Source organism: Dipodomys merriami, unplaced genomic scaffold, assembly GCF_024711535.1.
Source record: "Dipodomys merriami isolate MVZ:Mamm:240054 unplaced genomic scaffold, mDipMer1.0.p SCAF_48, whole genome shotgun sequence".
Lineage (NCBI taxonomy): Eukaryota > Metazoa > Chordata > Mammalia > Rodentia > Heteromyidae > Dipodomys > Dipodomys merriami.
Window position 1 is genome coordinate 3,209,141 of NW_027206046.1, and position 461,887 is coordinate 3,671,027.

General features: G+C 45.8%; 8 protein-coding genes and 1 pseudogene across 12 annotated transcripts; 5 read left to right on the forward strand and 4 right to left on the reverse strand.

Moving 5' to 3' along the window:
- Positions 1-6,567: 6,567 nt before the first annotated feature.
- Positions 6,568-38,536, reverse strand: Ankdd1a (ankyrin repeat and death domain containing 1A). The gene is made up of 15 exons (XM_069995175.1): positions 38,503-38,536; positions 33,322-33,425; positions 31,042-31,140; positions 28,123-28,221; positions 24,438-24,542; positions 23,313-23,411; positions 19,997-20,095; positions 19,579-19,677; positions 17,876-17,974; positions 16,888-16,986; positions 15,824-15,922; positions 15,172-15,267; positions 12,621-12,825; positions 11,108-11,239; positions 6,568-10,010 (listed from the first exon to the last, which is right to left on the reverse strand). The coding sequence occupies exons 1-15, from the start codon at positions 38,534-38,536 to the stop codon at positions 9,958-9,960; spliced, it is 1,521 nt and encodes a 506-aa protein (XP_069851276.1). The 3' UTR covers positions 6,568-9,957.
- A 19,663-nt stretch (positions 38,537-58,199) lies between these two features.
- On the reverse strand, positions 58,200-89,154 carry Plekho2 (pleckstrin homology domain containing O2). Its single transcript, XM_069995176.1, has 6 exons — positions 89,050-89,154; positions 81,845-81,994; positions 70,482-70,598; positions 63,477-63,581; positions 62,502-62,600; positions 58,200-61,006 (listed from the first exon to the last, which is right to left on the reverse strand). The coding sequence occupies exons 1-6, from the start codon at positions 89,059-89,061 to the stop codon at positions 60,005-60,007; spliced, it is 1,485 nt and encodes a 494-aa protein (XP_069851277.1). The 5' UTR covers positions 89,062-89,154; the 3' UTR covers positions 58,200-60,004.
- A 6,123-nt stretch (positions 89,155-95,277) lies between these two features.
- Positions 95,278-95,850, forward strand: LOC138808913 (calmodulin-1-like; annotated as a pseudogene).
- Positions 95,851-100,803: 4,953 nt separating this feature from the next.
- On the forward strand, positions 100,804-112,715 carry Pif1 (PIF1 5'-to-3' DNA helicase). The gene is made up of 12 exons (XM_069995445.1): positions 100,804-101,327; positions 103,548-103,720; positions 103,819-103,944; positions 104,068-104,221; positions 104,334-104,448; positions 104,547-104,653; positions 106,898-107,037; positions 107,326-107,432; positions 108,850-108,937; positions 109,064-109,209; positions 110,694-110,885; positions 111,767-112,715. The coding sequence occupies exons 1-12, from the start codon at positions 100,804-100,806 to the stop codon at positions 111,821-111,823; spliced, it is 1,929 nt and encodes a 642-aa protein (XP_069851546.1). The 3' UTR covers positions 111,824-112,715.
- Positions 112,716-131,909: 19,194 nt separating this feature from the next.
- On the forward strand, positions 131,910-161,845 carry Rbpms2 (RNA binding protein, mRNA processing factor 2). Its single transcript, XM_069995177.1, has 8 exons — positions 131,910-132,239; positions 153,178-153,255; positions 154,075-154,113; positions 156,374-156,436; positions 156,728-156,878; positions 157,416-157,555; positions 160,473-160,543; positions 160,740-161,845. The coding sequence occupies exons 1-7, from the start codon at positions 132,156-132,158 to the stop codon at positions 160,533-160,535; spliced, it is 618 nt and encodes a 205-aa protein (XP_069851278.1). The 5' UTR covers positions 131,910-132,155; the 3' UTR covers positions 160,536-160,543; positions 160,740-161,845.
- Positions 161,846-184,045: 22,200 nt separating this feature from the next.
- Positions 184,046-198,032, forward strand: Oaz2 (ornithine decarboxylase antizyme 2). The gene is given in 7 exon segments (XM_069995040.1): positions 184,046-184,103; positions 192,370-192,478; positions 193,401-193,476; positions 193,478-193,558; positions 195,387-195,562; positions 196,532-196,617; positions 196,814-198,032. Coding segments are annotated over 7 exon segments (717 nt in total). The 3' UTR covers positions 196,945-198,032.
- A 1,042-nt stretch (positions 198,033-199,074) lies between these two features.
- On the reverse strand, positions 199,075-365,032 carry Znf609 (zinc finger protein 609). Of its 3 annotated transcripts, none has more exons than XM_069995178.1 (10): positions 364,935-365,032; positions 333,623-334,496; positions 244,654-244,879; positions 215,432-215,519; positions 210,130-212,470; positions 207,453-207,819; positions 204,721-204,896; positions 204,296-204,512; positions 203,444-203,522; positions 199,075-203,170 (listed from the first exon to the last, which is right to left on the reverse strand). In XM_069995178.1, exons 2-9 carry the CDS (start codon positions 334,367-334,369, stop codon positions 203,449-203,451), a joined length of 4,236 nt encoding a protein of 1,411 aa, XP_069851279.1. In that variant the 5' UTR covers positions 334,370-334,496; positions 364,935-365,032; the 3' UTR covers positions 199,075-203,170; positions 203,444-203,448. The 3 variants fall into 3 exon arrangements, with proteins under 3 accessions (XP_069851279.1, XP_069851280.1, XP_069851281.1); XM_069995179.1 differs by lacking the exon at positions 364,935-365,032 and adding an exon at positions 341,946-341,966; XM_069995180.1 differs by lacking the exons at positions 199,075-203,170; positions 203,444-203,522; positions 204,296-204,512; positions 204,721-204,896; positions 207,453-207,819 and having other exon boundaries at positions 210,085-212,470.
- An 8,430-nt stretch (positions 365,033-373,462) lies between these two features.
- Trip4 (thyroid hormone receptor interactor 4) lies at positions 373,463-436,509 on the reverse strand. 2 transcript variants are annotated; one of them, XM_069995181.1, is made up of 13 exons: positions 436,294-436,509; positions 430,912-431,081; positions 427,412-427,545; positions 423,744-423,956; positions 421,413-421,491; positions 420,340-420,469; positions 415,559-415,774; positions 413,819-413,942; positions 412,519-412,706; positions 404,319-404,443; positions 402,585-402,676; positions 382,756-382,858; positions 373,463-373,762 (listed from the first exon to the last, which is right to left on the reverse strand). In XM_069995181.1, exons 1-13 carry the CDS (start codon positions 436,392-436,394, stop codon positions 373,695-373,697), a joined length of 1,743 nt encoding a protein of 580 aa, XP_069851282.1. In that variant the 5' UTR covers positions 436,395-436,509; the 3' UTR covers positions 373,463-373,694. The 2 variants fall into 2 exon arrangements, with proteins under 2 accessions (XP_069851282.1, XP_069851283.1); XM_069995182.1 differs by lacking the exon at positions 382,756-382,858 and having other exon boundaries at positions 436,294-436,416.
- A 7,173-nt stretch (positions 436,510-443,682) lies between these two features.
- On the forward strand, positions 443,683-461,450 carry Pclaf (PCNA clamp associated factor). 2 transcript variants are annotated; one of them, XM_069995183.1, is made up of 4 exons: positions 443,683-443,795; positions 444,061-444,141; positions 450,116-450,278; positions 459,711-461,450. In XM_069995183.1, exons 1-4 carry the CDS (start codon positions 443,750-443,752, stop codon positions 459,754-459,756), a joined length of 336 nt encoding a protein of 111 aa, XP_069851284.1. In that variant the 5' UTR covers positions 443,683-443,749; the 3' UTR covers positions 459,757-461,450. The 2 variants fall into 2 exon arrangements, with proteins under 2 accessions (XP_069851284.1, XP_069851285.1); XM_069995184.1 differs by lacking the exon at positions 450,116-450,278.
- Positions 461,451-461,887: the final 437 nt, after the last annotated feature.

The following is a 461,887-nucleotide window of genomic DNA, read 5'->3' on the forward strand; positions in this document are numbered from 1 at the left end:
CTAGGCCTGAGCACTGTCCCTCAGCTCTTCAGCTCAAGGCTAGCGCTCTACCACTAGAGCCACAGCACCACTTCTGGCTTTTTTCTTTTTGCTTATGTGGTGCTGAGGAATCGAACCCAGGCATGCAAGGCAAGCGCTCTACCACTGAGCCACCTTCCCAGCCCTTGGAGAAAATCTTTATCAGCTACTCAACAGAGAATGTCCAGAATATACAAAGTGCTCAGAAGTTAAACAGTAAAAGAAGAAATAATTACTGAATAGGCAAGTAATTTCAACAGTTTTCAGAAGTACAAATACATGAAGAAATGTCCAATATTTTTAGCCATAAAGAAAATGCAAATCAGTGCCAGGTGTCGGTGACTCACACCTATACACCTTATTATTCAGCAGGCTGAGATCCAAGCATCAAGAGTTGAAGGCAACCTGGGCAGACAAATCCCTAAAATTCTTTTTTTTTTTTTTTGGTCGGTCATGGGGCTTGAACTCTGGGCCTGGGCACTGTCCCTCAGCTCTTCAGCTCAAGGTGAGCACTCTACCACTTGAGCTACAGCGCCACTTCCAGTTTTCTAGTGGTTTATTGGAGATAGGAGTCTCACAGTCTCCTACCCAGGCTGGCTTTGAACCATGATCCTCAGATCTCAGCCTCCTGAGTAGCTAGGATTACAGGCGTGAGCCACCAGCACCCGGCCAAATCCTTAAACCTCCAATTAACTACCAAAAAGTTGGAAGTGAAAAGCTGGACACCAAGTGGCTCACGCCTGTAATCCTAGCTACTCAGGAGGCTGAGATCTCAGGATTGTGGTTCAAAGCCAGTTCAGGCAGGAAAGGCCTTGAGACTCTTATCTCCAATAAATCACTCAGAAAACTGGAAGTGGTGCTATGGCTCAAGTGGTAGAGTGCTAGCCTTGAGCTGAAGAGCTGGGGGACAGTGCCCAGGCCCAGAGTTCAAGCCCATGACCAACGACAACAACAAAAAAGGTTGGAAGTGGAGGTGTGGCTCAAGTGGTTGAAGGCCAGCTTGACTGAAAAAGCCAAGCAGAGTGTTTCAAGTCTCAGTACCAGCATTAAAAAAAAGAGTTCAAAGGCACTGGTGTCTCATGCCTGTAATCCTAGCTACTCAGGAGGATCTGAGAATTGTGGTTCAAAGTCAGCCTGGGCAGGAAATGAGACTCTTATCTCCAATTAACCACAAAAAGCTGGAAGTGGAGCTACAGCTCAAGTGGTAGAGTGTTACCCTTCAGCCAAAAAAGCTCAGGGGGCAGTGCTCAGGCCCTGAGTTCTTGAACTCAAAACTTGAAACATGCCGGGCGCTGGTGGCTCACGGCTATAATCCTAGCTACTCAGGAGGCTGAGATCTGAGGATCGCGGTTCAAAGCCAGCCAGGGCAGGAAAGACTGTGAGACTCCAATCTCCAATAAACCACTAGAAAACTGGAAGTGGCGCTGTAGCTCACATGGTAGCGCGCTCGCCTTGAGCTGAAGAGCTGAGGGACAGCGCCCAGGCCCAGAGTTCAAGCCCCACGACCCACAAAAAGCCCAACAAAAACTGTCCGGCAATGACTTCTAAGACTGTTTGGGTGCATTTGGATATTTGGGATCTGGTGGTCTAAATACAGGAGTTCCCAGGCCCAGAGTTCAGGCCCCATATTCGTTCAGACAAATAAATACATACATACATTCATACATGCATACATAAATACAGGCGCTCTTGGGGATCACCTGAAAGACGGAGGCAGGTAGAGGGAGCCTGGGGCCGCTTCTCCTGGGAGGGCAGTGGATCCAGGAGGCAGACCGGAAAGGATTCCCTTATAAGTAGCCCCCGTTCTTATGCCTTTAAATTCCATGAAGTACAGATGAAACACAGTTGTAGTTTTTCTACTAAAATAAAATTAGCTGAGCACCAGTGGCTCATGCTTATAATCCTCGCTACTCAGGAGGCTGAGAGCTGAGGAAAAGCTTGAAGCCAACCTAGCCAGCAAAGTCCATGAGACTCTTATCTCCAATGAACCATCAAAAAGCCAGTAGTGGAGATGGGGCCTAAGTGGTAGAGCATTAGCCTTGAGTGAAAAAGCTCAGAGACAGCGTCCAGGCCCTGAGTTCAAATGTATCACTACCAGCACAAAATAAAACTATTCTTTACAAACTAACTTTATCTTAAAATATTAACACATTGAAATCTGAGCCATTTTAACTATAGGCTCTCTCCTGCTTAACTAGTGGTTCTCTCTTTTCAATGAAAACAACTAGCAAATATAATTCATTCTAGAATTTTTTACTGAGGCAGACTTCAAATTCTATCATAAAATAAAAAAATGTCCTATCTAGTACTACATTTCTAGAAACAATTACTCCACTTGACAGAGTAACTGAATAAAATAGGATAAAAACCATGGTAAACAAAAAAAAAGAAACTTGAAACAGGTCCTTTGAAATATCACATTTGGACAGAAAAAACAAAAACTAAATACAGATAGTATTCAAACTCATTGGAACATCATTAAAAGCTCCACTGTCTACCTCATCAGCATACACAATCTGAAAGAAGGAAAGGTTAAAAAGGCAGAGTGTCTACTCAAGGAAATACAGAACATCATAATTTGGGGAAAGTCAGTGACATCTAGGTATAAGAGGCTTAAAAACTCCCAAGTAGGCATGACCAGGAAAGATCTTCACTATGACTTTTTTGTTGTTGTTGTTGGCCGTGGGGCCTGAACTCTGGGCCTGGGCGCTGTCCCTCAGCTCTTCAGCTCCAGGCTAGCGCTCTACCACTTCCTGCTTTTTCTGCTTATGTGGGACTGAGGAATCGAACCCAGGGCGTTGTGCATGCAAGGCAAGTACTCTACCACTGAGCCACCTCCCCAGCCCACTGACTTGCTATCAAACTGAAAAATATAGGACAAGCTGGGCGCTGGTGGCTCACGCCTGTAATCCTAGCTATACAGGAGGCTGAGATCTGAGGATCATGGTTCCAAGACAACCCAGGCAGAAAAGCCTCCATGAGACTCTATCTCCTATTAACCACTCAAAAACCAGAAGTGGATGGGGCTGGGAAGGTGGCTCAGTGGTAGAGCGCTTGCCTTGCATGCCTGAGGCCCTGGGTTCGATTCCTTAGCACCACATAAGCAAAAAGAAAAAAGCCGGAAGTGGTACTGTGGCTCAAGTGGTAGAGTGCTAGTCTTGAGCTGAAGAGCTGAGGGACAGCGCCCAGGCCCAGAGTTCAGGCCCCACGACTGGACAAATAAAAAACAACAGAAGTAGAGCTGTGGCTCAAAGTGGTAGAGCACTAGCCTTGAGCTAAAAAAAAAGAGCTTAGAGATAGCGCCCAGGCTCTTAGTTCAAGCCTCATGACTGACCAAAAAAATTAATACAGGACAAAGGAAGGAGTTTTTAGTTTTATTTTGGGGTCCGGTCGTGGGGCCTGAACTCTGGGCCTGGGCGCTGTCCCTCAGCTCTTCAGCTCAAGGCTAGCGCTCTACCACTTGAGCCACAGCGCCACTTCTCTTCTGTTTATGTGGTACTGAGGAATTGAACCCAGGGCTTCCTGCATGCTAGGCAAGCACTCTACCACTAACCCACATTCCCAGCCATGACCACAATTATTAAAGAAGATATATCTTCCTGGGTACCAGTGCCTCATGCCTGTAATCCTAGCTACTCAAGAGGCTGAGATCTGAGGATCACGGTTCAAGAGAAACGGAAGTGGCACTGTGGCTCAAGTGGTACAACGCTTACCTTGAGCTAAAGAGCTCAGGACCAGCACCCAGGCCCAGAGTTCAAGCCCCGTAACCGACCAAAAAAAAAAAAAAAAAAAAAAACAGAAGGGGAGCTGTGGCTCAACTGGCAAAATGCCATCCTTGTGCAAAAAACCTAGACTTCTAGGAATGTGGGTTAGTGGTAGAGTGCTTGCCTAGCATGCAGGAAGCCTTGGGTTCGATTCCTCAGTACCACATAAACAGAAAAAGCCAGAAGTAGCACTGTGGCTCAAGTGGTAGAGTACTAGCCTTGAGCAAAAGAAGCTCAGAGACAGAGCCTAGGACCCCAGTTCAAGCCCCAGGACTGGCAAAAAAAAAAGCTAAGAGAAGTGCCCAGGCCAAAGTTCAAGTCGCAATGCCAATCCAAAATAAATAAAGCCGGGACTGAGATCTGAGGATCACAGTTCAAACCCAGCCAGCACAGGAAAGTCCCTGAGACTCTTATTTTCAGTAAACCACCAGAAAAACAGAAGTGGTGCTGTGGCTTAAGCGGTAGATGAGCTGAAGAGCGCAGGGACAGCGCCCAAACCCAGAGTTCAAGCCCCATGACCGACAAAAAAAAATAAAAAGAGAGAGAGAGTCCACTAAAAAGCTCTGAGATCTAAGGAATAGTTTAGGCATTACAGCAGAATATAAAAAAAAAATAAATACTCAAAGTAGCGCTGGGGCTCAAGTGGTAGAGCGCTAGCCTTGAGCTGAAGAGCTGAGGGACAGCGCCCAGGCCCAGAGTTCAGGCCCCACAACTGACCAAAAAAAAAAAAAAAAAAAAAAAAAAACTCAACAATTCATAGCATCTGTAATCCTAATGACTCAGGAGGCTGAAATGTGAATAACACAGTTCAACACCAGCTGAGGCAGGAAAGTCCATGAGTCTCTTATCTCCAATTATCCAGCAAAAAGCTGGAAGTGGAGGTATGGCTTAAGTGGTAGAGTACCAGCCTCGAGTGAAAAAGCTAAGTAAGAATACTAAACCTTGAGTTTGTAAGTTCCAGTGCTGGGGTTGTATGTGTGTGCATGCACGTGTGCACACACGCACGTAAGCTTTTCTGTATACCAGCACTGAAAAAACAGATTGAAGTCAGGACCTCAATTCCATTCATAATAACTTTGAAAATAAAATCAATGACTTAGGTATAAACTTAGCCAAGGAGAGATGGAAGATCTCCAGAAGATATGAGACTTGGAAAAATGAAATTTTAGATGGCACTAGAAGATGGAAAGGTCTTCTATGCTCACGCACTGGGCGATTATTGTACAAATGACCATTGTACCCAGAACCACCTACTGATTCAGTGTAGTCCTCATCAAAATCCCAACGCCATTCTTTATAGAAACAGAAAATCAGCTGGGAGCCGGTGGCTCACACCTGTAATCCTAGCTACTCAAGAGGCTGAGATCTGAGCATCATGGTTCAAAGCCAGCCTGGGCAGGAAAGTCCATGAGACTCTTATCTCCAATAAACCACCAGAAAACCAGAAGTGGCGCTGTGGCTCAAGCAGTAAAGCACTCACTTTGAACTGAAGAATGCAAGGACAGTACCCAAGCCCAGAGTTCAAGCCCCACAACTGACAAAACAAAACAAACAGAAAATCAATCCAGAAATTCATATGGAAGCATAAAAGACCCTGAATGGCAAAAACAGTTTACAAAAAGAGCAACATGGCAAGAATCACAATACCAGACTTCAAATCACACAACAGAGTGAGAGTAACAAAAACAGCATGAAGACTAATGGCACAAAAACTGACATGAAAACAGGTGCTGGTGGCTCACACCTGTAATATTACCTAATTACTAAGATTTGAGGCTGTACGGCCTATGAAACTCCAATCTCCAATTAACCAGCAAAAAGCCGAAAGTGGAGCTGTGGCTCAAGTGGTAGAGTGTTTGTCTTGAGTACAAAAGCTCAGGGACAGCACCCAGGCTTTGAGTTCAAGTCCCAGGACCGGTGCATACGTTTGTGCGCACACGTGCATGTGCACACACACACTGCAGTAAGATTTTATCTCACCCCATGCACTGTTGGTGGAAATGAACCCACGAGGTTGAACCCATTAGGATGATTGGCATACATTGTATGCATGCATAGAAATGTCTAAATGAAGCCCCCTCCCTTGTACAACTACTATGTAACTATTGATCATCTTTTTTGGGTGTATGTGCCAGTACTGAGGCTTGAACTCGGAGCCTCAAGATCTTGATCAGTTTTTTCATTCAAGGCTGGCATTCTACCAATTGAGCCATACTTCCAGTCTAGCATTTGCTGCCTAATTGAATTTTTTGTTTTTAGCTAGTCCTGGGGCTTGAACTCAGGGCCTGGGCACTGTCCTTGAGCTGCTTTTCTGTCCAAGGCTAGCACTCTACCATTTGAACACTTCTAGCCTTTTCTGTTTATGTGGTACTGAGGAATCGAACCCATAGCTTCCTGCATGCTAGGCAAGCACTCTACTACTAAGCCACATTCCCAGCCTTAATTGGAGATATAGCGTTTCATGGACTTTTCTGCCAGGGCTGGCTTTGAACCTGGATCCTCAGATCCTGAATAGCTAGGATTACAGGCATGAGTCACTACAGCTCAGCTAGAAAAATCTTTTAAAAAAAAAAATAGAAAAAGTGAGACCTACCTAAAGCAAAAAACGGTTAGGGTAAGCATAAGGCTCTAAGTTCAAACAGAAGTTGCTAGCTCCATACCTGTTTACTGCACAGGGCCAGTCTGGCAATGGACCTGCCTGGATATTTTGTCCTAGATTCCCTGGATATAAAAAACGAGTACTGAACCTGCAATATTTGAACATTTCAATTTTATTTAACAGCTTGTTTTATCACTGAAAAAATACAAAATTCCTTTTATAAAACTGATGCAGATACATGAATCTAAGCTCACCATGTTAGAAAACCCCTTTCCCAAGTAGAAGACGGGTTGGTTTGAGATGGGGTCTTGCTGTCACCTAAGCTGGCCTCGAACTCCTGGACTCGAGTGACCCCCATGTCGCAGCCACTGTTTTCTACCAATCCTGATGGTTGTTTGGGACAGGAAGTGGGGAGCTTGGTATTGAGGTTTTGAACTCAGGACTTCACACTTGCTAGACAAGCACTCTACCATTTGAACCACAGCTTCAGCCCTTGTTTTTCTGTCTGTGATTGGGTCTTGCTGTGTTGCCCAGACTGGCCTTAAATATCTGGTATGTCAGCTTTCCATCACTATGACAAAATGTGTAAGCTAGTCACTTATGTAAGGAAAAACAGTGGAATCGGCTCAACCAACAGATGAAAGGCTAGATACCGTGCATATATACCATGGAATATTATACAGCCACGAAGGAAACAAATCACATCATTTGCAGGAAAATAGATGAAACTACAGAAGGTCATGTTGAGTAAGTAAACCAAGCTCAAAAAGCCAAATAATACAAGCTAAAAAAAAACTTTAAAAAGTCAAATGTTAGCTAGGTGTCAGTAGCTCACGCCTATAATCCTAGCTACTCAGGAGGCTGAGATCTGAGGATCACAGTTCAAAACCAGCCTGGGCAGGAAACTTGGTGAAACTCTGATCTCTAATAAACCACACAGAAAACTGGAAGTGGTGCTGTAGCTCAAGTGGTAGAGCACTAGCCTTGAGCTGAAGAGCTGAGGGACAGTGCCCAGGCCCAGATTTCAAGCTCCATGATTAATAAAAAAATGAAGTCAAATGTTTTCACTCATAGGTGGATGTTAGATCTAAAAGAGATAATTAGATATGCACATATATACCTATATATGCACCTTTATACACATATACATAGAACTGAGGGGGAAGGAGAAAGGGCAAAATGAAGAGGGGGATAATTTCTCAATGCATTGCGGCTGTGTGAGAATCTGCGCACTAATCCTAGGGTGTTGGGGCAGAGAAAGCAGCTGAGGGGCACTCTGAGTGAAACAAAATGTCTGCAACTACGGTGAGACCCCCTTGCTGTCATTAATACACACTTAAAAAGAAAACAAAGGACAGGAAAGTCAAACAGCCCTCCATGGGGCTTGCTGTTGAGGAGGAGGGTGAAGAAGATTCACGAGGCTTATTTACATGTATGAAAACACAACCATGGGCTGGGAAGGTGGCTCAGTGGTAGAGCACTTGCCTTACATGCATAAGACCCTGGGTTCGATTCCTCAGCACCACATAAGCAAAAAGCCGGAAGTGGCGCTGTGGCTTAAGTGGTAGAGCGCTAGCCTTGAGCTGAGGGACAGCGCCCAGGCCCAGAGTTCAGGCCCCACGACTGGACCCCCCCGAAAAAAAGCAAACACAACTATTGCAACTGTGTGGAGGAGCAGGAAAGGGAGAGTGGTAGTTTGATCAGGATACATTCTACGCATGTGCAGAAATGTCACAATAGTAGCTCCTCCTTTGTAAAACATATGGTAATAGGACTTAAAAAAAATAATAAAAAAAGCCAGGCACCAGTGGCTCACACCTGTAATCCCAGCTACTCAGGAGGCTGAGATCTGTCTGAGGATTGCGATTCAAAGCCAGCCCGGGCAGGAAAGTCCGTGATACTCTAATCTCCAGTAAACCACCAGAAAACCAGAAGTGCTGTGGCTCGAGTGGTAGACGCTCGCCTTGAGCTGAAGAGCTCTGGGACAGCGCCTAGGCCCAGAGTTCAAGCCCCACAACCAACAAAAAAGAAAATAGAAAAGAAGAAACAGAGGAGGAAGTGGAGATTTCTTTTGGCTTACCCATTTCAGCCGTTCAGTCCACGGTCCGCAGCACTGAAGGCTTGCGCAGCTTAAAGCGTGTGGCCAGGAGACAAACAGGGAGAGGAAGAGCCCCTGCGTCCTTGAATGGTGTTCAGGGCCACGCTCCCAAGGCCCAACTTCCTGGGCCCGCCTCCTGAGCCCCCACCGCCTCCCAAAAATGCCCTCAACTGGGGCCAAGCCTTCCACAAATACGCCTTGGAAGATACTGGAATGGAAATTCAAACTGTAGCACCTGGGCTCAGCTTCCTGAGTAGATGGGACTACAGGTGTGCACTACCATACCTGCCATCCCACCTTTTATTCATTTTCTTATTTGAGGTGTTTTGTTTTTATAGATTTTTGTTCTTTAAAAAGATTCACAGAGGGGCTGGGAAGGTGGCTCAGTGTAGAGTGCTTGCTTCACATGCCTGAGGCCCTGGGTTCGATTCCTCAGCACCACATAAGCAGAAAAAAGCCGTAAGTGGTGCTGTGGCTCAAGTGGTAGAGCTCTAGCCTTGAGCTGAAGAGCTGAGGGATAGTGCCCAGGCCCAGAGTTCAGGCCCCACCACTGCCAAACAAAAGATGCACAGAAGGCATGAGAATTTCATAGTTCCTTCTCCACTAGTGTCCCCTAGTAGCATCTTACATATTCATTACAACTGATGAACCAATATTAATAAATTACTAACCAAACTGCACAGTTGATGTTAGGACAATTTAGGGGGGGTGTGCAACACGCATGCATGAATGTGTGTGATATTGCTAGTGTTGAGGACTGAACTCAAGACTCTTAGAAATAATCATAATCATAATCATAAGCCAGGAACTGGTGGCTCACACCTGTCATCCTAGCTACTCAGGAGGCTGAGATCTGAGGATCATAATTCAAAACCAGCCCAAGTAGGAAAGTCCATGAGACTTTGATCTCCAATTAACAAGCAAAACAAAAAAAATGAAACCAAAAGTAGAACTGTGGCTCAAGTGGTAAAGCGCCAACCTTGAGCAAAATCAAGCTCAGGGATAGCATCTAGGCTCTGAGTTCAAGCCCCAGAACCCCACCTCCCCCACACACAGACACACAAAATGATGGATGGAGCCTTCCTTCTGATCAGGGTGGGAATACTGGCTTTGAACATCTAACCCCAACACTTCATTAGTGGCATAAGCTGAGCAAACTGCTTTTCTTCTGGGCCTACGTTTTGTGTCTGTAAAGAGGTCCTTTGCACCCCAGGGCTTAGCAGCCCGAGACCCCAAGACATTGGATATACAGATGATGTAATGATCTATAAAGAGCCCCCTGACCCTATCCTTATAAAAAAGGTTACAGGTATCTGCCTGCCAGTCTTGACGTGGCTCGGCATTTCCAAAGCATGGAAGATCTGGTAACAGTGACTTGTTTCTAAAGCCCTTAGTTGATGGTCATCTTCCCGTCAGGTGACACCCTTGACTGGTGGTCATCTTCTGATCAGGTGACACCTCGCTAAGGTCTCATGGGATCACATGGCCGTGCAGCTCCTGGGCTGGGCATCTCCTTTCTTCCTGATGCTCTCTGCAAAACACATGAACCCTACAGCCCCTGCCAGCCAGGACTACTTTAGCTGTGAATTTCCTGCCAGACCCTATGCTAGATGGGAAAACAACTATAAGAACAGAGCGTGTGTGTGTGTGTGTGTGTGTGTGTGTGTGTGTGAGAGAGTGTGTGTGTGTGTGTGTGTGTAGCTGTGAATTTCCTGCCAGTGTGTGTGTGTGTGTGTGTGTGTGTGTGTGTGTAGCTGTGAATTTCCTGCCAGACCCTATGCTAGATGGGAAAACAACTATAAGAACAGAGCGTGTGTGTGTGCGTGTGTGTGTGTGTGTGTGTGTGTGTGTGTGTGTGTTTAGCTGTGAATTTCCTGCCAGACCCTATGCTAAATGGGAAAACAACTATAAGAACAGAGCGTGTGTGTGTGTGTGTGTGTGTGTGTGTGTGTGTGCCCGCACACATGCAAGCACGCACACCAGTAGTGAGACTTGAACTCAGGAACTGGGCTTAGTCCCTTAGCTTTTTCGATCTAGACTGGTGTTCTACCACTTGAACCACACCTCCACTTCCAGCTTTTTGCTGGTTAATTGAAGATGAGAGTCTTGTAGACTTTCCTGCCTGGACTGGCTTTGAACCTTAACCTTCCAGATCTCAGCCTCCGGAGTAGCTAGGATTACAGGCATGAGCCACCAGTGCTCCAACTTTGCTTTTAACATGGGATCGGTAATCAGCCTTTATCCTGCTCTACTGAAGGTTCCCAGGATTAGTTGAGTCAGGCTCACACCAAGCTTTTTGGGACTGACCTAGCTTATGATGACCTGGAAGTTTATCATATCTGGCTGGTACAACTCATACTAGGAAATATGCCATATTTACTGTTTCAAATTAGAAAAATAAAATGATGGTCTTCATGGCTTTGGTGGTGTGAAGGTCAAAGGGATCACCTGGGAAACAGGGTCAGCCAAGAGGCCCTGTGGTTTGTCCAGGTTCTGCCTGGCAGCAGAGCAAAGACCAGGCAGCTGGAAGGTCCAGAGAAAGATCACAGCATTGGCTCCTGGCAGCCCTGTACACCATGTGGCGGGGCCCTGTCATTCCCACAGGTGCCCAGCAGGGGGAGCGCTTACCGGCCAGGTCCCTCTTGCCAATAGCCGCCAGGCCCTCAAACAGGGCTTTGCTGGGATCCTCTCCAGCCGTGGCCACGCCGTGCAGCCAGATCAGCAGCATGCGGTGGCCGTGCTCCTGGTAGCTCCGGGGTCCTGCAGGCGATTAGCCAGTCAAGAGCCCATGTCCATGCCACCCTTGGTCCCGCTGGGCACCCCCTGCTGCAGCAGGCCAAAGGCCTCTCCGGACCCTGCTCAGGGATGGCCAGGGCAAAAAGGGAGGAGCAGTTCTCTGACAGAAGTGAGCATGGGCCGTGCCACAGGCTCACGCCTGTAATCCTAGCTACTCAGGAGGCTGAGATCAGGGGATTGTGGTTCAAAGCCAGCCCAATGAACCACTAAAAAGCCAGAAGTAGAGCTGTGGCTCAATTGGTAGAGCGCCCAGGCCCTGAGTTCAATCCCAAGGACTGGGAAGTGGGGTTGGGATCTTGGGGGTCAGATGAACCTGGGAACCTTCCTGTTTCCTCAGCCCCGGGCATTTTTCTGGGCATCCCTATGTTCTCTGCGGGGGGGGGGAGTTGGCATCTATCCTGGGGTAGCAGATGCACACACACTGGGGGGGGGCGCTGCCTGTTCATGGCCTTGCTCACCCCCCTGCACCCCGGTCCACAGCCCCAGCTGCTCTTGGGAAATAACCTGGAAGGCAAACTGGAAACTTACTGTCCCCTGGGGCCTGCTGGACTCTCTGACAGGGCTGGGTGTGGCCAGGCAGCGGGAAGGTCTCAAGCTTCCTAGCTGAATAGACAGCCATGTTTGGAATATAACTCTGCATGGTAGGGGTTAATGTACCCCCCCTCCCTTTGTTTTTTTTGTCTTACTTGTCTGTCATGGGGCTTGAACTCTGGGCCTGGGCGCTGTCCCTCAGCTCTTCATCTCTAGGCTAGCGCTCTACCACTTGAGCCACAGTGCCACTTCTGGTTTTCTGGTGGTTTATTGGAGATAAGAGTCTCATGGACTTTCCTGCCCAGGATAGCTTTGAACTACGATCCTCAGATCTCAGCCTCCTGAGTAGCTGGGATTACAGGCGTGAACCACTGACCCCCAGCTTACTCCCACCTTTTTTTATTTTTTTTGGTGTTGGTCATGGGGCTTGAACTTGGAGCCTAAGTGCTGGCCCTAAGGCTTTTTGTTCAAGGCTAGCGCTCTACCACTTGAACCACAGCACCATTTCCAGTTTTCTGGTGGTTTACTGGAAATAAGAGTGTTAGGGACTTTCCTGCCTGGGCTGGCTTGGAACCATGATCCTCAGATCTCAGCCTCCTGAGTAACTAGGATGACAGGTGTGAGTTACCAGCACTGTGGCTTTTTACCTTATTTCATGCCTTAGTACAAAGGTTGAAATTTCCAAATAGATATCAAATAACAGTGATGACTCGGGGCCTTTTCTTTCCACTAGGGATGGCTTTCAATGCAGGGGTGGTAGATGGGTAGGTCTGGGCTGCGGGTTGCCCTGGGTGGGGTAGGGGCGAGGCGGTACCTGTCCACTGCTGCTCAATGGCGGAGACGTGGGCCTCGGTGAAGCGCCAGGAATCCGCCAGCCTCTTCCACTCGTGGGGCCGCAGGCAATTGGAGGCGAGTTTCCAAAGCAGAGTGCGGAGCGGCTGCGTTTCGGGCCGGTGGTCCTGCTTGAAGGTCACGCTCTTCCTGGGGGGCTGGCTGGGGTCCCTGCAGGAGAGGTGATCCTGGGGAGCAGATCCCACCATACACAGCTGTCTGTGGGGGGCTCCCTGCCAGTGCGTCCCCCTTTCCCCTCCCCCACCCTTGGACAGGGGTGATATAGAGCCATAGCCCCATTACCCACCTGAGCTGGGCAGCCTGAGAAACTGAGTCAGCCTGCCACTTAATGTACAGCAGACTGTTTCTGTTTGGTTTGGGCTGAGGCTTGAACTCAAGATCTAGGTGCCATCTTTGAGCTTCTTTTGCTCAAGGTGAGCGCCCTACCCCTCCTTGAGCCACAACTGCCACTTCCGGTTTTCTGGTAGCTCCCTGGAGATAAGAATCTCTGGGCTTTCCTGCCTGGGCTGCCTCTGAACTGCGATTCTCCTATCTCAGCCTCCTGAGAAGCTAGGATTACAGGCAGGAGTCACCAGCACCTGGCCAGATTGGCTTCTGACTCTGAGCCTTGCCTCAGCTTCTAGAACCCAAACTGCTGGCACTGTTGTCCCACAGGCTCTGTTACTCACCTGCCTGACCCTTAATCCCACGGGTATAGTGAAAAGATCATCCTGTGCTGCCTCCTCCAGGAAGCCCCCCCAGATTTCTCATGGTTGAGGAGCTGTTTTTATGTCTTTGTTTTGGCTGTGCTTAGGATCAAACCCTGGACCTCCTGCGTGCTAGGCAGGTATCTGACAGCTGAGCTACATGGCCAGCCTCTGTGTTCTTCTAGCATGGGGCTTGGTAGGACCACTGAGAAATTGTGGCCAATACCAGGTAGGTTAAGTACCAGGCTTGCTGAATCCCAGCAAGTAGAGAAGTGGGGGATTGTAAAGTTCTTTGTAGGCAAAGCAAGTGCGAACATGACGGATCACACAGGCATAAATGATACCCACACAAGCCCAAGCTCCTCTTCAGGAATGAATATGAGACTCTAATTGTTACAAAGTCAAAAGTAAGGGGGCAACAGTGGCTCATGCCTGTAATCCTACTACTCAGGAGGCTAAAATCTAGAGGACTACAGTTTGAGGCCAGCCTAGGCAGGAAAGTCTATAAGATTCTATCTCTAGATGCCAGTCAAAATCTGGGATGGAAGTATGGCTCAGGTGGTAGAGTAACAGCCATGAGCAAGCAAGCCAAGCAAGAACACAAGGCCCTAGTCAAACCTCTCTATCAGCAAAAAAAAGAAAATATTAACTTTTGAGCCAGGCACTGGTGGCTCACACCTGTAATCCTAGCTACTCAGGAGGCTGAGATCTGAGGATCAAGGTTCAAAGCCAAGCTAAGATTCTTCCCTCCCTTACCCCCCCACCCCCCCGGCCCTCCCACCACCCTGCTCCAGTCCAAGGGCTTGAATTCAGGGCCTGGGCACTGACCCTAAGCTTCATTTTGCTTAAGGCTAGCACTCTACCACTTGAGCCACAGTGTTACTTACGATTTTTTCTGTTTATGTGGCACTAAGTAATCAAACTCAGGGCTTCATGCATGCTAGCCAAGCATCTACCACTAAGCCACATTCCAAGTCTAATGATAATTTTTGGGAAATTATTATTATTTTTGGGGGGTGGTCCGGTCGTGGGGCCTGAACTCTGGGCCTGGGCGCTGTCCCTCAGCTCTTCAGTTCAAGGCTAGCGCTCTACCACTTGAGCCACAGTGCCACTTCCAGCTTTTTTTTTCTGCTTATGTGGTGCTGAGGAATCGAACCCAGGGCCTCATGCATGCAAGGCAAGCACTCTACCACTGAGCCACCTTCCCAGCCCGGGAAATTATTATTGTAGTGCAATAAATTCGGTGTATAAAAACACCTTAGGTCAGGCATGATGGATTATATGCCTATCATCCTAGCACTCAGGAGGGAGTGGTAGGAGGATCACAAGTTTGAAGTCAGAGAGCTACATAGAGACACCTTGTCTCAAAAAAAAAAAAAAAAAAAAAAGAGAAAGAAAACAGAAACACGCTCAAGCATACCAAAACAAAAAACATCCCTTCCATTCTACCTCTTTCTCCCCCCTAAGTCCAGAGCAGACATCACTAATCAATAGCCACACGCTTTCGGAGTTCTGAAAGTTGCTCAAACACAGTGCTCCAAGGCAGCTGTCACTGGGAGCTGGAGGTGGAATGGAATCAACTTGTCCCTACTTTGCCACACCCTCAGTCAGAAGTCGGAGCAGTGACCATGGCAGGTCCATGCCACCATGAACCTGAGCTGGCCTCGTGCAGTACTGGTGGAACTCGCCCATCTCTCGATCCTCAGATACAAGCTTGGTGGTACACGGGGTGGGGTTCTCACCACTGGGAGAAGGCCTGGGACGCAAAGCTAGCTCCGCCCCGGGGCTGAAGCATTGCAGGGACCGGTGGCGATCGGGCCTCCCTACCTTCTCCCATCTGTAGAAACGGTCGGCTTTTATGATCATGTCCACCAAGCCCACGTGGTTGCTGCGGGCGGCCACTGCCAGGGCGGTTTTTCCTTGCTGCAAGGAAGAGCCAGACGGGAAGTTTCCCCAGGGGGCTTCAGGGAAGCTTCTGGACTGACCACAAACCCTCTTGCCCAAAGAAAGCGTGGGGAGCAGAAGGGTTTTCTGGCTGTAGGACTCGGGTGCGGGGGGTCACGGGTAGAATAAAACAGTAGCCAGGAATCATTACTTCCGTGTGTGTGTGTGTGTGTGTGTGTGTGTGTGTGTGTGTGTGTGTGTGTGTGTGTGTGTGTGTGTGTGTGTGTGTGTGTGTGTGTGTGTGTGTGTGTGTGTGTGTGTGTGTGTGTGTGTGTGTGTGTATGCGTGCCAGTCCTAGGACTTGAACTCAGGCCTGGGCGCAGCTCCACTTTCAGTTTTCTGGTAGTCCATTGGAGATAAGAGTCTCACAGACTTTTTTGCTCAGGCTGGCTTTGAACTGTGACCCTCGGATCTCAGCCTCCTGACTGGCTAGGATTACAAGTGTGAACAGTGCCCGGCAATGTGGGGGTTCTTGCGTTTGTGGCAGGGTCTCTGGAGAGGAGGGAGCCCCGGGAGGTGGCTGAGGGGGAGGTACCTTATCTTTCAGATTGAGGTCAACCCCAGCGACCAGGAGCAACTCTGCTACATCGTGGAAGGCGTGCTCTGCGGCCAGGTGGAGGGGCGTCTGCTGCCGCTGATGGAGAGGACAGGTGAGCAGCTCACAGACTTGCCAGAAGCCAGTGGCTCACGCCTGTCATCCTAGCTACTCAGGAGGCTGAGATCTGAGGATCGTAGTTCAAAGCCAGCCTAGGCAGGAAAGTCCCCGTGAGACTTTTATCTCCACTTAACCACCAGAAAGTGGGAAGTGGTGCTGTGGCTCAAGTGGTAGAGCGCCTGCCTTGAGCTGAAGAGCTCAGGGGCAGCGCCCAGACCCAGAGTTCAAGCCCCATGACCAACAACAACAAAAAATAAAGTCAAAGAAAGGAAAAGGTTAAAGGTAGGAGCTGCTTACTGCAGTATTATGCCTACCATGGCCAAAATGTAGAAACAACCAAAAAAAATCACCTTTAATAAGCATTCAGATGAGGTTGTTTTTTTTTAATCTTTTTTTTGGGGTCCGGTTGTGGGACCTGAACTCTGGGCCTGGGCGCTGTCCCTCAGCTCTTCAGCTCAAGGCTAGCACTCTACCACTTGAGCCACAGCGCCACTTCCAGCTTTTTTCTTTTTGCTTATGTGGTGCTGAGGAATCGAACCCAGGGCCTCAGGCATGCAAGGCAAGTGCTCTACCACTGAGCCACCTTCCCAACCCCGAAATGAGGTTTTTCTTTCTCTTTTTCTTTTTTTTTTTTTTTTTTTGTACCTGGCCTGGGGCTTGAACTCAGAGCCTGTCTGAACATTTTTTGCTCAAGGCTAGTTCACTACCACTTGGGCCACAGCTCCACTTCTGGCTTTTTGCTGGTTACCTGGAGAGATAAGAAAGAGTCTCAGGGACTTTCCTGCCTGGGCTGGCTTTGAACCACGATCCTCAGAGCTCAGCCTCCTGAGTAGCAAGGATGACAAGAGTCAGACACCACTGGCAGCCGGCTCAAACAAGTTTTAAGAGCTGAACCGGGGCTGGAGGCCCGTCAGGCGCCCGTGATGGCCCCTGTCCCCACTTACGCTGTCCACGGCATCCAGATCACTGTGGGCGGCAATGAGCAGTTGCACCACGGCAGGGAAGTTGCGGCTGGTGGCGAGGTGCAGGGGTGAGGCGCCCCGCTGCAGAGGGAGAACCAAGTCAGCGCGGGGTCTCTCCGGGTCTTCCCTGTGCCTCATTGGAGCTGGGGGCCAGGGGCTGCGATCAGGAAGACTAGGCAGGTGCCTATGATTGGCAACCAGATAAAGCCAGCCTGAGCCAGAAAACCCATTCCACACTTAACTTGCCAGGCCTCTTTCAAGGCTGGGAGCACCAGCCCCAGGAGTCCCCTCGGGCCCTTGACAAATGACAAAGTAGAGCTAGCGCCAAAGCACTCCCGCAGATGACTCGCATACTGTGGAATAGTCCTGAGCCAGCAAAAGTCATGTGAGCGAACTACGCCTATTGTGAAGGTTGCAGAAGCTGGGTGCTTGTGACTCACTCTTGGAATCCTAGCTCCTCAGAGGCTTAGATCTGAGGATAGAGGTTCAAAACTAGCCCAAAGCCAGGCTTTGGTGGCTCACGCCTGTAATCCTAGCTACTCAGGAGGCTGAGATCTGAGGATCATGGTTCAAAGCCAGCCTGGGCAAGAAAGTCTTTGAGACTCTTATCTCCAATAAGCCACCAGAAAATTGGAAGTGGTGCTATGGCTCAAGTGGTAGAGCGCTCGCCTTGAGCTAAAGAGTGCAGGGACAGCGCCCAGGCCCAGAGTTCAAGCCCCACAACCAACCAAAACAAAAATAAATAAAACAGCCCAAGCAAACATCCAAGAAATGCTTATCTCCAAAAAAAAACCAACAAAAAGCCCAAACTGGAGCTGTGGTTCAAGTGGTAGAGCACCTGGTTTATCCACATGACTGAGTCTTCCATGCAGCTAGCTCCTCAGGTCGGGGCCCCACCCCAATCCAAAGTGCCATTTCTCTCCTCTGTGTTTCACAATGGGGACCCCTCAACCCAGGCCCCCAAACTTACATGATCAGCCACATTAACGCAGCCTCCTGCCCTAACGAGGGCATGAGACACATCCTCAGAGCCACTGAGGGCCGCATAGTGAAGGCAGCTCCGCTTTTTCTAGAAGGAAACAGCTGTCAGTGCCATCAGGTCATCTCCTAATGGGGACACTGTGGCAGGCGTATTCCATCTGGGAATTCAGTGACTTGCCCAGACCCGCTGACTTGTTACAAGGAGACTATGGTGGCCCGGCACCGCTGGTTCACATTTGTAATCCTAGCCACTCAGGAGGCTGAGACTTGAAGATTGAAGTTCAAAGCCAGCCTGGGCAGGAAAGTCCATGAGAGGGTTTTTGTTTTTGTTTTGTCGATTGTGGGGCTTGAACTCTGGGCCTGGGCGCTGTCCCTCAGTTCTTCAGCACAAGGCAAGCGCTGTAACTCTTGAGCCACTGTACCACTTGTGGTTTTCTGGTGGTCAATTGGAGATAAGAGTCTCAAGGACTTTCCTGCCCAGGCTGGCTTTGAACCGTGATCCTCAGATCTCAGCCTCCTGAGTAGCTAGGATTACAGGTGTGAACCACCAGTGCCCGGCTGAGTTGTTGTTATTGTTGTTGTTGTTGTTGCCAGTCCTGGGGCTTGGGCTCAGGGCCTGGGCACTGTCCCTGAGCTTCTTTTGCTCAAGGCTAACACTCTACCACTTGAGTCACAGGGCCATTTCTGGCTTTCTCTTTTTATGTGACACTGAGGAATTGAACCCAGGGCTTCATGCATGCTAGGCAAGCACTCTACCACTAAGCCACATTCCCAGCCCAGTCCATGAGACTCTTATCTCCAATTAACTACCAGACAAGCAGAAGTGGCACTGTGGTTCAAGTGGTAAAGCACTAGCCTTGAGCAAAAAACGGCTCAGAGACAGTGCCCAGACCTTGAGGCAAAACAAAACAAAAAACCCATGATTTCAAAAAAAAAAAAAAGAGGAGACTATTGTGGTCTCAACCTGCCTGTCACTCATGTCATAAGCTCTGGTACACAGACCAAAACATGCCAGCCAAGACACACAGATAATTGACGTTGAGAAGATGACTTCATACATGAGGACAAACCAGACTGGCCAGTGCCACGGGCAAAGGCCACAGCGACACCTGCTGGCCGGATGCAGTTGATGCCCTCATGTCTGAGTGAGTCTGTAGGAGACTCCCTGGGCTCCTGCAGTCAGCTGGGAGAGCTTAGACCCATGACGGGAAACACAGCATGCAGGCCCCACTTCAGTACCCAACTGTTCTAGTGTGCCAGGCTGAGGAGACCCTGAGATATGCAAATTGCAGGGTTTTGACCCCAGTGCTTTGCGCATGCTCAGCTTGCTTTGCTCAGCTGGCGCTCTACCACTTGGGCCACACCTCCAGCACCTGCTTTTTGCTTGTTATTTTGGCGATGGGATTCTTGTAGACTTTTCTGCCCTGGCTGACCTCCAACCTCAATCCTCCTGATGTGTTAGGATTACAGGTGTGAGCCGCTGGTGCCCAGCTTAACCATAGATGCTAGATGGGAAACAGGGCTCAGAGAGGGTGAGCGAGGTGCCCAAGCTCACAGAGCTTGGGGGGAAGGAAAAGGAACCAAGACCAGAACCTGGGTGTGCTTTCTCTGCATTCACACCATGAAACATTCAGGAAATGCCGTAGCTTTGTCTGTGGGCTTAGAGTTCAAAACCACCCAGGGCCCGGCCACCTGGGTGAGGGCATTCACATGGCTCCCGGCTCTGAGGAGGACTTGCACGCAGTCAGAGTGGATTCCTTCAGCAGCCGAGTGCAGGGCCGTGAGGCCTTCCTGAAACGCAGGGCAAGGGGGGGTGAGGGCCAGGCCTGTGGCTGGGGACCAGCAGCCTCTGAGCTGCTGGCCTTCCTGTGTGACATCATAGCACCACAATCCCATCCCTGTATCTCAGCTCATCTTCTGTTCCGCCTCCTCCAGGAAACCTTCCCTGAACACCCCGGGACACATCCTGAGTCCCCCCCCCCAACCTGCCCAGCACCCTCTCACCCCGAGTTCTGGGCTGTGGCTGGGTTTTTGTCCCCCCCCCCCAGGCAGGTGACAAAGGGAAGACAGGCCCTCTCCCAAGGGAGGACGGGATGACACCATGCCTTACCACGTTCTGCTCCTCCAAGTCCAGCCCGATGTCCACAAGCCGCTGCACCACAGCTGCGTGGCCCCGCCCGGCGGCCAGGTGAAGGGCTGTGTTCCCCTCCTGCAGGAGAAGGGTACCTGAGGGGCGGGCACAGGGAGCCCCAGAATCACACAATCTCATGGGACCCGGCTAGGATCTGCACACACCTCACCCCCCACCCCCCATCATATAGACACAGTAGCTGAAGCCCAGGGACCACAGGTCCAAAGCCACAGGGACAAACCATGAAGGCTGTACAGAATCAAGCCTTAGTTTCTCCTTCCTTATACTTCAAGACACTCATTGGACTGGAGGCCTGGCTCAGTGGGGAAGTACCAGCTGTGAGCAAGCATGCCAAGTAAGAACACAAGGCCCTGAGTTCAAGTCCACGCCACACATAGGCAAGGTAGATATAGGGCTTTAAAAAGAAAACAAAAGGGCTGGGAAGGTGGCTCAGTGGTAGAGCGCTTGCCTTGCATGCATGAGGCCCTGGGTTCGATTCCTCAGCACCGCATAAGCAAAAAGAAAAAAGCTGGAAGTGGTGCTGTGGCTCAAGTGGTAGAGCGCTAGCCTTGAGCTGAAGAGCTGAGGGACAGAGTTCAAGCCCAGGACTGGCAAAAATAAATAAAACAAAGCTGGGTACCAGTGGTTGACACCTGTCATCCTAGCTCCTTAGAAGACTGTGATCGAGAGGATCGCTGTTCAAGGCCAGCCTAGGTAGGAAAGTCTGTGAGCTTCAGCTAACCAAGTGGAGCAAATGCAAAGCCCTTAATTCAAACCCTGAACCAGCAAAATAATAATAATAATAATAAACAAGCACAGGGAGGAGGATCATCATTTGAGTCCAAGAATTTGAGGCCAGCTGGGCCACATGGTAAATGCCTGCCCAAAAGAGAGGAGGAGGAGGAGGAAGAAAAGGAGGAGGAGGAGGAAGAGGAGGAGGAGGAAGAGGAGGAGGAGGAGGAAAAGGAGGAGGAAGAGGAGGAGGAGGAAGAGGAGGAGGAGGAGGAAGAGGAGGAGGAGGAGGGGGCAGAGGAGGAGGAAGAGGAGGAGGAGGAGGAAGAGGAGGAGGAGGAGGGGGCAGAGGAGGAGGAAGAAAAGGAGGAGGAGGAAGAGGAGGAGGAGGAGGAGGAGGAGGAAGAAAAGGAGTAAAATGAGAAAGAGGATCTTAGAAGCCAGCTTTTTGGGGGGGTGGCTTTCCAAGGGGGGTCTCTTTTTACTTGCAAAGGTGATGTACAGAGGGGTTATGGTCACACAAGTCAGGTAATGAATTTGCTTTTGAACAGCGTTACCCTCCCTCATTTTCTCCTGCAAGGGGGTCTTATTCAGACGAGACCTGGTGGGGGTGGGGGTAGGGCGGTAACAGGACCTCTGAAAAAGGGGAGCAGCTGGAAGTAGCTGATCAGAGAAAGGTATGTCCTAAAGACGAAGCACAGGGGAGCAGAGACCCCCCCCAAAACAGTCCACAGGAAGCATCTAGAAAGGAAGATCCAGCTTTGCCTGCTCTTCACAACTCCCCTTGCTCAAGCTCTCCCCTCCTTCCATCTCAGCCACTTCCTAAAGGAAGAATCTAGCCACCCGCATTCAGCACAGGGGTTTGCTTAGAGTCCACTGAAGACGAGACATATTCCACTCCTGATTCAGTGTTGAAATTGTGTAAAGCGTCTCTGATCATACAAAACAATATATAATGAACTGAGTACCAGAAAGTAGAAACAAGAGAGGTTTTTTTCTCTTCGCTGCTGTTTTTCTTTTTTTCATCTTGTTAGTTCGTTTATCTGTCTTTGGGAGGGTAAGCAGGGTACAGAAATGGAGGGACAAAGGGTGAGCAAATGCAGTAGTAGTAGCAAAAGAGCTAGACAACTTGGGGGTGGTGATGGGAGGGAAAAACGGAGAGAGCGAGGGAAGGGGTGACCTTGTGCAAAAAGAAATGAACTCTTTATGTGAAGTATGTAACTGTAACCCCTCTGTGCATCACCTGCATAAGAACAATGTGAAAATTATTTGTTAATCAATTTTTAAAAATGTTAAATATAGCTTGGGGCTGGGAAGGTGGCTTAGTGGTAGAGTGCTTGCTTAGCATGCATGAAACCCTGGGTTCGATTCCTCAGTATCACATATACAGAAAAAGCCAGAAGTGGCACTGTGGCTCAAGTGGTGGTAGAGTGCTAGCCTTGAGCAAAAGAAGCTCAGGGACAGTGCCCAGGCCCTGAGTTCAAGCCCCAGGACTAGCAAAATAAAAGCACTAAAGTAAGAATGTTAATATCCCATCCCCTTAAATGACAGATTCACACATACATAGCACACACAAAACAGCTATAGCTTTTTTTTTTTTTTCTTTTTGTACTGTCCCTGAACTCTTCCTCCTCCCTACCTTTCCACCTCTCCCCCCGCCTTCCCAATTGAACTCAGGGCCTGGACACTGTCCCTGAGCTTCTTTTGCTCAAGGCTAGCACTCTGCCATTTGAGCCACAGCACCACTTCTGGCTTTTTCTGTGTATGTGGTACTGAGGACTAGAACCCAAGGCTCCATGCATGCTAGGCAAGCACTCTACCACTGAACCACATCCCCAACCTATCATGGACTTTCTTGCCTGGACTGGCTTTTAAGTGAAATCCTCAGATCTCAGCAACCAGCACCTGGCTACCTTTGCTTTTTTTTTTTCTCCTTATTTTGGTGGTAGCAGGGTTTGAACTGAGGGCCTAGAACCTGTTTGGTAGGCACTCTAGCACATGAGCCACTTGTCTGGTGCAGTTATGGACTTCTTAGAAGGCTAAAGATAAAATATTCAAATTACCCTTAGGATCAGCAGTGTGTTATACTGATACTTGCGGGAGGGAGAAGGGACTTGAATTCAGGGCTTTGTATTCTCCCTTACCACTCAAGGCTGGCACTTTGCCGCAGATCCATTTCTGGCTTTTTGCCGGCACACTGGAGATAAAGAGTCTCTCAGTTTGTCTGCTTAGGCTGGCTTCAAACCCCAATCCTCAGATCTCAGCCTCTTGAGTAGCTAGGATTACAAGCTTGAGCTACTAGCGCCTGGCTCATACAAATACACTTGAAATCCCTCCTCTGCAGCTCTGTTCCAATCCTCCCATAGTCCACGGCCACGTGCGCAGTGGCTCAGCCACAATACGGACACGAAGGACACAGTGAGGGTACCGTAGGGCTCAGGGGGCAGGGGTGGAGCCAGCAGAAGGCCTCGATCATCCTGGGTGTGAAGCCCCAAGTTCTGCCCTTGGAGGTACCCCACAGGGAAGGGCGGATGGGAGGCTGAGCCCTCGCGGCCACAGTTACCTTATCCTTGACAGTGTGATCACAGCCGGAGCCCACAAGGAAGTCCAGCGCGTCCAGCTGTCCGTGCTCAGCAGCTCTGTGAAACGCCGTCCTTCCCAGCTGGCCAGGAGAGGTCAGTGAGCCTCCTCGCCTGGTCCTCCCGGCCTCTGCCTCCGACCACACTTGGCCTCTCTTACCCGAGATATTCTCTGTGAAAGTCCTCACTGCCCACACCTGCCTGGAAAGACCACACTCAACCCCACAAGAGCAGTCTGTTGGGGGTCCCCTCTCCCTGCCATCCTTTGGTAGCTCCCCGGCTGCCTACTGAAAGGCAAGATCTCCCCCCAGAGGCCCCCAGACCTCGCTGGCCTTCTGGCTAAGACTCCAGTCCACCCGAACCCACCCACTAGGGGCCCTTTCCACCTCTGAAGCTCCCAGTGCATCCTCTTTCCAACTTTACCCCAAATCACCAAGGGCCACCTTCCCCAGGAAGCAGAATGCAGCACTCCTTTATTCTTTTTTGCTGGTGGTGGGGCCTGAATTCTGGGCCTGGGCGCTGTCCCTCAGCTCTTCAGCTCAAGGCTAGCACTCTACCACTTGAGCCACAGCGCCACTTCCAGCTTTTTGCTTATGTGGTGCTGAGGAATCGAACCTAGGGCCTCATGCATGCAAGGCAAGCACTCTACCACTGAGCCACCTTCCCAGCCCTCCAATGCTTCCTTTTCTAACACATCAAGCCCTTGATCAGTGCCTTCCAGAGGCAACTGGCCATGTTTGGCTCTACGTCCTGCCATCTGCCCGAGTGCTCCCTCCAGGTGGAATCCAGTCTGCCCAATGACCTAAAGATGCTTCAAACAGGGGCACTGGTGCTCACGCTTGTAATCCTAGCTGCTTGGGAGGCTGAGATCTGAGGATCACAGTTTGAAGGCAGCCCAGGTAACCAAGTCCTTGAGATTCTCATCTCCAAATAGCCAGCAAAAAAGTCAGATGTGGAGCTGTGGCTCAAAGTGTTAAGAGTGCTAGCCTTGAGCACAAAAGCTAAGGGATAGCAACCAAGCCCTGAGTTCAAGTCCCAGGACTGGCTCTTGGTTTTAAGACCTGGACTTCCATCAATGGGAGGAACGCGTAGCTTCGCAGGGCTCTCACCTTATCTGCCTGGTCCAGGGCCACATCTTCCAGGTCTTCCATTATGAACACCAGCACAGGCACGTGACCTCTCTGGGCTGCACAGTGCAGTAAAGTCAGGCCATCCTGGAAACAAATCCAGGGTAGGCCCTGTGCTCTGTGAAGGGAGGCTTTTTCTCATCCATTGCCAGATCCCAGGCACAGCTCCCCGCAGGAACCACACTGCGCATGACCAAGGGGCTGGGGGAGGTCTACACATCTCCAGGAGTCACCATCCCAGAAGTCAAAGGCCAGTTCTGCACCCATCAGCTCCCAGTCCTGGGCCAAGTGCCTCTCTGCCTGGCTGAGCATTTGCACAAATCAGGATCATAAAACCTGACTTCCATCTGGGCACTGGTGACTCATGCCTGTAGTCCTAGCTACTCAGGAGGCTGAGATCTGAGGATCACAGTTCAAAGCCAGCCCAGGCAGAAAAGTCTGTGACACTTATATCCAATTAATCACCAGAAAACTGGAAGTGGCGCTGTGGCTCAAGTGGTAGAGCGCTAGCCTTGAGCTGAAGAGCTGAGGGACAGCGCCAGAGGGACAAACTCAGAGTTCAATCCCCATGACCAACAAAAAGAAAAGAAAAGAAAAGAAAAATCTGACTCCTTCAAAGTGGATCAAGTGGATCAAAGTGGATCAAGGACCTCAATATGGGCTGGAAATGTGACTTAGTGGTAGAGTGTTTGCCTAGCATGCATGAAGCCCTTGGTTCAATTCCTCAGTAGCACCGACACAGAAAAAAGTAGAGAGTGGCACTGTGGCTCAAGTGGTAGAATGCTGGCCTTCAGCACAGAGAGGCTCAGGGACAGTGCACAGGCCCTGAGTTCAAGCCCCAGGACTGGCAAAAACAAAAACAAAAACAAAAACAAAAACAAAAACAGAAAGAAAATGTGGTAGCTATACACAATGGAATTTTACACAGCCATTAAAAAGAATAATATTATGTAATTTGCAAGGAAACAGATGGACCTAGAATACATGTTAACTGAGGTAAGCCAAGCTCGGATTTTCTCTCATATGTGGAAGCTAAAATACACAGAGATATGACAAATTATACAAGACTCTGGGCGTTCACACACAGTGAGACCAAAGGAGACTCTTAGGAGAAGAACACAAAGGCACAAGGCCTAAGTGCTTCTGATCATATAAAATAACATTAATTGGGGTTGGGAAGGTGGCTCAGTGGTAGAGCGCTTGCCTTGCATGCATAAGGCCCTGGGTTCGATTCCTCAGCACCACATAAGCAAAAAAGCCGGAAGTGGCGCTAGCCTTGAGCTGAAGAGCTGAGGGACAGCACCCAGGCCCAGAGTTCAGGCCCCACAACTGGACCAAAATTTAAAAAAGTTAAAAAATAAAGTAACATTAATTGAAATGAACTCCAGGAAATGGAAACAAGCACCCAAATGCAAAATTTTTTTTTGTCGGTCATGGGGCTTGAACTCTGGGCCTGGGCGCTGTCCCTCAGCTCTTCAGCTCAAGGCGAGCGCTCTACCACTTGAGCTACAGCGCCACTTCCGGTTTTCTGGTGGTTTATTGGAGATAGGAGTCTCACGGTCTCTCCTGCCCAGGCTGGCTTTGAACCGCGATCCTCAGATCTCAGCCTCCTGAGTAGCTAGGATTACAGGCGTGAGCCACCAGCGCCTGGCCAAATGCAAAATTTTTAATGTGAGATGAAAATAGCTGACACAAGATGTAGGTATTGATATTTATTATATTTATCACTGAAAGAAATGTAAATTTTTTCTGGGTACTGGTGACTCATACCTGTAATCCTAGTTACTCAGGAGGCTGAGAGCTGAGGATGGCGGTTCAGAGCCAACCTGGCAGGAAAGTCTGTGAAACTTTTTTTCTTTTTTTGGTGGGTCATGGGACTTGAACTCGGCCTGGGTGCTGTCCCTCAGCTTTCCAGCTCCAGGCTAGCACTCTACCACTTAAGCCACAGCACCACTTCCGGCCTTTTCTGTTTATGTGGTGCTGAGGAATTGAACCCAGGGACTCATGCATGCGAGGCAAGCACTCTACCACTGAGCCACCTTCCCAGCCCCTCTGTGAGATTCTTATCTCCAATTAACCACCAAAAAAATGGAAGTGGAGCTGTGGCTCGAATGGTAGAGTGCTAGCTTTGAGCAAAAATAGCTCAGGGACAGCATCCGGGCCCTGAGTTCCAGCCCCACACATAACTGATTTAAAAGAAAGAGGGCTGGACCGTTATATATTACAGACTGTGATAGACAATTTGCTCCAGGAAAGTTAGAATGAACTTGTGACTTTAAATGAGCATAATTATTCCACAATACTGTGAATTTCCGGAAATTATGTAATCACTTAATCACAATCAAAAAAAAAAAAAAAAGAACCTCGGGGAAGGGAGGGAGGGAGGGGATGGTAGGGGGAAAACAATGGAGGGGGTAACAATGTTCAAGAGGAAGTGTACTCATTACCTCACTCATGTAACTGTAACCCTCTGTATAGTATCTTTACAATAAAAAAATTAAAAAAAAAAAAAAAAAAGAGGGCTGGGAAGGCGGCTCAGTGGTAGAGCACTTGCCTTGCATACATGAGGCCCTGGGTTCGATTCCTCAGCACCACATAAGCAGAAAAAGCCAGAAGTAGCACTGTGGCTCAAGTGGTAGAGTAGCTAGCCTTGAGCTGAAGAGCTCAGGGACAGCGCCCAGGCCCAGAGTTCAAGCCCCAGGACTGGCAAAAATAAATAAATAAATAAAATAAAAACAAAAAAAGAAAGAAATGCAAATTTCCAAGTAGAAATTAGTAACATAAATAAATAAATATGCTGGTTTAAAAAATCCAAGTTCATTGGTCCCTGAATTCTTTCCTAGTACCCAGGTTGAAAACACCTTTTGGAAGGGATTTGGCCTGGAAATGCTGGCCTTTCCTAAAAGACCATTGACCTGGCTAGGAACATGGCTTAATGGTAGAGTGCTTGCCTAGCATGCATGAAGCCTTGGGTTCCGTTCCTCAGTATCACATACACAGAAAAAGCCGCAAGTGGCACTGTGGCTCAAGTGGTAGTGTTAGCCTTGAACAAGAGAAGCTCAGAGACAGTGCCCAGGCCCTGAGTTCAAGCCCCAGGTCTGGCAGAGAGAGAGAGAGAGACAGAGAGAGACAGAGAGAGACAGAGAGAGACAGAGAGAGACAGAGAGAGACCATTGACCCCCTGAAAAGGCAATAATAAATAATAAATAAATCTAGGCATTTCTGGGCCTCCTCCCTGCACACACACACACACACACACACACACACACACACACACACACACACACACACACGAGACCATCAGGGGTCAGCTCCCAAGCCTAGAACAGTTTACTGGGGGGGTAAACGGAAGCTGGCCTAACCATACAGACCTTTCCAGTCTTCCTAACTGCCCTTTGGGGCACCTGCTGGGGTTCTCTCTGTAAGAAGGCCACTGGCGGGAGCGCTCAAGAGTGTCCTCAGAGGTGCTGTGCTGTTTATGATGAACTGGGGGCACCCACCCATCCCCACCCCAACCCCCATTTCCCTCACACATACACCCTCCCTTTCCCAGACGCAGGAAAGCAGTCAGATAGAAGCTTCCCTGAGCTCAGCTTAGCTCATCGGGGCTTTCGAGAAGGTTCTGGGGCAGCTGGGGCAGGGGACGGGAGCAAGAGCCCCTGGTTACCTTGTTCTCACAATGGATCTTGGCCCCAGCATTGACGAGGACCTGCAGGACCGGCAGGTGGCCAAACCAGGCGGACAGGAGAAGAGCGTTCATCCCGAACTGGGACAGAGGACAGGGAGGGGGAGGGCGTGAGTGGGCGGGGCTGAGCCTCTGGACTGCGTCCACCATAGGGCACCCCAAGTGTCACTCAGCCCAGGTGTTCCCAAGCTTTAGAAATGCAAAGATCCGAAACAGAGGCTGGCTTACTACTGTAAACATGTTTGTGTGGGTGTGTGTTGGGCCTGGGGCTTGAATTCAGGACCTGGGGCTCTGTCCCTTCGCTTTTTCCATTCAAGGTTAGTGCTCTACCACTTGGGCCACAACTCTACTTCTGGCTTTTTGCTGGTTAACTGGAGATAGGAGTCTCATGGACTTTCCTGCCTGGGCAACCGTGATGTTCAGGTATCAGTTTTCTGAGTAGCTAGGATTACAGTCTTTAGGGCTGGGAAGGTGGCTCAGTGGTAGAGTGCTTGCCTTGCATGCATGAGGCCCTGGGTTCGACTCCTCAGCACCACATAAGCAAAAAGAAAAAAGCCAGATGTGGCACTGTGGCTCAAGTGGTAGAGCGCTAGCCTTGAGCTGAAGAGCTGAGGGACAGCGTCCAGGCCCAGAGTTCAGGCCCCACGACTGGACGGACCCCCCCAAAAAAAGAAAGAAAGAAACTTGTGTCTTTGCCCAAGGCTGGCCTGAAACAGAGAAGCTCCTACTTCTGCCTCCTGAGTAAATGCACAGTACCACACCTGGCTAATTTATTGAGGTCATCTCCTGAACTTTTTTCCCAGGTTGGCCTTGAACTGTAATTCTTTTTTTTTTTTTTTTTTTTTTTACTTTATCTTTAAGCAGATTTTAATGAAACAATATAAAATCCAGCCAGTTTGAAAAAAATACATTATCAATGTTAGGTATATACCATGTTAGCAATTAACAAACATCACAAAGTTGTTTCCTGAAACGTGACACAAAGATGTTCCTATAAATGCTTCAAGCTGCTTTTAATCATCTTTGGAATACTCATACCAGAAAAGTCAGTTTACACATCACACCTCATCAAATTTTTGGCTAAAGTTTTTAAAGCTTTTTAATTAATAAATTTAATAATTTAGGATAGCATAAAATCTGTAAAACATCTCTTAAAAAACATTTGCTTTTACTTAGAATTTATTCTAAAATCATAATGGTATTAACCATCTCAGCTGAAGTGTACATTACAATTTTTACATCCATTTATATTACATAGGTTTCCAAAGAAGACAGTTCTAAACACTAAATGTGCATATATGCAATCCACCATTCTCTGAGGTTCAAGTAGTTGAACTGTAATTCTCCAGATCTCTATCTTCTAGTAGCTGGTATTATATGAGTGAAGCATTGCACCCAGCCCAGGAAGAACCACTTGAAAACAAAAAAAATGGAAGGCAGCAATCTCAGAATCTCCTTTTTTCTACTACAACTTTATGCTAAGTATACTGCAATGCTTCACTTCTTTCTTTCTTCCTTCCTTCCTTCCTTCCTTCCTTCCTTCCTTCCTTCCTTCCTTCCTTCCTTCCTTCCTTCCTTTCTTTTTTTTTTTGCCAGTCCTGGGGCTTGAACTCAGGGCCTGGGCACTGTCCCTGGAGCTTCTTTTGCTCAAGGCTAGTACTCTACCACTTGAGCCACAGCACCACTTCTGGCCTTTTTCTGCGTATTTGGTACTGAGGAATCGGATCCAGGGCTTCATGCATGCCAGGTAAGCACTCTACCACTGAGCCCCCTTCCCCATGCCCCCACCCCCAACTTTATTTCTTTTAATAGGGCTTGGTTATTTTTTATGCCAATCCTGAGGCTTGAACTCAGCGCCTGGGCATTGTCACTTAGCTTTATTTGCTCAAGGCTGGTACTCTATCACTTGAGCCACAGATCCACTTCCAACCTTTTGGTGGTTAATTGATGATAAGAATCTCATAGAACTTTCTACCTCAGCGGACTTTGAATTGAGATCCTCAGATCTCAGTCTCCTGAGTAGCTAGGATTACAGGTGAGCAAGTTGTTTTTTATGGTATTAGCCGGAGCAAGAGCCCTGCTTTCTCCTGATTACTTTGCTAACTAGGTCTTTATCAAACCACCAATTACTGGGCAGTCTATGGCTGTCCACATGGGATCCAGGGATGGGAAGGTCTCCCGATTTGTAAGGTGCTTGATACTAAAGAGTACTTTATTCCTGCACAGGGACCATGGAATAACTGGGCCCTGAAGACTAACTGGGGCCAATCTGGACCTGAGCATTTGTATCAACAACAATCTCAACAAAAACAATCGAAAAGCCGAGTACAGGTGCCTCATGCCTATAATCCTAGCTCCTCAATAGGCTAAGATCGCAGTTTCAAAGTCACCCTGGGCAGGAAAGTCCATGAGGCTCTTATCTTCAACTAACCATCAAAAAGTTGGAAGTTGGAGTCATGGCTCAAGTGGTAGAGTGCTAGCCTTGAGAAAAAAAAAAGCTCAGGGAAGGCATCTAGGCCCTGAATTCAAGCCCCAGAACAAGCACATACACACAAAAACAAAAACAAACAGAATGGATAGCCAGTTCTGGTAGCTCAACCCTGTAACCCTAGATACTCAGGAGGCTCAGATAGATCTGCAGATCATGGTTCAAAGTCAGCCCAGGCAGGCAAGTCCATGAGCCTCTAATCTCCAATGAACCACCAGAAAACTAAGTAGAGCTGTGGCTCAAGTGGTAGAGCGCTGGCCTTGAGCAAAAGAACTCAGGAATGGTGCGTAGGCCCTGAGTTCAAGCACCATGGCAATCAGAAAATAATAACAACAATTAATAATAATAAAATTTTTAAAGGTAAGATCTTGGATGCCCCACCCCTGCAAGGACAGACACATAGTCATGCCTACCGAATCCTCATCGTCCACAGCAGCCTTATGCTCCAGGAGCAGCCGTACCGCCTGCTCATGCCCAGTGCCTGCGGCCCAGTGCAGGGCCACCCGGCCCACCTGCTGGGGAAGAGGAAATTTGTGATTGCCACCCGGCTGCCTGGCCCGCCTCCCACACCCTTCCCACCATGACAGCTGGTCTGCAGGCTGGCAGGTCCCTTACTGGCTCTGTCCAGCTGGCGGTGGGGGGGGGGGGGGGGGGGTTGGGGGGGATCCAGCCCTACTCAGGCCCTTCCTCCCTAACTAGGCAGCAGCCCAAACAAACACGTAAAACACAGTGCTGGGCTCATCTGTCACCCACCTGCCTTCATGGCTTCTTACTAAGAGCCGACAAGGCTCTGCCCGGCACCACCCTCCACTGCATCTCAAAACTCCCAATGGGCCAGGTGCCAGTGGCTCCCGCCTGCAATCTTAGCTACTCGGGAGGCTGAGATCTGGGGGTCAGGTTCAAAGCCAGCCCAGGCAGGAAAGTTGGTAAGATTCTTAGCTCCAATTAACCAGCAAAAAGCTAGAAGTGGAGCTGTGGCTCCATTGGTAGAGCATAAAACTCAGCAAAAGCGCCTGAGACTCTGAGTTCAAGCCCCAAGACCAGCGTGAAAACAACAAACAAACAAATGAAAAACTCAAGGGGTCTGGGTACTAGTGGCTTATGCCTATCATCCTAACTAGTCAGGAGGCTGAGATCTGAGGACTGAGGTTCAAAGCCAGGCTGGACAGACAAATCCAAGAGACTCTTATCTCCGATCAGCCAGCAAAAAGCTGGAAGTAGTTGTGGTTCAAGTGGCAGAGCACCAGCTGTCAGCAGAAAGAGCTGAGGAAGGAGACCCTGAGTTCAAGCAGCCAAAATCCTACAGCTATTACTGTTCCCCGGGGCAGACACATCCCTGTAGTATCCCCCCATACTGTGTAGCCCCTGCCATGCTCAGGAATCCCAGTTCTAGAACCTTCCAGCCACAATCCCACAGAAAGGAAGGGAAGGGCTACCTGAGTGGCACCCATGCCAGTTCTCACCATCTTTCCAGAAGAACTGGCTTCTCCTTCTATCTTCAGGCCAAGGACACCCCCTTGATCCATCCCCCCACTTACCTGCATCCTTCCCTTGAGCCTGGGAAGCAGGCTCGCCTCATTTGACCTCCCCCAATGACCCTGAGCCTGGTCAAAAGGGATCATTGCCACACACACACACACCCAGTCTGCAGATTCTGGCCTCTCTTGGTCCTGAACCTCTGAACTTCCGCCCACAGGCATCTTCCACCTCTGCTTCCCCATTGCTGCCCTTCCTGTGCTTCTCAGTGACTAACCTCTTTCTTGAACTCAGACCTGAGCACTGCCCCTGAGCTCTTTTGCTCAAGGCTGGCACTCTACCACTTTGAGCCACAGTTCCACTTCACACACACATTTTATTTATTTTGCCAGTCATGGGGCTTGAACTCTGGGCCTGGGTGCTGCCCCTCAGCTCCTCAGCTCAAGGCTAGCACTCTACCACTTAAGCCACAGCGCCACTTCTGGCATTTTCTGCGTATATGGTGCTGAGGAATCGAACCCAGGGCCTCATGCATGCAAGGCAAACGCTCTACCACTGAGCCACCTTCCCAGCCCGACATTTTAATGTCTAACTGGAGATAAGAGGTTCATAAACTGGGTGCTGGTGGCCTGTAATCCTAACTACTCAGGAGGCTGAGATCTGAGGATCGATTTTCAAAGCCAGCCCAGATAGGAAAGTCCATGAGACTCATCTTCAATAAACCACAGAAAATCGGAAATGGTGGTGTGGCTCAAGTGGTAGAGCGCTAGCCTTGAGTTGAAGAACTGAGGGACAACACCCAGGCCAAGAGTTCAAGCCCCACAACTGACAAAAATAAATAAACACATAAAAGGTAAACCAATAAATAAATAATAAATAAATAGGCTTTCATGGACTTTCCTTCCCAGGCTGGCTTTGAACCCTGATCCTCAGATCTCTGCTTCCTGAGTAGCTAGGATTACAGGCGTGAGCCACCAGTGCCCATCTAGTGTCTGATCTCTGCCGGCTGACCTTTAGCCTCCTGCCCTCCTGTTTCTATTCTTTATCCTATCAAATAGGCCAGAATGATTCTTGAGTTTGACTCTGGAACGGCTAAGCTCAACTTAGAATCCTGACCCTGACCTTGGACCAGGCCCCAACTACTCAAGATGTCCAAGACCTCCATGGCAATCGCGTGGATGGCGGAAGGGAGGCACCATGCAGGGCCCAGTACGCACGTGGTTTCTGGCCCTGACATTAACCCTCTTCTCCATCAGCTCCTTCATCCTCTCGATGTGGTTCTGGCGGGCGGCCTGGTGCAGCTGCTTCTCCAGGGGGAGCACTGTGGAGGGGGGGTGTCAGTGAGAAGAGGATCCCCCTCCCCATTCTGTAAGAGCTGCTCTTCTGGAAATGGATGGAATTCATTTCTCTCTCAGGGCACTGTCTGGTTCAGAAAGACAGCCAGGACTGCATGAGTCTACCGCAAGACTAGGCTCCCAGCTTCCACACCTTCTCTCCTCACCCCAATCCTAACCCTGTCACCATTCTGTCCTGGGGCGCAGCCTTGCTTTGCCTTTCCCCGCAGTTTCCACTTCTCAGGTTAAGAAAGCCTTAGAGAGCCGGGCGCTGGTGGCTCACGCCTGTAATCCTAGCTACTCAGGAGGCTGAGATCTGAGGATCATGGTTCAAAGCCAGCCCGGGCAGATGAGACCGTGAGACTCCTATCTCCAATAAACCACCAGAAAACCGGAAGTGGCGCTGTAGCTCAAGTGGTAGAGCGCTTGCCTTGAGCTGAAGAGCTGAGGGACAGCGCCCAGGCCCAGAGTTCAAGCCCTACGACCGACAAAAAAAAAAAAAAAAGAAAGCCTTAGAGCTGACCCTGCTGAGCCACCGTCCCACGCCGCCGTGCACTCAGGCCAGGCAGCAGGTTAGCATCTGAGCTAGGAGTCCCCAGGCCTGCTGATAGAGTCTCATCAATAGCACCCCACCTCGGTCATCCTGACTACTGTCCTTGGCTGAACCATAGATCCTGGAGTCCTGGCCACCCCTGCTCTTCCCCATACAACACAACTCTCAGCAGGCTGCAAGCTGGGCACCCGGAGAGACTCCCCAAACTCTGCTTCTCTGTGGGACAATACCTATCCAGGTACACAGATGCCTTTCTCTCCCAAGCAGGGCCCAGAAACCCTGGTAAGAGGACAAATATTGACTGGTCTAGCCCTTTGCACAGTCCTTGGAGGGAGGGGGCAGGTAATCTTGGGTTTTTCCTGTAGCCCAACCCCATGTGTATCCAGGGACAGGTGGCCAGTGTGCTAAGGACAAGCCTGCTGTGCGGTGTGTTTTTCCAGAGAAATCCCACACCGCCTTCCAGCTGTAGAAGAGCGTGTTGAAACTGACAAAAGAAGAGGATGAAGAGGAGGAGGAGGAGGAGGAGGAGGAGGAGGAGGAGGAGGAGGAGGAGGAGGAGGAGGAGGAGGAGGAGGAAGAGGAGGAGGAGGAGGAAGAGGAAAAGGAGGAGGAGGAGGAGGAGGAGGAGGAAGAAAAGGAGGAGGGAGGGAGGATAAAGAAAGATCAGGAATAGTAGCTAACACTTGTAATTCTAGCTACGCGCAAGGTGAAAATTGGGAGGATCATGATTCAAGGTAAGTTGGGACAAAACTTCATGAGATTCCATCTCAACCAATAAAAGCTGAGTAAGTGATAAAGAGCTGTGATCCTAGCTACAGAAGAAGCATAAATAGGAGAACCACAATCCAGACCAGCCTGGGCAAAAAATAAGAGACCTTATTCAAAAAAAAAAAAAAAAAAAAAAGACTAAAGCTAGGTTCATGCCTTATGTAATACTAGCTACTTAGAAAGCTAAGATTTGAGGATCTCAGTTTGAAGCCAGACTGTACAGAAAAGGCCATGAAACTTTTTTTTTTTTTGGTTGTGGGCCTGAACTCTGGGCCTGGGCGCTGTCCCTCAGCTCTTCAGCTCAAGATGAGCATTTTACCACTTGAGCCACAGCGCCACTTCTGGCCTTTTCTGCTTCTGGGGTGCTGAGGAATCGAACCCAGCGCCTCATGCAGGCAAGGCAAGCGCTGTATCACTGAGCCACCTTTCCAGCCCTCCATGGAACTCTTATCTCCAATTAAGCACCAAAAAGTCAGATGTGGAGCTGTGGCTAAAGTGGTAGAGCATCAGCCTTGAGCACAAAAGCTCAGGGACAGTGCTCAGGCCCTGAGCACAAGCCCCAGGACCAGTATACACACACACACACACACACACACACACACACCTAAAGCAAAAAGGGCTTATGTTGTACACACACACACACACACACACACACACACACACACACACACACACACACACACACACACACACACACACCTAAAGCAAAAAGGGCTTATGTTGTAGCTCAAAGTGGGAAAGCACCTGCCAAGCTACTGTATGGGCCTAGATACAAACCCCGCACTAGCAAAAAAAAAAAAAAAAAAAGCTGGGCACACTGCTGGCTCACACCTGTAATCCTACTTAGGAGGCAAAGATCTGAGAATCACAGTTGAATGCCATCCCAGGCAAGAAAGCTGGTGAGATTGTCATCTCAGTTTAGCCAGCAAAAAGCCAGAAGTGGAGCTGTGGCTCAAGTGGTAGAGTGCCAGCCTTCAGCAGAAACACCAAAAGAAAACATGCAGCCCTGATTTCAAGCCCCAGTACTAGCACAGAAAGAAAGAAGGGAAGGAAGGAAGGAAGGAAGGAAGGAAGGAAGGAAGGAAGGAAGGAAGGAAGGAAGGAAGGAAAGAAAAGAAAGGAGGGAAAGGAGAAAAGAAGGGAAAGGGAACGATGAATAACCTAACACACTGTAGAAGAGCCCCTTTCAGCCAGGCACCAGTGGCTCACGCCTGTAATCCTAGCTCCTCAGGAGGCTGAGATCTGAGGATCACGGTTCAAAGCCAGCCTGGGCAGGAAAGTCCATGAGACTCTTATCTCCAGTTAAACACCAGAAAACTGGAAGTGGTGGTGTGGCTCAAGTGGTAGGGTGCTAGCCTTGAGATGAAGAGCTGAGGGAGGGCGCCCAGGCCCACAGTTCAAGCCCCATGATTGGAAAAAAAGAAGAGCTGGCACTTTGGTTGTGAGCCGCTCAGGCTGGGTTCCAGTGCCCGGCATGCCACTCTCCAGCAGCACCACCCTGGGATAGTGGAGAGTCACATCTCCCTCATGGGTGACTTCCTCAGCTGGAAAATCACAGCAGGGGCAGAAAGGGATTTGTACAGGGCCCTGCCAGCTCGGATACACTCTCTTTACTGAAGCCTGGGGGACTGGGCTGGTTTATGCTGCTGAACAACAAAAGTCTCTACAGGGAGAAGCAAACACTGTACGTAGCCAGCCAGAGATCACATTAGGATGAAAGCAGATCCTGAAGCCAGGAGCTGGTGCCTCATACCTGTAATCTTAGCTATTCAGGAGGCTGAGATCTGAGGATCATGGTTCAAGGCCAGCCTCGCAGGAAAGTTCTTGAGACTTTTACCTCCAATTAACCACTAATTAAAAAAAAAAAAAAAGCCAGAAGTACAGCTATGGCTCAAGTGGCAGAGAATTCACTTCGAATGAAAAAGCTAAGGGACAGTGACTAGGCTCAAGTCCCAGTACCAAGACACACACACACACACACACACACACACACACACACGCACACACACACACACACACACACACACACACACACACACACACACACACAGATCTTGTCTCTTCCATCCACCTCACCCCATGCATTCAGCCATGGCAAATGCACACTACATTCTTTAGCCTCTGAGACTTTTATCCAACTGAAGCTTCAACTCACAAGCTCCTCCCACACACTGAATGCTCCAAGGATACTCAAATTTTGTTAGTGGTAGGGCTTGAACTCAGAGCCTGAGCGCTGTCCCTGAGTTTTTGTGCTCAAGGCTAGTGTTTTACTACTTTGAGCCACAGCTGCACTACTGTTTTTTGTTTTTTGTTTTGCTGGTGGTGGGGCTTGAACTCTGAGCCTGGGCACTATCTCTCAGCTCTTCAGCTCAAGGCGAGAGCTCTACCACTTGAGCCACAGCGCCACTTCCAGTTTTCTGGTGGTTTATTAGAGATAAGAGTCTCATGGACTTTCCTGCCTGGGCTGGCTTTGAACCCTGATCCTCAAATCTCAGATTCCTGAATAGCTAGGATTACAGGCATGAGCCACCAGCACTCTGCCACTACTCAAACTTTGAATGTGAGATTCCCCCTACCCTTGATCCTGTGCCTCCTTTGAAATAATTAGAACCTCTTTTCTTTCTTTAAAATGTACAGGGATTGAATTCAGGGTCTCAGCTTGCTAGGCAAGTACTCTACCAAATGCACCATGCATTTACTTATTTTCTAGACAGGCTCTCACTAGCTTTTTTGCCTGTGAATTAGCCCCAACCTGGGACCCTCCCATTTTCACTTCCTCAGTGGCTAGGATTACAGGTGTGAGCACTGGCCTTAATAATCAGAACCTTGATGAAGTTCACTACCCCTCAGCTGAACAGGTAAGGTTTGCTTCAGTATACTGGACATCCAATGAGCTATGCCAGGAGGATGTAGATGAGGAAAGGTGGGATCACCCCTCAAGACTCAGCTTGAGAGCCAAACACCTGTGACCCTGGCCACTCAGGAGGCTGATCTGAGGCTTGTGGTTCAAACCCAGCCTGGGCAAGAAAGTCTGTGAGACTCATGTCTAATTAAGCCAGCAGAAAGCTGTAAATTGAGGTGTAGCTCAGCTCCAGTGATAAAGTGCCAATCTTAATTCAAAAAAAAGCACGGCCTAGAAGCTTCAGTGCTCTTGCATGGTCTCTCTCGATCTCTCTCTCTCTCCCCTCTCTCTCCCTCCTCTCTCCACCCCCCCCTTTCTCTCTCACATACACACACAGCCTAGACAACAGGATTAAGGACTCACAAGCTTTTTCTCCTGGCTCCCAGACAGGGCAGCAAGCTAGCTGACCCACACAGGCCGCCCAAGCGCCCTCGGCCCGGCATTGTGCATGCTAAGCCAGTGGATGCTGGAAGCCCCCTCCCACCGTCTCTATCACTTACCCGTGACCTCCTGCAACTTAGTTAACACCCTGCTGCGCCCCAACTTGCTCATCTGCAAAATGGAGATGGCCAGAGGTATCTCTCGAATGGCCGCTGAGAGGCTGAAAGACTTCCTGCCCTCCTAAGGCCCAGCAACAAAGCCAGCACCCGTGAGGATCCTGATTCTATTTGTAGATAATGTCCCCCCCACCCCCGACGCCCCCCAATACACCTGGGTCCGCTCGGAGGTGGCCAAACGGATCCGTTAACCTCAGCTGGCTGCCCTATTCGAGCGTGGGGTGGGGGGGGGTCCCTCAGCCTCGATCCGCCCGTGTCCCCCAGCCCTGGCGCCTCGGACTCACGGCCGTGGGTGTCCCACGCCTGGTCCTCCTCCATCCCGCCGCTCCGCGCACTGCGCGCAGGTGCTGCGCGCCCGACCTCGGGGCGGGGCATCCGGGTGGACCACGCCCACTGAGGGGCGGGGTCGAGGCGGGGCCACGCCAGAGGCGTCGAGGCGCCTGGGGGCGGGGCCTGGGCGGGGCCACGCCGGTGGAGTGGAGGCGCCTGGGGGCGGGGCCTGGGCGGGGCCACGCCGGTGGAGTGGAGGCGCCTGGGGGCGGGGCCTGGGCGGGGCCACGCCGGTGGAGTGGAGGCGCCTGGGGGCGGGGCCTGGGCGGGGCACGCCAGAGGCGCCTGGGGGCGTGGCCCAGGGGGCGTGGCCACGCCTGTATCCTGGTGGGGCGGCGGCGGGGTGGAGGGCCTTGCGCCTCGCCTGTAGATGGGCGAGGCCGTGGGGCGGGTCACGTCCATGAAAGGGCGGGGAAAAGGGCGGGGTGAGGGGCGAGGCCCAGAGGCCGACCCTCCAGATTCGAATCACAGGTAATTTGCCTAGCTGCTGCCCCATCCCCAGCACCAATTTACGAGATGCACGTTTTCCCCAGCACCTTCTCACGGAACACGCCATCAAACCTGGATTGCTGCCAATCTGACAGACAACTCAAGACATCCCTGTGGAAGAACACTCATTAGATATTCCTCTAGGCCTTTTCTACCAAGGATGTAAAAAAATAAAAATACACCTATGTCCCTGCGCAGATGCACTTGTGCACACAGGCCGGCTGCATCCATCTCTCTGCCTGGAGCATCCTGAGGACGCTGAGTGAGGTTGGAAGGGACCAGTGGGTGTCGCCCGGAGAGCTCTCCCCAACAGAGTGACTGGTGATTGGATTGCTGGTGGGAGGGAGCACTGTGGAGACACTCACCCGAAGTGGAGGAAGAGCATCGGGAGCCCAGGGCTGGGAGACCTGAGCTCCAGTCCAGATGTGGGCAGCCAAGGGGTGTGCCCTGGAGCATCTCTTCCCCCCTGTCCATGGGGCTTGAACTCAGGGCCTAGGCCCTGTCCCGGAGCTTCCTTTGCTCAAGGCTAGCAACCTTACCACTTGAGCCCCAGCGCCACTTCCAGCTTTTTCTGTGTACTGAGGAATCGAACCCAGGGCTTCATGGATGCTAGGCAAGCACTCTACCACTAAGCCACATTCCAGCCCCATGGGTGACACTTTCTCACTAGGCTACTTCAGAATGCTTACATCAGCCCTTAGTGGGTGTCCATGATGGTGGTGATCAGCGCCATCCTGTTCAGTCATTTTGACAATCTGGGGTGGGGCACAGAGATTAACGCTAATTATAATCAAAGCTCTAATTTGCTGAGGAGGCAAAGGAGGCTCAGAGAGGTTGATGCATTGCCCCAACACACACAGCAAGCAGTGGGAAGTTGAGAGGGACATGTATATGTGACTCTCCACAAAGGTGCTGGGTCCCAGGCCGGGTCCTGACTACAGGTCAGGTCCAGGGATGACCCTGCAACCCACAGAAGCACACCGACTCTAGGGAAGAGTCTCTTACCAGGAAGGAAAGCGATTTGGAGAAAAAGCCTCAGAAAACCGTAAAAGCAAGGCCCAAGGGAACTGATCCGGAGCCCAGCCCACGCGCCCAGCTTTGCAGGCTGAGCCTCACAGAGCTGGGAGGGGAGGGCGGAGCCCGCGAGCCCCGCTGCAGTTCCGGATCTCGGACACGCGAGGGCGCCAGAGCCGCGATAGCCGCGGGCGGGGACTACCGTAATAACCACAGGTGTGCGCAACACAGGCCTTTCCTACATTGTAGGGGCTAGAGGAGAAAGAGGAGTTAAGGACTTGGAAGGGTGGAGCTGAGCAAGACCTTCATCCTACAGGCCTATCCCAGTCCAAAGGCGGAGATAATAACATTACCTAAAGCAAAGGGAATTCAATGAGTCAGTTTCCAAAGACTGCTCTGCCACCCCACAAAGCCTAGACAGGAAACTTTCTCTGTATCTGCCCCCAAGATGGCAGCTCCTTTGCAGGGGTCCCAGTCTTTGGGAACAGATGTGACCCCTGTGTTGGAGTCATTATGCCTGGCCTCTCCCTATTGCCCTGTCTCCTCCCAGATCACTGCCAGCCTGAGTCAGACTGACTCAACTCTGTACTCAGCTAAAACTACAACCTAACAAGACTTGGAAGCCGGCCACCAGTGGCTCACGTTTGTAATCCTAGTGACTCAGGAGGCTGAGATCTGAGGATCGTGGTTCAAAGCCAGCCTGGGCAGGAAAGCCAGTGAGACTCTTATCTCCAGTAAAACCACCAGAAAACTGGAAATGGCGCTGTGGTTCAAGCGGTAGAGCACTAGCCTTGAGCTTAAAGAGCTGAGGGACAGCGTCCAGGTCCAGAGTTCAAGCCCCATGATGGACAAAAAAAAAAGACTTGGCAAATGTTACAAAAGTTCATGGAAGAGAAAATAAACCTGTGAAAAGACAGCAAAGTTACAAAAGAAAAAGAAATGGGCCAGTCACTGCTGGCTCAAGCCTGTAATCTACTCAGGGGGCTGAGATCTGAGGAGCATAGTTTGAAGTCAGCAGAGGCAGATAAATCTGCGAGCCTCTTATCGCCAACAAACCAACAATAAGCTGGAAGTGGAGCTGTGGCTCAAGTGGCCAAGTGGTAGAGTGCCAGCCTTGAATAAAGAAGCCAAAATAGCTAGATACCTTGAGTACAAGCCTCAGTATTGACAGAGAGACAGATAGAGACAGAAAGCAGCTGTCAGGTGTGTGTGTGTGTGTGTGTGTGTGTGTGTGTGTGTGTGTGTGTGTGTGTGTGTGTGTGTGCACTGTGTCTGTATCTGCTAGTCATGAAGCTTGAACTCAGAGCCTGGACACTGTCCCTGAGCTTTTTTTTTTTTTTTTGGGTCAATCATGGAGCTTGAACTCAGGGCCTGGGTGCTGTCCCTCAAGGCTCGCTAGCGCTCTACCACTTTGAACCACAGTGCCACTTCCAGTTTTGTGGTGGCAATCCCGTGGATGGGGGAAAGGGGGCGCCATGCAGGGCCCAGTACGCCTGTGGTTTCTGGCCCTGACATTAACCCTCTTCTCCATCAGTGCCTTCATCCTCTCTATATGGTTCTGGCGGGCGGCCTGGTACACTGCTTCTTCAAGGGGAGCACTGGGGGGGAGGGGTATCAGTGAGAAGAGGATCCCCCCCACTCTGTAAGAGCTGCTCTTCTGGAAAAAAAGGCCAAGTGCCAGTGGCTCACACCCGCAGTCCTAGCTACTCAGGAGGCTGAGATCTGAGGATTGCAGTTTGAAGCCAGCCTGGGCAAGAAAGTCTGTGAGACTCTTATCTCCAATAAATGACATAGAAAAAGCCATAAGTGATGCTGTGGCTCAAGTGGTAGAGCACTAGCCTTTAGCACAAAGAGGCTCAGGGACAGTGCCCAGGCCCTGAGTTCAAGTCCCAGGACCAGCAGAAAATTAAAAAAAAAAAAAGGAATGTCTTGCCTTTTCCTGTTCTGTCCTCCAGACTTTGCCTTCCTCCTCCCCTGCCCACCGGCCCGGCTCTGTGGGAAGGAGAAAGGGGAGGAAGGAAGATAGAAGAGTGGATAGTGGGTGGAGTTGAAATAGAGTCCACACTGTACGTCAGGGCCGGTGATCACTGGCACTTAAACACATTGTGTCCTGCACAACTCTAGGACACACCAGAGTCCTTGACATTGAAATTTGCATAGCTATTAGCATAGGATGATGGGGGGGGGAATACCCCCAGAGAAAGAGCATCCTTTTCTGAATAGAATGAAACCTAAGAGCAAAGAACATCCTAAGGACTCAGGTGTGGACTCACGCCTGCCAGCCTAGTGACTCAGGAGGCTGAGATCAGAGGATCGCAGTTCTAAGCAAACCTGGGCAGAAAAGTACAAGAGACTCTTATCTCTAGTTAACCAGCAAAAACCCAGAAGTGGAGCTGTGGCTGAAGTGGTAGAGCACTAGTTTTGAGCATAAAAAAAAAAAGCTTAAGGACAGCACCCAGACCCTGAGCTCAAGCCCCCAAATGAACACACACACACACACACACACACACACACACACACACACACACACACACACACACACACACACACACACACACACCATTGTCTGCACAGGGCTAGCCTAGAAGTAGCCCTTGGAGCAGGTCAAGGAGGGCCCAGAGGGAAGAGACTGATTTGGTTTCCTCTGGGCCTAACAAGCCTCCCTTCCTTCCATTCTCCTGCCCTGTTTTTCTACCACCCTCCTCTCCTTGGCCAGTAGGCCTGATGCCCCAGCCCGGTCCTACCTGGCTACCTAGCATTACACAGCTCACACCCTGCCATACCTCCAGGCCTTTACCCTGCCCAAGCCCTTCTCCTCCCCCTAACAACAACAACAACAACAAAGCTAAGTCGCATGCATTGTTTAGGGCCTGTCTCAGGTGTCACCTTCTCTGTGAAGTCTCCTCCGGTCCTGCCAGTGAGAAAAGAACTTCAGCCAGGTGCCAGTGGCTCATGCCTAGAATCCTAGCTCCTCAAGAAGCTGAAATCTGAGGATCTTAGTTCAAAGCCAGCCCCAGCAGGAAAGTCCATGAGACTTTATCTCCAATTACCCACCAGAAAACTGGAAGTGGTGCTGTGGCTCAAAGTGGTAGAGCACTAGCCTTGAGCTGAAGAGCTGAGGGACAGCACTGAGGCTCTGATTTCAAACTCCATGACAAAAACAAACAGAAGAGAACTTTACTTCTTATGGGGGCCACAGCTCAGGATCCCACAGCCCAAGGAGCCCTACAATCCTGGCATCTGTCTTTGTCTTCCCTACCTCCATATCTGTCTATATAACATGGAGGGAAATTGTCTATTTTGGGGAAGTACAGATACTTATAAATTGCTACATGGGGCACAGTTGTAGTCAGCCAACCCTAAATGGGTGGGTAGGGTGTGAGGCAGCATTTCTGCTCTACTCTAGATCTTTCTAGAAGGCCAGCTTGCCACTGATGGCAAGATCAAGCCATGATGAACAGACTTGGAGCCCAAAGATTGGCTGGTCCTTTGGGGAGCAGATTCTCTGAGTAAGGTAGTGGCTGGGAGTCATCTTTGGGGACAGGCTTGATTTCCCCAGGGAGCCCAGGGGTAGCCTCTAAGCCCCTGTCTGTCTTGTTAATGACTGGTGCAACTCCTACCCTTCCCCTCAGGAAGAGGCCCTGCCATAATCTAAGTTGTTGGATCCTTTCAGAGGGCTTTATGCTTGAGCCCATGTGGAATGTTTGTAGCCAGACTTAGGTGGGTGGCCCTACCTGTACATCAAGCAGATCCACGCATCCCTGGGGTTTTGCCTGGTATCTGTAGGCCCCTGGGATAATGGGGGGGAGGGGGTCAATCCTTCATATTCCATCTTTGGATACATAAAATGATTGGACAAAGATGGGAGAGACAAGTCCTTCAGCCACCATGTGGCCAAGATGGTGCCAGTATCCTTATTTCATGTCCATGCCCCAGGACCAGTGTATACACACACACACACACACACACACACACACACACACACACACACACACGCACACGCACACGCACACGCACACACACTAGCAGGATGGGAGATTAGTCTAGAAGGCCTGTGATGTCCTTTTTTTTTTTTTTGTCAGTCATGGGACTTGAACTATGGGCCTGGGCGCTGTCCCTCAGCTCTTCAGTTCAAGGCAAGCGCTCTACCACTTGAGCCACAGCACCACTTCTGGTTTTCTGGTGGTTCATTGGAAATAAGAGTCTCACGAACTTTTCTGCCTGGGCTGGCTTTGAACCACGATCCTCAGATCTCAGCCTCCTGAGTAGTTATGATTATAGTTGTGAGCTACAGGCGCCCAGTTTATGATGCCTCCCTCTTGAGAGACCCAGATTAGTATCCAGAGTGCTCACTCTGGTTAGAGACACCAGATAATGTTACCCACCCCAGACCATCCTTGGAAACATCTAAGTTCTTCCTTCCAATTGTGTGTGTGTGTGTGTGTGTGTGTGTGTGTGTGTGTGTGTGAGTGTGTGTGTGTGTGTGTGTGTGTGTGTGTGTGTGTGTGTGTGTGTGTGTGTGTGTGTGTGTGTGTGTAGAGGGTAGTTCCAGTGGGGAAGGGCTTCGTGTCAGCTAGTCATTCACTCAGACCAGTAACTTCCTCTCCACCCCCCAGGCCTCCCTCCCCGGTTCCCAGGACTTCAACTGGAATAGAAACAGAAATCACTTACTCAATAGGAAAGGGCAGGAGTCTCTCTGGGCCCCTTCCCCCACCTCATCTGTAGCTGGGGAGAGGAAGCAAGGAGAAAGCTGAGCCCCTAAAGCTGCCTCTTCATTTACATGTGTGAAATCTACGCCCAGAAAGGGCCAGCCACTTGCTCAAGGGTATCCAGTAAAGCAGCGCCAGGACCAAATCTGGCTGCTTCTTTTAGTTGGTCATGGAGCTTGAACTCTGGGCCTGGGCACTGTCCCTCCACTCTTCAGCTCAAGCCTAACGCTTTACCACTTGAACCACAGCACCACTTCCGGCTTTTTCTGTTTATGTGGTGCTGAGGAATTGAACGCAGGGCCTCATGCATGTGAGGCAAGCACTCTACCACTGAGCCACCTTCCCAGCCCAACTTGTTCTTCTTTTTTTTTTCCTTTGTGTTGGTCCTGGGGCTTGAATTCAGGATCTGAGCACTGTCCTTGAGCTTTTGTACTCAAGACTAGTGCCCTAGTGCTTGAACCATAGGAGACAAGGGTCCCATGGACTTTTCTGTCTGGATTGGCTTTGAACTACGATCCTCAGATCTCAGCCTCCTAAGTAGGTAGAATTACAGATGTGAGCCATCAGTGCCCAGACAAACCTGGGTCCTCAGTCCCCTACCCACACCACCAGGCCTCCCCTGTGCGAACAGAGTCTATACCCACTTCCTAGCTAGAACACAAGGATGAGGACTGTCAGACAGTACTGGGAGAAGACTCAGGTGGACTCCAGGAAACATGTCCCCTTGGAATGGTAGGCCCTCAGACAGGCACAAAGAAGCACTTACCTCCTCCTAGATACGCTGTCAGAGTAGGCCACATTTGGAGTACAGTAGCTCCTGTGACTAAGGAGAGGGCTAGGGAGACTGCAGGAATCAGGAAAGCCAACAAGACCAAGTAGGAATCATGGCCAGACATCAAGCTCAGGAACCCTGCATTCCACTGCAGCCCAGGGAAAGACCAGACCCCAGTATGACCATGAGCAAGCACAGAGAGATGAAATGACATTCTCAAGATCCCCTGATTAGGAAGTAGGAGAATCTACGTAGACATGACCCCAAATCTCAGTTCTTTTCACAAGATTTCCAAAATAGGGAACACAAATGAATGTAAAACTGCAGCCCAGGATGGTGGCTCATGCTTATAATCCCACTCAGGAGGTTGAGACCTGAGGATCATTGTTTGAAGCCAGCCAGGACAGACAAAATCAAGAGACTCATCTCCAATAAATCAGCAAAAAGCCAGAAGTGGAGATGTGGCTCAAGTGGGAGGGCACCAACCTTGAGCAGAAAAGCCAAGCAAGAGTGCAAAGTCCTAAGTTCAAGTCCCAGTACTACCACCACCACCAACAACAACAACAAGAACAACAACAAATGTAATCCAGCCGGGCGCTGGTGGCTCACGCCTGTAATCCTAGCTAGTCAGGAGGCTGAGATCTGAGGATCGCGGTTCAAAGCCAGCTCGGGCAGGAAAGACCGTGAGACTCCTATCTCCAATAAACCACCAGAAAACCGGAAGTGGCGCTGTAGCTCAAGTGGTAGAGCGCTCGCCTTGAGCTGGAGAGCTGAGGGACAGCGCCCAGGCCCAGAGTTCAAGCCCCACGACCGACAAAAAAAAAAAAAAAAAAAACAAATGTAATCCAAACTGGGTGCTGGTGGCTCATGTATGTAATCCTAGCTACTCAGGGGGCTGAGAGCTGAGGATCATGGTTCAAACCAGCGAGGACAGGAAAATCCATGTAGTCCTATCTCCAACGAACCAGCAGAAAACTAGCAGTGGATGGAGGCTGTGACTCAAAGTGGTAGAGCACTAATCTTGAGCAAAATAACTTAGCATCCAGGTCCTGAAGCCCCATCACACACACACACACACACACACACACACACACACACACACACACACACACACACACACACACACACACACACACACACACACAAAATGTAGTTCAAGATTGGAGGCATGACTCATGGTATAGCACTTGCCTAGAAAGCAGGAGACTCTGAGTAGAACTGTGAAGTGCAGCCCCTGGACTCTTAGGGTCAGTGTGGAAGCTGCTATTAGCCTTCCCTGTGTGGGTGTCCCCTGGCTGTCTGATTTGGCTCTTCATTCTCGATCCTAGTTCTTATTCTCCTCAGGCTCAATTTCAGATCTGTTCATTGTCTGAGGATCATGGGTGAGAAGAAGACCTTCAGCCTCCCTTAGGAGGCTGCTGGGCCTTCCTTCTCAGGCCTCCAGGCCAGGCCAGAGTCATTCCAAGGCTGCTCAGCTTGAAGGCTGACAGCCAGCTTCGGCCTGCCTTCAGGGACTGAAGGCTGGGTGACCCTGCAGCCTGTGGTCAGCTGCAGAGTGCAGGCCACTGGGGAAGAAGGTCAAGCATGATCTCTTCAGGGCTTGACCCAAGAGGAACCTCCAAGCTGGGCGCCAGTGGCTCACACCTGTAATCCTAGCTACTCAGGAAGCTGAAATCTGAGAATCACAGTTCCCAACCAGCCCTGGCAGTAAAACCTGTGAGACTCATTTTTATTTTTGTAGGTCATGGGGCTTGAACTCTGAGTCTCACGGGGCTGGGAGGGTGGCTCAGTGGTAGAGTGCTTGCTTCGCATGCATGAGACCCTCGGTTCGATTCCTCAGCACCACATAAACAGAAAAAGCCAGAAGTGGTGCTGTGGCTCAAGTTGTAGCTCAAGTGGTAGAGAGCTAGCCTTGAGCTGAAGAGCTGAGGGATAGCACCCAGGCCCAGAGTTCAAGCCCCATCACCAGGTGAGAGGTGAGGGAGGGGAGTCTCATAGACGCTACTGCCCTGGCTGGCTTTGAACCATGATCTTCAGATCTCAGCCTCCTAAGTAGCTAGGATTAGAGGCGTGAGCCACTGGCGCCCAACTTCTGTGAGACAACTACCAAAAAAAAAGGCCAGGAATGGAGCTATGGCTCAAGTGGTAAAGCACTAGCATTGTGCAAAAAAGCTAAGGAACAGCACTTAAGCCTTGAGTTCAAGCCCCAGGACTAGCACAAAAAAGGAGAGAGAGGAAAGCAGAGGAGAGGATGGGAAGGGGAGGAGAGGGGGGAGGAGAGGGGGAAGGAGGGAAGGAGAAAGGGAAAGGGAAAGGAAAAGAACACCAACATGTTTGGCCTAAAACCCTGGCAGAGAATAGCTTCACAGTCCAGTCTTGCAAAAAGGCCTGGTCCTCCAAGGTACCCCAAAGGTTCCTTCCCCTGGGGCCCTCAGCCGCCTGCATCCTGGGAATCCCCCCTGCAGCTCCTCACTTCCCCTCCTGACTCATTGAAGGTCACATGAGGAGACAGTCATGAGCCTGTGACTCCTCGGTTCAGCCCTGAGCGCCCGCTGCTGTCAGGCAGGGAGATGGAAGAGCTCCCATTGGAGGACCACAGGAACACAGAGGAGGGGCCTACTCCTGTCCCTCTGGCTTCAGGACACGCCCAGCCAGAACCCAGGCTCCCCCTCAGCCCTCACTTGCTCCTCCCACTGTCAGGCCAACCTAGTCCCCACCACACTCTTCCAGGCCCTGGGGTCCTTGATCCCCTTTGATCAAACGTGGTCATCCTCTCATTCCAGAATGGGATCCCCGATCCCCTATTCCTTCCTATTAAAATCTACCTCCTCCAGCTGGGAATGTGGCTTAGTGGTAGAGTGCTTGCTCAGCATGCATGAAGCCCTGGGTTAGAATCCTCAGTAGCACATGCACAGAAAAAGCCAAGAGTGGCCCTGTGGCTCAAGAGGTAGAGTGCTAGCCTTGAGCAAAAGAAGTTCAGGGACAGTGCTCAGGCTCTGAGTTAAGCCCCAGGACTGGCAAAAATGAACAAACAAACAAACCTGCCTTCTAGCCCTGCACCAGTGACTCATGTCTAAATCCTAGCTACTCAGGAGATGAGATCTGCCAGCCCAGACAAAAATGTCTGGGATACCCTCATCTCCATTTTAGCCAGCAAAAAGCCAGAAGTGGAACTGTGGCTCAAGTGGAAAAGAGCCAGGCTTGAGTGAAAAAGCCAAGTAAGAACTTGAGGCCCTGAGTTCTAGCCCTAGTATCAGCATAAGAAAAAAAAAAAAATATATATATATATATATGCATATATATGGCCCATTCCTATAATCCCAGCTACTCAGGAGGCTGAGATTCGAGGATTGAGGTTCAAAGCCAGGTAGGGAAGAAGATCTGTGAGACTCATCTCCAGTTAATCACCAGAAAACCGGAAGTGGCACTGTGGCTCAAAGTAGTAGAGCATTAGCCTCGCACAGTAAAGCTCCGGGCAGCACCCAGATCCTGAGTTCAAGCCCCATAAGAACAACAATAACAAAATTGTGTGTGTGTGTGTGTGTGTGTGTGTGTGTGTGTGTGTGTGTGTGTGTGTGTGTGTGTGTGTGTGTGTGTATGGCAGTACTTGCTTACTTGGCTCTACCAGTGAAGCTCTGCCTTTAGCATCAGAAGATCAAAAATATTTTTTTTTTTTTTTTTGGGTCCGGTCGTGGGGCTTGAACTCTGGGCCTGGGCGCTGTCCCTCAGCTCTTCAGCTCAAGGCTAGCGCTCTACCACTTGAGCCACAGCATCACTTCTGGCTTTTTTCTTTTTGCTTATGTGGTGCTGAGGAATCGAACCCAGGGCCTCATGAATGCAAGGCAAGCACTCTACCACTGAGCCACTTTCCCAGCCCCTGATCAAAAATATTTTTAAACTGGGCACCAGTGTCTCACACCTGTATCCTGGCTGCTCAGGAGGCTAAAATCTGAGGATCAAGGTTTGAAGCCAGTTTGGGCAGGAAAATCTGTGAGACTCTTATCTCCAATAAACTACTCAGTAAAAGCCAGAAGTAGTATTGTGGCTCAAGTGCTAGAGTGCTAGCTTGGAGCCTGAGAAGCTCAGAGACAGCACCGTGGCCAGGAGTTCAGATACCAAGACCTGCCAATAGGTAGATAGATTTTAAGCACAATGAGAAATCTATTAACTCAGAGCCCAGTGCCAATGGCTCAAACCTATAATCCTAACTACTCAGGGGGCTGAGATCTGAGGATCAATGTTTAAAGCCAGTCAGGGCAACTAAGGTCTTTGATACTCTTATCTCCAATCAACTAGCAGACAGCCAAAAGTAGAATTATGGCTCAAATGGTAGAGTTCCAGCCTTGAGTAGAAAAAGCTCAGGGGCAGTGCCCAGGCCTTGAATTTAAGCCTCAGTACCAGCACAAAAAAACAAACAAAACAACAACAACAAAAAAAAACAGGTGTTAATCTCACCCCAATTAAAATAACTACCATCAAAATGACAATAATAATACATGACAATAATCACACTAATAATAAATGCTGGCAGGGCTGTGGAGAGAAAGTCTTGCATACTGTTGGTAGGAATGGAAATTAGTGTAGTCATTATGGAAAACCATGAAAGTTCCTCATTGAATTAAAAATAGAACTGTCCTATGATCTAGCTACCTCCCGATTGGGTATAGATCTAGAGGAAAGGAAGGGAAACCAATATGTCAGAACTTCCTTGTTTATTGCAGGGCTATTCATAATAGCCAAGATTTAAAACCAACCTAGGTGTCTGTGGGATTATGGGTGCATAATCCAAGCTCAGCAGGTTCAATACCCAAGTCCCCAGTGCTTGCAGATGGGTTAAGATGCCAGTCCTTACCAGCTGCTCCCGCCCCACCTGCCATCCAACTTTGTCTAGGCCTCTGCATGTCTGTCTCTTCCTTGGGCAGGAAGGGAGGGCAGGGTACCTGTAATTATTATTGAATTGTTATTCCAGAACTGAAGTTGGGGTGAGGCCCAGGAAGGGAACCCCTCCCCCTTACACACACACACCCCAGGCTGTGTTACTTTCATTTAGCTTTCCTCTGTAGAGTCAGAAAATTCCAGGCACTGGACTCTCCTGTAGGGCAAAAGTTTGAATCAATTTTCAGCTGTTAACTGGGCGTAGAGGAGAACACCGTAGTTCCAGCTTCTAGGGAGGGTAGAGGGGCATGATTTAATGGATCCCAGAAGTCTGAGGCCAACTCAGGCCACACAGTGAGACCCTGTCTCAAAGAAAAAGCTGGGCACTAGTGGCTACTCTTGTAATCCTAGCTACTCAGGAGGCTAAGATCTGAGGATCACGGTTCAAAGCCAGCCCATGCAGGAAAGTCTGTGATCTCCAATTAATCACCAGAAAACCAGCACTGTGGCTCAAATGTAGAGTACTTGCTTTGAGCTGAAGAGCTCAGGGACAACGCTCAGGCCAAGAGTTCAAGCCCCATGACCAACCCTTGCCTCCCTGCTCCCCCCCCCCCAAAAAAAAGGGCTGGGAATGTGGCTTAGTGGTAGAGTGCTTGCCTAGCATGCATGAAGCTCTGGGTTCGATTCCTCAGTACCACATAAACAGAAAAAGCTGGAAGTGGCGCTGTGGCTCAAGGTGTAGAGTGCTAGCTATGAGCAAACAGAGCCCAGGCACTGGGTTCAAGCTCCAGGACTGGGTATGATAAGTGCTTGTAATTCCAGCATTCAGAAGGATGACACAAGATAATTGCAAGTCCCCCAAACTAGTCTTGAAAGAGAGAGACAAAGCCGGTGCCAGTGGCTCAAAACTGTAATCCTAGCTACTTAGGAGGCTGAGACCTGAGGATCATGGCTCGAAGCCAGCCAGAGCAGGAAAGTCTGTGAGATTCATATCTCCAATTAACCACTCAAAAACTGGAAGTGGAGCTGTGGCTCAAAGTGGTAAAGTGATAGTCTTGAACACAAATGCTCAGAGACAGCGCCCAGGCTCCAAGTTCAAGGCCCACAATTGACAGAGAAAGAGAGAGAGAGAGAGACAGACAGACAGATAGACACAGACAGAGAGACAGAGACAGAGACAAAGAAACAGAGAAGACAGAGAGAGAGAGGAGACAGAGATTTTACTGTATCTTTTCTTTCACTTTTGAATTGCCCAATTGTTTGATTTTTGCCAAACAAATAGATGTGAAAATTCATTGTAGTATTTATTTACATTTTCCTGAATGTTAATAAGGTTGAACATATTTTCTTTTTTCTTTTGCAGTGCTGTGCTGGGGATTGAACCCAGGGCCTTTACACATGGCAAGTTATGTCACCACTGAGCTATATCCCCAGCTCAATCATGTCTTTGTGTTTGTTATTCATATGAGCTTTTTTTTCCTTTGGTAAAATATCTATTCATGTCTTTTGCTCATTTTTATATGAAATTATCTTTTGGTAATTGTTTTATAAGGCTTTTTTCTCTCTCTCTCTCTCTATATATATATGTATATTTCTCTTTTTTGTGGTATGTATGCTGTACTGGGGCTTGAACTCAAGGTCTGGGCACTGTCCTTTAGCTTTTTCTTCTCAAAGCTAGCACTCTACTACTTGCAACCACAGCTCTACTTGCAACTATTTGGTGATTCATTGGAAATAAGCATCTCATAGACTTTCTTGTCATGGCTGGCTTTGAACTGTGATCCTTAAATCTCAGCTACCAGAGTAGTTAGGATCACAGACATAGGTCACCAGGCTGGATTTTAACTCTCATAAACTCTTTTCAACTGCAGCTTATGTGTTCATGCAGGTCATTCATTTACTTATCATTTCTGGAACACATCTGCCTATTCTTTGCTGGGAAAACTTGTTTTTTGTAATATCTGTCCCATCTCTCCTTTTTCCTTACCTCATTCTCAAGATCAGATCTTTCAAACACTGGTACTAAGAGTTCTGTCATGTCCTGATGCAGCTGCCCCAGCTGCATTTCCGGAAGCCCTGCAAGGCGACCGCCCCCAGGAGGAGCACATCAGACAAGACACTTCCGGTTCCTGTTTCCTGGTTCCAGGCCTCAGTGCTGAGCTGGACACAGAAAGATATAGCCTGTTTGCTGTCCAGGACTGTTCCCGCAAATGACCGGACCAGGCCGTTTCCCGAAGAGGAAGAGGGTGGGGAAGGAAGGCTGCCAAGAGATTTGGCTCCTCATGTGACCTTGGGCAAGTCCCTTCCCTATACTCTTTCCATCTGTAAAATGCAGGTTTCCTAAAGGTCTTAGTCTTCCTGGGATAAGAATTACAGAAGGGGCAGGGAATGTAGCTTAGTTGGTAGAGTGCTTGCTTAACATGCATGAGGCCCTGGGTTCAATTCCTTGGTACCACATAAATAAAGAATTAGAGGGGTTCCTGGAGGGTCTGAAAATGACCAGAGCAAGCTCTCCTGAGAGACAATGCCCAAGGAAAGGACATTGCTCTCAGAGAGACTGCGAGGGGGACTTTCTAAGTACTGCTCACACATGATTCCATGTCACCATCAAAACTCTCAGGTAGACATCATTCTCTCATCAAACAGAGGAGGAAATAGGATCAGAGAGGTTAGCAAATTTGTCCAGATTCACAGAGCTACAGGATGTTTCCTTTTCTCTTTTTTTTTTTTTTATCAGTCCTGGAGCTTGAACTCAAGGCCTAGATGTTGTCCCTGAGCTCCTTCTGCTCATGGCTAGCACTCTACCACGTAAGCTATAGCTCCCCTTCCCACCTTTTGGTAGTTAATTTGAGATAAGAGTCTCACAGACTTTCCTGCCTGGGCTGGCTTGGAACTTTCATCCTTAGATCTCAGCCTCCTAAGTAGCTAGGATTACAGGTATGAGCCACCAATACCTGCTTGGTGGGTTTTGTTTTTTTTTTTTTCTGTTTTGTTTTTGGTGCCCAGTTTGAACTCCCTGGGGTTTGAACTTACAGCCTGGTACTCTTGCTTGACTTTTGTGCTCAAGTCGGGCACTTTACCACTTGAACCACATCTCAGCTTCTGGAATGGAGGATCTGTATCACCCATCAAATTTGCTACTTAGTCTTATAAAAAGAACTTGGATATGGAAAAAATTCTGAAATAGCCCTGGGTGGGTAGATCATATGCCTGTAATCCTAGCTACTCATGAGGCTGAGATTGAAAGATCAGGGCTTAGGGGCTGGGAAGGTGGCTCAGTGGTAGAGCGCTTGCCTTGCATGCCTGAGGCCCTGGGTTCGATTCCTCAGCACCACATAAGCAAAAAGAAAAAAGCTGGAAGTGGCGCTGTGGCTCATAGTGGTAGAGCGCTAGCCTTGAGCTGAAGAGCTGAGGGACAGTGCCCAAGCCCAGAGTTCAGGCCCCACGACTGGACCCAAAAAAACAAAACAAAAGAAAAGAAAGATCAGGGCTTGAAACCAACCCAGGTAAGATAGTCCGTGATACCCAAAACAATTCTGTTGTTGTTGTTGTTGTTGTTTTTGGTCCGGTCGTGGGGCCTGAACTCTGGGCCTGGGCGCTGTCCCTCAGCTCTTCAGCTCAAGGCTAGCGCTCTACCACTTGAGCCACTTCCGGCTTTTTTCTTTTTGCTTATGTGGTGCTGAGGAATCGAACCCAGGGCCTCATGCATGCAAGGCAAGCGCTTTACCACTGAGCTACCTTCCCAGCCCCCCAAAACAATTCTGAAGTAGAAGTATGGCTCAAGGTGTAGAGTGCTAGCCTTGAGCAAAAAAAATCTGAAGGATAGTGCCCAGGCCCAGAGTTCAAGCCCCAGTACCAGCAACAAAACAATACAAAACTAATATTGAAAAAGACAGTGTCTCTAGGACTCCAGAAACAGGTAAAGGCATGAAGTTTATGGAGATCCTGCCTTCCACAGCCACTGTGGAGGCTGATGAAGGCCTAGGACTAATGTCCAAGTCTAAGTTCTTTTCAAGGTTCCTTTTGTAAGGGGGAAGGGAGGCGGGGGGGGGGGGGGGGAGACTGTCTGGTCTGGGAAATCCTTTGTAGAATAGTTTGGGGACTCTGGGTACCCAGAGGCCTCTACCTCAGCATAGCCCTGGCCTGGCACTAGCCCACTTCCTTCACATTCAAGGCCACAGGCAAAGCAGGAAATGAAGTGGGCAGGGCCTATTATGCTAACTCTTTGCAGAACTGCCTGGAGGGAGGTGGCTGGAAGCTGGCCAAGCACTTTGGGCAAGGCTGCCCTCAACCACTGTGCAGATCGAGGGCCACAGAAGACCTCACCTTGGCCACCCAGCCCAGTGTGCAGCCAGCAGGCTGCAAATCTGTGAGGCATGATCCAGATCTGGCCTTACAGCCAGACTTTTTCCCTCACCCGCAGAGTAGCGATGGGCAAAGAAATGGAGCCTTCATAGCTCCAGCCTAGAAACCGTGTGCTTCACCAAGAAATGAATAAAATGAGTGCTGGATGGTTACTCAGGAGGCTGACATAGGAGGATCGCAATTCAAAATCATCCAAGACAGAAAAGTCTGTAAGACTCTTATCACCCAGTTAACCACCCAAAAACCAGATGTTTATGCATCTTCCCTTCTGCATCTTGGCCACGCAGGACCTATGCCACTGGCCTTACGCTCCACTTTGGGATGCTGACACAGGAGGAAGAGGACAGAGGCCTGTGGGCGAGCAAGAGTTTCTGCAGAAGCTCAGGCTCTGGGCTGTAGCTCTGGGAGCCTCAGTCATTTCCCTTCCTCCGCCTACCCAGCTGGGAGGCCCAGAACTTTCATCACATCTCAGTTGTTGTCCTTATAAGGAAAGGCCTCCCGAGCTGCTCCCTAGACCCATAGCTGGCTGTTAAGACAGCCAAACTGCGTTGGAGCATCCCTCGCACGCGGAAAGTGGAGATGCCTTAAGCTCAAGTCTCCAGACTGAGCCTCCTCCACCTGAAGTCACAGGCCCTGCAGGGAAATAGGAAGCACTAACTTGTGGTCCAGGCCACAACCCCTGTAGGGTTCAAATCCCTGCTCCTGACCCTACCTTTGCTCCAGGAAGTTTGTTTTGTAAGACTCTGACAACAGGAAGGAATCACCACAGTGAACTTCCACATAGTTATTTGGTACAAGTCCTGGGGCTTGAACTCAGGGCCTGAGCCATCCATGTCTCTGAGTTCTTTTAGCTCCAGGCTAGCACACTACCATTTGAGCCACAGCTTCACTTCCAGCTTTTTGGTAGTTAGTTGGGGGTAAGAGTTCATGAGCTCCCCCCCCCCCCCGCCCCGCCCTGCCCCCTCAGGCTGGGTTCAAACCACAATCCTCAGGTCTCAGCCTCTGAGTAGCTAGGATTATAGGCATGAGCCATGGGCTACTGACCCATGTTTGTATTTTGTAAAAAGAATTTTTATTTATGTTTTGTCGGTAGTGGGGCCTGAATTCTGGGTCTGGGTGCTGTCCCTCAGCTCTTCAGCCCAAGGTTAGCACGCTACCACTTGAGCCACAGTGCCACTTGCAGCTTTTTCTGCTTCTGTGGTGCTGAGGAATCGAACCCAGGACCTCATGCATGCAAGGCAAGCGCTCTACCACTGAGCCACCTTCCCAGCCCCTAATAAAAAAGAATTTTTTAATGATATTGCCATTGCCTGGGACACACAACACAGTAGTTCCAAAGCCAGTTTGTGGAACTCTACATTGTAACTACCCACAGGGTTTTCAGATCTCTGAGGTGTCACAGCTTGTGTTCAAAAGGCTCCCCTTTTCTGCCTCCAGTCCCCAAGGCCTGAAGGAAAGAAAGTGCTTACCACACTCTTCCTCAGCCCTGCTGCTGGCCACCAACACTATCCTAGCCCCTGTTCCTTTCAAGGTGTGTGTGTGGGGGGAGGGGGGGTTTCTCCAGAGGGGATTTACTTCCTGGGTCAAAGGTGAAGAGACATTCCCATCAACAAGACTCCTCTCTGATGAAATGCCGTTCCCCTCCTCCCACCCCCCCCCCCCTGGTTCATCTGAGGTCCCCTAGGTCACTCACATGCCAGGCTGAGGCAGGGGAATTCATGAGGGACCCAGGGTCATAGGCACAGTGGATAGGTCCCAGGTCAGGTGTTTCCTGTTATGTTTGGCTACGAAGCCTGCCTGTCCAGCAGCTTTTGGCCATCACTGCCCTGGGTTCCCACGGGGTGGGGTGGCTGGCTCTCATGGGGAAGCAAATTGAGACCTCCTAAAACAGATTCATGCGCACCTTGGTAGTCTAACTTGGGTTTCTACCCACTGGCTCTGAGCAATCAGGGTACTGTGATGTCAGGGATCCAGAGGCATAAAGCAGGGTCCACGCTTACCCCTAACTATAACAAGCTCTGACGGTAAAAACAGATGGAATCATGATTTTGGAACCAGTACAGGAAACACCTGTTCAGTAGACTCATCCATAGAGGGTAAGTCTGGGGAAATTGTAGTGAGGTGTAATATATTTGAGCGTGGTCTTTTTGTGTGTGGGGGGGGGGTTGTGGGGCTTGGCTTGAACTCTGGGCCTGGGCGCTGTCTCTCAGCTCTTCAGTTCAAGGCAAGTGCTCTACCACTTGAGCCACAGTGCCACTTCCAGCTTTTTTCTTTTTGCTTATGTGGTGCTGGAGAATCGAACTCAGGACCTCATGCATGCAAGGCAAGCGCTCTACCACTGAGCCACCTTCCCAGCCCCAGTCTGTAACTCTTATCTCCAATTAATCACCAGAAAACCGCTAAGTGGTGCTGTGGCTCAAAGTGGTAGAGTGCTAGCCTTGAGCAAAACAGCCCAGGGACAGTGCACAGGCCCTGAGTTCAAGCCCCACAACCTACCAAAAGAAAAAAAAAAAAAAAAAGGAATTCCAACATTTTATCTAACCAAGGGAAAAATCCAAAACCTTATGATAAAGGCTATTAATCAGACAGAAATGACAGAACTGTTGTATTGTTGTGAAGTTTACTGATGCTAAACACACACACACACACACACACACAGACAAACCACACAAACACATATACTTTCAGAAAATACATACTAAAGTTTTAATAAAGTATGGTATTGGCTGTAATGCCTATAATCTTGGAGGCTGAGATAATCTTGATTCAAAGCCAGCTAGGGCAGGAAAGTCTACGATACTATCTCCAGCTACCAAGAAGCAGGAAGTGGTGCTGTGGCTAAAGAGGTAGAGAGCTAGCCTTGAACAAAAAAAGGTCAGGGACAGCTCTCCTAGGCCTAACACACACACACACACATACACACTCAGGGACAGCTCCTAGGACACACACACACACACACACACACACACACACACACACACACACACACACACACACACACACACACACACACACACACACACACGCACGCACACTCACTGTGGTAATTCATTTCCAATGATCCAGGAAAAAAAAGTGTAGAAGAGAGAAAGTGCTTGAAAGATTAAAAAGCAAGTCAGTCTTGAGTCTTTGGGTGTGTTCTTTGTGCTATTCTTTTCTGCAACTTTTCTGTTTAGATTAGTTCCAAACAAGTTTTTGAACTGAGAAAGCATTATGACATTTGGGCTAGGGTGTAGAAACGCTGGGTGGGGAGGGGTTGGGCTGAGGGAGGGACAGGGCCTCCAGCTCAGTCTATTAAAAGGGCCTTAAAATTGAGATTGGGGGAGGGGGAGGGAGAGACTGGTAATAGCGCTGACCTGTCCTCTGCTCCCTCAAGGCCAGTCTTGGAGCTGGCTCCCATACCAACAAACAGGCTTGGGCAGAGGAGTTGTGTAAAAAGAGATTTATTGCCAAACTTCAAGAAAGATGCTTTTAGAAGCAGAAGACACTGAAGGTTAAGAAGGCAGCCCTGTGGGTCCCCTCCTCGTCCTCTCCACCCTGAAGCTGGCTACCTCCCTGGGCACTCAGGCAGCCAAACAAAGCAAGGGAACCAGTGATTTGGCCACTGAGGTGGCTCAGAGCTACATGCCCAGCTAGTTGCTCAGTGGAGGAGGAGACTGGGTCTCCTAATTCCTGGAGGCAAGGTGACTTGGCTAAAGCCAAGAGCCCTGGCTGCTGGTGGGGGAAAGCTGGTCCCTAGGGAAGGTGGCAGGGAGTCATGTGACTATGCGCCTTGAGGACACTCCTGGAAATGGAGGAAAGGCAGACTATGGCATGGGGGTTTAAGGAGTGTGCTTTGGGGCAGGTGATGAGGGCTCATGAGCCGTGGTCTTGCTGTTCATCTCCACCCAGCCTGGTATGGACTCCTTCCATAACAGGTTTCTATGGTGTTGGAAGGCCTCAGTGGGCACAGCTGGTAGCTGGGGTGGGCTAAGTGGACAGAAAGGCCAGGGCCTGCTGCAATGATCCTCCCTTCTTCCCCTCCCAACCCAGGCCCCACCTTCAGTCCAGCTGCTGGGGGCGGGAGGAAGGCAGGGGAGAAGGCTGGGTAATGACTTCCCAGAGCTAGGGGCCATTGGGGCGGACTGGGACCGTGAACGGACCAGGAAAAGAGAGAAGAAAATACTCTCCCTCCTTAGGAGGGACCTGGGGATTGGTCTCAGATTCCAGCAAGCACAGAAATGACAGGAATACTGGATTTGTTTGGGTTGAACCCCGAAGCCTCAGATAAATCTCATTTGAGAGGTACAACAGTCTGGGGACAGATGGGACTCTAAAGGTTGATTTATAATCATTATGGACAGGTTTTTCAGTTTTGTTTTGTTTTTTTAATGCTGGTATTGGGGGTTTAAAATCCAGGCCCTAAGTGCTGTCCCTAGATCTCAGCCTCCTGAGTAGCTAGGCATGAACTACTGGTGCCTGGCCAGTTTTTCACTGGCTAACATCAGGCCACTCTGAGGTTTACCTAGGCAGGAATCTGCAATACTGGACACAGGCTGGTCTAGAGCAGAGACTAGGAGACCCTTGGAGTTCCTCTCCTCCCTAGAATCTTCCAGATCTGAGCTTCCCATCACAGCTCATCAAAGCAGAGGGGTCAGCAGGGAAGGAAACAGGCCCAGAGTAGGCCGTACAGCTAAGGGCTTCTTCTGGAAGATACTTATCATTTGGCTTAAGACTCCAGCTGGACTCTAGGTTTCACCCAGCTGGACAGATGACCCTACAGCCTAGACCAAAGGCCTTTGAGGGGCTGACTGCTGCCAGGAACATCTGGAGATGGGGAAAGCGAGGCGGCGGGGGGGGGGGGAGGGCTCAGCTCTGCTCTATTCAGAAGTCAGGAATGTAAACTACTAGGGGTGGGGACCCAGAGAAACCCCAGAAACCCCAAGCACTGTGCCAAAGCCCTGGGCCGTTTGGAATAAGCACACAGCATACAGGACCTAAGTGTGTGGACCAATCCAAGCCAGAGGCCTGGAGGCCAGGTCAGACCAGGGAGCCACACTGGCCCTAGGTGGCACCTGGCACCACCGGGTCAGGTCAGGGTAAGAAGGATCCCAGGAGATTCTTCAAGTCCTGGTCAAATCCAGTGTGCCCAGGGGTCCTTCTACAGCCTGGGCTATGGGTGCATTTCTCAGCAGGGCTAGGCTGTGACAGATACGATGACCCCAAGGATGCTTGCCTCTGTGTGCCACAGGCCTAGGGTGCGCTTCTCCTGTACAGGGTCACCAGCTCCTTCCGCTTCTCCCTTAGCCCAGGGGCTTCCGGGTTGAGCTCTCCTAAATCCTTCATCTCCTGCAGGACCTGAGTGGCCTGTCTCAGCTGCTCCACGGCCTGGCTGAGCAAGGTCTCCGCACTCACGGGGGGTGGCTCGCTGCCCAGCACTTTGTTCAACAGTTTCTCCGTCTTCTCTGAGGCCACCTTCACCTCCAGCTGGGCCCGATACAGCTGTTCCCTGGGCAGCTGTGGATGCCGGGGACCTTCTCCAAGCAAGTTCCCAAGGGAGGAGCAGCGGGGATGGAACGGAGGTGGCGAGTCCCAGCGGGGCAGGGCTGGGGACGGGGCGGCATCCTGTGGGGAAGTCCCCGGGGTGCCCTTGGCCTGGGCTGGCTTGCTTGGCTCGGCACTGTCATCCATGCCATTCACTGAGACCTGCTCAGGGCCTGATGCAGCGTTCTCAGCGGCCCCAGGACTGAGGGCTGGACCAGAAACTTCCATCCCACTCAAGCAGGCCTTCATTTTCTCTGATAAGATTTTGGGTGGGGGTGCAGGGGGCTTCCTACCCTCCCTGGGGGTAGCCTCCAAAGTGTCAGACGAGGGCACCCGAGACAGTTCTGCGCCCTCAGGAGCAGGGGGCTCCTCAAAGCTGGAGTTGTCCCAGCTCACCATTAGTTTGTCGGGCAAGATGTTGCTGGGGGGCAATTTCAAACCACCATCCTCCCCCACTGTCTCTGAATCCTCTTGGCCCTCGGAGCTGGCTGAGATGGGGGTTGGGGTTCTCTCCCCCACAGGAGTCTCTACCCCATCACTAAGGTTGGTCCTCTCAAGTGCTGGGGAAGGCTTGGTAGGAGGCATGGGAGGCTGCGGCGTCTCCCGGGGCGGGGCGGGGCTGACGTCATGGCCTGGGGTGAACACAGGAGGCCCGCTGTCTGGAACATCCAGGTCCAGGCGTAAAATCCCATCAGAAGCTGCATTGGCCACCTGGGGGGGGGGCGGGGATGGTATCCAGGGGTCAAGTGTATGTCAAGCCCCCTCACTCCTGCAGCCCTTTCTGGAGCTTTCTGTTCTGCCCATCTACCCACTGTCCAGTCCATGCCTGCCCAGCTCTGACTGCCAGAAGGCAGCGGTACCAATCAGGTGGCCGCCCACACCCCCCCTTAATGTTATCCTAGGGATACAGGGGAGAAAGCCAGCTGCCCCCCAGTCATGGGGATCTTCTCAGGGAGCCTGGAACAGGGCTGGCTAGGAAGCCTTTTCCCAAGATCCCTCACAGAGTCGAGGCTCTAGCTGGGACCTTCACTCCCTTTTGCAAGCAACTCATGATCTGGCCAACACCTGCTCTATATATCCCTGGAGACTACCAGGAAGCGCATGTTCTGGAGATATCCCCCAGTAAACACATGCGTGCACACATGCATATAGGCGTGTGTGCATGTGTGAGCACACACACCTGCACACTCTATTCTATCTCTGAGTTCTTGTGAGGCCCCCCCTCTCCAAGGCTTACCCTCTCTCCACCCCATCGAGGATGGGGAGTCCTATGCTCCCTGGGACCTCATTTCCTCTCTGCAGCGCCTTTCCTTCAGCTGCCTCATCTGAGACCTTGGAGCCTTCCTAGCCATGGGTCCTCCCCTCTGGGATCTCCACAGTAATGTTCCCCACAACAGTCCTGACTCCTCTTCGAAAAAACTGTCCATGTCGCCACCTGCTTTTCCTTGCTACTTGTGGCTGTCAGGACCCATGCCCATCCCTCTGGGGATCCGCTGCCCACCTCTTGCTGCTTCTTCCCTGGCTGCCCAACTCCAGCCCCTAATGTCACCCTTGCCTTTGGGGATCCGGTCGTGGGGCCTGAACTCTGGGCCTGGGCGCTGTCCCTCAGCTCTTCAGCTCAAGGCGAGCGCTCTACCACTTGAGCCACAGCGCCACTTCCGGCTTTTTTTTCCTTTTTGCTTATGTGGTGCTGGGGAATCGAACCCAGGGCCTCAGGCATGCAAGGCAAGCGCTCTACCACTGAGCCACCTTCCCAGCCAATCACCCTTACCTTTGGAACCCTCCCCCGCACCAGCTCCACTGCTCTGAAAGAGGCTCCTCCTTTCTTCTCCTCACTATGTGGGTCCAGGGCCTTCCTCCAGCCCTGTGCCACCTCTGGCCACCATCCTGACCTGTCCATTCCTGACATTCAAGCATAAGCCAGGGTGGGTCTTGCTTTGCATCCTCTTCCATGGGTCCCTCCCTCTTCACCCCATCCTGCAGCCTATGAGGGGAGCCCCCTCCCCCACTCCTTCCCAGGCCCCCTTTTCCTTCCCCTCAACCCAACCTGCCCTACCCACGGCCTCAAACTGACCCCTGAGGATAATGTCCCCAGCTCCAGGGGGCCTCCGGAAACAGGTGGCCCTGAGCCTGCCTGCCACCTGAAGGAGCTAGGGCCTCAGGCTCACCAGATCTCCCAGCATCCAAACTGAGGGCAAGGCCTTACCTCCTTCAGGTGAATTCTCGTTGGTGGTCGGCGTTTTTGGCCCCCACGAACGCGGTCCCTTGTCACATGCTCCAGGGCACAGCTCTTGTCTACCTTTACCTAGGAGGGAGAGGGAAATAGGTGAGCCCCAGCCAGTCCTTTGGGGAGAAGGGGAAATACTGATTTCGCTAACTGATTGGCAGGGTCTGGTACCCCTGTACCTCATGCTTGCTTGGCAGGGCCAATATTGGAGCCCGCTATGAGGTACCTCTGCTGCCTGGCTTGGCCATGCTGCCACTGATGGTCCCTCTGCTAAGTCTGAAGCTCTCTTATTCTCTGCAGCTGCCCTGTTCATCTCAGTTTTGCTGCCTAAATATGGGCTCTCAGAACTTCCCCTCAAACATCTAAGCAGCTTTGGAAAGTAGGGAGAAGCTAAGCCCATGAGATTGCTACCCTCTAGATTTTGTTTCCAGAAAAGGCCTGCCCTGGCCCCGGCCACGCTCACCGCTCCCCGAGGATTACCCAGAGAGAACAAAGTCTCTACTGGTTAGGTCTGACTTCATAGAGGGCAGCAGCTCTTCTCTGAGGACCAGAAAAGGGGGCCAGGGGTAGCTAGAAAGCCAGAGTAAGCTTCACATGGGAAACAAGGCACAGGTGGCTCGTGCCTGGCATTCTAGATAAGGATTGTGTGTCGAAGCCAGCCCAAGCAGGAAAGTATGGTTTCCAATTAACTATCCCACAAAGGTGGGAAGTGGAGCTATGGCTCGAGTGGTAGAGCTCTAGCTTCCGAAGTAACTAGGATTACAGGCGTGAGCCACCGGCACCCAGATCCACCACCCACTTTGAGAAGCTATGGTGAGGATTAGCTGAAGTAAGGCCCAGGGTGTAGAGCAGCAGCATAATTAAAGGGTGGTCTGAGTAAAGTAGGCAGATCCTCTCCCAGACCACGCATGGTGGGCCAGAGGACTCAGAACCAACCACACCACACTGTCCTACCTCATCGAAGGCTTTGTTCTTGCCCCGGTTAATTCCTTCATTGAGGGCTTTGATCCAGGATTCCTTCTCTTCCCCACTGGGTGCCTGGAATTTGATGTCACTGACCTGTGAGAAAGACACGTAGGGTAGATGGTAGGTATCTATGGGGCTCACGTTTGAGGTCTTTTGTGTTGCTGAGACAGTCTTGCTATGTAGCCCAGGCCGACCTTAATCTCAACCATCACCCTACTTTAGCTTCCCAGAGTACTGGGATTACAGGCATGTGCCACCATACCTCACTCACTACACTGAAGGTCTGTAGAAGCTTCCTATCCCCAGTTTTCAAAGTCAAACCAAAATGACCTCACAACAAAAAGATCTGGTACCAGATCTTGGGGACAAGTGTGGACAGACCCAGCAGAAAAGGGGATCTCTCCCAGGCTACCACTTCCAGCGGCTTGGACAGAAGCATCCTGGCCCGTGGAGAGTTCTGATCTGGTTCTGGCTTGCCAGGACTACTCCAGACCAGCTGCCTGAACTCTGGCTTCAGTTCTCTTTAAGTAGGAATAGTTCTAGTCCACACTCAACAATACTCAATAAGGTCAGTGTACTATCGAAGGTGATGGGCATGAAGGGTGTTCGGGAACTAGGACCACCCTTAGCTCCACACTGGGTCCCAAACCCAGCTCTGACCTTAAGTGAAAATTATACCCCAACTCCTGAAACTCCAGGTTCTTTCCGGCCTTGGATTACAGGCTTTAAAGAAAAGGGCATCAGGGCTGGGAAGGTGCCTCAGTGGTAGAGCGCTTGCCTTGCATGCATGAGGGCCTGGGTTCGATTCCTCAGTACCACATAAGCAAAAAGAAAAATGCTGGAAGTGGCGCTGTGGCTCAAATGGTAGAGCGCTAGCCTTGAGCTGAAGAGCTGAGGGACAGTGCCCAGGCCCAGAGTTCAGGCCCCACGACTGGACCCAAAAAAAAAATGGGGCATCAAAGCCAGGCATTGGTGGCTCAAGCCTGTAATCCTAGCTACTCAGGAGGCTGAGATCTGAGGATCGCGGTTCAAAGCCAGCCTGGGCAGGAAAGTCCTTGAGGCTCTTATCTCCAATAAACTGCCAGAAAACTGAAGTGGTACTGTGACTCAAGTGGTAGAGCTCTAGCCTTGAGCTGAAGAGTGCAGGGACAGTGGCCAGGCCCAGAGCTCAAGCCCTACAACCAACAGAAAAGAAAAGAAAAGGGCATCAGGAAGCCAATTCCAACCCCTGATCATGCAGATGAAGAGAGAGCCCATGGGTGCAATGACATTTGGCCGACATGGCGTCTAGTAGACCCTTCTTGACTTCCTGACTCCTGAATCCCAGAAGTTGAGGTGTGGCTCACATATTAGAGTGACAGCCTTGAGCCTATGTCAGAATCGAAGGCAGCTCAGAGCCCTGGCCCTGCCAGGCCCAATGGTAGGAAGGATGATGGCAGGAGTGATGCCATGCAGCATGGTCACGTTGGCCACCGGGGCCTCCAAGATGGACAGATCACCAGTAACAGCTCATCTTGGGCCTCAGTTTCTTCAGCCATAAGAGAATAGCACCATATCTGCCTCAGGGAGCATTAAAAAAAAAATGGGCTGGGTGCTGATGATTCACATTTGTAATCCTAGCTACTCAGGAGGCTGAAATCTGAGGATCATGGTTCAAAGTCAGCCGAGGCACAAAAACCTGTGTGAGTCATCTCCAATTGATCACCAAAAAACTGGAAGTCGAGCTGTGACACAAAGTGGTAGAAAAACAGCTCAGGGATAGCACCCAGGCCCTGTGACTGACCAAAAAAAAAAAAACCCCAAATAAAGTATCTGGGCCTCATGTAAGGCTCTGGGGTCAAAAAGTAACTGAACAGCCCGGCACCAGTGGCTCCTGCCTATAATCCTAACTACTCAAGGGGCCAAGATCTAAGGATCACAGTTCAAAGCCAGCCCAGGCAGGAAAGTCCTTGAGACTCTTATCTCCAACTAACCACCAGAAAACCAGAAGTGGTACTGTGGCTCAAGTGGCAGAGTACTTGCCTTGAGCTGAAGAGCTCAGGAACAGCACCCAGGTCCAGAGATCAAGCCCCATGGCTGATGAAAAAAGACAACAAAGATGGTATGGTTCTTTCAACCTATTATCTAGAGTTGTTCATATCACAGAGTCCGAGAGTAAAAAGGCCAAGCACTGGTAGCTCATGCTTTTAATCCTAGACAGTTAGGCTGAGATCTGAGGATCACATCTTTTAGCCATCCTGGCAGAGATGTTTGCATGACTCTATCTCCAATTAATCAGCAAAATGCTGTAACTAGAGGTATGGCTCCAAGTGGTAGAGTATCAGCAGTGAATGAAAAAAGCCAAGTAAGAGCTGGGAAGGTGGCTCAGTGGTAGAGCGCTTGCCTTGCAAGCCTGAGGCCCTGGGTTCGATTCCTCAGCACCACATAAGCAAAAAGGAAAAAAGCCAGAAGTGGCGCTGTGGTTCAAGTGGTAGAGCCATCGCCTGGAGCTGAAGAGTTGAGGGACAGTGCTCAGGCCCAGAGTTCAGGGCCCATGACCAACAAAAATAAATAAAATAAAATGGTTAAGATGTTAAAATAATAATCTCATGGGGACTTCTCTGCCTGGACTGGCTTCGAACCGCGACCCTCAGATCTCAGCCCTCTGAGTAGCTAGGATTTTATGTTATGTGTATATAACTATAATTTATTTATTAATTTATTTTGGCCAATCCTGGGGTTTGAAGGGCACTGTCGGGAGCTTCTTTTCCTCAAGGGTAGCACCCTACCACTTCAGTCACAGTGCCACTTCCAGCCTTTTCTGTGTATATGGTACTAAGGAATTGAACCCAGGACTTCATGCATGCTAGGCAAGCATTCTACCACTAAGCCACATTCCCAGCTATGACCACAATTAAAAAAAAAGATATATCTCCTCTGGCCTACTGGCTCAAGTCTGTAATCCGAGCTAAGTGGGAGGCATTATAGGAAGATTGCAATCTGAGGCTTGGTTAGACAAAATATGAGACCATATCTGAAAAATGACCCAAAGCATAAAGGGCTGGAGATTGGCTCAAGTAATGGAATGTGCCTGTCTAGCAAGAACAAGGATCTGAGTTCAAACCCCAGTATCCCCTATCCAGAAATATCCAAAATGCTAAACTGGGAGCTGAGTTGAGTGAATGCTGCTAACAGTAATTAATGCTGTTGCTTCACTTCCTTACAAACAATCCCAGTTTCCTCATCTGAAAAATGGGTTAACACAGATTACTTCCAAGTGATGGGGAGGGAATCAGACAGGGTTTCAAGCCAGACACATAGTAGGCCCACGGTAATTAGTTACTGAATGAATGAACCAAAAAAACATGAATGAACTGGCCCAATACTCCTTTCCTTAGCCCCTTTTTGGACAGCTGCCTATTCCTTGACCTCAAAGTGCCCCAGTTCTTTGTTGTCTGTGGCCAGCCTGCCCATCCCCCGCCCTGGTGTTAGATAGCGCAGCCTCCCCTCCCCCAACTCTCCCAGTTATGTAATACCGCAGTGCGCCTGGCCTGGCCCCTCGGCATCCTCATTATATAACTTCCTCCTGGCAGCGCCACCTCCTTCTCATACGGGGCTCCCTGGGTCCCCCCTGCACACTATGCAGAGCCAACTGCTCATTTGCATGAGCAGGGTAAATTCAACCCTGGCAGTAGAGCTGCAGTTAAGTCAGAAACCCCAGGACACCTTGGCAACTGCCCCTCAGCTCAGCGATCAGGGCTGCTGGGGCTCAGGGAGGGACCACACTGCATCCACGAGGGGAGAGGGGGGGAGAAGGGGGAAAGGTCTCCTGCAAGGGCCATTCACTCTCGTGATGGGAAAGGGGACACAAAGCTAGCCCCAATGACCCCAGCTGCTGCTCCCATCCAGGAGCTCTGAGCAAGGGAGCAAGGGATGGGGGCACGCTGGGGCAGGACTCAGCACCCCAGAGAGCTGAAGACATACATGGAAGTCAGAAGCCTAGAGCAACAGAGGGGCAGGGAAGAGTCACGTGGATATGGTCTGGTCCCTGCACCGGTGGCTCAAGACTTTAATCCTAGCTGCTCGGGAGGCTGACATCTGAGGATCCTGGTTTGAAGCCAACCAGGGCTAAGTTGTCTGCAGTTAACCACCCAAAACCACAAGTGTTGTGGGGTGCCACGACTCGCACCTCTAATCCTCACTACTCTGCAGGCTGAGATCTGAGGATTGCAGTTCAAAGCCAGCTGGGGCAGGAAAGTCCTGGAGATTTTTATCTCCAATGAAGCAGCAAAAAAGCTGAAAGTGGAGTTCTGACTTAAGTGGTAGAGTGCTAGCCTTGCGCAATAAAACTCCAGAATAATGCCTTGGCCCTGAGATCAAGCCCCAGTAGTACTGGCACTGGCATGTGTGCACGGAACAAAAATACAAAAACAGAACTATCAGATCCAACTTGTGCTCTGGCCTTTGCCCACTGGCTGAGCCTACCTGAGGCTGCGGTGTGTTCTGGGAAAGTACTAGCTGCCAGAGAAGGAAATGTCCTCAGGGAAGACTTACGGGGAGCCCACAGGTTACAGCTCTACCCTGAAGCATTCTGTAATCCTGACTCAATGAGCCAGGCATTCCACAAGCATGACTGGAAGAGGGACAACTACAACAAACGCCGAAAAGAGGCCATGTCTTGAAGGGCCGAGGCTACACAGGTCCCTGCCACATGCCTGTCCAAGAAGCTCCAAGAACAGAGGCCTGGCTAGAAACTTAGATGCTAATAAGACAGGCCACAGAATAGGCCCTCAGGCCTGGGAAAGGGGGAAGGGCAGAAGGGCAGAGAGGAAAAGGGGGGGAGGGAGGGGGACGAGAGGAGGCAGGAAAGAGGAAAGAGCCAAGCTGGCCAAGACCAGCAGGACAGCAAGGCCCAGCAGTGGCCACCCTGCTTTCCTGGCAGCGGCCGCCTGTGACCTCATGGGCAGGGGCGTGGGGATGGAGAGGCAGAGGGAGAGGGACATGCAAGACACTGGAGTCTTTGTTTATTTGATTAGAGAGGAAAAAGGCGGCCTCAGGACCAGACAGCCAGGGTCACATGACCTCCCGGCCTTACTGGAGGCTGCGCTGAAGGATGGGGAACACCCAGGGTGATGAGAAAGGCAGCCAAGAGGACACTGAGGAGAGGATGCTCCGGGCCAGTCTACCATCTGGCCTCTGGGAAAGCCCTCAAACTGTGAGCTGGAGTGGCGAGGAGGATCGAGGGGCCTTCCCCCCTGAGGCCACCATTGCTGCCTTCACATAGCTCCATCGCTGGTCTCAGAACCAATCTGAACTCTAGGCAGGGTAAGGAGACGGAAGAAACGGGGTGGCTGAAGAAGCTGAGAGTTCAGCCGCAATAATCAGGCCTCTCTGAAGGTAATGTCCTGCCCAGAGCTGGGCCTGACCCAGGTAGTGGACAACAACCCTCAGGGGTGGGGAATGGAAGTGGGTCACAAAGCAGCATGGGTAGAGGACTGAGACAAGTCCCCTCCTCCCCACACAGGCACACCAAGTGACACCCACACAAAGACCCCAGCAGAACCATGTCTCGGTGACATGCACATGACCACAGGACTGGCACACAGCAGACATGCAATTTGCCTCTCTCACACAGACACGTATACAGCATCCACTCAAAGATCAGCAGGTCTCCAGGATATAGTAAAGCCTACAGGATCTGAGAGACCAAAAATGTGACTTGTGTCCTCAAAGAGCCCTGAACAGCAGATATTGTAATCGTGGGACCAGCCCATGAACTCTCAGAACAGTATAAACCTATGCAGGGTGCCAGTGGCTCCCCCCTGTATTCCTAGCTACTCAGGAAGCTGAGATCTGAGATTCTCAGTTTGAAGCCAGCTCCAGCAGGGAAGTCTGGGAGACTTTTATCTCCAATTAACTAGCAAAAAAAACTGCAAGTGGAGTTGTGGCTCAAGTGGTAGAGCACCAACCCTGAGTAAAAAAGCCAAGTGATAGTATGCAGGCCTGAGTTTAAGCCCTAATACCAGCACACAAATAAACAAACAACAACAAGAAAAAAAAGACCCATGGCCCTTCCCTTGGGCATGGGTATACCCAACTAATACCCAGTATTAGAATTCTACAGCCTACTTCCCCTGCCCTGCCCTCTGCAGAGCGGATTGATAAAGCATTATGGTCTCTTCCCAGAGACCACAGAAACTTTGGGTTCTTCCCTCTAAAACTAGAAGAGAAATGAAATGGCTCCAGCAGGCCCAGACCAGACCTGCTCCCTACCTCCCTATTCTCTGTGAGTCAGCCCCAACTATACAAGGCACCTGGTGACATGCAGAGTTTAGGGTGAGGTGTGGAGGGAACTGGCAGGAGGTGCTCGACTCCGCTGCCAGCCTCAAATCTGATCCCCCTCTCCTCCTGACATCTGTGAAATTACACCCTGGGGCAACACCCGCCAGACTCCCACCAGGGAAAAGTGGTACAAACAGCAAACTATCTGCACTCAAGGGAAAGAATCTCTCAGGTTCGTGATCTTTCCCAGCTATAGCCAAGAAAGGACAGGGAAAGTAGCTGCAGCCTCCTAGCCCTGGAACCAAGAGGAGTCGAGAGGAGGGAGATAAAGGAAAGGCCACGCCCTTGCCTCTGTCCTAGACTCTAAGGTGCTGCAGGCCTGGCAGGGTGGAGTCCTCATCTACAGCAAGCTCAGCCAAGGGCCTCCTGTATCCAGGGTATAGGGGAGGGCCAAGGACCCACCTCCAACAGCTACTTGCAACTATGGGCTGGAGTCCTGAGGGAAGGAAAGAAGAGATCTCAGCAGACTCTAAGTGCATTGTCCATCAACTAGGGACTGGGTGGCTCCAGAAGGTCCAATCTGTTCCTGGGTTTGCACCTCAGTCCATTCAACAGGGAATCTGCAGGCTGCTTTGAGTGGTTGGGCCAGCCTTGCCTTTATCCCCAGTGTGATCTTAGGCAGATCTTGGCCTTGAGAGAGAGACACAGTCAGCAGCAGGCATTCTCTCTTACCTTGTTCCCTGGGGATCGCAGGAGGATAAAGCGATGCTTCCGCTTCAGGAGGGCACGGAGGTCCTGACACTTCTCATAGCTGCCCAGTTCCACAGTCTCCACACACTTCTGCTCATCCTGGGGGAGAGAAACAAAGGACATGAGCTGGCAGGAGCCAGACCCAGCCAGATACTCAGCCACCCAGGCCACACTCCAGACCTAGATCCTACTCAGAGAAGACATCACGTCACCAAATTATGGTATTCAGACTCTGGTGTGCATGTACTCTTTAAGGGGTGCCCACAAAACTCATCATCCCTAAAAGAAATGGGACATACATGCTGGGGGGCAGGCATGTGTCTAGGGCTGGGTCCACTGTACCTAAGGCCAGAGATACAAATAGAGAGAAAGTGGAAGAGACTTAGAAAGGATACCTGGGAATTTATACAGGCCCAGAGGCCCGGCAGAGATTTGTAGAGAAGGTAGATTGAAAAAGGGATGCAGGATGTCACAAAAGGAGAAGAGAGGGCTGGGAAGGTGGCTCAATGGTAGAGTGCTTGCCTTGCATGCTCGAGGCCCTGGGTTCGATTCCTCAGCACCACATAAGCAAAAAGAAAAAAGCCGCAAGTGGCACTGTGGCTCCAGTGGTAGAGCGCTAGCCTTGAGCTGAAGAGCTGAGGGACAGCGCCCAGGCCCAGAGTTCAGGCCCTACGACCGGACCCCCCCACCAAAAAAAAGGGGGAGAAGAGAGTCTGCACGATCATAGGGAAGCTGGGCACTAGTGTCTCAATCCTGGCTACTCGGGAGACTGAGTTCTGGGGATCAATGTTCCAAGTCAGTCAGGGCAGAAAAATCTATGAGATTGTTGTTTTTTTTGTCAGTTGTGGGGCTTGAACTTGGGGCCTGGGTGTTGTCCCTCAGCTCTTCAGCTCAAGGCTAGCGCTCTACCACTTGAGCCACAGTGCCACTTCCAGCTTTCTGGTGGTTAATTGGAGATAAGGGTCTCACAGACGTTCTTGCTGGGGCTGGCTTTGAACCTCAATCCTCAGATCTCAGCCTCCTGAGTAGCTAGGATTACAGGTGTGAGCCACTGGCGTCTGGCCCATGAGATTCTTTATCTCTAATTAACCATCAAAAGGCTGGAAGTAGGGCTGGGAAGGTGGCTCAGTGTGCTTGCTTTGCATGCACGAGGACCTGGGTTCGATTCCTCAGCACCACATAAGCAAAAAGAAAAAAGCCGCAAGTGGCCCTGTGGCTCAAGTGGTAGAGCACTAGCCTTGAGCTGAACTGCTGAGGGACAGCATCCAGGCCCAGAGTTCAGGCCCCATGACAAAAAAAAAAAAAAAAAAAAAAAGGCTGAAAGTGGAGTTGTGGCTCAAGTGCTAACTTTGAGCAAAAAAGCTCAGGGATAGTGATCAGGATCTGAGTTCAAGCCCTAGGACCTATATATACAAAAAGAAAAGGAAGGGAGAAGGAAGGAAGGAAGGAAGGAAGGAAGGAAGGAAGGAAGGAAGGAAGGAAGGAAGGAAGGAAGGAAGGAAGGGAAAGAAGGAAAGAAAGATAAAGAAAAGAAAAAAGAGAAGAAAAAGAAAAGGAGGGCTAGGAATGTGGCTTAGTGGTAAAGTGCTTGCCTACCATGCAAGAAGCCCTAAGTTCAATTCCAGAAAAAGCTGGAAGTGGCACTGTGGCCCAAGTGGTAGAGCGCTAATCTTGAGCAACAGAAGGACAGAGCCCAGTCCCTGAGTTCAAGCCCCAGGGTTGGCCAGAAAGAAAAAAGGAAAGGAAAAAGGACTCTGATACCTAGTAAGTACTTCTGCATCCTAGGTTCTCCTAGGCCCCCCAAGACCCCTGAAAGCCCAGAGCCTCAGTGTCTATCTCTTGACAGAGGGAATGAGGCTAGAGGGGAAGTGTCTTTCCCTAGGGGCCAGCCCCAAGCCACAGGCCTGAGCCAGGGGAGGGTCTCTGCTGTACACCACACTTCACCCAGCCCAAGGTGTGAGAAGCATCTTCTCAGTATGCTGCTCTATGCCAGAGCTTCTCCCAATGCGGCGCCTAGGCCAGCAGCATCAGTACAACCTAAGAATTTGCTAGAAACAAAACTCTTATACAGAAGCCCTGTTGAATCATCAACCTAGGGGCATAGGTCTGGCAATGTGAGGGTGTGTGTGTGTGTGTGTGTGTGTGTGTGTGTGTGTGTGTGTGTGTGTGTGTGTGTGTGTGTGTGTGTGTGTGTGTGTGTGTGTGTGTGTGTGTGTGTGTGTGTGTGTGTGTGTGTGTGTGTGTGTGTCTGTGTGTCTGTGTGTCTGTGTGTGTGTGTGTGTGTGTGTGTGTGTCTGTGTCTGTGTGTCTGTGTGTGTGTGTGTGTGTGTGTGTCTGTGTCTGTGTCTGTGTCTGTGTGTCTGTGTGTGTGTGTCTGTGTGTGTGTGCGTGATGGTCCTGGGGTTTGAACTTAGGCCTAGGGTGCTTTCCCAGAGCTATTTCCTCAAGGCTACTGCTCTACTGCTTAAGGCCCCAGCTCCACTTCTAACTCTTTGGTGGTTAATGAACTTTCCTGCCTGGGCTGGCTTGGAACCTCAATTATCAGATGTCAGCCTTCTAAGTAGCTAGGATTTATAGGTGAGCCAATAGCATCTGGTAGTAATGTGAGTTTTAACTAGCCCTCCAAAGACGTTGAAGTATGTGAAAGTTTGAGGATCACCACCCAACATTTCTGGGGGTGAAGCCTGGTGCTCAGTATCCTTTTATTTTTGTCTTTTTGGTAATACTGGGTTTAGACCCAAGGCCTCATGCTTGCTAGGCAGGCGCTCTACTACTTGAGTCATGACCCGAGCTCTATTTGCTTCATTTGTGTTTCTGATAAGGTTTTGTGTTTTGGACCAAAGCGAGCCTTGAACTGCAATCCTTCCACCTGTGGCCTCGTAATTGGGACTGCAGGCATGAACCACTGTGCCCAGTTTTGTTTGTTTTTGTTGGTGGTGGGGCTTGAACTCAGGGCCTAAGTGTTATCCCTAAGGTTTTTTGTTGTTGTTGTTTTTGAGACAGGATCTCACTATGTAGCCCAGATGGTCCTGGAACTTCAGATTGTCCCGCCTTAGCCTCCCCAAGTGCTAGAATTACAGGTTACAGGTTTGGACTACTACTCTTGGCTTTCTTGGGCGCTCTCTCTCTCTCTCTCTCTCTCTCTCTCTCTCTCTCTCTCTCTCTCTCTCTCTCTCTCTCTTCCTTTCTGCCAGTCCTGGGTCTTGCACTCAGGGCCTGGGCTCTGTCCCTGAGCCTCTCTGCTCAAGTCTAGCACTCTACCACTTGAGCCATAGCGCCACTTCCGGCTTTTTCGCTTTATGTGGTACTAAGGGATTGAACCCAGGGCTTCATGCATGATAGGCAAGCACTCTACCACTGAGCCATATTCCCAGCCCAACTTTCTTGGTCTTTGTCTTTGTTGTTCTCCTCCTCTTCCTCCTCTCCCCTTCCCCCACTCAGCAAAGGATTTTATTAACCTTTGTTCCAAACTTTATTCTCTCTCTCTTTTTTTTTGGTCCAGTCGTGGGGCCTGAATTCTGTCCCTCAGCTCTTCAGCTCAAGGCTAGCACTCTACCAATTGAGCCACAGTGCTACTTCCGGCTTTTTTTTCTTTTTGCTTATAAGTGGTGCTGAGGAATCGAACCCAGGGCCTCATGCATGCAAGGCAAGCACTCTACCACTGAGCCACCTTCCCAGCCCCTCTCTGACTTCTTTAGTTTAGTTAGCTACAAAGAATGAATCCTGTTTAAGGAAAAACTGAAAAGAGTTGCAATGTCCAAGGAACTTGAGCTTAAAAATATTAAGAGATTTTGCCAGGTACCGATGGCTCATGCCTGTAATCCTAGCTACTCAGGAGGCTGAGATCTGAGGATCGTGATTCAAAGCCAGCCTGGGCAGGAAAGTCCGTGAGACTCTTATCTCCAATAAAGCACTAGAAAACTGGAAGTAGCGCTGTGGCTGAAGTGGTACAGCGCTCGTCTTGAGCTAGAGAGCGCAGGGACAGCATCCAAGCCCAGAGTTCAAGCCCCAAGACCGACAAAATAAATAAATATATATATATAAAGAGATTTTGATTTTATGAGATCCATAAACATAAGAATTTTCAAGCCAGGCACCAGTGGCTCATGCCTGTAATCTTAGCTGCTCAGGAGGCTGAGATATGAGGATCTTGATTCCAAGCCAGCGGGGGGCAGTAAAGTCTGCAAAACTCATATCTCCAATTAAATCATGGAAAGAGCCAGCAGTGGTGCTGTGGCTCAACTAGTAGAGTGTTAGACCTTGAACAAAAGGAGCTTGAGGACAGTACCCAGGCCCAGAGTTCAAGCTTCAGGACCAACAAAATAATAAACAAAAACAAAAAACAAAGAATTTTCAAAAAGCACATTGTTCCCATAACTTCTTCAAGCTTTATCCTCTCCAGGAGTTGACTCAGTTCAGTTTGCTTCATTCTTAGAAGCCTCTAGATTCCCCACATGATAGGGAGCTTCGTCATCACTGTCCTCTCTGGAACCTTTTCCAGCTCTGAGTTTCCATCCAGATCCTGTGGTCGGGCTTCGGCCAGGCTCCTGCAGCTCCACAGATGGTCAGTACTGAGCTGTTTTTTGATACTGAGAAGCATTTGGTCAGCTGCTTTCTGTCAGCATGGCCTGATAGGCCAAGTGGTGCCAGAGGCCTTAACTTTACCATTGTTAAGGTAGATCACACTTGTTCCTTGCTTTGCAAACCCATTTATTTTTTCCATACCATAGCTACTGTTTATGTTCACCTCTCTTTCTCTCTCCCTCTCTCTCTCTTGTCAGGACTGGGGCTTGAAGAGCCTCCAGCTCTTTATTTCTAGCTTTTTCACTCAAGGCTAATGCTCTACCACTTGAGTTATACTTCCACTTACAGCTTAGTTGTTGTGGGTTTTTGTTTTTGGTTTGGTTTGGTTTTTGTCACCTTGTGGCTTGAATTCAGGGCCTAGCACTGCCTCTGAGTTTTGTTTTGTTTTTTGGGTTTTTTTTTGGGTCCGGTGGTGGGGCTTGAACTCTGGGCCTGGGCGCTGTCCCTCAGCTCTTCAGCTCAAGGCTAGTGCTCTACCACTTGAGCCACAGCGCCACTTCCAGCTTTTTTCTTTTTGCTTATGTGGTGCTGAGGAATCGAACCCAGGGCCTCAGGCATGCAAGGCAAGCACTCTACCACTGTTTTTGTTTTGTTTTGCTCAAGGCTATTGCTCTACCCACTTTAACCACAGCACCGCTCATAGATTTTTTTTTTTTTTTTTTTGGTAGTTAATTGGAAATTAGAGTCTCCTGGACTTCCCTGTCCTAGCTGGCTTTAGCAGTAATTTTCAGATCTCAGCCTCCTGAGTAGCTAGGATTACAGGTCTGAACTACCAGTGCCTGGCAGCTGTTACTGAAAACAAAACAAAACAAAACCACCCTGAGCACTGGTGGCTTCTTCCTGTAATCCTAGCTACTAAGGAGTCTGAGATCTGAGAATCACAGTTCAAAGCCAGCCCAGGAAGAAACATACTTGAGACTCTTTTTTTGTTTTGTTTTGTTTTGTTTTCGGGTCCAATCGTGGGGCCTGAACTCTGGGCCTGGGCACTGTCCCTCAGCTCTTCAGCTCCAGGCTAGCGCTCTACCACTTGAGCCACAGTGCCACTTCTGGCTTTTTTCTTTTTGCTTATGTGGTACTAAGGAATCGAACCCAGGGTCTCAGGAATGCAAGGCAAGCGCTCTACCACTGAGCCACCTTCCCAGCCCAGTACTTGGGACACTTATCTCCAATTGACCACCAGAAAACTGGAAGTGGCGCTGTGGCTCAGTGGTAAAGTGCAAGCCTTGAGCCAATGAGTTGAGGGACAGCACCCAGGCCCAGAGTTCAAGCCCCACAACCAAGCAACCCAAAAAAAAAAAAAAAATCATCTGCTGTAGCTGTTCTATGAACCACCTTCTTTCTGCAAACAGTTCCTGTCCTCACCAGCGCACACCTAGCACCTGCAGCTTCTGAGGATGAGGGAAGGGACTGTGTCACCTTTGCCCACAGCAACCCCCTATGGCTGGACCTCTCTCCCTGTGCCTGTCCCTCCCACCATCTTCCAGTCCTCAGTTCTATCCCTCCCTATTTTGCTCCTTTTTTGGGGGGTGGGGGGCATTCCTACGCTCTTGCTCTGATCAGTGCTTTTTATTTTTTTATTTATTTTTTGCCAGTCCTAGAGCATGACCTCAGGGCCGGGACACTGTCCTGGAGCCTCTGTACTCAAGGGTAGCATTCTACCACTTGAGACACAGTGCCACTTCTGGCTTCTTCTGTTTATATAGTACTGAGGAATCAAACCCAGGGCTTCATGCATGCATGCTGGGCAAGCACTCTATCATTAAGCCACATTCCCAGCCCTGCTCAGTACTTTTTTTTTTTTTTTTTTGGGTGAGTCGTGGGGCTTGAACTCTGGGCCTGAGTATTGTCCCTCAGCTCTTCAGCTCAAGGTAAGCACTGTACCACTTGAGCCACAGCGCCACTTCCAGTTTTCTGGTGGTTAAGTGGAGAGAAGAGTCTCACGGACTTTCCTGTCCAGGCTGGCTTTGAACTTTGATCCTGAGACCTCAACTTCCTTAGTAGCTAGGATTACAGGCGTGAGCCACCAGCGCCCAGCTCCTGCTCAGTACTTTTTAAAGCACAAGATTCTACAACTGAAAGGGCAGCTCTATCATGTTCTCTGTGTCTATCTTTTGTACAAAAACAGCCATTAGAGGGACACATAGGCCAGGTGAAAGGGCTCATGCCTATAAGCTTAGCTATGAAGGACACAAAAATCAGGAGGCTAGCCAGTCTGGAAAAGGGTTATAGCGAGGTCTCATCTCAACAAATAGACTGGACATGAGGGTATGTGTCCCTAATCCCAACTAAGTGAGCAGCAGAAGTAGGATTATGGTTCAAGGCTGGGGGGTGGGGGTGGGGGTAATCAAGACCCTTTTTGAAAAATAGTCTAAAGTTGGGCTGGAGGCATGGTTCAAGTGCTAGAGTGCCATCCTCACAAGTTCAAGACCATCAGCACCATCAAAAAATTAAAAGAGAGAGAGAAGACAGACAGACAGAGAGATGGACAAGACCCGTTTGCTGGAATGAGTATCTAGCCCACCAGAGGGAGACCCCAGGAAGTTTCTTCCTCAGGGGCATCCCAAGGAGGAAAGCCCACCTGCCCTCCATTCATGGGCCGCTCCTGCAGGATGACTACTGGTCCCTTTGTACTGTCCTCTACTGTCTGGGGATAGAGTCAGTCCAGCTCCCCACCACTGCCATCATGCTGCATCTCCTCTCTCCACCCGAAACGCTGAATCATCTCAGCCCTTCTGCAGCTCAGAAAAATGGATAAAGCAGCAGGCAGGCACTGGGTGGGGGCAGCATCTTCTCTGACAACAAAGGAACAGCCAAGAGCCAAGAGCCATCGGCACTCGCCTAGTTCCTTACATCAGAAAGAGGAATTGAGCTAACAAGCATTTCTCAATTCCTACTCCAGGGCCAAACTCCCTCACCCTTGAGTACTCAGTTCTGGAAACTACAGTTAAGTTCTGAATATTCGTGTGTATGTGCACGTGTGCGCACACATGCACCAGGGCTTGGGCACTGTCCCTGAGTTTTTGTGCTCAAAGCTAGCACTCTATCACTTACGCCACAGCTTCACTTTTGACTTTTTGGTAAGCTAATTGGAGATAAAAGTCTCTTGGGGCTGGGCACTGGTGGCTCACACCTGTAATCTTAACCACTCAAGAGATGAGATCTGAGGACTGAGGTTCAAAACTAACCCAGGCAGGAAAGTCCATGAGACTTTTTTTTTTTTTTTTTGGTTGGTTGTGGAGCTTGAACTCTGAGCCTGGGCACTGTCCCTCAGCTCTTCAGCTCAAGGCAAGCGCTCTACCACTTGAGCTACAGCGCCACTTCCGGTTTTCTGGTGGTTTATTGGAGATAGGAGTCTCATGGTCTCTCCTGCCCGGGCTGGCTTTGAACCACGATCCTCAGATCTCAGCCTCCTGAGTAGCTAGGATTACAGGCGTGAGCCACCAGCGCCTGGCGTCCATGAGACTTTTGTCTCCAAGAGCTCCGTCTCCTGTCTCTGGAGCTGTGGTTCAAAGTGGTAGAATGCTACCCTTGAGCCAAAGAACTCAGGGACTTGCCCAGGCTGAGTTCAAGCCCTACAACCCCCCCAAAAAAGTCTTGGGTTTGTTTGCCTTAGATCTCAGCCACCCAAGTTGCTAGGATTACAGGTGTGAACCACTGGTGCACAACTACACTGATTCTTTTTTTTTTTAATGCATCATTTGGTTTTTCAGGTTTGGCCATGTGAAATCCTGCTTTCCCAGCTGTGGCCAGATGTGGAGCCATGGTCCAGGCCAATTCTGGCAGCGCCTACAGGCTGACAGCTGAGAACCTGTCACTCAACTCTCGCAGCAGCTGGCACTGGAGGAAGCTGTGACAATCCCCTTTATTTATAAAAATATCCCTCTGCTGCCACATTCCCAGCCGTGACACCTCCTAATTTGGTAAGAGCTGGGGTACAGAACATCTGGGGGAGGGGAGGGCTGTCTGCCTGTCCTCATCCCTTGTCCTCCTCCCATTGCTTCTCTGACACCAGGAGCCTGGGGAGGTAGACAGGACAGGCCAAGGTGCTTCTCAAAGGCAGTTCTCCAAAATACCGAGATCAAGGTCACCCAGTCTTTCTTGGCCTGGGACACTTAGGAATTTGCCAAGTACCCTGAAGGAGCTGAGAGAGGTTGGTCTACCTGCCCTCAGGTAGACCAACTACCAGAGACATACTGTAAAATCTGTGTATGTGTGTGTGTGTGTGTGTGTGTGTGCGCACAAGCATGCATACCTCCATACTGCAGCTGGAATGAAGGGCCTCATGCTTTTGCTTGACCTTTTTCTACTCAATTCTGGTGCTTTACCACTTTAGACACAGCTCCACTTTGGGATTTTTGGCTGGTTAGTTGGAAATAAGAGTCCCAAGGACTTTTCTGCTTGGGCTGGCTTTGAACTGAGATCCTCCTCAGATCTGAGCCTCCTCAGTAGCTAAGATTAAGATGTGAGACAGCAGTACCAACTGAGGATGATTTTAGAATAGCCGCAACTCTAGTTTTGTTGTTGTTGTTGTTTTTGAGGGGGGGTCTGGTTGTGGGGCCTGAACTCTGGGCCTGGGTGCTGTCCCTCAGCTCTTCAGCTCAAGGCTAGTGCTCTACCACTTGAGCCACAGTGCCACTTGCGGCTTTTTTCTTTTTGCTTATGTGGTGCTGAGGAATTGAACCCAGGGCCTCAGGCATGCAAGGCAAGTACTCTACCACTGAGCCACCTTTCCAGCCCCTCTTTTCTTTTTTTTTTTTTTTTTCTTTTGTCAGTCATGGGGTTTCAACTCTGGGCCTGGGTGCTGTCCCTCAGCTCTTCAGCTCAGGGCTAGCACTCTATCACTTGAGCTATAACGCCACTTCTGGTTTTCTAGTGGTTTATTGGAGATAAGAGTCTCAGATTTTCCTGCCTGGGCTGGCTTTGAACCATGATCCTCAGATCTCAGCTTCCTGAGTAGCTAGGATTACAGGCATGAGCCACTTAGCCCGACTTAGCCTCAACTCTAAAATCTATTACCCACAGGGAAAAACACCTTATCTCCTCCAGTCTTCAACTAGAACTTCACTGACTTTCATTTATTATACAAATTTGGCATGTTTTTTCTGGCTTGTACTAAGGCTTGAACTCAGGAACTGGGCACTGTCCCCAAGCTGCCTCTGCTCAAGGCTAGCACTCTACCACTTGAGCCACAGTGCCACTTCTGGCTTTTTCTATTTATGTGGTACTGAGGAATTGAGCTCAGGGATTCATGCATGCTAGGCAAGCATGCTAGACAAGCACTCTACCACTCTAAGCCACATTCCAAGCCATCTGAGCTTCTTTTGCTCAAGACTAGAGCTCTACCACTTGAACCTTAGTGCCACTTCCAGTTTTCTGGTGGTTTACTGGAGATAAGAGTCTCACAGACTTTCCTACTCAGGCTGACTCTGAACCATAATCCTCAGATCTCAGCCTCCTTAGTAGCTAGGATTACAGGTGTAAGTCACCAGCACCCCCTTAATTTCAGCTTTTTTTTTTTTTTTTAGCCAGTCATGGGGCCTGAACTCTGGGCCTTGGCACTGTCCCACAGATCTTCAGCTCAAGGCTAGCACTCTACCATTTGAGCCACAGCGCCACTTCTGGCTTTTTCTGCTTATGTGGTGCTGAGGAATCGATCCCGGGGCCTCATGTATGCAAGGCAAGCGCTCTACCACTGAGCCACCTTCCCAGCCCCAACTTTAGCATTCTTGATCATCTAAATTCTAAGTCTCCTCAACCTAGGAGGGACATCAGATTCTGACAATGTTTCAGAGGCACAAGAATAGCAGTAGTAGTCTTATGTTACAGGAGAAAGAAAAGGAATTTGGCATGGTAGTACACCCCTATATTCCCAGCAATTGGAAGGCTGAAAGCAGGAAAATCACAAGTTTCCAGGCCAGCCTGGGTTATAATACAAGACCCTACCTATCTCAAACAACAACAAAATAAAGCTCCAAGGGAGTATGAGACTTAATTCTTATTTCTACTACCATTACTGCATGGAGCAGACTTCAGCTTTCTAGAACATTCCTTATATAGAACTTTGCCCAGGGACAGGAAGTTTCAGTATCCAGGTGTACAGTTGGGAAGACTCACATGCCAGACACACACAGAGTTCAAAGGGACTGCAGATGCGGAGGTATCATCCCCAAAGCACACCCAAACGCCCATAAGAGATCAAGCAAAAGGAAACATCAAAAACAGAGCAGGGCTGAGTACTTGTGGCTCGTGCCAGTAATCCCCGCTACTCAGGAGGCTTAAATCTAGAGATCATAATTCAAAACCATCCTGGGCAGGAAAAGTCTGTGAGATTCTTATCTCCAATTAACCACCAAAAAGCCAAATATAGAAGTGTGGTTCAAGTGGTAGAGCATCAGCCTTGAGCAAAAAAGCTAAGGGATGGATAGCACCCAGGCCCTGAGTTCAAGCCCTAGTACCCACATTCCAAAAAAAAAAATCTTTGCTATTCAGGACACAGATCTGAAGATCATGATTCAAAGTCAGCCTGGGCAGGAAAAGTCCATGAGACTCTTATCTCCAATTAACCATCATAAAACCAGGACTCAAAGTGGTAGTGCACTAGCATTGAGCAAAAGAACTCAGGGACAGTGACCAGGCTCTGAATTCCAGCCCCGCCAGAGCAGATCTTCCAGCCTCAGTCCTGGTCTCCTCCTGCTGGACTGGCTGCCATCACTTTATCCCCATCTCAGAACCCCCACAGTCAGGAAAAAGCAGGCCCCCACCTCATTCTCGTAGACCAGCAGCTGGGCCTGGCAGAGGAGCAGGTAACGATCTTTCCAGAGACCCAGGAGGCCCCCACTGCTCTTCTTGATCCAACCAGCCTTGTCTGCAGTCCGTGTTCCATGAGGCTTCTCGGCCCCATCCTTCACACCCTGTAAGACAGCATCAGATCATACCATGAGGGCTGTTACCCTGGGCCACATGGGCTAGAGACCACACAAAGGATGTGTGTCTATGCTGGGTCCTATATGACGTCCCCAGATCCCCAAAGGCAGATATTCCTAATCCAATATCAGAAACAACAACAGTCTTAGTCTCACTCTTACAGCTACCCTCCAAGGTGCAAGCCTTTAAGTTCAAGAGAGTTGACTTTCCAGAATCATGTGGCTGGAGGCACAGAGAAAAAATTCAAAGTGGGTCTCTGTTACTCCTTCTTCTCATGTTCATTAAGCCAGTCAACTAACATACTGAGTACTTGTAACATCACAGACGAGTAACAGTCTTGGTCAGGTGCTAGTAGCACAAGCAAATAATCCTAGCTACTTGGGGGCTGAGAATCGAGGATCACAATTTGAAGCCAGTTTGATAGACAAGTCCAAGAGACTCTAATCTCTATTCTTTTCTTTTTTTGGCCAGTCCTGGGGCTTGAATTCAGGACCTGGGCACTGTCCCTCAGCTTCTTTTGCTCAAGGCTAGCACTCTACCATCTGAGCCATAGCACCACTTCTGGCTTTTTTCTGTGTATGTGATACTGAGAAATCAAACCATGGCTTCATGCATGCTAGGCAAATACACTACCACTAACCACATTCCCAGCTTCTTATCTCTAATTATCCAGCAAAAATCCAGAACTAGAGGAATGGTTCAGATAGTAAAGTCCCAACTATGGGCAAAAAAAGCACAGAGTGATAGTAAGACTCTGAATTCAAGCCTCAGTACAAGCACAAAAACTGTTATAGAGTTCACAGTAGGAGGAAAAACAAATTGAACAAGTAACACCCAGGCACACATATATTAACCAGTGTGAAATGCTACAAAGGATAAATAGAGGCCAATGACCCCCAGGCTGAGGTAGTGTAAAAAAGGCTTCTAAGAAGAGAGGATGGCCAGGTACCAATAGCTTATGCCTGCAATACTAACTCCTGAAGAAGCTGCAGATTGCAGTTCAAAAACAGAGGAGGCCAGGCCCTAGAGGCTCACACCTGTAATACTAGATACCCAGGAGGCTGAGATCTGAGGATAAAGGTTCAATGCCAGTTCAAGCAGGAAAGTTCATGAGCCAGAAATGCAGCTGTGGCTCAAGCCATAAAGAGCTCCAGCCTGGAGCAAAAAAGCTGAGGGACAGTCCCCAGGCCCTGAGTTCAAGCCCCAGTATTAGTGCACACACACGCACACAAACAGCCACCTAAGGCAGATAAGTTGTCAAGACTCCATTTCCAAAATAGCTAGCAAAAAACTGAGCTGGAGGCATGGTTCAAGTAGTAGAGTACCAACTGATCAAGCAAAACCTGAAATTCAAACTCTAGCACACACAAAAAGAGGGTTACCAGGATGGGAGGGACTAGGCCAAATGACCATCTGCCTCTCTACTCCTGCCCTTCTAATGAACTCACTCTGCAGCTCAGACATCTTGCCCCAAAGCAGAAGGAATCCTCTGTCTGTATTCCCACCCCAGGCCAGGACTGCTTCCTAATCTGAGCGAGCAAACTGGGCGCTGATGGCTCATGCCTGTAATCCTAGCTACTCAGGAGGCTGAGATCCGAGGATTAGCAGTTCAAAGCCAGCTTGGGCAGGAAATTCTGTGAGACTTTTATCTCCAATTAACCACCAGAAAACCGGAAGTGGCACTATGTTTTAAAGTGGCAGAGTGCTAACCTTGAGAGAGAGAGAGAGAGAGAAAAAAAAAAACAACCTCAGAGACAGCATCCAGGCCCTGAGTTCAAGCCCCACAACAACAACAAAACAAACCAACCAACCAAAAAAAAACAGAAGTCTTCCTTCAACCATTGCGGGTACAAGGAGCTAAAGTCAAGCCTGGATAGACAGGGAAACCACAATACCACCTCAGGGCCAGCCAGGGGCATCTTGTGTCCTGTCTGCTTGGTTGGCTGGGTACAGAGTACATGCCTATCACATGGGGTCAGATTCACACTCTGGGTTCCCAAGCACTCAAGTCCTCTCTTGAGGACCCAAGAAATATCTGTGAGATGAAAAAAAAAAAAAAATCCACCCCAGTTTGGCACACCATTTTTGCGTCACTGGCTGAATCATACAGTAGTGAGTGTGAAGGGAGAAGGGCAGAGAAGGGGAGGGGAGGGGGAGGTCAGGAGCAGAAATGGAGAAAACTCTAGAAGGAAACCAACACTCACTAATTTTGCCTATGCTATAATTTACATAAAACTCAAAAAGGGGGCCCCAGTGCAAAGAGACACGCCCCTCCCCAGGGATGCCCTGTGGCTACAGCTGTCTTTTGGAAGGGCAAGCCCAGACACAAGTAAGTGTGGTGAGCTGTCAGGAGGTGGGCAGGCTCTAGTTTTACCTGCTGTCACAACTCAAGGTGTGTGTGTGGTGCGGGGAGGGGGGGGGAGCCCCAGCCTGCTTCTCCCTGTGCAACCCCCCCCCCACTACTACTTCCTGAACTGCAGGTTCTGATGATTGGAGCTCTGGTTCCATGCAGGCCTGAGGGCAAACCTCTCGTTCTCAATTTGTTCACCTTTGTCCACCCTTAGACATGGAGATGTTAACAGGGAAAGTAAAGCCGGGAGCTGGTGGCTCACGCCTGTAATCCTAGCTACTCAGGAGGCTGAAATCTGAGGATCGAGGTTCAAAGCCAGCCCAGGCAGGAACGACCATGAGACTCCTATCTCCAATAAACCCCAGAAAACCAGAAGTGGCACTGTAGCTCAAGTGGTAAGAGCACTGGCCTTGAGCTGAAGAGCTGAGGGACAGCGCCCAGGCCCAGAGTTCAAGCCCCACGACCAACAAAAAAACAAACAAACAAACAAAAAAACAGGGAAAGTAAAAAAAAAAAAACTTTAATTCCATGAGGATAGGGATTTTGGGATTGTTTACAACTGTTCCCAGGGGCCTGCGGTGCCTGGCACCTAATAAATACTCAGAAAAAGATTTGTGGCTGTTTGGAGATAAGGCATTTGTAAAGCACTTCCTAGGATGTCCTAGCCTAGTAGGTGGCAGCTGTCACTTCTGTTACTGCCATCTCTGCCATGCCCTCTGGCTCTCAGGGATTCTCTGGGGGCCTGGGTCCCAACCTGGGACAATGATTTTCTAGACTACACTGCTAGGCCCAAATCTCCACCAGTTCCTCTTTGAGGAAATGGGACAGTCTTGATGCTCTTCCCGGAAGCAGGAATGAGGAAGTAGAGAGCTGGCCAGTTATAAGCCATCCTGCCTGGGGGGAAGAGGGGACTTTAGGGCCCCTGGATAGAGGGGGAGACTCTCCTAGAACCCTTCCCCTATGTCGCTGTCAATACCAGGTATTCAGCTCCCATGTGCTAAGTGACCCTGGCAGGCTGTCATAGGGCCCAGGGAAAAAGGAACCCCTATACCCACACTCCTCCTGCCTGTCCCCCCCCCCCCCCACTGCCTGACACAGGAAATTTCCTACTAGCTGGAAGCTCTGGGGGCCAAGGCTGGAACCTGGTATCACGATCACTGTTATACCTCTGACCAGCGCCCAGTGAATAGCATGACTTCATTAGTTAGAGAACTGAGCCCCGGGCCTGGAAGACTGGGTGGGACTGGGTGGGAGGAAAGTAGGGACAAATTAGGGGGCTACAGATGGTGTGAATCAACACCCAGCCATCCTATGGGAGGCCTTGCTGGACACCAGGGTCCTACTTGCCTCCACCTTCTATTAGACCCTCCTTGCCCCTCAGCCCTCTTCCCAGCAGGGGACCTGGCTCTGCCCCAGTGGGTTTTAACAAGGCACCCCTCCCCTTGGCAGGGCTCACAGGGAATGTTTTGTCCTGCTCAGCCCAGTTTCTAGAACTCCTCTCCTCTTATTGACCAGCTGACCACTGTTTCTGTTTTGCCCTCCCCCACCCATCCATCCTCACCAGGCTCTCTCCTTACCACTGTGAACAGCCACTGAGACAACTGTGAACATAAGCTTGGCTTCCTATGTCTGACTGTTTGGGTCTTTTTTTTTTTTTTTTTTTGCCAGTCCTGGGGCTCGAACTCAGAGCCTGGGCTGTCCCTGAGCTACTTTTGCTCAAGGCTAGTACTCTACCACTTGAGCCACAGCGCCACTTCCAGCCTTTTCTGTGTATGTGGTACTGAGGAATCAAACCCAGGACTTCATGCATGCAAGGCAAGCGCTCTACCACTGAGCCACATCTCCAGCCCTGGCTCATTCATTTTTAAATACAAAAAAAAAAACAATAGGAGCTGGGGGCTCTTAGCTACTTGGGAAGTGAGAGCTGAGGATCAGGGATCAGGGTTCAAAGCCAGACAGGATGGAAAAGGCTGTGAGACTCTCTTCTCCAATGAAACAGCAAAAAGACAGAAGTGAAGGCATGGCTCAAATGGTAGAGCGCCAGCCTTGAACAAAACAAAAAATCTAAGCAAGCATGTGGGGCCCTGAGTTCAAGCCCCAGTACTGGCACCAACATTTTTTAAGCCAGGTCACTCTTATCTTTGTGCTTAGAAGACAGATGGAAAATCATAACAAACTTAAGACCGAGGCCAGAAGAAGAAATTTTATTGGCACATGACATTACAGACCCTGGCAGCTCAAGCCAACCTTTGCCCTTAGACTAAACCCAGTGACGCAGCCCAAACTCTACAGAGAAGCCACCACATCAGAGCCCTGTGATCGGAGCCTGTAGTGGAGCAGACAGAGAAAGGAAGTACAGGGCTCTGCCCTAGGGGAACACAGACCCCGCCTCAGGGAAGCCTCTAGTGTGGGGAATGGGTGTAAGGAGCGGGTAGACGTCCCTCACTTCAAAGTTTCTAGTCTAGGAAGTCATTTGAGAAGGGCAGAGCTCAAGAAAGTAAGAGAAGGAACTCCACTCTCAATCCCTTCACCCCTGAAAAGACACAACCTTAATTAGCCCAATGTCACAACCCAGTGTTGGGACAGGGCACTGTCCCCTCCTATCCCAAGAAGCTCAAGTAAGCAGTGTGGAGCCAGGGAAGGAAGGACTTCGGGAGGGCAGGAGACAGAGCCTTAGGGTAGAAGCCTAGATCCAAGGTTTCCAACGTTACACCAGGGACAGTAACAACAATGCCACTGATAGGTATAGTTTTCAAAGTTTTTGCACACATATTAGGCTATTTCTGGATCCTTCTCTCCCTTTTCATCTGGGGAAACTAAAGCCCAGAGAATATATTTAAGGAGATGTTCAAAGTCCAAATCAGCACTTCTTCACCAAACCTCAGCCTGATACAGACCACCAACCTACTGCAGAGATCATTGAGGCTCAGGGGGTCACGCAGGGGCTCAGGAAGGAAGCAGAAAGCTAGTGGGAGGGTGAAAAGCAGCCATGTATAAGTGAAATGAGACTTAGGGGATGGAGGAAGGAAGTAAAGTGGGCATGACTTGAGATGGCCCGGGTATTCAGACAGGTCTTGACATCTGGGAGTCAGAAAGTCACACTATTAGAGATCAAGGACCAGAGGGAGCTCAGGGCTGAGCTGAGCTCAGGGAAGCTCCCTTTAATTGGGGGCCAAAGCAGATCAGGAGATGGAGTATTTTTCATCTACATCCTCAGAGAACAGAGGAGGGGCCTGAACCAGAGAACCAAGCGCCCAGGACAGACAGCAGCCCCACCCGTGACAGCAAGAAAGAAACCACAGCAAATCTTAGTGGCCTGCTTGGCCTCCTATCTAGGCCCACTCAGTGAAGGGACTACATCATACCCTCAGGCCTGGGGGAGGTGGCTAGGCCCTGTATTTTATAGAAGAGGAAACGCTGGCTAAGAGGGGAAGTGACTTATCTATCATCCCACAGAACTGCAGGGCCTGGTCTAGAGGGAGTCAGCCGCCTACCTGCTCTTGACCAGTGGCCCCAGGAAGTAGGGAGGTGGACACTGACAAGGACTCAGACAACGTGGACCACTCAGGGGTCTCCAGATGACTAGTTTCCTTGCCATTCATGCAGGCAAAAACAGATCCTTCCTTCCTTTGAACTTGTAAGGGCAAAAGATGGCAAAAACTTCAAGAGATAAGACAAGCCAGTGGTTCACACCTGTAACCTTGCTACTCAGGAAGCTGAAATTTGAGGATTAGAGTTCAAAACTAGCCAATTAACCACCAAAAAAAAAAAAAAAGGCCCAAAGTGAAGCTGTGGCTCAAGTGGTAGAGTACCTGCAAGCCTTGAGTGAAAAAAGCTAAGAGACCGTGCCCAGGCCCTGAGTTCAAGCCCAGTACTGGCACACCAGAAAAAGAAAAAATCATATTCATATTCACATTCATGCCACAGACAGTCATTAAATGCTCAGTAGGAGTGCTGGGAGAATAGTTTGCATGCAAAGGGTGGAGATCATGGAGTACCTGAAGACACCCCAGACCAAAAGTGTCCTGAGAAGGTAAGAGTGAGACTCAAGAGGCATTGGCTAGACCAGTTCTCGGCTCCCGGGGAACTCAGGCCTTCTCAGGGATGTGGGGAAAGCAGAGACCTGACTTTTTCAGCTAGTGTCTTCGGAAGGATTTGGGCCAGGGAAGATGAGAGGAGGGAAGCAGAGGACTCGCAGGGGACTTACACAAGGGAGGAAAAAGTCATTTCCTCGGTCTTCCTGCCAGCAGGCACTGTTAACAGTGTCAAGATCCCTTGAGCCAACGACCCTGGAAGCCACAAGCACACATAGACACGGACCTGACCAGCACAGGGTTGGGGATACAGCAGGCGACCCAGGCCACTTCCCAGCAAGCTGGAGCCTCAGTCTCCCCATCAATCCAATGGGAACAATACCAGCCACGATTTCCACACAGAGAGAAAAACCATGATGAAAGAGGATGCGGTCTGCGAAGTGCCGGACGCCGTGCTCTTCCCCCGCCTCTACCCCAGGCTTTCTCGTGGGGGGAGTGGGGAAGGGGGGGCCCACGGGGTTCCCAGGCCGATGGAGAGTCAGAAACGAACCAAGGCCTGAGCCCGGGACCCCAACCACCCCGCGGGAGTCTCACTGACCCCCTTTGCCTAGCCGACCCCACCTCTCCCCACCCCAGTATGGCCCGGCCCGGCCCTCACCTCCTCTTCCATGGCGAGTCCGTGAGGTCCGGCTCGAGGCTCCGCCGCTCACTCCCGGCGCCGCGCGGGACCCGCCAGCTCCATCTGCGCGCGGCCCGGGCGGCGGCTCCCTACGTTCTGTCCCGCCCGCCGCCCCGGGCTCAAGAAACTTCGGGGGGCGGGGCCGGGGGCGGGGAGAAGCTTCCGGAGCCCAGGAGGCGGGGCTAGGAGGCCGAAGAGCGAGCGGGATAGAGCGAAGTGGGCGTGGCCTGGTAAGGAGGGGCGGGGTGTCTGGGGCTCGGAGGTCCAAGTTAGCGGCGACGTGGGGCGCGGTCATCCTCGGGGCGTGGCCTTCTGGAGCGGGGCGGGGCCTTCTGGGGCGGGGCGGGGGCGGGGCCGAGGCGTCGGACTGAGGGGCCCCGGGCGGCGCTGGAGCGGGAGAGGAACTGGGCGGGGCGCGGTGGAGAGAGGTTTCCCGGGACCCGCGCGCGGGGAGAGGGACTGAGGGGTGGGTAGCGACCCCGGCAGGGGTCGGGGGAGGGAAAGGGGGCTTCCGGCGCTGGGACCCAGGCGAGGGTAGCGCGAAAGGCCGGAGGGCGGGGCCGGGGCGGGGCGGACCCTGCCAGGGGCGGAGGCGCTGGCGGCTGCTTCCTTTGAGGTCTCGGGGGCCCACTGTGGCTGGGCTTGCGGGAATGGACCCAGCTCCCCCGGACAGCCGGGGACGAGTGACGGAGTGCACAAAGGCGCTCCTCCTCTCTCCTCCTCCCCGATGCCTGCTGGGGTCGTGGTCTTGTCATCTTCCTGGAACCTCTGGGCGGAGCCGGGCCTGGATCTCGGCCCTGGAGTGAGGATCACGTAACAGAAAGACTTGGGGCCGGGAGTCTGGACTTCTCGGGGTCCTGGGGTAGGAGGTTGGCCTCTTGCCTGGCTTTCAAGAATCGCACACACACACACACACACACACACACACACACACACAAACAATCCTGATTCCGTTGGCCTGGCTGCACCCCACTCTGACTCCCCAACGCTTACTCCATCCAGTGGTGATTTTGCAACCCTGAAATTACCAGAGTGGAGTCTTAGGGACCAGAGAGCAAGAGAGAGAGGTATCCTCTCAGCCTCCAGCCGCAGCCATCTCCCCCAGCTTCCCTGCAGAATTAAGTGCATGCAAGATCAATGGTGACCTCCTTTGGCTGTGGCTGCTATAGCAGCAGTTATGTCAATGGACCCAGCTCCTCTTTCACTACCTTCTGCTGGTCCTTGGGCTCCCAGGATATTTCCAGCCAAGGGGGAAGATGTTGGCACACTTTTTTCTCATGCCTAGGCCTGGTTCCTGTATCTAAAGGGTTAAAAAAATAGACTTGAGAAAGAGGGGATAAGTAGTAACCTCTTACAGCCACTACATGTTTTTATTCCTTCAGTCCTCAGAGCTGTCTATAGTGTTTCATGCCTTGCCTGAAGATTTGGATCTTGAATCTGGAAATTGAGACCCCATTTGCCGGAAACCGGAGACCCTGGAGAAATTCACTCTTACACAGAACCAGTTCTGTTGGGGGAGGGGCATGAGCAGTGAGGTCAGATGGATGGATGTGTGTGTGTGTGTGTGTGTGTGTGTGTGTGTGTGTGTGCCTGGGTGTATGTGTTAGTACAGGGTTTGAACTCAGGACCTGGGTATTGTCCTCTAGTTTTTCACTCAAGGCTACCACTTGTTTTTTAGTTTTTTGTTTTTGGTGGTTAATTGGAAATAAGAATCTCATGGACTTTCCTGCCTGGGCTAGTTTTGAACAATAATCCTCAGATTCAACTTCCTGAGTAACTAGGATTACAGGTATGAGCCACTTGCACCCAGCTGTCAGATAGATTTTGATATGCAGCCAGTTCTGTCTTTTGGGGGAGAAAACTACTCATAAACACTCTGGCCTCAGTTTCTCCTCCCAGCCCATTCTGGTCCTCTGATTGTTGCGTTCACAGTGGAAGCATTTACTCAACACAAAAGTTTTCTTTTCTTTGAGTATCCATCAGGCCCTACATAATTGGGCTTCATGGCAGGGCTGCAAGTCCATGACTTTTGTGGAGAGAGAAAGCCATGTGAACAGATGAGATACTATGTGTGAAATGAAAAGATAAGCTGGGTGCCAGTGGCTCAGATATACGCTCCTAACTACTCAGGAAGCTGAGAGCTGAGGATTATAGTTCAGGCTAGCTCAGGCAAGAAAATCTGTGAGATTTCTTCAAGTAAGCACCAAAAAGCCAAAAAAAAAAATGGAAGTATATCTCAAGTAGAAACGCTCTAGCTGTCAGCTAGCAAGGCATGAGCCACAGTGCCCAACTGAGTAGACCACATTTAACTTTGGGCAATAGGAAGTGTTTGAGGGTTTTGGCTGTGGAAGCAGTGGAGTCTGTATTGCATCTGCTCTATTTAATCAGCAGTTAATAGAGTACCTCTGAAGTGGAAGTGCTTTCCATTTCCAATATGTCATCCTGGAAATACCTACTCATACAAAAGAATTGAAGGAGTCTCTACTTGCTCACTGTACTAAACTCCTCATGTGTATCTACCTCATTTGATCTTTCCAAAAACCATGAAATACAAGTTAGCCTTGTTTTACAAATCCAGAGTCTTTAGCTTGCTGGGTGTTTGTGGCTCACTTCTGTAATCCTAGATACTCAAGAGGCTGAGACCTGAGAATCATGGCTCCAAGCCAGCCCAGGCAGGAAAGTCCAGGAGACTTTATCTCCAATTAACCAGTGGAAAACCAGAAGTGGTGCTGTGGTTCAAAGTGTCAGAGTGTTAGCCTTGAGCAAAAGAGCTCAGAACAGTGCCTAGGCCCTGAGTTCAAGCCCCATAACATACACACAAAAAAGCTGGAAATGGAAGTATGACTCAAGTGGTAGAGGGCCAGCCTCGAGGAAAAAAAAAAAGTTAAAGCAAACAGTGAAGCCCTAGCTGGGTACTGGTGGCTCACACCTGTAATCCTAGCTTCTCAGCAGGCTGAGATCTGAGTAACAAAATTCAAAGCTGGCCAGGGCAGGAAAATCTGTGAGACTCTTAGCTCCAATTACATCACACAAAAAAGTCGGAAATGGGGCTGTGGCTCAAGTGGTAGAGTGCTAGCTTTGGGCAAAAAGAACTCAGGGACAGTGCCCAGGCCCAGCGTTCAAGCCTCAGGACCGGCAAAAAATATAAAGTAAAAAAGAAGAGTGAAGGGCTGAGAAGATGGCTCAGTGGTAAAGTGCTTGCCTTGCATTCATGAGGCCCTGAGTTTGATTCCTCAGCACCAGAAAAGCTGGAAGTGGTGCTGTGGCTCATGTGGTAGAGTGCTAGCCTTGAGCTGAAGAGCTGAGCGACAGCACCCAGGCCCAGAGTTCAAGCCCCATGATGGCGGGCGGGGGTGTGTGTGTGTGTGTGTGTGTGTGAAGTGAAGCCCTGAACACAAGCCTGCCTAACTGCCTGATGCTATAGAATCCATGCTCTCTACCAAATGATCTGCTTTATGTAACCAGGCCATACAAGATCAGGGTGCCCTTGGGCTGGCAATGTGGCTTAGTGGTAGAGTGCTCACCTAGCATGCATGAAGCCCTGGGTTCGATTCCTTAGTACCACATAAACAGAAAAGGCCGGAAGTGGCACTGTGGCTCAAATGATAGAGTGCTAGCCTTGAGCAAAAGAAGCTCAGGGACAGTGCCCAGGTCCAGAGTTCAAACTCCAGGACTGGCAAAAAACAAACAAAAAAAAAACAGCGCCATCTGTTGGAGGGCTGGTAAACAAGCTGAAGAGGAGAGAGATCCTGAGAATAAAGTACACACAGTGAGTTGGTGAAGCTTGCCCCCTGAAGGACCCAGTTGTATTCTAGCAGTGTTAGCTAGACAGGAGTGGGATCAGAGGAAATCCAGGAGGACTCATGAAAAGAACAACTTATATGAGATACCCGGCTTTCTTCTGGAACTCTAGGCAGGTTTTGCCTGATCATATGATGGTGAGTGAGGGGACAAGTTTTTAAGATGCCACCAAGGAGGTGCAGGGCGGAGGAAAATTAAGAATCTCACCGAAGCAATTTGATATTTCCCCCCATAGAAAGGGCCACAGAAACTTTTGCAGCAGGGTATGCCAAATCTCATTTGCATTTTACAGGGTCATTTGCATAACTGCTGTGTGCTGAGTGAATGGAGTAGCCTGGGCCAGAGAGACAGGGAAATCCTTTGGGTAAGATATTGCCCCCCCCCCCCCCAAACACAGGTAGAAGTGCTGGTTCCTGAACCAGGCAGTGCTTGGGGGATGGTAGGGACACATTCAAGAGACAGGAAACAGAAGTCTTGGAGGGAGTGGTTTCATTATGCATAGATTCATCTAATTAGAGAAGCTACTGTGTGTCAGAGATAAAGCATAATCATGACAGGCACCCTTGTCTTCATGAGGCTGGCAGAGAAGGATGATAGGCAAATAAACAAATGAACACGATGATGACTGGTCTAAGTTCTATAGAGGAAATAAACTAGGTAATAACAGTTCTGGAAGAATCCATCATAAGTATATGGGGGGATTCTTTCCTTCCCTCCTTCCATCCTTCCTTCTCCTTCCTTTCTTCCTCTCTTTCTTTCATTTCATTTCTTTCCTTTCTTTCTTTTTTTCTTCCTACCTTCCTTCCTTCCTTTCTTTGAGATAGGTTTTCACCTTGTAGCCCAGGCTAGCTTCAAACCTGATATACTGCCCAGGCTTGCCAAATACTACATTACTCTCCTAAGTGCTAAGATCACAGGTATGTACCACCAAGTCTGAGTGTGAAGCCTTTCTGAGGAATGGGTATTTTAACTGTGACCTGAAAGATGAGAAAATGAGGATGGGTGGAAGGAAGAGGGTATTTCCTGCAAAGGAAAAAGCAAGTTAGTGGCTTGGGAGAGGGATTTAGCATTATTTGTTTGTCTTTGTGTGCATGTAGGCCAGTCAGTACTGGGGCTTGAATTCAAGGCCTGTTGCTTGGTGTTTTGTTGTTGTTGTTTGCTTTTTGTATTTTGTTTTTTGGCTTGAAGGCTAGTGCTCTACCACTTGAGCCACACCTCGACCTCCTTTTATTGTTGATTAGTTGGAAATACAAGAGTCTCTCAGATTGGTCTGCCCAGGTTGGCTTCCAACTGTGATTCTCAGATCTCAGCCTCCTGAGGGAACTTTTCCACTCCTAACAGACAGTGGAAGAGGCAGAAGACAAGGAGGAAGAGCAAGATCGATCAAGGATAGAGACCAGGTGAGGTAGCAGGACTTGCCATGTGCTCTGAGAACTGTCAGAGTGGGAAACACTCTTTCCCATTGCGTTCCTCCACAAGACCTCTTCAAGCCACCAAGGCTGGGACGCAGAGGCTTGCAGGGAAAACATCCCAGGTGCAGGGGTGGGGGGGTGGAGGTGGGGGCGCCTTTGAGCGTCACGTGACACGGACCTTTGTGGATGTCTTTGTGGTGGTTACAGCTGAGCCAGGGATTGGATTGGGGACCTCCCACGCGAGAAAGGGACAGAGAAGACCTCGGGAAGGAGGAGGAAATTTCGACAATGAAGAAATTCGTTCTTGCTGAAAGCTGGTTTCCAATTCAGGCTCTGGGTTCGACGAGGAAATTAATCGGGGAGCCGTGTTGCGCCGCCCTAGGAACTGGCTCAGCAGTGGCAAAGAACACTACAGACGCGCGGAACCGAAGAACAGGAAGTCCCTAGGCCCCGCCTCCCTCTCCACGGACCAATCAGAACTCAAAGGACAGAGGGGCGGGGAAAGAGGGCGGAGCCCAAGGAGGCTTAATCTCCTGCGAGGCGGAGTCTCATTCAGCGCTTGGCTTGGAGTTCTCTTCCCTACGAAGAGTAGTAGTAGTTGATGCACCAACAAAAGCCTAGGTGAGCATCCAACCACTTTGGTTATAAGGTCCTAGCAGGTTCTGTAATACTGAATATGACACTTATTCTATGATCCAGAATTTCGAATCCATGTATTTATTCAAAAGAAATGAGCCAGGCACTGGTGGCCCACCACCTCTGTGATCCTAACTACTGAGGAAGCTGCAATCTGAGGATGGAGGTTCGATGCCATCCCAGGCCGGAAAGTCAGATTCTTCAATTCACCGCCAAAAGGCTGGAAATGGAGTTATTAGAGCACAAAAAAGCTCAGGGACAGCAGAGTTCAAGCCCCAGGATCTGCACAAAAACAAAAGAAATGTACACCTCGATTAGTCCGAGCGGAGCAAGCGAGCCGAGTGGTTGTGTAGTCACTTCAGGAAACGGTAGCGCTTGCAGCATGGCTGACCAACTGACTGAAGAGCAGATTGCAGAATTCAAAGAAGCTTTTTCACTATTTGACCAGGATGGTGATGGAACTATAACAACAAAGGAACTGTAATGAGGTCTCTTGGGCAGAATCCCACAGAAGCAGAATTACAGGACATGATTAATGAAGTAGATGCCGATGGTAATGGCACAATTGACTTCCCTGAATTTCTGACAATGATGGCAAGAAAAATGAAGACACCGACAGTGAAGAAGAAATTAGAGAAGCATTTCGTGTGTTTGATAAGGATGGCAATGGTTAGATTAGTGCAGCAGAGCTTCGCCATGTGATGACAAACCTGGGGGAGAAGTTAACAGATGAAGAGGTTGATGAAATGATCAGGGAAGCAGATATTGATGGTGATGGTCAAGTAAACTACGAAGAGTTTGTACAAATGATGACAGCAAAGTGAAGATATTGTACAGAATGTGTTAAATTTCTTGTACAAAATTGTTTATTTGCCTTTTCTTTGTTTGTAACTTATCTGTAAAAGTTTTCCCCCTACTGTCAAAAAAATATGCATGTATGGGCTGGGAAGGTGGCTCAGTGGTAGAGCGCTTGCCTTGCATGCCTGAGGCCCTGGGTTCAATTCCTCAGCACCACATAAGCAAAAAGAAAAAAAGCCAGAAGTGGCACTGTGGCTCAAGTGGTAGAGCTCTAGCCTTGAGCTGAAGAGCTGAGGGACAGAGCCCAGGCCCAGAGTTCAGGCCCCATGACCAGACTCCCCCCCCAAAAAAAATGCATGTATAGTCATTAGGATTTCATTCCTCCATGTTTTCTTCACTTACCTTACTGTCATTGTCCTGAAATCTTATTTTAGAAAATCGATCAAGTAACATGTTGCATGTGGCTTACTCTGAATATATCTAAGTCCTTCTGCACATCTAAACTTAGATGGAGTTGGTCAAATGAGGGAACATCTGGGTTATGCCTTTTTTTAAGTAGTTTTTTTTTAGGAACTGTCAGCATGTTGTTGTTGAAGTGTGGAGTTGTAACTCTGCATGGACTATGGACAGTCAACAATATGTACTTAAAAGTTGCACTATTTGGGGCTGGGAAGGTGGCTCAGTGGTAGAGTGCTTGCCTTGCATGCATGAGGCCCTGGGTTCGATTCCTAAGCACCACATAAGCAGAAAAAGCTGGAAGTGGTGCTGTGGCTCAAGTGGTAGAGCACTAGCCTTGAGCTGAAGAGCTGAGGGGCAGAGCCCAGGCCCAGCGTTCAGACACCATGACTGGCAAAAAAAAAAAAAAAAAAAAAAAAGTTGCACTATTGCAAATTGGGTGTATTATCCAGGTACATGTACACTATTTTTTTGTATTGCTGGTCTTGTACCAAAAACATTATCTTTTATTGTTACTTGCTTTTTAAGCTTTGTTTTAGCCACTTAAAGAAAATCTGCTTATGGCACAATTTGACTCAATCCATTCCAAGTTGTATATTTGTTTTCCAATAAAAAATTATAATTTACTGGGGAAAAAAAGAAATGTATACCTCAATGCTCAGCAAATCTGCTCATCAGCAGGCAAAAAACACTGTTCAACAGAAAGGAACCAACTGTTGTTTCAACCAGAAACATATATAAATCTCAAAATTTCAGGCTGGGAAGGTGGCTCAGTTGCAGAGTGCTTGCCTTGCATGCATGAGGCCCTGCGTTCGATTCCTCAGCATCACATAGCAGAAAAAAGCTATAAGTGGTGCAGCGTCTCAGGTGGTAGAGTGCTAGCCTTGAGCTGAGAGCTGAGTGACAGCGCCCAGGCCCAGAGTTCAGGCCCAATGACTGACCAAACAAAACAAAACAAAAATCTTAAAATCTCAAAAATCGTTATGTATAATTCCAATTAGAAGCCAGGCACCAGTGGCTCACACCTGTAATCCTAGCTACTCAGGAGGCTGAGATCTGAGGATCACTGTTCAAGCCAGCTAGGACAGTAGAGGTCATGAGTCTTATTTCCAATTAACCACCTAAAAGCCAGAAGTGGAGCTATGGTTCCAAGTGGTAGAACACTAGCCTTGAGCAAAAACAATCAGGGACAGTACCCAGACCTTGAGTTCAAGGCCTCCCCCAACAAAATCCCCCAACAAAACCCAAAACAGAGGTTTGCTGAGGATTTAGGGTGAGGGTTGACTAGGACAGGGATGAGGCTTTCTAGATTATTGGTCATTTTCATAACTTTCTGCCATTGAAGAGTGTCTTTTGCTGTCCAAAGTAATAGCTACTAGCACATATACCTGCATTGAGCACTGAAATTGAATTTTATAGTTATTTATTTTATTTTATTTTGTGCTAGTATTGAGACCTCAACTCAAGGACTGGGTTCTGTCCCTTAACTTTTTGCCCAAGGTTGGCTGGCATGCTACCATTTAAACCACACCTTCATTTCTAGCTTTTTGTGTGGCATATTGGAGAAAACAGCCTCAGGACTTTCCTTCATGGGCTGTCTTTAAACTATCATCCTCTGGGGCTGGGAAGGTCTCTCAGTGGTTAGAGCGCTTGCCTTGCATGCATGAGGCCCTGGGTTCAATTCCTCAGCACCACATAAGCAGAAAAAAAGCCCACAACAGGACCCCCCCCCAAAAAAAATAAATAAACTGTCATCCTCAGATCTCATCCTTCTGAGTAACTAGGATTATAGTTGTGAGACACCTCCTAAGGTTTTTTGGTTTTTTGTTTGTTTTTATCGGTCGTGGGGCCTGAACTCTGGGCCCGGGTGCTGTCCCTCAGCTCTTCAGCTCAAGGCTAGTGCTCTATCACTTGAGCCATAGTGCCACTTCTGACTTTTTCTGCATATGTGGTACTGAGGACCTCATGCATACAAGGCAAGCATTCTACTACTGAGCAACCTTCCCAGCCCCAAGGTTTTTTGTTTATTTTTTTGGTAGGTCATGGGGCTTGAACTCTGGGCCTGGGTGCTGTCCCTGAGCTCTTCAGCTCAAAGCTATCGCTCTACAACTTTAGCTACAGTGCCATTTTGGTTTTCTAGTGGTTAATTGGAGGTAAGAGTCTCATCGACTTCCCTTGCCTGGGCTGGCTTTGAACCAAGATCCTCAGATCTCATCCTTCTGAATAGCTAGGATTACAGGCATGAGCTACCGGTACCCAGCTGAGCTTGCTATTTATAAGCTATGTGAACCTATTTAAAATGTCTTTCTTTCTTTTTTCTTTCTTTCTTTCTTTCTTTCTTTCTTCCTTTTGTTGTTGGTCGTGGGGCCTAAACTCTGGGCCTGGGTGCTGTCCCTCAGCTCTAGACTAGCACCCTACTACAGCTAGCACCCACCACAGCGTCACTTCCAGCTTTTTTCTGCTTATGTGGTGCTGAGGAATCGAAACCAGAGCCTCATGCATGTGAGGCAAGCACTCTACTACTGAGTCAACTTCCCAGCCCCCTGTAAAATTTCTTTGAGCCTTGGCTTTGCCTCATTTGAAAAATAAGTGCAGCCAGGAGCCAGTAGCTCATACCTGTAATTCTAGCTCTTCCAGAGGCTGAGATCTGAGAATCTTGGTTTGAAATATGCAGAGTAGAGAAATCTGAGAGACTCTTATCTCCAATTAACTAGCAAAAAAGGGGGAAGTGGAGGTGTGGCTTAGGTGGTATAACAGCCAGCCTTGAGCAGAAACAGCTAAGCCTGAGTTTATCCTCACACACATTAAAATAATCTATAGTGGCTGGACTTACCTGTAGATCTTGTCCAGCTACATAATTCCAAACTATAGTGATGGAGAAGAAAATTCTCTGGAATGGGTGCTCACCCTGCAACTTGGAAGGCTGAAGGAGGATGATCTTTACAGCCCAAGAATCCAAGGACAGCCTGGGCAATATAGCAGGATCCTATCACCAGAATAAGTAAGAGGGGAAAAAGCAAGGGAAGGGGTGACATTGTCCAAAAAGAAATGTACTCATTACCTGTCTTAGGTAACTGTAACCTCTCTGTATATCACCTATTATAATAACAAAATAGTTAAAAAATAAAGAATAAGCAAATAAATAAAATTATCTGAGCGATCAGTTGCAATAAGAGTGATAAGAAGCTCAGCAGATGGGAAAGACAAAAAGCATAAAATGATCCTTCGAAGGGCAGTGAATGGTGGGAAGAGTCCAGTCCGCGGACTGACAGAGGAGCAGACTGGGCAGGTCCTTATCGTGGCCTGCGTATTGGTCAACAATGACACACGGAGGAGAAACAGCAAAAGAGATCAAAGACAGCTCTTCCCCTAGGACAGACTCAGCGGGTTCAAGAAAGAGCTTGTTGGAATGGATCTCCAACCTTCGGTCTGCTTTGGGTGACTTTATACCTGGCGCTGCCCAGCCGCAGCCCGTTTCCTCCCAGCACGCTCACCTGCCTACCGGAAACCGCACGCTGGATCACCGCGGTAAAGACCCCCTTCCCGGGTGGTATTCAGAGAACAATCCCTGCTGCGAGAGTCGGAAACAAACACTGGCCACGCCCTTGTTCACGCCCCCTCTTCTGATTGGCTGGAAGATTTAAAGACCCGGCCGGTGATAGGTTCATTTGCTTAGCCCAGAATTTGAAAGTTCCTGGGTTTGCAGCTTCGGCGTGCTGCCGGCTCGAGTAAGCTTACACCTCGGAACGCCATCCCTGGTGAGTCCGATCAGGCACACAACCTGATTCTTCAGGGGGTTCCCTCCAGGAGGCCATTATGGAGGGAGTGGGGTGGGTCCAAGGTAACACGACGGATTCCAGGGCTCGGGATTTCCCAGTGGATTCCTTTCTCTTCCCCCCGCCCTTCCCTCCCCACTTCGGAGGTGGGAAACACCGGGGCATGGGAATCATACTGACCATGACACCCCACTGGCCCTGTGGCTTAGGAAGGCCAAAAAGAGTTTGCCTATCCCAGCCTGTTTCCATTGCTGTGACAGCGAGACCTGACCGGCTGTATCCAAACCTGTGAACGTACCTGGAGGACAGAACACACGTGACACCTTGGGGACTCCCCCTTGCTTCCGGGTGAGTGGACCCCGACGATTCCCACGCTGGCCCCGCATCTCTACAAACACGCAAGCCCCACCCCCACCCCACCCCCTTTTATCCCTGCTGGGTAACCCCAGTCCTGACAGCGTTTGGCCACGCCCACCCACCGCTCCGCCTATTGTGTTTTCGTTTTCTTTAGTGCAGGTCGGCAGGGCTTGAACTCCTGGCCTAGGCTCTGATCCTCAGCTTCCTCCCCCTCCCCCCCCCCCCGCAAGGCTGGCACTCTATCACTTGAGCCACAGCTCCACTTCCAGCTTTTTTGATGGTTAATTGGAAGTTAAGAGTGCCACGGACTAGGGAACTGCAAACTCGATGGTCAGATCTCAGCCTCCTGAGTTTTCTGTTAGTCCAGGAGAATTTCTCTTTTTCCTCCTGTCACCGTGGCCTCTTGGTGTTAAACAGTGACAGCCTGGGTGGCGACCGTCACACCATCCTTGATTTACACCCCCCAGGCCCCCAGTTTCTCTGCCCAGGCGGCGGCGATGGTGTCTGGCACCGGGACGGCTGACTGTGAGGACGCGGAGCTGCAGTGCCGTGTGGCGGTGGAGGAGCTGAGCCCGGGCGGGCAGCCGCGGAAGCGCCAGTCCCTACGCACGGCGGAGCTGAGCCTGGGTCGGAACGAGCGCCGGGAGCTGATGCTGCGGCTGCGGGCGCCGGGACCCGCGGGCCGGCCGCGCTGCTTCCCCCTGCGCTCCGCGCGCCTCTTTACGCGCTTCGCCGCCGCCGGGCGCAGCACGCTCCGGATCCCCGTCCAGGGCTCCCCGCGGGCGGGCACCGTGCAGCTGCTGCTCTCCGACTGTCCCCCGGATCGCCTGCGCCGCTTCCTGCGCACCCTGAGCCTCAAGTTGGCCGTCGCCCCGGGGCCCGGCCCCGCCTCTGCCCGCGCGCAGCTGCTGGGCCCGCGCCCCCGAGACTTCATCACCATCAGCCCCGTGCAGCCCGAGGAGATGCGGCGTGCAGCGGCCTCCCGGGCTCCATCCACTGGGTCGGTGAAGTCGAAACAGCCGTCGGAATCTGGGACGGTGGACAAGCCCGACCCGGTGAGGACAGGAAACGCGGGGTGGGGGTGGGGTGGGGGGGTGTCGCCATGGGGTTGGTGAGCCTTCCTGAGATGGAAGTGATCCAGGATTGGGGAAGATGGTTTGGTAGTATGAAGGCACTGCTGGCAGTGTGTGTGTGTGTGTGTGTGTGTGTGTGTGTGTGTGTGCATGCCTGAGCCATACCTCCACTTTAAGCATTTTGCTGGTTAACTGGAGATTAGTGTCTCATGGACTTTCCTGCCCAGGGTAGGAGTGTGTGTGTGTGTGTGTGTGTGTGTCTGTCTGTCCTGGGGCTTGAACACAGGGCCTAAGTGCTGTCCCCGAGCTCTTTACAACATGAGCCACAGCCAAAGGAAAGTCTCAGGGACTTTCCAAGAGTGGGGCGTGAGGGAGGGCTGGTTTCAAACTGTGATCCTCCGATCTCAGCCTCCTGAGTTGCTAGGATTGCAGGCGTGAGCCTGCTGATGATTCTTTTTTTTTTTTGGTCGGGTTGTGGGGCCTGAACTCTGGGCCTGGGCGCTGTCCCTCAGCTCTTCAGCTCAAGGCTAGCACTCTACCACTTGAGCCACAGCGCCACTTCCAGCTTTTTTCTTTTTGCTTATGTGATGCTGAGGAATTGAACCCAGGGCCTCAGGCATGCAAGGCAAGCGCTCTACCACTGAGCCACCATCCCAGCCCCTGCTGATGATTCTTAAACCATCAGATGCTGGGGAGTGGGGGAGACATCTGAATATATAGAAGCCATTTGTGGGTCTCTAGTGTAAACTCTGAAATTGAGAAATGGAGGGTTCAGGCCAAATTAAAAGACAAAAACAGAGGCCAGGAAAAGGGACTTTTCAGAACAAAAAGTAGGAATGTAAGAAGGCTCAGAGGGAGAAGCCTTTGGAGAGAATCAGCAGTGTCACTGGCAGCCAATAGTGTCCTTGGAAAAATATCAGATGGGGCTGGCAGTGTTTGTGGACTGGACAGGTGAGTCATCAACTATGGCTTGCTACTAAGCTGGTGAGAAGCTAGAGATAACTAGTGATGGGGCAAGAAAAGCCAGGGGTTTTCTTTTTCTTTTCTTTTTGTCCGTTGTGGGACTTGAACTCTGGGCCTGAGCACTGTCCCTCAGCTCTTCAGCTCAAGGCTAGCGCTCTACCACTTGAGCTACAGCGCCACTTCTGGTTTTCTGGTAGTTTGTTGGAGATGAGTTTCACGGACTTTCCTGCCTGGGCTGGCTTTGAACTGTGATCCTCAGATCTCAGCCTCCTGAGTAGCTAGGATTACAGGTGTGAGCTACGGGCACCCAGCAGGGTTTTCTTTTTCTTTTTTTCCTCTTCCTTCCTTCCTTCCTTCTTTCCTTTCCTTCCTTCCTTCCTCTTTCTCTCTCCCTTCCTTCCTCCTTCCCACTCTCCCTTCCTTCCTTTCTTCCTTTCTTGTGTGTGTACTAGTACTGGGTCTTGAACTCAGGTCCTGGGTGCTGTCCCTTGACATCTTTAGTCAAGGCTGGTGCTCCACCACTTGAGCCACACCTCCAGTTCTGGCTTTTTGCTAGCTAATTAGAGATAAGAGTGTCACAGACTTTCCTATCTAGCCTACCTTTGAACTGCAGTCTTCAGATCCCAGCCTCCTGAGTAGCTAGGATTATAGGCATGAGCTACTGAAGCCCAACTCAGGCAGGGTTTTGCTTGGGTGAGAGACAAATTTGTGCTAGGAAGATAATGTAGGAAGGTAAGTTGGATGACTGGACCAGAATGGTTAAGGATCTCAGGAGAAGACGCTGAAGGAAGATCCACACTAGGGGTCTTCAGGGCACAAGCAAGACCTGGACTTCAGTAATTTCTAACAAGATTTCCAGATGAACCAGAGCTGGCCAAGAGTTCTAAGGAGTGAAGCTAACAGATGGTAGAGGGCCAGGTGCTGGTGGCTCATACTTTTAATCCTAGCTACTCAGAAGGCTGAGATCTGGGGATCACCATTCCAAGCCAGCTTGGGCCAGCTAAGTCCATGCCACTTAACTACCAAATGGCCCAGAAGTGAAGCTGTGGCTTAATTGTAGAGCACCAGACTTGAGTAGAAAAAGCTGAGTTGAGAGTGTGCGGCCCTGAGTTCAAGCCCCAATACTCGCCCTAAATAGTAAACAAATAAGTGTTTAAAAGGGACAGAGAAAGAACACCAGGTGTGCATTGCACACACACCCAAAGGATGGCAGGAGGCTCTAAGACACCCTCATTTCCCTCCCAGGAAACCCCAAAGTGGCCTCTGCCTGTGAAGAGGCTGAGCCTGCCCCGCTCCAAGCCACAGCTGTCTGAGGAACAGGCTGCTGTGCTGAGGGCTGTTTTGAAAGGCCAGAGTGTTTTCTTTACTGGGAGCGCAGGTAATAAGGGTTAGGGGTGGGGGGAAGGGAGGAGGGAGGGCAGTGGCAAGGGAGGATGGAAGAGCCAGCAGGTGGCTCTGACTTTGCCCTCTGCACAGGCACCGGGAAGTCCTATCTGCTGAAGCGTATCCTGGGTTCACTGCCCCCAACAGGTACTGTGGCCACTGCCAGCACTGGGGTGGCAGCCTGCCACATCGGGGGCACCACCCTCCACGCCTTTGCAGGTAAATAGGGGAAACCCCTGTGCTTGAACTCAGGGCAAAGGGGATTGAGGGAGGAAGAGATCAGGGTGATCAGAAGCCTGGGGGGGGGGTCTTTCAGTCCAGGCTGAATAGTGTGATTCACAGGTATTGGCTCAGGCCAGGCTCCTCTGGCTCAGTGTGTAGCCCTGGCCCAGCGGCCCGGTGTGCGGCAAGGCTGGATGGCCTGCCAGCGCTTGGTCATTGATGAGATCTCCATGGTGGAGGCTGACTTGTTTGACAAGCTGGAGGCCGTGGCCAGGTCAGTTCCTGCAGCAAGGGCAGTTATAGAAGAAGACTCTAGAGGGATCTGCCTACCTGGCTTCTAAAGCACCACCCCTATGCCCCACCCCCATCTCCCTGCTCCCTTCCAGAGCCGTTCGGCAGCAGAACAAGCCCTTTGGTGGGATCCAACTCATCATCTGTGGGGATTTCCTGCAGCTGCCGCCAGTGACCAAAGGTTCTCAGAGCCCTCAGTTCTGTTTTCAGGTGTGCACTCAACCCCTGGGCCTGTCCCCTGTGTCTGTGTGTATGGGGGGAGGGTTCTATTGTGCTTCCTGATCTTCCCCTACCCCTGATCTCACCAGGCCAAGAGCTGGAAGAGATGTGTGCCAGTGACCCTGGAGTTGACTGAGGTGTGGAGGCAGGCAGACCAGACTTTCATCTCTTTGCTGCAGTCCATAAGGCTGGGCAGGTGGGCCATGGGGGATAGAGAATAGGCCATGGGAGGAAGATGCAAGCATGTGTTGGAGTAGAGCAAAAGGAGAGATGCTTGTGGTCATAAGCAGGGTGTATAGGTAGAGCATGGCCAACTGAAGACACGCTACTGTAGTCAAGAGTGTTATGGTGGGCTGGGAAGGTGGCTCAATGATAAAGTACTTACCTTGCATGCATGAGGCCCTGGGTTTGATTCCTCAGCACCACATAAACAGAAAAAGCTGGAAGTGGCGCTGTGGCTCAAGTGGTAGAGCACTAGCCTTGAAAGAACTGAGGGACAGCACCCAGGCCCAGAGTTCAAGCCCCATAACAACAATTAAAAAAAAGTGTTATGGTGCTGTGTACCAGTTGCTGACACCTGTAATCCTAGCTACTCAGGAGGCTGAGATCTGAGGATTGCAGTTTGAAGCCAGCCTGGGCAGGCAAGTCAGTGAGACTCATATCTCCAATTAACCACCAAAAGCCTGAAATGGAGTTGTGGCTAAAGTGGTAGAGTGCTAGACTTGAGCAAAAAAGCTCAGGGACAAGAACAGGCCCTGGGGCTGGGAATGTGGCTCAGTGCTTGCATGAAGTCCTAGGTTCAATTCCTCAGTACCACCACATAAACATAAAAAGCCAGAAGTGGCACTGTGGCTCAAGTGGTAGAACACTAGCTTTGAGCAAAAGAAGCTCAGGGACAGTGCCCAGGCCCTGAGTTCAAGCCTCAGGACTGGTAAAACAAAAAAACAAAACCAAAACCAAACAAAACAAGGCCCAGGCCCTGAGTTCAAGCTCTAGGACTGGCACGAGATAAAAGTGTTATGGTGCCAATCAGGGAAACACATATGTAATCCCAACACTCATGAGGCTGTGGCAGGATGATTAAGAATTTCAGACCAAAAAAACAAAGGAGGAAGGAGGCAACAATGCACAATAGGAAATGTACTCATTACCTTACTCATGTAACTGTAACCCCTGTGTATAGTATTTTTACAATAAAACATTTTTTTTTTTTAATTTTCAGGCCAAGCCAGGTGCTGGTGGCTCAGGCCTATAATCCTAATTACTCAACAGGCTGAGGTCTGAGGATTGCAGTTTGAAGCCAGGCAGGAAGATCTGTGAAACTCTGATTTCCAATAAACTACTCATTAAAAGCTGGAAGTGGCACTGTGGCTCAAGTGGTAAAGTGCTAGCCTTGAGCACAAAGAGGCTCAGGGATAGCACCCAGGTCCTGAGCTCAAGTACCAGACCCTTGGGGTGTAGGAGGGGAGAAGAAGAATTTGAAGCCAGTTTAGGTTAAATAAATAATAGGACATGCTCTCCAAACAACAACACACACAGAAAGCATAGAAATAGGGCTGGAAATGTGGCTTAGTGGTAGAGTGCTTGCCTAGCATGCACGAAGTCCTGGGTTTGACTCCTCAATACCACATCAACAGAAAAAGAAGGAAGTGATGTTGTGGCTCATGTGGTAGAGTACTAACCTTGCACAAAAGAAGCTCAGGGACAGTGCCCAGGTCCTGAGTGCAAGACCAAGGTAGGGCAAAAACAAAAAACATAGAACTAGAAGCTAGAAGCTGGTTGCCAATGGCTCATGCTTGAAATCCTAGCTACTCAGGAGGCTAGATATGAGGACCCAGTTCTGTCAGCCCAGGCAAGAAATTTGTGAGACATCTCCAATTAACCACCTAAAAACCAGAAGTGGAACTATGGCTCAAGGTGGTAGAGCATAAGCTTTGAGCAAAAGAACCTCAGGAACAGCACCCAGGCCCTGAGTTTAAGCCCCATGCCAAGAAGAAGAAAAGCAAGGTGCCAGTGGCTCATACCTACCTGTAATTCTAGCTTCTCAGGAGCCTGAGATTGGAGGATCATGGTTCAAAGCCAGTCTAGGCAGAAAATCCCATGAAACCCTTTTTTTTTTTTTCTGGTCCTTTGGCCTACACTCATCCTCTCTAGCAGTCCTCAAGGGCAGTGGTGGAAGGGTAGCTAGCTTCTCCCAGGGGGAGATCCAGGAAAGGGGGTACCCCTGTGATCACAACCTAGCACCCCTACCTCATGTTCCTTTATCATATCTGGGGTCCAAGTAAAGAAGGGCCAAGTTGGCGGGCCTTAAGGGTACCATCTTTCTGTGGTACCCTTTTTTTGGTTTCATAGCCTGCTGCTCAAGCCATACTGCTCCTCCTCCCCCCAACCCCCCACCTTCTCTGGTGTACAGAAAGCTCTGACAATCCAGCTTCCACAGGTGCTCCGATGAGGTCACCCGCCAGCTCAGAGCCACAGCTGCCCACAACGTGGGGCGAGACGGAATTGTGGCCACGAGACTCTGTACTCACCAAGATGATGTAGCGCTCACTAATGAGAGGCGGCTGCGGGAGCTGCCAGGTAAGTACCAAGCTGGCCCCTCTAGCTGGGAGGGGCCAGGGATGGGCCCCGCCTCCCAGGTGCTGGTGGACTCATGAGCTCATTTGCATAACCAGCCTCCAGATCTCTGTGGCCAGAAAGACCCTGACATTTGTAAATATAACTGTCCCCAAGAGATATGGGGAACTGACTGCAAAGCCTCTGCTAGGCTTGAGCGGCCTTCAGACCATGCCCCGGCCCAATATGTACTTTTGGCAGCTGAACCACAAGCCAGTGATTGATAATGTTTTCCCAACTCTCTTTTTCCAGGTGAAGTACATAGCTTTGAGGCTGTGGACAGTGACCCTGAGCTAGCCCGGACCTTGGATGCCCAGTGTCCTGTTAGCCGGCTCCTTCAGCTAAAGCAAGGGGCCCAGGTAGGTGAGAAGCAAGGTCTAGACCCTAGAAGCCTGGGCTGTTCTTCTTAAGTACTTCTTGGTACTACCCCTCTGCCCAGGCCTCTCTGTAGCTACTGGGGAGACCTGTGACCACATCAAAACCTCGCTCCTGGGCTGGGAAGGTGGCTCAGTGGTAGAGTGCTTGCCTCACATGCATGAGGCCCTGGGGTCAACTCCCCAGCACCAGACAAGCAAAAAAAAAAAAAAGCAGGAAGTGGCGCTGTGGCTCAAGTGGTTGAGTGCTAGCCTTGAGCTGAAGAGCTGAGGGACAGCGCCCAGACCCAGAGATCAGGCCCCACGACCAACAACAACAAAAAAAACCTCCCTCCCTAGCTGCTTGCCAGTGGATCATGCCTGTAATTGTAGCTATTCTGAGGACTGCAGTTCAAATCCAACCTGAGCAGGAAAGTGCATGAAACTCTTTATTTCCAATTAACTGGCAAAAAGCCAGAAGTAGAGCTGTAGCTCAAGAGGTAGAGCGCTAGCCTTGAGTAAAAAAGCTAAGGGAGGGCTAGGAATGTGGTAGAGTGCTTCCCTAGCATTCATGAGGCCCTGGGTTCGATTCTTTGGTACCACATAAACAAAAACAGCTTTTTCTCAGACTTTCCCACCTGGCTTGGCTTTGATCTACAATCCTCAGATCTCAGCCTCTGGAGTAGCTACCATTACAGGTGTGAGCCACCAGCACCTGGCACCAGAAACCATCTCTTAAGACCTGTAGCCCCCATAATAGATCTGATCCTTTTCTTTTGTCAGTCCTGGGGCTTGAACTCAGGGCCTGCATACTGTCCCTGAGCTTTTTTTTTTTTTTGGGTCCGGTTGTGGGACTTGAACTCTGGACCTAGGCGCTGTCCCTCAGCTCTTCAGCTCAAGGCTAGCCCTCTACCACTTGTGCCACAGCGCCATTTCCGGCTTTTTTCTTTTTGCTTATGTGGTGCTGAGGAATCGAACCCAGGGCCTCAGGCATGCAAGGCAAGCGCTCTACCACTGAGCCACCTTCCCAGCCCTGTCCCTGAGCTTTTATGCTCAAGTCTAGCACTCTACTACTTTGAGCCATAGTGCCACTTCTAGTTTCTTGTTGAAATTGGAGATAAGATTCTCATGGAATTTCATGCCTGAGCTGGCTTTGAACTGCGATCCTCAGATCTCAGCCTCCTGAAGAGCTACAATTATAGGAATGAGCCACCAGTGCCCAGCCGATCTGACTCTTTTTGAAGCCCTGTGACATACCTTTTCCACCTTGAGGTATTGATTGAGCAAACGCAATCCACCTCAGACAGAAAGAGAAGCAGAGTCTCAAGAAGGGTTTGTCACACGCATTTGTCACAGTGAGTCACAGAACTAATGAGGATGAGCCCGGTCCAGGGTGGCCCCTTCTCTACTTCCTCCCCTGCAGGTGATGTTGGTGAAGAACTTGGCAGTGTCTAGAGGTCTGGTGAATGGCGCCCGAGGAGTGGTAGTGGGGTTCGAGGCAGAGGGAAGAGGTGAGTGAAGGGTGCTGCTCAGATTTCCAGCAGAGCAACCCTACAGGGTAAACGTGGGGAGGAAAAGGCTAGAGGCCCATATTCCTACCCTCTCAGGCAGGTCTGACTTGATCATGCTTTCCTCAGGGCTGCCCCAGGTACGGTTCCTGTGTGGAGTCACTGAGGTCATCCACGCAGAGCGCTGGACAGTGCAGACTACTGGGGGCCACTTCCTCAGCCGGCAGCAGCTGCCCCTCCAGCTGGCCTGGGCACTATCCATCCACAAAAGCCAGGTGATTACCCAGTATAGAGGGTGCGCAAAATACACTGAGGGAGACAGGTTGGAGAGAAAGGTTTGAAGGCCTTATGGGTGGAGAATGAATTTGTCCTGGATAGAAAGTTCCAGGTTAGGGCTGGGAGGTTGGCTCCATGGTAGAGTGTTTGCCTGACATGTATGAGGCCCTTGGTTTGATTTCTCAGCACCACAGAAGCAGAAAAAAGCTGGAAGTAGCGCTGTGACTCAAGTGGTTGAGCGCTAGCCTGGAGATGAAGAGCTGAAGGACAGCGCCCAGGCCCAGAGTTCAGCCCCCACAACCCACAAAAAAGAAAGGAAGAAAGAAAGTTCCAGATTAGATTAGCTGGTTCTCAGTGGTTTGTGCTTATAATTCTAGCTATCAGAAGGCTGAGATCTGAGGATCAACTTTCAGAGCTAGCTTAGGCAGACAAATCCCAGAGATTCTTTTCTCCAATTGACCAGCAAAAAAGCAGAAGTAGAGCTATGGCTCAAGTAGTAGACTAACAGACTTGAGGAAAAAAAAAAAAAGCTGGGCTGGGAAGGTGGCTCAGTGGTAGAGCGCTTGCCTTGCATGCATGAGGCCCTGGGTTCAATTCCTCAGCTCATGTGGTAGAGCGCTAGCCTTGAGCAAAAGAAGCTCAGAGACAGTGTCAAGGTCTTGAGTTCAAGCCCTATGACTGGCAAATAAGCAAAATAAGTGCCCACTCCAGCAAAAACCACCTCCTGGGCTGGGAAGGTGGCTCAGTGATAGAGCGTTTGGCTTGCATGCATGAGGCCCTGGGTTCGATTCCTCAGCACCACAGAAGCAGAAAAAGCCAGAAGTGGCACTGTGGCTCAAGTGGTAGAGCACTAGCCTTGAGCTGAAGAGCTGAGGGACAGCGCCCAGGCCCAGAGTTCAGGCCCCACAACTGACCAAAAAAAAACAAAAAAACAAAAAAAACCACCTCCTTCTCTCCCCATCTCAAGTTTTTGTAACTGTATTAATTAAACCATGCCCACTTTATAGAAAGAGTGAAGGAATTTATCCCAGGGAATTTGGGGTAGTGAGAGGCAAAGCCTGAATGCAGATGCACATCTGTCAGGCCCAGAGCCTAAACCCTTCTTTCCTGCTCCAGCCCTTCACCTTTTATCCTAGACCTGTATCCCCTGGTCCCCTCAGGTTCAGTTGAGCTGTTCTTATTTTTGCCAGTCCTGCAGCTTGAACTCAGGGCCTGGGCACTATCCCTGAGCTTCTTTTGCTCAAGGCTAGTGCTCTACCACTTGAGCCACAGCACCACTTCTGGCTTTTTCTGTGGTACTAAGGATTTGAACCCAGGGCTTCCTGCATGCTAAGCAAGCACTCTACCAGTAAGCCACATTCCCAGCCCTCCTGGAGACGTGCTAGACTAGGGGAGGGTCCTCAGGAGCTGTAGCTGGCTGGTGAAGGTGAGCACAAGAGACTTCAGGCTAATCTGGATCCATCTCTGTCCTTCCATTTTTCAGGGCATGTCTCTGGACTGTGTGGAGATCTCGCTGGGCCGTGTGTTTGCCAGTGGTCAAGCCTACGTGGCCCTTTCCCGGGCACGCAGCCTACAGGGGTTACGTGTGCTGGACTTTGACCCCATGGTGGTTCGCTGTGATCCCCGCGTGCTGCATTTTTATACTACCCTACAGCAGCGCAGGGGTCTCAGTCTGGTAAGAGGTCACCCAATGGTGGGCCCTGTGAATGGGAGAGGCTGGGAGTTACGACAGGACAGAAGGAAAGCCCAGTAGAATACTGCATAGCAAAGCCAGCCCTGGTGACTCACCCTTGTAATCCTAGCTACTCAGGAGGCTGAGATCTAAGGATCTTGTTTCAAAGCTTGCCTAGGCAGAAAAGCCCATGAAACTTTTATTTATTTATTTATTTTTTTGGCTGAACCTGGGGCTTGAACTCAGGGTCTGGGCACTGATCCTGAGCCTCTTTGTGCTCAGGGCTAAGACTCTATCACTTGAGCCACAGGGCCACTTCTGGCTTTTTCTCAGTAGGTTATTGGAGATAAGAATCTCTCAGACTTTTCTGCCCAGGCTGGGTTTGAACTGTAATCCTCAGATCTCAGCCTCTGAGTAGCTAGGATTCTAGGTGTGAGCCACCAGTGTTCAGCTCCACATGAAATTCTTTTTTTTTTTTTTGTCTGGTCGTGGGGCCTGAACCCTGGGCCTGGGCCCTGTCCCTCAGCTCTTCAGCTCAAGGCTAGCGCTCTACCACTTGAGCCACAGCGCAACTTCCGGCTTTTTTCTTTTTTGCTTATGTGGTGCTGAGGAATCGAACCCAGGGCCTCAGGTATGCAAGGCAAGCGCTCTACCACTGAGCCACCTTCCCAGCCCTCCACATGAAACTCTTATCTCTAGCATGAAGTGAAGCTGTGGCTCTCAGAGACAGCTCCCAGGTCCTGAGTTCAAGCCCCAATACTGGCGCACACCCCCACACACAAACAATTCTGAGTATTGGTATATAGGAGGGAAGAGAGGCTGGCCTCCAGACTGTGGCCTTTTGGGCAGTAGAGTCTTTACCTGCTTTTCTGCCTCTGATACAGGAGTCTCCAGAGGATGAAGCAGCCTCAGACCAAGAGAACTTGGACCCAAACCTGTGACCTTCACATAGAAGACAAAAATGGATTCCAAACACTCTGGATCCCTCAAGGGTTCTCAGGGAGATCCTGCCTTCTGACAGGGTTAAGGGACATTGCTTCTCAACTACTTGTTAGCTGTGCCTCAGTTTCTCAGTGTAATCCTCTGTAATCTTCTCTATGCCAATTAGGAATGGTGACAGAGGGCAGAGCCAAGAGTCCTGAACACCAGTCCCTTTGGGCAGCAGGAGGAGGAGGAGGCAGGGAAGACAGGTTCTCTGGGAGCAGTATCTGGCCTCTCTTAACAGACTGCGTTTAGTCTATTTAACATTACTGTGACAGAATACCCAACAGCTGGATAAGTTATAAAGAAAAGAGATGAATTAAGCTCACTGTTCTATAGGTTCAAGAATATGACATTGGCCTCTGCTCAGCTCTGGTGGGCATAAAGAAGAGGAGCAAGCCTCACTTTTTTTTTTTGTCAGTCATGGGGCTTGACCTCTGGGTGTTCTCCTGGAACTCTTCAGCTCAAAGGAAGCGCTCTACTATTTGAGCCACAGCACCACTTCTGGTTTTCTGGTGGTTAATTGGAGATAAGAGTCTCCTGGGCTTTCCTGCCCAGACTGGCTTTGAACCAAGATCCTCAGATCTCAGCTTCCTGAGTAGCTAGGATTTCAGGTGTGAGCCACCAGTGCTTGGCCAAGCCTCACTTTTTGTAACAACTGATCTGAAGAGAAGTAATCTACTCTTTATTTTTATGTCTGTTATGGGGCTCGAACTCAGGGCCTGGGAACTGTCCCTGAGCTCTTTTGCTTCAGGCTTGTACTCTACAACTCTGGGTCTACTTTACTTCTAGTTTCCACCTGGTTTCCTGGAGGTTAATTGGTTAATTGGAGATGAGAGTCTCAACCTTGGGCTGGGGAGGTGGCTCAGTGGTAGAGTGCTTGTCTTGAGCTGAAGAGCTGAGGGACAGCGCCCAGGCCCAGAGTTCAGGCCCCACGACCGGACCCCCCCACAAAAAAAATAAAAAGTCTCAACCTTTCTTGCCCCCAGGCTGACTTTGAACCTAGATCTTCAGCTCTCAGCCTCCGAAGTAGCTAGGATTACAGTTTGCCTAGCTACTAATTCACTCTTAAATTTTATTTATTTATTTATTTTTCTTTTTGTGGTTTTTTTTCTTTTTTGGGTCCAGTCGTGGGGCCTGAACTCTGGGCCTGGGTGCTGTCCCTCAGCTCTTCAGCTCAAGGCTAGCGCTCTACCACTTGAGCCACAGTGCCACTTCTGGCTTTTTTCTTTTTACTCATATGGTGCTGAGGAATCGAACCCAGGGCCTCAGGCATGCAAGGCAAGCGCTCTACCACTGAGCCACCTTCCCAGCCCTCTTTTTGTGGTTTTGAGGAATCTAACCCAAGGCCTTCTACAGCTAGACAAGCCCTCAGCCACTAAGCCATATTCCCAGCCCCTAGTAATCCACTTTTTTTTTTTTTTTTTTGGTCAGTTGTGAGGCCTGAACTCTCTTCAGCCCAAGGCTAGCACTCTACAACTTTGAGCCACAGCACTACATCTACATCCGGGGTTTTCTACTTATGTGGTGCTGAGGAATTGAACCCAGGGCCTCATGCATGCAAGACAAGCACTCTACCACTGAGTCACCTTCCCAGTCCTAGTAATCCACTCTTAACAGACCTGATCAGTCCTGTGAGACATTATTAAACTGATAATGAGGCAGCTCCCATGACTTAGAGTCCTTCCTTAGACCCCCCACCTGTGAAAGGTTCCATTGCCTCCACACATTATGCAGGAGACAAGGCTTCTGGTAGACAAATCTATGGCGGGCAAACCATAGCAGGGAAATGCAGGGGACTTGGGCCAGATACAGGCCCAAACAGAACAGAACTAGAGACATCCTTTTACAGTAACGCTAGGCCCAGCACAGTCTAGACCTAAGGACATAGGCTACAAAATGTACATCCATCTTTTTGTTTTGTTTTGTTTTTGGCCAGTCCTAGGGCTTGAACTTAGGGCCTGAGCACTCACTGTCCTGGAGCTTCTTTGGCTCAAGGCTAGCGCTCTACCACCTAAACCACAACTCCACTTCTCGATTTTTCTGCTTATGTGGTACTGAGGAATTGAACCCAGGGCTTCATGCATGCTAGGCAAGCACTCTACCATTAAGTCACATTCCTAGCCCCTGTACATCTATACCTATCTATCTGTCTGTCTATCTATCTATCTAAATATCTATCTATCTATCTATCTACTTTTTTTTTGGTCAGTCGTGGGGCTTGAACTCTGGGCCTGGGTGCTGTCTCTGAGCTCTTCAGCTCAAGGCAAGTGCTCTACCACTTGAGCCACAACACCACTTCTGGTTTTCTGGTGGTTAATTGGAGATAAGAGTCTCATGGACCTTCCTGCCTGGCCTGGCTTTGAATCACTATCCTCAGATCTCAGCCTTCTGAGTAGCTAGAATGACAGGTGTGAGACACCAGTGTCTGGCTATCCATATATTTTTTTTGGGGGGGTTGGGGGGGTCTGGCCGTGGGGCCTGAACTCTGGGCCTGGGTGCTGTCCCTTAGCTCTTCAGCTCAAGGCTAGCGCTCTACCACTTGAGCCACGACACCACTTCCAGCTTTTTTCTTTTTGCTTATGTAGTGCTGAGGAATCGAACCCAGGGCCTCATGCATGCAAGTGCTCTACCACTGAGCCACCTTCCTAACCCCCCTCCCCTCCCCCCGCTATCCATATTTTTCAGCTGCCTTGTTGATGAGGAAGAAAGTATATTTGAGGGCGCTGAAATGTATGTCTCATGTTGTATTTATTTAAGACTAATAAATTTGTGAATTATGTAAGAGCTATGAGGTCTTTATACCACAAGGGCTGGAATAACAGCAACTTATGGTGGTTTTTTTTTTTTTTTTGTGGGTTGTGGGTCTTGAACTCTAGGCTTGGGCGCTGTCCCTCAGTGATTCAGCTCAAGGCAAGCGCTCTACTGCTTGAGCCACAGCACCACTTCTGGTTTTCTAGTGATTTATTGGAGATAAGAGTCTCACAGACTTTCTTGCCCGGGCTGGCTTTGAACATTTGAACCGTGATCCTCAAATCTCCGCCTCCTGTGTAGATAGGATTACAGGCATCCTCAAATCTCCGCCTCCTGTGTAGATAGGATTACAGGCGTGCGCCACCGGCACCTGGCATTTTGTGTGTGTGTGTGTGTGCCAGTCCTAGGGCTTATACTTAGGGGCCCGGGCACTGTCCCTGAGCGTTTGTGCTCCAGGCTGGTGTTTTACCATTTGAATCACAACTCCATTTCGGTACTTTGCTGGTTAACTAAAGAGTCACAGAGACTTTCCTGCCAGGGCTAGCTTTGAACTACAATCCTGGGATGTAAGCCTCCTGAGTAGCTAGGAATAAATAGGAACTAAAGAGGCTAGTACCCCTTAGCAGAAGTAGAGCTGTGGCCACCACTAGACACTGAGAACAGCCCAGGAGTGGGAGTTCTGCTCTCTGCCACTTCCCCTTACTCCACCTAGACCTCAGAGCAGGGATGTGACTGGCTGGCCTCAGTTCAATGCACAGGAACTGCAGCCACCGGCCGAAGACAATGGGCCAACATGATTCAAGAAGGACTAGCAGAATCTGGGCATCGGAGATGGCTCACGCCTCTAGCCCTAGCTATTCAGGAGGCTGAGACCTAGAGGATCGTAGTTGGAGGCCAGCCCAGTCTCCATCTCCACATAACCAGCAAAATACAAGCAGAGCTAGAGGTGTGGTTCCAGTGTAAAACACTAGCTTAGCAAACACAAAGCCCTGAGTACAAACCTAGTACTGGGAAAAAAAAAAAGTGGACATTTATAAAATGTTTAATAGGTGAAAGAGGAAGGTCCCTGAGTCTGGAGAGGTAATTAGTGACAGCACCAGCACCACAATCCGTGGCCTCCTCTTAGACTTCACAGAGTTGCCCAAAGGGACAAAATGCAGGGAGATGATCTTGAGAGGCTGAAGTGTTGGGGCAAGTGGAGTGTACCTCTTCACCCTATCCTGATGGGAAGGCCAGCTAGCCATGAATGAAGGTCCTGGTATATTTTTCCCATGCCTCTTCAGCACCACACGCAGTTGTGACCACCAGGTGGCGCCAAGATGTCATTTAGCCGTTCCTGGGTACCTGGAGTCTCCAGTTTGAATGGGACACAGCACACCTGCGTTCCAGTTCATTAACCCTCCTGTTTGTTTTCCACAATAAAACTGAGAAGGGGTGGGGCAATGGTCTCTGTGGAAAAAGAACCTTTTGTTTTTGTGTATGCTGGTCCTGGTGCTTGAACTCAGGGCCCAGGTGCTGTCCCTGAGTTTGTTTGTTTTTTTGTTGGTTGTGGGGCTTGAAATCGGGGCCTGGGTGCTGTCCCTGTGCTCTTCAGCTCAAGGTGAGCACTCTACCTCTTGAGAAACAGGGCCACTCCCGGTTTTCTAGTGGTTTATTGGAGATCAGAGTCTCACGGACTTTTCTGCCTGGGCTGGCTTTGAACCATGATCCTCAGATCTCAGCCTCCTGAGTAGCTAGGATTACAGGGTGAGCCACCGGCGCTCAGCTTGTCTAAGTTTTTATGCTCAAAGCATTATGCCACTTGAGCCTCAGCTCCATTTCAGGCCTTTTGGTTGTTAATTGGAGATATTCTCATGGAAGGCGGGCATAGGTGGCTCGCACTTGTAATCCTAGCTTCTCAGGAGGTTGAGATCTGAGGATTGTGGTTCCAAGCCAGCCTGGACAGAAAAGTCCCTGTGAGACTCTTATCTCCAATAAACTACTCAAAAGCCTGAAGTGGTTTTGTGGTTCAAGTGGTAGAGCACTAGCCTTGAACACAAAGAGGCTCAGGGATATTGCCCAGTCCGAGTTCAGGGCCCACAACCAACAAAAAAAGAATCTCATAGACTTTTCTGCCCAGGCTGATTTCCAGCTGTGAGTCTCAGATCTTAGTCTCCTAGTCAGAGAACCACTGATACCCAGCTTTGGAGAAAAAATCCAGAAGAGGCTTGGTGACTTGGGGAAAGCCACACAGCAAGTGGTTCTAGAGCTCAAGTTCCAGATAACAGGGTTCTGGGGTTTTGCAATTACTTTTTGTCAGTTGTGGGGCCTGAACGCTGTTCCTCAGCTCTTTAGCTCAAGGCTAGTGCTCTCCCACTTGAGCCATAGCACCAGTTCTAGCTTTTTTCTGCTTATGTGGTACTGAGGAATCGAACCCAGGGACTCATGCATGCAAAGCAAGCATTCTACCACTAAGCCACCTTCCCAGCCCTGCAGTTACTTTTTTAAAAATGTGTGTGTGCCAGTCCTGGGGTTTGAACTCAGGACCTGGGTGCTATCCCTAAGCTTCTTTTTGCTCAAGGCTAGTACTTACCACATGTGCTACAGGGTCACCTCTAGCTTTTTCTGAGTAGTTTATTAGAGTCCCATAGACTTTTCTATCTGGGCTGACTTTGAACCATGATCCTCAGATCTCAGCCTCCTGAGTGAGTAGCTAGGATTATAGGCATGAACCATTAGTGCCTGGCTTTTGCAGTCACTTTAAACACAGGCTCTATCATTTCCTCCCTGTTGCCTGGAAGATGCTAAGTTTTCTGAGCTCTGCTTTAAGGAGACTGAGTTCTGAGGATCACTATTTGAAGCCAGTCAGGGCAGGAAAGTCCATGAAGACTCTTATCTCCAATTAATCACTGAACAAAGCTGGAAGTGGTAGAGCACTAGCCTTGAACACAAAAGCTCAGGGACAGAGCTTCAAGCCCAAAGTTCAAGCCCCAGGACAAGGAAAAAAAATATTATATATATATATATAATCTTCTTGGTTTAGTGACAATCACAGAAGAGGCTACCCTTCCCCCTCCTTCACCTGAACTATTTGCCTCCACCCAGCAGCCTGTAGGAATAACAAAAAGTATTGACATCAGCTTCAGGAAAGGAATGCCCAATTTCACAAAGCCTCCCCTCCCATCAGGTGACCCCCCTGCAAGGTAGGCCCCTCCCCTTCCTCCCTCAGCAGGGAAGCAGAAAGGGAAGTCTTACCCTACTGCTTAATCTCCTTCCCCTCCTCCCCCCAATAAACAAGAGGTCTAGCCTTGATCAGGGCACAAGTCAATCTATACCCCCTCCCCCTCTTTGCAGGAAAGTCTTTGACCCCAGAATAGGTCTGAGGTTCATGTGGGAATGGCTGTATAGTGGCCAAGCCAAGATAGGACCCTCACACAGATGCTCAGACATTCACAAAAAGGACCTAGTATGTAATACTCCATTACTCTCTAGATTTTTTGCCAATTGAGCCACACAGCTCTATTTCCAGCTTTTTTTTTGTGGTTAATTGGAGGTAAGAGTCTCAGGGTCTTTCCTGCCCAAGCTGGCTTCGAACCACCATCTTCACATCTCAACCTCCTGAGTAGCTAGAATTACAGGCATGAAGCCACACCAGTGAGTGTCCCACAATTTTTCTTTTCAGACAAGGTCATGCTGGGTAGAGCTAAAGCTGGACTGGGATTACAGAACAGCACGGCCCAGCCCATCAACACTCCATTTCTTTGTGATTCTGAGTCTTACCCGCTGAGACGGGTGTGTGGAGCCCAGCAAGCCCCATTGGGAGGAACAGAGCTGGGGAAGGCAGCCCTAAAAAGGGAATTTTTGGGAGATCAACCCAGCTCTCACTTTTCTGCCTCTTCCCCTCTGCTCCACGGGCGGCCCCTCACCTTTTGTTGGGTAAACTGGGGCGACCCAAGGGCCGGGCAAAAGGTCCTGGTAGGGGAGCAGGTGTGTGTGTGTGTGTTTGTGTGTAAGGGCAGTTCCTGGCCTCTTTGAAGCACCTTTTTGCCGATTCCATGGGAATCTTATTTTCCTCTTCTTCAGCTCAATTCCTTTCCCCCTCTCCACCCCTCACCCTGATCCTGGCTCAGAACTCCATGCCTATTTAAGGCAAATCCCCTGATCATTTGAGTAACATTCGCTACTGGTGAAGACAAGTTGGCCTGGGCTTAGGAAAAGGAAAGGAAAAAAACAAACAAACCCAATACTGGCTTAGAAGCAAAGCCAAAAGGCTAGGAGGAGGCAAAGCGCGCCTAGGAAGGTCTTTGCCCATCACCCCCCAGCTTCCCATTTAGTCCTTTTATAGCCCATGCCTTGAATTGGCTCCACCCCTTTGAGGGTGGGAGGAAGGAAGTTCCCAGAATGCTATGGTGTTGCGGCCCTAGGCAGGGTGAGAGGAACTGAAGCAGTCCCTGATTAGGGGGTGAAGAAGGTGGTAGCCAGGGAAGCGGAGGGATCTGGGGTTTGGAGTAACATCTGATCTTACTGACAGTCCACTGTGGAGCATGAGACACAACTGCTACTTTGTTCTAGAACTTGAAGCTTGGAGAGGTCAAAACACCTGCTCAGGGCAACTCAGCTAATAGATGGAAGGCTCTGAACTCGACCCTGGCAGGCTCTACATTTGTGTGCTCCTATTCCATCCTAGATCTCTTTTGCCCAGGGCAGTATGTGTGACCTTTGTTTTGTCAGTTGTGGGGCTTGAACTCAGGCTAAGCACTGTCCCTGAGCCTCTTTGTGCTCAAGATTAGAGCTCTACCACTTGAGCCACAGCACCACTTCCTGATTTTTTGAGTGGTTAATTGGAGATAAAGAGTCTCACAGGGACTTTCCTGCCCTGGCTGGCTTGGAACCTCCATCTCAGCCTCCTGAGTAGCTAGGATTATAGGCATGAGTTACTGGCACCTGGCTTATATGTGATTTTTATTGGGCTGAGCTAGGCCAGGCATCATTTAAAGCTGGGACCTCAGCTTCCTGAGTAGCTAGGATTACAGCAGTGAGTCACCTGTGCCTGGCTGGATGTATAACTTTGAGATCCCTTTCTATTCAGACCTGCATCTTCTACCAACCCTCATTCTTAGAGTGCTCTTTCCAGGCTCCTGCACTAGCCCAGTCCTGCCTCTGATTTGTGAGATCCCTGGTTGTCTCCTATTCCTTTCATAAACCTCCGCACATGTAGTCTAGGCAATCACAGGGAAGCCTTGGAACCCATAGCCTCTCTGAGTGATCATCCAGCATCCTGCCTGCCATCTTGGACCCTGGCCTCAATATTCTCATCTGCCAAGAGGGGGCGCTAACATCCACTCACTAATGGCACTTAAGAAATGCTAGTCGGGCTTGGCCAGTGCTCCCAAAGAAAAGCCACCCACCTAGTTCTACTCTCCTTCACCAACCTGTCCTGGTTCAAACCCCATACCTTCTTGGAGAGCCTGGGAGACAATCTCCTATAAGGTGGGACTTGACCTGCCTATCTCTACCTGCAGCTCCCATAATCCTGTGCAAACACACAACTGAGGTTCTTGTAGAGATCCTGCTAGCAAGAAACTTGCTGAACAAATGCTGGGGGTGGGGGGTGTCCCCTCAGTCCCTTCCTTTCCCTAGGCCTGTGGTTTCCACATGGGATTATCTTTGACCTTCAGAAACATCCTCCTTGCCAACTATAACTCTGCCTGGACTTACATTCTTGCCTGGAAATTTCGATCCTTTGTCTTGTCCCGTTTCAGGAACTGACCAACGACCAAAGACACCAAGTTGTTGTTTTTGTCGGTCGTGGGGCTTGAACTCTGGGCTTGGGCCCTGTCCCTGTGCTGTTCAGCTCAAGGCAAGCGCTCTACCACTTGAGCCACAGTGCCACCTCCAGTTTTCGAGTGGTTTATTGGAGATAAGAATCTCATGGACTTTTCTGTCTGGGCTGGCTTTGAATCATGATCCTCAGATCTCAGCCTCCTGAGTAGCTAGGATTACTGGCGTGAGCCACCAGCACCTGGCTCACTTCCAGCTTTTTCTGCTTCTGTGGTGCTGAGGAATAGAACCCAGACCTCATGCATGCAAGGCAAGCACTCTGCCACTGAGCCACCTTTCCAGCCCCTGACACCAAGTTTTTGAAGCCACAAAAGCCCAGAAAGGAATGGCTAGTAGGAAATCTAAAGGTGCTAATCAGTAATTAAAAGAAAGGCCAGGAGTTGCCTTCTGCTGAATCATGTCTGTAATCCTAGCTACTCAGGAGGCTAAGATCTGAGCGTCATGGTTTGAAGCCAGCCCAGGCAGGAAAAGTCTGGGAAACTTGTCTCCAATGAACCAGCAAAAAGCCAGAAGTGGAGCTGTGTCTCAACTGGTAGACTACTAGCCGTAAGTGAAAAAGCTAAGGGACAGCACTCAGGTCCTGAATTCAATGGCACAAAAAAAAGAAAAAAAGAGAAAAAGTAGGGGTCCTCTCCCACGTGGTGAATGCTTGTAGAATGTTAAAAGTTTACACAGTCAGGTTCTGGTGGCTCACACCTGTAATCCCAGCTACTCAGAAGGCTGAGAATTGAGGATCAAGGCTCCAAGCCAGCGCAGGCAGGAAAAGTCAGTGAGATTCCCAATTAACTACCAGAAAACTGGAAGTGGCTAGAGCATTAGCCTTGACAAAAGATCTCAATCAAGGGGCTGGGAAGGTGGCTCAGTGGTAGAGCGCTTGCCTTGCATGCATGAGGCCCTGGGTTCGATTCCTCAGCACCACATAAGCAAAAAGAAAAAAGCCGGAAGTGGCACTGTGGCTCAAGTGGTAGAGCACTAGCCTTAAGCTGAAGAGCTGAGGGACAGTGCCCAGGCCCAGAGTTCAGGCCCCACAACCGGACCCAAAAAACAAAAAAGATCTCAATCAAGGACAGTGCTCAGGACTCTAGTTCAAGCCCCACAACTAATGATAATGATAGTAACAATAATGTTTACACAGTGCTTCTCACTTTATAGAATCGGTCTCTATTTTATTGTTAATTTTTTTCCGTTTTTTTCCCCTGTGAATTAAAAAATATATTTTTGGTTGGTTATGGGGCTTGAACTCTGGGCCTGAGCACTGTTCCTGAGCTCTTTTCTCAAGGAAAATGCTCTACCACTTGAGCCACAGAGCCACTTCCGGTTATCCGGTGGTTAATTGGAGATGAGTCTCACGGTCTTTCCTGTCTGGGCTGGCTTTGAACCATGATCCTCAGATCTCAGCCTCCTGTGTGGCTACGATTACAGGCGTGAGCCACCGGCAACCGGCCCTGTGAATGTTTTAAGAATTTGTTTTGTGCTGCTAGAGATTCAATCCAGGGCATCATACATTCCAGCTACCAAAAGTAAATCGGAGTCTAGAATTAGGGATGAGGCTTGGTTTATGCACAGTAGTCCAGTGGTAGTCAGCTATGAGAGGGGTGGGCCACTGGCCTTCCAAGGGGGTAGTAAGAGACATGTCTCTCAAGAGCAATGACATCATTGAGTCAGGTTCTGGCTTCTGCCCAGCATCCGGTTCTGTCCTGTGCTACATCCCTGTGGCCTGAGCCTGGAAGTCATCAGTTCCAACTGTCAGCCCTCCCCTGGCCTACATGCAGGGGCTTTGGGTCATCACTAAAGAAAGTGCTGCTGAGAGAGAGCCCAATGTGGTCTCAAGACAGATGATGGTTATCCCATCCTGGCTGGGGACCTCAAGGCAGAGCTGTGCTCTCAGTAGCTAAGCACCCTCCAAATCTGACTGAGCTGTTAATATAACAGGCATCGAGGGGCTGGGAAGGTGGCTCAGTGGTAGAGCGCTTGCCTTGCATGCATGAGGCCCTGGGTTCAATTCCTCAGCACCACATAAGCAGAAAAAGCCAGAAGTGGCTCTGTGGCTCAAGTGGTAGAGCACTAGTCTTGAGCTGAAGAAGTGAGGGAAAGCGCCCAGGCCCAGAGTTCAGACCCCAAGGCCGACAAAAAAAAAAATAAATAAATAAATAAAAAAAATATAAAACAGGCATCAAAAAGTATGCAAAGACTCCATTCTTTCACCCATCCATTTATTTATTTCATATATATTTATCTCACATGTACACCATGCGTGTCCCTGATCTGGCTTAAGGAATAAGATGAAAATGACTGCTTGTATGATAGCAGAAACTGTAAAGAAGCCGGGTGCTGATGGTTCATGCCTATAATCCTAGCTACTCAGTAGGTTGAGGTGTGAGGATTGTAGTTCAAAGCCAGCCAGGGAAGGAAAGTGGTGAGACTCTTATCTCCAATAAACCACCAGAAAACCAGGAGTGGCACTGTGGCTCAAGTGGTAGATTTGAGCTGAAGAGCTGAGGGACAGCACTCAGGCCCAGAGTTTAAGCCCCTGGACTAACCAAAAAAAGAAAAGAAAAAATAGAAGCTGTAAAGGAGATGAGTATGTGGTACATGCTTGTAAGTCCAGCATGAAGAAGGCTGAGGCCAGTTTGGGCTCCATAAAGTGACTGCAAAAAGAAGGAACAGAAGAAAAGGAAAGCAGGAATGTGATTCCAACTAAATGGAAGGGCTGAGAATGTGGCTCAGTGGTAGAGTGCTTGCCTAGCATGCATGAAGCCCTGGGTTCGATTCCTCAGCACCACATAAACAAAAAAAGCCAGAAGTGGCGCTGTGGCTCAAGCGGTAGAGCTCTAGCCTTGAAGAGCTCAGGGACAGTGCCCAGGCCTTGAGTTCAAGCCCCGGGACTGGCAAAAAAAGAAAGAAACTAAATGGGAGAGTGATTTACTTTATTCAAAACTGGCCAAGAGGACTGGGAAGGTGGCTCAGTGGTAGAGTGCTTGCCCTGCATGCATGAGGCTTGAGTTCAATTCCTCAGCGCCACATAAACAGAAAAAGCCAGAAGTGGCGCTGTGGCTCAAGTGGTAGAGTGCTAGCCTTGAGCTGAAGAGCTCAGGGACAGCACCCAGGCCCAGAGTTCAAGCCCCACAACCGAAAAAAAAAAAAAGAAAGAGAAAAAGAAAAGGAAAGACTGTGGAAAGATCCTTATAAGGGAAAATTTGGAATGTTTGCAGAAACAGGCATACAACAGCTTTTTCCTAATATAAGCTTGGGCACTGTCCCTGTGCTCTTCAGCTCAAGGCGAGCGAGCACTCTACCACTTGAGCCACAGCGCCATTTCTGATTTTCTAGTGGTTTATTGGAGATAAGGGATGGGAAGGGGAAACAAAGGAGGAGGCTACAATGCTTGATAAGAAATGTACTCATTATCTTGCCCATGTAATTGTGACCCCTCTGTACAGTATTTTCACAATTAAAAAAAAAAAAAGTCTCACAGACTTTCCTGCCCGGGCTAACTTTGAACCTTGATCCTCAGATCTCAGCCTCCTGAGTAGCTAGGATTACAGGCATGAGCCACCGGCGCCCGGCCTGCTCAAATTCTTGAGTGTTTGCCTTGAGCAAAAGAAGCACAGGGACAGCACCTAGGCCCAGAGTTCAAGCCCCAGGACTGACCAAAAAAAGGTCTCATGGAAGCTGGGCGCCAGTGGCTCATGCCTATAATCCCAGCTACTCAGGAGGCTGAGATCTGAGGATTATGGTTCAAAGCCAGCCTGGGCAGGAAAGTCCGTGAGGCTCTTATCTCCAATAAACCACTAAAAAACCGAAAGTGGAGCTATGGTTCAAGCAGTAGAGCGCTCGCCTTGAGCTGAAGAGCGCTGGGACAATGTTCAGGCCTAGAGTTCAAGCCCCACTACTGACCCAAATAAAAAAGGTCTTATGGACTTTCCTATTAGGGCTGGCTTCCAACCAGGGTCCTCAGATCTCAACAGCCTCTTGAGTAGCTAGGATTACAAACATGAGGCTGTTTGATTTTTTTTTTTTTTTGAGTGTGGGATTATTTCTGTTGGTTTGGTGGGAATGTAATTCATCTTGGCTTGAAGCAGAAATGCATATGATCTTTCTTTTTGTGGGTTTGTTTTTCCTTTCGGTCTTTTTTTTTTTTGGTTGGTCATGGAGCTTGAACTCTGAGCCTGAGCGCTGGAGCCTCAGTCCCACTTCCAGCTTGTTTTTCCCCTTCCCCTCCACAAATTATGGGATTGCATGAAATTGCAGAGCTTCTGCATGGCAATGGACAGAGCTAGCAAGATCAATAGAAAGCCTACGGATTGGGAGAAGATCTTCACTAGCAATACAACTGACAAGGGTCTCATATCTAAAATATACTTGGAATTCAAAAAATTAAAACCCCCAACAACAAATTCTCAAAGAAACAACTGCCCAATAAATAAGTGGGCTAAAGACTTAAAGAGAAACTTCTCTGAAGAAGAAAGAAGGATGGCCAATAGACACATGAAGAAATGCTCAACCTCCCTAAGCCATAAAAGAAATGCAAATCAAAACAACATTAAGATACCACCTCACCCCAGTTAGAATGGCAAAAATCAAGAACTCTAATAACAACAGATGCTGGAGGGGATGTGGACAGAAGGGAACCTTACTTCATTGTTGGTGGGAGTGTAAACTTGTTCAACCACTTTGGAAACTAGTAACAAGCCTGTAATCCTAGCTACTCAGGAGGCTGAGATCTGAGGGTCGAGGTTCAAAGCCAGCCTGCGCAGGAAAGTAATGAAACTCTTATCTCCAATAAACTGCCAGAAAAACTGGAAGTGGTGCTGTTGCTCAAGTGATAGAGTGCTAGCCTTGAGCTGAAGAGCTGAGGGACAGTGCTCAGGTCCAGAGTTCAAGTCCCATGACCGACAAAAATAAAAAATAAATAAATAAAAAATAAAGCAAGCCAGGTGCCAGTGGCTCACACCTGCAACTGAAGGTTTGAGCATTATCTATGAGCTTCTTTTAGCTCAAGGCTAGCACTCTATCCCTCGAACCACAATGCCACTTCTGGCTTTTTCTGTTTATATTGTACTGAAGAATCGAACCCAGGCCTTCATGCATGCTAGGCAGGTACTCTACCACTAAGCCACATTCCCAGCCTTCTTAACAGACTATTTCTAAGTACTCCAAGGTGGCCTGGAATTCAAATCCTCTGGCCTCAGGACTACAGAGAACTTGAAATACTAGGCAAGATAAACAACCACCAGCCTAAAATGACCTTGACCTTCAAACTGTCAGTAGGACCTAGACTAATAATCTTCAGTCTGGTAGGGCTTACATTGACAAAGCATTTCTGCCTCAGTGCTCTAGTACTCCTTTTTACAAATGACTGATCCTTGGTCAGTAACTTCCTCAGGGTCCAGAATCAAAATCTTTATCACAGGGTTGTGTCTCAAGTGCTCCTTACCCCCCAAACCATCCATCAGGACAGTGTCTCTAATACTTATGAGCCTCACTTTTATTTTCCTTGCGAGCCTCATTTTTCTCTGCTATATCTGTAGATTCACATTTTAACTCCTCAGGGCAGGATCGTGATACCTGTAGTAACAAAAAGGGTGAGCTTAAACTTCATAGGTTTAATCAAGAAAATCAACCTCAGAAACATCTATTGAGCCTCAAGTACATCCTCCTCTTTTTTTTTTTTTTGCTGGTTATTGGGGCTCCACTTCTGGCTTTTTGGTGGCTAATTGGAGATATAAGAGGCTTAAGGATTTTTCTGCTTGTGCTGGCCTCCAACCACAGTCCTCCAGTTCTCAGCCTCCCGAGTAGCTAGATTACAAGTGTGAGCCATGAAGCCCTATCTATTGGCCAGGTATTCCTGATGGTAAGAAAGTTGGAGTCAGAGTACAGGGCTCTAGAGTACCCAGCATTCCAAGGGAGCAGCATGTCTCATGACTACAGCCACCTGACTCTTTGCCTTACCCCTAAGGATGAAATACCAGCATAAGAGAGGGTGTAATAACAGGATTAATTGTAATACCAGCTACTCAAGAAGCTCCTAGTGCAGGCTAGTTGAGTAAAAAGGAAGACCCTTTCTGAAAAATACCTAAGAATATTAAGATCTCAACCATGAGATCCTAAAAAGTGATGTATTAAATAAAGTATAGTAAATCAAAGAAAAAGGGCCACATAAGCACCTGATAATACTGAAGCATTAGGAATAGTGTAGTTGCAACCTTGTAGAAACAAGGTTTATTGGACACCACTAGTGGAAAAGGCCATACTCACCAAGTCCTTGCTGGAGCCTATGGGACAGCAGAGGTTAAGGGACTCTGCTCCCTCAGTATGGTTTATGATACTCCTTGCTTCCTTCTCTCTCTCTCTCTCTTTCTTGTTGTGGGGCTTGAACTTGGCCTGGGCACTGTCCCTGAGCCTCTTTGTGATCAAGGCTAGCACTCTACCACTTGAGCCACAGTGCCACTTCTGGTTTTTGAATGGTTAATTGGAGATAAAAGAGTCTCACAGGGACTTTTCTGCCCTGGTTGGCTTTGAACCTAGATCCTCAGATTTCAGTCTCCAGAGAAGCTAGGATTACAAGCGTGAGCCACTGGAGCCCAGTAAGTTTCCCATTTCTAAGTAGGACTCCAAGACAGTGATGCTGGTAGGAATAAGAAAGAAGGGGTATATTTGATCAAAGTGCATTTTAGGCATGTAAGCAGATATCACAATGAAATCACTTTGTACAATATCTGTTTTTTGTTTGTTTTTAAAGACTCCATTGTCAGGCACTAGTGGTTCACATCTATAATCCTAGCTACTTAGGAGGCTGAGATCTGAGGATCATGGTTTGAAGCCAGCCCAGGCAGGAAAGCCCATGAAACTTATCTCCAATTAACCAGCAAAAAAGCTAGAAGTGGAGCCGTGGTTCAGGTGATAGAGTGTTAGCCTTGATTAAAAACAACAACAACAAAAACAAAACTCAGGGACAGTGCCCGGGCCTTGAGTTCAAGTCCCAGAATTGGACTTGCACACACACACACACACACACACACACACACACACACACACACACACACACACACACACACACACACACACACACACACACACACACACACACGAAAAAAAGTCAGACTAAAAGGAGGGAAGGAGGGCTAGGAAGGCGGCTCAGTGGTACAGTGCCTGCCTTGCATGCATGAGGCCCTGGGTTCGATTCCTCAGCACCACATAAGCAAAAATACCTGGAAGTGGCGCTGTGGCTTAAGAGGTAGAGCACTAGCTTTGAGCTGAAGAGCTGAGGGACAGCGCCCAGGCCTAGAGTTCAGGCCCTATGACCGACCACAAAAAAAAGAAAAAAGGAAGGAGAAAAAGATAAAGACCATGAACTATCCTGTAAATTCTACCTACTTAGGAGGCTGAGAGCTGAAGATCCCAGTTAGAAGCCAGCTGTGGCAAAAAAAAAGTCTTATCTCCAATTAACCACCAAAAAGCTGTTAGTGAAGCTGTGGCTCAAGTGGTAGAGTGTTAGCCTTGAGTGGAAAAGCTCAGAGTCAGTGTCCAGTCTCTAAATTGAGGGAGGGGGGAGCGGAAAGAGATGTCAAGAAAAGGTATTCCCAACTGGGCTCAGGTGGCTCACGCCTGTAATCCTAGCTACCCAGGAGGCTGAGATTTGAGGATCGTGGTTTGAAGTTAGCCCAGGCAGGAAAGGCAATGAGACCCTTATCTCCAATTAATCACCAGAAAACCGGCTATGGTAGGGCATTATTAGCCTTGAGCAAAAGAGCTCAAGGGACAGCACCAGGCCAACTTCAAGCCCCATGATGACCCAAAAAAAAACAAAACAAAAAACCATTGGGATTGGGGGGGAGGGGGGAGGCTGGGAAGGGATGTGAAGGGTAAACACAGGAGGAGGCTGCAATGCTTGGTAAGAAATGTACGCATTATCCTGCCCATGTAATTGTAACTCCTCTGTACAGTATGTTCACAAATAAAATAAAATAAAATTAAAAAAAAAAACCAAAAAACCAAAAAAACTCTCAGGCTCAAAAGGAGGAGGACAGAGAAGAGTGCTAAGAGCATATAGAAAGAGGAGTAGGGGGAGTAGGTGCTAAGGAAGGTTGGTAAGCTGGGGTCAGGGAGTTCCAGGCAAAGGGAATAGAAACAAGAGAGACTTAGATGTGACTTGGTGACTTGGTTCTTAGCAGGGGGTAAGTCAGAAGCTCTGAAGAAATTGCAGGAGGCTAAACTACTAGGCCCCAGCTGGGATAAAAATTCCTATGCTCCAAGCAGGCTTGCCTGAGTTGAACCCACTGCCCTGTCTCCAGTTCCACCTGTACCACCCCCAAAGATCCTCATGACCTTTAGGAAGGAAGAGTAGGGAAAAGCTTTGTGTACCCTCTCCCTTCCAAATCCTTAATAGATTTGGGGATTCTCTCATTTGTAGGGATTGTGGGGGACACAGAGGAACCAGATACTAGCTGCCTTCAAAGTGATTAAGGGCTGGCACAGACACAGGAATCCTTATAGCTGGATGTGATGCTGCATTGCTGTAATGCCAGCACTCAGGAAATGGAGGCAGGAGTATCTAGTCTCTGAGGCCAGCCTGGACTACATACCAACACTCTGTCTAAAAAAAGAAACACAAAAAAGGAAAAAGTTGGGTACCGGTGGCTCATGCTTATAATCCTAACTACTCAGAGGCTGAGATCTGAGAATGTCGGTTTGAAGCCAGGCCAGACAAGAAAGTCTGTGAGATCTTGATCTCTAACTACTGAAAAGCTGGCAGTGGAGCTGTGGCTCAAGTGGTAGAGCACTAGCCTTGGGTACAAAAGTTCAGGGACAGTGCCTAGGTCTTGAGTTCAAGCCCCAGGTCAGACAGATACACACATGCACACATATGAAAGATTCTCATATAAATGACTGCGTATGAAGGCAAAAGAGACACAACCAGAAATAATGCAAATATCAAGATTTGTTAAATAAGAGGTGGGAAAAGGAAGGCTAGCCAATCATTACCTTTTTTTTTTTTTTTTTTGGCCAGTCCAGGGGCTTGAACTCAGGGTCTAGGTGCTGTCCCTAAGTTTCTTTTGTTCAAGGCTATTGCTCTACCACTTGAGCCACAGGGTCACTTCTGGCTTTTCTGGAGTAGTTTATTGGAAATGAGGGTCTCATGGACTTTCCTGCCCAGGCTGGCTTCGAATGGCGATCCTCAGATCTCAGCCTCCTGAGAATTACAGGTGAACCACTGGTGTCAGATCCCTTCCACCCTCCCCCCTTGGTATTGAGGATTGAATTTAGGGTCTCAATTATTAAAAATTGAAGCCATGTGCCAGTGGCTTATGCCTGTAATCCTTGCTACTCAGGAGGCTGACATCTGAAGATCATGGTTTGAAGCCAACCTGGGCAGAAAAGTTCTTGAAACTACCATCTCCACAATTAACTACCAAAAAAGCTGGAACTGGAACTGTCGCTCAAGTGGTAAAGTGCCAGCCTTGAGCACAAAAGCACAATGACAGCACCCAGGTTCTGAGTTCAAGCCCCGGGACTGATGTGTACGTATGCATACAGTCTGGGCACACACAGTTATACCCACAAGATGGACACTGGATATCACAAGGTGAGAACTCATTTTATCTCTCTTTGGTACTTTGGAAAGAACTCAAGGCCTGGCACTAGAGATCGGAGCTTTAACCAGGAGCCACAGTCAACCCTCGTCTTTGAAAATGCAAATTAACCACCTCCCTAGAGGAAGGAAGTAGGCTGAGCTCCCCAGTCAGTAAAAAGCGGAGATACTGTAGGATCTTGAGGGAAGGGAGGGAGACAGGGGAATTCCTTTTAAGTCAATTTAGTAAAGCATGGGAGCGGTGGTGATTAAGCCTGATGGGTCGGAGGCCTGTGAAGGATGGTGGGGTATCCGAGGGTTCAAGAGATTGTTACCATCTGGAGGCGCTAGAGGTTGGAAGTACCTGGAAAACTGGGTGAAGTGAAGCAGGCATTGTGGATTGGTAGCGCCCTGATTGACAGGAGGCAGGGACTAAACCTAGGCTTGGCAATGGAGGGGGTGCGGATGAAAGGAAACTAGGGTACTTGTGGTCTTGCCACTGATAAGTGTGGATCTGCAGCCCAGGGTAGGAGCTCAATCATTATTTACCCAACAAATGAATGGGTCCTTCCTTGGGAAAGCCATCGCCGCCCATCTTTAGGTCTCAGTGAAATGGGCAGGTTAGGATGGAAATGATAAATGATGGAGAAGAAAACCATGCCACAGTATGGCAGCGCTGGGCACACAGGTCCTCAGAGGGGCATCACTATCCAAGGTCTAAGATCCGACCAGGTTTTTCCAAGTCCACCGCCACAGGGCGCCGCTTCCAGCCCAAATCCACGGGTTGAGATCTAGTTTGCCCCGGGTAGTGAGGACAGGAATTAGGGGCCAGGCAGATGACACCCGCGCCCCGCCCGCCCCCTTATACCCCCCCCCAGCCCGGCCCGGGTTCCCCCTCACCTCTCCGCAGTGACGATGATGCCATGGGCCGGGCCTTGGTTCCCTTAGATCACAGGAATTCAGGGGCGCAGGTGAACCCCACTGATGGTCGGAATCTCAAGTAGGACAAGAAGCCAAAGCGGGTGTGTGTGTGGGGGGGTGCACAGAGAAGTCCAGAGCCCAAAGGGCGCAGAACCCATCGGGGTTCCGCCCCGAGCGCCCGGCTCCGCGCGGGGACTGTCGGGTCCCCCAGGTCCTTTCCCCTCGGGGCTGGGAGCCTGAGGTCAAAGAGGAAAAGTGATTTCCTCAAGGTCACTCAGCGGAACCACCCCGAGGCCGAGTCGAAGAAGCCTCTAGGTCATCGGTCCCCGGGTCCCCCGCCGCAGATCCGCGTCCTTCCTCCGCCCGGCCCCCCACCCCACCCCCTGCGCAGCTTCCCGCGGCTCCGGTTTCGGGGGCAGAGCGCACCGACTGGAAGCCGGCGAGTAATTTGGAGGTGAAGTGGGGGGGTGCGCCGAACACCCCTGGATTTCCGATCAGGCGATCACGAGAACCCCGTTTTCGACGCCTCGGATTCCGGGGCCGCTGTGTGGGGTGAGGGGGGGAGCGGGCCGTGGTGGGGAGGGGGGCGCGGAGATGCCCCGCACCAGCCTGCGTCCCCTTCCCTCCCGTGGGCAAGGGCCAGCGCGGCGGCGGCTCCTTTAAGAAAAGTTCGCGGGGCGAGTTCATCAAAGTTTAAAAAGTGGTGGCTGAGGAGAGAATGGAGGCGGATAGAACTCTGAGAGGGGACCGGCCGAGCGGAGGAAGAGGAGGAGGAAGAGGAGGGGAAGGAGGAGGAGGAGAGGGGCCTGGCCCTCGCGGCGGGCCGGCCGGCGCGCCCCGGCCAGGGCGAGTCCCGCGGTGGGCGGCCGGGGATTGGCTGAAGGCGGGAGGGCGAGGGGGCGTGGCCGGCCGGGCCCCAGCTGAGGCGGGTTCCGCCCCCTCCTCCCCCGCCCCCCCCCTCCCCTCAGCCGCCGCGGCCGCACTCGCGGGTCGCAGTGAAAAGGCGGAGGCGGCGGCCGCTCGGGCTCCGCTCGCGTTTCCAGCACCTTCCCCTCCCCCGCCGCACCCCCTCCCCACCGCCGGCACCCGCTCAACTTGAGGTGACCACCCCCCCCCACTCCCGAGTGCCCCTGCCCACCTCCCCCCCCGCCCTTCCCACGCCGGGCCGGCGCGCGCTCGCCCGCCCTCCGCGCCCCTCCCCGCCGCCCTCCGCCCGCACTCACACCATGAGCAGCGGCCTGAAGCCAGACGGCGAGCTCGGCCCCAGCGCGGGCTCCGGCACGGGCTCCGGCGGCAGCCTGGAGGAAGAGGTGGGTGTGCAGCCCCCGGGGGTGTTCGCCGACGTGCCGCACGCCGAGGTGGGCGTGTGGGGTTCCCCCGGTCCCCCCCCCCACACACACACAGCACGCGCGAGGCCGGTGCGGCCGCCTTCCCGCCGCCGCTGCCCTTCGCCCCCGGGGAGGAGCAGCGCGTGCCCGGCGGGCGGCCCGGGCTGCTCCGCCGCGCGGGCTCCCCGGTGTTCGAGGAGGGGCCGCGCCGCCTCCCGTCCGTCCGTCTGTCCGTCCGTGCGTGCGTCCCGAGGTGGGCTCCCCGCGCCGCCGCGCCTGGGAAGACAGATCTGGCTGCGGGGCGAACGTGGCGGGCTCGCGGCCCCGCGGGGTGGTCGGGACCCCCGTGGTGACGCCTTGCCGGGGCGGTGTGTTCACTCCCCAGCCTTCCCACCTCCGTCCCTCCCTCCCGGTGACCTTGGAGGCCCGGGGCCGGCCGGCCTGCACCTCGGGGCGGGCCGGTTCTCCCGACCACTCCAGAACTTGCAAGTTTGGCCCGTGGTGAGCACACAGTTGGCGTTTAGTTTGGAAGGAGATGGAGAAAAGACATCTCAAGGGCTTCGTTTGCTGCCGCTGGGTTTTTTGCCCTGGGAGCTAAGGCAGCACCCCGAAAAAAAAAAAAAGCTAGCCTGGGTTCGATCCTGCCTGTCTCTTTCTGCCGGCTGAATGAACAAAAGGAATCGGCAGCTTCGGCGGTGAATGGGATGGGGGGGGGGAGAAAGGGGGGAAGGTGGTGGGTTAAAGCCTTTAAATCCTTCGGCAGTGGGGTTTGGATGGGGTGGCTTGGTGGGTAGAGGCGCTAACCAGAGGGGGAAAAGCGTCAAGGTACCGAGTTCGAGTCCCAGTCTCAAACCAAACATGAAAAAGCCATCAGCGAATAGGAATTAGGTCGTCTTAGACGGAAGACAGATCTGTCAGCTCCGAAAGGCGCCTCTGGCCTCTGCTGTGTCACTCCTGGGCTGAGAGACCCCTTCCTGTCCCTCCCTGGCATGTTCTTGGCCCAGGAAACCAAAGGCCAGTTATCCATTTTGAGCGCCTTTCCCCTTGGCCTAGGGAGAAACCACAGATCTCCCTGGTGGGGGCTGGTGTCTAGCCACTCCTGGTACTATGGGTTTGGTAGGGAATGGCACAAAGACCCTCTACTGGGCTGAGCTCAGCACACCAGCTCTTACCTGCTGCCAGTCCTAGACCACCAATGACATGACAGACTCCAGACTTATGTCTGGATCTCTGGTTTTGAGGGTAAGAAGAAGGGAAGTAGTATATACAGCTTGTCATTCCGAAGGTGGAGAGGAAGGGCCTCACATCTGTCCATTAGTGGTTGTGTTTGTTTTAGGTCCCATAGGCTTTGTCCTCCTGGCACCTTGGTATCTGCAGGTGCTTGGCTTTTGTGGGACCCTCACTCTATCCTGGCTACTTGGTTTCTCCTGAGAGATGGAGGAATGGTAGGGTTGCTGGTGTGTTTGCATTGTGCCTGCCTTACCTCTCTTCGGGTGGAAATTGGAGGAGGGCAGTATCTCCTATGGGCAAGGACCCCAAACCCCACTTTCATTTATTTAACAGGTTGACTTGAGCAAGGACATCTCCCTAAAGGAAAGCTTGGGGGTCAGCCGATCAACCCCTAGAGCCACCACACCCTGGATTTCTGAAAGAATAAAACCATGTGGCCACACTAAAGTTGGGGAGGGTGCAGCATTTGAGGTTTTGGCTGCTTTTTAAAAAAATTGTTAATTGCCCTTTTGGGAGAGAGGAAAGGATCCTTAAAAAGTAGCTGGGCACTTAATGGCTCCTGCCAGTAATCCTAGCTATTCAGAAGGCTGCAAGCCAACCAAGGCAGGAAAGCCTGTAAGACTTTTTTTTGTTTGTTTGTTTTTGTTTTTGTTTTTGTCGGTCGTGGGGCTTGAACTCTGGGCCTGGGCGCTGTCCCTCAGCTCTTCAGCTCAAGGCGAGCGCTCTACCACTTGAGCTACAGCGCCACTTCCGGTTTTCTGGTGGTTTATTGGAGATAGGAGTCTCACGGTCTCTCCTGCCCGGGCTGGCTTTGAACGGAGATCCTCAGATCTCAGCCTCCTGAGTAGCTAGGATTACAGGCGTGAGCCACCAGCGCCCGGCTGCCTGTAAGACTCTTATCTCTAATTAACTACCCAAGAAAGCTGGAGGTGGAGCTGTGGATCCAGTGATAGAGTGCCTAGGCCTTGAGTTCAAGCCCAAGGACCAAAACAAGGCGGGGGGGGGGGGGCGGGTAATGCCTACATGGGCTCTGCACTGATGGTTCACAGTCTATGAGAGTAGCACTTGGAGAGGGGCTCTGGCTTGTCTTTAGCGGAGATCTTAAAGGTAGCCTTGGGATCTCCTGGTGCCTAGTGTCTGCTCAGGCCTGGTGAGAACAAGTGTGAGTTCCTCTCCTCATCAGCTTTCTGAAGAGTGGGCCAAAAACTCTGCTGGGGGTACCTTGTCATTATGGTGAAGGACTTGTCTTTGCCCTTCTGTTAGGATGCACCACTAGGCAGTAAGCTCTTCAATCCCTAAAAGTCATTTTCCAGAGAGTTATTTGTTTGTATTTTTCTTGCCAGTCATGGGGCTTGAACTCAGGGCCTGGACATTGTCCCTGAGCTCTTTCACTTAAGACTAGTGCTCTAGCCGGGCACTGGTGGCTCACGCATATAATCCTAGCTACTAAGGAGGCTGAGATCTGAGGATCTCCGTTCAAAGCCAGCCTGGGCAGGAGAGACTGTGAGACTCCTATCTCCAATAAACCACCAGAAAACCGGAAGTGGCGCTGTAGCTCAAGTGGTAGAGCGCTCATCTTGAGTTGAAGAGCTGAGGGACAGCACTCAGGCCCAGAGTTCAAGCCCCACTACCGACAAAAAAAAAGACTAGTGCTCTACCATTTTGAGCCACAGCTCTGCTTCCAGTTTTCTGGTGGTTAATTGGAGATAATAAGAGTGTCACAGACTTCCCTGCTTTGAACCAGGATCCTCAGACCTCTGCCTCCTGAGTAGCTAGGATTACAGGAATGAGTAGTTTTTTGTGTGTTTGTTAATATTTGTGTGGTATAGTGCCATGGCTGATCCAGGCTGGCTCTTGCCAATCAGCTTTGGAGGTTGGCTGGAGCAAGCCTAGAAAACCAAGGAATCTACTGCTCATCCTAACATGTCAGTTTCCCGGAAGTTCTGGATCAGAGGTGAAAGGGAGTGTGTTTTCATAGATCTGAGGAGGACCAGTGAGTGGCTGCTTCTCTTCAATGGACTCAATTTTATGTAGCCTCAACTTTCCTTTCTTGCCTCCCTTCCAATGGGGGTTCCTTTTTTTCTGGATCAGGAATTAGGAATGCAGCTAAAAAGGCTGGGAGGTGAAGTGGACTTGCTGGGAGGTGGTGGGAGGATGTCCTTACTTGGTATCACGGCACCCATGGAGAGGTTAGAGGTGCCCTCCCTGAAAGAGATGGTGGGAGAACAGGAGGTTGTTAGGCTTGTGAGGGTGGTTATTGGCATCGCTAGAAGCCATGTATGAAAGTGGGGAGGCTGAGAGGCAGGGGGATCAAGAGTTTGAGGCCAGCTTGTGTTACACAGTAAGATCCTGTCTCCAGAAAAAGAAAATGAGGGGAACCTTATGGCTTATTTGGGTTAATTACCAAAGTGTGCTGTATTGTGAAGATGGTAAGATGAGGGGGGGAGGTGAGGAGAAGAGTGACATTTTCTGGCCACTTGGTAAAATGTGTTAAAAGCTTTGATAACCTTTGAAAGCTAAGGAAGGCAGCAGGGATCTAAAAGGAGGAAGGAGCTGCCCGTCCCTTTTAGCCTATGGGTGTACCTTCCCCCAGGTGGGTCTTCCTGGAGCTAGAGTACCAGGTGAGTTAACAGAACCTGAAAACCCTGCTCCAGGTAGGCTTATGTTGGTACTGCTGAAGCCTAGACCCAAGCCTGGCCCATCTTAGGGATTCTCCAGGGATATCTCTGTAGTTATGGTATCTCTGCAGGGAGACATATATGTATGTATGGATGAATGTATTTATTTAGAGACAAGGTTTTACTGTGTGGCCCAGGCTAGGCTCCTGCTTCAGCTTTCCGAGTACTTTGTTGTAGGTCTGTCCACCATGTGGATCTTGTGGTTTTTATTTTTAAAATGGAGACCTAGCCCGGCACTGGTGGCTCATGCCTGTTACCCTACCTACTCAGGAGGCTGTGGTCTGAGGATTGTGGTTCAAAACCAGCCTCAATAGCCTTGGAGGCTCTTTTTTTTTTTTTGCCAGTCGTGGGGATTGAACTCTGGGCCTGGGTGCTGTCCCTCAGCTCTTCAGCTCAAGGCCAGCACTCTACCACTTGAGCCACGTGCCACTTCTGGCTTTTTTCTGCTTATGTGGTGCTGAGGAATCGAACCCAGGGCCTCAAGCATGCAAGGCAAGCAAGCACTCTACCACTGAGCCACCTTCCCAGCCCGCCTTGGAGACTCTTATCTCCATTTAAATCGCAGAAAAAGCAGAAAGTGGCACTGTGGCTCTAGTGGTAGAGCGCTAGCCTTGAGCAAAAAAGAGTTTGGGGACAATATCCAAGCCCAGAGTTCAAGCCCCAGGATTGGCACACACACACACAAATAACCCCCCACAAAACAATAACTAAAATGGAGACCTTCCTGCCAGGCACCACCAGTGGCTCACGTGTGTACTCCTAGCCACTCAGAAGGCTGAGATCTGAGGATGGAGGTTTGAAGGGGCAAGAAAGCCTCTGAGACTTTTTTTTTGGGGGGGGAGTCCGGTCATGGGGCCTGAACTCTGGGCGCTGTCCCTCAGCTCTTCAGCTCAAAGTTAGCGCTCTACCCTTTGAGCCACAGCGCCACTTCCAGCTTTTTTCTTTTTGCTTATGTGGTGCTGAGGAATCAAACCCAGGGCCTCAGGCATGCAGGGCAAGCACTCTACCACTGAGCCACCTTCCCAGCCCACTTTTTTTTTTTCCCCAGTCAGTTGTGCTTGATCTCAAGATCTGGGCACTGTCCCTGAGCTCTTTAGCTCAAGGCCAGCACTCTACCACTTTGAGCCCCAGCTCTACTTCTGGTTTTCTGGTGGCTAATTGAAGATAAGAGTCTCGTAGACTTTCCTGCCTATGCTGTGCTGGCTTTGAATCAAGATCCTTAAATCTCAGCCTCCTGAGTGGCTAGGATTACAGTCAATAGTTAACAGCCATCAGCGCTATAGTTAACAGCCATCAGCGCTCAGCTCCAGGAGACGCTTATCTCCAATTAACAGTAAAAAAGTTGGAAGTGGAGCTGGGATTCCAGTGATAGAGTGCTAGCCTTGAGCATGAGTTCAAGCCCCATGATGAGCAGGAAAAAAAAAATGGAGACTTCTACCATTACTTAGTCATACTAAGTAATTTTTTTTTTTTGGGGGGGGGTCCGGTCGTGGGGCCTGAACTCAGCCTGGGTGCTGTCCCTCAGCTCTTCAGCTCAAGGCTAGCACTCTACCACTTGAGCCACAATGCCACTTCTGGCTTTTTTCCCCCTACTTATGTGGTGCTGAGGAACCTAACCCAGGGGCCTCAAGCATGCAAGGTGAGCACTGTACCACTGAGCCACCTTCCCAGCCCCCTAAGTAATTTTTTTAATCCCCCCACTCCCCCCTTTTTTTTTTTTTGCTGGTCAGGATGCTTGAACTCTGGGCCTGGGCACTGTCCCTCAGCTCTTCAGCTCAAGGCTACCACTTGAGCCGTAATACCACTTCTGGCTTTTTTTCTTTATGTGATGTTGAGGAATCGAACCCATGGCCTCATGCATGCTAGGCAAGCACTCTACCACTTTCCAATCCCCCTCCTCCTCCCCCTGCCCTTTTTTTTTTTTCAGCAGTCTTAGGGTTTAAATCAGGGCTTTGTGTTTTTTACTAGGCAAATGCATTACCACTTGAGCCATTCTTGTAGCCACAGAATAATATTTAAGTTTTTATTGTTATAAAGGTGATGTACGGAGGGGTTACATTTACATAAGTAATCCTAATCCATAAAATAATTTTCAAACTACTTCATTGAAATATGATACACACAAAGCTGTGCATACTTGGGCTGAGAAGGTGGCTCAGTGGTAGAGCACTTGCCTTGCATGCCTGAGGCCCTGGGTTCGATTCCTCAGCACCACATAAGCAAAAAGAAAAAAGCCGGAAGTGGCGCTGTGGCTCAAGTGGTGGAGCGCTAGCCTTGAGCTGAAGAGCTGAGGAACAGGGCCCAGGCCCAGAGATCAGGCCCCACGACCAGACCCCCCCCCCAAAAAAAAAAAAAAGCTGTGCATTCTTCATATATTTAATTTGATAAGCTTGGAGATCTGCTTCTAGTATTTTGTAGGGGTGGGAGTGGGATACTAGGGGTTGAACCCAAGACAAATGATCCACCACTGAGCTACCTCCCCAGTCCCTACCAGTAATTTTTTGTTTTGTTTTGTTTTGGCCAGTCTTGGGGCTTGAACTCAGGGCCTGGGCACTATCCCTGCACTTCTTTTGTTCAAGGCTAGCACTCTACCACTTGAGTCACAGCACCACTTCCAGCTTTTTCTGTTTACGTGGTACTGAGGAATGGAACTCAGGCTCATGCATGCTAGGCAAAGCACTCTACCACCAGCCCACATTCCCAGCCCCTGGTTCTTTTGTTGTTGGTGGTGGTGGTTGTAGGGCTTGAACTGAGGGCCTGAACACTGTTCTTGAGCTTTTGTGCTCAAGGCTAGCACTCGGCTTTGAGCCACAGCTCCACTTCCAGTTTTCTGGTAGTTAATTGGAGATAAGAGACTCATGGACTTCCTGCCCAGGCTGGCTTTGAACTGAGATCCTCTGACCCCAGCCTCTTGAGTAGGATTATAGGTGTGAGCCACCAGTGCCTTCCTAGTAATGCTGTTTTTGGGGGTTTTTTTGTTTGTTTGTTTTTGTTCTTTGAACAAAAGGGCTTGAACTCAGGGCCTGAGCTCTTTTGCTCACAGCTCACGCTCTACCACTTTGAGCCACAGTGCCACTTCTGGTTTTCTGGAGGGAGGTAAAAGTCTCAATGGACTTTTCCTGCCCAGGCTGGCATTGAACAGCAATCCTCTGATCTCACCCTCCTGAGTAGCTATGATTACATGTATGAACCACCAGCTCCTGGCAGTAATTCTGGTTAAGATAGATCTCACAGGCTCATGTTGGCCTCAGACTTTTGATCCTCCTGCTTTAGCCTCTTGAGATCTGGGACTATAGGCATGGGTGTTACGCCCATCTCTACAGTAATATTTATTTGTGAACGTCCCTAAGTGGTGGGGCTTTGGTATTTGGATTCTGGGGTTTAGGGTATAAGAGGTAAAGAAGTGATATGCTAGCCTAATTAATGGCAAGCTACAGAAGGCAGGGAGGGGTTAATGGCAGCTAAGGACCTACAATTTGCTCTAAGATTGTTGCCCTTTTTTTTTTTTTTTCCAATGTAGCTGAGTCAAGTGGATATGTTCTTAGAGGGATGTCAGGAAGCAACCAGGCCCTGGGTACCACTGAGAGATAGAGGTTAGCCATTCTCTAACTGTGGTCAATAGGAGGTTATTACACCTGTGCAGGTGGAAAAAGCCAGGGTTGGTCTCCATCAGTGTGAAGGAATCCCAGAGCTTGTGTGTCACTTAGGCAACTCCCCTTTTCTCTAACATCAAAAGCATTAGTAAGAAGCTGCAGTGTAGGGCTGGGAAGGTGGCTCAGTGGTAGAGCACTTGCCTTGCATGCATGAGGTCCTGGGTTCGATTCCTCAGCACCACATAAGCAAAAACAAAAAAGCCGGAAGTGGCGTTGTGGCTCAACTGGTAGAGCGCTAGCCTTGAGCTGAAGAGCTGAGGGACAGCACCCAGGCCCAGAGTTCAAGCCCCACAACTGAACCCTCCCCCCCCCCCAAAAAAAAAAAAAAGCTGCAGTGTCTTGGTGTTTTGTCTACAGGCTTTTTTAAGTATGAGGAAAATGAGGCATCTATGCGTCTGGACACTGTATGTGTGTGTATGATGTGTGTATATCTTTGAGTAAATGACTGATTAGAGAGTATGTACTACTAATAAGCCTACCTGTATAGTTTTTGTGCCAGATATTGTGTAAAGTAAAAGTAATCACTTTTTTTTTTTTTTTTTTTTTTTTTGGTCAGCCATGAGGCTTGAATTCGACCTGGGCACTGTCCATGAGCTCTTTTGTTCAAGGCTAGTCTGCTATCACTTTGAGCCAGAGATCCACTTCTGGTTTTCTGGAGGTTAATTGGAGATAAGGATCTCATAGGCTGCCTAGGCTGGCTTTGAACCTTGATCTTCAGATCAAGGTTGGCTAGGATTACAAGCATCAGCCACCAGCATCCCCTTTACTTTTTTTTTTTTTTTTTTTTTTTAATATCTGCTACTGGGCTTTGAATTCAGTTCTTTTTCTTTTTTGTCGGTCATGGGGCTTGAACTCTGGGCCTGGGTGCTGTCCCTCAGCTCTTCAGCTCAAAGCTAGCGCTATACTACTTGAGCTACAGCGCCACTTCTGTTGGGCTTTGAATTCAGAAACTTTGTGTTTGCTTGCTAGCTTGATGCTCCACATGCCTCCAGTTCTTTTTTTTTTTTTTTGGTCGTGGGGCTTGAACTCTGGGCTTGGGCACTGTCCCCGTACTCTTCAGCTCAAGGCCAGTGCTCTACTGCTTGAACCATAGCACCACTTCTGGTTTTCTAGTGGTTTATTGGAGATAAGAGTCTCATGGAGTTTCCTGCCCCAGCTGGTTTTGAACTGTGATCCTCAGACCTCAGCCTCCTGAGTAGCTGCTGCCTCCAGTTCTTAATTTTCCATTTGTATTATCACTTAAGTGATAATCACTTTTATTAAGTGGGGAGGTTGCTGTTGCAGCCTAGAGTTTGCTCCTAACTGTAGTTGCTATTCTGTTGATTTTTGTTTGTGGTTTTTTTGTTCTTGTTTTTTGGACCAGTCCTAGGGCTTTAACTCAGGATTTGGGTGCTGACTTTGAGCCTAGTGACACTTCCAGTTTTCTGGTGGTTAATTGGAGATAAGAGTCTCAGGGAGTTACTTACCTGGGCTGGTTTTGAACCACAATTCTCATATCTTAGCCTCCTGAATAGCTAGGATTACAGGCATGCACCACCAGTGTCTGGCGTGGGGATAGGGCTTTGAGTTTATTCCTGGGTTGGCCTGGACCATGGTCCTCCTGTTTTTAGCAATTCCTTCATAACTGGAATGACAGGCTCTTAACACCATTCCCAGATAGTGATTGAGAAGAGGTTCTGAGAACTTTTTGCCCCGGCTGGCTTTGAACTGTGATCCTTCCCATTTCCCTTCCCTAAGTAGTTAGTATCACCGTGGTGAACTATTATAACCACTTTGCTTTGCTGTCTTATCTACAGAAATGGTACTCTCCTGTCACTCTGGATGCATTCTCTTAATCCCTTCTTCTGACTTGTAGGTATCCTGTCTCCTTTGTCCCAGCGAGCACTAGCTTCTAAATCGCATTCAGGGCTTGAATGTGCTGGCTGTTTCTGGGGGCTGGCGAGTCCTGTACATAATGGTACAATGTGAACTGAGACTGCTGAACTTTTACCCTTCTGATCTTGATCCACTTTCCTCCATTGGGCCCTGGACAGTCCTGAGAGGAAGGTGGGGAGGCATCTCTTCCAGTGACTGAGCTGCTGGCCCAATCCACCCTCCTCTGGTCATGCAGACCTGAATTAGATTTTTGGGTTGGCACAGCTTAGCTGCAGTGGCCACACCCAGTGCCTTGTCATCCCTTCTCCATCGGACCATGGCTGCTCCAGCCCTAGCAAAGGCATGGAAGCTGTCACTACACTTCAGAGGCTCAGGTGCCACAAGAACTGGACAGCCTGTAAGGCCTGACCGCCAGAACCCTGTCCACTACCAGCCAGGGACCAGCATAGCCTCCTTGCTTTCTGCCTTTTCCCACATTGCACACTTGTAGGGGAAGAGTGGTTGTCTCTGAGGTGTACCAGGCTACACAGCTGGGAGAAGCCCACTAGTGGATCTATGTGTGACTGGGCCCATCTGCCATGACTCTCTCAAATTGAGCTGAAGTTCTTGACTGTCACAAGCTGTTAGACTACCCAGGGAAAGAGGCAAGACCTGACGTGGCCAGGCCATGGTAGAAATGTCTGAAGTACTTAGCCTCTTGCTAAATGGCCCACTCTCTTCTCCACATCCACAGATGGATCTTAGATGTGCTCCCCCCTGCCTCTGTCTTAGGGCTTGAACTCAGGGCCTGGGTACTGTCCCTGAGCTTCTTTTGCTCAGAGCTAGTGCTCTGTCACTTCAGCCACTGTGCCACTTGCAGCCTTTTTGAGTATTTTATTGGAGATAAGAGTTTCATGTGCTTTCCTGCCCAGGTTGGCTTTGAAGTGTAGTCCTCAGATCTCAGCCTCCTGAGTAGCTAGGATTACAGACGTGAGCCAACAGCTCTTGCCTTGGACCTTTGGTTTTTATTTTGTGGTGAAGAGGATACTGGAAAGCACCCAGACCATTTTTGAGGCCCTTTGGTACTATAGAGGTCTGTACCTCCCCCCAACCCTCCCTCCTTTTTTTTGTTTCAAGTACTGGGGCTTGAACTCAGGGCCAGGGCACTGTCCCTGAGTTTCTTTTGTTCAAGGCTAGCACTGTACCACTATAAGCCATAGCATCATTTTTGGCTTTTTCTGTTTATGGGTACTGAGGAATCAAACCCAGGGCTTCATGCATGCTAGGCAAGCACTCTACCACTAAGGTATATTCCCACCCCACTCCCCCCTTTTTGTGACAAAGTCTCATAAGACGACCCTCTGATCCTCCTACTTCAGCCTCCTGAGTGCTGGGATTGCAGGTGAGTGCCACTACATTTGCTGTTTCCTCTTCTTGGTGTGTAGAATTGTGTTATCCAGGTGCTGCTTGGGATGGAGGGATCCTAATAATGCACATGTATGTGACACGAGTTCTGTTAACCAGTATTCAGATCTAAGCATCATCTTCTTTCCTTGAACAGAAGCCCTCTCCCAACAGGAACACTATACTCAGGAACATTATTATGTGTCTGTCTGTCCGTCTGTTGATCTATTTGTCTGTCTGTCTGCCATCTTTTTCTTGTTCTGGGATTTGAACTTGGTACTTCTCATTCCTGCTCACCTTGCTTACGCACAGCACAGCTTGTGCTCTACCATTTGAGCCACACCTAATCTGAGTTTTTGCTAGTTAACTAGAAATAGTCTCATGGACTCTTCTATCAGGGCTGGCTTGGAGCAAGCGTTACACTGGCTCCAACTGCTAACATCTCTTTTTTTTTTTTGTCAGTCATGGGGCTTGAAGGCCTGGGCACTATCTCCAACTGCTAATCTCTCTCTCTCTCTCTCTCTCTCTCTCTCTCTCTCTCTCTCTCTCTCTCTCTCTCTCTCTCTCTCTCTCTCAACTCAGCCTGGGCACTATCCCTCATTTCTTCAGCTCACGCTCTACCACTTGAGCCACAGTGCCACTTCCGGCTTTTTCTGCTTATGTGGTGCTGAGGAATCGAACCCAGGGCCTCATGCATGCAAGGCAAGCGCTCTACCACTGAGCCACCTTCCCAGCCCCTTTACCATCCTCATTGATGCACGCCACAGAGAGTTCTGGAAGCTCAGCACTGTGTGCTCAGACTGGCATAGCATCACGTGTTCTATGTGATTATATGGATTTTGAGTTGCAAGAGGGGGCAAGATTCTTATAGCCCAAAACTTTCACTCCAGATTCTTCTGTGAGAGGATGTGTGGCAGTTGGTGGCCGTTACAACCCTAGGCAGGTGATAGATGTGTATTGGCTGACCACTCTGCCCCAGGTAGATGAATGGAAGCCGCCATGCTGGGGTGCCCAGTGAGCCTTGTCTGGACATTCTGGCCTCCAGCTCTGTCCGCAGCCACATGGAAAGTGGAGAAGAACCCATCTCTAGTAAGCCTGTGATGGCATCAAACCTCTTGCTATTGGTCTAGCCCTCTAAGTGAGGTGACTTAAGTGTATTCACAAGGTAGAAAGCCTTCTGTTCATAGAAGGAGGAGTAGCTTCAAGAATGAGATCTAGAACCTTCCTACTTAGTACTACTTTATGCGTGGCCAGCCCTGCCCCTCTCTCCTGTTGGAGAACCTCTTATCACCTCAGTCTCAGCCTCCCCTGCATATAACCAGAAGTCTAAGGTACGTTGCAGTCTTTGGGAAAAGAGCCCCAAGCTTTGTGAGCCAGTTGGCTTCTTTTGTTGTTGTTGTTGTCAGTAGTGGGCTTTGAAGTCAGGACCTGGGTGCTGTCCCTGAGCCTCTTTGTGTTCAAGGCTAGCACTCTACCACTTGAACCATAGTACCACTTCCGGTTTTTGAGTCTCATGGAAAGACTTTTCCGCCTGGGTGATGCTCAGATCGTAGCCTCCTGAGTAGCTAGGATGACAGGCGTGAGCCACCCACTCCCAGCTTGAACAAGTTGGGCTCCTTTAGCTCTACCACTGGTCAGCCAGGCATCTAATTTCTGAGCTGGTTGCTTTCTCTGGAAAATGAAGTCCCCTACTTGTTCTCCCCATTACTCTCCAAAAGGGTTGTCAGGCAATAGAATGACACTACAAGGTGTGGCCCAGACCAGAGCCTCACAGCCAACCTCTGACGTGGGATTTGGGGCTGGAGTTGGCAGGGCAGGTGGAATTTGAGAACAGACTAGGACTTCCAATCTAGTGGGGTTAGGTGTAATGGTAAGCTGGAGCAAGATGTCAGCAGGCTGGGGGCTGCTGGGAAGAGATCAGGGTGGTCCTGGGGGCACAACTCAGAGTGCATATGCATCCAGGTTCCCATCTACTGTGTGGCTGCCGGGGACTTGCTCTTTCCCTGGTCCTTGTTCAGTGCCTTATAAGTCCTGGGTCTGCGGGCTGTGTTGCTACATTCCATCCGTCTCACGTCAAATGGCCCTACTCAGGACCATCTTTCCCCCTGGGAGGGATGAGAGCAACCTGCTGTGCCAAGCTCAAGAATAGAGCCCCGGCAGAACCCCTCTCTACCCTACACACCAAAGTAAAACCCTGGCCATGGAGATCAAGGTGTGGCAAGCCTAGCATTGGCCCAGCAGGGGTCCTGCTTTAATCCTCGGAGGCTTAGGTCTTACCAACTACCCTCAGCTGCCTCTTCCGTGGCTGCTAGAGTGTGCAGAAGGAGTGAGATGCAGAGCAAATTCTTACCTGAGTCTTCATTTGGCCCCTACCTCCCTTAACAAGTTTGGGGCTAGATGCCAGTGACACTCACACCAGTGATCCTAGCTGCTCAGGAGTCTAAGATCTGAGGATCAAGGTTTGAGGTCAGCTTGAGCAGACACTTATTTCTAATTAACCAACAAATAAAACTGGAAGTAGAGGTGTAGCTCAAATGTTAGAGCATCAACCTTGAGTGCACAAGCCAATCTAGAGGGCAGGCCTTGAGTTCAAGCTCCAGTACTAGCATAAAAAAATAAAATTTAGGGGCTGGGAAGGTGGCTCAGTGGTAGAGCGCTTGCCTTGCATGCATGAGGCCCTGGGTTCGATTCCTCAGCACCACATAAGCAAAAAGAAAAAAGCCAGAAGTGGCGCTGTGGCTCAAGTGGTAGAGCGCTAGCCTTGAGCTGAAGAGCTGAGGGACAGCACCCAGGCCCAGAGTTCAAGCCACATGACTGACCAAAAAAAATAAAATAAAATTTAAAGAGTTTGGTAAAAACGGTGTAGTGTTTGTGCAGCCAGCTACTCTGGAGGCTGAGGCAGGACCATTGCCTTCCTGGGCAACAAGATGAAGCCTAAAGTTTGCTATTTTAGAATCTCTGGAGCGTGAAGGAAACAACCCAACCCTCTCTGTTCTTTATAGCTGAGACAGGAGTGAAGGCCCTGCCGTTGGGACTTTAACCCTGGCGTCTTGACAGTTGTTGTCTTTTCCACTGTAGGCACTCTTCTAATCCCCTCCCCATCCCTCACTCCTCTCCTTTTCTTTTCTTTCTTTCTTTTTTGTGTGCTGACCTGGGGCTTGAACTCTGGGCCAGGCGCTGTTGCGGAGCTTCTTTTGCTCAAGCTAGTACTGTCACTTGAACCACATTTTTACTTTTGGCTTTTTTGGGGGGTAGTTCATTGGAGGTAAATCTCATGGAATTTCCTGCTCTGGCTGGTTTCGACCGTTATCTTCCGATCTCAGCCTCCTGAGTAGCTAGAATTACAGGTGTGAGCCCCTGGTACCTGCCTTTTCATCTTTTTATAAACAGCTCTGCTTCTGACTAAACACTATCCAGTGGAACCTCTGCTACCCCAATGTTCTGCTTCCTTTTCTGCTCAAACGCTGCCTGTTCCTGGATGCCTAAGGCTGATCCCACTGGGTGCAGATTGAGGTAAGATGGAGATCTGCAGAAGAACATTCATTAGCCAATCACCTGGGGATTCTGGAGCTGCTTTTTTACATGGGCAGTGACCGCAAACAGCTCACTAAGACTCCTGGGCCCTTGTTTTCTCCTCTAAAAATAAGGTTTCTTCCAGCTCAAATCTTCTGTATTTGGGTTGCTGCTAAGGGTTGGGAGCAGGGGAAGGATGTGGGAGGGGCTTATAAGAGTCTTGTTTTTCTCTGTTTGGATTTCCCTCTTCTCCCCACCCCCTTCTAAGAAGAGTTTTCCATTCAGTTGACTGGGAGGGCTCTCTCCCAGCACTGAGGAAGCTGGACCTGAGCAAGCAGTTAACTTGAACATTGAAGCCTTTCCTTTACACTTCCAATTCTGCTTTTAGACATGTGGAAAGATTGCCACCAGGGCTAGAAGTATAGCTCTGTGGATGAATGCTTGCATAACATGCATTGTCCTGGGTGCCATTCGTACCTAGTACTTCGAACAAAGATATTGGAGGGGAGATTTAAAGATTTGCTGCGGAGAGTAAAGTAATTCTCTCTTCCTTCCTTTACTTCTTCCTCTTTTTTTCCTTTCTTTCTCTCTCTTTTTTTCCTTTCTTTCTTTCTCTTTCTTTCTCTCTCTTTTTCTCTCTCTCTTTCTCTCTCTCTCTCTTTCTTTCTTTCTTTCTTTCTTTCTTTCTTTCTTTCTTTCTTTCTTTCTTTCTTTCTTTCTTTCTTTCTTTCTTTCTTTCTTTCTTTCTTTCTTTCTTTCTTTCCCAGTCTAGGACTTGAACTCAGGGCCTCATAGTAGAGAAAAATCTGTCCTTTGCAAGGTAGTTCCATGGGTCTAAAGTTCTGTCTTGGCAATCTTAAGGCTGGGTATTTAAAGGTTGTAATTGTCCTTCATAGATAAAGGGGTGTAATGGCTATGGGTGCAGTTTTTGGTTTTGGATTCAGTGTTTGCCTTTTCTTTCCATTCCTAGTAAAATCTGGTGTTTATGGAGCCTGTCCTCGTAGCATATACAGCTTCTCAGTGATGGCGCTAGGTATAGAAGAGATCTTTTGGATGTGAAAGGTTGGGGAAGAGTTGGAGCCCTCTGCATCAGATCTCTCCCTTCCTTGTAGAGGTAGAGCTAGGCCTGGTCAGCAGCTAGGTACCTGCTATCCCTGAGTGACTGAGTACAGGTCTTGTGGTCCACAATGAGGTTCTTTTCTTACAGAGGTTTGCCCAACAGCTTTCCTGAGTAGTATGGTTCTTCCCTACTCCTGTGGGGTCCTGGGCTGAGGGAGCCCCAAGCAAGCTTCCCTTCAGGGTTCTAGCCTTGTTTGTTCCTTGAATGGCAAGCTGCTCTGAGGTGGCCAGGGCCAAGAGAGGTGTCTGCTCTGGCTAATAGGAAAGGCAAAGTTCATCTGGGTGCTGGTGGCTCATGCCTGTAATCTTAGCTACTCAGGAGGCTGATTATCTGAGGATCTCAGTTCTAAGCCAGTCTGGGCAGGAAGTCCATGACTTTTTTTTTTTTTTTGGCTACTCATGGAACTTGAAATCAGGGCCTGGGCGCTATTCCTGAGCTTTTGTACTCAAGGCTAGCGCTCTACCACTTTCAGCCACACCACCACTTCTGGTTTTCTGGTGGTTAATTGGAGATAAGAATCTCACGGATGTTCCTGCCCTGGCTGGCTTTGAACTGCAATCCTCAGATCTCAGCCTCTTGAGTAGCTAGGATTACAGACTTGAATCACAGGTGCCCAGCTTCATGAGACACTTATCTCCAGTTAATCACCAGAAAGCTGAAAGTGGAGCTGTGGTATAAGTGGTAGAGTGCTGAGCTTTGAGCAAAAAAAGCTTTGAGATGGCACCCAGGCCCTGAGTTTAAGTGCTAAGACTAGCACCAAAAACTAAAATAGAATAAAATAAGATAAAGGCGGAAAGCTGGGTGCTTGATATTCAGGAAGCTGAGATCCAAGGATCACAGTTCATCACAGCCCATCAGGGAAGTCGATGAGACTCTTTATCTCCAATGAACCACTAGAAAACTAGAAGTGGTGCTGGGGCTCAAAGAGATGGAGTTGCTAGCCTTGAGTAAAAGAGCTCAGGGACAGCATCCGGGCTCTGAGTTCAAACCCCAAGACCAAGACACCCCCCCCCCCAATAAGTAAAGGCAGAGTCCTGCTTGGATGGCTGTTCCACAAAAGCCTGAATTTGTGCTAGTAGGCTCTTTCCTTGGGGGTCACTAGCACATTCCTGAAAAGTTTGTTCAGTATAATCTTTTCTGCCACTCTTTTAACAAATAGCAATTTGTCAGAAAGGAGAATTTCACAGACATTTAGATGTGGATGGGCTCCTGTTCTTCCTTGTGTTCTAGAACATGAACATAACCTGTGGCAGGAGAGGTTGTGCAGGAAGCAGGGATACCTGGAAGGTCAGCCTGTAGCTGATTCTTTGTAAGGGAAGAGTCAGCGGTTTGGGGAGCCTGTCCCATTCTCCCCCACCCCCACCCCGCCATCTCTCAAGGATTAGATAGGGAGGCCAAGAAGTTCCTTTTAAGGATGGGAGAGTTTGAGGGCAGCCTGGACTGCATAGTTCCAGGCCAGTGTGGAATACAAAGTGAAACTTTTTTTGAAAGGAAAACAAAACATTTCTTCTAAAGCCCCTTGTTTACCAGAAGGGGTACTTTATACCCCAGAGGCTCACCTTAGGAACAGGGTTGAAGATACAGGACTGGTCCTGCCTGTGTTCCTCTTATACCCTGGGGAACCTCATGTTGGGAGTGAGGCTGAGGGTTCTCTTAGAGTTGAGGGGGAAGTTAGGTTGTTGGGACCCCCATGTACTCAAGGTTCAGCACTGTCCAGTCAGAAAGAACCTAATGCACCCAGGCTGTAGTCCTTGGGACAATGAAGACCTGGATGGTCCTGGGAAGTCAGCCAATAAGTGACTGCTTGCAACGTAGACCCAGCAGGCAGTGCTGGACTGTGCTGGGCCACTGCCCCACTGCCCCACTTCCTAGAGGGAAGCCCAGAGCCAATGGTGGCAGAAGTTGGTCACTTCCCCTCAGCAGCAGGCCTGGTGCTGGCTGTCATGTCCAGCCATGTCTCTGATGCCCTGCCCTGTATGACAACACAGTCCTGACTAGTCCTCGTCTGTGTTGAATTTAAGTACCCCCTCACCCCCAGCTTGCACTTGTCTTATGTTCTAAAAGGGCCAAGGTTGCTCTTCACCTTTTAGAACAGGCAAGAGAGTGCCCTGGAGTTCTGTGGGTGCTTCTGTAAAAGCATGGAGACAAGGAGCAGCCTGGGGGTTGTGTAACCATTCCTTCTAGCTTTTTCCAAATACTCTGTGTGTGTGTGCGCACGTGCGCATGCCAGTCCTGGGATTTGAACTTGACCTGGACACTTTCCCTGAGCTCTCTTGCTCTCTTGTTCAAGCCTAGTACTCTACCCCTTTGAGCCACAGCTCCACTTCTGGTTTTTGAGTGGTTAATTGGAGATAAAGAGTCTCACAGACTTTCCTGCCTGGGCTGGCTTCAAACCTCAATCCTTAGATCTCTGACTACCTAAGATTACAAGTGTTAGCCACCAGCACCTGGCTTCATGAGCTTTTTTGTTCGTGGGTAGCACTCTACCGCTTGAGTCACAGCTCCACTTCCGACTTTTTGGTGGTTAAGTGGAGATCAGAGCCTCACAAACTTTCCTGCCTAGGTTGGTTTTGAATCGTAACACTCAGATCTCATCCTTCTGAGTAACTAGGATTATATAGGTGTGAGGCATTAGTGCTTGGCTTTAAAACATTTATTTCATATGTCAGCTTCTTGAACTTAGGCAGGGCATGAATTCTTTGGTGGACCTCTTCCTTGTGGCATCAGTTAGCTGTGTTAGTAGTGCCTGAATCCTGGTCTACATCAATTCTCCTCGATGGCAGGTCTGGTTGCCTTGAGGCTGGCACCAGGAAGTACCTTGGGAGGAATGACCCAGTGCATTTGGAGACACTGACTGGTTGGTCAGGACTTGAAGAAATAACTACATGCCCTCAGCTTGTGTTGGCACTTTCTCCATAGCCTCAGTTTCTCCATCATCTGTAAAGTGAGTGATTTGAACTAAATGACCTCCTTGATGCTCCCCCCACCACCTTCAGTCATTGGGCTTGAACTCAGGGTCTGGGTTCTATGTCTGAGCTCTTTGACCCAAGACTAGCTCCCCTACCACTTAGAGCCACAGCTCTACTTCTTGTCTTCTGGTGGTTAATTGGAGATAAGAGTCTCTCACACTTTCCTGCATGGGCTGGCTTTGAACCATGATCCTCAGATCTCCACCTCCTGAGTAGCTAGAATTATAGGCATAAGCGACCAGTGCCTGACTTCCTTGTTTTGAGACAATCTTGCTATATAGCACAGGCTAGCCTGAAGCCTCTTGATCCTCACACTTCGGTGTACTGGGAAAGATGTTGCTTTTTTCTGCTCTCATCACCCTGGCTTTGCTGCCATTCAAAGGCCACAAGCCGGATGAGTGCACATATACTGAAGTGACATGTGATAATCCTTCACTGAGCTGTGGGCTAATGTGGCTGCTCAGGTGGATTGCATGGACTCGGAGTCAAGGTATTGCAGTTTCATCCAGCTCTGCCCTCCTTGTACTCTGATCAACATGCTATGGCAAGTTACCAAGCCTTTCTGGACCTCAGTGTCGCAAGCTAGACAAAGGAAGTAACTGGGGGCTGTCATCTCCTGGGGTGGCTAGAATGAAGTAAGAGGATATTCAGGTCAGAATTCTGTGGCTTAGCCTTCCAGGCTGGGCTTCACATGGGGTCTGGGGCCTGGCAGATAGGAGCACATCCCCCAAGCCATGACTGCTTTGTTTCCTGAAAGGCAGGAGCTGTGGTGTAGGCTTGGGTACTACAGAACCTATAGGATAGAAAGCAGAGGAAAAGGATCTTGGGGTCCAGCGAGAAGGCTGGAAACAATCTGAGCTGGAGATGAGAAAAAGATCCACTCCCACCCCAAGCAGGGAACTCTGTGCTGAGAACTTGCTATTTAAAGGGCCTCTGGGGAGGTCTGGCCAGAAAGGAACCATCTGAACAAGGGATTAAAATTAGCCTGGGTGAGATGTGGGGGCTGTGGGGCGGGCTGAGGCAGAGGTTTCTGAGTTGCTGCTCTGGCTCTGGGTCCTTGACCCAAACCATCCTAAGAGGAGGGACTAGAAGGACTGCTGAGTGGGGTCCAAGCCAGCTGGCAGCTTGTGCTCACTCTCATCCCATCCGCAGGGGCAGACCCGAACTACCTGAGAGTGGGCACTCAGGCCCTGATATCCTTGCCTGGCAGATCTCATTTCTGCCAGACTAGGTATATATAGTAGGGATCCTACTGCCTTTAAAGAACAAGGTGTAGGGGCTAGGAAGTTGGCTCAGTGGTAGAGCACTTGCTTTGCGTGCCTGAGGCCCTAGGTTCGATTCCTCAGCACCACATAAGCAAAAAGAAAAAAGCCAGAAGTGGCACTGTGGCTCAAGTGGTAGAGCGCTAGCCTTGAGCTGAAGAGCTGAGGGACAGCGCGCCCAGGCCCAGAGTTTAAGCCCCATGACCGACCCAAAAAAAAAAAAAAAGAAATTGTTGCGGGGCGCTGGTGGCTCGCACGTGTAATCCTAGCTACTCAGGAGGCTGAGATCTGAGGATCGAGGTTCAAAGCCAGCCTGCGCAGGAAAGTCTGTGAAACTCTTACCTCTAATAAACTACCAGAAAACTGGAAGTGGCCCTGTAGCTCAAGTGGTAGAGTGTTAGCCTTGAGCTGAAGAGCTGAGGGACAGTGTTCAGGCCCAGAGTTCAAGCCCCACGACTGACCAAAAAAAAAAAAAAATCGTAAAATTAATTATGAAACAAGAAAAAGAAACAGTAGTAGCACCTGGAGGTCTGGAAGCAGGACTTATCTCAGGACCTCAAGTGACTCATGTGGTCAGGTTTGGATGGAGTCCCAGGATGCACAGCTGGTGTTTAGACTTGGCTTCACCACCAACTTTTGACCGTAATGTTTAGCATTGCCTGCTTCACCTGTTTGATGAAAAAGATACTAGAAAGGCAAGTGCGCTTAACCATCGGGGCCTTTCTGCTGCCATTGGTCTGCTTAAGGACATTAAGTTGCAGCTGCTTGCTGAGTGACACCTCCAGGATGGCTTAGAAAAGAAAGGTAAGCTGGACACCAGTAGCTCACACCTCTAATCCTAGCTCCTCACAAGGCTGAGATCTGAGGACTGAGATTCAGAGCCATCCCAGGCAAGAAAGTCTATAAGGCTTTTATCTCCATGTATCTACCAAACAGCTGGAAGCGGAGCTGTGACTCAAGTGGTATATTGTCAGCCTTGAGCGAAGAAGCTAAAATCCAGGTCCTGAGTTCAAGCCCTAGTATCAACACCACCACCCCCCCAAAAAAAGGGAAGGTACACAAAAGGGGCTTTGACAAATCTTTGACACTGTGAATGTTATTTTGCCTCAATGTCTAGAGGAGGCAGTACTGAATTTCTCCTGAAGTTCTAGGACTGTAGTTCCCAGACTAGAGGAAGAGCACCATCCCTGTCCTTCCTGTGTAGCCTGGCCCTGACCACTGTGGTCTCTGTCCCCAGGTCCGGACACTGTTCGTCAGTGGCCTCCCCGTGGACATTAAACCCAGAGAACTTTATCTACTTTTCCGGCCATTCAAGGTGAGTCAGATCAGGGAGAAGCATAAGGAATGAATCTCTGGTTGGTGCTGGGCTGCAGAAAGATGTGGGAAAGTGTCAAAATGTCACTCACCTTGCTCTGTCTGGTTCTGTTAAATTCATTTGTCCTATGCCACTTGCTTAGCCCTTTCAGGCCTCTGAGTCTTCAACTATACAGTTGAACTCTGAGCCTTACTCTTGCTAGACAGGTGCTCTACCACTTGAGCTGTATCTATCTGTAGCCCTTTGATTTTTTTTTTTTTTTTTTTTTGGCCAGTCCTAGGGCTTGAACTCAGGGCTTAGGGCACTGTCCTTAAGTCTCTTCTGTGCTCAAGACAAGTGCTCTACCACTTGAGCCACAGCACTACTTCCAGGCTTTTCTGGTTCTATTCCTCAGGAATAGAACCCAGGGCTTCATGCATGCTAGGCAATCATTCAACCGCTAACCTACATACCCAGCCCCAAACTCTTTGATCTTAACAGACTTTGCAGTATGAGGAATCTTGGCAATTCACTGTAGTCTTTTCCAGTTAGAGATGAGAAAAGTTAAAAGGTAAGGCCCATGCTCTTACTACATGTCAGTGAAAAAACACGAGTGCTCTACATCATGCTACTCCATGTGCCAGACCAGGTGATTTTGAACACAGGCACTGGGAGATTGGTATGTTGTGAGGGTCAGCGTAGATCTCCTTTGTTGGGGGAGAAGGGGAAAAGGATTCAGAGGAACTCTGGGAAGAGCTGAGGCTGGTGGGGATAAAGCTGGTTTAGCACAATCAAAGCCTCTGACCTTCTTCCCCCCGTGACGGCCCCCTCTCTCCGCAGGGTTACGAAGGGTCTCTGATCAAGCTCACCTCCAGACAGGTAATTTCTCTTCTAGGTTTTCTTGCTCTCAGCACAGGCTGGCTGCTGGGTGTGGAACTGAGGCCTGTTTTCCCTAAGGTTGAGGTACCTGTTGTCCCATGCTATCTTAGGCTGAAGTCAGGGTGGCCTCCAGGTCCCTCCTCCTCTTCCTCACTATCCAATCAGGCCAGGGCAACTCCTGAGCCACTGTCACTGAGGATTCAGGGAAGCTGCCTGCCCCTTTCCACCCCACCCCCAGCCTGAGAACAGAAAAGATGGCACCTGAGCTCTGACCCCTGGTGTATAAGGCCCGGGTTCAGAGGCTTCCGCTGCCTTGTGGGGTCTGGGCTGATGAACTTGGTACAAGCACTGTCCACATACATTTTAAAAGAATTCTACTGGAGCTGGGTGCTGGTGGCTCACGCCTGTCATCCTAGCTACTCAGGAGGCTGAGATCTGATGATCATGGTTCAAAGCCAGCCCGGCCCAGGCAGGAAAGTCTGTGAGACTTTTTTGTTGTTGTTGTTGGTTGTGGGGCTTGAGCTTGAACTCTGGGCCTGGGCGCTGTCCCTAAGCTCTTCAGCTCAAGGCTAGCACTCTACCACTTGACCTACAGCACCACTTCTGGTTTTCTGGTGGTTTATTGGAGATAGGAGTCTCAGTCTTTCCTGCCAGGGCTAGCTTTGGACTGAGATCCTCAGATATCAGCCTCCTGAGTAGCAAGAATTACAGGTGTGAGCCACCAGCGCCCGGCCCCTTGAGACTCTTATCTCCAACAAACCACTAGAAAACCAGAAGTAGCTCTGTGGCTCAAGCAATAGAGCTCTCTCCTTGAGCTGAAGAGTGCAAGGACAGCGCCCAGGCCTTGAGTTCAAACTCCACAACCGACAAAAAAAAAAAAAAAGGAAAAAATTCCACAGGAATGGTGATGTTCAATGCAGTGGGAGGGGGGAATGGTCTGTTCCCACCGTGTAGTCCTGGGACTGGGGAGGGAGGAGGAAGGCTGGACCTCAAGTGTGGTTTTTGCCACTCCAGTTGTACCTTAGGAAGGCAGAGACAAGATGTTTACTCTTCTCCATTATCTTCTCATCAGGACAAAGACTTTTAGTTAGAAGATAGTTTTTTGTTGGTTTGTGGTCCTAGGGATTAAGCCCAAGAGCTTATACATGCTAGGCAAGTGCTACCTCGCTGAACTGGCTACCCTATGGTCCCTCCACGCCTCTCTCTCTTTCAGTGCCAGCACTGGAGCTTGAATCGGGGCCTCATGTTCTGGCTTTTTCATTCAAGGCTGATGATCTACTATTTAAGCCACAGCTCTTCTTTGGCTGTTTTTTTTTTTTTTTTTTTTTTTTTAATTGGTCATTGAACTCAGGGCCTGAGTGCTGTTCTGAGCTGCTTCTGCTCAAGGCTAGTGCTGTACCACTTGAGGGACAGCTCCATTTCCAGACTTCTCTTTGTAGTTTATTGGAGATGAGAGTCTCATGGATTTTTCCCGCATAGGCTGGCTTCAAATTGTGATCCTCAGATAGCTCAGCCCCCTAAGTAGCTAAGATTACAGGTGTGAGCCACTGGCATCCAGCTCTGGAGATTTTTCAGTCAAATGTAGTACTCTGCCACTTTGACCCACAGCTCCACGTAGGTTTTCTAGTGGTTAATTGGAGATGAGTCTCACCCACTTCCCTACTAGGACTGACTTTAAACTGGGGATCTACCTGAACAGGTAGGATTATGAGCTTGAGCCACCAGCACCCAGCTTCTTTGGCTTTTTGATTAATTGGAGATAAGAGTCTCAGAACTGGGCTGGGAAGGTGGCTCAAGTGGTAGAGCTCTAGCCTTAAGCTAAAGAGCTGAGGGACAACGCCCAGGCCCAGAGTTCAGGCCAGTCTCAGAACTGGGTTCTGGTGGTTCATGCCTATAATCCTAGCTATTCAAGAGGCTGAGATATGAGGCCTTTGGTTCCAAGTCAGTCTGGACAGAGAAGTCCCTGAGACTCTTATCTCCAAGAAACTACTCAGAAAAAAAAAAAAAAAAGACTGAAGTGACCGTGACTCAAGTGGTAGAATGATAACCTTGAGAGAAAAAGTGCCTTAGGCCCTGAGTTCAAGCCCCAGGATAATAAGTCTCAAAGACTTTTTGCCCAGGCTGGCTTCAAACCTCAATCCTCAGATCTCACTGTCTCCTCTTTGGTGGTGGTCTCTTTTTTGCTTGCTTGTTTTGTGTTGGAGGTGGGATGGAATGTTAAGAGAAATGCAAGAAAGATGTTCTTTCTTTTTCCTCTTAGCCTGTTGGTTTTGTGATCTTTGACAGCCGGGCAGGAGCCGAAGCAGCTAAGAATGCACTGAATGTAAGTAGACAGAGGACAGACATTGCTTTGACTATCCCTGTCCTATCTTCCACAATTCTTCCCCTTTCCATACGTAAGGAAAGGGTCTGCCCATGGACTTATTCCCCCAACCATGCCACAGCAGAGCCCTTGGTTGCACAGTTTGTGATCAGTGCTATTATAAGCTCCCAGCATTCCTGCTGCCTGGCACTTATGTGCACAAGTCTTCTGAGTGAGCTTTTATCTGGACTCTGCCTCTGTGGCAGCTGACAGCATGGGTCCTACAAAGCATGTCTCTCTCCAACTTGGTAGGGTATTCGATTTGATCCTGAGAACTCACAGACCCTCAGGCTAGAGTTTGCCAAAGCCAACACCAAGATGGCCAAGAGCAAGCTAATGGCAACACCAAATCCTGCCAACGTTCACCCTGCCCTCGGAGCACATTTCATCGCACGGGACCCCTGTGAGTGCCACTCTGAGCTGTCTTTGTTCTGTTCCTTTGGTTGGCCCAAGCTGGCAGGGCCTGGTGGTGTTGCATGTAGAGGTGTTCAGATGGTTGTTGAGGGCATCAGTCTGGTCTCCGTCCCCTTTTCAGGTGGGATGGAATGCTGGGAGTTTCTGGGGGAGGGGAGGAGGTTCTTGGATGATAGTCAGCTGTCTCAGCCTTCCTGGCCGCCTCCTTCCTTATTCATCCCTTGTCTGAACCTCAAAGGGACTGGGCTTCTGAACTGTCAGAGTCGCCCAACTTTTCTTGAAGTGCTCTCTGATTTCCCATGCTTGAGAAGGGCTGAGGCCTGTGTCAGAGCTTCTTGAACAGATAGGGCATTCACCATATGCTGCCCTAGCTTCCTTCCTAAGTCTTGGGGTCCTCAGAGAGGGAAGGGTCTAGCCTCTGGGGCTTATGGCTCAGCTAGCATACCCAGTCCCCTTCTCCGTTGGAAGGGGGTGGCGGGAGGGGAGAGCAGTGTTTGACAGTGGAGGCCGTTGTGTCCTGTTATAGATGACCTGATGGGGGCTGCTTTGATCCCTGCATCCTCAGAGGCCTGGGCTCCTTACCCTCTGTACACCACAGAGCTGACCCCGGCCATCTCCCATTCAGCATTCACCTACCCTGCCGCCACTGCTGCTCTCCATGCTCAGGTAAGCCGCTTTGGGTTTAGGAGTGGGAGGGCTTGAAGCTGCCAGGCTTTTACACCTACTGGGATGTGGGCCACTTGTGTCCGCAGGGCTGCAACAGAACTCAGAGAGCCACAGGTTCCTGCTATTAGGGTTTAGGGTATGGTAGGGAGAATGTGAGCAGCAGTTCACATGGAAGAAGCACAGGAGAAGGCTGTGGGTGCTCAGGCCTAGCTATGCCTGGCCTCCTTGGACACCACAGTCCAGGGCTACCCTGTGCTCTGCTCTACCTGTGGCTACAGGATTCAGTTTGAATCTTATCTTGAGCCTGACCAACTGCCTCTGTCTCTTCCTGTCTTTATGAACTTCCTCAGCCTCTACCTCCCTCCCACTTCCCCCAACCTCCCAGCCCCTGGCCCCAACTCAGGGCCTACACACTGTCCCTGAGCTCTTTTTGCACAAGGCTAGTGCTATACCACTTGAGCCACAGCTCTGCTTCCAGTTTTCTGGTGGTTAATTGGAGATGAGTCTCATGGACTTCCCTGCTAGGGCTGGCTTTGAACCAAGATCCTCAGACCTTAGCCTCCTGAGTAGCTAGGGTTACAGGCATGAGTCACCAGCACCCAGCTTCTTCAAGGTTTTTTTTTTTTTTTCCAATCCTGGTACTTGAACTCAGGGCCTGGGCACTGTCCTGGGCTTCTTTTTTCAAGGCTATAGTACGCTACCACTTGAGCCACAATGCCATTTCTAGCTTTTTCTGTTTATATGGTATTAAGGAATTGGACCCGGGGCATGCAAGCGCTCTACCACTAAGCCACATTCCCCAGCCCTTCCTCAAGGTTTTAAAGGTCTCTGTGCCTTGAATGTTACTCATCTGGAAATGAGAAGAATATTTCATGCTTCAGGGTGGTTGTGAGTTTGATGTGAGGCCAGAACTACGTCTGGATGTCTGGGCATCTTAGTGATTGCTCTGGTTTCCCTGAAGCCTGGACACTGTCTGCTGTCACAGTGCAGGACGGAGGAGCAGGTGCTTCAGGGGATGTTGGGCGCCGTGGGCTGCACCAGGAGGCGTGGCCATGTAGGCTCTACTCTCGTCTGACTAGGTTATTGTAGGCCCTGAAGTATGCCACAGCAGGAGGACTCATCTCTTTGTGTGTTTGCAGGGTGCGGGGAGGGCGGACAATTCTTCACAGTGACTACAACAGGACATTACCAGGAATGTGGACAGGATGGTCCTAGGTAGCCTTAGGAGGGAGGCTGAGGGGTATCTCGAACCCACCCCAGCCTCTAGTTAGGGAAGTGATTATAAGACAGTAAATGGCTACCTGGCCTGGGCACCACCAGAAAAACCAGTAATGGAGCAATGGCTCAAAGTGCTAGAGCTCTAGCCTTGAACAAAAGAGCTTAGGGACAGTGCCAGGCCCTAAGTTCAAGACCCACGACTCACACCCACACCTACTCTCAGCCTCACCCCCTTAGAAGGCTGAATAGGATAGCTTTGTGGCAAGTCAGAGCAAGAGGGATGTAAGGAAGGCCTTTCCTTGCCTGCAGGCTGAGTCTCCATGGCAGAGGCATTGTGGGGTTTGGTATATAAAGATGATGGCCTAAGCTGACACTTGTAATCCTAGTTATTCAGGAGGTTGAGGTTTGAGGATCCAGGTTAAAAACCAGCCCAGGGAGAAAAGTCCATGAGACTCTTCCAATTAGCCAGCCAAAAGCCAGAAGTGGAAGTTGTTCCAGTAAGACCAATCTTAAACAAAAAAGCCAAGCAAGAGCTCAAGGCCCTCATTTCAAGCCTCACTACCAGCACCTACTTGGAATCCTCAGATATGGAAGGTATAGGGGATTAGGTATGTAAGGAAATCCATAAGTGTGAGTCTTTTGTAATTGCTGTGCATAGTTCTTCATTTAACTGAAGTCTTAGGACAGTTTGCCTTGTTAGTAATGTAGATCTCCTGGGGTGCTTGGCCCAGTTCCCAGTACCCAGTAGGGTAGCAAGTCTGTTGCTTGCTGCTGGCAGAATCTACTCAGGTGGGTGCCCTTGCTCACATCTGTGGGCACCTGGCCTGATGTGTTTTCCTTTTTTTTTTTTTTTTTTTTTTTTTTTTTTGCTTGTCGTGGGTCTTGAACTTAGGGCCTGGCACTGTCCCTAAGCTCTTTTGTTCAAGGCTAGAGCTCTAGCACTTTGAGCCATTGCTCCATTACTGGTTTTCTGGTGGTTAATTGGAGATAGGAATCTCATGGAGGGCTTTGAACTATCATCACTAGAAAACCATAAGTGGAGATTTTTTTGGGGGGGGGGGTGGTTTCTGGTCGTGGGCCTGAACTCTGGGCCTGGGCGCTGTCCCTCAGCTCTTCAGCTCAAGGCTAGTGCTCTGCTACTTGAGCCACAGCACTACTTCTGGCTTTTTTTTTTTTTTCTGCTTATGTGGTGCTGAGGAATCGAACCCAGGGCCTCATGCATGCAAGGCAAGCGCTCTACCACTGAGCCACCTTCCCAGCCCCATGACTTTGGTTTTTGATGTGCTTTCATCCCTGTCTACCTGATCTTTGTATCCATTGTCTGGTAGCTGGTACTGGTATGCCAAGAAGCAGCACAAAACATATCATCAAGCTTATTTTCCTGGTGATGTTAGGAAATTTGGATCTCCCAGTAAAGGGGAAGGGCAGGTTGTTGGCGTTATTGGTCCCAGTTGCCAAGACCCCTGCCTGCCGGCAGGTACAGCTTGACACATGGCTGTGCTCAGTAGAGTGACCATGTCTCTATGACTGTCTGAGCCTTTGCCATGGAGCTTTCCAGTTTTCAGGAGGAAGGGTTCTCAGAGGTGAGTGACTGACCCAAGCTTTGCCAGGTGGTCAGTGATAACCAGCACCACAGTAGAGATGCTGGTGCTGAGAGCAAAGGGTCCCATGTGGCTCATGACGTCGGCTTCCCTTGCAGGTGCGCTGGTACCCCTCCTCTGATAGCACCCAGCAAGGATGGAAGTACCGCCAGTTCTGTTAGTTTTTTTGGTAAGTGCTGGCCCCAGAGGCCTGGGGTAGAAAGGGTTCCAGGCGGTGGCTTCCTGCAGGCCTTGGGTCCTCCCTCTGCCCAGGTCCCTCTACCAGTGAGCTCACAGTGCTAGGCAACCCCAAGACTCCCTCATCCTCCCCCCCCTCCCCCAAGCCCTACTCCCCCACTCATGGCCACCTCTTTTCCCCTCTCCAGGTCTTGTTCACCAGGGAGTTGGTTCTGGGACTGTGTGGTGGGGCCAGAGCAGGACCCGGACTTCCGTTCCCCGCAGCTCGTGCACAGCTGCCGCTGCCCTGCCGACACTGTGAATCTTAAGCCTGCCTCAGTGGACCCCTCTCCCCTTCCTCAGCCCTGCTCCGCCCCACCCCACAGCCTGGCTCCTAAACCTTCCAGGCCGATTGGGGAACTTCTGGCTGAGACACCCCAAACCCTGCTCAGAGGCCTCACTAGGACCCCAGCCCGGCCTGACTTCCCACACAAACTCCCTTCCATAGCTCTCCCCTCAAGGGAACGAGGCGTTTTATTTTGCATGTCCTCTGGCACAGCTTTAAGACACTTCAAACTTGTGTATATGTGAGTGTACACGCTGTTCCCACACTGTCGCCATAGCAACAGGTCCTGGCACTCAGGGTTCACCATGCCTGGTCCTCTCCACACCCGGCCTCCAAACCCACCCTGAGCCCAGTAGCCACTTCTACCCTGAGGGCCCAGCGCCCGCACCGTCTCCCAACAAGTCCAGGCTTGACCATTCCCCCAACCCCCCCCCCCCCCCTAACATGTACACCGTGTGCACCTCTCATGCCTCGTCCCAGACCACCTTCCCTTCACCATCCACCAGCCCCACACGCAGAGTCCTCCCTGGCCTGCTCCTCCCCAAGCCTCCAACCAAAACGTGAAAGTATTTTTGTACCCCGTGTAACAAAATATTTATGCATCATAAAGGACTTTTTCATGTGTACCGTTAATTATTGAAGAGACCTCGTTCGCCCTGTCGGATAAGTTTAATGTTTCGTTTGAGGCCTGTCGAAGAAGAAAAGGTTTTTTTTTTTTTCTCCCCCCCTCTTCTTCAGCAGTGGGCCTTCGTGTCAGGCGTTGGTTTAAGAAAGATGAAATACAGCAGGAATTGTGCAATTTTGTTTTCTTTTGTGAGCCTGTCAGGGCTTCGCCTTCAGCCGTGCGTCTGACTGCCCTGCCCTTTCAGACTTGGGAGACAGGGCGGCTGTTGTAATTGCTGATCCTGTGAGAATGTGAAACTGGATAATATATGAATTGCAAAATAAAAAAGAAAAAATTTAAACTGACTTCTCTGTGACCTTTGCTTCCAGCTTCCACTCGGAGGACAGCCTGCCGCCTGGGGCGTGGGGGGGCTGGGAGGACGCTAGCGCCCATCTTCTCTCTCCTTTCCTCTTCGGCTGGCCCAGAAGCAAGTCTCCGGGTCCAACTGTCGGGCCCGTGTCTTATCGGCCCACACTGTGCTAGATGAGTTCACCTCATTCTTAGGGTTCTGAAGGTACAGACCGATATTGCCCGCACTCAGAGTCACCCCCCTTCCACCCTAGTTAGATCTGAGAGGGATGGACCTGCATTCTGTCTTTGGGCCTTCCTTGATTTGGCGTCAACCTTGCTGGTCTGTGGTCTTGAGGCCTCTAGGAAGAAAGGACTGAAGTTGGGAGTGCTGGACTCTGTCTGGCCTTGGTGTGCATCTTGCCGGGCTATGCTGGAGGGCCCTGGAATCTCGCCCAACGAGGGTTCAACTGCCCCACAGGCTGTGGATGACATCAAGGCTCAAACCTTATGGAGGTCGCCAAGAGCCAAGAGCGGAGGTGGCCTGGGAAGCCCATTGGAACTGCCCTGAGAATCTGTGGGATGGTTTGAAACCTTTCTATCTCCTACTAGAGAGCTGCGCGCAGCTGAGGTGTTCTGTCAGCTTTGTCCATCCATGCCCACCTGGGAATGCTGCTCTATACCCCACTGCCATCCCATTCACGCTGGCCTGCCTCACTTGTACTGCAGGTCCTTCCACAACCTTCTGAGCAAAACACCCCTGGCTGTGACCAGCCCAGGCCACCGCCTCCCCTGCACCTAGGGTCACCCAGGTGACCATCTCCCCCTTTCTTCACTTGGCCCATACTGGGCAGCTTGGGTCTGAGGTGTTTGCTGCTGGCTACTTGTAGTCAGCTGTCACTGGCTCAAGGCTGATGTGCATCAGATGGACAAGCACAGGGCCTCTGGATGGCAGATAATGATTTGCCAGGAGGCCCGGGCTCAAGGAGGAGAGGGAGAGGAGTTAGCAGCACTTGTGCCAGGAAGAGGTGATTGGGCCTTTCCTATCTAGTCCTCACCACATTGGCCAAAAGCAAGCCGGACCCGTTGCCTGCAGCCCCTCATAACATGGCAGAGCTGGGGGAGGGGGGACCTGACTCCACCCAGGGCTGGGCTGAAGCCTGACCTACTTCTGCTGTGTCCAGAACCACTGGGTCTTCCTGAGGTGGTGAATTATTTAGCTGAGGTGCCTGGGCTTCTTCGAAGAGAGGGGCTATGGAAACTGCTCCATAATTTAAAGGCCCTTGTGCCTGTGGCTTCCCTGAAGGCGTCCTTCATGCTTTACTGAGCAGGGCCTAGGCCTGGGCCTGAAAGGGAGGGGCTGGCTCCGGGAGGAAAGCCCTGCCCCCATTCCAGAGGTGGTGCCCCAGCTCCATTGGGGGTTTTTTCTTGGGGCAGGGCCTTGGGTAGTCACTGCTGGACCCCCTGGAATTGAGTTGATGAGCTGCCCTGACTTTCTAGTGAGGGCACTGTGAAGGCTGGGGTCAGAAACAGCTGAGTTCTGGCTGATCTGGTGGTATGTGCCTATAATCCCGGCTACGGGGGGAGGGGGGGGTAGAGATACGAAGATGAATTTGAAACCAGGCTGGACAAAAGTTGGCAGAACACTATTCCAAAAACAAAAGGCTGGCCTCCTGTGTGACCCATACCTGTCACCCTAGCTGCTCAGGAGGCTGAGAGCAGAAGATTGTGTGGTTCATGCACTTACCAGAAAGTGCGTCTTCCCCAGGTGTGTCTTCCCCAAGTGTGTCTCTGGTCCCATTTAATAGCTGGGGAACTTGGAAGTGGTGACTGGCCGCTGCATGTCCCACTTGTGTCCCTGCTTCCTGGCAGATAGATAGACAGAGGCCCTACAGGCTCAGCAGCCTCTCCCTACAGTTCCCCAAGCCAGGACTTGAGAACCCTGGCCAGCTGCCTTCAGTCCCTTCCCTGGGCCCTACTCTGCCCCCTGCTGGCCACATCTGGTCCGTCTAGCCCTGTGCAGGCAGTCCTGCAAGACTGCAAGACCTTTCCAGCCCATGACCTAGACATCAGTTGCCCCTGTCTGCAGGAGAGGAAGTACAGCACAGTTCAGGAGCCCAAGAGAAGAGGAATAGTGATCTCATTCCACAGAACCCTGTCACTTCTTTGTGACTTCATTTCCTACCCCACCCCCTACAGAATTAGCAGAAGGGTTATTGATAGCACAAGAATGTATAAACACAGGTATTCACTGATTAGGTTTTTTTTTTTTTTTAATTCCTAGGGGTGGGTGTCAAGTCAAGAGTAGTGTAGGCCTGCCTCAGTCATCTTCCTGTCTAGGGCCCCCCACTCTGACCCTTGTCCCCCATACTGAGATTGTAGGCATGTACCACTGTACACCCCGAGTTAGTGTTTCCTATGGCTAACTTGGAAACATATTTTCTCCTTTCTTTTGTCTTTACTAAGAAATGAAGTCAAGTTGATTGCTACGTATGTGCTTTGATTCTTAAGTGAATCGATTACTGAAGGCTTTTTGTTCGTTTTGGTGTGGGTTCTGAAACTTGAACTCAGAGCCTGGGTGCTGCCTTAAGCTTTTTCACTCTAAACACTCTACCACTTGAGCCACAGTTCTACTTCCAGCTTTTTTAGTAGTTAATTGGAGATCAGAGTTGAAAGGTCCACTCCTGGATGGGACACCTGGAAGAGGTCACATCTTCATCCGCTGAGGTCACATCTGAATTTGATGTGGCCACACCTTTCTCCACCCATACCCTAGATAAGGCTTAGCCCAGGCCCAGATGCCCTCTCTCTGCTCTTTTTAGCTCTTCTCTAGCTCTTCTCTTTTCTAGCTATTTTCTCTCTTTTCTAGCTCTCTCTTAGCTCATTTCCTCATCTCTCTCTATCTTTCCCAACTCTCTCTTTCCCAGGCCTTTCCCCACCACGTAGAAGACCAAGATGGCCTGGTATCAGCCTGAACGAAGAATAAACCTACCCCTTACCTGAATACCACGTGCGTGGTGCCGTTCTTACTCGGCTACCTCTTTTTAAAAAACTAACAAGAGTGTCATAGATTTTCCTGCCCGTGCTGGCTTCAAACCCAGATCTTCAGATCTCATCCTCCTGGGTAGCTAGGATTACAGGAGCCTGGCACTGAAAGGTTTTAAATCTCATGTTCTGTACTGTGGCCCAGGAGTCAGTATTTTTGAGGTTCAGAAATCATAAGAGAATATTTTATAAGGTCTCAGACAACTTCATACTGAACTGACCTTCGCCCTTTGCTTTGGGGATGGGGTGGGGTGCTGAGAATCAGTCCAGGGCCTTATACCCACTAGGTAATAAGCACTCTATCACTGAGCCACACCCCAGCTCTAACTCTAGCCTTGTTACCAAACCACCTAGGACCCAGGATCCTGCCCATAGAACTAACAGGAGTAACACATTTCTGTACGTTTCAGACTTTCTGAGAGCATCCACATAGGCTGGCTTCCATGATCACCAGAGAAAAAGCCCCATGAGACAAGAGAGATGTTTTCTACTTTTGGTAGCTATAGTAGCAAGTTAAAAAGGTCCCACTGAGAGAAGAGGTTCAACTTCTAGGTTTTCTAGTTCTCATCTAGAGTGAAATGATTTACTGTGATTCTGGGCCCCACGGTCAAAGGGGCTTCTTTCTCAGGAACCACATTGGGACCAGAGAGGCCTAGCACAGGCAGGAGGAAAGGGCCAGCAATTGTTTCTAGTAACCTGAATAAAAACAAAGGCGAAGGCTCTGATCTTTGAGAGCATGTGGATCAGTGTGAGCAGAGCTCAGGGCTCTCTGCTCAGACCCACTTCCTGGTTTGACCAAAGGTCAATCGTGTCATCAACTGCTTATGTCTGGCTGGTTCACTCTATCACTTTCAGACTGTGTGGTGGTCTGAAAGCTGACTTGATCATAATACTGACTGAAGAAGCCGGGCGCTGGTGGCTCACGCCTGTAATCCTAGCTACTCAGGAGGCTGAGATCTGAGGATCACGGTTCAAAGCCAGCCCGGGCAGGAGAGACCATGAGACTCCTATCTCCAATAAACCACCAGAAAACCGGAAGTGGCGCTGTAGCTCAAGTGGTAGAGCGCTCGCCTTGAGCTGAAGAGCTGAGGGACAGCGCCCAGGCCCAGAGTTCAAGCCCCATGACCGACAAAAAAAAAAAAAATACTGACTGAAGAGGTAGCTTTCCTTACGGCAGATTACTTGAGTTTGGGTTTTTGTTTGGTTTGATTTGATTTTCACCCCTCTGTATCCCCCACTCCCCAATAATTTAAGGCTATGTGAGATTGCTCATTTCTACTCCTGGACAGGAAGTTCAAGTTCCTGAATGGCCAATGTGATTGGACCAGGATGAGTCAAGACAGAACACTAAGCTAAGGGCTCTTGTCATCCCTGGGGAAGAACCTCACAACTCCCTGCTTCCTTCTCTCTCTCTCTCTCGTTTTTTCCCCCCAAGTCCTGGTGCTTGAACTCAAGGCCTAGGCACTGTCCCTGAGCTATTTTGCTCAAGGCTAGCACTTTACCACTTGAGTCACAGCACCACTTCTGGCTCTGGTCATGTGGTACTGAGGAATCAGACCCAGGGCTTCATGCATGCTATTCAAGCATTCTACCACTAAGCCACATTCCCAGACCATTGTGGTTCTTAATTTGGGGAAAAAACAAAATACTTGCTTAACACCTTCCTCCTCCACAGGAGATTGGTTTGGTGCAGGTATGGGGAGAAAGACAGTTTCTCTCTGGATGTCCTTGTTATTACTTCCTCCAAGTCAGTAAGATGATGGTGGGTCGGACACTGGTAGCTCACATGTGTAATGCTAGTTATTCAGGAGGCTTGAGATCTGAAAATCCTGGTTTGAAGCCAGCCATTTATTTTAGCCAGTAAAAATGTGAAAATGAGCTGGGCTCCAGTGGCTCATGCCTGTAATCCTGGGTACTCAGGAGGCTGAGAGCTGAGGGTGGTGGTTCAAAGCCAGCCAGGTCAGGAAAGTCCATGAGACTTTTTTTGTTGTTGTTGGTTGTGGGGTCTAAACTCTGGGTCTGGGCACTGTTCCTCAGCTCTTCAGCTCAAGGTGAGCACTCTACCACTTGAGCCACAGCGCCACTTCCAGCTTTTTCTGCTTATGTGGTGCTGAGGAGTCAAACCCAGGGCCTCATGTATGCAAGGCAAGCGCTCTACCACTAAGCCACCTTCCCAGCGCCCCCATGAGACTCTTATCTCCAATAAAACTACTCAGAAAAAGCTGCAAGTGGCTCTGTGGTTCAAGTAGTAAAGGCTAGCCTTGAGCACAAAGAGGCTCAGGAACAGCACCCAGGCCCTGAGTTCAAGCCCCAGGACTGGCAAAATAAAATTAATAATAATAATAATAATAAGTGGAACTGTGGCTCAAGTGGTAGTAAGTTTTTTTGGTAGCAAAAAAAACAGTGACAGTGAGTAGCCCTGAGTTCAAGACACAGTATGTACGTGCATGCGCATGCACACATACACACATACTACTAATAAAGCCTGACTGTGGACTCTTTGGTGTAGTTCTGGGCTTGGCTTCCCAAAGTAGTCAAGTGGGTGGCCTAAGAGGTGGCATCCCTAATAGCACTGTGGCTCAAATGGTAGAGCACTAGCCCTTAGCACAAAGTGGCTCAGGGACCATGCCTGGGCCCTGAGTTGAAACTGCACAGTCAATGAGAAGGAAAGAAAGGAAGGAAGGAAGGAAGGAAGGAAGGAAGGAAGGAAGGAAGGAAGGGAGGAAGGGAGGGAAAGAAAGAGTGGCATTCAAATGAGTTGTCCCCAAAGCAAATCCTCAGCTTCCAGAAAAGGACACCCTCAGGTTCTGTCCTTTGGGAACGGTGCTTTTTCTAGAGGCTTCTGAGCCAGGTCCTCATTCCTGGAATCTAAAATGTCTCCTGGGAATTAGCCATGTCTTGGGGAAGAAAGACCTGTATGCAGAGCCACCAAACAAGGAGAATCAGAAGAGCCAAGCCCCTGTAGGCTCATGCCTATAATCCCAGCTACTCAGGAGATCTCAGGATTATGGTTCTCTGAGACCAAAAATACAAAACAAAAACAAGAAAAAAAACATGGGAAGTAGAGCTGTGGCTCATGTGGTAGGGTGCTAGCCTTAATTTAAAAAAAAAAAAAAAAAAAAGCTCAGGGACAGTGTGTGTCCAGGTCTTGAGTTCAGTCCCAGGAACTGGACCGAGAAAATGAAAGAAGAGCAAAGCCCATACACTCAAAGATAGACACTGGCATTGGCTCATAGCTGTATTTATCTGAGCGTATTTAAAAGTTTATTTATTTAAATGCATTAAAAAAAACTCGCTGGGCATCAGTGGCTCCGGCCTGTAATCCTAGTTACTCAGGAGGCTGAGATCTGAGGATTGTAGTTAGAAGCCAGCCTAGGCAGAAAAGCCCCTGTGAGACTCTTATCTCCAATTAACCACTCAAAAACTGGAAGTGGTACTGTGGCTCAAGTGGTAGAGTGCTAGTCTTTTTTTTTTTTTTTTTTTGGTATGGGGGCTGAACTCTGGGCCTGGACGCTGTCCCTCAGCTCTTCAGCTCAAGGCTAGTGCTCTACCACTTGAGCCACAGTGCTGCTTCTGGCTTTTTTCTGCTTATGTGGTACTGAGGAATTGAACCCAGGGCCTCATGCATGTGAGGCAAACACTACCACTGAGCCACCTTCCCAGCCCAAGTGCTAGTCTTGAGCACAAACAGGCTCAGAGAGCCAGGAGCCAGTGGCTCATGCCTATAATCCTAGCTACTCAGGAGACGATCTGAGGATCTAGGTTCAAAGCCAGCCTGGGCAGGAAAGTTCATGAGACTCCTATCTCCAATAAACCACTCAGAAAACCAGAAGTGGTGCTGTGGCTCAAGTGGTAGAGTGCTAGCCTTGAGCTGAAGAGCTGAGGGAAAATGCCCAGACCCAGAGTTCAAGCCCCATGACTGAAAAAAAAAAAAAAAGTTCAGGGACAGTGCCCAGAACTGGGGGGGGGGGGGGGGGAAGGGGGGGAATCTCTGCAGTCCACAGTTCCAGATATGAATCATGCCAGAATCTCACTCCCAGTTTTTCTTCCCTTCTGCTCTAGAGTTTATGGGCCCACAACCATGGTGAGACATTCAGGCTTCGTGTCGCTCGGCTTTAACATCTTCTTCCCTGTGTCTTTAGGTCAAGACGTTGGCCCATCACTGTGCAGGCTCCCATGAGTCCACAGCAGCACCTTCAACAGGAAGCCTGTGATGATCCATTCCAGGGCTCATTTCCTCTTGCATCTCTAAGTAATCTCTGTGGCTCCACCAAGGCTCATTCTTGATCCTTAGGGTTTTGGTTTTTTGGGGGGGTCCGGTCGTGGGGCCTGAACTCTGGGCCTGGGCGCTGTCCCTCAGCTCTTCAGCTCAAGGCAAGCCCTCTACTGCTTGAGCCACAGCGCCACTTCTGGTTGTCTGGTGGTTTATTGGAGATAAGAGTCTCAAGGTCTTTCCTGCCTGGGCTGGCTTTGAACTGTGATCCTCAGATCTCAGCCTCCTGAGTAGCTAGGATTACAGGTGTGAGCCACCGGCTCAGGCAAGGAAAGCTTTTGATGAGGTTTCCCTCCATCCAGGAGCCACCTGTGCCCATGGGCCTGGGGTACCCCCTAGTGACTGAAAATGCTGACAGACCTTTCAGGTATTTTCCTCCTTTTTATTTATTTATTTATTTATTTTTTTCTTTTTGAGCCTTCAGGATAAACTGCTGTCTGTGGCTGTTCATGGTTGGTTGACTCTCGGCTGTGTGCCTGGGTATCTGGGCTGTGATAGATGTTCTGAGAGGTGGAGGCTGGCAGACAGGCATTCATGAACACTCCTGGAGCACCTAGAGGTTTCCCGCTAGACAGGAACATAAACTACTGACACTAGACCACAAACGTGAGTATTAGACTAAAAACTGGGCCTGGGGGCAAAAAATAAAATCGTTCTCATGCTAGAGATGATCTGCTTTCAGTCTACTGAAAGTGGAATCCTGATAAACGTTACTATGAAAGAATCTGGAGGGGCTGGGAAGGTGGCTCAGTGGTAGAGCGCTTGCCTTGCATGCCTGAGGCCCTGGGTTCGATTCCTCAGCACCACATAAGCAAAAAGAAAAAAGCCGGAAGTGGAGCTGTAGCTCAAGTGGTAGAGTGCTAGCCTTGAGCTGAAGAGTTGAGGGACAGCGCCCAGGCCCAGAGTTCAGGCCCCATGACCGGACCCCCCAAAAAAAAAAAAAAAGAAAGAAAGAATCTGGAGATGGCCAGGCATAGGTGGCTCACACCTGTAATCCTAACTACTCAGGGTGGTTGGGATCTGAGGATCATAATTTGGAGCCATCCTGGACAGACAAATCTTGAGAGACTTTTATCTCCCAATGCATTAGCAAAATTAAGTAGAAGTGTAGCTTTCCCTCTTGAGCAAAAAAAAAAAATGGTTCTGAATTCAAGCCCGTACTGACTCACACACACAAACATCAGTAGGAGGGAAAAGTGAGCATTAGGCATCGAGATTTTATTTGGACCGTCAGCAAGCATCAGTTTACAGGTGGAAAACTTCAGCCCTCCAGAGACACAGATCCACCTGAGTTCATTCCAATATGCAAAATAACAAAACCCACTGTTCTGAAACAGGTCATAGATCAAGTAGACTCTATCTCTGACCCCCGATGAAACTCTGTATTTCTCATATTGGGGGAACTCATCCCTCCACATACAATGGCAGAAGTAGAACCCCTGGGATCTGAAATTCAGACTCCCCTCAGTGTGCTACTCCTAACTGTCACTCTGTCAGTCAGCACAGCCATCACTGTGGACCTCCATGCAGCCTTGCTGGTCCCCACCCAGACCTGAACCCTTTAGGTCACAGTCAGACTATTGCTGCTCTCCAGTGAAATCCTGGGTACTAGATGGTACCTTGTTAACACATGCCACCTAACTGGCTTGTTTTGGGGGTGGGGGGAAAACCTCATGCTCCTACTTGACTTTTTGTCTCAAAGCTGGTACTCTGCCACTTTAGCCACAGCTCTGCTTCCAGCTTTTAACTGGTTAATTGGAGATAAGTGTCTTTTTTATTTTTTGTTTGCGGTCGTGGGGCCTGAACCCTGGGCCTGGACGCTGTCTCTTAGCTCTTCATCTCAAGGCTAGCACTCTACCACTTGAGCCAGGGCGCTGCTTCTGGCTTTTTCTACTTATGTGATATATTATATAGGATATGTGTCCTCAAGGGAGCTCAGCCTCTGTGGTAACCCCAGTCCAGTGAAAGCAATCGGCACCACCTGAACTAATGGTATTTTAAGGCAGTGACTTGCTTGTCTTGATGTGTAAAGGAATGTTCTGGTGGTTATTCAAGAGCTGGCCAGGTATCCCCTATCCTGATATTTCTTTTTGTTCATTTTTGTTTGTTTTTTGTTTTTTTGGCAGTCTTGGGGCTTGAACTCTGAGCCTGGGCAATGTCCCTGAGCTCTTCAGCTCAAGGCTACTGCTTTATCACGTGAGCCACAGCACTACTTCCGGTTTTCTGGAAGTTAATTGGAGATAGGAGTCTCAGGGTCTTTCCTTCCTGGGCTGGCTTTGAACCATGATCTCAGATCTCAGCCTCCTGAGTAGCTAGGATTACAGGCATAAGCCACTGGTGCCCAGCTCTGATCCTGTTCTCTATCATAAAATGCTGGGTTTGATTAAGAGTTACATAAACCCACACCAGACACAACTGTTTCACGCCTGCAATCCCAGATACTCAGGTGGCTGGGATCTGGGAGATCAAGATTCACAGATAGCCAGGGTGGAAAAATCTGAAGACTGTCTCCAAAATAACCAGCCAAAAGCTGGGATGGAGGTGTGTCTCAAGTTGTAGAGTGCCAAGGAAGAAAACAAGAAGGCAGAGCAAATGTGAGGCGCTTGGTTCAAACCCAGTACCCCCTGCAGAAGTGTGTGGGGGGGGTCCTGCCCCAAAGGCTGAATGATAGAAGGGTCATGATCTGTTGACCTTATGCTGCTGTCCTCAGCCCCAGCTAGCTCTTGCTCAGCAGGGTGGGGCCCTAAATGTTTTGATTTTTCCAGGGAAACCAGACATTCAGATTTGTTTTAGTGTGAAAATTCCTGATTTGAGAGTTGGAAACTAACAACAAAAAGAATCAAAGCCATTGTGTGAGATTTCAAGGTCTTGGGGGCATGGTAGGGCTCAAGTGGTAGACAGCTTGCCTAGCAAGTATAAGGCCTTGAGCTCAAACAAAATAACAAACAACAAAACCTAAAGATGCCTTGTAGGGCTGGTGCATATAGCTCAAGAAGTAGGACATTTTCAAACAAGGTTGACTTCCTGGATTCATACTCAGTATCCAAAACAAAAAAAAAAGAAAAAAGCAATGGGCGCCGGTGGCTCATGCCTGTAATCCTAGCTACTCAAGAGGCTTAGATCTGAGGATCACGGTTCAAAGCCAGCTCAGGCAAGAATGTCTGTGAAACTCTTATCTCCAACTAACCATCAGAAAACCAGAAGTGGCACTGTGGCTCAATTGGTAGAACACTAGCGTTGAGCTCCCAGACCCAGAGTTCAAGCCCCACTACTGACAAAAGAAAACCAAGGGGCTGGGAAGGTGGCTCAGTGGTAGAGCGCTTGCCTTGCATGCATGAAGCCCTGGGTTCGATTCCCCAGCACCACATAAGCAAAAAGAAAAAAAGAGCCGGAAGTGGCACTGTGGCTCAAGTGGTAGAGCGCTAGCCTTGAGCTGAAGAGCTGAGGGACAGCGCCCTGGCCCAGAGTTCAGGCCCCACGACTGGACCCCCCAAAAAAAAAAGAGGGGCTGGAAAGTTGGCTCAGTGGTAAAGCGCTTGCCTTCCATGGCTGAGGCCCTGGGTTCGATTCCTCAACACCACATAAGCAAAAAGAAAAAAGCCGGAAGTGGTACTGTGGCTCAAGTGGTAGAGCACTAGCCTTGAGCTGAAGAGCTGAGGGACAGCGCCCAGGCCCAGAGTTCAGGCCCCACGACCGGACCCAAAAAAGAAAAAACCAAAATCAACCAAAAAAACAAACAAAATCCCTGCAAAATAAATACACAAACAAAAACACTTTTTTAAATTTCACATTGTGCAGTTGCATCTGGGGTAAAAAAAAGTTGCCCAAGTGCTCAATCTCCAACTTATATACATATTTGGCTCCCTCCTCTTCTTTACTTTGTAGCCCAAGCTGGCCTTGAACTTGTGATTCCCCTACTTCTATCTTCCAAAAGCTGCGATTACAGATGTGTGCTACTGTGGCGCAGCTGTCCCTTTCTTTTTCTACAGCTAGCAAAGAACTAGGTACAAAAGCCTCTTCCCTTCACTGAGGAAGAATCAGAATTGGGCTTTCAAGAATGTGTTCGCAATGCCGCCAGAGGCCAGTAGAGGGCACATGTAAGTGTTGAAAACTGGCAAAGGTGTGGGGGTTATGATCTGCAGAACTGTGTGTAGGCTTGCAAGCAGCCAGGAGTGCAGTATGGGATGCCTTTCCCGGACACCAGCCAGTGGGTACTCCTCAACTCATCTGGATGCTTAGGAGCATCTGTCCAGCTGGACTCTGTCTGTAACCTTGCTATTCATTCCACCTTTTCTCACATCCCCCGCCACTCAGTCATAGGATTCACACTGATCTGCCCCGGTCCCACCTGCTAAGAATCATGTCAAGAGTCTTCACAGGGGCTGGGAATGTGGCTTAGTGGTAGATTGCTTGCCTAGCATGCATGAAGCCCTGAGTTCGATTGCTCAGTTCCACATAAACAGAAAAAGCTGGAAGTGGTGCTGTGGCTCAAGTGGTAGAGCGCTAGCCTTGAGCTGAAGAGCTGAGGGACAGCGCCCAGGCCCAGAGTTCAGGCCCCACGACCGGACCCCAAAACAAAAACAAGAGCCTCAGGGACTTTCCTGCCTGGGCTGGCTTTGAACTGCAATCCTCAGATCTCAGCCTCCTAAGTAGTATTATAGGCGGCGTGAGCCATTAGTGCATGGCTAAAATGGTGACTCATATGTCACTTTTATGTGTGTGTGTGTGTGTGTGTGTGTGTGTGTGTGTGTGTGTGTGTGTGTGTGTACCAGCGTTGGGGGTAGACTGAGGACCTGGGTGCTATCCCTTAGCCTTTTTGCTCAAGGCTGGAGCCACAGCTCCACTTTCAGCTTTTTGGTGTTGGATTGGAGAAAGAGTCTCATAGACTTTCCTGCCTGGGTTGAATTTGAACCACTATGCTCAAATCTCAGCCTTCTCATTAGTTAGGATTCTAGGTGTGAGCCACCCAGGCTCTGCTTGTTATTTCAATTATGCAGGATTATAGTTTCCTTAGACAAAATTAGAGCTTTATGGATGGGACTGGAATCCTCACCCCCATTTCTCTCTCTTCTTCCTCAGAGATGACCTGGGGTTTTAGTTGGGCATAAATGCCCTTGGAGCACATGTGTTTCCTTGTGGTATGTTGTCTGACTCTCCTGAGAAAACACCTCAGCTCAGTTCAGTGGCAGCGTGGGGCTGCGAACTGCTCTAGACTTATTATTACTCCTTGGTGCCTTGCAACTGGCATTTGCTGGTTGAGAAAATGAGAGCTGTGACTTGGCCCACAGCTTGGCGTTTTAAGTAGAGATTCTTTATATAGCCCAGGCTCATCTGGAATTCAAGATTCTCCTTAGGGCTGGGATTACAGGCATATGCCATGATGCTCAAGGGGAAATGTGTTTAATGTTAACCATATCTTTTACTTTTTTTTCCTCATTAGATTGTAGAATTGAGATTTGTCTCAATATTGGCAATAGTTTATTTTTTTTGTTTTTTTTTTTGCCTGTCCTGGGACTTGAACTCAGGGCCTGGGCATTGTCCCTGAGCTTCTTTTATACTCAAGGCTAGCACTCTACCACTTGATCCACAGCACCACTTCCAGCTTTTTCTATTTATGTGGTACTAAGGAATCAAACCCAGGGATTTATGCATGCTAGGCAAACCACTAAGCCATATTCCCCAGCCTTTTTTTTTTTTTTAAAGTAGTTTATTGGAGATAAGAGTTGTACAGGGTTGGGAAGGTGGCTCAGTGGTAGAGTGCTTGCCTTGCATGCATGAGGCCCTGGGTTCAATTCCTTAGCACCACATAAGCAGAAAAAGCTGGAAGTAGTCCTTTGGCTCAAGTGGTAGAGGGTTCACCTTGAGCTGAAGAGTTCAGGAACAGCACCTAGGCCCAGAGTTCAAGACCCACAACCGACCAAAAAACAAACAAACAAACAAAGAGTTGTACAACTTTCCTGCCCAGGCTGGCTTCAAGCCTAGATCTTTAGAGCTCAGCTTTCTGAGTAGCTTGGATTATAGGCATGAACTATTGAAACCCAGCTTCCAGAAAGTTTTAAACATTTTGTTGGTCAGACATGGCTTATGTTTGCAGGCTGCCTTTGGTCTGTGGGCTTTGGGCTTCTCCCTTGAAGGCCAAGCACGACGCCTTCCATTCATCTCTTGGTGTGTGCCTGACTCTGAGACTTCAGTCTCCACCACTGTGGGAATGGTTGACTCCACGCCCCTTTCCGGTTCCTACCGGCTTTCCAAAATCCATCTAGTTAACAGAACTCTACCAGGAAGCTGGGAGTTTAGCAGAAGGTTCCAGAAGCATCCCTTATAAGTCTCAGGAAGTCAGCCAATGTAGATTCAGCAGCAGAAGCCAAGACCCCGTGCTGGGGATTGGTCCTGAGGTCTCCACAGTGTTTTTCTCTCACGCATTGGGAGCAGGGCCAGGTTCCTGGGCCTCTCCCAGGACATAGCCCAGTGGGAACAGAAACTGGAGACCAGGTCTCAAAGGGCTATGTCTGGTGACTGAAGCCAAGCAAGTCAGACACAAATGGAAATGCATGTGTGCACACACACACACACACACACACACACACACACACGCACACGCACATGCGCACACAGTCCTCAGCACTCCCAAGACCTTTTCCCACGCAGTCCCAACATCCCAGCCGGAAGGGCAGCCAGTCATGGGAATGAACACAGGCTCCCTCCCCCAGTGGCAGCTCCACCCTGCTCCATGCAATCCCGGGCCACCCTCCCTATTCCAGCCTCAGGAGGAAGTAGCTGAACAATGTAGCAGATCAGAGAGTGGGCATTGTGCCCAGAGCCCATGGCCCTGGACTGGTCCTCCACGGGCCATGGGCCTGACCCCTGGCTGCCCTGCGCTCAACTACTCCAGACAGCTTCTCCATCCCTCCACGGGTGGCCACCCACCCCAGGGTTCATTGTCTCTTCTGGATGGAGCCATTGCCTTGGCAGAATGGATGGCAGTGCCCACAGTCTTGTGGGCCATCCTCAGAGGGACACAAGGTGACAGCCAGGCATTTCCAACTCCCCGGGGCTTACAAACTCGGTGGGAACTACAACTTTGGTTTTTCCTGTGGGTCTAAAATAATGTTCTGCCTGGGACCGGAACTTGACCTAACAGGACTTCCCCCCCACCCCTTACTCCCTGTTCTAATATTTTCAACTACATCACTTAAAAAAAAATACTCATTCAAGAGCTGGGTGTGGTAGCATATGCCTATAATTCCAGCACTTGAAAGGCTGAAGTGAAGTGGGAAGATAGAGTTGGAGGCAAGCCTGGACTACATTTTTAAAAAGATAAAAGAAAATTGGTTCCATTGGGTGTGTTAGTGGTCACCTGTAGTTCCAGCTACTTGGAAAGCTGGGGTAAGAAAATCACTCGAGCACAGGTGAACCTGAAAACATAAGTTCTACTCCATCTCTGTGGGTATGTGTACTAGTACTGAGGCTTGAATTCAGTGCCTCAGGGCCCGCCCCCCCTCCTCTTTTGCCAGTCTTGGGGCTTGAACTCAGGGTCTGGGCACTGTCCCTGAGCTGCTTTTACTCAAGACTAGCACTCTAGGAGGGAAGGGATGGTAGGGGTAAAACAAAGGAAGGGGTAACAATCTCGATAGGAAATGTACTCATTACCTTACTCATAGAACTAACCCCTCTGTATACTATTTTTACAATTAAAAAATGTATTAAAAAACAAAAAAAAGCAAGGTGTTGGTGGCTCACGCCTGTAATCCTAGCTACTTAGGAGCTGAGATCTGAGGATCGTGGTTCAAAGCCAGCCTGGGCAGGAAACTCTGTGAGACACATCTCCAATTAACCATCAGAAAACCAGAAGGGGTGCTATGGCTCAAGTGGTAGAGCACTAGCTTTGAGCTGAAGAGCTGAGGGTCAGTGCCCAGGCCCAGAGTTCAAGCCCCACGACAGATAAAAGAAAAAAAAAATGACTAGCACTCTTCCACTTGAGCTACAGCTCCACTTCTGGCTTTTTCTGTTTATGTGATACTGAGGAATCGAACCCAGGGATTCATGCATGCTAGATGTCTACCACTAAGTCTACCACTAAGCCACATAGTCTACCACTAAGCCACATTCACAACCCTGTTTCTTTTTTTTTCTTTTCCTCTGTTTTTGTTAGTTGTAGGGCTAGAACTCAGGGCCTGGGCCCTGACTCTGAGCCACAGAACCACTTCTGATTTTCCAGGGTTGGCTTTGAACTGCAATCCTCAGATCTCAGCTTTCTGAGTAGCTAGGATTACTGGCAGGAGTCATTAGCCTAGACTAGGTACACTTTCTACTGAATATGGAAAATGGAACCTTTCAAGCAGGGAAATGGTCTGTAGCAGGACTAAATACCCTGAGGCCAAACATGCTTCTCCTCTTTGACACCTTGAAAAGAAGCCAGCGTGACTTCAGAAGTAGAGGGGTACCAGACTGTGGATCTTTCAGGGCTTCTTGTGCAGGTCAGATGACAAATTTAGACTTAATTACAAGTGAGTTAGGAAGTCACTGGAAGGTTTAGAGTAACTATATGACCTGCATTTAAAATACTTAAAAACCAAGCTGGGGTGCCAGTGGCTCATGCCTGTAATCCTAGCTACTTAGGAGGCTGAGATCTGAGGATCACAGTTCAAAGCCAGGCAGGGTAGGAAAGTCAGTGAGACTCCTATCTCCAATAAGCTACTCAGAAAAAGTTGGATGTGGTGCTGTGGCTCAAGTGGCAGAGATCTAGCCTTGAGCAAAAGGACCACTCTCAGATCTGGGACAGCAGCATCCAGGTCCAGAGTTCAAGCCCAGGAGCAGTAAAAAACAAAATGAAAAGAACAACAACAATCCTTAAAAACCAGGGCATGGTAGCTACTAGCTACTTCAGATGCAGAGATTAGGAGGATTGTGATTGGAGGCCACTTTAGAGAAAGAAGTTCCTGAGAGTTTATCTCCTGGGAGTTAAAAGTTGGTGAGCTTGCGTGGGACAGGACATAGAGAAGGTATGGACATGTCGGGACCACTCAGGAAAGTCTAGGATCCAAGAAAAGGAGAGACTGCCAGAGGAGAGGAGTAATCAGGTCTGTTAACTGTTACACCTAACTCTGGACTTTACTGTCCCTGAGCTTTTTGTGCTTAAGGTTAGCACTCAACCACTTGAGACACAGCTATACTTCTTTTTTGCTGAGTAACTGGAGATAAGAGTCTCAGGGACTTTTCTGCCCTGCTGGGCTGGCTTTGAACTGTGGTCCTCAGAACTCAGCCTCCTAAGTAGCTAGGACTACAGGTGTGAGCCACGATCGCACAGTCCCCCAGCCCTGCTTTGTGAAGGCTGTGTTGGTGGTGGATAGAGTCTCATAGACTCTTCTGCCTGGGCTAGCTTTAAAGTTTGATAAGGGCATGAGACACTAGGGTCCCGCTGTATTTGGGAGACACTTGTGATTTCAGGTTATTATAAATCGTAGTGATTTCTAATTGGTAAGCGCTGCTCTGTGAAGCTAACCTTCCCGAGTTACTTTTTCTGTAGCCTCCTTCTCATTAGGCCCTTACCTTGTATTGTGATGGGCTCTCTGTGCCTCTCCCTCCGGCCAGATTGTGACATCCAAGGCAGGAATCTTGCCTAGCTGATCATTGAGTATTCCTGGACTCTAACCCTACCCTGAAGCACATAGTAAGTAACTGCTCAATGAGTTTTGTAAAATAAATGAACGGATGTGATGAGGTGTCTGGCTCGCAGTGTGGATTGATGGTGAACAAGCGCTGAGGCTTTCTGTGATTGTTTTGAAGTACCTGTCATTGTGACCACAGTGTGATTTGAGGGCCTGGTACACCAGAGACCGATCTTTTGGCACTAATCTGTGGTGAGGCTCGACCAGGACAGTGAATGGAAGTGGCGGTGTAATGTTACATGATTGATCCAAGTGGCCTCCATGGATTGTAGACCTGAAGGAACAGTGAATGGGTTTAAACGGTGGCGCCTGTGGTCACGACCTACAATGGGGTGGCTTCAGGTGACCCCGTGATTGGCCAGTGTCTTAGCTTTGCCCAATCTTCCTGAACTGAAATGTGTCCTCAAGACTCAGAGCTGACAGCTGAGGTATTGATCGGTATTAGGAACAGGGTGTATTGAGATCATCTGTGGGCCTAGATCAGACCGGAAACGGTGTTCATCTATGTATACTTGTTTTAGACGAACGATTTCGTTTTGGTTAATAAAACATATCCTCTCAAGACCTGCTCGGTGGATCCCATCCACAGGACGAGGTTGAGTCAATCCGAATACATCCGACAGACAGTCAGTGGCATCTTGTGGGTAGCGCTGCCCAAGCCACGCCCATTTGCCTTCATCCCGACCCCCTACAGGCCCCCGTGGCGCCTGCGCAAAGGTGGGGCGGTGCTTTTGCCCTTTGTTGTGGGCCCCAGTTTCCCAGGACACCGCGCGGCGCTGGGGTGTGGCTATGCAGATGAAGGCACTCGGGGGGGCGGGGCGGTTGCAGCGTCGTCGGCGGCGGCCGGGGAGGGTCAGTTGGAGGCAGGCGCTCGCTGAGGCAGGAGGAGGAGGGTTCTCGGCCCGCGGCCTGACAGGGACTTAGCCCGCAGAGGTCGGCCCACGCGCGCGACCCCACACCCACCCACTCATCCACCTGCCCACCCCCCTGCGCCGCCTCCTCCCACCCTGAGCTGAGCCGCCGAGGATGATAAACACCCAGGACAGGTAACGGCCCGGCCCAGGCTCCCCGCCCCCATCCTCCCCTCGGCTCCACGGGGCCCCCTCCCCCACCGGGCCGCCGCCGCCCGCGCCCCGCGGCGCCCCCCCCCCCCGTCCGCCCCCGCCGAGGCCCTTCCCCGCGGCTGCCGCCAACAGTCCGACCTCCAGCCCCCCCACGGGGGCCTCTGGCCCTCTTTCAGCCCCTTTCCTTCCAGCCCGGCCCAACCCCCTCAATCTAGGCCTCCTCCTCCTCGTCTGAAGCCACCATTACCTCCCCTTCCCCCCCCACCCCGCCCGCCCCGTCCAGGTTCCCCCCCAACCCCCAAACCCAGACCTTGCCTTCCAATCAGGTCCATCCCTCCCCCACTTTTTTTAACCCCCCACCCCCAAAGAAACGGTGCTTCATTTCTTCCCCCAGATTGGGGTTGTTTCTTCACACCGATCGCCTGGATGGCCTCCCCCCTTCACCCCCCCCCCCCCCAGGTCTTTCTTAACGCCGCCTAGAAGTCACTTAATCGCTTGGAATCGCTCCCCGAGGAAACCTGCACCCCCAGCCCGACTGCTCTCCTCATCCTCCCCCACCCAGAGTCAAGCGCCCCCCTTCACTTCTCAACTTGGGCTCCGACCCCCCCCCACTCCTCTCCCCTGCACCCCCCCTCCCAGGCCTTTTACAAGGATGCCCCCGTCGGCCTTCGGTTCACCCCAGCTTTGTCTTCCCTCCCTCCCTCCACCTCTCCCTCGTAGGCCCCATTTTCCTAGTTCCCTGTCTTCGTTCCTTTATTTTATTTATTTTATTTTTTTTTTATAAACACTTTTCTCTCATCCTGATCCTCTAGTGGTGTCTTCCTAATATTCTCAGCACTGCTACCTTTGAAACATGCTCCTGACTAGAGCTCATCCTTACTCTTTTTATCCCTCTCATCTCAATTGAACCCCATCTTTTAGGTGACTGATTGGATCTGAGAAACAGCCCTCCCTATTTCCCGTGGAGACCTCTGGGGCAGCCCCCAATCCCAACTTCCGGTGTCTCCACATTGTGCCCTGTTCTCTACATACTGGCTGGGCCTTTGCGAGTTTCCCTCATTTCAGAGGCAGGCTGTGCTGCTTTCTGAAACAGCATAGTGGATTTCTAAACTTGCATCCTGTATCCTCCCTGCCCAAACTAGGCAGAATTCATGGCTTTTTTTTTTTTTTTTTCCTTTTCGTTTCAAGCACCCTTCTCACCCATTCCCTCGAATGTACCTATTTCAGCCCCAGATGTTCTTCTCAAGTGTGTTCTGTGATTTTCTTATTCTCACAATGTTTGTGTGTGCCACACCTGCACACGTGCAGTACTGGATCTTGAACTCAAGAGCCTGGACACTGTCCCTTAGCTTTTTTTTTTTTTTTTTTCCCCTCAAGGCTTGTGCTCTTCCACTTGAGCCTTAGTTCCATTTCTGACTTTTTTGGGGGGAGGGGTGGGGGTGTTAATTGGAAATGAGTCTCAGCGACATTCCCAACCCTTTCTGCTTGGGCAAACTTCAGACCTGGATCCTCAGATTTCAGCCTCCTGATGACAGGCATGAGTCACCTGTGCTTGGCTTTCATTCTCACCATTTTCAACTCGAGTTGCTCTTTTTTTTTTTTGGTGGTGGGATTTGAACTCAGGGCCTGGGCATTATCTCTGAGTTCTTTTACTCAAGGCTAGCCCTCTACTACTTTGAGACATAGCTTCACTTCCCATTTTTGAGTGGTTAATTGGAGATATGCATCTCAGGACGACTTTTCTGCCAGGGTTAGCCTTGAACCGTGATCCTCAGATCTCAGTCTCCTGAATAGCTAGGATTACAGACAGCCACCAGCGCCCAGCTTCCAGTTGCTCCATATATATTGGAGTGGCTTCCATTTTCAATTCTGACCCATTTTCCCTCGTCATTTTTGTTGTCCTTTTAGAAACACATGAATTTCCCACACCAGACCTTTGTCCTCAAGTTCTACCTTACCATATGACCTCTGTCTCTCAGTAACACCTCATTATTTTGCAAGCAGAGCTGTTCTCTATAAATTCTCCTTTAAAAACTGCCAAGGTTTCCCCTAGACTCATCCCCTCTTACAAATAGTCACACTTTTTTTTTTTTTGGGTCCTGTCGTCGGCCTGAACTGTGGGTGCTGTCCCTCAGCTCTTCAGCTCAAGGCTAGCGCTCTACCACATGAGCCACAGCGCCACTTCCGGCTTTTTTTCTTTTTGCTTATGTGGTGCTGGGGAATCGAACCCAGGGCCTCAGGCATGCAAGGCAAGCGCTCTACCACTGAGCCACCTTCCCAGCCCCACACTCTTTTTTTAATTCTCTCATTTTCTTTCTTGGAGAGTTACTGTGTAGTCCCTGGCTGGCCTTGAACATGGGATCCTCCTGCCTCAGCCTCATGAATGCAGCTATTACGGGTGTGCACCACCATGCTGAGTTTAATAAGGACTTTCTTAATGCTTTTCTCCACCTAGGGCTATGAGATTCATGGTTCCTGTCAAAACTTGAGTTTCTTTTTCCTGGACTTCCTTCTTATTAAATGGTCTCTAATTTTCTCCTTTGTTTAGTGTTTAGCAGCACCTTCAGTATTCCAACTGGATTCTCAGGTGTTTTTTGTCTTTGTTTTTTGTTTTCCCTGTGGTAGTACTGGAGTTTGAACTCAGGACTTACTTTGCTTAGCACTCTACCACTTGAGCCACAACTCCAGCTTTTTTTTTTTTTTACTTGTTAATTGGAGATGAAGTCTTTTTTTTTTTTTTTTGCCGGAACTCTGGGCCTGGGCACTGTCCTTCAGCCATTTGGCTCAAGGGCTAGCGCTCTACCACTTGAGCCACAGCACCACATCCGGCTTTTCCTGCTTATGTGGTGCTGAGGAATCAAACCCAGGGCCTCATGCATGCAAGGCAAGCACTCTACAACTGATAGGCTTGAGCCAATGGTGCTGTCTAGGTATTTTTCTTTCTTTTTCTTCTTTTTTTTTTTCCCCTGTTGGTCATGGGCTTGAACTCAGGACCTGGGTGCTTTCCCTGAGCTTTTTCACTCTAGTCTAGCGCTCTACCACTTTGAGCCACACGGTTGAGCTTCTGCTTTTCTGATAGTTAATTGGAGGTAAGAATCTCCCAGACTTTCCTGGGCTGGTTTCCAATCATGAGCCTCAGATCTCAGCCTCCTGAGTAGTTAGAATTACAGGTGTGAGCCGCTGGTGCCTGGCGTTTTTCTTTTGTTACAGTAATAGGGCTTGAACTCAGGGCACTTGTGTTCTCGCCTTTTGAGCCTTGCCTCCAGTTCCAGCTTTTTGCTGGTTGGTTGGGAATAAGAGTCTCAAGGATTTGTCTGCTGGCTTTTGAACCTTGGTCCTCCAATCTCAGCCTCTCGACTAGCTAGAATCACAGTGTGTGCCCTATTATTTTCAGTATTTCTTAGCCCTGGCTGCTTGTATGAAAAGTCAGTCCCCTGGCCCCTCCCTCATGGACTGTCATTACAGGCCTAGGATGGGACCTGGTCATCAGGGTATATATTTTAAAGTGTCCCCAGCTAAGGTGAAACCAACGTTGTAACACTTTGCCCCTGTTCCCTAGAAGGCTTCTTCTAGCAGTGTCCACCCTCCTTTACTGACAAGCGCTGCCACTTTGTCATTAGGGATTTCTAAGTCTTCCTCTGTCAGGTCCTCTTTTTTTATTTTTTATTTTTTGTCGGTCCTGGGCCTGAACTCTCAGCTTGGGCACTGTCTCTGCGCTCTGCCGCCTGAGCCACAGCACCACTTCGGGTTTTCTAGTGGTTAACTGGAGATAAGAGTCTCACAGACTTTCCTGCCGCTGCTTTTGAACCGTGATCCTCAGATCTCAGCCTCCTGAGTAGTTAGGATTACAGGTGTGAGCCACTGGCACCCGGCTGTCAAGTACTCTTGAAATAGCTAGAATACTAGTAAGAGTCTCTTCAAGTCTCCTACCTCCTCTTAGATCCCAGCCATAAGCCATTTCCTTCCCTTAGTTTTCCAACTCTTACCAGTTTTCCCACCTTCATTTCTCCTACAGAAAGAAAATTCAGCTCTCCATGGCTTGCTTTGTTGTATGTGATCTATTATTCGAGTCTCCCAAGCCCTCTTTACCTATAATCCTATCTCACTTTTATATGTTCCTTTTCTATCCCCATTTGTATTGCCATCTTTTATTCCATCTTTTCTAACATGGTCCCTCTGGAACTGAGTGCCTGCAGAGGGCCGGACGCGAAAGATGTCAATGGTGGTAAGCCTGTGTGTGCTGAGAACGGGGACAGGAGAGCGAGCAGGACAGAGTCCGCCGAGGGGGGGTTTCTCTGCTGTCTGTGTGTACTGGGGTATTGGCAGCAGAGGTGGCTCAGCAGTCTCCTGTCTCCTCTGGAGTCCTTTGGACTCACGTGGTTGGGAAATGCTAAGCCCTTTGCAGACTGGCCCAGAGAGCTGAGTGCTTGGGACCAACACTTAAAGGGTCCTCCTTGAGAGTTGGCTTCATGTGAGGTCCAGGTCTGCTTCATTTAGCAATATGCCTACGTGGAAATGCGGTGTGCATGTGTGTGGGGAGTGGTTAGCTTAACCTGGAAGATTTCGTTCAGTTTCCTCAGTAGCAAAATAGGCTCGCTTTGCATTGGTAGTTTGAGGGGCTTGGTTGTGCGCAAGGCAGGTGGAGGGAGGGTGGAGGGAGGGGCCGGCTGGGTGCCCGGGCCTGGGATCCAGCTCCTCCACTTTGGCCTGGGGGTGGGGCCGGGTATGCTGGGTGTCTGGTTTCTTTGAGCTGTGACAATCCTGTTTCCCAGCCTCTGCTGGCCTGCCTCTAACTTTCTGAAAGGAATCCCAGTAGAGCCCTAGCTAGTGATTTTGATAAGAGCCGGATGTCTTGGTGTTTTGCGAGGCCGTGGGGGAAACTGGCTGAGGATTAGCTCCCACTGGGTGGGGGATGGGTGACCCAGCCTCCCAGTTCCAGAGGAAAACTCCGAAGGTGGAGGCTTAGTTTCCTGGAAGAAGTAGCTGGGGAAGAGCTGAGAGTATGTTTTGAAAACAAATTTCTTCCTTTCCAGCTGTTCTGATTGGTGTAACTCCTTAATGCCAAGATTCCTGATTGGGGCGGGGAGGGGAGGAAGAAGACACAAGTACAAACAGCTTTACTATGTTTTTGGAGAGAGGGAGAGGGAGAGAGGGGGAGAGAGAGAAAGTGGGGGTTTGAACTCAGGACCTTGTGCTTGCTAGATAGGCTCTCTACTGATCGAGCCACATCTCAAGCCCTGAACATGAGGTTTAAATAGATGAGGAAATCACACTTACAGTTTTTCTTTGCCTGGATTGGCAGGCATGGGAGACACTATGTGTCTGGGGCTTTCCAGCTAGTGTGTGGAGAACAGTCAGCCCTGGCTGGAGAGGTGTATGGGTTTGGGGGAGAAGTATTTGATTACACAGGCGTGTTTTAGGGGAGAGGGGCAGGACACTAGAGCACACCAGAATTACCTGAGTGTCAGCACAGAATGGTTTTCTGGCTCGATTTTCCCTGTCTGTTTGCTTATTGAGTGCAGAGGGGAGAGAGCACAGTTCCTAAAATGTTCTTTCAAGGTATGTTGGGTGGGGGAGGGAAGGAGGCAGAGAGACTCCCAGGAAACACCCTCCCCCCAATTGGAGGGGGATTTTTTCAGAAAGCAGTGTGGACTAATAATAGCAATTCTTCATTCTGCCAAGAAATCCAAATTTAGCCTCAGAGCTGCTCAGATATATGGAGAAGGGGGACTGAGGAATCGAGTAGAGGAATGTTACAAACGCACATTTCTGGGGAAAAAAAAAGTGAGCAGTTGGTCTGTTTTTGAAACTGCATTGTTGATTCAAGTTAAGGGTCCTAATTGGGAACACTAATTGAAAGCTGTAGACCATGAGCAAGAGTTCTGTTACTTGAAGCCACTAAGATAGTTTTGGCTAGTAGCAGCAGCAGCCACAGGGGCCACAGCAATACAACATGCTTTCTGTAAGATAAGCTTTAAATTTCCTAGACATTTGTATAAATAGTGATGTAATTCTGTCCTTGAAGGACAGGCCAGGCTTATGAGGGGAGCTTACTGTCCACATTTATTTGAAAGCATGATTCCCTAGGCACGTAGCACCTGCTATCAGCAATGCTATTAGCAAACCTCAGGCACGGACAGTTCATGTATTATTATTTTTTTGCCAGTCATGGGGCCTGAACTCTGGGTCTGGGCGCTGTCCCTCAGCTCTTCAGCTCAAGGCTAGCGCTCTACCACTGGAGCCACAGTGCCACTTCCAGCTTTTTCTGCTTATGTGGTGCTGAGGAATCGAACCCAGGGCCTCATGCATGCAAGGCAAGCACTCTACCACTGAGCCATCTTCCCAGCCCTAGTCCATGTATTCTTGCTTCTTGTCATACATGTGTTTCTTGTGGGGAATCAACCCAAACTCAATTTTGCCTTCAGCCTGTGAGTCAGAGTGGTGACGTCATTTTCTTATAATCATGCTCAGCAAGGAAGACTCGTTTGGAATGCATAATAGTTCTCAGTGAAATGATGTATGCCTGTATCTACCCAGGGCCCCTTTCCTAGATGAATAGGGATTGACAGCTGTAATGAGCCTCTGGTCACCCTAGACTGGAGGTGGCCAACCCTCCCACCTTTCTTCCTAGTTCTTCTTTGCTCAGGGTGATGGTAGTCTTAGATTAGGCAAGTTTATGTAAGGATTAGTCACCAGAGATATTACTAGTCTCAGTAAAAGCAGCCTTTGAGGGCTGTGAGGCCCTGTGGGTATTCTGTGAGGCAGGGCCTGAGACATGAATGGTTTAAAAAAAAAAAGGAAATGAATATAAAACACTAGGATTGTAGCTTTTGGGTGATTTTTCTTTCTTGGTGCTGGTACTGGGGGTTGAACTCAGGGCTAGAACATACTCCGTTAGCTTGTTTGCTCTGGAGCTCTGTCATTTGAGCCACAGCTCTACTTTCTAGTTTTTTGTTGGTCAGTTGGAAGTAAGAGTTTCATAGAGTTGACTACCCAGGTTGGCTCCAAACCGTTTTCTTTTCCTTTTTCTTTTCTTTTTCGTCGGTTGTGGGGCTTGAACTCCGGGCCTGGGCCCTGCCCCTCAGCTCTTCAGCTCAAGGCTAGCGCTATACCACTTGAGCCACAGCGCCACTTCCGGCTTTTTCTGCATATGTGGTGCTGAGGAATTAAACCCAGGGCCTCATGCACTGAGCGAACTTCCCAGCCCTCCAAACCGTTTTCTTTTAAACATTTTATTATTTAAAGTAGTTGTACAAAAAGTTCCAACTCTACAAAACAGTATATGAATACAAGGTGTCTGACAACATTGTCACCCATTGCTCCTCACCCATCCCTTTTCTCACTTTTTTTTTAAAATTGAGATTTGGTGATTACATAAATTTTACATATTTCACAGTATTGTGGAATAGTGATACTTAATTAAAGTCACAAACACATTTTAACCTTCAAGGCAAATTGTCATTTTCATGGTCTATAAAGTTTATGAATTCTATGAGCTTTGACAATCCAATTATCTTTTTTTTTTTTTTTGTCAGTTGTGGGGCTTGAACTCTGGGCTTGGGCACTGTCCCTGCACTCTTCAGCCAAAGGCGAGTGCTCTACCGCTTGAGCCACAGCATCACTTCTGGTTTTCGAGTGGTTTATTGGAGATAATTGTCTCAAGAACTTTTCTGCCCCGGTTGGCTTTGAACCATGATCCTCAGATCTCAGCCTCTTGAGTAGCTAGGATTACAGGCGTGAGCCACATCAGGTGATGTTTACATTTCTCTCCTTTTGCTTAGTGTAGGCTGTTCCCTCTTTCCCTCTGATTCCTCCTTTCCCATCGCTGTCTTTGGGTTGCTTAGTTCTTTTTCTTCTATGTCCAGTGCAGCTGATGGGCCCCTTTAGTGTATGTTTTTCTGTTTCCCACTTATTCTGCATCCTTCTTCTGGCTTCCCTCGTTGCATGCATGTATATACCATATATAAGGTCAAGAACATGGAGTCATTTAGCAGTGATACAACAAAACGAGTGGCTGTCCTTTGTTTCTTGAGTCCTGTTTTCTTTGTCATATCTGACCCTTACATTTTGGCTTTAGCATCCACATATCAGGGAGTTCACATGCCGCTTGTTTCTTTGTTCTTGGCTTATCTTGCTCAAAATAATTCGCTCTAGTTCCATCCATTTCTCTGCAAATGCCATTATTTTGTCCTTTCTAATGGTTGCATATAGGTACCACAATTTTGGGATCCACTCATCAGTACTGGGGCATGTGGGTTGTTCCCGTATCTTGGCTATTGTGAACAGTGCTGCAATAAACATGGAGGTGCATGTGTCCTTGACACTGGTGCTTTTTGTTCAGGGTAGATGCCTAGGAGTGTATTGGGTGGGTCATAGGGGAGATCTATATTTAGCTTTCTGAGGCACCTCCAGACTGCTTTCCAAAGTGGTTGTATAAGTGTACATTCCCACCAGCAATGCATTAGGGTTCCTCTTTCTCCGCATCCCCTCCAGCATTTGTCGTTGGCTGAATTTAAGATGTGGGCTATTTTGACTGGGGTAAGGTGGTATCTCAGTGTTTTTATTTGCATTTCCTTTACAGTCAGGGATGATGAACATTTCCTCATGTGTTTCTTTGCCATTTTTCTCTCTTCTTCTGAGAAGTCTCTCTTTAGCTCCCTCCCTTGCCCATTTCATGGCAGGTTGGTTAGAGTTGTGAGAGTTTCTTGAATTCCCTGTATATAATGGCTATTAGATCCTTGTCTGAGATATTGCTGGTAAATATTTTTTCCCAATTAGTTGGCTTTCTTTCTAGTTTGTAAACCATGATTCTTAGATCTCAGCCTCCTTTGTTAGGATTACAGGTATGAGCCACCAGTGCCCGACCTGGTTTTGGGGTCTTTTCTTTTGAAACTGAGGGTACGTAACTACCAAGGCTATCTTGAATGGACTGAGGAAATAAGATGTTGACTGAAGTGAAATAAGATCAAAGTGATGAGAGAATTTGATCTCAACAGTAGGTCGAATTCTATTATTCTTTGAGCAAAGTGAATGGAGAAATAGAAACTGGTATTAACTAGAAGTGTTTTTTGTTTTTTTTTAAATGGTACTGGGGTAGAATCGAGGGCCTTAAGCATTCTGGGCGGGCACTTTGTCCCTGAGCTACATCCCCCTCCATGGGAGTGATATTTTATTGTTATCATTCTTTTTTTTTTTTTTTTTTTTTTGTCGGTCGTGGGGCTTGAACTCTGGGCCTGGGCACTGTCCCTCAGCTCTTCAGCTCAAGGCGAGTGCTCTACCACTTGAGCTACAGCGCCACTTCCAGTTTTCTGGTGGTTTATTGGAGATAGGAGTCTCAAGGTCTCTCCTGCCCGGGCTGGCTTTGAACCGCGATCCTCAGATCTCAGCCTCCTGAGTAGCTAGGATTACAGGCGTGAGCCACCAGCGCCCGGCTGTTATCATTCTTTTTCAGGGGCTGTCCTGGGCCTTAAATTCAGAGCTTGGGTGCTGTCCCTGAGGGTTTTTGCTCAAGGCTAGTACTCTACTCCCTGAGCCAAGTTTCTACTTCTAGCTTTTTGATGGTTAGATAAGAGTCTCACTGACTTTTCTGCCTGGTCTGGCTTTGAACCTTGATCCTCAGATCTCAGCCTCCTGAGTAGCTAGGATTATAGGCATGAGCCACTGGCACTCAGCTTTATTGTTATCTTTTAAGTACTTGTACAGAGGTTGGAAGTGATCCTTGAAGATATCAAGATATTTAAGCTTCTTTTCAATAGTAAGTACCCTAAAACAGGATTTATGAAAATTTCATTAGCATCAATCTTTATCAAGAATACATCTGCAGGGCTGGGAAGGTGGCTCAGTGATAAAGCGCTTGCCTTGCATGCATGAGGCCCTGGGTTCGATTCCTCAGCACTACATAAGCAAAAAGAAAAAAGCCGGAAGTGGTGCTGTGGCTCAAGTGGTAGAGCGCTAGCCTTGAGCTGAAGAGCTGAGGGACAGCGCCCAGGCCCAGAGTTCAGGCCCCACAACCGGACCCAAAAAAAAAAAAAAAAAAAAATACATCTGCAGTATACTCTGCCTATTGGTAGCCAATGGATTAAATTACAACCTGCTAAGGATATTTCACACAGCAAAATTTTTTTTTGTCGGTCCTGGGGCCTGAACTCTGGGCCTGGGCACTGTCCCTCAGTTCTTCAACTCAAGGCTAGCGCTCTACCACTTGAACCACAACACCACTTCTGGCTTTTTCTGCTTATGTGGTGCTGAGGAATCGAACCCAGGGCCTCATGCATGCAAGGCATGCACTCTACCACTGAGCCACCTTCCAGCCTCACACAGCAATTTTACAGGCACTCTATGTACTTATTTTAGCTGCACTGGGTTTCAAACCCGGGGTCTTACACACTAGGCAGGTGCTGTACCATTGAGCTTTTTAAACGAGGGCTGCAGTATGATAGGTTGACAGTCCTCCTGTGTATCCTGAGGAATGTCTCCAGTGGCTTGTCCTGTAACAGCTGAGGAAATGAAAGGTAAGGCACCGCTAACAGATGTGGCTTGAGTCTCTTCTGAATTGCCTTGGCTGCTAGATACCTATACCCTTATTTCCAGCTTGGTCTATTTTTTCTTCTCTAAAGCAGGACCAGTCCAGCTGGCTCTTTGGGTTCAGTTTGATTTTTTTTTAACCCTCCCTAATCAGCCTGATTTTTTCAGCCTCTGAACTGAGCTGCTTAGGTCAATCCTTTTGGTAGGAATTTGAGCTATACCTGCCCCCACTGGAGTGACCCATATGTAAAGAAGGATTGGAAAGAGCTGAGCCCAGTCAGAGGAAAGACTAAACTAAACATGAAGCCTCACTTGGTTTGGAGCTTGTGACAGACTTGTGTTTAGAAGCCACCTTCTCTTGTGCTTAAATTCTTCCAGGAGTCAGTGGTCCTGAGGTTGAAGCCATAACTTGCGGTACCACCATTTGAACACTGAAGTTGGTAGTAGAAGAAAAAGCTGTTGCTGGGCAATTTTGTGCCCTTTACTTTCTTTATCATCCCCCTTGCCTTCCTTTCGGAAGTGAACTCAAGGCCTAGCACTGCTCCTAAGCTTTTTTTTTTTTGTCAGTTATGGGACTTGAAAACTGTCCCTGAGCTCTTTTGCTCAAGGCTAGTGCTCTAGCGCTTTGAACCACAGCACTACTTCTGATTTTCTGGTGGTTAATTGACGATAAGAGTCTCATGGACTTTCCTGCTGAGGGTGGCTTTGAACTACAGTCCTCAGATCTCAGCCTCCTGAGTAGCTAGGAGTACAGGGTGAGCCAGCAGTGCCCAGCCATTCAGGTGTTTTAAAAGAAGTAATTTGCTATTCTTTGCAAGTAACTAATAATGGATACTTTCTAATAGACAGTGAAGATAATAATTGTTTATTGTCTATTAAGCTTGTCCTAAACCGGAGCTGGTTCTCTCTGGGAGCTGGAACTGGGTCCGGAATCTCCGTTCCCACCCCCACACGCACACATGGTTTTGTAGACTCTATGGAGGAGCAGTGGAGCCTTGCAGGATTGTGTGAGATAGAGAAGCAAATGAGTTGTTACTATCGCATGGGCTGCTTGAATTTCTTTGAAGAGATCAGAAACCAGAAATACCACAAGGTTGTAGATTAGTGCTGGACACAGGTGAGGCCAGGGCATAACGTTAGGAAAGCAAGGGCTTAGGGGTTATAGGGTTGACTCAGGTGGTAAGAGTGTCAGCCAGACACGGAGTTTGAGTCCCACCAAGGGGATGCTGTATGTAAACCCAACAAACCCCTTGTGGATGAGGATCTCTTCAGGGGGTGGTCTGCACCGCTTCTAAGTACAAATTAGATAAGAATCAACATGTTGGTTGGAAAGCAGCCCAAGTACAGCTTGCTCATGTGAAGACTTTTGGAGCCCCATTGAAAGCGGCGGCTCACGGCAGAGTTGCAAAGTTGCAAGAAGCGTGGTGCGCAGGCAATGAACGTCCTTGAGGAGCTCTGCGGGCACGGGGGAGCAGGCGGGCTTCTCCAGCGCCCAGCCTCCCTGCTCTCCCTGCCAGACGCCAGCCCAGGCCCAGCGTGGTCGCTGGCAGTGACCAGGGAGTTGAATGTGGGATATAGATGTGTACGTATGTGTGTATTGTGTACATTGTGTGTGTGTGAGCCTTTGCACAGAAGCTCCCTCACTAATAAGGGGAAACTCAGTGTTGCATTTTTCCTTAATCCTTTGGAAGGGGAAATTATAACAGCTCATTATCTTCAGCCAAAAGTAACACCCCCAAAATGCTGGCCAGCCCAGGAGGGGAGCTGAGGGTGCAGGTATTCCAGAGGTTTCAAGCCCCTGCAGAGTCCCCTAAGAGCGCCATTCCTCCCGAGAAATAGCCAAGTATGCTTTAAGCTCCTGGTTTTGGAATCCCTCGTGTGAACATCTGGGCTCCCGTGGGTGTGGACTCCACGTGGGCACACAAGCCTGTTAGGGGCTAAGGCCACCTCTGTGTGTCATTCCACAGCCAGCAAGTGTGTGCTCAGTTGTGTTGCTCTTGTTGCCCAGGATTGGCATGGCATGCGTGGTCAAGCCAAAGACAATGTGAAGATCGGTTCCCTCACACCATTTCAGGGGTGAAAAACCTTCTGCTTGCAGCACTTGATGATTACTGTGCTAAAAACACTTCCTGCTTGACTGGTTCAAGCTGGTGACATGGTACTACTATGTGTCACTCCGGGTACCTCAAGGCTGTTGTGTTGTACTGTGCTGGGTCAGGGCATAGATGCACACACGGTTTACATTTTTCCCTTCGTCTTCGCTGGTCCTTGTTGTGGGGTCAGCCTAGGCAGCTACTAAATCAGAGTCAAAGAAGGCTTGGAGTCCATGTAGAGACCTTTTTGGGGCTGCCTGAAGGTCATACTGGGGCCAGCAAGGGCATAGTACCGAGAGGTGACATGAAACAAGTAGGTGCTTCCATTGGCATAATCCAGCAGCGAGTCTGCCTTCTCCCCGCCCCACCAGAGTGACCTCGCACACCATCACCTCCGTGCGCAAGCTCAGCTCCTAAGGGGGTCAGCAAAGAAGGGCAGGAGAACATTTGATGGCAGACCAGAGACAAAACTGATAGTGTACAAACTATAGTGTACCTCTGCTCTGGCACTGGGGTTTGAACTTGGCTTCACACTTGTTAGGTTGGCGTTCTGTCACTTGAGCTATGCCTTGTCCATTATGCTTTTGGTTAATTTGGAGATGCGTCCAGCAAACTTTCCTGCCTAGGCTAGCCTTAAACCTCAGTCTTTCTGTTCTCAACGTGTTTGCTTGTAAAGTACATCTCTGGCCAGATGGAGGCAGCCTTTTTATAATGATGGGTTCATTCGGGAGAGCCGTAGCTTTCCCAGCAGCTCAAGGAGAGGGGAAGGGGTCTGGCCTTTCAGCTGACTGAGGGCAAGCTGAGGCGGGGCGGGGTTGGGGTAGGCTTCGGGTCTTGGTGTTCACTGCTTTCTCCTCTCTCTCTCTCTCTCTCTCTCTCTCTCTCTCTCTCTCTCTCTCGCACAGTAGTATTTTGCCTTTGAGTAACTGTCCCCAGCTCCAGTGCTGCAGGCACATTGTTCCGGGGCCTCTGTGGTGCTCCTGATGCCCCTCACCCACTGTCGAAGATCCCCGGTGGGCGAGGGGGCGGCAGGGATCCTTCTCTCTCAGCTCTAATATATAAGGTAAGGAGGGCCCTGGGAGGGGAGGCGTGGACAGCCCTGCTCCCATACCAGCTGAACTGTTGGTTAACAGCAGCAAGAACTTTTTAAGACCTCATACTTGCTAGGCTGGTGTTCTCTACCACTGGAGCCACACCTCTGACTCTTGATTTTGCTGGTTATTTTTGATAGGATCTCTAAGACTTTTTTGCACCTTGGTCCTTCTGCACTGGGCCTCCCAAGAAGCCAGGATTACAGGTGTAAACTATTGGATCCAGGCAGTAGTCACTTTTGTTGCTTTTTTTTTTGGTCCGTCGTGGGGCTTGAACTCTGGGCCTGGGCGCTGTCCCTACGCTCTCCAGCTCAAGGCGAGTGCTCTACCGCTTGAGCCACAGCACCACTTCCGTTTTTCTAGTGGTTTATTGGAGATAGTCTCATAGAGTTTCCTGCCTAGGCTGGCTTTGAACCTTAGTCCTCAGATCTCAGCCTCCTGAGTAGCTAGGATTACAGGTGTACGCCACTGGTGTGCCGGGCTGACTTTTGTTCATCTTAAAGGCTAGGTGAGTAGGGTGCTGGGAAGACTCAACATAGCCTTTGCAGATTCTTACCACCAGTTGCTCCCTTTTAATCTGCTGGCTCAGCATAGAATAGCAGCGCAGCAGCAAATCCTAGTCTTTTGAAATGGCCCAGGGAGGATAATGGATAATAAGGACCCAGTATTCTACCTGGAAGTTGGCTGTGGTTGATTGGGGCACTTGCCAAACCCTCATAAATAGGCTTTTTTTTTTCTCTCCCCCTGAGACAGGACCCAGCTAAGTAGTCCAGGCTGGTCTTGAACTCTTAGATCCTCCTGCCTTGGCCTCCCAAGTGTTAGTGTGCATAGATCACTACTGCCTAATGTTTCATGTTTCCTTTGTAGAAGGGAAAGAATATGGTGTTGGAAATAACTTTTAGCTTTCAATGGGCGGGGGGTAACGGGGCTGGGTTTTGAATTTTAACACTGCTATTCATTCCTTTGGGAGCATTAGGTCAGTTGCTTCAAATTCAAGATGGAGATTAGCCCATCTCAAGTGCTTGTCATAGTAAATGCAATAATGCTTGGGATACTACCTTGGAAAATACTTGGCACCTAGTGGATATTTTGTAAATATTTTCCTTCCCATAATTCTGGCTTTTGCTAACATTAGTGGCTTTTAAGAATAGCTCGTTTGGTGGTTACCAGTGGTTCACATCTGTAAACATAGCTACTTGGGAGGCTGAGAGCAGGATTGAGGTTTGAGGCCATCTTGGGAAAAAAAGTCTGTGACACCCTACCTCAAAAATAACCCAGAAAAGCAGGACGAGAGATGTGGCTCAAGTGATAGAGCACTAGCCTAGCAAGTGTGAGGCCCCGAGTTCAAACCGCAGTGTCACTTTTCCATATAAAAAATAAAAGCAATGCTTCAGCACACAAATCTGTATTTTTAGCATGCCTTTTTTCTCCCCCAGTCCTGGGGCTTGAGCTTCTTTTGCTCAAATCTAGCACTCTACCACTTGAGCCACAATGCCACTTCTGGCTTTTTCTATTTATGTGGTACTGAGGAATCGAACCCAGGGCTTCATGCATGCGAGGCAAGCACTACCACTAAGCCACATTCCCAGCCCTCCAGCATGCCTCTTGATCCATGCTACCCTGAGAATGGCTCAAGGAGCTTGGGGTGTATGTTCCAATGTTGTCAAGAAAAACAAAACAAAACAAAAAAACAAAGAAAAGGCCTTGGCTTGCCCAGGGATGCACATGGGCTAGGGAGTGGAATGTACAGTGTGGCCAGAAGCAGTAGTGATCTGTCCTCTGTCCTGCTCTCCTCCCCAGGACGACAAGCTCACTGTGACCCAGGACCTCCCTGTGAACGATGGCAAACCTCACATCGTCCACTTCCAGTATGAGGTCACTGAGGTGAAGGTCTCTTCCTGGGATGCAGTCCTGTCTAGCCAGAGCCTGTTCGTAGAAATCCCGGATGGATTATTAGCTGATGGGAGCAAAGAAGGGTAAGGATTGAGCGCTGTAGTACACAGAGGGGCAAATAAGGAAGGTCTCCTGGATACAAGGGAGGGCATATTATATTAGGGGAAGAGACTGCAGGAGAATTTGCATCTTCTCACCTAGCTCTAAACTTGCTAAGCAGATACCATTCTGTAACAGGTTATATCTAGCCAGTTAAACAGGCCAACTCTAGTTTATAATTAAAGCAGATAGTTATCATGTTAACCAGATGCCTACCAGTTAATTTTTTTTTTTTTTTTTTTGGTCGGTTGTGGGGCCTGAACTCTGGGCCTGGGCTCTACCCCTTAGCTCTTCAGCTCAAGGCTAGCTCTCTACCACTTGAGCCATAGTGCCACTTCTGGCTTTTTCTGCTTATGTGGTGCTGAGGAATCGAACCCAGGGCCGCATGCATGCAAGGCAAGCACTCTACACTGAGCCACCTTCCCAGCCCCATCTACCAGTTAATTGTTCCTTGGTTCAAGATTCCCAATCAGCATCCAGTCCCCTCAGCCATTTCACTGTGGTTCGATGCAAAAGGTTAGCAAAAGCACACACAACAGTAGGATTTCACTGGATTGGGTTCTGGATAGCCCTTGTGTTATTTAAGCAATCTGGAGGACAGAGTTGAGGAAGAGTTCTTCAGTTCAATCTTGAGGACAGAGTGGTATAACCTGTTGAGAAAACCCTTTAAGATTCATTCTAGACCCCAAATTCTAGTCCTGGGACATGCTTTTACTTTGAGAGGAAGAACTCCTGTTGTTGGGAGAGATAATTCAGTAACATTTTCCTTGGGGCTGGTGGCTTACTTTTTTTCCGACCTCCTCAGGACTTTTGGGTCCTGAGCTGCTTATTCCTGGAGATCGTGAATTGTACTGGCTTAGAAATACCTTTTTCTTTGGGGGGGGGGGAAGAGAGGGTGAGAAGGGAGGTCTTGGGGGTAGTGGTGTGAGAGTCCCTTTCTTTGCTTTTTGCAGATTGTTAGCACTGCTAGAGTTTGCTGAAGAGAAGATGAAAGTGAACTACGTCTTCATCTGCTTCAGGAAGGGCCGGGAAGACAGAGGTTAGGAGTGAAGGCGTGGGGAAGAAGATGGGGCCCCTCAGTGTAGGAGGGGCTCATGGCCTCCTCCTGGGAACTCATGGTGGAGGGGATGCGCCTGAGGGCCTCTGCTGATTTCATGTTAACGTTTTTTTCCTCACTTTGAGTCTACCCTTGTTTCTCATCTGAATCCTTCTATCTGTGCTCTTATGTTTTGCAGCTCCACTCCTGAAGACCTTCAGCTTCTTGGGCTTTGAGATTGTGCGTCCAGGCCATCCCTGTGTCCCCTCTCGGCCAGATGTGATGTTCATGGTTTACTCCCTGGACCAGAACTTGTCCGATGAGGACTGATGGTCATAGAGGATGCTTTGCCCAAGAGCCACAGTGGGGGGCGAGGGGGAGTTAGGCGGCCATGGGACAGAGGAGAGGGGTTCTCGCTGTCTAGGCAAGGACGCAGAAGGGCTCAGGCTGAGGGTTGCCTCTTGTGTTCTTGGAGTTGACTCGTTGACATTGTTTTCCATAAAGAACAGTATAAACATATTATTCACATGTAATCACCAATAGTAAATGAAGATGTTTATGAACTGGCATTAGAAGCTTTTTAAATTGCGCTGTGTGACGTGCTCTATCTAGCCTAGGGGAGGACATTGCCGAGAGGGGGAGGGATCGTCTGCGTCCAGGGCCGAGGCCTGGAGGGCTGGTGGGCAGTTCCAGTGGGTCCAGGCTTCCCTGTTGTTGGACTTTCATTTTGGATTTTTAAGACTTCATATTTTCTTCCTTTGCTTCCTGTTACCCAGGGGCTCCTGGGCAGTATCCTCGGGTTAGTTTTTTGACACTCTACCTGGGCTTCTCTGTGTGCATTTGTGTCTGGCCTGTTGTATGCAGGTCTGACCCCTTCCTTCTTTACAGCTTAGTGTTATTCTAGCATTTGGTTAAGCTGGCTTAATCTGTTTAATGTTACCAGTGCATTTGAAATGGGGCACTGAAGTTCACTCCCACTACCAGGGCTTTTTTTTTTTTTTTTTTTTTTTTTTGGGGGGGGGTGTGGTGCCTGAGCCTTACGGAAAGCCAAATTCCACTTCTCAGATGACCACGAAGGGTTCTTGCTCCTGAGGCCCAGGCCCTGAGGGCTCTTTCCTAAAGTTATCAAGAGTAAGGAGGGAGAAACCACGAGGGAATCTATTCTTAGAGGCCAGATGCCTCTAGCTGACCGAGCGTAGTGCTCACTGCCTCCCCAAACAGGGCTGAGCAGTGCCTGGACCCTCTTTGCAGGGCCTTAGAGGTAGGTTTTGGGGGTGGAAGTGGCCTTGCCTTTTCTGTTTTCACTGAACAACTGATGTAAGGGGAGAAGAACAGGGGAAGAGATGGAGATTGGGTGAAGGGAGCGGGGTGTCAGGCAAGTGTGTTATGTTATTGTGTCAATAAACTGATTTAAAGTTGTGGTTGGTCTATTCTTTATTCTTGTACTAGGACCAACTTCCTACCACTATCAGAGCCTAACTCAATATGGCTGTGATCATGTATATCAGGAAGAGGCTGTCGGGTAGAGGACAGAGAAATTGGCCAGGGTCTCTGGGGCCATGTTCTATTATGAGGCGTGGGTTACTGGGAGTATGGGATAGTACGGGATCCCCCTAAGGAACAGATGTATATTCACCAGTGTCCTCTAAAAAGGCTGTTGTGGCTTTTGCTTGGAGTAACCTGCTATGTAATTTCTGAGACCTTTGAAGTGTAGTGCACACCTTTCCTATATTACTTTCCTCCTTTTGCAGCTCAGCTTCTGGATCCTTGTTATCACCGGCCTGAAAAATCATCGCAGTGGCACTGTAGGGAGACAGAATCCCTTTCTTTTTCTTTACTTTCTCTTATAATTCCCCTTTGCTTTTGCCTTTTGCTGGAGTGAAGGCATGTTCTACCTCCTAGAGACTTAAAATTGTTGACTCCTCAGTTTCTCTGTAGGACTGGGGCCCGTTTTCGTGGAGTCTGGGCTCTACCTGAATCACTCAAAGTGGCTCAACACCCCTACTCCTCATAAGCATGAGAGAAAGTCTAAGGCTGGACATTCAGTTGAATCAGGATGGCTTATCTGGAGGCAGCTCAAAGAGTGGTAGGTCAGGATTAAGATGTAAAACCCAGTGAATCTACAAGTATACAGGAATTAAAAAAAATAAAAAATAAAAAGGTCAGTTTAGTCCTTTACTTTCCTCCAAAGCTGGCAAACTGGACTGGAGAGTCTGCTGCCATCTGTTGGCGAGTCCTGTTCAACACAGCCAGAGTTAAAAGGGCTGAACTAGAAAACCCAGGTACCTAAGATTTTCCTTTCACAAAAAAACTGGTTATTGAAGACTTTTTTTGGGGGGGTGGGAGGGGAGGAGAGAAAATACCCAAAGGCTGCACCTCAGTTAAAAAATATTTCTAGGAGTGGTAGGTATTAGGGAGTATGTGAAAGGCAAACTAAGTCTAAATTTAAGAACAGGGACATTAAAAACTTTATTTAATAAATACAACAAATAATTTAAAAATATACTTCAATTCCAAAGCCGATTAAGAAAAAGAGACAGAAGGAAAAGACAGGAGGAAGAAGGTGGAGAAGGAAAGAGGAGGGACAGTGGTTTGGCTGGGCTCTTGATGCATAAACCCTTAGCCCTTGTTCGGATGGGGTTCCCAGATAGGAGTGGTCCCTGGTCTCTAGGTGGTAGGGAAGGGGGATCTGGAGTCTGGGGGGAGGGGTAGTTTCCCACTCAAGCCTAAATAACACACCCTAACTCCTAGGCAGTTCTAACGGGCGCTGCCTGCTGCATAGTTTCACAGGTGGTGTTCCCAGCCAGGGCTTCTGGGAGACAGGTCCAGGAGCACCCAGGGTTCCAAAGCCAGGCTGGTGAATGGGATCTGAGGGTAAAGAGGGGAGGCCAGGGCATAGGATGAAGCTTCTGGACTAAGCCAAGCCAGAAGACAGTTGTCTGGGCACGACCATTATGCTATTAGCCAAGAAAGGTAAAGCCGAGGATGCATATGGAGCAGGACCAGGAAGACTGGGAAATGGGAGGGATGTTGAACAGGTCGGGAGGGGGAGGAGACAGCTCAGCAGCACACTCCAGTAGAAATAACCAGCAGCCCTCACAGATTTGTGATTGTCTCTTAAAAAGATTTATTTTCTCTTCTTGCCTGAGTGTACAAAGGCAAAAAGAGTACAGTTTGTATATATATTTATATATATATTTATATATATATATAAAAAAAACAAGGAACTTGGTAATGTACACTTTACAGAAGGGAAGAATCAGGAAGACTGAAATTAAATCCAACAGAGCAACGCCAATGGAACAAAAGCTATGAACAGCAACACTACCCCTCCAGCCCGGGCCTCCAGCTTGCCCCAACCTGCTCCCAGTGGGAGGGCTGAGCACCAAGGCAAGCGGGTGGGCTGGGGCAGGAGGGGCTGGGGACAGGGCCTGGGGGGGCCCCGTGGCAGGGGATCACTGGCAAGCTTCCTGGGATGCCCTGGTATAAATGACAAAGGCCCAAGATTATGGGGCCAGCTAGCTGCCCAGTTGAATCATGGGGGGCATCAGAGTAGACACTAGGATGGTGAGAGGGTATATGGGTAGTAAGTGACATATGAGGGCCTTAAAGCCTGTGTACAATTCTCTAGTCCTGCATACTTAAGTCCCAGTCTCTAAGCTAAGTCCTTCCACCCCCTAGCTGGAGAGGAGATCCAAGAAATCCATCCCCTTTTCTAGGGTGCCCTCTTCACCCTTCCACACATGATGCTTTTGACCTTGAGATGTGTGGAGAATATGGGAGAAGAGGAGACTTCACACATGTGCGCACACGTGGATAAGGCAGGGGAGAGGGATGAGGGGAGCCGGCACGCCAAACATGAGGAAGAAGCAGAGGCGAATCCTAAAGAGGCCCTCATTTCCTGTAGCTTCCTCCCCATGGGGGCCCCAGAAATTGCTGTGAGGGCCCGGGCCATGGCTCAGGGAGAGACTTGGTTTGGCGCCTTAAGCCCTTAGCAGCAACTTTTTCCAGCTTTTGCTTGTCAAGTGGAATGGTGGGGATCCCTTAGTCTAGGTTATGGGGGCCACAGGACACCCCTGGAATTGTGTATCTCCTGTGTGAGAGGCTGGAGGCGGACAGCAAACTTCTCGGCACTTGTTGGGGATCTCCACAGCTCCTGCTGCTTCATTACCATTTCAGGGAGGGATGAGGGGCTGGGGAGAGGGACCTAAGGCAGGGCCATTCTACCATTGTTGCTACCTGTTCTGGGCAGTCCCTACTCTTTGAGGGAGAGTTGGGTATAAAGATCAATGAGCCAAATGTCTTTTAAAGTAAAAAAAAAGAATAATGAAAAAGAAACATCTATTCCCTTCTGCAGAACTCAAGGCTGTCCTGCAAATACAGAAGTTCCTCCTCTCTGTTACAGAATGAAGTGGAAATGGCAGGAACGCGGGGCCGTGCCTTCCCAATGACAAAAAGTACAACAGTTTCTTTACAATATGTACAGAGCACGCTGCAGGCCAGCGCCACAGACACAAAACACGCAACAGTTATTTCAAAAACACAGCAATGGAGATGGACACTTGGCTCCACTCGGAGGGGCCTGGAGGGCATAACTGGGCTGAGAGGCAGTCACCCTTGAGTAAGGTGGGGTGAATGTGTCCACACCAGCTCCTTCCATGGGTGACAAGAAAGTCACTACCCAAACCACTGCCCAATGACCATTTCATCTGCTGGCTGGCAAGAGGCAGAATAAATGATGGGGAAGGAGGCTGAAAAGAATAGCATCTGGGGGAGGGCTCAGAGCCAAACCTGAACAAAAACAAGAACATGGAAATGTAGAGGGAAGGTCTGTGGGCTGGAAGGGCTCCTCTTGAACAAATGATCCTAAGCTGATGAGTGTGGAGGGCTCCCGCAGGGCCTGGAGACCACCCTCTGCTGGGCACTGTGCTTGCCGTTCCCCACCTCCCCGGTTTCCAAAAGAGGAGCCACTCTTTCTGCTCTTGAATGCTCACTTTTGGCACTCTGATCACAAACACCTTTCTTAGCCTAGTGTTTGTCCATCTTTCTCTTTTTGCAATTCAGAAAATCAAAGAAAGATGGGAGGGGAAAACAAAGGGATGACAAAAAAGTAAAGAGCTAAAGCTTTTTCCTTCAGGAGGAGTGACTTCAAGAAAGCCACCAAATCATTCATCACTTTCCCAGTGAACACAGCTTTCTAACTCAGACCCAGAGGGGCTGCATTTCTAAGGAGAACAAAGGAATGTTTCCTGCCTCAAAAGTGTAGGCCCACGAGTCTACTCTAGGCTCCAGCAATAAGTAATGCTCGATGTGTTATCCAAGGTTCTGAGGAACAACAACCTCTCGTGACCAACAGCCCCTAAAACAAATACGTGTGTTACAAAAACACACAATTGGCACACATGGAGGTTGTGGATTGAAGTACATAAGAGCACGTACTTCTAGATAGAAGGACTGGGCCATGTGTTTCTGGCCCCAAATGAGGAGGATGCTCAGATGGCTGAATGGACCGGAGATCTCCAAGAAGGACAGGGAGCTCCCGGAGCCTGCCTGTGTGCCTTGCCCTGTGGTGACCGGGCAGGCTCCAAGGTGCCCCATTCACCAGGGAATGCTCTTTCTGCCTGAGTCTTAAGAGCCAAGCACTGGGAAAGAAGAGGTGAGATCGGTGTGGGGACACCCCTAGGAAAGGCACCGAGGGGTCAGGAGGGAGGGGGGAAGGGCCAGGAGTCGGGAGGACAGAAGCAGCAGGACTTGGGAGGGAAGCAGGTTCAGTTTTACACACTCCATTTGTGTCTCCGCTCCAGCTTAGTTGCAGCACCCTGGGGAGCCCTGTGCTGGGGCTGGAACCCCTGACCTGGGCCCGAAAGGAAGCGCAAGGCCGCGTTGGGGCAAATGCCTTGGTCTTCCTTTCCAGACTAGGTGCTGAGCTCAATGTGCTCATATTAGAGGGCGAAGTCTCCATGGCTGAAGACCTTGTCTTCACAATGAGAGAAAATGGCCCCCAATTTCTTTCCTGAGATTCGAATTCCTCCAACACGCTGCCAGTTCCCAGGGCCCGAGCCACTGGGGAGACGCAGAATCTGGTGATGGTGCTAATGACAGAGGGATATGGCCGCTGTGCTGTCTTCAGGCTTTACCCAGTGCTTGGGGGGGGGGGGGGTAGGAGGTGAGGAGTGGGGTGGGGGGAGGAGGGTGTCCCTCCTGGAGTTGGGGTGGGGTGGTGGTGCCCTGACAGCAGACCAGGGGCTTGGAGAACAGAGCAGTGACTTCTCTGGGATGAGGCCATATTCCCCTAGTTGCTCCCCAAACCTTCATCTCCACAGAGGCCACAACAGTCATGATTGTGGCTGAGAGAATAAATATTTTTTGCCAAGTACCAGGGAGTCCAGGGGTCTGGTGGAGGCAAGATAGCCAAGGGTCTGCCTTCAGTCATGGTAGAATCGGCAAACAGGATGATCAACACCATTTAACTGATGTCTCAATGGCACCTCCAAGCACCTCCTTGGCTGAGCCAGTCTGGCCTGTGATGCTGACTTTAATCCGGGCACTTGGTTGTCTGCAAGGGAAACAGGGGTCAGGTGACCAGGTCCTCTGCCTGGTAGTTTAACAACCACAAGATGGCGCCATAAGGAAATGAACTGGGGGAGGTCAGCACTGGTCACCCTGCACACAGCTTCACTGAAGACTTCTGCGTGAGAGGCTTGGTCAGTGTTTCACACTTTCCAGTTCCTGCACTCAGATCCCTTACTGGGCTCCACACGTATTTTATGATCCGGGTAGAGGCTATTCCTGTTCATTTGGTGCCACAAAATTAACAAAAGTTACTTACCATTCTCACCTCCTGGGAGGTGGGTAGAGTGAGGGAGTTGAGCCTTGCTGGCTGGCAACAATGGCTGTAGAAGAAAGCCCTAGAACAGGAAGAGATGCTAGTGAGGCACTCAGCAAGCATTCCCTCCACACCTCTCAGCACCCTGCTAGGTAAGGGGAGGAGGTTCCCCCTTTAATTCTTAGCTCCATTGAGTTTGAGGTGCTGACAAGGGGAAAAAAATCTGCTACTTGGCTATAGCGGCAGCGGCTAGACAATACAGCTGTCTGTCTGCCTGTCTGCCTGTTTCCTTCCCTTCCTTGTTTCCTTGCTTCCTTGTACTAGGGCTTATACTCAGGACCTTTAGTTTTGCTCAAGGCTGGCAGTCTGCCACTTGAGCCACACCTCCATGTCTAGCTTTTTGGCAATCAATAGAGATAAGAGTCTCTTGGATTTATCTGCCTGGGCTGGCTTTGAAACCATGATCCTCACATCTCAAGCCCCTGAGTGGCTGGGATTACAGGTGTGAGCCACGGGCACCTGGCTTACAGCTCTGTATTGCAGCTGCTTGTTTCCCCTTGGCAGAAGGAGCACCCGATCCTTATTCACAGCCAAAATTCTGGACGAGTTTGAGAGGTCCCAACTACCAGGGAGGGAAATGGCTGTCCTGTGCTTTAAGGATGATGCAGGAGGCTAGGTCTCTGGATGGACTAGAGACTGGGACTGAAACTCAGTATCTGACACTTTCACTCGTTGGCTGGTGCTCTACCACCTGAGTCACACCTCCAAACCCAACCAAAGACTCTAGTGGGACCGGACCTTGCAATGGGTACTGCTGTGGAAACAGCAAAACCAGGTGCCAGGGACAAGACCCACCTGCTGCATACGGTAGGTTGTATTGTGCTGGGAGCAGCGAGTACCCCAAGTGGTGGTGGTGGTGATGTGTGGACATCAGGCGCTGGGAAGGGGAGGTGCGGGGCCGGTCAACGCTCCGATCACCCCCTCCGGATCCTCCAATGCTGCTACAGCTGCCACTACCCCCAACCACCCCACAGCTTCCCCGATCTCGCTCCTGAGACGTTTTATCACTTATCTGCAAAGGAAAGGAGACACACAAAAGCACTGTAGTGAGACACATGCATATGAGCGGCTTGTGCAGGGCCCTATATTAGGATGCCCTAGAAATGCAAAATACCCCGAAACAGAGGAGGTACCCAATCGGCCAAGTGCACTGGAGTCAGATCCTGGGGGTCTGGCCTTCTTGGTGTTGGGGCGACAGCCAGTTGCTGCAGGTCCCTTACCGTCGGGGACTTGCTCTTGTAGTGGCTGGCGTGCTGCTGCAAGATGTCCAGGGCTTTGGACTCGGAGCTGGATTTACAACCAACACTGGGGCTGGCTCGAGCCTTGTCCACATCCTCACCACCTGAGACCTTGCTGCCATATGGGGAGAAAGAGTAGCTGGAAGGCAAGTAGGAACCTAAGGGAGGAGACATCAGTCAGTTTCAGATAGGAGCGGGGTAGAAGGAACTGTGTGAATGAGCTTTAGGCTGGCACTGGCTCTGCAGGCGCAGGCTAAGGTACTTCCCATCATGGCCCTATGGTATGAGATGACCAGCTTGCTCTTTAACAAGCTCTACAGCAAAATCAGTGGAGGGATAGAAGGACCGTGGGCCACAGTTTCCCAGAAGTGACTTCCCCATATCTGTTCTGGGTCTTTTAAGTCTCAGATTCACTGGGAAAAGTGATATGATAAAGTGGAAAGATGATAGGATTTAAAATTAGATGGGCAGGGTAGGGGCTGAAGAGAGTGCTCACCACCAAAGCCTAAGGCCCTGGGATAAAAAGGAGAGCTGGGCACTGGTGGCTCAGGTATTTAATCTACCTAACTCAGGAACCTAAAATCTGGAGGATTGATCCAGTCTGAGCAGAGTCATTTGCCAAGGCTGAGGGCATGGTGCAAGTGGTAGAATACCAGCCTAGCAAGCATGAGACCCTGAATTCAAATCCTATACCACCATCATATCAGTATTACCACCACCATCACCATCACCATCACCATCTCCATCTCCACCACTGTGCCACCACCACCACCACCACCACCAATAATAATAAGAATAATAATAAAGAAGAAGGAGAAAGAAAGGAAGAAAGAAAAGAAAGGAAGAAAAGGGGTAACCTTGAGAAAATTAATAACCTTTTTGAGTTTCCATTTATTGACAAAATGAAGACACCAAAACTTGAATAACTAAAAGATGATGTGAAGCCAGGCCTAGTACTGTATTCTTGTAATCCTAATACTTGGGAGACTGAGGCAAGAGTACTGTTGAGCTCAGGGCCATCCTAGGTTATACAACCAGACCCTGTCTCAAAAAAGGGGAGGAAAAAAAAGTACACGAATCGCCCAAAATGGACCAGAGCTCCTTGCTCCCAAGGCCTTGAACTCAAGGCCTCATGGTCTCATTCAGCTTCTTTGCTCACAGTTGGCACTCTTTAATATTTGAGCCATGCCACCATTTAGTTTTCTGCTGGTTAACTGTAAATAGGACTCTTGACAATTTGGCTGCGCAGGCTGGCTCCAAATTGTGATTCTCAGCCTCTTGAGAAGCTAGGATTATAGGTGTGAGCAACTGGCAACTGGTGATGATTTCCTCTATCGTTTGAAATACTTGTCCTATTTATGTTGTAGAGGGTTGGGAGTCTAAGGAGGAAGTTAGTGCCAAGTTGATCAGAATGTAGACTTGTGATTACTTGAGGCTGGGGATGGGGGTAGAGAGAAGTTGGATAAGGTTAGGTAGAACTAATGAGTTCTAGTGTTCCACAGTAACCTTGTATATATTTGAACAGATTTAGAAGTACAGGAACCCAAAGGCTTCAAACATAAATGAAGGGCTGGGAAGGTGGCTCAGTGGGAGAGTGCTTGCCTTGCATGCATGAGGCCCTGGGTTCGATTCCTCAGCACCACATGAGCAGAAAAAGCCAGAAGTGGCACTGTGGCTCAAGTGGTAGAGCGCTAGCCTTGAGCTGAAGAGCTGAGGGACAGTGCCCAGGCCCAGAGTCCAGGCCCCATGACCGACCAAAAAAAAAAAAAAGAAGAAAAAGAGGAAAATGTTTTTTATCCTGATTTCTGTGCATGCCTACATGCTATGTACATGTTGAAATACCACAGAAACATGTATGATTAGTACATGTGAATAAAAATAAAATAAGCAGAAGTGCACTTCTGCTCCAGAAGAGTACCACATGGCCCTTTAGAACACAGAAATCAGCTAGCAGAGTTGAAGAACATTTTGTTCTACTGAGCTAAAACATATTTAAATCCCCTTTTATGCCTCCACTAGAACTCACTGACAGCAGCATAAAGAGTTCATCTTCCTCTAGCTGGACCTACCCAGACATTCTCCAAATTCAACTTCAAACTGTTCTTTCCATCCTTGACTGTCTTCAGACCTCATAAGCTAAGCATGATCTTACAGCTAAATACACACACTGTTCTTGTTTCAGTTTTATTTGTTCCATGTGTCTCTTCTGCTCTAATTAAGTTGTAAGATCCTTAATTCTTCCTTCCCTACTTCTTTAGTATTCCTTATACTACAAAATTTATATAAAATCAAGAGATGGGCATGGTAGGAAGGGAAGGTTGTTTTCTTTTGTTTTTGTCTTTTTAAAGATCCGAGACCAGGATTCAAACTCAGTACTTGACGCTTTGGCTACCACTTTACCAACACAGCCATGCCTCCAACTTGGGAGTTTTTTTTGCTTTGTTTTGTTTAACCTTTCGTTATCAGGGAAAATCAATAGTGCGTGGAGGCAACTGGAGCGAGGAGGAGAGGAAGTCCCTCAGAATGTAATTAGAGGTCATTCAAAAGGCTATGGGGGGCTGGGAAGGTGGCTTAGTGGTTAAGAGTGCTTGCTTAGCTTGCATGAAGCCCTGGGTTCAATTCCTCAGTACCACATACACAGAAACTCTGGATTCGAAATACATGCTTCATCTCCCTTCCCAGTGAAAGAAGCCACATGGCGTGAGGTGCTGTACCTGGGTAGTTCTGCATCATCACAGCGGGCATGCCTCGGTAGCTGGGATGGTTGGGGTCGTAGGACTGGCTGTAGGAGTAGCCGTGCATGTAGGGGATGTAGGACTGGTGCTGGGTGAGGGGGGAGGACACAGGCACATGGACACTTGGTCGGGGCTCCTTGCTCCCGAGGCGGGACTCCTCAGATGTGGGCAGCTTGCAGTCACTACTTGTGCTTTCTTTCCCATCCTCCTTGGGGACAGAGTCCTTACTCCGACTTCTTTCCTCCTTCAATTTGCGGTCCCGCTCCTCTTTCCACCGCTCATCTTCTGACTTGATGTCTGAGTACTTGGCAGGATAAACATATGTCCACATCCGGGGCTCTGCCTCCTACAACAATCAGAATGAATGCTGAGGATTGTACAAAAGAGATGGAAACACTGGGACCTTGGACTTGAGAAACAAGGACAATTACTAGACACCTGTAGTAGAGTAGGATCTTGGCTCCTACTGATCTTTGTTTACAATCTACTTCTGCTCTCTTTTGCTCAAAAAGCATGCTTCCCCCACCCCTGCACCCAAGCAAAAAAGATGCAAGGAGAGAAAAAAGAAAAATAGCCACGTGTCAGTGGCTCACGCTTGTAATCCTAGCTGTTCAAGAGGCTGAGATGTGAGGAACGTGATTCAAAGCCAGCCTGGGAAGGAAAGTCTGTGAGGCTCTTATCTCTAATCACCAGAAAACTGGAATCAGAGCTGTGGATCAAAGTGGTAGAATGCTAGTCTGGAGCACAAAAGCTCAGGGTCCGTAGCAGACCAAAAAAAAAAAATCATGGATGTTCTCTGGGTGAGAACAAGCATTCTGGGGCAACGCCTGCTGGACTTGGAGAATTGCCTCCTTCCAGTTGCTTCTTCAGAGCAAGCCGAGGGGGTGGAGCGTGATCACTGCTGCTGGGTCATAGGCGGGCTTTGACTGTGGCATCAAATGAGAAGGGAGGACAAAGTCCCAGGAGCAGAACAAGATGTTGTAGAGGTTCTAACAAGAACTATAAAATCCTTTTCAAAGGGACTCAGTAACTGAATAGTGTACTTTGATCCACTTTAAAGAACTGAGCAATCACCACTAATTCATTGCGTAGGACCCAAATGAGAATGGAATGGACTTGGAATCAAGATACTGGAGTTCTGGCTGGATCTGCTAGTGAAGTCTCAACAAATCTTAGACAAATTGGAGCTGGGAAGGTGGCTCAGTGGTAGAGCGCTTGCCTTGCATGCAGGAGGTCCTGGGTTCGATTCCTCAGCACCACATAAGCAAAAAGAAAAAAGCCGGAAGTGGTGCTGTGGCTCACGTGGTAGAGCGCTAGCCTTGGGCTGAAGAGCTGAAGGACAGCGCCCAGGCCCAGAGTTCAGGCCCCACGACCGTACCCAAAAACAAACAAACAAACAAAAAACAAATCTTAGACAAATTAAGCTAACTTATCTGGGCATCTTTTTTTTGTGTGCTAGTACTAGGACTTGAACTCAGGGCCTGGGCACTCTGAGCTTTTTGTGTGTGTGTGTGTGTTCTATCACCTGACATACCTCCATGTTGGGCATTTTGGTGGTTAACTGAAAATCAGAGTCTCATGGACTTTCTTGCCTAGGTTAGTTTCATTCCTCAGATCTCATCCTCTTAATTAGTTAGGATTACAGGTGTAAACTATTAGTGTCTGGCTCATCTGAGCCTTTTTTGTATGTAACTTAAAAAAAAAAAATTTGGTGCCAGTGCTGGGGCTTGAACCAGGGCCTGGGTGTCCTGAGTTTGGTGGGTTTTTTTCTTCCCCTACTCAAAACTAGCACTCTACCACTCAAGCCACAGTTCCAACTCTAACTTTTTGGTAGTTAGCTGGAGATACATGTCATGGATTTTCCTGGCCTGTCTGGCTTCCAATTGTGATCTTTAGGTTTCAGCCTCCTGAGTAGCTAGGAATACAGGTGTGAGCCACCAACACCTGGCTAGAAAAATAGCTTTATGAAGTAAAATTGTTTTTTTTCCCCCTCCTTTGTTCCCCTGGGCCCCCCACCCCTGCACCACCCCACCCTGTACTGAAGTTTAAACTCAGGGTCTTGTGTTTGCTCATTTGGCTGGTGCTCTACCACTTCAGCTACATCTCCAGCCCAGCTTTTCACTGGTTATTTTGGAGATGTAGTCTCATGGACTTTTCTGCATTAGCTGGCTTTGAATGGTGTTCCTTTGCATCTCAAACTTTTAAGGAGCTAGAAATTACAGGTATGAGCCACCCATGCCTGGCTAAAACTCTTTTTTTTTGGGGGGGGGGTTAGTTGTGAGGCTTGAACTCTGGGCTTGGGCGCTGTCCTTGCACTCTTCAGGTCAAGGTGAGTGCTCTACTGCTTGAGCCACAGTGCCACTTCTGGTTTTCTAGTGGTTTATTGGAGATAAGTGACTTTTCCTGCCTGGGCTGGCTTTGAACTGCGATCCTCAGATCTCAGCCTCCTGAGGAGCTAGGATGACAGGCGTGAACCACCAGCGCCTGGCCTGGCAAAAACTTTTTAAAGAAGTTCACAAAGGTGAAGAACTCCTAAAATTATAAAACTATCCTATTAATGTTAATTCCTTGGGTCTCCTACATGAGGACAGCCCTGATTGTTGGGGGAGACAGTTTATCAGACAGTATTTTCAGGCCCTCCCAAAGTAACAGTTACCTGTCGGTACCAGAGTATTGGATCCACCTCAGCCTGACGACCGCACTCAGTGCCTGTCTTAGCTTCGGAGGACTCCTTGCTTAGGTGGCTAGTTTCGCTGAGCTTCACTTTAAGACCTTCCGGGGCCTGGCTGGGCAGTTTGGAAGAGTCATCTAACTTGGGAATGATGACTGACTTAGCAGGGTCAGCCCCTGGCTCTTTGGCCTTGCTGGGTCCTGACTTCACCAGGTCTGTAAGGCTAGGGGCCTTGGTGAGAGTTGGTGGGATTGACGGCTTTTGCTTCCACTCTTCCTTGAGCGCTGCCTCTCGCTCCTTCAGGCCCAAGTCTGCCTTCTTGTCCAGCCCCCGCGGCTGCTGCTCCAAGTTCTGGCGTTTCTGCTGCTCCTCATACTGCTGCCGGTAGGCGGAGCTCGTGCTCAGGAGGTGGGTGTGGTAACTCTGGTCGCTGTAGCCGTATGGGGGCACGTAGGCATACTGGTTATAGTACAGGGATTGCATGTACATGTTGGGGCGCTGCTGGATGACAGATGGCTGCTGACTGGAGCTGCTCAGCTCCGACTTTTTGTCCTCGCAGGCATCGCTCTTCACTTTCCCCTCTATGCTTTCAGGCTCCTCATCCTTTTTTGTCTTTAAGGCCTGGCTCTCGACTCCTGCCTGGCTGCCAGAGTTCAGAGCGCCAGGGCTGGACTGTGCATAACTTGGAGAGTAGTAACTCTCAAAGCCTTGGTAATAGGGCGAGTCTTTGCTCTGTGGCTGAGGGGGGAAAAGTGTTTTCTTAGCCCCTTCCTTAACCAGCTGTTCAGGGTCCTTGGATTTGACGCTGTCCAGCTTGCCCTCCCCATCTTCCCCAGCATCGGAGATGTCAGAGTAGGCGGGGCTGTTGGTTTTCACCGAGCTGGCCTCGGCTCCATTCTGGGTCACCACATGTAAGGGTGTCAGGGGCTGGGTCGGGGTCCCGCTATCTAGGCGGCTGCTGCCTCCGATCGAAGGGCTGGGGGCATTGTCCGTGAAGCTGTAGATCTTATCTGCCTCAGCCTTGATGCTGGCCAGTCGGCTCTGGTGGGGGTCTGAGGAGCCATTCAGGAGCCCCTCCATTTTAATCCCGTCTCCGGACGATTCCCTGTAGGGGCTTTTGCCTTCTTCTGCTCGACACACCTTCCCAGGGGTCAGCGGGCTTTCGAGTTCTTTCGTTGACTCCTTCTTTTTTTTGTCTTTCTTTTTCTTGTCCTTCGCGGGTGTCAGAGCAGGGTTGACGGTGAAGGGCTCCCCCATGACCGTGGGCTTGGGCTGAATGGGCTTCAGCTGGGGACTGTTGGGCATGGCTTGGACCACGGTGGTGGTCAAGCCAGAGGAGGAGCCGGGGCTGGCAGCTGTGAAGGTGGCCGTCTGGAAGGTATAGATTTGCTGGGGTGGGATGGCGGGGGCAATGGGCCGGGCTGACTTTAAGCTCTTGGAAGGAATCTTTTCAGGTTTCAAACTAGACGGTTTTTTACATTTTTCTTTTTCCAGACTCTTTCTTTCCAAAGACTCAAAGGCATCATTGCTAGTTTCGTCCATTACGGAGGGGCCATCGTCAGAGCCATCATTGGACAAGGCGCCAAGGTCTGTGTCTCCTTCCCCGCTCAACTTTTTCTTACAGAGGCCTTTTGTGCTGAATTTGCTGGAAGGGGAAGGGCTATGAGGCTCAATGAGCCGCACTTTGGGGGTGGCTGAGCGGGCAGGGGACAAGGATCCTTTCTGGGAGACAGATGCACCATTGCAGCTGCCAAGGTCTGCGTGGAGGCCCGGCTCCTCTCCATACTCACTGTCGCCATCTGCTTCTGGCTTGCTGTCATCATCTGTGTGTGCGTGAGCTTGGTGGTACTTAAGTCCGTTGATGTGCTTGTACTTCTTGTTGCAGTTTGGGTGGGGACAGTCGATCAGGACTGGGGATGGACAATTTCTGTCCAGAACAGTGGGCTCCACCTTGGTCCCAGGGAGGGGACCAGTGGCCGAGCCCATGGAATTTGTGCGCACACGCTTGCTCCCTTTGGAGTCCTCTGAGCTAGAATTCAGCTCCATGTCTGAAAGGGGTTTATTTTTCCTCTTATTAGCTGAGGAAGGGCTGGCCTTGACATCGTCGGAGGTGTTGCTGGCAGGTGGGCGATGCTCCGAAGAATTCTGGCTGCCCCGACGGCCTTTGCTATTGGCTCCTGCTCGGGTTTTGCTGCTGCTGGTGGTCCCTTTGCTGTCAGAGGCTGCGGTGGCCTCATTGACAGGGGTGTTACTGTTGGGACGCATCCGCTTGCCTCTTCCTCGACCATTGCGCATTTCTAAGTCACTGGTGGGCGAGTCACAGAACCTTGGCAAAGGACAAACACAATAGGATATTACGAGAAAGCATCTTTAAACCAGCTGAGCTATACCCTTTTTGCATTAGTTATTATTCAGATGCAAGGGTCTTGGGTTTTTGTCTGGGCTGGCCTTGGACTATTATCTTCTACCTATACCTCCTGAGTAGCTGAGATTCCAGATGTGAACCACCATGTCTGGTTTATTTGTGGAGATGGTGCTCCCACTAACTTTTTGCCCGAGCTGTCCACGAACCACAATCTTCCAGATCTCCACTTCCTGAATAGCTGGAATTACAGGTGTGAAATAATGCACCCAGCCCTGCATTCCATTCCTTCCCTTCCCTTATCTTTCTTTCCCATTCTCCCCCCCCACTTTCTCTTCCTTTCATCCTCCCTTTTTTTACCTCCCCCATTCCCCCTACCCCGGTCCTGGGGCTTGAACTCTGGGCCTGGATGCTGTCCCTAAGCTTTTTTGTTCAAGGCTAGTGCTCTACCACTTAAACCAAAGCTCCACTACCAGACTTTGTGGTTTACTGGAGGTTAGAGTCATGGATTTTCCTGCTTGGGCTGGCTTTGAAATGCAATCCACAGGTCTCAGCGTCCTGCGTATCTAGGATTACAGGCGTGAGCCACTGGCTCCAGATTTTGTTCTACTTTATATTATTGGAGAACTGAACGTAGGGCCTTGTGCATGATAAAAATTAAACAAACCAAAACCAAAACAACAACAACAAAAAAACCAAAACAGCATTCTACCAGCTGAGCCATACCCCCAGACCTACAATTCATACATGCAACCACAATCACAGATTCAGACAAGACTTAATTTGCATTTTATTTTGTTTTGGTGTACTAGAGTTTCAACTCAAGGCCTCATGTTTGGTGTGTTCTTATATTACTTGAATCATGCCTCCAGGCCTTTTTTGCTTGAACTCTGGGCCTGTCCCTGGGCTCTTTAGCTCAAGGCAAACACTCTACCACTTGAGCCACAGTAACACTTCTAGTTTTCTAGTGGTTAACTGGCAATAAGAGTCTCACAGACTTGGGGTTGGGAAGGTGGCTCAGCGGTAGAGTGCTTGCCTCACATGCATGAGGCCCTGGGTTCGATTCCTCAGCACTACATAAACAGAAGAGGCCGGAAATGGCACTGTGGCTCAAGTGGTAGAGCGCTAGCCTTGAACTTAAAAGAGCTCAGGGACAGCGCCCAGGCCTAGAGTTTAAGCCTCACAACCAACCAAAAAAAAAAAAAAAAGAGTCGCTCATTTTTTTCCTGCCCTGGCTGGCTTTGAACTGTGATCCTCAGATCTCAGCCTCCTGAGTAGCCAGGATTACAGGCATGTGCCACTGGTTCCTGGCTTCTGGTAGTTTTTTTTTTTTTTTTTTTTTTTTTTGGGTCCGGTCGTGGGGCCTGAACTCTGGGCCTGGGTGCTGTCCCTCAGCTCTTCAGTTCAAGGCTAGCACTCTACCACTTGAGCCACAGCGCCACTTCAGGCTTTTTTCTTTTTTTGCTTATGTGGTGCTGAGGAATCGAACCCAGGGCCTCAGGCATGCAAGGCAAGCACTCTACCACTGAGCCACCTTCCCAGCCCTCTGGTAGTTATTTTTGACATAGGGCTTCTCAAACGTTTCTACTTGGGCTTCCCTCAGCCTCCTGAGTAGTTAAGATTATAGGTATAAACTCTGAGTTCCCAACCTGAGAAAAGATGAAAGATTATCATAGGAAGGGCTGGAGTTGTGGCTCAAGTGGTAGAGCATATGGGGAGCAAAGCATACAAAAAAACAAAAACAAAAACAAAAGCTTCTTCAAGGAGATTGAAGCCAGGTATACTAAACAAGTGCTCATGGTCACAACTGTTGACTCATGGCAATGTCTGACTAGAATCTAGCTGTATTTCCCCCCCTGCACATTTTACTACAAAAGTAGAATAGATAGAACAAAGTATCCAGCCATCCAATTAAGAGCTCCCTAAATAAGTCCTAAATATCAGATACAGTCAACAGTAATCAGAGGATCTAAACCAGGGCCTCATACATGCTGGGCAAGATCTGAGGATTGAGGTTCAAAGCCAGGCTAGGCAGGGAAGTCCATCAAAATGTTTATCTCCAATTAACTACCAAAAAGTTGAAAGTAGAGCTGTAGTTCAAGTTGGTAGAGTGCTAGCCTTGAACAAAAAATTTCAGGGACAGAGCCCAGGCCCTGAATACAGGTCCCAGGACATACAGACAAAAAACAAAAAACATCAGCAATGCATATTCGTTCACGCTTAAAGTTCTCTTTTTGGGCGGATGAGGGGTTTGAACCCAAGGCTTCACATTTGCAAAGAAGATGCTCTATTACCTGAGTCATATCCCCAGCTTGTTCAGACATAGTTACGATTTTAAGGTTTTAGTCTTGAGATGACTACAGGAAAAAGCTAGACATGAGCTTAGAAAGGATTTCTTCTTATCCTGTAATCCTCCCAGGAAACATTTAAATGTACAATTCAATGATCTTTCCTTCCTTCCTTCCTTCCTTCCTTCCTTCCTTCCTTCCTTCCTTCCTTCTTTCTTTCTTTCTTTCTTTCTTTCTTTCTTTCTTTCTTTCTTTTCGGTTGTGGGGCTTAAACGCGGCCTGGGCACTGTCCCTGAGCTCTTCAGCTCAAGGCAAGTACTATACCAGCGCCACTTCTAGTTTTCTGGTGGTTTCCTTGGAGCTAAGAGTCTCACAGACATTCCTGCCTGGTCTGGCTTTGAACCTCAGTCCTCAGATCTCAGTCCTCAGAATCCTCAGCTAGGATTACAGGTGTTGAATCACCAACTCCCAGCTCATTGATATTTTTAAAATGCCAGATGAATATAGTGCCTTCTCTTGTCTCTACATTATGTCTGTAAAAGGTGGATGTGCAGCTCTGGCAGTAGAAAGGCATAAGAATCAACTGAATAGAGTAGTAGACCGACTACTATAAAACCAGATAGCTCTAAGTGCTCACCTTGGGGGTGCCCAATCATGTCGTGTGCAGTCAAGAAGTGTACCTACATATGTTTTATTTCTCCACGTCACGTTGACCACCAACATCCCTGGAAAATAAGAGGACACAGATATGAGACAAACCCTGTTGGCCTCTGACAAGCTATTCTTCATTTAAGCACTCTGAAGGATTGCAGAGGGTGGGGTGGTGGTCCACACCTGTAATGCTAGCTACTCAGCTGAGATCTGGGACTCTTACCACCAATGAAACAGCAAAAAGAAACGGAGCTGTTAGGGCTGGGAATGTGGCTTAGTGGTAGAGTGCTTGCCTAGCATGCACGAAGCCCTGGGTTTGATTGGTTACTCAGTACAACATATATAGCAAATGCTGCAAGTGGCACTGTGACTCAAGTGGTAGAGTGCTAGCCTTGAGCAAAAAGAAGCTCAGAGACAGTGTCCAGGCCCTCAGTTCAAGCCCTAAGACTGGCAAAAAGAAAATCTAGATCCTGAGCTCAAGCCCCAGTATTGGTGCATGCACATGCACACACATGTGCAAGTGCAAGTACATGCGCGTGCACACACACCCTTATTTCTTTTAAGCCCCTGGCACCTTAAGGAAATAGTATGTCTCCTAAGAAAAGCAATTAGGCTAAATTTTCTCTGGCTATTAGAAAAGTGAAGTTAACTGGATCTTCCCCCATCCCTCCTCATGATGGGCTGCTCTGCTTACTAACAACCAAATTAAACAGGAACAGTAGCCATTTATTCTAGACAAAGTAAGACTCGGGAGATAGGCACATCATTTACAAGGGTGGATGGGCACAGCTGTACGTAGAAAGCTGCACACAATTAGAAGATGAATGTTACTGCTGCTCTTGAAACAGGTGGGCAGGCGCACATGTTTATAAATGTGGCTTCTTCCTCTGGCATAATCTGTAAACTTGAGCAACAACGAATGAACTAAAGCAAAATCAAGTCAGAGTGTTGGAAGTGGGAGAGAAGAAGAGGAATAATTCTAATATGGAAAGACAAAATGGAGGCATGTTTAAATGTCAGAGGAAACACATTTTGTTGAAGTGTAACACTTCCTACAAGGTTCTCAAATGAGACAGCGAGGAGAAGAACAGGACAGGAAAGGAAAGCAGAAAAATAACAAACTTAACAGACCTGTTTTCTCTATTAGAAGCTAGCTTAAGGGCAACAAGTCAGCTGAAGAAAAGTAGGTCCTCTCTGTGGAAAGCTTATTTCTTCTAGTATTTGTAATAAGGAAAGCCTTTAGAATGTTTGGAGATAACAATACTGCTTAAAATACTGTAATAGTAATAAATAGTGCTTCTCTAGGTAGTGATTATCTTTACCAAGATCCTAGACAAAATGTCATCAATCATTATCAAGGTTTATTGTTGGAGTATTATCTCTCCCCACCTCCCTTTCTTTTGTGGTACGGGGAATTGAAGTCACTGTCATATATTAGGCAAGTGCTCTACAACTGACAGCCTCCCAAGTGCCAGGATTACAGACACAGACCACTATAGAGGGTCTTACTTCTCTCTTTTTTTTTTTTGTTTTGGTCCGGTCGTGGGGCCTGAACTCTGGGCCCGAGCGCTGTGTCTACCACTTGAGCCACAGCGCCACTTCCGGCTTTTTTTCTTTTTTTGCTTATGTGGTGCTGAGGAATCGAACCCAGGGCCTCAGGCATGCAAGGCAAGCGCTCTACCACTGAGCCACCTTCCCAGCACCACTTCTCTCTTCTTAAAAGCGGTCAGTTCTGCTGGGCACCAGTGGCTCACGCCTGTAATCCTAGCTACACGGGAGGCTGAGAGCGGAGGGTTGTGGTTCAAAGCCATCGTGGTCAGGAAAGTCCATGAGACTCTTATCTCCAGTTAACCACCAGGAAACTGGAAGTAGTGCTGTGGCTCAAGGGGTAGAGTGCTCACTGAGCTGAAGAGGGCAGGGACAGTGCCAAGCCGAGTTCAAGCCCCATGACAACGACCACCACCACTACCACAAAAAAAAAAAAAAAAGTGGTCAATTTTGAGGCAGGATAAAGAGGTCTCTCTCTCTCCATCTTTTTTTTTTTTTTTTTTTGGGTCGGTCATGGGGCTTGAACTCTGGGCCTGGACGCTGTCCTTGAGCTCTTCAGCTCAAGGCTAGTGCTCTACCACTTGAGCCACTGCCGCTCTTCTGGTTTTCTAGTGGTTTATTGAAGAGTCTCACAGACTTCCCTGCCTGGGCTGGCTTTGAACCATGATCCTCAGATCTCAGCCTCCTGAGTAGCATCTTTCTTTCGTTCCTTCTTTCTTTCCTTTCCTTCCTTCCTTCTCTTCCTTTTCCTTTTTTTTTTTTTTTTTTTAATAAGGCAGCAATGCAATACTCCCAAGTAGCAGGAGCAATTCCAATCCAAAACCAGTCCTCCTTTGCTTCAAAGGATGGATCACAATACCAGCACATTAGTGTAGTCAAGACTGACCCAAGCCACTATAGTCAGAAGAGTAAATTTTGCCTCAGTTGTATTCTTTGCAAGCACCCACTTTCTCTCTGGAGTTTTGTGCATTCGTTCTGAGCTAATCCCTGTCTTTGGAATACTTCCTTCACTTGGCTTCCATTCTGTCCTGGTTTTCCTGTCTTTGTCTAAGTTACTCCTCAGTGTTTTTGCTGTTATTTCATGTTCAGCTAGTGACTCAAGCTTCCATTTTCAGCCCCAACCTTTCCTTCAAGCCCCAGACTTAAATATTCAACTGCAAACGTGACATTTTCATTTGGTGCCAAAGGAGAGATCTTAAACTTAACGTGACTTAAGCTCCTAATAGCTATCTTCCTTTTTAGTCTAACCACAAGTCTGAGTCTTTCCCTATTTCAGGTGATGACATTTCCATCTTTCTAGTTGTTCAAGAATCTTGGAGTTTTTGTTTTGTTTTGTTTTTGGTTGTGGGTCTTCGACTCTGGGCCTGGGCGCTGTCCCTCAGCTCTTTAGCTCAAGGCTAGCACTCTACCACTTGCACTTCCTTGGAGTTTTATATGACTCCTCTCATACTATCATAACCTACATCTAACAGTCATCCAAATCCTGGTGACTTACACTCCCAACCTGTCTAACTACTCTGTAAATTGCTTCCATCATTATTCCTTTCTGATCTCTTTTTAACATAGGACCTAGAAAGATCCTGTCAAAGCCTCAGTTATTCTGGGCACTGGTGACTCACCCCTATAGTCCTAGCTACTTAGGAGGCTGAGATCTGAGGATCACAGTTTGAAGCCAGCCCAGGCAGGAAAATCCACCAGACCCTTATCTCCAATTAAACACAAAAAAGCTGGGAGTGTAGGTGGGATAGCACTCAGGCTCTGAGTTCAGCCCCAGGACTGGCACACAACACAAACAAACATAAAACACCTACATCATAGTGTATCACTTCTTTGCACAAAACATTTTACCTTTTCAATTTTGCATCATTTGCCTAGCATGCTCAGACTTGCAATATTCCTCCCACAAACTGAGTTGTGAGGTTGCAGGTATGCACTGTCACACATGGCTCAATGACGCGTGACTTCTGAGACTAAATGGTAAAATGTACTATGGTGGGCTCCTTGTTTTCTCTCTTGGATAAGCCAGCTGCCATGTTGTGAGGATATATAAGTCCTATGGGGAGGCCCAAAAGGCTTAAACCTGAGGCCTTCTACCAATAGGCATGTGTGCAACCACTATGGAAATTAGTTTGGAGGTTCCTTTAAAAACTAAAAATAGATGACCCTGCCACACCACTTTCAGCCATATATCCAAAGAAGTATAAATCAACATAAAAGATATCTCTGTATGGGGCTGAGAAGGTGGCTCAGTGGTAGAGTGCACCACATAAGCAGAAAAAAAAAAGCCGGAAGTGGCGCTATGGCTCAAGTGGTAGAGCGCTAGCCTTGAGCTGAAGAGCTGAGGGACAGTGCCCAGGCCCAGAGTTCAGGCCCCACGACTGGACCCAAAAAACAAAAAAAACAAAACAACAAAAAAACATGGAATGTTAGTTATACAGAAAAAAAAAAAGACTATACAATTTGTAAGAAAGTGGACAGAGATGAAGATCAACACATCAACTGAGAAAAGATAAGCCCCAAAAACAAACTACTGAATGTTTTTGCTTATTTACATACTCTAGACTTCAAAGACATATGTTGAGCGGGGTGCTGGTAGCTCCATGCCTGTAATCCTAGCTACTCAGGAGGCTGAGATCTGAGGATCGCAGTTTAAAGACAGCCCAGACAGAAAAGACAGTGAGACTCTTATCTCCAATAAACCATTCAGAAAAAGCCAGAAGTGGTGCTGTAGCTCAACTGGTAGAGCATTAACCTTGAGCAAAAAGAAGCACAGGGACAGTGCCCAAGCCCTGAGTTCAAGCCCCAGGACTGGCCAAAAAGAAAAATAAAGAAGCATGTATGCACACATACATGCTCCCTCCCCTCAAAGATTATCTGGGGGATGGAGAGTAAAATAATATTAAATTAGGGGCTGGGAAGGTGGCTCAGTGGTAGAGCGCTTGCCTTGTATGCATGAGGCCCTGGGTTCGATTCCTCAGCACCACATAAGCAAAAAGAAAAAAAAAGATGGAAGTGGCGCTGTGGCTCAAATGGTAGAGCGCTAGCCGTAAGCTGAAGAGCTGAGTGAGGGACAGCACCCAGGTCCAGAGTTCAGGCCCCACGACCGGACCCCCCCCCAAAAAAAAGAATTAAATTATATGAACAATATTAAATGCATTGTGAATGTATGAAGATGGCATAAGAAATCTCACTGAAAGCAATAAGGGTAGGGAAACAAGGAAGAGAGCATATTTAGCCAAACATGAAATAAATTTTTTTTTCCAAAAATGTAAGACAAGGGTCTGGGAACATGGCTTAGTGGTAGAGTGCTTGGCTTGCATGTATGAAGCCCTCAGTAGCATATAAACAGAAAAAGCCAGAAGTGGTGCTGTGGCTCAAATGGTAGCGTGCTAGCCTTGAGCAAAAAGAAGCTCAGGAACGGTGCCCAGGCCCTAAGTTCAAGACCCAGGACTGGCAAAAACAAAAAAATAAATAAATAAAGACAAAACAAAAAAGCATACTTTTCATTAAATATTGTTTTAAAGGTAATTTTTAATGAAAAACCTTAATATGTAGAAGATTCATTATTACTTGTTAATTAACTGATAATTCATTCTAGGAGTTAAACTCAGGACCTTATGCATTCCTAAGCAGATGCTTTACCACTTGAGTCATACCTCCAGTCTTCATAGCTTTTTTTTTTCAACTAGGTCTTGTATGATTGGGCCTAGACTCTGATCCTCCTATTTATTCTACCTCCTAGTACAATATGGTAGTCATACAACACCATTCCCAGCTTTTTACTGGGTGAGTAGGTGTCTCGCTAACCTTTTGTTTGGGTTGACTTGAACAATGGATCCTCCTGGTCTCTACCTCCAGATAAGTTGGGATTAGAGATATGAGCCATTATGTCCAGTAAATTATTATTTCAGATGACAATGCATATCTATTTTAAGTCTCAGTTTTAATTGCAAATATTAATAATCTATATTAACAACCTACTATTATCAAATGATATAAACAAAATCTCTTTTAAGTCCTCAACTTTTGTTGTTGTTGCTTTTTTGAAAGAGGGTCACACTTTGTAGCACATGCTGACCTCAAACTCATGATACCTCGTCTCATCCTACCGATTGCGGGAGTCCATCAGCACTCAGTAATTTTATTTGCAGGGGGGGTGGGGGAGGTTGAGGGGTGCAGACCAGTTCTAGAGCTTGAACTCAGTGACTCAAGCTCTTGCTCAGCTTGTTGTTCATGGCTGGTATTCTTTTTTGGGGGTCAGTTGTGGGGCTTGAACTCTGGGTCTGGGTGCAGTCCCTGAGTTCTTCAGCTCAAGGCTAGTGCTCTACCACTTCCAGTTTTCTGGTGGTTAATTGGAGATAAAAGTCTCATGAAGGGGCTGGGAAGGTGGCTCAGTGGTAGAGTGGTTGCTTTGCATGCATGAGGCCCTGGGTTCAATTCCTTAGTACCACATAAGCAGAAAAAGGCAGAAGTGGCGCTATGGCTCAAGTGGTAGAGTGCTAGCCTTGAGCTGAAGAGCTGAGGGACAGCGCCCAGGCCCAGAGTTCAGGCCCCACAATCGCCTCCCCCTCTCCTCCCCCACCCCCAAAAAAGAGTGTCATGGTCTTTCCTGCCCAGGCTGGCTTTGAAGCATGATCTTCAGATCTCAGCCTCCTGAGTAACTAGGATTACAGGTATGAGCAACTGGCATCCAGCTTAATTTTTTTTTTTTTTTTGGTTATTGGTTGTAGGGCTTGAACTCTGGGCCTGGGTGCTGTCCCTGAGCTCTTTAGCTCAAGACTAGCACTCTACCACTTGAGCCACAGTGCCACTTCTGGTTTTCTGGTGGTTTATTGGAGATATGAGTCTCATGAACTTTCCTGCCGGGCTGGCTTTGAACCGAGATCCTCAGATCTCAGCTTCCTGGGTAGCTACAATTACAGGTGTGAGCCACCAGCACCCGGCTGAATAATTATTAAGATAAGTGAAAAGGGTTCCTGAGAGGAACTAAAGGTATAGTACAGAGGCAGTGTTTTACTTCTGCTTCTTTTTTAAAAAAAAAAAGTTCTCGAAATTGTTGCTATCTACATGCTGAGAGACAGAAAGTTGGGGACTAGCCAGTTCTTCTATTGCTATCTGTTTTGCCTTCCAACAGCTTGCCCAGTTGGAATGTTCCGTTGCAAGAATTCTGTATCCTGAAGAGAAGCAACTGATGATCTTGTAAAGGAAGCAGGAATCTTTTGGCATAACCAGGAAAAGAATATGGGTTGAAAAAGGAGGTAAATGCTTTCCATAGCATTTAGGTAAGAACCAGCTACCATAGCCTTTCCACACTGCCTCCAAAATCTCTTGGAATAATGTCTTCATTTCTACATTCCCACTATACACACTTGAATCTGAGTTCTTATGAACTCACCTGCAGACTACTGCAACAGTTTGAATTGTGCTCCGTTACCCAAGTCTTTAGATCTGTTAATCTAGTTAGAAAACAATTGTCAGGTTAATCTACCCCAAATCACTTTCATGCAACTAGCTAGCAAATCAGTAAATTATTATTCTCCATTCATTGTACCAAGCACTACTAGATATACAAAACAAAAACAACAACCACCAAAAAAAAAAAAGAAATGTGGTTACTGAACTTCAAATTTAATTCTATTTGGGGAATGAGAAATGAGGATGACAATAAACAACTGGTCAAGTATAGTGGTGCACACTTGTCCTGAATGCTTGACTGAGACTGGAGTTCCAGGCCAGCCTGGGCAGCACAGTAGTACCCTATCTCAAAACCCAAACCAACTAAACAAACAAAAATAAAACCAATGCTAGCACTCTTACCACTTGGGCCACAGTGCCACTTCTGCCTTTTTCAGTTTATGTGATACTGAGGAATCAAACAACCTAGGGCTTCATGCATGCTAGGCAAGTACTCTACCATTAAGCCACATTCCCAACTTTCTGAGAGACCCTTATCTCCAATTAACCAGAAAAATAGTTGGAACTGTCAAGCCCTGAGACTGCTTAAGGTCCAGAGTTCAAGTCCCAGTAATAGCACAAAACCAATCAACCAGGGGCTGGGAATGTGGCTTAGTGGTAGAGTGTTTGCCTAGCAAGCATGAAGCCCTGGGTTTGATTCCTCAGTCCCACATAAACAGAAAAAGCCGGAAGTGGTGCTTTGGTTCAAGTGGTAGAGTGCCTTGAGCAAAAGAAGCTCAGGGACAGTGCCCTGGTCCTGAGTTCAAGCCCCAAGACTGGCAAAACAAAAAAACAAAGCGAAACAAACAAAAAACCCTAACAAAGTAAATGCTACATTACTGTGGTAGTCATGGAGTGTTACAGTCAGAGGAAGAATACATGATTTAGTAAGTCCTAAAGTGTTTTGGATGAGTGTAACATAAGTAAGGAAGAGTGAGACTGAGAAATGAACTGAGGGCATCATAAATTTCAGATATTTCTAGACTTTTCCTCTAGGTGGTGCTGAAGCAACCACTTGGTCATCTATGTCAAGTGTCCTTCAAAGGTTAACAGGAGAGTAAGAGGTAATTTTTATAAATCCTTGATGACTCTGCTACCAATTTTATAGCCCTCTGGCTAACAGTCTAGTAGAGTGTGAAATTCTGGGCATTATTAAAATATTAAGTTTACAGATAAATAATGCAGACCTTAGTAGCTTCTAAACCTACAAAGTCCTACTAAATCAAAGATGGAAGTGTGACACTGAATGAATTTCTCTGCATCCAGAAAGTTTATTTTATAGAATGAAGGAAAGAGGAAAAAGCTCTAAGATAAAACAGATGATATTATAACAGGTTACATTAACCACTACTAATTCAGAAGATCATAAGGATGAATAAAGTAGGTAATGGATATTTTAGCTTGCCTAAGAAAATAAGGGGCTCTTTTTTGTTTTTTGGTCTGCTGTGGAGCTTGAACTCAGGGTCTGGGCACTGTCCCTATACTTTTTTGCTCAAAGCTAGTACTTTACTACTTTGAGCCAGTACCACTTCCAGTTTTATTATTTCCAGTAATTGGAGTCCACAGACTTTCCTTTGAACTGTGATCCTCAGATCTCAGCCTCCTGAGTAGCTAGGATTACAGGCATGACACGGGGGCCTGGCTAGTAAGGGACTCTTTTATTTATTTATTTTTGCCAGTCTTGGGCCCTGAACTCTGAGCCTAGGTGCTGTCCCTCAGCTCTTCAGCTCAAGGCTAGCACTCTACCACTTGAACCACAGCGCCACTTCTGGCTTTTTTTTTGCTTATGTGGTGCTGAGGAATCGAACCCAGGGCCTCATGCATGCAAGGCAAGCACTCTTACCACTGAGCCACCTTCCCAGCCCTAAAATAGTTTTCTTTTGGTTGGTGTTTTTTAAATTTGGGGACAGGATCTTACTATGAAGCTAATATTAGCCTATCTCAAACTCCAAAGTGCTGGGATTATAGGCAGATACTATCACATGCAACTTTTTTTTTTTTTTAATAAAGTCTTGCCATGTAATCCAGGCTGCCCTGTAACTCAAGATCCTTCTGCCTCAGCCCTCTGAGTAGTGTGCTAGTATGTCTGCAAGACTATCAGGTTTTTGTTTTTGTTTTAATGGTTCTGAGCTCAATCAAGGCTAATGCTCTACCACTTGAACCACAGCTCCATTTCTGACTTTCTGGTGGTCAATTGGAGATAACTGGACTTTCCTACCCTGGCTGACTTCCAATTTGTGATCCTCAGATCTCAGTCTTATAAGTAGTTAGGATTTATAGGCTTGAGCCACCAGTGCCTGGCTAAGACAACGAAGTTTCTAACGACAGTTTTAAAATAAAATCATTGCAGTATGGACACATGTTCAACTAGCCTCTGGAGCCAAATGGAAGCACTGGTTTCCAAGTAGTGTACCATGCTGGTCACTCAGTCTTGGAAGAGTGATAGTGCACTTTCTGTGTAAGTGTGTAGTCTTTTTTTTTTTTTTTGGTCCGGTCGTGGGGCCTGAACTCTGGGCTTGGGCGCTATACCTCAGCTCTTCAGCTCAAGGCTAGCACTCTACCACTTGAGCCATAGTGCCACTTCCGGCTTTTTTCTATTTGCTTATGTGGTGCTGAGGAATCGAACCCAGGGCCTAAAGCATGCAAGGCAAGCGCTCTACCACTGAGCCACCTTCCCAGCCCCTAAGTGTGTAGTCTTCTGGCTAATATAGAATAATGAGAGAAAAATGTAAACTGGGAATGGGTTGCCTCACTTAAAAATAAATCTTTTGAATAGCTGAATTTCTAGTACTCTGAGTTGGCTGAAGGTGGTGACAGCAGTTAAGGAAACAGTAAGGTGATACATATGACAGAAAGAAAACAACTTCTACTGCCTTGCAAGAGGGAAGCAATTCACACAGAATTATAGCATGGGGCTGTGGAACACACCTGTGAGAACGCTCTACCCACGCACTCTTTATCAGCTATCACTGCCAAGCCTTTAGGTTATCTTAGATAAAAGTTCTCCTTTTATAGTCCTCTGACACCTTCTGCCTTAAGTCTTTTCTCTACAAGGCCAGTTGAGGATCTGGCTGGGAAACACCAACATTAAGCAGGAGCTGAGCCATGGTCAATGCTCCAGCCTAACCTCCTAGTAGTAGGTGCCCATTGTAGTTCCTAGTTTCCTACAAAAATAATCAGGTTGATGGGGCTGGGAAGGTGGCTCAGTGGTACAGTGCTTGCCTTGCATGCCTGAGGCCCTGGGTTCGATTCCTCAGCACCACATAAGCAAAAAGAAAAATGCTGGAAGTGGCGCTGTGGCTCAAGTGGTAGAGCACTAGCCTTGAGCTGAAGAGCTGAGGGACAGCACCCAGACCCAGAGTTCAGGCCCCACGACCCGACCCCCCTCCCCCCCCCAAAAAAAAATCAGGTTGAGCTGGACACCAATGGCTCATGCCTGTAAACTTAGCTACTCAGGAGGCTGAGATCTGAAGATCACAGTTTGAAACTAGACTGGACTAAGAACTCCCCATGAAACTCCAATCTCTAATTAACCACCAGAAAACCAGAAGTGCACTGTGGCTCAAAGTGGAAGAATGGTAAACATGAGTGAAGAGAGCTCAGTGAAAGCACACAGGCCCTGAATTCAAGCCCTAGAACCAACCAAAAAAAAAAAAAAAAATCAAGTTGAGGAAAAGCTGCTGTGATTTGCCTAGCTGCTTTTTTGTTTTATGTTGGCTGTGGGGGCTTGAACTCAGGGCCTGGGTGCTGTCCCTGAGTTCTTTTCACTCAAGTTTAGCATTCTTCCACTTTGAGCCACAGTGCCGTTCTGGTTTTCTGCTCAAGGCTAACACTCTATCACTTAAGCCATAGCACCACTTCAGCTTTTTTTTTTTTTTGGTGGTTAATTGGAGATAAGAGCCTCACTTTCCTACCTGGGCTGGCTTCCACCCTCAATCCTCAGATCTCAGCATACAGAGTAGCTAGGATTACAGGTGTGAGCCACCTGCCCCAGGCCAAATCATCTTTTTAGGAAAGAGTGGAAATAAACTAAGCACTGTAATGTAGTCAAAGTTGCTCCTTTGGTTCTCAAAAATATGACATTTACTGATTGTGTAATTAACAAGGATCTTCTAAGGCACATTATTTGAGGATAGCTTAGTTATAGTAAAGTTTCCTGAAAAACAAGCTATATACAAAGCACATGAGCAAAACTATCCCACAATTCTTAGTAACCAAAGTTCCCCATTTAGTATCACATGGCAAAACTGTGACAGAATAGTTATTTCTTGTCATCTCAAGCCATTTGAAAGCAAACACAACCAGCCTTGGGCAAAGTTAAGATGTTCTTTGGGGGTGAGACTGAATGGAATTCATTGTACACATGTGTGGAAATGTTACAACAAAATCTCCCTTGTATAACTAATGTATGCTAATAACATGGGCTTAATAATGAAATCTAACAATTTCTTTCTGTGTAACATCTTCCTTTACTTTCATGCTTATAAACTTTTCTCAGAGAAATGAAGATAGTCACTTTTGTTTTTTTTTTTGGGTCCATCTTAGGGTTTATACTCTGGGCCTGGGTGCTGTCCCTCAGCTCTTCAGCTAAACGCTAGCACTCTACCACCTGAGCCACAGCACCACTTCTGGTTTTCTGATGGTTTATTGGAGATAGAGTCTCACAGAGTTTCTTGCTGCTTAGACTGGCTTTGAACCACAACCTTCAGATCTCAGCCTCCTAGAATTACAGGTGTGAGCCACCGGCGCCCAGCAAGATAGCCACTTATTAAGTTGAAATTTGTTTTCTTTTTTGGTCTGTTAGAGGATTGAACCCAGGGCCTGGGCACTGTCCCTGAGATCTTTTTGTTCAAGGCTAGCACTCTACCACTTTGAGCCACAGTGCCACTCTTGGTTTTCTCGTGTTTAATTAGAGATAAGAATCTCATGCATTTTCCTGCCCAGGCTGGCTTTTAATCATAATCCTCAGATCTCAGCCTCCTGAGTAGCTAGGATTACAGGTTTGAGCCAATAGCACCTGGCTTGTTGAATGGTTTTTATAAAGAAACATAGACCTTTTAATGCTTTTTGCCTTTAATGCAAATTTAATCTTGAATATATATGTATCTCTATATATTTCTATACAAATGGATGATTTGGCGTGGGTTTCCCCAATACTACATTGAAATATTTTCTTTTCTACTGGACTTGTTTCCATAGAACTTGCTAATGGACTGCCAAATTGTTTTTCCTATTTTTTTCTTTTTCCTTATTTATTTATTTATTTTTGGTCAGCTCTTCAGCTCAAGGCTAGTGCTCTACCACTTGAGCCACAGCGCCACTTCTGGCTTTTTTCTTTTTGCTTATGTGGTGCTGAGGAATCAAACCCAGGGCCTCAGGCATGCAAGGCAAGCACTCTACCACTGAGCCACCTTCCCAGCCCCTTAATTTTTTATTTTTATCAGAAATATCTGAAAAAACCTATTATTTACTGGGTACTAGCATCACTATATATGAACGTATTTATGTGTGTGTGTGTGTGTGTGTGTGTGTGTGTGTGTGTGTGTGTGTGTGTGTGTGTGTGTGTGTGTGTATGTATGCATGTGTCACTGGTGTCTGGCTTCTTACTACTTTTAACATTGTTGAGTATGGGGTAAAACACACACACATAACTGGATACTGGTGGGGCTGGGAAGTTGGCTCAGTGGTAGTGCACTTGTCTTGCATGCATGAGGCCCTGGGTTCGATTCCTCAGCATCACATAAGCAAAAAGAAAAAAGCCAGAAGTGGCGCTGTGGCTCAAGTGGTAGAACGCTAGCCTTCAGCTGAAGAGCTGAGGGACAGCGCCCAGGCCCAGAGTTCAGGCCCCACAACCGGACCCCCCCTCCAGAAAAACAAAACATAACAAAACAAAACCAGCTGGGTACTGTTGGCTTACCCCTGTAATCCTAGCTACTCAGGAGGCTGTGATCTGAGGATTGTGTTTCAAAGCCAGCCCAGGTAGGAAAGTCTGTGAGACTCATCTCCAATAAATTACTCAGAAAAAGCTGGAAGTAGTGCTGTGGCTCAAGTGGTAGAGTGTGAGCCCTGAACACAGAGGCTCAGAGACAGCACACAGGGCCTGAGTTCAAGCCCCAGGATTGACAAAAAAAAAAAAAAAAATTAGTATGAAAGCTCAGAACAATTTGTTTCAGTGTCATATACCTTACACATTCAGAATCTGAATCAAACAACTCTTGTTTTTTTAAATATGCTACCTCACAAAATGAAAATATACTCTCTTCCTTCTTAGTTCATATTTCCAGGTATAAAATACTAGATGTTTTATGGTTTGCAAAACAAGTGTGAAGCCCTGAATTCAAACCCTAGTACCACACAAAAAAAGCAAAATACAAACCATCACTACAACCCGATCCTAAAATTGATGTGAAAATACAAAATGAAAGAAAAAAAGTTCTTGACTTCCAATCTATGTCCTGAACAAAAATTTAATTCCAGGTAGTTTGTAAATTATCAGAAAACACATAGGAGAATATCTTGACTATTTAAGAACAAGAAAGCCTTTAATAAACAGGACACAAAAAAAAAAAACATTAAAAATGGGGCTGGGTGCGGGTGGCTCACGCCTGCAATCCTAGCTACTCAGGAGGCTGATATTTGAGGATCGCTGTTCAAAGCCAGCCCTGGCAGGAAAGTCCGTGAGACTCTTATCTCCAATAAATCATTAGAAAACTGGAAGTGGCACTGTAGCTAATGCTTGCCTTGAGCTGAAGAGCGCAGGGACAGCACCCAAGCCTAGAGTTCAAGTCCCACAACCGATAAAAAAAAAAAAAAAAAAATGGGGTTGGAAAGGTGGCTCAGTGGTAGAGTACTTGCCTTGTATGTATGAGGTTCTGGGTTTGATTTCTAAGCACCATATAAGTGCTGTGGCTCAATGGTAGAGCACTAGCCTTGAGCTGAAGAGCTGAGGGATAGAGCCCAGGCCCAGAGTTCAGGCCCCATGACCAAAAAAAAAAAAAAAAAGGAAAGAAGGCAAAACAGAGTACATAAAAAAGGAATGACTTGCCGGGCGCTGGTGGCTCACGCCTGTAATCCTAGCTACTCAGGAGGCTGAGATCTGAGGATCGCGGTTCAAAGCCAGCCCGGGCAGGAGAGACCATGAGACTCCTATCTCCAATAAACCACCAGAAAAACGGAAGTGGCACTGTAGCTCAAGTGGTAGAGCGCTCGCCTTGAGCTGAAGAGCTGAGGGACAGCGCCCAGGCCTGGAGTTCAAGCCCCATGACCGACAAAAAAAAAAAAAAAGGAATGACTTCCATTCATGAAATCACACTATTATAAGAAAAAGCATGCCTGGCTATACTCAGGAGCCTGATATCTGAGGGTTGTGGTTCAAAGCCAATCTGGAGAAGGGAAGTCTAGAAGACTTTTATCTCCAATTAATCTCCATAAACTGGAAGTGGAGCTATAGCACAAGTGGTAAAAGCACCAGCCAACAAAACCCAGGCCCTGAGTCCAAGCCCCAGAACTGGTGTGCCCCCATAGAAAAAGATACAAAATATTTATTATAGCAATATAATGTGTGTGTGTGTGTGTGTGTGTGTGTGTGTGTGTGTGTGTGTGTGTGTGTGTGTGTGTGTGTGTGTGTGTGTGTGTGTGTGTGTGTGTGTGTGTGTGTGTGTGTGTGTGTGTGTGTGTGTGTGTGTGTGTGTGTGTGTGTGTGTGTGTGTGTGTGTGTGTGTGTGTGTGTGTGTGTGTGTGTGTGTGTGTGTGTGTGTGTGTCTGCCAAAGACCTTGTAACCAGAAAGTACAAAGAATGGCTAGTTACAAGAAAAAGATATACAACTGGATCTAAAAGTGGACAGAAGACTTGGACAGGAACCTCATCAAAGAAGATTTCCAAATGAGCAATAAACATTTGAAAAGATGCTTAATTTTATTACTTGCCAGGGAAATGCAAATCAATATCATAATGAGATACTATTACATACCAATAAGAATAGCTACTGAAAAAGACAAATTCAAGTCTAAGATGTAATCAGGGGGCTACGAATGTGGCTTAGTGGTAGAGTGTTTGCCTAGCATTCATGAAGCCCTGGGTTTGACTCCTCAATACCACATAAACAGAAAAAAAAAAAGCCGGAAGTAGAACAGTTTTTAAATTAACAGACCCAAATTGCAAATAACCCAAATGGCTATCAACAACTGAATTAAATAGTTTATTCACATAATGGAATATGATAAAATAATGAGGCTAAAGCTAACTAACTACATGCAACATGCATGTATCTGACTGGTATGTTGAATAGCTCAATATAAAAGAGTGTATATGTATACTAAGTCAGGCACCGGTGGCTCATGCCTGTAATCCTAGCTACTCAGGAGGCTGAGATCTGAGGATCATGGTTCAAAGCCAGCCCAGGCAGGGCAGTCTGTGAGATGCTTATCTCCAATAAAAAACCACTAGAACACTGGAAGTGGCATTGTAGCTCAAGCGGTAGATCGCTTGCCTTGAGCTGAAGAGTTCAGGGATAGCGCCTAAGCCCAGAGTTCAAGCCCCACGACTGACCAAAAAAAAAAAAAAAGAGTGTATACTATTCTGATCATGTACAGTTCAAAATAGGTAACATCAACCAATGTTAGCCATCAGAACTGACGGAGGTGGGGGTGGGTTAGGCTATTGGAAGGGAAAAATGAAAGGGCTCTGACACCCTAGTGTTTCTTCATCTAGATTCTGGAACATGTACTGTGTGCACTTAGAAAATTCAATGTAGTCTGGGAATGTGGCTTAGTGGTAGAGTGCGGGCCTAGCATGCATGAAGCCCTGGGTTCAATTCCTCAGTACCACATAAAAAATAAAATAAAATAAAACAATATATAAAAGAAATTAAGAGAAAAATTTAAAAATAGAAAATTCAATGAACTGCACACTTATGCTTCACTCATATATTGTTCAATAAGACCTACTAACATAGAAAGAAACCAAACCTGTGAGTTCATAACTTCTATAGATCAGTACTGGGGTGAGGGGTGACAAAGCAGGCAGCTCCAGAATCAGCTAAAGGCTGGGCTATTTCTATACTTTAGACAGTCTGCCCAACCTTCAGGTCAGTAGTGTCTAGGATGAAATGCAGTAAGACATGGGGGAAATGGAAGGTTCCACTTTCTTTACCTGTTCTTTCTCCATATTGATAGCAATTATAGGGGTATTTATCTACTTCTAAGGAGAAAGTTAAGAGCTAAATGATTTGGGAATTTTTCCCAAAAGGTGGAGGTAATCAGTCAAATGAGGGAGGCAGGTTGTTCACTGAATTCATTTGGGGTTAAAAGTTTGATTATGAATTCAATGAAGTAGAAACCAGTTTGACAGTCTTTTCTTTTTTTTTTTTTTTTTGCCGGTCATCAGGCCTGAACTCTGGGCCTAGGTGCTGTCCTTCAGCTCTTCAGCTCAAGGCTAGCTCTACCACTTGAGCCACAGCGCCACTTCCAGCTTTTTCTGCTTATGTGGTGCTGAGGAATTGAACCCAGGGCCTCATGCATGCAAGGCGCTAAGCACTCTACCACTGAGCCACCTTCCCAGCCCTCTTCTTTCTAAAAGATATCCTGCCCAAAGCAAATAGGAGTGAGCTTGGGGAGAGCAGTTTACTCAATTTTTCACCATAGCCTTTTGATCATATAGTTGTTGCTATGGAGAAGGTTATGAAGGCAGTAAACTAAAGGAAATGAAGGATCTGGCAGGGGTAAGCACAGGAATAGTGGATCAAATAAAAATTCCTTAAGCAATTAGCAAGTAGCAGACCTTTAAGTGACATACTTTCCATGTTTTTCCTAATTCTTGCTCCTCTGAAAGTACATGGGCCTAGTTTGCCACTATAATTTGACTCAAAAACAGAGAACCCTGAATGGGCCTAACAAAGCTAAGTCTGACAGGCAAAATACAATGCCATTTAGCAGTGCTGCTGCATGCCAGGAGGAACCAGCTACCTACCCACCCTATCCTGAGGAAATTATCTCCAGCTGCCTAAATTATAAAGTTGATACCCTGTGATTTCTTTGTTCTGTAAAGCCTAAGGGAGATGCGATAATGAGGTATCAGAAGAAGTAGAGAACAGGGGGGTGGTGTTGGGAAGGGAAAGGAACAGTGAGAGTGAGAGGAAAGAGGTGGTGGTGGAAAGTGGGGGGGGGGACGGGGGGGAAGACATTACTGATATTAAGAAGCAGACGCAGCCTCAGTAGCAACAAGCCTGGGAGCAAAGATCTGCCTGAACTGGTCTGAAACTGCTGCTATGGGAGAAAAGGCTAGTTGCCAAGTTTGTTAATAGCTTTGCCCACTGTTGTTACAGCAGCATTATCAACCAGAGAAAGGTTAGGGCCTGTTTTTAGCAGTGCAAGCACTGAGACCAAAGGACTAGACATCTTCCTGATCATATGACAACCAATGACAACAAAGATTATATCCCCTCTTCTGTCCTACACAAATGATCTTTGTGTATATATCAGAGTTAGAAGGACTACAGGTATCATGTAGTCAAACCTCCTAATTTTATAAATAAGGAAACTAAGGCCCAGACAAGGAAAACGACCTGAGCAACAGTGTAAGAAAACCCCAACACTCTCAAATGGGGCCTTTCTCCCTTCCAAATTAACTTAGTTAGGGCTAGTGATCAGTCCCATGACATACAGGAACTATAATGCCTAGGCATCACTCATCGGCTGAATATGAAGTATCAGGAAATAAACTAGTTGTTAAAGGACGGCACTGGTAACAAAATAGGCCAGTGTCTGTGTATAAGAAGATTTTTGTTATGACATCAAAAGAGTCTCATTTGGAAGCAAGCTTACTTGTCTGCCAACCCACAGCCAGGCCACCTGTACTGCTTGTCTATGTTTTGCTAGATAGAAAGGAGGAGGTGAGAAGAGGTGGGTGAGAACAAATAAAATGGGGGCATTTCTTTCTCTTGAAGATGAGGCTGCTTCGCAAAATGAAACCCAGAAAACCATGTGACTGAAATTTTTCCTTAGGGCTTCAGGATTTAAATATATGAAAAGTGGACAGATAACATATTCTACAAGGATATAAATAAACATGTCAGGCTCTAAAGTATCTACCGAGAGCAAGTAAGCTGCTAGGTGTTGGCTGTTGTTTTGGGTGGAGGAGGGGCAGGAGAAGTGGATGTATTGATTTCCCTAATGTTTTCTTTGTGTGGCTGCTGTTGCCATGTGGTGGTCTGTTGCTATGAAGAGTTGTGGTGCCAGACAATGGCTGCTAGGCTTTTTATGTCTGTGCAATTGGGTAGAGCTGTTTCTGCAGGTGTCAGGCTAAGCAGTGGGGAAAGCTTGGTCATCATGGACCATCTCTCTCTAGGTGAGTGCTACCTGAGGAAAGCCTGAAGGTGAGAAGGCATTAATTATAGTTATAGAAAGACCAGCATCTGGGTACCATCTCACTTTTCCAGTACAAACATTAACAGTTACATATTTCTGAGTTCACTTATATACTGCAACGTCAGAATCAATCACAATAAACAACAGTAACTACCAAGGTTAACGTTTTTTAAGAAGAAAGATTAATAGAGCTTCCCTTTCCCCTTGAGTGAGAAGGATAAAGACCCACAGCCAATTCTGCACTAGATGAGGATGAAGAATCATTGGGTCAGGTTGTCAGCAGAGCCACCACAGGCAAACTAACTTCCTGTTAAGCAAAACCACTGCCTATTACTCTGATAATGAGAAAAAGAAAAGCCACAGACCAAAGAGCAGAGCTCAACCACAGAGTTTGAAGCAGGGCCAAATGTCTTCCTGAGTAACAGGGGCTGAGTATAGAGAAGTCACCATGGATCTGTACAGATGTGAGCTACTTTCCCATTCTTTTCCCACAGTAACTATTCCTTCCATCTCAGAGTATATACACACATATACAATCAAAATTATAAGCCACTAGTTACAAGCATTAAACTTATTGTTGTTTTTGTTTTCTAGTCATGGGCCTGAGTGCTGTCCCTAAGCTCTTTTGCTCAAAAGTAGTGCTCTACTACTTTGAGCCACAGTGCCACTTCTTATTTTCTGGAGATTAATTGGAGGAGTTTCCTGCTTCGGTTGACCTCAGATCTAAGCTTCCTAAATAGCTAGGATTACAGGTGTGAGTCACTGGTATCTGGCTGTTTTTGTTTCTGTTTTGCCTTTTTTTTTTTTTTTTTTTTTAAGTGGGGTCTCACTATGTAGCCCAAGCTTAACCTCAAACTGGAAAATTCTCCTACTTCATGGTCCCAAGTGCTGGAATTACAGGCATGTACCACCACCCCTGGCTTAAGTAAGTTAAAAAAAGAAAAAATTTGCTCCTCAGTTCTATTTGGTACATTTCAGGTGCTCATGTCTGACAACCATTTCAAACAGAGCACATCCATCACAAAAAATTCTAATGGGAAAGTACAGATTTAGCCCAAGACCTTTGTTTGACAAATTCAAAATCTGAAAACAGAAGTTAACTTACTTCCCCAAGACCACACAGCTAGCTAAAGGTACAACGTGTACTAGAACCCAACTCTCCTAATGCTAGTTCAAAGATGTTTGTACCATACACTGATGCCTTGAGAAGCTCTGTACTTCTTTAGAAGTTCTAAGTACTTCCTAACATACCCAGTTGTAGCAATGGATAACCTGAAGTGGACACAGGGTGGCACCAGGCTTCCTAGGTTTACTAGTCCATGTAAATGACATAATCCTTAACAAGGGGAAAAACTGTAGACTTCTTTCTTCCCACCAAATGAGAACTCAGTTTTGGAAGATAGGCCAAAGTTATTTTTCACACTGGTTGACATACAAGGAAGTCACATTCTGGCTTCAGAAACATAAATATAGGTGTTACAGTTCCTTCCTCTTTCCTCTCCTCCTCTCCTCTCCTCTCCTCCTCTTCTCTCCCTCTCCTCTCTCCTTCGTTTTTTTGTCAGTTGCGGAGCTTGAACTCTGGGCCTGGGTGCTGTCCCTCAGCTCTTCATCTCAAGACTAGAGCTTTCCCACTTGAGCCACAGCGCCACTTCCAGCTTTTTCTGCTTATGTGGTGCTGAGGAATCGAACCCAGGGTCTCATGCATGCATGGTAAGCACTCTACCACTGAGCCACCTTCCCAGCCCCTTAAGAGTAATTTCTACACGGGTAGGAGGATTAGTTACAAATGAAATGTCTTTTTCAACAGCAGAACAGCAGCATCCTCTTTAAATAAGGATTTCAAAGGAGTGTAACATATATTCATTGAAAAATGGTAGGTAGCACAGATAAGAGCCAGGACTTACCCACTCTGGCATCCCTTATTCCTGTTGCAGCCACCGAGGGTTCTCCATGCTCATGTTTAAGAAAGTATAACTTTTCTGAAGGTATCTGAAGGTTTCACCCCTGACTTGCATAGTTTTAAAGGGATGGTGGTAGAAGCCATTGCTTAAAAAATAAACAATCAGGCATGGTGGTTCACAGTTGTAATCTTAGCTACTTAGGAGGCAAAGATCAGGAGGACTGTAATTTGAAGCTAGCCCAAGGGCTAGGAAGGTGGCTCAGTGGTAGAGTGCTTGCCTTGCATGCATGAGGCCCTGGGTTCGTATCCTCAGCACCACATTAGCAGGAAAAAAAAAAAAAAAGCTGGAAGTGGTGCTATGGCTCAAGTGATAGCACGCTAGCCTTGAGCTGAAGAGCTGAGGGACAGTACCCAGGCCCAGAGTTCAGGCCCCATGACCAGACCCAAAAATACAAGGAAATAGAAGCTAGCCCAAGCAAAAAGTTCATGAGACTCCATCTCAACTGATAAAAGCTGGGCATATGGCATATAGCTATTGTTCTAGCTATATAGAAAGTATAAATAGAAGGATCAAGCCAGGCGCTGGTGGCTCACGCCTGTAATCCTAGCTACTCAGGAGGCTGAGATCTGAGGATCTCGGTTCAAAGCCAGCCTGGGCAGGAAAGACCGTGAGACTCCTATCTCCAATAAGCCACTAGAAAACTGGAAGTGGCGCTGTAGCTCAATTGGTACAGCGCTTGCCTTGAGCTGAAGAACTGAGGGGCAGCGCCCAAGCCCAGAGTTCAAGCCCCACGACCTACAAAAAAAAAAAAAGGGATCAGACCTAGGCCAGCCTAGGAATAAATGTAAGATCTTATTAAAAAAATAATAAAGTAAAAGCTAAAAAAGAGTGGCTCAGGCTGGGAATGTGGCTCAATGGTAGAATGCATGGCAGGTAGCATGCATGAAGCCCTGGGTTTCATTCCTCAGTACCACATAAACAGAGAAAGCCAGAAGGGGTACTGTGGCTCAAGTGGTAGAGTGCTAGCCTTGAGCAAAATCAGCTCAGAGACACTGCTCAGGCCCTGAGTTCAAGCCCCAGGACTGGCAAAAACAAACAAACAACAACAACAAAAACCTCAGAGTCCTTTTTTTTTTTTTTTTGTAGATCATGGGGCTTGAACTCTGTGGGCCTGAGTGCTGTCCCTCAGTTCTTCAGCTCAAGGTGAGTGCTCTACCACTTAAGCTACAGAGCCACTTCGGTTTTCTGGTGGTTTATTGGAGATAAGAGTTCCACGGACTTTCCTGCCTGGGCTGGCTTGAACTGTGATCCTCAGATCTCAGCCTCCTGAGTAGCTAGGATTACAGGTGTAAGCCACCAGTGCCCGGCTAAACTCAGAGTTTTATACAAACCAGCCAAGTACTCGTGTGACTGAAGCGTTAATTTTATTCTTTTTTTTTTTCCTTACTCAGTTACTTATTTATTGATAGCACTGAGGTTTGAATTCAGGATCTCCCACTTTTTGGGAAACATTCTATCACATAACATGCCGCCAGTCCTTTAGTTACTTTTCAATTAAGATTTTGTGTTTATGCCCATCATTCCACTTAGCTGGAATGATAGGGAAGTCATCATGGCCAGTCTTTAAAGAATAACATGGGGGTGTCCTGAATTTTTTTTGCCTGGCTAATGGTCTTTCCAATGCCTGCCTCCTGAATAACTAGGATTATAAGCATGAGCCACCATGACCAGTTCCCCCCCCCCCCACTGCCCCAAGACTTCTTTTTCCCAAGGCCAACACTCTACCACTTGAGCCACAGCACCACTTCTGTTTTTTTCTGTGTATGTGGTACTGAGGAATCAAACCCAGGGCTTCATGTATTCAAGGCAAGCACTCTACCACTAAGTCACATTCCCAGCCCAAGATGTTTATTTTGTAATGAAATAAGGTCTCATTAATTTTGCTTGGACTGGCTTTGAATTTACTTGCAATCTTCCTGTTTCAGATTCATAGAAATTAGGATTAAAGTCATCTTTGTATATATATATATGATTATTTATACTATTTGTGTGTGTGTGTGTGTGTGTGTGTGTGTGTGAGTGAGTGAGTGAGTGAGAGAGAGAGAGAGAGAGAGAGAGAGAGAGAGAGAGAGAGAGAGAGAGAGAGAGTGTTCTGGAGCTTGAATTCTGGGTACTGAGCTTTTGCACTCAAGGCTAGCACTTTACCACTTAGAGCCATGGTGCCACTTACGGTTTTCTGGTGGTTAAGTGGAGATGAGTCTCACAGACTTTCCAGCCTGGGCTGGCTTTGAACCATGATTCTCGAAATACAGGTCTCATTAATTTTGCTTGGACTGGCTTTGAATTTACTTGCAATCTTCCTGTTTCAGATTCATAGAAATTAGGATTAAAGTCATCTTTGTATATATATATATGATTATTTATACTATTTGTGTGTGTGTGTGTGTGTGTGTGTGTGTGTGTGAGTGAGTGAGTGAGAGAGAGAGAGAGAGAGAGAGAGAGAGAGAGAGAGAGAGAGAGAGAGAGAGAGAGTGTTCTGGAGCTTGAATTCTGGGTACTGAGCTTTTGCACTCAAGGCTAGCACTTTACCACTTAGAGCCATGGTGCCACTTACGGTTTTCTGGTGGTTAAGTGGAGATGAGTCTCACAGACTTTCCAGCCTGGGCTGGCTTTGAACCATGATTCTCAGATCTCAGACTCCTGAGTAGCTAGGATTACAAGTGTGAGCCACCAGTACCTGACATATGCCCTATTTTAAGGCTTCTTATATATTGTCTCTAGGGCCTTGGGTTAAGATTAAAGTTCATAAACCTGGAATAGACTTGGTATTTGCTACTTTGATTTGAAGTGAGAAAGTCAGACAGTCAAATCAGTGTAATCAGATCCTTATAAGCTTCAACAACAACTAAACAAAGAAAACATACTACACTACATTTGGGTATTCTTACTTTTTGTTTGTTTTGAGTTTTTTTGTCTTTTGCTGGTCTTGGGCCTTGAACTATGTGCCTGGGTGCTGTTCTTAAGCTCCTTTTGTTCAAGGCCTCTCTACCACTTGATCTACAACACCACTTCTGGCTTCTTCTGTGATTAATTGGAGATAAGAGTCTCACGGACTTTGCTGCCTAGGCTGGATTTGAACTTCCATCCTCAGATCTCAGCAGGCTGAGAGCCTACTAGAGGCACGAGCCACCAGCACTGGGCTACATTGGGTATTCTTAACAGTCTGAAGGATAGACTGAGTCAAGGAGGAGCTTTGCAGTGCTGGCTGAATTATGAACAGCCTAAAGAGAAGAATCTGCAAAAACATTCAAAATGGGGCTGGGAATGTGGCTTAGTGGTAGAGTGCTTGCCTAGCATGCAGGAAGCCCTGGATTTGTCCTCAGTACCACACAAACAGAGAAAGCCTGAAGTGGTGGTGTGATGCAAATGGTAAAGTGCGAGCCTTGAGCAAAGTGCCCAGGCCTTGAGTTCAAGCCCCAGGACTGGCAAAAAATAAAATTTTTTCAACAAAGGAGGGGGTAACAATGTTCGACAAGAAATGTATCCATTACCTTACTCATGAAACTATAACCCTTAAGTACAGCATCTTTACAATAAAATTAAAATAATAATAATAATAAAAAATCAATGAGGATCTCAGTTCAAAGCCAGCTAGGACAGCAAGTCTGTGAGACTCTTATCTCCAATTAACCACCCGAAAACCAGAAGTGGTGCTGTGGTTCAAATGGTAGAGCACTAGCCTTGGGCTGAAGAGCTCAAGGACAGTGCCCAGGCCCAGAGTTCAAGCTCCATGACTGACAAAGAACAAAGAAAAATCAAAATGTCTCTAGGGTAAAGTCTAACATGAGTGCTAGGAAGAGAAGAGGAAAGAAAACTGTAGAAATGAAAGGCAAAGAAACCAAGAATCACTGCTACTATGACCCCTATAATACTATTCTTACAAGGTGATTCATTTCTACAGGGGCCTTAGCACCGTCCATTCTACCCATAGACCAAGTCTTCATAGCTTCTTTCTAAGCTGGAAGAACTGTTCTATTTGAAGATAGTAGTTTTCTGGCCCAAAAATAAAAGCAAAAAAATAAAAAGGAACTCAAAAAAGAAAAAAAAAAAAGTCAGATACAGACAGAGCACAAAGGCCTAGAATTTTTTCCCCCAAAGCATCTCTATGTAGTTCTTATTAACTTGAGGACTGACTTAGTACTCTCTAGATCTTATAATCTTTAGGGAATCATTTTTACAGGAATTCTTCTGTGACTTGAAAAGGAAAGTGAACCAACCATGATCACAATCAGACCTTTGCCAACTGAAAATTGAGGTAAGACTCTCTGGGATGGCCAGAAAGCAAAGGGAAGTAGAGTATATCATTGCAGAACAGTTCTTTTACCCTTGTGATGAGAAGAAAAAAGGGTGAAGAACTAAACCTTGAAATATAATACCATAAGTGGGAGAAAATGTAGTATTAAAAATAGAACTACAAGCCGGACGCCGGTGACTCACGCCTGTAATTCTAGCTCCTCAGGAGGCTGAGATCTGAGGATCGTGGTTCAAAGCCAGCCCCAGGCAGGAAACTCTGTGAGACTCTTATATCCAATAAACCACCAGAAAACTGGAAGTGGTGCTGTGGCTCAAGTGCTAGTAGAGCACTAGCCTTGAGCTGAAGAGCTGAGGGACAGCGCCCAGGCCCAGAGTTCAAGCCCTGCAACCAAAACAAAAACAAAAACAAAAACAAAAATAGAAGGTTTGGCACCAGTAGCTTACTCCTGCAATCCTAGCTACTGAGGAGGATGAGATTTGAGGACTGAGGTTTGATGCCAGCCTGGGCAAGAAAGGCTGTGAGACCTTATTGCCAATGAACCACCAGGAAACCAGAAGTGGCACTGTGGCTGAAAGTGGTAGAACACTAGCCTTGAGCAAAAGAGCTCAGGGTACAGTGAGCAGGCTCAGAGTACAAGCCCTATGACTGACAAGGAAAAAAAAAGCTAGGTGATGGTGGCTCATGTCTGTAATCCTAGCTACTCAGGAGGCTGAGATTTGAGGCTTGAGGTTCAAAGCCAGTCCATACAGGAAAGGCCATGAGACTCTGATCTCCAATTAACCACCAGAAAACTGAAAGTGGTGCTGTAGCTCAAAGTGGTAGAGCATTAGCCTTGCTAGCCTTAAGCAGAAGAGCTCAAGGACAGTGCCCAGGCCCTGAGTTCCAGCCCTACAACGGACAAAAAACAACAAAACCCCTACAAATCTTATAGACTTAGAAAAATGAAACCAGTCTTAAACTTATGGGATTTATTCTGAATGTGAGAGAAGTTCAGAAATTATTTTGACATGATTACTAAATTGAAGCATTATAATTATAATATCTGCTAAATATTTTAGCATAGATCCAGAAATAACAGTGATATGGATGCACTCATTTATTCACTCAAAAACTAATTCTTTTTGAGACAGGATCTACAAAGCCCATGGTGGCCTGGAGTTCATTTTGTTGTTGTTGTTGGTCGTGGGGCTTGAACTCTGGGCTTGGGGGCTGTCCCTTAGCTCTTCAGCTCAAGGCTAGCACTCTACCACTTGAGCCACCGCACCACTTCCTGTTTTCTAGTGGTTTATTGGAGATAAAGAGTCTCACGGGCTTTCCTGCTCAGGCTGGCTTGGAATTGTGATCCTCAGATCTCAGCCTCTTGAGTAGCTAGGATTACAGGCATGAGCCACTGGCACCTGGCTGGAGTTCATTTTATAGTCTAGCTTGGCCTCAAGCTTTCCCATTTTCCTGCCCAAGTGCCAGAATTCCAGGTGTGTGCCATGCCCAATTTAGTTTTCATTTTCTTTTTTGAGTCAAATATTTTTGAAAGCATATTACAGGTGCTAAGTGTTGGTGACAAAATAGAGACTCTAACTAGATGCCAATGGCCCATGCCTGTAATTCTAGCTACTCAGGAGGCTCAAATCTGGGGATCATGAATCAAAGCCAGCCCAAGAAGAAAAGTTCAGGAGACTCTTATCTCCAATTACCTACCCCACCCCTCGCCCCCTGTCAAAAAAAGGGCAGGAAGTGGTAGAGTGGCAGCCTTGAATGAAAAAGGGACAGTTAGGCACCAATGGCTCCTATCTGTAATGGTAGCTACTCAGGAGGCTGAGATCTGAGGATCATGGTTTGAAGCCAATCTGGGCAGCAAAGCCTGTGAGACTCTTATCTCTAATAAACTACCAAAAAAGCCAAAGTGGAGCTGTGGTTCCGGTGGTAGAGTGCTAGCCTTGAGAAAAAGTGGCTCAAGGCCAGCACCCAGGCCATCAGTTTAAGCCCAAGACCAGCATCAAACAAAACAAAACAAAACACAACAAAACAAAACAAAAAAACAGCTAAGAGACAGAGACCAGGTTCCTCAGTCCTAATACTGGCACAACACAAAAACAACAAGTCACTGAGCTCATAAGATTTTCTAGCTGGGCACTGGTAGCTCACGCCTGCAATCCTAGCTACTCAGGAGACTAAGATCTGAGGATCCCAGTTCAAAGCCAGCCTGTGCAGGAAAGTCTGTGAGACTTATCTCCAATAAACCACTCAGAAAACCGGAAGTGGTGCTGTGGCTTAATCAGTAGAGCATTAGCCTTGGTTGAAGAGCTTAGGGACAGCCAGGCCAAGAGTTGAAACCCCACATCTGGCAGAAAAAAAAAAAAAAAAAAGATTTTCTAAAATAGTGGAAAAGCCTATAATCTTAGCAGGGAAATAGAGGGGTGAAAATAGGAGGGCAAAGAATGGAGGAAAAAAAGGAAAATAGAGAAAAGGAAACAAAAGCAGGAAGGCAGGAAGACAAGGAAGGAAGGAATAGAAGGAGAGAGGAGAGGGGAAGAAAGAGTATATTAAGGATATATTAAGAGTACCTAAAGCCGGGGCCAAGTGGCACACACCTATAATCTTAGCTACTCAGAAGGCTGAGATATTAGGATTGAGGTTTGAAGCCAGCCTGGGCAGGAAAATTCCTGAGAGTCTTATCTCTAATGAATCAGCAAAAAGTAGCAAGTGGAGATGTGGCTCCAGTGGTAGAGTGCTAGCCTTGAGCAAAAAAGCTAAGGAAGAGCACTTAGGCCCTGACTTTAAGCTCTAGTACTAGTGCACACACGAATACATGCATGCATGTGCACACACACACACAGACAGGAATGTGGTAATTGGTTGATAATGACAACTAAATCATAAATTTGCCCTTCAGAGTAAAAAGAAAAGAAAAACCTGTCCTATCCCAATGGCAGGGAGGAAATTAATTGATATATTCAATATACTTAGGCAAGAGGTCCTGAAGGTTGCTTAATGGTACATAGATGGTCTCTTTTCTTTTTTTCATTATGGTCTCAGGCACACAGTAAACTTCATCAGCAATATTTTTTAAACTAACTTTTTTTTATTTTTTAATTAATTAATTAATTTTTTGTTGGTTATGGGGCTTGAACTCTGTGCCTGGGCACTGTCCCTGAGCTCTTCAGCTCAAGGCAAGCGCTCTACCACTTGAGTCACAGCACTACTTTCATCAGCAACATTCTTTTTTTTTTGTTGTTGGCTGTGGGGCCTGAATTCTGACCTGGGTGCTGTCCCTGAGCTCTTTAGCTCAAGGCTAGCGCTCTACCACTTGAGCCACAGCACCACTTCCAGCCTTTTCTGCTTGTGTGGTGCTGAGGAATCCAACCCAGGGCCTTATGCATGCAAGGCAAGCACTCTACCATTGAGCTACTTTCCCAGCCCCTCATCAGCAATATTCTTTTTTTTTTTTTTTATCAGCAATATTCTTGAAAGCTGAAGATTTACTATATTCCTAATAATGATATAGCTAAGAATACAGAATGCTTTATCTAGAACACATTAGCACCCACTGCACAGAAGACTTGGAATATCGAACAACAAAATATTCAAGTGAACAGAATTCTGGTAGAATAACTAGAATAAAATGCCTACTTTTTCTATTTTTTTTTCTGTTTTTCTTTCTTTCTTTTTTTATTTTGTAGTATAGGGATTTGAAATCATGGCCTTGCACTTCTTTTTTTTTTTTTTTTTGCCAGTCATGGGGCCTGAGCTCTGGGCCTGGGCACTCTACCACTTGAGCCACAGCACCACTTCTGGCTTTTTCTGCTTATGTGGTGCTGAGGAATGGAACCCAGGGCCTCATGCATGCAAGGCAAGCACTCTACCACTGAGCCACCTTCCCAGCCCCAGGCCTTGCACTTCCTAAGTAGGTGCTTTTAGTATTGAGCCACTAGCCCTAAAATGTCTGAATTTCTGACTACTTAGGTCTGTGATAATCAGAGTAATTAGCTGTGCTCTTCTGGGCCTCTAAACTCCTCAGAGTGAGAATGCTTTGAAAATCTGGCTACTGATACAAAAACATGATGGCACTGAGACCCAGCTTCTCCACATATATTTTGATGAAGACTTGGACTCTTTATTAAAAGAATACGTTGGAGAATCCTGCTGCTACCAGATGTTACCAAGAAAGCTGAACTACTTGGTTAAATACCTTTGCACTTTTATTCTACATCTGTTTACTTTTTATCAACTTTCCAAACAGAAGAAATCTGTTGGGCAGCAGCAACCTACAGCAAGTCAACTGTTTAGTTAATGGAAGACTGAAAACAGGACTATGTAAACAATTCCCTGTTGACCTGGCTTATAAAGTCTGTGCCAAGTGACAGATGTATGAAGTGGTGTAGGTGGCTGGCAACCAGTGGAAGGAAGGAGTTGGCCATGCTTCTAGGTGTACAACATTGGCATTGGCACTCTTTAGGAGAGGGAGATTCTGCTAAGGAGTTTGCTGCTATCCTCTGTGTGTGCACTGCTAGCAAGATGTGGACCTAAGACTTCGTACAAATATCTGGCAGTGGTTATAACAGTAAGCCCCTACTGGCTCTTCTTCAAGAGCAGGTTGTGATGGGATGGGAAAGCATGTATAGCACTTACCATCTTCTGTTTCCTGCCACACGATGCCTTCGAGGTTGACGCTGGTTCCAGGTTCACAGGGGCCCAAGCACTCAGGCTCTGTGGCTAGAGCCACATCACATGTGTTGACCCCAACTGATCGGGTTCGAACCATGATCTGCTCACAGGGGGATGAGATGTCATTATTGACTACTGGCACCAAAAGGTGCAAGGGTAGCACCGCTGGTGTGGAGACAGGGGACTCCATCTGTGGAGGAAGAGAAAGTAGTAGCTGAGCAATAGGATCATTTAGAGGAGACATCTAAATATTTAAAATACTAAATATACTAGAAAACAGTTAATCTAGTCCTATATCCTTTGCTATCAGAGTGCAGTAGAGATATATGTCCTCCTCTTTAAGTTCCAGCTCATGATACCACTACAAATGTAGAGGTTTAGATGAGAGCACCCTATGCTAAGAGAAGTTCTATTCCTACTAGGAATTTTTCCTCATAAAACCTGCTTGGCTAGAAGTGGTTTTGGTCTTTTGTTTTTCAGACTCTATTTTTTTGGGGGGTGGGGTGGGGTGGGGTTTGTCTCAGGGCCTGGGCGCTGTCCCTGAGCTCTTTTGCTCAAAGCTAATGCTTTACCACTTTGAGACATAGCTTTATTTCTGATCTCCTGTAATTGGAGATAAGAACCTCAAGGACTTTCCTGCCTGGGCTGGCTTTGAACCAGATCTTCAGATCTCAGCCTTCTGAGTAGCTAGGATTACAGGCATGAGCCGCTGGCATCTGGCTCTATTTTTTCTTGTCTCATTAAAATTCTCTAGTATAAGAGAATCAGGGCCAATTTTGATTATATTAAAGCATCTAACTAAGACAAGACCCAGCTTCTGAGGTATTTTTCTGTAACCATTATTGCTTCTTACCAATCTAGTATGTATATGTATATATATGTATATGTATGTATGTGTGTGTGTGTGTGTGTGTGTGTGTGTGTGTGTGTGTGTGTGTGTGTGTGTTGTGTATGTGTGTGTATGTATATATTTTGGTGCTGGTCCTGGGGCCTGAGCTCGAAGCTCCACCTCCAACTTTTTCGTGGTTAACTGGAGGTAAGTGTCTCACAGACTTTCTGCTCAGGCTGGCTTTGAACCATAATCCTCAGATCTCTGCTTCCTCAGTAGCTAGGATTATAGGCATGAGCCACCAACACCCAGTAACGATCAGTATATTAACTGTATTATATAAATACACGTGGAGACAAAGGAATATTCAGATTTAGCAATGCCATGATTTCTAATAATCTTAGGAGCTTTAATACAACTTTAGCTAGAAGGAAATGTACTCCGGAGAGCTGGGAGCAATGCAAATCTGATGGGAATTTTTTGACCCTCAGAGATTATAACAGTGGGTAGTTAATGACAATGGCATTTTGGAGTAGGACTCTAACTTCAGATTTATGTCAGAAGGTGCTATTACTACCCAAGAGTCAATCCACAGCAATCTGAAGATATAACTAACAGTATACACACAGATAAAAACAGTTAAAACACCAGAGATAACACAGAAGATACACAGAAGTTGTAATGGGTAGTAGTATCTCTCTCTCTTTTTTCCTCTCTCTCATGTATCAAAGTGGCACTCAATACATACATAAACTTATTTCCTTTGAAGATTAAGTATGAAACCAATTAGTAAACATAGACAACAATGGTCAAGGATTAGGACTCCTCCTTATGAAAGATTTGTAGTCAGGATAAATATAGCTCTTCAACAGTCATTCAGAGAGAGTTGCACATATATCTACAACCCAAACTTCTGGACAGTTCTGCAATAGAGTTCTGGTTCTGAATTTACTACATAACTATCACTCTACTGGTAATCCACCACTTTTCTTTCCCGAATATATGTACCTCCCTAGCCTCAAAAACTAGTCTAGAAATTTTCTGAATACTGCCTCCATTCTTGGCAGTTGGCTCTGAGTTTTTGGCCTATAATGTAATCAACATTGCAGATTAACAATGTGAGACCACAGTCTGCTCATACACTGACTCTGATTAACTCTGGTCTCTAAATAGTTGCTGTAACATTATTCTTATTGCTTATGCGCATGCATGCACACATGTACACACACGTACAAGCACACATGCACGCGCACACACACACACACACACACACACACACACACACACACCTTACTCTACCTTTTTTTCTACCTTTTTTTATACAATGAAATAGAAGTAGGAGACTATATAAAACTTCTGCCAAAGTCATGTTTTGCTTTTTTTGAAAATGGGGAATTAATAATTTAAATTGGCAACCTTCTTAGGATATGGTGACTCTTGAAATTTTTCATGTATAAATTTGAAGGCTATACAGCATTCAGAAACTCTTTGAACATACCTCCACAGCAACAGCCCAGACTTCACATTTCTCAGGACTTTAGATAGGAATCTGAGAGTATCCAAACTATTCACAAATGTGAACATCTTGACTCTTGAGTGACAGTTGGATTAGAAGGCAAGATTGCATCATATGATGATCATGGTGAGAGGTCATCATAGAATGCTCACATTGATCACCTGCCAACACCCCGTTTGCCATGGATAGTATTGTTTCAAAACACCCCACAACCTCATGTTATACTAATGTCTATATGTGAAATCATTTTGAAATGATGAAAATTAAGCATAAAAATTAAGTATTTTCACTGATCATGAAAATTTCAGTGTGACTTAAGGATAAATGTGACATGTAAACAAATGAATCTGTTCTCTCAATTGAAATATCAAAAAAAAACCCAAAAACCTGAAGGCTATAAACACAGATGTAAACTGGAATATCCCTAATGCTCCTTTGCAGTATCTGAATATGGCTCTAATCCTTAAACTCATTCAGGAACACTATACGAAAACACTTGAGAGTCACTCGGAAGGGAAAATTAGATAAAGACAATACAGATCATCCCTACTCGTGGCTGCCCTGGAAGCAATTGTGTGTGTGTGTGTGTGTGTGTGTGTGTGTGTGTGTGTGTGTGTGTGTGTGTGTGTGTGTGTGTGTGTGTGTGTGTGTGTGTGTGTGTGTGTGTGTGTGTGTGTGTGTGTGTGTGTGTGTGTGTGTGTGTGTGTGTGTTCGTTCTTTTTCCATTTGTGTGTGTGTGTGTGTGTGTGTGTGTGTTCGTTCTTTTTCCTTTTCTGGCACTCTTGCTGAGCTTGAGCCAAACCTCTTGTCCACCATTTTGCTAGTTAACTGGAGGCAGGATCTTAGGGACTTTTCTGCCTTAGTTGGCCTTGAACTGTGATGTTCCAGGTCTCAGCCTCTTGGGTAGCTAGGATGACAGGTGTGAGACAGGGCACCCATCCAGTATGTGCCTTTCTTTCACTTAGGTTTGTTCCTTTCTCTGTACTTTTTTCCACTAGCAAGATAAATTCCTGCAAGGGCCTCTTTCCTGTACAAAGAAATTGACCTAAGCCTTCTCTCCTGTGAAGTTGCTGATTGCATGCTTGCACATGTACTGTTGCCAATCTGTTCCAATAACTGTGACAGCAATTCCAGACACAAAGGGCAAGTCCCCAGAGAGATACCTCCCTCAGTCTCTCTCCTCACCCACTAGCCAACAAGGAAGGCTCTTCTCTGAATGTGTTCTAGATAAAGCCAAGCCCCTCAATATAGAATACAACATACAAATATAAGTTGCAAACGGCACTATTGCCTTTGAGCAATATGTATTTTAAACAAAATATCTGAAGAACCACTGGCTGCTAAGAATAACCTAATTTACTAACACATGAGGAACTTATATATATATATGATATATATCATATATATATGAACAATACTACCAAAAAGAGCTAAGGATTTCTTTTGCATGAGGATGACTTTATTTCATTATTTACTTAGTAAAGAGAGTTTTGTGGGGCTGGAAAGGTGGCTCGGTGGTAGAGGCCCTGGGTTCGATTCTTCAGCACCACATAAACAGAAAAAGCAGGAAGTGGGCACTGTGGTTCAAGTGGTAGAGCACTAGCCTTGAGCTAAAGAGCAGAGGGACAGTGCCCAGGCCCAGAGTTCAGGCCCCACTACCGACAAAAATGAAATAAAATAAAAAGAGAGTTTGTAATTGGAAAAGTGAAGAAATTTCTGTTTGGGTTTGGAACTATTTAGTTTCCCTCTAGTTTGCAACAGAAATCTCAAGAGGCACACTCTAGAGATGATCTGTCAACTGAACATATATTCCTTTCATAATAAATTTTTGTCACTTTCACTACCAAAAAAAAAAAAAAAAAAGAAATCTAGAGAGAGATCATAGAGAAGCACAACAGTATTTTAATTACAGCTCAGGCTCTGCAAACTACCATTTGGTCACATCTATAATCTACATTAAGCCATAATAGATTATAAGCAGATCTGTGATATTCATCTAATAACCTAGGTGGCTTTACAGGATTTTATATTCTACTATACATAGGAACAAACACTACTTCATTTACACTCTCCAGAAAAATAAAAATCAGAAAAGAGGTGTGGAGTGTGATTCAAGTGGTAGAGTGTCTGCCTAAGGCAGGCTCAGAGATTCAGAATTCTAATTAAACATGAAGTTTTATCAGGTCTGATTCTGAAGCCCATGGCCTTTCTTAGAGGCTCAATTGATATCTCAGTAAACAACCTTTTTTTTTTAAACTGCAGCTCAGTGGAGGTTTATATTTTCTCTATAAGACTGCTATATTAGAAATATTCTGAGTGCGCCTCCTCCCCTCAATAAACCTTCCCACTACTTTTCCCTCCTGATAAATTGTTTTGTTACTTTGACTTAAGTAAGACAAATGACCTCAGTGTTGCAAATGCTATTAGTAAGCTATGACATTTTCATCTTTGAAGAAATGATTTGAAGCCAAATAGTGGTGGCTCATGCCTAGCTAGTCAGGAGGCTGAGATCTGAGCCAGCCCAGGCAGAAAAGTCTGTGAGACTATTATCTCCAATAAACCACTGAGAAAAAGTCAGAATTGGCACTGTGGCTCAAGTTATAGAGAACTACCCTTGAGCACAAAGAGGGTTAGGGACAGTGCTCAGGCCCTCAATTCAAGCCCCAGACTAGAAAAACAATTTTTTTGACCTGAGAACTATGAACCCCAGTTTGTTTGCCATTTAGTCACCCAGATTCTTAAATGTAACTATGATCCCTAGTATATACACTTAGAACTACCAAACAGGTGGGTTTTGAAGTCACTTTAGGATTTAAAATGGAAGCCTATCTCTACTTTCAAGTAAAATTGAGTAATTCTAGAGTTTAAAATTTGTTTAGGGATAAGCCCAACTTAACAGATGTTTTCTCACCGTAAATTTTATGGTGTTGGGTACTTACATTTGAAGTATACTACACAGTAAAAACAAAGTTTTGGCTGCTATTTCTAAAAGATTAGGGAAATTAATTGTTTTATGAGGATCTCTCTCCCCCCCCCCCCCCCCCCCGCTTCTCTATCTCTCTATCTCTTTCAGTGCTGGTCCTGGGGACTGAACTCAGATCCAAGACATTCTCAGTTGTCTTTTCCCTCAAGGGTGGTGTTCTACCACTTAATCCATAGCCCTACTTCCTGCCCAGGTTGGCTTTGAATTGCAGTCCTCATATTTCAACCTCTTGAATAGCTAGGATTACAGGTATGGAGCCACTACTAGCACCTGGCTGATCAATCTTTCTTTCAGTATGACTTACCTACCTAATATGTTTCCTAAGACATGTGTGGAAATTTTCAAAATAGAAAATATATAAGATCCTTTCTTCCTTCCTTCCTTCCCTCCCTCCCTTCCTTCTTTCTTTCCTTCCTTCCTTCCCTCTTTCCTGTCTTGGTGGTACCTGCGTTTGAACTTAGGGCTTTTTGCTTGCTCAGTCTTGAGAACTAAGCCTTGGGCAAAACAAAAACAAAAACAAAAGCCTCAAAAGCACCAATACCCTGAGATTGTGCCCAGGACCAGTACAAAAAACAAAAACAAAAACAAAAACAGTGAGACCCTCCCCCGCATCTCGAAATACAAGCCAGGTGTGACCAACAGTTATGTAGGAAGCATAGATCAGAGGATCACAGTTCTAGGCCATTCTAGACAAAAGGCAAGCCAATCTGAAAAATAATCTAAAGCACAAAGGGCTGGAAATATGGCTAACATGGTGAAGTGTTTGCCTATTAAATACTGAGTTCAAAAGCCAGCATTCAAAAAAAAAAAAAATCAGTGGATGGGATGTAGGATATAGCTCAGTAGCAAAACATTTGCCTAGAAAGTGCAATGTCCTAGGTTCGAGCCCCAGTTCAAGACAAAAACAAAAACAGACACACACAAAAATCCTAAAAACAAAAAATAACCAAACAAACCACTATTAAAAAAAAATCAGATCTGAAAAAAAAATCAGATTTAAGTTTACCATCTTTTTCATATACCTAAGATACAAAAGCAGAGATTAGGCTGGGCATTGGTGGCTCATGCCTGGAATCCTAGCTACTCAGGAGGCTGAGATCTGAGGATCGCAGTTCAAAGCCAGCCCTGGCAAGAAACTCCATGAGACTTATCTCCAATTAACCATTCAGAAAACTGGAAGTGGCACTGTGGCTCAAATGGTAGAGTGCTCACCTGGAGCTGAAGAGCTGAGGGATAGTGCCCAGGCCCAGCGTTCAAGCCCCCAAAACCGACAAAACAAAAACAAAAACAAGAGACTGGGAAAGTGGCTCAGTGGTAGAGCGCTTGCCTTGCATGCCTCAGGCCCTGGGTTCGATTCCTCAGCACCACATAAGCAGAGAAAAAAAAAGCCAGAAGTGGCGCTGTGGCTCAAGTGGTAGAGTGCTAGCCTTGAGCTGAAGAGCTGAGGGACAGCTCCCAGGCCCAGAGTTCAGGCCCACGACCGGACCCAAAAAAAAAAAAAAAAAAGAAAAAGAAATATATTACTTTAATATCATCAGCTGAAGTTCTGAGTGCTGACAGATAGGTGACACAGAAATAGAGACTGAGAGAATAGAGAAGGGCCAGAGCCATTAATCTTCCCAGTAATTACACATTGACTTCAACTGACTCCCACACATGAGAAGCATTGATGGAGAAATTTTTCAAGGCTGAAGCATAATTTCAGGGGTAGAAAATGCACTAAGGAATATCTGGGACAGGCTCTTCCTCCCCTTTCAAAATGTGAATCAGGACTTTCTATATTGATGGGAAATTTGAGACAAACTAAATATATTCTAATAATAATTTTTCTTATTCTAAAAATCCGAAGTTCCTGGTTATAAAAGACTGGCAGGATCATAGAATAATTGAGAATGGAGGGAGAAATCTAAATTTCTTTTTTCTGCAAAGTTCTTGTTGGAATACAAGAGAACATGCCAAGTAACAATATACCTACTGATGGAGGAAATCAGCTGCTTTCAAAAAAACACAAAGCTGGGCACTCACTGGTGGCTCATGCCTGTAATCCTCGCTACTCAGGAGGCTGAGACCTGAGGATCATAGTTCAAAGTCAGCCGGGGTAGGAATGTCCATGGGACTCCTATCTCCAATTAATCACCAGAAAACTCGAAGTGGCGCTGTGGCTCAACTGGTAGAGCTGTGGCTCAAGTGGTAGAGTGCTCGCCTTGAGCTGAAGAGCTCAGGGACAGAGCCCAGGCTGAATTCAAGCCCTATGACAGACAAACAAAAAAAACCCACAAACAAAAATAAACCCCAAACCCACTACCTACATGTAGACCTTACTTCTTCCTGTAAAAAAAAGAGAAAAAAGGGGCTGGGAAGGTGGCTCAGTGGTAGAGTGCTTGCCTTGCATGCATGAGGCCCTGGGTTCGATTCCTCAGCACCACATAAGCAAAAAGAAAAAAGCTGGAAGTGGCGCTGTGGGCTCATAGTGGTAGAGCGCTAGCCTTGAGCTGAAGAGCTGAGGGACAGCGCCCAGGCCCAGAGTTCAGGCCCCATGACTGGCCCCCCCCCCCCCCAAAAAAAACCTGGGAAACCAAGGCACAATGATTTCAAGTTTGAGGTCAGTATGAGCAATGTAGTGAGACTATCTCAAATCTTCTAGCAGAAGGCAATGAAGAACAAAAGGGAGGAGGGGAGAACATATGGTCACTGCTGCCATAATCAGATTTCAAACAGTTCCTAGAAATTATATATTCTATTATTCATAGAAGATTTACTCCACTTTACACTTAATTTAAATCAATTGGTACCTAGTCAAGGTCAACAGTAAAGCCTATTTCACACTGGAGTGTGCCCTAGAAAAACTAAGTGCAGTGAAGTTACAATATGGAAACTGCAGATTTGCCACAGGAATTTTGCAATGATCCCTCTACACTCTCAGGTTCAAGACCCTTTAGGCCTCATTTGGTAAAGGCAAAGAAATAGCAATTCTAATAGTCAAGCCCGTCTAAATTCCCAATGTGTAGGAATGGATGAATCATGGTTGAAATTTAACAAAGAAGAAATTTTCCTAAACAAAATCAATACCTGATACAAATCATGATGGTGTGCTCTTCCTAAATCTTTTCATTCTACAACTAATTGTCTGCCTGCTTAAAATTCACATTTTCTTCTATTACCTAATGAGTGATGACTAACACTGGAGTACCTCATTTTTACCACTGAGGACTATAATGATTACTCCCACTTCTATATTATTCCAAAGAAATAAAGAATGCGAAAAAAGAAATTTGTTCTCTGCCCAAACTACTGTGTCCTGAATATGCCTCTTTTACCTCCTTTCATGTCTTCATTTCCTAAGGAGTCATGGCTGATGTGTGTTATTTCTACTCCCCAAACAAAAAAAATGAACAAAAACTAATAAAAATACAAAATAACCCACAAAACCAGGCTAGCCCAGTTCTGGTGGCTCACACCTGTAATCCTAGCTTCTCAGAATGCTGAGATCTGAGGAGTTTGGTTCAAAGCCAGCAGCTGCAGGAAAGTCTACAAGACTTTGTTTTTGTTTTTGTCAGTCATGAGGCTTAAACTCTGGGCCTCCGTGCTATCCCTCAGCTCTTCAGCTCAGGACAAGTGCTCTACTACTTGAGCCACAGTGCCACTTCCGGTTTTCTGTGATTAACTGGAGATGAGTCTCAGGGACATTCCTGGCCAGGCTGGCTTTGAACCATGATCCTCAGATCTCAGCCTCTAGCATGAGTCACTGGCACCCAGCTTCACAAGACTTTTATCTCTAATTAACCACAAGAAACTGGAAGTGGAGCTGTGGCTCAAAGTGGTAGAATGATAGCCTTGAGTGGAAAAACAAGGCCAACACTACAGAATCATTCAGAATCAGAGATGTCAGAGAAAAGAAGATCTTGTTTGTCTGTTTTGTTTTGCCAGAGTCTCTATAGCTCAAGTCGGCCAGAATCTCATCATATATCAAGACAGCCTAGTTCTCTATCCTCATCAGATTTCCAAATACTAGGATTACAGGCATGTGTTATCATGCCCAACAAAAGAAATCTTTTTTTTTTCCCCCCGGTTGTGGGGCCTGAACTCTGGGCCTGGCGCTGTCCCTCAGATCTTCAGCTAAAGGCTAGTGTTCTACCACTTGAGCCACAGCATCACTTTTGGCTTTTTCCATTTGTGTGGTGCTGAAGAATCGAACCTAGGGCCTCATGCATGCAAGGCAAGCACTCTAGCACTGAGCCACCTTCCCGGCCCTCATTTATACTCTTAAAAAAAGTAAGAACCAGCAGTTTCATTTCCACTACTGCAAAGTAAACAAACAAACAAGAAATAGAATAGCAGTCAGTAGCTAGGGACTGGGACGGGTGAGGTGGGGTAGAAGGAGATAAATGTAGTTATGAAGAAAACAGCACAAAAATCCTTATATTGGATGGAGCTATTCTGTGTCTGGACTGACTGGTGAATACAGAATCCTATACATAGGACTGCTTAGAACTCAACATATATGCAAAATGAGCATAGGTATATTGGGGAAATGTGATTTCATTACATAGGTGTATTGCATCAATGTCAACATTCCAGTTTTGATACTGTACTCAGTTTGGCAAGACATTTCCATTTAGGGAAAACTATGTAAAAGGCACATGAGAGTTCTCCTTATTTATTAAAATGATCATCATTTAAAATGGTCACGTAACAAAGAAAATCCCAAATAATTGTTATATGGGCTACATTTGTTGCTATTTAGCAAACTGGAATTAAAACAGAAAAAATTTAATATGCATTAATTTAAAACACTTAAAAACCTTTTGACTAAACAGTGTGTGGTGGCTACTAGAAAAGCAGAGGCAAGAGAATACAGGGAGGTGAGGATAACATGGCAAAATGAGGAAGATTCTCTCTAGAAAACAAAAGGGCTGTGGGCATGGCTCAAGTGATACAGTACCTGTCTAGAAAGTGTGAGGCTCTGGTTTAATCTCTAGTACCAAAGAGGTGCTTAAAAAAACTATAGATTACCACTTGAGTCACTGCACTACTTCCGGTTTTCTGAGTGGTTTATTGGAAATAAAAGTCTCACAGACTTTCTTGCCCAGACTGGCTTTGAACGGCAATCCTCAGATCTCAGCTTCCTCAGTAGCTAGGATTACAGGCGTGAGCCACTGGTGCGCCCGCTGTATATGTGTTTCTAATTTTACTTTTATGTTTGTATTTGGTAGTCTTTTCAGATAATTGTACATATTATTTTTATTTTTTGGTGGTCATGGAGCTTGAACTCAGGGCCTGGGCTCAAGGCTAGCCGTATTTTTTTTTTTTTTTTTTTTGGTCGGTAGTGGGGCTTGAACTCTGGGCCTGGGCGCTGTCCCTCAGCTCTTCAGCTCAAGGCAAGCGCTCTACCACTTAAGGTACAGCGCCACTTCCGGTTTTCTGGTGGTTTATTGGAGATAGGAGTCTCACGGTCTCTCCTGCCCGGGCTGGCTTTGAACCGTGATCCTCAGATCTCAGCCTCCTGAGCAGCTAGGATTACAGGCGTGAGCCACCAGCGCCCGGCTATTTTTTAAGACAAGGTCTTGTTATATAGTTGAGTCTGACCTTCAACTCACAATCCTCTTGCTTCACCTAGGATTACAGGTATGTACCAATATGCCCAGCATACACTCTCTTCTGAAAACACCCCAAAATTCAAGAAGCAATATACTTTGTAGGTCAAAGGGAGAGACCAAAAGGAGGAGGAACACTGATCAAGCTGCACTATACTCATAAATTGGTATGTTGAGCTGAAACCCCTTTGTATAGATACTTTAAAAGAAAATCCATATTTTTTAAAGATTGGAAGAGTTAGTGGCAATGCAGAATCTGAAACTGTATTAATGACCTTTTTCTTATGTGAAGACCCATAGGTTATCTTGTATTTTGGATGTTATTTTGTGTCATATAAGATTTTTAGGGCTGGAAAGGTGGCTCAGTGGTAGAGTGCTTGCCTTGCATGCCTGAGGCCCTGGGTTTGATTCCTCAGCACCACATAAGCAAAAAGAAAAAAAGCTGGAAGTGGCGCTGTGGCTCAAGTGGTAGAGTGCTAGCCTTGAGCTAAAGAGCTGAGGGACAGTGCCCAACCTAGAGTTCAAGCCCCATGACCAACAAAAACAAAAACAAAAAATTTCTTCATTTGGGGGGCTGAGAATGTGGCTCAGTGGTAGAGTGTTTGCCTTGCATGCCTGAGGCCCTGGGTTTGATTCCTCTCCTCAGCACCATATAAGCAGAAAAAGGCAGAAGTGACACTGTAACTCAAGTGGTAGAGCACTAGCCTTGAGCTGAAGAGCTGAGAGGCAGTGCCCAGGCTCAGAGTTCAGGCCCATGACCGACAAAAAAAAAAAAAAAAAAAACGAGTATATAGTGGTGAAGAAGAATGTAATGCTACTAAAAGTATAATTCGGTGTTACTGCTTTGATTTATGCAAAGATGCCAGCAATTTGCACACTATTATTTCTGCATTAGCAATGTAAGTGTCAATACAGTGTAAAAGGCAAAATGTCTTATTATGAAATTAGTTTAACCTTGAAGACTCTCTGAAAAAGTTTCAGAAATATATAGTAATGGTAAGTCTTTGAGAACCAATCAAGTTTCATGATCTGTGTTTGGAAAAGAGAACAGCTTCTCCAGAAGCGTCTCCTGAATTGAATAATGTGTCACACAACAAAATATTCTGGAAGGATAAGCAAAAAAAAGGAGGGGGGACAGGGAGATTATAAAAGGTATAGACAAGTATACTTCCCCTAAGATTTCATGATTTTTTTTTGGGGGGGGGGAGTCTGGTCATGGGCCTGAACTCTGGGCCTGGGTGCTGTCCCTCAGCTCTTCAGCTCAAGGCTAGCGCTCTACCACTTGAGCCACCGCGCCACTTTTGGCTTTTTTTTCTGCTTATATGGTGCTGAGGAATCAAACCCAGGGCCTCATGCATGCAAGGCAAGTGCTCTACCACTGAGCCACCTTCCCAGCCCTTTATAAGCATCTTTTTTTTTTTTTGTCGGTTGTGGGGCTTGAACTCTGGGCCTGGGCGCTGTCCCTCAGCTCTTCAGCTCAAGGCAAGCACTCTACCACTTGAGCTACAGCACCACTTCCGGTTTTCTGGTGGTTTATTGGAGATAGGAGTGTCATGGTCTCTCCTGCCCGGGCTGGCTTTGAACCTCGATCCTCAGATCTCAGCCTCCTGAGTAGCTAGGATTACAGGCGTGAGCTACCAGCGCCCGGCTTAGATTTTATGATTTTATGTCAGACTAGGTATTTTATGTCAGGGATGTTTAAAAGCTAGACATTATTACATTTCAGCAACTGAGTAGTAAATAAAGGCCTGTGATGTGAGCTCAGGTGAGGTAAAGGTTGGGAGGAAGGCAGTTCAAGGCTAGCTCTAGGAAATAAAAGCAAGACCTCAACAAAAAATAGCTAAAACAAAAAGGGCTAGGGGTGTGGCTAAAGTGGTAGATCATCTGCCTAACAAGAATAAGGCCCTAAGTTAAAACCCCAGAACCACCCAAACAAACTAACAAACTAACAAATAAAATAATTAAATGAATGATGAATGACTGAATTAGGATTAAGTAATTCAGAAATTGCTATTACCTAAAAGAAAATTTAAAATAGGCCCTTAATTAAGTACAAGTCATTATTTCCTACAGAAAGCTTCCTTGCTCTTGCCATTTAAGCTAAAAGTATAGGGATGGAACTTCAAAGTGGTATGATGGGTGTAAGATGGGTTAGCTCTTGATCAGGACACCTTAGCATCCTTTGAATAAAGCAGAAAATGACTATCATCTTAGGTAGGATCTAGTACTGAAGTGTTTCTTTGGTGATTTTGTATTCTAGAGGGTTCTAGAATAGTCAATCATGTGTCTAGCTTGCATGTAACACTCATGGGTTTGACAAGAAATAATGGGTAATTCTGATGAAGTCATTCTATCTAAAAGAAAGCAAATAAAGCAGCAAATTTGTATTCCTACATAGTGTATTTATATACTTTATATTGTGTACCTCTTCCTCAAAACCTGCACAAAATCATAGCATCACAGAATGGAAGAAAGTTAAAAATTACTTAACTTGGGGCTGGAAGTGTAGCTTAGTGGTAGAGTGCTTGCCTAGCATGCAGGAAGCTCTGACTTCAATTCCTCAGTATCACATAAACAGAAAAGGCTGGAGGTGGTACTGTGCTAGCCTTGAACAAAAGTAGTTCAGGAACAGTGCCCAGGCCCTGAGTTTAAGCACCAGGACTGGCAGGAAAAATTATATATATTTAACGAGTCAAGGGTGGGATCTTCTCTACGACAACTAATCTTGGAAATACTATTTGATCTTTACCCCACCACCTTACTTTAGTTTACTGGTATGACTGAAAAGACTAAGCTCCTTTTTGGGGGGGGGGGAGAGGCACGGGTGGGTATAAGGGTTCATGGTTTGCGCTCAGGACCTGCTTGAACTTGCGAGGCAGGTGGTTCTATTACTTGACCCATACCCGCAGCCCAAAATTATTTAATAGGTCAGGTATCTAGCAGTTTATCTACAGTGTTCTGCCTTTCTACATGATAGCATTAGGTCTTCTATGAGTTTTTGTTTGTGTGTTTGTTTCGTTGGTATTTAGGTTTTCAATTCAGGGTCTTATTTGTTAAGTAGGGACTCTACTACTTTAGCCCAGTCCCTATTATTCTCCCACCCCCTTCATGGGGCTTGAAACCAAGGCCTGGGTGCTATACCATAAGTTTTTTTTGTTTTGGTCATGGGGCCTGAATTCTGGGGCTAGATGCTGTCCCTGAGCTCTTCAGTTCAAGGCTAGCGCTCTACCACTTGAGCCATAGCACCACTTCCAGCTTCTTCTGCTTATGTGATGCTAAGGAATCGAACCCAGGCCTCATGATGCAAGGTCAGCTTCCCAGCTCCTATCCCATAAGTTCTTTTGCTTAAGGCTAGCACTCTACCACTTTGAGCCACAGAGCTACTTTGGGTTTTCTGGTGATTCATCGGAGATAAGAGTACCGTGAATAAACTTTCCTGGCCAGGCTGGCTTTGAACAATGATCCTCAGATCTCAACCTCCTGAGTAGTTAGGATTACAGGTGTGAGCCATCTGCACCCAGCTGCTTTCTTTCTTTCTTTCTTTCTTTTTTCTTTTTTGCCAGTCTTGTGGCTTGAACTCAGGGTCCTTGAACTTCAGGGTCCTTGAACTTCTTTTGCTTAACGCTAGTGTTCTACCACTTGAGCTACAGCACCATTTCCAGCTTTTTCTGTTTATGTGGAATTGAACCCAGGCTTCATGCATGCTAGGCAAGCACTATACCATTAAGCCACATTTCCAGCCCTCAAGTTATTCTTTTTTTTTTTTTGTCGGTCGTGGGGCTTGAACTCTGGGCCTGGGCGCTATCCTTCAGCTCTTCAGCTCAAGGCGAGCGCTCTACCACTTGAGCTACAGCGCCACTTCCGGTTTTCTGGTGGTTTATTGGAGATAGGAGTCTCACGGTCTCTCCTGCCCGGGCTGGCTTTGAACCGCGATCCTCAGATCTCAGCCTCCTGAGTAGCTAGGATTACAGGCGTGAGCCACCAGCGCCCGGCTCCTCAAGTTATTCTTAAGTGTTCGTATTAAACTTCATATCCTAGCTAGTGGCTCACTCCTATAAACCTCAGGAAGCTGCAATCTGAAGATCACAGTTCAAAGCCAGCTCAGGTAGGAAAGTCCTTGAGACTCTTATCTCCAATAAACTACTCAGAAAAAGCCCGAAGTGGCATTGTGGCTGCTCAAGTGGTAGAGTGCTAGCCTTCAGCACAAAGAGGCTGGCTCAGGGAAAGTGCCAAGGCCCTGAGTTCAAGTCCCAAGGCTGACAAAAATAATTAACTAAATTAAATTAACTTCATGTCCTGCCAGGAATCGTATGGTTATACTACTAGTACTGGAGAGGGTGGGAAGGGAGAAAGAGAATGTGTGAATTATCAGTGAAATCTTTTCGTGCAATTAATATATGCTCACACAAAAAAAGAAAGAGGGGCTGGGAAGGTGGCTCAGTGGTACAGCGCTTGCCTTGCATGCCTCAGGCCCTGGATTCGATTCCTCAGCACCACATAAGCAAAAAGAAAAAAGCCAGAAGTGGCGCTGTGGCTCAAGTGGTAGAGCTCTAGCCTTGAGCTGAAGAGCTGAGGGACAGTGCCCAGGCCCAGAGTTCAGGCCCCACGACTGGACCAAAAAAAAAAAGAAAGAAAGAAAGAATCACAGGCAAGTAAAACAGGTTATGTTGCAGTGTGCCAGTGGCTCATGCCTTTAATCCTAGCTACTCAGGAGGCTGAAATCTGAGGATCACAGTTCAAAGCCAGTCCAGTGCAAAGCCAGCCCAGGCAGGGCAGGAAAGTCCAAGAGTCTCTTATCTCCAACTTATCACCAGAAAACCAGAAATGGCACTAAGGCTCAAAGTGGTAGAGAGTGCTAGCCTAGAGCAAACTCTTTTGTGTTTTAAGAACAGTGCTCATGCCCTGAGTTCAAAACTCATAACCTCAACAAACAAAACAAAACCCCAGGCTCTGTTGGGGGGGAAGAGATATAGATACCAGTAGGAAACAGAGAGGGTAGTGAAGATAGTTGAAGTACTTTATATGCAAATGAAACCTAGTTCATAGTTTTAAGTTTTAATAATTTTTGAAAAAAGGAAAAAGAACAAATTTGATTGGAATATATTGTATGAATGTGCAGAAATGTAAACGAAATTTTCCTTCTGTACAACTAATAGATGCCAATAAAATATCTTTTAAAAATACACAGTTGCAAAGAATAGAGAGTGCAAAGATTTCTCTCTGATCTGATAAGTTCCTTTCCTAAAAGCAACTATTAACATGGATATTTTCTTTATGCTTTTTCTACAACTAATAGTGAATTGCTATATAGGCACTGTATTTATTCATATAACAAATGTAGGGGGGCTGGGAAGGTGGCTTAGTGGTAGAGCGCTTGCCTTGCATGCCTGAGGCCCTGGGTTCGATTCCTCAGCACCACATAAGCAAAAGAAAAAAAAAAGCCGGAAGTGGCGCTGTGGCTCAAGTGGTAGAGCGCTAGCCTTGAGCTGAAGAGCTGAGGAACAGCGCCCAGGCCCAGAGTTCAAGCCCCATGACCGGACCAAAAAAAAAAAACAAATGTAGGTATTTGTTTTTGTTTTTATCTTTTGGTAACAAGCTAATTGTTTTAAACATTAAATGTCAATCTTCATAAAAGAAAGACTTGTTGAAATCTTAGTTCTATTACTAAATAGCTAAGTGACCACAGACATATTGTACAATTAATTTTTCTTTGAGACAGCATTTTGCTGGCTCAGACTGGCTATAAACTCCTAGAATCAAGTGATCTCCCTGTCTAATTTTCTCAGAATGGGACTACAGGTCTTTCCAGCTCCATAATATTTCCAACCTTAAGTTTCCTTTTATATAAAATGAAAACATGGGCTGGGAAGGTGGCTCAGTGGTAGAGCGCTTGCCTTGCATGCATGAGGCCCTGGGTTCGATTCCTCAGCACCACATAAGCAAAAAGAAAAAAAGCCGGAAGTGGCGCTGTGGCTCAAGTGGTAGAGCACTAGCCTTGAGCTGAAGAGCTGAGGGGCAGTGCCCAGGCCCAGAGTTCAGGCCCCATGACCGGATCCAAAAAAATAAATAAAACTAATAAAATAAAATGAAAACATTTTAAGTTTTCCTTTTATGCAAATGAAAACATCTACATTTAAGAAGGCAACTATAGAGATAATTGTAGATAAAATAGTATGTAGCATTCACTCAGCTTTATACTATAAAAGGTCAAATAATTTCCTTCTTTCCAGTGTCTTTTTATTTTTAGCAGTTCTAGGTTTGAAAACAGGGCTTTACATTTGCTTGCTTGTTCAGCTGGCACTCTGAGATATAACCCATGTCTCCAGCTCAGCTTTTTGCTGGTTATTTTGGAGATGGAGCCTCCTTTTCTATCAGGGCTAGCCTCAAACTGAGATTCTCTGGATTGCTCTACCATTTGAACCATGCCTCCAGGGCATAGTGAACTTCTTTTGTGTGTGCCAGTCCTTGGGCTTGAACTCTGAGCCTGGGCACTATCCCTGAGCTTTTTTACTCAAAGCTAGGTTCTACCACTTGAACCACAGCTCTACTTCCAGCTTTTTTTTTTTCTTTTTGGGGTCCGGTCGTGGGGCCTGAACTCTGGGCCTGGGCGCTGTCCCTCAGCTCTTCAGCTCAAGGCTAGCGCTCTACCACTTGAGCCACAGCGCCACTTCTGGCTTTTTTCTTTTTGCTTATGTGGTGCTGAGGAATCAAACCCAGGGCCTCATGCATGCAAGGCAAGTGCTCTACCACTGAGCCACCTTCCCAGCCCTGACATCTTTCTTATTTAGCAACATTAAATATCTACTATGGTCTAGGTACAATGTTATAGATAAGTGATGAGTATGACATGAACACTCACTTCAAGTGTAAGGAAACAAATGTGAACAGGTAATTTAAACAGTACAGATGAGGCAGGTGACATTTCAGCTGAATCTTAAGGATAAATTCAACAGAAAGATGAAAATTAGGTTATTTTGGTATCACACAATACTAAAACAAATACATGTCCTGTCAGAGATCACCAATAGTTTGACATGGAGGGGTAGGAGACTATAGTGGGAAGAATTCGTTATCACTATGGGCCAGGTGCTGGTGGCTCTTACCTGTAATCCTAGCTACTCAAGAGGCTGGGCCAGGTGCTGGTGGCTCTTACCTGTAATCCTAGCTACTCAAGAGGCTGAGGTCTGAGGACTTTGGTTCAAAGCCAGCACAGGCAGGAAAGTCTGTGAGACTCTTATCTCCAAAGAATCACCAAAAAGCCAGAAGTGGAGCTGTGTTTCAAGTGGTAGAGTGCCAGTCTTAAGCACAAGTTCAACTATGAACACAGGTTTTAAGTAGGGAGCTAGAAGGTAGGACTAGAGCTTAGGAGAAAAGTCAGAATGGTACTTAACAGTAAGTTAGCCTAAGGATACTGGTTAGATAAAAAAGAGAAATAAAACTGAGAAGAGAACAGAAGAAATATCAACATTTGAAATAAATATGAAAACCTCACAAGGAAGACTGAAATTAATAATAATCATGATGATAATAGCAAATTTTACTCCTTATTGTGTGACTGTACCAAGTACTTTCTAGATCTTAGAGAGAAAACACACACACACACACACACACACACACACACACACACACACACTCACACACACACACACACTTTATTCCTTGAAACAACCCTCTAGAGAAATTACAGTGGAGCAACTTCTATTAAAGATGAATATACTGCTGGATGTGGGTGATTCACAGCTGTAATCCTAACTACTCAGGAGGTTGAGATCTGGAGGATCACAGTTCAAGGCCAGTTTGGCCATCTCCAATTTACCAACCAAAAAAGGGCTGGAAGCATGCCTCAAGTGGTAGAGAGCTCATCTGGCAAGCTTGAGTCCCTGAGTTTAAATGTTAGTACTGAGGGGGGAGGGGAGTGAATATACCAAGGCTAGGAGTAGGGTTATTTACCATCAAAGGCTTGGTCCCAGCTTGGTACTACTGGATGATGGTAGAAACTCAAGAATTGGGGCCTAGTAGGAGGCTTCCCAGGTCATTGAGAGTTGTGGGATGCCAGTCTCTTTTTCTCATTTTCTCTTTTTTACTTCCCCGCCACAGAGGAGCAGGCATACTTTACATATATGCTCCTTGCCATGATGTCTGCCTTAGCACAAATCCAACAGTAGTAGTACCAACTGATCATGGACTAAAACTTGTAAACCAAAAGTCAAAATATTTTTTTTCTCTAAGTTAATTATCTGAGATATATGTTATAATGAAAGAAAGCTAACTAATTCAGTCATTTACTTGGCCAAGTTAGTTACAAGGTAATGAAATCTGGACCTAAACTGAGGTAAATTTGGTTCCAGAGCCTATTCAGGAATTGCAAAGAGAAGAAAAAAAAGAGACAGAACTCACACTGATTTGGTGCCACAAGAATTCAAAAGACAATGTGGGCTGGGCACTGGTGGCTCACGCCTGTAATCATAGCTACTTAGGAGGCTGAGCTCTGAGGATCATGGTTCAAAGCCAGCCCAGGCAGGAAAGTCCATGAGACTTATCTCCAATAAACCATTAGAATACCAGAAGTAGCACTGTGGCTTAAGTGGTAGGGCGCTGGCCTTGAGCTGAAGAGCTAAGACATAGTGCCCAGGCCCAGAGTTCAAATCTCACAACCAACCAAAAAAAAAAAAAAAAAAAGACAATGTAGTCTAAGTTATAAAATGGAGCTGTGATTCAGTGATACAACACTGGACTATTATGTGTAAGGCCCTGGGTGATAGTCTCAGCACTTAAAGACAAAGAAAAAGAAGAAACGGATCCGGGTTAATCGATTTATGAAGAAGTTCCAGCTGCAGAAAAGGATAGGGCACAAAAAAACTACACTGCACTGGGTAAAGGAAATCATGAGGCATAAAAAAAAGATAATTAGAATTTCCTGTATGTATTCCCATTCTGTGTATCAGCATACACTGGCTTATGAAATCACCTACTAGTTCTATGGATTATAGCTTTGTTTGGTAGAAAATAACCAGAGTAGCAAGAAAATTAATTGATCTATTTGTAACTACCCAGTTATTAAGTGACTGGGCCAGAATTTGTACCAAGATGTCTGACTCTGAAATTTATGATTTTTTTTTCATTACATGGTGCTATTCCAAAGAAGCCTAGGAAGGAGAATAAAAATGTAAGTAGTAGCTGGGCGCTGGTGGCTCACGCCTGTAATCCTAGCTACTCAGGAGGCTGAGATCTGAGGATCGCGGTTCAAAGTCAGCCTGGGCAGGAGAGACCGTGAGACTCCTATCTCCAATAAACCACCAGAAAACCGGAAGTGGCACTGTAGCTCAAGTGGTAGAGTGCTCGCCTTGAGCTGAAGAGCTGAGGGACAGCGCCCAGGCCCAGAGTTCAAGCCCCACGGCCGACAAAAAAAAAAAAAAAAAAAAAAAAAAAATTTGGACATTTTCCTGTCTGCACTTTTCAGGTACACCCCCATTTAGTAGGCTACCTTAGACAACAGGATCGACTGTGTGCAAATTCTTTCTATAGTCTCCAATATAGGTACCTCTGGATTTAGACACTTCAACTCAATCAAAAGACAGTATTTGTTATTTGCTTTTGGGTAGTAGTCTGATAAAGCAAATACATCTTTTGTAAAGGAACAATACCTTGAGGTTGTTAATGGTTTTGTCTTTTCAGAACTGGGTTCATATATTAGTTTTGGCAAATGAACTCACAGGGATCAAATGGTAGAGCAATGGCCTTGAGTGAATAAGCCAAGTGAGAGCATGAGTCCCTGAGAGTTAAAACTCCAGAACCAGGGCCTACACACATGCATGGGCACGTGCGCTCTCCCTCACACACACCCTTGCTTTCATATGTTGGTTTTAGCTTAAGTTGCATTGTAACATGGTTACAATTTTTCCGCACAACTACGCTCTAACCTCGAACTGAAATACTTGTCATAAAGCAGTCTTGCTAACTCTATTTCACTTTTCAACCACTATTCTTTAGTTCAGCTTTGCAAACAGACCAACATAATACAAAACATCAAATAATAAAGACTATACGACTATATGATAGAACACACTTAACACATAGAGCTTACAAAAATCTACATAAATTTTGAGAGGGAATTCACCTTTCAAGGGATAGAATAGTAAGGTCTCTTTTGTTGTAAGTGAATAGGGCATACATGGAAGGAAAGCCCAGTCTCTTTGCGTGCTAGGCAGGCTCTCTATCTCTGAGCTATATCTATAACCCTTGTGTGTGGGTTTTTGGGGGGTTTTTTTGGTGTGTGTTTTTTTTTTGAGACAAAGTCTCTCTCTATATACAGCCTAAGCTATACTTGAACTCAACAACTCAACAATCTTCCTGCCTCTTCGCCCTGACTGCTGTGATTATAGGTGTGCACCACTATGTCCAGCAAAGGTTAGGCTTCTTGAAAACAATAATTTAGAGATATCAGAACACTGTGTCCATAAAACTTAGTTTCTCCTCAATGAGCTCTCCTTGGAATCCTACACCCATGAATACCAAGGTCTTCTGTATGTGTATTTTTGGGGGGGGTGTTCTGGGGTTTTCAACTAAGAGGCTTGTGTTTGCTAGGCATGTACTTTACCACTTGAGCACTTGAGCCACACCCTTTTTGAGTGTGCAAAAAGCAGGCCCTTTTTGCTGTTTTTTTTTTTTTTTTTAAATATTTTTTGTTTATATAGTGCCAAGGAATAGAACCCAGGGCCTCATGAATGCTAGGAAAACATTCTACCACAGCTACATTCCCAAACCCCTTTGTGCTTTTTCTTATTTATTTATTTTTATTTTATTTTATTTTTTGCTAGTCGGGGGCTTGAAATCAGGGCCTGAGCACTGTCCTTGAGCTACTTTTGCTCAAGGCGAGTGCTCTACCTCTTGAGCCACAGTGCCACTTCCAACTTTTTCTGTGATTAATTGGAGATAAGAGTCTCAAGGACTTTCCTGCCCAGGCTGGCTTCAAAGCAGGATCTTCAGATCTCAGCCTCCTGAGTAGCTAGGATTATAGGTGTGAACCTCTGGTGCCCAGCATAACTTGTGTTGTTTTCTTACTTTGCAAGTTGTTGTCTTCCCTAAACCCCTTTCCACCCAGATCTGTGCTTCAGATGAAACTTTGAGCTCCACTACGGAGCTACAACCCCAACTTCCCACCGCATGCCCCTCTTTTTAACTTTTGCTCAGTTGCTAGGAGCTGAGAACAAGGCTGTAAGTACACGAAGAAAAGAGAGAAGCCGGGTGCCAGTGGCTCACATCTGTAATCCTACTACTCAGGAAGTTGAGATCTGAGAATCGCAGTTTGAAGCCAGCCCTGGCAGGAAAGTCCATGAGATTCATCTCCAATTAGTCACCAGAAAACCAGAAGTCGTCCTGCGACTCAAAGGAAAAAGCTCAGAGACAGAGCCCAGGCCCAGAGTTCAAGCCCCAAGACAGACCAAAAATAAAAATAAAAATAAATAAAATAAAGACGGGCGCTAGTAGCTCAGAGATCTGAGGATCACGGTTTAAAGCCAGCCAGCAGGAAAGTCTGTGAGACTCTTATCTCCGATTAATCATCAGAAAACTGGAAGTGAGCTAGTGCTCAAGTGGTAGAGCACTAGCCTTGAGTTAAAGAGCTAAGGGACAGTGCCCAGGCCCAGAGTTCAACAAAAAATAAAATAAGATAAAATAAAGAAGAGGGTAGATTTTTAGTACACAATTTTGAAGAGTCATCTGGGTATTTTTAAGAAAGTGAATATATAAATACAAATAACAATACAGTGATCCCTCACCTATCACAGGAATTACATTCCAAAGACCCCTGTGAAAGGTAAAAATCCACGAAACAGCAGTAAGTGAACCACGATATAGCAAAGGATGACTATTTAATGCTTCTACTTTGCGAATTTTCACCTATTGAGTGGGGTGGGGGATGGGAGGTGGTCTTTGGAACATGACTCCTGTGATACATGAGGGATCACTATGTGTTTTGGTTTTTTGTGTTGTAACACTCCATACAGTGAAGCCACAATAAGTGAACCACAATATAGCGAGGAACGACTGTTTAATTCTCCATCTTAACTAACAAAGATAGATAGATTTAACAGTTGAACTTACTCCTTATTCAAACTGGCAAGGGTATGCTAAAAAAAAAAAAAAAGCAGCAGCATGAATGGAGCTATTATTTGGTGTCCTTTCCAGAATGCAGTTGGGTAATTGAACATATCAAGAAGATAAAAAGACAGGGACATAAAGATTTCAATACAGTTTACATCAGGAGTGTTTTTTATTTGCTGTTTGGGGTATGGACACAGGGCCACAAGCTATCTAGGCAAGCACTGTGCTTGCTACTTGAGTCATAGCCTCCAGTTCTCACTATTTTTTGTTTTGTTTTGTGCAGGGCCTGGAGCTTAAACTTAGGACATGGGCACTGTCCCTGAGTTTTTTTGCTAACGGTTTGCACTCCACCATTTGAGCCACAGCTCCCCTTGGAGCTTTTTGGAGATAAGAATCTCATAAATTTTCCTGCCTGGGCTGACTTCAAACAACAATCCTTAGATCTCAGCCTCCAATAGCTAGGATCACAGGCATGATGAGCCTTCAACAGCATTTTTAATAGCCACATAGAAACAAAACAAGAAATTGGAGGTGTGACTCAGAATTCTAGCCATGAGTAAAAAAAGCTGAGAGCTTGAGGGCTCTTTGTTCAAGCTCCACCACACAGACATAGACACAGACACACAGACACACACACACACACACACACACAGAAAGAAAGAAAGAAATCTAAATGTATAGCATAGAATAATTTTATCTACTATTAAGAACAAATAACTGCAACATATTCACCATGATAGCTGCATGATAGTATGCAGCATATTAGCCCCTTGATGTAAAACTGATTTCTACTTAAGAACATATGATTCATTTTTTCTCTTTTCCTTATATTATCTTTAAGTAGTTGCACAAAAAGACTTAAATTCAACTTGTCAATTTATGAGTACCATGCATCTTTATCAATGTCACCCTTTCCATTGTTCAGAATACACAATTCTTACAACAGTGCATAGATCAGCAGACAGAATAAAGATTGAGATTTGGAAGAATATTTTAGCAATCATCTTTGGGCAGTGAGATTCTAGATGATTTTTAGTTTCTCTCATTTTTTCAGTATTTCATTTTTCATCATCATATTGAGATTTTATTATGCTACCTTAAAAATCAATTTCTACTTTGAAGGATTTATTTTAAGAAAAAGAACCCAGGCTAACAGGAAATGGGCAAGTAAGGGAAAAGACAAGAGTGGAGCATAGTCCTTAGAAGAGGGGGCAGAGCTGGGTGCTGAGGGTTCACACCTGTAATCCTAGCTACTCAGGAGGCTAAGATCTGAGGATCATGTTTCAAAGCCAGCCCCAGGCAGGAAAGTCTTTGAGACTTTTTTTTGGTCAGTCATGGGGCTTGAACTCTGGGCCTGAGTGCTGTCCCTCAGCTCTTCAGCTCAAGGTTCGTACTCTACCATTGAGCCACAGAACCACTTCCGGTTTTCTGGTGGTTTATTGAAGAGTTTCACAGCTTTTCCTGCCCAGGTTGGCTTTGAACCTTGATCCTCAGATCTCAGCCTCCTGTATAGCTAGCATTACAGGCCTGAGCCACTGGCACCTGCTCCTACAGACTTTTATCTCCAATTAAACCACCTGAAAACCAGAAGTGGAACTGTGGCTCAAAGTGGTAGTGCACAAGCCTTGAGAAGAAGAAAAAAAAAAAAAAGAGCTCATGCTATCAGAGCAAAAGGGTTGGTCGGGAACTGTTTGCTGGGTGGTTGGGCAGTATCTCAATGATTCTTGGAGAGAGAGAGTATCTCAATGATTCAGAGGGAGGGGGGGAGAATGTGTGTACACTCATACCTCTGGATGGCCTATATTCATCTGATTCTAGATGTCTAGAACCAACAAGTATGTTTCATGCATATGCAAATATATAAAATCTTTGTTGAGAAATAAACAGTAGTCCCAAACCTCTCTCTGTGGCAATCAGAATCCTGCCTGGAATAATGCCAGAAAAAGCCATGTTTCTAGCACTTCTGAGAAAACTGTGGCTGCTGCTTATCAAATTAAAATGCAAAGCAGCTCACTGCAGTGTCACTGGGAACTGTCAGAAAGGGATTATGGTTCCCACCCCAAGGATACAGGTCAGCTAAACAATACCCATCTTCCAGGGCTGAGAAGGAGGGAGGAGGAGGAGAAAGATTAGGCCCGTTTCCAAATAACAGTCCTGTCTGCTTGTTACCGTGGTAACCTCTTCCTCCCCCCTCCCCCCAGCTGCTCTCATTTGTCTCTCTGTGCCTGACCTTCATGTTGCTCTGACAGTAACTGAGAAGGAAAAGGTGCCTGCCTGCCAGCTAAGCACTCGAGCTGAGGGCACTGAGCAAGTAAAAAAGGCATTCAAAGGCCCTCTCATTCTAGACACCAAACTATGACCTCAGAGCGATTAGAGTTCTGAAAGAGATTTCTGGTGGCCTTGTCATTCCATCCTTCCTCCCCTGCACTCAGGGCCACCTCACTTCTCAGAGATATCCTTTTAGTGTGAGGAATCTGAGTCAGAGTCAAGTGGGAAGGTGAGAATTCACAGAGAAGAGGAAAAAAAAACAAGGCATGACAAGCTGAAGAATAGAGATAATAAAATATTAACTCAAAGCTGACTGAGACAGCTATCAGCCTGGTAGCTAGGTACAGCTTCTAGTTTACTCTCTTCAAGGTTTGTGCCACAGTTCAGTCAGTGGAGACCCGAGGGCAATAAAGATTCTTGGGACCAAGGCTGGGGGAAGGGCTCAAAATTCTTATGGCCTCTTATTGTTGTTCAGACCTTGGATACAAAGAATTCAGTCATTTAACAAACAATGAGTTCCTCCAGCGTGAAGCTCCCTTGCAAAATAAGCACTGACTGTAGAAGAAAAACATAAATACATATAAACTGGAAACTAGTAATAGCCATGCATGGTGGTGCACATCTTAGAGGCTGAGACAGAAAGATTCCAAGTTTCAGGTCAGGTTGGCTACATAGAAGAAAAAAAGAGAGGAAAAGAAAAAACAAACAAACAAACCAGTTATTCAGGAACAAACAAGGCATGTAAGATTGGATTCAAACTAAGACCTGAAAGATGAGAAGGAGCCACTCATATGAAGAATCAATGCACTACTGGCAGAGGGAACAGCAATGCAAACCCCTAAGCTGGGAAAGAGCTTGGCATATACTTGCATTCACTATTTCATTTCATATTAGTAGACACATACATGGGAAAATGAACATGCTGATTCTACAAGCTTAGGATGCCAAGGCAATGGAAAATACTCAGCTTGCCAAATGTGATCAACTAAGTCATTAATAAGTTATGACTAAGATATCAATCATTACAATCCTATGGTCTGTGAATATCTTACTCAAAGCCTTAGAAAAATCAGGAGCTATTGGGTCAGCTTTCTACTAACAGCAGTTACTGACATTCCGAAAGATACTTTGTGTGAGAGTAGGGATGACTTCCACTAGGTTCATCTTAACTGGCATCTTCAAACCCATCACATACTTTAAAATGTACTTATATGGATTGTGTTGAAGTTATAAGCTTATAAGAGAGGTGGTAGGTCCAGGTATAGTCTAGGTTTTTCACCATTTTAGCTGTGTAACCTCAGGCAAGTCACTTCACTTCTCCAAACTTGGTGTGCGTGCACACTGTGCATGTGCATTCTGATACTGGGGGATTGAACTCAAGGACCTCTACCGCTTGAGCCATGCCTCCAGTAAAATGGAGATGAAAGATTATCATGGACTTTTCTGTTCAAGCTTGCTTTGAATTGCAATCATCTACATCTCAGCTTCCTGGCTCACTGGTGTGAGCCACCAGTGCCTTGCTTTCTTCAAACTTAAGAAATGAAGTAGTTGGATCTTAGGATCCCCAAGGAGATTATATTTGTATTCTTTCTGTTACAAGTTAGAGAATTTAGTGGCTCTCATGGAATGGAAAAAGGTCCAAATCAGGCCTGGCCTGGCATAGGGCCCTTCTCTTGCTATTGCTTTCTGATCTAGCGCTATTTTCATCAAGTTCATCATCCTAGGCAAAGGGACTACAGTTGAAGCTTTATAAGTTTGTAATTCCAAACTCCTAGAAAGAGAGGTTCTAAGAATACTAACAAAATTCCTTAGATTTTCTAATTGGATGAGCTTCTCCAGTTTAAGAACCAATGTCCTGCTAGACATTGTGGTGAACATCTATACTCCTAACACTTGGGAGGTTGAGGTAGAAGGATCTTGGGTTTGAGGCCAGCCAGGGTTACATTGTGAATTTGAGGACATCATGGGCTACCTAGCGAGATCCTGTCTCAAAACACAGGGATAAGACTTAGCTCAAGTGGTCAAGCAGTTGCATTGTAGCAAGACCCTGGGTTCAAGTCCTAGTACCACCAAACAAACAAAAGCCTTGGTGATGTAGCTTAGTGCTAGAGTTTTGCCTAAAATGTACCAAGCTCTGGGTTTGATAGCTAGTACTGCTAAAAAAGAAAAAAAAATACTGTAGTTCTTGAGCTGAGAATGGTGGCCTATGTTTATAATACCAGCACACAGGAGGCTGAGACAGGAGGATTCCAAGTTATAATCCAGCCTGGGTTACCCAGTGAGACACTGTCTAAATGCACACGCACACATGTGTGCATACACACACACACACACACACACACACACACACACACACACACACACACACACACACACACACACACACACACACCTTTTTAAAAGCTTTTATTTTGCAAATAAATATCCTTTCTTTGCCTTTACAGCTTTTATTTTTATTTGTATAGTAGTTAATACTGGGGTTTGAACTCTGGGACTCTAGCACTTGAACCCTATCTTCTGCCCTCATTTTCCAGTTTTATTTATTTATTTATTTTTGTTGTCATGGGGCTTGAACTCTGGGCTTGGGCACTGTCCCTGAGCTCTTCAGCTCAAGGTGAGTGCTCTACCACTTGAGCCACAGCACCACTTCTGGTTTTCTAGTGGTTTATTGGAGATTAAGAGTCTCACAGACTTTCCTGCCCGGACTGGCTCTGAACCTCGATCCTGAGATCTCAGCCTCCTGAGTAGCTAGGATTACAAGGAGTGAGCCACCAGTGCCCGACTCATTTTCAGTTTTTAACTTTTAGTCCATGTGCTCCTAATAAAATAGGCAATCCCGATGTTCCCAGGGCTATTTAGTTTTGGAACTGAGATCTGCATCAATCTGTTCTTTTATTTCTTCTAAAATAAGCTTGTGGTACAGTACTTCTTAAAAGGAGAACCATACTCTATCCTGAATATATATATTTATGATATCAAACCCTCCAGACACCTCCTGTTCTTAAAAATAAAATTGCATCAAATGTAATAATGGTAATATGGCCAGGCAACAAGTAACAATCATTTTTGTTATTGTTGTTATTTTGTGGTTCTGGGGTTTTCACTGCTGGCATTGGGCTTGTTATATAGGTGCCCTACCCTTTGAGTTATCCACCAAACCCATGTTTTGCTTTTTAAGTATTTTTCTTAGATAGGGTCTCAAGTTCTTGCACAGACTGACCTGAGACCATGATTCATCTTTCTATGCCTCCTAAATAGCTGGGGTCACATATGTACAAACCATGCCTGGCTTATTGGTTGAAATGGGATCTTGCTAACCTTTTGCTCAGGCTGGACTCAAACTTCAATTCTTCTGATTTCTACCTGCTTGCTAAGTATATGGGACTATAGATATCACATTGGACCTCAACCTTTATTTACTCAGTTCAACTACAGAAATGAATATGATTGGATCCTCAGAACATTTTGAATTACTCTTGTGTGTAGGTCCTGGAGCTTGAATTCAGGCCCAGGCCCCTGAGCTTGTTTGCTCAAAGCTAGTGCTCTATCACTTGAGCCACAGCTCCACTTCTGGCTTTTTGCTGGTTAATTGGAGATGAGTCTCTCATACTTTCCTACCCAGGCTGGTTACAACCATGATCCTCAAAATCTTAGCCTCTTGAATAGCTAGGATTATAAGCATGAATTCAAGCTGGCGCCCGGCTGAAATTATTCCCCAGGATGGGAACTTGAGAACCAACAAGTTTCAGATTAAATTTTATCCAGATTTCCAGAAATTCACTGTTACCACAAACATGTTTGAATCAATTAAAATATAATTTACATCAAGTACTATAACTTAAAACATAATTTTAAATGTTTACATAGAACCATTTGAACCAATAAAGCATAATGTATTTGACCAATCTTCTACAGCTAGATATTTAGAATGCACCAATTTTTCATTTGTATAAAGAAGGTTAAGAAGATGTGTTTTTTCCCCCTTCCTTCAGCACTGGGTTCAAACCCAGGGCTTCATGCAAGTCAGGGAACTACTACCAACTTAAATTACTTCCCCAACCCTGTTTTATTATTTTTATCAGACTGAAGTCCTACATATGAGATAAATGAGTAAAATGCTATGTACACGTTAAGGCTTTGGGGTTTGTTTATAAGACAGGGTCTACACAGTACTATGCATTTCCAGACAGGCCTCAAACACAATCATTCTGCCTTAACCTCCCAAGTGCTGGGATTATAGGTATGTACTAGCACCATTCTTGGCTATTTTAAGGCCTTTTGATACATTCTACTCAACCACATTCTAGACTTTCTAGGATTATTAAAATATATATGTATTGCCGGGCGCTGGTGGCTCACGCCTGTAATCCTAGCTACTCAGGAGGCTGAGATCTGAGGATCGCGGTTCAAAGAGAGGCCGGGCAGGAGAGACCGTGAGACTCCTATCTCCAATAAACCACCAGAAAACCGGAAGTGGCGCTGTAGCTCAAGTGGTAGAGCGCTCGCCTTGAGCTGAAGAGCTGAGGGACAGCGCCCAGGCCCAGAGTTCAAGCCCCACGACCGACCAAAAAAAAAAAAAAAAAAAAAATATATATATATATATATATGTATTGCCTACATTTCAGGGACAGTTTGTACTACTAAGTAAGAGGAGTACCTTCTAGGTATTACTAAAAATATGCAAAGTATTCTACTTTTAAATTTGTCTTTTCATTAAATTATTTTTTTTTTAAGTTTGTTGGTCATGGGGCTTTAACTCTGGACCTGAGCATGTCCCTCAGCTCTTCAGCTCATGGCTAGTGCTCTACCACTTGAGTGACAGCGCCACATCCAGTTTTCTGGTGGTTTATTAGAGATAAGAGTCTCATAGTCTTTCCTGCCTGGGCTGGCTTTGAACTGCAGTCCTCAGATCTCAGCTTCCTGAGTATCTAGGATAACAGGCATGAGCAGCGGCGCCCAGCATATTATTTTATTTTTAAATTAACATGCATTTGTGAACCTGTCTTTATTCTCAAAGGTCGATAACATTTGCTGTTTGTTCTTAAATGCTTTCCTAACTAGAACCCTGTAAGCTGACATATATACCTATTGCTTTTTAAAAATTTAATTTCTGGGCTGGGAAGGTGGCTCAGTGGTAGAATGCTTGCCTTGCATGCATGAGGTCCTGGGTTCGATTCCTCAGCCCCACATAAGCAAAAAAAGCCAGAAGGGGGGTTGAGGTTCAAGTGGCGGTAGAGCGCTAGCCTTGAGCTGAAGAGCTGAGGGACAGCGCCCAGGCCCAGAGTTCACGCCTCATGACCGACCAAAAAAAAAAAAAAATTAATTTCTTAGGTCTGAGATGGGGACTTGAACCAGGTACTTTTGCTGACACTTTTTGCTCATTGGCTAGCACTCTACCAACTTAGCCATGTCTCCAACCCCTTAATTTTTATTAGCTTTTGTTGTTGTTGTTGTTGTTTGTGGAGCTTGAACTCAGGGCCTGGGTGCTGCTGCCCCTGAGTTGTTTTGTTTTTGTCAGTGGTGGGGTTGAACTCTGGACCTGGGCACTGTCCCTGAGCTCTTCAGCTCAAGGCTAGCATTCTACCTTGAGCCACAGCAACACTTCCAGTTTTCTGGTAATTAATTGGACATAAAGAATCTCATAGACTTTCCTGCCCAAGCTGGCTTTGAACTGTGATCCTCAGATCTCAGCCTCCTGAGTAGCTAGGATTATAGGCGTGAGCCACCTGCACCCGCTGTCCCTGAGTTTTTGTGCTCAGGGCTAGCGCTCTGCCACTTTAAGCCACAATGCCACCTCCAATTTTCTGGTGGTTAATTGGAGATAAGAGTCTCATTAGACTTTCCTGCCTATGCTGGCTTCCAACTGTGATCCTCAGGTATCAGCTTCCTGAGCAGCTAGGATTATAGGTTTGAGCCACCAGCATCCAGCTTTTATTATCTTTAAATTGTCTTTCCAACAACATGTCAAGTTATGTACATAATGCATGTTGATACTGTTTTGTCTTCACTTTCAGAGTTCCGCATCTTTTTCTGGATTCTTTTCTGAGTAATGACTTATCAAAAACACAGACACAAGATGGCCTCTCAGCTCATACAATCTGCTGTATGGAGGCACCCAAGCCAAATTCTCAAGACTCAACTCCAATCAACAAGCAAAAAGTCAAAGTGGTAGTATGGTTTAAGTGGTAAGGCACCAGTACACAGCAAAATGCTGATAGCAACAGGCCCTGAGTTCAAGCTGCAGTATCAACACAAGTAACACCACCACCACCACCATAATAAATACACACACAAACTGGTTTAATTCCAGGAGCCCCTCATGCATGACTTTATATTTATCCATAGGTAATATTCCAACAGTTAAAGTCCAAAAACTTGAATACTAGCAGAGTCTCAATCTCTTTTAAAACAGGACAAAAACATACAGATTTGTCAGCAAACAGGTCAGGGGTTGAGATTTCCTTCCTCTCTCCCTCTCTTCCTTCCTTTCTGTGCTGGTACTGAGGCTTGAACTCAGAGCCTAAGCTCAGGGTGCTGTCCCTGAGCTTTTCTGCTCAAGCTAGTGCTCTGCCAGGAGCCATAGCTTACTTCCAGCTTGGGGGGCCGGGGAGTAGGGGGGAGGGGAGGGGCTTAACAGACTTTCCTGCCCAGGCTGGCTTCAAAATGGGATTCTCAGATCTCAGCCTCCTAAGGTTTACAGGTATGAGCCACTGTGGCGATAAGGAGTTGAGGGATTTTGTTGTTGTTGTTGTTATAAAGGTGATGTATAGCAGGGTTACTGTTTGGAGTTGAGATTTCTAAGCAGCAAGCAGCAGCTAGCAAAGATTTATGTTTTTAAATTAAATGGGATGAAATGCAGTTTATATTTTCTTTCCCTCTTTGGTGTCTCCTGACAGACCAGCCTAAATCAACTCTTCTACTTTCTAGCAAACTGTAATGTTCCGACTTTTATCACACCATTATGATCAACCACATCTAATTTTTTAAACCAGCATTCATTAGTCTCAGTTTTCATTATTACTCTCAGTGATACTTATCTATGAATACCATCAAGAACTTTCTAAAAGGATAGATTTCAGCCAAATCCCTAAAATGTACAAATCTCTTAGATGTCTGAGTCTGCCTCTATTAAAAAAACTTAAACGATTTTATGTACAAGTTGAACTTTATAGGAAAGAAAAGTTTTACATAAAAGAATGTCTCTGTTCTTATCTCCAATTAACCACTAGAAAACTGGAAGCAGCCCTGTGGCTCAAGTGGTAGAACTCAGGGACAATGTCCAAACCCAGAGTTCAGAACCCATGACCGACCCAAAAAAAAAAAAAAAAGTAAGAGAAGACTGCCAAATGCAGGGTGCTGGTGGCTCACCCCTGTAATCCTAGCTACTCAGGAGGCTAAGATCTAAGGATTGAGGTTTGAGGTTTGAAGCCAAGCTAGACAGGAATGTCTAGTTTGCCACCAAAAAGGTAGAAATGGAGCTTGTAGCTCAAGTAGTAGAGTGTTAACCTTCAGCCATAAAAGCTCAGGGACAGTGCCCAGGCTCTGAGTTCAAGACCCAGAACTGGCACCCCCACACACTCACAACAAAAGAGAGAGAGAGAGAGAGAGAGAGAGAGAGAGAGAGAGAGAGAGAGAGAGAGAGAGAGAGAGAGAGAGAGAGAGAGAGAGAGAGAGAGATTGTCACAATCTCCAGTAGTCTCTAAAACATTTGCCTTCTTAATCCAAAAGCACACAGTATTTCCAAGCAGATAAAATTGGTCAGCAGGTGACAAGTTGGTAATAATCCTATAATTCTCTAAGGAGTTGTCAAGAAAGCACTTAATCTCCACTTTAATAAACATTTGGCTAGTCACTTATCTGAGAATGAATATTAGGAAACACAAACATGTGGGACAACATCTAATAGGCCTATAGTACAAATAGGCTTTTTAGGTCTTTCCTTCCCTTCTTCCTTCCTCTCTTTCATTCTTTCTGAAATGCTAGGGATGGGACTTTGGGCATAAAGCACTCGCGGAAGGGAAGTGTTCTACCAGTGAGCCACATTCCATGGCTTTGAGCCATTTGGCTTTTTCACTCAGACTAATGCTCTACCACCTGAGTCTCATCATCAATTCACCTTTTTTTTTTTTCTGGTTAACTGGAGATAGCCTTTTGGACTTTTCTGCCCAGTTTTTTTTTTTTTTTTGATTCACAATTATGTACAATGAAGAACTTCCCCTCGATGCCTTATTTCCTGAAAAGAATGAGGTAAGTTATGCTAGTGAGGCATTCACTCTAGTGCAAAATTTAAAGGTAGGGGAGGAATTCAGCAATCAAAAATATCTTTTTGTTGCTGGGGGCAGCTACTCAGGAGGCTGAGATCTGGGGATTGTAGTTCAAAGCTACCCCAGGCAGAAAGTCTCCAATTAACCACTAAAAAACTGGAAGTGGTGCTATGGCTCAAAGTGGTAGAGTGCTGGCTTTGAGAGAGAGAGGAAAAAAAAGTCAGAAGTGGCGCTGTAGCTCAAGTGGTAGAGCGCTAGCCTTGAGCTGAAGAGCTGAGGGACAGTGCCCAGACCCAGAGTTCAGGGCCCATGACCGACAACAAAACAAAACAAAAACAACCTCTATGGAATAGTTTTAAAGAATATATAAATCCACAATAAACAAAACATCAAAATTTAAATATAGCTTTAGTCAATATTATTGTTTTCCTTTTTCATCAGGCTCCCATATGTCTCTATATGGCACTGTTATTGAAGCCATAAAGATAAGTGAAGGGTAGACAGGAAGAAGGAAAACAGCAAACACAAAGGCTATAAGGAAGAACATCTCGAGTATTTAAGGAATACTAAGAAGAGGAGAGGCAGAGGAGTAAGAAAATAAGGTCAGAATAGAAATAGGGGCTAGATGATGTAAATGACTAAGAATTTTGTAAATGACTAAAGAATTTCTTTGTAGCTCATAAAAGAATAAAGGATTTTAAGTAGAGAAATAAAATAATCTAACAAACTTGAAAAAGACAGGCCACTAAAAAAGAAGAAGACTAGAAGGAGGCTGGGAATGTGGCTTAGTGGTAGAGTGCTTGCCTAGCATGCATGAAGCTCTGGGTTCCATTCTTCTTTACCACATAAACAGGAAATGGAACTGTGGCTCAACTGGTAGAGTGCTGGCCTTGAGCAAAAGAAGCTCCAGGGACAGTGCCCAGGCCTTGAGTTCATGCCCCAGGACTGGCAAAGAAAAAAAAAAAAGGACTATTTAGGGGCTAAGAATACTAATCGAAAAGTGTTTAAACAACGCAATGGAGGTAATGAGTACAGGTAATGAGTGGGATTGTTGTTGGACTGAATGTGGGGAGGGAGAACATGAAGATTCAAGGACGACAACTCAGCTTAAGGAATAAGAAGAACGGATTGAGGCTGGGAAGGTGGCTCAGTGGTAGAGCGCTTGCCTTGCATGCCTCAGGCCCTGGGTTCAATTCCTTAGCACCACATAAGCAAAAAAGAAAAAAGCCGGAAGTGGTGCTGTGCCTCAAGTGGTAGAGCGCTAGCCTTGAGCTGAAGAGCTGAGGGACAACGCCCAGGCCCAGAGTTCAGGCCCCACAACCGGACCCAAAAAAAAAAAAAAAAAAAAAAAGAATGGATTGAGGAAGGATTGGGTTTTAGAGAAAATCGGGTTTGTTTGTTTTTTTTTGTTTTCCCAGTCCTGGGGCTTGAATTCTGGGCCTGGACTCTGTCCCTTAGCTTTGGTTTCCTCAAGGGTAGTGCTCTACTACTTGGGCCATAGTGCCACGTCTGGCTTTTTCTGAGTAGTATACTGGAGGGATAAGAGTCTCATGGACTTTCCCTCCCAGACTGGCTTCAACTAGGAACCTCAGATCTTAGCCTCCTGAGTAGGTAGGATTACAGACATCAGCCACCAGCACCTGGCTATGAGGTTGGTTTTAAACACACTAAATTTGTAATACCTAGCAGATATCTAAGTGGAAAGATCAAATGAGCAGTTGAATATATGAAACTAACATTAAATTTGAAGCTGTCAGCAGGTCCATGTTTATAAATGAGAGCACAGCTGATAACAATGAGAATGGGGTTGAGAAGGATTTAGTTTGGGAATTGAGCTTTGGGACACTTCGATGCTTGGGGGTTTGAGAGCAAGAAAGGAGACCAAGTTGAAGCAGATATTAAGGTGAGAGGGGGAAAAGTCAGGAGGATGTGGTATTTTGGAAGTGAGGGAAATAAATAAAGAGTAAGCACTAACCATAAGCAGAAAAAGCAGAATAAGAGGCCCTGAGTTGAAACCCCAATAACAGCACAAAACAAAAAGGTGATCAATTGAATAGGAAACAGTAAAAGTTATGAACAAATAACAGCTATAAGAAATGCAAATAATCACTAAATATTTTAAAATTATAGTCAACATTACTAATAATTAGGAAAGGTACAAATTAAAATGTCAATCATTCTTCCTATCAAAGTAGCATAATTATAAAGGATAATAGTTTCTGTAAAGGCATGGAGAAACAAACTTGTCTATTAAAATCTTATTCACCTTTTACATTCATGATAAAATCCAAACTCTTTAATTTGATTTAAGGCCTTTTATGATACAATCTTGCCTTATCTTTACCTTCTTATCCCTACTCAGCCTGAGCTTTACCACATATCACAAAGAAAAAGCCTGGAACATGTTAGATATTTTTTTATGCCCTAGCAGTATTCCTATTGCCTAACTTACTCTTCATATCCTTAATTGTAACTACACTATGTCAAAAAACACCTCATGATATCCCCAAACTTGGCTGTCCATTTCTTTTGTGTCCTCATAACACTTGTTTACAAAAGTTCGTATGAACTGAGAGTGTGGCTCAAGTAGTAGAAGCTCAAAGCCTTGAGTTCAAACCCCAGTAATTCCAAAAAATGAAAACAAAAACCAGGAACTCAAGAGCTCTTAACACACTTTTAGTGAAAGTTAACTGTTAGATAGTTGTCTTTCTAAAAGACTGAAAAGTGCCTGAGACTAGTCTTACTTATTATAATGGTTTTGTAGAACTGAACACATAGATGGAGTTCCATAAACACTATAACATTATAACTATATAACTATAAAACTAGAGTAAGCCTATCTGTCTTCTTAAAGTCAATAAAGAGCAGTATTTAATTTTACCCTAAAATTACAATTTTTCTAACACATCATCCAAAAACACCAAAATCAAACAAAGTAACTTTATATTGGTAATTTGGGTTTTATTATTGATTAAATGACCAATAATCAATGACCAGGCTAAAAATGTTTGTCTAGCTGGGCACCGGTGGCTCATACCTGTAATCCTAGCTACTGAGGTAGATTCACCTTGAGCTGAAGAGGGCAGGGACAGCGCCTAAGCACAGAGTTCAAGCCCCACGACCAACAACAACAACAAAAAAAAAGTTTGTCTAATATAGGCTAAATTAGATTTTAAAATACTGTTAACCACCCTACCCCAATCAGATGACCTATATCCTAAATTCAAACAATGACAAATGCTGGTGGGGGTGCGGAGAAAGAGGAAGCCTACACCTGCACTTCTGGTAGGAGTGTACACTGATACAACCATTCTGGAAAGCAGTCTAGAGGTTCCTCAGAAAACTAAACATAGATCTTCCATTAGACCCAGCCATACCACTCCTAGCTATCTACCCTGAGCAACAGGAACAAGGATACAAGGACATATGCACCTCCATGTTCATTGCTGCACTGTTCACAATAGCCAAGATATGGAAACAACCCACATGCCCCATTACAGATGAATGGCTCCATAAATTGTGGTGCCTATATACAATGGAGTATTACACAGCCATTAGAAAGAACAAAATAATGGCATTCACAGGGAAATGGATGGAACTCGAACAAATCATATTGAGTGAAATAAGCCAAGATCAGAGAGACAAACGGCAGGGAGACCTCCCTGATATACGGATGTTAAATTCAAAATGCAACAAGCGAGATATGACAAAGTAAACAGGACTCAAGAAACAAAGGACCTCTTGGACCTCTTCTTAATTTGTGATATTGTTTTTAGATGATTCTACGTTCTTTTTTTTTTTTTTTTTGGGGGGGGGGTCCGGTGGTGGGCCTTAACTCTGGGCCTATTCAGCTCAAGGCTAGTGCTCTACCACTTGAGCCACAGCGCCACTTCAGGCTTTTTTCCTTTTTGCTTATGTGGTGCTGGGGAATCGAACCTAGGGCCTCATGCATGCAAGGCAAGCGCTCTACCACTGAGCCACCTTCCCAGTCCGATTCTATGTTCTTTTTTTTTTTTTTTTGGGGTCCAGTCGTGGGGCCTGAACTCTGGGCCTGGGCGCTGTCCCTCAGCTCTTCAGCTCAAGGCTAGCGCTCTACCACTTGAGCCACAGCACCACTTCCGGCTTTTTTCCTTTTGCTTATGTGGTGCTGAGGAATCGAACCCAGGGCCTCAGGCTTGCAAGGCAAGCGCTTCTACCACTGAGCCAACTTCCCAGCCCCGATTCTATGTTCTTGACCCCACATATAGTATATACATGTGCACATATGAGGGAAGCTGGGAGGAGGGCACAGAAGCAGAAGGAAACCGATGATAAAATACAGCGGAGGGGACCATCAGTTGCACTAGACATTGATGACAATGAACTAAGCAACTCAAAGGCAGTGATGGGAGGGAGGGAATGGAAGAGAAAGAGGAACAGCTGACTAAGCAAAAGGAAAGAAATGTACATATTACATGATCTGGAAGAAATAGTTGTACTGTCAACGTTTGTAGAGTTTACAAGCTTTATAGACCATGAATCACAATTTGCTTTGTTTTTGTTTTTTGTTTTTTGGTTGGTTGTAGGGCTTGAGCTCTGGGCTTGGGTGCTGTCCCTGCACTCTTCAGCTCAAGGCGAGCGCTCTACCGCTTGAGCCACAGCACCACTTCCGGCTTTTTCTGCTTATGTGGTGCTAAGGAATCCAACCCAGGGCCTCATGCATGCAAGGCAAGCATTCTACCACTAAGCCACCTTCCCAGCCCAGATTTCCCTTCTTAAATTCGTACTAGGATGAAGAGCTTAGAAAACCTTGGACCTTGGTCCAACAAAACATAATCCCCAAACTTGACTACCTCTGAATTTCTTTTTAATCTAGGAGATAAAAAATTTTCTTGTTGCCAAGCACCAGTGCTTGCTATAATCCTAGCTACTCAGGAGGATGAGATCTGAGGACCCTGTTTGGGGAAGGAAAGTCCATGAAACTCTTATCTCCAATAAACCACCAGAAAAAAAAACAAAAGTGGCACAGTGGTTCAAGTGGTAGAGCACTTGCCTTGAGCTGAAAAGCTGAGGGACAGCGCCCAGGCCGAGTTCAAACCCCACAACCGACCAAAACTAAAAAAAGAAATTTTCGGGCTGGGAAAGTGGCTCAGTGGTAGAGTGCTTGCCTTGCATGCCTAAGGCCCTGGGTTCGATTCCTCAGCACCACATAAGCAAAAAGAAAAAAGCCGGAAGTGGCGCTGTGGCTCAAGTGGTAGAGCACTAGCCTTGAGCTGAAGAGCTGAGGGACAGCGCCCAGGCCCAGAGTACAGGCCCCACGACCAGACCCAAAAAAAAAAAAAAAAGAAAGAAAGAAAGAAATTTTCACGTTAAGCCACTTTAAAATAGTTTCTATGACTTGTACTCAAAAGCACATTAACAAAGAGCTATGAACTGAACAAATAGGTTCATCAAAATATCATTTGTTTTAGAATAACTGATTTTAAGATTTTTTTTTTTTTTTTTTGGTCAGTAATGGGGCTTGAACTCTGGGCTTGGGTGCTGTTCCTGAGCTCTTCAGCTCAAGGCAAGTGCTCTACCACTTAAGCCACACATAGAACCACTTCCAGCTTCCTGATGGTTAACTGGAGATAAGAGTCTCATGGACTTTCCTGCCCAGGCTTGCTTTGAACCGTGATCCTCAGATCTCAGCCTCCTGAGAAGCTAGGATTACAGGTGTGAGCCACCAGTACCCAGCTTTAAGCTATTTTTTTACTTTAACATTTTCCTCTTAAATCTACATCTGTTTTTTAAAGATTTTTTTTAAAAAAAGGAAAAACAGTCTAACAGAAAGATTTTTACAAAGTTAAAAAAAAGTTTCATTACCTGCCTTATGAAATGGTAAGCCATCTGTACAACATCAATAATAACAATAAAATATTTTTATTTATTTATTTGTTGGTTGTGGGGCCTGAACTCTGGCCTGGGCACTGTCCCTTGGCTTTTCAGCTCAAGGCTAGCACTCTACCACTAGAGTCATAGCTCCACTTCCGGCTTTTTCTGCTTATGTGGTGCTGAGGAATCGAACTCAGGGCCTCATGCACGCAAGGCAAGCGCTCTACCACTGAGCCACCTTCCCAGCCCCTAAAATATTTTTTTTAAAAAAACATAAGGGTGCCAAAGATGATGGTCCCAGCACTAGGAGGCACCGATAGGATTTTTTTTTTTTTTTGTCAGTCATGGGGCCTGAACTCTGGGCATGGGCACTGCCCCTCAGCTCTTCAGCTCAAGGCTAGCACTCTACCACTTGAGCCATAGCGCCACTTCCAGCTTTTTCTGCTTATGTGGTGCCCAGCAATCGAACCCAGGCCCTCATGCATGCAAGGCAAGCACTCTACCACTGAGCCACCTTCCCAGCCCAGGATTCTTTTTTTTATAAGTGCCCTATCCTAAACACAGCTGTATTATCTAGGGTCCTATTAATTTACCTAGTTAATAACATACAAGAAACATGAGTAAGAAATAGGACTCAAACTGGGCACCATGGTGCATTCTTATTTCAGTGCTTGGAGGCTTCAGAAAAAGAATCACAGGTTTGAGGCTAGTCTGGGCTACACAGTCCCTGTCTCAAAAAACCACAAAGAACCAAGGAAACAAACAAAAAAAGAAACAATAATGATCCCCATTCCCAGGTCAGAATGGAATTTGAATATATTAGTACTTGAGTAAATGAAGGCATTTATAAGAGTTCACCAAAAAAAAAAAAAAAAGCCTGGTGCCGGTGGCTCACGCTACTCAGGCAGATGAGATCTGAGGATCGCAGTTCAAAGCAAGAAAGTCCTTGAGACTCTTATCTCCAATTAACCACCAGAAAACTGGAAGTGGCCCTGTGGCTCAAGAGGTAGACTGTAGCCTTGAGCTGAAGAGCTGAGGGACAGTGCCCAGACCCAGAGTTCAAGTCCCACGACCAACAAAAAATAAAATAACATAAAAAAAGAGGGTTGATTTTTAGTACACAATTCTGAAGAGTCATCTGGGTATTTTTAAGAATGTGAATATATAAATGCAAATAACAATACAGCGACCCCTCACCTATCGCATGACAAAAAAAAGCATGTTGCATACTTCCCCTACTTTATGAAAAGTTCAGGCTCTATCATCCAATCATACAAGTAACATCAGATCAGTTGTCTAACCATAAATTTAAAGTCTTTTAAGTTTCTGAGCAACTGTATCTTTGCCCATTAGAATCAAGCACCCTAACAGACACATAGGAAAAGAATTATAGCCAGTGTGGCTTGAAAACAGAAGCTGATTAAAAAATAAAAAAAAAAAATCTTTGGAATTATCACATTGTAAAAGAACTATCTGCCAGAAAAATCAAACTATTGTCTTAGCTATGTATAGGAATTATCCCTAGGCCAGAACTAATTGTGGTTTCCAGACTGATTGCAGTATCAGCATATCCTGGGTGCTAAATTCTGTAATCTAGCCCTCTTAATATATCTCTATATCTATCTATCTATCTATCTATCTATCTATCTATCTATCTATCTATCTATCTATCTATCTATCTATCTACCTACCTACCTACCTACCTACCTACCTACCTACCTACCTATTTTTTTTCTTCCTGGGCTTGAACTCGGGGCCTTGGCCCTGTTCCTGAGCATCTTAGTGCTCTAGCACTAAAAATGAGCCACAGCACTACTTCTGGCTTTTTCTTTTTCTTTTTTTTTTTTTTTTGGGTCCGGTCGTGGGGCCTGAACTCTGGGCCTGGGCGCTGTCCCTCAGCTCTTCAGCTCAAGGCTAGCACTCTACCACTTGAGCCACAGCGCCACTTCCGGCTTTTTTCTTTTTGCTTATGTGGTGCTGAGGAATCGAACCCAGGGCGTCAGGCATGCAAGGCAAGCGCTCTACCACTGAGCCACCTTCCCAGCCCCGACTTCTGGCTTTTTCTGAGTAGTGTATTTAAAAAGTCTCATGGACTTTTTGCCTGTGCTGGTTTTGAGCCATTATCCTCAGATCTCAGCCTCCTGAATAGCTAGGATTACAAGAGTGAGCCACTGGCGTCTGACTTATCTAGATTATTAATTTCCACAGAAATCCATTCATCTATTTATTTCAATTTTTTGAGACAAGTGTTGACATGTAGCCTAGTCTGCCCTTGAACTTGCTATATAATCCAGGCTAACCTCAAACTGGCAATTCTCCAATCTCAGTCTTCCTAGTGCTGAGATTACAGATGTGTATCACCAAGTCTGGCCCTGGATTTGGTTCTAATTCTTCTGCATATTGAGACTGTCATTTCCTTCATGTTCTTTCCTAGTTAAAAATGAAAAGGACTTTCTATATCATCAACAAAAAAACATTTTAATATTCTTTTCTATATACTGTGCTGCCAAATATAAGCTCCATTAATGAATAAATAGCACAAGAGCCTAGGGCTTAGTTTGGTAAAATGATTAGAGTAGCAAAAAAATCCAACTCTGCAAGCTGTTGCTTTTACTGAAATTCATTTTTAACTGCAGTCACAGGTCCCTCCCTTGCCTCGCTTCAAAGTCAGATGTTCACCCATCCCTAGCAGCAAGGTGAAGATCTTAGCGAGAGGGCACTGACAGCAAACCACAGAGGCTGAAGACATCGCTCATTTTAATTGCATCAGCAACTGCTAAGCAATTAATGAAACAGCAAAAGATAGAGGCAGCATCAGGGCAAAAAGAAAAGGATCTTATACAATCATGTGTAAATACTTCATCTTCACCTCAATGAGAGCAAGTTATTTATGGCAGCAGCACAAGGCATTAAGTCACTGCATCTATACTTCCAGGCCACTTTCCAGGCAGCAATAAAGCTACATAGTCTAGATTTCCTCTTGCTTACAGTTTTTTTAAAAAAAAAAATCTCCCACATTTTCCCCTGTAGCCACCAACATAGGTGAAGAAAGGAGAAAGACAACAGATCAAGGAGGTCATTTACCTATTGAGTCCCTTGGGCAGATTCTGTACTTTGCACAATATAGGATGAGGATCACTAAATACTAAATACTAAGGGATTAATCAGAAGCATGCATGTACTAGGCCTAGGGCATGGTGGGCCAACTCCATCAATAAACCTTTGTAGTCCCCTTCAATCAAGCCATACCTTATGCATAAGAGAAAGGCAAAAGACAAAAATAGCTAACAAAAACCTCTCTGAGAGAAAGTGAATTCTCAAATGTGGTCTTGAGTGCTAGAAAACATCAGCATGAAACAGAAACAAAAGCTCAAACACCAAGATTCCAGCTGTCATCTCCTTAGTGAATGCTACAGCTTATCACAGGTTGGTGGTCTTTTGTGGTAAGGGATGAGGGCAAGAGTTGAATAAAAAATTAAGTAGTCTTAACTCACTCATACAGGAAGTTCCCAAGCAACATACTGTTCAGGTGCCCTCATTTCGCTCCTCACCATCCAATTACAAGAACCACAGATTTTCTGTAATAACTTTGATTTTTATGTATTAGTAATTCCAAATTCCCTAGTACAGTGCTTGACAAAATATGTCCAAGTGACATAAGTAGGCAAAATGAAATGCAAAATAGATAAGGATGGAGTAGGCAGGAGATAGACCCTTGGAAGGCAAGCACACAGCAATAGAAGTTGGAAAACTAACTTGGCCCATGACTTCCTCTACTACAGAATTACTTGAGCCAATTAATCCAATGAAAAGTATTCCAGAGGACTTCCCACTTCACTGATGCTATTTAGGAAAAAGGGGGAAAAGGTTTTAGAAGACCTTTCTGGGTTTGGATTTTGCCTACTTCCTCTGTCATACAACCATTCTTCTCTCTCACTTTATTGTGTCATTCTACAAATATTTACTTAGTACCTGTATATATCTTGGCACAGTTCTAGGTACCATGGATGTACCACCCAGAACTGCTATGTAATGGCTTTTTAGCAAAGTGGGCTGAAATCTAGGTCATGCCTTTAACTTAGATAAACTGTTATGTCCTGGTGTAGAGCCACAACCTCTTGTAATAGAGATTTTTTTATTTTTCCAATTTGCTGGAAAAAGACTCATGGCCTTAAGAAAGGTTCTGACTTAATTAATTAATTACCCTTTTCATGGAGCTTATTTCCCACTGTAGCAGAGAGAAATGAATGAAGCAAATATGCGGTGTGGTATAAAACAAATTATGTGGGGTGTTGGACAATGTTAAATGTTAGGGAGAAAATATGTGTGACTCTCAAGGAAATATTCAGAAAAGGATTCACAGAGCTGGTGAGACTTCTGCGTTTAGAACTGTAATCAAATCCATTTCCCCTTTCAGCCTCTGCATTGCCTCCCCACATCCTGCTCCAATTTTTACTTGGCAAGCCTATCTTTCAGGCTTAGCCTAAATGTTTCCTCCTCACAGGGACATGCTGCACAATTACCAATATCTCTAGGCATTCCTAACCAAATAAAGACTCAACTATACACATCTAGAGATTTGAATTCTGTTCTACTTCCTAGCTTAACCTCTCTGGCATTCAGCTTCTCTATTTGTAAAATGGATAATAATAGCACTTAACTTATGGCTTTGCTATGAAGATTTATTACAGTAACAGTAGGATGACAATAGCAGTTGTTACTGATATAGCGCTCACCAAGTACCAGAGGCAGTACTGAGTTCTATATTTATTAACTTGATTAATATGCTCAATATTTTTAAGCACTCAGCACTGTACTTGGCATACATTAAACAAATGTTTACCATCATTCTTATTATCACCATTATCAGTGACAATATTGGTAGTGATTCAGGGGTATTTTAGCACTTTGCCTGCCTGACTTTCTGCTCCACTGAGGGATCTATGTTTAAGAGTTCCTTATTTTCCCTTCTAGGATTAATACTCTAAAGAAGGAGTTTGTGTTTAAACCTTAGCACACAGTGTAAAGTGAACTCTCAAGTGAGATCTCATTCTTCACACTGGCATGGACTTTAAAAAGCAAATATAGAGCAGGGCTCCAGTGTCTCACACCTGTAATCCTAGCTACTCAGGAGGTTGAGATCAGAGGATGGAGTTCAAAACCAGCTGGGGCAGGAAAGTCTGGGAGACTTTCATCTCCAATAAATTATTCAGAAAAAGCCAGAAGTGGTGCTGTGGCTCAAGTGATAGAACACTAGCCTTGAGCCACAGAGGAGTTCAAGGGGCCTGGAGTTCAAGCTGCAGGAGCAGGACCAACACACACACACACACACACACACACACACACACACACACACACACACACCCAACACACACAACACAAACAGACACAGACACACACACACACACCCAAAGAGAGAAGCTGGTGGCTCACAACTGTAATCCTAGCTACTCAGGAGGCTGAGATCTGAGGTTCACAGTTTGAACCCAGCCCAGGAAGGAAAGTCCATGAGAAAGTCTTCAATTAAGCACTGAAATACGAAATAACCACAAGTAGGGAGCTGTGGCTCAACTGGTAGAACACCAGCCTTGAGCAAAACAACTAAGCTCAGGCCTTGAGTTTAAGCCCCAGTACTGATATATAAACAAAATAAAAGCCAGGAGCCAGTAGCTCATTCCTGTAATCCTAGCTACCTGGAAGAGCTGAGGTCTGAAGACTGAAATTCTAATTTATAGAGTTACAATGTTATGAATTTACCCAGGTTAGTCCCTCTTGTACTCAGGTAAAAAAGAAAGAACTCAGAGAATGGAAATTATGTGCTGACTTGCTCAGCTACACAGTTACTTCATTATATACCTGGACCTGAACCCATTACTCCATAGAACCACCCATTCCAAGTGATCATTTGCACAATAAGAAAACTGGATTTGCTCATTATAGAGGCCTCGCCCCAATCTGTTCCAACACTATATAATTATAATTGGGATGGAACCAAAAAAAGAGTCTCAAACTTTCAATTTGAGGATCTAACATGAGATCCCAGTTTGGAAAGCAATACAGTTGAATCCAGAGGTGTTATATATTTGTAATAGGAATGATATTCTAAAGCTGTATTTAAGTAAACTTGTTTCGGCCCACAGTGGAGGGAAAAGGATAAACTACAACCGAATTTTAGATCTGCCATTATTTTTGTGACACCAGGCATATCATTTTCCTATTTTTAACTTAGTCCCTGCACATGGAAAATGGGAAAGTGAGGCTAATTGTTTCTAAGGTCCTTTTCAACATTTAACAATCCAGGATTTGAGGCAAAATGTAAAGGAAGGGTTATAATTTTAGGATCAGCAACACATTTTTTGTTCTGAACAAGCCCTAACAAAATCAGTGCTATGGATGAATATTTCATGTGTCAAAAACTTGTCTCCCAAAGCAGCAGAGGCAGGACCTTTGGGAGGTGGCTGGGTTAAGAGGGCTCCCCTCGAATAAACACATTAATCCCTCCATGGATTAATGGCTTATCAAGGGAGTGGCTTTGTTATTAAATCAAGGTCTCGGGTATGTTTGTTCTGTCTAGTCATGTGATACTCTTGAGCTGCCATGGGACTCTGAAGAGTCTCCTCTGGCAAGCAGGACTACCAGCCTCCAGAACCATGAACTAAACTGTATTTTGGTATTACTTGGATTTGATCTCATTGCTTCTCACTTGCTAGGCAGGGACTCTACCAATGGAGTCCTTAACCCATTTTTGCTTTAGTTATTTTTCAAAAATAAGGCTTCACATTTCTGCTCAGATGGAAGTGCCCCTATACTACCATTCCTGCCCAGTTGGTTAAGATGGGGTCCTAATGACATTTTGCCAGGGCTGGCCTCAAACCATGATCCTCCTATTTCCATGCCCAGCCTAAACCTTTATTTTCGGGGGAAGGGAGTATGTATGTGTGTGCCAATCCTGGATTTGAACTCAGGGCCTGGGCATTGTCCTTGAGCTTTTATGTTCAAGGCTGGCATCTTACCACTGGAGCCACAGCTCTATTTCCAGCTTTTTTTTTTTTTTAATAGTTTCCTGGGCTTTCCTGCTTGGGCTAGCTTTGAACTTAAAACCTCAAATCTTAGCCTCTTGAGTAGCTAAGATTACAGAGGCATGAGCCACCAACGCCTGGCTAAACCTTTATTCTTAATAAATTTCCCAATCTATACTTTTCAATGATAGCAAAAAATGTACTAAGATAATCAGTAAATAGTTTGAAATAGGGGGGTAAGGAAAAGAGAGGGAATAGCTTGAATAGTGGCTAAGGTTTGATATTAATTCTTTACAGGAAATAATGCTCTAATTATGACTAGCTATATTTTAGAAAGCTATTTAATCATGAAAACTATTTGGCACAATGCTAGCACATAGCAAGTTCTCAAGAAGCTGTTCAATGATGCTGGGTGCTGGTGGCTCACGCCTGTAACACTAGCTACTTAGAAGGATGAGATCTGAGGATTGCAGTTCAAGGCCAAACCCAGGCAAGTAAAGTCGATAAGACTCTTACCTCCAATTAACCACCAGAAAATCGGAAGTGGTGCTGTGGCTCAAGTGGTAGAGTGCTGGCCTTGAACTGAAGAGCTGAGGAACAGAGCCCAGGCCCAGAGTTCAAGCCCCATGACCAAAATAAATAAATAAATAAATAAATAAATAAATAAATAAATAAATAAATAAATAAATAAATGAATGTTCAATGAATACGCAAATGAGTGAACTAATCAACTTGATGTTTACTTTTTTTTTTTTTGGTCGGTCAGTGGGCTTGAACTCTGGGCCTGGGCACTATTTCTGAGCTCTTCAGCTCAAGGTGAGTGCTCTACCACTTGAGCCACAGCACCACTTCCAGTTTTCTGGTGGTTAATTGAAGGTAAGAGTCTCACGGACTTTCCTGCCCAGACTGGCTTTGAACCATGAACCTCAGATTTCAGCCTCCTGAGTAGCTAGGATTACAGGCATGAGCCCACTGGTGCCCAGCTTAATGTTTACATTTTTCAGGCAGGTCAATCTGACTTAACGGCATTTAAATCTGAAGAATGAGTATTTCAAGTAGAATTTAGGAGAAAAAAAAAAGTTTGAAAGATATGCCAAGTGTTGGTGGCTCATTCTTAATCCTAGCTACTCAGGGGATTAAGATTGAGGATCATGGTTCAAAGCTAGCCTGAGAGGAACGTTCCTGAGACTCTTATCTCCAATTTACCACCAAAAAACCAGAAGTAGAGCTGTGGCTCAAGTGGCAGAGTGCTAGTCTTGAGCAAAAAAGCTCAGAGACAGTGCCCAGGCCCTGAGTTCAATTCCCAGGACTGGTACTCCCCCAGAAAAGAAAGATAAATTAGAAAGAAAACCGAACGTTTTCTTGAAAGGAAATGTTTTTCTGAAAGGAAAATAATTCCTATATCATTAGAAAAGGTGAGTTTATTTTCTAACTGTTAAATGTTAAACACTGTCTAGTATGGCTTATTTTTTCCTCTAGGTACATTTAAAATACCAAAAAGCCGGGTACTGGTGACTCAAACCTGTAATCCTAGCTACTCAGGAGGCTGAGATCTGAGGCTCACAGTTCAAAGCCAGCCTGAGCAGGAAAGTCTATGAGACTCTTATCTCCATTAGACCACTAGAAAACCAGAAGTGGCACTGTAGCTCAAGCAGTGGAGTGCTCACCTTGAGCTGAAGAGCGCAGGGACAGTGCCCATGCCCAGAATTTAAGCACCAAGACTGACAAAACAAACAACAAAAAACAAAAGACCCACAAATAAAAAGTCCATTTGTGGGTTGGGGCATGGATCAGGTACAGTGCTTGTCTAGCTAGAGTACAGCATTAAATAGTACCACCACCACCTTAAAAAAAAAAAAAAAATCAAGGGCTGGGAAGGTGGCTCAGTGGTAGAGCCCTTGCCTTGCATGCCTGAGGCCCTGGGTTTGATTCCTCAGCACCACATAAGCAAAAAAGAAAAAAAAAGCTGGAAGTGGCGCTGTGGCTCAGGTGGTAGAGCGCTTGCCTTGAGCTGAAGAGCTGAGGGATAGTGCCCAGGCCCAGAGTTCAGGCCCCACGACCGGGCCCAAAAAAAAAAAAAAAAAATCAAGACCTTGACTGGGCACATTATTCAAGCTTGAAATCCTGAGTTTAAACTCTGGTTTCACCCTAAAAAATTCCTTTGAATTAATGTGTAGGTCAATGTCAAGTTAAATACCCATTGCTAAAACTAAAACTCTTGGTGAATTTTAGGGGAAATTAATGTAAAACCTAGTTCAATATTTACAGATGATTAATACCTGATACTGTTCCTATCTCAATCAATTCTCTTAAGCAATGGCAAGAATTACCAAAGAAACAGGCACTGGAGGCTCATGCTTGTAATCCTAGCTACTCAGGGTCTTAGCACAAAAGTTCAGGGACAGCACCTAGGCCCTGAGTTCAAGCCCCAGGACAAGCCCCAAAAGAAAAAAATAAAATACCACCAAATCAATGAACCTTTGCTGGTTCTTGTTTTGATGGTGGTCTATTCTGTTCTCAACATAAACTTACGAGTCAACAAGCTCATTTACTAAAATGCTATGGAACTTACTGGGCATTTTTACCTAAGCTTTTTTTGTGAAGGGTAAATTTGGAGAAGTTGTGTAAATTATCAATAAAGTACATACTTTGTCATACTAAAGACACTATTTATATATAAAACCATGTGCATATATGAAAACATATTGTATAGATGTATAAATCAAAACACATATATGTAAATATATGTCAATACATACAATTATATACATGTGGGTGTATATATATACATACATATACACACAAACAAAACAAAATTATAATCTATTACCAGGCCTTATGGCTCAGTGATAGAGTGCTTAGAAAAAAAACTAGAAAGCCGGGTGGCTCTCGCCTGTAATCCTAGCTACTCAGAAGGCTGAGACCTGAGGATTGCAGTTCAAAGTCAGCCCAGGGGGCTGGGAAGGTGGCTCAGTGGTAGAGTGCTTGCCTTGGATGCATGAGACCCTGGGTTCGATTCCTCAGCACCATATAAACAGAAAAAGCCAGAAGTGGCGCTGTGGCTCAAGCAGTAGAGCGCTAACCTTGAGCTGAAGAGCTGAGGGTCAGTGCCCAGGCCTAGAGTTCAGGCCTCATGACCGGACCCAAAGGAAAAACAAAAAACAAAAAACAAAACACAAAGTCAGCCCAGGCAGGAACATCTGAGAAACTTTTTTTTTGGGGGGGGAGGGGGGTCCAGTTGTGGGGCTTGAACACTGGGCCTGGGCGCTGTCCCTCAGCTCTTCAGCTCAAGGCTAGCACTCTACCACTTGATTATTAGAGAGTAATGTGTACGCCAACAGATTTATGACATTACATGTCATTCACTGTAATCTAAGTGAATGAAGGGAGGTGCCTAAGTGTTACATGTTTTTGTTTTTTTGTTTTTTTGTGTTTTTTTGGGGTCCGGTCGTGGGGCCTGAACTCTGGGCCTGGGTGCTGTCCCTCAGCTCTTCAGCTCAAGGCTAGCGCTCTACCACTTGAGCCACAGCGCCACTTCCGGCTTTTTTCTTTTTGCTTATGTGGTGCTGAGGAATCGAACCCAGGGCCTCAGGCATGCAAGGCAAGGGCTCTACCACTGAGCCATCTTCCCAGCCCCAGGGTTACATGTTTTTATATATGGCCAGTTTAATTAAATCTAGACCATATAGACTGAAGTCACACTAAAATGAACTATATTTATTCCTTCCTTCCTTCCTTCCTTTCTTTTTTTGTTGATTGAGGGGCTTGATCTCTGGGCCTGGGCACTGTCCCTCAGCTCTTCAGCTCAAGGCTAGTAGTGTTCTACCCCTTGAGACATAGCACCAATTCTGGTTTCCTTGTGGTTAATTGGAGATAAGACTCTCATGGACTTTCTTGCCAGGGCTGGCTTTGAATTGGGATTCTCAGATCTCAACCTCCTGAGTAGCTAAGAGTACAGGAGTGAGCCACCGGCGCCTAGCAAAAATGAGCTATATTTCTCTTCACATCTTCAAGAGAAACCTACAGATCCATGAATAATAATAAGCAAACACAGGATAAATACATTATGCCTCAAAACAAAGCAAAACAAAACAAGTTGGTTTACTTCCAGTGTCAAAGACTCAGTAAAAAGGAACACCACTGCACTGCTGTTGGGAATGCAAACTAAGATAACCACTCTGGAGGGTGGTCTAGAGATTCCTCAAAAAACTGAACATAGAACTATCTTATGAGCCAGTTATACCACTCCAGGGCATCTACCCAGATCATTACAAGTCAGAATACCATAAAGATATTTGCATATCCGTGTTAATTGCTGCATTATTCACAATAGCCAAGTTATGAAAATAGCCTGGATGCTCTAGAACGGATGAGTGGATCAAGAAAACGTGGTACATATATGCAATGGAATTTTGCTCATCCATCAGAAAAAATGATATGCCATTTGCAGGGAAACAGGTGAACCTAGAACAAAGCATGTTAAGTAAGCCAAGCTCAGAGAGACAGACAGCACATTTTCTCTCATATATGGAAGCTGTCTCTAAAATACAACCAAATATAACTTAAAGAGGGCTTTAAGTGTTGACATACAAACAGACTAAAGGAGGGTATACGAAGGGGAAGAATTCAAATGTGTATCTCCTCAAGAATTCAAATGTGGGGAGGGGGGACCAAGATGGCGACGGGGCAGTAGGGAAACGCCACAGCTCTCTCCAACCAAAAAGAGAGTTCGAGTTCCAACGCTTAATCTCCCCAAGAGACCGACAACAATAAAAAGACGAACACTCAGAGAAAAACCAGAGGCGGAGAATAACAAAAAAGAAAGAGGAAAAGAATTTCAAAACAGAGAAAAGCGAAGACCCCTCCCCCAACCTTTACTGGCCGCGCGGCAGCGCGCCAAGCCGCCGGCCAGCCGGCCCGGCGGGGGCTGTGGGAGCCCCAGAGAAACAGCAGAGACACAGGGGGCCACTTTCAGAACATCAGCTTCGACAGAGGCAGAGACAGAAAAGAATCACACAGAGCCACCACCGCCCAACCCAGCCCGGATTGCAACAACTGACGACCTACACCACACAGAAACAACCAGCTCCAGGGTGAGTACCCCACAGGGGAAGTGTATCCCTCAAGGGAGACCAGAGCTGGAGGGAATCCCCAGACCCTGACCTAGACTCCCTACCCCAGCACCCGGACCACAGGACCCACTAAAACTGGGAACTGTTTGAGAGCTCCACCAGCCCGTGGAGCACACTCAGCTGGCCAGGCTAGAGCAAGAGCACCCCTGGAAGGGAGCTTAAATGCCCAAGCCAGGAACAGCGCCCCTGGGTCAAGACTACCAACAGTAGAAGAAATTTGAACTGTGTCCCCCAGGCTGTATAACCTAGGGGGTATACACATCAGCACAGGCCTAACAAGCGCGCTCCAGGCTGGGGCCGGAACCAAGCCCGGGGATCCGGCGCCTGAACAACACAACCAACTCCTCCCAATTGAAGTAAAAAGCTGAGCATACGCCTCAACAGAGGGGAGAAAACCAGGAAACAACACTCCCCCGGGAAGCACGCCTGTGACAACAAAAGACCCGGAGGCCCAGGACAAGAGAAGCCCAAACCCCACCAAAACTCCACCCATATACCCTAGACTGGGAATTGGGCAACACAGGCTGCCAGCACCTGATAGTAAGCAGGAGCTCAGACTGTTAAGGCGGCTCAGCAATAGAGTGATAGTCTTGGATGTATGAGGCCCTGCATCTGATTCCTCAGCATCACAAAAGCAAAAAGGGTCTGAAGTGGTGCTGTGGCTCAAACGGTAGGGTGCCAGCCTTGAGCTGAAAAAGCTGAGGGACAGCACCCAAACCTAGAGTTCAAGCCCACAACCAGCCCAAAACAAATAAAAAAAAAAAAAACACATCAGGAGCCCATAGCAGACTCCAGCATTTGGGAGAGTGCATCCAGAGCATCTGTTCTTCACAAGAGCACCCGTAGGAGCAAACACAAGCAGTCTAGGCTGCTCAACCCTTCCAAAGGCGGGAACTGTCAGCAATCTACAGCAGAGAGCTGAGAATCCTAAGTAAGTCAGAATAGCAGCTGGAAATAGGCTCCCAACAGAACCCAGATCAGGCACAGACTCTCTCTACCAATACAGAATCAGCAACCAAGCAAAGACAGACACACCAAAACAAAATTGAAGAGCAGTCTCCTGAACCCCCATGCGAAAATCACAGAGAAAAATCACAAGGTTTACTACCACCCAGGACAGCAAGCTCACCCCAAAAGCCAGCAGCCACACAGGGGAGAGCCCCAGTGGGAGCAAAGCAGGAATGGAAGACAAAGGCTACTTCCAAGGGTTGCTGGAGGCAATGACTCAAGAAATAAAGCGAGAAATTTATCAGAAATTGAAAGAGCACAAGGATGAACTATCCAAAGAGATACAGGGTATCAAACAAGAGATGCATGCAAAAATAGAAGCTGCACAAACCTCAATAAGAAGTGAGATAAACGCCAAATTAGAGGTAATGCATACCTCATTGAGAGGTGAGATCAGTACTCTGAGAACCAACATTGAATCCATAAAGGGATCCATTTCCTCCATGCAAACCACAATAGAAGCCACTGTCAACAGAGTGAATGAAATGGAAGGTCGAGTGTCAGATACAGAAGACAGAATACACCAACTGGACCAAAAAGTGACAGATATGGAAAAATTACTCAAATTAAACCAAAGGGATATTCAAGAGCAAGCAGATAATGCTAAAAAATTTAACCTTCGCATAATTGGAGTGGACGAAGGTGAGGAATTCCAGAGCAAGGGAATGCAACACCTATTTAACAAGATAATCAATGAAAATTTTCCCCACCTCAAAAACGACCATCTTAACTACATCACAAAAGCTTATCGAACACCCAACAAGCAAGACCCCAGGAGAAACACTTCTAGACACATTATAGTAAAAATGATAGATCTGAATAATAAGGAAACAATCCTGCATGCAGCAAAAATGAAGAAGGAGCTATACTACAATGGGAAAAAAATAAGAATTACTGCAGATCTCTCCACACAAACAATGAATGCAAGAAAAGCCTGGGAAAGCACCATACGAGCCCTGAGAGCCAATAACTGCCAACCCAGACTGATCTACCCGGCAAAGCTAGCATTCACATTTGATGGAGAACTGAAAACTTTTAATAGCAAAGAAAAACTAAATGAATTCATAAACATTAAGCCAGCATTACAAAGAATTCTAAGAGGGGGGACACAACCTGAAGAAAGCAGCCAGGAACTGGGGCCTGCCCCAAACAGGCATTACTCAAAGTCTAACTGAGCAAGCACAGGAGGAAAGGAAAAAAGAAAAACTTAGGAAAACGGAATGGCAGGGACAACAATGCATCTCTCTATACTTTCTCTTAATATAAATGGGCTGAATTCGCCAATTAAAAGAAAACGAACTGAGGACTGGATAAGAAAACAAGACCCATCCATCTGTTGCCTTCAGGAGACCCACCTCTCAGCCAAACATACAAACAAACTCAGAGTGAAGGGGTGGAAAAGGATCTACCAATCAAACGCCCCCAGTAAGAAAGCAGGTGTAGCTATCCTGATATCTGACAAAATAAACTTTTCATTAAAATCAGTACAGAAAGACAAGGACGGACACTACATATTAATAAAGGGAACAATCCAAGAGGAGGATATAACCATCATCAACTTATATGCCCCAAATATTGGTGCACCCAGATATGTCAAACAAATGCTCTCAAACTTACAGAATAAAATAGATCCCAATACGATAATACTAGGAGACTTTAACACACCACTCTCACCAAAGGACAGGTCTACCAACCAGAGGATTGGCAAAGAAGCTACCGAATTAAGAGAGGCCATACTGCAAGCGGAATTAACTGACATCTACCGAGTATTTCACCCTAAAACAACACAGTACACATTCTTCTCAGCAGCTCATGGAACTTTCTCCAAAATAGACCATATCATAGTTCATGCAAGGAACTTAAGCAAATACAAAGGGATCGACATAATCCCCTGTATCCTATCTGACCACAGTGGAATCAAGCTAGCTCTCAATAACAAAGCATACAGCAGAAATTTCTCCAATACATGGAAATTGAACAGCACACTCCTTAACAATGCCTGGATAACAGAAGAGATCAGAGAAGAAATAAAGCATTTCCTACAACTCAATGAAAATGAAAACACCTCACAAAGAAACTTGTGGGACACAGCAAAAGCAGTCCTGAGGGGCAAATTTATTGCCCTCAGTGCCCACATCAAGAGAATGGAGACAGACCAAGTAAATAATCTCATGTTGCAATTAAAACAGCTAGAAAAACAGGAAAAAATGGAACCTAAAGCTACTAGAAGAAGCCAGATAACCAAATTAAAAGCAGAGATTAACCAATTAGAAAATCAGAAAACCATAACCAAAATAAACCAAACAAAAAGCTGGTTCTTTGAAAAAATAAACAAAATTGATGGCCCATTGGCTAGATTAATTAAAAAAAGAAGAGAGGAAACCCATATTAATAGGATTAGGGATGCCACGGGAAACATCACCACACGTACCCAAGATATCCAAACAATTCTAACAGACTACTTTCAAAAGCTATACTCTCTAAAGGAAGAAAATCGGGCAGAAATGGATGCATTTTTAGAGAAATACAAGTTGCCCAAACTGAGCAAAGAAGAAGTTAACCAATTAAATAAGCCAATATCCTATAATGAGATACAGGAAGCTATCAAAAGTCTTCCAACAAAAAAAAGCCCAGGACCAGATGGATTCACAGCAGAATTCTATAAGACCTTTAAACAAGAACTAATACCCATACTCCTCAAGCTCTTCAGAGAAACAGAGAAGGAAGGAGCTATCCCAAACTCATTCTACGAAGCCAATATCACACTCATCCCCAAACCAGGCAAAGACCCAACCAAAAAGGAGAATTACAGGCCAATCTCCTTGATGAACACAGATGCAAAGATCCTTAACAAGATTCTAGCTAACAGAATCCAGAAACACATAAAAAAAATAATTCACTATGACCAGGTAGGCTTCATCCCAGAGACACAGGGATGGTTTAACATACGTAAGTCAATAAATGTAATCCAACATATCAACAGAGCCAAGGTCAAGAATCACATGATTATCGCTACAGATGCAGAAAAGGCCTTTGACAAAATTCAACATTCATTCATGCTAAAAGCTCTGGAGAAAATAGGAATAGAAGGAACATTTCTAAAAACAATAAAAGCCATTTATGACAGACCAATAGCCAATATTATACTTAATGGGGAAAAGCTACAACCAATTCTCCTAAAATCAGGAACAAGGCAAGGATGCCCACTGTCTCCACTCCTCTTCAATATAGTCCTAGAACCCTTAGCCAGGGCAATAAGGCAAGAAAAAGACATTAAAGGGATCCGCATAGGAAAAGAAGAAGTTAAACTATCCCTTTTTGCAGACGACATGATACTATACCTCCACGATCCCAAAAACTCCATCCCCAAACTCTTAGAAATCATAAATCACTTTGGCAAAATAGCAGGATACAAAATAAACCCACAAAAATCAGTTGCCTTCCTATACACAGATAATGTACAGGAAGAGAGGGAAATAAAGGGAGCAACCCCATTCACAATAACCTCCCGAAAAATAAAATATTTAGGAATTAACCTAACCAAAGATGTAAAAGAACTATTTAATGAGAACTATAAAAAGTTAAAGAAAGAAATTGCAGAAGACACTAGGAAATGGAAAGACCTCCCATGCTCCTGGATAGGCCGACTTAATATAGTAAAGATGGTAATACTTCCAAAACTAATATACAAATTCAATGCAATTCCTATTAAAATCCCAATGACGTACATCACTGAAATACAGAAAACAGTCCAAAAATTCATATGGAACAACAAAAGACCTAGAATAGCCAAAACAATTCTAGGGGATAAAGACAATATGGGAGGGCTATCCATGCCGAACTTCAAACTCTACTACAGAGCTATAATAACAAAGACAGCATGGTACTGGCACAAAAACAGACCCGAAGACCAATGGAACAGAATAGAAGATCCAGAAATAAATCCACAGGCCTACAGCCAGCTGATATTCGACAAAGGAGCCAAAGACATACAATGGAAGAAACACAGCCTCTTCAACCGTTGGTGCTGGGAAAACTGGGCAGCCACATGCAGAAAACTAAAAGTGGACCCCAGCCTATCACCATGCACCAACATCAACTCAAAATGGATTAAAGACCTTAACATTAAACCTGAATCTCTGAAACTACTGCAGGACAGAGTAGGAGAGACACTTGAACTAATAGGCACAGGAAGGAACTTCCTGAACAGAGTCCCAGGGTCACAACAAATTGGAGAGAGACTCGACAAATGGGACTACCTTAAAATAAAAAGCTTCTGCACAGATAAAGCTATCGCAACCAAGCTAGAAAGACAACCAACTAATTGGGAAAAAATATTTACCAGCAATATATCAGACAAGGGGTTAACATCCTGTATATACAGGGAACTCAAGAAACTAATCCCTCCCAAACCCAACACACCAATTACTAAATGGGCAAGGGAACTAAAGAGGGACTTCTCAAATGAAGAAATAAAAATGGCAAAGAAACACATGAGGAAATGTTCATCATCCCTGGTGGTGAAGGAAATGCAAATAAAGACAACCCTGAGATACCACCTTACCCCAGTCAGAATGTCCCACATCCACAAATCAGCCAACGACAAATGCTGGAGGGGATGTGGAGAACGAGGAACGCTATTACACTGCTGGTGGGAATGTACACTCATACAACCACTTTGGAAAGCAGTCTGGAGGGTCCTTAGAAAGCTAAAGATTGACCTCCCTTACGACCCAGTCATACCACTTCTAGGCATCTACCCTGAACAACAGGAACCAATATACAAGGACACGTGCACCTCCATGTTTATTGCAGCACTGTTCGCAATAGCTAGGATATGGAAACAACCTAGATGCCCCACCACAGATGAATGGATCCAAAAATTGTGGTATCTATACACAATGGAATATTATGCAGCCATTAGAAATGACAAAATAATGGCATTTGCAGGGAAATGGATGGAGCTAGAAGGAATCATGTTGAGCGAGGTAAGCCAAGAACGAAGAGACAAACAGTACATGGTCTCCCTGATAAGTGGATGATGAATCCAAAAGGTTAGGTGATATGACAAAACTAACAGGACTTAAGAAACAAAGAACTCCCACTCATCTGGTTGAACCACTACTAAATATCCCCATGCTGCTGATCACATATATGGTATATAACATATGAGCACCGTTATATATTACAGACTGTGATAGACAATTTGCTCCAGGAAAGTTAGAATGAACTTGTGACTTTAAATGAGCATCATTATTCCACAATACTGTGAATTTCTGGAAATTAAGTAATCACTTAATCACGATCAAAAAAAAAAAAAAAAAAAAAGAACCTTGGGGAAGGGAGGGAGGGAGGGGATGGTAGGGGGAAAACAATGGAGGGGGTAACAATGTTCAAGAGGAAGTGGAAGTGTACTCATTACCTCACTCATGTAACTGTAACCCTCTGTATAGTATCTCTACAATAAAAAAAAATTTAAAAAAAAAAAAAAAAAAAAAGAATTCAAATGTGTATCTCCTCTGAACATCTAAAGTACTATTTATCAAAACTATTTCCAATAAATAGAAACATTTTTATGTTGCTTTTGTTTTAATTGGTTTTGGGTTTTTTTGTTGTTTTTGTTTTGTTTTGTTTTGTTTTGGTGGGTGAGTGAAGGGTGGGCCCAGGAATGGAAGGAAGAGGGTGAGCAAATGCAGTCACTGTATTCAACATACACTATATTAAAAAATGGACTATGTAACTTGTGGCTAGGGATGGGAGGGGGAAAATGGGGTAAAGCAAAGGAAGGGGTGAAAATACCCAATGAGCATTATACTCATAACCTCATTTATGAAACTGTAACCCCTTTGTACAACTCCTTAAAAATAAAATTTTTAAATAACGCAAAAAAAATCCCCAAACCCTAAAACCTGTGCCTAACCATTTATTTCTAAAGCTTCACAATTTTGAGTGGATATTCATAGACACTGTATAGACAGTTCTTTAATTCTATTACTATTGATTTCTCAATGCTCATTAAAATTGTTGCATATATAAAAAATCCTGACAATCAATTACCTAAGGTTATGTAAAACACTATTTCAAACAGGCACTGATGGCTCAAACCTGTAATCCTAGCTACTCAGGAAGCTGAGATCTGAGGATCACAGTTCATACCTAGCCTGGGCATGGGAAGTCTATGAGACTCTCATCTCCAGTAAACTACCAAAAAACTTAGAAGTAGTGCAGTGGGCTCAAGTGATAGAGCACTAGCTTTGAGCACAGGATCTCAAGGATAGCACCCAGGCCCAAAGCACCAGAACTGAACTGGCAAAAACAAAACAAAACAAAACAAAAAAAACAAAAACACCCTGCCACCACCAAAAAAACTATTTCAGGTTTGTTCAGTGGCAGATATTTGAACATTTAGAATAATATCTTACATACCAAATCAGATAACTTCAGATAAATGAACCTTAAGCTATTTCCCAGACCCAGAATCTAATTCTTGGCAAAAATGTCAAGAACTATAAATGAATACTAAATGGTTATTAAGTGAGCCTAGATTTGGGGTATGATTATCCTATTTCCACCTTAAGGATTTTGATCTTTAATATTTAATCCTCTGTATATCTCATTTGTTATATATTGTATTACATCTTTTCAAAAAGCAGAATAAAAACTGGGTGCAGGTAGCTCACACTTGTAATCCTAGCTACTCTGGAGGCTGGGATCAGAGGATTGCAGTTCAAAGCCAGCTCGCACAGGAGTTTGTGAGACTCTTATCTCCAATTAACTACCAGAAAACCAGAAGTGATGCTGTGGCTCAAGTGGTAGAGCACTAGCCTTGAGCTGAAGAGCTAAGGTACAATACCCAGGCCCAGAGTTCAAGCTCCACGATTGACCAAAACAAAACAAAAAAAGACAGATATAAAGAAGTTGAGCTATGTCTCAAGTGGTAGAGCACTAGTGGGGCTGGGAAGGTGGCTCAGTGGTAGAGCGCTTGCCTTGCATGCCTGAGGCCCTGGGTTCGATTCCTCAGCACCACATAAGCAAAAAGAAAAAAGCCAGAAGTGGTGATGTGGCTCAAGTGGTAGAGCACTAGCCTTGAGCTGAAGAGCTGAGGGACAGCATTCAGGCCCCACGACCGGACCCCCCCCCAAAATAAATAAATAAATAAATAAATAAATAAATAAATAAATAAATAAATAAATAAATAAATAAATAAAGGGACAGCACCCAAACCCTGAGTTCAAGTGCCAGGACTGGTACAGCAGGATGTAATACTTAAAAATTGTATCAAGCACATTGGGATGTAGCTCAGTGACAAAGCAGTTGTCTAGCAAGTGCAACATCCTGGGTTCTAGCCCCAGTACCAAAAAAAGAAAAGACAAAAAAGAAATTGTATTAAGTAGAGACAAAAAACTATGAATCTAGTCACTATGAAAAAAATCTGAATAAACCTGTTATAACAACAATAAAGAGGTTAAAGTCGGAAGGAGAAACAAAGATTAAAATCTGAAAATCAGTCAGTCAATATGGTGTCATGAAGTTATAAACTAACTACACTGGCATTAGGACAAAGATCAATGAGGAAGTGTTAAGTATTAGTGCCTAGGAGAGAAGGAGAAATGTTTCTATTAGGTTTCTAATTAGATTTGGAAAACTGATCATTTACTTAAGCTTTTATTTGGTTTCCTTATTCATGAAATGGAAATAAATAATACCGGATTGTCTGGTGGTTAAGCAAATTAATAAATATGAAGAACCCAAAATAGTAACTAGAATTTAGTTAAGTGCTATTACTAACTGAGATTAATAATATTAACAAAGAAGTCATGAAAGTTATTAAAACAAAGCAGTGATTCAAAGTTCCAAAGAGAAAATGAAAAAAGTAATAATAAAATATTATATTTTTAATATTTTATTTACAATAACTATGATAATTATAAATAAAAATATAAATTGGAGGCTTAGGATATAGGTGGTAGAGGAACACGGAGCTTAGTTTGTAGGATATCATGGGTTGAGCCTAGCAAGTTACACAGAAAAAAACAAAACAAAACAAAACCAGGCACTCGTACACTAATTCACACCCGTAATCCCAGCTACTCAGGAGACTGAGATCTGAGGATCTGAGGATCTGAGTCTTGGTGATGATAAACTCTGAATGATAATGGTTCTCTATTGCATCCCTCCCAAGCACTACAATAAAAAATAGTTCAGGTTGTGGATTTTGTTGTGTGTGTTCTACTATATTTGTTAAAAAAACATTATAGGTACTAGAACCAGACTGCCTGATTTATACTTTGGTGCTACCATTTTCTAGTTGTAAAACATTGGGCAAAAAAAAGTGCCTTGGGGCTGGAAAGGTAGCTCAGTGGTAGAGCACTTGCCTTGCATGCCTAAGGCCCTGGGTTCGCTTCCTCAGCACCACATAAGCAAAAAGAAAAAAGCCAGAAATGGCGCTGTGGCTCAAGTGGTAGAGCACTAGCCTTGAGCTGAAGAGCTGAGGGACAGCGCCCAGGTCCAGAGTTCAGACCCCACGACTGGACTCCCCACCCAAAAAAAAAGTGCCTCATTTTCCCATGCCTGAGTGTCTTCAGCTGTAGACAGGATGTTTTTTTGTTTTGTTTTGTCGGTTGTGGGGCCTGAACTCTGGGCCTGGGCACTGTCCCTCAGCTCTTCAGCTCAGGACTAGTGCTCTACCACTTGAGCCACAACACCACTTCCAGCCTTTTCTGCTTATGTGGTGCTGAGGAATCAAACCCTGGGCCTCATGCATATAAGGCAAGCACTCTACCAATGAGCCACTTCCCAGTCCCCTAGACGGGATGATTTTAATAGTACTACATAATTATTAACTGTGAAGCTAAAATTAGTAAATATATATATATATATATATATATATATATATATATATAAAATCAGTCCTCATGCACAGTGAGTATTTTGTTTGTTATTCTTAGATTCCATTTTGAAAAAAAAAAAAAGTGTGGTGCTGGGGATTAAACCCAACCCAGGTTCTTTTACCTGATAGGCAAGCATTCTACCACTATACTACCACCCAAGCATACATATATATGTATATATCCCCCCCCCCTCAGTTGTGGGGCTTGAACTCTACCACTTTGTGTCACAGCACCACTACTTCTGGTTTTCTAGTGGTTAATTGGAGATAAGAGTCTCATAGACTTTCCTGCCAGGGCTGGCTTTGAACCATGATCTTTAGATCTCAGCCTCCTGAGTAGCTAGGATTACAAGTTTGAGCCACCAACTCCCTTTCTATGTAAAAATAAAATGAAATTATTCATGTGCTTGAATCTCAGGGTTTTCAGGCAAACACTTGACATAAACTCTTTGTATCTGTACCCCTGTGTCATTGGTACAGCTGTCTTATTTTTCAAGATCATTTCAAACCTTAAATATTTTATCAAGTACATTGTTTTCATAGCACAAAAACAGGCCTAAGAATTTCTCTTCTTTTTATTTTTTTTAAGGGCAAGTCATGATCCTCCGGTTTAAGTTACTTGAGTGCTGGGCTTTCTCCAAGGATTCTAGCCATTATTATTACTACTTATTGTTGTTGTTGTTATTATTGTATGGGAGCTTGATCTCAGGGTCTCCTGCTTGCTAGGCAAATATTCTATCACTTGAGCCTCCAGTCCCCAACCAATATGAACTGAGCGTACTTGTAACATAATTACTTATCAATTTGCAATAAAACACACTTGACAGAATAGCTATCGGATGCAGTATTCTTTGGTATTTGATGTTTTGTTCCAGTGTCCACAAATAAAACTATTCAAAAGTAACACCTCTTCTGCTTCCTTTGTGTCATTGATCTCAAATATAATACTGACCATTTCTAACATAGATAGTTAAATAAGAAAATCTGCACTTGTAAAAGAAGAATATATGGCCTTTTGTTTGCTATTTTGTGCTTGTAGATGCTAAAAAAAAAAAAAAAACATGAAGATGAGACATTCTGTAGTGAGGAATTTGTAGTTTGTCTGAACCATTTCTACTAAAAGCTCTTTATTGCAAATACGACAACTAGGTTAAAGAAAGGATGTCATCATTAACAACGATTTTGAATTAATTTTTTCCTTGCTACTTAGTTTGTAGAGTCAATCTGATGACTTTACCAGAATTAATAAGGATATTCTAATAGCATACTTCCTCTACATCACTATCTTCCATCTTTATATTCCTTAGTATCCTTCTTGCCCTTAGTAAATAGTATTTTCACACTTAGTATTTGCTGTATATTTCCTACTAAACTATAAACAAAACTAGGACGTGTGTGTGTGTGTGTGTGTGTGTGTGTGTTTCTAGAAATTGAACACAGGACCTCAAACATGCAGGCAAACAGTCTATCAGTGCTAATGTTCAGGTAGTTCAATATCCTCCCACTTCAGCCTCCAAAGTAGTTTGGATTATAGGCCCAACTATTTTGCTTATTGGTGTACCTATAGGCAATGTGTGTACCTAATAGGCAGCCACTGAATATACAATGAGTGAAATGGTAAAGGGCTTTATAAAATTACTAGAGGTAATATTATAGAACTCCTAAGTAATGTGGTTTTAGGAAGTGTCTCTTTTGGCCACAGTCAAACTTACTATACTCTAGAGCATGACAGCTCTTGTCTAAACCTTCAAAAGCCCAGAGGACAAAGCCATCTAGTTTGCTATCTGCTCTGCTAGTTCCACATGGTCATTAAACTATATTCATCCACTTCAAATTCACAGCTTACATTTCTATTATATCATTCCAGCATGTATGCAGAGGCCTCAAAGACAATATTTTCAAATATCCAGAATAATCAAACAAGCCAAAGTTCTATATCATGTGAATCCAATCCCCACTCTCTAAGTTGAAAAAGCCAGTGTAATTCAAACACCATGCTGTCTGTGTAGAAAATCCTACGAAATTTAAAAACAACTCATAGAAGAACTAAATGACAGTAATGAAGCCATCTACAGGAACCTCTAAGTATTGGGATTATGTTTATAGGCAACAATGCTCAACCTGCACAATTCCTTCTATGTACAAGAGAGAACAGCAAAACTAATCTATGTGCTAGATCAAATTTAATCAAATCAGGATAACTGCAATGGAGGGGCTGATTGCAAGGGGACAAAAAGGAACATTCTGGGGGATTTAAATGTCCTATATCTTGGTTTGGGTTGTGGTTTAACAAGTGCATACATTTGTCAAGTTATCCACCTGGGGCCAGGCATGGTGGCTCACACCTGTAATCCCAGCTACTCAGGAGGTAGAGAGTGGGAGGCTCTTAGCTGGAAGACAGACCTGGAAAAAAAAAAGTTCGTGTGATTGCACCTCAATATGAAAAATGGGCATGGTGCTCAACACCTGTAATCCCAGCTAGGCAGAAGGCATAGGCAGAAAGATCAAAGTGTGGGGGAGGGGGAAAACATCAGCCTATAAACCTAAAATCTGATTTTGTTTTGGTAGTATTGGGATTTGATTTCAGTAAGATGCTAGACAGCACCCAGGCCGAGTTCAAGTCCTAAGGCCAGCATGCCCACGTGCGCGCCCACACCCCCCCACACACACACAGACTATCCTCCTCTGATGATAACAATCCCTCTCCAATCTTTACTCAAGCAGATCTGATTGCAAAGCAATAGCCAGAGAGCATCAAAGATTTGAAGAAAGAATTGTTTTCAAGTTTCATTTAATCTTGCTAAATTGTAAGTCTTAATTTCTTACCATCTGCTAATCACAATGATAAAACCCATAGGTACATAGTCCTCTCACAATAGTGAGAGTTGCATCTTGCAACTGTCCAATATCCATGAATGAAATATACCGCACATCAACAACTGGAACGCTTGAAAGCAAGGAGAAAACACAATTTACAATCCAGAGATTAAAAACCACGTGCCCTTTAATGTGCCTCCCTCCATGCTAATTAATGCTTATTAATGATAGGTACTTGGGAAACAAAGATGCTCAAAATAGAACACAACAAAATCCTACACTAGTAGAACACATATTCTACCATGTAGATTCAGACAACAAACAGTAAATAAAGTACAGATATAATAAATTGGAAGGGGAATAGTGTTTTGAGAAAACAATAATGGGGCAGGGAGAAGTGGAGGCTGCAATGTAGAGGTGCTTCTTATTCATGGGCTAGCAAAGGATGAAGAGAAGAGAGGGGAAAAATAGGAGAGAAAACCACAGAAATACCAGAGTACTGTAGTGAAGATCATGGAGGGCCTTATAGAACTGAAGAGCCAACAGAGGGTTCAGAGAGTAACACTGGACAGTTTAAAAGAAAATGTTATGGATGTTGATTTGAGAATCCATAAGCAAAGGCATAGTATGTAAGGAGAGAGGAAATAGAATCTCAAAACTTCAGAGCTCACAAAGGCCTAGAAAATAACCTTTTTCCAAGTCTAAAATAGGTTTTCAAAAGTCATGTATTAAAATGTGGCATAATACACTTTACACTTAGTGCTTTCAAGGTTTATTATTTATTGTTCAACAATCCTGAGTGGAGATGAGGATGAGAGTTGCCATTCATTTACAAAATTGGGAATCAGGTCTGGAACATTCTTTCTCAATACTCAATATAAAGCAATTAACTACACAGCAAATGACTCTGCCATCATGTCCATAATATCACCAAGTGCTAAATAACTGATTCAGACTGTCAAGCATGGAAATTACTCACTTCCTTATGATTTTTTTTTTTTTTTTTGGTCAGTCATGGGGCTTGAACTCTGGGCTTGGGCGCTGTCCCTCAGCTCTTCGGCTCAAGGCGAGCACTCTACTGCTTGAGCCACAGAGCCACTTCTAGTTTTCGAGTGGTTTACTGGAGATAAGAGTCGCATGGACTCTCCTGCCCAGGCTGGCTTTGAACCGTGATCCTTAGATCTCAGCCTCCTGAGTAGCTAGGATTACAGGCATGAGGCACCGGCACCCAGGTACTTCCTTATGATTTAACCCTACAGTTCCATAGCAAAACCAGGCTCCTAAATGCAGCCTAGGCATGACAAGTGGAGTGATATACAAGATAAATTAAGACAAATAATAAGTAATTCTGAGGCAAATGAAAAATGGCAATTTTGCTTCCCCATGATATTGTGTTTGTTCTGTTCTCTTCCCTCTCCCTCTTTTCTCTTCTTTTTTCCCTATTCAAATCTCATCCTGCAAGGCCTTTCTCAGACTAGAAAGCACCTGATAAACAACAATTTCCCATAAGACATTGTGGATAATAGCTCCAAGTATTATCTCTCTCCAGGGGTAAGTGTGCTTTAATAGGAAATAGAAAACCTTCAAATCCCAAAGGAATTATAGTCAAGTTAGTAGAGAATATTATTCCAAAGAAATACCTCATCGCATTTCCTCAAATCACACTAAATAAATCCAAGCTCAACAGCTGTTTATTGATAAGGTAACATACTATCAGTCACCAAAATAAGACATGGCTCACATGCTTAAAATGCCAAGTCCTGAGCTACACAGGAAGTCTAGATGGGAAGATCATGGTCCAAGCCACTGAGGTAACAAAAAACAAGAAGGCATGGTGGCACTAATCTGTAATTCTAACTATGGGGGAAGCAGAGGCAGAAGGTCACTGTCTGATGCTAGCCTGGACAAATCCAAAACTCTACCTGAAAAAAAAATACACTAAAGTAAAAAAAGATTTGGCTTAAGTGGTAGAATGCTTACCTGGCCAAGCACAAGGCTCTGAGTTTAAATGTCATTACCACCAGAAAATGAAACATGTTAAATTGGGTTTAAAAACACATGAAAATACTTTTTGCATGATGAATGCCTGCTATAAATTAGGCACTGAGTTAACTGTCCTTTCTGTTTTTCTTTTCTTCTTTCTTTCTTTCTTTTTTTTTTTGGGGGGGGGGGCGGGGGGGTTGGTTGTGGGGCTTGAACTCTGGGCCTGTGCACTGTCCCTGAGCTCTTCAGCTCAAGGCAAGTGCTCTACCTCTTGAGCCACAGTGCCACTTGCGGTTTTCTAGTGGTTTATTGGAGATAAGCGTCTCACAGACTTTCCTGCCCAGGCTGGCTCTGAACATGATCCTCAGATCTCAGCCTCCTGAGTAGCTAGGATTATAGGCGTGAGCCACCAGTGCCCGGCTCTCTTTCTTTTTAAAATGACCTCAACCTTCTGGGCTCAAGTAATCTTCCTGACACCACCTATGGAGTACTTAGGATGACAGGTACACACTACTATACCTGACAAGTATGCACTACTATACCTGTCCTGAGATAACTGCTTTTAATGAGGAACATTATTAGCTGAGTGCTTAGCAAATAATAACATGTTTAATATATTGTGGCTATGAATATACACTCTCTATATACTATCATCTTCATAAAGACATTCTTCATTTGCTCTGTATTTTTCAGCTTTATGAGCTTTATTCTGTAGCTAAGATAACTAAAGCTCTGAGAAGCTAAGTAATGTGCTTAAGGTCCCACTGCTATTCAGAGCCAGGATTTAAACTCAAGTCTATATAATTCTACAATTTATGCTATACAATATTTTCTAACATTGAGAGAAAGGTGTTTAATTTCACTTGGAAGTCCAGAGACTTCCAACCTCAGAAGGTTCACTAACAAAAATATGCTATAAAGAAGTTACATTTAGGGGCTGGAACAGTGGCTCAAGTGGTAGACCAGCAGCCAATGAGTGAAAGTGTTGGATATTGAGTTGGAGTCCTGGTCTAAGACAGAAAAAAAAAAAAAAAAAAAAGTGACATTTAAACTAGATTGTGAACTGGGCACAGGTAGCCCAGAGTTCAAACCTCAACACCAATACAAACAAACTAGATTTGAATGACAAGTAATCTACCAAACAGAAAATAAAAAAGTGAGATTAGGGCTGGGAAAGTGGCTCAGTAGTAGAATGGTAGTGTGCTTGCTTGCTCGCTTGAGCCCCTGGGGTTCGAGTCCTCAGCACCACATAAGCATAAAAAGCTGGAAGTGGTGCTGTGACTCAAGTGGTAGAACACTTGCCTTGAGCTAAAGAGCTCAGGGACCGTGCCCAGGCAGAATTCAGGACCCACAACCGGACCAAAAAAAAGAAAGTGAGAGTAAAGTATGGCTCATAACAAATGAGATTCTGAACAAAGGAAGTGGCAACAAACACAGAAATGAGATAGAGTAAAAAGATGCTCTGAATGCAAGACTTGATGATACATACTTATAATCCTAGCACTTAGAGGAGTCAGAAGCAAGAAGATTTTAAGTTCAAGGCTAGCCTGGGCTACATAGGGAGATTCCATCTCAAAAAAACAAAGGCTAGACTGGACTGGGAATGTGGCTTAGTGCTTGCCTAACTTCCATGAAGCCCTGGGTTCAATTCCTCAGTTCCACATAAATAGAAAGAGCCAGAAAGTAGCACTGTGGCTCAAGTGGTAGAGTGCTAGCCTTGAGCAACAGAAGTTCAGGGACAGTGTCCAGGCCCTGAGTTCAATCCTAAAGACTAGTAAAAACAAAAACCAACCCCACACAATTCCCCCCACCCCCACCACTTCCAGTTTTCTATTGGTTTATTGGGAGATAAGAGCTTCATGGATTTTCTTGCCAGGCTGGCTGTGAGCCAAGATCCTCAGATTTCAGCCTCCAGAGTAGCTAGGATTACAGGCGTGAGCCACTGGTGCCCAGCAAAGCTTCTGTTCTGGGTGACTGGGAAGAAGTATTCTGAATACTGGAACTGAGAAAGCACTGGAGAAACAATGGAGACAGGTTTTAGGGTGATGGTTTTGTTTTCTTTTTGTAAATATATTTGGGAAATCTATGGAAATAAATCTATTAGGCAGCTGGATACCACAGTTAAATTTAGAAAAAAAGGTAGAGCAGGAATATTTAGAAGGCATTGTTGTAAAAATAGTAATTTGAAATAATGAGCTAATTTGAAATAATGAGCATATGAGATGATACAAGCAGCACTTGTGCCATATCAGACTATACTGACTTCTGAAAACAAGCAGGGCCTTACACATGCCCACAAATTTTTCAGTTGGTTGTGGGGCCTGAACTCGGCGTGGGCGCTGTCCCTCAGCTCTTCAGCTCAAGGCTAGCACTCTACCACTTGAGCCACAGTGCCACTTCTGGCTTTTTCTGCTGATATGGTGCTGAGGAACTGAACCCAGGGCCTCATGCATGCAAAGCAAGCACTCTACCACTGAGCCACCTTCCCAGCCCTTATCTTCATAGATTAAAAAAAAAAAAGATGTAGTACTGGATGTTGGTGGCTCACAGTTGCAATCTTGGCTACTGAGGAGGCTGAGATGTGAGGATCATGCTTGAAGCTAGTCCAGGCATGGAAGTGCATGAGAATCTTATGTCCAATTCATCACTAATTAAAAAGCCAGAAATGGAACTGTGGCTCAAATGATAAGAGTACCAGCCTTGAGCAAAAGAAGTTTGGGGACAGGGGCCCATGTTCTAAGTTCAAGTCCCAGGACCAGCACCAAAACAAAACAAAACAAAACAAAAAACAAAAAATAAGATGTTGAAATAGACTATAAACTAGTATCTTAGGCTAAAAACCTGTCTTTTAATCTATATATTCTTTAAAACCTGGCAACTGTGAACAGAAAGCATGAATCAAAGAAGCACAGAGAATAAGTATCCAAAGTTACACAAGATGTGTAAAATGGAGTTGGGCATGGTGGCTCAAGCCTGAAATACAGCTATTTGGAAAGTGGAGACAGGAAAAACAGTTTATGAGATTGTATCTTGACCAATGGCTGAGCTCAGTGCCATATACCCCAGTGACTCAAAAAAGCAAAGATAGGAGGATCACAGGACAGCCTGGACATAAAGAAAGACCCTTTCTCAAAAATAACCAGTGCAAGCCTAGCTACTCAGGAGGTTGAGATATGATCATTGCAGTTGGAAGCCAGCACAGTCAGGGAAATCTGTGAGACTTTGATCACCAATTAGCTACCAAAAATGCCAGAAGTGGAGCTGTGGTTCAAGTGGTAAAGTGCTAGCCTTGAGCAACAAAGCTAGGGGACAGCACCCAAGCCTTGAGTTCAAGCCCCAGGACCAGCCCCACTCTCTCTCTCTCTCTCTCTCTCTCTCTCTCTCTCTCTCTCTCTCTCTCTCTCTCTCTCTCTCTCTCTCTCTCTCTCCCCCCCCCTACCCTGGGCAGGAAAGTCCATGAGACACTAATCTCCAGTTAATCAGCAAAATGCTTGAAGTGGAGGTATGGCTCAAGTGGTAGAGCACTAGACTTGAGCAAACTGGCTAAGCAAGAGCCTGAGGTCCTGAGTTTAAAACCCAGTAATAGTGCGCGCGCGCGCGCGCGCGCACACGCACACACACACACACACACACACACACACACACACACACACGCCCCTAAATGTAAATCTAAACATTTATGTCAGCATCTAATAAGCACAAGTTCTACATTGGTCAACATATAAATCCATACAGAAAATAATATAGAGAACAAATGGACTTGTTTTAGTACTTTAACCAGCAAAAAGCCAGGCTCAAAGTGTAGTCAAGTGGTAGAGTCACAGCCATGAGCAAGAAAACTGAGCAAACAAGAGCATGAGGTCCTAAATTCAAGCCCCAGTACTAACACACACACACACACACACACACACACACACACACACACACACACACACACACACACACACACACACACACACACACACACACACACACACACACACACACACACACACAAATAAATCTATATCCTCTTACTTACTAAAAAACGCCCAGGCTTCTAAGAAATCATCAATGACTAAGAATTTGGTTTAAGACAATTATAAAAACTTAAATATACAAGATGAGTTTCATACTCCAGTGTGATTTCATCAAATATAATAAAATCTAGTCAAGCAAGGTCAAACCAGGTCAATTCTTTTAATGGGAAGATTAAACGTGATTAAAGGCACAGAGTTGAGATGCATAAATTATATAGATCATGCATGCCCAAACCAGTCTTGAACCAATAATCTCAGCCAGTTCCACAACATTAAAGACGTTCTTCCCTTAAGAAAGAATGTGGGGGCTGGGAATGTGGCTTAGTGGTAGAGTGCTTGCCTAGCATGCATGAAGCCCTGGGTTGGATTCCCCAGTATCACATAAACAGAAAAAAGGATGCTGTAACCCAAGTAGTAGAGTGTGAGCCTTTAGCAAAAAAAAGTTCAGGGACAATGCCTAGTCCCTGAGTTCAAGCCCTAGGATTGGCAAAGAAAAAAAGAATATGGTAGAACAAAGTATGATTTTTGCTCTCCTTTTACTTTTCTTTATTTTCCAAATTCTTTATAATAAGAACACTATATTTGGAAGCCTGAATGCTAAATTCTCATTAATAAACATAAGACCAAGCAGACAGTTGTAAACTCACGTGGGTCAAAGCATTCCCAACAAGCCAAGTAGACAGTTTACCCAGAGGGCACCAGAGATAACAATGCTTGTACTTTGCCCCAATCTTCCCTCTGACAAAACAAGCTTTTGTCTAGAATCACCAGATGTCTCCCAGTTAGTTGGCTAACTGCCAGAGGCCAGAGCCTAGATATAACAACTGGAACTTGGTATTACTATTCATGGATTAGGAAACAATCTCTAGGTCACTACTCTATGGTGCAAACCATGGCACCTGCCAGACCAGTAAATAATGAAGAATAAGCCTGCTGATGGTGTCCTAAAATTATAATCCTACCTACTCAGGAGGCTGAGATCTGGAGTATCACAAGTTTGAGGCCAGCCTGGGCAAAACAGTTCAATAAATTCCATCCAACAAAATGCAGGGCTGGAGGCATAGCTCAAGTGGTAGAGCACCAGCCTAACAAGTGTGGAGACCTAAGTTCAAATCTTAGCATCATCCAAAATAATAATGAGGGCTAGGAATGTGGTTGAGTGGTAGAATGCTTGCCTAGCATGCATGAAGCCCTGGGTTTGATTCCTCAGTACCATGTAAACGGAAAAATCTGGAAGTGGCACTGTGGCTCAAGTGGTAGAGTGCTAGCCTTGAGCAAAAGAAGCTCAGGGACAGTGCCCAGGCCCTGAGTTCAAGCCCCAGGACTTGCAAAATAATAACAATAACAACAATAATATAATGAGCCAGGTGCCAGTGGCTTATGCCTGTAATTCTAGCTACTCAGGAGGCTGAGATTTGAGGATGGTTCAAAGCTAGCACAGGCAGAAAAGTCCCCAAGAGACTCTTATCTCCAATTAACTACTCAAAAACATAAGTGGTGCTGTGGCTAAAAATGGTAGAGGGCTAGCCTTGAGCAAATGGACAGAGCCCAGGCCCTGAGTTCAAGCCCCATGACCAACAACCACCACCAAAAAAAAAAAAAAAAAAAAAGAAGAAGCCAGCTAGGGCAGAAAAGTCAATGAATTCTTATCTCCAATTAACTAGTAAAAAGCTAGAAATGAAGGTCTGGCTCAAAAGGTAAAGTACTAGCTTTTAGCAGAAGAACCAAGTGAGGGCAAGAGGCCCTGACTTCAAGCCCCAGTATTACCTATGACACACACACACACACACACACACACACACACACACACACACACACACACACGAGACAATAAAATTTTAGTAAAACCTGAACACTTCCAAATAAACTAATTTTCTTTGCCTAGGGTATTTCAAGGTTATTAGCCTAAGAATCTATCTAGTTAACCTTCTCCTAGCTTTAACAGATTAGAATTTTAATTGGGTGTCCTGAAGAGCTGAGAAAAAAAGACTCAAAATCCAACTATTTCCTGTACCTTTAAATGTTAGTTGTAAGTGGGGGTGAGGGGAGAGAACAGTAGGAAAAAATCCTTCCCCTCTCAAGGCAAAGTCCAGACCCCAGAGACCAGGTCCAAATTCTCTCCCTACTCCATTTCCAGCCATACAACAGCCAAAGCCAAAAACAATCCTTTCTCTTACAAAGCCTTCTACACATTTCTTTCTTTAGCCAATTTTGGAGCCAGGATGAGAGACTTTGTTGGCACATGCCAACTCTTGTTTATGAGCTGGTTACCACCTCAAAGGCTGCTTGGCGCAAAGCCTGCCCTTCTTTACAGGATCTTACAAACTTGAAAATAGTACCTTTTCTTGGACTCCTCTCCAGATACTAAAGTAGGTTACTTAACCTATTGCTTTCAGCCTGGCCCCTGTCCAAAACTTCTCTGTGAACTGTATTCTCAGGGAGCAGTCAATGTCATCTAACATAGAAAGACTCAACACCAACCAATGTAAAAACAAATTAAGAGGTTTTATATTAAATGTAAAAGTATGGCTGGGAAGGTGGCTCAGTGGTAGAGTGCTTGCCTCCCATGCATGAGGCCCTGGGTTTGATTCCTCAGCACCACAGAAGTAGAAAAAGCCAGAAGTGGCGCTGTGGCTCAAGTGGTAGAGCACTAGCCTTGAGCTGAAGAGCTGAGGGACAGCGCCCAGGCCCAGAGTTCAGGCCCCATGACCGACCAAAAAAAAAAAAAAAGGTAAAAGTAAAATCCTTTCAGAAGTAACCAGTGCTCATCAATAAAGGGAGTTGTAAGAGCTGAAGCAATGAAAATCAGTTGATTCTCTTTCTTTTGTAGTCACATAGTCCAGGAGGATAGTGTTTTGCTGATAATTCATATCTGAATTCACATTCATGTTATTTTTTGTTGTTATTGTTGTTGGTCGTGGGGCCTGAACTCTGGGCCTGGGCGCTGTCCCTCAGCTCTTCAGCTCAAGGCTAGTGCTCTACCACTTGAGCCACAGCACCATTTCCAGCTTTTTCTGCTTATGTGGTGCTGAGGAATCAAACCCAGGGCATTATGCATGCAAAGCAAGCACTCTACCACTGAGCCACCTTCCCAGCCCACATTCATGTTATTTTTGAAATCTTTTTTTTTTTTTTTTGGTTGGTTGTGGGGCTTGAACTTGGCTTGGACGCTGTCCCTGCGCTCTTCAGCTCAAGAAGAGTGCTCTATGCTTGAACCACAGCGCCACTTCCAGTTTTCTAGTGGTTTATTGGAGATTAGAGACTCACAGATTTTCCTGCCGGGGCTGGCTTTGAACTGTGATCCTCAGATCTCAGCCTCCTGAGTAGCTAGGATTACAGGCATGAGCCACTGATGCCCAGCTATTTTTGAAAGCTTGTAATAGAAATTTTCTTAGGCTGAATTATATACCCTATAAATAGGGTTGAAAAAGACTGAAGTGAAATTATCAAACTATTTTTTGCTACCTTTTTATCATACCATGAGCTTTGCTTTTTAGGGATTTAGTGAGAATGAAAATTGAAAAAGATTTTCAACTGCCTTTAATTTTCTACTTTCTATGGAAACATTACATTTGTAACAGAAAAATGGATTTATCATCTATGTAGCCCTCTGTATTTTCATAAACTGAAGACAATTATCTTCATCAAGAAAAAGTATTATAAGCTGGGTGCCAGTGACACACACCTGTAATCCTTGCTACTCAGAAGGCTGAGATCTGAAGATCATATAAGGCCAGTCCCAGCAGTAAAATCTGTGATTATTTCCAGTTAACCAAGAAAAGGCCAGAACTGAAGGTGTGGTTCAAGTGGTAGAGCACTAGCCATAAGCAAAAAAACTATAAGACAGCACTTAGATCCTGAGTTCAAGCCCCAGGACAGGCACAGGCATAAACATACATACAACCTACCTAATAAAAACAAACAAATAACAACAACAATTATATATTGTAGCTACTAGTTCTCAGAGATTCTGCCCTCCAGGGACAATGTGGGTCATTTCTGGTTGTCTCAACTTAAAAGCTGGGGATGTTACTAGCACTTGGTGCATAAAAATGTAGAGACTGCTAAATACCATATAACACATAACAAATGCCTCCACAACAACAAAAAAAATTACAAAGCCCCAAACTTCACTGATTTTACACACACACACACACACACACAGACACAGACACAGACACAGACACAGACACAGACACAGACACAGACACAGACACACACACACACACACACACACACACACACACACACACACACACACACAGCTTAATAGCCAAAATGTACAGAGGAAATGAGCTCCTGCTGTGTCCTTTACAGTTCTCATCACTCCCAAATTGTAGCTAAAGCTGCAAATAGTCTCCCTCCTTTCCAACACAAGGAGTCCCAGTGGCTGCTTTACAGCAGTTTGTCCCTTGCATTTCCCTACCTAACATTTCAATTCTTAGAAAAAATTAAGTTGCTAATAGTCAAGGGTGCTACTCTCTCACTGGCATATTTTTCATCAATAAAAGTTATTTTTTAATCCATATAATTTTTTTCAATATAAACTAAGTTTTATTTGTTTTTGCCAGTCCTAGGGCTAGAACTCAGGGTCTGGGCACTGTCCCTGAGCTTCATTTGCTCAAGCCTAGCACTCTACCACATGAGCCTTAGCGTCACTTCCAGCTTTTTATGTTTATATGGTACTGAGGAATTGAACCCAGGGCTTCATGCATGCTAGGTAAGCACTCTACCACTAGGCCACATTCACAGCCCCTAAACTAAGTTTTAAATGAGACTGCTACTGAAGAAATAATAGTTTATCTCAATACTAGAAAAAAAAAAATTGAGCTAGATTGTTAGCCTCTAACCTGTCATTTAAGTACTTCGGAGGTAGTTCCTGATTTCTGTAAGAGATAGGAAAGAAGACAGGTGCTTAAGGCTCATTCTCAGGAGGCTGAGATCTGAGAATTCAGGTGTGAAGCCAGCCTAAGCAGGAAGTCTGTAGGACTCAGAGCTCCAATTAACCACCAAAGAGACAGAAATGGAGCTGAGGATCAAGTGGTAGAGTGCTAGCCTTCAGCACCAAAACTCAGAGATAACACCCAGGTTCTGACTCCAAGCTGGGGGGAGGGTGGGAAGGGGGGAAGGAGGAGGGAGTGAGAGGGAGGGAGAGAGAGGAGAAAAACAAAAGGGAAAGCATTTCTTAGCCTCTTTCTGAAATTTTAATAAGCAATCAGCTTGTTTGACTTCAAAATCCCTATATTCTTCATCCAAGTGCATATGTATAATCAAAATGAAAAATGCCTTATGGCGTATTTTATCTAAAACAGACACTCTACCAGATGTTTAGAAATTTGCATAGTGAAGGAATTAAGATCTGGTGTAATATAGTATATAGAAATGTGTAGTCACTGTATGAGGACTTTTCCCTCACATTTGCCAATTTTTGTCCTCCTACTCAGTGGTATTTGTATTTGAGCTACTTCAAAGTCTTTAAAAAATTAATCTGAAGAACAGAGTAGTATAAATCTGTGTAGAGGTAATACATGTACTACTACTAAATCTCATACTTTAAATTTCATTATGTGAGGACTTTTTTTTGTTTTTTTTGGTCGGTTGTGGGGCTTGAACTCTGGGCTTGGACGCTGTCCCTGCACTCTTCAGCTCAAGGTGAGCGCTCTACCGCTTGAGCCACAGTGCCACTTCCAGTTTTCTAGTGGTTTATTGGAGATAAGAGTCTGACAGACTTTCCTGCCCTGGCTGGCATTGAACCGTGATCCTCAGATCTTAGCCTCCTGAGTAGCTAGGATTATAGGTGTGAGCCACCGCCCCCCCTCCCCCCCCCCCCCCCGCTATGTGAGGACATTAGTTTACCCTAAATACACCATTCTACAATTATTTAAAATCAGTTCACATTCAAGTATGTGTTCTTCTCTGATAACAATTAGAGTTCTAGTTAATTTTTTTTTAAGTAAGAGACTTTAATACAAGCCAGAATTTTTTTTTTTGGGGGGGGGTCCGGTTGTAGGGCCTGAACTCTGGGCCTGGGCGCTGTCCCTCAGCCCTTCAGCTCAAGGCTAGCGCTCTACCACTTGAGCCACAGCGCCACTTCTGGCTTTTTTCTTTTTGCTTATGTGGTGCTGAGGAATTGAACCCAGGGCCTCATGCATGCAAGGCAAGCGCTCTACCGCTAAGCTACCTTCCCAGCCCCAAGCCAGAAATACTTTGTACCTCAAAACATTCTCTATTGGATCTCAAACAAAAAACAAAAAACAAAAAAACTAAAGCACAAAAGATTTCTACTATGTCTGTGAGGTAATGTTTTCTTTTCCTAAAAAGCATGTTTAATTGAATGTGTCCAGAAGCAGACTGAAGAACAAGACCTTTTATGCATATCAGCATTCATTCATTTTGAAAATATTATAACCTTCCAGCAAATTATTAATACTTTTGTTCAATAAAGACAGCAATAGATTCAACAAACTAATGAAAAAAGATCCTATTTTCATTTTTTTTTTAAGATCCTATTTTTAAATTTAGTAGTAAGCTGAGTGCCAGTGTCTCACGCCTGTAATCCTAGCTACTCCCTCAGGAGGCTGAGATCTGAGGGTTGCAGTTCAAAGCCAGCCTGGGCAGGAAAGTCCATGAGACTTATCTCCAATTAACCATCAGAAAACCTGAAGTGGTGCTGTGGCTCAAGTGGTACAGCACTCACCTTGAGCTGAAGAGCTCAGGGACAGTCCCCAGGCTCAGAGTTCAAGCCCCACGAATGACCCAAAAAGAAAAAAAAATAGTAAATTTTGATTATCTGCTCCTATTAACCTATATCTACAAAATCACAATGCCAATATATGGCAAATACATATATTCTTAAGAATTTTCTTCAAATTTGCTCCCTTCCCCAGTTCTAAGACACTCTTTTGAAACTGAAACATTAATGTTGATATGGATGCTACATCTTTTTTTTTTTGGGTCCGGTCGTGGGGCCTGAACTCTGGGCCTGGGCGCTGTCCCTCAGCTCTTCAGCTCAAGGCTAGTGCTCTACCACTTGAGCCACAGCGCCACTTCCGGCTTTTTTCTTTTTGCTTATGTGGTGCTGAGGAATCAAACCCAGGGCCTCATGCATGCAAGGCAAGCGCTCTACCACTGAGCCACCTTCCCAGCCCTGGATGCTACATCTTAAAGCCTTTAACTGTAAACATTTCAATAATTCTCCTAATTAAGAAGAAATTGAGAACTCAGGTTACTATAGTAGTACTCCTACATGACTAACCCCAACACAAGCATCCTGTAGATTTTAGAAAGGACAGCTGGAGGAGAATCTTCAGCATGCTTTAAGATACTTATGACGTCTAAAAAGTAGTGCATAGCTCCATCTGGAAATGGCAAAAAACAGACAATTTCATTTGCTGGGTAGCTGTGCTCAGTGGCTCATTCTGTGTACTTGGAAGGCAGAGAGGACAGAGATTCAAGGTCAGCCTACATAAAAAGCTCACCAGAGGCTGGAAATGTGGCTTAGTGATAGAGTGTTTGCCTAGCATGCATGAAGCACTGGGTTCAATTCCTCAGCACCACATACACAGAAAAAGCCAGAAGTAGTGCTGTGGCTCAAGTGGAAGAGTACTTGCCTTGAGCAAAAGTAGGTCAGGGACAATGCCTAGGCCTTGAGTTCAAGCCCTAGGACTGGCAAAAAAAAAAAAAAAGTTCACAAGACTTCTTCTCAACCAACAGCCAGAAGTGGTGGAATGGTGAAATTAAGAGGCCTGCAGGCTGGGTACCAGTGGCTCACACCTGTAAACCCAGTTACTCAGGAATTAACGATGGTAGTTCAAGGCCAGCCCAGGCAGAAAAATCGCCATGAGACTTATAAACCACTCAAAATCTAGAAGTGGCGCTATGTCTCAAGTGGTAGAATACTAGCTAGTCTTGAACACAAAGAGGCTCAGGGATAGCACCCAGGCTGTGAGACCAATACCGACAACTGACAAAAAAAAAAAAAAAAGGGCCAGACACCCCCCCCCCAAAAAAAAATGGTATAAGACTCCCTTCTCAACAGAAGCTGGGTATACTGGTATGTACCTGTCATCCCAATTGAAAAATAGAGAATCACTGTCTAGGCAGCATAGGCTTGGGTAAAAAGTGAGAACATATTAAAATAATTAGTACAGGGGCTGGGAAGGTGGCTCAGTGGTAGAGCACTTGCCTTGCATGCATGAGGCCCTGGGTTCTATTCCTCAGCACCACATAAGCAAAAAGAAAAAAAGCTGGAAGTGGTGCTGTGGCTCAAGTGGTAGAGCGCTAGCCTTGAGCTGAAGAACTGAGGAACAGCGCCCAGGCCCAGAGTTCAGGCCCCACGACTGGACCCCCCCAAAAAAATTAATAATAATCAGTACAAAAAGGAGCTAGAGGTGTGCATCAAGGGATAGAGTATCTGCCTAGTAAAAACTGCCTTTTGGGGGATGGGAAGGTGGCTCAGTGGTATAGCGCTTGCCTTGCACGCATGAGGCCCTGGGTTCGGTTCCTCAACACCACCGAAGCAGAAAAAGCCAGAAGTGACGCTGGGGCTCAAGTGGAAGAGTGCAAGCCTTGAGCCTTGAGCCTTGAGCTGAGAGGGCCAGAGCCCAGGCCCAAACTGTCTTTTTTTTTTACCCACTCCTGAAGCTAGTGATAAATTCACAAAAAAGTATCTCAATCCTCATTCTTTTCCTGATTGTTTAGTAGACCAGTGCTAATCCCTCAAAAGGCTAAAAAGTATACACTTTGCATAACTAGCAGAAAAGGACACATAGTTTCTAACTAAAATAATAGGGTTATCTCCATTTCAAACCTTAGGAAAATAAATCAGAAGGAGCTAGTTAAACACACACAAAAATCTTAATAGAAACTAGTTAAGCAGGAGCCATGGCTTTTCCAACTGATATCAGCCTGCTATCTATAAAAAGGAATCTAAAAAAAAAAATCTAAACCAATCAGCCAGTCAGCTAACCAACCAATAAAAACCCAAACCTCAATGACTATAAATGCTCTGAATCAATCCCTCCCTCAAGCCTTCCTGGAAATCAGTAGGAGTTGGGATATTAACTATAATAAATTAATGTTTGCCTAAAGATTTCAGGAGGTAAACTATTCAAAGTCTCTAAGGATATTTTTCTCTTTAATTGCAGTGACCTTGCACCTCAAAGCTCCACTTCTGGCATTTTGCTGGTTAATTGGAGTCTCACAGACTTTTCTGCCCAGGCTGGCTTCAAACCTCATTCCTCAGATTTCGACCTCCCAAGTAGCTAGGACTTAAGAGGTGTAAGCTACCAGTGCCAAGTATTAAGTAGATTGTTTTGTAGTACCAACCCCCAAAAATGAAGATAGGCCTTAAAACACAAAAATTTCATCCTATAAGTAAAAACTATAAAAATTCTCTAAATTGTCTTTCTCTTTCATCTTAAAAGAACGATTTGTTGTATCCATAGTTCATCCACAGTCTATCCTTTCTTAGGTAGCTTAAGTATTAATTATGCCAATGTCATCTAGGACAAACAACTGCAGGGAAAAGGATTTGTTAAAAATGTCTCCTCAGCCAGCCAGAGAAACTTCTTGTGTGGGTGCTCTCAACCATGACTAAACTGTACCAAGAGAAATATATTTTAAAATATTAATATGGTCTGGCACCTTCCTGATGCTAATGCCTCCAAGCTCATCCCAATGGCACAACTGGGAAATTAAATGAAGAGAAAAGCAATCTTCCCTCTGCTCTCTACTTCAGATGCTCTTCCTCTAAAGCTTTACCATGCATAGACTCATTCTATACAAATACATAGAGATAAAACATGCTCACACATATAAATAACTCTCTGCAGGAACCAAAAATCAAAGCCTAACCCCATGGACTTTAAGTGAGTAAGTCCAATTTCCTTCTTTGTAGCTCTTGACACATGCTGGCTAGGAGCCGTCTGGATTTTTTTCTGCCTTGTTCCTGCACCAGAAGGCTCTGCACTGCAGGTCAGGGGATGATAAGGAAATAAACAGTGTAATTTCCAAGGCCTCTGAACACAGCCCTGTCAGCAGCTCTGGAGGCAGGTTACTCAAGCATGGCTTAAAGAGTGAAAACCACAGAGAGAAGAGCTCAGACAATCAGCAGTGGCAGGATCTCAGCTGTGTGCGTTACTGCCATCTCCAGCCTGAAAGCCCGAGCCCTGCTGCCATCCTGGATAAGCTCTGATGGTAAAAGCTCTTATACCCAAATGGCAGAAATACAAGTTCACACTGGGAGAGGAAAATTAAAGACTAGGACTTAGATTTTTCCATGCTCTCTTGTGTAGAAACAAAAACACTGCTTTTCAAGCATCCAGGAAAATTGCATATGATGGCAAACCCACAGCAACACCCATCCAATATACTTAACCCCAGTCCAGGGGGATATGTCCAAAAAAGAGACTCAATTCATAAGAAATCTGAAATTCAATGAGGCACCTCAATATCCCCCAAAGCCAATTTTGGTCTCCTGTCCTGTGCCCTCCCTACCTCCAACTGTAAATACCAAGACCTGGAGTACATTAGCACTAACATGCAAATTTCCAGCCTATGATTGAGACCCCTTTTGAGCTTAGTGCTGAAAGTCATAGTCAACATGTTTACCTGCTCATACTAGATAAACTTCCTATATAGTGGAAAGTTGTTCTATTTCATTATTGTCATTATTGCCTCCACTTGAGACCTATTACACATAAATTGTACATGCTATCGTTTTCCAAACGCTTCCTAATACTAGGCAGCAAGATTGTATCTCAATTTACTAATTTAATCTTGCAACAACCTTATGCACATATTATTATTTCCTTTTTGAGAATAAGAAAACTTAAGGCAGATAGTTAGGTAACCTGGCCAAGATCACTCAAAAAAGTGGAAGAGCTGGTTACAAATCCAAGAAGTATGGCTATAGATACACTCTACTTTTTTGTTTGTGTGCCAGTCCTGGGGCATAACTCAGGTTCTCATATTCTTGCTTCTTTTTCTGCTCATGGCTGATACTCTACCACTTGAGCCACACCTCTAGTGCCAGCTTTTGCCAGTTTATTGAAGATAAGAGTAACTGGGACTTTTTCTTCCTGGGCTAGCTTTGAAATCTGATCATCAGATCTCAGCCTCCTGAGTACCTAAGATTACAGTATAGGTTTGAGCCACAGTTCCTGGTCAGAGTACGCTCTTTTTTGGGGGAGTGTCAGTCGTGGGGCTTGAACTCTGGGCCTGGGTGCTGTCTCTTAGCTCTTCAGCTCAAGGCTAGTGCTCTACCACTTGAACCACAGCACCTCTTCTGGTTTTCTGGTTTTTATTGGAAAGAAGAGTCTTACAGACTTTCCTGCCCAGACTGGCTTTGAACCGTGATCCTTAGATCTCAGCTTCCTGACTAGCTAGGATTACAGGCGTGAGCCACTGGTACCTGGCCATTCTTGACAACTAAATCAAATGTAAGAAAATACATGAAACTAGAGCTAAAAAGGTTTATATTTAAAAGTAAAAGAGACTCCCAATATCTACCTTTTTACAGAGAATCTAACTCACAAAGGTTCTCAAACTTTAATATACAGAAATTAGCTATAGGGCTGGGAAGGTGGCTCAGTGGTAGAGCGCTTGCCTTGCATGCATGAGGCCCTGGGTTCGATTTCTCAGCACCACATAAGCAAAAAGAAAAAAGCCGGAAGTGGCGCTGTGGCTCAAATGGTAGAGTGCTAGCCTTGAGCTGAAGAGCTGAGGGACAGCGCCCAGGCCCAGAGTTCAGGCCCACGACTGGACAAAAAAAAAAAAAACAAAAAAAAAAAACAGAAATTAGCTGTAGAAGCCGGGTGCTGGTGGCTTATGCCTATAATCCTAGCTACTCAGGAGGCTGAGATCTGAGGATCACCATTCAAATCCAGCCTGGGCAGGAAAGTCTGTGAGACTCTTATCTCCAATAAATCACTTAAAAAATTGGAAGTGGCGCTGTGGCTCAAGTGCTAGAGTGCTAGCCTTGAGCTGAAGAGTTGAGGGACAGCGGCCAGGTCTGGAGTTCAAGCCCCACAACTGACCAAAAAGAAAAAAAATTATCTGCAGAGACTTATATGTAAACCTTATGTACAGTTTTCAGGGCTCTTATCCCTAGAACTTATTTAGTAGATCTGAGGATCACAGTTCAAAACCAGCCCAGACAGGAAAGTCTGTAACACTTTTATCTCCAATTAACCACCAGAAACCCTAAGTGGTACTGTGGCTCAAAGTGGTAGAGAGCTAGCCTTGAGTCAAAAGAATTCAGAGAGCCACGCGCTGGTGGCTCAAGCCTACAATCCTAGCTACTCAGGAGGCTGAGATTTGAGGATCATGGTTCAAAACCAGCCCAGGCAGGAACATCCATGAGACTCTTATCTCCAATAGACCACCAGAAAACCAGAAGTGGCACTATGGCTTAAGTGGTAGAACACTCGCCTTCAACTGAAGAGCTGAGGGATAGTGCCCAGGCCCAACATTCAAGTACCACGACTGACAAAAAAAAAAAAAAAAAAGAGCTGAGAGACATCAAGGAGGTTGAGTACAAGCCCCACAACTAAAAAAATAAAAATAAAAATCCACAGTACCTCTGAAAATTTGTTTAATGATGTGTCACTGAGAAGCACTAGATTAGGACTTTGTAGGACTTTCTCCTTATCTACCAACAAAGAAGAGCTACTATTAGAAAATACGTGATAGTTATATATAACTCCTATAGTTATGTAGAAGGAGTATATTCTAATGCAGTAGAATTACTACAGCTCACAACAATTTATTACATATTTTATAAAAAAAAAACTATTAGAGTCCAAAGGTTCCCAATAATAAATGCTTAAGGAAATAAAAATAGGAATTATTCTGCTTTGACCATTTCATTGTATATATGCATCAAATTATCACCATACTTCATCAGCATGCAATTATTATATACCAATTTAATAAAAGGACTGAGCAGTGCCTTAACGAGTATAACAAAATTTTGGCTGAAATATAATCCTACACACACATATATACATCCTTTAACAAATCAAGTGCACATAAACAGTTTAAAAACAACTTTCCTTCTCTGTATACAAGACAAATTCTTCACTAACAGAATAAATGGTTATTCTTTGCAAATATCATCACTCTCCCAAGCTGAGCTTTGGTGGCTCAAATATGCAATCCTAGCTATTCAGGAGATGAAGATCTGTAGGAACAATGTCCAAAGTCCCTGGCAGAAAATTTCATTAGATTCCATCTCCAAAAAAAAACAAAAACAAAAACAAAAATGACCCAACATCCAGGTACCAGTGGCTCACACCTGTAATCCTAGCTACTCAGGAGGCTAATGATCTGATGATCACGGTTCAAATCCAGCCCGGGCAGGAAAGTCTGTGAGACTCTTATCTCCAATAAACCACCAGAAAACTGGAAGTGGCACTGTGGCTCAAGTGGTAGAGTGCTAGCTTTGAGCTTTGAGCTGAGGGACAGCAGCCAGGCTCAGAGTTCAAGACTTATGACCGACAAAACAAAAAAACAAAAAACAAGGCTAGACGCATGGCTTAGGATACAATGCTTGCCTATCAAGTATGAAGCCTGGAATTCAAACTCCAGTACTACCCCGCCCCCCACACGAATATATACATACCTATATATATATATATATATATATATATATATATATATATATATATATATATATATCTTCATACATACTCAAAGTATATTTGTTTATGAGTGTTAACAACACTAAAGTCACTAGGAAAACAAATTGTAAGTAGTTTTTTGTTTTGGTTTTGGTTTTTTGGTGCTGGTTCTGGGGCTTAAACTCGGGGCCTGGGGACTGTCTCTGAGCTTTTGTGCTCAAGATTAGTGTTTTACCACTTTGAACCACAGTGCCATTTATGACTTTTAATTGGGGATGAGAGTTTCTCAGACTTTCATGCCTGGGCTGGGTTTGAACCATGATACTCAGATCTCTGTTTCCTGAGTAGCTAGGATTATAGGCATTAGCCACTGGTGTCCAGCTAGTTTAAGTAGTCTTAAGCTAGGGACAGTGCCCAGGCCTTGAGTTCAAGCTCCAGGATAGGCACAAAAACAAGCAGTCTGAAGATATATGGGCATACAGATTCAATGTTTCCATGGTAGTTTTTAAAGTTGGTCATGTAAGGATCCCTTGTGACAAAGACTTGAAAAAAAACAGAGTAACAAAATGCCATAAGAATTTGGTATCCAAGGGCAGGGAAGGTGGCTTAGTGGAAGAGCGCTTGCCTTGCATGTTTGAGGCCCTGGGTTCGATTCCTCAGCACCACATAAGCAGAAAAAAAAAGCCAGAAGTGGCACTGTGGCTCAAATGGTAGAGTGCTAGCCTTGAGCTGAAGAACTGAGGGAGAGTGCCCAGGCCCAGAGTTCAGGCCCCACAACCAGACCCCTCCCCCCCAAAAAAAGAATTTGGTATCCAAAATCCTGACTTTTCAGGGGCTGGGAATGTGGCTTAATGGTAGACTGCTGGCCTACCATGCAGGAAGCCCCGGGTTCAATTCCTCAGTACCACATAAGCAGAAAAAGCCAGAAGTGGCATTGTGGCTCAAATGTCAGAGTGCTAGCCTTGAGCAAAAAGAAGCTCAGGGACAGTGCCCAGGACCTGAGTACAAGTTCCAGGTCTGGCAAAAAACAAAACAAAATCCTGACTTTTCTATGCTCAGCTTTCCCACTGTCTATTTGATGCTGAGCAAATCACATGACCCCCCAGCCTTAGCTTCTTTTTGTATAAAATGTGGAAACTGAACATGGTAATGATTTTCTAGGTCCTCCTAGAATTACAGCACCTAGAAGGAAAACAGCTAAAGAATGAAAAAATAAATTAAGCTTAGAGTTAAGAGAATGTAACTCTGTCCCCATATAAATAGTAACGTCTTTATTTTCCAAGAAGGAAAATGCTTGAGGGCATCTGGCTTCAGGAGGCAAGGCTGACTGCAGTGCCATCAATAGCTGAACAAGAACAGCTAGTGAAGCAGGAAGGTGTTAAGAAAGCCTTGGATCAGAAAGAATAAAAAAGACTTGACCTTGCTTGGGCAATCAAGGATTACAACACAAAAGAAATCATCTGAAAAGCATAAACTGGGCCAAGAATATAAAAACCAAGGGCAAAAGAAGATGCTCCTAAGACACAGATATGATAGCATACATGATCAAAAAGAAAAAGACCGAAGAGCACACTTCATTGTTTTCTTTGCATCCTAAACTAATGGGGGCGGAGAGATGTAAATACATGCAGTATCTTGAAAGCAGAAGCTGATTTCCAACAATGGAAAAAACAGTGCAGTATTCTTATCTTGTGAAATGAAAAAACAGCTATTAAGATGAGAGTAGGGCACATTCTGGGTGGCAACATTCTAGACCCTTTAGCCACTAGAACTTCCCTTATATGATTTGGGGCAAAAAATAAAATGGTTTCTTTCCTTAAACTCCTGGATAGATGCCTTGACAGATTCAGCACAGATAGATCACTGCAGTCTGTGGTTTGTAAATTCCATTTTTTTCTTGCCTGCCAGATCAACAACAAAAAGCACTATGCTTGGGAGACTCAAGACAGATGCCTTCCTTTCTCCTTTCTCCTTCTATCCCTAACTTAACAACCTATCAATCAAACCAAAGGCAAGGGAGCAGGCAGGAGCCTGAGTGTTCTGTCTTGTTTATTCCTCTCCTAACATCCCCTCCCCCATTTCTTCACTTGGCAGAAAGTATGAGGCAGGAGTGTTCAACAATTCAGGGCAGGAACAGTTGCTAAGAGCCATCTCTGGTCTTCCCTAGAACTCAGAAACAGCAGTGAGCCCTGCCAGAGAAGTGTGGTAGAATTAAAGTGGATTCCATGAAGAGAAATCCACATCCTCAGCTTGACAGAAAATTTCCTCAGCCACACAGCCTGAGATGCTTACCGTGATGAAAGAGAAGGCGCCTGAGATACATAATTTGAATATTCAAATTTCCCTCATTAGCTAGTACTCAACTTTTAACAAGTCCTGTTCCCTATTTGCAAGGGAGGGTTGGGGGCACTCTTCTTAAGACACGTTTCGAATTTTATGAGGTTCTCCTCTTAATGAGTTCCTAGTTTAGAGTATACAATTCCAGATTGCATCAAAACATCTGTTTTGCTGTTCTGGTTCTGTGGGTTGTCCTTGCAAAGGAACATTCCAAACCAGTTAGGCCACAGGCAAGCCTACATTTCAGAGAAAAATTTTAAGATTTTCAAAGACTTTGCTTATAAAACTATTAATACTAATCATCAACACTAAGAACCTACTATGTACAATATCTGGGGCTCTGGGGGAGCCCTTTTTCTCAAAAGCTACAGCTCCACTGTCCTTTTTCCTTTTTCTTTTTTTTTTTTATGGGGGAAGGGGGAGGTTTTGCTGGGCATTGAAGGCCTAATACATGCTAATCAAGATTCTAGCACTGAGCTACATCCCCCACCACACACACACACAGTCCTCTTCCTTTCATCTTACCTCTTGCTCTCCCTTCCATTCCACAAATGTTTTTTCCCTGCACAGTATTTTCATCTCCTAGCAACTTCCAAACATTTACTTAAATATAAGACAATATGGTAATGCACCCTAGAATCAGTGTGTCCAAAGGGACTGAGTACAGGGAAGGAATTAAGAAAAATCAGGCTCTTACTTATAGTAACACCTAACTGCATATAAAATTTTCTGCTTCTCAAAGCACTTGCCAGATATTTTGTCTACCTTTTATCTCTCCTTTTATTACTTTGTTTTCTGTCTTTCCAGCATCTAAAACCTATAACTTTATCTTTCCAGTAGGTCAAACTTAAAGCAAAGCTACATGACTAAGAGGCAAAACTTCCCAGCACTAAAGTGTATTCTTCGCTAAGTATTCTGCATCTCACTTATAATGTGAAGGGCAGCTACCTAACCAGTCACTGCATCTATGGGAGAAAAAATAGGTTCCATTTGCTTCTCTGAGATAATCATGGACATTTAGACTTAAATCCAATATGAAGCTAAGCTAAAGCTAATCCTTTCACCCACAGACTACAACTGGGTTTAGAAGATTACAACCTAAGTAGTCTAAAGGAGAAAAAATTGAAGACTACCATCTGATGTGCTTTTTAGCACAGGAAGAACAATGATTATGAACATAAATATATGGCAAAAGTTTCCGGAAGCCAGATGTAGGGAACAATCTAATGAATCTGGAACAGAAGCAAGAACTCCTGGTACTCCTAGGCCTCTTTAAAAGAGTATTATCCATCTGCACCCCAGAGAAAATGGCAAATCACAGCCAGCACAGAATGAACCATGCCAGTAACCAGCTGGAACCTGACTCTACTGAGGTGGACTACAGCATCTGCCACCGAAACACAGACAGCCTCTCTGGCAGCTGCCACTGGTGAAGGGGAATGAGCCATTGTGTTATTAGTGCAAGAAATTCACAGCCCCGTTACCAGAGATGCCCAGATGTTGCTAAAAGCTACAGATGTGCCAGAGGCAAAGACCAAAATACCTACAGCAATGAAAGCATGAGCTACTGCTAAAATCTAGGCACTGAGAGGGTACCACCACCCCAACATACACATACAGCCTTTATTTATTAACACTTACATATGGAAATAAGTATTCCCTGCTGCAGCTGATGTAATTACAGAGAAATCAATTTATTCTGACTACATCTGCTAAGATCAGCTAAACACAGGGTGAGCAGAGCAGAAAAATCAAGAGCCACTAAACAGTTCATCACAGGGCCAGCTGCTTTGGAGGAAATCATAAGCTGTTGAATTTAAGGCAACCTGAGCTGACCCGAGACTCATACCTACTCTGCTAAAGCCTGGTGAGTTCCATTTCCTGAGACATCAATGAAGATTATCTTCCCAGAGGAGGGACTTGGTCCTAACCTTTCCTGGGGCTACAGGCACCAACCCTTCCTTAGTCAAGCAGAAGACAGGGCATCATTACACTATTTGGCAGCTATAAAACCACCAGGAGACTTTGATTTCCAACAGTTGCAGGAGATAGTTGGCAAAGAGCTACACTTTCATGGGCCAAAGAATCTTTCTAGGCCAAATTTTCATAGTCACAGAAGAAACTATAACCTGAGTACTTCACATTATAGTTAGTACCTCCTACCCCTTGTTTACCAGCCCTGAAACCATATCCCTTTGCTCTTTGGTAGCCACCAATAAACACTTGGTAAATATGCCACGAAAATTAACCCTTTTTTCTGCTAGATACACAGCAGTATCATTTATCCCAATAAGAACAGCACTCAACTTACACATGTATCAAAAAAAAAAAAGCCAATTAAACTTATCAACTCTTGTAATTCTGATGACAAAATGTCAGCCAAGCTGGAAACTATGCCAGCCTCTGGCAGTAAGTGTCTAAGGTGGGTCAATAACAAGGTAGAAGAACATTCATTCTACCAAGTAGCTGCCCCCAACAAGGGATATCCTATGCCAAAATGTCCAGGCTTGCTGCAAATGAGTCTGTAGGGAATCCTCTAATTTGGAACAAAACTACATTATCATTACCAGCTGCTCTGACCTTATAACTGGTCATTACCCACAAAGTAATGAGCCTCCCACAGTGTGCACAGTATTTGGCAGTTGGTCCAGGGCAGTTCTGACTGGCAGTGGGCAGCCAGATCTGGCCACCTCTTACCTTTTCAGACTTGACTTTCTTTAGCGGGCGACACTCATTCTCCCCTTCCTCTTGCTCCGGTTTAGCTCCCAAAGGATTGAGCGCTGCTCCAGGCTCAATAGCTATACTCCCAAGCGGCTCCACAGCTCCTGTATCCACCCCTGCACTTGCATCATACTGACCACCCCGTCCTCCCAAAGAAACTGGCTGGAGGACCCCAGAATCCTTTTCTGAACAAGTCCCCACTCCTTCGCTTCTCTCCTTCTTGCTCTTAGAAGAGCTGTTCTCCTTTTCCTTTTTGGAGCCGGCTACACTGCGGGATGTCTTAGCCGCCTTCTCTGCGCCCTTGGGAGCAATAGTAGCAACCAGGCCTCCTGCATTGGCACCATCTCCTGAGCGTCCCTGCACCTCTTTCTTGCTAGCTGCCCCCTCACTTGGAGTGAACAAGGAAGTCCCTGGAGTGGGTTTGCTAGTGTCTTTGCCACTCTTATTCCTTTTGGATTTTGATTTGCCTTCCTTCCCTTGAGGACCTGGCACTGGGGTCACAAACTTGATGTTGTCTGGTAGTGTGGCCACAGCATTGGGAGCCGGTATCCCCACCTCCTTTGAGCCTGACATTTCCAGTTTCTGCTGGTCCTTTTCCAGATCGGCGTCCAGGTCAATGATGAGATTCCCTACTCCAATGTCCCATTCATCCCCACTGTCGTATGTCTCAACCGGGTTTGCATCCACTCCTTTCCCTCCGGAGGCTCCACTGCTCAAGGACATCTTAGAGTCAACGTCCCACCTCAAGATTCAAGGCTCTTCCTTGCCCCCAGCTTTCCTATTTTCAGCTTCAGCTATGTTCTCAGACCTGCCACCTTGGTCAGTACATGCCCAGCGGACAACATCATTGCTGGAAAAAGAAAATTTAAAAAGCTGTTAAAGGAAACAATACAGGCAAGAAGATAGCCTGAAATAAACTCCCACACAAAACAGACTCTTCTTCCTCTGTGGCTGGCACCTCACAGTGGACAAGACAAACAGGTTCAACTGTATTTTTAACATAGTCACATTGGATCCAGGGAAAAATTAATTCCCACACCATCTCCCCAGGGGAGGGTACAATGGTTCCAACTGCCCAGAGATTTGGGTGGTCAGTTTCAACTAAAAGTCCTTGAAAGTTAGTTTCCCCATCCTGAAAACCTTGATTTCTATTATCTCTACCAGCTGATAATCCTCGTTCAGTCAGTAGAAACCCTGGCATATAGCAGATTCTAACTATAGCGCAAGTTTGCTCACAACTCCCTTTGCCCTGCTTCTGGAATTATCAGAGTCAGAATATGACCTAGCAAAAGCTTCAACAGCTCTCTACTAATAGAACATTCCCCTGTTAAAAATGGTATAAACTCTGATATTCTTACATTGAGGAGAAAAGCTTTATGATTAAGTTAAAGCTTTATGATTAAGTTAAAGAGAAAAGCAAGAAGAACTGGTGAAAATCCATTTCAGGACAGGGGCAAAGGCAGAAACTAGAGAAATAATTCTCAGACTCACTTATCTCTTAAGGCCAGAAGTTATACCTACTTGACTTATCAACTCCAGGGTACAAATAAGGCAGGGTTCAACCTTTTTTCACCTTCCACTAAAACTTATGATAGAGGGAAAAAAAAAATTACCCTATCAAAAAAACAGAACACGCTGGGCATCGGTGGCTCACACCTATAATCCTAGCTATTCAAGAGGCTGAGATCTGAGGATTGTAGTTCAAAGCCAGCCCAGGCAGAAAAGTCCATGAGACGCTTATCTCTAATAAACCACCAGAAAACTAGAAGAGGTGCTGTGGCTCAAGTGGTAGAGTGCTAGCCTTGAGCTGAAGAGCTGAAGAACAGCGCCCAGCACAGAGTTCAAGCCCCATGACTGACCAAAAAAACCCAAACCCAAAACCAAAACCAAAACCAAAAAAAAAAAAACAGACCACCACAAAAATCTACCACCAGGATGTAGGATAATTCTCCACTTTCATATATAAATAAAATTGATGGCACTATACAAATACCAGGACTCCATCACATGGAACAGGGATTGGCTTAAAAAGGAGGCAAAGGGCTGGGAAGCTGGCTCAGTGGTAGAGTGCTTGCCTTGCATGCATGAGGCCCTAGGTTCTATTCCTCAGCACCACATAAGCAGAAACAGCTGGAAGTGGCCCTGTGGCTCAAGCAGTAGAGCACTAGCCTTGAGCTGAAGAGCTGAGGGACAGCGCCCAGGCCCAGAGTTCAGGCCCCACAACCAACCAAAAAAAAAAAAAAGGGGGAGACAAGGGAGTATTAATACGGCCTTGCTCCTGAGCCATGAGGCTTAGGAAGCATACTGCCTGAAAAACCTGACAGCCAGGTGGCCAGTGGCTCAAACCTACAATCCTAGCTTCTCAGGAGGCTGAGAATTGCAGTTTGAAGCCAGCCTGGGGAGGAAAGACCCAGAGACTCCAATTAATCACAGAAAAAGCCAGAAGTAAGTGGTATTGTGGCTCAAGTGGTACAAAGCTGGCCTTAAGCAAAAGGAGCTTAGGGCAAGAGTTCAGGGACTGCACCCAGGCCCAGAGCTTAAGCCTCAGGACTGGCCAGAGAGAAAGAAAAACTTGACAGTCAACAAACAAACAGCATCCAAGATAAAGCATATTGCATCCAAGATAAAGCCTAAGAGTTTCAGTTTTACTAATGCCTTTGTATATTATCTTTCTACACTCATTTAGAAAATAAACTTCTGTAAGATAATTGAGTTGAAAGAACAAACTAGTGGTGTCAAAATGTATCCTGCCAAGTGGCTAACAGGTAATTGCTACAGGTACTACAGACAAGACAAATTGTGCTTTTTCACCTACTCCCTCAGAATAGTGTCAATAAACCAGAGTGCTGGGGCAAGGAGAGTAGAAGTGAACAAATGAATGCCTTGCTAACAATTGGGGTTTAAGAGAGGAAAGTATGCACATTAATTTGTAACTTAGTGTAGATCTGAGAATAAAATACACCCAAAGCTCAATACAAAGCTTACTGTCAATGGACAATCAACTACCATTTATTAGCAAATATGAAGTCTACCTAGATCTTCCTTACAGGATGAGTAAGAAGTTGGGGGGGGGGGGGGAGAGAGAGACAAGATGTAGGAACAATGAAAATAAAATAAAATAAAAACATAAAACATTGCCAGGCTTGGATGGCTCATGCCTTGAGTCAGGAGGCTGAGATCTGAGAATGGAGATTTGAAGACAGCCCAGACTGACAAATGGGCAAGATTCTCCAATTAACCAGCAAAAAGCCAAAGTGGAGTGTGACTCAAGGGGCAGAGCATCAGTCAAGAGTGAAAAAGCCAAATATGTGTTCAAAGCCTTGACTTCAAGTCCCAGGACTGGTGAGAAAGAAAAATAAAACATTACCCACAAAAATAAGGAAACATAATCCCTGAAGAGCCAGGATGGTCAAGATTCTTAAATTTACAATGAATTGTTTGGAATTCTCAATTAGAAGCCAAGAACACCTGGATTCCAAGAGTGACTGACCATTTGAAGGGGGGAGGGGCACCTCATACCTTTAATGCTAGCTAGTCAGGAGGCTGAAATCTGAGAATCACAGTTTGAAGCCAGCCCTAGCAGGAAAAGTCCAGGCAGGAAAGTACGTAAGACTCTTTCCTCCAGTTAAGTACCAAAATGTCAATTAACTAACAAAATGGAGCTGTGCCTCAAGTGGTAGAATGCTAGCCTTGAGCAGAAAAAGCTAAGGGACAGTATCCTGGCTATAAGTTCAAGCCCTAGTATCCCCACCCAACCCCCACAAAGAAGCCATTTGAATTTTAAAAATTTATTGTGTACTATGTGACAGGAATTGAACTAGATGCTAGGAATACAACAACAAATAAAACATGAATTAGGAAGTGCAGCATGGTATTGAAAATAATTCTTTGAGTGGCTTAAAGCATTTCTAAGACAGAAATGTTAAACTGTATATAGTTCTTCCCCAAGTCACCTCTGTAATATCTGCAATTATGTCTAGGTTTAGTGCACAATCCACACTATTCTAAGTATCCTCCAGATCTGTACTATGATCAGCATGTAATTAAGCTATTAAAATAACTTCATATTGCCTGTAACCCTAGTCAGGAGGAGGAAATCTGAGGATCACAGTTCAAAGTAGACTGGGCAGGGCAGTCTTTGAGACTTTTTTTTTTTTTTTTTTTTTTTGGTCCGGTTGTGGGACCTGAACTCTGGGCCTGGGCGCTGTCCCCCAGCTCTTCAGCTCAAGGCTAGCGCTCTACCACTTGAGCCACAGTGCCACTTCCGGCTTTTTTCTTATGTGGTGCTGAGGAATCGAACCCAGGGCCTCAGGCATGCAAGGCAAGTGCTCTACCACTGAGCCACCTTCCCAGCCCCAGTCTTTGAGACTCTTATTTCCAATTAATCATCAAAAAGCCAGAAGTAAAGCTGTGGCTCAAGTGGCAGAGCACTAGCCTTGAGTGAGAAACTTCAGGGACAGTGCTAAGATCCTGAGTTCAAGCCCCAGGACATACATGCACACATACACACACGTGCATATACACACACAAATTGTGCTTTTTCTAAAAAGGGAGTTGGAGACAAAAAAAGAATACCTGATAGCCTGTGCTCATATCCAGCATCCATATCTTTTTTTTTTTTTTTTTTTTTTTTTTTTTTTTGTCGGTTGTGGGCTTGAACTCTGGGCCTGAGCGCTGTCCCTCAGCTCTTCAGCTCAAGGCGAGCGCTCTACCACTTGAGCTACAGCGCCACTTCCGGTTTTCTGGTGGTTTATTGGAGATAGGAGTCTCAAGGTCTCTCCTGCCCAGGCTGGCTTTGAACCGCGATCCTCAGATCTCAGCCTCCTGAGTAGCTAGGATTACAGGCGTGAGCCACCAGCGCCCGGCCCAGCATCCATATCTTAAGTAAAAATTCACAAAACAAGACTGTCCTGGAAGCTAGGCACCAATGGTTCATGCCTGTTAAATCCTAGCTACTCAGGAGGCTGAGTACAAAGCCAGCTGGAACAGGAAAGTCCGTGAGATTCTTATCTCCAATAAACTACTCAGAAAAAGCTAGAAGTGGTGCTGTGGCTCAATTGGTAGAATACAGAGAGACTCAGGGACAGAGCCCAAGCCCTGAGTACAAGCCCCAGGACCAGCAAAAAAAAAAAAAGTGTCCTAGAGAGTATAGTATGGTAAAAAACTGGGAGGCCATTTTATAAGAGGAAAGGTCTCAGAAACTGGAAATGTTTAGACAGGAAAGGAGAACACTAAAGAGAGATAGGGCCGGGTGCCTGTGGCTCAAGCCTGTAATCCTAGCTACTCAGGAGGCTGAGATCTGAGGATCTTGGTTCAAAGCCAGCCTGAGTGGGAAAGTCCGTGAGACTTTTATTTCCAATAAACCACTAGAAAACTGGAAGTGGCACTGTGGCTCAAGCTGTAGGGTGCTTGTCTTGAGCTGAAGAGCGCAGGGACAGTGTTCAATCCCAGAGTTTAAGCTTCACAACTGACAAAAAAAAAAAAAAAAAAAAAAAGAGGGAGATAGGTTGGATAACTTCAAATATATAATGGCCGCAATACGGAAGAAAGTTACTCTGTGATAGTGAAAGTCTAAACTATCAGGGAGTAGAAGTTACAGAAAGAAGTTCAACTCAGAAAAAATTTAGTAGCCGGGCGCTGGTGGCTCACGCCTGTAATCCTAGCTACTCAGGAGGCTGAGATCTGAGGATCGCGGTTCAAAGCCAGCCCGGGCAGGAGAGACCGTGAGACTCCTATCTCCAATAAACCACCAGAAAACCGGAAGTGGAGCTGTGGCTCAAGTGGTAGAGTGCTCGCCTTGAGCTGAAGAGCTGAGGGACAGCTCCCAAGCCCAGAGTTCAAGCCCCACGACCGACAAAAAAAAAAAAAAAAATTTAGTAACCTAAGACTTCCAACAATGACCCATAATGTTTAATAAAATCATGTCTATTACTGAAATACAAAGACAAAGTCACTTGTCAAATAAATGCATAAGATCCCTGTGTTATAGGATTTATCTTGATATGCTTACCACCTTTTTCAAACCTAGCATTCTATTATTAGTGTACCTATCAAAAAGTTCTTTCTCTACTAGAAAACTACTTCAAATCTCTGCAGCCACGATACAAATAAAATGTATCTAGTGGTGATACGCTTTTAGAGAACTCTTGTCCTATTATTTTTTTTCCAGTCCTAGGGCTTGAACTCAGGTCCTGGGCACTGTCCCTGAGCTTCTTTTGCTTAAGGCTAGCACTTTACCACTTGAGTCACAGCACCACTTGCTGCTTTTTCTGTTTATGTGGTACTGAAGAATTGAACTCAGGGCTTCCTGCTTGCCAGGAAAGCACTCTACCACTAAGCCACATTCCCAGCCCTTGTCCTATTTTTTAAAGCTATACATATATATATATATATATATACATATATGTATATATGTGTATATATAAAAAACCTTTTATGTATATATGTGTATATACATATGTATGTATGTACATATATATGTATATATATAAAACTTTTTAACCACATGACTTGGCAGAAACCCCTATTCCAGACTAAGCAGTCTATAACTTTGGTGGGATAAACTATAAAATTGCCACAGATTCTTTAATCAGCCTGGCTATGGCAGCCAAACCACTTCCCCTGTGTTCCCTACAGCAATCAACTCTCTGACAGGTCATTGTAGAGATGCTCAACCTCGGAGGTAAGATAACTAATACAGTAGATGGAAATGAAAAGCAGTGATCTCTTGCTTCCATAAATGGGGGAAGTGCAGAATCAGGACAACCAATTTCTTACAGAGACTCTTACAAGGCACTTATAGTTTGAATACACCCCTTTAAAGACTCTTTCCTTCTTTTCTGCTTAATTGTACACCTCTTCCCTATTTAGAAGTCATCCTCCAGACTTCAGAATCACTTGTCCACTATAGTGTCAGTCCTATTTGTGCTTTGTTCCTGCACCTCATCACCAAGGCACTCCTCTCTGAATTTGTCCAAGGGACCACAACAGATCATGACAACTGTGCTCCATACTCTGTACTCACCCAAAGCATTAATGTTCAAAAATAACCACACCGTAACAACTAAAGTTCAGATCTCAGTTAACTCTGTGGAACCTAAATTCAGTTCATGGACTACTAGGCCCACATTTATAAATTACATATTTCAGATTACTAATGGCCTTTTTCAGTCATCTATCACAAATGTCTCTCTTCTAGAAGGGTAAGTGAAAATAAGGAATTTTCTGCCTTGCCCCTACTCAAAGGGCAAAATCAGTCATGGAGCCCTACTTATACTCAAGCATAACAATGAAACTAGCAGTTGTCTTTCCAACCAGATAGACATATATATCCATCATAGAAGGTCTCAAAGAGATAGTTCCTTTAATTGGTAACTACCCCAAAGACCATCCAGTCTAAGCAACAAATATGGTATGCAATGCTGCTGTACTGTAAATTATCTGCCTTCTCTTCTTACAGGTTTTGGTAAATCTTCTTAAATGGCTTTGGCCTGAGCAAGAGACAATTACGTGTAAGTATATATAATCTGGTTGCAAAACTCAGGTCACATGCATAAAATATAGATGTTAGGACTATTTACATAGACATTCCCTTCCAAAGGCCACATGTCGAAGGGGGACAAAATACCCTATACTCAACTCTAAGAAAGTTTACATAGTAAAGAGAACATTAAGTCAGAATTAAGAGATGTAATTTCTGAATTCAAATTTCTATACATTAATCAAGTTTCTCTATTAAACATTAGTTTTCTCATTATAACATGTTATAAGCATATGCTAACATGTTATATAACATTATAACATGTTATAAGCATATGCTAAAGCTACAAAAAATATACAATGAGCTAAATAGTTATATGTTGTGGTATCTGAACTAAAAGAGGGCTGTTTAAGTTGTACTTGTTACAAGTATAAAGAAAAGTAAAACCAAACACCAGTAGATCACACCTATAATCTTCAGTTCAAAGCCAGCTGGTCAGGAAAGTTTGTGAGACTCTTATTTCCAATTAACCAGCAAAAAGTTAGAAGTGCAGTTGTGGCTCAAGTGATACAAAGCACTACCCCTGAGCATAAAAGCTCAGGGACAACATCTAGACCCTGAGTTCAAACCTCAGTCTAAGTGTATGCATACATGCTTACACCCAGATACAGACACAAACACAGATTTTTTTGTTTTTTGCTGGTCCTAGGAACTGTCCCTGAGCTTTTGTGCTCAAGGTTAATGCTCTACCACTTGAGCCACAGCCTACTTCTGTTTTTGTCGTTTGGGCTTTTTTGGTAGTTAACTGAAGAGACTCACAGATTTTGCTGCTTGGGCTACCTCAAACTGTGATCCTCAGATCTCAGCCTCCTGAGTAGCTACGATCACCAGTGTTAGCCACCAGAATCAGACCTAATTTAAAAAAAAAAAAGGAAGAAGAAATTGCATATTGTACTGACAGTCATCTGAAGTATGAAAGGAAATAGTAATCCTTTCTCTGAACTCAATGATATAGCCTTTCTGCTAAGACTATTCCTATTCAGATGTGGTTCATAAAATCTTACTCTATAGTGACTGACAAGGGCTGGGTGCTGGTGGCTCATGCCTGTAATCCTAGCTATTCAGGAGGCTGAGATCTAAGGATCATGGTTCAAAGCCAGCCCAGGCAAGAAGTCTGTGAGACTCTTATCTCCAATTAACCACCAGAAAACTGGTAGTGTCTCTGTGGCTTAAGTGGTAGAGTGCTAGCCTTGAACTGAAGAGCTCAGGGACAGCACCCAGGCCCAGAGTTCAAGCCAACAAAAATAAATAAAATATAGATTGACAGAAAGATTACATATTGCTTCAAAAATCTCCCAGGGGTGGGATAGAGGTATGTATAGATAAGTGACAGAATATTTGTTTAGCTGCATAAGACCTTGGGTTCAACTGCCCACTCCAGTACTGCAAAATAAACAAACAAATAAATATAAACAATAAAAAATGCCATGCTCAAGTTTTTGTTGCTGTTATTTTGTTTTTGCCAGTCCTGGGGCTTGAACTCAGGGCTTGGGCACTGTCCCAGAGCTTCTTTTGCTCAAGGCTAACACTCTTGAGCCACAGCACTTGAGCCACAGCACCACTTGCTGCCTTTTCTGTTTATGTGGTACTGAGGAATGGAACCCAGGGCTTCATGCATGCCAGGCAAGCACTCTGCCACTAAGCCACATTCCCAGATCAAGGCTCAAGGTTTTAACTTCTAGACTATCTCCTCCTTATCAATTCTTCCAATCTCCCTAGGTTGCACATCCCACTGCCAGGACAGGTCTTCAAATCTAAATTATGTTAAATTCAACAGGGGTTTGATGCCCTAGAAGTACTGTAAATAAACCAATGGGAGACAGCAAAATTTCACATTGTATCATCCCCTCTGAATTCCAGATGCTGCTCTGAAATCTCTTTATACTTCAGTAGCCTCAGGTGAAGTAGTACAACATGTAAACCATCCTCAGTGACTTTCAGCTTAGCCAGCTGGAAGAACAGGCATCTCCCTCTCAACCTGCCACACTTCCTGGCAGCTCACTAATCAATTGGGTTTCCACCTAGGGCTCTAACAAGAAACAATCAACTTCCCTTTGGGCCTCTCCCTTAATTTATTACATTAATTACAGTAACAAAGGAACTGTGTCATCTCTTCAAGTACCATAGCTCTCTGCCTATATTGCCAATGAGATTAGATAAAGAATAAAATTACGGCCAATTTGAGAACAAGTCCAATTCAGCCTGGTTCATCTGACCATGCATGTGTCACATAAGACAGAGGAGTAACATTGTAGCATCTCTGTCTCCACATCCTCATATACAGCAGTTCATGAATAATAGTTGTATGGTCCTTAAAGGCTGCTACTTTCAGGCAAGGATTATGAGACTTGACCTGTTTCATTTCACAAGAGCAACTGACATTTCCACTAGTACAATGCTTCTCAACAGGGCTCAGGTTTAGATCCTTGGTGTTTATCAAAACTGTTCTGTTCTAGTTAGACAGCATACTGAATCAGTAAATAATTCAGTCCCAACTCTACAGGGACTTACTTGGTGAAACCGATCCCCTACAAAAGCTACTAAGATAGGTGTTCTAAGTGGGCTGAGAAGCAAAAGGTAATGATTTTCTAAAGTAAACAACTTTTTAAAAGCTGTTACACTTCTTCCTCTTCTAACTGGAGGGTTACATAGCCCTCTATAATTAAATTGTTATCCCCAAAGGCAAACTTTTTTTTTTGGTCCGGTCGTGGGGCCTGAACTCTGGGCCTGGGCGCTGTCCCTCAGCTCTTCAGCTCAAGGCTAGTGCCCTACCACTTGAGCCACAGCACCACTTCCGGCTTTTTTCTTTTTGCTTATGTGGTGCTGAGGAATCGAACCCAGGGCCTCAGGCATGCAAGGCAAGCACTCTACCACTGAGACAACTTCCCAGCCCCCCCAAAGCCAAACTTTGTACTTTTTTTTTTTCCTTGTCAGTCATGGGGCCTGGACTCTGGGCCTGGGCACTGTCCCTCAGCTCTTCACCTCAAGGCTAGCGCTCTACCACTTGAGCCACAGCACCACTTCCGGCTTTTTTTTTGCTTATGTGGTGCTGTGGAATCGAACCCAGGGCCTCATGCATGCAAGGCAAGCACTCTGCTACTGAGCCACCTTCCCAGCCTTTGTACAGTTTTTCTAAATATTAACAAAAAGAAAAATTTTCAGGAGAAAAAGGTGAATAGGGGGAGGATGGGGATGTAGTTCAGGTGGTGGAACACCTACCTAGCAAGCACAAGGCCTTGATTTCAAACATCAGTAACTCCCCCTAATAGTGGTGATAGCTAAGAATCAACAGATCTAAGAAACCTGCCTGTTCTGTCAAAGCATTAGCTTTTCTATATCTCAACTTGTCATCTCTAAAATATGGTTAGACCGGCACCGGTGGTTCATGCCTGTAATCCTAGCTACTCAGGAGGCTGAGATCTGAGGATCGCAGTTCAAAGCCGGGCTGGGCAAGAAAGTCTGTGAGACTTTTATCTCCAATTAACCACCAGAAAACTGGAAGTAGTGCTGTGGCTCAAGTGGGAGACCACTCACCTTGAGCTGAAGAGCACAGGGACAGTGCCCAAGCCCAGAGTTCAAGCCCCACAACTGCAAAAAAAAAAAAAAAAAAAAAAAAGACAAGTTCACAGGTTGAGGGAAAACTTAGCATTTTTCAGAAAATATAAGGAATTACCTTTTCATTCTAGACTTCATCTCCCCTTTCAGATATCTGACATAAGGACTACTATAGTAAAGCCACGGAAACAAAAGAAAATTCTTAATGTCTACACCAGCCATAAAGAGTCTAATTCACATGCATCCTTAAAGATATTTAACTAACCCTGCCTGGTTTGGCAGTACATGCAGGAGGCAGAAGGATTCAAAGCTCTAGGCCAGCCTACGCTACACAGTAAGCCTCTGTCTCAAAAGAAACAACCAAAACCAAAAAAAGTGTACCTAATCCTTGTCTATTTTTCCACACTCTGTGGCCTACTACTCTACCTTTTTTGCATCATGGCTTTCATCCAACAGACCCTCAGCATATCCTGTGTCATTTTCCTTCTCCAGTGTATTTGACTATGTGATTAACATCTGTTTTCTCAACTGGACAACAAGAACCCTGAGTGTAAGACCTTCAGTCTTCTGCTCACCACTGAAGAAAAGTACTAAATTCATAATTTGCCTTCAATAAATATTTCAGTTAATAAATGAGTAGTTTTTTCACCAAGTAGTAGTACCAACTGGGACTTTTCTTCCCTATTCTTCCTTTAGCTTGATTTGCCACTACTAATAAACTCTCTCAATTACCTGTAGGTCTTCAAATATACTGAAATCTATTGGTTTTTTTTCTGTAAGATAAAGAATGCAGAATTCATTAAGAATCTAAGGGACCTGGAATGCCAGTGGTTCATACTCGTGAACCTGTGAAGTCAGAAGGCTGAGATCTGAGAATTACAGTTTGCAGCTAGCCTGGAAACTCCCTGAGATTCTTATCTCTAACCACCAAAAAGCCAAAATAAGAAGCTGTGGTTCAAGTGGTAGAATACTAACATTGAACACAAAAACTCTGGCATAGCCAAGGTCCCAATTTCAAGCCCCAGGACTGGCACACACCCACAAAAAAAGTCTAAGGGATGGTTGGGAAAGTGGCTCAGTGGTAGAATGCTTGCCTCACAAGCATGAGGCCCTGGGTTCGATTCCTCAGCACCACATGAGCAGAAAAAGCCATAAGTGAGCACTGTGGCTCAAGGGCTAGAGTGCTAGCCTTGAGCTGAAGAGCTGAGGGACACTGCCCAGACCCAGAGTTCAAGCTCCAGGAACAACTTAAAAAAAAAAAAAAAAAGGAAAGCCAGGCGCTGGTGGCTCACACCTGTAATCCTAGCTACTCAGGAGGCTGAGATCTGAGGATCGAGGTTCAAAGCCAGCCCGGGCAGGAAAGACTGTGAGACTCCTAACTCCAATAAACCACCAGAAAACCGGAAGTGGCGCTGTAGCTCAAGTGGTAGAGTGCTCCCCTTGAGCTGAATAGCTGAAGGACAGTGCCCAGGCCCAGAGTTCAAGCCCCACGACTGACCAAAAAAAAAAAAAAAAAGGAAGTCTGAGACTACAGCTCAGTGGTAGAGTACTTGCCCAGCATTGATGAGGCATGAAACTCTGGATTTGATCCTCACCAACACACACACACACACACACACACACACACACACACACACACACACACACACACACACACACACACACACACACACACACACACACACACACACACACACACACACACACACACACACACACACACACACACACACACACACACACACACACAGAGGTGGGGGGGGGTAAGCACATACCAAGCACATTACCTAGGTAATCTGAGTACCAGCAGAAGAATCAGTTAGATGTCAGCTTGGGCTACACAGTGAGTTCCAAGACAACCTTAAGACAGGCTTAAGACCCTGTCTCAAAACAATATAACAAAGTCTAGGGGAAGTTTAGGCACATTTCACATTCCTTAAAAAGTAACTGCTCCAGTACTATCTTTGCTTTCATTCTCACCTATACACTTCCAGAGCAGGATTAGTCCACAAATCAGGTATTCTAAATCTACCCAACTCTTAGGAAGCAACAGATGTTTCTTAACCTAAAAGGGGGTTATATCTTACTGGGCATTGGTGGCTCACCTTTTAATCCTATGTATTCAGGAGGCTAAGATCTAAGGATTGAGGTTCAAAGCCAACCAGGGCAGGAAAGTCCATGAGACTCATATCTCCAATTAACCACCAGAAAACCAGAAGTGGCGCTGTACAAAAGAGCAGAGACGGAGGCCAGGCCCTGAGTTCAAACCCGAAGACTGACAAAAAAAAAAAAAAAGAAAAAGTAATTGTGTCTGAAGGGGATATTTTTTGTTGTTGTTTTTTTTTTTTTTTTTTTTTTTAGGTCCGGTTGTGGGGCTTGAACTCTGGTTATGGGCACTTCAGCTCTACCACTTGAGCCACAGCGCCACTTCCAGCTTTTTTCTTTTTGCTCATGTGGTACTGAGGAATCGAACCCAGGGCCTCATGCATGCAAGGCAAGCGCTCTACCACTGAGCCACCTTCTCAGCCCTCTGAAGGGGATATTGACTGACATGTGGAAGAATCTTGCATTGTTAGAAATGTGTTGTATTGTGCTTTTTTATGGCTGATACACACACACATACACACACACACACACACACACCCAGGATATATATAAGATTTGTGCAAGAAATACAGGAAGGGTAAATGAAGAGCCACAATATTCAGTATACACATGTGAAATGTACACAGGTAAGCTGGGATAGATTTGGGACAGATGGAGGAGAATGATGGAAGGGGTGACAGTGATCAATATGCATTGTACTTAGTGGCTCAAGTGGTAGAATGCTAGCCTTGAGTAAAAGAAGCTCAGGGATGGCGGGTGCCAGTAGCTCACACCTGTAATCCTAGCCACTCGGAAGGCTGAGATCTGAGGATCACGTTCAAAGCCAGTCGGACAAGCAAGTTGTGATACTCTTTTCTCCAATAAACCACCAGAAAAATGGAAGTGACACTGTGGATCAAGTGGTAGAGTGCTCACCTTGAGCTGAAGACAGGCCCCCAGGCCCAGAGTACCAGCCCCACCATAAAAAAAGAAAAAAAGAAAAAAAAGAGAAAAAAAAAAAACCCTCAGGGACAATGCCCAGACCCTGATTCAGACCCAGGACTGGCAAAAAACAAAAAACAAAACAAAAAAGATGGAGCTCTGGGCTCTACCATTAAGCAACAACTGAGGTATCATAAAGCAGCAGTTTATGTAAAAGGAACTATGGTACCATCTTCGCAGGTTAGTGTTACTTAGAAAAATAACAGGAAGCTGTGCACTGGTGGCTCAAGCCTGTAATCCTACTTACTCAGGAGGCTGAGATCTGAGGATCACAGGTCAAAACCAGCCTGGGCAGGGGAAACCAGGAGACTCACCTCCAATTAACCACCAGAAAACCAGAAGTGGAGCTGAGCTCAAAGTGGTAGAGCCACTATCCTTGAGCAAAAAAGCTCAGGGACAGCATCCAGATCATGGGTTCAAGCCCCATGACTGACCAAAAAAAAAAAAATCTAAGGGAGACAAGTTGCCCCAAAACATAATAGTATATGAAATGGCTGAGAAAGAATATTTAGTCAATATAATAAATAAGTGTTGATCTCATCAAAAGGTGTGACATATTAAGAGAATTCAGTAAGGAGAAGGCAAAAGAATATAATATGATGTTTATTATTTATAGGAATATGGAGATTGCACTGCAGGATCATGTGCCTATAGTCCCAGCTACTCAGGAAGCTTCCAGACATGACTGACTGCAATTTTCACCCTGATTAACTTCCAGGAATGCCAGCTAGAGAAGTAGCCAGGAGAAAGGAACACAATGAGGAGCTATTTCCCCTCAGTGTCAGCTGTACTGGGAACAACTGCAGACACTGCCTCTTTCTCTCTGCTAGACAGAAAAGCATCCACAAACTCCAGGGGGAGTGCCTAACTGCCCAGTATCACACTGGTACTAGCCAATCTAATTGAAAGCTGTAACCCTCTCAACCTCCTATACTTACCCTCCTCCACACTATTAATGCCCTTTTACCTTGCTCTGTTTTTCCTTTTGCATCATTTATCAAGCTCTTAATATTATAAAATTATTATTTCTATCTCCTTCTAAAATGTAAAATCTATGAGATTGAGGGTTGTTGTTGTTGTTGGTTTTAGTTTTATCTATTTTATTCAGTGATACATCTGAAACAGAACAGAGTCTCACATATAATAGATATCCCAATAAATTTTTATGGAATGACAGAAGTAAATAAGAAAAGCTAACCGGGAACTGGTGGCTCATGCCTGTAATCCTAGCTATTCAAGAGGCTGAGATCTGAGGATCACAGTTCAAAGCCAGCCCAGGAAGGAAAAATCCATGAATGAGGCTCCTATTTCTAGTTAACCACCTGAAAACTGAAGTGGAACTGTGCCTCAAAGTGAGTGTTAGACTTGAGCACAAAAAATAAAAATAAAAATAAGCCGGGCGCTGGTGGCTCACACCTGTAATCCTAGCTACTCAGGAGGCTGAGATCTGAGGATCGCGGTTCAAAGCCAGCCCGGGCAGGAGAGACCGTGAGACTCCTATCTCCAATAAACCACCAGAAAACCGGAAGTGGCGCTGTAGCTCAAGTGGTAGAGCGCTCGCCTTGAGCTGAAGAGCTGAGGGACAGCACCCAGGCCCAGAGTTCAAGCCCCACGACCGACAAAAAAAAAAAAAAAAAAAAAAGAAAGAAAGGAAGGAAGCAAGGAAGAGAAGGAAAGAAGGAAGTGCTGGGGACGTGGCTTAGTGGTAGAGTGCTTGCTTAGCATGTATGAAGCCCTAGGTTCGATTCCTCAGTATCACATAAACAGAAAAAGCTACCAGTGCCAGTGGCTCACGCCTGTAATCCTAGCTTCTGAGGAGGCTGAGATCTGAGGATCACAGTTCAAAGCCACTCCAGGCAGGCTCTTATCTCCAATAAACCACTCAGAAAACTGGGAGTGGTGCTGTGGCTCAAAGATTTCTTAAGGCTTTTACATCTGTCTAGTATTTAGTATGGGATAAAACATATGAACCAGCTGTGGCTCAAAAGATAGAGTGCTTGCCTTGAGCAAAAGAAGCTCAGAGACAGTGCCCAGACCCAGAGTTTAAGCCCTAGTACAAGAAAAGGAAAAAAATGTATGAACCAAAGTTGGAATAAAGATTACCGAGTTTAGAATAACAGAAGAGGAAACATTCACAAATAATTTAAATTTAAGACAATATATGATAAAAATGTTGAGTTTTGTGTGTGTTGTGTTCCCAGTGGTAGAGTGCTTGCCTTGCATGCATTAGGCCCTGGGTTCGATTCCTCAGCACCACATAAGCAGAAAAAGCCAGAAGTGGTGCTGTGGCTCAAGTGGTAGAGCACTAGCCTTGAGCTGAAGAGCTCAGGGACAGCGCTCAGGCCAAGTTCAGGCCCCACAATCAACAAAGAGTGCGTGTGCGTGCGTGCGTGCGTGCGTGCATGCGTGCGTGCGTGCGTGTGTGTGTGTGTGCGTGTGTGTGTTGTCAGTTCTGGGGCTTGACTCAGGGCCTGGGACTGATTCTGAGCTCTTCTTTTGCTCAAGGCTAGCACTCTACCATATGGAGCCACAGCTTCACTTCTGGTTTTCTGGTGGCTAAATAGATATGAGTCTTACAGACTTTCCTGCCAAGGCTGGCTTTGAACCGTGATCTTGTGATCTCAGTCTCCTGAGTAGCTAGGATTACAGGTGTAAGCCACCAGCACCTGGCTTATAACAGGGATCTTAAGGGGAAGAGAGGAGATAAAGGGAGAGAGAGAAGGAGGAGAAAGGAAGGTAAAATGAATTATGAAGATCGTGAGTGGGAAAAAGTGGGAGTAAGTAAAACTTCAAGATGGGGCTGGGAAGGTGGCTCAGTGGTAGAGGGCTTGCCTTGCATGCATGAGGCCCTGGGTTCGATTCCTCAGCACCACATAAGCAAAAAAGAAAAAAGGCGGAAGAGGCACTGTGGCTCAAGTGGTAGAGTGCTAGCCTTGAGCTGAAGAGCTGAGGGACAGCGCCCAGGCCCAGAGTTCAGGCCCCATGACCGGACCCCCCCCCCAAAAAAAAAGCTTCAAGAACATGGTAAAGGGCTGGGAAGGTGGCTCAGTGGTAGAGCACTTGCCTTGCATGCATGAGGCCCTGGGTTCGATTCCTTAGCACCACATAAGCAAAAACAAAAAACAACAAAAAAAACGGAAGTGGCGTTGTGGCTCAAGTGGTAGAGCGCTAGCCTTGAGCTGAAGAGCTGAGGGACAGCGCCCAGGCAGGCCCAGAGTTCAGGCCCCACGACCGGACCAAAAAAAAAAAAAAAAAAAAAAGAACATGGTAAAGTTTTTTGCTTGTTTGAAGGAAGAATTGTATCTGGGGATTTAATGCCTTGGAAGCATTGAAATACATTGCAATAGGGGGAAAAAAAACTAACAAAGAGGTAAGCTGAAAAGATGGTTGTAAAAAGATAGAGTGAAAAATATTTTAAATTTGATTGATGAAGGCCAGCTTTGATCAGGACTTGAAGAATTTTGAACTGGCCCATGTAGGCCACAGGAGATATTAGTGGTTTTTCAGCAAGAAATGAAATGTTCACTTGTTTAGTAGGGAACTGGTGGTTCACTCCCCTTATCCTAGTTACTCAAGACCTGGGGGACCACAGTTCAAAGCCACCTGTGCAAAAAAAAAAAAAAATTGCATCTCTAATCAGCAAAATACAAGACTAGAGATCTGGCTCAAGTGATACAGCACAAGCAAGACTAAGAAAGCTTAGCAAGAACATGAGGTCCTCAGTTCAAGCCTTGGTACCAGACCTCCTCAAAAAAAGAAAAAATATATATATATACACATTTAAACACACACACACACATAAATTTTAAAGTCTAAGGTAGGTTTCTTTGGTACATACTCATCTAGAGACAGATTTGTTTTTTTTTTTCTTTCAGAGCACTTTAGTTGGAAATCATACATTCATTAGTTGACTCTTTTAGACTACAGGTCCCAATACAACAAGGATCATGTCTGGCATAGCACATGAAGCACACAATAAATATCAGGTAAGTGAATAAAACTAAATTATAGCAGGAGCATATAGTATGAAATAAAGAGCATAACCATGAGATAATTACAGTACTAGACACAGTACAAAGGCTTGAAATAGCACAGTTGAAACAGGCAGGTAAATGGCAAGATAGCTAATTTAATGAATGGTCAGATGAGATGGCAAGGAAGAAAAAACAACAGTGAAGTCAAGCCGGGCACCAGTGGCTCATGCCTATAATCCTAGCTACTCAGAAGGCTGAGATCTGGGGATCGCAGTTCAAAGCAAAGCCAGCCCAGGCAGGAAAGTCTGTGAAACCCTTATCTCCAATAAACCACCAGAAAACCGGAAGTGGCACTGTGGCTCAAGTGCTAGAGCTCTAGCCTTGAGCTGAAGAGCTGAGGGACAGCGCTCAAGCCCAGAGTTCAAGCCCCATGACTGACAAACAAAAAACAAAACAAAACATTGAAGTCAAAAGTTTTGAGCAAGAGTAGTAATGCTTAGAGAAAAAAAAGGGTAGGAATTTCAGAAATTACTAACTGGAAGTACATATGAAAATAGATATTAAGTAGAAAAAAAAAACTTCTTCCTTTCTTGTATGCCTTGCAAATTAAAGTGTCACTTTTAAATTTTACAATTCCATTTCTCCTTAGAGTTCCTTTCCTTAAACCATTCCTAGGACTGACTCTACTCTAGAAGCATCAGTTTGAAAATAAAGAAATACTGAGTTCCATACCAACCTTCAGAATCTATAAGCTTACAAGGTATAGCTATGAAAATCCTCATCAGCTCCCATAAGTGAAGTTCATACCAACTTAGACTCAAAGTATCGCACCTAGAAATACTATTCTGTACAGAAGACAGAGCGGGCACTGAAGCTTTCACCTACAAATACTACACTCTAAAAACATGAGAGGCAGCAGGCACCAGTGTCTCACGCCTACAATTCTTGCTAAGATCTGAGGATCATGGTTCAAAGCCAGCCTGGGCAGGAAACTCTGCAAGACTTATCTTCACTAAACTTATCTCCACTAAAAATCCAAAAGTCAAGCTATGGTTCAAGTGGTAGAGTACTATCTTTGAGCAAAAGCAGCTCAAGGACAGTGCTCAGGCCCTGAATTCAAGCCCCAACACTGGCACCAAAAAAAAAAAAAAAAAAAAAAGGCTCAAGGCACAAGTGCACAATGTGTTACTAGTATACAACATGTCTTATAGTGGAATCTAGATTTCAGGCTATGGTCTGATTTTCAAAGACTGTGTGATCTACTCTGGCCACTTGCTAATCCAGTCCCCTAAGTACCACATGACACTTAAAACTTATCTACAAAAAAAAAAAAAAAGAATATTTCCAATACAAATCTTCATAAAAAATCTCACATTCAAGATAAGTATTCCAAAACAAAGTTTAGATTACCTGAAAATTAGTAATATGTGACAGACAGATGGGAATAAAGAAAAGCATTCTGAAGGCTTCTTAGGAGCCAAAACCAATGACAGTTCTATCTTCCAGATTTTCCTATTCCAAATCAATGGATGCTATAAATGCAAACTTAAAAACAGTGAATGGGCACAGCAGCCTCAACATTGTAATGGTAGCTACTTTTGGAGGTGAAAATTGGGAGACTGAAGTTTGAAGCTAGTTCACACATAAATGGAGTCCTGAAACCATTTCAAACAATGGCTAAACATAGTGGCACATGCCTGCTTTCTGAGCAATGCAGAGAAGCACAAGTAAGAGGACCATAGCCAGGTATAAAGCAAGACCCTCACTTGAAACTACTCAACACAAAAAGGGGCTAGAAGTGAGGCGTGAGTGGTAGAGCATCTGCCTAGCAACTATGGGGCACTAAATTTAATCCCTAGTAACAGCAACAAATAAGCAAAAACAAAAACAATGAATGGTATTCCCAATATTCAAAAGTACATTAAAAGCCCAGCACTGGTAGTGCATGCCTGCTATCCTAACAACTCAGGAGGCTAAGATCTAAGGATCATGGTTCAAAGCCAGCCTGGGCAAGAAAGTCCATAACACTCTTATCTCCAATAAACTACTCAGAAAAAGCCAGAAGTGGTGCTGTGGCTCAAGTGGTAGAGTGCTAGTCTTAAGCAAAAGAAGCTCAAGGACAGTGCTCAGACCCATAGTTCAAGCCCCAGACCACCCCCACCAAAAAATAAAATAAAATGAAAAAAAAAACATTATTTGTAATAATCTACTCAGAAGAAGCCAGAAGTGACACTGTGGCTCAAGCTCAGGGATAGCACGTAGGCCCCAGGACCAGCAAATTTAAAAAATTAGGCTGGGAATGTGGCTTAGTAGTAGAATGCTTGCTTAGCATGTATGAAGCCCTGGGTTCAATTCCTCAGAACCCCATAAACAGAAAAAGCCAGAAGTGGTGCTGTGGCTCAAGTGGGAGTGCTAGTCTTGAGCAAAAGAAACTCAGGAACAGTGCCGAGACCAGAGTTCAAGCCCCATGACTGGAAAAAAAAAAAAAAAATGTAGAATACATTAGAGGCCAATGGCTCATACCTATAATCCTAGTTCTTCAGGAGGCTGAGATCTGAGGATGGAGGTTTGAAGCTAGTTTGGGCAAACAAATGTTTGATGGAAGTAGAAGTGTGGTTCAAATGTACCAGCCTTGAGCAAAAGAGCCAAACCAGAGTAAAACGCTCTGAGTTCAAGGTCCACAACATACCAATAAAATAAAATAAAATAAAAACTGGATTGAAAGCCCCAAACCTAAGAAATGGGAAACACTACTACAACTCCTAATGTGAAAAATTGACAACTTGGTTATACAGTAGTTTTATTCCCTTAAAACTGTTGGATGGGGCCAGGCATGGTGTTTTATGCCTGTAATTACACTTGGGAGGCAAAGGGCAGGAGACTAGTTTAGGCAAAAACACAAGACCTTATCTAAAAAAGAACCTACAGCAAAAAGAGCTGAAAGCTTGGTTCAAGTGGTAGACTTGCCTAACAAGCTCAAGTACCCGAGCTCAAACCCCAATGCCACCAAAATAAAACACATAAAACATCTAGGCACTGACAGTTTATGCCTGTAATCCTAGATACTTAAGAGATTGAGATCTGAGGATGGAAGTTCAAAGTCAGCCCAGGCAGGACAGATAAAAGAGAAGACTCTTATCTCCAGAAGTGAAGGTGTTGCTCAAATGGTAGAGCAGCAGGTTAGAGCATGAATTGTAGACTAGAACTCCAGGCCCTGAGTTCAAGCCTCAGTATTGGTGCACATGTATACACGTGTGTGTGCACATGTACACACACCCCATATAAACAACAAAAATAAAAACAAATGTTTACAGGTTGGAGATACATATGTACTTCTTCAGCATGCATGAGACACTGGATTTGAGCCCTGGATCAAAACCAAAATAATCCATAAATTTTTTCCAAACAGAACATTGTTTGCATCAACAAGTTAATTCAAAGCAGGATTTTCATTGATTGCAAATACCCAACCAGCCTCTGCAATTTAAGCTCAATAATATTTGGATACAAGAAATTATTTGGCTGGGCACCGGTGGCTCACGCCTGTAATCCTAGCTACTCAGGAGACTGAGATTTGAGGATCTCGGTTCAAAGCCAGCCCTGGCAGGAAAGTTCGTGAGACTCTTATCTCCAATAAATCACTAGAAAACTGGAAATGGCACTGTAGTTCAAGCAGTAGAGTGCTTGCCTTGAGATGAAGAGCGCAGGGACAGCGCCCAAGCCCAGAGTTCAAGTCCCACAACCGACAAAAAAAAAAAAAAAAGAAATTATTCGATCGCTGACTGAAGTTAGTTTTTTTGTGTACCAGTCCGGGGGCTTGAAATCAGAGCCTATGTTCTGTCCCTGAGCCTTTTGCTCAAGGCGAGCACTCTTCCACTTGAGCCATAGGCTTAACTGGCAATCAGAGTTGTTTGAACTTTCCTGCCTAGGTTGGCTTCCAACCATGATCCTCATATCTCAGTCTCCTGAGTAGCTAGGATTATAGGTATGAACCACCAGCACCTGGACTGAAGTTAGTTCTTACTGATATGTATTAAGTTTTTCCAGATATGATTTCCTGTCTGCAAGCCTTTGTTTGAGGTTCCTTTGTCTTTGTTTTGTTTGCAGTTTTGTTTCCCACTTCTATGTCTTAGTCACACTAGAAAAAGATCTATGTGCTGGGTGGAGGTGGCTCTCACCTATAATCCTAGCTACTCAAGAAGCTGAGATCTGAAGATCACGGTTCAAAGCCAGCCCAGGCAGGAAAGTCCATGAGACTCTTACCTCCAATAAACCACTCAGAAAAACTGAAGTGGTGCTGTGGCTCAAGTGGTACAGCACTGGCCTTGAGCTGAAGAGTTGAGGGACAGTGCCCAGACCAGAGTTCAAGCCCCACAACGGACAAAAACAAAACAAATTAAAAAAAAAAAAAAAACCTGCCAAAACAGGAAGCTTAATAAAAAGTACAACTTTCCAAAATATCAATGACAAGTTAAGAGTCAAACCTCAAAGAAATAAAGATGCATTCATTTGCCCTTCTGCACACAAACTACATTTTTTGTTATTGTCGTTGGTTGTGGAGCTTGAATTCTAGGCCTGGAGGCTATCCCTAAGCTCTTCAGCTCAAGGCTAGCACTCTACCACCTGAGCCACAGCACCACTTCCGGTTTTCTGGTGGTTAATTGGAGATAAGAGTCTCACAGTCTTTCCTGCCCAGGCTGGCTTTGAACTGTAATCCTAAAATCTCAGCCTCCTTAGTAGCTAGGATTACAGACATGAGCCACTGGCGCCCTGTGTGACATTTCTGACACAGTATTTCCATTATTAGAAATTCTACATGTGAATGGAACTTTGGAGATCTTCCTGCCCAATGTGCTTATTATACAGATGAGAAAAGTAAAAGAGAGAAGTAATTTTCACAAGTCACACACCTAGAAGCATAGCAATGACCAGTACCTAGATGTTATGACCCCTAATTGTTTGTTCTTTATACTTATACATAGCGTTAGTTCAGACAATACCTCCCTGGGAAGGTAGCTTAGTGGTAGAGTGCTTGCCTTGCATGCATGAGGCCCTGGGTTCGATTCCTCAGTACCATATAAACAGAAAAAGCCGGAAGTGGCACTGGGGTTCAAATGGTAGAGTGCTAGCCTTGAGTTGAAGAGCTCAGGGACAGCACCCAGGCACAGAGTTCAAGAGCCACAACTGACAAAAGAAAGAAAGAAGCCGGGCGCTGGTGGCTCTCGCCTGTAATCCTAGCTACTCAGGAGGCTGAGATCTGAGGATCGCGGTTCAAAGCCAGCCCGGGCAGGAGAGACCGTGAGACTCCTATCTCCAATAAACCACCAGAAAACCGGAAGTGGCGCTGTAGCTCAAGTGGTAGAGCTCTCGCCTTGAGCTGAAGAGCTGAAGGATAGCGCCCAGGCCCAGAGTTCAAGCCCCACGACCAACAAAAAAAAAAAAAAAAAAAGAAAGAAAGAAACAAACAAACAAAGAAAATGATAACCCCTCTGAACAACATCTTAATAATAACAATAAAACTATATTTTAAAAAACTACAGGGCTGGGAAGGTGGCTCAGTGGTAGAGCGCTTGCCTTGCATGCATGAGGCCCTGGGTTCAATTCCTCAGCAACACATAAGCAGAAAAAAAAAGCCAGAAATGGTGCTGTGGCTCAAGTGGTAGAGCGCTAGCCTTGAGCTGAAGAGCTGAGGGACAGCGCCCAGGCAGGCCCAGAGTTCAGGTCCATGACCGGACCCAAAAAAAAAAAAACAAAAAAAACCTACAACCTGCCAGGCACTGGTGGCTCACACCTGTAGTCAGTCCTAGCTACTCAGGAGACTGAGATTTGAGGTCATGGTTCAAAAACCAGCCCAAACAGGAAAATCCATGAGACTCTTTTGTTATTGTTCTTGGTTGTGGGGCTTGAAATCAAGGCCTGAGCCTCTGTCCCTGAGTTCTACCACTTGAGCCACAGTGCCACTTCCCGTTTTTGAGTCGTTAATTGGAGGTAAGAGTCTCCAGGAACTTTTCTGCCTGGGCTGGTTTCAAACCTCCATCCTCAGATCTCAGTCTCCTGAGCAGCTAGAATTACATGCATGAGCCACCCACACCCAGCCTGTGAGACCCTTATCTCCAATGAGCCACCTGAAAACTGGAAGTAGAGCTGTGGCTCAAAGTGATAGAGTGCTAGCCTTGAACAAAAGAGCCCAGGAACAGCATCCAGGCCATGAGTTCAAGACCCATGACTGATCAATACACAAAAACAAAAAACAATCTGGCACATATTTCTGAGGCATTTTATAAATTATCACCTGCCAAAATGTGTCCCCTATGTGCCCACCAAATGTACCTCTTTAAGGAGAGGCCGCAATACAGTTAAGGTAGTAAGTATATGAAAAGTGGTACTTCTGACTAGATAACTGACTGTACAAGAACCAACAACTGTAATGCCAACAATCAAGAAAGGACTGATGCTACAGGAGTAGAGATATTGCTGGAAGCCAAGTAATTCTGACAATGAAATAAGAATAAAAATCCAAGAAGGAAGTTGGCTAGACATTAATTAATGACCACAGAGCACAGTTAAGGGGGGGAAAAAAAGAAGAAGGCCATTTAAAAGCTTGCCTGGCATCAGACAGCTCTCCCAGGCAAGGGAAAGTAGGAGAAATTCTCACTCACAAGAGAAACTTCCTAGCTTTACCCCTGAATGATGGGCTACATATGACCTAATAGGTATTTGCCATCTCTTATTTCTGGGACTCTGATCCAAGAACAAACAGCAAGAGAACCATGAAAAATCAGCCCTGCTGGATCTGGAGTTCTGCCTTGACAAGATATAAAGCTCATTCATAGATCTGACTGTGTTCATGCGACTGTAGTTCAACTCCTGCTGCTAGAGCAAAGGGAGGGGGGAAAGGAAGACAGAAAGGGGTGAAAGGGAGGGAGGTAGAGGATCTGGATTGAGACTATGATAGCTACAATAATTAAAGAGTGTTTCCAAGCTGCTAGAGAAGTCTTCAGAGCAAAGAACTAAGATGAGAGATGGGGAGGAGGAGGAACACAAGGAAGCAAACTATTGAGAATACTAGGGAAGAATAATGGTTTATGGACACAAAAAACAAACTCTAATAGCTTTATATGAATAAAGTCATTAAGTCTCTATTCTTTCTCAAAAGTGAATGCTGAAGTATTAACTATTACTAGGTTACCACTTCAAGTCAGGTTACAAGCTAGATTTAAGCAGATCTTTACAAATATCATTGCCTATATAGTGTCCAAAGGTCCTAGCCTCAGAGTCAGTTTGTCTCTCCTTCTGTCTGAATATAACTTCAAAACAACTAATGTAACTTTATTTCTCTTCAAACAGCTAGCCTTCCTGAGAATTCTATTAATCCATTATATGAGGTGGGAGGGAAGGAGAGAGGGGGACGAGGAGGGAGAGGGGGAGGGGAGGAGGAGGAAGAGGAAGGGAAGGAGAGAGGGAGATAGGGAGAGGAAGAGAGGCCAATGACCTAATTCAGAAAATTAGAGGTACAAATAAAGTGAGAAAAAAAAATATCAAGGTACTTGCTCATAAATTTAAGCTTAGGACCAGATGTGGTGATACATGCCAGCAAAGGCTGGATTATAATTTTAAGGCCAGCTTGGAATTACATAGTAAGACTTTGTCTTTAAAAAAAAAAAAAAAAAAAAAAAGGAAGAAGGGCTGGGAATGTGGCTTAGTGGTAGAGTACTTGCCTAGCATGCATGAGGCCCTGGGTTTGATTCCTCAGCACCACAGAAACAGAAAATGGCAGAAGTAATGCTGAGGCCCAAGTTGTAGAGCTGAAGAGCTCAGGGGCAGTGCCCAGGCCCATAGTTCAAACTCCACGACCAACAAAAAAAATAAAATTGTTTTTTGTTAAATAATAAAAAGGGCTGGGCAAGGTGGTTTGCACCTGTAATCCTAGCTACTTAGGAGGCAGAGATCATTACCCTATCTTGGCCAATAAACTGGGTATGCTTGTTATTCATGATAGCCCAAGCAAAACCTCAAGCCTTTATCCCTCAAAAATAGCTAAAAACAACAAAAAAAGTTGGGGTTGTGGCTCAAGTACCTGCCTAGCATGCAAGCATGTGAGAGGTCAAAATCCTGTGTAGATGAAAAAGAAAAACCTCAACTGGCTACTAACATGGTATGAACATGGAAAGAAATACCATCTTAACAGAAGATGATAACCTCAAGAAAAATCAGAATTTTCAGCAAGCCTCAAAAATAGAAGCATTCTTCCAAGTTATAGGATTTTTTTGCGGGGAGGAGGGGGAACCAGTCCTGGGGCTTGAACTCAGAAGCCTGTGTGCTGTTCCTGAATTTCTTTGCTCAGGCTACCACTGTACCTCTTGAGCCACAGCTCTGCTTTTGGCTTTTTCAGGGATTAAGTGGAGATGAGGGTCACCTGCTTTCCTGCCCAGGCTGGCTTATAATTGTGATCCTCAGATCTCAGCCTCCTGAGTAGCTAAGATTCAATGCATGAGCCATCAACTTTTTTGGGGGGGAGAGGGGGTCAGTTGTAGGGCCTGAACTGTGGGCCTGGGTGCTGTCCCTCAACAATTTAGCTCAAGGCTAGCACTCTACCACTTGAGCTACAACACCACTTCTGACTTCTTTTGTTTTTTTGCTTATGTTGTGCTGAGGAATCGAACCCAAGGCCTCATGCATGCAAGGCAAGCACTCTACCACTGAGCCACCTTCTCAGCTCCCTTTTATATAGATATTTAGAGTCAGGTGCTAGTGGCTCATGCCTATAATTGTAGCTACTCAGGAGACTGAGATCTGACGATCACAGTTAGAAGTCAACCAGGGCAAGAAAGTCACTCTCATTTATTTCCAATTAACTACCTTCCCCCCTCCCCCCCAAAAGTCAGTAGTACAGCTCTGGCTAAAGTGGTAGAGCACCAGCCCTGAGCTAAAGCAGCTCAGTGACAGCACCCAGCCCAATTTCAAACTCTAGGATAGGCACGGTGTGTGTATACATGCATACACATACACACACACACACACACACACACACACACACACACACACACACACACACACAAATATTTAGTAGAAATATTTTTTGACATGATTTGGCTCTCTGTAATGATTTAGTTCTAACACGTAATGCTAAAATTTTAGGGACAAGTTAGACAGATGCTGGGAAAAACTTAAAAACGATGAAAATAACAAGTGGAAGATGCAGACTTCATGTAAAGAATTACATTCATAAAATAAAAACACATGCAAATTTCTTCAATAAGGCATGGCAGGGTAGAACTAACACAAAAAGTCATCCTTTGCACAAAACCAGCTTGGGTATCTATCCAGTGGACTGAAGCTGTTTCACCACACTGAATGCAAAGAATTTTCTGCTTCCCATTCCTTTCTAATAAACAAGATCTAGAAACACCAAATTGCCATTATTTCCTTCCCATTCATAGCGTATAAAGCCAGAACTCCCAGAAATACAAAAGAGCTATGTAGGACCATGTCTAGAGAGGGCATGATGCTCTGTAATCTAAAACAGACAGAGGATCTCTTTCCTTTATTCCATTATCATTTCACTAACATATCAACAATAGTATTAAGAAATGTGAAACAAAGTGCAATTTCACACATATGAGCTGAACCTAAATCACAGAGGACCAAGTATTTTCTTGTCACTGTGGCATATGATTCTTCAACCACCTGCTCAATAATCCCTCTTCAGCTGCACAGCTGCTGCCTATGCCACATGCCTTGCTAGGCAGGTGCTTTGGTGAATTACCTGTTCTCTAGTAAAGAGTCCTTCACTGACACTTAGTGGACCCACAACCTACCAATCAGCATCACTCATCTTCATTTTTGCCTGTCACAACCAACTTTTATCAGAGAGGTAATGTAAAGACATATTTAATACATCGATTTTGTATTTCCTAGAGCATTTTTGTCATACTTTGTTTTTAAAATGAAACTGATTTTTGAAAATCAAACAAGAGGAAATTAAGCTGCTGAAAAGAAAACTTGCCACACAACAGAAGGCTGCCTGCTTGGCAATACTTCCTTCCAGAATAATTTTCCACAATGGGAATAACAATTAGTTAGCTGCCTTTGGAGCAGGTCAAAGAGGCAGAAGTACTAAAGTACCTGGCAGAGAAGAACTAGAGAGGGGAGGCAGAGTAAGAACTCTTGTGGAGAACAAATATTCCTGTTCCTAGTCTACATGCTCAGGCAGTAGTGTTGGGAGTCATGTAATAATGAGTGGCACTTCTCCATGACAGAGCAATCAGTAAACCCCTCAACAAATTATCCTGTTCCAGTCATTTAGTTGCTATATGCTAATTGCAACATAATTACAACCAGGAGCCAAAATTATGTTTCTACTATATCTTCACACAAAATAAGTAGTAATCTGTCCAGCTTTCTAGACCTATTGCAAGGAATTATTTCCTACCAAGAAACTGGGGGTGGGTGGGGGGAGAGGAGGAATTCAAATGATCTCTGAAAGATAAAGTCATGATCAGAAGACTCAGAAGATTCCTAGTTGAAAGGGCTCATCTCTGAGCCCTCATCTCCAATCAGGGCAAATTTAATCTGAGGCTTCTGTCTTTACTGTCACCTGACAGTACTCAGATATAAATGCCAACAGCCCAAGAACAAAAGGCTTTGGATTTAGTTTAACTAAGGCTTCACTCAGAGACCTAGGGCAGATATAGTCCAAAGATAGCACCTCTTGTAAGCCTAAAGACAGTTCTACTATTGAAAAATACAATCTGTTCTCTCTTATCAAAAGCTTAACACCTATGTGACAAACCATTATTTTAAGAAACTCAGTGAAACAGATGAATGAAGGAGGCACCCATCAGACTCATTGCTACTGAAAGACCTTTACCAAAACCAAAGGTTAAAGTTCCTGTTCAACAATACCCTAGGGAAAATGGTTGGTTGGCTGGGTGTATGGTGTATTATTAAGTCTCCTCTTACAATGCATTTTATTTCTAATCTTTTTAGAGAAAACTTCACTGTCCTACATGATTTTTTAAAAAACAAAAACAGTACCTAAATATTATTTGGGCACTCTATGAAACATATAAAAGATAGTATTTCTTCCTTCTTCTCTCATTAAGAACCTCTAATACCTAAATGATTTTTAAGTGTTTATCCTTTTGGCAAATTTCTCCCTAACACAATGAACAAGTCATCTCCTTTCATCAGAGTTAAATTATAAAAGGAAAGTTGGTTTGTTCCCACAGCTTGTCTGGGTAAGCAAATTGGGTGGCTTTTTTTGTGGTGCAATTATTATTGACCAGGAAGTCCCCATTTATAAAAAAAAAAAGAGAGAGAGAGAGAGAGACTTGGTCCTTGGCTCCCTATCTTAGGTTTGCACAGGGTTTTAGCGGTATTTTTAAGCCAATAAACAAACAAAAAAAATCATGACATAAATGTTCCATTTCTATTTTTTTTTAATTTTAATATGATGGCTTAAGTGTAGAACCCGCCATTTGCAGTCTTCTTCCTTAAAAGATCTGACACAAAACATCAGGGTTGATTGTCCCAGACACTAATCCTCCACAACTTAGTACAAGCTAACCAAAGAGGCAGGCACAACATGGCTGGCACCCCCTATTCTTCTGGAAAAAAAAAAATGTGTGTGCCAATGAGCTCTGCATTGTTCCTCACTCAAAAAAGAAGAGCCTTTCTTTCTGGCCTCCTCCAATGGCAAGCCCCAGTCTGGAAAAGGAAGAAAATGACACTGAGGAGCCTGGGAGATGGAGCATATCCAAAGCTCTCAGACAAGACTTGAACCTATGACCTTCACTGTGTACACAATAGGCGGGTGAGAGAGACCGGGTTTATCTCTGCAGCAGCAGTTCTCAGCCCTGGGGTAGCACTCCTGATAAAATGACACGACTATTGTGTGTGGCAGCAGAATAGTCATCTCCACACAACAGCCTAAACCAGCACTCCCCTCCCGCCCCCAGACAAAGCAGCAGGGGTGAAATTAACTCAAGGCTGCAGAGCAAAGCCTAATACAGCAAAGAGAGGCCTGTGGGGGCTTTAGGGACTCTCCCCAACCCCTAGGGCTCTGGACACATGGCTGGAAACCAGACAGGCATTCTCCCCAATCTTTCCCACTCTCATTTAGGTTAGGAAGCTTTTCTTGAGAGAATTTAATCATCTGTGATTTGTTCAGAAATATTCCCCCTGAAGGGCTCTGATCTCTTCCACCCTGTGTGAGCCTAATTCCTAGAAGCTGAAATGACTGTTTGCTAGCTGCCTGTTTCACAAACACACATTAATTGGTCAGATGTGTCTCCTCCTCCTCAACCCCAGAGGGAGGAAGGAGAATCTGAGCAAAGCACAAGAGATGATCCAACCGTAATTACACATAAAGGGAAAAAGAGGGCAGCGTGGGGTTTCCAAACAGGACAGGGTCACACAGACTCTTCCCGGGGAGGGGGGGGGGGGGGTTCCAAGGAGAGCAGTTAAAAGTCCAGACCCCAGGATCCCTCCATCTTGAAGACAAGGGCAATATAGTAAATGTGACCTGCAGACTGGAAGGGGCACACACCCACAACCTACTTACTGTAGGCTCCCAGCCACCTTGCTCTCCTCCCGCCCCCACCCCCCCACACACCCCGGGCCGCGCACACGTCCTGCTTCCCACCCTTCGCTCCGAACCCCCCCCACCCCCGTCCCCAACCCTGACTGGTCCCCAGTCGCCCAGGGCCCCTCAACCTATCCAGACTCGCCTCAGAAACTCTCTGGGCCTGCCCCCCACACACACCACCATCAACCTTGCCAGACCCCCCCTCCCCAATTCCTCTCTCCCCCCCCTCCCCACCCCCGGGCACCCACCCACCCCCCTTACCCTGAGCCTTCAACCCGCCCCGGCCACGCTTTGAACTTCACCCCGCTCCCCCGACGCCCCCTCCCCCACCCACCCAACGACCCCCTCCCCCCATACACACCTTCCCCCTCGCTCCGCCCCGGCCCCCCCAACCCCCACTTCCTCCGTCAGGCGCCGCTGCCCCGGCCCCCCCCCACACTCCGCTCCCCTCAGCCCCCCCCACCCCCCACCCCCGGCTTCCGCGGCGCCGCCGCCCCCCCCCTCCTCCCGCAGCCCCGGCTCCACACAAAGCTTCGCACTCACCGCGCGGCCGGTCCCGGGAGCCGCCACCTCCGCCCGCCCGGGGGCCCCGGGCCGTAGAAGCCGCCGCTGTTAGGGGTCCCAGGCCGCCATCCGTTCCGACGGCCCCTCCCCCCCCACCCCACCCCGGCTCCGGCTCTCCGCCCCCCTCCCCGCGCCGCTCCGCCCCGCCCGGCCGGTGCCGCCTTGTCCGGGGCCGCGGGTCCCTCAGCCGCCGCCGCCGCCGCCGCCGCCGCCGCCGCCACCGCCGCCGCGATCCGGGACAACCAGGGCTACCTAGAAGACCAGGACACTGGATTCTAAGGACCTCGGATCTGGACTCAGCGCTGGTGTGGAGTGTGGAGCCGGTGAGCGCAGGGAAAACCCGGAGCCTGGATGAAAGAGTCAAAGCTACATCTCCAGTGCGCGGAGTCCTTTGGAATCGTCGCTTGGGGAATGCAGGAAAACCCGGTGAGCCGGTTGAAAAAGAGATAAAATGAGAAACGTGGGTTGGACAGTTCGAATCTAACGCTCTCTCCTCGTGGAAAGAACCTTCGCTGCACCAGACTTCTCGCACAGAGGTCTCTAGAGAAGTATTGTACCTTAAATAAAGAAGATTCACTAGTTCCATACGTGTCCTTCAAACGGTAGAGAGAGAAAATGCCCACATGAGGTCTGACCGTGAACATTCACAAAGAACAGAGGAGCAATCACAGCCCGTGATAGTTTCATTGATTTTTAACTCTTAGTTCTTCAACCCCCTAACTCTTTGCCTTTGTTCTCCAGGATTTCTTTTTAAAGGATTACCATGTGTTCCTCTACAAAGTAACCATTTCTAATCCTTGTATATCTTCTATTCCCTCACCATTCTATTTCACTAAACTTTGTTGTTGTTTTTTTATTATCCACAAATCTTTATCCTCCTACCCACCACTCTGTGGCTGATGGTAACTTTTTATCTTTCCCTACCTCATTCACCTGGTAGCCCAAATTCTCACAGTTCTGTGTTCAGGCCATGTTTTAGGAACCATCTCACCAGGCATTTGTGAAAGTCATGACCTCCTAAAGACTTCCACCTCCTACCACAAACAAAACTTTCCTTAATTCTCAAGGCTGCCCCATTTAGCTACTACTATGTCCTTCCTGTGTCCTTGACCATTTTTTTTGTCTTTTCGATTATCTCTCTTTATCCAGAGGCATCTTTCAAGAGTGCCACACATGTGACCATTTAGCTACTTTGGAAGTAGAAAAGAAGAGGGTTTAGTATTGTAGATTTATGTGACTTAACTAAGGGTTAAAATTCCATGCTTTCCATTGGTGAAGCACGGCTACCACACTGGAGAGAAATAGCAAAAGTAGAGATAAAAATTCTTTGAAATGGAAAAAATGACCAAAATTGTTCAACTTATTGGATATACTGTACAATGAAAGAATCCTAAATTTTGATTTATCTAAATTTTGATTAAACCAAGGATTAACAAAGTATGGCCTGCAGGAAAAAAACTCAGACTCCTTGTTTCAGTATGTCCCTTGAACTGAAAGTAGGTTTTGTATTTTTAAAAGTTAAAAATTAAGCTGGAGCCTCATGCTGGTGGCTCACACCTGTAATCCTAGCTACTCAGGAGGCTGAGATGTAAGGATCATGGTTGGAAGCCAGCTGAGGCAGCAAAGTCCACAGTATTGATCTTCAGTTAACCACCAGAAAACCAGAAGTGGTGCTGTGGCTGAAATTGGTAGAGTACTATACTAGCTTTGAGCAAAAAGAGCTCAAGGGGGCTGGGAATGTGTCTTAGTGGTAGAGTGTTTGCCTGGGTTCGATTCCTCAGTACCACATACATAGAAAAAGCCAGAAGTGGCACTGTGGCTCAAGTGGTAAAGTACTAGCCTTGAGCAAAAGAAGCTCACGGACAGTGCCCAGGCACTGAGTTCAAGCCCCAGGACTGGTTAAAAAAAAACCCCAAAACACCACAACAACAAAAAAACAGGTACGAGCCGGGCGCCGGTGGCTCACGCCTGTAATCCTAGCTACTCAGGAGGCTGAGATCTGAGGATCGCGGTTCAAAGCCAGCCCGGGCAGGAGAGACCGTGAGACTCCTATCTCCAATAAACCACCAGAAAACCGGAAGTGGCGCTGTAGCTCAAGTGGTAGAGCGCTCGCCTTGAGCTGAAGAGCTGAGGGACAGTGTCCAGGCCCAGAGTTCAATCCCCACGACCGACCAAAAAAAAAAAAACAAAAAAAAAAAACAGGTACGAGGGCTGGGAATGTGTCTTAGTGATAGAATGCTTGTCTAACATGCATAAAGCCCTGGGTTCGATTCCTCAGTGCCACATAAACAGAAAAAGCTGGAAGTGGCGCTGTGGCTCAAGTGGTAGAGTACTAGCCTTGAGCTGAAGAGCTCAGGGACAGTGCCCAGGCCCAGAGTTCAAGCCTCATGACCAAAAAAAAAAAGATTAAAAAAAATCATTAGACTCCTATCTCCAATTAACTCCTAAAAATCTAGGAGGGGCTGGGAAGGTGGCTCAGTGGTAGAGTGCTTGCTTTGCATGCATGAGGCCCTTGGTTCGATTCCTCAGTACCACATAAGCAGAAAAAGCTGGAAGTGGCACTGTGGCTCAAGTGGTAGGGCACTAGCCTTGAGCTGAAGAGGTGAGGGACAGTGCCCAGGCCTAAAGTTCAGTCCCCACAACCAACCAAAAAAAAAAAAAAAAAAAAAAAAAATCCAGAAGAACTGTGGCTCAAGTGGTACAGCATTAGCTATAAGTGAATAGTCAAGGCCCAGAGTTCAAGACCTGGTATGGGCACAGACACACACACACAGAGGCCAAGACCTGGTATGGGCACAGGCACACACACACACACACACACACCCAGAGGCCAAGACCTGGTATGGGCACAGGCACACACACACACACACACACACACACATACACAGACACACACACACACACACTCCCAGAGGCCAGCCCAGGCATTGATGTGGTAACTCATCCTGTAGCTACTATGGAGGCTGAGATCTGAGGATCATAGTTCAAAGCCAGGCTAGGCAGGAAAGCCTGTGAACTATCTCCAATTAATCATCAAAAAGCCAAAAGTGGAGCTATGGCTCAAGTAGTAGAGCCTTCAGCAAAAAGCTCAAGGACAGCACCTAGATCCAAGTTCAAACCTTAGAACCAGCACCAAAATAAATAAAAATAGAAAAGAATATTATGATTCAAAAATTGTATGCACCTAGGTCCATGTGGTAGAATGCACTTACAATCCTAGCACCTAGGAGTAAGAAGCTAACATGTGTACTGGGAGTTCCATGGGTGAGCTTGGTCTACATGGGGAGACCCTATCTCAAAAAGAAAAAAAAAAGAAAAAAAGAAAATGAAATTATTGACTATATCCAAGCTTATTTATTTCCATTATCTATGGAGGCAATTGTACTACAACAGTACAACTGAATGGCTGTAACAGACTATGTATGCTTTGTAAAACCTACAATATTTGCTTTCTGGATTTTATGCAGTTTGCCAACCCCTGCTCCAAAATCTTTCTGTTCAACCTAGAAGTCACTAGTCAGATGGGACATTTAGAGCACTTCAGATATGGTTAATATGAAATTTAACTAACCATCATGTGCCCGGTGGCTACCACATTGGACAGTACACCTTTAGACTCAAGTCTTACTTTCTTCCTCAAGATTTCATTGCCTTTCTATGCAATACTGGACTTTCAGTAGCCTCTTCAAACTCCCTGCCATTTTCCTGATCCCGAGCTAGGGTATTTTTCCTAGGATATTTTTTTTTGTTGTTGTTGGTGGTGGTGGGGCCTGAACTCTGGTCCTGGGCACTATCCCTGAGCTCTTCAGCTCAAGGCTAGCGCTCTACCACTTGAGCCACAGTGCCACTTCCAGCATTTTTCTGCTTATATGGTATTGAGGAATCGAACCCAGGGCCTCATGCATGCAAGGCAAGCACTACCACTGAGCCACCTTCCCAGCCCCCTAAGATATTTTATAGGACTCTCTTATACCACAACTCAAATCTAACATCTGATTTGTTTTATCATATTTCATCCCACAAAATGGGTTTGTTTCTCAGACAAAATCTCTAATTGCCCTAGCTGGCCTCAATTCTCCATCCTGTCTGTACCTCCTGAATAAACTTGTTTTTGAGATAGGGTATTGCTAAATTTTGTCCAGGTTGGCCAGTCCTGGGACTTGAACTCAGGACCTGGGCACTGTCCTTGAGCTTCTTTTTTTTTTTTTTAAACTTTTTTTTTTTTTTTTTTTTTTTTTGTCGGTCATGGGGCTTGAACTCCGGGCCTGGGCACTGTCCCTCAGCTCTTCAGCTCAAGGCGAGCGCTCTACCACTTGAGCTACAGCGCCACTTTCCTGTCCTTGAGCTTCTTTTGCTCAAGGCTAGCACTCTACCATTGAACCATTTCTTCTCTCTGCCTCTTGAGTAACTAATTGGATATATGAGCCACCATACCTGACCTCAAAAGTGATCTTATTTTTTTTTCTTTTTGTGCTTGTCTTGAGGCTTGAACCTAGGGCCTGGCTGCTGTCCCTGGGCTCTACCACTTGAGCCACAGTTCCACTTCCAGCTTTCTTTCTTTCTTTTTTGTTATGAGGCCTGAACTCTGGGCTTGGGCGTTGTCCCTCACTCTTCAGTTCAAGGCTAGTGCTCTACCGCTTGAGCCACAGCGCCACTTCACGTTTTTTCTGCTATGTGGTGCTGAGGAATCGAACCCAGGGCCTCATGCCTGCAAGGCAAGCATTCTACCACTGAGACACTTTCCCAGTTCTTTTTTCTTTCCTCTTCTTCCTCCTCCTCTTCTTCTTCATCTTCTTCTCCTTCTTCTTCTTTTGTGGTTAATTGGGGATAAGAGTCTGCCTGGGCTGGCTTCAAAGTGTGGTCCTCAGATCTTAGCCTCCTGAGCAACTAGGATTACAGGCATGAGCCACCAGCATGGGCTCAAGAGTTAAGCCTTAAAGTATTTTTTCACATCTAAAAAAAGGGGGTGGGGTGGGGCTTCTGTAAACTTCTAGCTTAAAAGAAAAAGAGAGAACACCTAGTTCTCTTTCTGTAGATTAGGTATAGGAAACAAAAAGCAAGTAAACAAATAAAAACACCCAAATACCTTTATTCCAAATACCTCATTGCAAGGCTAAGGCCTCATAAACTCTTGACAAAGTCTCCAGTTTCATATTACCCTACTATAAGTTTATATAAAGGAGATTGAGTCCTGCCTGACAAACTGAGTCCTTAAGATACCATCAAAAAAATGGGCACAGATATTAAAGCTGCAACAGAAAACCAACTTTAAAGCATAAAACTTCCTCAGGCCAAACTGTCTCAGAGTTACAGGGTCAGAATGAAGTGCTTGTTGTACAACACTAACAGGCTATTCCTGAGCATGTTTGCTATTCAGCCTGCTAAGAATTTCCACTAGACTTTAAATTATGCTATTCATCACCGAGCAACTGAGGGCCATCTACCCGCAAGCTTCTCCCACACTTCCTCCCTGGTGTCTCAGCAAACAGAAGAGAGACCTTATACTACCACTACCATGTGAACTAAAGACAGGCAGGCTTTCACAGCCTGACCATGAAAAGGAGAAGTTTCCAAGCTGCCATTTATTCATGTGGCTCCAGCTGCATATTTTGGATGCTGAGGTGGGTGGGTTTTTGTAAACTTGCAAAGTTCTTGTAAACTTTCTTATCACAGCATACAAAATGGTTGCATAACCTGATCTGTTGTAGTTTCTCATGTTTTTCTTTAGGTGCACACACACACAACCTATCCAAGTGGAAAAATCAACCCAGACTCTGGTGAGCACATTGTCTTCAAATAAAGAGCAGAGAAAAAGAATGTTCCCCCTCCCTAAGCTTTTAACCTCCTGCGTTTTCAGTTTCATTGTGGCATTAAAAAGGCCAAACAAGTATGATTCACACCTGTAATCCTATAGCTACTCAGGAGGCTGAGATTTGAGAATTTCAGTAGGAAACCAGCTGGGGTAGGAAAGTATGACTCTCACCTCCAATTAACTAGCAAAAAGCCAAAAGTACAGCTGCAGCTTAAGTGGTAGAACACCAGCCTTGATCAAGAAAAGCCAAGGGACAACAGGCCCAGGCTGAGTTCTGGGGCTAGTAGTAGCAGTGGGGCATATGCATGTACACGTGTGTGCGCACGCACGCGCGCACACACACACACACACACACATACACAAATGGGGGGAGCAGCAGAGACTTCAAGGAGCTCCTGTTTGATATGCTGCACAGTGAACCCAATAAGCCTTCATTAATAGTAAGTAAGGTCTGTAAAAGGCTAGAAGTTACCTAAAGAAGTTCCATTAGCATCCTTTCCACTTTCCCTACACAGCCTTGACACAAAAAGAGAGAACACTGTATGCAACACCAGAATAGAATCTGCTGGATTTTCCCTGGGAATCCAGTGATCAGGAGCTACAAAACTAATGCTATGCAACAAGCAGGGTTCACAGTTGAGCGAACATCAATGTACAATGAGTGGAGGTATTTCAATGCAAATAAACACTGAATATGAAGGATTAAAGAAAGGGGAAATTAATCTTTTTCATAATACAGGACACTTTTTCTTCCTCTCCCTTGCTCTCTTTTTTTAAGTCATGCACACAACTCCTGGAAGGAGTCCAATTTCCCGTGTGGTGGAGTTGTTTTATAAAAAGCAGAACATACACACTTGAGACCATGAATTTCCTCAGGATGCTAGCAACCGAGATTTTGACAGCTCCTTAGAGCAGCCTCAAAAATAAGTGCTTTACTAAGTAGGGCTAGATAGACCAATGGAAATCTCCTTCCAAACCAACCTCTTGTTTTTCCAAAACCATAGCTAGTTGGGATTGGATGGCTAAAAAAGGTCTGATATCAGCTAGGTGCTGGTGGCTCATGCCTGTAATTCTAGCTACTCAGGAGGCTGAGATCTGAGGATCACAGTTCAAAGCCAGCAGGGTCAGGAAGGTCGGTGAGACTCTTATCTCCAATTAACCACTAGCAAACTGGAAATGGCACTGTGACTCGAGTGGTAGAGTGCTTGCTTGCCTTGAGCTGAAGAGCTCAGGAACAGTACCCAGGCCAAGAGTTCAAGCCCCACAACCACCACTACCACCACCACCAAGAGGTTTGGTTTCAGCCTTTGGGAGGTGTCTGGATGCATTGACTGAAGAGATTTTGTTTTCAGTTTGTTTCCTTTTTTCTTTTAACTTTTTTTCTTTTCTTTTTTTTTTGGTCATGGAGCTTGAACTCAGGCCTGGGTGCTGTTCCGGAGCTGTTCTGCTCAACACTAGTGTTATAACATTTTGAGCCATAGCTTCACTTCTGATTTTTAGGTGGTTAACTGGAGATAAAAATCTCACAGACCTTCCTGCTTAGGCTGGCTTTGAACTGCAATCTTCAGATTTCAGCCTCTTAAGTAACTAGGATTGCAGGCATGAGCCCCTGGCTCTCAGCCAGTTTGTTTCTAATTGTCCTATTCAGGTGATTCTTTTGAAATACTACTGAAATAAATAAGGTGGCTTCATGCTGTCTCATCAGGCAGGTAGTTCTACCTCTTCCCATCCTTCCTGGCTTCTCAAACTAAAGGACAAAGTAGAAGCCCTTCCAAGTTATCCTTTCCAAAACAATAATTTACCAGTATGGACTACTCAGCTTTTCACTTGAAAAGATGTTGGATCAGAGCAGAAAATCTGTTAAAATCCTTTTGTTACATCATAGGCTTTGTATTAAACACAGGGTTCCTCAATCATCCTAATATTTTTAGGACATTTACTTCTCTTTTTTTTTTTTTTGGCGGTCGTGGGGCTTGAACTCTGGGCCTGGGCACTGTCCCTCAGCTCTTCAGCTCAAGGCAAGCGCTCTACCACTTGAGCTACAGCACCACTTCCAGGACATTTACTTCTAAAATACAAAACAAAACAAAAAAACCTGCCTGGCACTGGTAATTCATGCTGTAATCCTAGCTACTCAGGAGGCTGAAATATGATGATTAAGGTTCAAAGCCAGTCTGGGCTTTGCACCAAAACAGCCAGGAGTCGTGATGTAGATCAAGTGGTAGAGTCATAAGCAAAAAGGTTCAGGGACAGTGCCCAGGCCCTGAGTTCAGGCCCTAGAACCAGCACAAAAGAAAACAAAAACAACTTTAAATCCAAAGAATATCTCAACAAACTGTTAACGTGGGCTGGGAATGTGGCTTAGTGGTAGAGTAATTACCTAGCATGCACGAAGCCCTGGGTTTGATTACTTTGTACCATATATACAGAAAAAGCCTGTGCCTCAAGTGGTAGAGCGAAAGAAGCTCAGGGACAGTGGGCAAGCCCTGAGTTCAAGTCCAAGGACTGGCAAAAAGAAAGAGAGAGAGAGAAACAGAGAGAGAGAGACAGAGACAGAGACAGAGACAGAGACAGAGAGAAAATGTTAACCTAAGATCATAATTTTCCTAACTTCATATACAAATCTTAGAGGAAAGTAATTTTCAACATGTTTCTTTCTCTTTTGATTACTACAATGAGAAAAATGTCAAAGACCTAGAATTTTAAAAGTGTTTTTATAAATAATGTATTCAAAGATTTTTGACCCACCACATAAAGAATCCTATTATTTAAGAAAAATAAACAAATTTTGGCAGTTTAAATTCTGAGACATTAAAGCCTGAGGGCCCAGCCTTTAGATTTCTTCTGCTTTTGCTTCCGAAGGACCAGTGGGTACCAATTTTAGTACATGGAATTCCACTGTGCTGTATAGTCTCTTTTCTCCAGGGTCAGACAGTTTTATTCTGCTTCATTAACCCCTTCTTTGCTCCTTGATGGATCTTGGAATCCAGTTTCCCTGTGAGGGAGAAAAAGAAGTCTCATTATTTATTTACTTATTTATTTTTCTATTTGCAATGCAAATCTTGCTTACTGTGTTCCTGTCACATTCAATTATCTTGCTTCAGAACTCAAGAAACTTCCAAACTTCAGAGTTAGTTTCATTTTGTAAGAATGAGGAAAAAAAAAATAGTGGAAACACTGTATAAAGAGAAAGATATGCAAGCACAAGCCTGAAGCGGGGAGGAGGGAAGGGCTGGTATACACAGGCACAAACTGAGTATTTGTCTAGAGAATCTAAGTTCCTACTTCTAATTTTATAGCTACCGTAAAAGAAGCATCTTATTTTTCAGGGTGTCTGATGCCCAGACAAAGTTTTTAAGAATACACAGTGTAATAAAGGGAAGCATTTCACACAGTGGGAAACTCATTCCACTGACCTGTTAACTGGCTGAGCATAGTGCATGACCCTCCTTCACAGTGGGAAAAGCAGTTCAACTCACCCCTTGGCTGCCACAGACTTTAATAGGGGGAGTGACCTGAAACAGTGGAGTAGAATCCACATGAATGCTTTGCTGACAAAGGGCCCCTATCAACAGCTAAGAAGGGTAAAGGTCATAGGCTCTGTGACTCCTCTAAGTGGTAAAAAAAAAAAAAAAAAAAAAAAAAATCAGGGCTAGGGGGGCTGGGAAGGTGGCTTAGTGGTAGAGTGCTTGCTTAGCATGCATGAAGCCATGGGTTCGATTCCTCAGTACCACATACACAGAAAATGCAGGAAGGGGCACTGTGGCTCAAGTGGTAGAGGGCTAGCCTTGAGCAAAAGAAGCTCAAGGAAGTACCTAGGCCAAGTTCAAGCCCCAGGATTGGCCCAAAAAAAAAAAATCAGTACTAGGGAGGTGGCTCAGTAATAGAGCTTTTCTCTGTAATGCCCTGGGGTTGGATCCTTAGCATCAAAAAAGGAAAACAAACAAACAAAACAACCTTAACACCACTGGTTATACAAATGAGAGGTGCTTTACTAACGTAGCCTTTGAACTCTTGCTTTTCATAGAAACCAGGATAGAATGTGGTACACTGGTAGCAGCATTTGCAATCATCGGTTTCATGAAGAATAGCATAAGAATTTCTATCTTGGCTGGCTTGAGAAAAGAGCTTGCAATGTTCTTCCTCCCACAAAAAGCCTCAACTGAGTCAATAGTAAAGCTGATGATGCTAAAACAGAAACAATTCCTTTCAGCTTTAGCACCGCAAAAATGAAGAGACTTGGGTATACCATAAAAGTAGTCAGGGGCTGGGAAGGTGGCTCAGGGGTAGAGTGCTTGCCTTGCATGCATGAGGCCCTGGGTTCGATTCCTCAGCACCATATAAGCAAAAAGAAAAAAAGCTGGGCCGGGCGCTGGTGGCTCACGCCTATAATCCTGGCTACTCAGGAGGCTGAGATCTGAGGATCGCGGTTCAAAGCCAGCCCGGGCAGGAAAGACCGTGAGACTCCTATCTCCAATAAACCACCAGAAAACCAGAAGTGGTGCTGTAGCTCAAGTGGTAGAGCACTCGCCTTGAGCTGAAGAGCTGAAGGACAGTGCCCAGGCCCAGAGTTCAAGCCCCACGGCCGACCAAAAAAAAAAAAAAAGAAAGAAAGCTGGAGGTGGTGCTGTGGCTCAAGTGGTAGAGTGCTAGCCTTGAGCTGAAGAGATCAGGGACAGCGCCCAGGATGAGTTTAGGCCCTGCGACCTGACCCAAAAAAACAAGAAAAAAAAAAAAAAAGAGCAGTCAGGTATGTTATGGGACTATATCTACATCCACTATATCTACTGCGGGGCAGTGGGCCACACGTGTTGCCATTTTTATTTGTTGAGCAATCAGGTATAACAGAGGATTGCAAATGACCCAAGTCAAAAGACCAAGTTTCTAATCCATCCCTTTCTGGTATTAACTAGCTAGATGAACTGGAGTAAGTGATACAACCTCACTGGATTTCAATGGTCTCCTTTGTCCCATTAGGGTAAAAATATATGTCCTAACTACTGCAGAAGGAGAATGGAGAAGAATAACCTTACCATAATAAGTTCCTTTTAAAAAATTTCTTTACTTTTTTTTCTTTTTTTCACTTGCTAGGCAGGTGCTTAGCTGCTGAACCAAACCTCCACCTCTTTTTCACACTGATTTTTTGTTTTTGTTGTTGTTGGTTTTGGGGCTTGAACTCTGGGCCTAGGCAATATCCCTCAGCTCTTCAGCTCAAGGCCAGCATTCTACCACTGGAGCCACAGCACCACTTCCGGTTTTCTGGTGGTTAATGGGAGATCAGAGTCTCATGGACTTTCTTGCCTGGGCTGGCTTTGAACCATGATCCTCAGATCTCAGCCTCCTGAATAGCTAAGATTACAGGTGTGAACCACCAGCCCCTGGCTCACAATGATTATTTTTGAGCTAGGGTCTTACTTCTGACTGCCATCCTCCTCTATTTTTCACAGACAGGTGTTCTATCATGCCCAATTTTTTCTGCTAAGATGGAGCCTCATGGACTTCTTTGTTTAAGCTGGCATGAAACCATGATCCTCTCATTCTAAGCTTCCCATACCTAAGATGATAGGCATATGCCAACAGCACTGAGCCTGGGTCTTACCAACGTTTTTGCTAAGAATGGCCTTGAACCATAACCTTCTTATTTTTAGCCTCCCAATTACAGGCATGAGCTATCAACATCCAGCCATCATTTTTTTTTGGGGGGGAGGTCCGGTCGGGGGGCCTTAACTCTGGGCCTGGGCACTGTCCCTCAGCTCTCCAGCTCAAGGCTAGCGCTCTAGCACTTGAGCCATAGCTCCACTTCCAGCTTTTTTCTTTTTGCTTATGTGGTGCTGGGGAATCGAACCCAGGGCCTCAGGCATACAAGGCAAGCACTCTACCACTGAGCCACCTTCCCAACCCCCAGCCATCTTCTTGTTTTCTTAAGTCTCCTTCCCTTATTCTCTCCACAGATACACCTGCATCTAGGTTTCCTCAGGATCCATTCCTAACTGATACCTTGAATGCTATCCACAACAATCACAGTGCTGTTGACTTTAATTTGGGCTTTAGAGCAGAGGGCATTCCCAGGGATTTAGTTCTTTCATTCCCTAGGCTGCCTGGCTGGAAATCTGAACATGTGCCAGCAACTTGGCAAAAGAACTCTATTACAAGGTAAGTTTTTCTTTGTATCTTGAACATTTCCATAGTGACTGTCAAATGGTAAGTGCTGGATAAATGCTTTCATCAAATGAATTAAACAAAGAAAGCAGACCTACAAATTTTAAATCCTTTCTATTATGGGGACTATACAGTAACCCAAACCAGCAGATATTAGATAAATACATTGTAAAAGGTGATAGTATTCAGAAGTACAAATAAGTATTATGTCTCATTCAGATTTTTAGGACAAGCTAGGACAGAATTTAGAATTCCATTCATGACTCCAGACGTCTAGCTCTCTGTATCGAATAAGTTGCTTCTATCACTCAGACAGCTACTTCTAGCCAAATAACCTTGAGGATGCTTCCTACTTACTCCTGTCCTCAAGTTTTTTTCCAATTCTAAGAGAAAGCTGGAAAGTCCTGAAAGCCCTTTCCATATCAATGATACTGTACACTAAAAATAAGATGCAAATTGGAATAATTTGTTCCTGAGGCAACCTGATAAAGTGCAAAGAACAGGAAATCTACAGCCAGAAAGACTTGAGCAAAACATAACTTCTGTTAAATTTGTTTACTCAACTATAAAATCAAAGGAGAAAAAAAAAAACTTTAAAAAAACCCTACTTGGACTGGGAAGGTGTCTGGCTTAGTGGTAGAGTGCTTGTCTAGCATGAAACCCTGGGTTTGATTCCTCAGTACCACATACACAGAAAAGGCCAGAAGTGGATCTGTGGCTCAAGTGGTAGAGTACTAGCCTTGAGCAAAAGAAGCTCAGGCCCAGAGTTCAAACCCCAAGAATGGCGCGCACACACACACACACACACACACACACACACACACACACACACACATTCTCTCTCTCTCTCTCTCTCTCTCTCTTTCTCTCTCTCTCTCTCTCTCTCTCTCTCTCTCTCTCTCTCTCTCTCTCTCTTGGCCAAGCACTAGTGGTTCATGTCTGTAATCCTAGCTGAAATCAGGGAATCAAGGTTTGAAGCCAGCCCAGGTAGCAAAGTCATGTGAGACTTATCTCTAACACCCTCCACTATACTTTAAATAATTTCTAGATTGCTTGAGATATTGAGTACACTATAAATAGGTGTCTATTGTATTGTTTAGAATGTCTGTACATCCTTAGTACAATCTCAAATATTTTCAATTCTTTGATAGTAAAATTCATGAATATGAAGGTCAAACATGCATATGAAAGAGCTGAAAAAAAAGTGCTTGTTGTGCTTCTTAGTTATAGTCTAATGTCACCAGTAATCCCAGACAAGTCTTTTTGTTATTGTTGTTGGTAGCATAGGGGTTGAACTCAGGGCCTCACACTTGCAAGGCAACTCTTCCACTTGAGTCATGCTCCCTTCATCATGTGTTGATTTTTCCCATCTTTTTTAAAGCCTTAGTATATTAGAATATTCCAAATCCAAATTTCAGAAAACTCCAGACTGATGGTAAAAAGCACCAAATGGGACAAGTTCAGATAAAATCAACCCATACAAATAAACAAGGAAGTTAAGAGTAGGCAGATTAATTTCTGGCTTCAATGATGACTTCACAAACTGAGAAACTAATAGGAGGAAAGAGAAGTAAGAGCAATAAGGAATTTCAGGCCATTCCTAGGGACTCAAAAGTTCTTCCATCCCCTCGGCTGTCTAAAAAATCCAGACATGTGCCAGGAATCTGTTGAATACTTTATAACCAAGGACTTTTTTGTATCCCCAACATCTATCAGAGTGACTGCCACCAGCAGTGGCTCTTACACAGACACAATCAGCAATGAAACAAGAGACCTTGGCTTCTTATGGAAAGAGGCAAACACAGTAACTACATCCAGATTGCTAAAACTTTTTTTTTTTTTTTTTTTTTTTTTTGGGTCCAATCGTGGGGCCTGAACTCTGGGCCTGGGCGCTGTCCCTCAGCTCTTCAGCTCAAGGCTAGCGCTCTACCACTTGAGCCACAGCGCCACTTCTGGCTTTTTCTGCTTATGTGGTGCTGAGGAATAGAACCCAGGGCCTCAGGCATGCAAGGCAAGCGCTCTACCACTGAGCCACCTTCCCAGCCCCAAGATTGCTAAAACTTTTAAGTTCTAGTTCAGCCTGGTTCTCTCAAGATTTGGGATGTGGGTAGTGAATTCAGTAATACATTACTAAAACTGAATACAATACATTCTCTTAGTGAAGAGTGAAAAGGATTGCTTTCTGTAATTCCCCAATAATTTTACATTTAGCACCTAAGGCTAAATGTGTTAAACCACATCCTCAATCATAGTGTCTAAAAGAATAACATCAAGTTAATGTGCAGCAGATAGGCAAGAAGTTACAAAAGGAAAAAGTATATGTCATTGATGCATCCATCTACATAACTTTGATTGAAATTTTCACATGTAAGCCAGGCACCCATGGCTCATGACTATAATCCTACTCAGGAGGATCTGAGAATCACAGTTCAAAGCCAGCATGGGCAGGAAAGTCCGTGAAACTCTTATCTCCAATAAACTACTCAGAAAAAGCCAGAAATGGTACTGTAGCTCAAATGACACAGAAGTAGTTAAAGCCCCCCTGCCAAAAAAAAAAAAAGGAAGAAATTTTCACATACTCCATATAAGGCATAAGGCCACATTTGCATGAGTTTATAAAAGATATAAAGTAGAAAAAAAATTCCCAGCTGAGGTATAGGTTAGTAGTAGACTACCTTCCTAGCAAGCAAAAGGTCCAGGTTCAAACTCCAGCACCATCAAAAAACAAACTACAGGTGGGTACATGTGGCTCATACCTGTAATTCTAGCTACTCGGGAGGCTGAGATCTGAGGATCTTTCTTCAAAGGAAGCCTGGGGCAGGAAAGCCCATAAGACTCTTCTCTCTAATTAACCATAGAAAAGCTGGAAGTAGAGTTGTGGCTCAAGTGATAGCGCACTAGCCTAGAGTGAAAGAGCTAAGGGACTGTTTCCAGGCCCCAAGTTCAAGCTACAACACTGGCAACAACAACAACAACAAAAAGCACTACCTATTGTTTCCTACCAATACTTCACTTTCTCTAGCCCAGCTTTAATGATAAGAGACAAGATAGGGAGAAAGATGTTATTAAACCTTTATCTTAAGAACATTATTCCCCTCAATCCCTGTTAAGCCTTAGCAGAAAAATGAAGGCCACATATGTGATAAAGGTCGGTATTTGGGTAAAGAAAGAACTAAAATAAAACATTTTGGGGAAATATCTTAACTTTGTTTACCCAGAACATTTTCTCATACAAGCTTAGGAAGCAGATAAGAACCAAGATACAGGAAGAAGCAGAGAAAAGGGGACTCGAAAAAAGATCCAGCCATAGTGGTTTGAGAGCAAATACTGAGTATCTTTTTTCCTCCTACCACCAGAGCTTCCAGCAGTGCCTAGAGCAAGGTAAGAATGAAGGAATAGAATGCCCCAAGCAAAACCAAAGATGAGTAACATTTGAGGACTGGGAAGGTAGTTTAGTGGTAGATTGCTTGCCTAGCATGCATGAAGCCCTGCATTCAATTCCTCAGTACCACATACACAGAAAAGGCTGGTAATGGTGCTATGGTTCAAGTGGTAGAGTGCTAACCTTAAGCAAAAGAAGCTCAGGGAAGTACCGAGGCTCTGAGTTCAAGCCCTAGGCCTGGCCAAAAAAAAAAAAAGAGTAACATTTGAAATCACATATAGTAGGGGACATCCTCAGGGCTATCAACTAAATGAAAACCAGAAGTGGTACTGTGAATCAAAGTGTTTCAAGCCCCACAGGAGGAAGAGGGGGAAGGGGAGGGGGAGGAGGAGAGGGGGAGGGGGAGGGGGAAGGGGAGGAGGATGAAAGAAGAAGGAGGAGAAGAAGAAGAAGAACAACAACAACAACAACAGGAGGAGGAGGAGGAGGAGGAGGCAGCAGCCGAGGCGGCAGCAGCAGCAGATGGCAGCATCAGAGTTCTGTGTTGAGGACTCAAGACCTGTAATCCTACCTATTAAGGGCTAAAAAGAGACTGAGATCTGAGGATCATAGTTCAAAGCTAGCCCAGGCAGGAAAGCCCATAGACTCACTTCCTATTAACCACCAAAAAAGGCAGAAATGGAGTTGTGGTTCAAGGGGTAAAGTGCTAACCTTGAGCATAAAAAGCTCAGGGACAGAGAACCTAGGCCAAATTCAAGCCCCAGGAGTTGCATGCATGCAAACACATACACAAAAAAGGTAACCATCAGTATCATCTGACCCAGGAATCTGTGTTTTAATCTTGGTAGATTTTTTTTTTTTTTTTTTTTGGGTCCGGTTGTGGGGCTTGAACTCTGGGCCTGGGCACTGTCCCTCAGCTCTTCAGCTCAAGGCTAGCACTCTACCACTTGCGCCACAGCGCCACTTCCGGCTTTTTTCTTATGTGGTGCTGAGGAATCGAACCCAGGGCCTTGAGCATGCAAGGCAAGTGCTCTACCACTGAGCCACCTTCCCAGCCCAATCTTGGTAGATTTTGCTCCCATTTGAGAAGTACTTTTCTTGAGAACAGACTTAATAAATGGCTAGTCCTTCCTAAACATACAGGGTGAGGCTGAGCTGTGCACAGGGGAGATAATGTGTAACCCAGAATCATCCAATTCATACAATGGGAAAGCAGTAACATGAAAGCATAAACCAGGGGCTGGGAAGGTAGCTCAATGGTAGAGTGCTTGCCTTGCATGCATGAGGCCATGGGTTCGATTCCTCAGCACCACGTAAGTAGAAAAAGCCGCAAGTAGTGCTGTGGCTCAAGTGATAGAGCGTTAGCCTTGAGCTAAAGAGCTGAGGGACAGCGCCCAGGCCCAGGGTTCAGGCCCCACAAATGACAAAAGAAAAAAGAAGAAAAAAAAAAGCATAAACCAGTATATGATAAAAGCAAATGGAAGCCAGGAATGGTGGCTCATTCCTATAATCCTCGCTACTCAGAATCTGAGGATTGCAATTCAAAGCCAGCCAAGGCAGAAAGTTCACAAGGCTTTTTATCTCCAATTAACCACCAAAAAGCCAGAAGTGGGGCAGTGGCTAAAGTGGTAGAGCACCAGCCTTGAGTGAAAAAGCCAAAGGATAGTCCTCAGACCCTCCGTTCAAGCCCCAGAACCATACACACACACAAAAGTTGTTTTAATCATCTTGGGTTGAATACTGAAGAACAATGTATAGATGACACTATTGCTCTTGGCACAGGCTTACCACTTCCACTGTATGGTGGAATAAGCCATATATGTCCTTTTGACTGACAAGTAGTATTTTTTTTCTTTTTTTTTTTTGCCAGTCCTTGGCCTGGGCACTGTCCCTGAACTTCTCTGTGCTCAAAACTAGCACTCTACCACTTGAGCCACAGTGCCACTTCCAGCTTTTTCTGTTTATGTGGTACCAGAGAATCGAACCCAGGGCTTCATGCATGCTAGGCAAGCACTTTACCACTAAGTCACATTCACAGCCCACAAGTAACATTTTATATTATTGTTTTGAGACAGGGTCTCACTTTGTAGCCCAGGTTGACTTAACTTGAAATATTCCTGCTTCAGCCTTCCAGGTGCTGGGATTACAGGTGTGCACCTCCATGCCCTCCTAAGTAACAAATAACTATTTTAATGCCATAGGATCTTAAATGGAAGTTTAGAGTGAGTCACTGTCATGCCAATAACTACAAATCAAGATTTACTTGGGAAAGGCTACACTCCACTTACTGTGCCATTAAAGTTATTGATAAATGTAACTGTATTATTCCTCTAACAGTAGAGAGTCATAGAACAGAGCACAAAGCCTTTTTTATTTTTTTTTAAACAAAGTAAGGCAAGATGAAAGACAAGAAGAGAAAATTACACCATCAAAGACTGCCAACTTACAGATTTTTGGATTTCCTTTGATAGGAAACTTCACGACCATTTCCTGGGGATTTTTGCAGATGAAAACAAATGGAGAATCAGATTCTTGACTCATATCTGGAAACTACAAAATATAAAAATAAAAACTTCAGGCTAGTTGGGACAAATTCTGAATTTTAAAGAGCTCAAAGGATGTCCCAGATTTCACTTTAACATTAGGCTTGAGAGTATATTCCACTTCCCAAATAAGGAGAATTATGCTTAACAAAGCAAGAAGAAACCACCTTTCCACAGACTTTAATCCAGTAGTATGTAGCTCATTGTCTGCCTTTTCTGGGTTTCCATAGTGGGAACTGTGTCATAAAGATGCCTGGTACCCTCCCAGGAGAGTCAGAACTGACCTTCCTTTTCAAACAGGCAACTGGGAATTGGGAGATTCAAAGGTCTTCAGGAACATTTGGCATGCTCTAGGTTCAAGTGAACCTAGAGGAAGACTTAAAAAAAAGGAAAGCTTTTGTGGAAATTCTGCCAGAAAACAGTACAAACATCCCTGCTCTCCAAGGGAAGGTGATTCATTCTGAGAGGTATAGACATGCAAAAGCTGTTCTGCTGGATGAATTCCAGACCTACTTAGGGTGAAAGGTAACTAGTAGAGCAATTCTGAAAACTATTTACAAGTCTCCTTTGGATCTCTTATCACAAAACAAATTTCCCTTAGTACTTACGACTTTTATTCCTTCTGTGAAACAGATATGGAACTTAAGGTAAGGCTGTGAAGGCTGGGCAGTTACAATCTAAGAAAATTGGCTGGCAGAAGATGTTCCCCAGTAATGCTGAAACAATCCAAAGTTTTAATATTTCTTATCTTGGGATGTCTCTCATTTTTTGACAAATATGACTGATAGGCATCTGAATCAGACCTAACTGCCAGAGAAATTTGCCTCCTAGTAACTACTATCTAAGGTATGAAATTACTTTCCATTCTTACTCATCTGTTAAGAGCTAAGGGTCTAAAGTGAAAATAGAGGTTTCAATCAAGAAAACAAATTTCTCAGTAAAAATATAAATAGGCTTTGTAGGAAGGATGCAGAAAGAAAGCAATCAATAGATGAGGTTAATCTGGCTAAATTATAATATATGTAGCATGTGTGAATTACCATGGGAAAACACATGCTAGTAACACATGCTAGACATGAGGGAGAGAAGAAAGTAAAACAGGCTATGTTTGGAGGCAGGTTTTGGTGGGAGGGGGAAGATGAATGGAGAGAATGAAGAGGGTGAATGTGGTTCAAGTACTTTATTTGTATGTATGAAAATAGAACAATGGAACGTGCTGAAATTGTTTTAAGAAGGGGAGAGAGGCGTAAGGGAGAGAGAGAGAGAGAGGTGAGTGTGATCTGGTGGTACACACTGTATTTATTTATTAAAGTGTCACATACATACTTACACTTTCCCCTTGTAGAACCATTATATGCTTAAAAAGGAAAAAAAAAAAAAAAAAAAAAAGCTCTGGGCTGGGAATGTGGCTTAGTAGTAGAATGCTTACCTGGCATGTATGAAGCCCTGGGTGCAATTGCTTAGTACCACATAAACAGAAAAAGCCAGAAGTGGCACTGTGGCTCAAGTGGTAGAGCGCTAGCCTTAAGCACAGAGAGGCTCAGGGACAGAGCCCAGGCCCTGAGTTCAAGCTCCAGGTCTAGCAAAAAAAAAAAAAAAAAGTCTCTTAGCTGGGTACTGGTGGCTCATGCTTGTAATCTTAGCTCTTCAGTAGGCTGAGATCTCAGAACAGCAGGTCGAAGCCAGGCCAAGCAGGATAGTATTGATAATATAATCTCTATTTAACTACCCACTGTAATTAATTAGAAGTGTGATTGTGGTTTAAATGGTAAAGGGCTAGCATTGAGTATATAAAAAGCTCAGGGACAGCATCCAGACCCTGAGTTCAAGCTCTGAGACAAGCAAATACACACACACACAAATCTCTCAAAATATAGTGAAACTGGGGCTGAGAATGTGGCTTAGTGGTAGAGTGCTTGCCTAGCATGCATGAAGCCCTGCATTCAATTCCTCAGTACCACATACACAGAAAAGGCTGGAAGCAGTGCTGTGACTCAAGTGGTAGAGTGCTAGCCTTGAGCAAAAGAAGCTCAGGGATGGTGCCCAGGCCCTGGGTTCAAGCCCTGAGACTGGCAAAAAAAAAAAAAAGTAAAACTTCTTTACCAACAACTTTAAGTTGCTTAGTAATGCTGGAGGAAAACAGAAGTGTGTGTGTGTGTGTGTGTGTGTGTGTATGTGTGTGTGTGTGTCCGTGTCCTAAGGTTTGAACTCTAGGCCTAAGTGCTGGTCCTGACCTTTTTTTGTTTTTTGGCTTAAGGCACTCTACCATTTGAGCCACAGCTCCACTTCTGCCATTTTGGTAGTTAATTGGAAAAAGAATCTCACACTTTCCTGGCCAGGCTGGCTTCAAACTGTGATCCTCAGATCTCAGCCTCCTAGAGAAGCTAGGATCATAGATGTGAGCCACAAGTGACCAGCTCAGACAAGATTTTGGGCTAGGTATGGAATTACTTTGATTTTTTTTTTGGGGGGGTCCGGTTGTGGGGCCTGAACTCTGCCTGGGCGCTGTCCCTCAGCTCTTCAGCTCAAGGCTAGTGGTCTACCACTTGAGCCACAGCACCACTTCCGGCTTTTTGCTTTTTGCTTATGTGGTGCTGAGGAATCAAACCCAGGGCCTCAGGCATGCAAGGAAAGCGCTCTACCACTGAGCCACCTTCCCAGCCCCACTTTTTTTTTTTTTTAAAGCTTAATATTAAGTAACAGGCACAGTACTACCACAGATAATTTCAAAACATTCATAGTTAAAAAAAAAAAAAAAAGGGCCGGGCGCTGGTGGCTCACGCCTGTAATCCTAGCTACTCAGGAGGCTGAGATCTGAGGATCACGGTTCAAAGCCAGCCCAGGCAGGAGAGACCGTGAGACTCCTATCTCCAATAAAACCACCAGAAAACCGGAAGTGGCGCTGTAGCTCAAGTGGTAGAGCGCTCGCCTTGAGCTGAAGAGCTAAGGGACAACTCCCAGGCCCAGAGTTCAAGCCCCACGACCGACAAAAAAAAAAAAAAAAAAAAAAAAAGGGTAAGCTGGGCACCAGTCCCAGGAGCTGGTGGTTCATACCCATAATCCTAACACTCAGGAGGCTAAGATCTGAGGATCATGCTTCAAAATCAGCCCCAGCAGGAAAGTCTGTGAGACTTTTTTATTTTTGGTTGTGGGGTTTGAACTCTGTCTGGTCTGGGTCTCTGCTCCTGAGCTCTTTAGCTTAACGTTAGTGTTCTACCATTTGAACTACAGCACCACTTCTGGTTTTCTGGTGGTTTATTGGAGAAAAGAGTCTCAAGGACTTTCCTGCCTGGGCTGGCTTTGAACTGTGATTCTCAGATGTTAGCCTCCTAAGTAGCGTGTGTGTGTGTGTGTGTGTGTGTGTGTGTGTGTGTGTGTGTGTGTGTCTGTGTGTGTCTGTGTGTGTGTGTGTGTGTGTGTGTACTGTGATTCTCAGTGTGTGTGTGTGTACTGTGATTCTCAGATGTTAGCCTCCTAAGTGTGTGTGTGTGTGTGTGTGTGTGTGTTGCCTGTCATGAGGCCTGAACTCAGGGCCTGGGCACTGTCTGAGCTTCTTTTGCTCAAAGCTAGTTGCTCTACCTCGTGAGGGTCTTAGCTCCAATTAATCACCAGAAAACCGGAAGTGGTGCTGTGGCTCAAGTGGTAGAGCACTTGTCTTGAGCTGAAGAGCTCTGAGACAGTGCCCAGGCCCAGAGTTCCAGCCCTATGACCCCCCAACCCCCCCAAAAAAAGCGATAGAAAGGTAAACCCTTTCATTTCCATATTCACTGACCAGGCAGAACAGAAAAAGAAAAGCCCTAATATTACTGCTAATATTATTATTAAAAAGAAGCACATTTTGCACAAGATCCTTGCTGAAGTATGGTGGCACAAGTAAGACCAGAGGTTAATGCAGGGTTGTTTTTTTTTTTTTTCTCCTTTTTTAAGAAGGGTCTCCCTATTCAGGCCAGTCTGGCAATCCTCCTGACCCAGACTCCTGAGCAGGCATGCACCACCATGCCCAGCCCCATAGAGATCTTTAAACCTACTTCAACAGAAGCCAAAGGAGCAGAAATTGAAATTACTATCTTTTCAGTTCTCCTGTTTTCCTTCTCATGCTTTAGAGAGTATCAAGGTGGAGGACAGTGCTATTAGACTTTATAGCTCTGTTTTTCCCAAACTACAAACCATCTCAGCCATTCTTTCCCCTTTCTTCAACTTCGATAAATCTCTCTCTATTGGATCGATCCCATTAACAATCTGTAATGTCTGCCCTAAAGCAAAAAAACCTCTCCAGATCCTACATCTTCCTCCAGCTAACCACCCCATTTCTCAACTTTTTTTTTTTTTGGGCAGTTGTGGGGCCTGAACTCTGGGCCTGGGCACTGTCCCTCAGCTCTTCAGCTCAAGGCTAGGGCTCTACCACTTGAGCCACAGTGCCTTTTCTGGCCTTTTCTGCTTATGTGGTGCTGAGGAATCGAACCCAGGGCCTCATGCACACAAGGCAAGCACTCTACCACTGAGTGACCTTCCCAGTCCCTCAACTTTCTTTTCTTTTTTTGTCGGTTGTGAGGCTTGAACTCTGGACTTGGGCACTCTCCTTCAGCTCTTTAGCTCAAGGCAAGTGCTCTACACTTAAGCCACAGTGCCACTTCCAGTTTTCTAATGGTTTATTGGAGATAAGAGTCTGACAGACTTTCCTGCCCAGGCTGGCTTTGAACCATGATCCTCAGATCTCAGCCTCCTGAGTAGTTAGGATTACAAGGGTTGAGCCACAAGCTCCCTGCAATAGGTGTTTGTTTTTGTTTTCTTTGTTGGTCAAGGGGCTTGAACTCTGGGCCAGGGCATTGTCCCTCAGCTCTTCATCTCAAGGCAAGCGCTCTAACACTTGAGCCATGGCACCACTTCCCCTTCAACTTTATTTTACAATAGAATTCATCAGAAAATTATCTGTCTACCGTCTTCAACTCTATTTCTTTTTTCCTTTAATTCATGACAGTCCTATTCCTTCACCAAAATTCTTCTTGTAAGGTTACTGCTGATCTCCATGGTGATAAATTTTATGGTCCATTCTCAGTTGTTGTTTTTGTTGTTATTGTTAGTGGTGGTGGTGCAGCTTGAACTCAAGGCCCAGATGCTGTTCTTGAGCTTTTTCACTCAAGGCTAGCACTCTAGCATGTTTTTTGCTCAAGGCTAACATTTGGACCCATAGGTCCCCTTCCGGTTTTCTGGTGGTTAATTGGAGATAAGAGTTTCACAGACTTCTGCCTGGCTTTGAACCCCATTCCACAAATCTCAGCCTCCTGAGTAGCTAAGATTACAGGCATGAGCCACCGGTGCCTGGATCTCAGTTGTTTTAGTTGTTCAACCTGTAAAACTTGATGTTGGGAGACCAAACCTCTGTATTGCACATGCTAGTAAGGGCTCTACCGCTGATCCACATCCTCTACCTGACAGAATTATAGCGTATCTCTTTTTTTCTTTTCTCTCTCCTTCCTTCTTTCTTTCCCTTTCCTTTCCTTTCCCTCCTCCTCCCTCCCCCCTTCCTTCCTTCTTTCCCTTCCTTCCTTCCTTTCTTCCTTCCTTCCTTTCCTTCTTTTCTCTCTCTTTCTCTTTCTTTACTCCCCCCCCCCACTCTTTCTTTCTTTTCTGTGTGTCCATCTTGGGACCTGAAATCAAGGCCTGGGCGCTATGCTTTAGCTTTCTTGTTCAAGGATACTGTTCTACCACTTGAACCAGAGCTCCACTTCCAGCTTTTTTGGTGACTAACTGGAGGAGGTAAGTGTCTCACTGACTTTCCTGCTCAGGCTGGCTTCAAACCATAATTCTCAGATTTCAGCCTCCTGCATAGCTAGGAGCTAAGGCGTAAGCCACCAGTACTGGCTTGCCTCTCTCTCTCTTTGACCTCCAGAATATCATTCCTCTTCCTGGTTTTGTTACTATGCTGGTTGTTCCATATCTCTGTGGCAGGGGTCAGGACTTCAATCTCTTCTTTTTCTACATTTACAACTCCTTCAGCCTCAAAGTGAAAAATAACTATCTGTAGCCTGGTGCAAGTGACTCATGTCTATAATCCTAGCCACTCAGAAAGCTGAGATCTAAGGATCATGGCTCAAAGCCAGCCCAAGCAATTAAGTCCCTAGGATTCTTTTTTTTTGCCAGTCATGGGGCCTGAACTCTGGGCCTGGGCACTTGTCCCTCAGCTCTTCAGCTCAAGGCTAGCGGTCTACCACTTGAGCCACAGTGCCACTTCTGGCTTTGTCTGCTTATGTGGTGCTGAGAAATAGAACCCAGGGCCTCATGCATGCAAGGTAAGCCCTCTACCACTGAGCTACCTTTTCAGCCCAAGTCCCTAGGATTCTTTTTTTTTTTTTTTTTTTTGGGTCCGGTCGTGGGGCCTGAACTCTGGGCCTGGGCGCTGTCCCTCAGCTCTTCAGCTCAAGGCTAGCGCTCTACCACTTGAGCCACAGCGCCACTTCCGGCTTTTATCTTTTTGCTTATGTGGTGCTGAGGAATCGAACCCAGGGCCTTGAGCATGCAAGGCAAGCGCTCTACCGCTGAGCCACCTTCCCAGCCCTCCCTAGGATTCTTATCTCTAATTAGGCACCAAAACAGACAGAAGTAGAACTGTGGTTCTAGTAGTAGAGTACCAGCTTTGAGCAAAAGAGCTCAAGCCTGAGCCCCAAGTTCATATAGCTAGGAAAAAGCTAGAAGTGGAGGCATGGCTTTAGCTTTGAGTAAAAAACTGAGACTAAGAGTCACTTAGTTCAAATCCCAGTACACACACAAAATAAAAGCAGAAAACAAAACAAAACAAGCTGGGCACTGATGGCTCACACCTGTAATCCTGGCTACTCAGGAGGCTGAGATCTGAAGATTGCAGTTCAAAGCCAGCCTGGGCAGGAAAGTCCATGAGACTCTTATCTCCAATAAACCACCAGAAAACCGGAAGTGGTGCTGTAGCTCCAGTGGTAGAGCGCTAGTCTTGAGCTGAAGAGCTGAGGGACAGCGCTGAGGCCCAGAGTTCAGGCCCCATGACTGGCCAAAAAAAAAAAAAAAAAAAAAAAAGCCAACTTGGTCAGAAAAGTCTGTGAGACTCTTCAATAATCTACTCAGAAAAAGCTGGAAGCGGCACTGTGACTCAAATGGTAGAGCACTAGCCTTGAGCACAAAGAGGCCCAGGGACCAGGGCCCAGTGTCCATTTCCCTGCTCACAGAGAGCTAATCCCAAGGGCACAATACCTACATGCCATACCCATACATGTGTTAAACAGCTACTGGCAGGGCTGAGTTCTGTGACCCTGCTTCATTTCAGTTGTGGCTCATGTGACTTCAGAGGTAAGGAAAGGAGATATCTGAGGCTTCTCCTCCAATCCCAAACCTAAACATCCATATACAGCAGCATCTAAAATAAATGATTTCTGAGTTCAAGCCCCAGGACTGGGGAGAGGAGGGAAAACAAAACAAAACATTAAGATCAGTGTTCCCAGTTGAATTTAAAATCCAGGTTCTTTGGAAGACTCATTTTCCCAGTACTATCAATGACCTTTAGGGGCTACAAGAAACCAAGGTGAGGAACAAAGTAAAAAAGGCCTGTGTACTGGGAGCAGCCATTAGTTCACCTTATCAACTATACTAAGTCAAGTCAGCTTGGCAGAACCTCAGTTCCTCCACAGCGGCCTAGCCACCTAGGAGCACATTCCACACTAACAAGTCAGGAGTGTAACAAAGAAACCTTTGTTTTGAGAGTCCAAAGACAGAAATACCGCTGACCCAGAAAGAGTAAAGTAAGAATAGGTTGGTGAAGAATGTGGATAAGATCTGATGCCACAGCAGTTTAAGGAAGATAGTAGGCTAATGATACTGATATGGCATAATAAATGATCATGGATGTGTTAGGGAATAACGATTCTAAAATCAAGTAAACATCCAAATTTAGTTAATTAAAAAAAAAAAAGACTCACTTAGTTTGTTGGTGTTCATAAAGCTGTCTATCACCTGCTTTCTAGCCTGAGGAGCTGGGCCTATCCTTCTTTCATGCCTCATAAGTTTCATAGCTGTCTAACATAACAGGTAATTAACTACTAAACAGCCATTTTCTTCTCCACCCAAGGGAAATTGTTCACCAGTCATCTAGAAAACATTTCTTTTGCCATTTTCATAAGAGAAGAAGAAAAGGTTAGTATTTTTCGGCAGCCATTACTAAGTTTTAGAGCCAATCAGGCAGTTTTGCCCAAATCTGAAAGCCTCTACTTAGTTCTTGCACTAAAATGATCAATAATGCCAAACTATGTCACTCTTCACAACAAATCCCCAGATGACCTATATATCTTCTATCTTCCTTCTTCAGAAGGAAGACTAACAGCTAAAGCAAACAGTTAAAAAATAACTCACAGGTGAAGAATGTGTACACGCCGCAGGTTTTCTTGGCTTGAATTTTAGGGAACTAGATAGGACAAGCAATCAGGCTCAGGAATCTAGTTAGCTGAAAACTGACTCCAAGATCAAGGTGATAATACTCAGAATGAGAAGGAAGTGAGTGTGACAAAGACGGAGGCCACAAACACAACAGATCCAAAGAGGCACTTCCTGAAAGCAGCTGTGTTCTCAGATAAATGGCTCTCCTTTACACTTTTCTTCAAAGCAACTCAAGGTATTCACAGGATAACTATACTGGAAGATAAAAGTATTCTATTCTTGTAGCAGGATAGTATACTAATCATGATACTCTGAATGCATGGACTAGATGACTTCTATATCTGACCATAGCTGAATAAAGCTGTCAGCTACCCCAAAGTTAGATAGCTGAACTTTCATATGCCAGTACCTAACTGGTGCCAGATGCCCAGTATCAAGGAGGAGACAGGAGAGAGGATACTGGGATAATGGGAGAGAAAGGGAGAAAGAGAACAAGAAGAAGAGAGCAAGAAAGAGAGGATGAGCAAGCACGGGAGAGAGAGACAGACGGAGACAGAGAGAAGCAGACTGCCTCTGAAGATTTGAAGGAAAGAAAATTTACTTCTCACTGGATGGGATCCCAAAAGACTTTCTTAAAAGATGGCATTGAATTAACCTTGGAAAAATACTAATAAATAGTATAATTTTTTATGTGCTATCATGTGCCATGGTGATTATATATGTTATTTTTTTAACTTTACAACAAATCTAAGCAAGATATGATTACTCTCTTGTAGAGATGTGCCAGCCAATGAGCAAAAGTATCAGATAACAAATTCAAATCCCAGTCTCCCACCAAAATGAAACAAACTGAGAGTTAAAATAACTTCTGGCCAGGTGCCAATAGCTCCCTCTTGTAATCCTTGCTACCCAGGAGGCTGAGATCTGAGGATCGAGGTTCAAAGCCAGCCCCGGTAAGAAAGTCTGTGAGACTTTTTTTTTTTTTTGTCGGTCGTGGGGCTTGAACTCTGGGCCTGGGCACTGTCCCTCAGCTCTTCAGCTCAAGGCGAGCGCTCTACCACTTGAGCTACAGCGCCACTTCCGCTTTTCTGGTGGTTTATTGGAGATAGGAGTCTCACGGTCTTTCCTGCCCGGGCTGGCTTTGAACCGCGATCCTCAGATCTCAGCCTCCTGAGTAGCTAGGATTACAGGCGTGAGCCACCAGCGCCCGGCTCTCTGTGAGACTTTTATCTCCAATTAACCACCAGAAAACTGAAAGTGGCATTGTGGCTCAAGTGGTACAGCGCTAGCCTTGAGCTAAAGAGCTGAGGGACAGTGCCCAAGCCCAGAGTTCAAGCCCCACGAATGACAAAATAATTTGTGTAATGTTGGTCAATAAATAGTAAAATTAGGATTTTGCACTTCAAGTGGCCTTCCTTAGGTAGCAAGAAAGCATAATCCAAGGAGAGTATACAATGTAATTAAAGGCATTGTTGGTAATGTGGGGCCTGTGTGGATGACGGTAGCAAGCCAGCTTATTGAAGGAAGTGAGTGAAGGAGAAGCAGGGAGTATGAATGGAGAGGTAGGTGTGGTCAGATGATAGATGACTTTGAATGATAGGCTACAAAGGTCACATCTATTTTTGGTGGTGATGGTGGCGGGTTGGAGAGTGGGGGGCTGTAGAATGGGGAGGAGAGCCTTGAAGGTTTTTATGAGGCAATAACTGATAAAGAGCCTTGCCAGAGGAAAACTCATTGCCAGTAAGGTGAAAGATGGATTGAAGTGCAGAGATTCTGAAGATATCTTTTAGGATGATGCCAGTGGAATTAGACAAGAGAGAAATGTTTAATGTAGGTAGAAGCAATCAATTTATCTTTTAACTTAAAGTAAACAAGGGATTTCAGGAAGAGGTCTCCTTGAGCTGGAAAAATCTGCTGTGGCCTTGCAGTCTGCTTGCACTCTGTTCAACCCAGTTCGTTTATCATCCAGTCTACTGCACCATAAAAGTGACAAATATCTCCTAAGATTCAGAATATGATAAGCATGCATTTAGTTTGTATTATTGACTGCTTGTCACTGAAATAGGGTGTGGTATTGCATAACCTTAATCGTAATAATCAAGAAGCTAAGGCAGAAGGATTTCAAGTTCCAGACAAACCTGGGCTACAGTAGTGAGTTCTAGGCCAGTATGGGTTACATAGCAAGACCCTCTCTTGGCCAGGCGCGGGGGGGGGGGGGGGGGGGGGGGGAGACTGGATATAGTCCTGTACATCTGTAAGCTCAGGTACACAGGAGGTGGTTGTGAGGACTGCAGCTCCAGGCCAGCCTAGGAACAAAGTTAGCAAAGTCCCCAATCCCAACAAAGTAGGTTGGGCATCTTGGCTCGTGTCTATAACCCCAGTTACTGGGGAGGCATAGAATAGAGGAAAGGGTCTGAGGAGACTCTATCCAAAAAATAAGCCGGTGCTGGTGGCTCACGCCTATAATCCTAGCTACTCAGGAGGCTGAGATCTGAGGATCTCGGTTCAAAGCCAGCATGGGCAGGAAAGTCCATGAGACTCTTTTTTTTTCTTTTTTTTTTTTTTGTCGGTTGTGGGTCTTGAACTCTGGGCCTGGGCGCTGTCCCTCAGCTCTTCAGCTCAAGGCGAGCGCTCTACCACTTGAGCTACAGCGCCACTTCCGGTTTTCTGGTGATTTATTGGAGATAGGAGTCTCACGGTCTTTCTTGCCCGGGCTGGCTTTGAACCGCGATCCTCAGATCTCAGCCTCCTGAGTAGCTAGGATTACAGGCGTGAGCCACCAGCGCCCGGCCTCCATGAGACTCTTATCTCCAATAAACCACTAGAAAACTGAAGTGGCGTTGTGGCTCAAGTGGTAGAGCACTCGCCTTGAGCTGAAGAGCTGAGGGACAGCGCCCCGGCCCAAAGTTCAAGACCCACGACCAACAAAAAAAAAAAAAGAAAAGAAAAGAAAAGAAAAGAAAAATAATTAAACAAAAGACCCCTCTTTGTAAATAATGTAATAAGCTAATAAAAAATAAAATAGTAAGTAAGTAAACAAACAAAAAGGGTGGGGATTTAACCCAAATGGTAAAACAGAAGGTCCTGAGTTCAAGCTCCAATACCATCAAAGATTTTGGATCCAGACTTTCCATACAAGTTTCATGCCTTCTAGTATTTTTATCTGTCCTTTGTGTATGTGTGTGCCCCATCCTGGGATTTGAACTCAGGGACTAGGCATTTCCCATAGTTTTTTCCACTCAGAGCTGGTGCTCTATCACTTGAACCACAGACTCCATAATTTGGTGGTTAATTAGAGATAAAGAGTCTCATGGACATTTCTGCCCAGGTTGGCTTCAAACCACAATCCTCAGATCTCAGCTTGCTAAGTAGCTAGGATTACTGGAGTGAGCCACTGGCCCCCCACTTGTCTGTCTTATTTTTCTCTCTCCTCTCCAGGGTCTCACTATGCAGTGATGTAATTCTTCAGCTTCAGCATAACTTTGCACTATCCATACTCAATAATCTTAGCTGCTGCTCTTAAAAATAGTTATCTTGGGCTAGGGGGTGTAGATGAATACCACATCATTTGCATAGCATTGTGAAGACTACAGGTTCAATCCCCAACATCATAAACAAAGGACAACAACAAAACACAGTTAATCTTCACTTCTTATTTTTATATGGTTGATAACATACTTATATTTTAGATATCTGAGGGAAGAACAAGGCAGATTTATGTTTCTTTTTTTTTTTTTTTTTTGCTGGTCATGGGGCCTGAACTCTGGTTTGGGCGCTGTCCCTCAGCTCTTCAGCTCAAGGCTAGCGCCCTACCACTGGAGCCACAGCGCCACTTCCGGCTTTTTCTGCTTTATGTGGTGCTGAGGAATCGAACCCAGGGCCTCATGCTTGCAAGGCATGCACTCTACCACTGAGCCACCTTCCCAGCCCAGATTTATGTTTCTTTTAGTATTTCAAGTGGTGTCTGACTTCCAGTAGGTACCATGTTGGATAAATATAAGAAAATCTTAAGAATAAAAAAAAAAGCTCAAAGACAGTGCCCAAGCCTCAAGTTCAAGCCCCAGCACACACACACACACACGCATGGTGACATACCTGTAATGCTATCATCTCTGTTACTCAGAAGGCAGAAGAAAGAAAACCTTGAGTTTAAGGCTATCCTCCCCCAAAACTAACAAGACACTGTCTCAAAACCTAAATATTCCTAGCCACTCAGGAGGTTGAGATCTGAGAATCAAGGTTTGGAGTCAGCATGTACAAATCCAAGAGATTGATCTCTAGCCAAAAGCCAGAAATAGAGGTGTGGTAAAGTGGTAGAGCACCAGAAGTGAGTGAAAATGCTGAGCAAAAGCTCAAGATATGGGCTGGGAAGGTGGCTCAGTGGTAGAGCGCTTGCCTTGCATGCCTGAGGCCCTGGGTTCGATTCCTCAGCACCACATAAGCAAAAAGAAAAAAGCCAGAAGTGGCACTGTGGCTCAAGTGGTAGAGCGTTAGCCTTGAGGTGAAGAGCTGAGGGACAGTGCCCAGGCCCAGAGTTCAGGCCCCATGACTGGACCCAAAAAGAAAAGCTCAAGATATGAGTTTAAGTCCCAGTACAGGCACAAAAATGGTAGGAGGGAGGGAGGGAGGGAATGAAGGAGGGAGGAGAAGGAGGGCATGGTTCAAGTTATAGAACACTTGACAGATACAATAACAAGTCCCCAGATTCAATCCCAAATACTGCAATGCATGAGCATGAACCTAAGCATACACGCATACACATACCTTAAACCATTTTCAAATGGGTACTTGATGGTTTGTTTTTGCAATGTTCAGGATTGAACCCAAGGCACTGTACTTGCTAGGCGTTTTACCATGTGTGCTAAATCCCCAACCCAAGATAGCCTGCTCTGGCCTAGAAACTCTAGTAATGTTTCTAGTCTTCATTAGAATTCTGAAGACACATTCTCTATCTTACTCAAGTGAACTGTGATTTTAAAGAATTGCTTGCAGGCCAGGCACCAGTGGCTTACGCCTGTAATCCTAGCTATTCAGGAGGCTGAGATCTCAGGATCATGGTTCAAAGCCAGCCTGGGTGGGAAACTCCATGAGACTCTTATCTCCAATAAACCACTACAAAACTGGAAGTGGTGCAGTGGCTCAAGCAGTAGAGTGCTCACCTTGAGCTGAAGAGCCCAGGGACAGTGCCCAGGCCCAGAGTTCAAGCCCCAGGACTGACCAAAAAAAAAAAAACTAGGTGGTAGTGACATACATTTTTTTTTCTTTGTTGGACTTAGATAGTAGCCTTCAAGATCCCTTAGGAGTCTTCTGAAGTCTATTAGTTGGTAGATTTTCTCAGTACAACAGAGGGGACATTTTAATTTTTTTTCTTGCAGTGCTAAGATAAAACCCAGGGCATCACATATACTAGGCAAGTATTCTATCACTGAGCTATAGCCCCAAATGCACACATATTTTAAAAGGCACTTGTGGGTCATGCTTGTAATCCTAGCTATACAGGAGGCTGAAATCTGAGGATCAAGATTCAAGCTAGCCCAAGCAGGAAAGTCCTTAATAATCTTATTTCTAATTATGCACCAAAAAGCCAGAAGTGGAGATGTAGCTCAAATGGTAGAGCATTAGCCTTGAGCAAAAAAAATAAGGGACAGAGCCCAGGTCCTGAGTTCAAGCCCCAAGGACCAGCACATGTGGAAAAAAAAAAAGTAATTGGTTGGAGATGTGGCTTGAGGTTAGAGTACTCGCCTAGGAAGTGGTAGGCCCTAAGTTCAAGCCCCAATACACACACAGACACACAGACACACACACACGGAGACGGAGACAGAGCAGAGAAAGACAGAGACAGAGATACAGAGAAATTGAGGGACTTAGCATTTTCAATGTTAATGCCTGGATTGACTATTGACTATTCCTTCATTTTCTAATTTCTCACTTCTTAGACTCACAGAAGATCCATAGTGAAAGAAGCTGATGATTTCAGCACACCGAGTACTACTTATAATCTTCCTGAAGATCTCTGTGGTTTAGATGCTCTTACAAAAATAGAAAAGTAATACTCTCTTCTGTACTAGAAAACTGCAGTTCTATTGCTGGTGTCAATTACTGTCAATAGGGACCCAGTAGAATCATAATTCTGCATAATTCCTTGAAGATAGGTGCTTACTATTAGAAAAACCATGCAATCAAATGAACTAAAGGGTCAGAAATTTGGCAGAAGAGGAACGGCTTCAGTTCAGAAGAAAAAGAATGATCAATAACCTTGGAGATTTCAGACAAATCAGATTTTCCTTGGAAGGCAGGGATATAAATAGCACAAACCCAACACAGACACACAGAAACAAAAGCCACCAACCAACTCAACTTTGTTTGAAAACTTGTTAGGGCTAGAGAACTGTTCACAACCACAGCTGCTAATGGTTATGGATTTGGCAATCAAAATGTCTTTTAGAAAAAAAATAAGTTTTAACTGCCTTACTATTGAGGTTACAGACCACAGCCTTGATGCATTGTTGCAGTCAACATCCTCCCTGCTGATTTTGAGAGCTTACATCTGCTGTTGGCAGATAAAATACTGGCAAACAGCATGGGTTCCTTCCAGAGGCTATAGGAGAAGCTTTAAGGAAAGGGCTCTCATCTACCTTTCTTCTATAGTCTTATCCATGTCTGCCCTGTCTAGGTTGGTCCCCTTATATTACTCAGGAGGGCTGAGGATCTGGTGGCATTTTATTGTATTGGCACAAATTATGCATGCTGGCCAAACTTGTATTAAAAGATAAAAGGAATACAAGTTCTTAGCTTAGGGAAAAGCATGCTAAACACATCTTTTTTTTTTTTTGTAAAGCCATTTATAGTATAGTGTACTTGATTCTAAAACTCACATGAACAAAAAACTCTTTTTTCTTTAAAGCGTAGTAAACGATCACAATATGCCAGAAATAGTGAAGACTTAGTGTATTTTAGTTTGGCAGAGACAGGCTAAGAATGTGAGGTCAGAAGTAAATTGCTAGGCTGAGAATGTGGTTTAGTGGTAGATTGCTTGCCTGGCATGCATAAAGCTCTGAGTTCGATTCCTCAGCACCACATATACAAAAAAAGCTGGAAGTGGCGCTGTGGCTCAGGTGGTAGAGTACTAGCCTTGAGCAAAAGAAGCTTAGGGACAGTGCCCAGGCCCTGAGTTAAAAAAAAAAAAAAAAGTAAATTGCTGAGTTTCTTCAGGGAAGAGAAAAAAAGAACAAAATAAATGTGGTCCAAGTCACATAGGAAGTTAATTTTGGTTGAAATAAAAACAATCAGATGAACACTGGTTCACAAAGAGAACATAGGGCTGGGAAGGTGGCTCAGTGGTAGAGCGCTTGCCTTGCATGCCTGAGGCCCTGGGTTCGATTCCTCAGCACCAAATAAGCAAAAAGGAAAAAGCCGGAAGTGGCGCTGTTGCTCAAGTGGTAGAGCGCTTGCCTTGAGCTGAAGAGCTGAGGGACAGCACCCAGGCCCCAGAGCACCGGACCCCCCCAAAAAAAACCAAAAACACAAAGAGAACATAACTTAGCTAGGTGATAAGAAATAAAATGTTGTACAGGGTGCCAGTGGTTCATGCCTGTAATTCTAGCCACTGAGGAGGCTGAGATATGAGGACAGAATTTCAGAGCCAAAGTGGGTAGGAAAGTCTGTGAAACTCTTTTCTCCAATTAACCACAAAAACACTGGAAGCAAAGTTGTGGTAGAGTGCCAGCTATGAGTGAGAAAGATAAGGCCCTGAATTTAACCCCCAGTATCAGCATGTGTTCACTACCACCACCACCCGCCTCCCACCACACAGGAAGTAGGTCAGGTATATAGCAACTGCTTGATACTCAGAAGCTATATATATATACACACACATATATATATACACACATATATATATACACACATACACACACACACACACACACACACACACACACACAAACACACATGCAGAGATTAAAGGCTCTGACAAGTTTCAGGGTAACAAACTGGCTTAATACAAAGGTAACTGTCAGATCTATGTATGTATGGTTGAGGGAACAACTATGCCATGAAACACTTTGGAAAATGCTAGTAAAAGGATTTTGCTCCTCAACTCTTACTTCTTCAGAAACAATGTGGTAGAGCACTTGCCCTAGAGAATTACAGAGGTTGTATAATAATAACATACAAGGTGACTCCACTTCTCACATCACAGAACTCCAGTTCAGAGACAGATGGATGATTAGCAAGGATGATCTAGATGTTTTCCAAAAGGCAGCCAAATACCAAAGCTACAATATTGTTGTTGTTGTTGTTGTGCTTTGGATTGAATTCATGGCCTTGTATATACTAGCAAGCACTATGTTACTGAGCTACATATCCAGCCTCCAAAGCTATGACCTTTAAAAGTCATAACATCTATAACCAAGAAGTAATACCAAGATATGGCTATTGTCCATTCTAAATATTCATATGCTACCCCAGATGATGGGAAATGCCAAAGAAAAGCTGATGATCATGGGGAAATAATATGGGATTCCTGTGCTCAATGAAGCATTTTCGTAGATTCTAATATCATACATAAGGAAAATTTATAAGGAGAGTTGCCAGGACCTCCAGCTGGGAACATATGGGAGGATTCTTACATTTTTACAGGCTGCTTTCAGCAATTCAAGACATAAAACATAATATAAGCTCATGGAAGAGCATCATGCTGACCTCCAAGAGGGTTATCCCTGATAAAGCAAAAAAATCTATGTTTTGTTAGATTTGTAATTCTTATAAGCCTCACAGTACTCACACACATTAAAATTGCAGCTTCCTATCCTCTATACAATCTGGGGTAGAAATAAGATTGGTTCACTGTCCAAAGATTGAAATCAAATCATTTGACCTTGTATCAGGTAGCACTTCACTTGACTGAAAAATGAGAAAACACAGCAAAGCCCCTTGCCAAAACCACTGTCCAAACCAGATGCAGCTGGGTTCTCTTTTACAATGCAAAGACAACATGAAAAGAACAAAATGCATTGAGTTAGACTAAGCTGTTAATGACTGAGTCTCTAAAATTGTAAAGCCTACACTAATGAAGTACTTCTGTAATTATTTGTCCTAGACTAAAATAAAGGGTTGGGGTGGGAAGAAAGACAGAGGGAGTGGCTTCGTGGTAAAGCACTTGCCTAGCAAGTGTCAAGCACAAGTTTTGAACGCTAGACCAGGAAAAAAATGCAAATTAATCTGAAAAACAAAGCATTTACCAAAAAATTTAAGTTGAAGTACATGCAATGCACACTGCCTAAGGTGCCTGTACAAAGAATAGGAAAAACATTGTTAGATAAGACTTGCTCTGCTTCAAGGATGGACTATCCTTGTTTGGATTTCTGCCAGGGTGAGCCTAACTATAAAAATTTTAGGGCTGGGAAGGTGGCTCAGTGGTAGAGCGCTTGCTTTGCATGCATGAGGCCCTGGGTTCAATTCCTCAGCACCACATAAGCAGAAAAAAAAAGCCGGAAGTGGCGCTGTGGCTCAAGTGGTAGAGCACTGGCCTTGAGCTGAAGAGCTGAGGAACAGCACCCAGGCCCAGAGTTCAGGCCCCACGATCGGACGCCCCCGCCCCCTCCCCCAAAAAAAATTTAGGCCAGCTGGGCACTGTTGGCTCATGCCTGTAATCCTAGCTTCTTAGGAGGCTGAGATCTGAGGATCACAGTTCAAAGCCAACTCAGGCAGCAACATTCGTGATACTCTTATCTGCAATAAACCAGTCAGAAAACTGGAAGTGGCGCTGTGGCTCAAATGGTAGAGGGCTTGCCTTGAGCTGAAGAGACCAGGCCCAGAGTTGAAGCCCCGTGTGAAAAAAAAAAATTCTAGGCCAGGGCTGGGAAGGTGGCTCAGTGGTAGAGTGCTTGCCTTGCATGTATGAGGCCCTGGGTTCAATTCCTCAGCACCACATAAGCAGAAAAAGCTGGAAGTGGCCCTGTGGCTCAAGTGGTAGAGCGCTATCCTTAAACTGAAGAGCTGAGGGACAGCACCCAGGCACAGAGTTCATTCAGGTCTCACTACCGACAAAAAAAAAAAAAAATTCCCTGGCCAGGTACAGGTGGTTCACATCTGTTAATCCTAACTATTCAGAAGGCTAGATCTAAGGATCATGGTTTGAAGCCAGTCCCAGCAAGAAAGTGCATGAGTATTTTTTTTTTTTTTGGTCGGTCGTGGGGCTTGAACTCTGGGCCCAGGTGCTGTCCCTCAGCTCTTCAGCTCAAGGCGAGCGCTCTACCACTTGAACTACAGCGCCACTTCTGGTTTTCTGGTGGTTTATTGGAGATAGGAGTCTCACAGTCTTTCCTGCCCAGGCTGGCTTTGAACCATGATCCTCAGCTCTCAGCCTCCTGAGTAGCTAGGATTACAGGTGTGAGCCACCAGCGCCCGGCTCCATGAGTATTTTTTTTTTTTTGGGTCCGGTCGTGGGGCCTGAACTCTGGGCCTGGGCACTGTCCCTCAGCTCTTCAGCTCAAGGCTAGCGCTCTACCACTTGAGCCACAGCGCCACTTCCGGCTTTTTTCTTTTTGCTTATGTGGTGCTGAGGACTCGAACCCAGGGCCTCTTGCCTGAAAGGCAAGCGCTCTACCACTGAGCCACCTTCCCAGCCCTCCATGAGTATTTTATTTCCAATTAAGCACCTAAAAAGCTGGCAGTAGAGCTGTGGTTCAAATGGTAGAGTGCTAGTCTTGAGTGAAAAAGCTCAGGGACAGTGCCCAGGCCCTGAGTTCAAGCTCTAGGACTGGCACCAAAATAACAAAACAAAACCTTTACCTCACAGAAAGATTTCAATGACACGAAAGTCCTCTGACTCCCCCTACTGTTCAAAAATGTGCTTCGGTCATGTAGTTCAATCCTTAGTGACCAAAAATTGAAAGTACCTACATCAATACACAAATATGTACACTTATACATGCACAGTCTCAATGTGTCACAGTCAAAAAAAACCATCCTGATGCTGGTGGCTCACGCCTATAATCCTAGTTACTAAGGATACTGAAATATGAATAACTAAGTATACTGAAATCTGAGGATCAAGGTTCAAAGCCAGCCCGAGCAGGAAAGTCCAGGAGACTCTTATCTCCAATTAACCACCAGAAAGCTGGAAGTGGTGCTATGGCTCAAAGTGGTAGAGCACTATCTTTGAATGACAAAGCTCCTGAATAAGGTCCAGGTTCAAGCCCTACCACCACCACCAACAACAACAAAAATTAAATCTCAAACACATTCACCAATCCTGAGTTCAACATCATGGACTGAATGCTTCAGAAAAAGCAGTAACAGGCATCTGCCCAGGACAAGTAGTCTCTACTTACCTGCTCCTTAAATTGCTTCTGGGACAAGCACTCAATTAGGTCCACACATCCCAGAAGACAACCTGATGGATAGTCATTTGGAAATTCCACATCTGCATCAAGAATAAGAAAAGGATTGGATAAATTTCCTTCTTTGTGATCCTGAAATGCAAGAATCTGTTTTCAATTCTGAATAACTTTTTCCATTATCTCTGCAGACATAAGGAAAGCAATGAGGTTTTTATTTGGCACAACTCAATGTATTTTGGCAAAAGAAAAACACAAACAAAAAAAAAAACTAGTCAGAAGCTTGTTTTGTCTTCTATCCACATGTTAAGGTAGGGAATTTTTTCCTTTAGAAAAGTTCTTTAGGGGCTGGGAATGTGGCTTAGTGTTAAGAGTGTTTGACTCAAATGTGTGAAGAAGCCCTGGGTTCGATTCCTTAGTACCACATATACAGAAAAATCCGGCAGTAGGTTATGGCTCGAGTGATACAGTGCTAGCCTTGAGCAAAAGAAGCTCAGGGACAGTGCCCAGGCCCTGAGTCAAGCCCCAGGACTGGCAAAAAAAAAAAAAAAAAAAAAAAAAGTTCTTAATACCATCAAATTTGAAGGATGCTACAAGTTCATACTAAACAAATCCTACTATATTCAGCTGAATCAGACTGAGGTTTGGTGATGGGTTTTAGAAACAAAGAAAGGTAACTATAAGAGGAAAACCATTAAAATGGGGGAAAAACAACAACAAGAACATAAGAAAGATTGTCAGAACACACATTTAAAATAAGCCAGTCATATCAGTCAAAACAAATATGTTTTTAAGAAAACATGCATTTTTGACACCTAGTGATTACTTTAGCCTGGTTTCTTTTAAAGATAGTTCTATAATTATGCTTTCTTGCCTGGCACTGGTGGCTCACACCTATAATCCTAGCTATTCAGGAAACAGATCTGAGGATCACTGCTCAAAGCCAGCCTGTACAGGAAAGTCTATGAGACTCGAGCACCAGCCTTAAACAAAAATGCTAAGAGACAGTGCCTAGACCCTGAGCTCAAGTCCCAGGACTGGCACACATATACATACACAAAAATATGCTTCCATTCTGCCTTCAAAACAGATGTATGATTTGGATAAAGGGAAAGATACAGGTAAGAAGGTTTTGGGTTTTTTTTTCCCCAGGACTTAAAGGGGGTGGTTACTAAAATTAATTCTATGCTTGATTTATTCATATCTGACAACAGGTGTCAATATGGTTCATTATTTACTAAAAAAGATTCTTGGCTGGGCACTGGTGGCTCATGCCTGCAATCCTAGCTACTCAGGAAGTTAAGGTCTGAGGATCACAGTTCAAATCCAACCTATATAAGAAAGTCCATGAGACTCATGGCCAAAACTGTAAGTGGCATTGTGACTCAAAGTGGTAGAGCACTTAGCCAAAGCTCTACTTCTGCAATCCTCAGATCTCAGGCTCCTGAGTAGCTAGGATTACAGGTGTGAGCCACCAGCACCAATTTAGGTGCTAGTTAGTTAGGTGATTTCTGGTATTCGAAACATACTTTTATTTGTACTCTTGAGATAATAAATGGTTTGAACAGCTGCCTATGATTTTCCCCTGACAAACTAATAAACATGTTAACGGTTTAAAAGTTCCCTTCAGCCAAGATAAGGTCACAGGAAGAAAGAGTGAAAGAAGATGAATGTTAATCAATGACTTCTCTCTCCAGAATAAAACAAAGGAGAATGCATGACTGATACCTTTCCCACGAAGAAGTCGATAGGTAGCCTGGAGTTCTGAGACTTCTTGAGGGGAGGGTTTTTTGCCTGTGGCTGCTATCCAAAGTCGTCCTCGGTGGGGGGTGTACCAGGATCTGCCCTCCACCCTTAAACAAATACAAATTTAGTAGGAAGAATCTAAATTCCATTTTCCTGGAAGAGGAAACATAATATACAACAAACACTATGGCAAACTATAGAAGATACCTCACCAAGAGGCAATGTTTTGTGAAAAACACTTTTGTCACATAATACCTTTCCCTTGAGGATGAACCCTGTTCTTTAATTTACTACTTGACAGATGATTTCAGACCTGGAATTCTCACTTATATTGGGACTTCTATAATCCCAACTTTTATTTTTAAGGCATCCAAATTGACATACAGGTAAGAAAAATCTTGTTCTTCAAGTGGAAAGTTAACTCTGTCCCTGAAGATTTGTTAATCTATCATCCAATGTAAGAAAGTCCTTATGTACACCTCACCCCCAAGAATTTTATTTGTAATTACCATTTAATAGAATTCAAGTAAATAAAAATAAACTTTGCTACCACACCTGTGTGTATATAGGGTTCTGTTCAATGTGGAAAATGAAACAACCTATGTAGTTTGAAAGAATCTTTATGTATCATTATCTTGCCCATGTAATTGAAATCCCTCTGTATTTTCACAATAAAAAAAAATCTTTATGTAGAATTAACAATACATTCAAGAGAATTTAATTACTTTGCTATTTTTAAATTTTTTTATTGTTCTTACAAAGGTGATGTACAGAGTGGTTACAGTTTTATAAGTCAGGTAAAAAGTACAATTCTTTTTGGACAGTGTCATTCCCTTGTTCTCTTTTAGTATTTGCATTTTTTTTTTTTTTTTTTTTTTTTTGGTCAGTTGTGGGGTTTGAACTCTGGGCCTAGGCACTATCCCTGAGCTCTTCAGCTCAAGTCTAGCACCCACCTATTTTACAACTTTTTTTTTTTTTTTGGGTCCGGTTGTGGGGCCTGAACGCTGGGCCTGGACGCTGTCCCTCAGCTCTTCAGCTTAAGGCTAGCACTCTACCACTTGAGCCACAGCGCCACTTCCGGCTTTTTTCTTTTTGCTAATGTGGTGCTGAGGAATCGAACCCAGGGCCTCATGCATTGCAAGGCAAGCGCTCTACCACTGAGCCAACTTCCCAGTCCTACAACTTTTTTTTTGATCATGGGGCTTGAACTCTGGGTCTGGGTGCTGTCCCTCAGCATTTCAGTTCAAGGCTAGCGCGCTCTACCACTTGAACCACAGTGCCATTTCAGGTTTTCTGAGTGGACTATTGGAGATAAGAGTTTCAAGGCCTTTCCTGCCTAGGCTGGCTTTTAAACAGTGATCCTCAGATCTCAGCCTCCTGAGTACCTAGGATTACAGGTGTGAGCCACCACACCCGGCATTATTTTACAACTTTTTAAGAACTACCAAAGACACTTCTCTTCACCTCCTACAATAATTACATGGAATACTGTCATAATCACAGATACACTTTTTCTATTGTTTGTTTTTGGTCAGTTGTGGGCTATGAACTCAGAACTTGGGTGCTGTCCTGGAGCTATTTTATTCTCTTTGTTTCTTTTTTTTTGGGTCCGGTCGTGGGGCCTGAACTCTTGGTCTGGGCGCTGTCCCTCAGCTCTTCAGCTCAAGGCTAGCACTCTACCACTTGAGCCACAGCACCACTCCCGGCTTTTTTTTTTCCGGCTTATGTGGTGCTGAGGAATCGAACCCAGGGCCTCAGGCATACAAGGCAAGTGCTCTACCACTGAGCCACCTTCCCAGCCCTGGAGTTATTTTATTCAATGCTAGTGGTCTACCACTTGAGCCACAGTGCTACTTCCAGCTTTTTTGAATAGTTTATTGGAGATAAGAATCTCACAGAAAGCTGGGAGCACCAGTGGCTCAAGCCTATAATCCTAGCTATTCGGGAGGCTGAGATCTAAGGATCTTATGCCTGTAATCCTAGCTATTCAGGAGGCTGAGATCTAAGGATAGCAGTTCAAAGCCAACCAGGGCAGGAAAGTCTGTGAGACTCTTATCTCCAATAAACCACCAGAAAACCAGAAGTGGTGCTGTGGCTCAAGTGGTAGAGTGCTAGCCTTGAGCTGAAGAACTGAAGGACAGTGCCCAGGCCCAGAGTTCAAGCTCCACGACAAAAAGCAAAAAAAAAAAAAGAAAAGAAAAGAAAAGAAAAGTCACACAGAGTTTCTTGCCCAGGCTGGCTTCAACTGCAATTCCCACGTTCCAGTGTAGGGAGTAGCTAGGATTACAGGCATGAGTCACTGGCACCTAGCCAAAAGATTCTTAGCTCTATGTAGCCAGCAAAAAGCTCGAAGTGGAAGCACGACTCAAGTAGTAGAGCGCCAGCAGTAAGCAAAAAGGCCAAATGAGAACACAAGGCCCCGAGTTCAAGTGTGGCTGACACAATAGGAAAAAAAAGTTACTGGGTAGTATGAAAAAAAGAGTTACTGAGTAGTGCAGTCACCCAATGTATTTCCGTGGGGTTAGTTATAGGATAGTTATAGTTCTTTTCAGTGAGAAAAATCTTAGTAACAGAGATCCAAAAATAAGATGAGACAAGTGTGAACATTCTGATTCTCTTAACAGAAGGTAGGTTGTTTACTTTTCTACATTGGAAAATGGAGACACATAAACTGCAGAGAATCGAATGAGAGAACAGACATCTGAAAGCACGGTTGTCTTGGAGCAAAACCAGATTCACACACACATTTCAAAGTCAAAGCAAGCAAGTCTGATTTCAATAGGAGAGGAAAACTAGAGTGTACCGTAGTCAAGGAGGGAAATGAAAGCAAATAGTTCAATTACCACTGCAAAAATGGCTGGTCCTAAGTGCTCATAATTGTTATTTCCAGAAAGTAGGGAAATGACTGTGAGGTTTGTGCAAAGGAATGCAAAGAGAACTTAACAAACCTGAATAATTTTAGTTCTGTCTTTGTCACTAACTAGCTCTGTGATTCTGAGCAATCTACTATACATTGGCTTGCCTCAGGGTTTTCATTTGTCAGACTGTGATACTAGGCTAATCTGGTTTAGGGAGCTACTATTTTAGAAATTAAAATTCTAGGCCAGGAGTCTGTGGTTCATGCCTGTAATCCTATCTGCTCAGGAAGCTGAGATCTGAGGATCACAGTTCCAAGCCAGCCCAGGCAGTAAAGTCTGTGAGACTTGTAGCTCCAATAAAACACTAGAAAACTGGAAGTAGTGCTATGGCAATTAGCCACCAAAAAGCTGAAAGTGGAGCTATGGCTCAAGTGGTATAAAGTGCTAGCCTTAAGTGAAAAAGCTAAGGGACAGCACCCAGGCCCCGAGTTCAAGCTCCAGTACCGGCACTAAAAAAATAAATAAGCCAGGTGCTGGTAGAGCACTCCCATTGAACAAAAGCAGCTCAGGGACAGCACCCAGGCCCACAGTTCAAGCCCCAGGTCCAGCAGAAAGAAAGGAGGGAGGGAGGGAGGGAGGGAGGAAGGAAGGAAGGAAGGAAGGAAGGAAGGAAGGAAGGAAGGAAGGAAGGAAGGAAGGAAGGAGAGATAAAGAAAGAAAGAGAAAGAAAGAAAGAAAGAAAGAAAGAAAGAAAGAAAGAAAGAAAGAAAGAAAGAAAGAAAGAGGGGGGGAGGGAGAGAAGGAGGAAGGAAAATAAAAGACAAAGCCAGAACTTGGTACCGGTGGCTCATGCCTGTAATAATGCTAAGCAGGAAGCTGAGATATGAGAATCACAGTAGGCCAGGCGCCAGTGGATTACACCTGTAATCCCAGCTACTCAGGAGGCTGAGATCTGAGGATCATGGTTCAAAGCCAGCCCAGGCAGCAAAGTCCATGAGACTCATAGCTCCAATAAACCACTAGAAAACTGGAAGTGGTGCTATGGCTTAAAGTGGTAGAGCGCTCTCCTTGAGCTGAAGAGCGCAGGGAGAGCACCCAAGCCCAGAGTTAAAGCCCCACAACCAACAACAACAACAAAAAAAACAACTGGAAGTGGCACTGCGGCTCAAGTGGTAGAGCACTAGCCTTGAGTACAAATAGGCTCAGGGACAGTATCCAGGCCCTGAGTTCAAGCCCCTGGACTGGCAAAAAAAAAAAGTCACAGGAACTTTTCTGCCCAGGGTAGCTTCGAACTGTGATCCTCAAGATCTCAGCTTCCTGAGTAGGTAGGATTACAGGCATAAGCCACTGGCACCCAGGCAAAATTCTATTTATTAAATTTTTTTTTACCCTTAAGCTAGGACATTGCCAGGCATATACAACTCTAATAGATAAAAGAAAAATGAGGGCTGGGAAGGTGGCTCAGTGGTAGAGTGCTTGCCTTGCATGCATGAGGCCCTGGGTTCGATTCCTCAGCACCACATAAGCAGAAAAAAAAAGCCAGAAGTGGCGCTGTGGCTCAAGTGGTAGAGTGCTAGCCTTGAGCTGAAGAGCTGAGGGACAGCACCCAGGCCCAGAGTTCAGGCCCCACGACTGGACCAAAAAAAAAAAAAAAAAAGAAAAATGAGCATGTTGCAAAAACAAACAAACAAACAAACAAACCACACACACGCAAAAGAAAAACCAAGGGGGGGGCGGGAGGATTGGGTGGGGGGGCAGGGGGGAGGATGGGAAGGGGAAACAAAGGAGGAAGCTACAATACTTGGTAAGAAATGTATTCATTATCTTGCCCATGTAATTGTAACCCCTCTGTACAGTATTTTCACAATAAAAATAAATAAAAATTAAAAAAAGAAAAACCAAATATAAACATATACAATGACCTCACGTTATGACAATTTGCATAAGAAAAAGAACAGAAATAAACATTTCAAAATGCTAACAGCTATTTCTTGGCTATTTTTCTTAGCTCTTTCTAGGTATATTAATATAATTACAGGTGAGCTTTCTTTTTCTAGCTATTTTAATTTTATGATTTCTATTTCCATGTATTTAAAAAAAGAGTGAATGTAGAAACTGAAGCCATGCACAGTGGAACATGCTTGTAATCTCAGCTACCAGGGCATCAGAGATTCTGGGATCACAGTTTGAGGCCAACCTAGGCAAAAAAAAAAGTCTTGAGACTTTATCTCAACCAACTGGCTGGTAAGGTGGCCAGGGAAGGTGTCTATTAGCCCAAGTTGCATAGGAAACGAGATACACTGGCATACACCTGTCATTCTAACAACAAACAACATCACAAATAGGAAGACTGGAATCCAGGTGGCCTGAGCATAAAGTAGAACTTTATCTGGAAAATAAGCAATGCAAAAAGAGGCAGATGGACAGCTCAAGTGGTAGTGTGCCTGACTAGTAAGCCAGTTCTTAGTTCTGCCAAAAAAAATGTTTTTTAAATGAATTAAGAAGAAACGTAAGAAGCCATGATAGTGATTATGATTAACTAGAATGATTCAGTTCTAGGGGCTGGGAAGTTGGCTCAGTGGTAGAGCGCTTGCCTTGCATGCCTGAGGCCCTGGGTTCGATTCCTCAGCACCACATAAGCAAAAAGAAAAAAGCCGGAAGTGGCGCTGTGGCTCAAGTGGTAGAGCACTGGCCTTGAGCTGAAGAGCTGAGGGACAGTGCTCAGGCCCAGAGTTCAGGCCCCACAACCGGACCAAAAAAAAAAAAAAAAAAGAATGATTCAGTTCTATAATACATGTATTTATCTCTCAATATTTCCCTTCACTTTTCCTTGGAAAGGATTATATAGTAAAATAGTTTCTCAATATGGCTAGCCAGAGAAACTATTTTTTTGTTCTAGTCCTGGGGCTTGCACTCAGGGCCTGGGTGCTGTCCCTTAGCTTTTTTTTGTTCAATGGTAGCACTGTACCACTTTCAGGTGTTTTTTTTTTTTTTTTTTTTTTGGATAGCTAATTGGACATAGGAATCTCACAAGCTTATAATCCTAGCTTCTCAGGAGGCTAAGATTTGAGCCCAGCAGGAAAGTCCATGAGATTCTTATCTCCAATTAACTATCAGAAAATCAGAAGTAACTCTGTAGCTTGAAGTAGCAGAGCAAAATAGGCCAGTGATAATGCCCAGGCCCTGAGTTCAAGCACTAGGAGAAAAAAAAATTCCTGGACTTACCCCCCAGGGCTGGCTTGGAACTGTGATCCTCAGATCTCATACTCCTAAAAAGCTAAGATTATAGAATGAGCCACAGGCATCCACTCCAAAAGACTTTCTTCCAAAGATGAAAAGACTACATTCCTACCCTTTTATGGTTTACATATTTCTGGATACATTTGTCTACCTGCTATATCAATCAATCTATAATCTAGTATTGAATATTGAATCCAGGGCCTTATGTATGCTAAATAAGATCCTTACTACTGTCTGGGAATATGGCTTAATGGTTGAGTGCTTGCCTCACATGCATGAAGCTCTGGGTTCAACTCCTCAGTACCTCATAAACAGAAAAAGCCGGAAGTGGCCCTGTGGCTCAAGTGGTAGAGCACTAGCATTGAGATGAAGAGCTGAGGGACAGCACCCAGGCCCCAGGACTGATAAAAAAAAAAAGAAAGAAAGAAAAAAAGAGTATTACTGGCCTCCAATTCATAATCCTACTTAGCCTCAGAGTAGCTAGGAGTGCATACCCACACTACCATACCAAGCTTCAGTTCATTCTTGTAAGTATTCAGTTAAAAAAAAAGACTATAAAGCCAGGCACTAACCAGGTGCCAGTGGCTCATGTCTGTAATTCTAGCTACTCAGGAGACTGAGATCTGAGGATTGCGTTTCAAAGCCAGCCTGGGCAGGCAAGTCTGTAGGACTCTTACCTCAAATAAACCAGCAAGATGCTGGAAGGCAGAATACCAGCCTTAAGTGAAAAAGCTCAGAGACAGAACTCAGGAACTAACTTCAAGTCTCAGTACCAACACAAGAAAGAAAAGAGAAAAGAACTAGAGAAAAGGAAGGAAGGAAGGAAGGAAAGAAGGAAGGAAGGAAGGAAAGAAGGAAGGAAGGGAAGAAAATTACTATACTACCATTTAGTAATGTATGTATATATATCACATGCATATATACACTCATATTTATTTTTAAAATATTTCTTTTTGTTGGCAGTAGTAGAGCTTGAACTCAGGGTCTTGTGATTGCTTAGGCAGGTATTCTACTTCTGAGCTATTCCACCAACCTCTTATGGATCAGAGACAGGGTTCATCCACCTCTATGCCTGGACTGACCTGGCATGTGATCGTCCTACTTGTACTTCCCCATATCACTGGAATGATAGGTGCACATCACCACACCCAACCATTGAATTTTCCCTGTAGCTTGGGATAATAGTGTGTCATTTCACCCAGCCACTGGTTGGGACAGACGCTTAAGAACTTTTTTTCTGTCTGGCCTTGCCTGAAACTAGGCAGTCTCTGTCAAGGATTACTCCAATGGCTCTTGCCTGGCTAAATTTTTTATTTTTTATTTATTTTTTTATTTTTTATTTTTTTGTCGGTCCTGGGGCTTGAACTTTGGGCCTGGGAGCTGTCCTTCAGCTCTTCAGCTCAAGGTGAACGCTCTACCACTTGAGCTACAGCGCCACTTCCGGTTTTCTGGTGGTTAATTGGAGATAGGAGTCTCACAGTCTCTCCTGCCCGGGCTGGCTTTGAACTGCGATCCTCAGATCTCAGCCTCCTGAGTAGCTAGGATTACAGGCGTGAGCCACCAGCGCCCGGCATTTTTTATTTTTTTTGTCAGTTGCGGGGACTTGAACTCTGGACCTGGGTACTGTCCCTCAGTTCTTTAGCTCAAAGAGAGCGCTCTACCGCTTGAGCCACAGCACCACTTCCAGTTTTCTAGTGGTTTATTGGAGATAAGAGTCTCACAGACTTTCCTGACCAGGCTGGCTTTGAACTGTGATCCTCAGATCTCAGTCTCCTGAGTAGCTAGGATTACAGGTGTGAGCCACCGGCACCGGGCCCTGGCTAAATTTTTTTTTGAGACAGGGTCATGCTAATGTAGCACAAGCTAACATCAAACTCTTGATCCTACTATCAGTCTCCCAAGTACCAAGATACAGGTATACATCACCATATCAGGCCCTATTTGAAGACCTGTGTACTGAAGAACAATATTATAAATCATCACTACATTGGAGAAAATAAATTCTAATCTTAGAGTAACATAAACATAAAAACATTTATGTTACTTTAGGATCTTTCACTGCCATAATTCATTTGAATTCTTACCTTTTAATCCCTCTGACAAGGAAAGAAGCCCAGGGCTGATGCATAGAGAGGCACCAGCCACCATCAAAACCTTCTTGGAATTCTTGATCCTGAATTCGCAACTGATGCTGACGTAAATTGAACTCTAATCCCATTCCTGCTGAATGGAAAGCCTTCTTCTGTGAGGCTGTACTTGTGTGGTCTACCCACTATACAGGGAAAATAAAACAAAGAAAACATATAATTCTGCCTGGCAAGGGAAAAACCTGGGGAAGGTAGTAAAATGAAAGCAGTAATAATAATGAGAAAATTATACTAGGAAAGGAATATTCCCCAGAAAATATTACTCCATCTTTCACTGAAACAAAGCCAAAAAAGAGTAGAGACATTATAAATTCAGTAGGAGTCAGTTATGATGACAAAAGTCCATCTTAGAGACAAATAGAATAGAATGTCTGCATACAACGCTTCCCAATTCCAGTGACAAACTATCACAGCACAAAAGCTGTAACTGTATTGGATAATGAATAACAAATTAATAAATTAAAACATTCTATGGACTACCCATATTCTATAAAAGATAGAACTTGGGGCGGGGCTGGGAAAGTGGCTTAGTGGTAGAATGCTTGCCTTGCATGCATGAGGCCCTGGGTTTGATTCCTTAGTACCACATAAGCAGAAAAAGCTGGAAGTGGTGCTGTGGCTCAAGTGGTAGAGTGCTAGCCTTGAGCTGAAGAACTGAGGGACAGTGTCCAGGCCCATAACCGACAAAAAAAAAAAAGCTACTTAATAAAAGATAGAATTTTTTGGTGGTACTGGTGATCCTGTACAGGATCTCAGACATGCTAAGAAAACACTCCACCACTAGCTACACCCTCAGCCCTATTAGGGGGAGAAGCAGGGCATTAATGATCAAATTTACAGCTTCATACTTGCATGGCAATTCTCTACCACATAAGCCACATCCTCAGTCCTATACGCCCAGACCTCTTGTCTAATGTCCTACAGTAATTTAAATAACACTTTCTTTAAAAAAAATGCTCAGAGGATAATACACTTCATTTTGTCAGGAGTACTTCTATAAAAATCATTAAAAAAATAGGACCATTATGGAAGAAAATGGGAAGGAATATGGAACTTTATTTATAGCATGCTTGGTGGCTTGATGATAAAAAAAAAAAATAGGACCAGAAGATAAGGTTGGTATATGTGGTTAAGAGAACAGACTGGCATCTAAAACCCAGCAAATAAGCACACTTGAAAGGAGAAATATTTGGAGTCGAAATTCTAGCTTTATTAGTGAACAGAAAGACATACAAACCTGTGGAGGGGACTGGTATAGGTTGGGGTTTACCAGAACTCCCAAAGGCTCATCAGATCTATCCAATTTGATCAGTGATTGGTTCAAGGTTCCATCGGAAATGGCCTGTATGGTCTCATCTAACCTGTGATAACAATCCAAAGGGATGCAATAATTGTACTGTTCTTACCACCAACAGAAAACTTTTCTGTAGGATTAAGACCAATTTACAAACACAAATATTAAAGAGAAGCTGAGCAAAACATTAAAGAACAAAGACAAAGACAAAATTCAATACAAAACCTGGGAGAAGAAAAGACTTTTTTTTTTTTGGTTTTTGTTTTTGCCAGTCCTAGGGCCTGAACTCTGGGCCTGGACGATGTCCCTCATCTCTTCAGCTCAAGGCTAGCACTCTACCACTTGAGCCACAGCACCACTTCTGGCTTTTTCTGCTTATGTGATGCTGAGGAATCAAACCCAGGGCCTCATGCATGCAAGGCAAGCACTTTACCACTGAGCCACCTTCCCAGCCACAGAAATGACATTTTTTAAAAAGATCTAAAGCCTGGGCACTGATGGCTCATACCTCTAATGCTAGTTATTCAGGAGGCTGAAATCTGCGGCAGGAAACTCCATGAGATCTTCATCTCCAATTAACCACCAAAAAGCTGGAAGGGAAGCTGTGGCTCAAGTGATAGTGTTAGCCTTGAGCAAGTGAAGCTCAGCAACACCACCCAGGCCCTACATTCAAGCCTCAGTACCAGCCAAAAAACAAAAACAAAAACAAAATCAGCCAGGCCCTGGTAGCTCACACCTGTGGCTACTCAGGAGGCTGAGACTTGAACATTGTGGTTCAAAGCCAGCCCGGGCAGAAAAGTCCATGGGACTCATCTCCAACAAACCACCAGAAAACCGGAAGTAGTGCTGTTGCTCAAGTGGTAGAGTTCTAGCCTTGAGCTGAAGAGCTGAGGGACAGTACCAGGCTGAGTTCAAGGTGCACCACCAACAAAATAAACAAACAAAAAATCAGTACAAATTATACTACATTAATACAGCATCCTAAGGGAGGAAAAGGTGTTTTTTTTTTTTTGTTCCATGTACTAGTCTCAAAGTTCAGAGAAAAAACAAACAAACATAAAATAGCTACTTTTAATTAAGTGTAACTATACATTTCAAACATTTTAATTCAGCCAAATCTGATGACCCTCTCCAAAGAAAAAAATCTTTTTTATTGTTTTTCTGGATTTTTTTGTGATTTTTGTTTTGTTTTTTGGTGTGTGTGTTTGTGTCTGTTAGAGCTTTGAACTTAGGTCTGGGTGCTGTCCTTGAGCTTTTTTGCTCAAGGCACAGCACCACTGCCAGCTTTTTCTGAGTAGTTTTTTTTTTTTTTGGGTCCGGTTGTGGGGCCTGAACTCTGGGCCTGGGCACTGTCCCTCAGCTCTTCAGCTCAAGGCTAGCGCTCTACCACTTGAGCCACAGCACCACTTCCGACTTTTTTCTTATGTGGTGCTGAGGAATCGAACCCAGGGCCTCGAGCATGCAAGGCAAATGCTCTACCACTGAGCCACCTTCCCAACCCTTCTGAGTAGTTTATTAGAAATAAGTCTCATTGACTTTTGTGCCCAGATTAGCTTCTAATCCTGATCTTCAGAGTTTAGCCTCCTGAGTAGCCAGGATTACAGGTGTGAGCCACCAGCCCTTGGCTCCCCATCTCTCCTTTTTTTTTTTTTTTTCAGAGCTTTTCTAGGATTGCCCACTAACCTGCTATGATATTCTGCTAGAGGATTTTCGTCTTCTAGGATCTTCCGGCCTGCAAAGTCAATGGTGATTTTTTTAGAGAGTCGAGAGGCATGGCGAAGTTCTCTCAGCTCTTCCTCTCTCTTCTGCAGGGTTTCTCGCTCAATTTTGGACAACCACTGGTTAGAATCACTGGCAAAGTAATCTGATTCATCATCAATGACTTGAGTCCTTCGAATGCTAAGAGAAAAAAATACAAGAGCATATAGAAAATAACCCAAGATTGACACATATAGTTACTAGGGAACTGTATCAAAGTAGCTATGTTCTGGAGGTTACTGTTTCAAGTATTGAAGCAAGAATGTTCCAAAGTCAGGCTAAGCTCTGATTCCCAGTTTCTACATCTATCTGATCTTCACTGCAGGCTCAGCTCACCTCCTACAACTAAGGTCAACCTCAGAAAGGGAAAAGTACAGCACCATAATCCACTGTCAATCTACCTTTCTGACTAGTCCAGCCTTCACTTATTCTTTTGCTTGCTCTTTTGTTTTCTCAATGCTGAAGATTGCAGCTCACACTTCTGAAACTGGACATCAGTCTGGTTTTGCTGCCACTCAGACTATGTTTCAGCAACTTAATAGTTATCCTTCCACAACTGGTTGGGATCCAGTCTATTACTTATAGGCTCATTTACTTACTGGGATTCTACCATAAAAACCAGGTCCTATGGCTTAACAATTTACTTTATTTCTTTTTCTTTTTTTTTTTGCCAGTACTAGGGCTGAAACTCAGGGCCTCATGCTTTTTGGCTGGTGCTCTAGAACTTGAGCCACAGCTCCACTTCCAGCTTTCTGCTGTTTATTTGGAGATAAGAGTACTAAAGATTTGTCTGCTGAGCTGTCTTTGTACTGCAATTCTCAGATCTCAGCCTCCTAAGTATCAAGGATTATAGGCATCCATGCTCAATAACTATTTTATTTTTTATTTTTACTTCCATACTGGGGCTTGAACTTAGGGATGGGAAGGGAGGCTCTACCTTAGCTTTATCACTCAAGGTTGGCTCTCTACCACTCAAGCTACACCTCCACTTCCAGCTTTTTGCTGGTTAAGTGGAGATAAGAGTTCAATGATTTTTCTACTGAGACTGGCTTTGAACCAGAATCCTCAGATCTTAGCCTCCTGAGTAGTTAGGACTACAGGTGTGAGATACTAGCACTCAGCTCAATTTTCCTTTTTCTTTTTTTTTTTTTTTTGGTCAGTAATGGGGCTTGAACTCAGGGTCTGGGCACTGTCCCTAAGCTTTTGTGTTCAAGGCTAGCACTCTGCCACTTAGAGCCACAGTTTCAGATCCAGTTTTCTGGTAGTTAACTGGAGGTAAGCATCTCACAGACTTTGCTGCCCAAGCTGGCTTCAAACTGTGATCTCAGATATCAGCTTCCTGAGAAGACAAGATCACCGACGTGAGCCACTGGCACCCAGTTCAATTTACTTTTTTTTTTTTTTTTCAGTCTTGGGGCTTGAACTCAGGGACTAGACATTGTCCTTGAGTTCTTTTGCTCAAGGCTAGCTAATGCTCTACCACTTTGAACCACAGGACCACTTCTCAAATTACTCTTAAGGACATTCTACTTAGGACATTGTCCCCTCTACTACTATATGTCAGTTTCTACATCCCTTCTTTTCAACCTTCAATTCTTTTTTATTTTTGTTGGTTGAGGAGTTGAACTCTGGGCCTGGGTGCTGTCCCTCAGCTCTTCAGCTCAAGGCGAGGACTCTACCACTTGAGCCACAGAGTAACTTCTAGTTTTCTGGTGGTTTATTGGAGATCATGGACTTTACTGCCCAGGCTGGCTTTGAAACGTGATCCTCAGATCTCAGCCTCCTGAGTAGCTAGGATTACAGGTGTGAGCCACTAGCGACTGGCCAACCTCCAGTTCTTTTTTTTTTTTTTTTTTTTTGGTCCCGTTGTGGGGCCTGAACTCTGGGCCTGGGCGCTGTCCCTCAGCTCTTCAGCTCAAGGCTAGCGCTCTACCACTTGAGCCACAGCGCCACTTCCGGCTTTTTTTCTTTTTGCTTATGTGGTGCTGAGGAATCGAACCCAGGGCCTCATGCATGCAAGGCAAGCACTCTACCACTGAGCCACCTTCCCAGCCCCCAACCTCCAGTTCTTGACCAACACTTTGGGACCCCATTCCAAGATACAACACTCAGGGCTCTAAGATCAAACTGACACAGAAACTGACAAAGAAACTAATGGAATCCTGTAGATGTCACCCCCCCCTTTTTTTGGTTGGTCATAGGGCTTGAACTCTGGGCCTGGGTGCTGTCCCTCAGCTCTTCAGCTCAAGGCTAGAGCTCTACCATTTGAGCCACAGTGACACTTCCAGTTTTCTGGGGTTAAATGGAGATAAGAGCCTCATTGACTTTCCTGCCCAGGCTGGCTTAGAACAGCAATCCTCCTATCTCAGCCTACTTAAAAAAGCCAGAAGGGGGCTGGGAAGGTGGCTTAGTGGTAGAGTGCTTTCCTTGCATGCATATGGCTCTGGGTTTAATTCCTCAGTACCACATAAGCAGAAAAAGCTGGAAGTGGCACTGTGGCTCAAGTGTTAGAGCGCTGGCCTTGAGTTGAAGAGTTTAGGCCCTATGACCGACGGGGGAAAAAAAAAAAAGCCAGAAGTGGCACTGTAGTGCTATGGTAGAGTGCTAGCCTTGAGCACAAAGAGGCTCAGGGACAGCATATAGGCCCTGAGTTCAAGCTCCAGGACTGGCAAAAAAATAAATAGTTAGAACTCAGGATTCTTATTGATATAATACCAGTAAGATAAGCAATAAGTCTAGACAATAAAACAGGTACTTTTGAACACACCAGCAAAACAATAACATCAGTAGGAGAGATTTTCTTCTAATTTCTATTTATCCAGAAATGCAGACTGCAGGTAGTGGCTCACATCTGTAATCCCAGCTACATCAAAGGCATATATAGGAGGATCATGGTGCGTGCTGACCTGGGCAAAACTGGAGACGCTATCCAATAGTTAAAAGACGGGGACATCACTAGAAGATATAGCTCAGAGCTTCAAACCTCAATTCTCAGACCTCAGTATGCAGCTGAGTAACTAGGATTACAGGAAGGTCTGTGAGACTCTTATCTCCAATTAACCATTAAACTGGATGTGGAGCTGTGACTCGAAGTGGTACAGCACTAACCTTTAGCAAAAGAGCTCAGGGACAGTGCCCAGACCCTAAGTCCAGGCCCCACAACCATTCCCTCCCCCTCCCCCACCAAAAAAGAAAAAAAAGTATCTGCTGGGTACTAGTGGCTCATGCCTGCCATCCTAGCTACTCAGGAGGCTGATTCAAGCTGGCCTGGGCAGGAAAGTCCCTGAGACTTTTTTTGTTTTGTTTTGTTTTTTGTCGGTTGTGGGGCCTGAACTCTGGGCTTGGGCACTGTCCCCCAGCAGCGCCTAGGCCCAGAGTTCAGGCCTCACGACTGGACCCCCCAAAAAAAAAAGAAAAAAGAAAAAAACATCAATTTTGACTTAAAAAATATATATATATATATGTATATGTATATATATATATATGTGTATATATATATATATATATATATATATATATATATATATATATATATATATATATATATATATATATATTTTGTTGCTCATGGGGCTTGAACTCTGGGCCTGGACGCTGTCCCTGCTCTTCAGCTGTAGACTAGTGCTCTACCACTTGAGCCTCAGCCCCACTTCCGGCTTTTTTCTGCTTATGTGGTGCTGAGGAATTGAACCTAGGCCCTCATGCATGAAAGGCAAGCATTCTACCTTCCCAGCGCCAAGACTTTATTTTTTGCCAGTCCTAGGGTTTGAACTCAAGGCCTAGACACTATCCCTGAGCTTCTTTGGCTCAAGGCTAGAGCTAGACCAAATTGAGCCACAGAGCTACTTCCAGCTTTTTCTGTACTAAGGAATCCAACCCAGGGCTTCATGCGTGCTGGGCAAGAACTTTACCATTAAGCCACATTCCCAGTGTTTCTTGAGCTTCTTATCTCCAATTAATCACAGAATCGCCAAAAGTGACGCTGTGGCTCAAATGGTAGAGTACTAGCCTTGTACAAAAAGAGCTCAGGAACAGTGCCCAGGCCCAGAGTTTAAGCCCCAAGACCAGGAAAAGTCAATCAATCAATCAAATATCAAAAATATCAGGGCTCCAAATGGCTCATGCCTATAATCCTAGATACTCAGGAGACTGAGATCTAAGGATCACGGTTCAAAACCAGCACAGGCAGGAAAAGTCCTTGAGACTCTTATCTCTAAGAAACTACCAGAAAACCGGAAGTGGCACTGTGGCTCAAGTGATAGAGTGCTAGCCTTCAGCTGAAGAGCAGGGACAGCGTCCAGGCCCAGAGTTCAAGCCCCATGAGCAACAAAATAAATAAATAAATAAATAAATAAATAAATATATATATATATATATATATATATACACATATACATATATATATTTTTTAAGTCAGAATTGATGTTTTTTTCTTTTTTCTTTTTTTTTGGGGGGGTCCAGTCGTGAGGCCTGAACTCTGGGCCTAGGCGCTGTCCCTCAGCTCTTCAGCTCAAGGCTAGCGCTCTACCACTTGAGCCACAGTGCCACTTCCAGCTTTTTTCTTTTTGCTTATGTGGTACTGAGGAATCGAACCCAGGGCCTCAGGCATGCAAGGCAAGCACTCTACCACTGAGCCACCTTCCCAGCCCCAAAAGTCAGAATCTATGGTAAGCTATTTCTTAGCACTTCTTCTAACTCTATCATACCTAGTTCTGTCAAACTCTAACAACTTGTCTTTATGCTTGATAGCCTTCTCCAGACCAGACTTAAGCCGAGATTCTTGATGAGGAAGAAGGTCCTTGGTAGAGACATCCACTTTTCCAGAATTCTCCGAGCCTGAAATTCAATTAAGAAATCAAACAGAATCAGCTACATTAGTAATGAGTTGAATTACTGTGTAGCAAAGAACACATTATTTGGTTCTGGTCTGATGGTCTAGACCCTTCATTTCAATGGAAAACAAACAGGTGTGTAGGCCATGCCTGATCAATTAACTATCAATGACATTTAACACAGTGTGTCTCTTTCATTACAGATATTCAAATCATTAAGGATACCAAATTTGTTAACAACAGAACATAAAAATGCCTACAGAGCTGAGGAAGTACTTCAGTGGTAGAAATCTTGCTTGGAATATATAAGGCTTTGGGTTCCATCCTCTGTACTACCAAAGGAAAAAAGAAAGGAAAAGCCTTGTCAATGAATAACTGAATGGGACTCTTTTATCATCTCTAAATGTACTTTTATATGCTAAATAAAAAAGAAAAAAATACAAGTTTCATTACCTTTGTTTAAAAATAAGGAAACTCAAGTTCAGAGATGACAATAAATTAACTGAGCTACTTTTGTCCCCCCAGGTTTGGGGTTTGAACTTGGTATCCAGGCACTGTCTGTGAGCTCTCTGGCTCAAGGCTAGCACTCAACCATTCATTCATTCATTTCTTTCTTTCTTATTTTTGCCAGTCCTGGGGCTTGAATTCAGGGCCTGGGCTGGCTTTGAACCATGAATATTAGATCTCAGCCTCCTGAGTAGCTAGGATTGCAGGAATGAGCCACCAGTACCTAGCCCATCTCCAATTAATTACTCAGAAACTGGAAATAGAGTTGTGGCTCGAAGTGGTAGAGCTCTAGCTTTGAGCAAAAAGAGCTCAGGGATAGCACCCAGGCTTTGAATTCAAGCTCTAGGACCAATAACAATAACAAAAAAAGAGAGAAACAATCACATATACAAGAAAATGTATGTGTTGCCATAGTAATTCAATTAGAAAGTTGGGTCTACCTGACATAAGCTTCTTTAACAGTTTTTGGCTTTTGTTTGAGTCACGTTGTAAAATATCCTGTTCTTCGTGAGTACATACCTATAAAAATGAGTAAAAAATATATATTATATATTGTTTGCTTGACAGATCTTAAAAAGCAACCTCAAGCTGGGCACCAGTGACTCATGCAATCCAGCTACTTAGGAGGCTGAGATCTGAGGATCACAGTTCAGAACCAGCATAGGCAGCTAACTCCATGAGACTCTTATCTCCAGTTAACCACCAGAAAACTGGAAGTGGTGCTGTGATTCAAAGTGGTAGAACACTAGCCTTGAGTGAAAAAGCTCAGGGACAGTGCCCAGGTTCTAAGTTCAAGCCTTACAACCATCAAAATAAATAAATAAAATAACCTCAAATCATGTGTTAATTATGACAATAAAAAAGTAAGATGGTACTTTTCTTTCCCCACTACTGGGGTTTGAACTCAGGGGCTCAGGCTTGGTAGATAGGTACTCAACTTCTGAGCCATGCCATCAATCCTGTTTTGCACTAGCATTAGTGATTTTTTTGTTGTTGTTGTTGTTGGTGGTGGTCATGGGGCTTGAAATCTGGGCTTGGGTGCTGTCCTGGAGAGCTTCCGTCAAGGCTAGTACTCTACCAGTTGAGCCACAGTGCCACTTCCGGTTTTCTGGTGATTAATTGGAGATAAGAGTCATGGATTTTCCTGGCTTTGAACCACGATCCTCAGATCTCAGCCTCCTGCATATCTAGGATTACAGGTGTGAGCCACCAGTCCCCGGCTAGCACTAATGATTTTTTAGTTGGTCTTGCTTTCTCTCTAGGCACAAACTTGGATCTCAATTATCTTTTTTTTTTTTTTTCCATACCACTATATCCAGGTTCCTTCTGTTGAAATTGAGTCCTGTAGACTTTTCTGCCCAGGCTCGCCTAAATGTTGATCATCCCAATCTCATGCTGCTAAATAACACAGTATGACTGGGATAAACTACTGTGTCCAGCTGGGATGGTTCCTTAATTACCCAGAAGAAAAAAATAATTAAAATAAATTATCCAAATAAAGTTTTGCCTTAGGTCTCTTTCCATTTCTTGCCTTTGAACGATCCATTCAAAAATTTACTTCACTCCAAGTATCCATAAATTATCTAAGTGTTATTTCTTTAATTTTCTTTACTCTAATCTACTTTTGAAGGACAAGTATTTGTTTCTGTTGAGAATATTGGACAATTCATATATTTTATCGTTTTTTTTCTAGTGCTGGACTTGCACTCAAGAATAAGATTTTATTTTTTTTATTTTATTTATTTATTTTTGTTTTGTTTTTTTGGGTCCGGTCGTGGGGCCTGAACTCTGGGCCTGGGCACTGTCCCTCAGCTCTTCAGCTCAAGGCTAGCGCTCTACCACTTGAGCCACAGCGCCAGCCACTTCTGGCTTTTTTTCTTTTTGCTTATGAGGTGCTGAGGAATCGAACCCAGGGCCTCATGCATGCAAGGCAAGCGCTCTACCACTGAGCCACCTTCCCAGCCCCATAAGATTTTATTTTTAAAGTCATCTAATTCTAACAATGAAGTCCAAATCTAACAAAAGAAATTAAAAGCAGATGTCTTATTAAAAAGAACCAGAGCCTGGCGCCAGTGGCTCACGCTTGTAATCCTAGCTACTCAGTAGGCTGAGATCTGAGGACTGAAGTTCAAAGCCAGCCAGGGCAGGAAAGTCTTTTGACTCCTATCACCAATTAAGCATCAGAAAATCAGAGTGACATTATAGCTTAAGTGGTAGAGTGCTAGCCTTGAGCTGAAGAGGTAAAGGACAGCACTCAAGCCCAGAGTTCAAGCCCCACAACTGACAAAAAAAAAAAAAAGATGGAGATCAACCTTGCTACATAGTGAATTCTAGGCCACCTGGGCTCTGCAATGTGACTTTGTCTACAATATAAAAATAAAAACAAACAAAGAACTCATCACTACTAGGCCTCAGTACTAGACTATATCCTTGGATTTTTGAGAAATCAAATCACTGTTCCCAGCATTCATTGAATTTTTTTTTTTTAGAGGTTTTCACTATGAGTCCCAGGTTGCCCTTAACTTCACAACACAACCCCTACTTCAGCATCCTGAGTGCTAGGTTTCTTTTCTTTTTTTTTTTTTTTTTTTGTCTTTTCTTTTTTTTTGGTACTGGGGATCGAACCCAGGATGTTGCAGCCCTGAGCGCTAGGTTTCATTGGACATTTTAGAGAAGAAATTTACTAGAAAAAGAGAAATTAAACAAGATTTGAATGGCTTTGTGCATTAACCCAAAGTAAAATAAAATTAAAAAAAAAAAAAAGAATTTACCAGAGAGCCACAGAATAAGCAGGGGCCAGAACCCTCTTGTTCGCAGACAATACGTCCACAGACCAGGCAGTTATTGATGAGCTTGTGCTTCTGGCCCAGGCAATCACAAGGGTGGCGACCAGGAAGCAGGACTGCAAGCTTGTCTTGTCCCTCTCTTGTGTATAAATTGACAAATTTTGTCTTCTTCTTAACAGAGTTACTATTTTCATGTGCCTAATTAACACAAAGACATTACAATAATAATACTGAATAATAACATGAAAACAATTAAAAAGGAAATAAGCAAGTTCTGTTAAAATTTAGCCTCTAAATTATCTAATTACCATGAAAGGGAGAGAAATAAGAATTAGTTATAATTATGGATCTGAGACATTAAGTTCTATGTTGCGGGGCTGGGAAGGTGGCTCAGTAGTAGAGCGCTTGCCTTGCATGCATGAGGCCCTGGGTTCGATTCCTCAGCACTACATAAGCAAAAAGAAAAAAGCCGGAAGTGGCACTGTGGCTCAAGTGGTAGAGCGCTAGCCTTGAGCTGAAGAGGTGAGAGATAGCGCCCAGGCCCAGAGTTCAGGCCCCACGACCAACCGGACTCCCCCCCCCCAAAAAAAATACTATGTTGCTAGACACTGGTTACTCATACCTATAATCCTCACTACTCAGTAGGCTGAGATCTGAGGATCACAGTTCAAAGCCAGCCTAGGCAGGAAAATCTGTGGGACTCTTATCTCCACTTAACTGGAAATGCAGCCATAGCTCCAATTTACCACCAGAAAACCAGAAGTGGCAGTGTGGCTCACAGTAGTAGGACACTTGCGCAAAAACGCTTAGGGAAAATGTCTAGGCCCTAAATTCAAGCTCCATGACTGCAAAAAAAAAAAAAAGTGTTTGTAAGGATACAGAATAACTAGAACTCTTTTACAGTACAACTGCCATATCTTTTTTTTTTTTTTTTGGGGGGGGGGGTCCGGTCGTGGGGCCTGAACTCTGGGCCTGGGCGCTGTCCCTCAGCTCTTCAGCTCAAGGCTAGCGCTCTACCACTTGAGCCACAGTGCCACTTCTGGCTTTTTTTTTTCTGCTTATGTGGTGCTGAGGAATCGAACCCAGGGCCTCATGCATGCAAGGCAAGCGCTCTACTATTGAGCCACCTTCCCAACCCCCTAAAGTACTAGTCTTAAGAATAAAAAATAAAATAAATAAAATAAAAAAGCTAAGGGACAGCTGACTAGTACACACACACACGCACGCACGCACACACGCACGCGCACACACACTCTCTCTCTCTCTCTCTCTCTCTCTCTCTCTTTCTCTCTCTCTCTCTCTCTCTATGCTTTACCGATTAGTAGAAATTTTAAGAGAGTATTTTTTTTTACCATGGTTAGAAAAAATTGTCTTGAGAATTAAATTAGACATCATGCTCTCAGTTGGGCTTTTTGCCTGTGGCTGGCACTCTACCACTTGAGCTGCACTCCTACATCTGATTTTTGCTTGCTAATTGGAGGTAAGAGACTTCTGGATTTGTCTGCCTTTGAACCCCAATCTTCAGATCTCAGCCCCTAGTGTAGCTATGATTACAAATGTGAGTCACCAGCATTCAGCCCCTATTTAAGAGAGGGTTTCAGTTGCCCAGGCAGGCCTTGATCTTGTGCTTCATCTTCATTAAGCTTGTCAAGCAGATGGGATTATACACATGTCCTACCAGACCTGCTTACTATAACCACTTTAAATACTACTTTGGTAGTTTCAGTAAAAGAAAAATTAAAGAATTAATTAAAGAAAAAGAAGCTTTCTGTGTGTGAGCTTAGAACTCATTTATATGACCAGACTGACTTCAAACTTTTGGCTATCCTGCCTCAACCTCCTGAGCCCTAAGATTACTGTACAGGCATATGCCAGCATGCTTGCTACTAGCTTAGCACTCAAAGGCCATGTGTTTGGGCTTCAGTACTGCATAAAACAAAAAATTTTCCACATAAAAAGCAGTATGTGGCTGGGCACCGGTGGCTCACACCTGTAATCCTAGGTACTCAGAAGGCTAAGATCTGAAGATCGAGGTTTAAAGCCAGCCTGGGCAGCAAAGTCCATGAGACTCTTATCTCCATTTAACCAATAGAAAACCAGAAATGGTGCCTTGGCTCAAGTGGTAGAATGCTAACCATGAGCTAAAGAGCTCAGGGATGGCACCCGGGTTGAGGCCCCACAACTAACAAAAAAAAAAAAGGAAAGCAGTATGTATGTCATCAGTAACACTAACTTTCCCTAGAAGTCGTTTGCTTAAGCCGGGCGCTGGTGGCTCACGCCTGTAATCCTAGCTACTCAGGAGGCTGAGATCTGAGGATCGCGGTTCAAAGCCAGCCCTGGCAGGAGAGACCATGAGACTCCTATCTCCAATAAACCACCAGAAAACCGGAAGTGGCGCGGTAGCTCAAGTGGTAGAGCGCTCGCCTTGAGCTGAAGAGCTGAGGGACAGCGCCCAGGCCCAGAGTTCAAGTACCACAACCGACAAAAAAAAAAAAAAAAAAAAGAAGTCGTTTGCTTAAAATTAATATTGTAGATCAATTTGTATACTTGACTCACTGATACCTTTTAGATGTATTAGTTTTTTCTATATAGCCAAAAAAGCTTCATTTTTATTTATAAACACTCACCTTAAGCCAGCTGCTGTAGCTCACAAGTGTAATCACTAGCTACCCAGGAGGCTGAGATCTGAGGACTAGGTTAAAAGCCAGTCCAGGCAGGAAAGTCTCCAATATTCTTTTGTTTTTGTTGTTGTTGCTGCTGCTGCTGCTGCTGCTGCTGTTGGTTATGGGACTTGAATGCTGGGCCTGGGTGCTGTCCCTCAGCTCTTCAGCTCAAGATGAGTGCTCTACCACTTGAGCCACAGTGCCACTTCCAGTTTTCTAGTGGCTTATTAGAGGTTAAGAGTCTCATGGGCGGGCTGGGAAGGTGGCTCAGTGGTAGAGCGCTTGCCTTGCATGCTCAAGGCCCTGGTTCGATTCCTCAGCACCACATAAGCAAAAAGCAAAAAGCCAGAAGTGGCGCTGTGGCTAAAGTGGTAGAGCGCTAGCCTTGAGCTGAAGAGCTGAGGGACAGTGCCCAGGCCCAGAGTTCAGGCCCCACGACCGGACCCCCCCCCCAAAAAAAAAAAAAAAAAAGAGTCTCATGGGCAAGCCAGGCGATGGTGGCTGTAATCCTAGCTATTCAGAAGGCTGATATCTGAGGATCAAGGTTCAAAGCCAGCCTGAGCAGGAAAGTCCGTGAGACTCTTATCTCCAATAAATCACTAGAAAACTGGAGTGGCGCTGTGGCTAAAGTGGTAGAGCGCTCGCCTTGAGCTGAAGAGTGCAGGGACAGCGCCCAAATCCAGAGTTCAAGCTCCAGGACCGACCAAACCAAACCAAACAAAACAAAAACAAGAGTCTCATGGGCTTTCTTACCTGGGCTGTCTTTGAACCCTGATCCTCAGATCTCAGCCTCCTGTGTAGCTAGGATTATAGGCGTGAGCCATCTATTTCCAGCTCCCCGAGATTCTTACCTCCAATTAACCTCCAGAAAACCAGAAGTGGTGCTGTGACTCAAAGTGGTAGAGCCTAGAGCAAAGAGCTCAAGGACAGCGTCCAGGGCCCAAGTTGAAGCCCACAAATGACAAAACAAAACAAAATAAAACCACCTACCTTAGCCAAATCAAAAGGTGTTTTGACTTCTACGGCTGTGTCGGGCTCAGCAAATGCAGGAACTTCCTGTTTGTTTCTTCCTTTCCGCCTACCCCGCTTTAGCTGGTCTCCAGATCTCTGTCCATCTGAAATTTCTTTAAAGAATAATGAATTATGACACACACATGTGTATATGTATACATATACACAAATAGGTGCAAGTACATAATAGCAAGACTCATTGGTTAAATTCTGCAGCTAGTAAACAGAAGGTAATGCTTAAAAGTTAGTCTACATGGGGATGGGAATGTGGCTTAGTGGTAGAATGCTTGACTAGCATGCATGAAGCCATGGGTTTGATTCCTCAGTACCACATAAACAAAAAAAGCTAGAAGTGGCGCTATGGCTCAAGTGGTAGAACACTAGCCTTGAGCAAAAGCAGCTCAGGGACAGTGTCCAGGCCATGAATTCAAGTCCCAGGACTGGCAAAAAAAAAAAAAAAAAAAAAAGTTAATTCACACATCAAGTTAGGCAGAATCACTCTCAATTCAAAATTAAATTTATACCATAACTTTTAAGATTATAGTTAATAATAAAGTACTCAAATCAATAAGGTGAATTAAAATCTGGTATTTTTTTTTTTGGGTCCGGTCGTGGGGCCTGAACTCTGGGCTTAGGTGCTGTTCCTCAGTTCTTTGGCTCAAGACTAGCGCTCTACCACTTGAGCCACAGCACCACTTCCGGCTTTTTTCTTTTTGCTTATGTGGTGCTGAGGAATCGAACCCAGGGCCTCATGCATGCAAGGCAAGCGCTCTACCACTGAGCCACCTTCCCAGCTCCAAAATCTGGTATTTTTCTTTGTGTAATAACAACTGGTTTCTGTCATTCTCATATTATAATCTACATTTTGCTTTCATTAGACATGTACCTAACTGAAAAATATTTCTGGGGAAAAACAAAAACAAAAACTGAGCAGCGAGGGACCAGTAGCTCATGCCTGTAATACTTACTACTCAGAAGGCTGAGATTTGAGAACTAAAGTTTGAAACCAGCCTAAGTAGAAAAGTCCCTAAGACTCTTATCTCCAATAAACAAAAGAAGCCAGAAGTAGAGCTGTGAGTCAAGTGGTAAAGCACTAGCCATGAGTAAAAGAAGCTCAGGAACAGCATGCAGGCCCAGTAAAAAATTTAATAAAAAAAAAAAAAAATAAAGAAGCTGGGTGCCAGTAGCCTATATACCTGTAATCCTAGCTACTCAAGAGGCTGAAATCTAAGGATCACAGTTCAAAGCCAGCCTGGGCAGGAAAACCAATGAGATCTCATCTCTAATTAACACCAGAAAACTGGAAGTGGCATTGTGGCTGAAAGTGGTAGAGTGCTAGCCTTGAGTAAAAAGGCAGGGACAGTGCCCAGGACCTGAGTTCAAGCCCCACAAACAACAACAAAAAGCCAGTGACTCAGGCAGGAAAGTCCATGAGACTTTCATCTTCAATTAGTCAACAAGTGGTAGAGCACTAGCCTTAAGCAAAAAGGCTGAGTTCAAGCCGCCCAGGACTGGCACCAAAAAGAAAAAATTCTTTTCACAGTGCTGAGAACCCAGGACCCCAACCAAGTTAGGTGAATTACTCTATCACTAAATTAGGAAAGTATTTAATCCATGCACAAGTTTTCAGATTATTCTGAAGCCAAATTTATGTTTTCTATCTGATTGTTTTTGTGGTGTTTGGTACTTTTTATATCTAGCTGGGCATATCTATCTAGTACAGGCCTAAAATTCTAGCACTAGGGAAACAGAAGCAGGAAGATCTAAAATTCCAAGCCAGACTGAGCTACATAGGGAGACCCTGACTAAAAAAAAAAAAAAAAAAAAAAAAAGTATGAGCCTTACATTAGTCATTATTAAATAAATAAAACTAAAAATATGAGCCAGTAATCCTAGCTATTCAGAAGGCTGAGATCTGAGGATTAAATTTCGAAGCCAGCCAGTGCAGGAAAATCCTTGAGATTCTTACCTCCAATCAACCACCAGGAAACTGGAAATGACAGTGGCTCAAGTAGTAGAGAGCTAGCCTTCAGCTGAAGGATAGCACCCAAACCCAGAGTTAAGCCCCATGACCAACAAGGAAAAAAAAAAACAACTAAAAATATGTACACATATGATTCTGCTTAAATTCTTTGTGAAGAAACAAGAAATATCTATGTGGCAGTATATAAATAATACTTTTCTTTTTTTTTTTTTTTGTACCTGTGCTGAGGCCTAAACTCTGGGCCTGGGTGATCTCCCTTAGCTCAAGGCCAACAGTCTACCACTAGACACATCTACACACCTCTCCATTTCCAATTTCTTGGTGGATAATTGGAGATAAGAGTCTCAAGGATGCCGGGCGCTGGTGGCTCACACCTGTAATCCTAGCTACTCAGGAGGCTGAGATCTGAGGATCCTGGTTCAAAGCCAGCCCTGGCAGGAGAGACCGTGAGACTCCTATCTCCAATAAACCACCAGAAAACCGGAATTGGTGCTGTAGCTCAAGTGGTAGAGCACTCACCTTGAGCTGAAGAGCTGAAGGACAGCGCCCAGGCCCAGAGTTCAAGTCCCACGACCGACCAAAAAAAAAAAAAAAATAGTCTCAAGGACTTTCCTGCCCTGGCTGGCTTTGAAACTTAATTCTGGGCTGGGAAGGTGGCTCAGTGGTAGAGTGCTTGCCTTGCATGCATGAGGCCTGGGTTCGATTGTTCAGCACCACATAAGCAGAAAAAGCCAGAAGTGGCGCTATGACTCGTGTGGTAGAGTGCTAGCCTTGAGCTAAAGAGCTGAGGGACAGCACCCAGGCCCAGAGTTCAGGCCCCATGACCGACAAAAAACAAAACAAAACAAAACAAAAAACTAAAAAGAAACTTAATCCTCAGATTTCAGCCTCCTGAATAGCTAGGATTGCAGGTGTGAGCCTCCAGCACCACGCTTTAGGCAATTCTTGTCAGTCTTTGGGCTTGAATTCAGGGACTGGGTACTGTCCCTGAACTCTTTTGCTCAAGACTAATGCTCTACCATTTTGAGCCACAACTGTCACTTCCAGTTTTCTGATGGTTATTTGGAGATAAGAGTCTCACAGAATGGGAATATGGCTTAGTAGTAGAACATTTGCCTAGCATGCATGTAGCCCTGTGTTCAAATAAATTTTTTTAACTAAAAAAAAAAAAAAAAGGCCGGGAAGGTGGCTCAACCGTAGAGTGCTTACCTTGCATGCCCTGTGTTCAATTCCTCAGCACCACATAAGCAGAAAAAGTCAAAAGTGGCACTGTGGCTCAAGTGGTAGGGCTCTAGCCTTGAGCTGAAGAGCTAAAGGACAGCACCCAGGCCCAAAGTTCAGGCCTCATGACCGCCCAAAAAAAAAAAGAGTCTCACAGACTTTCCTGCCCAGGCTACTAGGATTACAGGCATGAGTTAACCAGCACCCAGCTAGATCATTCTTTTAGGTTGTCTACTTACCAGTAATATTTCTAACTTACTAATTGCAAACTTACCATCTTTTTTGCAGCACTGCTGCAAAGGATCACAAATAAATTCTTGATCATTCTTTTGCCATTTGGTTATAAGATCTTCTATGAATTGGCCTTTTTTGCCTTCATTTCCCTGTAAAAGGTCTGTCACATATTCTCGTATTTCTTTGGCACTTTCAATTGACAAAACATACCTGAGGAAGCAAAGAAGAAATTGTTAAAACAATGATAGCTTATGCTATGTTACTTTATAATCATAGCAGAGTTCAAGACAGCAAAAATACTCGTTTAACTGAAAATTAGCTAAGTGGTAGAAAAATTGCCTAGAATGCATGAGTTCTCAAGTTCAATCCCTAATGTAGCTTAAAAACAAACTAAAATCATTTATTAATTTTGTTTTACTTGGAGCCAAGTACGATTCTGGCAAGGGATATAAATTTGATTACAACAAAGACCTTGATATCTCAAGTAGTTCATAATCTGACTTTCCTATGTATTTAGCCATTTATTATTTCTCTGTTTTTTGTTTTTGTTTTTTGCCAGTTCTGGGGCTTAAACTCTGGGCTTGGGCACTGTCGCTGGACTCCTTGAGTCAAAGTGCCACTTCTGGCTTTTCTGTGATTAACTGGAGATAAGAGTCCCATAGGCTTTATTGCCCAAGCTTGTTTGAACCACAATCCTCAGGTCTCAGCCTCCTGAGTGGCTAGGATTGCAGGAGTGAGTCACCAGCACCTCGCTTGTATTTTTATTTTTGCCAATCCTGGGGCTTGAACTCAGAGCCTGGGCACTGTACCTGGACTACTTTTGTTCAAGGCTAGCACTCTATCACTTGAGTCACAGTACCACTTCTGGTCTTTTCTGTGTTTAACTGGAGATAAGAGTCTCATAGAATTTCCTGCCTGAGCTTCCTTTGAACTGTGATCCTTAGATCTTAGCCTCCTGAGTAGGTAGGATTACAAACAGGAGCCACCAGCACCTGGTCCGTGAGACTCCTCTCCAATTAATCACAGGAAAAGCTGGAAGTGGCACTGTGGCACTGTGGTAAGGTACTAATTTTAAAAAGAAAAAGGGGGGGGGGGGCTAGGAAGGTGGCTCAGTGGTAGAGTGCTTGCCTTGCATGCATGAAGCCCTGGGTTCGATTCCTCAGCACCACATAAGCAAAAAGAAAAAAGCCGGAAGTGGTGCTGTGGCTCAAGTGGTAGAGCGCTAGCCTTGAGCTGAAGAGCTGAGGGACAGCGCCCAGGCCCAGAGTTCAGGCCCCATGACTGGACCCCAAAAAATTAAAAAAATAAAAATAAATTTAAAAAGGGGGAAGACTGGGAATGTGGCTTAGTGGTATAGTGCTTGCCTAGCATGCATGAAGTCCTGGGTTCTTTTCCTTAGCACCACATACACAGAATAAGCCAGAAGCATAAGTAGTAGAGTGTTAGCCTTGAGCAAAAGAAGCTCAGGCACAGTGAGCAGGCCCTAAGGTCAAGCCCCACAACTGGACAAAAAAAAAAGAAAAGAAGAATCTCATAAACTTTAACTTTGATCTTCAGATCTCAACACCAGAGCAGCTAAGATTACAATTATCTGCCATCAGTGCTCAGCTTAAAAGTGTTCTTATTCTCGCTAAACACATGAATATACATTATAATCTGCGTGTTTTTGAGACCATCTCATTATGGGGCCCTTGCTAACCTGAAACTCTCAATCCTGTCCCAACTTCCCTAGCCCAGTTATCCACCACCTGGCTCCCAGCTAGTTGTCAATTCCACATTCTAAAAAGTATCATATCAGAATAAACGGCTATTTTAAGGAAATATTATAAAGACTTCCTTAAGTAAAATGGAATAGTAGCATGTAAGTACAATTTTTCTAGATATCAGTTAGCCAAAATATTTCAAATGCTTGAAAAAAAGATTCAATAACTCTACAAATAGAACTATATATAAAAGGGGCTGGGGCTGGGCGCTGGTGGCTCACGCCTGTAATCCTAGCTACTCAGGAGGCTGAGATCTGAGGATCGCGGTTCAAAGCCAGCCCGGACAGGAGAGACCGTGAGACTCCTATCTCCAATAAAACCACCAGAAAACCGGAAGTAGCGCTGTAGCTCAAGTGGTAGAGTGCTCGCCTTGAGCTGAAGAGCTGAGGGACAGTGCCCAGGCCCAGAGTTCAAGCCCCAGGACTGGCAAAAAAGAAAATAAAATAAAAACATAATACAACTGGGTAATTCCAAATCAAATGTCAGATAAAGCACAGTAAAGCAAATGCTTTCATCACGGCACAATGGCATGTGGTGTAACAACTAGTAACTATTTAATAAGTAGTTCATATACTATTATATTACAGATATCTCTTGTTGTTGTTGACAGTTGTGGGGCTTGAACTCAGGGCTTGGGCACCTGAACCTCTTTGTCCTCAAGGCTAGCACTTCACCACTTTAGACACAGCATCACTTCTGGTTTTTCAGTGGTTAATTTCAGAGTCTCAAGGGAGGACTTTACTGCCTGGGCTGGCTCCAAACCAAGATTCTCAGATCTGAGCCTCCTGAGTTCCTAGGATTATAGGCGTGAGCCACCAGTGCCCAGGCCTGGGAATTGAACTCAGGGCCTGGGCAATGTTCCTGAGTTTCTTTTGCTCAAGGCTAGCACTCTACCACTTGAGCCACAGAGCCACTTCCGGCTTTTTTCTTTTTGCTTATGTGGTGCTGAGGAATCGAACCCAGGGCTCATACATGCAAGGCAAGCGCTCTACCACTGAGTCACCTTCCCAGCCCCAACCTGGGTTTTCAAAACAAGCTATATGTAAAACCATTACCTGCAAGAATCACAATAATCTTGATATTGTGCAGTCACAGATAATCCATTTGATTCTGAACCTGAGATGAATGCATTTATCATCCTCTTAAAATACTGAGTAATTAATGTAAGTAAATTTGAATTCACTTTTATTAGCAAAAACTACTTCTGACTTACAAATTGCCAAGACTCATTTCATTTGATGGCAGTCAACTCCTCACTCCATATGCTGGGGATTAAGCCCACAGGGCTTCACATATGCTAGGCAAGCACTTCTACCACATATTGAGCTACCCCGCCCCCCACCAGCTCCATACTTTTAAAAAAGTTTGAGAATAAGTTAAGCTAATTTTGCTGTCAAATAAGGGTAAACCAAAACCATATATGATTTATCTGTTGTTGTTGTTGTGCAGTCTATTCTAGTATTTTAAAAAATCTAGTGTGGTGGTACACATCTGTAATCCCAGCATGCAGTAAGAAGATCCAAACTCCCAGGCCAACAATGGCTATCGGTAGAAGCCCTGTCTCAAAATAAACTATTTAAGTCAAGTGCATGTAGCTCATTCCTATAATCCTAGCTACTCAGGAGTCTGAGATCTGATGACGAGGTTTGAAGTCAACCCAGGCAGACAAATCCTAGGGACTCTTATTTTCAATCAGCTAGCAAAAAGCCAGAACTGGAGGTGTGACTCAAAAGAGACAAAGCTCTGGCCTTATGTGGAAAAGAAAAAACAAACAAAAAACCAGAGCTACTTGAGTTCAAGCTCCAATACAGATACCACACACAAAAAAAGTAAAAATAAAATAAAAAGACACAAAACAAATCATTTAAAGTTGACTCTTGTAACTCATTCCTCCTTGACAAATCTTGTTTTCTCCCAAACTCAGACTCCCACTGTTTCCTTACAATCTTAGAGCAGTAACAGGTTTCTGCTAAGTGAACAAGGAACCAAATCAGGTTCTTCAATAATTCTCATATTTGAGTTTATCCTTCCACTGAATGCTCTGGGTCTCCGCCTCTACAATTTATTGTTTATATCAGGTAAAGACATTCTTTGTAGTAAATCTTCAGTGTTTCAAATCACAAGGGAGATCCATCATTTCAGTGTCTCACAGAACTTATCCACTACACCCCATATCTCAGCACTCATCCACACAGAAAGGCATAACCAATTGTGTTTTTTGTTTTTGTTTTTTGTCATGGGGCTTGAACTCTGGGCCTGGGCACTGTCCCTCAGCTCTTCAGCTCAAGGCTAGCACTCTACCACTAGAGCCACAGAGACACTTCGGGTTTTCTGGTGGTTTACTGGAGATAAGAGTCTCAGGGAGGGGCTGGGAAGGTAGCTCAGCAGTTGAGTGCATGCCTTGCTAGCATGAGGCCCTGGGTTCGATTCCTCAGCACCACATAAACAGAAAAAGCCGGAAGTGGCACTGTGGCTCCAGTGGTAGAGCGCTGGCCTTGAGCTGAAGAGCTGAGGGACAGCGCCCAGGCCCAGAGTTCAGGCCCCATGACTGGCAAAAAAAAAAAAAAAAAAAGTCTCAGGGAGGGGCTGGGGAGGTGGCTCACTGGTAGAGGGCTTGCCTTGCATGCATGAGGCCCTGGGTTCGATTCCTCAGCACCACATAAGCAGGAAAAAAAAACCGGGGAGGGGGGTCCAGGGGGGTCCACGTCTGGGCCCCACCCAAAAAAAAAGAGTTTCAGGGACTTTCCTGCCCAGGCTGGCTTTGAACCTTGATCCTCAGATCTCAGCCTTCTGAGCAGCTAAGATTACAGGCGTGAACCACCAGCACCCTGAACCACCAGCACCCTGCTAACCAATTGTCTTGACATTGTTGCCTCAGCAACTGCCATGAAGTATTAGCACAATAAATATCTGTCGATCAATTCACAGCAGATATTACATCATGTTCATCATCTCTATGTCATAATTTTACACTACTAAATTATGTTTGTTTTTTCAGTCGCGGGGTCTGAACTCTGGGCCTGGGCGCTGTCCCTCAGCGCTTCAGCTCAAGGCTAGCACTCTACCACTTGAGCCACTCGTCACTTCCGGCTTTTTCTGCTTATGTGGTGCTGAGGAATCGAACCCAGGGCCTCATGCATGCGAGACAAGCACTCTACCACTGAGCCACCTTCCCAGCCCTACTAAATATAAGCTATACTAGTTATACAGGGGGAAAAAGTTAACTTCCCCAAGTTTCCAAAACTGGTAAATGATAACTTAAAAATAAAACTTCGAGTAAGAACTTATTTACAATGCACCACGTCGCCTCGGCTTCAATGCTCGTTCCTACCTGACAACACACTTAAGATCCGGAAAATTAGGATGCTCTGAGTAAGAAAGTTCTGGAAAGACGGTTTGACTTGCCCCTTCTCTGTCAGGGAAGTGGAGCGGCTTAACAGGTGTAATTGTTACGGATTTCACATTTTCCAAGGAAAACGAGCCCTTGTAGCATAGGGTGGAGCCTGACACACTTGCCCAGGAACTATACTATAAAGGCAGAAGGCCAAAATTCGGGCCCCCACAAACCAACCCTTGTATCGCGTTTCTTCTGTCAACTTTTCCGTCCTCCCCGTTTCCGCCCTCTCTCTAACCCGTTTACATTCCCCTCTCGGGCTTACTGCATGATCTCCTCGCTGACATCCAGGCCGAAGGTTTTCTGCAACTGCTGGGTACACCAGTCCACTAGGGAATCCCGGGACGCCGGCCCAGCGACCGCCATCTTTGCCAGCCGGAACCAGCTGGGCTACGCAAGCCCAACCCCAGGTCCGGGGCCGGACTAGTTCCCCACGCAACACCGACCTCGCGTTCTCGGTTCCGCCATCTTTCTCCACCCCTCACACAACCCCGCCCCACCAGTAGCCCCGCCCCCAGGAAGCCCCGCCTCCAGCGCAGGTCTAGTCCCTGGCCCAAGTGCCCGCCCGCCTTTTCCACCCTGCTGAACTTTACACGGTGGAAAGGAGCTAGGATTGATTGTTCCCCCCATCACTAGATGCAAAACTGGAGGAAGGCCAAGGGCAGTTAATTTTGCTGAGAAAATTATCTATAAAATGTACAGGTGAAGGAGGGGGGAGGATGGGATGGGAAGGGGAAACAAAGGAGGAGGCTACAATGCTTGATAAAAAATGTACTCATGGGCTGGGAAGGTGGCTCAGTGGTAGAGTGCTTGCCTTGCATGCATGAGGCCCTGGGTTCGATTCCTCAGCACCACATAAGCAAAAAGAAAAAAGCTGGAAGTGGCGCTGTAGCTCAAGTGGTAGAGCGCTAGCCTTGAGCTGAAGAGCTGAGGGACAGTGCCCAGGCCCAGAGTTCAGGCCCCACGACCGGACCTTAAAAAAAAAAAAAAAAGAAAGAAATGTACTCATTATCTTGCTCATGTAATTGTAACCCCTCTGTACAATATTTTCACAATAAAAAAGTGTATTTTGAGAAAAAAATGTACACGTGAAGGAAAAAAGAAAAAAAATTGTACTCTGTACGCTGAGGGTATAGCTTTTTTTGGTCATGGGGCCTGGGAGCTGTCCCTCAGCTCTTCAACTCAAGACATGCGCTCTACCATTTGTGCTACTGCACCACTTCCAGTTTTCTGGTGGGTTTTTGTTTGTTTGTTGTCAATCGTGGGACTTGAACTCTGGGCCTGGACACTGTCCCTCAGCTCTTCCGCTCAAGGCTAGCGCTCTACCGCTTGAGCCACAGCGCCACTTTTGGTTTTCTAGTGGTTTATTGGAGAGAGGAGTCTCACGGACTTTACTGCTCCGGTTGGCTTTGAACAGTGATCCTCAGATCTCAGCTTCCTGAGTAGCTAGGTTTACAGGCTTGAGCCACCGGCGCCGGGCGGAGGGTACAGCTTTTAAACCTGGTTTCATGTAAAACGCTTCAAACAGCTCTTGTGAATTATTAATAAGTGCTATATTAGTGTTTTGTTTGGATGGTGGTAGTTCTTATGACCTTCTGTATAATACTAGATTCATACTGGTGTAATTCTCTCTCTCTTTCTCTCTCTCCCTATCTCCTTCATACCCTCTCGCCCTCCCTTCCCCTCTCTCCTACTCCCTCTCCCCCACCATCTTCTCCTCCCCTCACACCCCCCCCCCCACACACACACACTGGGGCATGAATATCGGGCCAGAGTGTTGTTCCTTAGCTTCATTCACTAAAGGCTTGCAACCTATGATTTGTGCCACAGGTCTACTTCCCGCTTCTGGCTGGTTAATTGTTGGACTTTCTTTTCTTTTCTTTTCTTTTTCTTTTTTGGGGGGAGGTCGGATGACCTTTTTGGGTTGACTTGAACTCTGGACCTGGGCGCTGTCCCTCAGCTCTTCAGCTCAAAGCTAGAGCTCTACCACTTGAGCCACAGTGCCACTTCCGGCTTTTTTCTTTTCTTTTTTTTTTGTCGGTCGTGGGGCTTGAACTCTGGGCCTGGGCGCTGTCCCTCAGCTCTTCAGCTCAAGGCGAGCGCTCTACCACTTGAGCTACAGCGCCACTTCCGGTTTTCTGGTGGTTTATTGGAGATAGGAGTCTCACGGTCTCTCCTGCCCGGGCTGGCTTTGAACCGCGATCCTCAGATCTCAGCCTCCTGAGTAGCTAGGATTACAGGCCTGAGCCACCAGCGCCCGGCTCCGGCTTTTTTCTTATGTGGTGCTGAGGAATCAAACCCAGGGCCTCAGGCATGCAAGGCAACCACTCTACCACTGAGCCACCTTCCCAGCCCCAAATTGTTGGACTTTCTTACCCAGGCTGGCTTCAAAACTGGATCCTCTTATTCCACTGTCCTGAGCAGCTAGGATTATAGCAAGAGCCACGGGCTTTTGTTCAATTTCTTGGATTTGGTCTTTTCCAAGAGAACTAAGAAAATTCAAAGGGGCAAAAATTTGAAAGGTGCTGGGATTTGGGTACAAAAATTATCCATAGCAATTCTATACACACACACACACACACACACACAAACACACACACACACATGCACGCACACACTACATGCATACATAAATACATACATGAGAGAATAAAACTAAGGGCTGGGAAGGTGGCTCAGTGGTAGAGTGCTTGCCTTGCATGCATGAGGCCTTGGGTTTGATTAGTGTTTTGTTTGGATGGTGGTAGTTCTTATGACCTTCTGTTAGTTGAATACTAGATTCATACTGGTGTAATTCTCTCTCTCTCTCTCTTTCTCTCTCTCCCTATCTCCTTCATACCCTCTCGCCCTCCCTTCCCCTCTCTCCTACTCCCTCTCCCCCACCATCTTCTCCTCCCCTCACCCCCCCCCCCCACACACACACACACTGGGGCATGAATATCGGGCCAGAGTGCTGTTCCTTAGCTTCATTCACTAAAGGCTTGCAACCTATGATTTGTGCCACAGGTCTACTTCCAGCTTCTGGCTGGTTAATTGTTGGACTTTCTTTTCTTTTTTCTTTTTTTCTTTTTTTGGGGGGAGGTCGGATGACCTTTTTGGGTTGACTTGAACTCTGGACCTGGGCGCTGTCCCTCAGCTCTTCAGCTCATACCTGTAATCCTAGCTACTCAGGAGGCTGAGATCTGAGGATCGTGGTTCAAAGCCAGCCCAGGCAAGAAAGTCCGTGAGACTCTGATCTCCAATAAACCCCTAGAAAACAGGAAGTGGCACTGTGGCTCAAGTGGTAGAGTGTTCGTCTTGAGCTGAAGAGCTGAGGGACAGCGTCCAAGCCCAGAGTTCAAGCCCCAGGACCAAAGGGGAAAAAAAAAAAGCTGGCTTGGTCTAGGTAGTGAGACTGAAGCCTCCCCCAAAAACTACTGAATAAAACAAGTAAGCATTGAGATTGACAATGAGGACAACAAATACCCTGAGTTACCCTGAGGCCTGTTGACTTTTCTGGCTGTAATCTGAATTCAGTCTTACACCCTAGGGTTAAGAGGTGTCAACAGGGAAGTGCACAAAAATCTCTCCTACTGTTATGTTAATTTAACCTATTTCCTTAAATCATTTACTTTTGCTTTTTGTGTCAGTGTGTATTTGTCTTTTTGAGATGGGGTCTCTAGATTTGTCTCCAGCTAGGTCAGGCCTCTAACTCTAGATCCTCTGGTCTTTACATTTCTTTTTTTTTTTTTTTTTTTTTGTCGGTTGTGGGGCTTGAACTCTGGGCCTGGGCTCTGTCCCTCAGCTCTTCAGCTCAAAGCGAGCGCTCTACCACTTGAGCTACAGCGCCACTTCTGGTTTTCTGGTGGTTTATTGGAGATAGGAGTCTCATGGACTTTCCTGCCCGGGCTGGCTTTGAACCATGATCCTCAGATCTCAGCCTCCTGAGAAGCTAGGATTACAGGCGTGAGCCACCAGCGTCCAGCTTGGTCTCTACATTTCTAGTGCTAGGATCTCAGAGGAGCCACTTCCCCTACCTCTAGCTCCAAATTCTTTTGATATATCTGCTACTTTAGCTCAAGTGCTCTGCCAACTGATCCATGCCTTCACACCCAGTCCTTGGACTAGTCCTGGGGATTGAACTCAGGGCCTGGGTGCTGTCCCTGAGCTTTTTTTTTTTTTTTTTTTTTTTGGTCCGGTCGTGGAGCCTGAACTCTGGGCCTGGGCGCTGTCCCTCAGCTCTTCAGCTCAAGGCTAGCGCTCTACCACTTGAGCCACAGTGCCACTTCCAGCTCTTTTCTTTTTGCTTATGTGGTGTTGAGGAATCGAACTCAGGGCCTCATGCATGCAAGGCAAGCGCTCTACCACTAAGCCACCTTCCCAGCCCCTGTCCCTGAGCTTTTATGCTCAAGGTTAGCACTCTACCACTTGAGCCAAAGTTCTGCTTCCTCCAAATCCTTTAGGTCTGTAACACTGTGTAGTTATCCATCTGGATAAGAGTAGCCTCTTATCCAGGAAATGGGAAAAGAAAAAGAAGGGGAAAAAAGAGTAACCTCCTCTTCTTTTCTTTTTGTTGCAAGACTGGAACTCGAACTCTGTACCTGATGCGTTGCTCATTGGCTGATGAGCTACAAACTGAGCCAAGCCTCCAACCCCAAAGGATTAGTTATTTCTTTTTTCTTAAGTGCAGCCTCTTGAGAGAGAGAGAGAGAGAGAGAGAGAGAGAGAGAGAGAGAGAGAGAGAGAGAGAGAGAGAGGAAGACAGGAAGGAAGGAAGGAAGGAAGGAAGGAAGGAAGGAAGAAAGAAAGAAAGAAAGATAGACAGACAGACAGACCTGGGCACTGGTGACTCCTAGCTACTCAGGAGGCTGAGATCTGATGATCATGGTGGTGCAAAGCCAGCCAAGGCAGGAAAGGCTGTGAGACTCTTATCTCTAATAAAAAACCACTAGAAATGGCGCTGTGATTCAAGTGATACAGTGCTCACCTTGAGCTAAAGAACTGAAGGAAAGGGGGCTGGGAATGTGGCTCAGTGGTAGAGTGCTTGCCTTGCATGCATGAGACCCCGGGCTCAATTCCTCAGCACCCCATAAACAGAAAAAGTTGGAAGTGGCCTTCTGGCTCAAGTGGTAGAGTGCTAGTCTTAAGCTGAAGAGCTGAGGGACAGTGCCTAGGCCAATATTCCAGGCCCCACGCTGACAAAAAAAAAAAAAAAAAGTAAGAACTGAAGGAAAGCCGGGCACCAGTGGCTCATGCTTGTAATCTTAGCTACTCACACTCATGGCAATCCTAGCTACTCAGGAGGCTGAGATCTGAGGATCACGGTTCAAAGCCAGCCCGGGCAGGAAAGTCTGTGAGACTCTCATCTCCAATAAATCACTAGAAAACTGGAAGTGGCTCTGTGGCTCAAGCGATACAGCACTCTCATTGAGCTGAAGAGTGCAGGGACAGCGCCCAAGCCCAGAGTTCAAGCCCCACAACTGACCCCCCCCCCCAGAAAAAAAAACTGAAGGAAAGTGCTCAGGCCCAGAGTTCAAGCCCCACAGCTGACAAAAAAAAAAAAAAAAAAAAAAAAGGAAGGAATAAAGAGAAAGAGAGAGGGAAAGTGGCTCAGTGGTAGAGCTCTTGCCTTACATGCCTGAGGCCCTGGGTTCGATTCCTCAGCACCACATAAGCTGAAAAAAAAAGCCGGAAGTGGTGCTGTGGCTCAAGTGGTAGAGCGCTAGAGCTGAGGGACAGCGCCAGGCCCAGAGTTCAGGCCCCATGACCGGACCCAAAAATAAGAAGAAAAAAAAAGAGAGAGAGAAAGAGAGAGAGAAGGAAAAAAAGAAGGAAGGAAGGAAGGAGGGAGGGAGGGAAGGAAGGAAGGAAGGGAGGAAAGAAGGAAGGAAGGAAGGAATCTGAGCATGGTAGTTCATGCCTGTAATCCTAGCTACTCAGGAGGCTGAGCTCTGAGAATCACACTTCAAAGCCACCCTGGGCAGAAAATTCTGTGAGACTCTCACCCTTGATCAACCCCCACAAAAAGACAGAAGTGGATCTGTAGCTCAGTTGATAGCATGCTAGTCTTGAGCAAAACAGCTCAGGGACAGCACCCAGGATTCTGAGTTCAAGCTCTAGGATAGGCACAGGCACATACAAAAAAATCAAGTAAGCCGGGTACTAGTGGCTCATGCCTGTAATTCTAGCTACTCAGGAGACTGAGATCTGAGGATCATTGTTCAAAGCCATCCTAGGCAAGAAAGTCTGTGAGACTCTTATCTCCAATAAACCACTAGAAAACTGGAATGGAACTGTGGCTCAAGTCGTAGAGTGTTAGCTCTGAGCTGAAGAGCTTGGGGATAGTACCTAGGCCAGGAGTTCAAGCCCCACGACCAGCCAAAAACAAAACAAACAAAAAAACCTCAAGTATAATTAATTGGAGAGAATCAATGTCGTACTTACACTTTTAAGGTTGTTTTTCAAATAAACAATATACCTTGCAGCATGTTTTTAACTCCTTGGGGGAGTAGATAGTAAGCATAAGGGTAGAAATAATAACAAACTTCTTATTCCAGAGTAATGCTTATATGGGCCAGAGTTGTGTTTTTAGTACATTTGGCAGACTTTTTTCTTTTGCCAGACCTGGAGCTTGATCTCAGGGTCTGGACACTGTCCCTGAGCTTCTTTTTTTTTTTTTTTTTTTTGTCGGTCGTGGGTCTTGAACTCTGGGCCTGGGCGCTGTCCCTCAGCTCTTCAGCTCAAGGCGAGCGCTCTACCACTTGAGCTACAGCGCCACTTCCGGTTTTCTGGTGGTTTATTGGAGATAGGAGTCTCGCGGTCTTTCCTGCCCGGGCTGGCTTTGAACCGCGATCCTCAGATCTCAGCCTCCTGAGTAGCTAGGATTACAGGCGTGAGCCACCAGCGCCCGGCTCCCTGAGCTTCTTTTGCTCGAGGCTAGCACTATCACTTGAACCACAGTGCCACTTCCAGCTTTTTATGTGTATGTGGTACTGAGGAATGGAACCCAGGACTTCATTCATACAAGGCAAGCACTCTACCACTAAGCCACATTCCCAGCCCGGCAGATTTTTCTTAGAAGTTTGTATGTATAAACAATTCACTCTTGTATTTACCCTCACTTAAAAGTTAAAAACAAAACAAAACTGGAAATAAGTTATATTGGTTTTCTTTTTCCCATCCCAGAGAATTGTTTTGTATGAATGCTGTAGTTGAAAGAGTTCATGCTTGAGGTATTAAAGTTCTTAGGTTCTCTCTTATTTGGGGATATGTGTGTGTGCATGCATGCACACACACATCCCACACTCCACTTAATTTATATTTAACAGAATTCCAGGATTACATGTTCCTGACTTACCGTAATTCTCGGTCTTTGCTGGACTTTTACTTTCTAAGCAGGCCCTTTAGGCCTAACTGGCTTTGGGCCAGTTCCAAATGTTAGCCCACAAGGCTGGGGTGCCCGTGGGTTTGGTGTTGGCACCACCCACCGGGCGCGAGTACCAATCACAGTCCCTGTGGGTGATGGACTGCCCAGCACAGCCTTAAGTCTGATTGCGGTCACTGCTGGACCTTGGCGATTGGTCCAGGGGGAAGGCGCGCAACCAATGGGAGCCACAGCTCGCGAGAGTCTGGAGCGCGCGGGAAAAGGACCCATATAAACAGAGGCGGGAGAGTCACTTTCGGATCAGTGGCCACTGAATTATCCTCCCCTATCCCTTTCTCTTGTCTCCTTCTGTTAGAACATGGTGCGGACTAAAGCAGACAGTGTCCCAAACACCTATAGAAAAGGTGAAGTGATGGAAGCGCGGAAGGAAAGAGTGGGGGGGAGGCGCCTTCCTGTCCGTGGGTTCGTGGAGTGGAGATGCCCGGGCTCTCTCTGACCCACTGCGCCTAACTCCAGCCTGGAAGCAGCTGCCTGGCCCCTTACCGGGCCGCTTGCACTTCTGAGGATCTTGGGCTCTCCACTCCCAGCACTAGGTCTGATACTGCGTGTCTGAACCTTTCCAGCCGAGTCTGATTTTCCACTCATCCACTCCTCTGCCTTTCTTTGCAGTGGTGGCTTCCCGCGCTCCCAGGAAGGTGCTTGGTCCCTCCACCTCTGCCATCAACTCTCCATCTCCTTCATCCAGGAAAGGTAAGGAGTGCGCTTAGGTGTCTGAGGGCAAGAACACTCTGAAATGGGGCTTGGAAGCTTCAGGTCTCCCCAACAGAAACTGGATTTATAGTCTTGCCTCCTCACACCCTAGAATTTTACTTGGGGTTCTCACACTTAAATTTCTTCCTTCTCTTCTAAGAGGGGAGCCTTGGGCTTATAAAGCAGGCTGGGATGGATGGGGAGGGTCCTTATGGAAGAGAATCTCAAGTGGAGGTCCACTTTTTTTTTTTTTTGTCTGGCATGGGGTTTGAACTCAGGGCCCAGGCACTGTCCCTGAGCTTCTTTTGCTCAAGGCTAACGCTCTCTACCACTTGAGCTATAGTGCTACTTATGCTTTTTTTTTTTTTTTTTTTGGTCCGGTTGTGGGGCCTGAATTCTGGGCCTGGGCGCTGTCCCTCAGCTCTTCAGCTCAAGGCGAGTGCTCTACCACTTGAGCCACACCGCCACTTCCAGCCTTTTTCTTTTTTTGCTTATGTGGTGCTGAGGAATAGAACCCAGGGCCTCATGCATGCAAGGCAAGCGCTCTACCACCGAGCCACCTTCCCAGCCCCAAGATTTAGTCTTTTATGAAGGATGTTGGGGATTGAATCCTAGGCTTTGTTCATGCTAGGCAAGTGCTCTACCGCTAAGCCATATCCCCAATCTTTGTCTTACATTTTTCTGCTTTTGTTTCTATGTGTGTTTTCCTCCCTTCCTTCCCCTCTCCTTCCATGTCTTGGTCTCTTCCTCCTGGTCCTTCTCTCCGCCCCCCCACTCCCCTGCTTTTTTCTGCCAGTCCTGGGGCTTGAACTCAGGGCCAGGGTGCTATCCCTAAGCTTCTGTGCTCAAAGCTAGCACTCTACCCCTTGAGCTACAGCACCACTTCTGGCTTTTTTTTTTTTATGAGATACTGAGGAATCAAACCCAAGGCTTCATGCATGCTAGGCAATCACTCTATCACTCTACCACATTCCCAGTGTGTCTCTTTGAATGTGGTGTCTTTGTATTTTCTAACTTTGCAGTACCTGATACTACAGGTAAAAGAAATAGCTTCATACTGTCCTATTGCCTGGGGAGCAGATGAGAAAATGTTACAATCCTTTCTCTGGAAGTTGATCAGGCTGACATTGCTCATTGTGTTCCAGGAAGCATTGTTTAGGCCTCATTTTGTGTGTGTGTGTGTGTGTGTGTGTGCGCGCGCGTGCGTGCGTGCGTGCGTGCGTGCGTGTGTGTGTGTGTGTGCGTGCCAGTGCAATCCTGGGGCTTGAACTCAGGGCCTGGACTTTGTCTCTAAGATTTTCCTTCCTTCCTTCTCTTTTCTCCCTCCTTCCCTTCCTCCCTCCCTCTCTCCCTCCCTCCCTCTCTCCTTCTCTCTCTCTCTCTCTCTCTCTCTCTCTCTCTCTCTCTTTCTTTCTTTCTTTTTCTTTCTTTGGTTCCCAGTCTTGGAACTTGAATTCAGGGTTTGGGCGCTGTCCCTGACCTTCTTTGTACTCAAGGCTACCGCTCTACCACTTTAGCCACAGCACCATTTTTGACTTTCTTGACTTTCTTGCCTGGGCTGGCTTCAAACTGCAATCCTCAGATCTCCCTCTCCTGAGTAGCTAGGATTACAGGTGTGAGCCATCAGTGTGCCCAGGTAGCTTTTATAAATATAATCTTATTGTTATTTTAAGGTGTTATATAGAGGGTAATGAGTACATTTCTTTTTTTTTTTTTTTTTTGTCGGCCGTGGGGCTTGAACTCTGGGCCTGGGCTCTGTCCCTCAGCTCTTCAGCTCAAAGTGAGCACTCTACCACTTGAGCTACAGCGCCACTTCCGGTTTTCTGGTGGTTTATTGGAGATAGGAGTCTCATGGTCCCTCCTGCCCGGGCTGGCTTTGAACCTCGATCCTCAGATCTCAGCCTCCTGAGTAGCTAGGATTACAGGCGTGAGCCACCAGCGCCCGGCTATGAGTACATTTCTTTTTGGGCTATGACCCTAGCTTTTTTGCTCAAAGTCAATACTGTACAACTTAAGGCACAGCTCCACTTCAGCTTTTTATGGTATGTAACTGGAGATATGAATCTCAGGGACTTTCCTGCTTAGGGTGGCTTCAAACACCATGGTTCTCAGATCTTAGGCTCCTGAATAGCTAGGATTACAAGTATGAACCATTGGCACCAGCTTTAAGGTTAATTAGTACACTTATTTTAAGACAGAGTCTCACTATGTAGCACATGCAATCTTCATACTCTTCAATCCTGCCTCAACCAGTGCTGACTGCTGAGATTACAAGTATGTACTTCCAAGTCCTAAATTTCTCCCTACTCTGAAAACCTAATTAGAAAATACTTGCTATTTCAAGAGCTGGGAATGTGACTTAGTGGCAGAATGTTTGTCTAGCATGCATGAAGCTCTGGGTTTGATTCGTCAGTACCATATAAACAGAAAAAGCTGGAAGTGGCATTGTGTCTCAATTGGTAAAGTGCTAGCCTTGAGCAAAAAAAGCTCAGGGACAGCACCCAGGCCTGAGTTCAAGCCTCAGAGCTGGCCAAAAAAAAAAAAAAAAAAAAAAGAGAGAGAGAGAGAGAGAAAGAAAGAAAAGAAAAAGAAAATACTTGCTATTTTAGTCTCTTCACAGATGAGACTAATAAATGAAGTGTTTTTTGTTGTTGTTGTTTTTTTTTTGGTTGGTCATGGGGCTTGAACTCTGGGCGCTGTCCCTCAGCTTTTCAGCTCAAGGCGAGTGCTCCACCACTTGAGCCACATTGCCACTTCTGGTTTTCTGGTGGTTTATTGGAGATAAGAGTCTCTTGGAGTTTCCTGCCCAGGCTGGCTTTGAACCATGATCCTCAGATCTCAGCCTCCTGAATAGTGAGGATTACAGGTGTGAGCCACCGGCGCCCCGCCGAAGTGTTTGAAAATAAATGAGTTGGGACTGGGAATGTGGCTTAGTGGTAGAGTGTTTGCCTAGCATGTATGAAGCCATGGATTTTAATACTCAGTATCACATAAAAAAGTAGTACAGTGCTAGCCTTGAGCAAAAGAAGCTCAGGGACAGTGGGGAGGCCCCGAGTTCAAGCCCTGGGACTGGCAAAAAAAAAAAAAAAAGGAAAGCCGGGCACTGGTGGCTCACGCCTGTAATCCTAGCTACTCAGGAGGCTGAGATCTGAGGATCATGGTTCAAAGCCAGCCCGGGCAGATGAGACCTTGAGACTCCTATCTCCAATAAACCACCAGAAAACCGGAAGTGGCGTTGTAGCTCAAGTGGTAGAGCGCTCGCCTTGAGCTGAAGAGCTGAGGGACAGCGCCAAGGCCCAGAGTTCAAGCCCCACGACCGACAAAAAAAAAAAAAAAAAAGGAAGGAAGGAAGGAAAGAGATGAGTTTATCTAGAATATTTTACACATTTTATTGTCTGTCTCACTTCTTAATCATCAGAGCCAACTGAATTGGTCCTTAATGTGAGTTTATATATATATATATATATATATATATATATATATATAAATAATATATATATATATTATATATGTCGGTGGTGGGGCCTGAACTCTGGGCCTGGGCGCTGTCCCAGCTCTTCAACTCAAGGCATTTCTCTACCACTTGAGCCATAGCACCACTTCCAGCTTTTACTACTTATGTGGTACTAAGGAATGGAACCCAGGGCTTCATGCATGCAAGGCAAGCCACCTTCCAAGCCCCTAATATATACACCTTTTAAAACTTCACAGAGGTCAGTTGGGTGCCAGTGGCTAACACCTGTAATCCTAGCTACTCAGTAGGCTGAGATATTAAGGATCATAGTTAGAAGCCAGGACAGGAAAGAAATTCTGAGATTCTTAGGGCCAATCAAACACCAAAAAAGCCAGAAGTAGAGCTGTGGCTCAAGTTGTAGTACGCAAAAGCTCAGGTGCAACACCAAGGGCCCCTGAGTTCAAGCACCAGGACTGACATACATACCTAAAAACCTTCACAGATGATCATCTTCTTCCTCCTCTTTCTCCTCCTCTTCCTTTTTCTTCTTCTGCCTCTTCCTCTTCTTCCTCTTCCTCTTCTCCTTCCTTTTCTTCTATACAAAAAACCTTCACAGATCTTCCTTTTTTTTTTCTTTGTTGATCATGGGGCTCAAGCCTGGGCGCTGTCCCTCAGCTCTTTCACTCAAGGTTAGCACTGTATCACTTGAGCCACAGTGCCACTTCTGAATTTTTCTGCTTATGTGGTGCTGAGGAATCGAACCCACCGCTTTATGCATGCAAGGCAAGCACTCTATCACTGAGTCACCTTCCCAGCCCCAAGATGTTGTTGTTGTTGTTGTTTTTTTGTCAGTCATGGGGCTTGAACTCTTGGTTGGGGCACTGTCCCTGCACTTTTCAATTCAAGGCTAGCACTCTACTGCTTGAGCCACATCACCGTTTCCACTTTTCTGGTGGTTTATTGGTTTACTGGCTGGCTTTGAACCGTGATCCTCAGCTCTCAGCCTCCTCAGTAGCTAGGATTACAGGCATGAGCCACCGGCGCCCGGCCTGAGGTTTTTGTTTTTTATATTTTTGCCGGTCCTATTGAATTTAGGGTTTGGGCACTGTTTGTGATCTTTTGTGCTCAACTCTAGTGTTTTACCACATGAGACACAGCTCCATTTTTGGCTTTTTGGTGGGTTAATTGGAGATAAGAGTCTCATGGACTTGCCTCTTGAGTAGCTGGGAGTACAAGTACAAATGTAAGCCACTGGGGGGCTGTGTGTGTGTGTGTGTGTGTGTGTGTGTGTGTGTGTGTGTGTGTGTGTGTGTGTGTGTGTGTGTGTGTGTGTGTGTGTGTGTGTGTGTTTATTTTTGTCAGTTGTGGGACTTGAACTCAGGGATTAGACACTGTCTCTGAACCTTTTCACTCAAGTAAGGCTAATATTCTACTACTTTGAGCCACAGTGCTACTTCTAGTTTTCTGATGGTTAATTGGAGATGAGAGTCTCACGGACTTTCCTGCCTAGGCTGGCTTTGAACTGTGATGCTCGGCTCTTAGCCTCCTGAGTAGCTAGGATTATAGGCATGAGCCACCATTGCCTGGTGGAGTTTACTATTATGGAACTTTTATATCGTCTTATATAGGCTTTAATTAAAATTACATTATTAAGTGGAATTAGGGGCACGTGGCTCATGCCTGTAATCCCAGCTATCTCCAATAAAATACTAAAAAAAAGCCAGAAGTGGAGCTTTTGCTCAAGTGGTAGAATACTAGCTCAAAGACAGCACCCAGGCCCTGAGTTCGAACACCAGTACCAGAAAAAAAAAAAAAAAGTAGAATTAGGGCAATTTTGTTATGCAAGGCGTATCAGGAAAAAGTACAGCAAATTTTAGTGTGACTATATCATAAGACTCATGAATAGCTCTACTTCTGAACAAAATATCAAAAATCAGTTTTCATTTGTAAAAATTCTGTTACTGCTGGGTGCTGAATGCTCACAATTGTAATACTAGCTACTCAGGAGGCTGAGAGTTCAAAGCCAGTTTAGGCAGAAAAATCCATCAGATTCCATTTCCTTAATAACCAGCAAAAAGCAAGGTTGTAAATGTGACTGAAGTGGTCTAGTGCTGGGTGAAAAAGACCCTGAGTTTAAACCCCAACATCACCCCCCCAAAAAAAAAAACTGTTATAATGGCTTTTCTCAGATAACTACCAAATTGAGCTTGTTGACTGAATATATCTTTATTGTATCTATTTTCTATTTTTTAAGTGGATGTATGATTACTTGATACCTTTGAGGGTCTGTAAGTAATTAAGTTTTATCAGCAGTTGTGACACATACCTGCAGTCCCATCACTTGAGAGGTTTGAGATAGGAAGATGAAGAATCAGAAGCTGGTATCCAGTGAATTCAAGGCAGCCTGCAGTAGAGAGTGAAACCTTGTCTCAAAACAAGAAAACAAAGGAAAAGAGTTAAGTTCTTTAAAGAGTGGCATAATATTCTTAGTTCTTACTTAGGTCTGCTTATGTTTTACAGCTGAAAACAAGTATGCAGGAGGGAATCCAGTTTGTGTACGCCCAATTCCCAAGTGGCAAAAAGGAATTGGAGAATTCTTCAGTATGTCTCCTAAAGGTTCAGAAAAAGAAAATCAGATTCTTGAAGAGGCAGGACCAAGTGGCTTAGGAAAAGCAAAGAAAAAGTAAGTTTTTGGGTTTTGAATATAAAAGAAAATATTCTTTGGGAAATACAGGACAAACAGAATATTGAGTAACATTTCTTTTCAAGCCAATAAGAAAATACAAACCGGAGCTGGGAAGGTGGCTCAGTGGTAGAGTGCTTGCCTTGCATGCATGAGGCCCCGGGTTCGATTTGTCAGCACCACATAAGCAGAAAAAAAAAAAAAAAGAGAGAGAGAGAGAGAGAGAATCAAGCCGGGGCACCAGTGGCTCACGCCTGTAATCCTAGCTACTCAGGAGGCTGAGATCTGAGGATCACGGTTCAAAGCCAGCCTGGGCAGGAAAGTCTGTGAGACTCTTATATCCAATAAACCACTAGAAAACCAGAAGTGACGTTATGGCTCAAGCGGTAGAGCGCTCACTTTGAGCTGCAGAGCTGAGGGATAGCGCCTAAGCCCACAGTTCAAGCCTCAGGACTGACAAAAACAAAAAGAGAATCAGTTCCCATTCAGGTAACTGCTACATTTTTTTTTAACTGTCATTTTAGAAGACAGTTTCCATTTATCTTGAATTCCATTAAATTGCCTGCATCTTAAAGAATAAAAGCTTGGAGCCGGGCGCCAGTGGCTCACGCCTGTAATCCTAGCTACTCAGGAGGCTGAGATCTGAGGATCATCGTTCAAAGCCAGCTTGGGCAGGAAACTCCGTGAAACTCTTATCTCCAATAAACCACCAGAAAACCAGAAGTGGTGCTGTAGCTCAAGTGGTAGAGTGCTAGCTAGCCTTGAGCTGAAGAGCTGAGGAACAGCACTCAGGCCCAGAGTTCAAGGCCCACAACTGATTTAAAAAAAAAAATTAAAAAAAAAAGCAAGAATAAAAGCTTGCTGGGCACTGGTTGCTCACACCTGTAATCCTAGCTACTCAGAAGGCTGAGATCTCAGGAAAATGGTTCAGAGCCAGCCTGGGCAGGAAAGTCTGTGAGATTCTTATCTCAAATTAACCACCAGAAAACCGGAAATGGTGCTGTGGCCCAAGCAGTAGAACACTCACCTGGAGCTAAAGAGCTGAGGGAAAGCTCTCAAGGCCCACAACCAACCAAAAAAGAAAACAAAAGAAAAACAAGAATAAAGCTGTTAGGGCCTGTGGTATAGCCTGCATTTAGTATTCATGGTGTTCTGGGTTCAATTTCCAGCACCAAAATAAGAAGAAACCACCAATTGAAAGCCACTCCCCCCCAAATATATATCTTTTTTTTTTTTTTTTTTTTGTCGGTCATGGGGCTTGAACTCTGGGCCTGGGCGCTGTCCCTCAGCTCTTCAGCTCAAGGCGAGCACTCTACCACTTGAGCTACAGCGCCACTTCCGGTTTTCTGGTGGTTTATTGGAGATAGGAGTCTCACGGTCTCTCCTGCCCGGGCTGGCTTTGAACCGCAATCCTCAGATCTCAGCCTCCTGAGTAGCTAGGATTACAGGCGTGAGCCACCAGCGCCCGGCCTCAAATATATATCTTATACATATAATGCAATGTGTGTATATATACATATAATATATACACAATGTATGAATATATATACAATGTAGAAAAATGAAATATAGAAATTCCTACCACTAGGGGCTGGGAAGGTGGCTCAGTGGTAGAGTGCTTGCCTTGCATGGTTGAGGCCCTGGGTTCGATTCTCAGCACCACATAAGCAGAAAAAGCCGGAAGTGGTGTTGTGGCTCAAGTGGTGGAGTGCTAGCCTTGAGCTGAAGAGCTGAGGGACAGCGTTCAGGCCCCAAGACTGGCAAAAAAAAAAAAAAGAAAGAAAGAAATTCCCCCCCAAAAAAGAAAGAAAGAAATCCCTACCACTAGAAACAAATAAAACTAATACCATAATGTATTTACTTTACAACTTCTTTATAAATACTCTAGAATACTTCAAAACAAAAAGCAAAGCAGGGTACTGGTGGCTCATGCCTGTAATCCTAGCTACTCAGGAGGCTGAGATCTGGGGATCACAGTTCAAAGCCAGCCTGGGCAGGAAAGTCCGTAGAAACTATCTCCAATTAACCACCAGAAAACCAGAAGTGATGCTATGGCTCAAAGTGGTAGAGAGCTAGGTTTGAGTGAAAAAGCTCAGGGACAGTGCCCAAGCCCTAAGTTCAAGCCCTACAATTGGAGGAAAAAAAAAAAAAGGAGGGATAAAACTATATATACTGACCAGCATGCAGACTTTTTAGAGGCTGAGGGTTGAGTGTTTTGCTCAGTGGCAAAGCATTGGTCTAGTATATTCAAGGTCCTGGGTTCAATCCCCAGAATTGTATGGAAATAATAATAAAAAAAAAGAATATGAATCATGCTTTTTTTTTTTTTTTTTTTGGTCCCGTGTGGAGCTTGAACTCTGGGCCTGGGTGCTGTCCCTCAGCTCTTAACAAGTGCTCTACAACTTGAGCCACAGCGCCACTTCCAGTTTTCTGGTGGTTAATTGGAGATAAGACTCTCACAGAGTTTCCTGTCTGGGCTGGCTTTGAACCATATTCTAATATCTCAGCCTCCTGAATAGCTAGGATTACAGGCGTGAGCCACTAGCACCTGGCTGACTCATGCTTTTAAAGTTTTTAATGACTTGCAAATGCCCGTGATAAATGTTAAGACACACATTCTGGACATAATTGTCCAATCTTGACTGTGTAAAATGCACATGTGAGTGCTGTATGAAAATATAACAGCTAGATGCTGGTAGCTATTGAGATTCAAAGCCAGCCTGGGCAGCAAAGAATGTGAGACTCATCTCCAATTAACTATCTAAAAACTAGAAGTGGAGCTGTGGCTCAAAGTGGTAGAGTTCTAGCCTTGAGCAAAAAAAAAGAAATTCAAGGAGAGTGCCCAGGCCCTGAGTTAAAGCCCTATGATTGACCCCCCCATCCCCCCAAAAAAGGCAAGAAAATATAACAAGTATTGGTCATGGTTATTTTTAGGTAAAAACCTCCTCTTGTACTTAGTGCTGCTAACTTGCAACAACAAGCATGTATTTTCAGTATCAAAAAAGCTGGGCACTGTTGGCTCATGCCTGTAATCTTAGATCAGGAGGTTGAGATCTGAGGATGAAAGTTTGAAGCTAGCCCAGGAAAACAAATCCTCGACTCATCTCCAATTAACCAGCAAAAAAAAAAAAAAAGTGAGCTGGTGATATACAGTTCAAGTGGTAAAGCCCTAATACCAACACACACAGACACACAAAATTACTAAAAAGGTAAAGATGGGCTGGGAAGGTGGCTCAGTGGTAGAGTGCTTGCCTCTCATGCATGAAGCTCTGGGTTGGATTCCTCAGTATCACATAAACATAAAAAGTTGAAAGTGGTGATGTGGATTAAGTGGTAGAGTGCTAGACTTGAGCAAAAAGAAGCATTAGGGATGGTGCTTAGGCCCTGAGTTCAAGCCCCAGGACTAGCAAAAAAAAAAAAAAAAAAAAAGATGAAGATGTAGCTCAAGGGTAATGTGCTTATTTACCATGAGCAAGGCCTTGGGTTTGTTATCCAGCATTAAAAAAAAAAAATTGCCAGGTGCCAGTGGCTCACACCTGTAATCCTAGCTACTCAGGAGGCTGAGATCTGAGGATCACAGTTCAAAGCCAACCCAGGCAGGAAAGTCTGTGAGACTCATCTCCAATAAACCAGAAGTGGCGCTATGGCTCAAGCAGTAGACTGCTTGCTTTGAGCTGAAGAGCTGAGGGACAAACGCCCAAGCCCAGAGTTCAAGCCCCATGACCCACCAAAAAAAAAAAATTTTTTTTATTAAGGACTGGGAATGTGGCTTAGTGGTGGAGTGCTTGCCTAGCATGCAGGAAGCCCTGGGTTCAATTCCTCAGTACCATATACACAGAAAAAGCTGGAACTGGCCCTGTGGCTTAAGAGATAGTGTGCTAGACGTGAGCCAAAGAAGCTCAGAGACAGGGTCCAGACCCTGAGTTGAAGCCCCAGGACTGGCCAAAAAAAAAAAATCTGGAGGAAAAATTCTGCAATGTGTCTTTTCATAGGGTTATTAAACAATAGGACCCAACCTCTCTAAGTTGCTTTTAAAATGTTTTCTTTAAAGGCTGTGTATTTGACTAGGTGCAGGAGAGAAGGGTGTAGCACTATGTCACTGTCAATTGTGATGCTCCTCGCATATGACAGCTTTGCCACATCCATAGTAGCCAGGAACCATAAGATCTTTCAACCCACCAAGCAGCAAGCTGTACACAGCAATCTACCCACAAGGGTAAGAAGATGGGGACTAGGCTTATCCTAGGGCTGCTAATTCTGACACTGGTTCTTCCCATGCAGATTTACTCATATGTTCCTTTTAGTCAGCACACCAGGTGCTACATATTATGAGTTCACAAAGCCTTCCCTTCCAGCAGTTCCCTTAAAATTGCTTTAGCCACTCTCCCAATGGTGTTACTTGCCCTTCTGTATCTCATCTGGTAAGAGACTCAGGCTAATACATATTCTGAAACACAAGCCAATGGCACCTACAAGTCCTGTTGCCAAGAAAAATGAAATGAGATCTTCATGAAGTTGAATGCTAAAACAAAATCTTGCGAGTCTCTCTGGACTGGTTGAAGACCATATGAAGGATTTACATCTAAAGGTTTGTTTTTTTTTTTTAGTCCAGTCCTGGGGCCTGAACTCTGGGCATGGGCACTGTCCCTCAGCTTTCAGCTCAAGGCTAGTGCTCTACCACTTGAGCCACAGCGCTACTTCTGGCTTTTTTCTTTATGTGGTGCTGAGGAATCGAACCTAGGGCTTCATGCATGCAAGGCAAGTGCTCTACCACTGAGCCACCTTCCCAACCCCAACATCTAAAGATTTATGTGTAGGACTGAAGAGAAAACCAGTATCAAAAATCAGTTCATGATTTCATGAAATGTGGCTTAAGAAATTTGGACTCGCCGGGCGCTGGTGGCTCACGCCTGTAATCCTAGCTACTCAGGAGGCTGAGATCTGAGGATCGCGGTTCAAAGCCAGCCCGGGCAGGAGAGACCGTGAGACTCCTATCTCCAATAAACCACCAGAAAACCGGAAGTGGCGCTGTGGCTCAAGTGGTAGAGCGCTCGCCTTGAGCTGAAGAGCTGAGGGACAGCGCCCAGTCCCAGAGTTCAGGCCTAGGACCAGACCAAAAAAGAAAAAAAAAAAAAAGAATGTCACAGATTTTCCTGCCTGGGCTGGCTTTGATCAGAGATCCTCAGATCTCAGCTACCTGAGCAGTTAGCATTACAGGCCTAAGCTACTAATGCCTGTTTTTTGTTTTTGTTGTTGTTGTTTCTTTTTTTTTTTTTTTTTTTTTGTCGGTCGTGGGGCTTGAACTCTGGGCCTGGGCGTTGTCCCTCAGCTCTTCAGCTCAAGGCGAGCGCTCTACCATTTGAGCTACAGTGCCACTTCCGGTTTTCTGGTGGTTTATTGGAGATAGGAGTCTCACGGTCTCTCCTGCCCGGGCTGGCTTTGAACCGCGATCCTCAGATCTCAGCCTCCTGAGTAGCTAGGATTACAGGCGTGAGCCACCAGCGCCCGGCGTTGTTGTTGTTTCTTATGCCAGGTCTTTCTGTGTAGCCCTGGCTGGCCTCAAACTCAGAATCCTTTTGTTTCTGCATTAAATACATGCCACCACAGCTAGTCAGGAATGAATAATACTTAAATATATATACTTAAAACTATATATATATAGTTTTATATATATATATATATAAAATATATATACTTAAATGGTATTTTCAGCATGTTTTACCATCAAATAAAGTATCAGATTTCTGCCTCCCCGCAAAAAATGGTGGTGTCAGATTCTTATAGCTACTTTATTGAACTAGATTCCAAAACCTCAAGTACACTGAATTCAACCCATCCAAAAATCCTGCTTTGTATTTCTGCATACATTGAACTATTTATTTAGTTATTTATTTTTGCTAGTCCTGGGTTTTGTCAGGGCCTGGGTTCTGTCCGTGAGCCTCTCTGTGCTCAAAGCTAGCATACCACCACATGAGCCACAGTGCTACTTCTGGCTTTTTCTGTTTATGTGGTACTGAGGAATTGAACCCAGGGCTTTATGCATGCTAGGCAAGCATTATATCACTAAGCCACAGTCCCAGCCTCCACTGAACAATTTTTTTAAGGATTTCTTTATTAGCAAACAGTTGTACAAGGGAAGTTTGTGACATTTCCATATATCTTGAATATATATATATATATATATATATATATATATATATAATTTTTATTTTTATTTTTTGTCTGTCAGAGGGCTTGAACTCTGGGCCTGGGTGCTGTCCCTCAGCTTTTCAGCTCAAGGCTAGTGCTCTACCACTTGAGCCACTGTGCTACTTCGTTTTCTTTGTTGTTTATTGGAGATAAGAGTCTCCTGGACTTTCCTGTCTGAGCTGGCTATGAACTGTTATCTTCAGATCTCAGCCTCCTGAGTAGCTAGGATTACAACCCTGGGCCACTGGTGCCCGGCTTGAATAATTTTTATAATTAAAAAAAAGATCTGTTTTGAAGTCTTATTTGACAAGCCTTATAATTAGGAGGCAAATGTGGCAGAACTGGTGGTAAACTCCTGTAATTCTAGCACTTGAAGACTGAGGCAAGAAGATCTTTGCTGGGATCCTGAAAAAGATACAGAGTTAGAAAGTAATCTTTGGTCCACATGACCACACATTGATGTTTTGTTATTTCAGTACCCAATTTGGCCATAGACATTAGTTTTAGTAAGTTTTAAGCCAGTATTTGCCATTTTCAGAAACCTACAGTATAGGAACAACCAGATCCAACAGACCCCAAGCTATGTACTGTATATGGGGCTTGAACTCAGGATCTGAGCACTGTCCCTGAGCTTTTTTTGCTCAGGCTAGCACTCTACCACTTGAGCCCCAGCACCACTTCTGACTTTTTCTGTTTATGTGGTGCTAGGAATCAAACCCAGGACTTCATGCATGCTAGGCAAGCACTGTACCACAAAGCCACATTCCAGAACACATTTTTTTAAAAAAATTTTTACTTTATTGTTACTATAGAAATGATGCACAAAAGGGTTACATTTACATGAGTCAGGTAAAAAGTACATTTCCTTTTGTACAGTGTCATCTGTTCCCTCATCCTCTCCCATTCCCTTCCTCCCAGCTTCACTCACAAGTTGTATAATTCACTTTCATCAGTGTCCAGTGCACTCCACTGTTGCACTTTTTTACCCTTTTTCTTGAGTTATGTGCCCTGCCCCCTCGCACTTCTGCAGATATACTCGTGAATACACTGGATATAAGGTAAACAATGCAGAATCATCAGAAAAAGAAAAACAAATTAGTTTTGTTTCCATATCTTAGGAATTCCAGAACAGACTTTAATCTTCAAATTGTTTATTACTTGCATGAATGAAATAAAATCATTGGTATTACAGTCAACTGTGAATCTAATATTAATCATCACAGGAATAAAACAGGAATAAAGTTCATGAACTTTGCATACATGGAGATTATACAGATTATACAGATATTCTCATAAGCAACCTCAATTCATAGTATATTGCCTGTGATATAATATTTTTTTTTTTTTGGTCGGTTGTGGGGTTTGAACTCTGGGCCTGGGCACTGTCCCTCAGCTCTTCAGCTCAAGGCGAGCGCTCTACCACTTGAGCCACAGCGCCACTTCTGGTTTTCTGGTGGTTTATTGGAGATAGGAGTCTCACGGTCTCTCCTGCCCGGGCTGGCTTTGAACCGTGATCCTCAGATCTCAGCCTCCTGAGTAGCTAGGATTACAGGCGTGAGCCACCAGGGCCCGGCTGTGATATAATATTTACCTAGTTTTAGGTTTCTTAGATTTGCTTTCATATAGCAGAGTTGTAATTACTTTATTGAAATAGCAAATGGGTTTATTAAAAGGAATATGAACTTTTTTTTTTTTGCCGGTTCTGGGGCTTTAACTCAAGGTGTAAGGACTGTCTCTGAGCTTTATACTTCAGGCTAGTGCTTTACCATTTGAGGCACAGCACCACACCATCACTTCTGGTGTTTTCTGAGTAGATTATTGGAGGTAAGAGTCTCATAGACTTTCCTGCTTAGGCTGGCTTCAAACTGCAATCCTCGGGCTGGGAAGGTGGCTCAGTGGTAGAGCGCTTGCCTTGCATGCATGAGGCCCTGGGTTCGATTTCTCAGTACCATATAAGCAGGAAAAAAAAAGCCGGAAGTGGCGCTATGGCTCAAGTGGTAGAGCACTAGCCTTGAGCTGAAGAGCTGAGGGACAGTTCCCAGGCCCAGAGTTCAGGCCCACAACTGGACCCAAAAGCAAACTGCAATCCTCAAATCTCAGCCTCCTGAGCAGCTAGGATTATAGGTGTGAGCCACCAGCACCCGATGGAGTATGAACTTCTGAATTTATATTCTGAAATAGTTATTTCAAGGGCCTGATTTTTCTCCCCAAATCAGGGTAAGCTTCTCTCAATTGCATGGGGAAGAGTAAGAATCAAGAATGACTATCTGCTTAAATGTTTTTTTTTGGCAGTCCTGGGGCTTGAACTCAGAGCCTAGGCTCTGTCCCTGAGCTGCTTTTGCTCAAGGCTAGCATTCTACTACTTGAGCCACAGCGCTACTTCCAGCTTTTTCTGTTTATGTGGTAATGAGGAATTGTACCCAGGGCTTCATGCATGCTAGGCAAGCACTCTACCACTAAAGCCACATTCTTAGCCCTTTGCTTAAATTGTGACTAGAAATATAATGTCCAAAGTAATTGGTCCTTGCCAAAAGAAGTCTGGATCATGATAGTATTCACTTGTTAGCATTAATTTCTAGAAAAGTACATTGAAAAGTGGAGCTCTGGCTCTTAAGTGATAGCTCTACCTTTGAGCAAAAGACGTCAGAGACAACACCCAAGCCCTGAGTTCAAGCCCCATAACTGCCACCACCACCACCAAGAATCAGCAAAAGTACAGTGAAGACCTGTTAGTAATCTATTATCATTAGATACCAGCTCTGAATACTTCTGTGATAGTTTTTATTTCCTTTTTAAATAAAAATGTCAGGCTGTAGATGTGGCTTAGTGGTAGAGTACTTGCATAGCATGCATGAAGCTCTGGGTTTGATTCCTCAGAACCCATATAAACAGAAAAGGCCAGAGGTGGTGCTGTGGCTCAAGGGGTAGAGTACTACCCTTGAGCACAGAGAGGCTCAGGGACAGTGCCCAGGCCCTGAGTGCAAGCCCCAGGACTGGCCAAAAAAAAAAAAAAAAGGAAAGTCATCGTAACCAAATACCTCCAAAACAAAAGTCAAACAAATTAAGTTTTGCTTTTGCATTAATACTTGAAATTTGTAGATTTTTTTGCAAAGTAATGGGCTTTACTTTTCTAGTCATTTGAGTAGATCTACAATACTTTAATGTTCCTGATGTATGTTTTTAACTATTTTATTAAACAGTTGATACTTTGGTAACTATTAAAGTTCTCTATTCTTTTTACAGAACATGTCCTTTGCAACCTGATCACTCAGATGATGAAAAAGAATAGAACTTTATTATTCATCTTTGAATATTGTCTTGTGTTTACTCTGGTATCCTAGAAGTGTATGGAGATGTTTGTCCAACTGGCTTTGTTAAATAGGCATTTAATTTAGAAAATGAGGCAAAGACTTAATCGTTTAAAAGTAATTGTGAATTGAAGAATTTGTAAAATTATGGCTACTTGTTTAGCTCATTATTCAATTTAATGCAGTACGTTGTTTCTTTGACCTAGTGTTAAGCTTCTGTTCTCATAAAAAATCAGATTTCATCATCTAATTACTAATCTGCTACTTTGAGGTTTGTTTAGATCTTTGTACTGATGCCATTTTTATGAACATTTGATTATTGGAATGGGGCCATATTTCTATTCCTTTTGTTTGCTTTAAGAGAGAACACAGACTTTTGCAAATCAAAGAATTCAGTGTTACTTAAATTTAAATAACATCTATCATTTTTCGGAAAGGGAGGCCAAAGATATGTTGAAAAAAATGATGGGTATCTTTTTAAAAAATGTTCAAGACAGGGCTGGGAAGGTGGCTCAGTGGTAGAGCACTTGCCTTCCATGCCTGAGGCCCTGAGTTCAATTCCTCAGCACCACATAAGCAAAAAGAAAAAAGCCGGAAGTGGTGTTGTGGCTCAAGTGGTAGAGCGCTAGCTTTGAGCTGAAGAGCTGAGGGAAAGCACCCAAGCCCAGAGTTCAGGCCCCAAGAATGGACCCCCTCCAAAAAAAATGTTCAAGACATTTTGGTCTTAAGTTTAAATGAGTCATAATGAAAGCTTCTAAAACATCAGCAAAGACAAAAAACTAGCGTAGAATCTGCAAAACAGATTACATATGTAGACTACATTAAGAGTAGAATTTTCTTTTTTTAATTATAAGAAAAAATTTATTATTTTTTTATGTGGTACTGAGGAATCAAACCCAGGGCCTCATGCAGGCTAGGCAAGTACTCTATTACTAAGCCACATTCCCAGCCCCAAGACTAGCATTTTCTTTAGGTATGCTTTTAATATCAAAGAATTACCCTTTGCGCTTATAATTTTCAAATCATATATTAATAAAATTTGATAGGCAAATCAAACCGTAAGCCCAGAGCGACACCTAAAATCCTGGTGTTTTTATTCCATTTCTTTTTTTAAAATCATAATATGTAATAAACACATATGTAAGTATATATCATTTTTTTTCCACAACAACATTTTTTTTGTGAAAATACTGTACAGAGGAGTTACAATTACATGGGCAAGATAATGAGTCTATTCCATTTCTTAAAATAATCAGTGATAGCGGGGCACCAGTGACTTATGCCCGTAATCCTAGTTATTCAGGAGGCTGAGATCTGAGGATTGTGGTTCAAAGCCAGCCTGGGCAGGAATGTCCATGAGACTCTTATCTCCAATTAACCACCAAAAAACCAGAAGTGTCAATGTGGCCCAAGTGGTAGAATACTAGCCTTGAACTGAAGAGCTTAGGGACAGCACCTAGGCCCAGAGTTCAACCCCACAACAGACAAAAAAAAAAAAAAAAAAAAAATCAATGATATAACTGAAGAGAGATGGGTATAATGTTTGTTAATTCATTCTTGCTTCCTCATCATACTTTTTGTTTACTGATAGACTGTCAGTTTTCAAAACTATCCATGTTTTACCAGGCAAGTTTTTGTGAAATTTGTTTGAAATAAATGATTACTTCCTTCACAATAGTGTCCACTTGTGTACTACCTGATATTAATATATATATTCCAAATATAAATAAGTGCATCAGTCTAATTTTTATTAATTTCAAAAACAGTTCTGAGACCTGATTACTTTGAATTAAATTGTCTTTTGCAGGTGAATACTAAGCATGATTTTTCCCCCTAAGTATATGTTTGATAATAAGGTCTTCTTTCTCTTACTGACCTCCCTTTCTCCTTCTCTGTTTTAGATAGTGCATTGTTATGTAACCTCTCTGCCAAGTCTAGATCTTCCTGACTCATTTTCTCAAGTACTGAGATTGCAGTTGTCTGGCCACCACACTGGACATATCATTTTTTAAAAAAGCATCAAAATAAACCCAAAAAAGGAAGCCTAAACACAACGTTTCTCATATATAGTTTATAAATTCTATTGCATTTAGAACTCTTCATATTAATCCA

Coding starts and splice junctions, on each gene's coding strand:
- Pif1 (XM_069995445.1), top strand. CDS start 100,804: ATGGTGTCTGGCACCGGGACGGCTGACTGTGAGGACGCGGAGCTGCAG. Junction 103,721..103,818: donor TTTCTTTACTGGGAGCGCAG/GTAATAAGGGTT, acceptor CCCTCTGCACAG/GCACCGGGAAGTCCTATCTG. Junction 104,654..106,897: donor CAGTCCATAAGGCTGGGCAG/GTGGGCCATGGG, acceptor CAGCTTCCACAG/GTGCTCCGATGAGGTCACCC.
- Rbpms2 (XM_069995177.1), top strand. CDS start 132,156: ATGAGCAGCGGCCTGAAGCCAGACGGCGAGCTCGGCCCCAGCGCGGGC. Junction 153,256..154,074: donor TACTTTTCCGGCCATTCAAG/GTGAGTCAGATC, acceptor CTCTCTCCGCAG/GGTTACGAAGGGTCTCTGAT. Junction 156,879..157,415: donor TTTCATCGCACGGGACCCCT/GTGAGTGCCACT, acceptor GTCCTGTTATAG/ATGACCTGATGGGGGCTGCT.
- Znf609 (XM_069995178.1), bottom strand. CDS start 334,369: ATGTCCTTGAGCAGTGGAGCCTCCGGAGGGAAAGGAGTGGATGCAAAC. Junction 215,520..244,653: donor GTGGCAGGAAACAGAAGATG/GTAAGTGCTATA, acceptor CTTATTTTCCAG/GGATGTTGGTGGTCAACGTG. Junction 204,897..207,452: donor GATGATGCAGAACTACCCAG/GTACAGCACCTC, acceptor CTCCTCCCTTAG/GTTCCTACTTGCCTTCCAGC.
- Ankdd1a (XM_069995175.1), bottom strand. CDS start 38,536: ATGGAGGAGGACCAGGCGTGGGACACCCACGGCC. Junction 17,975..19,578: donor ATGTGAATGCCCTCACCCAG/GTGGCCGGGCCC, acceptor GTTTCCTTCTAG/AAAAAGCGGAGCTGCCTTCA. Junction 15,268..15,823: donor ACCTCAATCTGAAAGATAAG/GTACCTCCCCCT, acceptor TCTTCCTTGCAG/CAAGGAAAAACCGCCCTGGC.
- Plekho2 (XM_069995176.1), bottom strand. Junction 63,582..70,481: donor TGCGATCCCCAGGGAACAAG/GTAAGAGAGAAT, acceptor TCTTTCTCACAG/GTCAGTGACATCAAATTCCA. Junction 61,007..62,501: donor CGAGAATTCACCTGAAGGAG/GTAAGGCCTTGC, acceptor CCCCCCCCCCAG/GTGGCCAATGCAGCTTCTGA.
- Pclaf (XM_069995183.1), top strand. CDS start 443,750: ATGGTGCGGACTAAAGCAGACAGTGTCCCAAACACCTATAGAAAAG. Junction 443,796..444,060: donor CCCAAACACCTATAGAAAAG/GTGAAGTGATGG, acceptor CTTTCTTTGCAG/TGGTGGCTTCCCGCGCTCCC. Junction 444,142..450,115: donor ATCTCCTTCATCCAGGAAAG/GTAAGGAGTGCG, acceptor TATGTTTTACAG/CTGAAAACAAGTATGCAGGA.
- Trip4 (XM_069995181.1), bottom strand. CDS start 436,394: ATGGCGGTCGCTGGGCCGGCGTCCCGGGATTCCCTAGTGGACTGGTGT. Junction 431,082..436,293: donor GTCAGCGAGGAGATCATGCA/GTAAGCCCGAGA, acceptor TTGCTTCCTCAG/GTATGTTTTGTCAATTGAAA. Junction 373,763..382,755: donor CAAAGGAAATCCAAAAATCT/GTAAGTTGGCAG, acceptor TCTCCCTCACAG/GGAAACTGGATTCCAAGATC.